At 41.9% G+C, this 576,716-nt stretch overlaps 8 protein-coding genes, 3 long non-coding RNA genes and 1 pseudogene across 18 annotated transcripts in view; 6 read left to right on the plus strand and 6 right to left on the minus strand.

The window, feature by feature from the left end:
• Positions 1-7,346: 7,346 nt before the first annotated feature.
• SLC1A7 (solute carrier family 1 member 7) lies at positions 7,347-57,656 on the minus strand. Of its 3 annotated transcripts, none has more exons than XM_040565460.1 (11): positions 57,448-57,656; positions 56,115-56,194; positions 41,391-41,606; positions 29,204-29,246; positions 28,378-28,597; positions 25,428-25,527; positions 24,186-24,419; positions 17,360-17,554; positions 14,132-14,266; positions 10,367-10,466; positions 7,347-8,367 (listed from the first exon to the last, which is right to left on the minus strand). In XM_040565460.1, the coding sequence occupies exons 1-11, from the start codon at positions 57,586-57,588 to the stop codon at positions 8,281-8,283; spliced, it is 1,551 nt and encodes a 516-aa protein (XP_040421394.1). In that variant the 5' UTR covers positions 57,589-57,656; the 3' UTR covers positions 7,347-8,280. The 3 variants fall into 3 exon arrangements, with proteins under 3 accessions (XP_040421394.1, XP_040421392.1, XP_040421393.1); XM_040565458.1 differs by having other exon boundaries at positions 7,347-8,664; XM_040565459.1 differs by lacking the exon at positions 7,347-8,367 and adding an exon at positions 8,380-8,622.
• LOC121073918 lies at positions 28,871-57,656 on the plus strand. The gene is made up of 3 exons (XR_005822008.1): positions 28,871-28,975; positions 32,561-32,695; positions 57,421-57,656. It is a non-coding gene; the product is annotated as an uncharacterized LOC121073918 (long non-coding RNA).
• A 1,320-nt stretch (positions 57,657-58,976) lies between these two features.
• CPT2 (carnitine palmitoyltransferase 2) lies at positions 58,977-67,473 on the plus strand. The gene is made up of 5 exons (XM_040565451.1): positions 58,977-59,202; positions 59,920-60,000; positions 60,115-60,221; positions 64,290-65,594; positions 66,471-67,473. The coding sequence occupies exons 1-5, from the start codon at positions 59,090-59,092 to the stop codon at positions 66,800-66,802; spliced, it is 1,938 nt and encodes a 645-aa protein (XP_040421385.1). The 5' UTR covers positions 58,977-59,089; the 3' UTR covers positions 66,803-67,473.
• Positions 67,474-68,658: 1,185 nt separating this feature from the next.
• CZIB (CXXC motif containing zinc binding protein) lies at positions 68,659-77,532 on the minus strand. Its single transcript, XM_040565473.1, has 8 exons — positions 77,104-77,532; positions 76,929-77,012; positions 76,243-76,299; positions 75,389-75,470; positions 73,675-73,706; positions 73,072-73,149; positions 69,722-69,787; positions 68,659-68,902 (listed from the first exon to the last, which is right to left on the minus strand). Exons 1-8 carry the CDS (start codon positions 77,107-77,109, stop codon positions 68,825-68,827), a joined length of 483 nt encoding a protein of 160 aa, XP_040421407.1. The 5' UTR covers positions 77,110-77,532; the 3' UTR covers positions 68,659-68,824.
• Positions 77,533-78,958: 1,426 nt separating this feature from the next.
• On the minus strand, positions 78,959-80,571 carry MAGOH (mago homolog, exon junction complex subunit). The gene is made up of 5 exons (XM_040565469.1): positions 80,420-80,571; positions 80,288-80,346; positions 80,102-80,212; positions 79,696-79,778; positions 78,959-79,233 (listed from the first exon to the last, which is right to left on the minus strand). Exons 1-5 carry the CDS (start codon positions 80,550-80,552, stop codon positions 79,134-79,136), a joined length of 486 nt encoding a protein of 161 aa, XP_040421403.1. The 5' UTR covers positions 80,553-80,571; the 3' UTR covers positions 78,959-79,133.
• Positions 80,506-83,800, plus strand: LOC121073915. 2 transcript variants are annotated; one of them, XM_040565470.1, is made up of 3 exons: positions 80,506-80,748; positions 82,663-82,956; positions 83,331-83,800. In XM_040565470.1, exons 1-3 carry the CDS (start codon positions 80,506-80,508, stop codon positions 83,433-83,435), a joined length of 642 nt encoding a protein of 213 aa, XP_040421404.1. In that variant the 3' UTR covers positions 83,436-83,800. The 2 variants fall into 2 exon arrangements, with proteins under 2 accessions (XP_040421404.1, XP_040421405.1); XM_040565471.1 differs by lacking the exon at positions 80,506-80,748 and adding an exon at positions 80,764-81,816 and having other exon boundaries at positions 82,663-83,800.
• A 1,459-nt stretch (positions 83,801-85,259) lies between these two features.
• On the plus strand, positions 85,260-110,363 carry LOC121074059 (annotated as a pseudogene).
• Positions 110,364-114,387: 4,024 nt separating this feature from the next.
• On the minus strand, positions 114,388-285,550 carry LRP8 (LDL receptor related protein 8). 2 transcript variants are annotated; one of them, XM_040565447.1, is made up of 19 exons: positions 285,407-285,550; positions 284,606-284,725; positions 181,354-181,476; positions 154,819-154,947; positions 138,484-138,846; positions 132,288-132,410; positions 131,810-131,932; positions 128,811-128,930; positions 128,556-128,681; positions 126,658-126,829; positions 124,847-125,074; positions 124,123-124,241; positions 122,541-122,680; positions 119,886-120,027; positions 118,705-118,857; positions 117,841-118,062; positions 116,982-117,050; positions 116,570-116,742; positions 114,388-116,274 (listed from the first exon to the last, which is right to left on the minus strand). In XM_040565447.1, exons 1-19 carry the CDS (start codon positions 285,474-285,476, stop codon positions 116,236-116,238), a joined length of 2,754 nt encoding a protein of 917 aa, XP_040421381.1. In that variant the 5' UTR covers positions 285,477-285,550; the 3' UTR covers positions 114,388-116,235. The 2 variants fall into 2 exon arrangements, with proteins under 2 accessions (XP_040421381.1, XP_040421382.1); XM_040565448.1 differs by lacking the exon at positions 131,810-131,932 and having other exon boundaries at positions 285,407-285,529.
• On the plus strand, positions 116,478-118,799 carry LOC121073917. Its single transcript, XR_005822007.1, has 3 exons — positions 116,478-116,561; positions 117,497-117,615; positions 118,713-118,799. It is a non-coding gene; the product is annotated as an uncharacterized LOC121073917 (long non-coding RNA).
• Positions 285,551-347,442: 61,892 nt separating the features above from the next.
• Positions 347,443-357,797, plus strand: DMRTB1 (DMRT like family B with proline rich C-terminal 1). Its single transcript, XM_040565466.1, has 4 exons — positions 347,443-348,548; positions 350,058-350,290; positions 351,549-351,693; positions 354,855-357,797. The coding sequence occupies exons 1-4, from the start codon at positions 348,149-348,151 to the stop codon at positions 354,959-354,961; spliced, it is 885 nt and encodes a 294-aa protein (XP_040421400.1). The 5' UTR covers positions 347,443-348,148; the 3' UTR covers positions 354,962-357,797.
• Positions 357,798-389,188: 31,391 nt separating this feature from the next.
• The window catches only part of GLIS1 (GLIS family zinc finger 1), a 191,747-nt gene continuing 4,219 nt past the window's right edge, over positions 389,189-576,716 (minus strand). Inside the window, exons 2-10 of one of the 4 annotated variants that reach the window (XM_040565433.1) lie at positions 494,840-495,038; positions 487,493-488,594; positions 427,757-427,918; positions 424,270-424,368; positions 420,956-421,088; positions 414,402-414,552; positions 400,231-400,415; positions 392,928-393,095; positions 389,189-389,837 (exon numbers count right to left, since the gene is read on the minus strand). In XM_040565433.1, coding sequence (XP_040421367.1) covers positions 389,701-389,837; positions 392,928-393,095; positions 400,231-400,415; positions 414,402-414,552; positions 420,956-421,088; positions 424,270-424,368; positions 427,757-427,918; positions 487,493-488,594; positions 494,840-495,038 — 2,336 coding nt within the window. In that variant the 3' untranslated portion in view covers positions 389,189-389,700. Of the gene's footprint in view, positions 389,838-392,927; positions 393,096-400,230; positions 400,416-414,401; positions 414,553-420,955; positions 421,089-424,257; positions 424,369-427,756; positions 427,919-487,492; positions 488,595-494,839; positions 495,039-576,716 lie in introns of all 4 variants that reach the window. The other 3 variants (XM_040565432.1, XM_040565434.1, XM_040565435.1) reach the window with 3 other exon arrangements.
• LOC121073899 lies at positions 458,636-472,641 on the minus strand. Its single transcript, XR_005822003.1, has 3 exons — positions 472,230-472,641; positions 460,790-460,960; positions 458,636-459,587 (listed from the first exon to the last, which is right to left on the minus strand). It is a non-coding gene; the product is annotated as an uncharacterized LOC121073899 (long non-coding RNA).

Here is a 576,716-nt window from a genome sequence, read left to right on the forward strand (position 1 = left end):
CTTAAGTTTCACGATTGTTGTCTTTTGACAGCGGTTCCTGATGGTGAACTAGAGTTTAGTTCACGATCTGTTTGTTGCTGTGTTGACCCAGCCCACTAATTCTGCTTACAACAAAGTAATAAGAATAAAGACATATTTTTCAAATAATATTTCTGATGGGATGCAGTCTCTTGGAAAACTTCTGAGTCCAGTATCCTATTAATTGATTTCACTCTGTTACTGGTAAATCTTTCTCACTGGGTTTGGGAATAGTTATCCTAAAAACTTAAACATATTTAGAATTTTATATAATATGAATTAAGCCTCATTTATTCATGACATTTCCTTCTGTAATGGGTTTATCTATGGAGCTCATTGTAATTGCTTTATTATGTTGCTAATGTAAAAACAGGGAGTAAATTCCCTAAAGAACTCCATTTCCTTTAGTGAGGAAAATGTTGGTGTGCCCTGTAGCTCTGATTCATACTGCTATTGTAAAGTCAGCCAGCTGTGAGATGTATGTGGAGGCAGTGGATGATAAATGTGTTCTAATAATGCAGTATACAGTGTTTCCATAAAAATTCTTCAGTAGTATCCAAGGACATTAAACAGTCCATCAATAAAGTCCTTCTTTAAATGGTTTTGAATCAGGCTAAGGCTGTTTTAATACGCAGTTGTACAGGCTATCTCAAGTTTTCCCCATGGTAGTTCCAGAATCTGTTTTAGTGTATGATCATTATATTGTTAAGAATGTTGGTTCTGATAAAAATTCAGATTGATTTACAGTATTCTCAGCTCTAATTGCAGGCGAGAAATGAGCGAGTCTCATGCTTTTTTTAACTTAGGATAAAATTGCATGTTCGTTGACAGTCATCAAGGTAATTAGCTTTAATAAATTTTACTTTTGGTATATCTTTTCTGCAGGATTAAAATGAACTTTGATTACTTATGTAGCACTCTAGATCTTTTCCCTTCTTTGTGGTGGACCTCTCTGTTGGGGCTGTTTAACTCAAATGCAGCAGCAGGATAACACCCAAAGCACTTTACTGGCATGCTAACAGAATTGCTACACACTGATGTGCCCTCATCATCCACAGCTGCAAAGATTTCGCATTGGAAGACTTGCTTCGTTTGTTCCTACCCTCTCTGTAAAGCAGATAGGAACAAGCAAAGTGAGTTTGCCAATGCCAGACCAAGTAGGAACAACGAAAGTGAGTCCTCCAGGTTGTTCCCACCTGCTGTATATGCAAGGGAGGAACAACACATCTGGGATGCAGATAATCTGTGATAGATTTTGCGAAATTTCCTCTCCAGCTGCAGATTACTTGCACAAAAAGTATCATACAGAGCCATACTTTAGTCCTGTGTACAGAACCAGTGAGAAAACATTTGAGAATGTGCAGTCACAGTAGAAAGTTTCTCTATCAAAGGAGAGCTTTGAGACTTCCTTTCTGGATTTTCTGCTACAGCTAAGTTCAGCCGCAGTACTGGACTTGATACCCTCCTGTCCATTCTGACTCCTCTCTCCCCAGATACTTGGTTAGGAAGGATTTAATGTCAGAGAAATGCTTTCTTCAATTAGGAGAGAGAGAGAGAGAAGATTGGATGATTTATTCTAAATAAAGAACATACATTTACTGAGTAAACTATCAATAAAATATAGACTGCCCAAGTCTCTGCATATTGAGTTTGTTTTCCAGAAAACTAATGAAAGATAAAAGAACTATTTAAAGTATTCAAATGGAAAAGAAGATGGAAGATTAGAGTTGAAAATACACTGTTTAACTTAGTTCTGTATGATTTCCACATGTTTTTAATAGCCTAGTGGTAAAATCCAATAAAACCACTAGAAGCAATGAAATCATAATGAAACGTCTTAAGGTCAGTCTTGTTTTTCTTTTGGTTTTACCATCTAGCCCATACAGTATTTGTAGCAGATGTAATGTGAGATATCTGTGAACATAAAACACTTCTTGTTTTGCTTCCCCTATTTTTCCATCTTATTAAAATACCCTTCTTTGGAGGAAAAAAGTACAACAACTAGAGATATTATATCCTTAGCAGGAAAGTTCAAAAACAATAATTAAGTACAGTAAGTTTCATGTGGTATGTCAAATTCTGGCTTTCAGCTAGTGTTGTGTGCAGACGCATACAACATATGTTTAATTTCTAAATGAAATGCAGATACCTCTTTGTGATGAAAGATGACTGCTTTTAAAGAAACAGATGCAGAACTTAAAGAAGAAAAACTCCTATGGTGGAACCTGAAAAGCAAAATTGAGACCTATCCTGAGCACATCTGTAATTCCCAGTGGCATGGGAAGTCCAGGGTTTTGTAATGACTTTTACCTGAAAATACTTTTAACTTCAGCAACAATACTTGCTTGTTCTTGTGCTGGACTGAATGCTTGATGCCAGTTTGGAAGGAAGGACAGAATGCCCTACCACAAAAAGTCTTTGTGGGAATGCAAATAACTTTTCATATTATCACACATTTGAGAAGAAAAAGAGTTGTTCCATTAACTGTATAATCTAGTTTTCAGTGAGTGAGAAGTAGCAAAGAATTAGCTGTGACAGGGTGATCAGTGTGTCCCAGCTGTTTGTGGATACTGGTAAATGTCTGCTTTGTCTTTAGTGTCTTTAGTTCTCACAAGCAGAAGCTTTGTGAGAAGAAGGGTGGCTTGTCCATCTCTATATCTCCAGCTGTTGGTACCCTCTTACCTTGGAGCCAGCAAAGAAAAGAGGTCTGATGCTATTGCAGGGGAAGAAATGATTAAACACTCTTCCTCTTCACCATCTTGTCTTCCTGAAGGCTTCTTTATTCCTTCCCTAAAATACCAGTCTCAGTAACAGACTGTTCTGTTTTCACTTTGACAGCCTGTAAAATATCTGAAATATCCTGTGACACAAATCTGCCAAAAGTGTCAGCAGTGCCAAATCCATTCCCATGCATCATCTTCTAGGGTATGGAGATGCAACTGTTGATGATTTATAAATGATGGAATCGGGGGTTTTGTCACTTTCTACAGGAGCCTGGTAATTCCTGTGAATGTTCTGGATAGTGATTCTATGTTTCCAGAGAGAGAGAAGTGGCTAGTCCAAGGTAATCAGATGAGTCCCCTTTAAAGAGTCATGCAACTGTCTCAGTTGTCAGCTGATTTATCCTTGCTGTGCAACACCCTGTTGAATTAAAAAACCTGCTTTTTCTTGGTTTATAAATGGGAAGCAAACCCTGCATTCTTGTGGTCATTTGACCATGGATCACATGAGGAGTCTGAGGTAGTGAATAATGAGCTGAACTACAGCAATGACCACCCTTCCTGGTCTGTTTCTCTCTTCCATTTGGGGTTATATGGGACAAACTGTCTCATAAATTCCAGAAGTGTCATTTGGTGTGCTTCAAAGTAGTCAGTAGGGGATGTAATTTTGAGCATATGCTGCCTCTTTACTGCTTCTTTAGTTGTATGTGAAATCATAGGCTAAAGTGGGAAATTTGATACCTGCACTTCATTTGCAACTCAGCCCTTAGCAAATGGATGCATTAAATTCGCCTGTTCTCTGGCGTCTTTTTCGAGTGCTGCAGTCAGATATTTTCCAGCCATTATTACTATGGAAAGATGCACTCCTGCACTGCAAGATAGGTACAAGAAGCATCCCCTTGGAAAAAACATTGCTTTGTGTCCTCAGCTGGAAGGCTGTGATCTCAGCCAGCTTAGTGCCTGGAGGGGAAAACCAGCAATTCCTCCTCACCACTGTGGCTGTACTGAAAGATAGCTCTCCTGATGTCAAAATGCACCTGGGCTCCCCGTGGAGACACAGCCACGGGAGTGCTTAGCATTGTGCAAGATCAAAGGCAGCCTGAGTTCTCCACATAGGTTACACATTCTGCTTGCAGGGAGCAGCCACCTTCTGTTAGTAGTTACCTCATTTTTATGGAAAGCACAAGAAAGGCTGAGGTCATTTTCAAGGCTATCCATCTGGCTTGAAGACAGCTTTCTGTCTGCTCTGAAAATATGACAGATCACTTCTGCTGTTGTTAAAGAGGGACTAAAATCAATGTTAATGTGTGTTGTATTGAAAGAGAGTTCAACAAATGGTGACGTTACAGAGCTACTGTGTTTTCTAAGCGCTTTAGAATTGCTAGTGTAACGTGGAGAGTCTATATGATTTAATGTTTCAGCTAATTATTTAGCTCATCTTATTTGTATGTTGGCATACCTATGCAGGTGACACAAATAAACTTAGCTGCAATTAAGACTAGGTGAGAATGAGTAACTGCATTCATTTCATAAGCAGCTATATTTGGGTTGGCAGCCAGAAGTTCCTGGGAGTTAGCGGGATGCAGAAGTGCCCTGGCTGTGGCTCCTTCTCCCCATTCTAATTTTTGCACAAGGATTCATTACAGCAGTTCAGCACTTCAGAACTTCCTTGGCATTAGCAAAATCCTCAAGGACCTGTTTTACGATGTCTTTAATGATATTTTATGCCACAACAGTCTGCGGCAGCTTCTTTCTTCTTGGTAGTATCTCTGGAGCAATGCCGTTGCAAATGAACTAGTATAAAACTGGTGTCTCTGATACGTATGTGTTAATTTGGGTAATTTCTCAAATTATTTCTTCTAGAGCTATATACAACGCATCATCTGTCTGAATTGTTTTCTCTCCTTCCAACACACTGCCCTAGGATGTAGTGAGTATACTCTAAATGGCTAAGTTCCCTTTCCTCTCAGGAGGGGGAGGCAACTTCAGAATATGACTGAATGTTGCCAGTTAAGAAATATGTTCTTCCCACGTATACTTGAATGTATTCCATGCAAACTGTTGTAATTAGTGATTGATTGATTTTTCTATAAACGTTTTGAGTCTGCAGGGGTCACATGCTTGCTTAAATGCTCTGACAGTAGGAGAAACATATTTACCAACACAAAGCTTGCACTCCAACTTAACAGTCAACAGCTTCATTATTTTCGTTGTACAGAAGCGTGATTATAGCTGGAAAATGTGAACAGATCCATACGTGCAAATATGTTATGGAACCTACTGCTAGCCTAACTGCACCATGTGTCAAGCTGCTTGACAACAAGCACCATGAGATGCAGAAAAAAGCTGAAATGGAGGAAAGCTTATAGTAAAACCTCAGTGTTTGGCTCTCTACAGTTAACAGTAGTGTCTTATGTTCCTAATACAGAATGGCTGTAGTAGCAGTCAGATGCTCCAGTTAAGGGCACACTACACTGAACTACGTATGTTTACCAGAACAAAGCCCTAGAGTGCCATAGTCCTCTAGTTAGCAGCATTTGTTGCCACAAGTGATAAAGGTCAGGTGAGAAACTGGCCGACTGCTTTCCTCCTGGCTGGTTCACATTGCTGCTGCTGCTTTGGTGTAATGCCCTAGACAGCATCAACATAAATAAACCTGCCCCAAAAGGAGTAGGTAAAAGCAAAATGCAAGAAACCAAGCTGTGGCTCCAAACTACAGGAGAGAGTGTCTCACCAAAATAATGGTGAGTTAAGATGGTGTAATTTTTAGGGTGAATGGGAGAAAAATATTGGTATAAAACACAAAAAGTATATAAAACAATATAATGTACAAAAATAATGCATTTCAAATTTGCAAAGCAAAACTGGACAGTCTATGAATAGGGTTTGAATGCAGGTTAATTTTAAAATAGCCTGTTGATTCTACAAACACATGAGACTTCCCATTCCCTACTTGCTAAATAGAGTGTAAAGGGCAAAATTGCAGCTTTCATTATTGTGTAGGAACTGTGTAGCGCAACCAGCTCCTTCTGGTCTTTGATGATTTATCCCATCCGAAGTTCACCTTGTAGAAGTCGTATAGCTTCTTAGCACTGGCGTTGGCTTAGATCTCTTGAGACATCACTAAGCTGAAGAGTGTCAGGCTGGGTTAGCTGGCTCAGGCAAGCAGGCAAAAGGGTTTGCACTTTATAGTTGGCCAAAAGCTCTATGTGGCTGGAGAAGAACGTGTGAAGGTGCTAAGGATGGCAGTGCTTTCTGCTTGGCAAACCAAGGCACCTTGGCATGGTGCGTGGGCAGACTCCTCCAAAACCTCCCAGTTTAGAACTAGTTATTTTAACTCTTGCATCTGCACAACCTCTTTCTTCATCATCTGTGTCTATTTGAAGTGATTGTAAAGTGCTAGATGACTGGCAGGATTTTACTATCACTTCACATAGCTGTAAATGACTGTGTGAAGGCGAAACTTTACATTATGTTCTCTGTGCTGGCAAAGTCAGTGTGCAGAGATCCTGTCCTCTCCACATGAGCTCACACAGCTTCATCCCTGGATGCTTGTTCTTGTCCCCGTGTCACTCCTTCACTTGTGTTGACACAAATGTTTGTTAGGACTGTGCTAAAAACATATGTGAACTGGTTTGAATTAAAACTACTCATCTGATTATTTGTTTGGTCTCATAAATAATTGGGTCTGTACAGCTGGGAGAGGAGGGGAGGCAGTACAGGGAGGAACAGAGAGCTGGGGGCTGCCCGTGCGGCTGTGATGAAAGTTTCAGATGCTGCTCATTGCCTAGGGCTTCTGCCCCTTCAGAGAGCCACGGAGCAGCCTCAGCCCTCCAAAATCGTACGTTTTAATGGCACTCTGTAGAGCAAGTACGTTATATGACTTGTGGAATTAGACAAGAGACCTCTTGCAAGGTGTCCGCACAACAACAACAATTGTATCAGTGCATTTAAGATACCTACAAATCTTCCCCTATGTGATAAGAAACTGCTGACTTGTGACATAAACCGTTACGAAATGGAGAAAAGAAAAGCTAGTCATAAGGTCAGACCTCTATTGCATGGAAGCGGAATCACTCGGACTTGGACCTGGACTTCTGGAATTACAGGCAAATAAAATGCATTTGTCCATTCTGGCTTTGCCATTGGAAATTTAAGCTACGTATGCTACAGCCTTCTGAGGCAACTAATGACAGCATAATAAAAGAATGGTCTGAACAGGAACCCTTAAAGAAGAGGTGAATATGCACATTGCAGGAAAACTGTCAATCATGTGCATGAATCACTTCTGCTTCTGGCAAGTGTAGAAGTTGTCCATTTTGACTGTTTTTTTCTTTGTTTTTTTTTTTTCCTATGGACGGGAGCAGCGTATTAGAATACCAGGCACATGTTACCTGAAACTGATATGTCAAAAGTAGCTAAATATAATATGTCAACTGTATTGGCATGAGCTAGTATGCAATCCCTGGATCAAATCCCAACTTTTGAAAAGGTCTCCTCACTTCCACTATCCTTTTTGGCACAGAAGTAAGTCACTAATAGTAGAAGTGCACAGACGGCCTGTTTTTGAAATGGCAGGTTTATTAAAAATGTTTTCTATCACAAACATTGGAAACATACTCAGCAGGTTTTATTGGAACTGAAAGATTCAGTAGATTATGGAAAGGGCAAAACCTTCAACGTAATTCAACCACTGAATTATGAAAACTAGCAATCCAGTTTCCACAGCAGGCTCCCCGCAGAACCCCAATATTACTCAACATCACCAGGTTCCAGTTGGTGTTCCATCTGCCCTCAGGATGAAGTGCATGGTCCAAGAGCTCGAGCTTCAAATGTGTACATATTTACAGTAGAAGGGCCGACAGACTACAGGGGAGGACACATTAGCACCAGTGCTCATGGATTGGGGCTCACGCTGCCTCTGTCACTGCGTGTGCATGGTACTGACTCTATCAAAGACATAGGTTAAAAAAAGGTTAATAAATCTGGCACTTGGAAGGCAAACTGTGCTCTGCAGTGACCTAGGATTGTTTGCGTTACGTATCACACCTGAGTGCCTGTCCCTGAAGGCTGCCCATCAGAATTACCTTGACATGCTTTCTTGCAAAATCACACGCTTTGCTTCACCTCTGCTCGAGGTGTTATTTGGTAACATACACCACATCTTGAGCTCAGGAAATCAGTGTGATCTTCTTACTTCTGTTCTAAAACTAAGCACATATTCTATATTTCATGAATATTAGACAAAACTAGTATCTTTAGCAGTTTTGGTGAAACTTTTTCACACAGCAAATATACATATATATAAATACAGTGCTCATAATTACTGAGAGTCACAAAAAAGGCTTTGGTTAAAAAATCAGACAGGGTCAAATAAAAAAGAAACTTTTAAAAAAAGAAGCCAAAGGAGTGTCAAATACTATGTTGGAGTCAAATGAGTGCAGAATAAAACAGTAGTCATCCATTAGTTAATTTTTCAGTATTAAGATCTTCCACCTGAAGAAGCCCATGTCTCTTGCAAGCTGTGTGCCTTTCTTGACGTTCACAGCTGGTCTCCTAGCTCCAGTACAAGCCGAGTGCCGATAATCCCACTTTTTTTTTTCTGTTCAAGGCAGAGTCCCTCTTCCAGCTGTGAGGTAGAGATTGGGTATCAGGTCACTGGGGTGTGAGATACCACTGAGTGTAGCAGTTACACGTTTGTTTCTAGTTCATTTATTTCAATAGTGCAGTGGTCTTTACTGTTGGATTTCTTAGTGTGATTCTCCACTGGGCTTTCTTCTTGCTCCACTTGTACAGGTATGTGGTGCTGAAACCCTTTCACTGTTTCTGGTCCACGGGATTCATTCATGGTCTTCACACAGCCATTTCTCTGGTAAGCCACAATCTGATGGATGTTAATAGGCTTAGTTTCACAGATCAATGGCACCTACGTGAAAAGCAGTAAGATTTGGAATACTGCCACTGTTTGCTGGATACAACAGGAAGGGAATTTTTACTTTGAAATCTTCTAGTCTGCTTTGCATTCACCAGGATTATCTAGGCCCCCGTAGTCTTCCAAGACCTGTTTCTTATATATACTAAAGCATCTTTGCACCATCTGGACAAAGTGAGGCAGTCTCTAAGTATGGAAAAATGTAAATTCTACCACAACTTTAATTTAACTTATACCCATGGTGATACCTGTTTGCATCAATACAGTGACAAGTAGTGTACGTAAAGTCTAGACTTTCAGGTTCAAAAGATATGGACTCAGTATGGTGAGCTTTGGGCAGTGCTTAAGTGCAATTACACAGACCACTAAGGCATTCGGTGTGGCCTCCTGCCTTTCTTCTAACCTGATGAACTGACACCTGTCTTTTTAGTTTGTCCTATTTCTAAAGAATAAAGAGGATTTTATTGAGTGATTCATAAGTTAAATACTGAAGCGTCCTATAAATCAAACCAGAAGTTCTGGTGGGGAAAATAAGACATAAATACTGGCAGAAAAAAGAGGTGGGCTTGCAGCTGACAAAATACGGCTTTGTGTATACATTACTAACTCACAAATTATGCAGCCAAAACTTATGGCAGACTGATGGTATATGTTAATGCAATTACAGAGCATGATGCAAAGAAAAATCTCATCACAGATGACTAAATAATCCCTTAGGAGGGATTTTATATTCTTGAAACATCTCTTCTTGAGTTCCGACAGTTCTAAATACAGCAGTGAACTGTCGGGCCTGCATTATGCAGGGAGCCAGACTGCACTTCTGGCTTTGTGGCTGCTGATACCTTCCTATTAGGTTGTATTTTTCTGTAACACACTATGTGTGCAGCCAACGTATTCAGGCCTAATCCTGTCATCAGCAATTACTGCAGGTGCTAAGCACCTCTGAGGATAAGACCTGTCTTTCTTTATAAAACTTGAAAGAGCTGGAATTTTAAGTGCATGTTCTGGGAAGGCACGAGAATGGGATTTACCAGAAAGAGTGACTGTAAAATGGGAATAATAATAACAGAAATAAAAGTTTGCTACTGGTACTGTTGTTTTTAAGTTCTGCCGGTGAGTAGAATACTACAGATGACACACAGAAATGAAACGTGCCGCCTGGATGCCAGTCTCTCTGAAGGACCTTCTGAGTAAACTGTCCTGTCCCTGTGGAAGAAGCTGGGGAAGGTCTGCCAGTAGCTGCAATGGCTGGGGAGGAGCACCTCCGAGCATGATGGGCTTGGGAATTACAGATCTCCTCTGCTGAGGATTTGAAGGAATCGTAGAGAAGGTGTTCCAGGTGTAAGGAAAGACTGAATGAGGCATGCCACAGAAAAAGGGAAAAGGGCATAGGAGTGGAAGGGAGGCGCAAGTGATGTATGGACTAAGAGATAGAGAACGAAGTTGTAAGAAGGGACTTGTATTCAATGTATGAGGCATGAAGTTGCCTGAGATTGAAGCCTAGAATGGAGCAATGTGTTTGTGTTAGTCCAGAATGGAAATTACTGAAATGGTGGCTTCAGATTATGCTAACGCAGTGGCTTGAAACACCCGGGATTGTGCCTGAAGCACCTTTTGTAAACTCAATGAAACAAACGTGGGAAGCTGAGAGTTTGCGGGATCTGTGCGGGCACACCCTGCCTCGTGGTGCTGTTACCTCATCGCCGTCCTTGATGAACTCCTTCCGGCAGATGTGGGCCATGATCCCAGCAGCCAGGGCATCTCCCAGGACGTTGATCATCGTTCTAAACCTGTCCCTGACAAACGACACGGTAATGGTCAGTTGGGTGCATGCCTACAGCTTCAGCACTGCAGTAATAAAAGCTGACTGCCAGTTCAGCTGTTTTTACGAGCTAACAAGTTCAGAAGTTTAGTTACGTAGCTACTCGGCTGGGTTTTCCAGTCTTTTCGGAGCTTAGTGCACTGTGCTGCCACACATTAATTTGTAGCTGAGGTAACCAGGGCAGCTATTGCCTTCCTGTGAGTGCACACTGATTCAACACTAGAAAGGTTTAACACAGTGGATAAAGATTGCGTCTGTGTCTGTATTTTTATGTTAAGCTCCAGTGTTACGGCCTCATTTGGAGGCTTGTGCCTGGACTCAATAAATGTAAAGGGCAGCCAGTACAACCAGTACCTTCTGTTAGGTATCAGGGGCTCAGTCCTGCAATCTCAAGAAATCTTCTCAGCAAGAAGATCAGTGTATTGGTAGAAGTTGCACAACACAATTAAAAGAAGATTGCTAAATAACTACTCACAAACTAGGTGGGATACTGACCATACTTAAATCCTGTTAATTTCTGAAAAAGCTGTGGTGGCTATGACACCTCTGGCTCTTAAAGATCCTTCATTTTCAGTTACCTTTTTTTTCCAATCCAACTTGATATATTTGACAATATTGCATATATATATACAGTTTCACTATTTTTCATTCAGTTATTTATGTGATCAGTTTTTCCCCATTTTACATCTTCTACCCACCACCATCTCAAAAATAAATCTATAAAAATATGGACTGTAAAAACACAAGAGAAAGTGGTTGCCATAGACAAGTGCTACACTTGAAGCTGCTTGGAATCTATTAGTTAAAACTGATGAGATTTCGAATAGATGATATAGCTTTTAAGTCTGAAATACATCACATAATTTCCAAGAAAAACATACGCATCTGAAAGCTGTCATATTGGTAACTTAATTTATAAATGTGGGTTATAACATGGAGGCTCAGAAATCTCCAGATGTTTGGCTTATTAAAGTTAGTGACCGTCCAATATCAACAGTGCCCAGATTTCTGATCCTGAATCTTAATATAGAAAAAAATTGAAGCTGTGTTCTGCTTTTTTTTGTATATATATATATTTTCAGCATGTAATCAATGCATGCAAATGTTTATGCAGTTGCTTGCCTAATTAGAAGGAACAGTTCCTGCATGAAATGTTATTTGCTTGGGCAATTACCAAAACTGTACATGCAATTGCAAGTAACTTCATCACTAATACTCCGCAGCCTATACCTAAATACGTTTGTTGATCCCAGTCCTAGACTTGTGTGCTGAATCTATTTATCTGATACCTGTTGTTCTGTGTTTGGGTTTTGCCTTGAGGAAAATTCCCACAAGAATGTGTTAGGCAGGGAATAATACTTGTAACGGCACAAATTGGATAGGTGTTCCTGTTACATAGCCTTTTTTTTTTTTCCTTGGTTGATCATCCGATTTTGGTTCTTGAAAAGCTGTTTTGGATTGTTAGTTTTGGACTGTGCAAATAGCTGTGGTGGAGGAGAAGCTGGATGAGCAGAGCTCACGAGTTCGCACTCTGTTTTGGGCTCTGATTCGGATCTGTTCTGAAGGCAGAATTTTTCTGCACCATACTGAAACTCTTAAGCAAAAGGGTTGCCCGGCACATTGTTGGACACGTTCTGCTCCATGTTCCTGTGTGCACACAGGTGTCTGCACAACGTACGAGTAGAACTGCACCGCACAGCGCTGGCATTTCTCCACTAAGAGGCCAAGCTGCTGCTAGCGACATTTCTTGCGCTGTGTTGCACTGGTATTTTAGCTTTATAGGTTACTATAATTAAAGATGCAAAACGTTTACCTCATATTTAATAAATTAGCTGATAAACATTTTAATTTTCTTCTTTTGTGTCCAGGCACTAGTTAAAGGTATGAAGTTCACATACATGTTGTGGCTACCTAAGTGAGTTGTAGTACCTCCAATGCATTGTAATGGGTATTTCAGTCTTGTGAGCTCATCTAATCAGCTTTCTTTAAGCATTCTTCATACTCCAGTACTTCCAAAACTAGTATTGAAAATATTAATCATGTCAACCATGTTGACACTTTGCATCTGCAGGCTCTTGAAACCAAGTGCTGAAATACTGAAATATACTTTTTACATGAAAGGTCATCTGCAAAAGATAGAAAATTGAGTCTGTTCCTTGCTCACTTTTTATTACCATCTGGAACTACAGCCTGAACGAGTTTTTGTCTGCTGTTTTGAAATGTTTTGTTAAACAAAAAGAAACATAATTCCCATATACGCTGGAAGACTTACTGGAAAAACAATGAAATGTTGATGTTGCAAGAGTTGGGTGAAAACTGAGCAATATAGAGGGAAAAGGTTTTTGTAATACAGCTTAAAATACTTTGACTTTTGTTGTGCTTCCATAGCTATGGAGCTTCAGTGACTAGCATTAGAAAGGCTGCTTTATTAAAATCTGCACTGCCATTCCCAAGTTTGGGTGCTCACAGCAGATGTTAGCTATCACTCACATAAGAATATTCCTGGTATTTGTAAAATAAAATACTTCTTAGAATATGCATACAACACAACTCTCATGACTCCTATTAATAGTACTAATATTCTATTACACTGAACAGGAAAGTAAAGAATTCCTTCTCACAGTTCTTTCTAGAAAATCTCAGAGACTTAAAGCTGAACCAAATTGGCAATGTAATGGAATCGGCTTTTAATTTTTATCCAGAACCCTGATGCAATTAAACTCTACTGCATTAAGATTGGTAATGGAGATACATTTTATATAGATTAAATTTTAAAAAGAACTAGAAAATGGACTGTTTCTTTGTGGATACGTATGCTAGTTATGTAATTATTTGAAATGCTAATGAGCTAGGGATCAGTATTTTACAATTCATCTTCCTAGACTATTCAAAATAGTTTGATTGGTTTATGGACATTTACATAACAAGATAAGAGTCCAAATAAACCAGTACTTATTAATTTTTAAGCTATTTCTTCTCATGGGTAACAGGACTCTCTGTTAGCCTGCAAGTGTTAAGTTTCAGCCTCTGCTTCTGCTGTGAAATCCTCAGTGACCGGGGATCCTGCAAAGCAACTTCTTTTCAGAGGGGCTGTGCTTGCAAAACAGACTCCATGAAGGGGATACATTTGCTGCTGAAGGCGGCACTGAAACCAGAGAGAGCGTAACTGCCTCAGGATCCCTATTGAAAGGAGGCTGTCAGTCCCAGCGTAGTGCCTTGCAAGGCCTGTGCTCGGGACTACAGGCGTACCTGCTTGCTGTAGCACTGGCTCAGGCCTCTTTGCAGTGAGTGTCACTACATGGAGGTGATGTCCTTGAGGTGCCAGGGGGCTGAGAAGCGGAGTGCAGGCAAACCACGTTTCTGAGGAATGCCAGCCTCTAGTCCTTGTCCAAGGCAAGGTGCCAGAGCTGCACCTGGCGGACATTTGTCTAGCCTGACCTTAAACCTCTGTCTATGTCTTTTGAAAGTCTGATATTCATTGCAGCAGTCTTTCACCTGAGACCACATTAGCATTGTTTCAAGCAAAATAGTTACTCCCCATGCCTTTTTTGCATGTTCATACTAATATACCCCTGAAGACCATGCGCCTTTTCAGCAGTGTTGCCACCCTGGCCACCTCGAAAGCTGAACCTTACTTACAGTGCCCAGTCAACGGCAATGATCAACGTGATGTCGTCCGTCGGGAGCCCGACCGAGGTCAGAACAATGACCATTGTCACCAGGCCAGCCTGTGGGATGCCAGCAGCTCCTATGCTGGCGGCTGTTGCTGTGATACTTTAACAAAGAGAGAAAGGAGTAAGCTTTGGTGATGGGTTACTCTGCAAGAAACAAAGCCATGTTTCTACAGATTTCCTCAACCAGAGTCCTCCTTACACTGCACAGCAGTGCTAGTGTTTGGTGGACAGGAGCCAGTTTGGAGAACGAGAATAGGCCAAATGGCCTGCCCAGTGCTAAATTCTCACCTTTGCAGCCTTGGCTGTGGTGAGGAAGTTCTGTTTTATCTCGTAAACTCACAAGTGAGGAGGGAGGGGGGGCCAGGCTGCGGGCTGCTCTATGCCAGCTCCTCGCGGGTCATGGCACTGCGCAGCCTCGGCAGCGCTGTGTGCCCCGCGCCTGCCAGCGCCCCGCTCGTGGCTTCACCCCTGGCAGCAGAGCTCCCAGCACACTTCTCTGAGTCATCCTGAGTTTGCCTGTGCCAGGCAAATCCGCGCTGGCTGCAGCTCGGGCCTTTCGTGTCAATCTGTCCCAAAGAGGCTTGGCCAAGGGGCGAGAGGCTGGGCCAAGGGTGAAGCTCTTGCACAGCACATGGCTTTGCATACTTGGATCTACATACAAAGCGAGCATAAATGTGACTGTACCTCTTCAGTTTCTGGAAAGTATTTTTACTTGACCTTCACACCATTTTTTCAGCCAGGCAAGCAGAAATGAATGGGAGACCAGGGCAAGAGTGGACCTGGCAGGCTAAACATTTTCTTCATAATGCTATTTTTAGGGGAGGGATTTCATTCCTTTTTCCAGGAGCAAAAGTGACTGTATATATTCACTTCCTCCTCTCTGGCCACTTCCAAGAGCTAGGCCATCCAGCAGAAAGACAAGAAATGAATGTTGACTATCGTAAAAGGATGACATAAAGCATATACACTGATGATCCACGGCATTCATTGATCCAGAATTTCAGAGCTTTTGGCAAGCAGTTAAGTTTCATCTACCTTCTTTGATGGAAAATGAGGGTAACAGTATTCACCCATATGGAAACCGAGACACTGAGATAGCCAGTATCTTGCTCACAGCTGTACAGCGTACCAGTAGAGCAGCAAAGGTATTTATAACTAGAGCCCTTTCCAGAAATAAAAAAATACATTTTTGTGGGGGTGTGTTGGGGAAAGAGAAAGATTTAAGACTGATTTTTGAAAAAGTTAGTTTGTATAGCATCCTAAGAGCATTTTAGTAGGCAGAATATAGATAGGAAGGAAGGGACAGAAGCTTAGTAGTTGAATAAGAGTTAAGTATAATGAATATTAAAAGATGCTCCAGTTAGTGCTCTAAACCGGCTAGCTCATTAGAACTGCTTCTGCCTCCCAGGTCAGTTCAGGCTAGAAAGTCTCAAGACTTAATTAGGAGCAAAAACAGGAATGTTTAACTAACATTGTACAGGCAAGCTCATCTGCTGCTCCACTGCATTTTGACCTCAATGTAGATGTTTCTTCCTGTAATAGTCTCACTTGATGGGAATATTATGATCTTTACTTTCTTCTTCTGCTACATCTACGTTTGCGTAATCACATTGATATAAACTGTCAACCTGGATTTTACAAATTATGAACCGAGTAGGCTGATTATTTTTTCTAACATTTTTCCCCTCCAGCAAAAAATATTCTGGGACTCAGGAATATTTGAATTTCAACTCTCCACTTCCTAAGGTATCAAGATCTAGGGCAGGTTTGGCCCATAGAATACAGTTAGAATTGGCCTTCAGATATCCAGATGTTTAGGTACTGGATCCACTGTGAATTCCTATTTTCCCCTCTTTCATAAACCAGTCTTTCTATTTATTTTCCTTTCTTGGATTTTTCTAATTTTAATTTGCATATTCCTTCTACTGTCTTTACTTCTCTCTGGTTCTTATGCACTAGCACTTAATATGGGCAGTGAAAATAAACAGATAAAAGAGGGTTCTGCTAAGAGAAAGATAGAACTTATATTCTTTCCATCTACCATCACTCTCCTTCTCCTTAATTTTTCAAATCGCCATTCTCTGCTTCAAGGTGCATGTAATGTCTGCCCATGGTCTGAGCCGTATTTTGGGACCACATTCTAAAAACATCCCCAAATTCAAAATCACAAAATTTCCAATAATTTTCAGAGAGTGAGAATGAAGCAAGAGCTCATGTGGGCACACTTTATTTCTTCTGCTTCTAGTCTAACTAAATCTTGCCAAAAGTCCATTGGCAAAGCCCAGCTGTCATCTGGGTTTAGTTGCAGGACTCTCCTCTTGTCATGAAGCTCTTCAAGTCCAGCAGAAGATGGGCAAGGCCCAGCAGAGTAAACGGGGCAGTGCTGAGGTCACTGGGTGGGTAGGTAAGCAGATCTCAAGTATGTTGCACAAGGCTCTGACTATGAAGAATGTTTTTCTAATCATTTGTTCTCTGCTGGAAACCTGCAGGTCTCAGTCCCTGAGGCATTCCTTGGCAGCCACTGGAGTTATTCTGGCAATAATTGTTCAGCTGGATCTTCTGCTCTCTTGGATCCATTACAGACCTTTCAAGGACAGAGTATGCAGCTATAGCACACTCTACCACTGAGAGCGTGGTTATTTATGACAGTTTCTGCTTTAACAAGAAGCAGAGAAGATATCTAAAAAATACTTGAGAGGTAGGACATATTGATGGAAACCTGCCCTGACAGTAGCATCTTTCTTCCTTCCCTTCAAGGCCTGACACCCACTGTTCCCTCTATCTGATGTAGGACTTTTAGCTTTTAACATTTCCTCTCATGTGAAGATACAAACTAGGGTTAAAGTTGAAAACAACTCTGAAATTTAAAATAATGTTTTAAATGCCAACAATAATCATAAAATGTTCAAATTCTAGTAAATGATCAAGGGTGTGCCTAAAAATAAAAATTAGTTATTTTCAAACATAAACCCTTTTTTAATGGTGTCCACATGCTTCTATTTAATGGAACCAATACAATTTCCCTTTTTACAGTCCTTGATCTTTGCATTACTTAAAAACTACCATCCTATGAGAAATAGGTCCTTTGATAACCGCAAAGATGAGTTTTGTTCTGAACATTGCAAGATACGAGAATCATAAGACTATCACACAAGACAAACAACTCTGGGCATGTGGAATTTGAGGTTTATACCTGATAGTAATGATCTGCCCGAAGTCCAGCTCATAGTTGTTGACTTGTGCGATAAAGATTGCAGCCACCGCTTCGTAGAGCGCGGTCCCGTCCATGTTGATGGTGGCTCCCACAGGCAGCACAAACCTGGCAATCCTCCTGTCCACGTGGTTGTTCTCCAGCAAGCACTTGAACGTGATAGGCAGCGTGGCTGAACTGCAAAACAGCAGAGAGAAGCACACGTTGAAATTACTTTTATTTCTAGAGAACAGAAATATTATTAAATGTTATCAGGTCATAAATTTCCTTGTTTTCAATAAGACGCATGCATTTTTAAGTAGTAACGTACTCAAACATATTTATATTTCTTCAGCCTTTTATTTTTGTAGCATTCTGCCTTTTACCATTCAGTGTCACATTCATTAGTATGTCATGAGCGGTTCGATTGCCGTCATGTGAATGAAGGGGCATTTTTTAAAGCTTTGTAATTTGCAAGGAAGGGGCAAAATATTTTCCTTGTTGTGATACTGAGCGTTATGTATTGCTAAGTATCCGAGACTGCTGAAATAGATGTAAAATAACAATCTCTGAAACTACTCCATAGTTACCTCTTTAAGGAGATAAGTTAATTATTGGACAAATATTGGTATCATGATACTGAGGTCTTTAATTTTCTGTTGTCTTGTGAGCTACATGCCTCCAGCAGTGAAATTTAGGTGTCTTTTCACTAGTTTGGGCAGTCCGGATTGTTCAGTCACTGTGTTGTGTGCCTCACATCAGCAGCGTATCTCTGATATCTCACAATGGACATTATCTGTTCTTAATGGGAAAAAAACAAACACATTTGATTGACAATTCTTTCTCCGTTGTTACGTTTCAGCTACAAAGTCCTGAGAGGTTCTGAAAGCCCTGATATAACCCCAAAGTTTCAGGAATGTATTAGCAAAAAGTTTCCATGAGTAGGAGCTGTCATTTTGTATTTGTGCAAGCTGTTTTTTGAGGCAAGGCACTGTTAGTGTTTGGAAAGGAAAAGTAGCATCCTGCAAGAGAAGTGCGAAACGAACAAGAGAAGTGTATGAGAGGATGTGTTCATTACAGTATCTCTGGTTTTTATAACCTTACAATGTCTGGCTGGTCAACGATTTACTAGACAGTCACTACCACGCAAATCTGGGCAAAAGTAATTCACTAAATGTGTAAATAAGGAAAGAAAAATCTGATTTCCTCTGGCAACTGGGTTATGTTCAATTTTTTCATTCTGGCAGTCCTAATATTTAAAGAATATTTACTTTGAAAACCAAACGGAGCAAGGCATAACCCCCCAGCTACACACTAGATGTCAGTTGTCTCTCGGGCATGCTTGTCATTTTTTACACATTCATTTGGGAATGACTGAAATTCTCTGTCTTGTTTGCCATAAACTATTCATAAAATAAAAGGGTGAGACGAGGGCTCCCAGGTAATAGAGAACAGAAAATCCTGGTGGAGCTGTAACTGGAGCAGACCACCCCAGTAACACTTGTAGATGTTCTTATAACTGCCAGCATTGCCAGGAAGCAATTAGTAAACTTAGGATTCACCGTGTCCCTTCCCTGCAGTGGCTTCAATTGTAGGTTACTTGTTTTTAAAAACAGTCTTGCCTTGGCCATTTGCCTTTTCTGTAACAAAAGCCTGTCTAATTTTCTTTGTGGGAAAAAGAGGAGAAAAATTAATCTTCCAAGTCCTTTTCCACCCTTTGACATAGCAGAATTTTAAACCTAAATGCCTTCAAGTTCTCAGGGCAGAGATCTGAGCTGTGAAACATGCAGATTTTAACTGACTGACATCTGATTTGGTGGGGATGTGGAAAAGACTGTGAAAAACATCCCATAATACCAATGGCACAACCAGCAAATTCTGTATCTGTTTCCACTGCTACAAGCTGAATGTATGAGACTGTTTTTGCAAAAATTCAACTTTCAAACTTGTGCATTATCTCACAGAGAGCCGGGTAATTCTTTTATTTTAATTTTGTGTGCTTTTAGAAGTAAAATTTGTAGGGCACATTACCAGATGTTGGTTTTGTGTTTCATTAATTATTATCATAAAAAAGTGGACAGAATGTAAGTACAATGATGATGAAAAATTTGTGCAAGATATTTAAAGGAAGTGCATTTCCAGGTTACAAATCCTAGTGTCTTCCTAACACAACTGTTCCATACAGTCTCACTCAAGTTTATGACACCACATCTTAGAGCTGGTAGAGCATCTGTCCTGACTACTCCTACTGAAGGACACTCCCAAACTCATTGCTCAGGTGAGAAACTTAATTTTTGACCTAGATGTATTATTTTCAATTTACACAAAATTTGTTTCTATGTGCTTTATGCATATGCTCTTGCACAAATAAGTCCAGCCATTACAACATGCAATGTTAGAAATCAGTTTTGTTCCCCTGGATTGAAACAATCAGACTTTTTGAAGTTTTCTCTTATAAGACCGTTACTTTACATCCCTGATTTCCCTTTTGGGAACCTGCTTCACTGATCTTAATCTGCTAAGTCTTCTAAAAACTTTTCTAAAGCTTTCAGCTAAGAGGAGAGGTATCTTATCCGAGCGCTAACTCTAACAATTAAAAATACATTTTTAGAGTCTTATCTCAATTTTGTTTGGGATAAAATGATGCAGCTGGAGAGACTGAACATAAGCTAATGCTGGATCAGGCCAAGCTCTTAGTAGTGTGAGCCACAAAAGACAGCTAGTCACTGTGGAAGAACAGCTGTTCAGCTTGCTCTGTTTATCTTATCATTCAAATGCATTTTGATATTTGCTCCAAAAAATCAACAAGCTGATCTCATCTCCCTTTTGCTAAATCTGCCTTTAATTTACACTGTGCAATAGCCAAGACCTTAGTGTTTCATAAGCAGCAAAACCCTTGAAAAACTCGTGTTTTATTGTTTGTCTTCAGAGAAGATGAAAATTGCTTCTTTTTGATGGGATGTACCGTAGAGAAGACACCGCTTTAATTCATTAGTGGTATGGAAAGGTGACCTAGAAAAATAAAATTCCCTTGTACATTGGAATGAGGAAAGCTAAAAACAAGAGGAATCTGTCTGCAGGCCAAATACTGCTGTTTCAGTACAGTGAGAGGTGACAGGATCAGGGTTGGTGTGCAAGTCCAAAATCCATGGCTACCCCTGACCACCGCAGAGCAGGGCACGGTGGCGATGCCAGCACATGCTGCACACACCTCTCGGATGCGGTGAGCGGGAGCCGTGCACAGCGCTCTGGCCTCAGGGGCTGGTGGCCTGGTGGTGCCATGCTTGGTGCTAGTAGCATGAACTGAGATCATTGTGTCCCAAACAGACGCACCAAAGGAATATGAGATTTCTTCTCTGTCCCTACCTCTTCATTGACATCTGTGTGAGCCCAAAACATTGCTGTGAGACAGGGATTTCTGGATACAGTGCCTGAAAATGCATTGCAGAACCTTTCACTGAAGGGAAGTGGGTTTAAATAATGTGCACATTCAATAAAATCATTGCCATGAGATGACTGTTAAGTTGCTTTCAGGTTCCCTTGTGTCACATTCTTGGGGTTTGTGTGTGGTACTGTTTTTTCCTCTTGCAGTGCAACTTTTTGCTTGAAAATAAAGGTTTCCGCAGGTGCAGACTAGCTGGAATGAGCATCAGAACACTGATCTGTGGCTTTCTTTCTGTCTTTAAATGTAGACATGAACTGACACAGAAACATCTGCAAAAAACCATCAGTATGCTTAAAACCAGCTCTTTGTTCTCCTCTTAGATGATCTTAAAATCCAATACCCACATTATGAGTGTTACATAATGCCCTTGTGGCAAGTGTTATTTAACCAAATGCAGATGTGCTGACTGTCGGGAGAAGCAGCTCTCCTGTCCAGCCCCAATTATTTGTGCATGTTCTTTTGGCAAACGCTCGGTTATGCGCAGTATCCATTCCTTTCAGTGTAATGAAGGTGAAAAGTTCAGCCATCTCTAGACAAGACACTGCTATTTGAGAAGAAAAATATTAACCACCACATTCGACCTATGTTGGATTTGCAAAATATACCACTGGTAAGCAAGGGCAAAAGTTAAATTTGTCAGTGGTGTCCAAGTCTCAAAGCTGGAATTTCAGAGCCATTCCTCGTGGCTTGTCTTAGCTTTGGTAGTACATCTGCTTCTGCTGATAAAGGTCCTAAATCTCTTCTGGTAGCAAGTCCTGCTGGTGACTGCTGACAGGCCAAGCTACCAGCTGGTGCCAGAGCTGTTCCCAAACTACACCTGCTCAGTGCCTATATATACACAACTGTTCCTTGCACAGTGGAAGGGCAGAGAGCACTATCTCAACATCCTCAATATCTCCAAGGTAGGGGCTCTCTCCTGGCAGTCTGCACTGGGATGTTGAAGCTAGCGCAGGCGCACAGGAAAGGAGAATTCCCTGCGCCTTCCCCACTGTGAGCAGGCACTCGCACCTCGGCTTGCAGAATAACGAACTGGGGATGGAGAAAAAACTTAAGGATTCAGAAAGGTTCTTCAGAAACAGAACTCTTAGAGGAGCAGAGCAGATAGTCAAGTGTGTCAAACGTGAACCTGACGAGTCTTTTCCAACACTAACATCTTTGAGTGTAAAATTAACATCTTACTTGATTGTGGGGATGTGATGACATCACAAGCTACAAGCTTTTTATGTTCTAATAAAAAAGCCTGTCCTAATTACTTAAGCCTAATTAGAGTTTAAAACACCACCCAGCACATTTTTTTTTTCTTAACTTTGTATCTCACAGTATGTTGCTCTTTATAGGTCAGTTTGGAGGAAACTACTAAATTTGAAAACACCTTGTTAAGCGAAACATAGTGGAAAGCCAGTTCCTTCCAACTATACTGAAATAATCACTCCCTCCTCTCCTTTCTTTTAATTCCCATATATTCCTTCTGCTCTGCTTACTTCTTCTCTAACCACTGTAAGTATATTCATGAAAGAGCCATCTGCATATGGCCTTCCTGCCCCAAATTACCTTGTTGGACCTCGTTAGAACCGTAAGGGAATTAGCCTAGTCAGGTCAGTGGAGCAGTGATAAAAGTTTTAGGTTCTTTTCCCTCCCAAGTCTGGCACAGGTCTGGTGCAACTTTTTTCTCTTTTTTTTTTCTCTTTTGCGTTGTCCCTTCAGTGAAAGAGAGATTATTGCTCTTTTAGCATTGACTGTAATTACCGCATTGCAAGATAACGTTTTGTAACAGAAATGTTTGGCAGAAAATTATAGTGAAAGTGAATGACATCAACTAGTCTGAGTTCAGGGAACTTATACAACTACTTCTCCATGTATGTATTTACTTAGATAATTTGCAGAAGAGTTTGAGTTTGTGCAAAACCCATGTAATTATTTATCAGCACTATGCAAAGCCATATGCTCTGATTACATAATAGCCCTTACTTGACTATTAAAAAGAAGTTATTTAAATCTTTTGATTTAAATAACATTTCCCAGAACTTTTTATCCATATGTCACACTCGCCTTTTCCTTCTCTAATCCTACCAACTGCAAATGTATTTTATTTCTAAGTGGGTTACTCCGCTGTAGGATGAGAGGTTACGTGAATTCCTCCTCAAGGAGCTTGGGAAGTGACCAGGAAAACTAAGATTAGAAGCACAAGGGATAAGAAGCTGATACAATCCTATTGCCATAAAGGCTGTATCAGTTATCAGAGTTCAACGTATTACAGAGATTATTGCAAGATGAAAGACAAAATCAGCATTTAAGTATAGTTAGATGAAGTACTCCCCAATGATTATTGTTAATAAGAATAAATATTTTTGGTTTAATAAAAACCTTTTATATTTTCAGTATATATTTCTTTACAAATAGATGTTCACAATTTATGAGTGATTTTGTAATAATGACTAATTTGAAGTCTAAATTAAGTAGACAAAGGTAGGTGTTTGTTGCCAGCTGTCATCATTTCAAAATTGGATAGGAATTTTGTTTTCCAGCCTCTCTGTAAGATAACTTTAAAAACGCAAAAGCAAAAATGGAAATCAAGCTGAGATAAAAGAAAGGTATCTTTTCCTTTCTTCAGCCCTCTTCCTTTACAACTGAGAGTAGAAATAATATGTAAGATGTGCTAAAGAGATCTATTTACCTGGCATTTTCCGCTTGTACTGTGGCTTTCATTACTACATAAAAATCACCAGGTACAGCTGCTCTCATTATTTCAGAGTAACAAGCCTCCAGCCACAGATGCAATGACACTGTCTATATGATATCAGCAGCGTGGAAATGTGATTTTAGTTGTCATTCTTGTCTGCACTCCATACAAATCAATTCCAGCCCTTACAAGCACTTCTTAAGCACAAGTCTATCCATGTTGGTGATCATTTTCTTAACCAGTCCATAAGCGGTTTCCCATGTCACTGTACCTTTGTTCAGCTATGGTTAAAGCACATTGGGCACCCTCCCTAAAAAGGATGTGAAAAACATTGTTCCTTGAGTAGAACAGCGGAATATTTTCCCAGTGCTGGACAATAGCTTGCAACCACAGTCTTTTCTTAATGTACCCAAAATCAAAGACTAAGATGAGTTGAAAGTGTAAAATGTTTCCATATGACTGAACTAATGCCAAAAATATAGTCTGGACAAACTGTGTGTCCCTTAATATATATTAACTTTGTAGAAACACAGTAGTTGTTTTTATGGAAAAATACCCTTAGTTCCTTTCTAGTCCTCTAAGAAAAAACATTTTTGTCCAATATTTTTTAAACTGAGGCAAAACAATGTAACAAACATTACTTCCAATAGCTCCCACTCATAACTTCCAAATGTTGAGAGACACATCCAGAAACTGGGTGATACCTGGAGGAAGTGGCCAGAGCAATGAGCAAGGCTTGAAGGATCCCTCTGATGAAGACAATAGGATTCTTCTTGGTGATAAAGAAGTACATCATTGGCAGGATGAACAGCCCATGCACAACCAGGCCGCACACCACGGTAATGGCATAGAAACCCAGCTTCTTCCCAATGGCTGAGGGGTCATCCATTTCTAAGATTTTGCCCGCGATTAGGAACACAATTCCAAAGGGAAAGTACCTGAGCAAAAAGAAGGACAGTCAGTACTAGGAGATAATTCACTTCCACCAAGCAGTGTGCGATGGAAATCTCCTGTACCCCCACTAGCAGTGCAGCAGAAGCAGCATGCCCAGAAGTGGCATGGTTGGGCTCGGTTGTTTTGTCAGACCAGGTGGGTTCAAGCGCCTGTCTCACACTCAAGGAGTGTGCCCGAAGAGCCAGGCTGAATACCCCTTTGTGTGGGGTACCCCTCAGCACCGCTGAGGTTATGGTGCTGATCAGGAATGAATTTAAAATGTTTTGGTTCAGAAGCAGGCTCTGAGTAGCTTAAAGCAGGTCATTTCCTTGGCAGCAGGGGAATGAATCCCAAGCTCTGCTCATGTGCTTGTGCTGATGTGATTGTTCAGGGATTTTAGTTGGAAGCTGTTAAATAAATGTTTATGTGGCCTTTGGAAGACATCGGAGAATTACCAATATGCATTAGACATGCTCTTGGACTGCATGGGAGTTTGATTCAGGGCAGAGGACTACCTAGTTTCTGAACTGTGGTGTTTACTCAGAGACAGCCAAGCTAGCAGTAACTGCACTGACTGCGGTACCCTCAGGTCAGCGCAGGAGCCCAGTCCTCTCCTGAGGGCTCATTAGCTTGAGCAAGCTGAAACCAGGCTAGGATTTCTAGTGGAGCAGTGCTGTAAGGTATGGGAGTACCAGCCCGAGGAGCTCATCATACTCCCGTGTGTGGGCTGGATGCATTATAATCCCCCAGCGTGTACAGCACACACACACAGCTATACTGTGCTTCATTATTTGGGAGTGATACGCAGGTTGCCTCTGTTAGAATGACAGAACAAGCTAGGGACAGGATGTACGTCTATATGTCTTCCTTCAGATGGTGGGGCCCCACAAAACTAAGGATAGTTCACTCTCATTATTTCCCTGGAAATAAGTTTATGCTATGTCTGTGTATCCTCTCAAAATTTTCTTTACTGTTAAAAAAATATATATTTTCTTACAAAAACTGTTACTTACCAAACAGCAACTGCTACTATCTTCATGACAGATTCATTTAAACACTGACAAAAGCTGACCAAAGGAACACCACTGTTTCCCATTCTTCCCAACATTATACCTGCAAACATAGGCATTTGGGTTTAAATTCTCGTGTGCTTTATGCAAATCGCCAGTGCTTTCACTCCCTGCTCTAACTCAAAGTGAACTAAATGGGAGGTGGCTGGATGAATGTAGATCTTCGTGCCGTAGGAATAGACAATGCTCAGAAATGAAAAGAATACAGCTTTGGGATGTGTCATCCAACCCTATATTCTGTAGACAGTGTTAGCTTCCAATAATGCATATAAATAGCCATCATTTTACCGCTCTGTTAATCTTCTGCCATCACTCCCTGAAAGGATTCTAAGTGATCAAGTTCATTGGTCGAGGAAGCACTTTGAAACCAAGCTGCACCAAATGAGGCACCAAACGCCTTTGAAGGGAGTTTCATGAGGAATCAGGGGGCAATGAGCGGGCTCTGCGCTGACACTTGCACTGGATGCACAGCATGCTTGCCCTGCGTGGCAGCCCAGGCTCTGCCCCTCGGAGCTCACGTCTGTGCTTGCGAGCCCAGACTCGGGCAGTAATGCTCCCAGGGCAGTCCCCGCTAGGGGCAGGGAGGGAGGCTCTTGGCTCTCTTACCCAGTGATTTCACAATGGCAGTGCATTCAAGATGAGGGCTTATAAACCTGATAATATTAATCTAAGCTGTGATTTTTGCACTGGAAAACACCGCTCTTATTAAGCATAGTGGTTATCTTTGCTAACAGGGTGTTAAATATAGTTCAGCTCTTGTTGCCTGGTCAGTGGCAGTTTTACATGACTAATTCTGTATAGTGCCAAAAAAAAAAAAAAAAAAAGAAACACCTTCACTTTTATTTTACAGGAATAGCTGAAAATTGTCCTTTAAAACACTGTACTATCTGAGCATGTGGCTATTGCTGGGGTCAGGCAGGGGAGTGGGCAGGACTGGAGTCTCTGGTGTGCATCCCTGGTGTACCAGCCTCCATTTCAGTGCAAACATTTTCCTTGCAGTGAATAAATAATATGTGCTCCTCCAAGAAAAAGATCAGATGTTTCAACTGCTATCCGCTTGTCATAATATCTAACAGAAATTCCTGCACGCTGTGTGAGTCGAGGCAGTATAGCTAGTCACAGCTCAGCCTAGCATCAGGGCTTTTCCTGGGTCCTCTCTGCCTCACACTCTGCCTGCCAGAGGTGCCCCATTTTAATGCATTCCTGGCAAAGAAATCCGGTCATTCATGCACAGGATTTACTCCTGGACTGAGGTTACTAAGAAATTCACCTCCTGCTTCAGGAAAAGAAAAAGACGGTTGGCTCAAGTCTGTTGTTCTGAAGTCCCTTTATCCTAGTCTGATGCTGTTCAAGGGTCTTAAAGAAATTATAAGAACTCATAGAATACTAGAGTGGTTTGGGTTGGAAAGGACCTTAAATATCAGCTAGTTCAGACCCACCCTAATGCCATTTTTCTATGCCAAAATGGTGTAAAAAGACCTTTGTGCAAATAAAACAAAGTGAGCAGAACTGTTACCAAGCACCAAGGCCTGTGTACATTTTTTTGCTGTAAATAAAAACGTCAGAAGGATGCCCTTCTTTCCTAGAGATTCAAGCCACTTCTGCTGTTCCATTGCTTCCTTTTTGGATGGGGAGAGCTGCAGAAAGCTGGAGGCAGTGATAAATGCTTGGCTGTATCCTTTGTTCGGAATGACAATCTGAAATTGCCACCAGTGTCCAACAAGTTTTGAGCACTTAGTGTCTCAGGTCTGCGTGCAGCTACTGCAGTCGCAGCTGGCCCAGCAGCCAGGGCTGTCGTGTACGTGGCAGTACCAGCAGAACATTTTCTGTGTGTCAGCCTGGAGGAAACTGGCTCTCAGCTTCCGTCTCTTGATCCCTGGGCCAGCAGGAGTGAGGGGCATGGTGACAGTAATACATTCAGTTCTGGGAACACAGTGAGTGGTTTTCAGAAAGTCATCCTTGATCCTAATGAGCACATGTAATTAATTCATACATATCCAAAAGTTTTTGGCTGGAGTATCGGTTGCTGTGACATTGTACTTTGGGAATCAACTATAACATATTACAAACTGAGGGGCAGCCAATTTCCAGCAGTGATGCATATGGAATACCACATACTAGATAAACTGAAAAAGAGAGACAAATCTGCTAATTCCAGATTTGATTTTTGACCCCTTCTGCTGGTATGAACCGTAATATAATAAATGTAGTCAAAGATGTTTCATGGAACTACCTCCGCTGACCAAATTAACTTCCAAGAAGAAATTTAGATAAAGAAAATTTTATCAGCATTTTCTTGTAATAATCATCAGTACCTTACCTTTGTCATCATTAACTAAGGCACATTTCAGGGAGTGGTTAAATTCCCTCTTCCAAATCCACAAGTGTAATATAACACACATAGTAACATGGGACCAACGGGTTCCTCCAGCAAATGAAACTGAATAAATTAGCTAGATATAATCTCTCAGAGTCCACTGAGTTAAACTACTGAAAGGTACATTGCTATAAGCATTGCATGATGAAAAAAAATAAAATTAAGAAGTTCCAATCAAAGAGAGAATCCATGGGTTTAAAACTGATAAAACACTATTCATCTGTAACTCACTTATCCGTCTTATCTCTGAGACTTATAATCTGAATTGTGCTTCAACATGGGTGACGGTTATGTTCTACGCTAATAATGTGATAAAATGCAATTAAGAATGGATAAGAACAGCAGACGGGGCAGATTCCAGGGCAAAAATCATTTACTGCTTGGTGGGGGGAACTTTAATGAAGGACCTGGTCTGGGAGCAGGTTATTCTTATTCCAGAAACAGAACAACCAACCCCTGTCTTTTTCTCTTAATGGATACTTGGATTATTGCAAGCCAAACATGTCTGAAACCTACCCATTGTTGCAGAGAATATCACAATCCCTAGCACATTCATGCCGTCACTAGTGCCTGGTTCTGATTTGTAAATCACTTCAGGTGGGGGAGTGATATCCAAGGCAAAATTCTGGACGTTGGATCCATTCTCATCCTGGACTCCATATATTATAATGCGACGAGTTGCGCTTTCAGATGATGCTTTGTTAGATTTAATGATGGGAATGCTCTTGGTGCGATACTGAAAGAAAACAAAGTATTTTTTTACTATAATATCCCAGCAGGAACTAATAGTTAAATGAGACCTCCAAAGTGCTTTGTTAAATAAGGCTGCATGTTAGAGGGACAAGCATGAAAAGAAAGACAGCTTCTATCCCTATGCTGCTAAAATCTGTAAGAAAAGTTGAATTTTTTGAATCTCAAAAGAGTTTGAGGCTTGTAAAATTGCTGTTTACATGGTATCTCAAAATAAAGCTTGGAATGCTATGCTCTAACAAAAATGTAAACTCGTAAAGGTTTCTTTTGATAAACAAATGGCAAAAGAACATAGCCGTTGCCTGACCCATGCCACAGCTTCGCTCCAGGTGGGAGGCAAAGAGGTAAAAGAGGAGGCAAAAAGGTAAAGAGGTTCTCTTTACCTTTCTGGACTATTCAAATAACTTTGACCTACTAGTTGTAGGCTGCTAAGGATAATGGAAACACTCATGAATTCCTAAATGCTCAAGGTACTAATAGTATATGACATAATACAGTGTCTGTATCTGGATTCTGCTTTACAAAGATACATCTACATCCCTCTATGATGTTGGCTCATCTCTTCACTGGTAACAGAACTGTAACCACTTACCTGCTTGAATGTGGCCTCAACAAGGTTGGCTGGAAACATGTTCCTAGAAATGAACAAATAAAATCATTTCTATGGGACTGCAGGCAATTTCTGTTCCCTGGGTCTCAGGCCTAGCACAATATATTACTTATTTACCCTCCTAAAGAGCAAGGGCTGAATGTGTGGGGAAGGCTGCCACTCTCCCCCTCATGCCATACCGTTGTAACTAACTCAGCAAAGCACACCAGAGGGATGGGTCCTCAGAATGAAAGTTTGAGAACTCACTTTGGAATACCTGGAGTGAGACCCAGGAGCTCTAGTTTCACTTTCTGGCTCTGCCACTGTCTCCATCTCATAATTGGGACAACGTAATTGCTGTCATTCCCTTCGCCGTCTGCTAACTGTGGAGACAAATATTTCTTTATTCTGTATTTTGTCTCGCTTATTTGGATAATGAGCTGTTCAAGGCAGAGGCAGAGTTTAGGGATGTATTCCTGGGATCCCTGGCTGCTGTAATCTGTTTTGGGACTTCTGATCACTGCTTTGAGATGACTCATGAACTACATACTACAGTAATGTCCTGATACACTTTCATCACTACAGTTAGAAGTGATGTAGACTTTGCAGAGGTTTGGTCAAGAACAGTTTGCTTTTCAAACAGAGGATCTGATCCCTGATTAAAAGAATCGGGACTACAGCTGTACAGTCTCTTTTAACATGGTTCTGAGGCTTCAGAATAAGAGATTGACGTGAGGCAAAGAGTTTCATCTTTGCTCACAGCCGAGCTACAATGGAAAACAATGAACATACACTGAGATTTGAAGTGAGGTTAATAGATTTTTAATTCCAAAAGGGACTCTTGCTATTACTTTTCTGACTTTCAGTGTATCTCAGACCATGACATTTCACCCAATAGTATCTGGAGCTAATTTGTAACTTGTGTTTGAGCTAGATTATTACCTTGTAGAAAGACATTCGATCCTAATTCGAAATGGAGAGCACACCCTCTACAGGCTTCAAAGAGGAATCATAGTGCAGTAGGGCAAAAAAGCTAAAGTCATATATTTCCAGGTACTGTTTAGGAATCAAGATTTATCTGATCACTCGAATAGGACCTAACAGAACTGACTTATTTTCAGCACAAAGCTTCTGAAGCTAGAGGGAGAAGACAGTGACACCCTATGGCCCAATTCTGTGCTTTCATATACAGAACCTTATGCAAAGAGAATAATTTCTGAATTATCCTGAATTCTCTAACCAAAGGACTTTTTATTGAAATTCCAACTCAAGCCTCAAGACAGGACATCATTTAAGTATATGTGAAAAGCCTGTTCTCATTGCAAGGAGAACTGCTGCACGCATACACGGGTAAATGCATGCCGCCCTGAGACATTTTGCAGATCTGCTTTCCTCTTGCAGCAGCAGCATTTGTGTGCTGCCAAGTGGAGTCATGGCAAGAGCATCCTGTGCAGCACTGGCTTAGAAAGAATGATTTTATTGCTCTTTTAAGTCATAACAATGTGACATTATGGTTGCATCTCAAATTATGACGTATAAGAGAGAGAATCTGTTTCAGTATCCTCAGACAGAGCAATTGCTACAAACAGATAATTAATTATCCTTTGCAGGGTCAAGCGGAAGGAGTTGCAGGGGAGCAGTACTGTCTGATGACTGAAGCAGAAGATTGAAAATGAGTTGTTTTGTTGGCCTGCTATGTGAGAGCAGACAAACCACATAAAGAAATAATTTGTCATTTTGGTAAGGCTGTTGCTCTAGGGCAAACTTTAGTGCTATACAGGCAGGCTATGAGGTTGATGCGCAGCACTTCAGTTACTCTTTTTCTAACTCTCCTGGCCCTTTCTCTCCTCGGTGAAGGGGAAACAGCTGAGACGATCTGTCCCGTGCAGCCTGATGTGCCACCTGGCATCACTGAGGGATCGCAGCACCTCCTGGCTGCGTTGTACACTGCCAATGTCTTCTTCCATTTCACCAGTCCTGCTTAAGAGCCCCAGGCATGATGATGCCTGTGCTCTATAGAGACCAGAGATCAGAAGGCAGCAGCCATGAAAGCAACTTATCATAAGGCTTACTTTGCAAGGTTTAGTTAAAGGAATGCAGTCCCTCTGTACACAGTCATTTAATTGCAGTGACTTGGTTTAAGACACTCACTGTGCAGCAATGCGGGTAGCGATGAACAACGCTCCCTACACCACTGTAAGCAGTGCTGTGCTGCTGTACTGCCATCAACTGAGTTATCTCTGCAAAGCTTCCATAAAAGCTGATCATTCCCTGGTTCAAGTGTCAAATCTGTAGCCAAATCAAGGCAGACAACAGCCAGCTGTGCATCGCTTTCCTATCAGATGCAGACACAACCTTTTGCGTGAGCCCCAGGAGCTTGGCTGTGGCTGGGGACTAAGGGAGGAACAGCTGGATGGAGCTGGACCTGGGAGAGACAGAGAGGATGTTTATAGGAGAGGGAAGCACTGAAGAGAAAAGTTCATTACTGCCTTATTATGCCTCGTAAGGGGATTCTGCTTCGACATCGTTAAAGGCTTCAGTAATATAAAATCACATTTGTTTTATGATTTGAGATGATCAGAAGAAAGGTTCTGTAGGAGTACGAAGTGGTAATGTGGTAATTGTGTTGTAACCTGCTGTGAGAATGTGAATTATGCTGAAAGCATAGAAAGAATCACACTGAGCAGTCCTGCTTAGATCTGACTGTGAATGTCACGTGTGAGACAAAGCTTTACAAAGAAATATGACTTTAATTGCTGATGATTTCTGTTTTCTGTCCCAGTTTTATAGTCTTAATTAGAAGAATTAAGAACAAATTGAGACTGCTTGAGAAAGGGAATATCATATGGTTAGTAGCTAGATTAAATGTTAGACAAATTTGTGAAGGATTAAAGCATTTTATTTCTTTATCATTCTTTATCCCGCAGGAATTACAACTACCCACTTAATACTGGATGCTGGAATTCTCCCAATATTTTTTAATATATTATGCACTGTGATCCAGTCTTTGAGACTAGCCTACCAAAGTTACACAATTTATCTAGTGAAGGCTGACCTGAATGTGTTTGCCAGAACTTCGGCTTATTTTTTATTTTAAGCTGGTTTACTTGGATTGAAAAAATCCAGTATTAGCCAAAATTTAGTTTTGTTAATTAAAAACATTCAAGAGAGCAATTCGTGGAAGAGAACTCTAATGGACCAAAAACAAATGATGAGAAGAATGCATCAAACTGGCACAAAGAGATGGGAGATTACTGGGAGTGTTTGTTTGTTCAGTTAGGTGTCTTCAGAAAAGTTGATGAATTCTGGCTTTAGGGGAACATTTTGCTGCATGTTGATATTTGCCTGCCTGTCTTCCAGGCATCCAACCTGTAGTCAGATTGGCCTCTGCAGATCCCTACTAGCTTCACTGCGATTCTGCACAAGGATGAAGATCTACCCACATGGGTCTGGTATCAGGATCATAAAGTGAGGCTGGCCCTCTACTTGGAACAGGTACTGGTTTATCACTGGCATATATTGTATTAAAGACACTGTCAGTACTTAAGAAGTAATAATTCAAGCTGAGGTACTCATTGCTGTCACCACCTATAAATGCTCTTATGTTTATTCAATTAAAACAACTAAGCAGATAAAATATTTCTAAATTTGCAGCTTTGCTTTCAAATTGCTCACAAGATACAGGACACAAAATAACACTGCGTGAAACAGTGATCTGGGATTCACTTCTGTAGTACAAGCAATTGTCTCTAACCTCGGCGGCACAATTCAACATTCCTGGCAAAAATAATTTCACGTAATAATAGGGAATTAAACATGGTACATAACAGTGAGTGAGGCTGGTGTGGAATGTAGATAAATCTAGGTCTAAGACAAGGATGCAGTTGTAAAACAGAAACAGACATATGGTTTCTGGTTACATAAAAAAAATTAAGAGAAAAATACTGTCTGCCCTGAGGAAGAACACAAGATGCATTTCCCAGAGCATCTTCTGCTTCAAGAATTCTGCCAGACAAAGCGGGAGTGTTCAATACAGGTTAGAAGAGTGAACATAGATGAAATTTCAATATCAAGTCAGTGAACTTTCTACAGACCATGAACTGTTGAGCCACAGATGACATGCCTGGCCTGCATTTGCTGTGATAGCAGCATATGCAGACAAGTGACCTACTAAACACCTCCTTTGACTACATCCTGCTGTGACGCACAGGATGGTTCATTCCACTAGCAAATTTTGGAGTCCTTCCCTCATTCTTTTATGGGGTAAGAGGATTCACACATAAGGAGCTATCAAGAGTTAGAAATGTGTATGTATGACTAAGGCAAGACATGCTCTGCAATTTAGTAGCCATGGAATTTGAAGAAAAACTTGAAGACTTGTAGCAAGTACAGACAGCAGTGGGTCTAAGGAGATGCTCTAAGGGTGCAGCTTTTAATACACATAGGACTATTTAGTACCTTGCCACTGCCAAAAACGAGAGGTCTTTTTCCCTTCTCCATTGTCTCCCAGAAATTAATCTAGCAAATAGTACTATTCACTCATTTTTGCTCCCTTAGTTTTCTGCTGCTTTAGGAAGCTGAATTGTTTTAGGAAGTCCTTTTGCAGCTCAGGCCATGCCTTGGCACTGCCCCCTGTGCCCCTCTGTGTGTGGGTGCCCTCTGTCTCTCTTCAGAAGGCTGCTGGCTCTGAGAAGTGAGCGGGACAAATATCATCACCACTGTTACACGGTTCTACTGCTCATGCTTTTAGCGGAACTGTCCACAGAACACAAGTGTACAGCTATCGGGATAGTTTGATGGCTCCTGCATAACTCCTATTACAAATACTAGGCCAAATTCTTGCTGCAATTACACTACTGAATATCTGAAATACTCATTTGGAGTTCTGACTACACCATCTGTTGATTCAAGGCATTCAGTTTTTACAGACCTTTTTAATAAGAAATTAGGCCAGCAGCCACAGGTACAGCAGATGTTGTTTCCTTGATTCAGAACACCCATTCCCTCTGGGGCACTCTGCTCTGCAGCAGCAATCTGGTTTTGCTCTCAGACTTTGATGTTATCAGTACTTAATCCCTGCCACACCAGGCAGTCGTTGGCTGCAGTCTCCCAGGCTGTGGAATTAAAGCCACCTGTTTTGTTGGTTTTTTTTTTGCAACATACTTGTCCTCGTAATATTTTACTGGCCTATATTTGCATTGGACATAAAACCATTTAGGACACTCTGCTCTCTGTCCTATATTTCTCACGTAAGAACTAATATAGCTGAGCTTGAAAGAACATTGTTTTAAGGCTGCATATTTGACAGTATTCAGTACAGCAAGGGTACAGAGACAGTAAAAATGGAGTCTGAATAGTTGACATGAAAACTATGAAGTTTCCAGGTCTTACAGCTCTGCAGAAGAATGAACAGCACTATGGTTCTTATTTACTAGAGTCTCATGTCAGGTGCCTCTTCTCAATGACATTCCCTTAACCTCAAAAATTCATTTGCATTTACTCTCCTGTGGATGACTTCATCATCAACTGTGTAGACTCCTGACAACTGTTACTGTACCACATAAGCCATGAATCATGCCCTCAGCCATATAGGAATACATCTGAAATAGCTTCCTGCTGATGTCAGTTGCACTCCTGAAATCAAGGGTAAAATTTAATTCAGCAAGACTGAATGAATTACCTATCTCAGGGTCCTTGTGCGTGTTGCACATCAGTAATCATCTCCAGTGCCTCATCTCATTTGGAATGGAATGGAATGGAATGGAATGGAATGGAATGGAATGGAATGGAATGGAATGGAATAGAATAGAATAGAATAGAATAGAATAGAATAGAATAGAATAGAATAGAATAGAATAGAATAGAATATTTTGGTTGGAGAGGACCTATAAAGATCATTGAGTCCAACTGCCTGACCACTTCAGGGCTAGCCAAAACTTAAAGCATATTATTTAGGGCATTGTCCAAATGCCTCTTGAACACTGACAGGCATGGGTCATCAACCACCTCTCTAGGAAACCTGTTCTTAATATCAACCACACTAGTCCCTGCTAAATGGACCAAAGTACATGTCTGCAAATCAAAAGCATTTAAATCCTCATTATTGTGATAAAAGATACTAACAGAATGCAAAAATCACTAATCAGGACTAAGCCATTGTGTCTTGCTTGTCTTTTTGCAGATCAAGGCAGGACTAATATTATAGAGTCATTTTGACAAATAGACCTGTTATCTATCCTGAAGGGGACATTATTGCATGGCATTTCAGTTCCAGGAAGGGATCTGGAGAGTGAACCTCCTTACTCTGCTTCTTCTCAAAGACAAGGTCATGACACAGCTCTAACAGTGCTATGACTTTCCAAGAAACTCATTCTTTGGGGTAGAAACACAAGTACATCACATTTTTAAGAATCTTGAAAAGGTTGAGTCATATCAAAAGTAGCATGACAGGCCCAACACATACGCACTATTGTTCGAGGAAAGCAAAATCATTTAATGACAAGTGTTCATCCATATCAGAACATGTCCAGGCCAGTTTTCAGGAGAATGAACAATTTCCCCTTTAGGGCTGAAGATTTCCTAATGCAGTTTTAACTCCTGGCCCCCATGTATCTCCCACTCTGTGACCAGAGGGCAAAAAAGTCCACTTTGCGTTCCATCTCCCAGTCATCATCTTCATAACGGAATTATCTCTTTTTCCATGTTGGTTTCCTTTTATGCCAGATAGGAACCACACATGTAGGGGCTTCAGAGGCCTTTGTAAATACTTGAGGATCGGGATTCTGAGCAGCTTGAAGTGCTTAAAAATTAACCAGAAGAGAACATCTGGTCACATACAGTGTTCAACAGTGCTGTCACCAGGCTTGTTTTGTGAGATAGAAGAAAACTGGCAGTTTGAAACTAATAAAAAAGGCTAGTTTGCCATAGGAAACATAAATATTTCTATCCAAGTAACACAGTGGCTTTTGGTAAAAGGTAGAAGAATGTAGGCCAAGGTTATTAAAAAAAGTTCTTTCATAGTTTAAACCCTGGGTCTTTTAATGCACTCTTTAATATCTTATTGCCTGTATATACAATTCAGTCTTCAGCTGTAAACTTCTTTAAGCATAATTTCTCATTCTGCACAACCTGGACTTTTTCCTAACTACAGCAGATATTGGGTTTCTCCTGCCCTGTTTTGAAGAAACGTAATTTGTATTTACAATAAAATAGTCTTTAGCTTGAAAAGGGGGAAAGGAAATTATTTAAAACAGTGTTTAGAATTCCCATGAAAATATAAATCCTCTACAATATTTATATCCTATTATAACTATTAATGGTGTGTGTGTGTATGTGTATATATATATATATACATAATATACATTTATATATATATGTAAAACAGAAAACAAAAAATACCACCACTACCAAAAAGCCCTCTTTTGGTTAAAGCTGGCCAGCCAAACTTAGTTTCCAGATACCTGCTTCAAAGTCTATTACATTGGGTGCAATCCTGAATATTCAGAGTTAAAAACTGCTCTGATTTATTCTTCCAGTAAACTTCCAGAGTGTACAAACTCTTGTGTCATGCTTGGATAAGGCATGATTTGATCCTGTCAATATTCACTGAGTTGTTTTATTTGGAGCTTTTGAGATGAATTCGCTCACAATGTCGTTCTGTCTGGTTAGACTTGAGAAAGACTACAAATATTTGTGAACTCTATATTTTCTGGTGCCAATTTGCACGCATGATCAGCTGTATATAAAACAGGAGTGTGAACCTTCAGTTTGGCTGGGATTTGTTTCCTAATGTGAATGTTCACAGAGTATGATTGTTTATTTTTGTCTCATCAGCCAAATTTTATTTCCATTGATGACAAATACAAGTAGCATGAATTAAGTTGCAACAAAATTTACCGTTACAAATTAAAGGTATTTGAGAATGGCAATGGAGTGTGGTGGAAATAGTAACTGCTAATGTAAACAGCGTGGTCCTGTGTAATATATCTTGATTCACACATGTGCATTTTCTAGTCTGCTTGTCAGGGGAATATATGTTTCCGAGTTAAAAAAAACCAAATTCGACATTAATCCTTAGTTGGAATTTCTTAAATTGGACATTATTCCTGCAAGCGTGGCCCTTTTTTGTCCTTTTGGGCAAAACACTGGAGATCTGAATTATTTTTAAAAATGGTTATCTTGCCTTTCTTCATTTCTTAACTCAAAAAAAAAAAACCACTAAAAATTCACTCTTATTTTTGGGAAAAAGTACAGTTAATTTCAGTAATTCACATAGAAAAAATAAGGTAAAGATCTTTGTTGATCCATTGCTATTATTTCCATTGAGGTGCCCCAAAAGCCACATTCCTAGAACAAGACCCCTACTAGGTCTCATACAAGCTGCGAATATTTCCTCTGGCACCACAGGTTTTTCTGAATGACCCTCAGTGACCTTTTTTTTTTTTTTTTCCATGTCTTGGTTCTCCAGCTGTAAGAAAGGAAAACGGCTCATCCCTACCTCAAAGAGGTATTGCACATCATGAGAATAAATGCATTAAAATTCAAAAGGCATGAGGTGCTTTGATGCGTTTAAGAGTACAAGAAGATGATCCTTAGCCTGAGGATTTATAGTCTTAAATATGAAAGAAAATACAATTTCATGAGCCTTGCAGTGCCCATACCAGAAACTTTGAATATAGTTAAGGCAGATTTGTAGATCTGTCTCAATCTAGTAATAATGAGGCATCTAAAGAGAGAAGCACCTTTAGAACAGCATCTTCTATAAAGCTTCAGACTCACAATTGCCTTCTGAATTACTTGTGCTCAGCCCAGATCCTTGCACAATGCAAAAGAAGAGGGGCAAGTTATGGAAGGGCAGATTCCTGCACAAGTGTGAAAGTGAACTAGCTGGTTAAATGGATGTCAACCACAGACAGCAAAAGATGTATTTTATTTAAAGTTGGATCAGATTAAAGCAAAATTCAGACACTTAAGGCCAAAACAGCACAAAAGATTTTCATTAGAAAGTAGAGTGTTGAAAACATGTGTATTATGCTGCATTCAGTGGCCTTCCTGTCCAGGCTGAATCCGGGAGAAAATTGGTAGGGGCAGATTCACATCCACAGATCTTGTCCTCCATCTCTGGAGGTTTCCTTTAGAAAGGAAGCCTTTCAAATACTTCTGTTTAGAGTGGCAAAAAATGGCTGACTTGTGGATACAAGTTTCAAGGCAGGAAATTCAGTATGATAATCAGGTAATATATGTCCTGGTTGATGTGAGGTTTAGAGTCATTTCAGAATCATGTGGTACAGTGTCCTAATTGTGTCATATACACTCGAGTTTTTGTTACTGTTTTCTTTTACATAATAGACAAATATATGGGGGAAGCACCACCTGCAAAATACTACTGTGTATATGGTACATTATGCTATTCCTCCATATTCCACACGTACTCCAGAAATATGAATATTGATTAATGTTGTAGATGTTTAGAATGATGATGAGGCTCAGCAGCAGTTCTTTGTTTTATTTATTAAAACCACTTCTAAAAGCAGAATCCTCACCCAAAAATTCCAGAAATTAAATTTCTAGCAACATCCTTCCTCCCTGCCAAAAATTCCGAATCTGGCAATGTCCTATACAACATCACATGAAATGATAATACATTTCATCATTTCAAAATGGCTTCAAATCTGAAATAAGCGAGGGGGAATAGGTGTATCACCATGCCAAGATTTATGCTTTTAAAATAAACCCCACAATTATGTCACATATATCATCTCTCCACTTATATGTTTAGCATTCTTTATTTGAAGAATAACAGATGTTTCCTGCGAGAACTTCTGTGCACATGTGCAATTGATAAATTGGGAGGAAATTAATGAATTGAGAAGATAAGCCAATCTGGGCCTGAAAAGATGGTCTCCAGCTGTGAATGGAAGTGATTTATCATTGAGCTGAAGGATCAGCTTTTCTCGCTCAAACCAGCAGATACATCATTACATTTAATCCAGACTTCCACAAAGATATCTAGGAGTTTTGCAATTGACTTCAGCAGAGCCAGGATTTCACCCATAGTATTTATCTAGGCTGAAAGCCCACTCCCCACAGTTGTATTATTTATTTATTTATTTAGTGAATGTGGTTATTTCTGTAGTGGAGGAATAAAAACCATCGGTCTCTGCACTCAGGGTAGAAAGACGAATGCAGCTGTAGCTGGTTCCTAGCACAGAAACAGGAGAATGAGCCTTAGTCTATCTGTTCAAGCTTCAGTAATAAGTGGCTAATTGGCCTGTCATTGTTGACACCTGCCCAAACCAAAGACTAAACTAACATGCCTGGGTGGAAACATGAATACCTGAAATAGGCATGGAAACTGTTATAATTTGCTTAGGTGAGTGTTCGTAGGAAGAGAAATTAAAGATGATGCAAATGCTTAGATCAGAACATAGGATTTTACCTGCAATTAGACTCAACCGAATAAAGCATTCCCAAATAGAATAAAGCATTCGCCACTAAATCTGTGGTGTACAGGGAGCTGAACCAGCCAGATAGAGAGGAGGGGGTGAAATCATAATTAAGATCTTGGGTTCTAGTCATACAGCAATTCAGTTGTTTGATGCAAATATAATATTATAGAACTGAATTTAAACTTTGCAACCCCACATTATTTTTCATCTGACATCTCCATGAACTGGCTTACTCTTGTTTTCAAAAAGCAATGAGGCTGGTACAAAGGGATGGGAACCTGTGGCTAGAAAGACCCTTTCTAGAGCTAGCTTTAAGGTCAGTTTGGGTGTACCATTGCACCATTTATCTCCCTAAGCATTTATATGTTTAAGAATGAGGCCTTAGGAAACAGCTGAACACCCAAGAAAAGGCTTCTAAACACTGACACTATGAAAATAATCATCAAAAATATACGTTTTTGTTAAATTCCCTTTTACGTCTATCTTTCTCAGATTTAAAACTCCAGTTCCTTCCTCCACCTATAAGAGTTATAGTCCTTCATGCAGCAGAAGCAGAATATTGTGATTTAACTAGTCACAAGCACACACATGAATCCCACTGCACATAGATCAGAGCAAATTCACCAGGGAGATAGCGAGATACAACTACATGGGCATATTCCCCTTGCAGATGAAGATGGTGGTTTTGTGGAAGGCTACAAAAGAGAGTGCTCTCAGCTACTGCTCCATGACTAATATAATTTGGCACCTTCTCAGTAATACATTGATACAACAGAAAAACATACGGCTTTCAGATGGGCTGGCTAAGTGCAACTTGGATGAGAAAGAAAAGATTTTTGTAGGCTTTTCATCCCAGTTCCTTCTGATTTGAGGTCCCAGTAAATCTAATGAAAGTACTTTGTGTGCTGATGCTCAGTCTGGGTCAGGAACTTGGGTTTTTGAAAGAAAGATTGTCCAACATTTTGTATTTTAATAAGTAAAACTCCAAAGAGAATTCTTCGTGGTTCAGGCACACACTGGGTCTAAAAGCCTTGCCCAATATATTATGGGATCATTGGCTTGAGGAATCACTCAAAGGCAAAACTTGATTTTTTTGCATGAGCAAAATAAATCTGAGGCACATGCTGGGTTCAGTCAGGAAACTCATCCCACTAGCACCTGAAATGTGGATACATTGGCTACTGTGGATACAGTTTGGCTTCTGCCAAACAAAGCAAAACAAACAAACAAAAAAGCCACAAAACAGAAGAAGTAATGATAAAAATAAGGAAAAAAAAGGTCACAACAGTGGTCTTTCTAATTAAATCCTTCATCTGAGAGCTGCTATGAGCAATTGTAACAGTACTTTCAAGAATTATTTCCTGAAAAATGTGGGTTTCAGCCCGTATATTTAAGGTTTTTCATATTACAACTGTCTGCCCTTATTTAAATTAACATTATATCTTAATACTGTCTTCATATTAATAATAGATTTCATGATGAGCTCCACAGGCTATACTTGATTCTGTGGGAGTGTAAAAACCAGCGTTGTTAGTATTTCTGTTACATTTGGTGTCCATTTATTTAAGTTTTACTAGGAAGTGACAGCATAAGCATCTGATAACTTGAAAATCATCTGCAATTTAATTAATTTAAACAAAGTGTTCATTATTAGGTTCAGAACTTATCCTCAGGCCACGATTCCTGATGTGTTTATGTACAAAATGTTACCTCGAGAAAACGGAAAGAATGAATGTAGTTACCGGATTAAGTCTAGCAGTGCATCTGCAGAGCTCATGATGGGCTTTCCACCCTCTTCAGTGCTCTCCTTCTGTGCTGCTCCACCAGGATGGATAATGGAGACCATAATTATTCCCACAATCACAGCCACAAATGTTGTCCATAGATAGTAAGTGACGGTTATGATACCTAATCGGCTGGAAGTCTTGGCATCCAGGGCTGCTAGCCCAGACATTAAGCTGTGGAAAGAAAACACAAGATATATGGTATCTTTTGCATAATGTTAATGCAACAGAAAACCCGATTTCCTAGTTATTCCAGTTTACCTGCTTCTTGTGTGATTGCCCGCATATTTTTTGAAGCTTGCGGTAATGCAAAAGCTGTAGCACTTGTGTCTAAAAGAATATTCCCTGCTTGCCATGTGAGATCCTGGTTACTTGAAGGAACTTGCAAGCTTGGGCTGCCCTCATGGGGACTGAATCCTGTCGACTGCTCCTTGAAGCTCAAGGGGTAGTTTCACATGATGTGCTCTAGTCTGTGCTGTGCTGGTGCAGCCTCACCTCGAGTACTGTGTGCAGTTTTGGGTGCAATAAGATAAGAATGACATAAAACTGTTAAAGAGTGTCCAAAGGAGGGCTACAAAGATGATGAAGTGTCTAGAGGGCAACATATATAAGGAGCAGCTGAGGTCCCTTGGTTTGTTCCGCCCAGAGCAGAGCAGGCTGAGGGGAGGCCTCATGGCGGCCTGAAGCTCCCTCACGAGGGGAGCGGAGGGGCAGGCGCTGAGCTCTGCTCTCTGGGGACAGCGACAGGACCCAAGGGAACGGCATGGAGCTGGGACAGGGGAGGGTCAGGCTGGGTGTTAGGAAGAGGTACTTCACCCAGAGGGTGGTCGGGCACTGGGACAGGCTCCGCATGGCAGTGGTCACAGCACTGAGCCTGCTGGAGCTCAAGAAGCATTTGGACAACGCTCTCAGACAGATGGTTTGGTTTTGGGGTGGTCCTGTGTGGAGCCAGGAGTTGGATTCCATGATCCTGGTGGGTCCCATCCAACTCAGGATATCCTATGATTCTAACCTACATGTTTGATAGCAAATAATTAGTCATGCATACTTAGGTATGAAACCCTACACATAATTCTACATAACTGTAGAATAATTCAGGTTAGAAGGGTTCCCTGAAGAAAATCTGGTCAGCCCCTCACTCCTTCCTGTGTGAAGCAGGACCATGATTTCAAAATGAAAAATACTAAGGGGCAAGTTGGACATACAAACTCCTTCAGGGGCAGGTGTGGCTGTGCGTTGGGAGCAAAGAAAATGCTGTGGTGATTTCACCATCATCTTTCCCCTTTGGCTCCTTTCTGCTGCCAGAGGATGGTCAGTGGCCTCATAAAGCTTACCTCTGCTAAGCTATATAACTCTCTACCAAGTGTTTAACTCACAGTGGCTCTCTTTTACAGGCAAATTAGGGTAGTTCTTGACCCCTGAGTTTGGTCCAGGCTGCTCTGACATAGATCCTGGTGCTGTTTCCAAGTGGTCTGAGGCTAAGATTTGAGTTTAGTGTTGCCTGGGACTTTACACTGAGATTTTGCTTTGAATGATTCTCTGTAATCTCTTCAAAGGATGCATCTCAGGAAAACTGCAGGTGAAATAAAATACCACATTTACTATTTGGTGTGACCTGATTGTCCGGCTTTATCGTCAAAACAGAACCGATTATCGGGACTTTCTACATAAATAGTCATGTACTAAGCTGCACCTCCTTGAATAAGATCTTGACCTCACTCTGGTCAGTAAGGATGTCTAGAGCCAATACTGAAGTGCAGCTTAACCTTTATAGTAGATTTAATGAAATCAAATGGGTGGGATTTAGTGCTCGGGTTCCTGCTATCCTCTAGATTAATTAAGAAAATGCATTGCTTTTCTGCATTGCCAATCTCTTATCTAGGATGTTTTTTGTTAACACTACAGGAGCAAGGGGAAACATTCATTGCATTGTAATGCAGATCATTTAGAAAATGAGTATCTCCCTATCTCTCTCTTGTAACCGTTGTTCTTCCCTCTCTTTTATCATTCTGAGAAAAATTCCACCTTTCTGTGTGCCTTTAAAGCATCGTTTACAAACACAGCACTACATATTAAAAAAAACAGTAGCAGCAATGATGCTTAGCTCCTTGGCATCTCCCTGGGATGCATCCATGTGGGAGACTCAATATTCTAAAACAGTGAGTTAAATGTTACATGTATCTCAAAATACTGCATTACTTTTCTGTAAAACAATCATTATGTTGTTACTTAGGTTTCTAGGACTGAATGCTTCCCACAGGCTGAGGTTTCACACCACCTTCGGTCCCCACACCACCACCCCAGGAAAAAAAAAAGTATAATCAGGTTGATTTCTAGCTAGGTGGATGTTTTTCATAGTAAACATTTTCTGTGTTCATCATAGGTATATTATACAGGGAAATGGCCATCAGTGGTACGAAGGGCTGATCCTTGACCAAGCAGATCTGTAGCTTGTAGGTAGGACACCATGCAGGCTGCTTACTTGGAGAAGGCACTAACGAGGAGACAGACAGTACAGCTTTCTTCCCGGTACTGCCTGGAAGCCATTATCACTGTGGGAATGGCGCACTGTTTCTCTTGTCCCTGATGCCACTGTGTTGTGTTTGTTCTACAGAACAAACTTCTCTCTTACCTTGTTCACCTGAGAAGTATGTTCAGGAGAACTTAGGGGCAAAAATCTTACTTAAGGATGCCCAGTGGGCCATCTGCTTTTGGGGGTGCCACCTCAGCCTCAGACGTTGGGTGGTTGGGATCTGGGGAAATGTTGTGCTGCCGGAATCTAATCATACATACATTGGCTCTTAGGTGGCAAATCCTGAGGGGGCTAATAATGAGATTGCCCTGTCTTGGGGATATTCGTTAACAAGATCATCATCTGTAATGAGATTATCCTGTCACCAGATAAAGTCATGCTCAGTTCATGCTGTGATGAGAAAGTCCTCAAAAGTAATTAACTATGGAGGCACAACAGAAGAAACTGGTGTGATGAAGGATGAATAAAGGTCTGGGTTCAGATAAAACCCTGTGTTCTTCATGGCCCACAAAGCTCAGTTTGAAGAAGGGACAAGAGGAAGAAGTTTTCCAGAATCTGCAGAGTAACGTCAAACATTTTAAACAATTGCTCAGACTGATTTTTAGGAAGAAGTGCCGGTAACTAGTAAGAGACTGTAGTCACTCATTAACTACTTCTCATTTGGCTTGATATATTTGATGTCAGAAGGAATAGGTCAGAAGACATCGAGATTAATAGACATACTGAGCATCACAGCTACTGTATGAAGTCAGTAATGCACGGTTACATCACAGGATTTCCTCACTGCTGATCCCTAGAGTTCCAGCATTCACATAGTGTAGCTGAAAAATGATGAGAAAAAATACTCTTCTCATTTCCTCAGGAATAGGGAATTCAGAAGGAATAGCTTCCAAATGGTTTAACTAAAGATCACTGTATTGTGTTCAGGTTTTCCCTTAAAAATAATTTTTATCAGACATGCTTGGCTACATAAAACCCTTCCCAACAGCTTCCAAGCTTCTTCTAAAACTGAGCAAAGATATTCCCATGCCATTCAGTACTAGACTCTCGTGAAACACAATGGAATGAAAAACGGGATACCTTTAATTCTTGTCAAGCCTTAGCATCTGATTAGGCTTGGAATAACAGGAAAGATATTTGATTCATAGGTTAAAATCATCTGACTTACTATGTAGCTAAGTATCTTCCACAAGTATGTTTTGTGCATAGCTTCCATAAAATGTTTTAATGATTGCCAAATGGACAAAACAGGATTAAGACAATGAAAAACAATCTGCAGCTTTTCTGAATAATTACAGTACTTCTCACTCATTTAATGAGCCTGGCAAGAAAAAAAAATCCACAAAAGTTCTTATTTAGGGACCATTTCTTAGTTTGTATAGAAAAAATATAATGTTGAGAATAAGGCTTCCAAAATATGTATTAATGCGTTTTAGATGAGATATTAAATCTTGTAGAGCAGGATTTAAGTGAAATCCCTGATTACTACAATTAAAGAGGTTTCTTGCACCTTGCTTTGAAAACAGCTGGTGCTGGATATAAGTGCAGACATCATCACAAACTGAGTAGCCCCATGACTTCTTTGTCTCCTGCATAGGTTGTTCCAATTACATGTGAAAATTATCTTTCTGTGGCTTTTCTTTTTGCTGTCTAGAATAGTCTGCTTCATTGTTTTAGTCTCCCATCTTGTTTGTCCAACAGCTTTTGGATGAAATTGTGTATTCTCAGAGACGAAACACAATTTGGAAGAATAGCCTCCAAAACTGTTGTATCTGCTACATATGTAAATATCTGTCCTATGGTCCTTATATTTCCGTGGCTTTCAAGCCTCTTCAGAGTTCTGTTTTGATGACCTCAAGATCTCCGCACAATGCAAAATTCATGCTCCACAATATTTGAAGGAGTAGAATCTTATTTAAGGTTTGTATTTTTATTCATAACAATTAAAAGATGTCTAGATTTTTTTACTGAGACTTGGGTAATTCTAAATCTACTCTGCTTTGTTTCCTGGCAGTTCTTTTCATGCAGCCAAATTTGTCTTACCTCTTCTCTGAACTACTCACATTTTTATTGGTGAAAGAGAGTCAGGAAGCCAATAAATAAAATAGCAGCATTTTGGTCAATGGCTAGAAATGGAAAACAATTCAAAAAAGTTTATTTACTTGCAGCATTTTAGTGGGGCAGATATTTAAGGCTTAATTATTTCACTAAGACTTCAGTTGTTTCATTGTTTACAGTTACTAAAAAAACAACAGCTAAATTACTTTGTCTAGGATGGCTTGATTAAAATTTGTTTACTTTTTTTTTGGACAGTCTCTATGCGATTTATGAAAGGTTACAATAAATTATTTCTTTATTGCGTCCTTGTTGAGGGAGAAATGTGAAGAGGGAAGCCAGGATCAGTGGAAGAACTAAAGAAACCTAGATTAAGTTCTTAAGGGGAAAATGGAAAGAAAGAGAAAGACCTCAACAACTCCAGGAATTATTTTTATATGTGACTAAATAAAAAATTAAACATTGTAATAATACAAACAAATGAAACTATTAAATACTATGTCTTACGTCTGCTTTGAGAAAAACCTGCACAACCCCCCCTCTACAACCACCAAAAAAAATTATTACAGCAATTTTCAAGTAATGAGGAAGGGAATTCTTTGGACATCCTGGAAATCTAATTAGTCCCATGCAAACAGGTCATTAAACCCTTATGAGCACCCTTATGGCTTGTTCTGGCTGTTACTGTTAAGCATCAGAATATTTATGAAGTATTTTATTTACAAATAAAAATAGAACTGTCTAGCTTCTCTGCCATTCTCTCTTTTTTTTTTCTGTTGCTTTCTGATAAAAAGCAAATTTTTGACCTACATCGAGAGCAAACCTTGATCCCCAGAAATGGAAAACACAAGAAGCTGCTGTTAAGGCTCCATTCTGCTTGTTTATTTTGTCTTCCTCACCACCAGAAGCCATCTGGATGTTGCTTTGAAATAGATGGATTATGGATAAAGTTATCAGAAAGGATTAGTGTGATTAGAAAGACATTAATCCTGTCAAGAAGTAATGGTCAAGTATTAACCACCAACAGTTGGTCCTAGAATCATGTTTGTTTTCATTCATCCCGTACCCTCCCTTGCATTCTCATTTTGTAATTGCATGCTGTAGAAAAGACCTTCGTGAGCAAGTTCTCCCAGTGAAGCTGGGAAGCTCCTCTAACAGCTACATTAGAGATGATTATGTTACAGTAGAGCATCATGAAAGTGAAGTGCTGGCTTCACAAATGCTGCCTGATCACGCAGGCAGACTGTCTCTTAGCTTTTTGTCAAGGTCAGTGCCTTTAAGTTTCAACGTGGTAATAATCTCCATTTCCATAACTCGAGCCATTTAATCATCTTGAAATGCTTCACAAATATAACAATCCATCATATAGGAAGGCAGTATCTCCATGTTACAGACAAGGAAACAAAGAAATTAAGGCACTTATTTAAATACAAACAGTTTGCAGAGAAAATGATAAGCCTGAAGCTATCTGTAGTGCGATGGACCATCAGCCTCTTCCTCATCAGTGCCCAGGCTGCTTCACTTCCATGGAGGTACCATTTATGGATGAACAGGTTGCAACAATGAAAATAAGAAACTTTACAGTAATGAGAAAAAGAGAGAAACTTTCTCTGATTTTTTCTGTGGTTTGATGCTTGATTGTGCTCTTAGTTTCCAATGGAATCAAAATGATTTTAGCAGCAGGGATAGGCATGACGTTTTCTTTCCAGGATATTTTTTTGCTTTCTTCTAACATGACAGAATACCTACAGAGCTAGATGCTGCTGTGACTGTGATGGAGTTGTCTGCTGCTGTCATCACACGCCTGAGTGACGGTGGTACTAGTGGGAGCACCGTAGCCCATCTCTGTCTCTGCTTCACCCTGTGTGGTCTACCTTTACTTACAGTGTATACATATTTTTTTCATCTCTGGATGTCATGTTACACTGTACAGGAAGAAATACCTCCTGCCCAGACTTGCACAAACTCAGATGGATAGCACACTGCTGGTCTCTACCTGTGTACATGTCACAGATAATCAACATTGGCATCTTGGTTGGAAACCGCTGCCACCCTACACTTCCAGTCCCACCCACCCACTTCTAAGTGATGCCAGGACATCTCATGGCATGACATCATTTGTCTAAGTAGAGAGGAACATAAAATCCTACAATAAACCATGCTCATACCCTGAACTAAGCTGGATTAGGTATGTGTCATACACTTGTAGAAGGATGCCCCTTTGGTACAGATGACCACTCTTTCCATGTACATTTATGTAGAGCCCAGACAAGCAATAAAACATTGCCTAGGCTCTCTGTGAACTTTACTGAGATTCCAGTAGTTTTGGGGACTGCCAGTGTACTAGCAGACTTCTGATGATCTAAACGTAGCTAAGAAACTAGCATGATCACTTGTACTCAGATGAATGATCTCTATTTTATGTCATGTATTATTAAAAGTTGTAGTATTGCAGTGTGATTTTCAAACAAGATGAGTAGTCTAGAACCCTCTTGAAGGGCCAGGGGCTTACTAAGGTTCATCTCATTTGAAAATCAAATAATAGGAAACAGCATTTTTAAAGTTTAGATATCTAGGCATCAATGAAAATAAAATGTCTATGCACCATAAAAGTGAATACAAAAAGTGGTAGCTGTTTTACAACTAGGACTGTTGCAGCAGTTTCTGTGCAGTTAGATTACCAGCTATAAACAGCACATAAAGTGTGAATTAACTTTTCAGAGAGCCTCAGGGTACAACTGTTTTGCTAAAGACAGTGGAATCTCAAAGGTGTCGAGCATGATGGAAAATCTGGCCCTTCGTCTTCAAGCTACAGCAAGTAAAAATTCTAGAAGATCTACCTGTCTGCAATACACTATTTGCAGTGCATGTGTTTAATTTTTCATCCAGGCTGTAAGGAACCGAAACAAGTCATTCTACATTTCTAGTACATCAGAACATGCAACTTTCTGAGATGCTGTGTTGTTTTTTTTTTCCATCTGTTGAATAATGCTTTATGAAATAGCAAGAGTTTTATTTTTTACCCAAAATGTTGAGCTTTCCTTTTCCTTGTTCTGTGGCACTTGTAATCTTTAATGATAAACCAACATATATAACAAAAAGCCTGCCAAGAACTTACATCACGCATTGTATTTTCTTAGTGTGCTATAGGAAATCTGTTTTTATGGACTAAGGTAAACAAGGCAGGATTTTGTTTAGCTCACAGTGAAGATCAATGTGCAATGGCTATTCTGTCACTGCTTCCTCTCCAGCAGTCCAATACACAAGGCTACTGTGACACATTTATAAATGCTGGAAGGATTGAACAGCAACCTTTGATCACCGACTGATAAAAGAGACCTGAGACATTGTAATAAAGCATGTGCAGAATTCAGGCTGACCTGTTGATTTTAGCTGTGCTGATAAAGCATTTCCTAAATGCAGAGATCAGGATGCAAATGAAAACAAATGAAAACAAATGAAAACAAATTTTCTATTAAATATGGATGTGCAGCTTGACATCTGTGGAAAGCACAGAAAGAGCCAAGAATCTTAATAATACTTGATTTTCTGTTCTGTAAGTTCTTTCAAGTGTTTTTAGATTAAGAAAAGACCAAAAGGATTTGGAAGACAAATTTGGATTATAAACAAAAGTCAGATTTATTCAACTGTTTATAATTCACACATGTTTCTATCCTAAGGAAACAGAAGGGATTCAGCCAGCCCCTTAAACTTCACATACCATTTCTCTTTCTTTTGCAAGACACTAAGTATTTTAGAGTGATTAGAAGACTACAGAAAGATTCTGTAAAGTCACAAACTACTCAGATCCCATTTGTAATCACATCAGTGCTTTCCACACTCATTCACTCTGTGACCTTAGATGTCTGTTGCACATCGTTAGATCCCTACTGATGATGCCTAAATAATTTGTATTGAGTTGGTCCAATTTTGTCATTATGACATGCATAACTCTGTAGCATGTTGTTTTTCTCCAAAAACAGTTTGTAACTCTAGGTTACACAGGTAAGAAAAAACACAAGAAGACTATTAGGTCTGACCACTAGATTCTATATTTCTAAACAGAGCTAACAACATTGACAATGTTACACTTTATAAAACAGTGAAAGCTCTGAAGATGTCTGAGGCACAGAGAGGAGATTCATAAGAAGGTTTCCTAAGAGAGTAGAATGGATTTTTCCTCTACAAGCTCAGGCAATCTTAAAGCATCATTTGGAGAACTGTTGGGGTAATCTGAGATCAGTTCTGCAATATAATAGAGATATGGATAATTTAAAGTAGTTAATGGTGTTGAGTGAGATTGCTGTCTGCCCAGTTCTTCTTACCCTTAGGTAATCCTCCCCTTTCATTCAAGTGTAGTTCTGCTTTGCACTCTAAACGTATATATATTTATCCCCTTGAGTCATCTCCTTAACAGTCCCATCTCTAGACCAACCTCAGTAAAACAGTAGATGCCATATCCTAGGAGAGGGTTTGTTCTCACTGGAGGGAAATGTATTTTTGTTTTTATTTCCATGACAGTGATACACAACAGGTAATTCAGAAATGGGACGCTATACACACTTTATGTTACCATTCAGGCATCCCACGTATTTTCCCATACTAACCCAACAGAATGTTTACCCTCCTCTGTTGGGAAGACCTGTTCCTAAGTGCTGATATTTTTCTATTGGCAAGGTAACACAGACAAAAAATTCCAGAGTCAAATAATATGAAGAAAAAGCCCTGTGTTTCCAATTGCAATTTAATTATACCAGAAAATATGTGTGCTTTGGGGATATGACAAAACACCGTTCTGAGCACTCCTCAGTGAACTCCTGAGGCTCCTCCGTGAACTGTGGGCAGCATTTTGCAGCCACTCCTCAACACCTCACTAGATAATACAGAATTAAATTTGATTGCACTTGATTAAGCCCCATTTTGGCAACTGCATAAGCATAGAAGCAGTGACTGATATTTAGCAAAGAATGACTAGAGGGGATAGTTTAATTCATATGTGGCAGAAAAGACCCAAACGAAAACCGATGAGAAGCTTTTGTTATCTATCCTTTCCCATTCAATCTTCAGTTAAATTACGTGAGTTTTTTCAAGATGAGATAAAAAAAAACATCTCTCAGTACCAGGAATGGAGTGGAAGAAATAGCACTGCACATACTGTTGTTCATGCAAAACCAGTATCGAGTGAATGAATTTTGGCTGGCGACTTGGTTTAAATTTAATGATAAGAAAGAAGACATTTCATGTCCTTCTAGAGATTTGTATCTCCCTTCAGAATAGGTATGGTATTGCCCATATCTACCACAGATTTACATTCATGGTAGACATTTCAGATTGCAAAGTTCTGTAGCAGCCTCTGAGTGTTTGGATCAAATTTTTCATCCCTAGCAAACTGTTAAGCTTTAGTAGTAAAACAGACAAATAATCTCCTGTCTGTGGTGTATTATCAGTCTCGTTTACACTAACAGCAAGCAAAACAGTGCCTGAAACAATTTTCCCAAGCTAATGGTCTGTCTCACAGTATATTTTAACTAAACCCCAAACTCCCAAAGAATATACTGTCGCTCTGAAGTTATTTAGGCTATGTCTGCGCAGACAATTGCAGGCAGACATAGACTCCTCTGTCCTCACTTTCAGCTGCCAAGACTGGTCCGGAAGCCATATAGCCACACCAGCCCTTCGCATACAAGCTTGGGCGCAGAGCCATGCTAATGCGGCTATAGGCTTCCGGCATGCAGCTGGCGCAGGTCTGCCCAGTTTGGCTTGTAGGCTGAGCGAGTTCACATCTGCGTGCACCCAGTGTATCTCCACATCCTCTTATATTGTTATTACAGTTGTCAGATCTTCAAATATAACTAAGTCCCAATAGACAAAATTTGGTATGGCACAGTAGAACCCAACAAGAACAGAATCCATTAAAACAGAAAGAGCAATATTTTTCATTAGTGGGATGTTAAAAGGCCAATGCTTTCCCCAAATCAGAGAACTGGAAAAAAAAAAAATGGGTAAAAGGGTGCTATGCTGGAGTAGTTTCCTAACTAAATACCGGGCTTTAACAGCATGAGTAAGAATGACCCACTCAGGAATCCGAGCAGAAGGATAAGGGATTACCAGAACTGATGGCATTATGGACAGGAATCCCCTTAAAGACAGACAGTTCTATATTTAGCATACCGTATTTAATTCAGCCAACAACCCCCCAAAAGTATCAAATATTTATTACTATCCCCAAATGAACCTTCAAATAAATGTAAATTTTTATTAGCATACAATTGCTTGCATCAGGCACAACATACTTAGAGGAATGGGTTTTAAATTTTTTAAAAGTCCTCATCAAATTAGTTCTTTAGATGTGCCTATAAAGGGAACAATCTTTCTTTGACAGATTCTGCAATTGGAAAAGAGTCAAACCTCTGCTACACGTTATTTATTTCGTAAATATCCAGAAAAATGTCATTATTAAATAAATTAAAAATGTAATAATTATTCTGAGCTTAAACAAAACAAACTGCTTTTTCTAAAATGAATATTCACAGACAAACAATTAAATTCTGCCCGGACAATTCTTTGCCATAAGTAGTCTTGTCTCACTGCTTACTGCTAGTCTTAGAAAACTGGGCCCTGTATTGCCAGATGAAGACTTAATCATATAAACAAGGGTGCTGAAATAAAGGATGCAATTTTCTGTTATGTATACATGTAGGCTTACAAAACAAAGATAACTGAATAGGTTCAGCTGGCATAAACCTCTGTAACTCTGTAACTAACATGCTTTTCTGAAGAAGCAAGGCTTATGCAGTCAAACTTGGTGTGTGTGTGAGCCCTTACTAATAACATTTTAATTCATTTTTCTCTCAAACAATGCAGAAGGCTCATAATGAGAAAATTATGTTTCTGTAAGGTCTGTAAAACTAATGGCTGGATACAGGAAGAAATAATCTGTGCTTTTCTACTATTATCTTGAAATAAGAACTGTGGGCTACAAGCCCTGTGTCTCCTCCAACCTGCCTTCCAGACCTGCGGCACATGCGTTCTGCAATTAATCTCTGAAGTTGCAGGAAGCCTGGTGAATCCAGTGCATTCAGGCTGCACTGAGCTCTACATTGCCCAGTGTGCCAAACTGCCCCTGCAGAGTCACTGGCACGTGTGTTTTGAACAGAAAAGACAACTTGAATTTTGTTTCTGGGGTGCATACCACACTGTAAGCTCTCTCCCTACTAGAAGAAAGCATTATAAAAGTCTCAGCAGTTGTAAATTTTTCAGAATGTGTATCTTCTTCAAAACCTCAGTCACAGCAAGATACAAAGTTGTAACAGATAAGGTTTCAGTAATAGCCTTCCCCAAAAACTTGGGTTAAGGCAGTTATACATATTATATATCAAAGTTCCAGCCTACTGGATTTCGATCAGTATAAAACTATCAATGTCTGACAAAGATCCAGGGGCACAAGGACAAAGATGCTCATACGGGAGCTGACAGCACCTGAGTTATTGTACAGTGACGGCCAGAGCCACCGGCCTGCGCTTGAGCCAGCCCTCATGTCTGTCACTGTTGGCACTGAGAATATTTGGTGAGAGGGTTTATATTATCATTAGCAAATTTGAGAAGATGTTGATGGGAAAATTGGGCTTTTGTTTCTCTCTCAGGTTTTTGCTTGGTGCAGAGCACAAAGACATTGACATTAGATTTGAGTATTTCAAGCTCTCAGAACCTGAGAAAACAAAGCGATGCACGGGTGTCTCGGACAATCAGTTTGCCCTGAAAGCACTACCTGCTAGTGAAGGATACATGTGGTGTAAAAAAAAAAAAAAAGAAAAGGAGTTTATCATTAACTACACTGAAAGGAAGTATAGATTTTCTGGGTAGGCAACACTATTAGAAAAAGCCTTGGATAGCCTCCTGTATATATAAGATCTAAGTACACTGGAGTGACTGACAACACTCCGGTAACAACTCGTGGTTCCTGACTCTTCTAGACAGAGCCATCTCCTGGCTAAAGGATGTAATACGGCACCGAGATCCCTTTGACAACCTGTTAAGTTCTCTTCCTTCCTCAGACAATGGAGTTAATCAATTCTAACAGTACGGCCCAGAGATTCCTTGCTGATACATCTGTAAATAACAGCTATCACAGGCTGTGTCAGAGCAGTTTTTTCCATTGTGCTGCTTCGCCTCCTAGAATCTCAAAAAACAAAACAAAACAAAAAAAACACACCACGAGGGTATCTAAAGAACTATATATTTTAGGGAAGGTATGTGACTTTACTCCAACCGTTTTCTGTCCTTAGTAGATCACTTGCTCATGTGACATTATGTTTTCCTTGGAAAACTCTCCTACCTCTCCAAAAAATCTTTTATTTTGTCTTGATGTTTTCTAGCTGTGTGGGACAGAACCAACTATGAATCTATGGTGATATTAGGAGTGCCAGACTTGCAAGCACCATGAATCTGCTTCATTCTGTACAAAAACATGGGAAGTAAGATGCCAAGGTGGGATTTAAAAATAAAATTAGCACTCAATTGTGTTTATTTTCAGTAACTCTCCGTGACCTGAAGTCTAGAAAATTATCTTTCTCTTAAAATTAAAGATGAGTTTTTGGCATACCTATTGGGTTCCAGAAAGAAGCTGAGGCTTCAAGTAAGGGCACCAAATACTGCAATATTTTTTTCTCAGATCTGTTAAGGGAAAGTTAGCTTTGCTACTCTGCATCTCTCCCTAACTCTTCTGTCAGCACTGGGCCGAGAAGGCTTTTGTCCATAAAACTGGTATTTGGTTATTATTGTAGTCAGTTGTAAGACAGAAAAATTTACGGGAGACTAACTGTTGTCCTAAATTAGGCCAACCCACTGCAAAGATAGCTACCATGCACTGTCCCTGAGCATCAGGATCTAGATCATTAATTCTGTCACTGATAAAGGGGCATTATTGAAGGTTCTGCCTTTAATGTACTAGGAAATCACTTTCACTTCCAGCTGAAACCAGGCATACATTAGTAATTCACTGGACACACAGTTTTTTTTCAATATTTATCATACTGCAGCAAATCTCCAAAAGAACTACAGAGGATTATAAATTAACTGTACTTTTATTAACTGGCAGCCAAAAGGACCAACCACACCCTGGGGTGCATCAGGCACAGCACTGCCGGCCGGTCAAGGGAAGAGTCTGTTCTCTGATCTGTGCTGGTGCAGCCTCACCTTGAGCACTGGGTGCATGTTTAGGCACCGCAGTATAAAACAGACATAAAACTATTAGAGAGCATCCAAAGGAGGGTTAGAAAGATGGTGAAGGGCCTAGAGAACAAGGTGTATGAGTTGCAACTGAAGTCACTGGGTTTGTTCAGCCCAGAGCAGAGCAGGCTGAGGGGAGGCCTCATGGCGGCCTGCAGCTCCCTCACGAGGGGAGCGGAGGGGCAGGTGCTGAGCTCTGCTCTCTGGGGACAGTGACAGGACCCGAGGGAATGGCATGGAGCTGGGACAGGGGAGGGTCAGGCTGGGTGTGAGGAAGATGTTCTTGACCGAGAAGGTGGTCGGGCACTGGGACTGACTCCCCAGGACAGTGGTCACAGCACTGAGCCTGACAAAGTTCAAGAAGCATTTGGACACTGCTCTCAGACGTAGGGTCTGATTTTTGGGTGGTCCTGTGTGGAGTCAGAAGTTGGACTCGATGATCCTTGTGGGCCCCTTCCAACTCAGAATATTCTATGATTGTATGATTCAGTGATTTTTCATCTTACTTGCATGGTGTATTATTTCAATTATTTAGATTTAAGGTAGACTTTTTGATATGGTGGGTTATTTATTCATTTAACTTCTAGTTCTCTTGAAGGAAAAAGTCCTCCCATTAGGCGGAAGGAAGAAAACATCAATTAAAAAAACAAATAGTCTTTGAGCAAATAAAACCTTTAGGAGGTACTGTGGAAACGTTCCTATTGATTAAAAAAGAAGTTCATAGCTCCGATTTCAATATGAATCTACAGCAGTAGGTAATGCTTACAGCACTTCAACATTTATTCAGTCAAAACCAAAGTAGTGGTATCCTATTTCTTATTTATGAAACTTTAAAAGTTATTGGAACGATCATTGTCTTCACTTACCTTGAGACAACCAGGGGGAGAATCAACATTTTCAGCATCCTCATCAGTAACTCACCAGGAAACTGGAAATAACTAATTTCCTAGAAATACATGGAGAGATGCTTATTGTTTTGAGATAAAAACTATCTGCCTTCATGAGACCTGCTAGAGCTGTGCGTCAAGTGTTACAATCAGGTAACACTGGTAAAATCTCAAGCTCTAGTATATAAGGTGGCAAAGGTTTTAGGCTTTAAGAGATCATTTTAAAATTCATTCAATTACATATTGTGTTGTAATTCAACAAAACACACAGGATTTTTCATTCCTTTGCCAAAGATGACAAAAATGAAATAGGCCACCTCCTAGGGACTACTGTTAATAGGCTGCCTTGAATAATACCTTCATTCTGCATTTTGTGTTTTGCTAGATGTGTATGAAACTATTGCTTGGAAACAAAGTCTTCAGTCTGCAGATAGTGGTAGCAGAACATAGAATTGTTTTAACTATTGTGTTTATTAAGGGCCATAATTTTTAATTGAGATTTATATTGGATGCTCAAACAATGCATTCAGCAATGCACGTTGCCCTGTGTACACTGATAGATTAATACAGCAGTAAGAAACGAGTAGCCGCAAAAAAAGCTTAGTTTAAGTACCCATGAGGAGAAATCCCCAAGTGACTCAAATAACGTGGACTGTTAATGATGGGAGATCTTAAATTTATTAATATAAAATACTATTGGTATAATATAAACACTTGTACCTCCATACATCTGTGCACGTTGCCCTGTGTACACTGATAGATCAATACAGCAGTAAGAAACGAGTAGCCGCAAAAAAAGCTTAGTTTAAGTACCCATGAGGAGAAATCCCCAAGTGACTCAAATAACGTGGACTGTTAATGATGGGAGATCTTAAATTTATTAATATAAAATACTATTGGTATAATATAAACACTTGTACCTCCATACATCTGATGGTGAAAATTATTGCCAGTGTTTTCTTTAGACATACATGTTTCAAGGTAATATAAAATCCAACAAATATATCATACTGTTTTAACATTCATTCAATTTATTATCTATACTCACAACATTGCAATGTAGTTACGTCAGATTTACTAGGTGTTTTAAAGACCAGAACCCTTTGCAATACACATTGTTTGAGAATGTGTGAAAAGACCCAAGGAGCAGTGTGTAGATTAACAAATAAAACAAATTAAACAAATTTAACAAATACACATACATGCTTGTTATCTCAAAAAGTCCATCCTGAAGTTCCACAGATGCTATGTCTTTTGTTACTTAAGTACAATATTTTCTCTGCAGTGATACACTCAACCGTGCAACACGTACCTGCTGGGAGAGACGTCTCGTCCTAAGGAAGAATCCGAGAAGACAGCCCACGGTGACTGACAACACTGAGAGAATGAGCAAACCATTTCTTTTACAAACATCCTTGACCCGAGCGAGGATCGCATCAAAAGCCACTGCCATGCTGTCCTCCGTGCAATTTGGAGAAGAATCAGCATCCCACGGAGAGAGAATTCACTCACTCCTCCTGTAGGAGTGGACAGACCTAGCTCTGTATAGATCAGATCAAAGCATTTCCAGTTCTGCTTAGCTGACCTGCAAGGTCACCCCTCTGCCAATCGCCACCAAGCAAACAGCTGGCATTATTGTTCCAAATTAATACCAATAATCCTATTATCGACTACATCATTAAGAGCCTGGAAGAAGATTAGGGGGCTCTGGAAAATTAGAACAGAATGCAGTAGTATTTCTAAAACAAGACTGGTTCAATACAAAGTGATGCTCTTGGAAGGAAGGCGGTGTTTAAGTACGTTACCTGGTCTTCCCCGCTTGGGATTTGGGGATCAACGTAATTCATGCATACAAATGCATACAGGTAATGTTACTGCACCGTTTTCCTGTGCAGGACAGAGCAGGTAACATTTTGAACTGGACTATCACAACAGGGCAAACCAGGTAAAACTGAACTTCATTAACTAAAGCAGGCTTGGATGTTTTGTTTTCGAGACCAAGAAAAGACTGAATGTGTAGCCTAAGAGCCACATATCGATCAGAAAACAGCAGTATACTGAAACACGCAAAGAGACCTTCTGGCATTTGGCATTTATTATCTTGGAAGCAAAATGATTTCACTTTTTCTCCTGCCACTATGTTGTTTAGAGTAGGGCCAGTTTACTTTCAGAGGATTACCAGACTAAGCCACAGGGATTGCTTTCCTTTCCTTTGCCATGTCTGCATCCAGCCCCAACGCTGATTTTTATGCTAATGAATATCTGATAAAAATACACTACCGTTACTGTTCACCATGCTGCACTTACTGAAACTCTACTGCAGTGTGTGGGTTATCCTAAGATTATTCAGTGTTTTTATGGAAAATATTCCATTACAGTAGAACAAATCTGGCTATTTACTGTTTTATTGTAGATTGCAGTGCAGTACTTGTAGCTACGTGCTCAAGTCTGAGTAAAAAACTCATGAGAGCAGACCAAACCATGGTCTGTAAGCAGGATCTGAATACTGTAGGATCAGTACGACAAGAGTGATGCTGTCAGGAGAATCAAATAATATGTGATCGTATTAAGTGATCATATGTGTCAGGAGAATCAATTTTTATTAATGCATGTGTATCAAATGCATCAATTTTTATTAATGCATGTGTAAGAAAGCACTGAACTAATGCTGCAAGCTCAGTGCAGGCATTTCCTAAAACAGGTAATTTTGTTATCGTGACAGCACACTTCCCCAGCGGAGAAACGCGGCAAGAGCCCTTCGCTCCCTCAGGCGACCCGGCCGCCATTTGCCTCCCGCGGGCGGGCGGGCTCGGCCCGAGCGGGCCGGGAGCTCCCCGGCCGGGGCGGAGCCGCAGGGGTGGAGCCGTTGAAGCCGGAGCCGTTGAGGCCGGAGCTGTGGAGGCTCCGCCGCCGCCGGGCCGCAGAGCGGGGCCGGGGCGGGCGAGGCGGGCGTCATGGCGGCGCGGCAGCTGGTGCTGCTGCGGCGGGGCTACAGCAGCGCGGGCGCTGCCGAGTACCTGCACCGCAGCATCGTGCCCACCATGCACTACCAGAAGAGCCTGCCCAGGTACCGCCGGGCTCGGCGGGGACGCGGGCAGAGGTCGGGCGCCGCAGGGCCTCAGCCCTGGGGTGTCTGCTGGGAGGAGAGGGCACGGGAGGGAAGGGAAAGGAAGGGAAGGGAAGGGAGGCGGCTTGCTCTGGCTGGCTTTGTTGTGCTGTGTTCTCTTCCTGAAACTCCGTGGAGAAGAATGATTTTGTTCTTTAAAGCACAGATACGACCGTAAAGTCACTATCGAAAGTTGAGATTGGAAAGTAACCCCTGTATGTGTAATGGAGTTACTTTATAGTTAGAGGAGGCTTAGAAACGTACTGAGTAGGAAATCTGTAAGGAAATGTTCAGCACCCAGCAGCGAGCGGTAGTCCAGTACAGGAGGTGGCCACCGAGCTGCACTGTGCTCCTGTACAGCGGCTTCCCCTTGCTGCACCTTGTGACCCCGTGCTGCTTACAAGGTACTAAGACCCTTCACTGCAATAACTTTATAACAGGACAGTCAAGTTGTTTTTTTTACCTTGTTTTCCTTCTCACAAGAAGCTTATGCTGTGAGGATATATGTCCATATATTCCCTTTCTTATTCTTCCTTAAGAAACTTTTAAATTATTTAGATAGTATGGAGGATAAGGAAGAAAGAAGACAGAAAAGACTACAGTGTAAGAAACTGAGTCTTCATTGGTACTGTTGTGTGTACATGAAGTGTGTGTCTCTTTTTGTTCCCCTTCCTTCAGACTGCCAGTTCCCAAGCTAGAAGATACAATTAAGAGATATCTGAATGCACAGAAACCCCTTTTAAACGATGACCAGTTCAGGTATGGACAAACAAGATACACATATTGTGTTACCATTTGTTGCTTCAAAGCCACAGTTTCATATCAAAAATACAAATTATGACAGAACTTCAAATCTTTTATTGATTGCTGTAGGAAAACGGAAGAACTTGCTCATCAGTTTGAAAAGGGGATTGGAAGAGAGCTGCATGAGCAACTAGTTGCTCAAGACAAACAGAACAAGCATACTAGTTACATCACAGGTATGTTGACCAACTGGATACAGAAGGAGCCCTTAGATCATCGTACTTGATAACACGTAGCTCATAAAGCTGCAAATAAAACAGGCTGAAGCTTAAGCCCTGTGTTCCATAAACTTGGAATAACATTTGGTGTATTCTACCTCTGAGAGAATTTGAGCAAATTCTGAGTCTCTGGTGGAATGAAGAAGGTCCTTCATGTAACTCGAATATACCAGAATTCTGCGGGATATTGTACTTAACAAGAATTATAGTCCCACAAGACATTTTTCCCTTTTAGAAAATGGAAAATACCTTTTTAGAGTAGAAAATACCAAAGTCACTAGTAAAATATAATGAAAAGGGCTGGGAAAGAACAGTGGTGCTATTGGAGTTTAAAAAAAACAAACTGTGGAAGGAAGAGGTCAACCACAAAGATAATATTTTATTACAAGTTAATTACACAGATGAAATTATTTTTCTGAAATCAGATTGCTTTGCTGAAAACAAGATTTCTCTGTGACATACAGTATTATTTTTAGTTCGGTCTTTTCTAATGAAACATTTTGCATTCTGCACTGCCATCATAAAAGGGGAAATAGATGGGAAATAGATCATGGCAAAAAGTTAGGTATCTTTTTGTAAAGGTAGATCTCCTTAAAATGTAGGATGGGCAACTTTGTAGGAGTATTCTGCAGCGATAGTTTCTTGGGAAAATTCTCTCATTATGCTGATGTAAGAGGTCGATAAATATTGAAGATTAGTTTTTCATGAGCTGCTTTGTGTAAATTTGAGTTTATTGTTTTTATTTTCTATTTTTTTCATTGCTATCTAATTATGTTAGGTTAATAGAGGAGCTTAACTAGTAGCTCCCTTAAGGAAACTAAAGCAATCATTTTCAAATAATTCCAAGTTACTTAGCAATAAAACTGAACCTTGAGGGAGGTCAGAAAATATGACTAAGGTTTGGAAGGCAGAAGTAATCAGTGCTCTGGACTTGAAACAACCGCCACCCCCCAAAAAAAAAATTACAAAATAATACTCTTTTAAAGAGCAAAAGAAAAGGAGAGATACAGAAAAAGGAAGATGAGAATAAAGGAAAGCAAATTAAGAGAGGGAGAGTATACATAGAGTTTTTAGGTTATTCTTTATTGCTGCTTCCACTGGCTTCCAAATACAAGTGTCTGCTTATTAAAGTATTGGATGGATAGCAACACAGGTGGAAATAATTATTTATGGAAGTAGAAGTTTGCATGTCATCCAGTGAATACATTTCTGCCCTCACTGTCTATTGAGAGTGCCCATAAGGGTGTTAGCTTAACAAGTTGCACAGCAACCACAAATTCTGTAAAGAATACCAGATTATTTCACATAAGCTGCTGGTCGGTTTATTAGCTTATGCTTTCTATTCGCTTTGTACAGTATCTGTGTTTTAACTGGTGCTGACTGTATGGTGTTTGTCAAGGCTAACCAGCATGCTTCTGCTTTGTGTCAATGAAATACAGTGTGCTTGTTTTCCTTTGTGTTTAGTTATTATTCTTTTTAGGCCTCATGAAAGACCTGTTCTACTTTAAATTGGTTTAATGTATAGTTGCATCCGTGCTGGATGGACTTGGAGTCCAAGGTTAAAAGGCTACATAATGATGTGGAATGTGTTTTTAAAATCATAATGAATGCCAGTTACACTCATCTGTGAGGAACTGGAATTAAAATTATGACAGAACTTGAGTTACCTGTTGCCCTTCTTAGAACTCAGCTAGAAATTTCTACTTGGGAATGATCCAGGCTTGAAATAATAATCTTTCATTCATCAGCTGCCTTGAGATGAACTTGGTGTCCACTTGTTTCTGGTGTCTGCTTCCATACAGCTTGTAATACCAAAACTTAACAAGTTCAGAGTTGTTAACAATGATGAAATAGATGCTACTTACGAAGAAGAAAACAACCAAACAAACACAAAACAACCCTTCGCTGCCTATGGCTGTGCCTCCTGGATTTTTGTTTTACTCATAAGCATATGTGGAGGTGTGACTGCATTTTAGAGCTATGATGGACTCCTTTCATTACAGCACAGACAAAATGTTTGTGTCACATTCATGCTTCTTGATCTGCTGACATGCCATGTGATGAAATGAGACTGTGTAAAAGACCTGTAGGTGTCAAATGTTACTCTTCTTTCTGAAGTCTGTTCTCAGTCTGGAATAATAGCCTTGGGGTCCCTTCTAACCTAGAATATCCTGAGTTGGAAGGGACCCATAAGGATCATTAAGTCCAACTTCTGGCACCACACAGGTCTACCCAAAAATTCAGACCATGTGACTAAGTGCACAGTGCAAATGCTTCTTAAACTCCGACAGGCTTGGTGCAGTGACTGCTTCCCTGGGGAGCCTGTTCCAGTGCCCGACAACCCTCTCAGTGAAGAACCTCTTCCTGATGTGTAGCCTAAACCTCCCCTGCCACAGCTTGACACCATTCCCTCGGGTCCTGTTCTAGTCGCTAAAGAGAATAGATTGGCGCCTTCCCCTCCACTCCCCCTCATGAGGAAGCTGGAAGCCGTGATGAGGTCTCCCCTCAGCCTCCTCTTTTCCAGGCTGAACCTCATCATATTGCCAGCTTAGGAACCCAATTGTGATGCATCGGTATCAAGAATTCCGTTCAGTGCTGATCGCTTTAGTGGATAGAAGGAGGAAAGAGGTGAAAATGCATGACAGCAAATGTGGGTGGAGGAATGCTGCCAGGAAGAGAGCAGTAGGAATGAGGACAAACAATGAGGGAAACTCTGCCTCAGAAATAATTGCAGAATCACAGAATATTCTGAGTTGGAAGGGGCCCACAAGGATCATCGAGTCCAACTTCTGACTCCACACAGGACCACCCAAAAACCAGACCCTACGTCTGAGAGCAGCGTCCAAACGCTTCTTGAACTTTGTCAGGCTCAGTGCCATGACCACCCCCCTGTGACCAGTCCCAGAGCCCGACCAACCTCTTGGTCAAGAACCTTTTCCTAACACCCGCCTGACCCTCCCCTGTCCTAGCTCCATGCCGTTCCCTTGGGTCCTGTCACTGTCCCCAGAGAGCAGAGCTCAGCGCCTGCCCCTCCGCTCCCCTCGTGAGGGAGCTGCAGGCCGCCATGAGGCCTCCCCTCAGCCTGCTGTGCTCAGGGCTGAACAAACCCAGTGACCTCAGCTGCTACTCATATGTCTTCCCCTCCAGACCCTTCACCATCTTTCTAACCCTCATTTGGATGCTCTCTAATAGTTTTATGCCCTTTTTATACTGTGGTGCTCAAAACTGCACACAGTACTCAAGGTGAGGCTGCACCAGTGTAGAGCAGAGTGGTACAGCCCCTTCCCTTGACCAGCTGGCAGTGCTGTGCGTGGTGCACCCCAAGACACACCTGGCCCTTTGGCTGCCAAGGGCACGCTGCTGGCTCATATTCAGCTTGCCATTGACCAAAACCCCCGAATCCATTTCTGTGGGGCTGTTCCTCAGCCTCTTGTCTTCCATCCTGTACGTATATCCAGGGTTGCCCCCTCTCAGGTGCAGAATCCAGCACTTGCTCGTGTTAAACTTGATAGTTTTGGTGGTTGCATATCTCACTAATTTGTCAAGATCTCTCTGCAAGGCTTCTCTACCCTGAAGATAAGATTATAAAGGGAAGCATGCTCCCAGTGACCGAAAATTGAAGAAATGAATAGTTTATGTGTACTTAAAGGTGTGTTCTAGTCTAAATGTGAGGTGTTCAATAAAATCAGTGCCAGGGAGCTGCATTGCATATCACAGGAGGTACGATTTATCACTAAGATATACAGAAAACATGGAAATTTTCCCTCAGTGCTGGTGACATTGAGAATCTTCATATGGATTGCTCCAAATACAGTATTTTTACAACTAGCCAGCAGTACCTCTCTTAGTAATTGGAGATTGGGAGAGTCCTTGAGGGAATTATTGCACATTTTTTTCTAGTTTATCTGCACTTCAGTAGGTATTAATGATTACCATTTGAGGCGGGATATTGATTACATGAACCTCTGGTCTAATTCAGTACACTGCTTTTATGTTCTGACCTGTTTCTCAACTCTCTGTTTCCAGGTCCCTGGTTTGATATGTACCTAAAATCACGTGACCCCGTTGTTTTGAATTTTAATGCATTTATGTCTTTTAATCCTGATCCAAAATCTGAGTATAACGATCAACTCATACGAGCTACAAACATGACTGTTTCTGCTGTACGTTTTATGAAGACCTTCAGGGCTGGTTATCTTGAACCTGAGGTTTTTCACCTCAATCCAGAAAAAAGTGACACTGAGATCTTTAAGAAAATTATCCGATTTGTGCCTTCCTCACTTTCTTGGTTTGGTGCCTACATGGTCAATGCATACCCCCTCGATATGTCTCAGTACTTCAGGCTTTTCAATTCTACACGGTTGCCTAAGCTCAACAAAGATGAGCTTTTTACAGATGAAAAGGCAAAACACTTACTGGTAATGAGAAAAGGGAATTTTTATGTATTTGATGTTATTGATAGAGATGGAAATATGGTGAAACCTTCAGAAATACAAGCACATTTGAAATACATCCTCAGTGACAACAGTCCAGCCCCGGACTTCCCACTTGGCTACCTCACCAGTGAAAACCGAGATACTTGGGCATTGCTGAGAAAGAATCTACTGGATAGCAGCAATGAGGAAGCTCTTCAAAAAGTAGACTCTGCTCTGTTTTGCCTAAGTTTAGATGATTTTCCCATTAAAGACTTTGTGCACTTGTCCCATACTATGTTGCATGGAGATGGTGCTAACCGCTGGTATGACAAATCCTTTAATCTTATCATAGCTAAAGATGGCACTGCAGGAATTAATTTTGAACATTCCTGGGGTGATGGTGTGGCTGTGCTAAGATTCCAGAACGAAGTCTTCAAAGACAGTACCGAAGTACCAGCTGTCAGCCCTCAGTCGCAGCCTGCTTCGGTAGACTCTTCCAGAGCAGTACAGAAACTTGACTTTAAGCTGAATGATGCCTTAAAAGCAGGAATTACCAAAGCAAAGCAGAAGTTTGATGCCAGTGTAGAAGCACTATCTATTAATATGATTCAGTTCCATGAAGGGGGCAAGGAACTTTTAAAGCAGAAGAAGGTAAGCCCAGATGCTGTGGTTCAGCTTGCCTTCCAGATGGCTTTCCTTCGACAGTACAATCAGACTGTTGCCACGTATGAATCTTGTAGTACTGCGGCTTTCAAACACGGTCGCACAGAAACTATCCGTCCTGCCTCTATTCATACAAAGAAGTGTTCGGAGGCCTTTGTCAGGGAACTGTCCAAACATAGCACAGAAGAGCTTCAGAAGTTGATTGTGGAGTGCTCCAAATACCATGGCCGTTTGACAAAAGAAGCTGCTATGGGTGAGTAGGAATGTATCACTTCTTTTTGCACTAAAATGTTTGTTGAAGTTGCTATCAAAGTTTCACTTCACAAGTAAATAATTAAAGTTTGATGTAGGTCTGACGTTAATGTAAACTTAACTGTAACAGAAAGCTGCAGTTCAAAATGCATTTCTTGATTAGGGGGAAATGCCTCTGTCTAGATTTCTTTCCTACTGTAGTTTTGTCCTTACAGCAGCTGGGCTGTTTGAAGCACTAATAAATACTTAGTGCATGCTACACTCTCCAAGGCAACTAAGAACTTTGGCTTTATGACTGAAGAGTTGCTGTCTAATCCCTGCAGGGGTATAAAGGCTTTAACGACTTCCAAGTCAAACTGGTTCTTTGGCTGTGCTACTCCTGGTATTTTTCTAAATGCTTTCTTTTGAATTGACCTTCCCAGAAGCATAACTTGCTGTACTGTTTCAGTAAAGTCAGTAAGACTGTATTGAACATTACCCCACAGAGTCTAAAATGTGCCTCCTGTTGATGCAAGATCTTCTTCAGATCCATAAATTTTAGGAAAGCCTTTCTCTTTTGAAAAAAAAAGGAAATGTTCAGATAAAAGTTAAAGAATGTGATGCATTATTAAAATTGTCTGTTAACATTGCTTTATTTACTATCATGATTCCTGGTTGAGGCTAGCAGTAAAACAGCAAGCCATCATTCCTCAGCATATGTGCATTAGAACTGCAGAAAAATGTCTAGGTTCTGAAAAATGTTTCCCGCTAATACAAAAACCCTCAGTTCTTCAGACCACTTCTTTTGTGGCTTAAAAGCAAAGTGTTATCTAAAAAGTGAGTTTGCTTCCCACAAAAATTAGTCGTATCTCTAATACTTGTTATTTTATTTTAACAGGTCAGGGATTTGACCGACATCTCTTTGGGTTGCGCTATTTAGCTTTATCCAAAGGTATTGCATTGCCTGATTTCTATCAAGACCAAGCCTATGCTCGACTTAATTACAACATCATTTCTACAAGCACACTGGTTAGCCCGGCTGTGCAGTTAGGAGGATTTGGCCCAGTGGTGCCTGATGGCTATGGAGTAGGATATCAGGTACATGATGGTTGGATAGGTTGCAATGTTTCGTCTTACCCAACTAGGAATGGTAAAGAATTCCTTCAGTGCATACACAAATCACTAGAAAATATCTTCAATGTTTTAAAGGGCAAGAAGGTGGATAGTTAGACAAAAGGGATTGAAGACTTTACAGTTGTGGTAGAGAATACAGACTTCGTCTAATTGGCAGTACCTACTAATCAGTGTTCAACATGGCTGAAACTGATGAGCTCAATTGGCTTCAATTAGCTTCCTTGAGCTTGAATACTGTGTAGATTCAATTTGAAATTTTTATCTATTTTAAAGAAATCAAGTGCAGACCTTGAATGCATATTTCAGGAAATACAAGCATTCATGATGTTGAAATGAAGTAACAGAACTGTCTGTTAAAACAGATCCACATGTTCTTAAAATACATTTAAAATAAAAAGCATTGTTACCAAATTTGTGACTTCTAACACCTTTGTTCTATGAGTGTTCAGGTAGACAGCAGCACTGTGAAACCACCCTTAAACTGTTTGGTTTTAAAATAATATATGCAATAGTTTTAAATACGAAAGAGTGGTTACATTTGCACTCTTGCAGTAAGCTTGCTTACTAACTTCTCACACTTTTCTCTTTAAACTTGAATCAATATCAGAACTGATTGTACCTCAACGGTTTGAAGCCTTTCCAATAGAACAGCTTTTTGAGAAACAAAAAATGAAGTGCGAGGCTTTAACTAACTTGCAGTCGCCAACTGTGCTGTTAAACTGACAAAAAGACAATTGTGATGCAATAAAACTATATATTAATAACCACAAAGTTATTTTATTACTGGTATCAAAATCATACAGTGTGGATAGTCTCTCTATCAGGATCTCATGTTTCTTGTAAAGGTTAGAAAGAATACTTTTCAAAGCACGCTGCAGGGTTGTCTTTCACCTTCCGTACATGAAGTCTGTCCAATAATCTGCTGCTTTTGTTTTGCTGTGTACACGTGCTCCTGCACCTTAGAAAAGTCACTGAACTTTATCATTGGAATCCTCTTTCCAATATTCCTCCTGCTGTGGTGACCTTAACAGAATATTTTTCTCAATTTTTCTCCTTACTTTTGTACTTGCATTCGGCTGCAATTCTTGATGTCATTTATTGTACCAAATACTAGAGTTTTAGTGCTTAGAGATGCATCTTTAATGCATCAGGGTTTGTTGTAGAAGTTCTAAAGACTAAGGCTTAGCCAAACATGCTGAAGGATTGCAGGAAAGCTTGAGCATACACATCACTATAAAGTAGTCACACCATGAATGCAAGATCAAACTGGCACAGACAGGTTCCTCATGGTGCTCGTGACTCAGACTTACCATGATTATCCTTTCAATTTATATGAAGAAGGGAAGGGGATCATTTTGGGGGGTGAAGGAACTAATATAATCAGAGCAAAAGTCTTTGAATTAAGTTCTTTAGAGAAAGTTGGTGTTTTTTTGAACATGAGAACAATTAGCAAGATTGTGAGAGCACTTTCCAGAAGTAGAAAGTCTGTCTGCAATTAGAAATGAGTGAAGTTTATCTACAGAAAGATAACTTGATTTTCAGAAGGTGTAACAGCTAGGCATAAGTGTCAGTAGCAGCCAAACTCATTAAGTATTCTCAGTGAATTCACTTCATTGTCTTTAATAGCTTTCTGCCAGTTCAAGTAAAGATGTACCTTTTTGCTTGAACATTTAGCACCATCCCTTTACTAATACTCTTACCCATTTCCTGATGCTATGAACGGTGGGTGAAAATAACTTATTTGCTTACGTTAAAGAATCAAATGTGGATACTTCTTAGTGATACTATTTAAAACTTCGAGGCAGTGAGTTGCCTAAATAGTTGATGCGCTAGTTAAGCTACAGCCCATTTCAACCATGCATTTTACCAAAAACAAAAACATTAAGGAAATTGCCAAGTTCAGTTAAGCATATATGCAACTTTCAGTCTGTACTAAGACCATCTCAAAGTACTCTGTGAAAAATCTTTTATTAGATGTTCCGAGGACAGTAAGAACAACTTACTGAAGTTTACATTTCTGAAGTACAGCCATGTGAAAAGTAACTCCAAGGAAACTGTCTCTGATGGTTACAGTTCCCTCATCAATAAGCATACCAAGGTTTATGAGGGGAATGGACGTTAGCATTTCACAAATTTATGGGTAACTTCATAGATTCCAACAGATTCCTTTGTTTTTTCATCATAGTCATTCCAATCCTGTAGGAATTAAGATTTCAGAGTATTAGTCACAGACGATAGATGGCAATAGTGTCTAAATCTCAGACTGGAATTCAGACTGAAACTAAGCCTTACTCAAAGTGCGGGTCCTAGAGATTACACAGTACTTCCCACAGAAATGTTAGCTATGTTCTAATTTCTGAGAGAAGTAAGAGCACTGCCCTGAAATTGAATGGAATTCAGTATCAGTGTTTTTATTTTAAACTTTTTTTTTTTTAATGTAGTCCATGGCCTGTAGTGGACAAAACAGCAACCACGGCAGATGAAAGGATTATCTATCATTTACAATACCCTAGTCACGTGGCTCAGCAGACAAGCAGATCCCTGCCAAGTAGGATACAGGGGAACAGATTTGACCTTGAGATTCTTGCTCACAGTCAAGGAAGATTTGCAATGCTGGAGTCATTATCCTGCGCTTTGAAGGGGAGTGTCTTTATCTTACTTTTTAAGATCTCTGTGCAGAGGAAAAAGTATAGACATTGTAGAAAAATCAGTTCACCACTCTGAATCACCACAGCTATTGCAGGTGTTTGCTCTTTGACATTTCCGATGACTTATAAGTTGCATTTCTACCTTTGCCAGCTCCTGAGATACAAAATACGTACTTCTAAAATGAAGCTGTTAGTAATGCTGATTATTCACAGTTGTTGTAGCTTCTCTCTCCAGTTACAACCTTCTCATACCTACATGAAAGCTCAAAACTAGCCTCTAGTATGTGTAAGTTATGTATTTTGGACTAGTGTCTTAGAGAAAGGAAGCTAGATAATTAGACTTACTAACGAAACTAAGACAACATACCTTTTCTAACAAGTTTATGTCATTAAAAGGTGTACCGGACTCTGCACCTTCAGCAGCAAACCCTGCCTGCAAACACATTGGGAATAAGTTTGTAAGAAAAAGCTGTAGCAAGAAAATAATAAATATGATCATTGAAATGTTTAAAGAAAGTAACACAGCACATTTTTATTTTACTTCTTCTAGATTAGGTAGGAAGAATAGCCAAGCTGTTTCAAGGGTCAGTATAAGGTGGTGATCCTGTCTGTGAAGTGAGCAGTTTTGATCTAAGCAACCACAGTGTAAAATAAGACAAGACTGCTCTTCCATTTTTCCTACCAAAAAGGTACTTTTAGGAGTTACAAATAATCTTAACCTTGAGTTTCTACATTCATCTAGCAGCATCCAACTACTAACAGCTTTAATTTGTGTTCAGAATCTATACAGTCATTATGTGTGGATTAGCTTTGTGATAAACTCACTGCAAGAAAACAATAGAAAGAACATATGGAAAAGTTAATAGTATTGGCTTAAACATCATCAGAATCCAAGCCACTCTAGAAAAGGAAGTGGCCTGTAGTGCATTTAGGTACTAAAGTGATTAGCAAGCCTTGAGTGAAAGGAGGATCAGTTAGCTGACTGAACAGATCAGGATACCCAAATAGTCTTTTAAAGGGGAAAGTTCATCACTGTTGCTACTGTTCCTGTTTTTAAAGAGGTGAAAGAAAGGATAGCACTAGCACGACGAAGTAAGCAAGCATATCAGTGATGTATATAACACGTGGAAGATATTCTTTCTGATTTTCTGTAAAAACATGTTACATTAGAGCTTACAGTAATCAAGCTGTAAATCAAGTTCTACTAGTTTTAAAGGTAAATTTAAAAATCTCAACCACCTCGGTAGCATACAGGAAGGTTTCGTATACTGCCATTTCTAACTGCAGAATTTTCATGTGAAGTGACTAAAAAGCAAAGGTTTTCTGCAAGGGATCTGCATGAGCATTTTTGATAAAGAAATCCCCAGACATTTAACTGTGTAGGAACGTGTGAAGTAAGCCAAAACATCATAAAATATTTGGGGATTTGAGTGGAAGGTTAAGCATTTGGGAGTTAAGCAGACTACAGAGTGTAGCAGATGTGACAACAGGAGAGCTATCTGCGAGGTACAGTGTGAATATGTCCTTTATACAATTGTCAGAAGCCCATCTCAAGGGAATTGCTATTGGTTAGGAGGAAGATCAGCATCAGGGGACAAAAATGCAGAGCTGCAGTACAGAACAAAGACTAGGAAAGTAAAAGAAACCCAGCTTTTTCTACCTGAAGATAACCACCTGCACTCCAAGGAACAAGAAGCCATATGACTGGAATTACAGGCTCCTGTACCAGACACCCTTAGGGACACTTGCATTCTTATAGCTTTGGTGTCAGGGCAGACCCATTTAATCTCTGCTGAAGGGATCTGGGAAATGCAGTGACTCGTCTGCCCTCTGCTGACTGGCGAAGGACCAACAGTTAAAGCATCAACACCGAAGAAGCAAAAATCGCTCTTGACTTTAAAACACAAGGTACTGTCACACTTTTTTTTTTTTTTTTAAAGCAATGTAACTATTATTTTTGGCACAAAGCAAAGAAGCTGAAAAAGGCTTAAGAGAAATTTTATAAAACTTTTGTTTTTTAGTTGAAGCATTCAACTGAGGGACAAGAACAGGAAAGGAGCTAAACTGTCCTTAAGTAAAAGCAAAAATTATATATCAAATTCACAGTAGATGTATCTACTAAGCGCATTAAAAAGAAAGATAAGGAACTGAAAAAAAATGTCCTTGCCCATTATTAGAAGTACCTTGTTTGAATTTGTTGTTCGAACTAGATAGAAAAAGAGGTTTCAAATCAGAGAATCAAAGCGTACTTTCTCTTTAGACTCAAATGATTTTTTTTTTAGGAAAACTACTACCAGCTTGTATAAGACAAATGCAAGTATTAAGGCAGTCTAAATTGACTTCACATATGGTTGTATTATGTTCATAAATATATACATATTTATATATATAAATAAATGCTATGGCCAGTCCTGTTTAGTGCTAGTCAAGAGCCAGTCCAAGGACTGCAGAGAAGCCAGGCTGGCTTGGATCATGCCAAATACAAAGCAGTTTATAGAACTGTAAGGAACTGCAGAGTCTATTTATCCACTGAAGTACTTGCTCAGGGATTTAAGTGTACTCTCTAGCAGAGTGCACAGCCCAAGCTTTGAGAATATTATTTTAAAAGCTTTATTACGGCTGTGAAGTCTTTGTTCCGCAGATAAAAGTAAATTGACAGTTAGAACGCAGATCTGTAAACACCTCCTGCATCTTGTAGACTTTTCATAGATTTTACTCAAAGTGCAAGTTCCTAGGTCTGGCTGCAAAGCTTTTAAAAATAGATAAGCTAACCTTTCTGTTCCTCAAAGGGAAACAAACAAGCAAAAAATTAAAAATGAAGACCTCCTCCTGCAGCACAATGCAGTGATGATTTCATTTATACCTAATCCCTTGTACGATCATCTTTTTTCTTCTGTTTGTTAGGATAGTGTCACAGTCTGAGGGAAGGATAAAAGAGGTTTATATTTGTCAGTCTATTTACACCTAATCCGACCGGAATAATAGGTTAAATATAGCAGGGAGTTAGCTTGCATACAGCATGACCATGCACACGCAAGTGAATCACTGAGGACTGGGTTGGCCATGAAGAACTCCGTTAACTGTAAACCCTGAGGTGTGCTTTGCAACAGCCTTTAACTGCCATCTTCAGTTTTGGTATGAAAAAGTTTCCAGTAGAAAAATGCCAATACTCAATGCTCAACCACAGGTTTGGTGATGTCAAATCTCAAATAAAATTTAGAGGCCATATACTGAAAACTGTTCATAACTGGAACTTTTTTTACTCTCTGTAACATACCAATAACCAAAGAGGAGCTCTCCTGAAAGTGGCTAGCTAACTGTGCACTCCTGTGATTCCCATTTGGAAAGACTCCGTTTTGCAATGCTCCCTGAGCAATGAAGACCTTCAGATCAGTTCAGATGATCAGTGCTGAGTTACCTGTAAGGCAATTGGAATACCACTCCAAGGGGAGTTTCATTTTAGATTTAGATTTTTTTTAGTTACTGGAAACCAAGTACAAAAAATTCCAGAGTTGTTCATGTTAGCTGTTTTTTTTTGTTTGTTTGTTTGTTTTTTTGAGATGAATAAACTAAAAGAACTGTGGAGAGGAAGGAAAACTGGGGAGGTCCAGGACATTCCAGGAAGAGCAGCAGTGTTTCTAATAGTGTATTTTTTAATCACTGTAGAGGCTGTAAGTGCTCTTAAAACTGAGAAACAAATCATGAGTAAGAACTCACCTGTGGCTGAAAGTCAACTGGTTCCAGACCTCGGCATTCAAACTCCACTATTGTCTTGAATTTCTCACTGTCTTCAGCCTGTAGTTGAGTCAGAATACCATTAGTTTTCAGTTAAAAAAGTTTTCAGAGAAAGACAGTGACAAGTATTAGTCTGGTAATGAACTGCTTTTAAACTGTGGCACTGTCAACTCTGATGTTCCAAGTGACAGCAAAATCCTAGGGCTCGTTTAATAGTTTGCAATTAACTACAATTTCTTAATCTGCCACAAGGAAGCCTTCAAAAGGAAACAAATAAGGACATTATGTAATTGTCTGTGATTTGAGTGGTACAGTTTTGTGTTTTGCTTATGAAATGCATCATAGATTATTCTGTATTTGACACTAAAGTGGAAGGGGTAAATCATTACCAAGCTACTGTTAACTGCAGTTTTTTCTCCTTCATTAAACTGCGTGCAGGAGTCTACAAGAGAGAATTTTCTATCAGGTGAACATCTCTACCTTCCGTTTTCTTAAAAGAGGAATGTAATGATACAGCAAAAACTCAGAATACCATTAATGCTTATTTATCTTTTACTTAATATATAAAAGAGAAAACAAACTTACATTGTAAGGTTTGATCGTCTGACTTAAAATATCTATAAAAAAAAGATACCAGAAGTATAACAGTGAGTGACATAATGTCTTCAGAGTTCTGCACAAACCAAGTAGCAGCTTCTTCTCCTTTCTTAAAAAAATCCTTATGAAAAGTAACAGAAACAAAGTAACCAAGCAGTTCCTAGAGTTATCCATGAAAAGGTAGAATTCATTTTTTCCCTACTTCTCCTGAGAAGTTTACTTTACACCATTTTGTTACCCTAGCAGTGCAAAGAAAAAGAAATTGCAATGTATGCTTTTGTAGAATGACGTTAAGGGTACGAGTTTTGTTCATGCAGAAACCCAAGCTCCCCAGGAGGTCTGAAAGCCCATCAACTGCAAGACCAAGACCATAGGTCACTATTGTACAGTTTTTTGTCTCTGTTATCTCCAGCTCTACCCCAAAGCTGCCTTTGTAGAAATTGTATGTAGGGCACAGACTAGCAAAGAGCCTGCAAGTAACTCAAAACTGTTTTGTGCATTTCGTGGGAATTTTAACTAGTAGCGTAGTCAGTCCATCCTACATTTTTCTAACATGTTTCCTTTCAGGCTACCATCATATGTATTTATGTATCTTTATAATGCTGCACTTCAATCCCAATAGGGAGAAAAAACAAATTAGAGAAGGCTGAAATGGACAGAATGCAATGGAAAAAATAGATGTGAGGGCCGAAGCTATTCAACCATCTGTAGCTAGCATCTCTTTAAATCAAACTAGAATCTCAAAAGGAAGAAGGAATAGTAATCCAGCCATTTGCGAACAGTATCAGTTTTCTATCTAAAAAGAGACTCTTATTTCAGGACCTATTTCACAAAAGCTCACCAGTGATAATAGAAATCTATACTTGTGACAAGCAGCAGATCTCGATATCATTCCTTATATTTATTTTAAAATATTTATCTAGGATGCTAAGACTTAGAATCCAGTGGGATTCTTTTCTTTGGGAAGGTGAAGTCTATATACATTTCTTATTATTGCCCCTCATAAAAACAGGACATTATGCAGTGAGACTGAAAGGCAAAAAGCTTATTACGTAACAGGTAAAATATATTTGCACTCAAGGGTATAGCGTGAATGGCTGGAAACAGGCTTACTTCTATGTGAAGACAAGCACGTAGTGGGTAGGAAATACCTCTCTGATAATGGAAATGCAGTTTACTTAGGGCTATAATCCCTCTAACCTCCCAACCCACTCCTGCTTAGGACATTACAAGGCTGGACAGATACTAACTCCATAAATGTTTCAGCCCCCTTTTTTCATAAAAAGTGAGAAGTGTTTCATCTCGCTCCTGTCACTTAGGAAGAACAAAAGTAGCACTAATATTTAGTGTTATCAATTAAGGACATTATTTTGGCTATTAAAATTTAGAGAAGCAAGTATTTTAATAGCTTGTATTACTGCTGTTAGTAGCAGAAAAGAACTTGCTATTGTTAGTTCTAGCAGTATGCTGCAAAATTGTTCCCACTGTCCCACCATGTGGACCCAACTTCATTTTTTTGTTGATGACCAGCTGACCTTGCTATCACCTTCATGAGCATGACAGCAAGCGTGTGCCTGCTGTGAGGTCAAATGCCAGTGTACTTGGAAAAAAACAACACACCTATCATGCAAAAATTGGGACTAAAAAATAAGCTTACGAGAAAAAATACGAAGTGGATGCTTCTTAAATTTTAAGCACATACCAATGGAGTTCTCCCTGGAGCACAGCTTGCATTTCTGCACCATAGTGGCGCTTCCTCTGCCTCCTTTCAGGGGAGCGCTGTCCTACAAACCACGACAATGGAGACACCATTTTTAATCGTATTCTAGCTGAGCCACTAGAAGCCTTGGCAAAGCTGAAGTAGGTGGGTTTTTTGTTTTGTTTTTACAAAAATGGTCTCAACATTTTAAAAATATTGCATTAAGAAGGCTTTTTTAAACTAAAGAGAGATGTAATTCAGAAAGCTGTGATTATCAAGGAATAATTCTGTTCTAGCTTTAAAATCCTGAATAATGATAGTTATGTTCTGTCCATATATATAGGCATGTTCGATTAACTCAAAATACATTCTTAACGTTCAGTAGTGTGTAACAAAGAGAGATGATTATTCCTTCCTAATAACAAAACCTTCCCCTATCCGTGACAAATTTTATTCTGCTTTTTCAGTTTCCAAATGCTCATTTGGCATGCTTAACTCCCCTTGAATTACCTAAACTTCTCCATAAACATTCCATCAGCGTCAGAGAAGTGTCCTACAGGCACAACCTTATTCTAATACCACTTCAAAATGCGTTTTCAATTGATATTTTTACAGAAAGGAGGCTTTTCAAAGCAGACTGTCACCAACAGTCACCATTCTAATGGCATATTTCAATTAAATCTCCAATTATTTTTTGAATATGAAACATGACAGCATTTCCTGGATGCATACAGCTACTATTTACTATTTTTTCTAAAGTGCGGATTGTCACATCTGATGCTAATGTTCATTGCACATGAGAGGCAGGTTTGTTTCCTCATTTTTGTTCTGAAGCAGGTTGTAAGAGGGAAACATACCATCAGTCGCAGGTACTGCCATTTTTCAGAAACTTCTCCACAGTTCCCACATTTCAGCTGAAAAACAAAAACCAGAATGTAAAGCTGCCAGTAAGTAGGGAGTCGGAAGCTGAAGAAGCTGGTGTGAACCCTCAAGATTCACAGCCCCCCATTTGGCGACTGAGAGGAGCTTGAGGTGGGTGTCAGGTGCTGTCGAACACACAGCCCCACAGGCTGCATCAACCTAGCAGGTATGCCCACAGCAGGGGTCTGTCCTTCCACACGCTGGGTGCAAACAGTGGTACAACGCACAGTAACTGAATAAAAGGTGGGAATAGCGCATCATGCCGCTTACTGCAGATATCAGTGGTGGTTATCAGGATTATCAACCACCTCAACGATAGAGGTCCTAACGCTTCAAACTAAGGCTTTTCATTATTGTAAACTAGTGCGCAATGCTATGCGTGTATTATGAATGCATATCTATGCACCTACACCATCACATATCTTGCTCTTGTAGCAGCCTGCTTGCACTGTGTGGAAAAAAACATAAAAAATCACCTTTTATACTGATCCCACTGAAACTGACATCTAATGCCACAGGCCCTCTCTGCCAGATGCCCCGCTGGGTAGGCTCGCTGGCTGCGCAGCATTTAGCGATAAAAGGGCTTTTCCCTGCCCCTGAAGACCCCGAGGCCGCCCCGCACCTTGAGGTACCAGCGGAAGTCCTCGCCCTCGGCCCGCAGGCGGGTGATGTTCTCCAGCGTGGCGCGGAGCTGCAGCCCGATCCTCTGCAAGGAGAGAGGCAGCGACAGAGGCCGTCAGCACGGCACAGCCCGGCCCTACCCGGCCTGTCCCGGCCCCGCTGCGGCCCCTACCTACCCCCATGGCCCCGGAGGGTGCCCGGCAGCCCCCCGCCGCTCACGGGACCTGCCGCCGTGCAAACCCCGCTGCGAGCCGACAGCTCTCCCTCACGCCGTCCCGCCTCTCGCGGGAGCCGCTACGGGTTTAAAGCCGCTCTTGGGTGTTTGGAGTGATTTTTTTTTTTCACCCTCCCCTCAGTGCCCTCAGTCAAGCTGGCGGCCGCCTCCCGGTGCTCTCTGCCGGGCTGAAGCCGAAGCTGCCCTCAGCTAAGATGGCGCTGGCCGGCGCGACCCGTCACCGCCCCGCAGGCGGGAGGCTGCGGCCGGGAGGAGCGGCGGGCAGGGCCCGGGGAGCGGGCAGCCGGGCCCTGAGGGACGGCTGAGGGGAAGAGGAGCGGGTCAGGCTGCGGGGAGGTCGAGAAAGGCGGAGGTGCCCCAGCAGAGCCTGTGGTGAGAGGAGAGGAAGCGGGAGGTGCCGCCAGGAAGCCGTGCCAGCGGGGCCGGGCGGGCACGGTCTGGGGTGAGGTGGTTTTGGTCTTTCCAGGACATTTGGGCACAGTCTGATGTAGGAAGAACAGGAGGAGTTGCTAGGGTAAGAGAGGGCGCAGTTCGGCAGAGCTGGTGTGGGGAGCACCCTCAGGGCCCTGCAGGGACTTGGGCGGCCAGAGCTGCCTCAGCTGAGGGAAAGGTGAGGGAGATCCTTGGTAGAGAAGTGAAGGAGTGAGATGAATTTTGATAATTAACATAGATACACGCCCTACTTTTTATTTTTTTTAGGAAATGGCATCTTTAGCTTTTTTGAGCAGAATGCAGGTTTTGCTTCAAAGTTAAGTTCCTACTTTTTTAAGACAAAAAAATCAAGCAACGTGGATTTCGGCTATAGAGGACGCACCCAGATACTTTATAGCATTACCAGACGCAGAACCAAATTTATGCCTTAGGTAAAGCTTCAAAAAATAGTCCTTGAAGAGTATCAACTATTACTAAACTAGAACTACTTTTCTCAAGTTCCATATATTATGCTGGAAAAAGTCTGTTAATTCACTTATCAGGGCAAAGGCTTGACCAGAGTTAAATTAGATCTGCCCTGTCACAGGGAAAGGTGCTAGTAAATCCCTAACTGGTTTTGATAAGATGCCCGTTACACTAGAAACATTGCTTGGAAGAAACACTCTCGAAGTTAGCATGCCTCACATATTTCAGCTAGAAGTTTTATACAAGTTTCACCATGCTTCCAAGTTCTAATCTTGCAGCAACTTCTGCATCCCAACTTAATTGGGAAGTTATAAACATGACAGCTCCCCCTTACTCCCCATAAGGTGGGTACCAGCAGATGTCAGACTGCCAGAGATGCAGTTCAAGATCATATTTATAATGAAAGCCATCCAACCTGCTTCCTATAGTGCTTTCCAAAAATTACCACTTTAAAGTTGAGACATATGTTTGATCCTCCAGATCTGCCAAGCAGTTCTGCACAAAGGGCGTACTAGTCTAGAACTTAACTAAATACATTCCACACTTTTAACTTCAGTTTGTCTAAAATTTTTAAGAGAAGTTGGATGGGAATTTTGGTGCCTGGATGGGCCTTGCATGGTCTATTGTTTACTTTTGCTCTAAAGGCAGGTGGGCACTCACAGCAGGAGGTTGTTACAGTTTGTGTCTTTGCTATAACCAGTCATCGTCTGCTTTAGTTTTTTTGAACAGGTGAGCTGGCTCTCATGATTTCCAAATTTGGATAGTAACACAAATTTATCATCTGCTGTTGCATAGATAGAAAAATGAAATACAGCTCTGTGATACAAATTAAATAACACATCCTGAATGTAGCAGGATAAAAGAAGGGTTAGGTAGTCAGTTTATCACCGAAACTTAAATTAAAAATACAGATCTCACCATTTTATTATGACAGTCACTTACAGTTTGTAAAAAAAAAAAAAAAAATCTACCATACATAAAAGTTTCAGATCTGAAGAAGCAAGGAATTGAAAAAGCATCCCTTCCCCCTCCCCCCCCCCCAGACACCGTAATACAAACTTCAATTTGTTTAATTTAAATTGGCTTAATCTTGAAATGTAGTCCAATAAGACTGAAGACTAGACACTTAAGGTCCTGGACCAGGTAGTAGAATACTCGCAAGCCTTCTGGATCCCTGCAGTGCACAACAAGAAGGGAAAAAAAAAAAAAAAAAAAAAAAGACAAGTTTTAAGAGAACTGCCTTTAGAACTTACACATATATAAAGCCCATAGCAATATTTTTCAGAGGTAGTCTTAGACATAACAGACTCATTTCATCTGGCGCTGATAAAACTTACAAACCTGGAATGCAGAATGTTTTAAGTCTTCATGGAACGTACACAGGCCAATGACAGTTCGAAGTCTGAACGTCTAACAGGCGTTCTTATAGTAAGCTTAGCTGTTCAGTGAATTTGAAAGTGTTATGTCAAGTAATGACATTTAGTTCATTATACTGCAACACAGAGCACTTGTACTTTATATTGTTTCAAACTACAAACCAGTTCTGTGTGACAAAACGTACCTAATAACTAGCAAGTTCTAACACAGATAATTACATTTAAAAAAAGGGCAGAAAAAAAAAAAGCAGAATACATACTTAGATTGGTTTACATCGATGAGTGAACCAATTTTTGATGTGGTAAAGGAAATGTGCTCATCACCGATTACTATTTCAAGCTCCTACAAAGTAAAAGATTATGATGTCAAATTAGTACGGTGCGGTATTAATTACAGAAATAAATATTTTGATGTCAAATTACTACATTAGGCTATTAGCTAAAGAAATATTTAAGTAGTAAGATGAAGGCTTTTTCATTTTTATTACAAGGGTACTGAACGCCTTATGTTTGTGAATCCTTAATTCTCACAATGAGATTATGATTTAGACAGTACACAAGTTTTAAAATAACATTCATTTACCTCTTTGCTAGAAAGAACGCTGGCAGAAAAGCTCAGTTAGATAACACATGAGAACAGGAACAGCAGCTAGAGCAGACACCGACCTGCCGGCCCACCCTGTCGGGAGGAGGCCACAAAGCATCATCTTCTTTAGTGATTTCGCTGTCATCAATTATCCTCTTCAGCTCCTCCATCACGCTCTTGTGGACGTAGGCCTGGAGGCGAAACCCAGCGTGAAAACCCTGTTGTATCCCATCCCACCACACCCCTCACCGGTCCCTTCCCCTCACCTCCTTTCTGATCATCACATCGTTCTTGTAGTTGCTGTTGTTGGCGTAGCGCAGTTTCCCTGTCGGGAGAAGGGCACACATTAACCTCAGCCCCGACCCCCGGGGGTCTCCCCCTTCCCTCCCTCGGCTCACCGTCGGGCCGGAACTCGAACTCGAGGAACTCGTGGCCGAACTTGCCCTTGTGCCCCACGTAGTACCGCAGGTAGAAGTCGCTCGCCATGCTCCCGGCACGCAGCGCGGCCCCGGCGCCGCCCGAGCGCGTCATGGCGCCCGCGTCCCCCCTCCCCGCCCCGCGCTGCCATTGGCCGCGGACGCCCGGCGGAGCGGCCGCTGCGCCCCCCTGCGGCAGGGCCGGCGCCTGCAGCCCTGAGGGCACCCCCTCTCTTCCTCCTCCTCTTCCTCGCCCTGCTGCCGCCATGCTCCCCGAAGCCGAGCCCAACCGACGACACGAAGCGGTACAGGTGAGGGGTGCCCCCCTCATGCCGCCGCCCCAACGGTCGCTCGGCGCCGTCCCTGTTCAGCGCCGGCGGGGCACTGCGGTACCTCAGGGCTCAGCCCCAGGGTACACGCCAGTTTGTGTGCAGAACTTACCACAGCGACAGCCCGTGCGGTAGTTTTTGTAAAGTAGTAACCTCTAGGTGCTCTTTTGTGAGGGTTAAGTACCACGTTGGGATGCGTTTTAGGACTTTGCTGGACTAACATAGCAGAGCAAAACATTTGCCTCGTTTTCCCATTTAACTGCTATTTGCTTGGACCTACAGACACTAGTCACTAGGCACACACAAAATAAAGAACAATTCACTGTAGGCTCACCAAGACTGAGGTAAGAGGGAAAGAAAAAAAAAAGAGATTGAGAAAAAGAGATTGAGAAGTAAAAGTATTCAAGGGTCACACTTGACGTGATCATGGACTCCTAGTGCCGTTCACTCTGCAGTAATAGGTCTTCTCTGTCTCAGTTAGACTGTTTCTATGTTTTTTTTTTTTTCTTTTCTTCCAAGGGAATTGAAGGATATTGAGGGACAATGATAGTAGCCTGGAGAAATCTACTTGTGAATAAAGACTAAAAGCTAAATATGTGCAACCCAGCTAAATGATGTAGTGCGCTTTTTCTTAAGTCATGTGCTCATTCAATTTGTATTACAGTTTGTTCTTCTGTAGGATGCAGCACGTGGCATGTACTGTGTGCACATAACAGTTCAGGTTTCATCTGTTTAAGAGCAAAAGAAACATTCCAAAAAATGGGTTATTGTAAAATGCACTCATTTAGACAGAGCATGGTAAACACAGAATGCTTGTTTTCCTTTCCCTGCAGTGCTTTCTGTACAATGTGAAGTCAGTGTCAAAGTTTTCTTTTTAGTAAGGATTTTTTGAGGCTGAAATATCTAAAGGATCATCTAAACATTCAAGCTGCAGATTGCTTTACGTTGGCAGAATGGAACTTGTTATGTTTGGAGCTGTACTCGATGATCTTTATGGATCCCTTCTGCCTGGTCAGAGATTGTGGACTGAAATTCCTTCGGGAACTAAGGGTAATCATAAACATTGCTTCATGTTACATGTGGAAGTCGCACTTCTTTGTCATTTTGTTTTCTTACAAAATACCCATGAGAAAGACTCTTTAATATAAATGCTGTGTTCCTTCATTGAAAGAAGACTTCAAAATGTGATGTATCTCAACTGTATTGCTTAGTTTACTATTGCAAATTGCATATATATTGTGGTGGTTGATGTGGCCCAAGAGGAATTACAGTATAGAATAAAGCATTGTCACTGAAATTTAAATACCAAATGGATTTATTTATTTATTTTTAAATTTCTGTTCTTTGGCGAGGGGGGATAATTATATTATTCTTAACACTGCTTTTATCCTGCAGGTGTAGACAGAAGGGAATGAACAAATATCTGCAGCTTTAATGAGTAATCAAAAATCAAATCAAATTAAATAGCTGAGTCATCTTCGAATGACTGAATTTTTATTTTATTTTTTTTACTTTGGGCCATGAGCCCATCACAGATTCTACATTTTTTCACTATGCTGCCCAATTAATTAAATTGAAGTAATCTATTTGTTTTTATCTGTTGTTATCTAATTTTTATCTAATTTACTCACCTGATATGATTCTTTGCCTTCAGTAACATGTTGTTGTTTGGAAATGTAATTATGTAATTAACAACAAAAAACAACAATTTGACAAAAAAGTTTTTCCGCTTTCAAGTTATCCTTCATTGTTAGCAGATCTTCAGTGACATTGTTCTAGAAAGAAGATACGATTCAGTAGTCTAGAACAATTACAGGTAAAGTAGAACTCAGCTCTTCTTTGATGATTTAGATGTTTTAAGGAAAATTTACATTGCCCATGTGATTGATTTCACAGGTATATCAAACTACAAAATGGTTTGCGTGCATTACTTATTTCCGATATCAACAATGTGGAGGAAGAATTCTGGAAGAAGAGGGTGGTGCAGAGTCTGAGACTGAAACTGATGATAATGACTCAGGAACAGACAGCAAAGATGACGGAGAAAATTCTGATAACAAGGATGACGAGAAAGTTAAACCTGAGGAGAGTCCTAGTGAGTTGGATATGGAAATAGAAGGGTTAGCAGTAGAAGAAGCATGGGCAGAACCAACAGGAAAGAAAGAGGAGGATGAAAGTACAGAGAAAATTGTATATATTTATGTTACAGATTTTAACAGTTTTGGAGTTGCAAATCCTGCCCAGCTTGGAAGGCTACCTCAATAACCTATTCTGGAGTCCTATTTGTCAGTGTACTGTTTTTCTTTAGTAGTTCAGTGCCTAGCTTTCTTGCCCAGGTTTGAGCCTTTATTGCTCTTGTTCCTGAATTCACTGTTTGCTGAATGATTTCCCTAGCATGGCAACAAATTAACAATGTTTTTGTCTTCCCTCCTTCCCCCTGTTTGTTTGTTTGTTTTTCTGGTTGAATTTCAGTTACTTCCTTGTCTGATCATTTGTCTGCCAGATAAAATTAAACATTTTTCTTACAAGTTGTTGCAACAATGTACAATGTGTTTTCTTCGCAGTCTGCTACTGCCCTTTGTGTTACTGTTGGCAGTTTTTGTGACCCTGAAGATTTGCCTGGGCTAGCACGCTTTCTTGAACACAGTATGTATCGTTTTTCATGCTAGGCTTTCTTTTCAGTTTTGAGCTTTCACACTGATTTTGACTTTTGTATCAGTTTTGATGCAATCTTAATATTTTTTACAAATCAAGCTGTTTGTGTAATTTTTAATTGAACTCCAATTTTAATTCTGGTGTGGCTTGATGTGTTTAAAAAAAGTAGCCTGATGTGAATAACAAAGTGATTAGATAGTCAAATAAACTTGAATTTTCTAATGTATGAAAATAAAAAGAATATGAGCATATGTGTAAGATACAACTCAGCTGAAACGTGCACATTTCTGTATTTGTGATGAGTAATGATACTTAAATATCATGTGAAGGTTTTGTAGACTCTAAATAGTTTTGTTAAAATTAATCCTGTTCATTCACAGGTTTTGTGTGTGTGTGTGGTTTTCTTTTTTTTTTTTCCTTTTAAATCAAATGCATATTAAGGGTACAATAATTACTCTATCAAGTCCTTCTGAAACCTTTCTTTCTTGGTAGTATCTCTAACAATTTCCTTGTATGAAACATGTACTAGTCACACACCCTTAAGTGCTCAGAGTAAATTTCAGCCTCTTATCTGTAATCAGAAGTTATTGACAGATAATAAGAAGAATGACATCTTCAGAGTTCTGCCAGGTGTCATTAAAAAAGTGAAGACATCAGCCCATCTTTTGAAGTTAGGCATTCATCAAGGTAATGGTGGTTGCAGAGCAATGATGCAGTATATTATCACAGATTTTCTGTGCTTATTTTAGAGGACTATGAGTTCTTCCTGTCTTGTTGACCTGTAAATGATTTCTTGATTTTTCACTGAATGGACTGAGATAGTAATTCTTTGTTTCTCAGACTTCCTTCAATTGTAGATTTGATGGATTATATTAATTTGTATGTTTGCATGTGTATCTGCTTGGGTCGGTTGTTTTTTTTCCCTGAGTGTTATACTGGAAATTAGCTCAAGACAGACAAGCTTCAGTTCTGCTTGTAAGACAAAAAATATTTTAAATCTTGTTTCTTGTATTCTTAAAAAATTATTGTCTTCCAGAGGTTGTAACTTTGTTCACCACCATGAATGGAATCAAATTCTACCATCTAAATAAGAATTTACTTGATTTTAAAGAGTTTTAATCCCTTTTTACAGAAGTTCAAACTGTGAGGCACACAGCGAAGGAGAGCTGGGCTGTGAACTACTCATAATTTCCAATCCTGTTTCTTTCATTCAGTGGTATTTCTGGGGAGTTTAAAGTATCCAGATTAGAATGGGTTTGATGTGTTCCTGAAGAAACACGGTGGCAGTGGAAATGCTTCAGCTGATTGTGAGCTAACAGTTTTCCACTTTGACATCCAGCAGCAATATTTTAAAGCAGCACTTGATAGGTAATGTGATCACGTCAGATAAATCATTACTTAGATTAAAATACATTATGGCAGTGTGTATTTGCCTAAAGAAACTGAATTAGGTGTTTCTATTTCCATGTTTTGGTCAGATTTAAGTTGGAACTTCCGAACATCTTTTTAGGGGTTAATTCTTCTGAACATCTTCTTAGGGTTAATTATTGCCAATATTAATTTATTACATCTCTCAGTTCCCCAGGGGAGAGGTACTTTGAGAATCTTCTCGCAGTCTGTTCCTTTTAAATATGGGTTTACTTAGGTTGCTGGGGAGCAATGAGTACTGTGTGATTAAGTCTTCAGATGTAAAGGTTTCCTCTATTCAGGCTAGTGTCATTGGCAGTATCTCTTGTATGTTGGAAGTAATAATGTTTCTCTCTTTCCAGCAGGCAAAATGAAAATATTACCATTTTTCTTTCTGCTTTAGATGGGCTCAGTTTTTCATTCATCCATTAATGATCGGGGATGCAATAGACCGTCAGGTTGAAGCTATTGACAACGGTAAGAGTAATATAATTGTAATCTGTCTTTTTTTGAGATTCTCAGCCTGAAGTTCCTGAGTATTTATATATAAAATACAGTATTTAACCAGCATACTTTCATATTCAATGTTATAAATTCTCATTTACATTTAGAACTTCACTTCAGAAGTAACTTGTATTTAACATTTGGGTCAGTGGAATTTTATGATTTCCCTGAACTTCTTTGAGCCTTCCTCATATCCATACTTTAGTGGTAAAGGACACTTAGAGTCTGTCATTAAGAATGGTGAGATGTAGTGAGTGTAGAGCAGTAAGAGTAGATAGTAATATTGCAGGGATGACAGTCTTCTTGAAAGCAGTAGTATATTCTGTTAGAAAATCAGAATTACCGTTTGTTTTGATGTAAGGCAAACTTACTCCGCAGAAGCACCTCAAAAGGCATTAATGAAACAAGACAGAATTTTGGCAAACTGAAGTAACAATAGGTTAAAGATGTTCGCTAAAGGAATTGTAAAATGTTTTTTATTGAGGTTTCACAATATACGAAGAGAGGTTGAAGAGTGTCAGTTTTAAAATAAATGTTAAATCACTTTTCTTCTTGTATTGTTCATTACAGTTAGGAATACTGAAAATATTAAATCTGGCCAGGTTTGACTGGAAGATATATTTGACTTCAGAATATACCTCATTTTTTTCTTTGTTAAAATTATGTTGTCCTTTTATAGGAATATTGCCTTGAAACCAATGACAATACTGTTGAAATTCTGTAACAGAGTAACAGGGCCAGCGAAGCCCTGTGATGCCAACAGATGGGAGGTACTACTAGGAAGCCTTGCCAGACCTGGGCATCCAATGAGAAAGTTTTTCTGGGGTAAGTTCTGTTTAAAGGACTGGGACAAAGGCATGCCTGCCCTGCTGGGCTTAGTAGCTTGGGCTATTGAATGAAAGCTCCCTGTATCTTTTCCGTCACAATAAAACTCCCTGTCATTCTGTTAATTATGGCACATTTTTGGTAAATTTTTTGAGTTCTTCTCCAGTCTTCTCCCAGTTTATCTGGCTATAGATAGTAACCAAAGTGTATTCATTCAAGAAAAGAGTGTTCTTTTGGAATGTCAAGGGGTTCCTTATAATTAAAATAAGTAGTTAAAAATACTGAATTCTACCAGTGTTTCATGGGTTTATCCAGACTCTTGGTAGTAGCTGTATAAATCTGAAATGTTTTTTATTTTTTCAGGCTTGAACATTCACAATTGCATTTTTTATGCTGCCTAGATTTCCATTTATTTTACCGAATTTGCATTCTACAAAATATCTAAAAGTTAGCAGAAGAGTCCTACCAATACAGAAATAGCTAACTGATTGCTTTCTTAACTTTTACAGGTAATGTGGAGACATTAAAACATGAGCCTAAAAAAAGTAACATTGATATTTATACAAGGTTGAAGGATTTTTGGCAGAACTATTATTCTGCTCCTTATATGAACTTGGTTGTTCAATCAAAAGGTAATACCAGGAATAAGCTTTATATATTCCTCCTAAGTAATTTCTGTTTTGACTTCAGGCCCAGAGCTTTTTATGAGAGAATGACTCCACCATAATTGTCTAAATTGTTTTATAAACCTTTTTGGGAATACCAGTGCTTAATGCAGTGTTGTTTAAATTATTGTGTTGGAATGAAAATCAAACCAGAATGTAAGTTATCCTGAGAACTAGCATTTAAATTTATCTGAGAGTTGGGAACCAGCTGAGTTCTGTATAATAATTTTGACATATTTTATAATGAGAGCATTTTCTGGGCAAGATAATTTTTTTTTTTTTTTTCTGTGTGGGTATTAGGGGTTTTGTCTTAAAATAAATGTCCTGTTTGATGGTATTATAATAGACAGCATATTGCTAACACACTGTTTGGGTTATCTTGACACATTCATTATCAAAAGTCATGCTACATTTAAATGTGTTGACTTAAGGTTTTATTTGTGAAAGACAGAAATGTGGATTGTAGTTCTAGTTCTTCAGCTAAAAGCATATACAAGAAGTGATTGTTCTGTCTCTGAAGACAGTATCTATATAAATATACACATTTTTAGTACTATTACTTTAAATATAGAAGGGCTGTAGTATAGGAATATGTATATCAAATCTTGATACTGATTTGTAACTGTTTGTTTGTTTGCTTGGTTTGGTTTATTCTAAGAGGAGCAAAATTTACATGATTTTCATTTCTGACCTATGGAGAACAAGTGTCTATGGGACTTGTTGAAGCTGGAGAAATCAGATGAACATGCTGTGAATATTTCTACTTGGTTCTTTCTTGTGTCAATGTATGTGGCCGAAAGCTCTAATAAACCTACTTTGGATCCCTAATTTAACATATTTTTAAGTTTGCAAGATTTATGAATTGCTTTTACTTTCCTGAAAACATGCTCGTGCCCTTTGAAAAGATGTATTTCTGTTTTTTTTTCTCCTCACTAGAAACTTTGAACACTTTGGAGAATTGGGTGACAGAAATTTTTTCACGGATTCCAAATAACTAAGATTCTTTTTTGATATTTCTCATGTCTGTAAGTTGTGAAACTAGGTTCTAAGCACGCAAAATTGTATGCAGTTGCTTTTCCTTGCATCTACAGAGGTTTTGATTCTTATTGATCGTCTTGTCAAAGAAACTATTTTCACTGACTAAATTAAGACATCATCATCTTTGGAAGCTTGAAGAATTGCTAGCTTTGAAGAGTAACAGTGATGTGGTACAAATGAATCCACATCATTATATTTTATTTTCACAAATTAAGAAATTAAATATTACTTATTTAAATTATTTTTTTTCATGGTGGAGTTGTTGCTTCAACTTGCACATAATATTATTTGCTCTTATTTTAAAATGTGTGTAGTTTTCTCACTTTCAAATCTTAGTTATTTATAAAGTCTAACTGTAACGTGTGGAAGCTTGTTTCCAGTGGTTTCTTCTGAGATACAGAAAGAATCTGGCACATCTTGACTGAAGTTAGCCTTTGTGAATTGTCCTCTAGGTAGTTCCCACAAAATATTGGTGTGACATAAGAGGTACCTTATGTCAATGCACATTTCAAGCTCTTCAGTTAGAAATTGGCTAAGGGCTTTATTCTATTCACATATTTCTGTGGAAGCTGATTTTGTTTATACAAATCTGCTAAACTGTTTGAAGGTTCCCCCAGATGGCAGGGAGCAAAGGTATTTATTTAACCTTCAGCCCACAAGCTTCCCGTAGGGGAGGGTTATGCCTACAAGAAGGCTGTACATCTAAAATAGTCAAAGGAGTGTTGAAAATATTACATCTTTAATTGGAATGCCCAGGTTCTGGTCCATGTCACTTGAAAGGATATCTTAGTTCTCTCAAACAGTTCAAGATGATACTTCAAAGCTGGGCTACTAAGCAGCTACTGCTTACTTCCATGTGGCCTTGCTTTGTGTACAATAAACATTGTGCTATTTTTTTTATTTTCTTTAAAGTGGTTTAGCAAAACCAAGTTTTGATCATCTGACAGACCCTTTTGACACACCAGAATTTCACAAACTTTATAGAGGTGAGAGACCTGAGTCAGTGCATACCTAACAGAGACTTTAACATTTTACCTTTAGAGACATGTTCATACTGCACTGAGTGGACCTCACTAACATTCTCTGTCATGCTTTGACAAGAAGCCAATTTGGATTTTCGTTTTAACCTTCTTTACCTGTGTGTCTACATACCTTTTAATTGTTCTTTTATTTCTTTTTTCTTTGATTCTGGTATGTGGTTCTTTCGTTTTCTGTTATTCTGTAAGAAGAAAACTAGTCTACTAGGTCAGGAAATCCAAACATAAGGCTTCATTAGCAAACAGGTAGAGAGACCTCTGTTATTTCCTGACTTCTCACAGAAAACTGCCAGACCTTCCTTGCTCCCCGCATGCATCAGATTTTCCAATGTCTACAGCCATTTGAAAACTTCTTTCAAGAAAAATACATTGCTTTCTTCATGCATAGATAATAGGACCTTCAAGCAGTCTTTGATCTGGTGGATGCAGAAGTACTGTCCATTGCCTGTGCAATCCTTATTTGTAAAACCTTTGTATAATTTTCAGGGTTCCCTAGCAAGAAGCAGGCATAGGCTCAACTTTCAAGAGAGCCCTTGCAGAGAGACTTTATTTGCAGGCGATGAGTTAAATTCATTCAGGGTTGCCATGGCAACCTTTTCTGCTGTATCCAGAAAAAGATTGCTTTATCAGTAAGCACACCCTTTCACAATACCCGTCCTTCACTTTTCTTCAGGGGTCTCATAGCTATTAGGAGCAATAGATAGGCAGGCCTCAAATTAGCAGTGTCTTAGGCTCTCTTGTGCATCTTTGATCACTAATGCTCTTCCTCCCTCATCTAAACGTATACCAGTATTTATTTTCTCCACGTCTATAGTTTTTGGCAAGAGACTGCCCCTTCCATATTGCATAAGGGCATATAACTTCAGATTTTGGGGTTTGAGCGCTATTATTTATAGCTGCATAATACAATTCTCAGTCCTGCTACTCTTCAGTCCGCTCTCCCTGATCGCAAAGGATACTTGTTCACTTTTTGCAAGAGCCTGCTTTGTTGTGCAAAACTGCTCACCTGCCCCTAGGAGCTGTCAGATTGGTTCTGTGTCACGTTGCTGGCAATTTCTCAGTGATAAAAAAGAAAATAGGAGTACGGAAACCTAAACTGAGATGAAAATGATGATATTGACTGCAATAAACTAATCCCCTTCCAGAAGTGAGGGAGTTATTTCTCTGCATATGGATCTCATAATAAAGCGATTTGACTCTCTCACAGATAATTATACTTTATTTGCAGAAAGTCAGGATTACTGTGACTTTTAGTCTATCCTATTAAGCCATGGGATAGCATATAAGCCATACGTATTGATGACAGTTTAACAGAGCGGTGGATGGATGGCAGCTTAATGAATTAGTGTGTATATTTTATATATTTCCACGTACACAAGTGCATATGCATTTTTTTCTTCATCAAACAAATTATCTTGCTAACAGATGGTTCTTGGGATTAAAAGTATTGGAAATAATAACACATTTCTATTTTTGATGAATAAATGTATTTTACAGTTGTCCTGGTCAGTAACATCCATCTGTTGAATATTATTTGGGCACTGTCCCCACAAAAGAGAAATCACAGGTAAAATGATGTTTAGACTGTCATTACGTTAATTATGTAATTATTGTTAATTTATATCATATATTGATTTCATGCTGTTTGTAAAACAGTTTGTGTTGGGAATCCAATAAATGATCAAGAACTCATATCATGGTAATACCACTAAAAAGAATAATTTCAGGTAATATATTTCATGCTTCTGGTGCTTTGAGAATAGCATCTAAAATAGTGTTCAGTAAGGTAAAATAAGGTAAAAGGTTTTTGTTGTTGTTTGTTTTTGTTTTGGAACCAAGGATTATGTGGATTTTAGTCACCTTTATTAAAGATACTAGTAAAGATACTACTTTTCTGAAGTATATTGGAGACAATTCCATTTATTATTTCTTCATTTTATTATTACTTCCACTGAGAAGCACTAGGAACTAAATAAAGGGCTTAGTGTATGGCACAATTTGACACCTGCAGTGTATGTGTTTGAATCATGTCCAGTGGCCTTTAAAACTGGAGTTAGGGGTCTGGGTTCCCCCCTTAGCAGGGTGATCTAAGGGACTTTTACCCAAGCTAACACAGAGCTAATCAACAGGAGCTACAAAGCAGAACTGTATGTCTGAAATCTTGGTTATGTACCCGAACTGTGACAGCGAGTGAGATCTTTCCTACAGCTCCAAATCTAGAGTCTGGAAACTATTAGTGATGACTGGCACTAGAAGTTCTCTATCAAAGAAAAGTGAAATGTTCATTCTTTTCAAATTTTCAAAGATTTTTTTTTTCTTTTTGCGTTCTAACTGTTACCTAATCATTTTTCTAGGGTAAAGCCACTGAGCTATATCTCCTGGCTGGTAGGACATGAAGGCAAAGACAGCATTCTTTCTTTTCTTAGGAAAAAGTATGTATTTTGTATTTTTAAAGTGTGCATTGGGGAAAACAATATAATTTGCCAAATTTTAAGCAATGTCCATAGTTCCTTTTAATTTTTACCATTACTATGTGATTTAAGTGATGCAAAACACTCAATTAAGGTACCATATGTGTTTTTACTTCTAAAAACAACAATTATAACAGGAAGATTTTCTGACTTTGTTAACATATTCATGAGTATATGCTGCTCTTGTTCTAAATTAAAAATATATATTTAATATTATGATATGTTGAATGTAGTCTGGAAGGATGCCCGCCTTGCAGATTTTTAATTTGAAAGTATTTGACATGGTAGAGAGAAACATCTCTTTGGCTTAATCAGTTAGGATTAAATTTTAAAGCAGATTTCACTGAACTGAGATAAACTTTAACAATGAGGTGATACTTCAGGGAAGTTTTTAACTGGAGTAATTAAGACTGGATTTAACTATTCAATAGGCTTTGGGCTGTCGCCTTATCTGGAGGAAATGCTGAGACAGGATTTGAGCAGAACTCCACTTATTCTATCTTCAAGATTTCTATTATTTGACTAGTGAAGTTTATGAGCATTTCTATGAGGTAAATTTCATTGTAATTTCAATGTGTTGTCATTTTGCCATGCAGATTTCCAAAGAAGCTACTTGTTTGTCTACCTTCAGGTTGCACGTGTTGTATTCCAATGTATGAAAATGTTGCAGAAAGTGGGCCCAGATAAAAGGTAACTCTTGAATCCAGTGCATCATCATAATTGCAGTAGAAAAAAAAAAAATTACTGAAGATTCTAACCTTGTATATGGCTATCCATTCCACTTAGATGCGTATTATTTAAATACTAAGGAACACCCTTGTCCCCATGTCCTCTGTCACCTACAGCTCTTTCATCTTCCATGTTCTGCTAGAGACTAGCTTCTACTGTGACCAAACTTAAAACTGATAACTCAGCTTGGTCATCCAACAGGGAACAGAATAGCTTTAAAACTTTAAAGAAAGAGGTGTTGCTAATGTAACTCATTTAGTTAAAAAATGAAAAGGAGCATCTCGGGCAAGTAGCTTGAAACACAACAGAGGATTGAAGAGCTACCTCCAGTGGCTTTGGATAGTCTGAGGACAGTAATCTTTTCAGCTAGCTTAGCTGCATTTTCGAAAATTCCTTTAGTTGGAAATCCAAACTTCTAACTGAAAATCTCATTTTCAAAGGGTTTGGTAAAGGTTCGCCTAAATGTTGCAATCTGAGAGTGATCTCAAATGTTTCCAGTCAGGCAGTAGGTATAACTTTGAATTGGAATCACAAGTTTTAAGTTCTTGTTTCCATTATGTTTTCTGTTTAACTATTTAACTGTTACTTCTCTGAAAAAATGGAGGAAGCTAGTAATCTGTAGGACTAATTAGATTTGTCTGAAAAATCTTCAATGTTTTGAGCTTTCAGACTGAAAGGAGTTATCTGCATATTTCTAGTATACTGCATTTTTCCCTTGTGTTATCTTAAGAAAGTATTCAATAGAGATATGGTACTTTTTGACTCAAATATTCAGTTTTTTGCCTAGAATTGTCCTCTTATTTGTCTCTAAAGAAATGTAACAGTATAATGAATAAAAATTTTTCACTTACAGACTCTGGAAAGAGATTCAGAAGATAAATGACAATGAATTTTCTTTCCGGGATCAGGTACTTAGCTCTTTTTCAGCTCTTATGTATAAGAATATCAACTCTGAGACACATTTTTTTTATAAATTCTGTAACTTTAGACTTTCACTGTGTGCTCTCTTACAGTAAATGGAATTAGAATTTTCCATTTAAAGACATGTTGGAAGAAAGATGACTTCTTAAACAGAAAAGCATCACATTTAAGATAGAAAAATGACAGCCTTTATGACTTTTAAAGCTTTCCTATTAAAAGATGCCTCATAATGCATCTTGAATAGTCTCTGATACTTTCCAAAAGGGATCTTACTCTTGTGGGGTTTTGTTCCTCCCCATTTCATTTCTAATTTTAAGCTTTTAAGATTCTTGTGTCCGCTCCATTCTTGTGTCAGTGCATGTTTCTTTGCACAAGTAGAAGTCATCTCCTCTGTAAAGCTTTCTATAAATTTATTTTGTTTCTTTACTGAGACACACACTCTTTACCATGTGTCTGTGTGGTTCCTTACTCAGAGTACTAATGCTGATTATTTTATATGTTCCTGCAATATGGATTATTAAAGTTTGAAATGGAAATCTTTTGCAAAATTGACACTTCAAATTTTTACTGACTTTTTGCTGAACCAATGATTAATTTCTAGAAGTATTTTAACACATGGAACACCTTTCTAGCGTGCAGTTAATGTGCTTATTTTAGGTTGAATTAGGTGGTTTATTTCTCTCAATTTTCATGCTGAAAGTCAGAGCTGATCAGGCTCATAAAGGTTCTAAGTTTCTCTCAGAATTAAGATTTCAGTTGGACCTGAAAATTACAACAGCATTTTTTCTTCTTCAGATACTGTTACTTATCAACCATAGGATTCATGGGTGCAGCTTGAATCCAACCTCTTTTTATAGCAGTTGTGGTGTGTGAATGTGTGTTGTCTTTGACTAGTGTGGTTGGTCAGCAAGTAAGGCTCACTTGAACTCTTTCCCCTCTCAGTATTATTGTTTATGCTCTCCTTAACCTCTTCATATCTGTTCTATTTATTGAAATTCATGTGTAGGGCTCTGAAATATGAGCAAATACCAACTTTCTTGGCATCATAAAAAATCTGCCTGTGAAGCCTTGTTGGACAACTCGACTTTCTGTAATGGTCCCAAGCACAGATGTTGCTGTGACATGCTGCTTTGAGGGGAAAGCACATTTTTAAAGTAAGCGTGTTTCAGTAGTGGGAATAAATTCTGGCTTGGGATCTTGGCAGTTCTGGTACAAGTGTTTGTGCTTTTAAAAGTCATGCAAAAAGATTCTGAAAGCTCTTGGATTTATATGTGCACCAGGAGAAGGAGAATCATGAGGAAGTGTTCATAACACATTTGGAAGGATGAAAAAACGAAATGTATCTACTACATCTCTAGAGATCTACTAGAATTTTGGTCATGGGAAGGTGGGGAAGATATAGTGGGGGAGACGTGCCCTCCCAAAGCACATAGTAGCATATCCTTTTTATCTTCCTATGGACATATCTATAATCAAGTAATCTTTTTATTTCTATTATCGTTATGAAAGCATCAGATAGAAACTTGTTTTGAATATGATCCTAACTACATGGGCAAAAATGATCCTGTCTTAGAAATTTTTCCTTGATTTGTTGCAAGGGTGGCTGCTTAATGTATTGGGCAATCAAAGTTAGAAAAGCTCTATATAGCACCAAAAAATGTAAAATAAATTGATGTTTGAGTTGTTAATGACATGAAACAAAAATTTATTCATTTTCCAGATTGATCCAATTAATTATGTTGAGAATATTTGTGAAAACATACATCTTTTCTGTAAGCAGGACTTTCTGACAGGAAATCAACTCCTGTTTGACTACAAACCTGAAATGAGTGGACCCACAGCTTTGAATATATGTATTTGAGATAGAAAGATTTAGTATATTGAGAGTATTGAGTGAAATTGAAGGATCTTTATTAAGTATTTTTTTGTGCGTGTATTTGAAGTTTAAGTTTCTTCATCATTGATATAGGTAATTGCCGAAGTCCTTGAACTACTCTGCCCTCAGAGAGCCAATCTTTATCTGTTGTCTACCAACAATGAGGGAAAGTGCACTCTAAAGGAGAGATGGTTTGAGATGCAGTACAGTGTAGAAGGTAAAAGCCTTTGAAGAATTTAGATTTTTTTTTTCCAAATGGAAATTAAAGCTATTAGAAAGGTAAAAGAGTAATGCCTAATAACACACATCTAGATATGTGAGAAAGAAATTTGACTAGTCAGCCTTTATGATCTCTAAATGAGTTTTAATTGCTAACCTGACTGTATGAATGTGGTAAAGGGATTGAGTGTTTTTGTGGATGTTCAGTAGCAATTTCCTTCTACATTTTTTTTTGTGGTAGATTAGCCTACCTAACCTTAGGGGCCAGGGATCATCTATATGGGAGGACAGAATTTTCTGCTTAAGTAAAGAGATGAAAACACAAGCAGTGCATATAGCAGAATTTTTTGGTAACTGAGAATGGTAATGCATATGATTTTCAAAGTTTGTTTGAAAACAAATTTTAAAAGTGGCTTTGTGTGCTTCACAGACATTGAGCAATACTGGGCTGCTGTGTGGGCCTTTGACTTTGAGTTAAATCCGGACTTGCACCATCCAGAAGAAAATGAATATCTAGGTAAGAAACCTGTACCTGATTGAATTATGTCATTGTTTTATCCTCTAGCTTGTTCTGCATGATAGTGAGTAATATCTGAAAAATGGTCTGTGCATTTTCAGTATTTCTATGGCTATAGAAAGATGTTTATTTGTGTTAAATTTTGGTAAAGGTTTTCACAAATTTCAGTTTTTGAATCAAATTCTATCTGTCTTTGTTTCTTTACTGTATTTTAAGGCAGTGTAGGCCTTTTATTACTTAAAGAGGTATTATTTTTTTCCTTTTCTATCATTCTATCTGACATTGTTTCTTTACTGTATTTTTAAGGCAAAGTGAAATAAAACAGTCTTAATGCATTCATAATAATCTGTAATTGGCTAGAAAAAATCTGAGGTTGCTTTATTGGTTTTGGCCAGCCATACTGTTATAGAAAGATAGCACAATCAGAAAGAATACTAGCATTATTTTGAATAATCGTCTATTTGCACTTTGCTTGAAGATTGGTATATTGGTCAAATTATTGCTGTGGGGCCTAATTAACTATTTCTGTGTCCAAAGAGTTGTATACAATTAATTTAATATAAGGACATAGAAGAGAGGGGAAAAGTCTGTTTTGAAAATAGCGTACTTGGATAGTGGATCTGAAGTTAACAAGCTGTGTGTTGTGTTTCTGTGTTAGCCACTGACTTCTCCCTAAAGGCACCTGATTTCCCAGAGGTAGATTATCCAGTGAAAGTTCTGAATACACCACAGGGATGCATGTGGTACAGGAAGGACAATAAATTCAGGAAACCTAAAGGTAACTAATGTATTAACAAATGTGCAAAACAAAGTGTTCTCCAGGTTCCAGTAAACATTGTACAGTCTCCTTTTTTTTTTTTTTTTTTTTTTGCCTTTGTTAAATAGATCGTTAAGCAGATGGCTTGTTATATCAAGTACCTTTTTCTAAGACAAGTCTGGAGAGAGATGTTAATGCAGAACTACAGTGGTTTCATTTATATAGCCAGTGATATCCCAGCCTTTACTGCTTTTGCCCTCTGGGCCCCTAGCCCAAATATCCACTCCTCTTCCAGCACCTGCATCTGTGGATTGCTAGCCTATCTGGTCTTTGACTCAACTTTGAGGGAGATTGTACAGACCTGTGATGGTAACTGCAGAAGCTCCTATGCTGAGGTTAGGAAAGGTGTGCACGTTTTGTCCTCTCTGGTTACATAAAACTCTGCATATTGGATTTAGGAAGAAGAAAAGAGCTTAAATGCTTGCCCAGTCACTTTGTATCCTGCAGTGGAATAGGAAAGGTCAAACAATAACTTATGTTCTAAAGGAAGACTTCAGTACAATAGAACTGGTTTATTTAATAGTAAAGAAAAGGTCATGTCTTTTGTTCTTTTACTCTCACATAAATTGATTTTGTAAAGTTGAAGTTGGTTTATTACCATTTTTTTCTATGACTTTGTTATTCCAGTATTGGAGAAAAGGTCATCTTCTTAGTGGGTACCTGCTATTCCATGGTCCATTAAAACCACATTATTTCTGTTGAAGCTAAAGTGTTGTTTTTTGGTTTTGTTTTTCTTTTTCATGTTTTCACCTAACTTCACCTTTCCCCAGCTAACCCAATTCCTACTGGGTACTTTGTCATGCAGTCTAGTGTATCAGAGGTGTCTGCATATGATCAGAGCTTTGTTGCTCAGTTGTGTTATTTGGGTTATAGAAACTTGAATGTCTCAATTTATGCTAGCCTGATGTGCTACTTAGATTAACACAGTTTTGTTTTTTTTTTCCACTGTACAAGAGCTTGAAGAAATTCCCACGCTATTATCTTTCCTTATGGGGGTGAATTGCAGGATCTATCTTAAAGTCAAGTGTCAATAGAACGTTGTGACTAAGTATTGGCATTCTTATTGATTCTTTGAACTCTGACTCAACATGAAGCTGCTTTAAAAACGGAAAGCCCCTCTAATAAATCAATTTTCCCCCTCCCCCCCTTTTTTAAGGGGAAAAAAAGTACTGCTTTCTAATACAGATCTAACTTTAAAAGAAAAAAAAAGTGGGCCTCTCAGGAGTTAAAGCGTCTGGAAGGAAGGAACCAATCTGGGGACTGCAAGTCTGGTAGTAATTTAAAAAAAACCACACCAAAAAAGTTCCCAAGAAACTCCACCCCAGAACCTTGCAACCCTTCCTTCTCCCTAGACATTTATATTTTCTCTGTATACTCAAAATACATTCTCTGGAGTCACCGAAACAATAAAAAATAAAACTATATTACCATTATTAGTGTAGTGATATTCTATATCTGATATACTTAAGTTCTTACTGAGAATCTTTTTGATGTATCTTTTTTATATACTGTAAGAGTATTTTTTTGTTGTTGTTTCAGAGGCCTTTTTATTGCTTTTGACATAGAGGGGTAACTCTCTATGTCAAATATCTGTGCCTCTGTGGTATTAGTGCCTATAAAGAAAATCAGAGCAGATAAAGTCTTGAGCAATTTAAAAACTGAATAAGTACAATCTGTTTTCTCAAATGGTCAAACTCCAAGTTCTCTTTAAATTTAAAAGTAGCTCAAAGTATGTAAGTTGGTGAAAAAAATGGAACTGTCTAGAAGAAAGCTATTCAGAAGTATTTGCATTCTTGAATTGAAGCTGACATTGTTTCTGCAGTTGTTCCCTTCTTTCTCTCTCTCTTTTTTTTTTTTCCCTCTCAGCTTATGTACATTTCCACCTAATTCCCCTCCACAGGTACAACGGTCTGCAGAGAGGTAAGAATATCTCTCTGTCATCTGCCCAGCAGACTAAGGCAGAAAATTAAATCTTTGATAAAGTAGTAGCAATTGAAATGTTCGATACAGATTAAAGATCCCATTCCTCTCGTTTAATTTGCTCTGTTGCTCAGTAGTTATATTTTGAGGAGGTAGGGAAAGGAATGTTTTTGCAGGAAAATGGAATGCATACTAGATGTTAGTGCAGCTGACTCAGAATGAAAATAGCTTATAACCCTTACGGTTATAAGAATTATATCAGAGTAATCTGCTAGAACAGAAAGTTCATCAGAGACTGCTGGAATGGGCCATCAACTGTGGGCAGCACATTCAACAAACTGAGAGATCTCTAGTGTGTAGCTGTGAAAGAAACTGATGCAGAACAGCACTAAAGTGTGTAAATTACTGAGTTCTGCTTGTAACTCTATAAATATATTGCATCCCCCTTTGTGCAGCATGCCTGCTAACCTTTGATCAAGACTGTCTGCTGTAACAAGATGGATAGTAGTTCTGTTGTAAGATCACTACAGAGCTTCAGGAAAGGGAGAATCATTTATTTCAAATATCTTCAGAAGCCTTTATTTCACCAGACCTCAACAGTGTAGGTTTTGAAATTTTAACAGAAATGCTTGATTTTAATATGGTGGGCATTTCACAATTCTTAACCATCACGAAAGATTCCTTAAAGTGATAAAATGTGTTTATACCTGTTTTGACTCCATCACAGACACTTCCATTTCAGATATAGCTGTGAATCTTCCAAATGTTGTCTTTGCAGCTACCTCTAACACATTTTTTTAGGCTTGTTAGTATATAGCAAACAAATTTTACTGAGTGTTAATATAGTCCTTAAAAATTAATTCTTTGTTCAAGGTAGTTGTTATCCTTGTACATCCTCGAGAGTGCTGGAAGTTATCATACACCGTGATTTTAATAACGTTTTTTTCCTCTTCCTCTGATACACAACATTTCTGAGTCTCATGCCAGAAAACCTAGAAGACATCTTTGTGTGTAATACCTAACTAGGTGCTTCAATCTCTTACCCTTGAACAACAACTTGTTCTTAGAACTATTGGATTGAATGTTTCTTTCTTTTCTATGTTGATTCCCACTCTAACTTCCTTTTTCATTCATGCAGTGTAGTCCTTCTAGATATTTTTGTAAGTATCCTGTCCCTGAATCTGTCAGAACCAGCATGTGGAGCTGATATTGCTAAACTGGAGTACAAACTGGTGGCTGGAGAGCATGGTTTGATCATTAGAGTGAAAGGATTCAGTCATAAGCTACCTGTAAGTCCTAATGTCATCCTTAATAGAGCTCAACAAATCATATGTTGAGCATTATTTTCTGTTAGTCAGAAGCCTGAAATGCTTACTTTTACGCTACAGTTCATTAATTAATAGTTCTACCTAGTTTTAAAGTCTACTGAGGCATAATGGTTTTGCATGTAGTAAAGAACCATGTGCATTTTTCTCCTCAAAAACTGTAAGATTAGTGAGGTAAAGACTTATAGTTTAGGTTGGATACTTTATGACATGAACTGTAAAAAGAATGAGTGTGGAGTAAAGAAGACTAAATACAAAACAATTGGGTTTTAACTAAGTCAAGGTTTTTTTGCATGCAGTAAGAAAGAGAACCAAATGCAAGCTTAAAAATACTGAGATCTGATGTGAAATGTATAATGCAACTCTTCTCAGTACAAATCTGATTTTAATTTATGCTTATTATATGAAAGCCTCCCATGACTTCCTCTAACACAAGTGGTCTAAGAACTGGGAGCATGGCAAGCGCCAAACAGCAGATATGTGTGTGGGGCATAATGTTTGATGGTGGAAGGGGTAGGCAGCTGGGGAGGAATAATTAGTCACAACAGCAAGCTGGGACAATTCATTTCAATACAGCTGTTAAAAAGTGCTTTCCTAATAGCTATTCAGTTCTGTATTTTTAAGTAGATGGTAACCGCTAGAGGCACAGTTGTGTTGACTAGCCTTCCCTGTCTATAAGAAGTGTCATTGGCACAGATGGATCTCCACCAACTGGTACTATGAAGGGAGCAGTTGCAAATATGTTCACTGATCAACTGCTTCTAGTTACATCAGTAAAATAAAGATGTGTCTGTAATATGGATAAGGTTTTGATAGTGTGGGAGCCTAACTCTGGCTGTGAAATTCTCATGCTCCTAAATGATCTCAGCTAGAGACCAAGAACCATGTGTTGTCTGTGGACTAATGGACCTGTATAGAACTTTGGTTACTAACTGCAGTTTTACTCCCAGTTTCCAAATTATCAGATTTGGTTTTCACATGCTTTTCAGTCGTCTCAGGGGTGGCTGCTTGAGAGAAAAGTCAAACTGTGTGAGAGTGACTACTGCAACTAATTATTCAGATACAAGGAGTTTTTTAGGAGCTTTGGGAACAAAATTTTGATCTTAGTATAGGACATGAAAAACCTAATGTAAGAGATTCTTGTCTTTACATGCACTGGGTATAGTTTACTGGCATCTCTGAAGTCCTGGATACATTTTGACTATGAGAAAGGGTTGAAAGGAACTAAAGGAGCAGAATGAATTTTCATCCCTCTGTAATGTTTTATTAGAAGACTAGAGGTGAACAAGATATTTGTATACTCTGCAGGATGTTATACGAGAAGATTTCACTGTCTATATTTCACATCAGTATGAGTAGGTCATTTCTCTCTTTATGGCTCCCCATTTTCAAGTAAAGAAATTCCATTTTAATTTCTTGGCTATTTTAAGTTAAATTTATTAATGTATTTTATAATAAGAGAGAGCTATCCAGTTGTAAGTACTCTTGCTAAAAAGATTTGTATGGTTTTAGCAGAATTGTTGCCTGACTGATGTGCAGTGACTGTGATGTGTCCTGGTAATGGATTATTTATTTTTAAATAATTGATACATTTATTTAAGATTTTGCTTTTTAAAAATATATATAATTAATTTGTTGCCTGGAGAAAGTATAGGAGGTTTAAATACTGTATTTTTGAATGCTCTGTTATGTCTCGCATTTTATTGATTTGAAAAGAACCAAGTTGTCCTTCTCATAGTGTGAATGGCTCAGGAAATAATATTTTCTTTACAGTTACTGCTTCAGCTCATCAATGACCGTTTGTCTGACTTTAGTTTTACTCCAGCAGTCTTTGAGATGATTAAAGAGGAACTAAAAAAGACTTACTTCAATATGCTCATCAAATCGGAGGTGTTAGCCAAGTGAGTGTCTGTGGGAAAGGCTTAATTTTAGGGTAGTGGTAGGGAAAAAAAAGGCAATCATCTTTGTTCTTCCTATGTTGTCATAGTAGCGTAATATAGTTGCTTGAAGAGTTGCCTGTCTTTTTATCAGAAATTACTGTGCAGTTCTTTGCATACTCTTGCTGAATATAGTGAATGTCAGCACAATAATTATATGTGAGCACAATTTTCAAACTGCCAAATATTTTTGCTTTATACTAAGTACCAAGACTAATGATCAGGTGCCAGAAGCTGACATGAATTCACATATTAAAATAGTTATCCTGTATATTTTTTTTCTTGTTTGCTTGCATTTTTTCTGTCAACAGCACCTGTGTGTATGTACTCTGAGGTTAAAATTCCTCATTAGATTACCAAATCTTCTGAATGAGTGTCAGCTGGGGTCATTCCACTCCCAGAGTTTCAGCCCAGCTGCCTTTTGCTTCTTTCTAATTGCCATTGGTGTCACTCACATTTCATGCTCTATCTTTATCAGTACTTCCTTCATTCTCTCCAGAAGGAAACTTTATTTTTACTTTGCTTATCAGTTAGACAGCCTCTGTTTGTTTCTATAAAAGAAAAAAATGTTAAAGAAGAGGAGATACTTGAGGTCTGCTGCCCCACAGGTAGGGATAAGTAGACAAAACTGATACTACATAAGATTTGTGTCAGCCAGCAAAATTTCTGCTTGATTTGGAAAGGATAGTTTACTGGAGTCAGAGCTTTTTTGTAGTTGAAAAGCAGAAAAGGTACCTAGAATTTTCTTCCATAGATCAATAGAAACCACATTGCATAATCTTTAGAGAAAAGACAGTAGCTAGCACTGTATGAATATAATCTGACATCGTGTTTGATATTCTGTGAATCTGATGACGTAAATATTCTGCTAGCACTGTGTGCTGATTTTTCTCAAAGGAGAAAATATTAATCAAAATGAGATAGGGCTGTAGTTTCCTGATCTGCAGGAGCAGTTAGAGGTTGCTCCTCTTTGGCCTTGTTCTTGTTACGAAGGTAGAGAGTGTTCAGATACTAAATTGAAGCTAAAGGGTATTGTAGCCTTCGTATCACTAATAGCTGTTGACACTTTTGTAAAATTAGTTTGTCACTTGCAAATTATGTTGTCTTTGTAGGATTTTGGCTTGAATTGACTAACTGAAATTCAAAGACCTCTGTATACCTGTAGATTAAAAGGCTCTGCTCCAGTATTTAGGATTAAACTGAGCCTTTTGTAGGCTGCTGTATAGGTAGCACAAACAGTGCATAGGTCCCTGAGGAAAGAGGGAGATAACTGCATCAAATAATTGTATAAACCATTATTGAGTTAGCCAGTTTACTGAAAATTCCACCGTGTATTAAAAAATCAACTTCAGCAAAATGGCAATCTAATGGTAAATATCATTTCTAAAAATTCAGTATAGTGGAAGATATATTATGGTTGTCTTATGTTGGATCATTTTTGCTAATGCAGTTTCTCAGCAAAATGTTATTTTTCTAAATCGTTGGCTTTTTGACTTCAAATATTTCTGTAGTGACACTGACTGATTTTCCTATTGATTTGGTTTTTATTGCAATGAGACTTACCAAGACACTGTAACTCAGGAAGGCAAACAGTTTTTAGGGTGCTTTCTATAACTCCTTCCTTATTACTAACCATTTTGCCAGCCCTATTTTTCATCAGTATTTCGGCAGATCTAGGTGGTCTGAGAGTGCCAATATCTAGGACACTTGCTATTTTACTCCTGTGTTGACTAAACACGACATGTAATAGTCCTATTTCTCACGTATGTTTCTGTGTTGCAGTTAATGTTAAAAGCTGTTCAGTCTTTGCACAGCTAGTATTCCACTGTATTTCGAGTAGAATTTCAAATGTGTAGCTGTTGATTTTCTTACTAAATTTGTGGTGTAATACAGCCAAAGGACAAGATTGACTGCAGCAGTGCAGCTTAATGTCTGTCAATCATAATTCATGTGGAAGTTTTGTCTACAGGCCGTAAGTCTTAGTTTTCAAAAACCTGATCATGCCAAGGTTTAGCCACAGATCCACTTGTACAAGGCTGCCTCTGCTTCTCACTAGACATATAAGCTTACTGTTTTAACAATGAAGAAGCAGATTTGAGGAAACTTTTGTTGAAGTATTATTGGAAGTAGAGGCTCTGGTAATTTCTGAGTTATTCTTATGGCGTGTTGCATGAAAGTTAAGCTGAAGATTAAGGGCGTAGTTATTGCAGAGTTAAGCTGTGTTTTGTGCTGGTGGGTACACTTTACACCTACCATGTAGTCACCTGTCTCCTTGTGGTCTTCTGTTCTATTATTCGCTGCCTTTCCCTCAACCGGAGCTGGAGTTTCTTTCTAAGTATTTCATCATAGCATACAAGAGAGGTTCCTCCTCTGGATTTCTTGTATCTGGTCTCCTTTCTACTCAAATTGTATTACACTGTCTACATCTTCCCTGGGTTCTCATTTTGCTGCCACATTATTATTGAGGAAAGGCTACAAATGCCAAAGCAAGAAATTATATTGGAGAAGTGTATTTTTATTTTTATTTTTTGTTTTTGTTTTTTCTTTCCCCTGCAAAGTAGAAGAGAGCAGAACTTCAAGAGCCTTGAAGATTCACAGATCGTTGGCAAGGGTGCTGGAACAAGAACTTCCTGAATTTTGCCATGTATATTAAGACTAATAATTCTCCTCTCTGAAGTTAAACTAATTGTACATTTTCTTTCCTAGGAAGCAAAAGGTTTTCTGCATTATGTTGTTGCATGACTATCTAATTCCTGCACAGTTCCCCTTCAATTACACTTTTCTGGAGGGAAAGAGTGGGCTAAGGTGGGAAGAAAACTGAAAGCACGATTGAAATTGATTTAAGACATTCAAGTATATAACTTCATTCTAGAAAGCTTATGGGTTTTCTTCTGTTCATTTAAATAGGAAGGAGTTTTAAGGGGAGGGGAATGATGTGAATTGACCACTGCAGTATTTGGATTGTGAAGCATGGCTCATTGTTTTTGGCTATGATGTGAGCAGGTGTTTGACACTTTGCTCTTTGTGCTCCCTTCAGAAAGCTCCAGTTCACTCCCCTGGCCCACCCCTGCCCTGTGCAGTTCTGGGTAGTGGATCTGCCAAATACACACCTGCTCTGCAAGGTGAAAACTCTCAACAAAGGGGATGCCAACTCTGAAGTGACAGTATATTACCAGGTAGGGCATTAGAGTTTTGCATGTAGTTGTTTGTATTATTTGTAGTAATTTGCTGTGTGGGCACAATTCAAAGAGCAATTAATGCAGAACCAGTCTGCGTGATTGCTGTGCAGGGAAAGAGAACTGAATGATAGTGATTTTGTAAGCACAGTTCCTCTGCACAAGACCTACAAAAGTCCTTGATGAAATTACAGCCTATATTATTTAATGATTGATTATTTTCAATGTATGTATTTTGCTTTTTCATATCCCATCCAATCCAGTCTTGCTAGTGTCACCTTTCTTACCTTTCTTGGCAATTGAAGTCCGACCCCCACCCTTTCAAGTAGTCTTCCTACCCATGTAGTGGATAACAAATGAAACTACTTACTTTTTACAATAGAAAACCAGAAATTGTTGGCTTGTTGCTTTGTATGATAACTTACTGAGCATTTAATGCCGAAGTCAATCTGGGCTGGATTTATTTGTTTGGTTTTAGGCTGGGGCGAGGAGTTTAAGAGAATGTGTTCTTACAGAGTTGCTTGTGGGAAGTTTTGATGTTTTCTAACAAATCGTGAGGGCTTATTGGTTTGTGTACTGGCTGCATTTACATACGATGCAATGCTCAGTACATGGATAAGTAATGGTTAACATTACGATGAGGCACTAACTCCTGTGACATGTATGATTGTCGTAGCCTACTAGCACTTCTGTAGTGTAAGTACTTGGGACAGTTCTGGTATGGTACTTCAAACAATGCACCGTTTCACTTAAGAATTAATAAATATATTTGTTATAAAGTGACGGTGCTTGTGAAGGTTAATTTCCCATCTTACCCTGTTGCGGGGACATAGATTTAACTGTGTTAATTTATTCCTAACTCTGTGAGGATAGGAGAAGTTGGAGGGAGGTGTAGTGGGTTTAGTCCATTCTTTGTTGATTTGATCATGCCTGTCCACAGGGTCTGAAACAGTGCGGGTGTGGTAAAACATTTAAAGTTGTGAACGGGAGAACGTTTTGAATAAATTCAAGGTGTGTTTCAGATGCACATGGAGGAGCCTTGTTTCAGTTTCCTGCGAACCAAAGAAACACTTGGGTAAGCTCTCTGTCAGAAGGTATAGTTCCCATTCAGCTGTTTTCTTCCTGAACAATCAGTCCCATTACCTTGTTGCTATGGGAAACTGTAGCTAATTCCTGGAATAGTGTAGCTGAAAGTCCAGGGTAATATACTACAAGCAAATACAGCATTATCAATAGATGTTTCTGTCTCAGCTTCTTAGTTAATTTTTCTAGGTCTACAGATGGGCCCATGTCCTCTCTTTAATTGCACATAACTGCATAAATGCTTGGGGTGCATTGCAATCTGTGTGTATCTGTAATATTTAGAGTCTGGATCTATGCCAGTGTTCATGTTGTGAATACCCTGCCTTCTCTAGTGTAACTGTTTTGGTGCTCTATATATTGAAATTACACAAAGAAGCCTCCTGTAAACTGATAACACAACTGAAGAAAAAAAACCAAAATGTTCTGCATCTAGCGATTGTCCACGTATAAGCTGTGATGTTTAAGATGTTGGTGTTCACTTGTAGCTATGTCCTGGGCTGATGGTGGTAGCTAAGGCAAAAGAATGGGAAATATTAGGTGCTGTCAAAAAGATTTTGTGCTTTTTCTCAGGCTGTAAACCCTGTAAAGTTCACAAGCGAGGTTAGCTTCCGTGGAGAGGTTAATCTTTCCATTATTCTTAGTGTCTAAATCAGAAGGTTGATTTGAAGGCATTTAAAAAAAAAAAAAAAAAGACCTGTTTCTTGATAAACAAAAGTCAACTGAAGAAGCATCAACTCTTTGCTGGAAGAATATTTCAGATCGTTTTTTATTCATTGAATGCTGGGGGACAGGTCAATGGCTGCAGTGGTGAGAGGGGTATTCTTGGTGCAGACATGAATATCCTTCGTGGAGTCAGTAGAAAATATGCTATTCCTAAAAAGGGATTTTTAATTATGGTGTTCCTAGGAGTTTAAAGAGCTACTTGCTATTCCATTAGTCCATACATTACATCCTGTCAGAAATTTCATCTATGAGCACTGGCAGCTTAGCCACGCTCATGTTGTCCATTTTAACCAGCAAGAAACATGACGGGGCTTCAGTGGTGGCATTTGTTAATTAAAGATGCCTAAAAAATAGTTTCGTTTGGATTGATAACAGCCCAACTTGGACCATTTGTGATCTTGCATCTTATTTGCAGGAATTCTTAGAATGTAATTATCTAAGCCTGTTTATAAAACGTTAAGCAGAGCTGTAGGAGATTGACTGAACTTAGAAAAGGTTATGCCTCTTAGTATTTGAATATGTATTTAAGTTAGTCCTTTAGGAATAGTTGGTATTAGCATCCTTATGGGAAATGTTAAGTCTAAGCACTGGTAATATTCTTACTTTGTTGTTAAAATTATGAATATTAAGTGATTTTTGCTTCTGTAATTAAGTCTCCCCTCCCCCCATCTCTTTCATTTAAGCTACCATGTATACCCGGCCTGTAGAAATGATTCTGGGATTATTGGGTTTTCCATTAGTGTAACAACACAAGCAACCAAGCACAAGTAAGTCTTCCTGATTTTACAGTGGTTGGATTTCTGGCATATGCATCTTCGGGTTTTGAGAGCTTTGAGATTCAGATCTGCTCGTATCTGAATAAGACATTTTTTACAAGAATTCTCACAATGAAATTATTCATCTAAGATTTAAGATTTCTTGTTCTTACAGTGCTTATATTTATGGTACAGTGATACAGGCATGTTTAGCTGTCAGTTTTGGAAGTGGAAATAATGTTACATGGTTAAAACCTCTGCTGCGCATACTCTTTATAATGTTGATATCACAGACTGTTAGTGTCTTCTTCATTCCTTTTTGGTAAAAAGATTTTTTTCTCATTGCATTGTTTGTTTTTGCTCTGTTAAGATTCTCTTATTCATGGTAAACAGGCCTGTGTGAGAAACAAAACCACCTAAAACATCTGTTTTGAAATTATTAACTTACTGATTTTTTTTAAAAAACTTGTTTGTTTGTTAAGCGCTGTTTAGTTTTAGTGCCTGAGCAGCTTTGTATGCATCTTTTTGGGTGATGATACTTCTGTTTTGATTTGAAGACTGCTACTATTTCATAAGTGAGTTTTGCAGTTTCACACAATTGTCTTAAGGAGAGTGGAAGTTAAACATCCCAGCTCTCAGAGAGAGTACCTCTTACTCAGCTCACAGTGGCGTGATCACCAATAGTGTGCAGTCAAAGTGGCTGTGCTGAATAATGCATTTTAAGCAAGGGATATTAGATGCTTCCTGGAGAAGGATGCTCCAGAAAGAACCACAGCAAATGAGAGGGACAGAAAGCCAGGCACAGGTGTAGAAGTGGTACTGTGGCCTTACTAGCAGCTTAGAGATGAAGGTTTTTGCTCAGAAATTGCCTGAGAGAGGTAAACTGTGAAGGTTTTCCCTCTCCTGACTGAAAGAACACAGAAACACTCAGTTTTGGTATGGAAGAGATTTGAATCTGAAAGTTAACAGCATTGTCTGTAACTTTGTTCCTTCCTTTGTCTTCCTTCAGTTCTGAATTTGTTGACAAGAAAATAGAAGAATTTCTGTTGTACTTTGAAGAAAAAACAAAACTTTTAACTGAAGATGCGTTTCATGCTCAGGTAATCAGAAAGAAGCAGTCTAGTAAACCTCCACAGGCTCTTTCTTCTTGATTTATTGACAAACAAACCAGGCAGCCTGCTTGGAGAGGAAGAAAGAAAAAGTGATACTGTTCCCTAGTTTTGTTATGTGACTTTGGGGGACTGAACTCCAGTTCTTTTTCAGGGCTCTTGGCTTTTCTGTATGAGTATTAATAGAAGTGTATTTTTACAGGTCCAATCTCTAATCAATACTAAAGAATATGAAGATACTTTTCTAGGTGAAGAAATGGATAGACATTGGAAGGAAATAAGTCAGCAGTATCTTTTTGACAGGCTCACCTGTGAGGTAAGGATTTTAATTTAACTCCATCATATTGTTACGTATTAGTAGACTTTTAGATTTTTGAATAGGAAGTGTAATATTGTTTCAACAAATGGCTGAAGCAAAGCAAAATGATGGCCAGCATGGTATAAAGAATTTACATCTAAATCTGGTCTGTTCAGGGCTTCTTAGGTTTTTGAAGTGCGTTTCCAGGTGAATAGTAGTAATAATTCAGATTTATTTCACAGAATTTGTAGCAATCCAGGTTAATTCTTCTTAAGCACTGGCTAATAGTTCTATCAGAGAATGCTGTTGACAGACCTTACCGTTTAGTTATGAGACTTGTACTTGGTGCTGGAGTACAGAAGCTTGTAAAGCATAAGGCTTATAAAGATATTTGCAGTGATCCTTAATGTTAGTGATCCCATTTGCTTTTAAAACAATGTCTTAAAAAACCAGTATCTTATATATTCTTTTGTGGGTTTTAGATTGAAGCATTAAAATCACTTACCAAAGAAGATCTCATTGAATGGTTCCAAGTTCTCAGGGGAAAAGATAGAAGAACACTCAGTATACATGTAAGTACACCTGTAATCAGTGCTATATTGAACACTTTTCCTTTATTATTTCTTTTTAGGAAAGATGCAATTTGACTGTCTTAACTAAATTTCAAGACCTTTTCTTTTCTCCTTTATGATGCTCTGACTACCCATTTTTAAAGTGCTCTGCTGTGAAAACAGTTATGAAGTTTTAGAATTCTGAAATATAACAGGTAAATGCTGGAATTAACATGTCATCTGCAGAGGACATCAGTCTCTGAAATCCCACTGTTACTTAAATCCTTAACTGAAGAACTCTGAAAGTTGCAGGAAGGTTGTGAAATTCTGTACCAGCGTTTATCCCTGTAGTTTTGTGTAGTGGGATTGATCTCATCAACTTGAATTATTTTAACATTAGACATGTAGTTAAGCTGCTTTTGTCATGAGTGGACAGAGGCTCCTCCAGAGGCTACTTCTCCCACGTTAGGACAGGGAGGTTGAAACACTACCTGAAAGCGTTGTCCGGTGGTGATGGAGGCAGCCTAGACTACAAATTCAGAATTTTGAATTTGACTGATTTGTACTCCAGTTTTGCTAAACTGATTTATAAAGTATGGGCTAAACTTAGTTTGGATTTTTTAGCATCCATTTCGTGTTGCCTTTCTGGTAACTATCTGGTCTCTGAATTTTTCAGGTTGTTGGATATGGTGAGCAAGAACAGGACTCAGAATTTGCAGCTGTCTTAGATGTACAGGGACCGCTGCTTGGTGAACACCCTCAATTAACATTCTTACCCCCATCTACCTATATGAAAAATACTGCTTTCATCAGGCACATCAAAGATTTCACATCAACCCTTAACCTTCTTCCTTATCATAAGATCTTACAATAAACTTTAGCTCTTTTTCTGTGCCCTAAAGTGTTAAGTAATTTTTAATTTGGGATCATTGCAGATCATTTATGTTACATAAGGGAATATATAGTGTCAGTGAATCTGGGTAAGTTTATTCTTCTATGTTACAGAGATTAAAGAATAGAGGAAAAAAAGGTATGCAGTTGTCTGTTATGGCTCCCCATGGAACCAGAGCTGAGGTCCACGAACTGCTTTGTTCATATGGACAATGTTTCTGATAAGCTTCGGTTATTCTATTTTCTAACCAAATTTCCATATATTCTTTAGAAAAATAAGGTAACCAAAAAGGAAAGAAAAGCAAATAGGAGAAGTTATTTCTCTGATCATCAGGACTGTCTTACTGGATCTGACTAAACTACATCTACCCTTTCTCACCTCTGATAGTAGCTAGTAATGGATGCTTAGAAAAGCTTTCAAGAACACAGTGTATAGAGTATCCTTGCTTGCTGTGTGCCCAGCTTTCAGCTTCTGAGTTTGGATTCTTCATGACCCAGAAGGTGCAGCTGAAATGTTGTTTAGCACAGCCACAGACAGACCTACTCACAAGGTAGTGTTGCAGAGGGTGCCACTTGTTTATGCATTCTGTGAGGAGTATTTTCTTTCATGTATTTTGAACTTGCTGTCTGATTAAATGTTACTGCATGCCTTCAAGTTCTGGTACTGTGAGAAATGGGGAATCATTAATGGTGCAGAGAAAGCGCTAGGGAATAACGATTGTATATCTGGGTATTGTATATCCTCTCAGTTTTGTTTTTTTCCAAGTTGAGGCTTTGAAAAATGCACAAGCTCTTTTGATTATCCTTGTTGACCTTCTCAGTATCTTTTCCGGCTACATTAGGCCTTTTTTGAGATGGGAAGCTCAAGGTTGCATGCAAAATTAAAAATACACGCTCATCATGAATTGCCTCTACAGCAACAGATTCTGTTAACCTCACCTGCTCTTTGCAGGCTTCCAGCCTTTGATGTGTTTGAAAAAGTTTTTATTATAAATGTCTTCACTACTTTTATTACCACTGAAGCCTTTAGAGTCAAATCATGGGGCCAGGCTTTTAAATGTGATGCCCATCAGACATTGTGAATAATAATTGAATGCAAATTTCCAATCATTTGTCAGTTTTTCATTATTACAGGAAGTCTAAAATTTGACTTCAAATTCCTGTCATAAAAATTCATACATAAACATTACTTTCCAAGTACAGTTTATCTTCTAAGCATTATTGCAGTGTTCTCTTTGGGTAGATCTTATTTATTTCTGTGCTTTAGTAGCACACTAGATTGATTCTGTGATTTTTCTGGAACATGCAGTCATAAGGTTTTCCATTATGCCTTATTTGTAATGTCCTAAATTAAACGAATGTATGTGCTTTCAGCTGTGTCCCAGTGGGGGAGTAAATATATGAAAAATAAATTGCTACAGTTGGAACTAATTAATTATTTGATTGGCAGATTAAAAACCCTAAATAGGATTTACTCAGTGATTTGGCTCAGAAGTTTCCTGGTAAGTGACCCAAGTTTCATGGTGAGGTTTGATCCTTGCATGGCGAACTCTTTTAATACCATCTCTATAAACTGCATATTGCAGCACTTCCCTTGTTGGTGCTTTTGGTGTGTGTGGTTTGGAATGGGGTGGGAAATCCCTTTTCCTTGCAAAGCAGAATTGGGGTTCCATCCTAACTAGCCATCAGTGTGCTTGTTACATATCTCCCCACCTTCCTCCCCCCCCCCCGCCCCGGCCTTGTATTTCTTCTCATAGATGTTGCTGCAAAGACGACTTTTTTGTTTTGTTTTTGTTAGCAGGTCCTATTGTTCAGGCAGAAAAAAAAAATCCTCAAATGTACTAGACTTGCTAGCTGAGAAAACCACAGGAAATGATCATCTGCAAGTTGTAGAAACACACAGCTTCAAAGCGGAAGCCCTGGCTGTTGTCATCAGGATAAACCACAACAAATGTCAAGCAGCTGGCACTTTGGGACGCTGTGGATACCTTCATCAACCAGTGTGCTGTTTCCAGAGCATCCACTGTCACTGCACATGCTTACAAAGTGCTCCTGTTGTAGCTGCTTGAATAGAAGGTACCGGGACTGGCAAAGTAAGTGTGAGCGTGTGATTTGTTAATTAGTGGTTTTGAGCTGGCCAGCGTGTTATCCCTCCAGTGTTGAGACAACTGAAATTAGCACTGGGTATGCTGTACTCTGTAACTGCCTGTACTGAACAGTGAAAAAACCTGCACTAGTCCATGGCTCTAGCTCCCGTCTTGAAGGATAGGCTGTGACATTTAAAAGTGTTTCACAAAGTGGAAGGCTTCCTTTGATGGCGTGCAAACTCAGTGTAAGGAATGATGGGGACGTACTCCAGCAGAAGGCCGAAAGCTAATCAGGCTGCACACATAATGTGAACACTAAAGAGATTTACATCTCTAAGTGCAGTGATACAGCCTCTTAAGGAAAGTACTCAGCACAGAATTAGTATGAATTATCTCGTATTGTAGTTACTATGTGTAGAGAGTGAAACAAAATATTGCTAATACAGTGTAGAATCACAAAACCTTGGAGGGAAAAAAAAAGACTTCCTGTTAAAATTTAATGTTCTTCTCAACTGGGTAAGGACCAATGTAGCACTGCAAGGTTTACCGATTTATTTTAATTACATCATTGATATAATTGTTTAGCTCAAGGAAATAACGAATGAGATGCTATTTTTCATGTAACTTGAAGGTAGCCAAAACCTAAGTGGCAGAGGAAGATAGTTCAGAAGAAAACAGTCTGTTCATTTAATTTTATCCATGAACTGCTTTCAGTGTTCTTGTTGTGATGCTGTAGCTACTAAAGATGCAAGTGAAACTGAAGAGAACAGCTAAGTTATACAACATGTCTCCCAAGTCCTGCTTCCAGGTTGGGCAGTTAAGAATTAAGGAAAATGCAGACCAAAATATAATACAGTACCAGGTCTAAGAGACAGCAGTTTAAGTGCTATAATGGAATTAGTTCAGTAGGCCCAGATAAAAAAAAAATTTAATCTTTCTATAGAAACAGTGCACTGTTTTACAAATGTATTCATTTGGTTTTCTGTAATCCTTATTTATGTAAGTACAGCAAATGTTACACAGAGCAGATCCCTCCCCCGCCCCTCCCTGGTCCTTTTGTCCATAGCAAAACTGAAACACAAAAGGCACCAAGCAAGAACTTACTCTAACAGAACTTGACAAGACAGAGATCAGAAGCGATTACAATGTTAAATATCATCCTAACAATCTGAACCGTTATTTAAAATAATCAATTTCTTAAAAAAACAAATTTGGTGTTTGACTTTTCAGTAGTTATAAATCTGTAAAGGTTGAAATTAACACTGCACACTGAGTTCATTTACAATGGTTTGAAAAAAAACAACAAACCTGCAGCCTTTTATACAGGTTTGTGTGTATGTGTTCTTAAAAAAGTATCAAAACTGTAGAACTTTCAAATATATTTACATATGTCTGTTAGTTACAGTGTTACCACATATAGCCTTTTCTCTTTTTTCATCATGCACACAGTGCATGAATTTGCAGAAACAGAGCTTCACACCTTAAAACAGTAACTGGATTTCTCAGTCATTTTCTTTACTGCCTTTAAATCTAAAATTTGAATAGAAGGATGCTTGATCGTTTATACATTGTCTACACAGGCCATGAAGTGAGCATTTTGAGTGCATGTATCGTAATGCATATACTAGGTCTTTAGACACTTCGTTCCATTTTTTAGTCAAGAATCAAAGTCCAGCTCAGATTATACTATTAATTTTTTTTTCCTAAAAGAAAAACAAAAAAGGAAAAAACAGAAAAAAATATAATCAGGATTAGCTTCTTCTACTCACTTGAATACAAAAGCTGTGATCAATGCAAAAAAAGCTATGACGATTTCTCTAGCTTTTGGTACAGTTCAGGGAGGTGCCATCCAACATGCAGTGCTAGGTGGATATATTCACTTTTTAGGAATTTTAACGCATAGAATGAAATGAGGAAAAACACTGGGTTTTATACGGAATGACCCAGCCAAACCCCATCACCCTGTCACAACTGAATGAAAGACAAGGGTAGGAAATGGTCAGCTGTGTTAGATGGAATAGATGAAAACCACCAGCTTGGAGAAGGCCCCGTTGGTGTGACTAGCTGTCTGAAAAAAGCACAGGAGAGCATGAACCCACCTTTTGAAGTAGATGAACAGCACTTGCTGACAAAGAGCTGCAGCGGTTTTGATAGAAAGCATTTCGAACCTGAATGCAAAGCCTTACTAGGGTCTTCCAGCTCAGTGTGCAGAACTTTAAATGTTCTAGGGGAACTGAGAAAATAGCAATTGTGTAGGGAGGGGAAGCGTGTATGGCAAGAGAGATGCTGCTCTGTATTTCTCCTTAAAGCAGTATCCTGGAATCACAAGCAAGCACAAATTACATTCTTCAACAGGAGACCAAAAAAAAGAAATAACCGCACCAATAAATGGGTAAATATGAGTATCCTGACCCCTTACTGCTGCAGAAATAGGCAGGATTATGTAAACTATTTTGATCTTCATTGTGTTTTGTTCATTGTAATTATCTTGGGAGAAACAGTGCATATTTTAGCTTCCTTTGTCTTAGGAGATGATGGTAACACAGCATTGTGCTACTAAGGCCTGGCAGGAGAGAGAAACAAAGTTTGGGAACAGTAGTGAATGAAAGGCAGTTATTAACGTAGCAGAATGCTCACAACTTTTTCTTCCTGGGATGATTTCTTTTTATTTTTTCAGATACCTTTGAATTACAGGAATCAGCTACTGACAAAGCTGTGAATTTTTGACCTCCTTGCATAGTGCTCTGTGTTACATCAGATCTGCCATGGTGCAGGCTGCTTGTAAGCATTCACGTTCTACATATGGTGAGTCAAGACACTACCCCATAGCCTCTTCTAAATTTGGACTCTTAATCAGTAAGAGTAGGAGGCAAGAAATTAACTGTTACTGTGTTTTGTTCCTGATGAGCCAGATAAGAGAGCTCATTTTAGGTATCTGAAAGTATATGGCTAATCTTTGATTCTACTAATTCTAAGCTAATTTGAATGGTGCAAGATGATCATCGGGGAAAAACATTTAGATTTACATTTAAAAAACAAATAAAAAATATGCTAAACCAAATTTGTACTGAACCGTAAAAAGCAACAATACAAAATGAAAAAATTGGGCTCTGTAGGAATTCCTCCTGACTGAAATGCTGTAAGCAACAGCTCTTAAGTTAAAAGCACTGCAGATGAACCTGGCTAGACTGGGAAATATAAAAGCAACCCTTGCAAGCCAGCTTGGAAAACAGGAGCTCTGTTATGGGAGTGCTTCATTTATCAGCTATCTTACAGTACAGCTGTTTCTTACTTAGTCTTTAGATTTCAAAGCAAACTTCCAACATCCTGTAAAAATTCAATTATCCCTAATTTTCATAAACATCGTAGTTTTAAAATATATGTATATATTTATATATATGTATATATTTATATGCCTATATCTATCTACACTAGATAGATATACACAGATAATCTATGCACAGCAAGCCAAACATACAAAAAAATAAATACTCTCACCCCTCTACTATATTTACAGATCAGATCTTATAATCCAGGTTTTGTTAATAAATATTTCTAAACTGCCTGTACAGAATTTGTTTTACTTATGTTGATGGATAGCCACAAAGCATATTCAATATATTTACAAAATATCTATAAATATAGTCTTAAAATAAAGCAATAGCTACTGAACCTTCAGCCTGGCTGGTTATGTACATTGAGTTAGTAGCTCAGCAGTTGCTTATTGACTATCACAAATGGGTAGTGCAACAAGTTAAAATGTGTATAAAAGATTATACATACAAAACTCTCACATCCTTTGGATGTTTGCTGTTCATTATAACTTTGTGGTTACCCTTCTGCAACATAAATAACGATTAAAAAGAAGAAGCAGGTTTTGTGATCCAAAGCAAATTTGTTCAGTGCGTTCTGTTTGGAGCAGCAACTGTATCCTCATGGCAAGCCGTCATCTTCTAGGCTTAATGCTACACGCTGTGAAGGAAGAAAAACACACTTAAGGAGGAAGTTTTGACTTGTGAATTTTGATGCATTAGCAACAGTATCAGAATTTGGTTCTAAGTTGGGTTTCCTGTTAAAAATCTCATACACTGCATAATGCTGCCTATAAATCTAGGCTTCTGCTTATTCTGTGATTATTGAAATATTAAAAAGTTCTGGTTTTTGTCATTATATGTCAAATAACCAGCAATGGAATCAGCTGGAGATAATTCTGTATATAATCCCTCAACAAAATTAGTCACTGTCAGCAAGTTCCTCAGGTACTTACTGCTGGGTAGACATGTCCAATTTGGGCAGTCCGCCCAATGTGGATTTCATCTTCATCTTCCTCTTCTGTGGTCTTCCTATATACTGGATTATCAAAATTCATGCTTTTAGTATTCTTCCGTTTCCAGTTTCTCCAGATGAGGTATCCCCCCATGCACAGCAAGCCAATAACCACTGAGGAAAGGGGAAAGAAACTGCCGTTAGCTAGGTTAGCTAGTTCTGTGGGGAGAGCAGTAATCTGTTGGGATGCTCCCATCTAAGTATCTGTTCTTGTACAACTGTCTGAAAGCCAGAACACTTTGCCGCATTTCAGCAGTTCCTCTACTCCTTCACAAGTCCTCAAAGTCAGAGGAGTCTATTTACGCAAACTTTGAAGGAGACCATACTGAAATATTAAAATCAAATCAGCTTACCAACAGGAACGACAATTCCAACAACAGCTGCTGTCACAGTTGAATCAAAGCCTTGACCATTATTTGAATCTGCAATTACAAAAGTATTGCTGATCATTTCACTTGTTCACTGGCTTTGAAATCATATCTGAAGAATGTTTTATGTTAGTAACTGTGTTTTTCTGCCTATCGGGAAGTTTTTGTTATCAAAGAGTTTACAAAAAATTTTGCAATAAAATAATCAGGGAGAAGGATGAAAAGAAAAGCAGGTACACACAAATCTGGGCTGGGCTGAGCTGTTTCTTCTTAGGAATGAAAACCTATTAAATACCTTCAAACATAGACAATTAAAGAACTTAGCTCCGATTGGTTAATTAATACATTTGAAAGGATATTTGCACAAACAGTACTTAGGAGAATTAATTTTAGAAATCCGATTCTGCTTTCCTACATGCAGTACACAGTGTACTGAATCACTATTATTCCAAATAGGCATCCTAGTTAAACAGGGATGATTTATTTTTTTAGTTTTCCAGATGCAATCCATACTTAGGCATGCAGCACTACCAGCAACACTGAAGCTGAACTAGTGGCAGGAACAGGGCAAGGACTAGTATGAATTTGCAGGACCTCATCTCCAGAGTCAGTTTTACAGGTATGGGTTGAAAGCCTGCCCTTAAAATCCTGACCGAGTGGAATCACATCAGCTATGGTAACAGAGGAGTCTGCATAAAGAACATCTAATTCTCTTGCTACACAACAGGATGGGCCTGCATCTGACCTGTTTATAGCTCAGCTGCTAGGTAAGGTCTCTGATGGTACATTAGTTTTTGTGATACTGTATATATTGAAAAAGAAAAGAGGAATCTAATTCTCTTACAGTGTTGTGATAAATTGCTGTTTCCAGTGGTCATCTCAGAATCTATCAGGATGGACGGGGTTGGATGAAAACTTGAGGTGGTAACTGTAGCTTCTGATACAGCTTTGGGGATGACTTCAGTGGTGGTATTGGCACTGCCAGGAGGGGTCATGGTGGAAGCAGTGGCAGTATGCGATGCTGTGGTTGTAGAAACCAGTACAGTAGCTGAAGTAGTTGGAAGATCTGAAAAGCAAAAACAAACATGAAATTTAGTAAAAATAAATACACAAAATCACACATGGTGATGTAAATCTGGGGAATACTGTGATGTTTACTGGTTAGGAACAGAAACAGAATTCCAAATCTGTTTGCCACATAGAGCACTGATAGTTCTTTACCGGCAGCTACCTGAAATCAAGCTTAATTTATTAATAGCAATAAAGTTCTTTGGCTAGAAGATAGTTGAGAAGTTAAAAGAAAAAACAAAACTTGTTTTTGGGAAGGTACTGAACTTGAACCAGGAACTATTTGCATATTAGGGAAAATTATAGTGTAATCACCAGACTCATCGGCAATGAACGTGGCCTTTCCAGATCCAGTTTCTATAGGGCACTAATGTGGTGAATTTTTATGATTTATTGGCCGTTCACTCTTTTAGTCCTAGGCATCATCACTTTTTTTCCCTCTTTCCACTCTATTTTCTCCTGATTATGCTTTTAAAAAAATAATGCAGGTTTTCAATAAAGAACAGCACAATGCTGTGTTCAGAAGTCAAACTATGTGGAACACAAAAGCTAATGGTTGTGTTCCACCATCAGGAACATGTACTTTCACTGTAAGTATGATTTTACTAGGACAGCACAACAGCAATGTCATTGTATTTACCTTTGTAGCATTTTTTCATGTCTGGACCCAGCCGCATATTGTCAGGACAGGCACACGTATACTTGGGAGAATGGGGAGAGATCTGAGGTGCAGGAAGACACAAATATTCACAGCCTCCATTTGGCTGGGGGCTGAGCTCACAGGAATCTGGAGCTATTCAAAGATGGAAGAAAAGAGAAATTATTTTCCTAATTTTTCATTTTTTGTTCTTGGCAAAGAAACATCAGGTCCTCTAAGAAGACTCTCTTCCACTCCCTACCTCAATTAATTGGTCTGCTTAAACATCTTTACAGTTTGGAGTGAAATCTTACATACTACTATAGTGAATAAAAGTTTAAATGGCTTCGTGTGGCTCTGTTTGCCTTCTTGATCAAACGTACTCATTCACAAGCCAATAGTTCAAAGTGCTACACAGTAGAGATGACATTTGAATGGCTTACTGATTACCACTAATAATTATTTGGAACATTCACAGACTGATGCTGCTGAACTAGGAGAGCAGCCTTTGCCCAGCTGTACATCCTCTCACAATTAACAGCAGGCAGAAGTAAGCCATTTTTTCTCATTGAACTTTCTCATGTAGTTTCAGTTATCCTGTGTCAGAAATTGGCTTCCTGTTGTTCTAAGGCAATTTGTTCTAGCAGTTGCTTAAGATTCTAAAGACACATACACAACATGTGTTGCCTGATATACACAATCTTCATTCTAAAAAGTTCACTTAATGAGTGCTGTGAAAATGGCCAGAGCTTCAGTGCTGGCTGTGAGGACCTCAAGGGAATGAGGCAGCTCTCCCCAGCTGCCAGACGACTGCACTGCAGTCTGTGCCACTGCAGCCTCACCACTACGGCTAGCAAAGCCAGCGGTGAGTGCCACTCCTCATGCTCACCTTGCTGTAATACTTCCAGACTGCAGCACAGCCCAAACAGATAATGAATGGCACACATCTGAGTGATAAGAGTAACTCTGTTACCAAAGATGCTAATTAAACAGCTATTAACAAATCGCAGGCTTTTCAATAAGTGCTGCTGCGGAAATAATTACACAGGAACTTCAAACATCAGGCATTGATTTCACACTATTACCTGTGCTTTTTCTCTCATCAAGAACCATCAGGAAGCATTTCATTTACTAGCTCAAATAAGTCTGATACAAGGCCACGAGACCCTGAGGACATGTCTTACCTTTGGGCTGCTTTAATTCATGAAATACCACGATGTCATGAGGATTATTGAGATTTTCTGCTAAAACAGAGATGTCCAAGCCATTCAGTCTGTTTGCACTGAAGATTGCTTCATTCTCCAGGTCAGTCCAGAACACTCTGTCCTGCAGGAAGTGCATAAAAATTCTGACCTGACCCTGCTCAAATCCAATTCATACTCAATTAAACTCCAGTAATCACAAAATCAATCCATTGCTCTCCTGCCTTGGGACACCTCTGATTCATGGTAGTTTTACCTGCAGTTTTTTTCTTTCAAATACTGTTATCTCTAATGGTTAAAAGCACAGCATTTGTACAGTGGTTATAGGAGTGCTCAGTAAATTGAGTAGCTATGAGACTGAGATGAGGGTGCAGGAATTTGGTTACACACAGATTTGCATCCATTCTGATTCTGAAACTTTTTTTTTTAAATCAAGGTGGACTAAAATCAGAACCAAAGGGCTACACTACAAACTTCTGCTATCTGTGCTGATTTTTTTTCTCCTTTACAAAGATAAGACCTGCGTGAAACAGGTGTCTGTGAAGAAGCCTGTCCTATGATCACACCTGGAAGATAAGTATCTATTTCTTTTTTGTATTAGTATCTTTGGTAAGGCCCGCTGTGACTGAAGATGCAAAATACCTGGTCAAGGAGGTATACAGGATTGCAGTTATCAAACAGTAATTAGTTGCTCAGTTAGAATTTATCTATATATGGTGCTGCATGCTAAAAAAACACGTGCATTTCAGTAAGGAAAGACACATTTCTGGAGAACAAGGGCAAACTACCAAAAGCAAAAGGATTGTCTTTTATTCTAACTGGCCATTCAGACAAGGAAAGGCGTACGGAGTTTAAACAATGCAAGAGGTCCTTCCAAACACTGCTGATTCAGGACAAAACTACAGAGCAGCAACTTCCTGGGGAAACCTGTGCCCCAATTCAGATGCCTAGATCTCACACACATTGCATAGGAGGAAAAAGGATTTTCAGGAAGAGGGTTTTGCTGTGTCAAAAGCCTGCCTAGTTCAGTGAAATGAAAAGACACGAAAGAAAAGGAAAGGAGGTTGTGACAGACACCTTAACAGGGACCCAAACAGACACCTTTCCCTACTACAACTTACCTGGAGCTGGGTGCCAAAGTTCAAGCTTTTGTTCCCATATTTATTTAAATATTCACACAAAGGGGCTTAGCTACAATAGAGAAGACTTCACTGCCCCAGGCTAGTGATGCTTGGCAATCCTCTGCCAGGGTGCGGAAGGGCTGCATTGTCTCTCTGCTTCCACCCAGGCAAAGCAGGGATTTGCATTATGTCTTCCATACCCCTGGAGTACTCCTGGGATTTGAACATACACTTTAAATCTTAGGCATGAGATAGGAACTGCAAGGAAGCAGCCCTGGGCCCTGCCACTTGGTAGCTGTGTGTAAACCACTGGCAGAAGTGGGGAAGCCTATTTATGTAGTGATTTCTGTGGGTTCAGGTCCTAGTTCTTCCCTCATGAAATCTGAGGATCTGAACATTTAAATATTGCACTGCTCTTAAGTATTACTCTCTTTAATGCCAAGTAAGGCTGCAGTGGGACGCAGTGGGACACTGAATGGTACAAGAGTACTGAATCTACAGGAGTAATTGGGTTTTCAGTGGAATATAGTAAAGCAGAGGCTGGAAGCCTAATGCCTTTGTGAAAATAGGCGTATGTCTTTGTAGGATCAGAGCTGTAATTGTTTGGCAAGGGACATTTCTCTGATGTGTGGCAGGGTTTTTGTGTCATAACTGAAGCAGTTCAGCTTGAACGAGAATTATCTGACTTTTCCTGAACTAGGTGAACAAAAACACCTTTTTAATGCCAAATCCCTGAACCCAGCAATGCACTGTTGCACAGTGACTGCAGGGGGAGCCCGGCGAGTGCCTTGCTGGCACAGATACTCCCAACTGAAGCCTTCAGACCCCTGAGACAGGTGAGCACATTTCTGAGGATACTTCTGCAGATACTGAGATGGGCAGAGGAAACATGGAAACAATCAACCTGCAAGGCCAACGCTGCAAGATTTAAGAGGCCGTCCTCCCCTGAGGATTCTGTTAGCACTGGAAAGCGCAACACAAGCATGCAGACGTGGTGTGAAACAAAGATGCTGAGAACAGCACAGTGCTTGGCAGCAGGCGGAGAGGCTGCTCTGAGCCCATGCAGCTCCTTTCAAAGTCTGACTTGTCAAAAGACACAGGACATGCTGCAATGGCACTCAGTGAACAGTCGTCCCACCTGCTGATCACAGTAAGTGCCTTCTCCTGTCCCTCACTAATAGTTCTGGCCTTTGCATGGACAGTTGGCTCAATTCAAATCAAGGGAAAGCCACTACCATTTTCCAGTTACGTGGAAGGCATTACTCCAGGCACCACCTGCCCTCACGGAGTCACTCATACTCCATTAGGTAAAAGCATGAGACAATGCACTGCTCCTGATTAAGGGCTTTGGAAAACAATTTTCCCTGCTGAACCCACACCAGGTTAATCAGTTTCTATAGCAGCGAACGCCCTCACTGAGCTTTCTGTGCTATGCAAAAGGCAAAGCTTTCAATCAAGAAGAGCTTTGAGACCTCTTGCAGACTCAGTCTGTTATGTATCCGCTCTTGACTCTTACCTCAAACACTGCTAAGCCGAAAGGATGGCTCAGATCATCAACAGAGGAGATCAGAACTTTTCTGTTGCTGCCATTGAAATCAATGCAGGACAGTGAATGCAATTTGGAGTCTACCCAGTAGAGACGCTGATTCAGCAAATCTGAGAAGTAAAACACAATGAAACAAAATTACACACAGCTCCTGCAACTCTTTTTCTCTTGCCCAGCATGTTTTTCCTGCTGGCAGCATGACTAATCTCTTTATTATTGGGCCTTTTTTTTTTTAACACTAGTTCTGATTTTGATTCAGTGCCCAGATATGCTGGGATAAGACCTTATAAGTAAGATTAAAAAGGAGGAACATTCTGGTGTGTGTGTGTGTGTGCCTGGCTAACAGCTTTCTACAATGAGGTTCTTTTGTTACTGGGAGGAGTGGGGCTTCTAGCACTTTGGGCTTCCCAGAGGTGCCCCATCAGTGTCTCTCAGGGAGCAAGAGGCTTCATCGCTTAGGGCTATTCAGTTCTTGGCCTCTTGCTGGAGAACGATGTCTGAGATTCAAATGAAGCATCCCTCTGAGGGAGCCGTGCGATTTACATATTCTCTGTGATGAAGTCCTGGGTTTCAGAAGTCCTTGTGCTGCAGGCTGAGGGAATGCTGGTGGTGGGAACATTCCTACCACAGCCAGACAGATTTTGGGGAAGGTGCAGGTAAGAGTGGGAGGGAAGGATCTGATGCTATTTAGAAGGCTATGAAATTAATTTCTTTTCCTGGAACAAATCCAGTTATTTTGGATGAGATTCACTAAACTAAGTGCAAGTAGATGAGTGCCAACAAACAAACAACAGCAAAAAAAGAAAAACCAGAATTCTGTAATTAAACAAGCTATTAATTTCTTAGATACTAAAGAATAACGTTATTCATTCACAGCAGTAGCACTTCAACCATACGTGATGGTAGTAACATTTTATCTTATGTCCTTTTTACGGCCAGAATTTTCAAACATCAAGCAGAGAACCTCGTATCTGTACGGTGTTAAACATATATGGCTGCAGCTCCAGATGAGGCTGTCCCCTGCTGCCCCAAGAGTGCAAGAAAATGTCCTTTCCACTTCCACAGCTTGGTGCAGCAGTGAGAATGACCCTCTGTGTGCCAGCAGGATGCAGGGTATGGGCTGAGACGGGCTCTGTCTCGCTGCTCCCATCCAGAGAGGCTGGGCAGCCACGTTGACAGGGAACAGGTTCTGTATGCTGGGTCTCTTTTCTTGGTGTTCCATGCATTAAGCAGTCCAATGAATTACCTTGGCATTGTCTCTGAGACAAGACCAGAGAAACCACTCCCAAAATTTCCCTTTGTCTTAAAACACACCTAAAAGCAACTCAAGGCTGCTGCGTTATGAGGTACGATACGAGGACTGCGGCAACACTTACCACCTATGCTTGCTACTGAACCAAAATCACTCATGTTGAAGAATACTGAGCGACGGAGAATTTCCAGATTTTTGTCTGCAGGTGCCTTTACAAATTTACAGTTTTGTTTTCCTACTTAACAGAAATGAATTTACAATAGCCACAGTGGATAGCGTAGCTCTAATCTGGGCACTTACCAAGCGTGATGCCATTTGGCCACTCGATGTTGTCAGCCACCAGCACTCGCCGCCCCACGCCATTGAGGCCTGCTTTCTCAATCTTAGCTTTGTCTCCCCAGTCAGACCAGTACATGAACCTGAAAGAAACAGATGCAAGAAAACAGTAAATTGGAACCAAAGGTAAGAAATCTGCGCGATTGATCTGAGTAGGAGTTGCAGTGTTCTCTGCTTGATACTGCGAAGCCCCTCAGTCACTTCAGCTCATTCTGATACACACCTAGCAGAGCCACCTGTCCCACGTGCTCCTGTCCCACTGGGTACTCTGCCACACAACTTGCACCTGAACATAAACTCTTACCTTGTTGATCCCGTGCAAACTAACTCCTGGTGTTTCTGCTAGATCCGTAGACTCCACTTAGCCAAGTCGCCCGTACTCCAGTCAGACTATTTATTTCCCAACATAACCTGCGTGCCCGAGCCAGCTCAGGCCCATCTGACACATGACCTGGTATTATTTTCAGAGCTTTAACTGCAGCAGCCTTGCAGAGATTGAGCTGAACCATCTCTTTGAAACATCTCAGCAGTTCCATTTAAATTTAATGGATTTAATTATGTTTTAAAGATAAGGGCATCCGTAAGCCTTGATGGCAATGAGTAGTGCCTATGAGTTTTGTTAGAGAGGCAGAAAGACGACAGGAATTTCCCTGTTGGCAATGGAAATGTTTGTAGTTTTCACACCTACCTCCTCGTGGGGTCAACAGCAATGGCTCTCGGCTCACTGAGGTCTCTGTTAAAAAGCGTCCTCCTCCTGCTTCCATCTGCGGTGGCCACCGAGATAGTCTTGTTTCCAGAATCCGTCCAGTAGATATTCTTATGAACCCAGTCTATTGCCAGCCCTTCAGGAGAGTTCAGCTGGCTGTCTATCAGAATCACCTGCTCAGCTGTGTCGCTCGCTTTGTCTATGTAGGCACTGCAAAGATAAGACTCGTCACTGGACTGACACGCGGCACAGGAAGGGCTCTGCAGATGTGCATGGGGCCGGGCCGCAGAAACAGCTGAGTGCTGGGCAGCACCACTCTGACCTCGCAGGAAAAAAGTGCTCATGTGGCACGAGGATGGACACAGAAACCTTTATGGCTGCATGCTGCATCCTTCTGCGGCTTTCTCCTACATTTGTTCTTAACTCCCTGTATCTGGATGGCAGACACTTGCAGGACAGGGAACTGCCATTTTGCTACCTGCTTCCTGCTATAACTGCACAGGCTAGCAAAACTAAAAAATAAACATGTGGGTGTTATATATATACGTTATATATATATGTTACGAATGTGTTTGACTTAGGGCACATTAACTTCAATAGTATAATTTTACAGGATTCATGGACATTGGAAATGATGATTACACAGCTCGCTCTGCAGAAAAGATGGGACTTACAGCAAAGCTAATGCAAGCAGGAGTGAGAAAGAGAAAAATTCTGCTGTTTGGAAAAGGAAGCAGGCTTGGTACAGCCATATTTAGGGTATGAACGCTGTTCAGCCCTCAGCCCCAGGGCATTCACTGTCAGAGAGCTGCAGACGGAGCAGTGTCTCAAATTCTCTGGATGGATATGAAGCCCTTACCCACCCTGCCAGTGCCTGCAGTGTCAGACACAGTGAAAGCAGCCTGCTTTCTTCCGAACCATCTCCCCATTTTCAGTGCTACACAGGGCTGCTCGGGGTACCTGCCTAACTGCTGGAGTGTTAATAATCAGCACACCCTAGGCAAATTTCCCTGCCAGTGGCATGGGAGCTAGCACAGCCTGCAAAAACCCTGGCTTGGCTCCCATGCTCTGAAACCAATCAACCTTTGCCTGATCATTAGCTAAAATCCAAAACAAATCGCTGTAGGAGTTGCAATAGGGTGCAATAGCTATGCAAATCAGAATATACATGGGGAATTTTCAGAGCATAAATTAAGTGCGTTTTTGATTAGGCACACTTACAAGCCCTGGTACATAACACTGTGATGGATGCATAAAAACAGCTGAGAAAGGAAGGGGAACAAAAACTACAGAATGTGAAATACGGTCTGTGGTCAAGTGCTGTGAATTTAAATCTACCAGAGACTACAGCGGTCAACCAGCATCCATGCTGCTACTTCCTCGCTTCCACCATTTGCCTCCTTTGCATTTTCAGCTGCTAAATCCTTTGACGTTTCACATACAGCAAGCACACAGCACAGCAGCAGCCTCACACAGCACCACTTAGCAATATTGTGATTCAGTAAACAGGAGTCTCCGTGTAATTGCACAAATGCAGCAGGATCTATTATTGACGAAAAGCCTTCCTACATTATCAAACCAAGTAACTGCACAAGCCCCTGATTTCTTTGTCAATTCCTGAAAAGCTTGCAAAGTCTGGGCCACAACACGTAAGCCAATAAGGGAATAAAAGCCCTTGGGTTCACTGTGTTCACTGGATCCTGCATTGTTTTCTACAGATCGTCCTTACTTGGTACAAACTGAATCATAGCTTTACAAAGGTGCCAAAACACACATTCCCTCTTGCCCCTTACCTGTAGATTTTTCGGTAGAACAAATCACACCAATATATTCTGTTTGTTGCCACTTCCACATCCAGTGCCACAACGTTTTTCAGCATGGGAATGATGCGAGAATAGTCCCTTTTCACCAGGTCTATCTTACGGACCTCATGGCGGTTGGTGAAGATCAGGTATGGACTCTTGCCTACCACAGAAATAAGTGCATTTGTCATTTTAGCAGCTGGATTCTTTCATTCCTGATACAACAACAAAGTGAAGACCGGCCAGTCACTGATCTGCTTTGTGAGAAAGCTTTGCAGCACACCAGAAACAAGTGTAAATGGCTTCCAGAGACACTCTGTTAACACTCTGTGTTAACATGTAACGCATAGGGGGACAGTTGGACTAGGTGATCTTCGACGTCTTTTCCAACCTTCTAATGAATCTTGGAGACATGGATGGCGACAGCACCTCTGTGGTCACCAGATGTACAGCAGCTCTTAGTCTGCCCATTCTGCTAAGACACAAGCAAAACTTTAGGGAACGTCCTTACCTTCAATTCTACATTTTAGATTATAAATACAAGGGCCAGATTTTGGTGATTCATGGGCAGGACAAGGAAGAGACAGTCCTCTGGGCTGGCTGGAGGGAAGGGAGGCAGCCAGACTCAAGGCATGACAGAGCCACTTTGAATCCAGCAAAGCCAGGACTCAGTACCAGGAAGACGTTTTAGACCATAATGTAAATGCAGAACTTGCAGGCAGCACCTCAGCCTCCTTGGCTATTCAGAGTGGGCTCCAGGGAGCCAATTTCTGATGCTAGGAGGCAGACACCTACATGTGTAGGTTCAGACAAAGAGGTGCATATTCTTGCCATCTGCAAGTAGTACAGCATGTGATTCTCTGTGTTCCTAAGTGCCACTAAAATAGACTGCAAATCAAAAAGTTAAAGCTTCAGTTTGCTGGTTGTACACCTGCCTGTTTAAGGAAGGGACAGGATGGGAGACTCTGAACGACCTTTAGACTAGTCTGTCTCCAACAACAGCCAATAGAAGAACCTAGGGAAGAGCATCCTTCCACTGGGAAAGGCAAAAAGGAACTGAGGAACATGGCACTGGAGGGGAGGAGTTAGGACAAGGTTCTAGCTCTACATGGCATTACAGGGCTCCGAGCACAGACTCTCAGGTGCAAAGACATTTTCTGACCAACAAGTAGACTAGTGTCTCAGGATTTGGTAAGTTCTAATCCACTGCAGGTGTGAGACTAACAGACTTTCTGAGGACAGCAGGACACTGTACATATCTTATAGAACCTGGGGAAAAAAGCTACATGAACATGCAGGATAACACTAGGCAGGCAATCTTCTATTACAGGTAATTCATCCTTCCCCAGGAGACCCACCATTTCCATTAATGGAACCCTCAGCATGGCTAACGCTCTGTTCTCGCACAATTCAACTTTCTATCCCTCTGACAAATACATTCATTTCTGCAATGAGCTCAAGTAAACTGCTGGTGTTCGTGTTGGTATTTGCATATGAGGCTGGGAGGGTGGAGAGGTGGCTAACCTACCATCTTTTAATTGGGTTGTCATCTTCCTTCTAATACTATTACCAGTAAATGTTTTGCTGCACTGTTTTTAATAAAACCTGCCAAGAGACTTTCTTTTCTAGTTTTAGCTTCAAACAGCCAACTAGTGACTGTAATCTTGCTCTACACACCGTTAAAATATTCCGATCTGAATGATCAGTAGTTCTTGCCTAGAGACGCATCTGCTATCGCTGCAGCAGTTCTGCGCTGCTCGAAATGAATGTCTTTGCTTGCTAGTTTCCTTTTGTCTCTGTTCCTCCAGCCTCAGCCCTGCAAGCATGTTTTCTTATCAGAGTTGTGATGTTGAGCAATCAGAGTTTAAGTGCCTGTGGGGTTGTCTTACCTACAGCTTTGCAGTTCTTGGACAGGGTGTCCATCTCATATCCCTCGTAGCACTCACATTTGTAGTCCCCCTTGTAATTAATGCAGATCTGGCTACAAGCGTCTGGATTCTCACATTCATCTATGTCTGAAAGGAGTGTTTGAAACCCATCAATAACTTGAAATCAAACCATCTGTGATGGAGCAATGCTGAAGTGAATATAATCACGTCTCTGTATGGTGAAACACAAGGGACTGCTGTTTGCATGTAAATTACCTCCGCACGTTTTTTTATCCAGAAGCTTGTATCCGGGCGGGCATTCACATTCATAACCAATCTTCAAGTCTTTGCATATGTGTGAGCAACCACCGTTGTTCATAGAGCATTCATTAATACCTGGAAGAGGTATACAGATTATCCATGATAAAGGAGGCGTTTTAGTCATAAGACTGAATGAAGTTAAGGGTGGTCAATGTCCTCAGAAATCTTCCCATAGCTATCACCGTTTGGTAGCCAGGAGCTGGCCACACAGAGCATACGAGTGACTTCACAGATAGGAAGCCATCACCGTATCTCTTCCTTGCTCTTTATTATTCCAAACCAACACTGTTAGGATCATTTGGACTGAAAGCTCGTGGCAAATGAACAGGGAGCCCTGGGGATACAGCGTTTGCATCTCTGCATCTCATCCCATCAGAGAGCTGCTGCTTTGAGCATATTCTACCAGGCGTGAGGAACTTCCAAGGGACCTAAGGGTGCTCTCCAGGAGACTCCTCCTTCCCCATGCACTGGTTAATGTTGACTTTTCTGAAAGCTCTCTTTGAGCTTTAATAATTCATGCTGGGGGAGTCTCATCTCCCAGGGGCCAGCTATTTCAAAATACTGTACTATTTTCCCCTCTAGCTCCAAGGAATGATCTGTGTGACAATTCCAGAAAGCACCGATGTTCAGTCTGTCAGAGATGCTCCATTAGCACTGAGATACAGTCCTCCCACAAGGACCTCCCACATGACAGTCTTTGCTGGCAGCCTGCATCAGCCCAAGTGTGCAATTTATGAAGCAACAGCCCCCTCCTCTCCTGGGCCCCTCTCTAATCCGAGGCCACCTCTCTGATCCTGTTTTCCAGAGCTGAAATGAAAAACAGACTAAACGTATCCTTTTAACTAGAACTGAATGAGGTTCAAGAATGCTGATTTCCTATCAGAAACAACATTTCTTGTTGTAATTAACCTATGAGAAAGGTGAAGAGAAAGTCCTCTCCCTAAGTGAGACTGCTGAACAGAAGCTGTGGGATTTCAGGGACAGTGGGCTCAGTGGAACAAGCAAAACTGATTTACTTCAATCCTTAACACGATTTAAAGGCAAATTTTTAATTTAGCTTTTACTTCTTGCTTTCTTGCACACTGCAGGTGAGTAGCACAGCTGAGCCATTAAACCAGTGCTCTTGGAAGAAAATGAAAACAACCACAAGCCAATTAAGTCAGTAAGACCTGGAAAATATGCCAAAAGGAAGCCCAGCTCAGCTCTGGGATGCCTTCACCTTCCTATCAAAGACGAACACACACACTGATATCAATAAATTATTAACAGAGCAAGTTCACTAGGCTCCAAGAAGGTGTCCACAGAGTCACATTATGTGTTATCACTGCTCAATGATGTTTATTAATGGGTATCACCTATTCCTGTACTTGCAAAGGCCTCTAGCAAATTGGATCATAAACATGCACAACCGCTTTCTGCGAAATACAACAAAAACAATTCAACTAACTAACTAACAAGCAAACCCTCAATGAGATGATTCCCCTGGTTTCAGAGGTGCTTTGTGGAATGGATTTAGAGTCTTTAAATCAAGCATTGGTTCACTTGCTGTACTTCTCAACAGGAGCTGAGAAGGAACCAGTCAAAGATGCCAGCCTGCTGCCCTTCTGCTGGACAGCTGCTCCCTATTACTCAAACATTGGCAACATATTCACCACCTGCCTAAAATAAGACACATGGTGTTCTGCAGCGGGATCTGGGGGATCTTGGAGGGCACTGCAGGGTGTCACACATAACTAGACAGACACACTGAGCCTGCATGCCCTGCATCTCCTGGGCTGCTGCGTGGATTACCTGGGGTTGGGTGTTACATTCACAGCAATCCACATCGTTCTGCAATCTTAAAGAAACGTGTTTCCTTTGGAGATTATTCTCTGCTCAGCTTCCTAGCTCACGTGACACTAACTGCAGTCAGCCATGGCACCACCGTTAAGGTTGAGCACCAAGCCCAGCTGTGCTGCTGCCCAGTCTCCTGAGACAAACTGGGCTGCTGGCCCTGTTGTGAGACCTCTGCAGACAGACAAGTTGCAACACCCACTCAGAAAGACAGGGAGATGTGGATTAGTGCAGAAGAAAGCAAGGATGTACTGAAAGCACAAGGTAAGAGCATCCTTACTGGGAGCTCGCGCACACTTTTTGTCTGACACAGAGGAGAGACCGACAGCTCCCCGTGAATGCGAGATATTTAAGCTGCAGGCACTGAGCTCCATACTACTGGTGCTCCATGATGTCGTGGTGAGGGACAGCCCAGCAGCCTGTCCAAGGCTTTCTGCACGAGGGAAAAACAAGGGTGTTTTAGTGATGCTCTAGGCTGGGACTGATGCCTGCAATGTCCAGGGAGAAGGGTGAGAGAGGCTCAGCCCTCTGGCCTGTGGCTTTCCATTCTGCTGCCTGCCTGCCCAGAAGCAGACTGGGCTCTCATGGCTTGGCTGATCTCGGTAGCCCACAGCCCGCAGGATGCTGCGGACAGAAACCTGCTGCCATTTCTCCAGCAAGCAGCAACAACACACAAAACCCAGAAATGGCTGAAGTCTTATCTTAGTGGTTGCTGCCTCTCACTGTTTTGTCACCTTCAGAGCATGTTACCAAAGCTAAGTCTTTATGATGTTCTGCTCATGTTACAGGAATTCACAGGTAATTTTAGCAGTGAGGCTAAATAAACTGGTCTGTGCTGTGGAGGACACTAGTGTCTGGGAAGTCCTGTGCTCAGCTCAAACATCCCTCCAAAGAATAAAAACTGAACTGAGAAGGGCACAGTTCACACTGGCAGATGATCAGACTAGGCTACTAATTATATTCATGTGAAGGGTGAAGAGAGAATAAAGGCAAGGAAAGAGAAGCAGAGTGAGAAATAGAATTAGCAGCTACATGTGGTTACACTCAAAGCTGTGAGCACCAGATGGAGGAGAGGGGAAGCAGTTACAACAGGAGCAACACGTAGAAGGCAAGTACTGTACCACATTCTTTCAGAGGCTCGTCAGACCAGTCCCTGCAGTCTCTATGTGAATCGCACACTTTGCCTCCGTCAATGCACTCTCCACTCTTACACTGAAACTTGCTGGGACTTTCACATGCTGACTCTGTCATGTCGGGCAAGAGAGGAAAGTAACTAAGTTAGATGAGGCTCATGACAACAAAAAGCCTGACACAGAGCTTCAAGAGGGTGTCATTAGCAGAAATGGGATGGGATTAAGCAAATGAACATTAAGCTCGAGTATGATGCAAGGAACTTTTCAAGACGTGCAGTCTGCCTGGTCAGCACAATCATCTCTCCCAAGCAACCCCGCTGCCAGAACGGCTTAAACCTCTCCGCAGGAAGCAGCCCACCATGGCACAAAGGAGCAACACAGGCCTCCTCCTCCCTTTGCAGCGGCCATGGAGCTCTCACAGGCTTACACAACCGAGCACGAGGAGCGCAGCGCTGTTTGTACGTACCTTGGACGCAGCCTGCCTCGTCACTGTTGTCAGGACAGTCGTGCACCTTGTCACACTGCTTTGCTCCGTGGATGCAGGTCCCATCCCCACACTGGAATTCATCCGGCTGGCAGGTCACCAGAGCTTTAAAACAACACATCTAAGTGTTAGCCACGCAGAACTGGGAGCTTTTGTGTGGCACTTTTCACCTGACACTAGTGGAGTTCGCACCCTCCTTCAGCAAATGGCACAGAGCAGCAGCTGCTTCCACTAAGCAGGAGAGGCAGCAGCTACCTCAGCCACTGCCCTCCTGTGCCCCCCGACATCCCAAATCAGATTCTACATCCTTGTGAAGAAGAGCCCCAAAACCCACACGAGCAGACCCAGTCAAAACAGAATCAGTGCAGACAGTGAAGCTTCTCAGGTGAGACATAAGAAAGCAAGTGGGCAGCTAAACTTCCAACACTGAAGCTTTTCTGGACCCTTCAGCCCTTGCGAGAGGCCAGGCTGCATTTCAAACAGCAGCGCAGAGCGGCACTCGGTATGCAAAGGCAACTGCTCCTTAGTTCTGCCTTCCAAAAAATTGTGTTTAAGCTATGTTTTGAAACATGTTCAGCCTAAGGTCATGGGCAAGATACATGTACATTGTCTCTGCTAAAGCCAATGTGATCACACCAGGGATGAAGCTAGCAACACAGACACAATCACTTGGGTTACTGAACGCCCATGAGCTAACCACAGACCACTGGAAGGCAGAAAAGCTCTGCTGCCCTGTGGCTTGGTGTTTCTTGGGGTTACAGGCCGAAAACATCTCCACAGGGTCAGGCCAGACTTCAAGCCTGAAGCTCACTTGCCCTATTTAGATTATTACAGACTCAAAACAGATGTGATGAACAGCAAAGTTGGGGAAAAAATAAATCAGGCTGCTGCACTGATCATGCTAAAAGCAGTTATGTTTCCCTCCTCAGGGTTACACTAAACCTTCCTAGATGGGATCTGACTTGCAGTGACAAGGGTGCAGGCAGTGGCTGGCCAGCGAAGGGCTGCAGCCTGTAGCTCACTGGTGAAAACAGGCTCCTCGTTCCTGGGACATGTTACATGGCTTATTTCTACGGAGACTGTCTTCCAGATGTTTTCTTAAAAATCCTATTAAGGCAGCACACCCCGGAGAGCTCTTGATTCTAACCTTTCCATCTTGCTGATTGCAGCCTGGTGCCATATGACAGAAAATCACTGCCTCTGACTAGCTGGAGGAGGTCAGCACTGAGGGTACTACACAGGAGGCGAGCGCTACATGGCACACTTCCCTCGACAATTTGACAAACTGGTTCTAATACAAAAACTACTACTTTCAGCTAACCCCAAAGAGCCATGGACATGCAGAGGGCTGACGTCAGTACCGCAAGTATTGGTATGCACAAAGGCTCAGCATTGTTGGTGGTAGCATCCATAGGGTGCAGGATCTAGATTCACAACTGCTGCACGGGACTGAGCTCTTGTGCATCTACAGGCATTGAAGGGCATGAGACGGGGAGAGCAGCAACTGCAGGGTTGGTGGGGGAAGGGGGAAATCCTGCCTTAGAAATACACACTATTCACAGGAGAAAGGTTAGGAACTAGCACTGCTCCTTGGAGAGGAAAGCCATATGGAATATATTCATAAAAAGCTGCAAAGCAAGAAAAAAATCCCAAGCAGTAAGCACAATTATGGGACCAGCTGTGTCACCACATTTCAGCTAATAAACCCAAACGCAGAAATGGGAAACCTCAGTGGGACATCTGGGACAGCAGCTCCAAGCGTTTGGGAGCTGTTGCTCAAAATGGAGAACAATGAAGGAGAGGAGGAAACAAAGCTGTGGTCTGGGAGAAGCACAGACCACAGACCTAGAAGTGGCACTGAGTGCTCCTGCAGGGAGGCAGAGGCACTGCTGTTTGAACTGTTCCTGCAGTGCGCGACCACTTGCCTGAGAGACCACCTTCCCCATACACAATCCCAACCTCTTCCAAACTAAACCTCAGCCGTTGCAAAGCTTTTCCTGCTGTCTTACCTAAAATTCCCTTACCACAATTTCTTATTTTCTTCATCTTCCAACATGAAAACCAGTTTACTTCACCCTTTCTGGAGCAACTTCTACATGTGAAGACAGGATGGGATGGTCCTCCATTTCTGACTGTAGGTTTTAACTCCCCACAGACATGCTACAAGTAATTAAAGCCAATGGGGGCCTTGTCTTTCCTGGATCATGGAGCAGGTCTCCAGTTTATCAAGTACACCTGCAACACGTGGCTACAGATTTGGAAGGCAGCTGTTATAAATCCTACTAATTGTCCTCAAAGCTCTTCTAGAAAGCAGTTACAGCTAGATGCTAAGAATAGAAAGGTTTCTAATTCTACAACAAATTAAGAACTTTGCAGAAACTGCAAATATAACGATGCACTAACACCACAAGACAGAGAAAAATGACTGCACAGTCCCAGCTCAGTTGCTAAAGGGACTGCAAAACACAGATGTGCGACTTTTGAACATTTTTGCACAAAGCTCTTGCTTCAAGACTGGAAAACAGGCTTGGCTTTAAGGCTCGTTTCTCATTCCAGCAGGGCTGTGGAAGTTCAGACCTTTGAGAAATGGCCCTTGAGCCTCTTAATCAACACCCAAAAAGAGCAGATACAGTGACAGCTCTTACTGATCACAAAGATATTAAAATGAATATACAGCATTTCTATCTTTTGGTGCATTTTTCAACAGAAGAAGGGAGAATGCTATGTCTATACCTGGCCTGGAGAATGTAAGTTTGAGGTGAGAGGGCCAGGAACCTCGTTATCCTGAAGCTGGGACACAAACCCAGCTGAGCACCATGGGCAACATCCCAAAGACAGATATGAGCTGTGCTGTTCATCCGCACAACATGTTCAGAAAACTGCTCTGCTATTTTGGGGGGTTTATTTTATTATTTTATTATGGAATCACAGAAGTTTTATAGCCATCTTCTCAGCTCTGTAAATCAATTAGGAAACAATTTACCAAAGCCGTGCTAAATTAACAGGCACACTCAGACACACTTTTCATTTGCAAGTACTGGGCACAAAGCTGTATTGTGCAAATTCAGCAGATACTTTCCAGATTCCAAGTCTGAGCCTCTGTTTCTTCTGTCTTCCACCCCCCCCTCTTTTTTTCCCCCAAAAGTTAACTTAAGCTCAAGAGAACCCCAGCATTTGCAAAATGCATCAACCCTGTTTTATAGATGGGGGGACGGAGGCATGAAAGTGTGAGGTCAGGTCTTCAGGGATCTGTTTTCTAGCTGTCAGTTGTAAGCATTATTTATTCTCCCTCCTGGATACCCTAACCTGAGTTGCAGAGAATATTTTAAAATATAACCATTCCAGATTTGGAAACTAATAAATCAAACCTAATGTTCTTTTTATACATGCATATATGTATTTTTTGAGTATACATACTGGGGAAAAAAAATAACCACTCAGCATTCTCACACAGCTTCCCTGAAATGTCTCCTTCGCTCCTATTTATTTGCTGGTTTTGCTGCCAAAACCTGTTCACCAACTGTCACCCTTCGTTCCTGCTCCACTCATTTATCACCCCAAAATAATTACAACAAATAACTGGTGGTGGCCTCATGACATGTTTTTTAAAGCTCCCATCCCTCTGTTCTATACAATGCAAAAACCATATGATCCCCTTTTGCAAGAGAAGAGGGTACCACAGTGCTGGTACCCTCAGGTTTAACCGAGGGAAGCCCAGCGGTATCTGTGCCATTCCTGCTGCTACAGGGATGGAGCAGTGTCAGGCAGCTGCAACTCCCCGTGTGCCACGCAATACGGATCTAAAAGAGAATTTCTGGAAGGGAGGAAAAAAATAATGAAGGTCAATCCCTACACTCTTCACTCCAACAGACGAACGGTGATTGTGTGTTTCCAGACAGGTGTAAAGCAGTCAACCCTGTACAGAGGAGCTCGTCAGTAACTAAAACACAGGGCTTTGGCTCTCACGGTTTCCTGGCTTCCTGCTGAAGGCAGCACAAGCAGCTCCCATGCCCATTTCTCCTGGGTAGATAAGCTGCATCTTGTGCCGCACTGAGACTCACTGCACACTACAAAAACTTCAAGCACTGAGTGTCCCCTAGTCAGGGAAATAACGGTCTCAAGTCACTTCTGCCCTCTCTAGCCACATTTCCTCTTTCTTCCACTGGTTGTCAGCACTGTGCCGTGCTGCGGCCATGTCCAGCTGTGTCCTCTGCCCCACAGAGGCTGCCCTTGGCGAACCTGGAGGTGCTGCTTGATGAAGCTGCTCTGTAACTGAGGGCTGCTGTCACAGCCGTGCTCCTAGGCCTCGACAGTCTGAGCTCAGCTGGCACTTGCTGAAGTCTGTCAGATCATGGAAAGAAGCTGGGGAATTAAAATTCCTTCCAAGTTGAACAACAGGGCCTGAAAACTCATTTTAGATACATTCCATCGAAAGTGCCATCTGGAAGCTGCTCCCCTCTTCCACCACTTGGAAATAGAAGGGAGCTCACCTCCCCTCTCCTGAGCTGTGTGACATCAGCCGTCCTGCCAGGGCACCACCACTGCACGGAGTGCACCCTGGGGGGCAGAGACCAGCTCCCTTGCTGGAAGCCCCCTGTGCCGTACACCAGCTCTTACCTGTGTTTGTAACGAGGGCCTCGCCACTGCCTCCTGCTTCAGAGGGGACGCAAGGACAGGACTCTGCAGGAGGCCTCAGAATGCGCCAAGTCAGCACAAGTTGTCCCAGATAACAGTGCACACCTCCACCTGACAGGCTCCTGCCTGGCTTTCCTACTGTCACTTCACTCTGAAATGGATGCAGGAACCAACTGTGCCTCCTGAACCCACTGTCCCTGCAACACTGTCTGCCAGGGCTGTGCTGACAGCGCTTTGGGCACTGGGAGCACCGCCTGGGTACCTCCCGACAGGAGCTACGTCAGCTCCCGTGTCACCTTCCTGGAGATGAAGAGAAGCCATGCTGCCTGCTCCATCCGTACTTGGATAGGAAGGGGCTGACAGCGATGATATCCTTGTACCCAGCAGGTGAAGTTGCTCCCTAACAAAATAAGCTGGGCTTCTCCTGCTCTGCTCTTGCCTCCCTTTTAAAAGAGTCCTTGGCAATATTAGAGGCACACCAGGATTATCTACAGCTCACCCTGGTGCTCTCCTACCATGTAAAGAGCAGTGTTCACACTGTACCTTACTGCCTCCTCCTATTGCTAAAGAAGCCAACAAATTCACATCTGTCTACCTCTGCCCAGAAAAGAGTCTGATCCTCCCTCTCCTTGAAGAGCTCTCCCACACAGGCTGCTCTGAGGTCACCTGCCCAGACTCAGCGTTGGCCTGGTTATAGAAAAATGGTGCTGGAAAAAGGGAACATTTTCTTATGCACCTTTGTAAAAATGTCTGCTTTCTGCAGCTGGTTGCTGCCTTCCTCCCCAGAGGTGGCCCAATGTCAGAGCTACTAAATAGATACAGCTATTTAAATATTTTATTTTATTCCAATCTTGTGATTATGAATATTTTAGCAAAACATTTTGCTCTTATTTTCTTGTCTCCCTCCTCAGATAAGTGACCAGCTTGAACAGTTTAGTGACTAAAAATGGATGAAACATTCAAAATACCACGCACACCAACAACACCATGTTAAATGCATAAAGCCAGCTGAAAATAAATCCATTATTTATTAGCTCTGTGCCTGTAACAAGCCAAGCTCAAAGTGCATTTCAAACCGGATTCTTCAGAGATACTGCTCTTGAGTGCCTTGTTCAGTACACTCTAACTTCAGAGGCAGGAAATTGACTATTTTTTTTCGGCTGATCATGTATTCCCTTTGGCATTATGGCTTCTGACCTCCAGGCTGTGACCCCATTGTGCAGCCTGGGGGCTTTGAAATTTTTTCCCATTTTCCACTCCCTCCCTTTCTAGCGAAACAGATCTCCTCTGAAGCACAGAACCACTGAACAGCTCCTGCACCCCCTCTCTGCATGGAAAAAAACAAAAAAGGAGTCTGGAGTATACCTGACCCTGCTGAGATGGGGACCCAGCCATGCCATTTGGGACACAAGTACTCCTTTGTCAGACGCACAGTTGCTGCTCAGACAACTCGCATCAAAGCCTTGCCTCAGACCCCAGCCCATGGCGCCTTCTGGCTGCCCTCTCCCCCCGAGGAGGGCCCTCAGCCCCTGCACACACTCACGGCAATCCTGCTCGTCGGACTTGTCCTTGCAGTCCTCGTCCCCATCGCACTTCCAGTTGAGGTGGATGCATTCGCCGTTGCCACACTGGAACTCGTGAGCCGCGCAGGTGTTGAGGGCCTTGGCATCGTAGCCACACTTTTCTACGGATTCGTCCGACTGATCGTCACAATCCGGCTGGTTGTCGCAGACCCACAGCTCCGGGATGCACACGCTGTTATTGCACTGGAACTCGTTGGGGTTGCAGGTCAGAGGGGAGCATTTTCGTTCATCGCTGCCGTCCCCGCAGTCGTTGTCCCCGTCACACACAAAGATGATGGAGATGCACGTCTTGTTACTGCACTGGAACTCATTGGGAGAACAGGCTTGGGGAGAAAAACAAGCAGGTGAGCTGCAAGGTCTCCAACCTCCCCCTTGCCACCGTGCTGGCTTTAGCACATTACAAATGTCTGAGACAGGGGAAAGGAGAGGGCACAAATGCATTGTCTTGGCTGTCCTAAACTAAACTACATGGCAAGGAGCAGGTGAAAACACACTGGACATCGCCCCAGCTGTGCCCTGGAGTGCTCCCTGCCTTTGTGCTGCCCTGCAGCAGTAAAGGGAACGCACTGACCCAAGTTGTAGCCCCGGTCCGACCTCCCCACCACCCTTGTGGGCCATGGGCAGCGCTGCAGAAGAAGCAGCAGGAAAAATGGGGGGCCAGCTGCAGCCGTGCCCTGGTGCTGAGGCAGGAGCAGCCCCGTGAGCCCCACTGTATGGGGACCAGGGTGGACAGAGTGGACAGACCGCGAGGGCCAGAGGTGTGCTGGCAGGCGCCGGGGGGGACTCACAGCGCTGTGCTGTGCTCGGCGCTGACACCACCAGCTTCCTGGCTGTCACGAGCACAGAATCAGGTTTGAGGATTTCACAGTGTGCCTGGTTTTGGACATATTAAGTGGGATGTGTAGGGTAAATATTTAGTGAGTCGAGCATCAATTTAGCTGCAATCTGCCAGTAAGGCCCTTTACAACACACTGAATGCCTTCCCTGGAAATCACAACTCAGCATTAACATACAAATGAGACGTTTGTCAGATATGAAGCTGAGCACTGAGTGGAGCACTCTTGTCTGCAAGCCTGATGGACAGCTGAACCAGAGAAACCTGCTTAAATTAAAATTTCAGGTACTCCAATAACGTGCACTTAGCCCTCACTTTATTTCATCAACCAAATGAAACCGGGGGATCCAAAACCCTAGAAGAAATTTGCTTCAAGTACTTTTAATTAGATGTAGTTTAGTCTTTTGGTTAAAAAAATAAATAAATCTCTGCTTCTGCCCTTTCAGATATCTACAGGAAAGTTACACATTATATAAACTACAATCAATATAAATAAATATTTTTTTCTAATTGCATTTGGGAATCATTTTGTTTTCAGCAGCAGAGCTATTTATGGTCACTTCTGCAGAGCCCCTGTTACAGCCCCAGTTCAGACGTCCTGGTAGCTGCAAGGGGTGGCACAGCTCCCAGCAGCAGCCTCGCAGTGAAGGAGCTGATACACGCCAGCTTTACAGCCAGCAACGGGAACCCAGCGGTACCCTACTGAAATAAGCCTGCTTTATACCTGGGAGCAGAACTATTTACCTAGCAATTGAGAGTATGTTCTCTTAAGTCACTAATTTACTGAGTTGTACACTGATATTTATTTACGTTCTAGCTTGTGAACTCGCTGGGCTTCACTTGTCAAATTAAGCAGCCTGTATTTTGACACCAGAGCAAGACAAGAAATATATCTACTTCTCCCCTCCTGCCCTGCGCTCGGTCCCGTTTACTCCCAGGTTTTCCAGATGTTCCTGCGTCTGCCAGAGCAGCAACCTGACTAATTCGAGGAAGAAAAGGTTTGCCTTCCTTGGTGCGACACCAGGCACTGGCTACAGCCCAAGCTCCATCCAGCAGGGATAAATGGTGCAGAGAATCTCAGCTGTGTGCCCAGCCTTACAGCACTAATCACACACCACAGAGCGAGGCCACCAAAGGAGCGCCTGTGTTAGCCACCAAACACTGGCCAGGCAGCTTGCCCAGGCTCCTTCTGTACTCAGGAGGGTATTTTGGGGATGGAGAGATGCCCTCACCAGCAACTCCTGCCACACACCTTGGGATGGGAACTGTTCCCTGGAGGGGCCAACCTGTCGCCTCTCCAAACAGAGAGGAACCGGGATCAGACAGCTAACGTTAGGAGATGAATGCCTCTCATAAGGACCCGAAATACAATCGCAGTCTGGTGGAAAAGCATTTAAAAAACCATTTTGCATGACAGAATTGAGACTATTAAAGTGCTGCAGCCCACACACAAGTTCTGCTCTTTTTCTTCATTCAGCATACTTTTCTAGCCTTACCCAATAACTCGAAATAAAATGCTCTGTTAATCCCAGCCATCAGCACACAGCAGTAGGACCTAATGATCTCTTCAGATGATGAATAATATGGAACTGCCAAATGGAAATTTAAGGTAACAGTTATCATCTTTCCAATCTATTCAGAAAAGGAACTGAGGAACAGGAATATTTCTAGGTCTACGTCCAATTTCTGTAACAGATCAAGGCTGAGAAGAATAAATTGTTTTTCTGGCATTATTTTGACCAATCTCAGAAACATGCCAACAAGCAAAATTTTCTATAGTCCTTTGATCCCTCGTTTTTGGGCAAGGTTATGATTTGCACGCTGCAGATGTGCGTTAATTTCCTTCTCCCCAGCTGTAATGAGCCCATCTCTTTTCCTTCGTTGTTTTCTTGCTTCCACCTCCACCCCTCCTTCCATCTGTACACGTTTCTCTTTAGAAATTTGCTGTATTGGCAAATTAGAGGCGGATAAATGCGTGTGGGACACACACAATGGAAGTTTGCACAAAAGCTCCTCCTCCGCACCTACAGATCCCAGTCCAGGTATAAAATTACTGATAATCACCGTCAGAAGAAAACAGAAGCAATTCACCTCTTGTAACCTCTCATGAGGACTTTCTCAGGGAAGCTGCCCTGCTCGGAATGGGCTGGCTGCTGTCACCGTGCCGTGCCAGGGAGGCCCCCGGGCAGCCCCAAAGCTGTCACCAGGGCCACCTGCAGACACGGTGCTGCTGAGATGGCTCCTCAGGGTGCGATGCCAGATGGGAGCACTACAGAAGGCTGCTCCAGGCACCTCCTGGTCAACTCAAGGAATGAAAATGCCCTTTTCTTCATTTATAGACCAAACGGTCATCTTTAGGCCAGCTCAAGTGGGACAGTTCCTTCGGGGTCACATGTGCCTTGAGCAGAGACCTCTGTGTGTGCAGCTGGCTCTCCTGCTGGCGCCCAGAAGGCAGACACTGTCCCAGCTCCTCTCACCCTTTTGTTATCCTCTCTGACAGCTAAAATCCATGGGGCATGCACGGATAAAGCAGTCTGCAGCTTCCAGCCACTTGGGGACTTGCTCTGGCGCAAACAGGCAACAGAGAAGAAAAGCTGCTTACAATCCTGCTGCACCCGTGCAAGAGCCAACGCGCTCCTGCTCCCTGGGCCCTCTGCTGTGCGGTTTGGCGAACCTAATAAAAAGCAGCACTACAAATTATCTTACATGGGCAGCTGGAGAGATGAGGATGGGGGAATAAAGTTCTGGGGACAGTTTGCTTCACATCTCCTTTCATAAATCTGTCAGGGTACCTGCGCAGTCCTATCGCTACAGCATTTCACTGCCTCCAGAGCCTTTCAACAGAAATGCCTTGAATAATAATTAAATTATCACCAGGGTATCTTTTTTTTGACTCCAGCAATTTGTTAGCATTCTCTGGTTTTGCTACCTGTCCTATTGTGAGCTTATTGGTGTGAAACAAATGAAACAAATATTAGCTTGCTTTCCTTCGTACCAAAGAAATTAATAAATGTCATACTCTCAGGTGCAAAAACTACTGCAAATATGAAGTGATCCCAGTAGAAATATTGTCAAGAAGAAGTGTTTGTCAAGAAGTGTTTAACCAACTGGTTTCAAAGCAGTATATGAGCATAATTACAAAAGCAGATTTGTAGGGTACTGTAACCCATTAAGATTCTTCACACTTTTAGGAAGCAAAATATCACACCTAACAGGCAGTGGCCTGTAGACACTACACACCAGAGGTACTCTGCATTCATTTCTGCCTTGTACTAAGGATTGATACATACAGCACAAACACCACAATTTTTGCCTCACTGCAATATTCTCACGTCTTGAGAAGAGTGCAGCAGAAGCAGTCTTTGGAAAGAAGAAAAGAAAGATTCTGGTGGTGGAGTTAGTGTTACAGTGCTGGTTTTCCTCTGCCCTGAGCCAGGATTTAACCTGAGGCTTTAATGAGTAGGTGCTCCTGGTGTAGGAGCAACAGCCTTGGCTCATGTGCTGCACCAAAAAGTTAAGATAATTCTACCACATGCTTTTTATGTGCTTATGAAGAAAAGTAAAATGCTCTAAAAATAGAGGGTACTCTTTAGGAACCATAATTTAAAAACAAAACAAAACAAAAAACAACCAACCCACATATTTGTACATAACTTTTCTACAACAGACATTTGTACAAAGCAGGGATCTTCAAATCTGGATAAAAATAAAAATGTGAAATAAACATTATAGCCATCATTAATAAGAGCTGGGAATGATGTACAGTGGACTATTATCGCTTCCCCTGCTAATCTTTAATTAAAGATTTTTGGATTTGCAGTAAGAATCTGATATTTTATTAATCTTTTTCATCCAAAAACTGAGTTCCACTTGAAATTATATGAATGGCTTAGAGAAAAATAATTATTTGGTAAAATTTATGGTGAAGTGGATAACAGCAATTACTGACACTGAAGAGAAGAAAATGAGATGAATTATTACGCTGCAGTTTTCTGACACCCTCCGCAAGAAAGACAACTGAAAAAAAAACACATGGCTTATATTTCTTGTTTTCTTAAATCTGATCAGGGATTCTCTGAAGAAGGCAAAGGATGATTTGCACCTACTAACACTGGCACTGGGGAAATGGAGATCTGCTGTTGATTTATCACAGCTTGAACACTGGCAGGAGAGGCCGGGGGACTTCTGAAACCCCTGAGCTGCAAGGTTTAGGATCTGAGCTCCTCATGGCTGCAGGAGTGGGATGCCTGAGCTCCATCTGCCCAGGTATTCTGTGTGGAGAGCAAATCCAGCCACCACAGCCCACATAAATTAATCTCTGAGCGGGACTGGAGATAAGGAGGTCACAGAGTCCAGGCAGGCTGAATTAAGCTGGGGCTCCCAGGCCAGTTACCAGTGCAGCCATTGTGTGGGTCTTATTGACTCAGTATTTATTTTCAGGCTTAATTGTCTCTATATATTTTGTTTTGTCTGCAGAAAATCAGTGTGCTTACCACATATCTGAATATTTAATACAGATCTTTGGTCAAATACCAGTCTTTAAAGAGCGGATTCGTGCCTAGAAGGACAAGTTTCCCATTGAAAGCTGCCCTCCAGGAAGGGCAGCAGAAGAGACAGAGGTAAATGAAAATGACCTTGAAGTGCATTGCTCTGAAAAAATGACAGGCCTCCCATGGAGGGAATAATGCAGCTGAATTGCAGTCTCACTACTAGCGGTGGTTGTTGCTATGGTGATTGATACCGAAAAGCCCATATAGATGAAGACTGCAGAAGGAATAGTAATTCCTGATATTGTTCAGATCACTAATGGAGCTAAGGAGCCATTTCACGCACTCTTGCAAATTAATATTTGCATGCACTCGCTGCCTTTGCCACACTGCTCCCCTCCAACACAAATGAGTTATTTTCCCCCTCTCTGCAGCAGTATTTGCATAGTATTAGTTAATTATAATGGAGCAACCAGATGCCAAAGCCCCTGCTGATAAATAATGGTTGGTTCAAAAATGTATTTACTGTTTTCGAATATATTTCTGGACAATCATATATTCATTCCAAGTGATTTAATTTTCTGAAAATAGAATTCATTAGGACCCTACAATTTATGGAGAGAAGCAGCTTATGTACAAAGGATATGTATGCTCTGAATTTCTCCTGTCTTTAATTTTGTGTGCAATAAGACTGCTAAACTCATATGTGCAGTCTCCTCAACTTCACTCCATACTAGGAAAGTGTTATGAAGTTTATCATTTTTATTCTGGCTAAATGATTGAAAATAACATCAAAGTAAGAACAAGTGAGGCATAAAATAAAGCAGCTTGGGGGCAGGGGAGAAAAAAAAGGATGGCCAGAATGCCTAAGGTTGGCAGCTTTTTGCTCAAACCACAGACATCCCACAAGGACCTTGTGAGAATAAAGACCTATCGTTACTCTTTTATATTCTGATATAAGCAGATGAATCAGATTGGAGATGTTTTGTACTTGCCAAAATTTAAATGGGAAAAAAGATATGCTGGGATGCGTTTAGTGGGTTTCTGTTCTGACTTCGCAAATTGGAACCTGTATGGGACACGCTCACCTCTATTCCCTCAGACATGACTTATTTATTAAAAAAAGCAATTTTACAAATTAACACCAATTTGGCAAATCCCTCAGAAACATCTAATAACATCCGTGAAACTAGCAGCTGCTCTGATATTGTTACACAAAGTCTGTATTTCTGAGGAATGTATCTGTAGTATCCAGCAAGCAGAACAGGGCACTGCTGCCACAGCCTTGATCACGCGACAGTACGCACAAAAACCCCACATTACCGTGTCTGCACGCCTCTGTAGGACGCCCTGTGGCTATGAGGGTTGCCTGCACAGACCTTTCTGCATGATCAGGGGTTCATTTTGCCACTGCCGAGTTTAGATCACAGATACTTTCCCAGGACTGGCTTACTCCATACATTTCACCTTCTGTCAATTGGGCACTTCACTCTGTGCTCATCTGCTAGCACAGACATGCAGTGTCCCCTCATACCTGTCTGTTTCTTCCATTGCTTTCTGGTTTCTTACGTCCAGCTCAGGAAAAGGATTGCACCAGAACCTTAAAAGCTATACTTTAAAGTTAAAAGGTACACAGCTATGTTGCTGGCCTGTCACCACCTCCTAACCCACACATTTCCAATCAGAGAGATGGCAGCAGTTGAAGCAGTTGGAAAAACAGGACTTCTACGCTGCCACACCTCGGAAGGGAAGCCTGGAAGTGTGTTACAATCCACAATACTTTGCTTTATTGAATGCAGATACAGAACGAGGGAGCAGCAAGTGACACTGCAAAGCTCCACGCACTACTTTATTCTCACATCATCATAACTGTGCCTATCTCAAAAGCACGCGCGGTGAAAAAAAAAATCCCAATTCTTAGGTACAAGCCAGCTAGTTGATGGAATCATTGCACAGGCCTATCTGTCAAGGACAGAGCAGAGCAAAGCCACATTGGCCACCCGGAGGATATGTTTCTGAACCAGTGGGCCAAACAGGTAAGGCAGAGCTGGTGCACAGAGAAGCCTGGCTTCAGCCTGACGATCTGGCAGCGACAGCAACCCGTGAGGGCTCATGGGTTTTAATTCAGCTGAGTAATGAGGGACAAAGCGGTGCTCACGTTGCAAGCACTGAGGTCACAGCCCCATAAAATCTCCACTTCCACTGATTTAGTTTGCTTAATGGGAATTCTCTGCAAGAGGAGATATTTCTTCTTATTGCAGTTGCTTCCCTATTAGCCTTAAATATTCACTGCATTTACCACATGGCACTGTTAACTCTTCCGGAGCACAAACAAAGGAGCTGTCACAAACCCTTCTGTAACGTCTCACATCCCCAGCTTACCCAACTGGCTCCCACATTTCTCCAGGATCAGAGATCCAAAATGAGTTTGAATGTAGGTGCAATAACAATCAATCAAAACGATGCCTTTGAAATAAAACAGTTTGCAAGGCACCTGATGTGAAAGGAAGAGTACTTAAAAGAAGAAACATAGAGGATACAGCGAGACAAGCAGCAGAATTCAGCGTAGCCAGATTGAAGGTTATGAATTTAAGCACATACCATATACACCACATCTACAAAGACAAGACCACTGAGGTGGTTTTGGGAAGGGGAGAGACTGACAGCCTCTTTAGAAACAACCATCTCCTAATGATTCCTATTTATGTCATACTAGGGGCACAGTTATTATTCGATGTAAGTAGTGTACCCAAATAACAGACCCACAATCCCACCAAAATATGGCAATCATGTTTAGAAAAAATGCTTTAGACTTTCTACTCATATGGAAAATTTAAGCACTGAATGACACTCACTGCAATTAAAAGTGTAAGTGCCGTGCTAACTGCACTCGCTTTAATAGTATTGAGATTTCTGGGACATTAGGATTTGCCCTTCCATTTCTACTGCTTTGAAATGAGGCAGTACTTTGCTGAATTTGGGCTGCAATGGTGAATCAATTGTACTGCACAAGCATTTATTTTAAACTTTCTGGAAAAAAAGAAGTATAGTTAAGTGTATTTTATTGAGAGTTAAGCCTCCCAGTTACATTTTATCGAAGAAACAAACTTCTTTGCAAAATGTAAGCAAAATGAATCCAACCATTTTATCTTCCTCTGTTTGGAAATGTTGTATTTCAGCTATGAAGCTGATTTTCAAATGCTGTTTTATCGATTAACATGACTCACAACCCCCCTCCCCATCAAACACTACATGACCCTCTCTTGCGTAGGATTGTACTGAGTTCAAGCTAGCTGATTCTGATTCAGTTTTAAAATCATATGCTCAGGAAGCATAACTGTTAAGCACTCCTTAATTAGTGAAATGCATATGTACCCATGGCCACTGAAGGATGGAACTTCTACCCACGTATCTGCTGCCATCATAACACAATCATTGGCACTGACAGTTACAGGAGATTTCCCTTAATAAAACTAAACAAATTCCTGCTTTTTGGATGAATAAGCTCAGAATTATAGCTCTATTCTTATGAAGAAAGCACTTTAGGGACATGAAACACAATCATATCTGGCAATAAGAGATGCAATTTCTTGGCTATTTCAACTCCAAGAGCTCTAACTGTTGAAAGATAGATAGAAGATGAACATCAACTAAACATCTGCCCAGAAGATAAACATCAACTACAGGCCAAATTTTGCTCCTTTGACAGTATGACTTATGAGATGGGAAAGAAGGATCAGAGACAACTTCTCTAGCTAAAGTCCAGAAAGAATAGCAGAATAAAGCTTGTGTGTGTGCACATGTTGCAGTAAGCTTTGGTTTTAGCTAACCATTACGTTTATTTATTTATTCTTAATAAAAACATGTATTTCATACCACTCTTCCACAACTCTGTAAAAAACTATCATTTAGGGTATGTAGGAGTACCCGCATGTGAGAGAGTGTTGGCAGTTTGTTCTCTTTGCATCTCCTCTTTTTTCCCAGCGTACCTTTGCAGGAAAACATTGTAGAAGTAGTACATTCTGAATTGTCTTATTTTATGTGTTATGCTTCCTTCTAGTATGTGTTAAAGGCTAAATTATTCATAGAACATACCGATACGGACAATTTATCTGAAACTGAGGGATCAGCAGTGTGCAAATGTGCATAGGCAACCACCAAAGACTGCTGTGGTGAGCGAGGCACCACTCAGTACTGGGACACTCCATTTGCAGAACACTGCGTGTGTCTCTTCCTTCTTACACCTGAACTAAAGAGTCAGCATCAGGGAAAACAAAGCCATTTTGCCCTAATCTTCTGCAGATAGAGCCCTGACACAGGTCAGGCCACAGCTTTCGGGTTTAATTCTTGACATTTATGACGACTATCTTACCCTTAAGCTTGATACAGGATTTTACATTTAATTACAACAAGCACCCATTGCATTAAAAATGAAACTACCTTCACTTTTCCTGTAAGAATGCAATTAAAGGTAACTACCAAGCTCTTTTTGCTTGCTGTTTTATTTTAAAGGAACTCAGGACAAATATGATTATGGGTTGAGATTTTTCCAATGTAACAATGGGGATTTTTCTGCAATTACTGCTGCTTTTGAAGGAGCTCTAATACTTTAAGCACTGATAAAGTGGCAGCTGTACATGTTTAATTTCTGAGAGCCAGGGCATAATGCACAAGCATTAATCCATCCAGCTGTCCAGTAATTAAACATGATGTAAAACCCAGAAGATATCATTGCTGTGCTACCTTATCTTATTTGTGAAGGACTTTCATTGGTTAAATCTATAGTAATTTTCTTTCCATTTTTGGAAATAATTGCAGATTCCTCCACCATGGCAAGTGTATTCAAGTTACAGTTACCTTTTATAAAAATGCCAGGAATTTCAGGCTAGCCATGCTTCTTTTCACCACATGCTGAAATAATCATGGATAATTCTATTAGATAAATATTCCTTCTTTAAGCACAAATGCAACAGCATGAACTTGAACCCCATTAAAACTGGTGAGTTTCTCAGGGAGAATATATGGCAAAATCTGATCCTTTGGGTTTGATTTCCCTCTGAACTGACTGAGGAACATTACATTGCTGTGTGCCTAACCTGTTAGTGAAGGCAACAAACTCAATTCCTACCTTTGATGAAAGCATGTATTAATCATGCCGCAAAGGAAGACAAAGTTAGTGCTACATTACCAAGTAAAACTCTCTAGGATCTGTGTAGAGCTGGCCTGAAAAGGATTAGTATGGTCAAATACCCATAGATGGCACTGGAAGCGTGACTCTTAGATGCAAAACACAGGCACCTTTACTGCATCCAGAAGAAAATAATGAGATGACACGATGCTCCTTACCGCTACACGATGAGACAACTTCCCGGTCAACAGAAAGGTCACATTTTCTAATTTCTGTGGGCACAGATACAGGAACACAGAGCAGAGTAAGATGGATTTAAATCAGCCTTCCCCAATTCAGCTGGCTCATCACCAGGTGGATCTGCTGGAAGGATCAGGCCAGCTTTAGTCTGCCTGAAGTTCTGCTTTCTGCCAATAGCTCTCAGGTGATGTGAGCGCTATTGTGCAGGTTATTGCAAAGAGTGGACTCGGAAATTTTTCTGCACTTGGATCCTCCAAGAAAAGGACCACTCGCTTCTAAGCACTGCTGCTTTTTACGGAGAATCACACATGTGCCTGGAGCTTTGCCAGAAAGCAGTTAAATGAAAAGTTCCTGCCCTGAGGGGCTGAAAGATGATATACAGCATGAAATCCTGGAGGCTGTGAGCTACCATGGGAAGGACATGTGGCTTACAGCTGGGCAAGATTGTGCTTACTGTTGCTTCCCTCATTAATTTAAGAAATACTATCCAGTTTGTTCAATTTTTACCTGGCATATTGTCTCTTGGGACTGAAAATCCAGAATTAATTCTGAGATATACAGCAGACAATCGGAAGCTGGAATATCAGTCCAAAATTCACTTGAGCCAACAGAAGTCTCCCTATCACTGAAATGAGTAGGAAATCTGGGGAAGAAGTAAAAAATAAAAATAAAAAAGATTATAGGAATGGGGACTAGCATGTGAAAATTAAGGCATAACTCAGTCTCTGTTGCTGTCAGTGAACGCAGCTCTAGTGCTTTTTCTTAAAATATCTGAAAAAGCAGCATATTCAAATACTGCATTAGGAATACATGCACCCACATCCATAAAGATTCCTAACTTGCATAAAGCTTAGTAACCTAAAAGTGTATTTAATAAAGCTATAGAGGAGCTGGGACCAGCATCACCTGCAGGGACCAGCAAGTTCAGAAAGCAAAGCAAATTGATCTTGCAAAGTACACAGCAAAAATAGGTTTGAGATACAAGTACACAGCTATTAGATCTAAAGATGTGGGACCTGTGAGTCATTGAAGCATGCTCAGGTTAAAAGAACATGTTCCAAGTGCAAACAACTTAGTGCCACATAAGCAGAGATTTATGGATTTCATAAATGCTGTGCATGTCTGCACAAAGGCCTTTTTGGGAACAAGGAAACACATGGAAAAGGGAAAAAGGCAAAAATGCACAAGAATATGTTTGAGAAGACCTTGCTGTCTCATGTAACACAAATACAGTTATTTTCAGTTACAGCAGAAGATGCTCTCAGTAACAGGGTTGTCCCTGTTGTGAGATTCTTGCAGAATTCCTGGCTCTCACCCTGGCACAATGTTAAGAGACTGGTCTAAGTATGTCCCTTCTTATGTGCACAAGTTCCCACGTAGTGCTTTATCTCTGTGCTATAATTAAACAGAATAAATCATGGTATGGGAAATTAGCCTATCAACGTACCAACAAATACAGCCTTTCACTGCATGTGTTATAAAAGAAGGGAAAATTGTATACACTTCCAGCTCCTTATCCGCAGGACACCATTTCTAACTGGATGCAAAAACTGGTCCAGGAGAGAACCAGTAACACAATCAGAAGACTCGGGGCCTGTATACTGCTCTCTCTTTACCATCTTACACAGCCCACTCAGGAGGAACAATAGACATGTCCATTAAAGGGATGAAATGCCCATTTCAGCTGTGATGGGATGGTAGTACTTCCTTTTTTAAAGCCATGCTGAAATTCTCTCTGCATTCCTGAGCAGCTGACAAAACAGTGGTCATTGTCTCTCTTAGCAGAGATTTAACAAGTTCTGCAGTAGTTATTGAAATCCAGACTGACCCTGAGCTGTGATGCTTTAATTACAGTCTCTCACATTCAATTTCTCTTTTTAGACTGAGTAAACGTGTTCCTGAACTTATCCAATCTATTGTGAAGAAAGCTAAGGTACATCAGGAGCAGGCAGCCTTGGCCACAGAAATCAGAAAGAGGAAGCCAGTACCTTCAGGCCACCAAATTCAGGACTGTACTTACATTATGAACTGCTGATATCTGTACTAGAGAAGCAAACCAGACTTAAGACTACAACACACTTAGTATTGTAAAGACACAGATTACTTCTGCTCCAAAGAACCCAAAAATCAGTTTATTTTGTTTTTATGTACTCATTGATTTTAAAAAAGGTAGGTACTTGCATTTTCAACAATTGTTTGTGCACCGAACGTTAGTAGTGGACTTAAAGCCTGCTGCTCAGCTTGCTGGAAGTAAGTTACTTAGTCCGACAGGCACTTAGCTAACTACATGCAAGGATTAGTACCCGCAGTTAATCCCTGGTGCAATTACAACCTGTGCAGACAGAAATCTGGATGCCTAATTACCGATACTTTATCCACCGCAGGTTAAATAACACAGCTTCCACTGGTTCCTCAGTGGAAGTTTTTCCACGGGGTGAAATTTTTCCTTTTTATTTGTGGGTGAACAACATACCTGTGCCCAGGTAAGTCCAGAGCTTGCTAACTAAGCAGCTGAACCTGTTGTCTAATGGAGGCTCTTCAGGAACAGCATACAAGACTGCAAGTTCTTTCCTTTCTTGAAGCAAAGTTATCCTAAGCTCCGCTGTGACTTCAGATCACACAGGGTGCCAGTCAAAACAGCTGGTCTTCAGCAGTGACCGCTAGAAAAGGAGAGGGCTGTAGGACACCAGTCTGTTTTCCATTCATGCAAGATAATCTACCAAAGATGTGGCCGATACAAAGCTTAAAGGAGATTGCATGTGCAAACTCTCAGCACAGAAATTATCATGAGCACAAATAAACTGTCTTCTAAACATTTATCCAGAAAAATGTGTTGTCTGTGGACAAGTCTGTCAGCTCTATGAGAGCTGCAGCCTTAGCTATGACATGGTGCTCTGCGCCAAGGGGCTGCAGCTGACAGTCAGTGGTGAAGCTTCGTTAAAATGAAAACAAAAAAGTGAATGCAGAGGTGAAAAGAAGAAAAAAAAAGAGGTCTGAACCTAGGAACAGACATTTTCTTTTTCTTTTCTTTCTTTTTTTTTTTTTTAATCAGGATCTTGTCTGCTACTGAGATAAGAGAAAACAGATAAAGAAGGATTCTAAAAAGAGAAGAAATGGGAATGTTCACAGAGTATCAGTAGATAGGCTTAGTGAGGTTTTATCAGATTTGGACAAAAGGGAGGATAGCTATCAATCCTCCACAAGTGCTCGGAGTTTAAACAGCTAATGGATTTATTCTCATCCATGATGGAAACACCTTAATTTGACAAGCAACCTCATCAAAAATGCTCCCACTCCAGCTATTCAAGAGTATCTCCTGTTTCCTTCTCAAAGTTAATTTAATGCCTCTGAAGGGTGCTGAGTTGACAGATCTCAGTACTGAAGGTCTCTGATGTTTTCGCCCACCCAGGAAACTCAAAGTTTGCCTGTCAGTGCCTTTCTGCCTCACCCCCTGGCTAGAGAAGAGCCCATCCCACCTTTAGACTCCCAGCGATTTGCACCCCCTGAGGTGGCACCTACATGGGGATGACACTCAATCACAAGGAGCTAAATGATAATCAGTAATTCATTTCACATGAGTTACCCAACAACCATCAGAAGATGGTAATTTGTCCTTGGATTAAATTTCCATTTTAAGAACCTACATGTGCACTAAAAATATGGCACATAAGCAATGCTAGAGATGCTGAAACATCCAGAAGGGAAACACTCAGCTATTTCTAAATCCATTAATAGCATCATCATGCTGAAATTATGTGGCATTCAGAACACATCTAAATTCATTTTGGGGGCTACCTCAGAGCCTTGAAAAAAAGAAGTTTGAAGCAAGCAATTTCTAATAAAGTATTATTATAAATAAAAAACTCCACGAGACAACTCCTACTAATGTGAGCAGCAGCATTAAATTAGTGGAGGCAGCCACCAGTGTAAAATTGTTTTAACTTCACTAACTCATAATGGGAAAAGAATAATTTTTTTTTTTTTACAATTCTCTTCTGAACTTGCCTTTAATCCAATTCAATAAAAAAAAAAAGAAAAAGCATATGCCATAGACAGAACACTAAGAGTTTCATACAGAAAGCTGAAAAAGACTTGAAAACTGCCAAAATATCAGTAGCTTAAAGGACAAAGGACCAGGGCCCATTACCAACTTACCAGATCATCATAATTAATAAATTAGGAATGGTTTGTGCACAAGCACTTAATTCCACATGAAACAGGAGGCAATGTAAGGCAACCTATTTCTTTTCCTTGCAAGCCAACCCAACTGAAACTATGCTGCACAAACTCAGAGCAAGCCCAGAGCTCATCCCACACACAGCAGCCTGTTACCATCACCCTTGGACCTCTGAGTCAGTGCAATATGGAATGGAGATGCTTTGGAAAAGTTTCTCTCTAATCGGTATTTCATCAAATTAGTGAGTCACATTGAACCTTCATACCGAGCTTTGTTACACAACTTCAATGAAAAGACAATGTGGGTTATGAACTGGGTAGGTGTCAGACGCCAAAATTGAGTTTTCAAATTAAGAAACATCAGTGTGTGTTTACATGCACTCATTCAGCCCTTTCACCAGTAATCTGCAAGTAAAAATACCATTTCTGATATCACCTGAAATGACTGTAACACTGACAGAGGGTTGAAGGCAATCACACAGAACAAGAGACAAATTCTTAGTAGCCTGGGACCATTTGCACTTAATAGCAACAAATAATTTAATAACAACATAGAACTCTAATAACACAGTTATATGAGAGCAATAATAGAAATGTGATTTCACTTCTGCACGGTAGTGGTAAGACTATTCCCTAGGTTCCAGTGGTTTGTATAAAAAGAAAGTTGGAAAACCATGAAAACCATTTGGGATATCAAAGAGAGCCACAAAAAATGAGTCAAGCATTCATTCAAAAGAAAATACTTGACAACAAGAAGCATAAAGAACTAAATATGTTTAGTCTATCAAAAAGACAGTTTGAGAAATGACTTGATTACACAGTGTAGGAGTTTTCACAGAAGGAAAACACTGTTAAAGAGCTCTTTCATGCAGCAGAAAAAGGGCTAATAAAAGGCAATGGCCATTTAGGGACTGAATTTACAACTGTTACAGTAAACAGTATATCATTCTCTCTATGTCCAGTGAAATCAACAAGCTATTTATAAAGAAACGTCCAGGCCTATCCATTATATCCCAGCAGAAGCTAACCTAGCCCACAGGGCTATATTCTGCAGGAGAAAGGAGGGGGCAGTAAGCTGCTGAGCTACTGGAGAAGAAGGTTTCAACATTGTTACTGAAATCTTTACCACATCACCTGGTATTAAGCCCTTATAATCATGTTCTAAACTGACTATATTCTACTACAGCATTAAAAGAATACTTAATTCTCACTAGAGTTCTCTTCACATTCTCCAGCCAGCTCCAACTGGAGAATCTGTCTTTCCTCACTTTTTCTGAAATCCACTACTTAGCATTGCAAATGTAGAATGAATGAATTTTGTTGGCAGGAAAAGTCATCCTTTTACATGTAATTTGTAATAGTCACTCTAGAACTTTTATAGTCCTAAGGGGAAATGTTGCATATGTATTAACGTATTACTCCAACTCACCAGGAGTGCAACCAGCCTCATCAATGCCACTTTCACAGTCCTTCTGCCCATCACATCTCCAGGACGATGGGATACATTTGTTGCTTGAGTCTCCACAGCTAATTTTTTCAGCTGGGCATACTTGTTTGGCTAGAATAAAATAAATAAAGAAAAAAACACAAGTTTAACATATTTCTAGACATTGCTAACATTGTTTGCACTTTTTAAAAGTTATTTTGATTTTGTATGGCTTAGTCCTGAGAAAACTGGTAATGAAATCTCAAGTCAACTGTGATTTTGAGGTATGGCTGCTTAGATCTCCTGCACATGTTCCCCAAGAGAGACCACAATACTTTTATATGCAAAAAAAAAAAAAAAAAGGACACTATATATTTCAAGAACCCCATAACCCCTTAACTTTAAACTCAAAGGAATTGAGGGAAGTGGAACAGAACTTAGATAGCATTTCATTGCAGACAGGCTCTTGTTTCTGGCCATCTCAGTGACCTGGTGTTGCAATAAACCATGCATAGGCCCCACTGCTCTTTACATGCTCTTGTGGCCTGGTTGCCCATTCCCACTTTCTCCTTACCATCTCAGTCTGTGCATGGCCTGGAAGTGCTCAGCTTTATGCTGTGGCTTTGCTCTCCACAATGTGCTGCTGCCTCTTGAATCAGGTCTCCTTGCAAACTATTCTGCATTGCAAAAATTCCTTTTTTTTTTTTTCCCATACTTGTGTGAAGAGCAACATATCTACATTTATTGTGACAAGGCTGCTCAAATGTGTAATGTTCCACTGTTCCAACAATTGTTTAGTATTCTGGAACCACCACCCAGTTGGACAGGATTTGCTTACTAAACAGACCAATTCATCTGTTCAAAAAGTTACACATTTTCAAATGGCATTTCCATTGGTATTAATGATGATAATCCTACGTATGGCTGCAGGTCTTCTGAAAAGGGAGGAACCTCAATTCTGAAATAAAAACTAAAAAAATCTTTCACCTTACTCTGCCCTGGTAAAGAAATTTATGCAAAGTCTGTCTGCTTCCCAAGTACTGAGCAAGAGAGGATGAAAATTACACCTCTCCATTTCCACCTGCAGAAGGCGGCCTTAGAGGGCTCTCTTACAGCCCCAAAGCATCAATCAGCCACTTAGAAAGCAATGTCATTTAATCCCAGGATTTCTCCATCTTCTCAGCACCTTGAAGCACTTTTACAAGCAGTTTCTAGAAGCTGTGGGCAACCAATACATCAGGAAAAATTAGGTCCTGCCACAGACAAACAGTTAATAGCAGATGTAATGAAGTTTTATAACCCTGGGGTGAGAAAGCATTTTTGTTGAAATTTACTCACTACAGACCTAAATAACATTTAGGAACATTCCATAATCTAAAGGCAGGGAGTGGGGTCAGGGAATCCTACTTAGGCTTTTTAATTATTATTTTACCAGCAGGCCAGTAATAAAAATCACCTGACACAAGAAGGGCTCTCCAGCAACAATGCACTGGGATCATCACCTCTGCTAACTCAGATCTGTGTGCTGCCACTGGTAGGGACAGCTGTCCCACCACGTCTCATGCTTTCCCCTCAGCCCTGGTCCCCTCTAAGCATGATTGCAAGGCCACTTGGAGGTGCCAAGCACTTGTGTCCTTCCAGAGAAGTCAGACAGCACCTCTGAAAACCAGGTCACTTGTGAATTGCACAAAATGGTGTAAAACCAGAGGCTTGCCCTCACCCTTTAGGAAGCTGACTTTGCCTTGTCAAGACAGGGCCGTTCTGGACACCATCCCCAGAGCTGCATGCCGGGGCCCACCTCCCTTCTTTAACACATCCAAGTAACTCATGGAAAGAGAAGGAAAAACAAACTCTGTGGCAGCTGGTTGGTAACCAGCAGCCACCTCAAACAAGAAAAAGGGGAGCTAAAAATGGTCTGTTTGGCCCACAGCCCCTCAAGCACAGAGGGCTCCCACCCCAGACATACCGCTTCTGCTGCTGATATCCAGCACTCGTATGGGCACTTACAAGTCTGATGAATGCCACTTGGAAAAATAAAAATATACAGCCAAGTCAATACAACTTTTTGACCTTCATACAGAGCCACATAATGATCAAAGACAACACGCCAGCAGGTCAGGCCGGTGGATGCCAGGGAGGGAAGGTGCCAGAGGCCTCACCTCACTGCTGATGGCGGCACCTCTGAGGAGAAAGGAGGCACCGCTGAGGGGAAACGAGGCACCTCTGAGGAGAACTCTGAGGAGAGGACAGCAAATGATAGGAAAGGGAGAGGGAGGGCCACAGGCTACATTTCTGTGAGGCAGCACAAGAGGCCTGGGAGGTGACAGTGGCACAAGGCCACTGTTTTCCCCACTGGCTGTGGGGAAAACATGAGATAAAAGTAACTTTCTTTGCTAGATTTATCATTCCAAATGAACTGCCATGGTTTTGCACTTTGAAAGTTTGTCTCTTCACTTCACTGCATTTGTGTAGTGCATTTGAGAGCGAGGTTTGTATTCGATTAGCATACCAGGAGAAATGGGACACCAAAAAAGTCACAACAACGTTTGTTAATCACGTTATTGGTCTCCACACAAAAAATTGTTCTAGTTCTTCTTGTTCAGACTACAATCATGGAAAGGAATTGTGTTTTGATGACACGTAGGACCATCTTCTTCATGCTCATAGTAACTCTGTTGAGAAAGCACTAGCAGATAACAGATAGAGGATCCTACATAAAACTCAAAGCAAAATTCTGAGGAAAATCCTTCTGCATTATTTCAGCAACGTTGTTATTTTCACCTAGAGACACTGCAGAAGTGCAAGTGGACTCAATGTCACTGCCTGTGCTTTGTAACAGGCTTTTAGCAGCTGCAACACAGACTTATATTTCTGTTTGTGCACGCCGCTTACACAAATGCAGACCTTTTGGGCTTACGTGACCAAAATATTTACTTCCTCCTTTCTTCACCCCCTCAGAAAGGAAAGGGTTAGCGTTGTACGTGAGAGTGAATGGTCTTACCCTGGATATTGACTGGACTAATTCGAGTTATAGCAAGGTCTGCCTTTTCAGAAAAGCACCATTAAACAACTTGGTTGAAATGTCAGACACATCAACACCAATTTATCACAATGAACTGCAAATGCCAAGGATGGACAACAATGGTTTATTTATAAGGAGACAAGAGCAAAGAAGACAAGAAGGTTCCATTTACTCACTACCGCCAATGGCACATTCTTCTTTTTCTTTACATGAGGCTACAAAGTCTTTCACAGAACCACAGAGCCTAACTGGCGCCCCACTGTTTGCTTCCTCTTGTGCCACTGCTGTGCTTTTCAGGCTCCGGACATCATGTATATTCAAGAAAGCCCAAGAAAACAGAATTGATTTACTTTCAGAAGACCATTTGTCAGGTTCTCACCAAACAGGTACTCTAAGAGCATACACAAAATGTAATTAAGCAGCTTCTACTGGTGGGAAACCCACAAGACTTTTCATCAACAGACTGAACAGAACCCCCTTTGTGGAAATACATCGTTTTACAGGTCTGAAGTTACTCTACCTCTACTGAAATAACTTCCCATCCTCTCCATACTGCCTCCTTCATTTTTCCAAGGTTCTTCAGAAATAAAAATAAATTTTTATATATACTATACTAAATATATTTATATTTATATATACTATACTAAAGTGGTTTAATTAATCTTGGACATGCCAATGAATTGTTCTTTCACAAATTCCACTGCTACACTTACTATGGACCTTAAAATTCCTACCTCCCCATTACCTTCAAGAATGGTTTGGTGGTTGTTTGTTAAAAGAAGTTTTTTTTGTTTTTTTTAAACAAGAACTTCCCTCCTTGAATATTGTCCTTAAATCTTCTTTTGTCATAGCTGGTGGTCCTGTCTCAGAGATATATCAAGAACAAAATATATGTTCATACGTGCCTGTGTACAGAACTAGTACTTCTATGATCTCACCCAAGACAAGCACCTAAACGAGCAACTGTTCAAAAGAGAGGAAGGGAGTTTTGGTAAATTCAATACTCAGAGCTCCCAATTCCTGCAGATTTACAGTTCAAAAAAAAATTCTCAGTCACAAGTTTGCATATATATTGTATAATATATATACATACATGCATATATATGAGTGTATATTCCAGTCTACACTCATTACTGACTTGCATCTGATACATCCCCACTGAAGTTTTTGGGATGCATAATAAACATTTCAGAATCCATCTTGTGAATTAAATTACTATTGCAGCTGAAGGTACGTGCATTTAGTCTGCAGTGGTATTTTCCTTCCCTCGCCTTTTCTCCCATCTCAATGGGGATACTAGGAAAAGTGCAGAACAGGTTGCTGTTTCCTTAGTTTACTTCACTTAACCCTACAAGACATCAGATTTTCTGCTAAAGAGTGTTATGTAAACTTATGTGTTATATTTAGTTAATCTCCCTTATCCCCTCCTTGTGTTAAGCCAAACCCAAACCAAACCATATCAAACAAGATCCCAGTTTATAGTGAGAAGGGCTTGCATGGGGGCAGCAACATCTGTGATGGATGCGTCTCGGGAATTTCTTTGGCACTGGTGCACAGAGCACATCGTGACTGCACAATATAAATTACTATAAGCAACTCAAAAGACAAATTAGGAAAGGCTACTAAGAAAATGTGACTATAAAAGTCAAGAAATCATATTGTAAATGGCCTTAACAGTTGATACACCTGATAAAAAGTTAGATTCTGTGGTCTAGTTCGTTTGACAGTGATTTCTGTTCAGAAGTTCCCAGAGAAATGGATTTAACTCCATTGTACTGCATAGTACAGCCCTTACAATAGCATGGGTTAGGAGTCTTCCAACAATCACACAACTCCTGCTCTACCTTAGAGATGGGAGGGATAAAATAGGCTTAGTGTACAAAGGGTTCAGCATGTTTAGAATAGATAGCGTGTACCTTGCTCCGATTATCATCTCTCAGATCAGAGTGAAATAATCAGGAATTCAAAATCCCAGGATTAATTCTAATTGCTGGAACAGACTGACTGCCAAAATAAAAGCGAGGTGGCTTTTACAGGACAAGCATGTTTCACATAGATGCTGCAAACAACCTCAAGGAAGAAAGTGATTCTCGGGGGTAGTGCCCTGAGAATAGTTTTAATAAGTTATAAAAAATTGTATTTGTGCACAGCCTAATGAGGTGAGATATTTCTACAGTGGGCTGAAAAGACAAATGACATCGGGTTTTATAGTAACAAATAAGCAAGCTTCAAGCCCTGGGACTTCAGTCATCTGCATGGCTCATGAAGGGTTTCTGTACCAAAGTTCAGAGCTATCTTGGCACACTTGTGGTTTGTTTTTAAACCTGTCCAGGGATGCCTACTTAGAAAACTTGAGCCTGGCTGTAGACAGCCTTTAAAATGTATCGTGATCCACTGTGTTCCCCCATGATTAGTGATGCATGATGCTTTCAAGACGATTCTGATTCAGGAGAGCTGTAGGAGAATAAAATACTCAAAGGTAACAGCTGACCCAGCACACAGACCGGTAGCAACATAGCTGGGAATCAGTGAAGTTCAAACACAGACATGCTATGGGAAGAAAGAAGAGCGTCAAAGAAGAAATGAGAGTCAGGAGGTTAAGGCAGCACAAGCTAGGCATGAATGGAAGTCAGCTAATTAACCCTGAGAAATGCAACTTTTGAAAGAAAAACTTGTTCACTGCCCTAGATCAGAGATTCCAAAGCCTGGTGGGCAAACAGATTTTTGAACAACTTTCAAACTTTCTCACGCAGCCCCACAGTTGACAAATCGATGCATTTAGCTGCTGAATACAGCTCTCTGGGCCCACGATGGCCTTGAAGAGCAAAGGTGAGCAGCTGGGGAACAACTGCCTTAGCCTTCCTCCAGCAATGTGTGACTTACTGCAAGTCTTTTGTCATCTATTCAGGTAGCAGGCTGGCAGTGTCAGCTGTGGGTGTAAGCAGCACAGCCTAATTCCTGTTATCTGGGCATCCAATGGGCACACCAGACCCAGCTCTGAAGCCTTGATTTATGAAGCCTATCCCTCATGACTTAGAAGAGACTGCAGGAAGAGATGTTCTCTACAGAAACACTGGCAATACCTATATTCTCCCGATCCATAGTAATACTTCTTTATTTGTAGGCTTTAGGTTTAAATACATTGCAGCTTTATTAACATCAACCTTCTTCACTAAAGATTCAGTGACAAAATCCTCCGGATTGCAGCACCCAATAAATCAGTCATACTTCCCTGTGTGTTTTGTAACTCAGAAGTCTGAAAGCATCTTGGAACAATTTCTGTACAGATAATTTTAGACAAGAGATGCATTTACTTTTTATTGAATCAAATGGTATTTGACTGTTTTTGTTTTACTGATACAAATTATAAGGAGTTTTCTAACCTCCCTCCAACTCTGTGGCACTGTGATCCTGAACTGTTAAAGAGAAACTAGCACTTAAGCCTACCAGCAACACCACCTCAGTCACTGCTCCAGTTCTTAGACAAGTTATTGAGCACAGCAGCAGGAGCTAAGGAGGCTGAGAAGCTGAACACTAAAAAGCTACCGATAACCACTGATATATTTTTCTTCCCATATATTAATTTCTAGAATTCCCCATAATATACATACCAAAGTGCTCTGGTCCTATTACAGCAAAGCCAGAAGCAGATTCCAGAAGAAGGCTTATTTCACACACATTATGGCACACTTAAGCTCTTACCTTCCTCACTTCTGAACCCTACTAATGCTCAACTTCAACTCTAAAACAGGCTTGTAAGCACAATTTAAATAACAGTCCATCAGACTATATCAAACCATTAACAAAGATCTGGTACTAGATATTTATCTTAAATTGAAGACAGAAACAAATCATATTAAAATGTTTTGAAAGTACTTCTAAAAATCACTTAAGCTGTAGAAATGCTGAACAGCACAGACCGTGGATTTGAAAGTGCTGAACAGATTAATGTGAGCATGCACAGCGATGCTGGGATGAACCCATTGGCCAGCTAGCTTTATAAAAGGAGTGTAATGGGAACAAAAAATATGAAAAAACTCTAATGATCCTCACAGTAAGTGGCTACACATTGTTTGCACCCATGTAGCAACACATAAGGCAAGACCGATGTGGCAAAAGCTTTCATTTCTTCTCAGCAAACCTCACTGATTTACATTGGGACAGCAGGAGAATAGTCTGTAAACTAAAATGTAAAATAATCTATGTAATCTGGCAGATAATATATATGTGAACTGTATTACATCCACCTTCCTGTGGCAGTTCCTGTCTCTTGCTCTTATCATTTAAGCAATAACGAGAAAATTGTCAGATATACTAGTATATATGTCAGATATTTAGGGTAGTAGAGATAAGGATAGTTTGATATCTGATGAACTCCTAATGAATATACTGTTAATTGTGTAACCTTCCTTCAGTACAGTAAGTCTTCTGCTCATCAAGTGCATGGATTAAACAGCTTCTCTGCTTTAGAGCATCCTTACAATTAATAATATATTCTTCCCACTTCTAAATATAACCTATAATGAGAGGCTTTAAAGAATCCAAGCTGCACCTTTCACACCAAGAACGTTTGATCAGAAGAAAATGAGCCAGAGTTTGCTCAGACAGGGGAGCCTGCTTTTACTGTGCGTGTCTGCTTCCCCTTCCTGGTGGGCCCAATCCTGACAGGCAGTGTGCCTGCTTCAGGCAGGTCTGCCTGCAAAACCTGCCAGTGGCAGAAAACACCTTCCTCTATCTACAGCAGTGTCTTTCCATCTCTGGAATTTTGTGCTGATTAAGGGTGCACAGAAGTATCACTGTATATTAGATAATTGCTCTTCATCAAGCAGGAGTTAAGTCCATAAGAATACTGCCATCAATCTGCCTACCAGGCAAGAAGCTGACACTGCAAAATCTCATCAGTTACATCTTTCATCCATGTGAAATGTTTCCTTTCAGAGGTTTTTCCTGGTTTCCATTCCCATTTTTTTTTTTAGGAAAGACAGATCGCCAAGGATCATAGAACAGAAAAAAGGTTTCTTGATGCCTATGACAGTCAGCATTGGTCCTGCTTGTCCATAATCTCTCCCTCATGAACCTTAAGATATATATATATATATATATTTAAAGTAGCTGGTTTGGTAGAATCCCTTGGAAGCAGATAGAGATGCCTCCTGTCTTTCAGAGTTATTATGCACACTTAAGAGAAAGAAATATTCAGAGTACAGGGCTGGACTAGCAGAGAGTGTGTGGTCTGCGAGCAGCACTGCTGCAGCAGGCTGTGGGGAGGGACAGGAGTGAGGAGCCAGGTCTCAGCCTGCTGAAAAAAGAAACAAAAAACAAAAAACTTCTTAGGGATGCAGAGTTAGCTGCAACTCAGAAATCAGTTGCCTGAAACTGTCCTGGATAGACACGGTGGGCAGAAAAACCACTGTTTATTAATACTTTTTAAAATGTCTATTCTGACACACTTTTTCTCCTCTTTTGTTATTGACACCAATTTTTATGTTAACTAAAGCTGATCTTCTGTCTTACATCCTTTTTGGACTTTTTTTTTTTTAAAAAGATGTTAAATACAAGGACAGATCTAGGCAGCGTCACATACAAGCTCTGGCTGACTGAGGGTCCTGTCACAGCATCTTTTGACTACCTCTGGTGATTTACAAATGATGAGGTTGGGGAGGAGGAAGGAGAGTGGCTCTCCCCTACCCACGAACAAACCCTTTTCCCTTAGATGAACAAGGCTATTTTTGCCCTGAAAAATCCTTCCCAGTGATCTGGATGCCCAGAGAATTCCCAGATGGACTAACTGCCGGTGGGAGAGCATACTGCAGCCTGCAGCACCTGGGCCAAATGTCTTGATGCATAAATTGTGCAGCTTTGCTGAAGTCTGTTTGCACCAGCTGAGACAAATTCCCACGTTTAAAAGCCATGAGACCATTAAAACCAGCCAAACACACAGCAAAAGTTTGTCATTTCTACATTGACAGGTAGATAATCTGGTTAAGACAGGTATCTATTTTGATTTAAAGATTTCAATTGATAAAGATTTCTGGACGAGTGAACCATTGGTGGTAATGGATTTGCTTTTCATACGGTTAAGAATTCCTCATAATTCTTAACATACCTGACCATAAACTTTTCATGCATACTTCCAGGTTTCCTTATTCAATGTCTTTTATTATCTGAATACCCCTCGTACCTAGATGGTAATAATTTCAACTTTTGATTTTTTTTCTTATGCTGTTTTTCTATGGAAACAAGGTTTATAAGCTAAACAAACAAAATCTAGCTCATGAAACTTTTTGTTAAGCCAGTGAGACTGAATTATCCTTACTTGCAAGAATCTGACCCACATACCAAGGGTAAAAGCTCACAGATGTAGTATAGGATACTGGGTCTTAAGGGTTGGTTATTTGGCTTTTTAACTTTTTCAGTAGGAAGACTTTCTTTCTAACCTAGCATATTTAAAAGCGGAAGAATAGAACTTTGAGACAAGATTCTGTCATCCGTATGTAGGTAAGATTGCATTTGGTCTAAAATAAGTAATTTTTATGCATTTCAAGTTGACAGCACACCTCATTTCCTATGCAGGTCAGATATAATTTCCCTTCCAGTCACTTAAGACTTGAGGGAGTCTGATGTCAGAACTTTAAACAGCTTACTGCACTAACAGTGCCTAACCTTTCCAAAACCTCCTCGAACAACGAGACAGAGCTGTCTTTATGTAGGTTTCCCACCTGCCAACTGCAGGGGAGAAGACAAGCAGAACTCATGGGGAGAGGATCTAACAGACTAAGAGCTTTGCTGGAAGCCCCAAAGCCCAGCATCACATTAACAACAAGAGCAAGAAGCCTCTGCCCCTGCCTGCTAGCATCGGGGGCACGGGATGACAGGTAAGCATGTGTGCACCTTCCATTCACCAGCCTACGCCGTGCAGAAAGGTCAGCTATACCGCAGTGAGTCAGCTCCTCTGCAGCACGGGCGGGCATCTGTGCCACCCTGAAGAAAACAGATGCCTGGCTGCTAATCTGCTTTTACGAGAGGGAAAGGACAGCCTGGCAGATATTTTGATCCCTGTCACAATTACAGCCTAAGCCTGGAACAACACACACTTCTGATGATCCCAGGCTGGAGTTAATAATGAAGGCTGAGCTGAATCTGTACACCCTTCAAACTGTACAGGAAATAGTCTCTTTCATGCTCCTAAAATGTAACCAGAAATATGAAAACTTTCTCAAAACCTAAAGAATTCTTCATCCTGTTGGGGAAAAAAAAAAACAAACACAACAACCCAAGAGTAGCCATGTGAAATCAGCAAAATCAAGTACCTATTTCTTACTATTTGCAATAACCCCAATATCCTGACTGACTGTGCCTGGAGAAGTGTGCTCAAATCGACATTCAAGCGTATTACCCGATTGCATCAGTCTCTTGACATCAGTAACTTCAGTGAAGGTAACACTGAGGCCACACAGAAGAATAAGACCAGCCTAGAAGTCATCCCAGCACCGTGATTCCAGCACTGTTTTGAACCAATGTTTATTGTTAATGAACCAGGATATATAAAAAAAAAAATCATGTGCAAATTTTGGAAGCATATTCACAATGAGGATACAAGGTACTCTTGTGGACGTTAAATTAACAGAACAACCAGACTTTTCTGCCCAGCCTCAGTAGTGTATAGGCCCAGTTCATAGCATGGTTTTACTCAGCAGCACGTATATACCATGCCATGTGCAAGAGCTCCAGGCCTAGTACGTGATTTTTAAGAGACAGATTTGTGCACCTGTACTTTGCGTGTTGCCCATGGCTGCCGTAATTGTGCATCACATTGTCACACTAAAGAGCTGCGTGCTACTGATATTCCTTTTTCTGCCTCTCTCAAACCTCTCCTTCATCTCCATCCAGTCCGTTTGATCTCGAAGGATCTCTGGGAAAGTGGGCAATTACAGTACGGAGAAAGTCTGCACATGTGCGGGTTTGAACTACCAACACTTTCTCTTTGGCTCAGTAGGAGAGAGAACGTGTCTTGGAAGCCAGAAACATCAGCCCCACTTCTCATAATATTTGATGAGCAGATAGGGATGTATTCATTCCTTCTGGGACATATGTTACACAACAGCTTCCACTGGAAGCTGTTTTACACTCTTTGGAAGAAAACACTTCTTCCAAGCCAGGAACATAGGAGATAAATGAAAAAATCCAAGTGAAAGGGAAGAATGTGCAGAAACATTGCTAGGCTATGAAAAAGAAAGAACTTATCCCACAGTTCTGAAGTTCCTGATTTTCCAAAATCATTGAACACACTTCTTCCAGGAACCTGAATCCCATTATGATTATTTTTATATTTGTTGTGCACAATTTTAGAGATCTCTCCTCTATTTATTACATATAAGAGGGATTGCTTCCTTTTATCTTTATTTTTTAGATTTACTTTAGCTTTTCTAAACATTATTTTATAGCTTCAAGCTACCTCAAATGTTTTCATAGTGGTCATCTCCCTGGTATTTAGAAATCACCACAAAATAACTCCTCACAGCTTCTTATAATATGTGTAAAGAGAAAAGTACTTCGATTTATGTTACTAAATGCAGTCTAAATGTTTTCTCCTGAAGACAGCTTTTAAAAATGACAAATGTTTTATAACAGATTATGGAAATATAACGGGCTCCCATCTCACAAACAGAATTACACACATGGAAACTCCTTGCTCACCGGTCTGTGGAAGGAAATTGTAAGAACTTAGACACATGTGCATAAAGTTGGTATACATAAACATAACACAGTGGCCACTACTACATAAAACAAAATCTTGCATATTGGCACTCAGAACTGTGTCGAGAATTCAGGCCACCAGCAATATGAAGCCACCAGTAAGTACTGTTCAGATCAGTTACTTTTTCTATTTTTCATTGCAAGTATCCTTTAAAAGGATAAATATGCATTTCAAATAAAACAAGGTGTGTTGTTTATACGAGCAAAATTTGGCAATGAAAGTAAAGAAGAAGAACAACAATCACAATTCTGCTTTTTCCTCATAATTCTGACACACAAACGTTTCTCCTGAAAATGTCACAGCCGAGATTGCTGGCTCATGAAAAGTAGCAAGGAATAGTTCACGATGCACTGAAGAACAGGAGTGCAACCAGTACTGGGACAATGTCACGCTGCTATTCCACAATGATGGGCTAACTTGTAGACAACCCAAATATCCATCCTGACAATCCAACAGCAGCTGGAAGTAGCAGCGGTGACCTTTAAATTCCAGGACAATGAAGTCCACCCACAGCATGGATTAAAACAGCAAGATGCAAAATCTGAGAGCACATATGGGAAGGATGCTCTGTGCCTGAAGGCTACACAGACTCAAAACTTTTTTTTTTTTTTTTTAAACTCTCACACTGATGGATTTGAAGAAGTTGCTTAAGCTCAATTCTTGTCAGAGCCTGTGCACCTCACTGCCCTTACTAAACTACTGATGCATGTACACATGATATTAAAGCATGGACAGGGCCAGATGCCTCCCTTCCCACTAGCACTACAGGAGTCTGCAAAAGAAATGGCTTTCCAGAAGCCATTAATTTAGGATATTCAGCTCAGAAGAAACTGCCTACCTTGAAGCTTTCAGAAAAGGTGGATTTAAAAATTGCTAATCTTTTCCAGAAGTCTTGGCCCCAAACCTGTACAGATACTTCTTTGCACACTTCTGAAAAACGTACTTCTGAAAGCCTAGGCTGTACTCCTTTCCTTTACCTCGTAGAAAATGGTAAATTAAGAAAAAAGTTCATTAAAGAATTATGAAAAAAATTACGTAAGGGATAGTGAAAGAGCAATGTAAAATTTAAAATGTCCTTATGCTGTCAGATTTTACTGAGTCAATAAAAAATCTGTCAAGAAATTAGACCAAGAAGAGTACCTAAATTAAGAGCTTCTAATCCCAATGGTAAAATCCAACCACAATTCATAGCCCTACTATTAACTTGTGTCTATCAAAGAGCAGTATAATCAGCAGATTATACATTATTACTCTAACCACGTAGTAAGATACGGCGGCACCAATGTGAGCAGTTTGGACAAAATTACACCACTCTGTCTTTGTAGATGGTGACACTTCACATCACTCACCTGCAGCCCCCTTGCATCTCAGCAACGTTCCTCAGAAATGTCATGCAAGCCCCTTGAGGAACACGTACCAATATCCCCATTTTGTACTGCTACCTTAGCATGCAAAGCAGAAGAGCCGTGCTCTGCCACGGGAACCATACTTGTGTTTCTTCCTTCCTTTCACCCTCCTGCCTCAGCTGCTGCTTGCTCTGCCCCCTGCACCTTGCATCTTGTCCTACTTCTTGTTCATCCTCTTCCTCAAATCACCCTCGAAGGCTTCTTTTGCCAAATCTACAATAATCTCGTTAAGAGAATTATACATCTATGTGTAAGTGTAATGATCAAGCTATTCCTGGCCTCAGATGAAGGACCCTTTGACCCTATTATCATCATCTTTGTTCTACTCCTTCTGCTCTCCCTCCGTTTCATTAGTCTTCTTGCTTTACTTGTGTCTGCTCTAATACAAATCCACTCTAAAAACCCCACACGGGAGTAACTTCCCCATGGTGTAAGCTCTGTGTTAGAAAGCAGCTGCACGGGTCTGTGCAGAACCCCACTGGCTTCAGTAAAGCTCAGGAGCAAATGCAATTACTTAATTATAAAGGAAATGGTGAACACTATTAACAGACCCATGTGTGAGCTGCTTTCTGAAGCACCTCACGCACATCTTGGTGCTGCAATAATCACTGAACGTAATCACGGTGTGTAAAGTGCTTGCTGGTTATCAGATAGAAGTACAATTTAGAAAGGGCTCAGAATAGAGCAGTTGAGTGCAAAAAGGATTTAAAATATGCTTTTAAAGTTGAAAACATTTCTTTAATCCCTTTAACGCAGTTTAGTTTGCTGCCTGGCTTCAATATAATGAATCAGGAACTGTTTCAGTGAGTTTTGTATCAGATAAGCAGTTAGGTAATTAAGGAAATAAAATGAAACTTTAATTATGCAAAAAAAACCACCCATAGATTGTTCTATTGTGATCTTCCACAGCAGTGCTGTTTCTTATAAATGAACATATTGTGCAAGCTGAGAAGAAACCATTGATTAAAATAATCAAAAGCCCTACTAGAAACTTAGACATGTTTTCCTTTGTAAAAAAAAACAAAACAAAACATTGTATCTGACTAGTTGAGAGATCTGAATTGCTTCTTCCAAAGCCCACGTTAATTTTTCCTCACAGATTGATTTAATTAAATCTATTATTACAAGGTTTTTTTTGTTTTTTTTTTTTTTTTTACATAAACTGTATGAAAGCTTGGTGTACTCTGATAAATCTGGAAGATTAGAAAATTTTACCAATAGCATTTTATCTTGATTTCCTACTAATCATTTCCAGCTGTAGCAACTTCTCTGATTACCATGCCATTTCTAAACATGCCAGCAATCAAATACTTGTAAAAGTGAAACACTATTAGTTGTACTTACAGGTAACTGATAAGCAGATTTTCATTTCCTGCTCTGAGAAGCTGGAGTATCATTATACACATGGTCAAAGAGGTCAGAGGCATCAGGAGGAATCCCCGGCTGGCGTTATATATATATGTATATATAGATATATATATCTACCACATTGGGCTACTTGACCGAGTCACCTCAAACACCTCACCTTGGTCAGCAGCGTGGGTGCCCTGCAGTCGGTGCCAGCCACATACGGACCAGTATTACAGACTATCTGGCCCAGCAGAGGCTGTGCCACTTCTCTAGAAACTCAATAGCACAAATGAGACTTGGGAACTCATGTGTGAATGCACGTGGGCACGCTGGGTTCTTCCCCTTTCTTCCTCAGGCTAACCATGAAGTGACCGTGTACCCTGAGCGTGAGGAGGAAGGAATGCTCCCAGACTGTGTGCTGGGATCCGAGAGCCCGCTGGTTACAAACAGCGGTGAAAACACATCTCTTCAGAAGTCTCTCAACTGTGGCTAAGAGTCCAGCATAAAGCCGGGGGGCTCTCTGAGCCTCTGTATCAGCAGCTGCTCTTTCATTTTCCCTCTGCCCAGGCTCATTTTCTTTCTCTGGTTCACAGAGATTACTCCAATTCTAATCAAAACAGGGAGAAAAAAGCCCCACAGAACACTAGGGGGACAAAATTATACAAAGGATAAAGGAGCCAAGCAGCACTGAGACCATATCCATCGTAAAAGAGATTATGGCTGCAAAAGTGCTTCTTATCAACAGGGAAACTAAAGCCACAAAAGGTCCCCAGATGAGCAAACATAACTAAACCTGCCAAGATGAGCGATAAAAACTGTAGAAAGAAAAAAACGTACAGGTCTCCAGGAAACTGCCAGTATTCATTGTAAAACGCTTTTTCCTGCTACCTGAAATCCGTACCTTATTCACTTCAAAATGAAAAGGTTCCCTAAGTATGCTGCAACATCGGGATTTCACCTGGTATCTGCTATCACAGCATCTCCTCTCTGCTCTGTCAAAGGACAGAGCATACAGACAGCACCCAGGACTTTTCAAAAATTCACACTGTGAAGGCATACGGTGTCACACTGCGTTACACTATCTCCAGCATCCACAGCAGCTGAAAGGAAATCATTCTGCAGCAGTGCTGGTATCATCTGCATGGTCACACAGAGACAATTGCTTCATCAAGATCACCAATCTCGTACCAAATGATGATGTTGCTTTTCCACACTAATGTGACAACTTTTCTGAGGTGGTGAAGATATCAAGAAATGAATTCCTCTGCTCAAAGGGACCAATAAAACATGAAGAACTCAGGGCAGAAAAAGGGTTCAGTAGACAAATATATACTTAATGATGTCTAAGATGTCCTTGCTCTTAAATACCTTTATATGTGCAAATAGAAAGAAATTCTGCTAAGACCCCGCTGCTGTTAAAATAATTGTGTTTCTCAGAGGGAACATTTCATCTTTTCTACACACACAAAGAAACCCCCACCCGTTTTCTTTTTCAGAGAATGGAACAGACAGCTTAGATGGCATTTTAATTGAATTTGTTCAGGCTGTTGCACAAGAATAGTGGTATGTAGACCTGTGGCTGAGAAAAAAAAAAGGCGCTCCCTTACCATCTATACCTTCCCTTCATTACAAATAGCCCTGCTGGTTCACACAACTCAGCTCCAAGTTTGAGTCTTGCAACATATCTAGATGCAGGAACTGAAGCAGAAACATACAAATTCTAGCTGAATTCAGTAATGTAATTACCATTTCTCATTCACATTCCATACAGTGCCAACATACCTGCTGAAATGCTTGAATGGCATACCATTACTTTATGTGTACATGCACTTCTAAATACATGTCTATAGTTTTACATGATTTTGTTTTATTGCACAGGCAATGACTAGAAATTGCTGACTGTCAAACACGCTAGACATGCTTCTCACCTTACAAAAAAGGGAGAAGCATGGTTACGTTCATACTAAAACGACTAGTATTTACAAGCTGTATCATAAAGCAGAAAATTCAGAACTGTAGAACCAAAGTCTTGTAGAACTTGCAGGCACTCAAATGGCATGGTAAGATGACTAGTAAGCAGTATAAGCCCGAAAAATGGTGTGATAACTGGCATTAGTGCATTCATATGAGAACACGTAAGCATGTGTGCTCTAACAAAGTTACTGAGCTACGGCCTCTGGTATTTTAATACAAAGGATGCTTAACATGGTTCAGTATGTTAAAATCCAGGACAGAAGGGGTGAGCTGAAATCTGTCACTCTGCAAACAGCCAGTGAATAGTGTCCCTAGATAGGAAGCCAGAAACTCTTGCTACAGCAAAGCCCTGACGAAGGCTCTCAGCAGCTACGGACACCCACGGCACTCCACAAATGCACAGGGGGAAGGCCACATGGCCCTCACACGTGCAGGCAGTGCTAGCAGTGACCATGCCTCAACCTCGAGCACAATATCCCTGAAAGCATTTCAGAGAACTGAAAATCTCCAGTGCAAGGTTCAAGTTACATAAATTATCTACCCAAGCATGCAAAGGCTGCATATTAAACGAGTCTTAATCATGATCCTAATCCTCAAGGAAGCAGGATAGAGTATCACGAGACCCTTATTAAAACTGCAGATGATTTCAGTGGGAGCTTGTCCTGAATGTAAACATGATCCTACAACTCTATAAACAGACAAAGATAGGAAAACTGTCTGTTAAGTAAAAGTGGTGGAATTAGGAATCACAGCTTCAATGTACAATAAATCCATTATGGTATTAAACCACAAGCCATTTAAATGTGAAAAATGTTAGACAATGTAATTTCATTTTCACTTCTTAAAATATTTTCCTCACACCATAATTCACCCACTTAAGAAATGGAAAAGGGTTGCTTTCCGTGCCCCTACAGCACAATACTGTTTCATTCAGTTAGCTAAATATTTCAGTTCTCAAATTATGACTTGCTTTTGATTCCCAGAAATGATTTTCTTTTCACATCAGTCATAGTTGGTAAGCCAATCATTATTTAAAAAAAAATAAAAATATGTATATATGTATGTATGTATATAAATGTAAAAATCAGGTAATCTGAATTTCAGAAAGCAAGCAGGAAGAGAACGGAAAAAACGAAAGCACTGGGCAATGAAAACCTGTCTGAGTATTTCTGAAAATCTCTTCAGTTTCTACTAGTTCAATATTTATGGGCTGTTAAACAATTATACGTAGAGGGCTTTACATGCTCACCTTTCATTTTCCTGCTCTTCTCTCCTATTGAAATAAATGCAAGATTAATTATAGCCATAAAAAGGCAGCATCAAACCTTTTTATGACCATTTCTGTTTATGAACTGCACGAACACATTAGACCAATAGGAAAAATATTTAAATGCCTGCATTTAAATCTTCATAACAGTCAGCTAATGAAAGCTCAGAGTCAATCTGAAGTACATCAACACTGCAAATGCCAAAGCTTGCAATGCCACATGAAAAAGTGACTTTCTTGCAAGGTAACATTGCTTAAGGAAAGGACAACAAAAACATCAGAAAAGACTTAACAAGTATTTTCTATTGTTTTTCCTATTGGTCTAGACCATCTGAAAAGGTCACTTCTGAGATATAAGCTCTAACCACCTCCCCTTAAAGGAAGAATATGTTTTGTTTTTAACGGGATTACTTCAAACTTTTTAGCATTGGTAGAACTGCAGCACGATCATTACATACTGTAAATTAATTTACATCTCTAGGTAAGTAAATGCTAAGAGCACCAAAGCCATGTAATCATCAAAAAGAAGACGTAACTCACTGCCCAAGAGCCACACATAGTTATCCCACTACTGGGGATAAACAGCCAGGTTTGCTGAATTTCCTTTGATGTAAAAGGATAATTTCATGCTTCAATAAAAGAACAGGATGCAGGAAAAGCTGGATTTGGTTCCTCACCTTGTCAAAGATTTCTTGTGTTAGGCCCTACAGTTTTGTGTTCTTTGGGATATTGAGGTCAGTTCGGGGTTGCTCAACAAGGACCCACTTGGAGGCAGCATTCAAAGCAGCTACGATGATCAAGGAACCAGAGGCACTTGTGAAGGAAGTATACATTGGCTGAGATAAGATGATTAAAGGAGGAGTGAAGGTACTTCTATGAAAATTTGAAGAGTTACATGCACTTAGGATAAAAAGGACTTTTAAAAATCTGCACTAGACTGTAAGACGCAATCTTCAGGGAACTACTGGTCTTCTAACAAGTCTTGTCCATATCTAGAGCATTGTTAAACACAACCACAGAAGAGAATGTTTAAGTCTGAAACCTTCTAAGTAGACACAAAAGTTAAGTAGCATACAAAGATGTAAAATATTTTTTAAATTATGTGTTGGATGTGATAAAGCTTTCACAGAGATTAGTGAACAATGCAAAAACTGTACCCTAGTTACATAATTGTGCTACTTCTAATTTTCCAACAAAACAACGAGAGACTAAGCACAAGCAGAGGCTGAGAACTGCATTTGTTCAGCCATCAAAAGAGGAAGCTAAAGGAAGATTTTATTGCTGCTTTCAACTGTGAAATAGGAAGGGACTACAGAAGATGAAATCAGACTCTTCTTAGACATGAGAAGTGACACATGCTGCAACAAAGCAAATTCTGGTGAAATCTAATTCATTAATAAAGGTGGCCAAACATGAGGACAGGGACACATTTTGAAGAGGGGGCTGGACTAGATGATCCCTAGAGGTCCCTTCTAACTTAAATTATTCTATGACTTCATGAAAAGATGACTATGGGGAATTTTCATTTTATTCTGATATTATTTATTTAGATAAATTTGACCACTTTGGCAAACCAAAGCTTTCATCATAAGCCCTACAACCTCAGTCTGGGTATCTGGAAAACCACACTACCTCATCACCAGGAGGATCCTGTAGCTCTAGAAGTGTTCCCATATTCTGTACCTTACGCTGTATTCGTTTTACAGAGGTGGCTGAAATCTGGGACGTGGTCCTCAGCTGCTGTAATTCAGCAGTGCTCCCATGGGCCCACCACATCGCAGCAGAACAGAGACCAGACCATCGAAGCTGCTTTATTTTATGCTGGCAATAGCCAGTTAGCATAGCTGGAGTACTGTAAAAATACTGTAAAAAAACCTGTACACTTGACATTAACCTTACTTTAATCTCCTGAATGATCTGTACCAAGTTCATCCAACAGAATAATCTTTAATTTATGCATTCCACCGCATTTGCAATTCCCCACCATCATATCACAATGTGTACAAAGATCTGCTCTTCATGTAGGAAAAAAAAAAAAACCTTCCTATTTCTGCCCCAGGTCCTAAAACTTGGGATCTGGCTGCGCTTGGATGATTTGACCTAGTTTGTTTGTGTGTGGTTTTTTTTTTTTTTAATTATTTTTTCATTTCTCTGTTTGAAGTTGTTGACCCAGTGTTTGTGATGGCCTGAATGAGACAATCCATCCTTCTTCCGATAAATAAATACTCCAAGGGCATGGAAGAGTTGATTAAGTCACTTTCCAGAAATGCACAGTAATGCAACTCAACTCAGCCAGACATTCAGGAGATCTAGATCAAAGACGAACAATATGGCCATAATTTTGGAGTAAATGGGGAGCTAGAAGAGAGGAGTGTGCATTTTGAGGTGAGCAATATTGTCTGCAATAGCAAATGCAGAATTTTGCTTTCATGCAACTTAATAGAAAATGAGGACCATTACATGCTGATCACCATTACAAGAGATCAGCATACATAGCAGCAGCACATAAAGTGCTTAGGATCCTGGAAAACACCCATTAAAAATAAAACTGTCAAGTTTGGATACATCTCCCAGCATGACTCGTGACACGTACTTCAAAACAAAAAGGACTGCACGAACTGGTACTGTATTTCAAACCAACACTCACGGTTTGATTTTATACTCCATTTCCATTAAAAATCTATTTCCAAGACTGCTGCTTATTAAACCTGACCTACTAAACCATTCCTTATTACATGCAATCTGAATTCAGGTCTCCCCTTTCCTTTTTCTCCCTCATCACATCCTCCTGTACCATTCTGTAAAATAATTTCTGCTCCTAGCTAGGAGAATGTCACATATCTGATAAAGAAATAAGATAGTGGTGAGTTTATGCTGCCTGCATTCCTCGATCTCATTATATATACAATGTCCTAAGGCAAGAGTTTGCCAGCTCAGATTTTCACTTGCTCTTTCCCTTTAATTTGTGTTCCCATCAGTGCTGTTACTGTTTGTTAGCATTTGTTTTTGTTTTTCTCTAGAGATTTTTTTTAAAAGTTAAATAATCAACTTCAGAGGCAAATTTATTTTTTTTTCCTGTAAGAAAGCAGAATGATTCAATACCTGGGTTGGAACAGTATTAGGTGGATAACATCCATTTTGATAGAGGTCTCTTAGCTCAGTAAGAAGAATGACTTCCCTTCCCCCTGCCTCAGCTTCACAAAACTGGATAGGGAAATAGCGAGGAATCCTTTCCTATGCATAAGCAAAGCCTGTGCAGCACAGCAGGGGCTGAACCGCTGCTCTAGGGTGGTCACTGAGTCCCACTGGGTTGCTTCTAGTGAGATTAATGAAAAAATACACCCAGGGCTCCAGCTTGGTAGGCTGTCCAACGGGACAGTATGCGTAGCCTACCAGAGATCTCCTCGCAGCTGGCAGAGGCACGCTGCTGCATAACCTCGCAGCAAACAATTAGAAGATCCTCAGGCGTTCAAGCCTGCTCTGAGGTCAAAACGTTTTGTGTATCTCAAAACAGCTGCTGGGGAGGTACGTGGGAGTCCCGGGCACCTGGCTGAGAGGCACTAACTCCACTCCCACTACTAGGATACTCCGCTATCCTTTTTAATGCTTTGCGGGGAGCTCCTTGCATACTAACAAGCTGGCACAGCAGAGATGAAATCCATTATCACTTCAGCGCACCTTCCAATGATGGCAGTGTTGCACCCACTGTAGGTTTTCCCTCTTGTAGGCAGTGAGAAGCAGCAATGGCTTATGTTAAACAGAGGATAAGCCTGCATCTCCCCTGGCTGTTTTCTTGGTACGTATCCTGCAAGGCCAAAGTGGTTCATTTGCTTTACACACATGCAGCCAACCTTTCCTGAACTGAGGCCTCCTGAAAGTTAGGCAGTCGTTGAATCTAAAAAGGCTTCGTCAAAGAAGACCTGGCTGGAACGTGACATGCCAATGTACTAACCCTTCCCATTCCCCACCAGGAGCTGTGGCACTGCACAGCTAAATGGCATTTCTTTGTTCTACATCTCACCCAGCATCCCATTTCTTTTCATTTCTTATGTCTCTCAAAATAACTTTCCTCTCTTTAATATTAAATTCCTCCTCCTCCTCCCTCCCCCAGCCTCATTCGATGCAACCTCTTAAATTGTGAATTTTGTCCCTTCTGCCCTCTGCGGATAGCACTAATCGCTGAGTTCTCATGGTTTTGCTTCCCCTGATTTAGGGGCTCATTCTGTCTCCATACAAAAACAAACAAAACCAAAATAAAATGATCCATTTTTTTCCCAATTTCTCCCATCATTATGTTCTAATGATGACTTCAGAAAGAGATCCAGCCCACAATATGTACATTAATAGATCAGCTCACAGAAAAGGGACACTTTTTTTTGAAGCCTTAATATAAATTAAGTGAAACAAAATAAATTCTGCAGCCAGATAATAGCACTGAAAACTGACAGATGGCAGAACACTGAGGTTTAGTGGTGATACTTGCTGTTACATGAATAATTCACTTGGACAAACCTATGGATGGTAAGACCATGTTTAGGGTAAGGATCTAGCTCACAGAAAAGATGAAGAAATGTAAACTGCTTTTTCTTTTTGTAATAACCCACTTCAAACTAAAAGCCCAAATAACCACCTTCTCCAAAATCAACCCGTGCTAGAAATTGATCAATCTTCATCTTGCACCAAAACCCACAACAAGGAGAAGCCCTATAGATCCCACCAGTTGAGAAATCCTTATAGCTACTGCTGTCAGCCACATTCAGTGGCTTGAATAAAATGCTGTTAAAAAAATAAAATAGAATTGTATGGATAGCAGAAAAGACCCTGGACATTATAGGTTGAACAGAAGCCAAGCAAGCTGTGATGCCATTTTATCTACGGACATGAGACAGGTCATGCTGTTGTGAAAACCTGGGCATGGGTAACATCCCCAGAGAGGATATTGCTAGGTACAAAGCCAAGCAACTACAGCAATCTGGGAAACAGAAAAAGCCAGCAGCAAACTAAGTAGTTTTGCTTGTTTGTTTGTTTCTTGGGGGGCAGAGGTGGTATAGCTAAAAAAAAAAAACAAAACACCACAAACTTTTATCTTTAACTAAGTATCTGTAACAAACAGAGAGCACAAAGGGTATTAAAAAAGAAGGCACTACAAAAGCATCCAGAAAATAAAAAGCCATTTAGGATGTGGCTAGGTGCTGAGAGGAACTGCATTGTTTTGATCACTTTCTAAGCTGGAAATACTCCTAAAATGCAACAGTCAGCATTTTCAATGCTCTTAACCTCCCCAGCTCAAATGGGCTATGGACAATGTCCCAGTGCTGCATTAATCGAGGAATAAACCTGGAAGCTGGCAGAGATGCTGGCAATTACGTGGCCTGTCCGAAAGCAATCGATTTTATAAAGCAGTTTGATCTTGCCAGAGGAAAGAAATCTCCATTTCCCAACCTGCCCCTTCCCTAGGGAAACTCCACAGCGCAGACTCCTCCAAAGGGCTGTGCTGCATTTCTGAACAGGAAAATGAGACTGTCATAGGGGCCTACAGTCATTTCTCAACAAGAGGGAGAAAGTTCAGCCTTGCTTTCATCAGGGAGGAAAAAAAAGATAGGATTGGAGGGAAGGACCATTTATATAAAGTCTTTCAGACTGCCCAGTATACATGCTGCCTCTCACCAGATTTTCTGTCTGCCATTACAGCTTTTTCCTTGCCCTGATAGGGCATTTACACTTACAAAGAGCTAGGCCTTTTACTTTGAAGGTACATGTTAAAAGCAAAGCATAACACTCCAGTTTTTGCTTAACAGTCCAAGTTTATCACTCACTGCTGTCGTGACCAGTGGCAGTAGGAAGATCTGCAAACATATGTGAATTAACCTCACAACCAGCACAGTGCTTATGCATTATCAGGTTGATTCTGGTTCCTTACAGAGCAGATCGGATCAGCCTTTGAGATGACACGTACTCTGACAAGGATATAAAACATCTGGGAAGAACGTCCTTACCATGCAAATTAAAGCCTATTGCTATCAACAGCCATAAGATTAAAAGTACTTGATCTTCATCTGATTAAGTGTGAACCTCAGATCTGAATAATCCTATAAAACAAGTGAAGTTCCAGAACTCCAGTTGCAGATACTTTTAAGATTAGAAGGCAAGCTTTTAACTGGTACAGAAAGAAATGCCGGCTTCTCTTGTGAGCCGGCCACAAGTCAGACATAGGCATGTACTAAGTACCCTACGAACTTAGAGACAGAGATCTTGCATCCATCACACAAATTCATAACAAAAATTAAATATCTTATGCTGAGACAAAGCATGGCAAATCTGCTTAAGACAGCTATACACAAATAAAAGGAAGAAGGAAAGTATAATTCAACCTACCCTTAGCCGGGCACTCTAACAGTGCAGAGAACTGGCTGGCACAATGGAAGAACATTACTGAGTAAAATCAGACCAGTTCAACACGTGCCAGAGGCCCTGCTCAGTGATAAGAGTCAGCTTTATCTTCCGTTGTTGAAAACTGGGACTGTGGGTCAGGGCCATCTTGTTCCAGATGGGAAAAACATGCAACAGCCAAGTCCTAAGTGACCACTTTATCAGTAACAGAGAGGGCCAGAGCTTCAGAAAGTTCTGGTTTCAACAGAGAAAAGCTCTCACTCATGCCAATTTTACCTGAAAGCCCAGAGACCCTTCCTGACTCGTAGACATGGACGTTATCTTCTATGAAGAAAAATGCCATAGCTATAGGTCATAATTACATGTCATAGTCTTTGACCTGCTTTGAAAACTCTTATATGAAAACAAAACAAACCACCACCAAACCAACCAAACCAAATCAAGAAGTGGCCCATTCAGGTACTGTCACTTTTACAACAAATTCCTGATCAACCTGCTGCAGCACTCTACGGCATGGGACCAGATTTCTCCCTGCATCAAGGTGCCACTGGCCTACTCCCATTAGCAGCAGGGACACATTTCAAGGGCCATCATTTTCCTGATACTATTTGAAGAGAAGAACCACTGCAGAAATGCAGACTTCAGTCTCTTAGTAGGTTTCAAGCAGAAAATCACACAAAACTGAACAAACGATTTTCCTCTCAGGAGGGCAGTCCCATACTGTACCAATCAAATGCTCAGGTCAAGTACCCTTTACAATACTTAAGTTTTAAAGATGATTTCCCCAGAGAAAGAACATAAGTGGGGGAAAATTGGAAGGTGAAACGACTACAAAAAGGAATGAAAGATGATCAAGAAAAATCATCGGGGAACTTAACACTGCATGGTCCACACCCCATCCATGCTATGGCCTCTGACAAGAGATTTACAGACATTGACTATAGGGAACGGAGCTGCTTAGTTATGCAGCCCCTCTCCACGCAATCAGGTAGTGGAAACAGCATTAATAAGATAGCTTTTGACTAAGGATGATGCAGGGTGAAAGACCACCAGTTACAGTACATAAATATATTAATGTAGTTACTGAGGTAATTTTTTCTGTAGCCTGTATATGGCTGCAAAAATGATTCCATTCATTTTATGCAAAAGAGAAGCTCGTTTATCTTTCTTAATTAGGGAGAACTAGTACTAGGATCACAAGAAAAAAAAAGCATAGTTATTTGTGAAGCCCTCTATGTGCCACATTCTGGTGAAGCCCAATAAAACACTTCCCCCAGCACTGCTTCTGACTCGTGGGAATTTATTTGTGAAGTACATGACTGGAAATTCAATAGAATGGCTTGTTTAAATTTCCTGGTCTGCCCAAGAAAAAATCTGCAGATGTAAGCAAGCACACAAATAAAAGTTTACATAATAGCTAACGTTTTCATTAAAATATTCCTGGGATTCCCTTCAACTCAGCACCAGACGACCCTCCACAGTTCCAGAAAACAGAGAGTGGATGGGCCTCCTCAGAGAGTGAAAAGAACAAGATTAAATGATCTACATAAAAATCAAGCATGTCCTTTTACTTACTGAATCAAGATATTTTAAAAAGGTGTTACCTGCACCAAACTTCTGTTATATTTACCCTCAGCTTTAGTTATTTCACATTGTTCATCTTTAATCTGTTACTTTTTTCTTCATTTGTTCTCAAAGGCAAAAAAACAACCAAACAAAAAAACAACAAACCCACCCACAAAGCTCCAAGATTGCAAAGTTTCTCTGGGAAGACAGAAGTGCTGTCTGCAGTGATGAATCCCAAGATGCTACCATGCAAAATGCTGCAAATCTGGGTTTCCAAAAGGCCTGATCCCAGGTGCACAGATTTCATGGTGTTTGATTCTGACCTTATATGACTCATGGGGCAGCCTTACGGACTAGTAAGTGTATACTCCAGGGAGGAATGGTACACCTTGTGGGCATAGGACTAAATAATAGCTTCTGATCCACCTTGGTGCTCTTAGCTCTTAGAAGTGTTCTCTTTAGTGAGCAGATTCATCATGAATCTTCATGCACCACTGCTGATCATGAGCCCTACAACCAGACAAACTGTAATAGAGCTAGAAATGTTTTCAATTCCATTACAAAAAGAAATACACACTGTAAAGTTCTATGTGTATCATTGTCTGGAAAACTGGTACATCTGAGCATTTAGAAGCCATCTGATTCGAATGACCCAAACCTTTTGTCTCTTTTATTTCTGTTATAAGAGAAGCAAAAGTTTTAACATCATCCTGCAAGCGTTAGGAATAATACCTTCGATTTCATAACACTCTATGCTTTGGTAAAACAATGTGTCAGAGAAACACCAGGCTTTTGTGCTACTCACTGCATGCTGCTTCTGACTCATCTGACCCATCAGGACATTCTTCTTCCCCATCACACTTCCACCTGGCTGGGATGCAGTGGCCATTGTCACAAGTGAAATCTGACTCAGCACACGTTTTCTTTGCTGCAAGAAAAAAAAAAAAGGATGTGAATATAAGCAGAGCAGAACACCTTCGTTGCAACCAATCCCACCAAGAACAATAGCGAATTCCCTGTATCAAGGATTCATTTCACATTCATCATTGCCCCTCCATGATGGAGTCAGACAGGTATCAAAGGTGGGTGTTTCTCTTCTCTAAAACTCTTATCTGTCCTTTACTTAAAACAGATCCAACTCTTTTCTGTCTTCTTCCAAGCAGTCAAAAACCAGGGATGCTTTTTATCAAAATAAATATCTAGGGTTTTTACTACAAAATGCTGCTGCCTATATGGAACTGAAAGTGTGTTGCATTATTTACAGACAGCTAAGACAAACAAGTCTTGCCTTCGGAGTACTACAATCTAAGTAACAATGTTTTCATCTATGCAGTCTATTCATGGCTTTTTTAGTACATCTGTCACCACAGCAGACGATCATAAAGCACTCCTTCAAACAATAAAAAACCATTTCATTAAATGTCAACCACTCGATGCTCTTTGCTTTGCTTGCATTAATTTAGGGTGTTAAAAAGATGCAAGGCATGAGCTCAAGCAATTAACAGGTCTGTTCCTCTGTGCCGGTGGCACAGCACACTGTGCCCTGTAAGACACGTGAACATCTTTTCACTGCAGCAGAAAGCAAGCAGCCTGCAGATATCTGGCCCGTTCAGTTCTTGGCCTCAGTGCCCATGTGGTCACCAGTCACTCACTGCCTTTTGCAATGGTGACTTTAATTGCTTTTCTATGAGGAACTGGACCAAACAGCCCATCAATCGACCTGTCAATTCATATAGGAAGTGGTGGCAGGGAGAAGATTTGTTTCTTCCCTCTGCAAAGCTGCTCACAGCCTAATAGGATCACAGGTAGTAAAGGACCCCAGGAGGTCATCTAGTCCAACCTCCTGCTCAAGACAGGGCCAGCCTAAGGTGAGACCAGGTTACTCAGGGCTTCACTCACCCTGGTCTTAAAAACCTCCCAGGATGGAGGTAGCACAACCTCCCTGGGCAATCTGTTCCACCACTTGACTGTCCTCATGGTGAGGTTTGAGCTGGATACCTATTCCTACAGAAGTCATGTGTACGCATCATAGCTTCGTCAGTACTTCTTCCAGCAAACATTTTCAAAGCATTAAACACTACAAATAACCCTCCAGGGTTTGATTTTATTTTATTTTTTCAGCTGCTGTCAGGGAGGGAGCTGCATTGAATATAGGCCACGTGTCTATGGAGGAAACGAGGAGCATTGCTGTGTGAGGTACTGGAGAGGTTTACACGGCAGAAGCCAAGCATTCATTTTCTAATACACGAAACATGCAGCTTTCCTGAACAAGCATCCAGCAGGAAAACACTGCAGAACATCATGAAGCAGCTGTACAATCTCTCAGGATGCACTTCATAAAGAGAACACACATTTACTCCCCTTCCGCTGCTAAATGAGCCAGAGTCTGAATAAAATGGACGATCTGCCCTTCAGTCTTTCAGAACCAGATATTGTGAACTAATACTGTGAAAAAAATGTAGAGGTCAAGTGTTTTACAAGAGATCAGTCATAGTAAGAAACCAGTTTGATCTTCCTGAGACATTGCACACCCGTTATCAGAGGGAACAGACCTCCTGAACACCTCCGCATAGAAAACCGAAACTTGTACCATTAGCTATCAAGGGTCACTTCTGATGTATTTAATGGGAGTTTAATTCAATTAATCTGACACACGTAATGGTCAGAAGCTCAGAGCAGATACTGAGGGGATATGCACGTATAAGAAAAGTCAGAGCACCCGTGCCTGCTGTGAAGCTGACTGGGTGAAGTACCAGCAGCTGCTGTTAGGGGAAGGCTGTGGCACCTACAAACAAAGCAAGAGTGTCTTTACCCAGGTATCAGAGACTAGCATAACACTAGAGATATAAGAAACTTCATTTTAAAGCATATTTAGTTTTATACTAGGTCTCTCGTTACCGTCAAGTCTTGCTTTTCATTAGAAATCTCTGTTCCACTGACTCATTCCCAATAGGACCAAACAGCGACACAACTAGTTTTCCACCTCTGACTAAACCACCCTTTCCCCACCAGCCTAACGCTCTGACCTGTTATTCCAGGACATGTGGACACAAGCGTGAGCGAGGGTCAGCAACAGAAAGGAGCGTAACAGGCATCCATCCCCTTCAACACGGCCAACCTGCTCGCGCCAGATGGTGGCACTGATTGCTTTGTTCCCCTGACGCTGCTCTTGGGCAGCGCAATTAATAGATTGCCAGGATTCACAAAAGGGGGAGAAATGCATTACTGACAGTCCCAGGGCGTCTTTCCGAGGGTGTGAACGTGCTCCCTGAGTGCAGCTCCCCTTTGCAAAATGCTGTGTATAGCCCCATCTGCAGCGGCCCAACCACAGAGAGAGGGGTCAGCCCTGCCCGCATGCCCACCGAAGGTGGGACAGGCCCGCGCCAAATCCATCAGCAGGATAAAAGCACATTTGGTCCTTTGTTTGAACCTAAACTGTCTGATCTCCCAAAAGAGCACGATTAAGGGGTGGGGGGAAGCCCTCAAGCCTTTCTGCGATTATATTTATGTCTACCGTTTCTTATGTTACTGCTTTTATATTTTAAACAATATATTTTGTTATTGTCATTATTACTCTCCAATGCATCAGGTCATGGCCCCCCAGACTAGCTTAATTAAAATAAACTCTGCTTTGCGTTGCAAACAGCAGCCCAGATTATTAAAAGTACAATTATACTGAAGTCCTGTCTCATTTCTCACCTCTAATGCAGAACTGGAATCACTTTATTTTCAACCAGATTCACCTTCTGGCACTCAGTCCTCGTGTCTCTGGGATCACAACACAGGCAGGGAGCAGTTAATTAAAATATCAGCTCTCTGTCATTTTCTTCCTTTTCTTTTTCACATCCGATAACCTCTTCTATTAATCTCCCATGTTATACACCTTCCTTCTATCAATTCTCTATTAAAAATTCATTGAGGCTTACACCATAAATTGTCAGCGGTGCATTAAAATGTAAAATAAATAAATACCTCCCTTTTAGACAATGAGGAGGACACAGGTTCATTTTATGGTTTCACCTGGCTCAGAAATAGCCAAGAAAAATTAATTGTTCCCCTGAGACCTATTTCCTTCGCTGTAAGCAGCACACAGCTCCGCTCACATCTCTTCAAAATGAACATAAACAAACAAGAGTAACTAGTCACAGCTTCCCCGTGCCTCTGCTCCTTGGGGGGCAAACTGATACCTGGAACAAGAAAAGAGAAGGCTACTGAAGCATACACAGAGCCTTTCATCTTCTCCCCTGCTCGGATACATGGAGTGACACCAAAGAGACTGAATTTCTTTTGACTTTCGCTTGATTTGCCTTCGGTACCTGCTTTTCCTTCCTCACATCTGCAGCCGGACAGATACGGCAGGAGCTCCCAGGTGGAAGTCAGTGCCTGGGTGCCCACGGGGCTCGGCCTCCAGGCAGCTGAGCGCTGGTTCGGGCAGCTTGCCAAAGGAAAGCTGGCTTTGAAGGAATTCTTTCCTGCTTCTCTTCTCCCAAGAAGAGAGACAAGAGAGGAAACGAAGCCATGACAGAAACACAACGTAACACACTGAATTTTAAACAAAATTGCATCAGACGAACACGGTCCCTCATTTTGCAAAAATGTCTTTCTTTTCCATTACTCACATTTCTTATCCTGAACTGCAGGTAAGGATTTAGGATTCATCCCTAGAGCAAATTAAAAAGAGAAATTGAGGAGGCTGGTTTAGAATATGAACATTTACTGAAGGAATTCATTCAAAAAAGAGAAGTGATCACTGTATGACTGGAGGAAATAAATACAGACTGAAAAGAACAAATCTTGTACTGGCAAGGAGCAGGGCCTGGATGATCTTAAATGTGATTTCTGACTTCACTTCAAAAATACCTGAAAGGTCAAATCCCTGACTCTAAAGCCAAACAGGTAACACTAATTTAAGGGGTCCAGGATACTTTCATCTTCTTTCCAATAAAACCGAAATCCTCTCTCCCAAAGCCATCATCCACTTCGCTTCTTGTATCGGTTCTAGAGGCTTTATAGGACAGGAACATCTTTACACTAAGTCTTTATGAGACACCAGTCCCTCAGTCATTCAGTTCCAGTTCATTCCCCCTGGTTATTCCTCTTTTGCACATCTCTAATACTAAGCAATACACCACACTACTGAAGTTTTTGTTCACTCATTGGTTTGTTTTGCTGCTCCTAATTTTCCCAAACCAGCACAGCTGAAGAGAAGAGTGAAAGTATTTCATTACTCATCATCAACAGCCCTGCAAGCAAAGGTGTAGCTGTTGAACAGCAGCAGTGATGTAAAAGCACATACAACCTGCCTGTAAAAGGACAGTTAATTTTTAGATGAAGGGTCGTTCAAACTCCAGGCTATGCATTCAAACAGGAAGCCTGGCTGATGAGAGTGTTCTTGGGTGTTAACCCAAGGAGACCCTGCGGGCTGTGTCTTACCCCTCACTAACTGCTGGCCAATTTCCACCACATCTGAAAAGAGGCAAGGGGAGTGAAAATTGAAAAAGTCTGCTCCTACAAGTTTCATAGACCTGGTAGCTGAGCAGAGAACAATCAAAATTACAGCCCCGCAGGGGGAGATGAGGGCACAACATGGCCGCTGCCTGTCCTGCTGGCAGCGGCCTGCCGGGATGGTTCTGCTCCCGCACTTCATACCAAGTGCAGCTCTACTGCAGAGGGAAGAAGGTGATTAGGGATTAAAAACATTCAAAACCCCCAGACACCAAGACCATTGAAAACTTTGGTTTCGCTTGTTCTGCTGCCCTCGTTCCTTTACACAGATCCTGCTCTTATTCTACTTTTGAATCAACAGCAGACTGCCCGTCAGCTGGACTCTGTTCTCCTCTGCAGCCAGTATTCAGCCTTTTTGTGGAAAATGTTTTCACCCAAGCTGCTGTAAAAATAGAATAAAATAAAAGGCCATCCAATGAAAATTTTGCAGAGATTCTTCTGCAGAAGTAAAATAGCGCAGCACTGTGAGAAAGGGAAGTTGATAGTAGGCCAGAAAGAGAAATTTAAATTCGTAAAACAGGGTTTCATTTAATGCTGGGAAACTTCAATAGCAACTTTGATCAGAGGCTTATCAGAGGCGCTGACAAGACCCCATGTGAGCAGAGAAGCAGCATGACACGAGTCCAGGGGCTCACCACAGCCCCGTGCCATCGCTCGGCCCCAAGAGGTGCCAACGGCAGCTTGAGCGTGAGGTAGGCCGCGAGGTGGCTCTGCCCAGAACAGCACGCACTGTTATTAGGGCTCACTGCCCTTTGTAAGGATCTCAGTTAATTCAGTATCAGTGAGAGGAATTCACCCCAGTTGAACCATTTGCTTGTCTGAATTAAGTTTTTTGCTTACCGAGAAAAAGGTATCCAGCTCGAGAGACACTCTGGGATAACCGACACTTGTCAGTGAGCAGATGCCTTTGGTTTATAATTCAGTCCACTCCTGACCGCAAACACAGGTACACGGCATTGCAGATGACACTCCCAGAGAAGAATTTCCAGGGATACAATATTTTTTATTTTTTAACATGTGAAGTGGAGCTCACTGCAAGCCTCATGTGTACCCCAAACCCAGAAAAAAATCAGCAGGAGAATGAGTACTTTGTAGTGCCCCTGCCCTTCTAAATAATCATCATCGTTATCCTGAGGTATTGACCCCCAAACCTCTTACCAGGCTATATACCCAAACGATGTCTAACTGTCGTAAGGAGATTTGAAAATCCTAACCCACATCTTACAGCATTGTGGCCTGAATACTCTCAAGTCCTGCTGTAGACTCAAGTGGCATTGAGTTCACAGAGGAGGACCATAACAATGCGTGCACGGCAATCCACCTCGGTACAATCTCCTGGTGGTAGCGAGTGGGCAAACAGCGGCCCCGTCCCTGACCAACCCCACCAGCAACACCCCTGTCGTGGCTGTGGGGTGGGCTGCAAGTGGCCCAGGAGCACTCGGCCAGCCCTCGCTGCCAGCCCCTTGGCACGGGAAATCCCAGAACGTGTTGCTTCACTGTCACAAAATGGCACGAGATAAGATCCAAGAGCTGAAATGTCAGGATATCCTCGCGGACTGTTGGATCTTTTTGGTTTTCAGACAACTAAGGACACCTTGAAGTAATGAAAGGGAATATTTAACCAACCTCTGAATCTGGCCACTTTTTTTCACGCTGCCATCTCAGCAGGCAGTTACGTTTATAAAGCAAGATGAATCAGATCACCTCAAACAGCCAGCACTCTGACACAGACCACGTTCCCTTTGATACCGCACATGAAACCCATTTAAAGCATCTTCTCCCTGCGATCCCCGAATCAACCAGAGTAAACGGTGACCAACCGCCAGGGGTACAGCCGGAGGCTTTGGGACTCCTTGATGCCCGCGTTACAGCAACCAAATCAGAAACATGCAGCTGCTGAGGCTAAGGTCGCCTCTCTGATCAACCAAATCAGATCAATTAGATTAAAAAGGCATAGTGTCACCTGGGATTTTCACTGCTATCAAAGGTACCAACTTTGTGCATTTTAAACAGTAACACGTACACTCTGATTTCAAATTCTTTAAATACATTTTTACATTCGCCATCGAGTTTAATGGGAGGAAAATGGCAGCACCTGATTGCTAGCTGTGAAAAGCTATGGAAAACACAGAATGCTACAATTGTATTTTGTCCTTATGTATGACAGTAAAGTGACATCAACAAACAACTACATGACTTCATTGCTGTAATCACTGTAAAACCCTGAAAATCTTTTCCCCAACCTTTCCTCAGGTCGCTGCCAGCATTTCAGACTTCAAGAAGGGGCTGTATGCTCAGAAGTTCCTCTGCTTCTTTCCAGATACACAAGTTGGTCTAACAAATGCAGTATTTATCCCTACAAACTGTTTCACTAGTAGTTAAAGTGGCAATTAAACTTTCTGTTAGTAATTCCAGAAGTGATTTCCAAGCACAACATTACCCACAGACTGGTGTGCTCCTCTGAGGGCATTCAAGATCTGTATGGCATACAGCTTGGGCATGCCAGACAAGTTCTCCTTGGGAGTTTGAAGGCTTCCGCAGGGCTTGGGCTTCATCTGGGGGAGCTTCGTGGCTGGGAAAGAACCTGAGAGCTGCCTGGTTTCACAGGAACATCCACTACCTGAGATTGTCCTTTAGCTTTCTAAGTTTTCATTTTATTTTTTATGATCCATATGCAAAGCTCCAGTGATCTTCTAAACTGTACAAAACCAAGTTTTGTGACAGTTTTCTCATTGTTCTTCTTCAGAAGCCCACACTACCTCAGTGTTCAAGTCTCTGGGGTTTGAAGGAAAAAAGGCAAACCAAAACCAAGCTACCAATCTCTCCCCCCATTCTACCTGTAAAGTGGAAAATCGTGCTTCTGTTGAGGGAGGGTCAGATTTTCCTTCCAATATCTTCTATACAACCCTAGCCTTGCTCAGAAACAGGCTGACAGCCCCACCAGGCTGCAGTCACCTCTGGATGCCATCAGGCAGCCTCACCGCAACGTGGCCGGCTGGCAGGTGTGGTATCGTTCCTGCCCTTCAGGGTGGCACCATGCCTACCGACAGCACCTCACAGACCTCCTCATGCTGCAGCACGAGTGACAAGGAGGCTGGCAAGTGTACAGACAGGGTCAGGCTTCAGAAAATGTCGTTTTTTATTACAACAAAGATTATGTTAGGTAGCACTGCTCAAAGGACTATCAGAAAGCTTGCTGCTCTTGCTTACGAGAGCAGAGAACATGACATGGAAAAGACGTGCACATCCTCAGTTACAGGGACACCGAGCCATTAAATGACAGGCCAAAAGTCGTGCAGGAATCCTGCAGCATAGCCAAGGAGCTGACCGACGTCTTTCAGCTATGTCTGCTACTGGGCTATCTACAGCCCAAGACAAAATTCCCTCTTTACAGAGAAAAGTAACAACCATGGTTCTGAGTGGAAGTCGAGGGTGTTTCCAGAACTCCACCCAGCTGCGGTCAGGACCTCTTCAAAGGATTTGGTATGCTCCAAGTTACCACTTTGTTTCCAACTATTTCTTTGACTAAAGCTCATCCGGACTGACTCCGGCTGTCAGAAGTGCCAGCTTTGCTGCTCTGGCTTTTGTTTTGCCTGCTTTTAACAAGCAGCAAAATACTGTTGCAAGACGCAAGATCCTCGGTGGCACCTATGCTTGTGTTATTTCACAACAAAGGCCATTTGCAAATTCCCCGAGACATTTCACATTTTTCTGTCTGCCCATTTCTGGGAATTAAACATTAGGGGCCATGTTTTACACCCTGATGAAAAACCACCGAAGTCCATGAATAATTATTGGCCTCACTGATCTCTGCACGAAATTGGACGCAGATGTTTTTATGACACTCTATGATGTTTGTTCTTAATGTAGGTTTTATAACCCTCAGCCTAAGTCAGTTATGTGCCTCAAGGAGGCACCAATAAATATTGCTGCTTTACAGGACAGCCACAGAGATGTGAAAATGTTCCTAGACAGAAAGGTGAAAACAGTAAAAACAACCAAACAACCAAAAAACCACCCCATGCAACTCCCCAGACTCTGAAGCTTTGGGAGTGGTCACAAGTGTTGGACTCTGCCAGGTTGATCCCATGGTCCTTGGTGCTTGAAAACCCTTGATACCCCCAAATTATTAACGGCTATCACTCTCCATAGAGAGGTTAGCATAAGGCATTTCTGGAGATCAACCCCTGGCTGCACGTTTGCCACTTTGCTGCTGGAGTTTGCCCCTGCACAGCTCTCTGTGCGTTTTGCAGCCCTGGCTGCTCAGCCAGCGTGGGCTGCAGCAGCAGCAAGCTCCAATGCCAGGAGCAGCGGTGACTCCAGCAGGCACCTCTGCCACTGAAAGCATAGCAGTGCAATCACGCACTGGGTGTCTCAAAAATTTCAGAAATTTCCTTAAAAAAACAAACAAACAAAAAAAAACAACAGAAGAAATACATACCATTTAAGCCCTATTTTACAGGACTTGGCGTGGGTCCAGGCTGCATACTGTTACTGTGTGGAAAAACAGTAACCTGATATTTACACCTGCACGCTCAGTGTTTGCAAGCGCCGTAAAACACACACATATGACACTCCTATGAAGCATTTTACATTCCCAAAACGTGTTAATTGCTAGCAGCCCAGATATCTGACCTGTGATATAGATTACCCAAATCTAATGACAGTGAAAACACTGCAGAATTCAATGCAAAACTCACAAACCACAACAACCCAAAGGAAAAAAAGAAAAATTAAGTGAAGGCTCTTGAAGAGTCAGATCAATGACCTAAATCCCACACTCAAAGACTCAGTCTTCTCAGAAGCAAAATGATCCCTTCTGCTTGTAGGAAACGAGGAGAGGGAGCACGAGAAGAGCAACAGGTCTGGAGTAACGGAGAAAGCATCGCTGCCTCGGCGCACAAATCGTGGTGGGTGGCTGGCAGGGAAAAGCTGCGCAGGAGATGCTGCTGCTGTGGGAATTACACCTATAGCAACAACTGTAGCTGCCGCTCTGCTGCCAACAGCTGGGGAAATAAAGCAGGTACTTTGCTTGCTTCTGCTGTGTTTATTTACTAGAAGCTGATCATGTTTTATGACACTTCTGCACACGATCCAGTTGCCTAAAATTGGATCAATGTTTGCTCTTTTTCCTCTCTCCCTACTTCAATCAATAAGTTGCACAATTAAAAAAAAACAACAAATACTTTATACAGTTAGAAAAACCCACACACCATGTCTTACCTCTCAGGAAGGCTACAATACTCTAATTAAAATACCCGGTGCACAGTCTTGGAAGAATAAATAGTCAATAACAGTGAAAGGAGAAAGGAATTTTCTAAAGACTTCATCCAGCATTTTCAGCTTTCTCCTCTTTTTGTTTTGTGTCTAAGCAAAATCATGCCAGTTCTAGGAGTAAAAAAAAGATTCCCAGGACAATAAAAAAAGTTTCTCTTTCTGAACATGCATTCGTTGTCTTGAACTCTTTAACCACTTCAGAGAGTAAATATAGAAATGGAAAATGAAAAGTAATAAACAGTATGTCACAGATGAAAAAAGACATTAAAAAATGTGTGTCATAACACACGTTACTTGTGTCATACCAATAGGAATGGTATAGGAACCTGAATTAAGTGGACAGCAACACATCAGGACATCCAGGATGATAAAAAATAATGTAGGCCCCAACTCTTAATGTTCAGACAGCCCAGAGCCACAGATGTGCGCGGGTGCTCCCTGGGCAGACACCTTTTCTACAGCTCTGTGCTACCTGCTCTCTAAAGACAACGAATCGCATCCGAGAGTCTGGATTACTAAATTCACCAGGAATTTTACTTTTTAAGAGCACTGAGTCACAGCTCTAGGAATTGTAGGAATCACACACAAAAGCATTTCTGCAAACGTCTCCAAAGCCAGCATCGTTTCAGACTGAACAGCAGGTTCATCCTCTGATCCAAGTCTGTTACGGCGGAACGGTGCCAAACAAACGTCTATTAATATTCTGCCAGGAAGCACGAGCGGATGAGCTCTTACATTGCTTGAAGTGAAGTGGTCAGGTCAGGAGCTGGCCATCGGTCACGCCGGTCCTCCGTTCAAGCACAAACCTCTTCACCCATCATCGCCTGCTGTCAAACGCTTTTGTGCATCACAATATTAAATACGAGTGCCCCGGGGATGGGAAATGAATGGGCACAACATAGAAATTATGATGCGTGCAGCGCTGCCCTTTAACCTGTTAACAAGTATGACCAAGCTCGCTTATTCTGGGCTCTCTAATAATCATGAAGGCAAGAAGACATCAACAGCTACTGTCACACTGACAGGGCCTTCAATGGCAAGCAGGGTTCAGAGGTCCACAGGAAACACAAGAAGGTTTTGTCTTTTGATGGGAAGAACAAAGCTACCATGTGGTACAGAATCACACATGCAATTAGTCAGGAAAGTTAATTCAGCAGAAGCAGATGGTGGAACCAATGTCAACACTTTCCGTGGGCACATTTCCCCTTACTCTGGGGCTGCTGTGAACTGAGGTCATGGGGGAGCGGCAGGCAGCTTGATGGTGACCCGGGCCACACCACTGACCATCGTCACCCTTCATCTGAGGCACCTGCCTGCTCTCACCTAGACTGGGGTAGCTCCCAGCTCTCAGACACCTCCTCCCCTCCAGGTCCACAAGGCAGCATTAACCTCAGTGCGCCCAGAGGGAAACCAAGGCAAGGAGACAGCTTTGATCTTGGTCCTGCTGGGAGATGCTGACGGGGAAAGGAATTAAAACCACTTCATGTGGCCCTTACACTGAGTCTCCCCTCTTTTTGCTCGATTCGCCAGCCAGCGAGATGCCAGCTGCCACATGAAGCACTCCCACAGCCCGGCGATGGCTCACATCGCTCCGAACCGCTCTACCCATCTGCAAGGAGCAGCTGCTCCTCCCTCCGCTTCTCACCCACCAGCCCTGCAGCTCGGCAAGCACGGGACAGGGCTGTAAGGCTTCTTGTTCACTGCTGATCGTGCTGAATGCACAGAAAGTGTAAAACTCAAACCACAAGGACCACACAAAGAAATGCAATACGGGAGACCCTGTGATTTGTGTGACTTGGAGGTAACAGCTTTCATACAAAGTCAGCTCTGCTGTTCTTGCCAGCCAGTGCCGCACAGCTCCCTTGCCCTGTGCCTCGTGGATGTCAGTAGTACCCAGGTGAGGATGGCCGGAGCCTTCAGCTAAGTCATTTGATTAAAATAAAAAGAACAACCAGCAGTCAGACAAACCACACGTATGCTCCAGTCACTACAGCTGCCAAATTCTGCAGCCCTCAGTCTGATCTCATTTTCTTCAGAGCTCCTGGCAACCCCTTAATTAAAACGCATTATTTACAGCTTCCAGGGGCTCCAAACCAGGGGACGCGCTTGCTGGAATTTATGCGATTACGTGCAGTTGGTCCTGGCGACAGGCCCCGTCCTGCTCTCGCACTCCCCCCTGCTCCCACGCAGCCGCCCCCATCCCCATGGTCCGTCCGTCTGTCTATCCGTCCGTCCGCGCAGCGCTCGGCTGCCATGGAAATGAGCAGGAGGCCAAAAAGGAGCGGCGAGACGCTTGCCGGAGATGGAGGAGTCGCGAGGCGATGGGGCAGGAAGGCCATGACAAAGAGGAGCCAATTTGCCCGCTGCCTCTCCACACAAACAGCCCTCCCCCTTGTGCAAGGAGGTGCTGATGAAGAGATTTCCCCCGCTGGAGAAAAGCAAAGCCCCTTCCAGCCAAGAGTAACCAGGCTAGGTGGACGGAGCCTCCTGCCTTCGGTCCAGCGCAGTCCATCATTAGTGGTTTGGGGTTATACATCAGTAACAAGGTGAGCCACAGCCAGAAGCAAACCCAGAGGAAGCGTGGTTTCACTTATTTAATGAGCAATCCCATGCCACTCGTACGGCAGCACCAGCTGCAGACAGATCCTCTCCACGTTCAGGAGGAGTTTTTCTTTTTCTACTCCATTATTAAGCAGTCACACTCATCAGCAATTCCCTTGACTTTGTGGGAAGAAAGCATTTTAAAACATACATTAGAAGGTATGACTGACAAGCATAACAAAGTCTGCAGTTCAAAGACAGGTTTCCGAAGGTGTTTTATGAGAATAAAGGAAATGAAGTTCTATGGAAACAGGAACTTTTCACTGCTTAAGGAGTCCCACATGAACGCTGCTGAAAGATCAAGTACCACAAGCCCAAGACATCCACACGATCCTCACAATGCTTCCTACTACTTTTTTCCATGCGTTTCTCACAATTTTATTTATTTATTTTTGAGGGCACTGACTTACCTGTGTCTTTAATGAGATACTAAAAGGAAAAATCTCCGCAAAAGCAAGCCACTATCAAAGCCTAACAGCTTTCTTCCAGCAATGCAGAAGTGGATTTGGGGCATATTCTCCTGTGGTTCATTCACAATAGGAAAGAAAGGAAAAAGCAGAGAACACTTGCATGATGCAGAAGCAGCTCTGCAGATTTTAGGCTGTAATTCCCAACACCCAGCCCGCCTGCACCGTGCCCTCAGCTGGTGCGCAGAGGCTTATCTGCTCTGCTTGCTGTAGTCACTCTGACTCAGATTAGCTCTAAAAGCTTCTTTTGCTATAATGTATTGCAATGGTGCTTTGGCATTATTTAACTCCAACCCGAAATGCACAACAGAAGAGTTAATATTCACCATAAACCCAGCAACACAGAAGTTTCTATCATTTTTTAATTATCTTGAAGTCTGCTACATCACTTAGACTGGCAATACCATGCGGCTACTGCAGCGGTGCAGTGACTGATCCGACCAAAGCCCCAGCTAACCAGGACCCTCTAGGAACTAAAAGCAAGAAGGGAAATTCAGGGGTGAGAACTTCGCCTCCAGCATGAGGAATACTATCCCCAAGGTCAGCATATCAGAAATTAAGGAACAATCAGAGAAATCATTTCGTATGTTCCTCCAAACTGCTGTAAGTAGCAGTGCAGGTAAGACCCTGTAAAGGCTACAGCTACGAGGCAGAGATAAAAGGTCTCATAACAAGCAAGCCCTGGCCAGCCCATCACCACCAGAACTAGGACTGGGGAGCACTATCAGAATGAAACTTCCCCTCTGCAAATGGTTTCCAGTCACCTAACTGTTACCAAGACGACTCCAGCGACCAGAATACCAATTACCTTCGGGGTACCACGGTAAACTCCAGCACTGACCAGCCCTGCATGCAAATTTAAATCACAACCATTTAAGTGGCAACTGTGTAAACAGCAGAAACTATTAAACTATCACAGGAGTCAATGGCGCTATAGTCAGAAAAAATGTTACTGGAGGCGGCAACAAAACGGAGCAAAAGGAGGAGGAGACACAGACATAAAAAAGTTCAGCCTCGTAATTCACGAGTGCCAGGCAAGGGCTTCTCATTCCCTAGGAAACGTCACTTTTTTCTTTGACTTCTTCTTGTCCTGGATATCAACTGTAAACAAGTCCCAGTGTTGGGGCAAAGCTTTATGTGCAAGAAAGTCAGGCATGTGTCTCCATCATTTAATTTCTGGGAAAAAAAAAATAATATATATATATATATATATATATATATACACACATACATATATATATATATATATGTTTGCCTTTGGCGAAAGGCAAGCTTAAAACTCAGAGTATTAAAGAAATGCTCTGGATGCAAAAACTGCTCTGCAAAAAAGCTGATAAACAAGGCACAGCAGTAGTTATGTCACCAGACTGTAAAATTCGGTAAATAGCTTCAGCAAATATAGCTGTAAGGATTTAGGCAACATAACTAAGAAGTTTAAAAGCTGTGACAAGCTCAGAGATTAAAATCTGAGAATGAGGGGGGAAAAAAACACAATCAAAGCTGAACTCTCCATTACAGCGGAAAAAACTTTTTGTTATTATTATTATTATTATTATTTTTTAATCCTGGCAGAGCATTTTTCACTGAAAAGTCCCAAACACTTTGCAGCGTTCCAGAACACTCAAGCAGGTTTTCAGAACTGGACCAGTGGTGACCTCAATTTCAGGCACCTACCAGGTGCCAAAACAAAGCCCTGCATTTCGGGGGGAGCATGCAGAACTGGATCCTTCTTGAGAGCAAACAGTGGAGCAAGATGAATGAGAAGGACAGAAAGGAGGTAAGTGAAACAAACTGCCCAGCTACCAGAGCTTTGATAGCCATTTAACTTATGTTACACATATGGAAAAAAAACAAATTTTATTCTTAGGCTCCATATTGTTCCAGCAAGACTCTAGAAATCTGCCTGACAGGAGGTCCGGACCCTCTGGCACAGCTCTGCAGATCCCCCACACAAAGGAAACCTCGCTCAGAAGTCTCACTGTCTACAGCTCACATAGCTGCTTGGATGTTGCTAAGTGTTCACACACCTTTTTTCTCCTCTTATACCGATACTTTATCAGATTCTTGGCTACAAGAGGATTTACTGATTGAAGTATCAAGAGCAAGCAGCTCAGCTGCAGAGACCCAAAGGGAAGCACTGTGAGTCTGACGGCTCTGCTCCACCTTTCCTTTTGGTAAGGTGAAGTCCGTTCTGCTAGATTAATAAAGTGCAGCTTTTAGCTAACAATTCTCATTCTCCTGCCAGCTTAAATTATTGTCAGAGAGTCTGTATGACCAGGCAGGAGCCTCTGTAAAAGTATGACAATTTACCCGGGGGGACTCTGGGCAGCTACAATCACTCGAGACATCGATTCCATGGAAGAAGCAGGGTACGGCCCCCTGGATTAGCCCTCTCCTTGCCCAGCTGGGAGCAATTGATTAACTCCTACAAGAATTTATCTCAAAAATCAAGAGACCTCTCTTCATGTCTGTGCATCACAAAAACTGCATGTTCAATGGTATACGAATGTTCAGAAAAATATTCCAATGTTTTGTGGAGCATACCGTGTATTTTGCTGGCTGGCCTGAAAACACCTAAGTGCACTAAGCACAGAGCAGCAGATCATGGCACACGCTCATCAGAAAGTCTTCCGTGTTCTAGGTCAAAGACATGACAGAGACTGAAAATCGTTTCACAGCGAATAAATAAATAAATAAAACCAGAGTCACTGGATTTCAATTGGACACTGAAAGCAGCAGAGTAGTTTCCCAAATATTTCCCCAAATTCTGGAGCTTTTGGCACTCATGCAAAGAGTGAGGAGAAGCAGTCATGCCAGCACACGGTGGTCGTCATGACAGTAAGGGCGGATCCGAATGACGAGACAAAACAGAAAGGGGTCTAACTGCCATGCTGGGCTCCATGAGCCCAGCAGCATGTGGAGTTTAAGGAACATGAGAGCAGGTAAGGGGCATTCCCAGACAGCCATCAGTCCTGATGACAAGGAGCTGAACCCGCTGTGCCACACACACCAGCCTTCCTCTGCGAATCCTGCAGCTCCTCCAGTCCGTGGCTTATCTCGTGTGATCTCCAGAGCTGGGCGAGTGGAATGGAGGCTTTGGAACAAATTTGCTGAGCAATCAACCCATTCCTTGGTGGTGACGTTATCTTTAAAAATAACACAAAGCCTGGAGATGCAGAACTGCAGTCTCCCAAAAGATCACTTCTAACCACTCATTAATGTCAGAAGCTGCCCACTGAGCGGATGCGCCTAACCAGAGCCAGGTGCAATTACCACGTCGAGCTTTCAAGGGGCTGAATATCTCAATCAGCAGGATATTCAAAACCTGCCAATAGCTCTCACCATCGTTTTGTCTTTGAATCAATCTGGCAGCTCACAGAGGTTATAAACATCAGAAATTTACTGGGTCTGTCAGACTCAGAACTTCCCCTTCTCTCTCTTGAAATGGAGAGCACTTCAAACCAAGTTTTAAGTTACTGCCAGGCAGTACAGTCTGACCACATCTCTCACTTTCATCGATCTCACTTACGCCTGGTTTCACAGGACACCACACATTACAGCAGTACTGAGTCTAAACAGAAAGCTCGAAACCACTCAAGCTCGCAGGCAGATGCAGCTGAGTGCCCTGCCATGCTCTGCTGCAGTTCCTGGCCAGTTGAGTGAAGTGAGACTCCACCAGAGCCCCTGGCCACCTAGAATATCGGAAAAGAAACTAGAAATAGCTCCAAGTATCAATCTGCATTCAGAAATCAGAAATGCTTTACTGCTGTAGTGAGCACACCGAGCAGCTGAGAGCTGGGGAGCTCACTTTCCCACTTGTTCAACAGCCTCAGACCATAAAATCTGAAGTCTCTGCTCCTCAGGAGAAAACATGCTGTCAAGTGATTAGCTGGAGTCCTTCATGGAGTTACCAAACTACTAAAGCTAAAATAAAAAATAATGGTTTCAACGTTGTCTTGAATACAAGAACAACATAAAATCTGCTATGAGAGCACTCCTCATATTCGGGGCAGTCGAGCGTGTGCTGGCAGTTGGCACTGAAGCCAAAGTGGTGCAGTAATGAAACGCTCAGCGGTGCGCGATATAGGGACGTGGAAGGAGTCCAGCCAGATCACCTCTCACCCTACAACGCTGAATTCTTCACTCGCAGGACCACAGACCGGAGGCGTGATGGATGCGGGACGTTTCACATCCCCTCTGCAAGTCAGTAAGTGAAAAACCAACATCAAATATGGAATAAGTACAGCAGGAAAATTCCGAAGGCAGAAGGTCCTCCAAACGGCTGTATGTGTAATTATCCTCTTCCTTGACACAGCGGCCACTGCCCAGCAGGTATTTTCTGTTTTGATGGTCAGAGACATTCGTACATCCAGCAGAAGCAGGTAACAGACTGATCCATCCTCCCTGCTCTGCCTTGGGCTTTTCACTTGGAGAGAGGTGGAAGGGATGAGCGGGTTGGCAGAATAATTATCAGAAAGGGAAGGGGTACACGCATGAATGCACACAACCTTGCAAACTTTCTTTCTCTCGAGAGAATAAGCATTTCAAGGATGTGAAGCTGCCAACAGTTTGCACAGCAAAGCCACTTACAATGTTTTAAGTAAGGTGGCTCCTTTCCCCTGCCTTGTGAAGAACGTCCTGCTTCTCACAGAGCTGGCCCCGTTCTGGTCTTTTTTTTTGCCTTCTTGGCTCTAGGTGTGTGGCAGCTCGTTACGAAGATAACACTTCTCTTTGCTCCGGGGTCAGCCAGGTCCTGTCATACCATTCACTTGGCAGGTGAATTTTAAATGGGTCAGAACTGATAGTAAGCTGTTAAAATGAGAATAAGCTGATTGTCCTTGGGAATAGAAAAGCACAGAAGGGACTTTCAGAGTATTTGTGTCTGCAGATAACCTCGGTTATGTAATTGAGCTGCCTTACACTGATACCCCCGTGGAAGCAAGTAAGCCAAGGTTTGGTAACAGCTGTTACCAAGGGGTAAACGTGGTAAAAATGCGTTCAATGCCTTGGAAGGCTTAAGGAATCTCAGGCTGTAAGAACCTCTGGGCCTGCCACCCACATCAGACCCCTGGCAGGGCAGAGTTGTGCCCCTTGCGTATGCAGGACAGGGGCCTCACATGGTCCCTGCAAGGCTGCTGCAGAGCTAACGAGGACAAGCCACGTGTCTAAGGCTACAACACATGACAGTGCCCAAATCCAAATTAAGGAATGCTAAAAGTGGACCTGTGGTTTGCTGGCAGTTCCCTGAAGACTATATTCGACTCCTCTACTGCCACGTGCAGTGCGCACAAAGGTAGAAAGCTATTTTGGAGAGAGATGAATCTATAAGCAGTCGCTTAAAAGTCTTCAAGCTCCTACCTGTTCTCTGTGAAATCACAGAAACCAAGTCCTTTACCCTGTTGTATTACCTTGACTCCAGCTCAAACAAAATGCAGGCTCAAGATTTAAATTAAGCCCTCATTGTCCTCTCCACAGATCATCCCACGCCCAATGGAGACCTGTCACCAATATTTCAAACAGAAATCACGACGGCTACCGGGCAAAACTGTGTCCTTTCAAGAAATCCTAGCTGACCTAAATCCAGGTCAGAGGACAGTATCCTCCTGCTTCCCCAAGTCACACTGTGCTTCCAAAGACGGCCCGGAAGAGCTTTACCAACGGGTTAATCTAAACTTACCTAAACTCAAATTGAGAATAAAACCTGGTCTTCTGTGTTTTAGCTGTGACAAAATAAGAATAAAAGAGGAAAGAGAGCTTCTGTTGCCATTGCAGTCACGGTCCATTTTGTTCTGGACCAGCTTTCCTGCTGTGAGATCAGAACTGTTACCAAGTTTTTAAACAGCAGGGAAATAGAAATCTGCTCTGCAATTATTTCAGCTTCAGGCCTGTTCTCAGAGACTCAATATTACCTAAAAACTAATAAAACATTCTGAGCAAACACATGCATACAAAATTACAATTCGAAATATTTTTTCCATAGCCATCAATAAGAGACCACTTAAATTTGATTTATGTAAACATAAAATTGTGGAAAACATGCAGCCTACAGGGATATTTCCACTCCATTCCCAACCACCACCTTGAAAAGTATGTTTATTTTTCTGCTTTATATGAATTCATTCTTAAAGCAGAATGTTTATATCAGTTTTTATTAGTTGTTTTCATTGCTGTTTTTCAGTGTGATTTTACTGTACTACTTGCCACGCTGCAGAATCTTTTCTATTCATGCAGCAAAGAGGCTGTCTGGGTAAAGCTTTAGTCTGCAGCTTAGCTTACTGAGCTTATTATTAGCTTACATTTTGGTGACCATCTTTTAATCATCAATAACATTTTTATAACAAGGAAATAAAAAAAAATAAACAATAAAAAATAAAAAACTGTCCTCTAACCACTGCACTGCCCCCATGGTCACTCCCCTCTGAGAACCCAGGGATCCCAGGGAAGAAATCCCAGCAGCAGAAGGAACAACTGTGTGAGCACACACACACCAACCCACCGCCTCTGCTCTTCTGGAGCAATGTGTTGCCACCTGCAAGATGCAGACGTTGGAAGGGTGGATTGGAGCCAGCCTCCGTGTTCCTCCTTCTGTACTTTTCTGTAACAGGATTCATATATAACCTGCTGGTGTAAACACTGCTCTCTGCAGGGACAAACCTCCTGGGGAATAGCTACACCCCAGGTGTCTGAGCTGAGCACTCTGCTGACAGCCAGATGCATTCGGCAGCCCGCATGTGTCCCAGCTGGATGCTCCGCGGTGCTGGACAGAAGCAGGGTGAGATGTCATGCCTGCACTGCAGCGCTTTGCAATCTATATTATGACAAGATAATAAATCAAGAGTGTCGTAACATCACATTCAAACAGTGACAACGCTTTCTACCCACCCCCCAGGCACCAATCTTCTAGATTGGCAACCCATCTTCTAGAACGTGTCTGTCTGTAATTTTACAGATTTAAAAGGTCAAAACTTTAACTACATTTACTTTAATGCTATTCATATATTATTAAAGCCTTTTAGGAATCATCTGCTTGCTTCAGGCCATCCCACAGGGCTGGCCAGCAATGGCATGCTAGCTGAGGAATTATTATGTATTCCATGTCAAGGACAACAATTCAAAGTCAAGTACAGAAGAGAGAGATGCTAAATAAGGCAATGCCTTAATATTTCTAATTTAGCTCTAAAATAACCTGTTTTTAAGTTCATGTGTATTATAAAACTAACACTGGAGTCTGTTATTTGAACACCTACAGCCCATTATCCAAAAGTTTTAGGATGCTCTAGAAACCTTCCCACACGCATTGTGAAGAATGGACAAGAAATCAATCCACCTGCACAGGAAATTCATCAGCTTCTAACATATTTGTGAGTGGCCAAAGCACCGATCAGCCTATGGAGATGAAATAATACTGCACTCATCTGAAACTCAGAGTAAGATTAACAGCCAGTCCTCTTTCCTTCTCCAGCTCTGTGATGAAGACCCAACACCTGCCATAGCTCTACACCCTCTTTGCCTGCGGAAAAGGATGAGAAAAACAAACATTTAACAGCAATTCCTGAAGCAATAACTTTTTTTTTGAGACTTCCTTTGAATATTACTAACTAGTTCATTCCTGATTAGTTTGAAAGACTGAATCGAAAACAACAGAAGGTGGCATGGCAAATCGGATGTTGAGTTTAACCAAAAAAACAGTGCCAACTTTTCAGGCGGTGTCTTATCCAAACAGCAACACACAGCTGCACACAGGTACAAAGCTGTGATTTACTTACAAACACATAGGTGGTCACCCTTTATAATGCTCAGGTATCTGTTACTGCTTACTGATTCAGTGTTTTTCAGTATTCCCACCTAAAATTATCCTTTAAGGTCGAGTGGACAAGAAGAGCAAAATTATGACCCCAAGATGCACATAGGACATGCAGAGAAACCTCTGCCCCACCAAGACTCCCATATCTTCCAACACCCTCCTAGGCAATTCAGCAAGGCCGTTCTCTGACGAACAGAAACGCGTGTTCTTCTTTGAATTTCCAAACCTCACTCAAATGGCAGCACACAAAATAAGTCAGTACTGAGTGTGTGGGACTACGCAGTCTTTGTGACACCCCACTAAAATCTTTATTGGGGTCTTACTAGTCATGCTAGCACGCCACCCTTCCGCAGCACTGGAGGCAGTAAGTGGCTTGATATTTACCAATACAAACACACACAAGCAACACATTTCATTTCTAAAAATTACTTTTAAAAAGAGCTGCCAGAAGCCTCACCCTACTGCTAATGGCAGCAGGCATTTGAGCAAAGAAATCAATTTCACTGGAAACCTGGAGCAATCCAGGGAGACCTGAGCTTAGTGCTTCCTCGTCTCTCACTCCCATCAATGGGCGCTCACTGGTGTGGCACTGAAGGACAAGGACAGCCAGGTCCAGTTGCAGCTGTGGGGCAGCACTTCATGAAAACAATATCTGAAGCAGTTTTCAGACCACTTAGCATATTCGACCAAATCTCTCTTTCATTTGAGATTGCAGACAGAGATCCTACTCCTCAGTAAGAAAACCTTTCTGACAGCAGCAAAGAATTGGGAAGCATCTGGCACGCCTTCCCCTACCCTAACCCCAAGGGAGCAGTAGCCACCACTCGGTAACCTGACCTTTTGACTGGGTGTTGCTTGAATTACTCTGGCACATTCACCCTTTCAACCCATCTCTTGCTTTCGTTTCATCTTAATTTATTGCCTATTTCACCAATGTGCTCCTCTGGTGACCTGCATATAAACAAGTCACTTATACAAATCAACACAGCAGCAAGTCTTTCTCTTGGTTCAAATAGCTTTGTTCTTATCCTGACATCTGCATAGCATTTTGGACTGAAGTCTCTCATTTCAGATAACATTAGGTAAGACCTGGGATACATTTCCTTCCCATTTGCCTTGTAACATCTGTAAAAATTAATCATGAAATAAATAAAACCATTACTTTATAACGCTGCTTGTTTTTCTCTGTTTGGAATAAATAGACCTTAGCATCACAGCATGTGGAGCCACCCTAACAGCCATGAGGACATCATAAACTCCTGTTTCAACTTTCATGTTCTAAGTACTACTATCTATTACGAATTCTTGTACACTTGCAATACATCATGTTCATTCATCTGTACTTGTAAATCAGTAATTTGATCGTTAACGTAGCATCACGGCCATAGCCATACCTTTACTGTAGACAGCAAAGAATCTGGTACCAAAGGAATGAAATCAAGCAAATAAATGCTTCACAGAAAAGATCAGACCACCAAAATCATCCAGCCTTTTTGAGGAAAATGAGCTCAAGTTTGGAGCTACTCACTTCTCTCCTATCCCCTGCACAGAGCACACAGTACATGCTTGTGGTTACGTACTGGGAGTTTTACCATGTTGAACATGGCACTGAGCATCTGAGTTTAAAATATGACCCAAATAGCTACAATAAATAAAACACAATGAATTTCAGTCTGTTAGGGTGCACATACAGACCATCTCAGGTTGTAGGTGAAACACACAGGAAGCTTCTGTGGTCTATTACCTACTTTTGAATAATGAAGAACATTTGCTCAATGGTAGAGCACCTCAGCACACGAGTAAGACTAAACAAATGTATTTCTGGTGAATCTCCACTGACTTCAGCGAGTTTTATTAGATCTAGATCTCAGACTGGCAGAAGTGTGAACAAGTACAAATCTTATGGTCTAGGTCCAGGCAGGCAGCCCAGAGAGTCTATGCTCTTATCTGACTCACATCCCACCAACTTTAACTGAATCACTTAGCCTCTCTTCTTGGTTTCCCATCTTTCATGTGGAACATTTATACGTACTTCACAACCCTGGTTAAAAACAACACAACACTATTTAAAGTATGCACAGTGCTTTGAAGATGAAAAGGACTATGTTTTGTGACTAACACAGCTTCAACACAGAGATGTGGTTTATTTTTGCTCAGGAAATTTCTGCCATTTAGTTCTGTTTGAAGAACGTATTTATCTGGAGAAAAATCTACTGTATATATATAAAAAGTATTGTATTTAATAACATCTAAAAAGAAGAAAGAAAAAAAAAAGGAAACCTGGCACAACAGGAACAGATCCTAGACATTCAATGCTGGCAGGACCAGAAAGCTGCATTGTCTCTCCAAGGCACCCTGGAGGTTTACGGGATCCCTGGAGCAATCCTACATATCCATGACATAAATCAGAGCTGGCAACTGTACTGCATCAGAACTCTGAGGCTCCTAAGCTGTAAGAAAAGCTTGACTTCCTCCCATTTCATGCTTACGGCAGTAACATAGTGAACCTTGCCAGCACAGTCAGAACCTCACCTACAGGTACCAAGAAAGGCTTTGTCTAGGTGAGCAGTTCTTACACTTCTAGCAGGTTCCACTTCATCTAAGCTGTGCCTTCACATATTACTGTAATACAGAAACTACACATTGCAGCACATGACCAAAAGGAAGAGCTTGTATGCTTTGACTTCTTGCTGGTCAAAGCTCCTGATGACATATGAAAGCTGGGGACTGGAGAAAGGAGGTGATGTGGATCTAGACTTGCCTATTGTTTTCACACTCCTGCTGCACAAACTGCCAACTTTATGCTACTTGCACAAAATATGATGTCATGTGATTTCTTTTCCCCTTTCTTTTGAAGTGGGGGGTTGCTTTTGTTTTGTTTAATTTGTTGTGGCTGCTGGCATGTGCGAGGAGAGCAGTATCCCAGTTACAACAGCTTCGGAAGCAGGATTCATTGTGTTGTGACGGGTTGCTCAGGGCTCTCTCTACATTTTTCCATTTCCTTGGCAGAACTGCAAGCAGTACAATGTCAGAAGACAAATTACAGAGGCATTTACCCAGTTCTGGGGCTTGTCGTTTGCTATTCAGCCTTGACCGAACTGGCATGATGTACTGAGTGTGCTCCACTGCTTGTGGGACAATTTTCTTGGCACTGCAGAGAGACCTGTTGTCATTTTTGGACAAATGCACTGCATTAAACCTATCTAAATATTTCAGGTCACAGCTCTAGTCAGGGCAAACCATCGTAGTTTCACAGGAATCAGAGCTGTTCCCATTTGCTGCTGCTGAGGATCCAGTCCTTTAACCGTGTGCAAGTTCAGGAACAGGAGTTTTAAGACAAAGCACTATTTCTTCAGGTTTATTTCTGCAGAAGCTTTCAAAGAGTCATCACTAAAACTTCCAATACCGTCACCAACCAGCACAGGTCATGCAAAAGCAGTATGGTAACTTTGCCAGCCCGCTGGTAATAACAGCATGCATTACGTGCTGTTACCAGCTTTATCTGCAGAATTGCCCACAAGTCAGCCGCTGGACAAGTCACACCAGGGCAGGTTTACCTCGGAAGCCCACTTCATATCCAGTAATCTGAGTGTCTCCCGCATCTTGCAGGGTGTTAATTCTCCTTCAACAGCATTACGTTGAGCTCCTGTCTCCCTGAGGCACATAACCTGCCTGGCCACCTCTCCCTGCTGGGTCGGGGGTCTCCTGTTTCATCGGAGGTATCAGCTCCTGAGCTGGCTGAGAAAGCTCCTGAGCTGGCTGAGAAAGGACAATCCCAAGCAAAATCCCTTCAGCTTTAGTACCGAAGAACAAGGAAATAAGGGAGCTTCAGTCTAGATGCCATAGTGCCTCCCAGCACCAAAAAATTGCTTTTGAGAACTAGACGTATTTTAGGACACGAACCAGGTACCCAGTGGAGCCCTGAATGCCACTCAAGAGAAAGGTTTAGGTGAGAAATGAAATGAGAGGCACATTTATGGAGATGAAATGGATCAACTCCCCTGTGGCATGTGCAGTTCTACAAATCTCAATTTATCTGTGCTCCCTTAGAGCAGCCCTGTGTTCATACCCACGTAAAGAAATCCCATCAGGCATGCAGCCCTGATGCCAGGAAAAAACATTTTCTTTAATATGCAGCACTATCTATTATTCACTTCAAAGCCTTTGCTAATATGCTATAAGGTTCTGGAAATTATTCTTTAAACTATTTAATTCATTAAATGGTTGGAATACTTTCCATTCCTTGCTTAAACAAAGAGTTCATCCAGTGGTTTTGCTTTAATGATTATTTGTATAAGGTATTAAGTTGACTAGTAATAGTGTAGAGAGAAAAAAAATATATATTGACTAAATTTATATTAGTTAAACAAGGTTTCTGCACCAAACATGGAAACATAACACAATTCTGCCTCCTTTTACCACCACTTTGATAGATGGTGATGTTAGCTAATAGGGATATTACGGAGGAGGGAGAGCTGTGCATTAGCACAACACAGCAGTGCAAAAAGGCTTCAAAACCAGCCGCATTGCTGAATCTGGAAGCAAGGAGGAAGAGCTGATCTTAGTGAGATGGAAAAGGCATTACAGGTTACAAGAAGAAACAATCGAGCTGGGGATTCAAAGTAAGGATAATGACCATGGGCTTCTTCTCCCAGGCTGCCGCCTGTGCATGGAAAGGCTCAAAACTAGCAGTGTTCGCATCATCTCTAAAGCCCTCCGTAATACCAGTATAAGAACTCCTTTAAATCACTCTGATCGTGCAGGGATTAGGACAGAACTCAGTTTTAAGCAAGCTCTCCTCCTCTGCTGCACCCCCTGAGCACCCCCATGTGCCTGGGTCATTCAGTCCCTGCGTCCTATCCCGCGCCAGCAGGACCACAGCTCTGGGACAGCGATGACCCTCACCGCACGTCTGTGCAAAGCCCTGAGCTCCAGGGTCCTAATTCTTCGTGGCTGTTTCCTCAGGAGCCGCCTCCATGAAAATTAACAGTTATTAATGACCAACGGATCTATGTGGTTCCCAGATCCCATGTGTATGTGCACATACTTGCACGTGTTTGTAAGAAAAAGACCAAGAAGAACACTCTCTGATTTTTTTCTTTGCTGGGACACAGCCACTGGAGACATTTCTGTTTGGGTAGCACCAAGACTAAAGAAGAATTGATGCAAACATGGCAACTCTTTTCAGTTTTACTCCTTTTCCTAACTGTTTTTTCTAATCTACAGTGTCATTTTGCACCTAAGTGAACCCTAGAAATGTCATGGAGTTTTTGTTGCAGAAAATGTTAAAGTCTGAATCGTAGAATTTGGAAGTGCTAAGGATCAAAAGCTAGAGAACCGTGCTACTGACTCAGAGCCCAGAAAATGGTTCCCAAGACTTCAGGAAGCCCAGGAGGACCTTGACAGTGTAATACGAACAAGGATGCTTTCCAAATTATCTGAAGGAAAACTGCTAGAAGCCAGAAGAATGGAGACCCTGAGTCTCTGGCTGAACAAATCTAATGTCTGAGATGTCTTCTCATCCCATGAGGAAAGCAGGAGGAAAAAAATCTTACTTTCTAGGAAACGAGAGCTGGAAACTGTGATATGAATTATGCCTTTTTACCACCTCAAATGTGTCTTTCAAGGGCCTTTCACATTGTCACTGCCCTGAGACAGGGACCATCACTTCTGTGCTCTGCATATCCACAGTGAATAGTAATCAGGGCCAACTGGCCTCCCCCATCAGCTATGTGCATATATCCTAGGCCCAAAGTCGCATTTTCTTATCAGAGTCTATTTTCCTTCAGGCTAAATCCTTCACCATCTTTTCTCTGGCTCTCGCCATATGTAAATGTCAAAGGGTCACATACAAAACAGGGAGATGGAAAGGAATGAGGACAAAAACATTTAACCAGGGCGGTGCTGCCTGCACTGCCCTAGACCAGAGGTGTTTTCCTCCTTGTGTCTTTCAGCATAACAAGAGAAGCACTGTGCAAATGCATGGACACAAGAAAGGAGCTCCTGAGACGCAAAAGGATTTTAATGACTGGCTTTCACTGGCACTAAGATTTGCTTGCAGCACCCATCTTCTTTGGAATAATGTTGCACCTTTTCCCTGGCACAGAGAAGGAAGACTGCTGATCTGGATTCACTGAAACTCCCCAAGTACAGACTGATTGCTTCTAAATCTTTGAATTGGAAGAGAACAATTTTCTAGCAGCTATTCAGGTACATGAAAGAGCAGAGTTAAGCTTCCACACTCGTATATATCCCTCTCCCTAAAAAGATCTTGTAGGACCCCCATACACCATTTGGGTATTTGGATTTCTATACTCAATCACCATCTGTTTTCATAAATGGCAGGCACACAGAGCCCAGAAGTTTCATTTAGCAGTCACTGAAGAGTTTTCAGGACTAGTTCAAAGAGTACCGAAGAAGACCAGGGCTGCTGCTGCTGCTTGTGCTGGATCCCAGCAGTGTTCACTGCTGATACCCAGCATACTCCATGAGGCCCAACTCCCCAGTTTCAAAACTATTTTGGGCAAGAGGATGACTCGACTCCTTTATGGCGATGGCAGCCAGGACTCGTGGGAAGCTCCTGCCCTGTTGCTGCACCAAATCTTCCTCTTGGCCTTTACAGGACCTCTCAGGAACAAAATGTACCAGATACAGCAGCAGTCCTGAGATACTAAGATTTACCGTGGGTGCTTAAGGCTCCCTTGCTGACATTTAAGCCAACGTTTTATTTCACATTTGTTGCAGCGTAGGCGTACGCACGCTAGGAGTCCTCCCGCAGTGCTGACACATGGATTTGCAGTACCACAATGACACACTTCTGTCCTTGAATCCTCCAAGCCTCCAAAGCGAGCAACGAACACGGCAGGGGGAGCAACGAGGAAACCTGCAGGCTCCCCAGGCCCTCCCGTGAATCCCCGGTGTGGAAAAGCAGCAGCCCTCCCAAGCAGGGGGATGTGGGGTGGCCACCTCTCCCAGCTGCCTGGGATGGCCTCGCTTCCCTGCAGCCAGCTCTGAACAACGTGACCAGGCTTTTCAAAGAGGCTCCATGAGCTTAAGAGCAAGTCGGGCTGGGAGCAGCTGTAGGGAAGAATGGGAAGAGGTCTCTTTCTCAGGGAGATGAACCTCCTGCACAGGAAGGACAGCGTGCCCAGAGTGCCAGTGATGCGGTCTTTGCCAAAGTCCCCAAAAGAAGCGATACAAAGCCGTAAATAAGTCTGCCAGTTCCACTAGCACAAACCGACTGCAAAGCTAACGCTGGATTACAAAGAATTGCTTTGCTGTTTGTGTTAGGCAGCCCTCTCCAACAACACAGAAACAAGCTCCCTACTTACACATCAAGTATTCAGAGCACCTGACGATTATCAGCACAGACAACAGCAGTCAAAATAAAACCCAAGAATAATTAAGAGAGCAGCTCTGGTTACAAATCCTGCACCTCCCCCCGAAATGCTGTGCTTTCTACATAGAGAAACAAGTGTTCTGGTTCTGGCATGTATCAAGCAACCAGGAAAAATAAGAATAATCAGAGCATGGAAATCACAAAGCAAGTTAAACAAAAGCAAACAATTTTCCCCATCCTGACACAAGAGGAAATATTTAGAAGTTTAATTAGTACTGACCACCATACATTACGCTTCATATTTCCCAAGGGCCCTGACATTTTAGTTGCTGCAAGAACACAGATTTTGGCTCTTGCAGAAGTAACTGTTGTTAAAACCTAAACCCGAGTTTGAAACACAAGGACTGCCTGCACAGCATTAAAACAAGGGCTGGAACTGTCAGGCCGGGCTCAGAGGAAGTGCACAAACATACCAAGTGACGGACCGTGGAGGCTTTTGCAAATGTTGCCTCGTCTCCTTACACCTGCAGCTGCAACCAGCAACCAGAGCAGGAAATGCACCTACTCCAGGGCAGCCACTGACCTGTGTTTCTCCACCTGCCTTTACAAAGGCACCTCTGCGATACAGCTGGTCACTCCTGACCAATAAAACCTTAAAGTCTCCTGCAAACCCCAAGCGCAAATATTCCTTCAAATCTTCTTCCGTTAGTGTCTCCCCCAGAGTAAACTCACGCCCCCACAGGCTGCGGCGCAGTGTGGCTGCTGTATGGGCAGGCAAGGCACACAAACTTCTTCATTTGGTTTTGGAGAGGAAATTCCCAAAGGATTTCCTCTGGATTGCAGATGAAACCGTGTCACTCCATGGACCGTCTGCAGCATCCCAGTCCTTTGGGAAAGTTTTCTCGAAGACTGAATGTACTGGGTCATGTTGTAACTCACCCCAAGCAAGTCATCGCCTCCTCTGTGCCCACCCTGACACTGCCATCATCCTCTGTTCGGACATGAAGAATGCTTTCAGTCGCTGCTCTCTGTTTTCATGTAAATAAAAAGAGGGTTTAATCTGCTGAAGGTAAATTCCCATCACATCAATTTACATTTGCATCATTGTTACTTTCTTAGTCTTTCACTTCCTCATTTGCTTTGTGTTCTTAGACTCCAAGGTCCTCACGACAAAGACCCTGATGTCTCTCTTTGCTACAGAACCAAAATAGTAGTGCCCAATCCCACGGGAGCGAGCAGAGCCACAGGGACATCCAGGGGAACTTTTGGATGCCACGCAGCAATCCACTATCACTGGGGGTCCGGACACAGTCGTTACTGCTGTCAATCTTCAAGATCCAGAGATCAAGAAGAGCTCTATCATTCCACTCCACGAGCTCAGGGCCCCCGCAAGTAATGACTACCACCTGTGTTTGCCTGCAGTTATCACAGGGTTACACCACATGAATCAGGGATCACTGGAAAGGTTCACTGACTTCAGAGCCTGTGTCAATATATGCCAGGTGAGAATTTGACCCTTCCTTTGCCTAAAACTGGAAAATGAAAAGACAAAAGGAGAGAGCTTCTGCCCCTATGCCTGAGAGACTTGTGGTGCACCTTGGCTCCACTGATATTTCCAGCTGGTCAACTGAGCTGAATTTGGGCTTAAAAACATCTCCCTCTCCCCTCACTACTGAAAGCCAGTATTTTTCTCAGTTAGCATAGAAAAAGGAACAAGTTATAAACACGTCTGCCTGCACAGTACCAGTGACAGCCATAGGCCTGCATGCATTTAGTTAATAACTCAATACAGAAAGTGTCAGGCAAATACTATACAAAGTTCAAACCCGGGCCAAACACAGACCTGAAACAGGTGAACCAAATCCGCATGGAGGTGATACCTGCTTTGAAAACTGGAATGTTTTCTGAACGAAGTTTGTTAGTGTAAATCCACCTTGCACATTAGCAGTTGGACTCAAAACCCTCATTTTTTAGAATGAACAGTTTATCATTTATAAAAACCATTTAGAGCAGAAGGTAGTTTTACAGGTGCTTTTATTACAGTGTAATGAAAATATAAAAGCATTTTTTTAAGCCATCTTAGCATACTGATGCCTTGCGATGATGCACTAAAAGAATTAAAAGGCAATAGCACACTTGTGTCAAAATCTAATACAGACATCTGCATGTACCGAGGGCTGTTATATTTAAGTGGTCTTCACAACAAGAGCCAAGCCTTCTGTGCACACAGCACAACCCTTGTTTACACGGCTGCTTGGAGCAGCATGATTAACTTGACCCGGCTTGGTAACAGAGCAGCACTCTTTTGCCCAAAGAGCAAGATACAACATAATTATTCTCTCAGGAGAAGGCGAAAAGCAAGCCTCCGAGCCGACCTTCTCAGACGCTCACGTACAATCGCGTCTTAGCGTTTAATTAGTCTGATCTGACCTGAAAACATTTGCTATCACAGCAGCTCTGCGAAGGAATGCACAGCACAAACCCAACATGGCAGCGATTCAAAACCAGCCCAACCTACCACTGTGAAACATTTGGAATTAAAAATAAAATATATAATTGGCACTTCCAATGGACTTGGAATCAGGATGCACTGTCCACCTCTGACCAGGATCAGCAGCACCGAGCAGAAGACACTGAACTACCTCTGGGTCCCACCAACTGTAGTGGAGCTCATTAAAAATGCATCCAAGAAACAATTTTCTCATGCTGCAAGTCAAGTTTTATTTAAACAAACCCAGAGCCAGACAAGTAAGACACTACGGGGAACCAGGCAGCACATGTAGCTCACAATCTCCCAGGCTTTGTGCAGGGCAGCGATCGCTCAGCCCTGGGCTGGGCTTTCCATGGGAATACAAAGAGCTTTCCACTTCCCCACAAATCCTTAATTCCTCCGTCTGTGAGAAAGCTGTGGGGAGCTTAAGTGATTGGCACTCGAAGCCAAATGCAAGTTGTTAAACAGAAGGAAAACAAAGGTTTCCAATACTCGGTTTTCTGTCCTAGTTCATACTTTGCTTTCAGAGCCGTCAGCAGATAGGGCAGAGGAGCACTAGCTTGTGCTCAAAGTCCAGTTACGGAGCACATGAACCTACAGGGACACATCCTATCCACGATTCATTTTCTCTTAAAGCTCCCCAACTCCTCAGACTTTCTCCGTCTGCCAACTGCACTCACCTCCTAAGAGGGGCCCCCCGAGCACTTATCCTGCATGCTCAAGGACCCAGTCTCAGCTGAGGCTGCTCCTTCACCCCTTCGGTTCGCTCCCCACTGAGAGCTTTCTTTCCGCAGCTTGTTCTGGAGGTGGTGTTGTGGTCCTCGTGCAGCCTGAGCTCTGCTGGTCACTGCCCAGCACGTGAATAGGGTGGGAAACGGAGCAGGGAGGTGGGGAAGGAGCACAAAGGCTCCTGTGGGGAAGAAGAATCATCAGCCTGGTTCTCCTTGCAGGTGTTCAGGCTTCCACCACAGCCTGGACATCCACAATAAACTCCAGTCTTCGTTTCCAGCTCCCTGCAACTTCTTTTCTCAGTCAGTCAGCAACTTCCCCCACATCATGCTGTTCACCTGCGGTCTTGTGCCTCATTTTTTGGCCAATATCTTTTTCTGGTTTATCCTGCCCAAACAGCACCTCACTTGGCATGTTCCTTCCTCTCTATGCAGCATCAGCCCCAGCCACTGGAGGATCCTCTTCTCTGCCCGTGAATAAATGCACCTTCCCTTTTGGCTAGCTACCTCCACCCAAGAAGTGGTAGAAATGGCAAGAGAAATGACCAGCACTTGGGCACATCAGCCCTCTCTATGCATCCCTGCCCCAACGTGCTCACACTCCTCTCACACTGGAGGAAAGGTGAAAGTTAGTCCCTTGCTGCAGCCTATTTTCAGAGCTGTCTCCACCTCCCTTCCCCTCACACTGTCACTTGTGCTTCACAGGAGCTGCTCGTAGCTGTAAGGAGCCACATTACTGCTGTCAGATCCTTCCTGGAAAATGCTATTTTCTACAACACCAAAGGAAAAAAACCACCACAACAACAACAAAACAAATACAGCCAAGTTTGTAATGTGTAACTCTTCCTAGTGGTTATTACACCGACCTCAGCACAGCAGCATCCCCTCACGCTTCCCCATGAATGAGCTGTAACCCCTCTGGCAGAAATGGTCTTTTTGTTCTGCATTAACATTACAGCAAACACAACCCATTCCCAACCACACTAATTCTAAAAACCCAAATGACATAAGTTATGTTAGAAGAGCCAGGCTACTCCTTATGTCTCCCGAGCAGTTTGCTGGCCCATCTACCGACCCACTCCTAATGCCATCCCCATAATTACAAGTAACATCTTTTTCACTGGCTAAAACAAATGATTTTCAGCCCTACAACATTTGCACCTGACACAAGTTTGAAAAACTTCCAGAAACAGCAGATAAACCTGGGACTGGCTGAAGTCCTACCGAGCAGGGCACAAAACCCCAGGTGAGTTTCCTTCTGCTTTTACTTTTGCATCCTCATTTCGGTATGACAATCCCCAGAGATGTCTATTCATATGCAATGTGAGGTCTCCTTTCCCTTCTCCGTGCCAAAAATAATGCACTGCCATCTGTTCACAGCTAACAGACATGAACAGCTTCCACAATGATCTTGTGTAAGAGCTGGTATACTCACGCCACTCTCTGCCCAACACAAACACACACCGAGACAAAACCGACGCAAACACAACAATGCCAGCCCCTTATCGATGCACGGCCAGCCCCCTCCTCGTGTCACCGGCCAAACGAAGAGAATTCATACAAACGCTGCTTCCCAAGAGCTCTGCTGAACCAGACAAGGCAGAGATCCGTCTTGCTCTATTATTTATAATAGCCCAAATCTCTCTCTTGCAACCAGCTAATGCAAAGGCAGTGACAGAAAGTGAGTATGAATGGAAAAGCTTCATAAACTTACAAGAAATAATGCTAAAAACCCAACAACAACACCACCACCCACAACTTTCGAAGAAACGAGAACTCGGCACTTCAAAGTCAAGCCAGCAGAAAAGAAACGTGTGGCTGTCAGGGCAGTGGCAAAGCAGCTGCTGCCACGTGCACGGCAATTCTCTGCCTGCAAATCCTGCTGAAGAGCAAAACTCACGATGGAAGGAATCGCATCCAGCAATGAAGGCCGTCCCCACTTGTCAAAGGAAGGAAATAAATCCTTTCAAAGACAATATAAGCAAACGAGGGGATAAAACGAACAGAACAAGACTAAAGGGACATCCAAACACACTTGTTACATTGCACTTCATGATTTTGCATGTACAATTGAGAGCTATTGGAGCTGCACAGTCGTTATCATCAAATGGTCATCACTAGCTCAAACCACATCTCAAAGCTCCTTGGCTCAGAGAGAAGAAAAGGAAGATCAAGGACTAACACTGTTGTGCTGCTGGCATCGAACAAATGCTGAAACACAAGTCGTGTATAATAAGCATTTCTCTGGGTGCACGCACTGCTGCCACATGTGGTAAAGGAAATAAGGAGAATTCTGCCTAGAGTTTGCAGTGCCTATTTATTTGAAGGCCCATACCAGTTAATGACAGTTCTGAATTGACTTCTGCAAAAGCATATGCTTCGGCATGGGTCAAAACCTATACTAATAGGACAACAAATAGATTTTTTTTCTAGGATGTGTAAGTATAGTGTAATTCCCATGTACAATAATACGACTATCCCAAAAGACTCCTGGTGCAGAGCACTGAGGATTATAGAACCATTTAGGTTGGAAAAGACCTTCAAGTCCAAAATAATCAACCCCTCCACCCTCAACTTTTTAAAAGATAGAGGAGGGATAGCTCTAATACTATCCCCCAGAAACAGGAGGATGCTTATAATTCCTGTAAGGCTGGCAGCCGGCCTCTGCAGGCTTCCACTCCAGAGAGGCTCCAAGTTTGACTTCAACGAGCAATCTGACATTCGCTTGTGAAAGCGCTGTAGGAAGTGAGACGGTGTTTCATGTTACCAACCTCATGCATGCTTCTTACAGCTCTGGCAGTGGCTGTGCAGGCAGGCACCCCAATCTGTTTTCAGCACTTGAGTCAGTGCTCCTATTCCAGAAATTTCCCAAACACAGCCTGAAAACAGAAAGAACATCACCTTTTCAGCTGGTACCACGTGGAAGACAGGTTGGCAGGAGAGGCAGACAAGCGCTCCTGAAGAGCCACTGTTACTTACTACATTTCTTCTCCTTATCTTTACGTCATTGTTCAAAACAATTCTATCCAGGTGCCTGCCTTACTTTGCATGCTGGGATTTCAAAGTTCTCTCTAGTGCTTCCCATCCCAGAGAATCACAAGTGAACACCAACCAGTTTTGAAAAAATTCACAGGCAAAAAATATTCGTGATAGCACTTGCTGTTTTTAAACCACCTTCTGAGAATTTTTATAGGATCAGCTAACTCGCACGGAAGACCCACTGTACGGTTCTCAACTGTTATTACACCGAAGTGAAAGGAAGCTCTTTTCCAGGTAAAACTGATAAATTCATACCCCTGATGATGCAAATCACATCACTCCCATTTATTCAGCCCTCTCACGGTTTTACATTAAGATATTCACGCCTCCATCACCATTTTAGCATAACAAGTACAACTACGAGCAGGAAGACCACATCTTTTTGTGAGGCTGATGGAAGGGAGATTTCCACTTAATCCTGCGTGTATGGAAGCAGAAATTAGCTCTTTTGCTCCACTAAAATAGAGCCTCAAAATACTCAAATTCTATTTCTTTTTTCCTTAGCTCTTCCTGCTGTTGCAAAATTAACCAGACGTATGTCACTGGAATAGAAAGATCAGCCTCATATGTAATAAGTTTTATTGAGTTCTCAGAACCGTATCACCCGTCCACCAGCCTTTCTAATTTGCCACATGAACGGTTCAGTGTAACACCAGCTCTCGGACTGTTTGGATAGGCTGGAGTTCACACTGAGTGCTTTCCTGAACCAAACACAAGTATTCTCCAATGTGTGTACAGATTAGAGAAAGCTGCTCTTTTCACAGCAGTATTTAGATCACTTTTTAATCGCTTTAGAAGCAGATGGTTAATTTACATCTGGCTATTTTCTTGCAAACTTTACCTGCTTCTTGTTTCACCACGCTAAATGCAAAAGGAAAATCTCCACGGCTGATGTGCTATAGCTGGAGAAAACAAGTACCTTCAATATTGGTAATTGAGACTGATTACTGGGGACTTCACAGCACAACCTCGTAAAACCACACTCTATGTGAATGCAGAGTACTCAGGGCTGAGGGCCACATCTCGTACCTGGTGAACTTCCAACAAAAAGGCAACTGCCAAGGAGTTAAACTCAGACAGAAGGAAAACAGAGCAAGTCCCAGAACCCCACGGAGTCTGACAGAAGTGAGTCCTTGCGAAAGCCTTCGGGTCTCTCAGCGTTTTCCTGTTCCCTGTTTATATGAATCAATACTGCATAATAGGACAAATTCCTGCTTAACGCTCCGTGCATCTCAGAGGTCCTGGGGAGAAATGGTGCAGCACACGGTGGTACAAGGGGACAACAACTAGTGGCAGCTCTGACAAGCTGAGGTATCTTTGGAAGGCGACAAATCCCACGACTTGCACATACGTTGTGTTATTAAGAAAAGCCCAGCATCCTCAGACTCTGGTGACATTTGAAATCCTTGTCTGGTTTCAATGCCTTTGCTTAGATTTGCTTTCCTATTACCCCCAAATCATAACCAAACGGTGAGTTTGAAAAAGAGCACGTACGTAGTCACCCTGCCCTTCCCACCATCGGTACAGTCATTCCACTCAAAATACCCATAGAGTTCAAGAAGTAGCTGCTATTTAAAACCTAGGTACGAGTCTCTTTGTGTGAGGTGGTTCCTGATGTCCCCCATCCCCACCACCTTCAGTGTCACAAAAAATTCTCACCATTTTTCTGTCTAAAGGGTTTTACAAGTTTATACGAAGCCCCTATTAATATCTTAGTATAAAACCCAGGAGAGGAAGCACTTGACTGGACACTTGTAATCTTGATTTTGCAGTATTTTAATTATGCCCAGGGAGGAAATTATTCAAGCTCGATCAATATAAGCCACATTTAACTCAAATTAAGGAGATATACACACATTTTTATAACAATTAGCTACAGTGATTTAATAGAAATTGATGAAACCTCAGCATACACGTAAGCCTGAATTGGAATACCTGTGTACCAAATGGAATACTTATCTGGAAAGGGGGGATAAATGTAGTAATATTAATCCTAAACAGATGACAGAATTGTAATTGGTTTTGTGGAGGAAAGAAAATGACAATTTATTTCAACTTACATTGAACAAACACATCAGGATAAAATATTGACAGAGCTGATGATTCTGTTCCCCCATGCAGAATGCCAACTGGCATCCAGATCAAAATGCTAGTTTTAAAAACAAACCAAAATAAGAATAAAGAAAGCAACCATTTGAAAGATTACGTTGTGCATAACTGGATCACAAGCAAATTACTTTCCTCTGCAGGAATATGTAAGGAGAAAACTATTATATTAAGGGAAGTAACCACCTACGCTTTCAAAATACACATATATGAAGGTATTTCTACCTACACAAGTACTGACTTCCATTTTGTGGCAAAGAACCTCATGAAGCGAGTTCAAGAGTGAAATCTGGACAGTTCCCTACTGCTGTGTCCCACAGAGCCCAGCACAATACTTGAGGTGCCACAGTGCCATGCTTTTTTTGCCATTCGGTGTCATTCCATAGTACCAGAACCCTCATTAATAAGTTGAAGGCTATCGCCCTCACTACCCTTCCAGCTGGCAGGTTTAGAAAACCTATAAAAGGAGGACAGGGCAGCCTTCGAAGAACCCACAGGGCTGCAGCCATCTCAGAGGCAGCCCAGCATCTAAATCTGCTTTGCACTCCCACCACTGCCCACAACCCACAGGCTTCTACGAACATCGGCCTGCCTTAAAAATGTTCAGTGCAGAGACTGCGAGGCTCAGCAAGAAGCAGGTGGGATCGAGGAGCACGCAGCGAGCCCTCTCCCAACAGCCAGAGGGCCACGTGCACCCAAATGTGTGAATTTTGGCCACACTGCTCTCCAGCGCTGTTCTGGCTGCTCTATTAGCGAGATCGGCATCCTGCAAGAGCTGTCCTAATGTGAGCTGAATGCATCGCACGGCTCTTGCTCGCAGGTTCCCCTGAAGCAAGGATATCCATTGTACATAGCTTCAGAAAACACACAATTACTGTTCTAAAAGAACACCAAGTTTATAAAAATCACACAGTCGACGCAAGCTGTCAAGCGAGATTTCCTGAACAACCTTAATTGAGCTCCCCCGTGTATCTGCAGTATTATATGGACTTAATATTCCTGGACTGCTTTCTTTCCCTAGCAGCTGTGTCTCATTTACAGAACGGGGAGTTACTGACTATTTCTCTTCATTTTAATTCCATACCTGGTATTTGATCCTCAGCAAACACTATCCAGTCTTTCCGCTGAATGCAAAGCTGCCAATTCACTTGTGACATTTTATAGTGCTCTCCCAACAGTCTCTAACTTGTTTTAACTAAAAATCTGTACATATTAAAGAAACAAAAACTTGAAAAACGCATACAGTACACACAGAAAAGGTCAGGCCAGAAGGTCACAGTTTGGTAAATGTTAAAACACTGGAAAGTTTGTCTTAAAATCAGAAGTGTCAGACAGTCCTCGCTACAAAACTACAGCCAAGTACGTGTAATTTACAAAAGACCTGCCAGTCTTGAGCTATTGATCGCCCAAGGCAGAGACAGTTTCAGCTTTTGCTGCAGAAGCCTCTCGAGCACCGGATTCCCTCTGCTCCCAAACCCAACAGGCTCTCAGTGTCCACATGCCACCAGCCGAAATCCCCAAATGCTCCAAACGTGCTGTTTCCAGGCAATTCAGCGTCAGCAGTTCCCACAATCACTTGGGATTTGTTCTTAACTTATTGCCTAGGTTGCAAATAAATTTCTTCCTGCAGTCAGCAGTATGGTAAATCCCTGGAGAGTTACCAGGGTGCTCTTTAGGGAAGTAGTTAAAAAAAAAATAGTGTTTGTCAAACAATATTCTTGCCATAGGTCCTGAAAATAATAAATAAGATCAGAAACAAATATCTCTAGTAAATTTTGCAAAAAAACTGTTGTGAAAATATAATCATGTTAGTGTGTATGAATTTGCATGTATTTTTCTTATGCATTCTACTTTAAGATGAGCTGTAAAAAGAAGTAAATTTATTGCCCCTTTTTTCCTCCCTCTTGTTTTTATGAGCCACAAAGGAAGTTCTCGCAATTTTTTTCTGCCTTTCTTTTTAAAATTAAACACACAGGTCTCATCTCCCTCCAAACATGTCAGAACTAGCAGGCTTACGTTATCACGGGTAGCAAAAATCTGATTAACTGAAATGGAAGGGATTTCCTCTTAATTGTATTTAAACCTATTAGATGGCAACAAGAAACTTCTGTTTCATTAAAAACACTGGAGAGAGAAGGAGCTCTCCTTGTTGCTAAGTATTCAGCAATGTTGATGCAGTTATGCGGCGAAATCTCTTAATCCATAACCGAGAATCACGGCTCAGAAACCTCCCCCAAAGGAGAAGTGAGTCAGCGACACCCCTGCAAGCCCAGGTGACACGCGGGCGGAGCAGTGCGAAACCAGACAACAAAAATAAAGAAAAAGCATGGAATATTCACAAGCATTCCCCCCCCAGTCACAAGAACTAAACTAATTTTTATTCTCTAATGGGCTTTTCTTTATAAAATACGCTCCAACTTTATCTATTTTGGAAGTGCACACGTAAATTAGGTATAATTTATCAGCTAAATTATCTTTGTGGTAAAGGGCTGTTACTAAATCACGTCACTGGAAAATTAATAATGAAATGGTTATTAGCAACCATAGGACATACATGCCACCCTCAGCATGTTTTTAATAATAAAGCAGCACTTACTTCTATGCCAGCTAACAGCAAACGTGCATTAACTTTCTTCAGAATACAGAGCATAGTTTGCTTGAAAGGCTGCTTACAAACCAAAACTAGCCAGTCTTTGCCTCATATGTAAGGCTAGAACATTATCGGGTGTTCGCGTTCATTTCCTAGTCAATGAAACTACAGACTTATTTCAAAAAGAAGGGAGAAACAGCAAAAAGAAAAGCTGATAGCGACAAATACATGGAAATACATGACAGGAACTCTTGAAAGCAACACTCAAAACCAGATGATGCAAGAAGAAATTCTCCAGCAAAATTAAAGACTGAGGACAATTAAAAGCATGCTAAAAACATGCAATAATGTAGAATGCGCTCCAAAATAGTTTCAATTCCATAGCATAAGCCAACAAAATACTTCAATTTTTACAAGTATCACAAGGATGTTTAAGAGCAGTTATTAAATTTAATCTGGTTAGGGCAGTAACCTATACTTAAGAGTTTAAGAGAACTGGCTGAGAGGAGACAACAAAAGAATTACTGTTTATTTTCATTAAATCTTGGAATACTCATATCATTCAGGAGACTCAGAGAAAGCCGATGTTATGTCAGAATTTGAACAATAAATTAGTGCTTATTGATCTGTTGACCTGATATCAGTTCTAACTAATCTAAGAGAGTGAACTACACTCATCTTTCATTTATTTAAGACAATCAACGTTGGTTAATTTGACGGGATCTTTTTATAAACTTGCTTTCCTTAACAGATTACAAGAAATACAGATATAATTTTCTTACAGAAATAAGAAGGATCAGGTTTTGCAGCTTGTGAAGATGTGAAGAGCAAAACAGGCAAGACTACCATGCTCCATTGGCTTTAAGTTGAAGTGAAGTTCAGACTAGAAGTATAACATCATTTCCAGGAGAAAATAAATCTGCAGTCATTGCTACAGGACTGGCAGTATACTCCGCAACACTAAGCCGATAAATGAAATTCAACTTTCGAAGGGATGGAAGGGGGAGAAAGGGAACTACCTACCCGTGACACAAAGAGTAAATCCCATGCAATCACACAGGTGACAGCTCTGCTCTCACCTGTGCCCAAACCCATAAGAATAAATGTGCAAGAAAGACTTCCACATGTGTTGTCTCCATGGGCTGCTCACACACTGACTCAGGGCAAGAGCAGGCCCAGACAGACAGAAGGACAGGCACTTTGACAAGAAACAGCTGCTAATGCACTGCTGGCGCTGCCAGACTAGTTATTAACCTTCTAGAACAATTATTAGAGCTAATAAAAAGAAAATTAAGAGTTATCTAGCTACTGCAAATTGGTATTATGAAAATGAGCCCTGATGTTATTATGAAATTTCACGTGCTTCGTAAGCCATTAGATACTGAGACATACCGAAGTAGCTATCGAAGCAGTCAGGAAACGATCGCTGGAAAAGCGCCCCACCAACTGGTTAGCACAGGCCCTGATCACGCGAAGCACTGACCTGGCTAGGCTTGTCAAGCAGGATCCGCTGTCTATCATGTCAGGACAGCCAAGAAACCTGAGCTGGAAGATAAATAGGTGGAAATGCTTCCCCACAGGCATTGTGCAGAACGGTGACCATCAGCTCTTAAGGAGTCTGAGCGGCACTGACACACTGTTTTGAAAGGCAGAGGCTACAGAGCCAGAGTTACACAAGGCCAGACCGAGGACAGAAAGCCCCCCCAGCAGGCCACAAACCCTAACACCCCCAAGTGAACCTGGCTCGAGGAGCATTGTGTCCCAGGTGAAATCAAATCTCTTCAGGTACTTGCACATCAACGCAACGGGACCAACACAGCAGAAGTGACAAGTTGTGGGAAGAGGGGGGCTGAGACTGTTCTGAGGCGACAAATAGAGGCTGCTGTTAATGTAAGAAAAATAATTGGTAATGTCTGACAGGAACTCAACAGATGATGCAATTATCTTAGTTTCTAGATTATCCTGAAAGAGCACAAGTGTCCAAAGGTTGTCCCGGTTTGATCAGTTCTTACACAGCTTCCGCCCGCTTACAAAGCAGATGAGGAGCATGCCTTGGGGTTGGGCATGAGCAGGAGTCATCTCTGTCCCACCCCTCAGCTGCTCTGCTGCCCCTCTGCCAGCTTCACACTGCTTAAAACCCCCCAGGATATTGTTAACACCCCAGATATGCTGTAAAACCTCCTCAGACACCAGTCCGAGCAGAATCCAGCTCTATTTTGGCTGGAGCAGCATGGCCCAGTTCAGATCTAAGGCCAGGCAGCCTTTGCAAACTATTAACAAGGTAACGTGAAGGAATTGCTGAGGAAAGATGAAATAAAACTACACACAGCTATCAATAACGCCCAGATAAACAGAAATATAGGCAGACTTTGCTAGCTTTGGGCTACATTTTGCCTCATCTTTCGATGTGTTTGGAACATTAAGGCGGTTTCTCTGCAACATATGTAAAAACTTGTGAACACAAGTGGGTATTTTACAGTATAGAGTTATTTTTACTTGAACTTGTTTGAGATGGCCTACATAATTTATAGTTAGTGTATTAACTAGCGTTGCTTTCCTGAAGGCATGTTGATAAAACCTGCATGTTGTCAGATGTAGCGTACGGATTGTGAATGGCACTTTCCATCATTTACAGCTTTGCCAAACAAATTGTTTGAGCTAAAGATTTCTCACACATGGCCTACAGCGCAGGCTGCACCTTTTATTGCCCATCCCCACCCTGGAGTCAGACAAAACATTTGCTATGGTAGTCTGCAAAGTCAGAGGAAAGTTCTTCCATTTAAAATAAATAAATAGTATATGCAACATTTAATTTTAAGCACTGTTTCTGTTTCACATCTATTTACAAACCACCGCAGGAGGAAGAATCAGATTATCTTCCTTCCAGTCACCCCCTTGCAATAGTGATGAGCTGAATCAGGAGATGTTACGATGTACACGATTAGGGTCACAAACACTCGCAGCGTCTAAAGGGGCAGAGATCAGCGTGCAACAGTCACTCACCTTCCATTATTCATAAGGGTGCTCTGATAGCGTTCCCGCAAACGCCCAGTGGTTAATGAATCCTGAAAGCTTTTAGTTCAAACAATTATTCCTCATGAAAATGTGTACCAAAGCATATTATTTGTTACTCTTATTTGCTTCTCTCCATTTAAATTTCAATTGCTGAGCAGGAAGCAGAAACAATACCAAGACTGTTGGGTGACAGCCACAGCAGAACAAATTATGAAGGTGAAGCAGCTGATGAGCACAAACACTAGATAAAAATAAGGCCTTCAAAGCACATCGTGGTGAAGACCACATGTGTCTATAAAATGAGGGTCAGCTTATGAATTATTTACAAGCCAAAATGGGGATATCACTACTATTTGTTCCATTCAGTTCAAGACGGCTCCAATCAACTCTGCCTTTACCTGGACAGTTATAATCTACAAAGTACTGACACTTGAGAACCACACAGCAAAGCTCAGGTGGTACTAATAATCATGGAAATTGCATTACGAGAGCTGCTTTCACTGACTCTAACCCTGCTTCCTGCACGAGAGGGATGCTTGCTGGGAATGCTGCAGCTCAGAGCTAGCAGTGGAACCTCAGAGCCCTCCACGCTGCCCCAGCCAGAAGCAGAGATGTGCAGGGCTGCTAAGGGCAGACGGTCTTCATCCTGTGGCTTGGTGAGCAGCACGATTTGAGCACGGAACTTCAGGACTGGCTGAAGAGTGGAGAGGGGCAAGTCAATCTGATTGGCTTTGAAGGCCAACGTGCCTGATAAAACCTTTTTGCCCCATGCAGCAGCGCTCTGCCTTCCCCCAGGAGATAGGCCAATCTTCACGCATCACAAGGGAGAAAAATCCGGCTGCGTGCTTGCAGTGCTCCTCTCGCCACAGGTGAAAGGTGCATTGGGAGATGTTACAATCTGTTTCCATCTGAATTCCTTGAGCTGATAAGCGTTTCCAAGTGCCTGGGTTTCACCTCCCAGGGAGACTGGAGCTGGGAACTGCCCCATTATATCCGCGTGCTCTCTCACATACATACGTACATCCTCTTTCTACAGAGAAAACATTTGTTGTAAGCATATGGAGAGGCCCTGCTGGAGGCCAGCATTTAATGCTCTAGTTAATAACATTTTTAAAGAACAAAAAAAAGGGGGGAAGAAAAAAAAAAATTCAATGGGATGTGAACACAAATGGCACGTTCAATGACTCTCAGGTGTAACAGGATTTGCCAAGGTTTAAGCAAGCAAGCTTAAAGACTTCCTAGGGCTCAAATAAACAAACAGACATGGCCCCCACGTAAAACATGGAACAATCAGCTGCCTGTATACACGCACACAAACATGTGAGAGGACAGGGGAATTCAGCCTGTTTGTGGTCATTTTGAGGTGCACTTACAGCAATTTGCATTAGGCAGGGCTTTCTAACGTTCTCAAATACTACAGAACAGTTGTTCTAAATGTCAGACAACATTTAGTTGACTCGTCTTGCATGGTCCTCTTCTGCGCAGGGAGTAGCAGCCGTCTGGCTGATGCTCTGGGTCGTTTTCCTCCTGGCTGGATTTCTCAATTTAGCTGCCAGCATTTTCGTTCTTTGATGACTGGGTTTTTAAGCTGGTACCCACTGCTGATGATAATGGCTAGTCAGGTCTATTACAGCACAGTGTAATACCAACAGCCTACATCCCAGAAACGGGAGGGGAAAAAAAAAAAAAAAAAGAGGTTGGAGCACAGAGAGGCAGAATGTGTGGGTATGGATTTCGCTCCAGGATCAGCTGTGCCTTCCTTGACTAATTAATCTGCGAGATCTAAACAGTCGGTAGAACGGAAAAAATGGGTCAAGTTGGCAGCATGGGACTTAAATAAATAAAAATGAGGCATTAGCTTAAACCGCGTCTGTGCTTTGTCCAGGTTTGAAAACATAGTATAAAATGCAGTCTTAGAAAAATCAGATGAACTGATGACAAGTTAGATGAAGGCACACTGTGAGGCTTCTTGTCTTACACACAGGAACAGCAGCATTGGTACCCCCAGGAACGACCAGCCTGTGACACTATCACGGTGCTGAGGACAGTGTGCATTTAACACGTGCAAATTCTGCAGGCTTCTTGCAGGGAAGTGTAACACCTAAAAGATAAAGGCACACAGCTACAGTTTGAATTTAAAATTTGTATTACGTACACGTGTTTCTTTTCCAAAGTCTTGGAGGTCACGAATAGGCAATGCCAGAGAAGGAAGCCCAGCGCTCCGTCCTGTGCATTACTACCTGCTCTCCTCACCCAGTCTGTGATTTTTGGAAGCAGAACTGAAGGACTGACCAAGGAGAACATTGTCATTCCTCGCCGCAAAATGAGCTCACATCTGACTGAGGTAAAACTGATTGCTCACCACAGGGACATGGAGCAGTGCTCAGGAACAAGAACTTTGCTTTGTTGTGACAGTGAATTAATTTCACGATTCCTGCACTTCTCAGAGCTCAGTTGCCAATGAATTTGGTGTAGATGTTCAACAGATGAATTCAGTGTTTTGAGACCTGAAGACAACCACCCTGGGACATCACAGAATCTGTACCCTTGCCACCACAAAAAAAAAAAAGAAGAGAGGCAGGAGACCTACTTCCTTACAGCTTTGAGACCTCCATTCTTCATTCAAATGGCAGTAAAATCATTCCACAATTAAAGAAACCAGATGCCCATATGCCAGGAGTAAGTGCATGCAAGTCTTGTTTTTTCCAGGAAAACAAAGCCAAGCAGCTGAATGCACCTCATGACAAACCCAATCCTAACCACGTTCCCAGGAGACAGACCACCTCTCACAGTAAAGTAAGCTGTGGTGTGCATTGAGTTAGTCTGAGGCTGCCAGCCACGTTCACGTCTAGGCACTAACCTCTTCTACAGCTCTCAAATGCAGCGCTGATTTAATCTGAGAAGAGTTACGGAAAATAACTTGTTCTCGCCTTTCTTCAGAGTGCCTCTTTTCCCACTTGCCTCTGCCCACTCCCTTCCTACCCTCGGAGCACGAGCAGACTTCGCTCGATCTGTTACCAGCTCTCATCTGGGATAAATCTCGCCTTTTAAGAGGTACCAAAGAATAAGAGCTGGGGCCTCAATAATGTTTTGAAAGGATCACTAAGCAGAACAACTTCGCAACACTAATCCTGGCTCCCAGTTGTGCACACAGACAACTGAGCCACCTGCCAACATTTAAAGCAAAAGACTTGAACAAATTTCTTTGGGAATTTACTGACCAACCTCCCTCCTCCTCCACAAAGGAAATGCTGTGCTCCGCTCCTGCCCTCTTTGGGCAGATCACTCTCATCCTCTGCCCAGGATTTTATTTTGGTCTTGTAATTGTTGTCTGCTACAGAAGTTACTTAGGGCTACAGAAGACAAATGGCAGGCAAAAGCAGCTAAGAACCACTGAATTTGTCCAAAAGCATTACATGGCATATATTTCATTCTGTAACTTAACTAAGCAGCCACTATAAAAGCCCCAGACTCTTCTCCTTGTCCAGAAGCAATTCAGGCCCTGGGGAATGCTCATGAATAGTGGCTAATGTGGATGATGCCATCTATAATGCAACAGGGTAAAAATATATAATTAGCAGTTTTCTCTCAGGGTCCCTTTTCTCTTGCTGTGGTTTTCACTCAGCTTGCTTTCTCAGGCTGACGACTGCTCTTACTTGCTGCAGGGCAAATCACGAACAAGCTCCAGTGAAGCCACCAGTGATACCCCAGTGAAAGAAATCCAGCTTGGTTTCTAGGGGTACTACTCAGCATTCATTAGGGCCACCTCAAATGTTCTTGTGAAACTCATCCAACCAAGAGGTTGGTCTCCCAGCTGTGCTGGGTATCACCAGGTCACAATTTACAGCAAGAAAGAAGAAAACGTTCAACCCTCATCCACGTTAAAGCAAAAGCTGAGAGCAGAGCACGTGAAATGAATGTAAGGGATTTCACAGGAGCCATGAGCACACCAGGAACACAGCAGTAAGCTTTTACTGGGATCTTTGCACTTCTAGCGGTGTCTTAAAGACATTGAAAGGAGAAGAGCTGTCACGACAGAGAACTGGAGGCATCTCTGAGGCAGGACTTTACCAGCACGGGTGGAAGGCATTTGCAGCTGGTTCTATGGGACAGCAACTGCTTTCAGTTTCCTGTTAAAACCACTGCCCTCCCTTCTGCACACAACATTGGTAACATCTAGTTGTTTATGTTTCACGGGCATCATCAAAGGGCAGACGAGATTCATTCTTCCTATGGAGGCCTGCTATTGTCTTTCGTAGGCTTGCACCTCCTCTCCCAGCACATGCTTTGTGGTGCTGCCCTCTCCTCTCACCCATTTGCTGCATCCCTTTCAGGGCAGTCAGCATCCTGGGTGCATTTCGCTGTCACTTCTTGGCAGGAAGGGGTCACTGCCCGTGGCACAAGAGCCTGTAACGCATTAACACAAACCTTCCACGTTGTCACCTGAAGCAGAGAGTGCATCTTTAATTCTGTCTCACAGTAACCACCACAACCTGTGATGTCTCCTTGATTTACACATCTCCCCCTCACTCCCTCCCTGGCAGTTTTCTGCTCTTTTTCTCTGCCTAAAACTCACAGCACGCTTGAAAACTGTCAAGTGGTTTCCATTTGTATCCAGGAATCTCAGTATTAATAATACATTTTTACTCTATTATTTCTACACTTCCAGTGAAACTTCACAGCAAGCTGACAATTTCTGCCTTATAAACACTCCCATAACATGATTTCAAGAAATCTGGACGGCATCTACAGTAGCAACGGGAACTGCAGTTCAGCTACACGAACCTCTGCTTTCAGGAGGGAGGCTTGTGTCCTTCACTGTGTTACCTGGGACTTGTTATCATCAAGTCACTAAGACAGTGTGAAAGGTGCTGTTTCAAACCCCAGCTGCTAGGGAAAGGCAAGCCCAGCTGTCTTCTGCTTGGAGAGGCCAGGAAAGCGAAATGGAAATCACCTGCTTTATTCTCTGTACAACAAAGAGGGCAATAAAACAAGATAATACTGTCTCAAGGGCCAAGCAAGAAAATCATTCACACTTTCTTTCCTGACCTCCCAAAAAAAGGGAGTGCAGAGCAAGAGACCACAGGCAGTAAGTCTGCAGAACAGCACAGATGGGCCGTAACTCGACAGGAGGTCCTCCAAAATACAAGGCAAATGAGTGGCTCATTAAGGGTTATACTCGAAATGGTGTGGGGGCTCTGCAGTGGGCACAGGAGATAGCTGTGAGCACAACCAGGGCACAGAGGAGCTGTTTGGTGAACGTCTGCTGGGAGGGTGCTGTGAGCACCTCAGAGCATGCCTCCCCCACAGCGGCTCTCATTCAGCCAGGAAACAGGGCTAAAACTTACCGGGAGAGGGGTAAGTAAGTAATGCTGGTAAGATAAACGAGTTCCAGAGGGATCCAGATGACTTGGCTAGTCCCTGGCACACGAGGGTCTGGTTTTGTTCCCTAGGTTCATCTGCATCTCAGCCACTAAGCAACTCTCAAACCAAAGACCAGGTATTACTTTAGTGCAGGGAAACGTAACACACAGCAGATACAGTGCCAAAGGAAAAAGAAGAGGTCAGCTGCACGTCAGGTTCACCATCAGCAAGGGACAGGGACAAGTCCATGTGATTAGCCTTAGGGGACATCACCACCTCAATTACTTGCTTACTCTCAGAGGCACTAAACTGTTTTTACTTCTGTGACCCCTAAATTAAGCTGTTACGCCAACGCAAAGAGCTGTGAAGTATTCGGCGCAGCAGCAGTCATCAACTTTCCGTGACGCGATATAAAACGCAGCGCTTTCTGCGAGGAAGGGAGGATTGATTATATTCAGGCTAAAGCCAAGGGATCATAAAAAGTGAGCCTCCAGGTCTGGAAGGCTGGTTTCAGATTGAATTCAATGTTCAGAAAATTATTATGCTTTTCATATTTTCTTCCTGCTTTTTTCACAAAGCCCCTCAACCTCCACCCTCTGCCTTCCTGCAAGTCACACCGATCCAATTTTGTCCCACATCCCCACCTTCCCTACTGCTCTCCAGCCCTCTGCAACCCTGCATGATGGGGATGTGCAAAAAACCTCAACCCCTTCTCCTAAACTTGGGTTAGGCAACCTGCATTTGCTCTCTGGGTTCCTGACAACATTTCCTGGGCTGTTCCTGCACTGCTGGAGCTGCCCACCTCCCCTTGCACAAACTGTTTTCTCCCTCCCCGAGTTCACCCAAGTCCTGCAGGCACCATGCACCGTCAGTGGCTCACAGCAGCCACGGACATGCGACCCGTGACTCATGATTCGAGTCAGCATTAAGCTGCTTTCCCAAACCCAAATCCAAATCATCTGACCAAGCACGCCTCAGAGTACGACCACAATCCGCCTTCAAAATTCAGTTCTGTGCCCAGGCCCTGTTTGCTGAAGGAAAAGTCTCCCCTACTACTTCCTAACACACAATTTCTAGCCAGTAGGAGTGCTACAGAAATACCTCTGTAGTCAGGGTCCGGTCCATCCTACTACCACAGCTGTGGAAATACTTCTCTTAGCTGGATTTATTACTTCTAGTATCCCACGCCAAAATTAAATATAGCATGGAACAAATTAGTAATAATAACTCTAATAGATAAGATACACAAATTAACCTGTTACTGCCATTAGAACTAAGTAAGAGCAAGCAAACTGCTGCTGGCAGTAAGATTTGACATTTAAGCATGCATCGTGCACAGCCAGAGTAGCTCTGAATGAGTGCAGATGAGAAATTCTCGTCGTGTAACAGACGTTCAGCAGCTCGTGGAAGAGATACAACTGTGAAATGCATTTTGGTGCAAGTCCAGTCCCTCAGTACAGCAGCAACAAGGGTGCACAGAAGAACATGCCAACGCAACAGAAGTTCCCGAACAACTGGAGTTTGGATAACTGTGGGAATACCAGCAGAGCTAAAAAGCTGTATTCGGGAATCATTATTTCATCAGTAAACACAGGGGGCCTAATTTTGTTCTCAACTGCAGTGATATAAAAAGTTACTGTGGAATCAGAGTAATCACACTGCAAGAAGAAAGTGTTAATACCAGAATTAGGTTTGCACTACCTGTGAAGAGATGGCCAACATCTGCTGCACTGCGCTTACGTTGCTCCTAGATGTGCGGCAGTCCCCGTACTTACAACAGGAGGTACAGCAAACAATCACTTTTGTTAGCAGTAAATGATACCCTCTAGCAGGTGCTGCAGAAAGTCTTACAAAGAGCTGTCTCACTGCTTATCAAAAAGAAAAAAAAGAGAACACAATAGCCTAATTTAGATATATCCTTTGTAAGCCATCATCAGTCAAAATTATATGAAAGCGATGCACAATATGTTCTCTACTTGATGTTTTAAATCACATCAACCATTATTAAAAAAGCAAAGTCTTCCACTGAACTATTAACATTTCTTTACAACTTGGACCCACCCACAAGATTTTAGACTTTGTACTCATCCCATTACCAGGCCAGAAGCACGAGCTGCCTGCTTGTTCCCAACACGAGCAGGTGAAACACAGACCAGAGACATTTACTTTTACAGTACAGTTCTAATGTAAATGTCAAAAAAAATCTGTCTCAATTTTTATTTTTATTTTCCTCTAAATCATCTGTCATACTTTCTTTATTCTAGCAAAGTACAATTCTTTTTACGGAGATAGAGCTTGGGGAGCTTTATCTCCAGCTTCAGATCACATGTAAGATATTTCAAGTGCAGATAAAGAGCTAGATTAAAATAGTATCAGAGGCTGCAGAACACAGCTCCTATTGTCAATTCTTCTCTGTGCCTTCAATGCCCTTTTAACAGAAATCCTCAAAGATTATTCTCAGGATTTGGAGAGGGGGAAAAAAAAAATAATCAAAGATTACAATTCCAGGATGGAATCTAAGCATGCTTCTACAGGGATATTCACAAAGATTCACGCCCAGCCAAATTTTAATGAGGATATTAAAAGCTCATCTTCAACACAAATGCAAAGCCATCCCTGATTTCAAGTCATTAATGACTCAAGTTCTTCAGTGAGGACCAAACACACATGCACAGGTGAGATGGTGTTTTCCTTAGGTCTCTAATAAATAGCTTATCTTTCACTATCAATAAAATCTCTTCTGAAGCAGATGCAGACTACTCTGGGGTCTGGAGAGATGAACCGGGACAACTGAAAGCAGGGTTTTAAAGGGGGAAGTTTTGAACCAAATTAATCACAGCCAGCGCCTCTGCTAGATCCATTTTACTCCAGTACAATACCTATGGCTGTGATATAGAGTCTCCGAACGAAACAAAAGGGAAGGAGAATGTGCCTTTGTTAACCAATCTCTGAGCAAAGAAAGAATAAATTGAAAGATAAGTAGTTTCTATACCTTTTGTGAATTACAGCTACAAAATGCTGTGAATAAGAATTGAGTATCCATCTACGTTCATTACGCTTTCATTCTCATCTTCCCTTCCTGCGAGGGCATGCAGGAAAGCTGTATGTGGACTGCATATAAAGCCTCAAACTTATACATGCAGCTGTGTAATTCATGGGTTTCTGTAAATATCCAGCAAGATAACTAAATAGCAGGATCTATTTTGTATGCATCACCTCAAAAAAAAGTCACTATACCTTGAAGAAGGAAATGCATCAATATAGCAAGAGTTTGTACTCCTTTATTCTCAGGATGTGAGATACGTCTCCTAAATACTACCCCTTCCTACTTATCTTAACCTGTTAAGTCAGGATGTTCTCTGCAGTACTGGATGATCACTTCATTTGCACAATTCACCAAGCGTTGTTGAAAGTTCTCACAGAAACTGATGGAGCTAAGGGTAGAGCCCAACATTACACTATTACATTTCCTGCAGTGCTGCTTCTTTACAAAGAAGAAAAAAGAAAAAGAACAAACACCCCCCCCCCTCCCAAACCCCGTAGTCATGGCGGTGATTTCTCACTGCAGCAGCCCAGGGGAAGGTGCTGTGAACCAAGGAGTGGGGTTAGCATAGGGGTGGACCTGGGAGGACAAACTTCTGAAGGTCATTTTTTCCACCTGTGAAAATGCAACGCTTAATTTGACCACAAATCAATTAGCCTCCAGCATATCTCACACACTAAGAATATCTATTACCTCAAGTCCTAAACAACAGTTCCCAAATTAGGGGAAACAAACCCCCACAACCACATCTAAACCAATCATACCTAAAACCTTTAGAACCCCCTCTTTCCACCCTCTTCCTTCCAACCCAGTTAGGGTCAAAAGAGTAGTGAGTAACAGGAAAAATTCCTGCTAGGCTCATCCCTCAGTCCAGTGGGATCTCTAAACCCTTTATCAGCACTCACAATGAAAACATAAGATAATGCCCCCCGCTTAAGGTGAATAATGGCACACTGCAATGTGCGCTCACCAAGCGACAGGGATGTGCAGGGTGCCGGAAGGCAGGTCCTGCACCTCACTGCGCTGAGCTGCAAGCACGCATCCAAAGCGCCGCCAGCATCTCAGCTTGCTGAGGCCTTCAGGGCCCTTTCTATAACATGCATTTCAGCCACTGGTTTATGACTCCCCCCCCCCAGCTCGATATACCAATTTGAGATAAACACGTTATTGGTCTATAACTTGAGAAACAAAAACTGCCATGGCAGCTTTATGGGAACGCTTTATTCAGAAAAACCTCTTGTGCCAGTTAAACAGGCTTAAGCTGTAGCTTAAGACCGCAGCTTTTGCGGGTGTCACCAATTTCTCTTGGAGAGCTATCAGAAACTACCACAGAAGAGACACTCGTTTGCTGACCACAGCTGCAGCCACACCAAAGGCTCCTCGGCTCAGCTGACGAGTCAGGCTGAAGCTGCAGAGCTTTGGTCTGAGGCTCACAGACGGTCACAGATACAATTTCTTATGCAGACTGGTATTCACCTGCTCAATGACCTCCTGCTCAAGAGGGGGGCAGGATAGTCACAGTGGGAAATGAACAACAATTCTCCCCGCCACACAGCATCCACACTATGGAGTACGAAGAGCTGCACACATCCTGCATGGGTTTTGGCACCAGGAAGAATGCTTTGCTCTCTTCATCCCTTTCATACTCACTGCTAGAGACAGCACAGCACCTCCCGCACCTATTGTGAACCAAAACACAGCTTGTGTTTACTGTTTTAGGCATCTCCAGATCAGAACAGTGTAACTAGTTGCCAGCAGTCAATGCCTAATTAAATAGGAAGTAAAAATAAGAAAAAAACTTATTAACCTAAACTGAACCTAAAACGATCACCAAAATCTGCAAGATGGATTTTCTTAAGAATTATTCACAAGAAAAGGCCAAAAAAAAAGAGTAACAGGAACACAAATACTCTGGAAGTGCTCTACTTGGTCACCTATGAAATGAATTTCCACTAGGTACAGGGGAGCACTGAAAGGCACAGTGAAACCACAAACAAACTTCAGGAAATTCTGCAGAGACCAAGTCTCCTGTTAAAGCCAGGGAAAAAATAACAGAGCTCATTCGTCTTACATCCTTTGCCTGGCAAACATCATCAAATATACAGTCAGTGGGTTAACCTGAACCGCAGCAGAGTGAAAGGGTTCACAGAGGAGGAATTATTCTTCTGACTGCAAACTGGCTTCAGCAAAGCAAGAAGGGAGATTTTTCTGTAACAGCATGCGCATGCTGCTCTGACAGCACAAAGAAATTAAGTGTTGTGCACTAATATACCCAGCACTAGCTTCTGCTGGAGGCAGGATGTCAGCCACAAAGGGCCAATAGACTGATCCCATATGACAATCCCGTATTCCTGTGTATTTAACCATATAATTAAAACCTTCTGCTGCTACACATACTAATTACATGGACAGCGTTTGTTTCAGGAGTCAGCAACCCCCTGACTGACAGCATGGCAGCACCAGGTGACTGCAGCAGTTAGGCAAACGCTGACGATTTGGAGCTGTCAGTGTTGGACACCCTGGTAGGGCTGGATGGCGAGTTTACACACATCTCCACTGGACTCAGTAAGTACCCTTAAAATCACCAAAGACTGAATTGCTCCAAGCGTAAGAGATGTCCGTAACTGTCTCACAAAGAACCCCTGACAAAGACAGATCCCTGGGAACGTCAGCTGGGCCTCCACAGAGGCTGCCTAGTAGCAAGACAGAAGCTGCAGCTCAGGCCTGTGGCTAACCAAGGCTTCACCTACCTGCCTCCAGTGACGGTGCGGTGCCCAGTTCTGGTAATTGCCATAGATGGTGTCATTGGCAGCGTGGCAATATGTCCTAAAGCTGACTAATCATGTGCAGGAAAAGCTTCACTGAGGAAGGAACAAGAGTTAATTTGATATAATCTATCTGCCTCTTCCAACAGCACGTGCACATGTCTGCAACCAAAGCTCTGCCTGCCTCCAGGTGCATCTTATTGAGCCTCACCCCACAACCCCAGCACAAAACCCAAGAGATTCCTGCAGACCTTCAGCTGGGCTTCACACCTCTAATGGAAGCTAATGCTTAGAGTTAACCCTTCCAGTTCCCAAGAAAAAGGCATTTCCAAATATGAAACAATAGCCACGAACCTATCAGAGCAGCACTCTGGACTGCAGAACAACACGTGCATCTGAGGCCCAGCAAATTCCCCACTCCTGCATGCAGGAAGCTCACGAGGTTGTGCCCAGCCTGCATAAACAGCTCCGCTGACCACACGCATTCAGTCATACTTAATCCTTTGAGGTTACCCTGATTGCTCTCTGTATACATTAACAATCTGGTTTCTTTGAGGGAACCTCAGACAGCAAGCCACCACACAGCCTGTGGGCTGAGGCCTGGCTGCACTGGCTGCCGGGGAGGTAACCCAGCGCCGCGCCGCAGCACAGCCTCTGGTCGGGAGATGCGGCACCACTGTCTGGCTTTCCTTAATCCCTGCCGCTCGGAGGCCTCCAGGAAATGGATGGCTGTAATCACCACGCTGCCTTTTAACGGGAAAGACAGCATTAGATGTCATCAGCCGTTCGCTGTCACACTGCATCGTCTACAAGAGATAATGAGCCCGGAGGCTGCACCGCTGCAGCCCCTTTGGTGTGATAGCCAACACAGGACTTCGTGGCACACCCTGACAGGTCTGTCCTGGAGGCTCTTGCAGGCACAAGGCACACCTGTGTCTCCACACCCGTGTTTTTTCTTGCAGATTTGCACTGAGGGTTGAGGATGAATTTTCTCCTTTCTCACAGCAGAAACTTGCAGCCCACAAGGAAACAAACACTTAGTACAGCTCTTTAAGGGTTGTTTTGGCTTAAAAAAGTATCCCTTACTGTGTTTAGCAGGAACTTTGAAAATCACTTCCATTACAGGCACCCACAATTGTAACCTGCTGGACCACATCCTATGTCTTTTCCCTCTTTTTTGTTTAATCCTGGATGTTAGAGAATTTTGATGTTAACACTTATGTTCATTTTCCCATTCCTAACTGCAGTGAAATGTTAACTGAATTTTTCCAGCACCTCTCCATACTTTTCTGTTCCCAGTGACAACCCCCTTCCAGCTGGGCGCAGTAAACCTGCGCTGCCGAGCGAAGGCAGCGAGACCCCACGCTGAGTCACAGCGAGCGGAGGCACAAACAGCTCCACTGGATACCGAAAAAACAAAACAACAAACCAAACTCAGATCTCGGATGCTTATTTAAAGATACACGGTGTTTATCTAAAGAGCTGGTACTGACCAGAGGGGGTAATGGAGTCAAAACATTTCTAATTTGTCAAATTTTAGCCAAATTTACTGATGGGGGATACCAAACAAAGCTATACACAATCACAAGACATTAATAAATGCCAGCACAGTGAGCTAGGCTCAGAGCATGGTGACACTGGAATAAATCCAGCTGCAACTTACAGCAGCGTCACCAGGAAAGCACTGTCCTTGCAAACCTATCCAGTGGGCCACGGGAAGATTTTAATTGCAGAGAATAAGGGTTAGGGAGGACCCATCCATCTCCACCCTGTAACACTCCTGGATTGGTTTAATTGCACAGCATCCTTCACACACTGCAACTGCCCCTGTTTTTGCACTACGCCACAGTATTACAATTATTTAATCCTGCATTATCTTCTTGAGCTTCTGCCTACACGTGGCTTCTAGAAAGAAACCGATAAGGAAACCATACAGCAGCTATTAGCCCGTTCATTATGTAAGTAATAATCTGGAGAAATAAAGCAAGAACAAATCCGTAACATCAGTAGGATGGCTAGGTACCCGATTTCCCCAGTGAATGTCAATTTGCTAAGGTTACCTGAACGGCACAGGGGTTGCAGATTGCACCCACACTGACAGATAACATTTTATAGTTTTGATCCGTGACTTATTTGAAGAAATGCACTTGCGAAGCAAGACGTGAGAAAGAGTAAAGGACCTGAAACAGGAAAAAATGGACTGCATTAAGCAAGCAGGATTCAAGCATGCGAGGTTTCATTCTGCTTTCACACCACCATTGATCCCATTAACTTCCACGGGAACAGGCTTAATTTACTCAATGGTAAACAGCCAAAACGAGTCCTGCAGATGGAGTCTAGCAGAGCACTTAATTTTTAGCACGGCAGGCTCCCGTGTTTGTTTAGGGCTATGCCCCTGCTTACAGCCAGGCACTTACTGCGGAGATTTGCTGGAGTGAGCAGTGGCGTGCTCAGTCCATCAGCACAGCAGCAGCGCTCCCACACCAGCCTGGCCAATTCTCCTTCCACTTTGTCAAGTTTCTTCTCAGACGTATTCAGTGATGAGGGCAGGCTTTAAGGGAACTTGTGATATGGGAGCAGTTTATCAGCCTGGGGTACAAATTGTCCAGCTCACTGGTTAAACACAAACCCCAGGAGGATCGGAATTAATGGGATACTATCTTACTTTCTAAGCAGTGCAATATCACCTGGAGAGTTCCCGTACAGATGAAAAGCACATCATCATGAAGAACAAGGTAAAATACATGAATGAAGAGCTTGCTACTGAGTATCATGTCCTTACATGACCAACAAAGTTTCTAAAGTTCCTGTTTGAAACCTAAACAAACACACCTTTATTTGTACTGAATTTCCCCATTCCTCCTTCCTCTGTTCTCCCCTGCTGTCCAGAAGCTGCTGGCTGGAAGTACTCTGCTCTCAGGTCCACGTTTCACTTACTTGCTTTCACAGTAGTTTAAATCGTTACTTTTTATTAGAAAAAAAGTTTTATAAAAAACACAACCCACTTCTCCCTCAGCCCAGGGGGAGATGGGAACGGTGCAACAGAAGGAACTTCTGTTCTTCCCAGGCAGATACACCAACAGGACACTGGCAGGTCTCTGCAGAGGGTGACAGACAATTTCATAGGCAATGAAGTTTTAAACAGAACAAATACTAGTAAAAGAGATGGAGAGAGCAGATTGCTTCTGATGTGACCAGAGACATCCTTTGAGGATGCTAATGGAGGAGAGAATTGATTTTAAAGCTTGCCTTTTTATGCCACACACAGCAAGAACAAGCGCTTGCATCAAACATGAGCACGCATAAAGATCCCTTTCCCTGGAAGACAGTTTTAGACTCAGTTTTTGGCAACAAGATGTGCAAAACACTAAAATATTTATCGAATTCTTTGCGCCAAATACCCAGGCACAAGCTCTGCACTATTTCTACATGGGTCTATTGCAGCAGACCCAGGGAGGTCTCAGTGCCTCCACAAAAGATAAGCTCCTCATAGATGGGATTACCAAAGAGAGCCCAACACTAGAGATTTTATTTGTCCTCAGTGACAAGATTCATTGTAAATGCAGCTGTTAAGAAGCTAACACCATCAGTGGCTTCTGCCTGGAGTTTGAAGAAGGGGATTGTTTGAGCTCAGCAAATTCTGGCAGCTTCCTCCTCTGGACAGGAGGCAGTACAGTATATGCTTGTGCATCAACCCCCTGCCTAACACAGGGCTTTCAGAAAGACCTCTTCATGCAAAAACCAGCCACCCTCCCACATCCATATACAATAGGCTTGTTATTAATACATCAACCTGCTAAAAAAAGTTTCAGACCTCCTTAAGATTCAGGTCACAGCAAAACTGTCCATCACGCAGTTTCCCAGCTCCTGACATACCAGCATTTAAATGCTGACACCAGGAGCCTGCCTCTCCCTGCAACGTTTCTCTCTCCTCACCCCCTTGCCCTCTCAGACCGAGTGCTGAATTTGGTGCTGGCTGTATCTTAGACCCGATATTTCTATGCAACGTGTGGTCTCTGAAGAGCCCCAGAGCATACACAGAGCAGCACGGTAGGCAACCTGCTCCCCTCCCTACCTCCCCGTGGCCAGCTTGCTGCTGCTGCAGACAACACACAAAGGAAAAGGGCAACACAAAATCCGGAGTGTGGAACCACGGCAATTTTATCACAGGACTTGTCACCAACTCATGAGACATTCAGGTGAACCCCTGGTGCTTTCAGTCCAGTAACACAGGGCAGGATATCTTAAAGAGAGGCTTGGTAATGGTGAGGGTGAGGCAGTGACCAAGTGGTGTGAAGTGCAACAAATGGTCTGGGTGAAGGCATCAGCAACCCTCTCAAGCTGCCCAAACATCATTGTCAAGTACCACCTCCCTGTGTCCTGGTCTTGCTGGGAATAAAACACCACTGTGTGGGTCCAAAGCTGCAACACAGGCTACCTGAAGACGTAACTGCAACAGCTAAAATACAAGTCATCCTCGTTACCTAGTAAGCCAGACTATGTATGCCAATTAAAAAAAAGAAGCTGATCAATCATCATCTTCTAAGACCTATTTCACATGCAAGCATCTATCAGGATCCATTTCATTTAGGAGATATAGTGCACCTTGCACGGAAACCAGTCCCAGGGGTAACGATGTTCATACGGAGAGATGAGCAGGGGATGCATGGGGAGGGAAGGGGTAGGGAGAGTTGACAGGCTGCAGTTCAGTGAGGAAGCTTTGATCTAAGATAGAAGGAAAAAAAGATTAAGAGTCCTTTAGACTCTATCAACATGGTTTATTTATCAAGCTAGAACCTATTATGATTGTACCGAGAGCTTTGAAGTTCCCTGGCCTATGTCAATTGTTTATTTATGATTCTGTACCTGAGATATGTCAGAAGTGCTGGCCTGGGAATTCGAAGGCTTCCCACAGGACGATGAACGTGAGCAGGCTTTAACCCAATGGTGTTTCACCTTGTGCTGCCAGCACACACAGGTTTCCGTTCCAAACTGGGCCCCTCTTCCCTAAGGACTGAAAGATGCAGAGAGCTTTGTGATGACACCGATGACTTGATCGGGAGAGGAAAAAACTGTGCCACTGTAAGAAGCAGCATCTGTCAGCCCACGTGGAAGCAGGAATGCCCGTTTCACCTGTGACATCCGGAGCATATGGAGGTTGATGCCACTGCTCAGGGGCACGAACAGAGCTCCACCAGCTGTGACACCAAGCAGTGGTGGTCTGGAGTGAAATACTTTATACTAAAACAAAGCAAAACACACACTTTCTCTTCCTACCATACCCCAACACCACACAACTCACAGCAAAATTCATCCAAACTAAACCCACAAAAGATTTGTTTCTACATCTGTTTCTACCAGTGCTAGGCAGCTCCCTGAAACAGATCCTAGAGCTTTTTTTACAGCCTGAATATTTTAAAATACAAGACCAGCATACTTTTATTTCCCAACTTCTGTTCCTTTTCTTGATGATGTATTTCATAAATAATCTAATCTACTTTTCCACTTGCCTTCCCACTAGCAGAGTAGCTTTTTCCACAGAAGCATACCCACTCCTTCCCTCCTCACGACACACATTAATACAGGCATTTTCTATTTCTCCCAGCTTTCCCATTCCTCCGCCCAGCTCTCATACCATCATCTGCCTCCTGCGCTTCCCTTTCTTCCACTCCATACTTTGATCAAAAATCTAAGTGCAGGAAACAAATACCCCACCATGTCAAGTCATCGTTATCCCTTTCTTGTTTCCCTCCTTCACCACAACCAGGGATGTTGACTATTACCAAAAGATGCCCCCCACTGTCCCCCTTTTTTTTGTTTTTCTTTCCTGGCCTCGCTCTGCCCTATCCACTAAGTATTGCCATTCTCAAAACATCTCAAAGCATCTTACTTGTCCTAAACACGAAAATTTCCCACTGAGTTATGGAGGACTTGTTATTTCTATCAGGTTATTTTCAGTGTTATGAAGAATTTGCAATCACTAGTGATTGTGTCCAAAGTACCCCTGGGAAGTAGAGGCAATGCATTTTTACATGAGAACCTGGGGCCCAGTGAGCACCCAAACGGTGTCACACACAGGTAGGAGCTCTGGTCATTAGTCTGAAACCAGTAGTTAAAAATCACAAGCTAATTTTCCCTCAAGCAATTTGTGGTCACTAATGAGGCATTTAAAATACCCATGTGCTAATCAAATCCACAATGTTCACTTATTTTAATTAGTTTCTCGCATCACCGTGAGGATCCAAAATCCAGCAAGGATTCTGCTGCCAGCCCTCCTTCCAAGGCACAACACGATCGGGGCGTTCAGAGTCACCGTGTACCATGCTGGTGAGGGATGCTGACCGGTTTACATGCAGCTCTTTTAATCGTGTCTCATTCAGTCTTCAAAGTCCACATCAGCTGCCAACTGCAGCTTCTTCTGGGCTTTGAAGCAGTCATGTCCTAACTTCAAAAACCTCCCCGCCATACATGCTTGTTGTCAAAGCATGACCCAACAGCAACGAATGTCATTAACCTGGCCCTCTATTGTCTTCTTCCGATGGCCTGACTTGACACCATGCTTGGTTTTACTTATGCCCACTGCAACCCCATATTGTAGATTTTAAACTGTTTCAAGTTCTTCTCATCCATTTTTTTTCATATACCTGCAAATACCATAAAACATTTCAGCACGTTATCACTTTCCTAATTCATCCTTCATTAAAAAATAACTCCTTCTTCACTCTTATCTTTCTGTACAGAGGAAGCTGCCAGAACATAAAAGCTCCCTCTCCTCTCAGCCAATTTAAGAGTGCACTTGACAAGCATTGGCATGTCCAAACCTCACATAATGCTTGGAGTTCGAGACATTCACATATTCCAGAGTGTAACCAGTCCTGCATCCCTGGGCATCCCAAACCTCACGTTTTCTGTGCTAACAGCTGGGTCTCCAGTATTCGTCACCTCCTCTTTTTGCTCCTGTTTGGCACTAGAAACAAGTCTGAGGAAAGTGCTTTTTTTATTAAACCAGCTGGATGTCATCCCCTTGTTTATTTCCACAAGCAACCAAGGGAAGTCCCACCCAGCCATCGCTCCCTTTCCCAGACTCCTGAGAAGCTTTATGCCGCTAGAAGAGCGATTGTTTCTTCTGTTCGTTGCACAGAGCACTCAGACGGCTCTGCTCTCTGGGGCAGTCTTGCAGAGTGGAAATGGTGATGAACCAGAATTCAATTATGTAATGAGAAATTGCTTTAATTAGCCAGTTAATTGACTCCTCAATTGCAATAAGTAAAATCACTTGTTTTTACAAGGCACATTTTTTTATTTTTTATTTTTTATTTTTTCCCAAGGACTCTCAGGAATCAGCTCTGCAGCTTGCTTTTTCCCCTGAAAAACTAAAAAAGGATTTGAGAGTTCTGGCCTGCTACTGGAGGACAGTGTTTCATTCCCATTTCAGAGCAGCATGGGGAAAAAATAAATAAGAGAAACTACCCACCTCACGGGTAGTTCCTGAAGTCTTTCTTCCACCTTCTTTCCCCTCCTATCCTGGCCCAATAAAGCTTCTGCGAGAAGGTCCCCTAGTGTCCCACACCATATGCCTCTGTCTGGATGTCCTATCTACTGTGAGGTCTTCAAAGGAGAAGCCTGTCCTCAAGGTCAGCCTACCTCTTCCCCTTCACCAAGAGAACTGCAGACACCTTCATGCCAGTGGGGTTATCCAGCAGCTCCCACCAGAAAGGCTCTCTCAATTCGCTTGCTGTGCTGGTGACCTTCCATCGGGGAGGTGACATTAGGTCTTAAGCAGCTCATCCACTTCCTCTCCTCTCCCGTCTTGCAGAAGACCACCAGGAGACAAATAAATAATCATAAGTGAACTGTGCAACAGGCGAGCTGGCGAGTTCTGTGACATTTTAAACATATGCTTAATAGCACGAGAGAAACGTGGATGAATGCAAAGCATCAGGGCACGCCGACTGGATGGAGGGCTGAGCCTGGCAGCACTAACACCAGAGAAAACATCTTACCTTGGTGAAAGGGAAGGCAGAAAGAATCAGTGGAGCGATATTCTCACTGGAGCTCACAAAGGACTTGAACAGGAATTGCAAATATTATTTATAAATAAGCTCCTTTAGCAGGAATCCTTGTGTATAATCAGCAGGGAACATCTGTGTGTTTGATTATAGTTGACATTTTAAACTAAAGCCAAACACTGTGTAATAACACAAGAATCATCAGTAGCGTAGCAAAGTTCCTGCTTTTAATGTAGATAGGCCACGAGTGATTCTGGCCCAGTCTTCTGCTCCTAAATAATTCCACAGAATAAGGATCCCCAAAAGAATGCCTTTTGGGATTTGAGCGGTGGCAACTCCTGCTGGGGCCTGCAGAAAGCAATACGCTCTTATGAGCGTCTAGGCAAGTAGCTCTCAAAACAGGGCACGGATCCCAAGTGGGATCACAAGTCAGATGAAACAACCGCAGTAGAAGAGTTTGAAACAAAAATGGGGACATGAGCAGAGAAGTTTGAGAGCCGCTTTTGTACTAACTTTCCACTGCAAAAGCAAACATTGTACATCAGATTAAAAAAAAAAGCCATGTCCATCAGCTTTTGAAAGATGATTCACTGAAAAAAAATAAATAAATAAAATTGGAGAACTGGCTTCCCAGCAAGGCTCTGGATTTTAAATGAACCAGACAGTTTAGGAGAACTACATTTTGACATGGATGCAAGTTGGCACACCAAACCAGATACTCACGGGACGAGCATGGAGAGAGGAAACAGACCTGATATACATAAGTGCCAAGAGCCTGCCTGATTCCCTTTCTTACACCTGCTGTCTGGGAGCCCCCAACACACATTGCAGCCACTGACGTACAAGAACCTTCTCTTTCTTGGGAGAACCTGTCACCAAATGCTAAGGTATTTTATATAGCGCTAAACCTAGTAAAACAGGCTTCATTATGAGTTACTGTGAAGTTACGTAGCAGGTCCTACATATTTTTCCTTTTCATCTCATGACATTCCTTTGTTTGACGACAAGAACATAGAATTTAAGCGATGGAGTTACAGGCTTTACGGCTCTTCCAATTGAGAAGATGCTGTCAGGACCAGTTCTGCACGACGCCCTGTAACCTTTGTAGCACCAGGTGCTCAAGGATGGACTGCAGCAGCCTTTAAAAACAGGACAGGCATTGCAACAGACCTAGAGGCTGGAATCAATGTCATGTCTAAGCTGTTTGCATGGGAATTTAAAATAGGCAAAATTTAATTTCCCGTGAGAAATCCAGCCTGAAACTTTGACCTGAATTTGGTCAGAAAGTTTGCTTTCTCTAATTTACTCAAATTGGGAGCTGGGCATTTAGCACAAGACTAAGAAGTAGGAAGGTTAAGAGGATACAGACAGCAAAGCAAGCAGGGTAATTTGCAGAAAGTGCTGTGCCAGAATGCAGAAAGTGCAGTACTGCATAAGGCAAAATCCACCACAGGATGCAGGAGAAGGAGCATTTTGAAGAACCCTTGCAATAATAACCTGGGACACCAAAGCATCCAGAACAATTGAGGTTTGCTGAGTGACCAGCACCAAATGAAGAAAACGGTTGCAACATGACACAGGCAATAAGGAACTGAAAAATGCCTTAATCTCAAGCGTGGCCAGATTTCCGCAATAAAGAACGTAGGCATGTATCAAACCAAGCCATAACCTACAATAAAACAAAACCGGCACCTCTGTGGGAGAAAACCTATTAGATAATAGGAGCCTGGTTTGATTAATAGCTCTGTTGTATGGCCAGTGTGCAAAGCAGGCCAATCCTCATTGCAGCACTTAGCAAAGCACAGCTCCATCGGCTGTGGGTCAGGTCCCAGCATTTGAAAACACATAGCCAAAGGTCTGCATCATCCTTCAGTAAAACCCTACGTACCACTTTGTATAGAGCATGTAGTCCCTTCCCAGGTGTATACCCCTCTGTTCATACACAGCCACTGCCCGCAGCACCGGGACACACCAACAGCCACAGGTGAGCCGAGCAGAAAGGAAGGGACCACGCACGTGTCCAGTTTCCAGGGATGCTTCTGAAGGAGCGGAGGTGCTGGGTGTACAGACAGCACTTCACACTTCCCAGCAAAGCCTTCATTTAGGAAAGGAGAGCTGACAGACGGCATTGTGTCTCCTGGAAGGAGCCACATTCATGGGAACAAGGGAAGAGAAGCGAGCGACCCCTCCAGAGCCAGCAGAGCCGTCTGTTCATTCCCCTGTTTGTTTGCTCTTTCAGACTTAAACGCTTGAGCAGATTTACACAAGTAAGTGCACTCGAGAAGTGGGCAAATTGAGTATGAACGCTAGGCCAACTGGCTGCAGAGACCAAGGAACAGAAAGCAGGATTAATCCTCTGAATTGGATACCAAAGCACCGCCTGTGCCCCATGGAGCTTCCCAGTGGGGTCCCCGTCCTTCTGCAGAGCTGTGCCGCAGGGAGGCTGCGGGGCACAGGGGGCAGGTTGCAGCGCTGCCCAGATCTGCCCGCGCCCCTACCCACCACAAGAGCTCTTCCATATGCAGGGGTGGGCAATTGCTGGCAGGAGCCCGAGACAATTAGGGGTGGAAGAAAATAAGAAACTCCAAAGTAATCTGCGCTTGGAAGTTTACCAAAATAGCTCTCCCAAAATACTTATTCCAGAATAAAGACTGCAATAGATGTATTTTTTTAATTAAGCAACCAAACAAAAAACCACCACATGAACACACACAGCCTGCCCCTTCGCTGAGCAAACTCTGTGTTACCCACCAAAACTTGCCTCTCAGTTGCAGATATCGCTCCAGGCATACTAGTGTCACTGACCTGTACTGGTACCTTGAGCAGAAGTATTTGCTTTGGGTACCCCTGTGCCACAGTGAGCCTGACATCATTTGAAATGCAAACAGCAAAATTTTGGAATTCTGAAACACTCAAGTTGGAAACTAGTTCATAATGGGAACACTGCCTGCATGGGTATTCGTGCACATGCACACAAAAGACGATTGAGAGTCCAGAAATGAAAATGAGACTTCAAAAATGTTGAAATCCTACAGCTCGCTTGTCCTTCCCTGTCTGTCAAACCCAATTTTTTTAGGAATATATTTACAATGCCTAGACAAATGCTCATCAAATCTAGAGCATGTCTTTGCGATTTTTGACAGAAGAGCATATATTTGTTCAAGTTTATTTTTACACTGCTCAGCACTATATTCCAAAGCCTCAGTAGTAGGGAAACAGCATTCTCTTCTACCCAGCTGTAACTTCTACCCTACCTCAAGCCTGCACAGGAGGGTGGAGGAAAAAAATGTCGTTCACATCTTCTTATCCTTCTGCTTTCTTCAGGCAGTTCGCATGCCAGCAGAAAGAACAGCAGAGAACACCAGTGAAAGACAAGCTGTTCTCCATAAGCCAACTACAACTTCCTCTCAACGCAGTGGATCTCATCACTCAAAGAAGCTGTTGCTTGATGTTTATCGTTAATTCATGTAACACTGAATTGAACCAGAAAATAAAGCAGCTGTTTGTGTTACTCACCTCTAACCACACACGTCCTCATAATCCATCAGCATCTTCCAGCTCTGAGTGGCAGTGGAGAAATTTGCCCATTTTGTTGTTCCTGCCAAAGATGCAGTTCCCTTTTGTGCAACTGCTTTCAAATGCCAGTTTCAAGGGATATCATAGTACACCCCTACACTGTCCTTCTTTTCAGCTCTCTGCCAGCCATGAGACTTCCTGTAAGTGCACCAAACGAAACGACTGCACTGTTGATGCAAAGGTGGAAGACACAACCTGCAAATTCTTGCAACTCTTTTTTACTCACTGCTCCATGCATAATCTTGAAATATTTGTGTTGCCATAAATACTATGCTCTACATTATCTAAAGATTTGGGGGTTTTGTGCGTGTTTGTTTGTTTTTTAATTTATAGTCATGTTGCATTGTCAAGTACACAAGAGTTGTGCAGTCTTAGCTCTACCCTCCTGCATTTCCAAAAGATTTCAGCAATGAACAGGATTTTTATAAGGCAGAACAAGATGCATCACACAACTGAAGAACATAATCTCAGAATATGAAAACACATAATTGCAAGCAGTAATCACAAGCAGGCAGGCATGCTTTCGTATGTTTTTGTTCCTTTGGCAGTAATGCAGGTCAGCGTTTTAGAAACATCCTCCTAGTCTTACAGGACAACCTGACAAGAAAGGAAAATACAACTTTTATCTCAACAAAACCTGAAAAGTTTTTATAGTTGGACTTTCTTGGTTTGCAGACTTACTTCCTGATTTCAAATGCCTGCCACAAACAGAGGAAGAGGGAAAGTTCTTCAGCACCCTTCCCATAAACCACAGGAAGCCTTTAAGTTGAGTTGAAAAGCAGAAGGCTTCTGGAACAGAGGAAATACTGCTGGCTTTCCCCACAGCACACTTGCAATGCTCTGCAGCTTTTCCCTCCAGCCGCCACAACAGTTTTTCCTTCTCTGCTGTTACAGTTGAGTACCAGAGAGCTCTCCGTAGGCCACAGCTTGAGACATGCTACATCAGGCTATCCAGAGTCAGCATGCATTCCACACCGTCACTACTACTATTTTCTCTGGATTTTCCTGGAACAAACTCCTTCCAGTAAATCCGAAGATTGGGCTGCAATTTGACAGTGAACAATGACTCAGTCCCAATAACATAAAAGCAAGTAGGTTCCCTTTGTCTTTTAACAGCTAGTTTGACACCTTGAAGGATTTTTTTCAAACTCAAGAATTTACTCCTACAGACCTCAAAGACAGCTGATTTTCAAATAAATACCTGTTACAGCCCACACCGCTGCTAACGGGTGCTGTGTGCTCTTCATCCGACATACGACAGTTTGGTTTCCAAGTGCCAGAAGTTGTACCAAGAACACAGCATCATAAAAACAATTTTTTAATTCTCAAAGAGCTTCACGAGAGAAGATGTATCATTTTGTACTCAAACCTGAGATGCGTAATTAGAGCTGCAAACACCACATGGCTCTACCTGTCCCCACCTCTCCAACATGAAAGACCTTTTGACATTTCCCCAGCTCCTGTCCTGCTGTGTCTGTCTCATCACATTTCCTTCTGGCTGCAAAAACAAGCAGTCTCCTGACACAGCCAGCTTCCATTCACTCCATCTGTCAGCAAACAAAGGTGACGGACTCCATGAAATGAAGCCAAGGTGTCCTCTGCACTTTCCACCCAACTGCACTTCACGTCCTTTTACAACACTTTCCAAACCCACCAGTACCACATTCCAGGCAACGAAGCTCAGCCAAAACAGTCAAACCTCAGGTTGCATCCTAGGGATGCCCAGAAAGCTGCTGCTGCTAACTCAGAGGTAGGAGCTGGTGAGCAATGATGTGAAATTCCTCCAGTATTTATCACGGCTCAGATTATGACAGATACATGCCTACCCCTTCTGAAGGGTCAAGAGCGTAAGACAGGTGGGAATAAAAAATACCTAGCAGAGATCAGCAATCCTGAAAACAGCAGCAGAGACTGTAAACCTCTGCCCATCCTCAACAGACACTTCAGTCGAGTTACGCCAACTTATCCCAGCACAGGCTGAAGACATGAACTTGTCTTCCACAGCCTAGGAGTTCCCAAGTTGTGCACCCCTGTTTCTGGGCAGCTGCAAACACACAGCTGCTTGCCAAGCAGCGAGGCTTTCATCCTCTTCAGCCAAGTGCATTTAAACCAGCACTATATGAAACCCCATGGCTTGTTTTCCTCAGATAACAAAAACACTGTGCTTGGCTACAGTCTCAGGAACACAAGCCACAAATAATTCAAGTGAATTCAATGCATGTCAGGGGCATACAGGATATACAATGTAGGTACCAAAATCCTGCCAGAGAACATATGATAAAAATGGAAGGGGAAAAAAAAAGTCAGGCACCTTTTAATAAAATTTAACCCCAAGAAGATAAATACATACTGCTTCTTCTCAAGTAACATCCAAAGCCAATGGCAAACGCCCCATGGACACAGACCCTTTGCTCCATTAGACAGGCTCTGACGCTCCCACTAGCAGCGGACAGAAGGAGCCAACCAGACACCAACCACGACCCTGCGAAGGGGCTGACCGAGACCTTTCGCACACCACAGCCAGAGAGAGCACTGGGTCCCAGGCTCCTGAAGCCAGTCCTCTTCAAATCTGCCTCATTCAAGGCAATAACCACCTTCAATTTTCACACATGCTGAAAGGACAGGATGGGAAGGCTGCAGTTCTCTCCATCCTGGTGTCTTGCAGCTACCACTTGAACAAGTTCTTAATCCCTCCAAGCAAGCTCTGCAAGCAGTCTAACCTGTGGTGTATTCACAAACTAGACCCTACTACTTAGTTAACCCCAACTGGCTGTAGTCTTCCTCCACCCTTTTCTCTTCCCCTACCCCAAGCCACCTGCTGGCTGTGTCCCCTCCCAGCTTCTTGTGCTGGCAGGGCAGTGTGAGGAGACCCCGACTTTGCAGGCACAGCTGTGCGACAGCTAAAGCAGCAGCGTGTTATCAGCACTATTTTCCACCACTGATCCACAACATTGCACCATACCGACAACTATGAAAAAAAATTAACCCTGTTCCAGCCAAACCCAGTACCCTAATGAAGAAGTTATCGCTGATACATGCACTTCATTGCCACTGCCAGATTCACTAACAACGTACAAGGCAACAAGTCAAGCACGAAGAAAGAAACAGGAGTAGAGCCAAGCAGCAGGGAAGCAAATATTCCTCTGAAGCCAAAATTCAGTAATTACTGGCGTGTTTTGAAGCACTCGTTTATAAATGACCGGCTTGTTCCCTGTCCAAGTTGGTTGCAGCCCCAGGTGATGGGGCGACTACACCTAGCGACTACACACTGGCACGGCCTCAGCTTGAGTACTGTGTGCAGTTTTTGGGCTCCATGATAGAAGGAGGGTATAAGATATTAGATCATGTCCAAAGGAGGGCAACAACAATGGTGACAGGCCTGGAGGGCAAGATGTGTGAGGAGCGGCTGAGGTCCCTTGGTTTGTTCAGCCCTGAGCAGAGCAGGCTGAGGGGAGGCCTCATGGCGGCCTGCAGCTCCCTCACGAGGGGAGCAGAGGGGCAGGCACTGAGCTCTGCTCTCTGGGGACAGTGACAGGACCCGAGGGAACGGCATGGAGCTGGGACAGGGGAGGGTCAGGCTGGGTGTTAGGGAAAGGTTCTGCACCCAGAGGGTGGTCAGGCACTGGGACAGGCTTCCCAGGGAAGTCCTGACCCCAAGCGTGTCAGTGCTCAAGAAGCATTAGGACAAGGCCATGCTTTCTGAACTTTTGTCTTTTCAACACAGCAGCCCCTCAGAAAAGGCTCATGACCACTCTTGCCCCATTCCTGCCAGCTACATGTTGTACTCCTGCAACAGAAGTGCACCCCCTCCAACTCCTTCTCCTCTTCAGGAGCCACCAGAACTGTATGTTTGCCTCTTCAAGACCCCATTTTCAATGTATTGACTGCAAAATCCTCAGTTCCACCTTCACATAAGAAGTCAATCACAGTTTGATCACAGAAAGGCACAGAGCACCAGAGATTACAATTTAGAGCCATCTGTTCCCACTCCCTGCTCCTCTTGCTCATAACCAGGGAGTAGCCACCCCCTCCTCTCATTTCCACTGGTTTTTTCCAGCTCTATCTTACCTGACCTCACAGCTCCTCAGGCCCCACCATAAATCTCCCCTGCCTGCAGGCTTTTTGCCCTCTCTCCACCTCCCACACTCCCCACTGAGCTATTTTATTAAACACACCTGTCCATCCCCTCATCCAACCGTTACAGCCATTTGTATTCACACAAATATCCAGGCACACATGCTGCTAGTTAATGCGAACTGTATTAAACCACTAGTGGTAGATGCACCTGTCAGAAACTGATGAGCAGGAAAGAAAATAAGATCATCTAGCGGGGACAGGAGTTGCCAGCAAAAGACTTTGAAAGCAACGCACCAGCCCTGCATTCACAAGACACCTCTGGGAATCTGGGTCACCCCATCGCTGCGTGCTGAAAGCAGAGCCTCAAAGGAGACAGGAGGAGCAAAAGGAGGAGCTGAAGGCAGCTTGAAACGAAGCAAGAACGAGGCATAAATTATAATGGTAACTGCACAGTGATGCATCCACATAAGTTATTCTTTCCTAGATGTTTTCAAAGGAGAGTATGTTCTGCCTGCATCATACATTGACAGTTTATGTCCTGAGGTAAAGAAATCTGAGTGTGACACAGAAGAACACAGCGAGATACCTATTCAGAGATTTTGCAGACCTACCCATCGTCTCTCTACTATTGTGTGTAGTAACATCCTAACTAAAGAGCAGATTTCTCTCCAACGTATATTTGCCTGTGCTTCCCATTATTTTAAAACACACTCCCCTTCATGGTCTTATCTGAAGCAGGGAAGGTTGTGCAATGTTTTCTTTGCTGTTGACAACTGTTCAAAATTCCACATCGGTAATGTTGAGAGCCTTAATGTACCAACTCCATCATATTTTAAGCAGCTGAGCAAGACTAAGTAAGTAGCATAACATAACCAATGGTGTGCATCAAAAGTCCCTGCTCTGCTGGAGAACCTGATGGAGCTGAACTGGTCTTAAAAAGCTGGAAGTATCTGAAAAACACACTTAATTGTGCAAATGCTTATTTGCTTATCTTTCTTTTCACAGTTCTTCTCTTTGAAAATAATTCAGTGATCAACTTGCTGTTGCCTTTCTCTTTATAAATGCCATTAGGAACATCAAAATAGAGAAAAATCACAGTAAAGATGACTTCCCTGAAGAAGACAAGCTAAAGGGAAACAAAATAAGGAACTGCACGTGTTCAAAATATAACAGCACTCTGAAAACAGACTGATTAGAGTATGTGTATGTGCATAAACATATATATATATATATATATATATATGTGTGTGTGTGTGCCCACATACAGTGCTCTCCCTTATAAAGGGAGAATGGACAGAGTTTTAGATGAATATTTTTCAAGGATATGAAGCAACCTTTTAATTTTAGTGAAGCAGCAGAACACAGAAAGGATCAGTATATTAGGCTTAAATGGGAATTTAATCTACAGTATAAATACAATAAAACATTTTAAGTCAAGGTGATATGGCTGGAATATTTCTCTTACAAGGCGAGACGGTTCATAGATGACGTTTCATTGTAAAATCAGAAAGGGCTTGGTTTTCCACGTGAGTTAGATTAATCGAGTGTATACAAAAATGAATTGTGCCTTGTTGCATTAAAAAACACTAAAAAAATCATGCTTTTATGCAGCTGTGATTCAGCTATGGAGTAAAAAATGGTACAGAACTGTAATCTGCCTCAATGGAAACTCAGGGAGGCCTCCTGCCTTGGCAAGTTGCTTTAAGTGTGCAATAAGAAAACACACTTCAGTTCATCCAACAAAACAGCAGCATAGAGCTCAAAAACAGTTTTATACGCCTTAAGCATACACTATGCTTATACTACATGCAAAAAATACGTATAAAGACTGGAAATTAAATTGTACAAATGGTCTTGCAATAACATCGCTGAGTTACCTCAAAAATTGCATTGTTATATTCAGATTAAGATTTATTTTGTTGTTAATTACATTTTTTTTGTTTGAAATTTATTCTTAATTTTAAAATATTTTCTCCAACTACTGCGATACATTTGCAACCCAAGCATCAACATTATACAATTTTTCCAAAGATAGCTGTAGACGTTTTAAACATTATTTATGCTTAGTGATTCAAGTACACACTACTGTTTTGAAGGATTAGAAGCGTCTATTCCCATTACATTTTTAATGGTATAATCCACTGCAGAATCCACAAAGGATTTAAAAACTCCACTTTGAAGAAGGCAGGGTCTCTGGTGGTTCTGCAGAACTGATGAGCGCTGTTGTTTGTGCGAGGCCTCAGAGACATGGTGAGGCTGCAGGCTGCCCTCAGTGCACCCAACAGCCCGTTCCTCTAAAACAAAGTCCCCTCCGACAGCTTTAATTGTAACATGTCACCTCCAGAGGCACAGCTGACACAGATGGGAATTATCTGCCCATGCGTGACACATCGCAGAGCTTCTCTACGTCACAGGGGCGTAGAGGTGAAGTTTAAAACAGGTATCTACAAAATGTCTCAAAATCCTTGGCTAAAATATACCACCTACATGTAGCACTACCAGCTAACCATCCTAGCTCTGTTTTGCCTGCATTCAAATTACTTGTTTCATTAAGTATTTAATCCTTATTAAACTTGTACAACAAAAGAGGTTTATAAAACTTTATCCTCAGCAGGCTACAAATTCAGTATATTGCTCTTGGTACAAATGCCATCCCACGCCAAGATACATAGCATAACCTCCACATATTTTATCTTTTTATTACAAGCAGTAAAGATATTTGCACGCTTCTGAATGTACAACAGGGCTTGTCTGCATGCATTTCTTTTGTCCAAACCCCCATGTTATGTTCTAAGTGTGTATACAGCTGAGGGATACTTTCCAATCAAAACAGATGCTTAATTCCTGTAGCAGGGAACGGAGCACAAATGCAGGATTTGGTTTAATGTACTCACAGTACACCCAGCCCCAACCACGTCTGAGAATTTTCAGTAAAAATTGCAACAGAAACTGGCTGAGAAATCAAGTTCCCATTTGGAGGCTAGCAAAAAGCAAGGCTTTTTTTGGAGGCAAAAAATTGGTCCACTTAACCACAACCTATCTTCTGCACTAGAAGAAATCTCTAGGTAGGTAAAGCATTTCTCATAGCAACAGTTCTCTGCCGAAGCTTAGAGATTAAAATAGAAGCCACAGAAAATGAGTATTCCATCTCAAAACTGGTCATGTTCAAGTACAGCTCAGTAATTTTGGGGCTGACGTGTAGGGCAATGGCTGTGGGGACAGGCGATCAGCCAGAAAAGGAAAGGAGAAGGCTGAGTACACCAGAGATGGGCAAGGATGATGTTAGGTAGCCATTTCTGCCAGCAGACAGACTTTTCTAGATGGCACGGAGGAGAGCAGCCCTCATCTAAAGATACGCCAGGGATCTGCTTGGCTCTGGTGCCACCTGAGGATCAGTATAACAAACAAAAATGCCATCCAGCCAAATCCAACCTCCCCACCCTGTGCTGGGGACACTGAAAGCAACTTGCTGGGAATTTAGAATAAGAAATAAAAATAAAAAAAATCCCATGCTAATTTCTAATCAGTATCCTGTGCTCAGCAGCCACCTACATCAGCCCAAGCACAGCTATTTTAGAAGTGGCATTTCTAGAATTAAAAAATCATTATCCTTTCCAGACCAGATTAGTTTCCTCAGAATTTAGAGTGTACTTCTTAGATTGTAATTAAGGTCAACAATTATACATTTATCATTCCACGCTTTGTCTTCAAACTGGTGAGTGCAATACAAAGCTTGGGGTGTACCCATACTACCACTCCCGGGGAGGACATAGGGGGTTGCCCTTTCGGACAGTGCTACAGCACCGGACAAGATAACTCCCTTCCCAGCCATGTTCGCAGCTCCAGGATGTGAACCTTGCTTTGTCCCCAAGAACCTTACAACAAGCTTTACCTTACAAAGCACAACAGTCGGTGCCTAGCTGATGCTTTATGTCAAACTGTTATCATTAACATTTGAGAGCCGTGCTAACAATGCAAGCTAAATCATAAAGGGGGAAAAAAAAAAAAAGAAATCTTTTCAATCTAGCAAAACCTTGCAGTGAAAAACAAACACTTGATTCACAAGTGCTAGAGCTGGAGAGGGAGAGTCAAGAACTAATCTACCATATTAATTGGATTGAAAGATTTGGAGTTGGTGGATTTTAGTGGCTGTATTAAAAAGGCATCTCCTCTTCAAGGTAAGGAGCCAATGTAATGAAGAAAAGACAGGAAGCAAGTCAGAGTGCCATCCAAGGTTAAAAGGGGACCCTGTTATCTTTAAAAAAAGAAGGGCAGCTGATTTCCATGATACCAAGTCTCTGTCTTTTACAATCTAAGGCTGTTTTTCCTATTAGGAAAATCAGAAACTGGAAAATACATTTACCAGAGCATTATTCCCCATCATTATAAAAATAAAAGGGTCAATTAAAACTCAGTTAAGTGGTAAATATGTTGTGGAGTGAGCTGACTTTACAAAGAGAATTTCAGTTAACCCAGTAAAACCTAAGGAGTATTGGGCACAGCAGTAGTTATTCTGCCAATTTTTGGAATCTCTGACCAAGAAATTCTTGAAACATTTCTCAGTTCTACGGCGGTACAAGCTTCCAGAAGGAATTCATTTTCCGGAATAATTAAATAGAACTTAAAATGCAATTTCATGTTTACTGCTACAGGAAATACCAAACCTGCTTACCAAAAAAAAAAGATTCAATGAATTGTTATTCCTAGTATATATATTTACTAGGATCAACACTTCTTAAAATCTACTGTGTGGCAAAAATATGCAGTGAGGGCCCAAATTCTAATAGATTAAGTTATAACACGCTAGTTCTTTCTGCAATGTACACACAAGTCCTGAATTCACAGCACATCAGAGTTGTGTTTAGAGCTCCACCCAAGCAGCTTTGTACACTCAGCTGGCCGAGGACTCATCCCTTCAGCTGCACCAATGCAATGCAACTTTCACGGCCAGGGTATATACACTTATTTTTCACCGTAATTTTCCTTTCCTTTTCTACTAAAAATGGACAAGAGAAAAAGCCTTACAGGGTTAGAGAGGACCAGATCACATCTTACCTCTATACAAAGAGGATAAATGACCTCGTACTGAGAACAGCGACAAAAATAACTTGTCTTGATCACCTAGACTACAAGCTAAAAATCATGCATTTCACATCTTACTCCCAAACAGTTGCTTTACAGTTCTTACCAGGAGGGGTCTGCAATACCATTTATGCTCTAGGCTTCTCTAGTAATGAGTAAAATAGCTTGAGTTTTATTTCAACGCTTCTCTTTCTTTTCCATCTCAACCCTAAAAATGCCCATCAGCCAAAGCCAGGAGCTCAATACTGCCAGCTTCAGGAGTCCTGAAGATATCCCCACAAACATCCTCCCAGCCCAGACCCACACTCTGCAACGTGGGTCCATTTTTAATTAAAAGTAGAAATAGAGAAGCTCAGATTATCGCAGCCAACCGTTAAGCAGTGTAACGAGTTTTCTCGGTGCCATTTTGATAGCCTGGCTTCTTTAAGAAGCTTTTAATTCTGCATTCAGCTTCAAGACACCAAACGCTGCCAGCACTGTCTGATCTCCACATGACAAGGAAAAGTACCACAAGGTCTGCTCTGCTACAGCATTTCTGACAAACACGGCTGAAGAAAATTATTTGCCTGGATTATGAGGCTAACAAGTATTCCCCAAATTAACGATGAATTGCATTCATTTTATTTTTCACTCTTGCTGGTAAGAAGCCACCAAAGCTTTCTTCTGAAAACTCTGCTTCATCCACAGCAGGAATGACTAATTATAAGCACTCTGTCTGGGGTAGAAAGAAAAAGAAAGAAATAGTTTGTCTAAGCTTATGGAAATGTGGCTGCCTGCTTCACTTTCTGCCTTTTCATCCTGTCAAGCAAACAAAGCGGGAGGGTGGGAGGGGGAATGGCAGCACAAGCAATAAAACAGCCTCGGAAATTCAAAGCTGAAAAGATGTTCCAGCTGATGAAAGGCAACGAGACGAGGCTGCTCAGTTCTTACTCCACCATACCTGATAAGAGAACTTTGGATGGCCAAAATCTGTTCCCTGAGCACAATTCATCAGGGCATATCACAGCTTCAGAAACATTATTGCATTTTTAATAATTCAGGATCTGCCTGTGTCCCTCTTGATTAACATCTATGCAGCAATTGTCCAAGCTTCACTGACGTTTTCATTTTGCTGTCTGGAAGAATCTGTAATTGCTTCTATCAGCTAAAATGGTTATTTCAGCTTTTTGGTGTCTTTTAAATTTGGAGTCTTAATGAAGGGACAAACTTTTTGACAGCAGATGCCAAAAAAAAAAAAATGCCTGAAAAAAAAATCAGGAGGAGAAAGAATGAGGGGAAAACCAACAAGTAAACAAAAAATATCTACAAACATACAAACGCACATTTCACAGAAGCCTTTGAGAGTATATGCTTGCCCCTTTAGACCCATAATCATCTGCTTGCAGGGATGTGTCCATGAGCAACAATTTGCTTATCTGTTTTGGCTAGTTCAGCAGGAAGCAGCACACGTATGTGCAGTTTTCACTAAGACCATGGGAGAAGGAACGAATGCCCTAAAGTCAGGGCTGGTTATTATTATTTTAATAACTACAAACAAGTAGTAAAAATTATTATACACCAAAATTAGCAGGGGACAGATGCCCATTCATTTTTCTAATTAAATCTAAGCTATACATACATTACAGACTTCAGACTAGCCTCAGAAGTTGCTGCATCTAGATATGCCAGGATGGTTTACACGCTGTCAGCACAGTTAGTGCATTCAGACATCCTAGGACACTGAACTAAGTTCAATTTATCTCCTAGTAAATACGAAGCACTTTTAACACTAGATCTGCTAACTGAACTAAACTGGGGTCCAAATGCAAAGCATTTAACTTCAGCCCATTTCTGACTCTCTACAAGAAGATCTTTTTTAATAGATCTCATATTCACAGTAGCTGATGATGCTCTTCTGCTCACTGAATCAAAATTGTTTTGTTTTTAAACACTTAAATGAGATTATAGAGCAATTCTGTTACTCTAAATAATGTATTTTCCTAAGACTGCCAGGTAATCAGCAATTCTTCCCATGGCAGCCCAGCAAAGCCGAGACTTGGAGCCATGATGACATCAGCCACACACAAGTGGTCAGTAAGACAGACCTGGAAGGACAGACACGGTCCATCTTCACCAGTCTTGAAAAAAATATATATTCTTTTCTACAGCAGTCTAATCTGACTTGCACCACAAGGGATGTGACAAGGTCTCCGCATTCTTACCGACAGGCCTCAGAGGTCTTGGTGTCTCCCAGGAAAGGACGATTTGCGTTCAGTTGAAAACTACACAATGAGAACAAATAGGAGCAAGACGTGTGGTAAGCAAGTTCCCATCGATATTAGTCCTTTGCATTCTCCTGGATCCTTGTGATTACTAAAGGGGAGACCATGACAACAGCGGAAAAGCCATTCACTGCTGACATCGGAGACACAATGGCCAACTAGTACTTTGGGTGAAATAAATCACCCACTAGCTGTTTTATTAATGATCCAGCCAGAAAGCTCATACTTCATTGCAGAAGATGAAAGAGACAAGTAAACCAAGCTGCTAGTCGACAGGAATGCATTAATATTCATTTAGCTTTTTATACACTGCTGGTCAGATCAGGAGAAGAGCTGAGCACTGCCGCTATGTCAGCACTTAGTGGGTTTTAGGACTCGATTACGCACGAAGCTCCCAGTTAAATTCAAGACCAACAAGTGAAGCCAGAAAGGCTGACACTGAAAACCACGTACACCCCAGACTGATGGCTCTGTTAATTAATACAAAAATGAGTCAACACAGAGGTAACCTGAAACTCTACTCCCTGCTCTTTAATGTAAGCAGTAACGGGAAGCTGATCACTCCAAAAGGCAGCTGTACCACCAGTGAGTACACACACGCTTCAACGAACTTTTCTGTAGGAAACAAGCTTTTGGAGATTGCCCAGTCCACATCCTCGGTGTGTGTGTGTATACACAGCTGTAAGCCCACTAAATTCTCATTTCACTTCTCTGCAGTGTGACTGCAAAACTGAGGAGAGTGAACAAAAATGGAGCAAAAATGCCATCAAGACACTATGGCTTCATTATTTATTTTCCTTTCATGCTTTCCTAGCTTTTCGCAGCTACTCCACAAATACCCATCAGTCCACATCCATTACTCGTCTCCCCCAAATACACATCAATTAAGTCTGCATCAGAAATTATTTAGAAGTGAGATTAAAAGATGATCAAGATGACTTGTGATAGTATCAAACCTGTCATGCAACCCACCTGTAACCCCGGGACTCATGGGGTTATGAGTCCTGCAGCTCACTCATCCCTGAGTCCGTCAATGATGACATTTCCATGTTGCAATAACACATAACTCAATCCCTTGTCACACAAAAGCATGCCCCCACACACTTCTAGCAAGGTTCTTTACTTTTGAATGCATGTATATCCTTAAACAAAACCCATCACCTTTGATTTCCAGCTCTGCAGGACAGAAGTTTCCTAGGAAGTGAGTAAGCTTTGCACCGGACAAGATTACTCATGCAGATTTGCAAGTCATGATTACAATGCAACGCTACTGACTTACAGGTTTATTCCACTTCTACTAGGAGGCTATTCCCATTAAAAAAAAGTCACGTAATATTCTGCATGGCACACTCAGAAGAGCCTCACCTGGCTTTTACTTATTCGTTTATTTATTTTAAAAAGTAAGATACTGAGACCCACATGAGATTTTTCTGAGCATTACCATAGAAGTAATAACACGTTCCAAAACTTGCATGTAAAGAGACAAAATCTTTTTTCTTTTACATCTACATACCTATATTTAAGGGAATGCATTGCTCATGAAATGTACCAGAATACAGTCTTTGATGATTTACATTTTCAGGATAAGTATTTCAGAGACAACAGCAATTCATGTCTTCCCATTTCCTCCAGCAAGCCTGAACTGCTTAATGTAGAGAGCAGATGAAAAAGAAGAAGCTTGGGAAAGTATTTAACTAAAGCAAATGGCACAGAAAAAGAAGAAATCAGGAACTCTGCAAGCTCTCACAACGAATCAATCACAGCAGACTAGGAAGCTGAAGAGTCACAAACAAACCAGTGAAAGGTTTTAAATATCATGTGGATTTCTAGTAGAAATCATGGCCACATATCCCTGAGAGCTGGGGTAAGAGGAAGGAGGAGGCTTCTGAAGGGAACAGAGAAAAGAAAATAGGTAATTGTATTGACCATAACTACATACAGAGTTGTTTTGATGGGAATTCTAGTTTTAATGGGATACCATGTCTTCAGTTTCAGGGCCTTAGATAATCACTGAAGGAGATTAGGAAGCAACTTTCACTGCTGGCTCTCTAACTACCTTCTGGCACCATCCTTCTAAGCCCACCCAATGCTGGATCCTTCACAAGACCGACTAACCAAGATGGGCCACTGCTGCAGAATCCCTGTGGCACCTCCTGCATCTCCTGCCCTAGAATGACCCACTGGTGAGTAACTTCTGTGAGTACAACTTTTCCACCAGTAAGGAAAAATAAATAGTAATAAAAAATTAGAAAACAAGACTGACAAGGACATATTCAGTATTAGCTATTGGCATGTTTTGGTTTCAGTTGACAAATAATTTTTAAGCCTTTGAGAGTAAAAAAGTTTGCTTGTTAAGCAGTCTGTTTCATTTATTTTCCCTGTAATTCTCACCACTCTATTTAAAACCATTCACCCAAACACGAGGTATTCTCAGAGGCACTATTGATAAAAGACTGCACAGAAGCCAAGCACCACAAGCAGCTATTTTTAATTATCCAAACTGCGCACTGGAAACATGCACAGCTTCACAAGCAAACTTGAGGTCAGAAGGGGAAGCTGGGGTTAAAAAATAAAAAAATGAAAAAAAATCACAGCAACAGGCTACACGCTAAGAAAAATTTCCCCATGGAAACCCCCTGTCTGGGCCACGACTGTATATCAGGCCAGGTGAAACATTTTGGGCCACGCTGTAAATGAAGATAAAACATGCTGGCATCTGTGTGACAGACATGGCCACAAATAAATCAAGCAATAAACAGCACAGCACGCTATTTCTGGCTTTGTGCCTCTTTTTTGTCACATTAGGGTAAAAAGTTGCATTCAAAGACCACAACTGACTCTGCAACACGAGGCCTCCCAGCACCCCCCACCACCTCGGCAGAAAAGCAGGACAAATTCAAGTGTCTGAAGGGATTATGGGATAACAGGGAAGCCTGCTAACAAAAGCAGACAGCCATTGTGGCTTAAGGAATCAGAATGAACACCCCAACATCTTCCTCCTAGCTCAGTGCAGGGGTTTTGCAATCCCAGTGCTTGGCCTAAGACGACACCGCCAGCTACTGATTTTTTCCTGCCCTGACTCTCCCTGCTCTCTCCTCCTGGGTCACAAGCAAACCTCAACAAGTTTTTGAGGGACAATCTCAACAGGTCCCCTCTCCCTCTGAACTACTCCACATTTGCCTTGTAAAGTTCTTCTAGCGATTCTGTAGGTCTACCAGTACACTTACGAGGCTTGAAGGACAGCAGAGGGTCACACAGACAAGGATACGGAGCGAGTCTCAAAGAAATTTGTTCTTCCCTACTGTATCCTACTAGATGAGACACTATCTTTGTGCTGCTTCTCACCTATCAGCATCTAAGAGAATTAAAACCTCAGAGCCAGGCCTTTCCCATTTGTTTATAGAGTGCCTGACACCGTGGTGCTGCTTAGAGCCGCCAAGTACAAGCAGCAGTGTACAAGGGACGTACGTGGATGTGCTGCCCCAGCTCACACTCATTGCTCTCCCCCAGTGGCCCCATATGTCCATGGGTTCTTTTGGCTGAGAACAACTGTGAATACCATCAGAGAAAGTGGTCTTCTGCACCGTATTAAACTTTGAGCACTAAATGAACCCTGTTTAAAATATTTTTCTAAGCCAATACATATGAATTTATAGGTAATCTCAACTCAGGCAAATGTGGTAGGTCCCCTCTGCCACTTTTGGCAGCTGTGACACTTCAAGGTGGCCTGGCTGCTTTGCAAGTAAACAAGATAAAGTGCATAATAAGTAATGCTTATGCTTTATACCAAAATTTGTATCCATTAATCCACTGGTGGCTCACAAAGGCTGGCAAGAATATTGACACTTCCATTTTAAGCAACGATGCTCAGAGAGGTAAAGCAATTTGTCCAACGTCACATAAAAATGCAGCTGCAGCCAAGGCCAGACCAATTTCTGAAAAGCAGCAACCCACAGATACCTCGCCTCGATTCCCCGAAGGCTCTGCCATCGCATCGCAACCGTTCCTATTCCGTTTGTGTCCCACTTCTTCCAGCAGCCATCAGACACGCTGCGAGCGATGTACACCTCTACGGCTCACTGTACGCACTGCTACTTAGCACCTTCCTCTGGGCCGCAGGACAGTGAGTTATACCTCCATCAATCCTGCCCACTTGTGTGCACACTCGGAGTCCTGTTGATTTTTCTCATTGATTACACAGACACGTGGTGATTTTGTGAACAGAGCCCAGACCAGCAGAGAGTCAACTGCTTCACAACTCAGGCCAAACCATGGGCTACAGGACGCAGATCCTAAATCCTGCTGTGGGGTTTACCTGCAGCAGCCATATCCAGCAGGAGGGTTCGGTGCCAAGCTGACCTCTTAAGCCCTATCTGAATGCGTAGAGAGAATTTCAGAGGTTGCACTTCTGGTGATTTAGTGAAGGCATCAAAGCTCGGGGCTAGGAAAACATGCAGAAGACCGGACAGAGTCACATATTGGATCGGCTCACCAGCAGCTCATGAACAGATTTGTTTCCTCTAAGGCCACAGACTGGCTGCAAGCTACTCAGCAGCCAGTTGTCTTTGGCTATTTTTAGGGCCGGGTGTCCAGATTTTCTTTAAGAAATACATGTCAATCTTCAGCAATGTCAATAAAAGAGCTAATCTTTGCAGAATAACCAGACTGTGACAGCCCTGCATGTGGACGTCTGACACCAGCACCGTCTCTGTCAGCGAGCACGTTTCAGCACGACAGACACCAGGAAACCCCAGCACGGAGTTAACAGCCCCCCCTTGATGGAGCCTAGCAGTGGGCCCAAGCTGCAAACACCGCTACTAACCCGATCATTTTTGCAAAGCCAAATTAAGGCCTACAAGCTGAATTACCAGGGCCTCTGTGTCAAGATTCAAATACAGCTGGATTTTCTATTCAGTGAGCACACTGCACTCACTAACAGCACTTGCAGCATCTGAAGAAGAGTTGAACTTAGCATAAGCAAGCAAGCTTCCCAGGCAGCTGTTGCAGAATAACCTGTGGTCTCCAAAGAATAAGTCCCATTATTTTAGTGCATCTCCTTCCCACAGACATGGTCAGTTTTGTGACTGCTCTTTTTAAAAAAGTATTGCTCAACCAAGAGCAAAACAGTTCATCCCCTCTGAATTTGGCCATGAAGCAGAAGCAGCAGGAAACAGCCACACACACCTTCCTTCCCAGCAAAGGGAAATACATGAAGTAGGGCTCAAGGGATCTTGAAGTGTCCCTCTTTCAAACTCCTGCCCGAAAGCAGGATCAAATCTACCTGAGCCACTCCTGATGCAAGTTTGTTTGTTCCTACAAAGTTCCAGTGACAGACATTCCCCCTAAACAGTTCATACTGTGAACTGTTGTCACCATTCGACATCAAAACTAAATCTCCTTTACCAAAAATTTGAATTCTTAGTCCTTGTCTTGTTGTACTTCCTTTGGAAGAAGCTCCACTAGTGGGAAGGTTACTGGGCATGTCCCTCCTATGAAAGCGAGGACCAGGCAGGCCTCCAGCACTCACTCCCCAACTGCAGCACCACGGAGAGCAGACCGTGCCTCATCTGCACAATGGAGAGGGGAAACAGCTTGAGGAATTCGGATTGCCATGAGGAAATCCAGATCAACAGCATCAAAGAAAAGAAAAGAAACTGGACCTTGACAGTGGAATACAGAAGTGCAAGTGAACTTGAACGAGCCACAAGCCAAACATGAGACCTGGGAGAAACGGCACCGATTTCACAGTCTGGGCAAGGCCACTGCTGTCAGGGTGTCCCTGACACGGAGTCTGAGCCTCAAGGCAAACGCTCCGGGACTAAGGCCAGAAAGTTGCTCAACCTCAGCATGAACAAAAGCAAGTCTGGATCTCCTCATAGCAGCCTGACGAGCATCCCTTGAGCCAAGGTGGACAACCACATTTCAGGGATAACCCAAATTTCACCTAAATGTACACTAAAAAACCTACTGTGAAGATAAAATACAGAAGAAAATGCCTGTGGATTACAGAAAAATGAATAAGGAATATCTGCATCAGCATGTAAACCAATTAATATCCCAAACCAAAACCTCATTGCCTTCCTCTGATTCTGATCTGCATTTTTACAGCAACCTTAAGCCCTGAGTTTATCCGTCTACTTCTCCATAACACAGACCAGCAATGTAAGCAATAAATCTGCTCCCACTGGTAAACTATCAGCTTCCTGCTTATCCCAGGGATTTCTGCATTGATTCCCCACTCTGCAGAGCGCAACCAACTGCACCTACAAAACAGGTTCAATTTTTCATTATTCTAGAGCTGTGAGCATTGATAGGTCTCTCATTTTGGAAGTATCTTTCCTGTGAAAAAATGGATATATGGAGCCAGGATCCCCCAGCGACACGCTACCAACACCTCTATTTGCAGTATGTTACTCAACCACTAGATGTCTGCGGATGGATCTGTAACTTACCCCTGGTACCGGCAGAGACAAAGCTGGAGCTCCAGTTAGAAACAAGGTCTGTTTGTAGCCTGCTGTATCTTACAGACACAAGGCCAATGTGATCATGCTGTTTTTCTGTCAGTTCCACCTCCTGCTAACATCCACTAATCAAACTAGCTGATTAATTTCAATCAAGTCTGAAAACAAAGCAGAGGTCTCAAAGATGATTATCGTTATAGGAACTTCATTAAGATTATAAGAGTGGCAGCCTGTGTGAAAGAGAGCTCTGAATTAGCATCCTCACTGATGGAAAGCAAATCTCAGCCTGCACACACCTCCTCTTTGATGGCAGTCAGTCAGCAGCACATGAGAATGAGCACAGAAACCCAAACAGAAAATACCTTTTAAGTTTTGTAAAATGGGAGAGATTTGCTCTGTGTTCATCTGTGAAAGATTTTTACATTTCCAGACAGGGCCAGGGAGCTCAGAGACCTCCCAAAAAATGGCAATTTTATATGGCCAAATTTGAAACATTACAAATTAAACTTAGCAGAAATATAAAAAGCAATAAAAAACAAGCAGTAGCCTGAAATATTGCTAGTCTGACTTTGGGTTTGTTTACGAGAATGCTTCAAAAAAAAATACTCGTTAGCCATAATTAGTGGCACTAGTGTCACGGATTGTTTATGCTGTTCAGGTACTCATCTCAGAAAAATACTGTACAGGAGGTAATTAGATGAGGCACCAGATCAAAGATTTGTATGGTTTACTCCAAAATACAAAAGTCAAATGGAAGAGAAATCCATCAGAAATCCTAAAAGCAGGCTTGCTGTGAATGATACAACTTGGACTGGAAAGCTGGGGAGCATCCTGGCAGTTTTGGAGTGTTTTCTGGATAGCTCTGGTCTGGTAACTGCCTGTGGAACATTTCACACAAGGCCCTGCTTCGTCTCAGGTCAGCATAAGCACTGACCATAAAATATTATTCCTCTTTGGGAGGAAAGCAGTCAGAGTCTGAACTCACCTAATAGCTGTTGGTTTTGTAAGTTCTGCCACCATCCTTGCACTCTTTCTGCAGGAGGATTTTAAGAGGAATAGAAAACAAACTACACTTTTCCTCAGGTTTTGGTGCTGCTAAACGGAGCCTATAGAAGTGATTTCACCACCCCCCCGTTTGCAGACGTAAAGGTGAAAATGGCACAGGCACCACAGGTCTGTCTATACCAGGCCTACCAGCACAGGTCACACTGGGACACGTGAAATGAATTCTTAGCTCGTGTGTAAGCCTGCTAAGTTGCTCACCACAAAAAGCAGCATATAAGAGGCAAGTCCTCCTTTTGTCATTTCTACAAAATACAAAAAGCTTTTTTTTTTTTTTTTTTTTAATTCAGATCTGTCATACAACAAAACCACTGAGCAGTATCCACTATGGTGAAACTGAACAAAAAAAATTAAAAATGTCCCATGAGTATGGAAAAGATGTGAGCCTAAACACAATGACTAGGAGAAGACACAGCACCGTGCCAAAAACCTTGGGGAGAGAGGGAAGAACATGAGTGTTTGTGACATGGAAATGGAAAAATTACTGTCCTCACAGCTCCTGAATAAGAAAATGGATCCCACAAGAGTAGCAGCTCTGGCTTCCAAACCTGGAAGCCAAAGTTCAAATTCTATCTACGGATTAAACTGGACTTCTTATACTGACCGGTGATACATCAACACAACAGACATAGTAGGGGGCCTAGGGGTTAAATCAGGGTCTTGTCTACTCTGAAGATTAATGATTTTGTTTCTCAAAACAGCCCAATACCTCCAAAATGACTGTGTTAGCCTCAGACACCTTTGGCTGTGTTAGATTTAAAGTTCAGCTCTCGGTACTGATGATAAGCAGCTAAGTTTCCAAGTTGTAAGAGCCTTAGAGCTTTGTGAGGCTTTTCTGCCTCCATGTTAAAAAGAAAATGGACTGTTCTAGTAGATACTAAAATATTACAGTGCCCCTCACAAGATCTTCCCACTGTTGGTAGCAGAAGGGAGCAGTGCACTATTCCCTCTCCCTCCTGACAGCAGCACAGGGGAAGCACTGTCACACTTCGGTTTTGGACAGCTCATCCAGCAGCCCTCGTGCACAGCTCTGAGAAGATATTAGAAAAATTTGGAGGGATTCTGTGGAAAGAAGCAAGGGAAAACTGAAACAGATTTTGAACTTCACCCGCAACAGAAATTGCATATGCACAGCAACCTTCTACCACATTGATTGCTTTCTCTCTGATAGATCACTGCATAAACTATGAAAATAATTGAGAGGAAAGAATTGAACCTTTCTGTGCATCAGGCACGAGAAGGATTCATCCTTCTGAGTGTGAGAGGAAAGTCACTCAGTTGAGTTTGGCAGCATGTTGTTAGGACGTCTTTTTAATTACTGCAGCATTCAGAGAAAAATGTGCAACTCAAACATGACTCTGCCAAAAGTGATATGAAAATTAAAGTCCTCAGAAGAGTGCCATGACAAAGCAACTTCTGGAGAAAGAAAAAAAAAAAAAAAAGAAAATCTCTGACCAGGATTTTGCAGGGACTTAGATTTCAGGTGACTCTTAAAATGGTAACTAGTGCTGCAAAATCAGCATTAATTGTGAAAACTAACTAGCTTTTCTGTGATTTTATTCTATACCTGCCAAGCAAAAAAAATATTGATTGAGTGTGCTGCAAGTTTTATTTACATGAAGATCTGATTGCTTGGTTCATTATTATGCAAAGCAGAGAGAGAGAAAGCTCTTTCAGCAGGCATCTGAAAAAATCACATCTAAAAATAACATTACGCTTTGGCTTTCCTTGTAAAATGCCTGAGAATGCATGTTTCTTTCTTCAGTTGTTACCATGAAATGCATGAACTATACTGAGGAAGTCCGTGCAATTTCCACTGACTTACAACTGGAGAGGAGTTTGCTAGGTATAGGAAGGTAACTGAGCCCAACTCTGCAGCTGTAAAATAGAAACAAGAAACTACTGTCCTTTCCTTATTCCCAGTTCAAAGCACACACCTCCGAAAGTCTCCTACTGAATCATTTTGAATGTGTAGCATTTTTCTTCCCATATATGCACTCCTGTGAAGTTTTGAAAGCTTTTATTTTTTCCAGTGCTGTGCCGCCAGTTCCTTCCTTGAAGCTATTGTTGTTTCTCACAGCAAATCTTTTTGAAGTTGTAAAAATAAATGAGTGTGCTGTATTGGACTAGTGCCAGAAGGAATGACATTGCAAAGTCACTTTTGAAAGAGACCTGTCACCTCTGAAGTGGAAGCAAATTGGTGGCTTTTGAAAAGCTGATCACCTGCCTAAGCCCTCGTCTCTGAAAAAAACAACAGGCATACCAGAAAAAATAAAGAGGGAAAGCACATCTGCACATAATTTTATCTGTTCAGTAAAAAGTCAGATGCAGCTTTTTCATAAAAAAAAAAAAAAACCAACTCAATTTAATAGCTTTTTCCATTTAATGCTTTTCAAAAGCAAAATGCTGCACTTTTAAGAACAGCGACACTGGGAGAAGCATGCAGCCTTGTGTGATGTGATAAAGCTGAGCAAAATGACATCTCCAGACCAAAAAGTTCCACAAAGAACATTCTGTATTTTATCAGGCTAGTCCTGAGTCACTCTTAGCTTACTTCCACATTCACAATTCATAGCCTTGCTCCTATCTGGCTATTTACAAAATCCATTTCTTTCCCCAACAGCCAGCGTGGCACAACAGAATGCAATTCTGATAATGGTGTAATTCCACTTTCCCTGTTTTGTTGTTCTTGTTGTTTGTTTTTATTGCTAATCCTCAGGAGAATGGAGTGCAAGTCTTCACCATCATTATTTCTTTGCAAACACTTCTGCCCATTTTGACAAGCCACAACACGTTCCCGTGCAAAGTAAAAATTCAGCATTAAGCAGCTGAAATAAATTCCTGGGAGCAAAACTGTTGCTTTCTAAAGCTCTTAGTGAAGCACTTACTGATTAAATCTGGTATGAGATCTTGATGTCCTTACTGGATACAGAAAGACTGTTCAGGAATCTGCAGTTCTCCTACATAAAAAGAAAACAAGTGCACCCAGGAGTAAATCTTTGCAGCCAGGAACAGCCAGGCGTACTGCAGTGCAGGCTTCCAGAACATCTGCTCTACAAACCTAATTATCCCTCATTGTACAGATGCAAAAGCCATCTGAAATGCTGGCACCTGAGACAGAGAGATGATTTTAAGTCCCTTTAAAATAGGCTTTAAAAATAATACATAATAAAAAGCCCTGCAGAAACATTTCTGTAAGCTGATGTGCATTCTGCAAGTCAACAAGAACCGATTCCAATTTGGTCTCCCATCAGGTAAGTCACAGTCCCCCAGCTATCCCATAATGGCTGTTTGCTCTTACCGTTCTTTAGACTCAGTTCTCAGTGGACTGATAAGAAACTACAGTACCACAACCTACTTCGCTACAGTTAGCTTTTCAGAGATTTTGCGGATCCTTTTGAGACCAGAGTGTAACAGCTTCATTTAGTCTTAACCTGTAGTAGAAATACTCAAGCCCTAAAATCCAGGTAAGAATATTTCCAGAGGGAAACATTAAATTAAGTTCACCTTCTAACAGCTACAAGGGCACTGGTCCAGCTACTGGTGGCCCTTTTCAGATTCCTTCTTGACATTAAATTACGGTAAGTGAAATTTGACAGAAGAAAAGTTTTAAACAGGTTTATTTATACAAATGGGGCAGACAAGTGTATATAAATGAGGCTGAGCTATGTGGCTGTACAAGAGCAGACAGTTTAAATCATTTAAGAAATGGTATCCGCAAATCTCTTTCCTCAAGTGAAGACATCGTTCTCTTTGTCTCCGAGGATCTCTCTTTCATCTCATTGCTCTGAATTTGTGCTAACAGTCAAGTGGCAAGCTGCCAAATTATTCACAGTTGGCCAGAAGCATGGTCACCTACAAGCTAATTGATGCCACAAAACTTCCCTCCAGGATGCCATCTGGGTTGCATTCAATATTCTTACTGGATTCAAAAGCCCGTCCCTCTAAACTTGAAAGCTGCTTCTCTTGACCAAATGCCAGTTTGCTGATTTTGTTTGCAAGCACACACATTAAGCTAAATAGCAATACCAAGCTCCTAATTCCACTCTTTTGACCATACACGGACTGCATTATTTTACAAAAATAAAGACAAACCATTTCCCCATCTCACAAGTCTGAACTGGGGAAACGAGAGCTGAGGAGGCTTCTCAGTGCAAACCTAGGAAGGGACCAGTATAAAATAAAAAGGCATTTTATACCAAGTCCCTGCCCTTGCCTGAATAAATAGATCACATTTTAAAAGAGCTAAGAACCCAGCATCTCTCAATGGCTATAATGAGACTTCTGGCTTTCATTTTAAAAAGTAGGCCATCTACTGAGTAACCGAAGTATCACTTTTGGGGCCTAGCTGCGCCACTAATAGTCAAACAGAAACATGGGCATTTTTATTTTCCTATTGCTACTTCTTGCAGCAGAAATGCACCTTACTGACATCTGGTCACATCCCTCCAGTTCTCTGCGCTGACTGCTGTACTTTTCTGTATGCAAAGGCAGTACCCCAGGAAACAGCAACAATAAATCAGTGCAGAGGTCTCCTGCTGTCCTGTTGTGCATCTGCTCCTCGGCAAGTTTCGGTGTGTGTTTTGTCACCCCAAACTCCATCGTGAGATGGGGAAAGCCGCTCACCTTTACAGCACTGACAACTGGGATCAAGCTGGCACCATCTGATGCCGACAGGGAGCTACCAACCCCGAAGAACTGGTGAGGTCTATGTGATGGGTCTATGTGATGGAGAAACGCACCGTCACAGTTACTGGCAGTGATCTGAGGCCAAGGAACAAACTGCCTGAGCACAAACAGCTCTTCATTTCCAGATGAGGACTTCCCTCGATGACATTTGAGGATAAAAGCTTACAGCCTTTTTGGCAGAGGAGGGAAAAGCCTGCCGCAGTGCCTGTTGAAACAGGGTCACGTTTTGTCAAGCTTTCAGCCTGCCTTTTCTTTCGCATCCTCCTTCTGCTCTTTATAGGTTCTCCACATTGGGCATGTTTCCTCAACCAGCATCACAAACTCCATTTATTAAAACCACAAAGTTCAGATGTGGCTGAGTTTCCAGCTGGCTCACTAAACCGTGCATATGGGTCTCATTCTTAGCCATGCTGACATTTTATTTCTCTTCATGCTTCCTTGTCTTCCAGTGCCAGGCAAGTTTACACTATAAGCACTCTGCGCAGGGACACAGATTGTTCCAGAGGAGAACGGCTGACAGAGTTCTCTGAAGCCCCCAAATCCCACAGCTAGAACTGCTTTGCATCCCTTCAGCAGGCCTGGATCTCACCGCGTGTTCCCCCAGAACATGGCCCCTGAATGCCATCCCCAGAAGAGCTGCAAGACACCTTCATGAGCAACATCCCCTTCCAAGAGCAGTACAATGTTACCCTCTAGCCACTTTCCTAGAAAAACTTTGCAATATAATATATTTGGCAGGGCTGAACCGCTGTTACCTCCTCTTCACGTGGAGGAGAGACAGAATGCTGGAACACACAAAGGCAGCTTATTTGGTTGACTTATTCAGGCTTAATGTTGTTTGAGCAGAAGTCAGACCTGGCAAAAGTTCATCAAAACAAATCTCCATCAAGTTCACACACTTACTTATACACAAGTGCACATCAGGGACAGAAACACAGAGTGCTTGCTCACGTTTGGCAATCCTGCCTGGCCACATACTGTGGCCAAACTAAAACTCTACTATTCTGGAAGTGTTTTCATATTTTCATACTACAGGAAAATGCTACTAATATTAGCAGGGGAATGGGAACTGAAAAAGCAGGATGGAGGTTACAACACTGATGTGACAGTGTTGCAGAAGTTTACAATGACTCACTAAATACTCACACGGAGGCAATAAACTTGTTCTGAACTCACCAAGAGATCTGTGGTGCAATTTGATAGCCTGCAGCTTAGCAGGAGAAGCAGCCTCTCCAAATGGCTCAGGGTTGGATTTCTTGGTTTTTTTGGGGGCTTTGTGTGTGTGTCAGTTGAATATATTGTGCAACATCTAACGCAGAACATGAACTTCAAGTGTTTCCATAAGCAAGTGGATTAAAGCAATAATATTGGGGTTTTCCCATCCATTGTCAGGCCGGGATTCAAGACTGGCAGGAAGCACAAGGAGCTTTGCCTGGGGTACTCAAACCGATGGGGTGATAGGAGCACAGCCTGCACACCGCTTTGTGGGACCGAAATGCTGCTCATTGCCCTCGGGTCCATTCCTGCTGCCACAGATAAGGCTGTGAACTGGACCAAGCCTGGAGAAGCCGTAACTGCTGCAATGTGCACTGTCTGGGGCAGGGTAACACCAGATGCACTGGCAAATGAAGGCTACAGTTGGGTACTTTACTGCCACCCACGGGCTCACAATACAATTTAAATATTTCCTGCTCTTTTAGTATCCCTGTGTAGAGTTCAGGTCTACGCACTACCCCTACGCCACACAGAGCAAATGCCCAGTCAATAAAGCGTGGATGGTTTCCATCTTTGTGGCTGTGGGGCTGCACATCAGCTCTCGCTATCGTGGCTTGCCTATGGCAAGTCCTCACACGATGGCATAGCTGGGAGCTGCATGAGATCAGGAATGGAACAAAACTGTGCTTTCCTTTCCAACGCAGAATTAGAGAGGAGTTAATCCTCATTTGGGACAAAGCAGTGTTAAGACCAGAAGTTGCTGCATCCCTCTTCGAGTCTGCTCTGGACATAGCCAGGTGGGAACTGACCACTTGCCTGCAATTAAGGAGCTCTCCTCAAACACGGTATCTTCCCGGCAAGCCTGCTCCTTCTCCTGCACACCGTTATTGCTGCCTGCACTGCTGTAACACCCACCTCAATGTGCACAGTTACGGAAAGCACATCACTGACCAGGAGCAGACCTTGACTTTCTGTAGGCCCACAATGATACTCTGTGTATTTCTGGAGGCTAAAATAAAACGGCAATATCCTAGTGAGAACTACCATAGAAAACATTTTTGTGAAAAAAAAACAGGACTGAAAATACTGACTTGTAAGCTTGGAAAGGTTCCTCATCGTCAGCTGTGTCAGTGGTTTGTTGGTTTGTTTTTTTTTTTGGACAGCTGTGTCCAAACAGCAGAGGACTTGAAACATCAGTTAAAAATGTGGTATTTTATCCAGCATGCTCCCCTGACAACACTGCTCTCCCCCCATGGTTACTTCACGCTGCTCATCTCAGGAGATGAAACGTGCCCAAGGTGAGCCCTGCCTGGACACGAGATGGAGGAGGCTCTGCCAGCACGGCTGTGTGGGTACAGCCCCGTGGGCTCAGCAAGGCCAACCAGGGCTCTTCTCTCAGCCAAGCCACACAAAGCCACCTCCTTTCAGCCCTTCTGGGCCCACAGCAGCAGATTTTCCAGCTAGATGCCAACCCCCGCAGAGCTCCGCTGGCGGGGAGGAGGTCAGGCCTGTGCTATGAAGCTACAGGGCCACGGTGTTAGCCAGCGCTGTGAACTCACAGATCGGCATTTCCTCAGACTTCTGCAGAGGCAAGACCAGGCTGAGCCACCCCGCCGACAAAATGTTTTCTTTCTTCAAGTTTCAACAGCAGGGAACGGTACCGTCTGTAGACTAAAGCAGTAAGAAAACCCCGCCAAATGACACAATTAATTAGAGCAGAACATACAGCAAGTATCTTCCCCAAATCCCAAGGTACTTCTGCTGGAATACTTTGATTGCTAACACTTCAGAATGAAATGGGATCCTGGACCTTCCAAGTCCTACTCAATGAGAAACAGAATTCTCTCTCTCTCCCCCTCTCTCAGAGGTAACAAGTATGAATCTTTTCTCCTTTCCCTCTATCGATGGGAATTTATCCAATGTCAGATAGTGAAACTTGCAAAACCTTTATAGGTCAAACTGCTGTAAAAATCTCTGCTCTTATAAAAGCAGAGTAAGAAACAACACGCTAACAGATAGTCCCTAGCTGGTTACCATAGAAGAATGACATTTACAGGTGCCCTTTTCCTATGGTAAAGGTCAAGCTGATGTGCCAAAAAGCCTCTTCCACAGGAAATTCACCCCCAGCCAGCTCAAGCAGAGATGACACAAGCTTTCAGGTATACCACAGTCACAAAAACAGACTTTTTTTTTTTTAAAGAAAAGCTTTGGGGAATTTCAGTTTCTTGTTCTAGGTCTCATCAGGCTTGCTCTTTCCCTTAAGAAACCTAATCCCACACTTCATCAAAAATAAGTAGCAGGGAGAAAACACTACTCAGAAACGATACAGCAGATTCTGCTCTAAACCAGTCATTGAATATGCTTCTAATGCCACAATCAAACTCGCACTCCACAGAAAGAAAAAAAAATCTGATAGGAAGTAAAAGGCACATATTAGGTCCTGTATTCGGCTGCCTTCCTCCCCACTCTGTGGTTTTCACTGCCAGAGAAGCATCATTTTTACACCCTAAAATTAACCCTGTGATATGGTAATGAAGCCAGCACAACACGGTATAGAAAATGAACCTTTGTGAATAACAAAGATCACTGTCCAAACCTTATTATTATGGACATCCCTTTGACAGCTATCCAGCTTGCACAGAGAAGGAAGGAAAAAAACTGCCTCTGAAAAAAATATTTCAGTTCCACGTTTTCTTGAAACACTCTTTAGTGTGCTGAGCATGCACAGGTGAAGCTGCTAGGGCACCAGCCCTATAAACTGAGGGCTCCAGATAGCCCAGCACAAACCTGACTCTTGCTGCAGGAATGCTACACTTCCCATGGTGCTGAATATCTCAGTCCTGACCTTGCAAGCTAGAAGATCAGAACGGCTCGGTGACAGGTGATGTCTTTTGTTCTGTGAACACACATCCTCTAGGTTATCATTTCACAGTATGCCCGGTGATTTGGTGTCCAGCTGCCCTCAACTCAATTGGAGTCAGCAGTAAACGTGTGAAGCTCCACATCAACTCCTGTCTCCAGCAATGTCACCCTAAACAGCACTGCCTCAACCTCACTTTTGTTCTCAAAGTTTAAAAATAATGTATATATTAAAAAAAAAAAAAAAAAGCTAAATGCATCCAGGCAGGGTGAGCAGCATTTGCACAGGAGCCATTAATCCTTTCTACAACTATTTGCACAAAATCAGGCTGCCAACGTTCACATAATTTTGTGCATAATCGAATGTGAAGAAATGCCTGCTGCTCTCAGCCAAGCTCTGCAGTTTCCTTCACTGCCTGAGTGAGAGAAGGTGTTAGTAAAGGCTCTGTGCATTGCTGCTGAGGATGCACTCTGAGAAACAGGGCCACGAGAATTAATGGCTAAACTCATGCGGAAGGACTTGAAGGAAAAGGACTCTAGCAGAGCAATGGGATGCTGACTGCAAGCCTGGGAAAGGCTCCACAGCGTTCAGGCACATGCTCATCTATAGCCACAAAGGAAAACTATGTTGTTTATCAACATTCCCTAGAAGAGATTACCTGGATTTTTACCACAGGCCCCGGGATTTCTCCCCTGCTCCATACTCACACTCTCTGAAGTGCCATGCCACCATCAGTCCCTCCAGTAAGTGAACTGGACAGATGCGATTCTTTTCAGCACCTGACAACACAGTTCCTTAATCCTTATTTAACTTCAGCAATCAACATGTACTGGCACCTTGGGCAAATATACTTATTACACTATTTTTTAGAAGTCGTACAAAATTCTGCATTGAAGAGCTCTCATGTAAAAGGGAACTGAAATCAGCCAGCAAAGGGCAATTCCTTGAAGTTGGGCATGCAACTTCAATACACCAATGTGATCCTGGCAGAGACTGCTCCACAGCTTCCCTCTGAAACTAGTTATCATCCACCAAAGAACTCTTCCCGTAAAAGTCACGCTTAAAGAGTAGGATAAACCCAAAGGGACCACCTAGTAGTACCCAGCTGATGTAAATGCTGTCACTGCCATGAAGGCAAGGGTGCAGCCCTACTTACCAAGCTAGCAGAAATGAGTTTCATTGTGCAAACTTAAGATCGATTCAAGGCAAATGCTATCATTATTTTACACGTGAAAGGCAAAAGGAAAAGATAGGCAGTAATAAAATACTTAATAGTGAATTAAACTTCCCTATTCCCCCTGGTTCTTGCCAGCCAAGGATACGTTACAAAGAACTCATTACGGCAACGTGCACCAGTGATAAATTACATCAATAGCTACTGCTTAGGTAGCAGCAAGTAGGAGGTAAAGGAGGCCAGGAGAGGCAGTGTCCCCACGTGAAACAGAAAACCTTTTGAGCAATAAAAAACCTGCCATGAGCAGTCTCAAAACCAGGACTTCTGGCCAGCTAAAGAAGTGGCTGCACTGATGACCACCTGTATACAGGCTGTGCTCTGTTACTCTTTAGGATACGTTAGAATGCACGAGAAGAAAGAAGTCTACTTTTAAAACCAAAACAAGTACCACGTTTATTCTCAAATGCTCATGTTTGCTGTGTGTCTTTGATAGGAAATACAGGTAGCAGTCCCTCTGAAGCATTTCTTGCATTTGATCCACCAGTAAAATTTTTAGTTATCTAAACGCTGAGTTTTTTCTGAATATTTGACAAACTGCATACAACAAAAGCAAAGGCAAAGCCCTTGAACAGTCCTTTAATCCAAGGAACATGATTATCTGTGTAAAACAATGTGATAATGGACCAGAAAACAAGAAATTGGGAACATTCTTCATGAGTCACTGGTGTTCACAATGAGTTGCTGAATCACTCCACAGCCTTGGGCAAAGGATAACTTCTCTAAGCACCACTTTTCGCATCCATAAGATAATGCTTAGTCCACTTGTATGAAGATTTAGAGAAAGCTACGCTGCTAACCAGCCATCAGATGACAAATGTGTAATGAGCGTAACGCCACTACGCTAGTATGAATAGAAGCACGCAGTTACAGAGAAAGGAGGTATAATTCTTGGCCTATATCAGTCAGCACAGACATTAGTTATCAAAGAAACTGGGGCATTACTCTCTCTTTGCAAGTAGCTGCGTAGCTGCCATTGTGATCCAGGAGGAGACTACGGGAACAGTTGCAAGTTTACATCTGAAAAAGACATCACCTGCCACCTGCTCTTATTCTCAGCACAAGCATATTCACTGCTCCTGCTAATTCTGATTTTTATGCTCTTTAACTACTCCCTGGATCATGCCAAGTAGCATCAGATCTGGACAGAACAGGTCCAGCAAATCCAGCAAGCCTTACTGGTATACAGTCACTGCTACATCAGCAAACCGAGCAGCTGCTATGGCAGGAGACCCATGCAAAACACCTGGAAATCTTATTCATCTAGATCAACAAAAATAGAAAAAGCCTGAAAAGCCACCAAAGAAATTAATTGCATTAACTTTACACATGGACAAAGATGGCAAAGCAAAGACAGACAGAAAGTCTGTACTGGGTAACGCACCGCTGAATGCAGACTTGGGATTGAAAGAAACTTTTCATTCACCCTCTGAAATCAAGTAAAATACCACCTCAATGTACACCGTAACACATATTATGTCTCTAGGAAGGAAGCATTAAAAAAGTATGAAACAATGCCAGTTAAAATACAAAACAAGTTTAAAACCTGGAATTGGAGCAGTTACCTAAGGGAGTGGGGAAGTACAGTTAGAGTTTACTGTCAGTTGTACACAACAGCCTCTTCAACATTATTTTCTTAAATTGATAAAACTGTGCTCTAGGCTATTTGGAAAGGGACAGGAGTCTAAAACAGAGTAACATATCCAAATTTAATGAAAATAAACAGGAGATTTCCATCTTTTCAGTGGATTGAAACGCACCCTCTTCCCTCCCCCCTTCAGTGTTTTGCAAGTAAAAGAAATCGCATCCACAGAAGCTACGGAAACCAAGCTAGAAGACCAGAAAAGATAAAGAAACTTACAGTAGGCAAAATTCTCACACAGGACGGACAAGGTTCTGCAGCACTAATAAATTAGATTTTAAATTAGATATCTATCTTTGCAAAGAAAAAGTAATCAGAGCACAGAGAGCAGTTGCCAAAAAGAGCCCTTCTGGTTCTGCAAGTACAGGACTGTGCTCCTGCTGCCATGGAAACTGAGCCCCAGCTGCTCTGGTCCTGGTGCAGTGCCACACATGCTCTTAAGCATTTAACAGATACTAATAATGCAAAAATATTACCAATAGATCAGAGACAGAGCGTCTTCTCTAAGAAGCAAATCTGGCAGCGAAGTTCACTTCCCGTGGCTACAGCCCAGAGGCTACCTGTCTTACTGTAAGGCAACCATAAATCCCGTTATCTCCTGCTTCTTAACACTCCCTCTCGGCACTTCCTGTAAAGGTAACCTGCCTGCCAGGCCTTAACTTAGCCTGAAAAAGGCAGGAAGCCTGGAGAAAAGGTTGAAATACTCCCCCAGTTTGACAGGTACCCCCGCAGTGAGCAACGCGGCTGAGCGTGTTTAGCACTGGACTGGTAGGGAGACCTCACGGCCGCTCTTGGCTCTGCTGCCAGCTTCTTGTAGGACCACGAGGCACCCCAACGCCAGCTCCTGTCTGCAGGACAGCCCCAACACCATCCACTCACCTCGTCATGAGGAGGGCACAGGGCTGCCAGCTCAGCCTCGGCTCCCGGGGAAAAGTCACGTCCCTGCCAGAAGCAGAACTGCGGGCCGTCAGGGCATTATTAGGGCACAACACAGAGAGATCAGGGCTGGAGCTCTAATCCCCCTTTTAAAGTCTTCCAGCTTCTCTGGGTTGGAAACCTGGTTCTTGATAACATTTCAGTTTGGATGGGCTTAGGTTTATTTTTCAACTAGCTCGCAGCACTATTATAACTTTTAAAATCTAATCAGTTTGTTATCTCTTGAATTTCAGATGGAATTCTTCACACAGCAGAAAATCTGCATTAATTATTTCACAGGGCCTTTTACCCCCTCTATTTCCCTTGTGGCTAGCTAAATACTAATAATTTTATCAGGAAACGGAGTTCGAAAAATTAACTCGACATTTTTAACATTTCCTGCACAAGTGCCGTAAAATAGCAGAGGCTTCCCTTTGGCTAGAACCAGCTGTCTGCACTCACAGCAGAGCGCGCTGGAACAGGCAGCCTGCTTTTCTACCAAGGACATGCCACCGCGCAGGAAAACAAGCAGCAACACAAATCTTCATCCCCGTCACTCAAACTCGGCTCACTGATTTGTTTTCCTGGGCAAAGCACAGAAAGGAAAACTGACATCTTACGGCATTTGTAAGGCATGCGATGGCATGGGAAAGCAGAACTCGTCAGTAACGTGTGCTGGCAACATTTTGGGAATTAGCAGGGAAAACCTGGGGAGAGGAAAAAAGGCTATCAGAGATGTTGGATGTGAACAGTGCAAGGATGAGGAGGATTTCATGCCAAATCAAGACCACCATGAACACATCTTCACGAGCATGTCATAGTCTCAGTGGCACACCAAATACATGGTAAATTTACCAGTGAATTTAAAAAGTTGGTGCCATTAAAAAAGCTAGCTGCAACAAAAGCTGTGCATCTGCTCTATTAGAAACAGATGAGCAGATCAAGAGCTGTCAGACATTGTCAAGCCTTAAACTTCAAGCCTCAAGCATTTAACGTCCCTTTACAGAGACAATGGAGTCACGAAACCTCATTCTCTCTAGTCTGGGCAATCTGAGTCCAGGTGCGTCAGATTAACGTGTTCACCAACATGTTCCACTTGGTTCCTCCAGCCTCATAATTGGCATTTATTCACTTCAATTCATCTCTAAACATCCTCTGATGAATATGAAATTATCCCAAGTATCTTCCATTCCAACAGCAATCAGTAAGAAATCACATCTCAGACGCGTGCTAATCCTGGGTGTGTAATACCGCAGACAAAGAGAGCTGGTCTACATTGACTTTTGTTTCATCTTTTTATACATTAAAATGCTCTGGGTGAAGCTTGCCTACCTTGGTTCAAAACGTAGAATATTTTTATATCCTCTGAAATGAGAGCTCCGAGCTCTTTGATAAACAAACCAAGTCACTGTCAGTTTTGACTGCACTTTCATCATTTCCTTCTTGAACTTAATCATTATTTTCAATCTTCTCATTCTCCTTGACCTCAGGAAAGCTGTTCAGATCTCGGCTTCTTCCTGTAATGGTAGCTAGAGCTATTCATGTGCTTTCTTGGCACAGCACAGCAGCAGTCCATAAAATCAATTTCTCTTCCCTCTGTAACCATAATGCCCCCAGTTCCCATGTACCCGAGTTCCCTCTTCCAGTCCTATCTCCATTTCTTTCCCAGACCTTGAGCAGGAGCGATGGAGAAGCACCACGGCCTGGAAAGCCGCTGCACCTAGAGTTAATAACACCCCCCAAGCACATGTGCCAGGAGGTAAGGAAAAGCAGAAGGACACACTTGTTTCACACTTGGACGTAATGCTTGATTTTCTACATAAACGATGCAGAAGAGAAAAGAACACAGAAACAAAAAAATAAGCAAGTTGGGTTTCTCAGAACAGACAACGAGAATATAATGAAGAAAAGAAGATAAATGAGTGACAATACGCACCACGTTACACAAGAAATCAATAAACTAGTTCAAACGCCAGCTCGCACACTCACACGGTACAAACCAGGGCAGTCAAGCCACAGGTAGACATGCAAGCAAACGTGTCCTGCCTCTCTGCACCGCTCTTCCCAGTGCTCCCTGTTTTGGGATGAGCATGCAAGCTGGCCACCAACCCAGTTATCTGTCACCTACATAATCAAGAGCATATGATCGTGCATATGTCAAGGAAACCTAAAATTCTCCACATGCTAATGTATGATATATATATATATATATATATATATAAATATAAAAGAGACACACATCTCTGGAGTAACATACAGCAATTACTCAGAACAGAGAATAATGTCTCAATGCTGAACTCGAAGAAAAAATGGAGCAATAGACAATGGAGAACAAAAAAAATCAGAATGTTTGTGGCAATTGAGACTACCTGCTGTCTTACCTTGTCCCATCCCAACACCTGCAAGCACGGCACACCATTACACTCAGGACATATTTAACTCTTCACGGGATCCGGATTTTAGTTCCCAAATAGGCTTTTAATATATTTTTATTCCCAAATTCCAGCTCTAATGAAATTTGTGCTGAAAAGCAAGAAGAATAATACCACGATGCCTCCTGGGCTTCCGCATAGGCAGCAGGAGTCAAACTGCACACTCCCTGCACACAAAGCCAGCCGGAGAGCAGGAGCCTTTCCTCCTCCGGAGAGCGAGGCAAGCAGGACTCAGCTCTGCAGGCACATTCTGTGCCCTAAGGCAGGGCACGGGCTGAGGTAGGGGGAAGTTTGCTGATGCTCCGAGTGTTTGCCCTGAATTCCGGGCATGTAAGAACAGCCTTGAAATCAGTGACTCCCTTTGGACTGTCTCATACCTTCAGCAGCCTCAGTCCTGCCCAGTATAAAACATCCCCGCGGATAGCAGTAACAGAAAGCAACAACAGAGAAAGTATCCCAACACAAAGAAGGAAAATGGAGCTCTGAGAGACATATAGTAAGTAATTCTGCATTTGGATGTGTCCCCCTGCAGGCAGATTACTACAAAGCTGAAGTGGCCTCACAGCTCATTTCATTTTAGGAAACTGGTTAAGCTACCGCTTGCTTTTTGTGGCTATATTCTTTGCCATACCTAAGGCTTATCAACAGTGAAACGTTTAAACAGAGGAAAAGCTTTATATATTTCTGCAACACACACAAATTAGTATCTCTTCCTTCTCGTTAACACTTCCAAACAAATGAACACTGTCTCCCTTCTTCCTGACGGCCTTCTTTACTACCAGAAATTGTTTCCTTTACTTCTTGTGAGGCAGCAGCTACATTCATACTTGCTACCTGTACCTATTTGGCTCTTTCTTTTGCCCTTCCCTAACAGGCATGGCACCTTCTGCAATCCTTATTTTCCTGCTCTTCTCTAAATTCCCAGCAATTTATTTCCATACTGCAAGAATCATCTGTTTGTTACAGTGGCCCTTTGTTTTAAATCACCAGCATTACTAAAAGGACTTAATTAGACAGGGTAACACTGAAATATGCAGTATGAAATACGAAGCATATGCACACCTGATACTTGTTCAAATGAATAAATCCAAAGGATTCCTTCCAAAAGAAAGAAGGCATAAAATTTCAACTGTAAAGATGCCTCTTGAAGCATGCTGAAATTGTAAAGATCATTTAAAGTGATACACAATCCAGTCTGCAACGGAATGTGCACCTTACCAGGCTGAGCAAGGGACGACGTTCCAAATCCTGTTTCTGACATTCACTTAGTTTCTAGTGCCTGCTCTCACAAGTGAACCACGTGGTCAGAGAGCTTGTAACTTCTTCCTTCATCAGCAACAGCAGTTAAAATTCAAGGAAAAAAAAAATCTAATGTTTTTTTTTTTTTTTAAGGAAGAAAACAAAACTGGATTCCTACTATATCAGTCATTTCCCACAAGTAAAACCTTGAAAGTCAACTGCTACACGCCAAGAAAGGATTGGCCCCATGATATATAAGAAGGCTGTTGAGCAACCTCAGATAAACTTAACACACCGCACAAAGCAGTAAGCAGTAACCTGCTCTGTGTAAGTGCTACAGCGATCATTGATTACGCATCAGTTCCTGAGCTGGCCACACACACATCTGCACAGACACTAGGCAGGTAGAACCACCAACCACGGCAGAAGAGAGCTACTGAACAGAAAGCACATTCTCAGGAGACGATACAGGATGACTACCAACACATTCTCCTTCTAGTCTAAGTCTCCTTTAAAAAAGCCAATATTATAACAACAAAGTTCTCGAGGAGAAAAAAAACACCACCGAACACCAACAACGGCAGCCTACGTGAGGACGGCTTGCAGTAGGGAGCACACACAGTGCTGCAAGGCTGTCAACCCCGTTTGCCCACAAACAAAATAAAACAATTCATCTCCTTCCAGAACTTTTCAGTTACAAACTCTTCCAGCGTATACAGACTGTCTATGTACAAGGACAGGCATGTTTCACAAACTGGTTGTTAACGCGCATGAAGACCATCCTCTCTCTTCAGAAAGCGAGGATGTACATAAACAGCAGTGGGCTACAAATATGTTGATACATTGATAACAAATGTTATCAGCTCCAGAAAAAGCATCAGCAAGTAATTACAGGGGTTATCACGCACCACATCAGTACTTGGCACCAGCAGGCTACCTGCGTTTTCATTTCGCTCTGTCACCACTCCAGCACGCTGAGTTTTCCAGAACAATTTCTTCCTGAGCATATGTTCATAAAGTAGTTTCTAAATGAATAGCTGTTTATTACAGCAATGACAGAGGTGGCATCTAGCAACAAAACCACGTGGAACGTATTCTTTCATCCAGTGAGCATAACTCTAAACATTACATATGCTGAAAACTGGTATACATTTTTAAAAGAAAGAAGCTTTCTGAAACAATGTGAGAAAAATGCATGTAAAAATGCTTCCTTAACCAGTCTGAACAATTGCAACTACAAAGTCTCTCTCTGTATATGTACAAACTAAATAAACAGTCCATGAGTAATTTCTCTAGTATGTTCCTCAACCACTACTAATAAAGGCCAAATTCAGATTAAAGCAAAGAACTCTTCCTGATGTCTTCACATCCCAAAATTCCCTTTCCTAACATCAAAAAAGTCGGCATTCTACCACAATGTAGCCACTTGATTTTTACCACCCTCAAAAGAACAGTAAACGCCCTCTGAAGCAAAACCAAATCAGATGCAATCATTGACCTAACCATCCTAGCACAGCCCAGTTCACGTAGAGCAGATGTTCAACAGGACTGTTTTACATTCTGTCTTCTGACACGATGCTTAAAAAGAAGGTCACAAGGAAAAAGAGAAGAAACAACAGCCCAGGTATGGGTTCCAGCTGACTCACTCGTGCTAGGCAAGAAGCTCAGGCCACAAGCCTAAAGTGGCACTCAACGTGGAGCGCAGCGTGCAGAATCTGTTCCTCGAGATGCTCCCCCATCTGTCATCCCAACATCTGAAACAGCAGCTCCCAAAGCACAGCCCACCTGCAGCTCACCAGGCCTCTGTACAACAGTACCCAGAGTGGATTTTAACCAGAAGACTTCAAGAATACCAGGGTCAGCCTGCTCCGAGACTGCCGGCACTTCCACAGTTACTCTGTCTCTCTCTGGAAACTCATACACTTCTGAGAAAATATTCTCAGGTACAACTACACACAAGTCCAAGCTAGTTCCCAGTCAGCCGTGGCCTCCCCGTGTCTCTTACAATCTTAAAAATTCCAAGTCTGAGATGTGGTAATAAAATTCCCACATCAATCATGTTTATATCTGTACTAAATAACGCTGCTGAACCGCTCATATCGTAAACTTATGCATGTGTAAAGCCTGTCAAGTCCTCTGAATACAAAAGCACCAGATATAAATGTTATACTTACTGACTTACTGTTACAACATCAAGTTTCATATGAACAAGAGCTTGGGAATTTCTGCTCTCCATAGACTCTCCATACTCAGAATTCACTGCAAGACACAGGTGTACCAGTGAAGCTGCTAACAGGACAGTCACGTACTGGAGAACACATAACCAGGGACTTTTCTTGATATGTTCCTGTGGTCCACAAACTTTCAAGAGTCCAGTAAATTACAACCTGACAGTTGTTCAATGCCTATTACCCTACAAAGATAATTTGAGAGATATGCGGTGTCTGCTGTAATATTTGCAACTTACAGAGAATTATCTTTAATTTGGAGTTTTAAGACTTACAGGGTGCATAACTTTTCACGGATGCTTTTCACACTACAGGGTTGACACACATTGTCCTAGGCTGTCAGAAGCTCTAACTAAGCGAAATAAGACAGAGGTAATAACGGCACAACCCTGCAAAGCACCCAGAGTTTGCTGGGTGCCACGCACACACACCAGGGTCACGCCACAGGGGAAGGCAAGACTGCCACCTGCCCAGGACAGGAAGTACGTATCTCCTTGCTCCCTCTTCCCTCATGTTACTGACAAACCAGGCAGCGCTATGCGGCCGAGGAGCCAAGCAGCCTGCTTGCTGGCCCCCTTCCCCTCACCACGGCCACAAATACCTATGAAACCCCAAACCACGCAGCAGCCCCGCACCTTGTGGGAAAGCGAGCAACTTTCCCGGGAGGACCTGTAGCGGTCCCAAGGGGTCGGGCACCCGCCCAGCTCCCGTGCCATGCCCCAGGCAGGGCTGCTGCTGGCGGCGAGGGCCGAGCCCCCCGGGGCGGGCAGCGAGGGGCGCTGCGGGAGGTGCCCGGCCGGGCGCGCCACGGCGCGGCCGCGTCACGGATCTGCTGCTGCCGGCAGCCAATCAGCGCCGGAGCCGGGGCCGGCGCGACTTCATTCATTCATTCATAAAAAAGAGGCGCTGGGAGCGGCGCCCTTCCGGGCCCCCCCGGCACTCACGGCAATCCGCCTCGTCGCTGTTATCCGAGCAGTCGTCGTCCTCGTCGCATTTCCAGATGGCGGGGATGCAGCGCTCGTTCCGGCACTGGAACTGGTCCTCCTCGCACTCCTTGACGCCGCCTGCGAGACACGGGGCCGCGCCTGGGTCAGCGGGGAGAGCTCCGCCGCCGGGAGCATCCCGGGGCCGCTCCGACACCGGGCAGGGCCCCGGGGGCCGGCGGGGGCCGGGGCGGGGGCCGGGGCAGGGACCGGGCTCGGGACCGGGCTCGCCAGGGCTGAGCGGCTCGGGGCGGGCAGCGGGAGCACGGCGGAGCCGCTTTGTGCGCGGATGGCAGGGGCCGTCCCCGAGCTCCCCCGCGTCGTTTCAGAGGCACGGGATGACAGGGGAATGGTTGAATCCCGAACGCGAAAGACAAAGAAAAATTAAAAAGCGCACCGATGCTGGGACCGCCACGCGCCCGTTACCGGGGCGAAATGGCCGGGTACCCGGGGAGGAGGGGAGCGGGCGCCGCTCCCCGGAAAAGGGAACCGACCCGATGAAGTTGAGGGCGGGGGGACGGGGCAAATCTGCTTTGCAGGCGCAGCGCTGCTTTGCCGAGCCGCAAATCTCCTCAGAGAGGGATTAAAGGCGGCAGCTCCTGTCACCAGCGGCCGCGCTGCATTCCCCGCGCGCACGGCCCCCGCTCCCTCCTCCGCAACCCCCACGAGCGACGCTACCGGGGCTGCCCCCGACCCTCTCCCCCATCCCCTGGGGGAGCCCAGCCGAGGCGTGCGCTCCCCCGGGGGCCGCGCCGACCCCACCTTTGCCGAGGTGCAGCTTCAGCAGCAGCAGCTGCAGCAGCAGCAGCCGGGCGAGCGCAGGCCGGCACATGCTACCCGCTCCCTCGGTGGCAGCGCGCCGTGTGCGGGTTGCGCGCAGCCGGCGCGCCGCTCTGCGCCCCGCCCCGCGCCGCCGCCGGGGAGGCCACGCCCCTTGCCACGCCCCCTCCGCGCGCTGCCGCGCCGGCGCGCCCGGTTTGCGCGCGCCACCGCCCGCAGGGGGCGCGGGGCCCGCCGCGGCCTCGCAATCCTGAGCGATCCTCCCGCAATAACGGCGGCCCGCAGGGCACGGCTGCGGGGCGGAGAGCGGGGAGCTGAGCGGGGCGGCCAGCCCGCCGCGGGCAGCCGGCGGGGGATTTGCGGCACGTTGTCGGAGCGGTTGTGGGGCGGGAGGAAGGAGGCACGGTGGTGGTGGCTGGGCTCGTGTGGTGGATTACGGTAACTGCCCAAAGCAAATGAAGTGTTTGTAATGTATTACGGGAGTTTTCTCTTCTTTAAGGGTGTCAAAATACAGGTTCGTAAAGCTACTCTAGTTTCCGGCCTCCTTCTTCTGTTTTCTGAAATACTTTAAATTATAAGTTGCTCCAGGACAGCAGTGGAGCTATCCAGTACCAACCAGGTGCAAGCGGGCAGAGCATCACTCACAGCAAGGATTTGGTACCAATCCATGTTGGAATTTCATTTGATTTCAGAAAAGCTGACTCGGGCTGCCTGCCACTCACAGAAAGCAACGTTAGCAGGCTCGTGAATACATCGCTCTGATGACACCTGGCCGGCCGATTCAGCAGCCGCTCCTGGCCTCCCCGGCAGGGCTGCCTGTAGCCTAGTACCATCTGCTGGATGTGTGCGTGTCAAAGGGATTGCAGAGGCAAGGAGGAAGCTAGAGAAACTAAAGGGGGAGAAAATTAGCCCAGGGAAACCATTTGGTTTGTAAGAGAAATTAAATTTAGTTGTATCCATTATGCTCAAATCGTTAATTAAGACTGGTAATTTACCTCCCAAGGTCCATCACTTCCAAGCGCACACCTCTGCAGTCACAAACTGAACGGGAACTCCCGCTGCTCTTAGCCAGACTGTAGGGAAATCTGTAAAGCAACAACAGCACAGATGTATCTGGCCGAACAGTAAGTGTCCAACAGCAAATACACAGCATTTAGTAACCCTTGTACACAAAATATGTCTGATATACTGCATTTGCTAGCTGGAGACTGGCTTCATTTGTAGATTTAACACACACACAGGTCTGTCTGTCCCCACATCACAAGTCTGGTTGCAGCAGGTGAGACCAAGGATCCCTCCAGCTCCTTCTGATCCACGCTGCAGCTGGCAGCAGGTGCCTATGAGCCTGTAAGAGCAGAGCCAGCACACGGCAATGCTTGCCCAGAATAGCTTCCTGTTTTCCAGGCATTAATGTGGTATGTTTTACCTCTGTCTACCAGCTAAACGTTCAAAGTCATCCTCAACATTCATGCAGACCAGCCAGCAATGGCTCCTGCCCCAAAGCACAAGCGGGGGCAGCAGGCTCCCAGCCCATACTGAGGGGCTGTGAAGGAACACTCGAGTAACCTGCTGTATTTAAAGGCTGCTAATCTGCTCCTACTTCTGGTCACATACCTCTGTGCATTAAACACCACGAGCTGACACAAATCAGCCTGGTGCTGACTGCGCAAGGAGGTACATCGCAGTAGAGCTCCATCCATCCAGAAGGACTTCCCATCAATTAGCTCCGTGTCTTTCATCATCCATGCCATTTCTTTGATCTATGTCAAACTGATTTTTAAAGCTGGATTTTTTTTTTCTGATGCAGAACCCATCCCTTTTTTTTCATACTTAACATTTTTCAACAGTTTGTCATTTAGATCCCTAAGTATCTCATGACAGCTACACGTAATAGAGGAGAGAAGTCTCCTCAGGGTCACGATGAACAACTGGCATTCTGCACGCTTGATCTCTGCTGGCTTATGTTAGTATATCGGTTTCTTTAATTGTTTACTCACACAGGTATGTGTGTATACACCCTCCCAAACCTTTCATTAAGTTGGTTGAACTAATGTACTAGCAGCCATATCCCGTAAACTTCCAAATGATCTAAGTCAGTACCTGCAATATTAGTTACCTTTTTAAATAAAATTCTCTAATAGTAACTAAATAATAATAAACAATAAACTAACTCTGCTAGGAATTTCAAGCTATATGTAGTATTGCATGTTACATTTAAAACTAAAATTCATTTTCTGCTGCTTCTACTAAGTGAAAAACAAAACAAGCCACCAACCCAGCAAGTGAAAATATTGGCTCACTTCTGACCAGGACTTGTCCATGAGACTCTTACACAGATCCTGGTTTTTACCTACTGTGCTTAAGATGTCGATCACTTTTCACAATCTTCCTTGCTGTATTTGGGCAAACGTACTTTTGTTTGCAGGTGCTATAGTAAGAGAACTCACCAGCAAAAAACCACTTAGCTCTACAAGAACAACTTCTTTAAAGTTTTTTTCTAACAGTTAGGCCTTCTCAGGGCTCTGTAGAGGACTGCTGTGGAATGATTTTCTTTCTGTTCCATTTTGCTTTGTGTTGCGGTGTTAGGAGGTAAAGCACAACAGAAAGGTGGTCAGCCATAAACTGACACACTCTTACGACCAGTTTTATACTAACATTGGGAAAAGCTGATCTTTCACTCTCTTGAAAATGAAGACAATCATTTAAACTAATTAGCAAAACTATCTGTAAAAAACACCCAGTAATTTTGCCTTCCTTGTAGAAAAAGCAAACACATTCTTTGAAGTTCTAAGTTCAACTTAGTCCCCCTTAGCATACTCGAAGTCTTCTAATGACATCCTTACTTTTAGCTAGTTCAGTCTACTGAAAAAGGAGGACATCACACAATCAGCTTTAAGTAAAACTACAAACCCCATCAGTTTATCATCCAAGAACTGTCTCCTACAAGCCAGAATCTCTCACTTCCATAGCCGTAACTGATCTCTGTCCTCCAGCTGTCACTCAGCTATGCCTTAGTCAAGCATAAGAAGCAGTATGATACAACACCGCCTCGCTGCTGGCCAAACAAAATCTCAGAGGTGCTTATTATCCAGGTATGAGACTGCAACATTTACTGACCGGGGCTTCCATTTAAATCTAAAATACCGTGCATCATGTGTTCACTAACTGTATACACACGTCAGGATATCAATCTGTATCTCAGATATCAATCTGTATCTCAGCTGTGCTATGATTCATGCATTCTCAGTGTGTTCAGAGCAATTCTGACTTAGAACCACTCTCATGAACTGAAGCTATGTATGTCTGCCTAACTGCAAACCCAAGCTGGTCTGCGGCCTACCTGCCCCAGGTTTTCTTTATCATTTCAACTGAAGCGTTAACCGGTGCCATTCAGCAGTAGTGTGCCCATGTAATGCTCCCAAGTAGCTGAGAAGAGCAGCTCCCTGGGAAGCCGGCTTCCTGAAGAGCACTCCATCACTCACAGGTCTTTTCCTGTGTGGCTTCAGATCCATCTTCTTCCACTTCATGCTCTCGTCCCCGCATCTCTGTAGTGAGCTACTTTCAGGGGAGTAGGGGGAAGCTAAGAGATGGTTCGCAGCCCATTGGGAAAGTTTTTATTCAGCTAGAGAGGAGTTAACACAGAAAGCTTCTGCCCTTCGTTCCCATCCCAAGGCCGAACACCCTGCCATGGCAGCATCCCTAGACAATACATCTTTGAGTGCAACCAAACCTACAGTCACAATAGGGATCTTTCCCATTAATTTTAATGAGCATAAGAATGAAGGGACTGAGAAGAAAAAAAGTGAGGATTAGGTGTCTGGCAAGATCTTTTGCATGCTGGAGGAGCGCTGCTATAGACTGATCTGCTCTTTGCTGCTGTACAGTGACTAATCACCGTGAAAGCTAACAGAAATGCAGACTTGAGGCCATAGTTAGTAACAAGTACAGTGGGATTTTTTTCAAGATGTTTCACTTCAAACTATTTATCCTGCTACTCCTAACAAAGGAATCATGAATTGGAGCAAAACTGAAGTTGACAGTGTCTCGTGTCACTCCGCAGTGACCATCTACCAAAGCTGTAAGCAGCAGATTAGTACCACAGCCTGCTGTTTGCTGTATGGCTCCCAAAGGGCTTAGACACAGGGAAACCAAGTAGCAGCGTCAAGCCTGGATTTTTTCTTGCCTTTTAAAAATTCTGTAAGCTAGGCACTCACTCCGTTTTTCTCCCACACCTTATTTGTTCGGGCCCCAGCGCTGCGAAGAAGTGCTGCATTGTGCAGGGATGGCAGAAGCGGGGACAGGGGCTGGTTCCGTGAGGTGCAAAATGCCCTCAGCTCCTAGCAGCCCTCTGGAAAGCTCTAAGCATCCTGAAGGCTCACACAAATTATTTTAGCATTAATTACAACATCAGTGAGAAAACAATACCCAAATGGGAATTTAAGATGACGTCTGCATGGAGTGTTTCTCATTATATTTGTATGGATTTCATATGGCAGCAGAACACTTTAAAACCCATCTTGCGCTCAAGATAGTGCTGAATCTCTGTCCTCATGCTAAGTGGAATTTGGAAATTCTTACAGCTGCTTGACAAGGCCGGCTTTCTTTAAGAGGGAGTATGACCTCAACATTTATTTTCCTTGTTAAAGATCATTAAGAGCAACTTTTTCAAGGTCTCATTCTGAATGTTGTTTTTCTTCCTTTCTCTTTTGATTTACTGGCTTGTCTTTAATGATGTTTTTCAAAGGTATCCCATTAGCTATTGCCATCTCATTGCTTTCAATTCCTACCTGACAAGAGAACTGTGCATAGACTAAAGATTTCAGCTTGGTCAGTGTGGAATAATTTGTCTTTCAAAGTGGATAAAGTCAAGCTAGTTTTTAAAATCTTCCCGAAATGTAATGGAGGAAGGGGAAGGAGAGGGAAAAACTGGGAGATCTTTTTTCCAGGAGAGAAGAATCCAATAATCATCTTGCAAAGGTGGGTCTGATGTTTGAGTATCTCCTGACTTTGCATGGTGTTTTGCTTAGTTGATGATAAAATTCATATTTCTGGGTGTCTCTTCGTCACAGACACATTAAAGCCACATTACAATTGTATTACACATTACAAATGTAGCCTGGTTTACATTTCTGAGTTGGGAAAAACTTGGTTCTTTGAAGCTGAAAATGTTTGTATGTGATAGACATATGTATGTGCGCTCCCAGAGCTACGGTTCTGTTAAACAAAGTTTCAGAACGTGCCCTTTCAGATTTCCTGCCTGTTAAATCGTGTTGCTGCAACAGCAGTTGACGGATGAACCCCTGTGGCATTTTGTCATATCACATAAAGCATCAAGTGACGGATGCACTTCAGAACATGTCCTATAGACATAGTTTCCAGAAGCACAAAACAGCCTTCCTTCCTAGCTTTTCAAGTACACTTCTCGAAATACCTGCCCCCGATCCTTCCTTCAAGAAGAGAAGTGTCTCCCAGTTCCCCACGTTAAGTTCTAACCAAGATGGTTCAGGCCTGAAAGGATACAAACAGATTGTTACTTGTAGTCTAAACCAACGCCCCCAAACCTCCTGCTAACTCAGCAGGTCCTTGATTTGCTCCTGCTCTTGTGCTTCAGTGCTGAACTCTCCTACAGCTCTGCCAAAGCACAGTGTTTGTGTTTTTGCATGTCTGCACAGATCCGGTCAGACTCGTGCAGGTGGAACTGCCACAGGTGCATCCCACAGCCCTCAGCCGAAGCACTGAGTTCTTACTCATGATGCTCCTGCTACAGTGCCCTTATCTCCCTTTCATCCTCTCTTTAGAAAGCTTAAACGCCATTCTTCTCCAAGCCTGCCTACACTAATCTCAGAGTTACTATTTTTTAAGTCATTTCTCTATTTCAGTATAACCTGTGCCACCAGGTGGGATCACCACGTATTTTTTGTCCACTGGTCATCGCAGGCTGGTCTTGCTACTTGCGAAGGAGGTGCACGGTCCTTCAAATAAGGGCAACACGACGCTGACACAGCACTAGAGCAGTGCTCTGAAGGGCTGCTCGCAGCCTCACAGCCCTGCTCAGCTGGTCCCACTCCCTGGTAAATGGGACAGGCCCAGATCAGGTTGAAGTCGCACACGTTCTTCTGCTGGTTTAGAGAGCTAAGCCCCACAGCACGGGCACATTCACCTGCTGGGGGGCACAGGCCTCAGAGACTGCAGTGGGCTTCCCAGAGATCATGCCAAGTCCTTGGAGCTCACCTGAAGCTGAATTTGTGAGGTGCCTTGTTTCTCTTACCATTAGAAAGCAGTCATTGAAGACATCCAGGCATTGCCACCCAAACCTTTGGCATCTGTTCTGGACTAATACTAGCCAACTCCGGGGGTCCCTAAACCATGGCATAGTGTCTGTATCTCGCAATTCAGTGGAGAGCAACACCTGCTTTTAGTGCAAAAGAGAAACTTGCATTCAGCAAGTCACCCAGCTGGCACAAAGGCACAGAGGGAAGTAAAGGCACCTCCCTTTGTACAGGTTTGCAATATCATCTTTGCTTTGCCAAAACAAATTCAATGGAACAAAACACCAAGATTTAGGCCTTTTGTTAATCATTTGACAACCAAAGTCTATAAATTCATTTCCCCGTTTCATTGTTTTATTTATCCTGCTGCTCTGAAAGTCCTGAAAGGACAATGAAAACTGGCCTGACTCTGACTGTCTCAGACAAATAAAGCTGGCATGGACATGGAGTTACACTTAGCCACCCACCCACAAAATTTTAGCTTCCCAGCCATCAAAGCGCAATCAAAACCGCATTTTCCCGACTGTCAGTTTCTCTATGCATTTTTCAGAGTGCAGATGTAATAGGTTTTACAGGGAGTCCCTTTGATTCGTGCCAGCCCTGCACATTCTCATTCTGCCCCTAATCTCTCCTTTGTGGCACGAGGACTCGGAGCGGTGGGCATGGATCCCAGCGGACACTGATTACCATCCAAATTCCCTTTTGGAAATTATCCCATCTGGCAACTGCAGAACCCAAAGCTTCGACCCTCGGCCATTGTTATTCTCCAAAATGAGCAGATTCAACTTTATTACAGATTAAACATTTGCTGTATTTTATGCTTAAAGCTAATTTCAAGTGCTATGTCAAAACACAGAAGCTTTCTCTGCTGACCCGCTTGTAGGATTTTGTATTTTAAGGACGAATAAAAATTAAGCAGTCCAAGTCATTTATTTTTTTCATAATATGTACAAAGAATTGCTCCCCAAGCTTAAATTTTGCATGTCAAGTTTCATCTGGGAGCAGATTCATTTTTACAGCTCAGTTATCAGCTGTGCAAACAGGCTATTATTCATGTTCATCTAGGGTCTAACAGCATTATTGGCCTCTCAAAAATTTGCCAGGCCAGGAAAATTTATGCAGGACCCATTTTAGAGAAGCAAGAAAAATGAGACAGGGCTGAAGAGGCCACGAAACACAACCAAGAGCCTTGTACATCTCAGCCACGGAGCCGAGAGCAATGTGCTTATCTCCTGTTGCACGCTCCCCACAAGGAGCCTCGTAGCAAATCCCCGAGCAGCTCCGCACTGTGGCCTCTCTCCCCACCTGTGGCCCCATATGCAGGATGCAGATGGTCAGACTGCTCTGTGGTCCACTGCAGGGGAGATGCAGCTGGTGTCGGCTGTGGCAGTGCCCTGCAGCCAGGGAGTGTACCAGTGGGTAGGGCTCTACAAGCACTGGAGCCTTATCAAAAGCCCTACTCCACATCAGCTCAGCCCCTCTTATTACCATGCAACCCACCTATGGTATCTGATGCGTGGATGGTGATAGGTCTCCTGTTACAACTCGGCTCCCCCCCAAAATAGCTGAAGTGCACAAATCTGACCTTGAGCAAAAGTCTTCAGCCATCTTCACCATTAACAAAGGAATGCAGTACAGTCCTGCTGCAAAAGTTTGGAGGAGCTTAAACTCTTTTGAAGAGCTGTAAAGCTCTTTTGTCAGTCTCCTTATAAAAGATGCAGAAACATAGCTTCATCCCTTACCAAAAATGAAACTAGCATGATTGGCACCTTTATAACATTTTTTAATTGTCATTGTTCTTGCGTTCAGTTAAAGCCCCCTCGTTTGCTTTAGTCATCTCCGGGTATTCATCCACCTTCAGAGGGAGCTCAAAGGGCAAGACAGCATTCCTTCAATTAAATGCAACACAGTGTGTTTTGGTTTTGTGTCTGTATGTTTATTTGTTTGTTTTGTTTGTTCCCAAGTGTACAAGAATTCAGATGCAAGAGATACCAGTACTTAAGAGAATTTATCTTGAAAGAAGTTGGTGCCTGAGTCCTGCAAAGCAGAATGGAAAATTGTTGGTGGTAAAAAAATGAAGAGTACCTTCTAAAAAGGCTGAAAAGTACAAATTAATTTAGACGATAGCCTTTCTGTAGTTATTTCTGTGAGCAGAGGAGCTTATTACTTAATGACCCTGGGGCTGCACATTTGTCATACTGGCCCAAGCACAAGATAAGAAGGAAGAAACACTTGTGCTTAGCTTATGGCTTTCAGCAAGTCCCAAATTCTCTGCCTTCTGCCATATGAGAAGTCAACCTGACCACCGTCTTCTGACACCTTCCTGCATCATCAGCAATGCTATTTATCTAGGCAGCAGTGAACTTGATACAAATCCATTCTCCCAACAACCTTGTGAGCAACCTAAACACCTCATGTGATTCACTTCCATCTAGCTCAGGTATCCAGATACTGCACTGCTGTCTTTCGTGCATAGTCTCCTTGAAATCCTATCAGAGTTAACAAATATTTCCTTACAAAAACCACTTACGAAACCAGGCAATTCATCCTCACCACCTGGAGGCTGACCAAACTGCTGCTCTGTCCTTAAAGATGGGTAATCAGATATATTTTTCTTTCTGTGAGAAACAGCAGTATAGGACATACACATAACCACGACTGGTGGCTCCAAGGACCAGCCAGTACCGGTGTGAGGTGTGTGAACCACCGCCGTGTTCCTAAATAACACTAAATGACAGGAAACGTCAAAGCCACCAACGGATGTCTTAGTTCTTGCTGAGTACTTTGCATGATAAAATTCTGTTTTCAACTTACAGTGTTAATAAAATTCATTATGTGAGATACCTGCACTAGGCTGATTCTTCATTTTTGTTCTCAGTTTCAGACAAAATTCAAATATTTCAAAGAACTAAAGCAGGGAGAATATATTGTTCCCCCACATGAAAGAACAGAATAACCCTGGTACCATTTAACTGAAAAGGCTTCAGATCTTGAAGTAGGGACTCCAAATTAGTTAAAAACCATGTAACTTATTTATTGCGCACAAAAACTATGCTATGCTTACATTATAAAGGCTGCTAATCAAGCACATAAAATGGTGTGGTTGCCTGTGAAACAGTAATTCATGTGCTTTGTGCACGGGCACCACAATATCACTGTAAATGACACTGTCACATATGCTCGTTTTCATAAGATCCTTACCTCATTCAGTGCACAGAATGAACAATGTTCAACTAATGTGTAGCTTTCAATGGTTTATTTTCCCTTCATTATTTGGTCTCACCAGGCATTATTTATTGAACTCTATTCAGATTCTGCGTTGAAAACAATTATTCATTTCTTCATAGGCTTTTCTGTGGTGCTTATCAGAACAGTATGAATGCTTCAGACAGTAATGCATTCATTTTATAAACTTTCTGAGATGTTAAGGTTATAGTTTTTGCCATTTTTGGAGAACATGAACTGAGTACAAAATACCAGCTGAAGCTGGGCATCTAACACAAGCTGCTTAAAACCTGCGTTTTCAGACTATTATATAGTGCTTCATATACCCAGGATTATGATCCCAAAGGCTTCAGCTGGAACTGTGGTTGCTCAACAATTACCCAGTTTGCAACCCTGGGACCTTAGCTGTTTACCACAGAAAAGACAAACTCACAATTAGAAAACAGCCTTGAAAAGTTTTGTCTGATGTAATTAGGATGCTCAGAATCAAAAAGGGGTTCTCTGGCACAAGTGGAGATAAAATCTATTTCTCAGCTATTTACTTGCCACAATGGCAAGCTATCACAGAAACATCATTTTTCTTTCTGTGGATCCTTGCATCACTGGCTATATACTTTTCTGTTTCTGCAACAGGAAAGGCCGTGGTGCTCATTCACTACAGACTACTGATTTATCTCCGGGGCACACCTTATTCTGTTAATATTTCTGTTAATGTTAAAGCAAAGGTCCCAAGCAAAAAAGGTAGTGTCCGATCCCATAATTACAGATTAACAAAATTCAAGTGTGTAAAATAGCAGAATTAAGGCTGTTATTTTTAACATGGATCTGGGAATGAGAACATCATGACTTTATGCAGTTTTTTGTTTCTTCCACAGTTAAAAAGGAGATGAGACTGAGGAAACAAAGATAAATCCGAATTGTGGGAGACTGCCTGAGGAGCTGAATAACTTACAGAAAAGGTCCAGCTGAGTGAATAGACAACTTGCATCTGCTCTTTTAAGCATTTGCAATTGTCTAAGTTTATGAGCCAGAGGCATGTATCTTGAGAAGTGCCCTAGGCTTCTGGAAAGGAGAGATTCCAACTAAGCTCGTATTATACTCCCACTGCCATCTTCTCAAACACCTGCGTTGTAAAGCAGTGCATGGGCAACTGACAGAACGGCTCAGAAATGCCAGATGAGCTCCTCTCTGCACATTACTGGAGGGCTCCTGTAGGGAAACACAACAGCAGCTTTGAGCTTACTCCGAACGGTACTTGTTGGGAGATAGCAAATTTCAAAATAGAAGAGGCAGGGTGAAAAAAAACAAACCCATCAATACCACTTCCCTATATTGCGAGCTAGTTATTTAAACGAATCACATGAGCAAAGCTTAGACTTCAAAGCCTGGAGGATTGTCACCACTCCGCTAGTTACTCTTTTAGAAATACCTTTAATATTACATGAGAAAGAAAATGAATTCTGGATGCATCCTTCTGCACCACACAGATACACACTGTTGTGCATACAAGCACACAATAAAGGGACATGGAGCACCAGGAAATCACACTCATATTCTTGGAAACATTAGTGCCTGGTGATGAGATATTCCTGGCCAGTAGCCAGCAAGAAGCACAAGAAGGGAACACACAGCAGGGCACTCTGTTAGGCTGGTCGGTGTTGTTGCTTAAGATCAGAGGAGTGGGTGTTCAGAGAAGGACACGAGTGCCAGAGAGCCTGCTTGCAGTGCTCTGCCTGGAGAATGAAGGCAAACGGGACCAGTGGGCCACCAGCACAGAGCCCGGCGTGGCTAAGAGGAGCCTTTGTCACATCTCCAGACGGGGCAGTCAGTGGAAAGGGGCTTTAGCGTGCAAAAAGCAGCATCCAATTCTGGGCATCCTTAAACTGCTGCTCATGCTCCTACAATGTGCGCCACGAGCTTGTCATTTTGCCCTGACTCAGCTCACGACAAAATCTTACAGGTTTTGGTGGAGGTGCACAGTCAGACTCTTCATTCAAAACTCTGAGGAAGCTAATGTACTTGTCCAGCATGATCCTGCAGTATATGCCTCCCTGGGACAATACTTGGTTGCACAGATGTTGATCTGCTTGTTGAAATAAGAAGTCACTTAGATCCAATGAATTTTTCACACAAGGTTTACTTTCTCTGGGTTTAGATTTAGCTAAAATCAATTCCATGCTGTGAAAGAAAGAGCTACAGAAGGATGCTTCCTTGTTCTCCTAACTGAAAGGATCCAGCCATCTATATATTTCATTTCTTTTCACAAAAGAAATTCTTGTTATTGTATTTCTTATTAGTGCATCTGAAAATTACTTTTTTTTCTACAGTGTTGGTGTTTTCTTGCTGACAAATATTGATTTTTTCCACTTTTCTTCCACTGTCCCTGGGTATTTCCACTTGCTGCTCTTTTTACCACTTTGTCCTGACTGAATAGTGTCATCATCAACACAACCTAAGAACTATGTGTCACAGTCATGGAACAAGGAGCATTTAAAAATTAAATCACTGGCTCAAATTAATTTAGATCACTTGAAACAAGAAGTTATCCTCGGCAGGCAGCTGATTTGAGGACATCACTTCTGCATCAGGCCAGGCAAGAATCCGCACAGCACCATGTCCTGCTTCCAGCAGTGGTCAGCAGCCGAGGCTTGGGGAAAGAGTCTATGTGGTGTGGTGCTTTTCTCGACACGGACTTCTGCCAACCACTACTCCAGGGAATTCCTGGTCTGCAGGTTTTCTCCTTCTAGTGAATACCACCAGCAGACTTACTTGTAAGTGGAGTTGTTAATTTATGTAATGTCAGAGAACAAAGCCCTGCATTAGTGGGATTTGACGTTCTCGCTGATACTAGGAAAGAACACAAACTTGTAAACTCTTTGCCCCCCACTTGGTATTAACATTATTTGTGGAAGTCTCTGGATCACTGTGCATGGGGCTGAAAAGAATATCCATCATCACTGTCCGTATTATCTTTTTCAGATAAGGAAAGGATCTACAGTTTCCACGACTACCCAGTACTGTTCATGAACAGAACATATGCTTACAGAGATTTATCAAATCAAAGAAGATAAGTGCTTTGTAACACAAAGTCAATCCCCACGAGCAGACCTCGTGGTGCCAGCACCACTCTCTGAACAGAGCACCACAAGATTGTGCAGTGAGCAGCGAGAGGTTGTTTTGGTGCAGTTGGTGCAGGTACAAGCAGGGGCTGGGCCCCTGTCCATGGGCTGGCCAGGCAAGCCTTGCCGCACCTACCCTGCAGCTCTGTCATCAATCCAGTGGCTTTGGGATAACAAAGGGAGGGAGAGTTGCTCATTTGTCTGAACCACAGTGGAGTGCTGACTTGTAACAAAAGTCTGAGTGACAGATTAACTCCTTTGGAACATTTTTTTATGAAACTAAAATTATAGTTGTCCAGAAACACAGATGATCCCTATCGGCACATCTCAGATAAAGCTGCAGCAAGCCGCCTCAGATTAGCCTTTCTTCCCTTGCTTTATCATCCTTTCTATTTAATAACGGCCTAGATCTCATTTATATGGGATGGGCATGTCTAGAGACTTTACTACATTAAATTAGAAATTGTATTTCCATATTATCTGTGACATTCAGATGCACCTCTATTGATATTTTTTCCTTGGTTAATTAAGCACTGAGCTGAGTATTAGCTCACATCCTGGCCTTCCTCTCAGAGGTGACAGCAAGCTCTATGTCTCTCCAGGTGCAAATACACATCCAATGTGATAATAATTGTGTAAATTCTCTTTGCTGTACCTCTGGGATAGTCTATCTTCTGTCCATGGCTATATTTAATATTTCCTCATTTCCACAAAGTTATATCATCTGCACCAAATTTTTGTTCTCTGAGGAATCCCAGAACAGCTGAGGTGGGAAGGGAACTGGAGATCATCTACTCCAACCCACAGCTCGGTGTAAGGTCAGCTAGAGCAGGCTGCCCTGGGTTGTATCCTGTCAGGTTCTGAAAGCCAACAGGGCAACCTGGGCCAGTGTTCCACCACCTCCTCATGAAAAGGTTCTTACATTCACATGGAACCCTCTGCATCTCAGGTCCTGCTCATTGTCTCTTGTGGCACTGGAGACCACTGAGGAGGGTCTGGTTCTGTCCTCTTTACACACTAAACCACTTTGTTTAAATAATAATAAATAAAAGAAAAAAGCAAAGCAGATGAGGTAGACTTTGCATTCTGTCCTAATAAGCATCCTTGATGGTGTAACTAGCTTCTGGGTACCTGGGTGTCTAGCTTTAAACTTCTGAGTATTGTATGCATTTGTGTGCCTTAAAATGCAAAACCTGGTTGGGTGTCAGGTGTCCAGGTAAACTTCAGCACACCAGTGCACAGGGTTCTGACATTTCCTGGTGTTACACTATGAGGGAGAGTTGGAAATGCCTTTGGGGTGTGTTAGAGTTGTACATGTCATGTAAAATTATCTCCACAAGTAGCTTACACTGAATTAGCAACATACACCAGTGGATTTTAAGGGGACACCACCCAGAAACATGGTGGAAAGAGCCACTGCTGATATAATAATATGCTGTTTTATTGAATTGTCAAAAAAACTGATACTGATCACCGTTTCCTAGGTGCCAGCTGGCATCAGATGTTACCTAAAGCCGTAGGCAGCAATACCAGCTGTAACAGCTCCTGAGTGGATGCAAGCGGACACCTGCCCCTCGCGCTTGCAGCCCCAATACCTGGCATTAGACTCAGCTCGCTTGTCACAGTGCTTTAGCGGGAATTAAAACAATTATGGAAATGGAGAACAACCTCATCTGTGAAAACCTGGATGTGTCACTTTCCTACGGTGCAATTTAGCTATACCTGAGTCACAGGACAATAACGTTCAGCTATGGATGTGTTTAATGGTTACATGGAAAGCAAAAAAGCTGAAGTTCTTTATATTGGTTCGGACAGATAGGAAGGCTCGGTGTGTGTATAAAGAGACCGACGAGGTAAGGCAGTCTCAGTGTCACTGCGCTGGCATGGGTGGCTACACCCTTGCTGCAAAGGAGGCCCACAGTAACAGGAGAGCAGAAGTTGAGAGTCCCTGTGTCTTCATCACTTGATTAAATAGGGTATTATTGAGCTGCCTGCCATTTAGTATCTCAAATTGCTTATAAGAATTCATATAAACAGGCATAAGTATTATTAATAATGTTTTACCAACATGATAAGGACAACAATCCAAATACATGATATCATTAATGCTTTACGATTTCCTTGGCACTTAATGAGGTTATTACTCTACTGATGAACTAATCTCTGTTAGACCCTTAAGGGGTTTGTATCAGCATGTCAGCAGTGAAATGACCATGGAGGTGGCCTCACTGTATAACAAGGGTTTTTTTTTCACACCAGTCAATAAAGCACCGAGTGACTGTCATAGCCCTTTGTCTGAAAACAGCAGCAATGGGGCAGACTACACATGCAGCTTCACAAAGCATTAATCAGTTGCTTTCACCATTTAATTACAATCTATTATTTTATGTTTTTCATGAAGTATTGAGTGGAATTAAATCCTGAGCATCACTTTCAGCCATTGTTATCCAATTTAGCTTTAGCCAAATTGCATAAACATGTACACAATCTCACTATATTTCAGCACAATTTATGGCTCCAGGGATGTAAGTTCCAGGAACAATTTAATAGAAAATAAACATGATTATTAATAAAAGTGATAAAGGAGTGGAATGATAAAGCAATGTGAATATCACACAAATTACCTACTGGAATAATAAAGTATCCATTCTTCTCACACAGCTACTTAGATTTAAAATCTCTTTTTGTCCTCTGTATGAAAAACTACTACACTTTGCTTCCATGTCCTCCTAAAGAGGAGAGAATGTGGATTTTATGGCCCATGTTTTTTCCAGACTTGTACAGAACAGGAGGCTATAAAACATGCACTTACATCACATACAGTGATGCTGTAAGCAAAGGAAGGGAGGAGATAGATGAAACTACCATCCAGCACATTAAGGAACAGTAACATAGAAGCAAACAGGCTGGAATAGAGCACCCATTACTTCCACTGTCAGAGCTATTGATAAACTGAAAAATGAGTGTTCTGGAGGGAAATCATCTAACTGTGTGACTGGCAAGCTCTTAACAGGGATTGTAAGTATACAGCTTTATGATGAGATATTCAGCAGTGAATGTGCTCAAAGTTATGACTTTAATGGGACTGAACTGGAAACAAAATATATTAATAATGCTAATAAAACTCACAAAGGAGACTTCAAGATAATTTTTTGCTGTTCTATTAAAAAGTGTTATGGAAATACTGCTCAGGACATATGGTCGTAGAGTTTAAAACTGTGGTTGTGGATGAAGTCAGCACCATTATCAATCATGTAAAGAACTGCTGTGGTCAATTTCCTATGAATTTATAAATGACATCTCAGAAAAGCTGACAGACTACAAAGGAATGACTGCATCTGTGATAAAGTATCTCCCAAGTGCCAGAACCCCGGCCAGGGTATAAAAACCCAGCGGAGCAAAGCTGTTTGTTCTCAGGCTAACATGTTTAACTGAAAAGCCTTCAACATCTCCACATCCCATTGCTTACGCTGCCACAACTGGCATCCTCACGGTGGTGCACAGCCAGACGTCATGCTCCCCTCTACCAACCTACTTTAAGAACCACAAAGGCTGAGGTTGCCTGGGCTTTCGTGGGGCTTTAGGGGTTTGTCCCACATCAGCACTGCTCAGTGCCCACCACCATCTACCACAGTTTCAATTTCTCACCACCACCACAGGTCGGATGAGGGCTACATATACTCTGGCGAGTACACAACTTCCTTCATGTTTGTCTCCAAGACCACGACTAAACTCCTACATTTTTTTCATCTACTTTTCTGCTTTGTTTCTCTTCCTAGTGGGGCATGTGCATTCTCGGGTTTTATTAGCATATCTTTAAAAGAATGACTGTTTCTTTAAATATAATAATTTAAACTACTGCTATGTTTTCTTTTGTTTAGAAGTCACCCAGATGTACAATAATCACAGCAGTCATTATCATGAAATTTAAATCAGAAACAAATCATCCTGGTCTTTCTGGCTTTTGCTGTTACCTGCAGAGTAAACACATTCCTTTGTCAATCTTTGGCTGATATCTACCAGAACCACGTGCACTACACCAATTTTATCTTAGTATTGCATCTTTCCGCACGAGCCTGCTCATCTCTTCATACATATAAGCAGAGCAGGTATGATATCCAGGCAGTCCAGCTCTTTGGATGTACACCAGCTACGGGTTTCAGCAGACAGCTCCTCTCTGTTTGCCAAGCAACAGCCACTGCATATCCTTGAAAGCTTTTCAGGATTCAAACAGAAGCGCTTGTGAGCCAGGCCCATTCTGAAATGGCATATGAATCGATGTTTCAATAGGGCATCAGGCCAGGAAATTCAAGATGCCTTTTTCTTTTATACCAGTCTAGAAAATGAAGATTTCCTCAGTTCAAGCCATAAAGCAGCCCTAACAGAAGGTGGGAGACAATACCAGGATCCTTTATGTCAATCACCCATTTGGAATCTGTTCAGAGGCAAAAATGCTTTTTTTCCTTTTGTCTTTTGTTTTAGAGGCCTTTATTTTCCATCCTTTCACCTGCTTCTTTCTTCTTTGGTTCCCAGTACTTTGGGCTAATATAGCAGAATATTGGTCTCTCCCAGAAAATCCTGCTAATTAATTTATTTCTGTATTCATCATCAGATCGATCTTGCAGGGTGCAGCCCACCTAGCTGGCTGTTTAGAAGAAATCCTGCTCACCTCAGTTTCTGCAACATGTTTGTGCCAATCTGTCTTGTATTTTCTTCAGGACTTATAAAAATGCAGTAGTAAGACAGACTTTTCTCTTCCCTGTGTTTTATAAAAGACCAGAAACTTGCCATCTTTACTCATACTGAATGGTCACTTATGACATATATTCTCTAATTGATTGCAGTGGAACTTTTTATGTAGTACACATGGTAAAATCTGCCTTCCTAAGCATTAACAAATGGCCTTCTCCCCTGAGCAAAGAAGGGCTTCGAAAGAAAGCTTCTTTATGCTCATAATATATTTATATATTCGTTCCAGAAAATAAATATAGCAGTACTACCAGGGCCCCAGCTTCTAACACATGGAACAAAGAGGTCAATTATGTTTTTCAGTATAAGAACCAAAAGGGTTTAATGCCACCTTCATCCAGTGCTACTGCCTGACATCCTTACCCTGCTCAAGTCACCTTTATGCTATTATCCAGTCTGTTTAAATGGCTCTGCCATTTCCTTCCATGTTCATTAAAAGTTTAAATCCCTGTTCAATCCCATGGATCTCCAAACCTTCTGAAAGCTGGAGATTGTTTTAAAGTGTCACCAACTATCAGTACATATAATAGCACCCACATTTCAACCCTACTGTGAAATGGATAGCTTTTCTGATAAAATAATACAAGTCACTACATGCTACACAGGTTCCTAAAAAATAAATAGCTTCAAATAGACTTCAAGCCTTATCAACCATAGGAAACCGTTACCTGACCCTACAAGCAAACAAACAAACAAAAAATTCCTGATGGCTTTCAGTTTCTGTTCCTCCATCTGAAGCAGCTGACCCCGTGGCCACCCTTCACAGAAGATTTGGCATTCTAGCCCCCTTGAGACCAAAGCTCAGACTGGAATCTACTGCCATTGTGGTTTTCCCTGACAAAAAGCTATTCAGTCAAGTGAGGCCTTCATTTCTTACACCTCAACTAAGATCGTTTTTCCAACTAAAAAAGGAACAGCTTTTCTATCATAACAACCCAGTTACTTGCACCAATTTCCAATTCTGTTCACCAGTTACACACCAGACCTGCATCAGGCTGAGGAGGGGGGGCTGGAGACACAAGGAGGAGTGCCGATGGCTGAATCAGCAGGGTGAAGGACGCACCTCCCTGATTTTGCATGCGATAACATCCTCGTCTTTGAGCACTGGGAGTGAAGGTGCCTAGTTCACAGGACACACTGTAACAACCTTAGTTAGAGGTCAAAATGCTTCTGCTCATTTTCTTGGAAAGTACTTTAGTCAGCTAATACAGGAGAGTCAATAGATAGTTACTGCAGCAGTCTGGGGGCTTTTCAAGCCCAAGGCCACAGATAAGCACATTTGTATTGATTGCAAAGCAGTATATTCCAAGATTTCAGTTCTGACACACTCTTCTCCCAAGGAAGACTGAAATACACAAACTCCTTCAGTCCAAATGAGGGAGGAGGGAGCTGGAAATGAAATCACTGCCGAGTTGCCCAGGACTGGTTAGATGATGCCCACACCACGTGCAGTACCACGCAGGCTACACTCAGGTTCATCTCACCGTGTTTCCCTCAGGTCAGGGCTGAATGCTGCTGCAGTGGGGCCAGAGCACTGCTGCCAGAGCAGCAGCAGCACCGCTGCCTGGAAGCCCTGGGCCAGGCAGGGAAGGCTGCCCCTGGCCCCCTGCCCGCTGAGCAGCTCCCGGGGAGCTCTGCGGCACAGGACTCACCTGGCACCAGGAGGGAGGGAGGGCAGCCTGCACTTGCTGGTGTCTTCGTGGCACTCAGGAGCTGGGCAGCTGGATGCATGGGGTACACCTTGAGAGGGCCTGCTGCGGGGGGCACCAGCACCCATCTGCACGGCGCCATCCTAAGGAAAGCATTCCCTGAGGCAGCATCAGCCTGAATGCTGGCCGGGCTCATCCTCCCATGCTGCGAGATTCCCAAGGGTAAAGGAAAAGCACTGAGCTTGGTGGGGAATATCCAGATTCAGGCTCTAGCTAAGTCACAAACATCTCGTGGAAAATCACCTAAGTGATAGTGAAGGGACAATTCACCTTCAGAAGGGGTAGCACCTGTAAAGGGCTAGAAGAGAGTGCACCAATTGGAGAAGTTAAATAAAAAGATGAATGATCTTATTCTAAGAGGTCCGTACAGCTGGTCTGTGCACCACCACCCACACAAGGATAGCAGCACAGAGACTGCTGGCACGCAGACACCTCTGAGGCAATTTGCAGCATCCCAAGGATTCCCAGCAATGCAGAAATACTTCTAAGTTGTTTCCATTCATTCTTCCCTTCCCCTTCTCAACTGAAACAGAAGATTTGGCTCCAAAAATTTCAGTTATGTGGAAGTGCTAAAAAAAATACCAGGGCTCATTATAAAACACGCTCATTATAAAACAAGCTCATTATAATTAAAACCTGTGAAGTGGGTGAGGAATATTCATGTAAAAACTGTAACTGATTCAAAGAATCAGAAATTAATGAAGTAAAAGTAATGTCAGCCAAGATTTTCCAGAAACTGCACCCAGCTTAATCTCACAAGGCATTTGGAAGACATTTGGAGAGATTTTCAGAGTCATTCTGAATAAGCAGGTAGTTGCCAAATTTTACCCAAAGTGGGAAAAACTATAGAGGTGCCTTTCAATAGCCTTGATCAATGTCAGCTTTTTTATTCTTCTCATAATTCAAGAGAATGTTGTGCGTCTTCCCCAGTCCCCCCAGTCATATTATACCAAAAAGAGAAGTATATGCAGCAGTAAATAAGTCTCTGAAACAAAAACAAAAATAAAACAAAACCAAAAAAAACCCACAGGAGAGAATCTTTAAATGTTCCTGAGCAGCTTCTTCCTTGAGACACTCCTGGCCCAATACTTCAAGGCCCCCATAGCTCTAAATGGTTACCTCCAAACTCACAAAGACTTCCCCAAGTCTAGAGCTATGGCTTTCTGAAGAAACGTGTATCGTGCCAGTACTTTAAAGTTGTTGTTATTGTCTATTATTTATTTCTTCAGCACCAACAATACACACATAATTCATTTGACTCACAGAACAATGAACAAGGTCACATGGACTCTTGCTACTTGCTGGTGATGATAGGAGACTTTTGTCTCTGTAGACTAATTTTTTTCGTGCTTCTGAGTTTTGAGTCTTACCATGAGGTTTGAGCTTCAAAGCAGCACAGCAAGGAACAGGACATGGTTGCCACACATTTTACCACCAGAGGCATCTGCTTCTAATGTCTACTGTCTAGACCCAGTTATACAACACATGGTACAAAGAGCAAAATAGATTAAAACATTTCATATAGAAGACAGCATTGGGGAACTATATAGTGATGGGTGACAAAATATTTATTAGATATGGCAAGCTATCCAGGGGAATAAAAGATAAAGAACAGGCAGAACTTGGTCGTCCTTACTGGCTTTGAACTAATGACACATAAAACAGGAGCTTGCCACATTTAGAACAGAAGTCACAAATAATCTGACAGTTCTTAGACAACTGTTGGTTCTGCCAGACATTGAAAGGCAGTAAAAAGTTTTCCCTAACGACAAAAGTGGCATGACTGCCACTGGTACTGCAGTTCAGGTTGAAGCCCTGTAATCTAATGATATAAAGGCTTTTCAGTTATAGCTTTGTTTCGTGCCTAAGCAATTACGGAACACCTCCACCACTATATTTCTTTTACATTTTATAAATATTTCAGATTTAGAATTCTTTTGTATATTTCTTTCCTGCCAACTCCTCCTTTGCAGAAAGTGGCAAAAGATGAGCTTTTCAAGACAAAAGCATGCAAGTTGCTAAGATTAGTATCATTATTTGGTGAGCTTTTTTCTCAGAAAATTCACAAACTGCCCCAGTAAATATAACAAATACAAGCAAGCAAGAGAGGCGCATTAAAGAACTAAATATTTTTAATCAGTGTGACTAGATTAAACAGCTTCTTAAATATTTCAATGTAGCAATCCTTTAGGAGGTGTTTATGACAAGCTTATAACAGTGCCAGGCAAAAGACAAAGTGGAATCTATCCAGGCTCATCCATATTTAAATGTGTGTGCTCAGTACAAACATGGCTTAGGGAAAAGCGATGACATCTCCAATCTTACGATAGGTGGCAGGCAAGAATGCTGGCAGAAGCGACCAAGAGAAATAGAGGAGATGAATAAGGAAGCTGACAGCAAGAAACCATTTGAAAGTGTAAACGAGCTCAGGGGAGAAAAACACAAAGACCATGCAAGCACCACAGTCCAGGGCGGACCACAGGCCACCAGACTACATGAAACTTCTTGTAAAATTTGTACTTGTGGTTTCATTATCGCTAGCGAGAAGCTAAGTGAAGAAATGAAACCAGCTATAGAATAATGTGCTTACCAAAATTGTGATCAAACTATTCAAGCTGTAAGAAGAGGGAAAGAAAACAAAACCTGGGATGCAAAAAGATGACAAAACATTTAGGAAATGTAAAGAACTTCTTCTGCCAGGAATGAGGAGAAAACAGTGGGCACAGATCAAACACACTGAGTAAGGAGAAAAAATATTTCCAATATTTTTTCTTTCTGATTTCTTCTGGGTGCTGTGACTACAGCCTTTTTGAGGTGGAAATCACATCATCTGCTGCAGACATCTAAGAAAGGTGGAATTCAGCACACCCTGCCTGGCTGCACCTCTGCCTTTAGCAGTCACTGGGGGGATCTGGGTGTCCCCAGCCCGCTGTAGGCTTGGTCTGGCAGCACACACACACCAGCCCTTCCACCTTCAGCCCAGTAAGTCACCTACAGAAACAAGGTGTAACTCATCTGGTGCCAGCTCACTGTATTCTCTCCATCTGGGACATATTTCAGCATTACATCAGAAGATTAGTCTTTTGCAGGATACCCATCTGCAGAACAGAAGCTATCAAAATGTGAAGTTTATTTCTGCTTCCAGTCCCCCCACCACCACCACTTTTAAACACTTTCCGCAGACAAAACGCCAAATTTTCCACTGTACCATCTTGAAACTACACTTGGCACTAGAAGGCCATCTTTCTTTCCTCTTCCTTCCCCAGTAATATTGTTACTTAGTTCAGTCTCACAACTTTGGACTATCAACAGCTCGATAGAGAGAGAGCAACCCTTAGACAACTGAGTATGTCTGAATCCAGAGCTGGCAGACTTTATTTGAGGGAGTGAATCACTGTATAGATAGTCCAAGATCAAGAAAGAGTTGTCATTGCAAATCCTACTCCAGAAGTCATCTGAAGTCTCAGTGATATTCTACTGAGAAAGGGAAACTGGTTAGAATGGCCATTTTGTTGGAAACTAAAATCTCAGCTAAACAACAGTACAAAGGGCTGAGCCTCTCAGCAAAGCCCTGCTAACAGCACCAGCAGCAAGGAGAGCTGCCACCGAAGTGCTGACCCCGCATGCAGCAGCTGACCTACGTATGCACCGAGCACTGAACATACCGCCACGATCCCACAAGCACTTTTGACCAGTGCCAAAGGAGGAAAGAAGAGCTACTGCACAGACAAAGATCCCTCTCTCCCAGTCAGTGGGTTCATTCTCTAAGAGCTACGTTTGCCACCCAACACTGAGATGAATATATGCCTCACAAGGAAGAAGGGAAGAGGCCATGCAAATAGAGCAGCAAAAGAAGCATCAAGAAAGGGGAACTACCAGACCTGCCCACGTTTCTGTTCCTCGGTATTTCCTCACTGACAAGGCTTTGCAAAACTTTTGCAGAGCTTTCACCCCTGCAAACCCAGAGAACACAACCTAGAGAAAGAAAACTACAAACAGGACAACAGTGGCATTTCTCATTTAAATTTACATAAGCTTTTAGGAAGAAAAAAAAAAAAACTTCAGAATTTGCCTGGCGTCTAGTTTTTATTTTCTTTTGTTTCACCAGTGAAGGTTTTAGAAGTAGGTGAAAACAGGTCAAGGAGCAGAGAATGGTCAGTGTTTAATTAAGATTGGGTTCTTAATCAGACAGTTGTATCTAATTTGTGGTTTGGGACTTAGTCTGTTTTTAACATGCTGAAAGCAAGAAGAGCAGTTCCTCACAGTACTACTACCTTAAAAGATTAGTTTTAATATATGTAAACACTGATGCTTTCTTTTTTAACATCATATGCACAAAAACTTTTTTTTTGTTCATGCCAATATCCCAATTTGCATGCTTTCTGTCACATCAAATGAAACTGCTCATTGGGAATTGGGACATAAGCTACCACTCGCGTTCATGAATATGTGCTGCCTGCTTTTATTTGGCACTTGACTTTCTAATGTGCTCTTGAGCAGTTCCGCAGGTGAAAAGGCCAGTCATTATCAGCAGCCATTGGAGATAAGAAATATATTGGAAAAGCTTATCTGAACCCTAAGATTTCCAGCTTTAGCAAGTTTTTCACATGATTCAATCCTTAAAAATAAACCTGAAAGAAGCTTTTCCCCCCTCTCTGCAGCCAGAGAGGGATCGCTGCATATTCACAGCAACCTCAGTGAAGGATTTCTGCACTGCTCTTCCACTCTTTCCTGCATTGTACTTCACCCTGCGAGAAGCAAGACCAGGTGGCTCTCCTGTAGCAACCACAAGACACTTCAGTTTGTTAAAAGGAGCTTCAGTGCAACGAGCCCAGAAGAGCACATAGGTACCAAGGTCTGTTCAGAGCCATCTGCATCAGCATTAAACACTTTGAGCTGTCAATAAAAATAAGGCTGTTGCTCTTAAAGTGGCTCGCTGAAACAATTTGTGCAGTCTAACATCATTTTTATTCATTTTTAATTTCTCTCCAAACACACACTGAACATACAGAAGTATCCAAAGCACTCTTCCCTTCATGGATGAAATCCGTACCAGCCTCATTACAGCTCTGGGGGAACGGGGAGGGCTCACCAGAGAGTGGGTCACGTTGGTTTTGCTCACGTGATGCACGTGGATGTGGGTTAGACCCACCCTTGGGCTCTAATCCACCAAGCTGCTGCCATGTGTATCTGATCAGCTGCGTAGTCTGCAGGCTCACCCTGGTCAGTGGGCTTACCCAGCACAAGGGGCTCTGCCTGGACCTGCTGAGAAATTACCTGGTAACAGCTGTACCCCCTTTCTCATACGGGATCCTGCTCCTGTGGAAGACTGCAAAATTCCCGCTGACCTCAGAGAATTCAAAGTGGACCTACCAGCAGTTTAGTCAGTCGGATTTTAATCTTATTTTTAAATCCAGGAGATTCAATTTTACACCCAGTTTTTAAATTTTAACTTTCTTTTCCTCAGCCCTTTATTTTTTCAATTGTCATTATTGTTCCCTGCCCTGGCACTGTTCTTCCAAAGAAACTCATACATCTCAAGATTCGTGGGGCTGACGGTGTTCATCACCAGCTTGCAGCAGTGACGGAGATAAACAATGTGCATTTCCTTCAGATCAATGGGTTGATGACAATCAGCACGTGACAGGAGCAAACAAAAGGTCTTTAAAGGGTAATGATGACTATTGCTGTGGTGAAGTATGAGTGATTTTTACAGACTGGTAACAGGCAATAAAAAGATTCATTATCTGCTAAAGAAATCTATTAATAACAAGCCTTCCTAAAGGAAACAGGGCATTTTGAAGACAAATCGTCAGCTGCAACTCCTTTATCTATCTACAGAAGTGGTTCTGCCAACAGAGTAACTCTGTCTGCAGTGGAGGACAGCTCAAATAAAGGGATGGTGCCCAAGAAGAAAGACCTACCCTGCAGCCTGCCAAAAGAAAACCCCTTATGATGTTAGTGCACCTGCTGATGAGCACACTTTAAGACAAAACCAAGCAAGAAGTTATTTGAATGATGGCTGCCTGGTACGGGACAAGTTAAGTAACACGCTATCCCCAAAATGCCACCATTAATAGATGGGACCCCCAGCACAAGTAGGACCCGGACCTGTTAAAGCGGGCCTGGAGGAGGCCATGAGGATGCTCGGAGGGCTGGAGCACCTCTCCTATGGAGAGAGCTGAGGGGGCTGGGCATGTTCAGCCTGGAGAAGAGAAGGCTCCGGGAAGACCTTACAGCTGCCTGCCTGTACCTGGTCAGATTTTGTGTGGCTGTAGCTCTGCAGCACCACTTATGGTGGTTGCTTTAAGGCCTTAGTTCAATTGGCTTGCTTTGGATTTGTATCATATTCCCATTTAAACAGGTATAATTTTGGAGTACTTTCATTAATCATAGTGGGATTACTCCAGTTTGGCACTGAAGGTACGTCTGCTTTGAGCTACATCATATGAGTGAAATAAACTAGGGCACTGGCTACTTAAACACACGGCACTCATCTAGAAGCCTTTTTACAGTGTTCAGGTGAAGCAGCGAAGGAGAAAAAGAAACCAACACAAATGAAGATTGAACTAGATTATTTACAGGAAGTTTCCAGATTCACAAATTTATAAATATGCCAATGAAAACTATACTTTTTTCTTGTTCTTTCTGAAATCATTAATCATGATGCTAAATGTGAAAACAATCATTTTGATGCAGCTGGAAAAATAACTTCTCTGCAGCTGAACTGGAATTGATTCCTCAGAAATCAGTAAATAAGCAAATTTTTAATCATTACTAAATGCAAAATTATGCAGAACTGCTGAGGGTTCCCGGGCTGCACTCTCTCCAGCTGTCTTTAGCAAACAGACTAGGAAAAAGAAGGAAAGTATTTTCACTGCTGCTATTGCAGCAGTGTTTGTACCCACGGCACCAGTACAAATAAGCAAGCGGGGCTGAAAACCACTGCGCTAGGAATGCCCTGGCCACGTGTCAGAGCACAGAGAAGATGGGACCAGCCCAGCCTACTGCTGTGGCAGGCAGCTCATGTCCTGTGGCAGGCTGATCTCACTGCACCAGTGTCTAAGGGCTCCTTCCCGTGAATACAAGTTAAATTTGATGATCCACCCGAATATAGTTTGAGAGAATTGTTGGTTTTATTCTGAAAGCACAGCCACAAATCAAATAGCAAGTATAGTAACAAGGCTGTTGAAAATGAGAATAATTTTGCTTTAAAATAACAAACCAAACTGAGGTAAATTTTCTTTGAAATTTAACTTAACTGAGCTGTGCCAAATTATGAATTAGATACTAAGCTGATAAATCTTAACTGCTAAAACATTGACGCAAGCTCTACAGGAGCCAACTGGTAGAAAGCTCCATCCTGTTTTAGATACCAACCTATATGTAAAACATGGCTAGCAGCAGACTTGTTTTGGATCTTTCACAAACGCTGTTTGTTTGCTAAAGCACAACAAATTTAAATGCTCTCCTTGTGCTGTGTACTCAGGATTTCACAAAGTGAATAACAAATCAGACCATGTTTAATACTGGAGCAGCACCATCAAAATCCCTTGCAAATGTCCGTGTCACAGGTGTTTTGCTGCAGATTCCACCCCGACGAACATACAGCTGCCCATCATCACCCAAGGTAGAGTTCAGATGAAAGGAAGATGCAGCGTGTTGGTTAATCAGGGAGAAGAAGAAAAAAAAAGGAAAAAAGAAGAAAAAAATGATGCGTCTGTCTCTAACCGTGTTTTCTACATCGCTGAACACTGAGACACAATGTCATTTATTTCAACCATATAAACCATGACCACATATTTGCGGATGCAATTACTTCAACTTTATACTCACTAGCTTGGAAACAAGCCCCATTTGTCTCATTCCTCAAGGAAAATAAGAGCCATAACGCAGAAGCAGAGAATAGAGATGTCACATCCATTCAAGTCACCCTCCCAGCTTCCTTGTCTCCTGTACCAATCCCTCTTCCCGGGTTACTGGGGACAGGTTTGCATACACCTTACAGGAACTCATTTGCAGTAGGACTAGTTTTGTGAGGTAAAGATATGAGGAAAGAGGGAAGGATGAAAAAGTGCTGAAGTGGACAAGCATCCAGCATACAAATTCAGAGCTTTCCTAAGGAGCAGCTCTTGGAGACGAGGAACAGCTCTAAAGCTCTTTGCAAATACTACTCCTTTGCTGTTGGATGGCTGATAGCCTGGTGAAGGACATTTTAGCTATTCAAACCTAGCCATATTAGAAAGCAGCGGTTAACTGCTTCAGAATATTTCAGAACATTTTGTGTATTTCTTCAGTCATTAGCAACAACACGGTAAGCCCCTCTTCAGGCACCAAATTTATACAGTGTGATAGCAGGAATAATGCTAGAAGGAAAACCCTGGCATGCCTTCAGCAGTGCTTTGCAAGAATCATGAAGCCACTCCTGCCCCACTAAGTCTGTGTGAGGCAGCCCAGGTATTTGCTGGAACAATCTCTCTGAGTAATTTGAAGTGCAATGGCTGTTGCACCCTTTGAGCCCACACAGGCCTGGTTAGGCTGCTTGCTAAAAGGGAAGAGCGTGCAATTCCTTAATTATTTCTCCCTCACGCTCTCCTGCCAGCCGATATCCCAGATGGAGGAAGGGAAATCACACAACCTCTCTAAACAACAAGAAATGAGCTGACAAAATCATTCTTGTTTTGGAATATGTATTCGTACCGGAGATTTTGCGATCCTAAGTATGCCAACCAAAATTGCAACGTTTGTAACTCTACCACATTGTCCTAGCCCTGCCTGCACAGCTCTGTAAGGCAGAGCTGGGCGCAGAGCCACAGAGCGGTTCGAGGATTGGGCACATTACATGAGGAGGCCTTAGGGCTGCTCACACGTCTAACAGATCAGACCAGCACATTGCATGAAGCCGAATGCCTTGTAAGTCTGCTGCTTCACAGCTGTCCAACTAATAGTTCATTGAGCTGAGTAATGATTCCTATTTCTACAGCTGTATTATTATTGATTATTATTAAGAACCAATCACTGATTATGATAGTTGAATTTGCTCTGCTTAAGTTAGCACAGCTAAATACGTTTCTGACCACTTCCACACAGATTTCTGAGGCTGTAAGGAGCACATTCAGGGATCCATATGGTAACCAGAAATAACCACATGCTTAGACATGCTCTTCCCCATTCTTAATTTCTTTTCCCATAGTCTCTGGTCTTGTCTGTCTCCTCTGAAAAACAAAACCTTATGTAAAGGACAGTGGCCTCCTAACAGAGGAGGGTATTACACACTGATGCTGAAGTCTCATTTTCTCCATACCTTAAGGCAAAATGACTCCAGTGATTTCAGCAGAAGTTTCTCAGTTTGGTATTATGTAGCTATGGCTTCCCCTTGTACTGCTATTCATAGCAAATTACGTCACATACACAGAAAGCTGCAAAATCCTTGGAATATATTAACGCATCTTACACGAGAAACACAGCTGCTTGAAATCATTCACCATAGTTCAGGCATGTTCCTTTCAGTTTACTTTCTGTAAGCGGCCAAGCAAGCCACTTTGCTATATTACTGCTCCATTCAGTAACTTACGCTCATAGTATTGTATTTGTCTGAATAGAAATTAGTTTGCATATAGCTGCCTTTTACTCTCTTTTTTCCCTTGGTGTTGCTATCTCCTTCCATGCTTTAACATCCTTATCAGCAGCCACAAATATACACTGATCTCCTTTTTACTATGCTGGTTGAATAAAGCATAGTTTGCCCCCGGGGTGTAAACCTTTGCTGGATCCTCAGCTAAAGCACAGCAAAAGAGAGTTTCATGAGTCCCTTCCTTACATTCAGAGGGGCACAATGCATTTATAATTTAAAATAAAGAACCAGATTCTTTTGCAGTCTTCCTTTGTCTCACTGTAGAAAATTAGGGTAATCCCAGATCATCCCAGCAAGGGTCCTGGGTTGGTGTGAGGCAGCAACAGCCAGTCACTGCCAACCCAGTTCCCAGGACCTCTTGTGTCAGAAACACTGGGAGAAGAGCTAGACAACTCCTATGGTCCCAATGACTTGAAAAAGGCAAACCCCACCAATAAAAAAGACAAAAAGGAGGATTCAGGGAAATATAGGCCAGTCAGCCTCACTTATAGCCCTGAAAATATCACAGAGCATGTTCTCAAGGAAGAATCGAAGAACTAGCAATTGCTAATGTAAAATTTCCAAACCCAATTCAGCTCCAGGAAGGCAAGATCCAGTGCCAAGATATAAATTCATTTTGTTCTTGAAGATTATTGAGTTAGTTAATGAGCACAAATAAAGCCTAAAAAGGAGGAGAAAGATCAAACCAGAACACAATGTAAGAAAATAATAATTTCCCTAAAAGGAGTGTCAGGAAAAATAAAGATTCATCATGTAAATGTAGCATGAAAGATATCAAAGTCACTATAGGAATACAAAGTTAGATGCCTGTGTAATGATGATATGTATACTAGACCTAGGATAGTGGCAGAAAATTATTTTAGTATCTTCACTACACAGATACACTCTTAAGACTTTAATACTTCAAAGCCTGAAAAATTAATAAAAACACACACAAGGCATTAGCATTGTATCTGTATGTTGAAATACATTTTCACATGGTCATGCTGATAAAAGCAGATTATCCAATTAATGAGATAAATAATTACAGATGCACTTCATAGAAGAGGATGTTATTCTAAGAAAATTGCTGTAATTACTGGAGGTGCCCTGCAAAGTATTAGTTAGCCTTAGCTGTCTGCATCTTAAATCTTTGACTCAGCTCTTAATAAAACATCGTAACAAAAAGTGTTAGCTATGCCTCCACTGACTAACTTTGAGAATAAATGACTAGTTTATCACTGAAGGCACTGCCTATTTCTGTGTAGACACATCAGCTATATATCCTGTACGTAAATCCAGTGCTCATCAGATAAAGCGAAAGCAATTAATTGTTGTAAGAATACCTGCAACAAGAGTGTATGTAGAAGAGGCTGAGGCTTACACTCAAAATGCTAGATAATGTTAGAAAATGCAGAGATTTGGTGGTGAAACAGCTAATGTTTGAAAAACAGTTAAGTGGATTACACATCACACAAAACATTAAAAAATTTTGACATACCTGCACAATCATAGATGTTTCCGTATGTGCATGCTAATAAAAATGGTCAAGGGCAAAATGACTATGATGGTCTGGCCAAGCATCCGCCTAGGCCTTCAGAACAGTGTCAGCTCCTGAAGAAAAAAATCTTTCATTTTAACCCGAAAATTCTCATCTGCAAGGTAACAGTCTCACTCAGGCATGTTAAATGAAAAAGGCCCAAAGTGTCTATTTACTTCCTGTCCTTCTCTGATATCCTGACATTATTTAAAATCTTTCTTACCATACAGGAATATTTATTTCCTTTATTTAGTTAGTAGAGAAGAGAGCTAGAGGAACAGTGTTCCTATTTTTTCTGCAGTCTGTACTTAGTTTTGAGACATAAACCAAGGAAAATAAATGCTTTGTTTGTTAAAGGTGAGAATTAAATGCTAATGTCCAAAGCACACTGGGATCATCTCCCACTTCTATGTCTAAAAGGCTCCCCAGTCCATCCTTTTCTGGAAAAGACAAGGAAAAAGGACACGGATGCCTTAGTTGGTGTGGATTCCAGCATGATCTAAGCAATAACACAAATTAAACAGTGAAAATAAATATTAAATGTTAACAGGCTATTTACTAACAACATCAATAATTTTTCTTTTCCTGCTGAGCAAGGTACTTGAGAGTAAGCATGGGAAACAGACAGTTAAATAAAGTCTATTTCCAACTTTGGTATTTCCACCATTAAGTCACTCATTTTTACTGAATTTCAACTTTAAAGCCATATTAGGTAACAATAAACAGCAAAGTATTTGTATCTAGCCAAGAAAACTGACATAAATATGTTTATATGGTAGGTTGGCAAAAAGAGGTAAATGTTGCTGTCAGGAAATACTTCCTTAGAAGTCCAGTGATACCAGAACATGACTGGCAGGACACAGATATAACAAAAATGGTTCGTATTACAACATGGTAATTTGCTCCAGGTTCTTTCCTACAGAACGCTCTCTAGCGAGTTATTCTAATTTTCTGATGCTGCAGCTGACCATTCCTACCTGTGTTGCACTTGTTTCTGCCAAAGTGTCTTCATGTTTTTTCAGTTCATTTCTCTAATCTGTAAACATTGCTTTGAATACTAATCCTGTCCCCCAAAGTGCTTGCAACCCTTCGCTCCTGGTGTTAATCTGCAAATTTAATCATCATGTACTCTAATCCCTCACTGAAATAATTAATGATGTTATTAAACAACATTTTCAGCTTGGGTATCCCTGCTTGACGGAGGGATGGGGCTCCCTGTATGGCAAATTTAAACCGCTTCCTGGTAAGAGTTTTTTCCTTAACCTTTGGCTGATTTCCCAAATCAAAGCATATTCCACAGGAAATGGTGCAAGATTCCTAACCCAGAAACTCTCTTCTCAGCTCCTGTGAGTGGTGAAGAGGGAATAGTCTCTCCTTTTCAGTCACAGATACTTAGTTCCTATTGACTCATCTTTAGCAGAACCACCAATGCCTTTCCATAGAGAATTTGCACTCAGATAGACAAGGAAGAGAGAAAGAAAGACTCAAAATATTTTTACGCCAGTTAGATAAGTGATAAAAAATACAAACATTTGTCTTCCCTGCTGTCTGGGAAGTCATATTTTGAACTGATATGTCAGGTCCTTCTGTTTTAATTGTTGTTTATTATTTGCACATACCTTGAGACTACAGCAAACATATTTTATTGAATAGAAAATAAACCATCCAGAAATCACCAAGCTTTACTTACCACATTAATGAAAGAAGATGCAAGCATAGGATATACAATTCAGCAAAATGATGAATCACACTGCTGGTTATTTCTGCTAGTTGTGGGATATGTGATAGCAGAAAAGCAAGATGCTGATAATGTACAGTATGCCCTTCAGCTGTCTGCCTTTCTGTCCATTTATCTCTGCATTTGTATGGGTCCTGTAATATGGTCGTGCAAGTTCTTTCTGGGTCTCCAAAGACCCTTTTTTGCCCAACATCATCATTTCATTACTAACTAGACATAAGCTAGGTTGTAAACATGCTAATATGTATATCTGCATCTCCTGAAAAACATGTCTTACAAGTTTTATTTGCTAATGTTTTAGTTGCTCCAGATCAGTCCTTAAGTCCTTGTACGCTCCCACTTGTCTCTTCAGAGAATCTTCATTTGAAGGTCTCTGTGAAGTTGTCGCTAACACTGCCAGTGGAGGGCAAATGACACACTTTCAATAAGAAAAGAAAGGCTATGGTCTTGGGACATTTATTTTTCTCTTTCCAATATGCAGCCTCTCGAGGACTAACATGGCAAGCCCTATTTTGTAAGACTTCTACCTACATTTGTATGCCTCTGGTGCAGCAGCATTTGGAGCATGTCCACAAGGTACTGCACGCAAATGGCTCTCCCAAGAAATGTTCAAAGAAACCCTTATGCCAGTGGCACATGAAGATGAGTTCCAGTAGTTCTGTGACAGGTGAAAACCACTTTTGCTCTGTGGTGATAAAGAGCTGAGTAAATGCATATTATAACAGGAAGTAAGACTGGGTCTTTGAGCCTGTATTAGCAATGAAAAGGTTTCAGTGTAAGAACTGTGTTGTTTTGCATGCATCTGCATCAGTAGAAGCTGGTCCTTTATTTACAAGTATGAATTACCTGCTGTTGCAGCTCAGTACTACTATTAAGAATTGCTTTGGCCAGCCTGATGAGGGGGGATAGTCTATGAATGGAAAACTGTCTTGACTCCAAGCAGGTGTGAAGGCTGAAAGATGCAGATGACAGTTTGATCAGGCATCTTCCCTCAGGCTGGGTGCTTTAGGGTAATGGAGCAGACTTGCTACATGGAGAACTTCTAATGTTGATGAATGGTTATTTACAGAGACTTAAATAGCTTTGGGATCTTGAAAATAATGAACATAAGTACAAGAGTTCTTTTTATAGCACCACCTATTCTGCTCCACAAACATGGGATACAAGGAAGGCTTAGTAATATTTGTACCTAAAGCCTGAAACTAAGGAGAGAAAAAAAAAAGTAAATCAGTCAGTGACACTAAATGTGCTGTAGCAAAGATTTATTTTGACTTCCAAAACATGTTGGATGTTTTGAGATGCTTCTCTTTTTGAACATCCAACTTGAAAAACAAGGGGGAGACTTTGCTTTCAGAAAGTGCTGAGCACACACCGTCTGTAAATCATATCTTCTTTAAGTTCCTGCATTTCAGGCAAAAGATAGCTACACTTGAAAATTTAAGATCAAAGTTTTACTGACCTGCTTTAAAATATCAGTTTGTGATAAGTTACTGCTGCAATAGGAAAGCAAAATTTATAACTAAATATTCTTAGCACTTCCAAGGATGAGAGTGTATAGATTCAAATAGAAATCTAGGAGCAAGGACAGCTAATTTATTTTTTTTTCAAAGTCTTTCTCTGATGTGATTATTATATTGAGTCTAGACTTGGCAGTTCACCTCGGTGCTTTTTTTGCAAAAGACTCAGTCACTGCACCAAAGGAATTACATATTAAGGCTGACATACAGCTCAAACCACACAAAAATAATTATTTCATAAGTAGAAATGTTAGATTGATTAGATGAGGGAGGGATTTTTGTTGGTAAACAAGCCGATAAAAATGCAGAAATGGCTGACTAACTTTGGGCATTAACTGTGTGTGTCTCAACTTTTCTGTGTCTCCAAAGGGGAAAATATGATTCCCCTATTTGTAAAGCTGGGTGGAAACTCTGGAGGAAAGGGGCTATACTTCTGCAAAAAGTATTTTGAAGACATCCAGGCGTCTTTGAGAATGTCATTCAAAGAAAGGTCTAATGCTCATTTGTTCATTCTGGTCATCTTCTCTACCTGCTGTCTTGCTCTTTCTCACGGATACACACTCACATGTCTTTCTACAAAGAAAGCACTGCAGAGAAGATCACCAACCAGACCAGACCTCAGCGACTGTACTCTTACAACAATGAACACAAACAGAGCCACCAGATCAACTTCTCAAATATGGAATTAAAATTAAGTATATGAGTAAAACCAGAATTTACTGTGGATGCAGGTCTAATGAAAAAAAGAAAGTTTTGGAGGTGCTGGTTGACAGGGAAACAGTAGTGACCCAGAACGGCCACAAATATGTCTTTGTTGTCTTTTGCTGGCTGGATGTGATCTATCCCCATACTCTTAAGCAATTCCACTCCGCCAGAAGGCATCTTTCCAGTTTTCAGTGATGGCGTATTTTGTAGCAATAGACTTTAGTGACATGGAAAACTATTTGTAAGCATTTATTATAATGATGTGTTTAAGGGTCCTCCTCAGGGCAGCTTTCATGTTTGTACATTGCAGTAATCATTGCTTTATTCTGTCAAACTGTTTCTACTTACTATTTAATGCATCACCAAGTTGGTTTTTCTTTTAACATCCTCAAAAATATGTGTGAGATATAGGATATGGTATTAAAGCACATGACATTAGCAGCTAATTTTATAACATACACGAATTAAAGAAGAACCAAAATGAGAGCCTACATTCACCTTTGTGAGCTTTGATTTGGAGTGACAGGGATACACACAAATACCAAAGTCTATTGAATGGTTTCATAAAGTTACCCATCAGTGACAGAAATCTCGGTCTCCATTCCCACCTTTCCATGCAAGTCAGGCTTCTCTCTATGCCCACATCAAAAATACAATAGGTATTTTTTACAGTTGTTGCAAACAAAGGTCAGTTAATGAGTGTCGTATGAGCAAGGAATAGTTCTGATGCTCAGATGGAAACAAAAGATGAGTGTGGTGAGCGAAGTGTGAATCAGTGAATTATAAATTAGAAGAGAAGTAAGTGTACTGAGGGACACAATTATTCCCATGAAAAGAGCCAGTAGTGAAGCCAAGGGATACTGAAATAGTGCATAGGTCTTTGCACAGAAGTGAAGTTTATGCTAATTGAATAGATGCCAACTTACTGTAGGTGCTGAACCTACTATTTCATTGGCATTTAGATTTCCATCCTACCAACTTTGGAAAGAAGCGTGACTTTGCTTTGTTCACAAACATTTCTGTCACCCTTACTGTTCAGCCTGCACCTTCGTTCTTTCACTTGGGTAAGGAAGGGGCGAAGGGAACAGGACGAATTGATTGCTTTTGCAGCTTATCAGCGATTCTTCCTTCCTAGCTCAAGAGTCTCAGATGTTCATGTACCTCCAGAATTTTGTGGCAGCCCTCTACCCACTGAGAGGGCTTGAACAGCAGGCATTTAGCTGTCAACTTATTAATATGAGAGATGATGCTGTTACAGCACGATGTACCGAGAATACTGTGTAAGACAGATGTAGGCTTAAAGAAAAATGTGAACGATAGACTTCTTGCAGCATGAGAAGGAAATGAAGCAAAGGTTATGTATAGCAGGTAGCAAGATCTGTACGTTATCAATAAAACATTAACTATGTCTGCTGCAAGTGGAAATACCATTCCACTGAAGTGTTATTTTTTTCCCAAGCTTTCTCCTCTTAACTATTCTTCCTGATTGTATAAATATTATCACTATTACAGAAAGAAAAGCACATAGAAATACATATCATGTCCCTCTTGTGGCTATCACAATGTGTCTGCTGTGCTTCCTAATTTTCAACAGGGCATGAGCAGGACTTACATTTGTAAGTACTTGTCTCTTAAAGGTATGATTTTCATCCACTCAAAATACCTCACCTTTTGAAAGGCTCCTGATTTTTCTTTTAACTGCATAGTAAGAACAACTACACTGCCACAAAATATTGGCAAATTAAAACATCACAAAGAGTTGCTCTGTGTACACTGATGAAACAAGGAGACTCAGGTACCAGGTTTGTGCTGGCAGCCAGGGCAGGATGTTTGTCAGGATCATAGCATGTAACTTGCTGTGGTGCCCATGGGAATAAAATGAAGATGACGTCAGGTCAAAAAGACAGTTGCCAGCATAACTGGCATTGACAGCTATTCAGAAATCTGATGAAGATTTGGGAGCACAGTTGAAGATACATAAAATAGTACTAATTTCCCTCTTCTTGATATGATTCAAGATTATTTGTCGTGTCAAAATTGTTGACAGACAGTTGTCAGTCATTCATTGATTGGTTTTATGGATTATACCTTTATGACTGGATTTCTGAGGCAACAAAAACCCAAGAAGCTTCCTCTTGCTGTAGTTTCACATTTAAATGCTGAAATGGGGGCATGTTGGAGATATCAGAATGCAACATAAACATTGCATAGGGCAAAGTACAGCCATGTGGCAGCACATACACCTTGATATGTGAACACCAAACAACATGCTCAGGCCTCAGTGAGTTTATAGGAAGTCAGAGAACAAACACATGTAAAGGACAACAATAACATGCACTGTACATGTGGACCCCGAGAAGTGTCTTCGGCAGAACCACAGGCTGTAGCTGAGACTGTCAGGATAACTGCAGGTGTTGGGTTTATCAGTGTTTGTGTTCCCAACCTGAGCTTCTCTAGATGCTCAATGTCCTTTGTGCTTCTAGAACTGAGAACACCAGAAAGCGATGGTCATTTTTGAGAACCTCAGCTCATACCCAATCCAAAATGTACAGCAGCAGGATACAGTGCTGTACTGCATGCCTAATACACTTCGTATAATGGCACACTACAAATACTTTAAGTAGCTACACTTCCAGTTTCACCACAGAGATAGTGGCTCTATTTCACAGGTGCATCTTGTACCAATGTCATTTTGGAGACTGACAAAATACTCCACCAGTAACATACTGACTTCTAAACTGCTATTCCTGACTGGTTTTGAAATTTTGACATGCTTTTCTGTTATTTCTTTTACTACTCACTGCATTTTCCACTATTAAAACATAGCTATTTCATGTGTTTAAACAGAGTGGCTTAAGATGAGCAGATACCCAATCAAATATTTACATCGTGATGATTTGAACATGTGCTGTACGAACATACTGTGTGTTTCTTGTACAAGGCAAATGCGCAGAAGCTACAGAGCACAACTGAACACACAGCAAGTCATATCACATAACAGATTTGCTGTTCAAGTGCAATGTGGAATGAAGGCATTAACAGCTCCTGCATAGGGAGGAACACTGAGATCTTGCTAGATAATTCTTGGTATTTTCATGGTAGAAAACCTTTGTCTTAAAACTGCAAAGTATAGTTTACAAAAGATTGTAATGTTGATCCAAATGTTTCTCACTGGTTGAATTAAAAAAATCTGATAGAGACATATGGTTAATTAATAAGGGTTTGCTACACTGAGGACTAATAAAGCAAGAAAACATTATTGTCATCTTCCCTATGTGGGGTCCTGCATGGGCTGTGTGATGAGCCGCACATCTCACAGGACTGCAGCTGACAACGCAAAGGGAAGGTGCATTTCAGGTCCTGTGCGAAGGGAACTGAGGAAGACTTGATGCTGATTTTTCTATATTTCTGATGACAGGAATTCTCTCTTCCTTAATACAGGGAGGGAAGATGTAATGTCCAATGGTTTAACTGGACATTTCTATCATATATCAAAAGTATTTTCCCCTTTAGCTAACAAAAATAGACTTCACTGCCATTTTGATGACTTTTATTAACTCATCATTTTATAGGTGAGCTCTTTTAATAACATTTTGCAGTATAGTCGACTGCAAAATATAACTTTCAGATCAGCCGCTCAGATACTTAATTCGGTGGGCATTAATCAACTGCCACTGACTTATCAAATCCATTGTGCTGATGACTGGAAAGTAAGATGAGCCCCTGTCCCCTGCTGAACTGACATCCTGGGCCTTGGGGTCCAAGTGCCTGTCCAAGAAAGGCTTTTCAGGGAGTTGCCATAGCAAGCAAGCTGTAAAGGCAAATCCTTCACGAGTGGTAGCTGGAACCAGATGCAGCATATTCTCTCCCCGTCTAGTTCTTTTTTGCTCGTTTATTTAGGATAATCTATTTATTTGAGAATTTATTCCCAGAGCAGATAATAGAAAGGTATTGCACAGGCAGGCATTTTTATGTCCTATCTGCTATATCTCAACCACATCTAAAGACATAAAAGCTTCACATGCATGATAAAAGGCTACTTATGCCTAGGCAATTATTTTTCAAATTCAAATGTCTCTGTTATTTTATTATTTTATTTTTTTTTACATTCCCTAGAGGGTTTTAGCTAGCGTGAAGGACCAACTAACATCAGGTTTACCTTTTTAAAATGGAAGACAACTCTAATTTAAAAATGCAGTATTTACTGGGTTCCCATTTAACTTAAATTTGATGAATTTGGAAGTTTCCTCATTTATATTCAGGATCACCATTTCAATACCAATGATCAAAATTTCATACATATTTGTGCACATCAGCCACTGTGTGCATACTGATGAGGTATTCCTGTTGTACTCGCATTTGCAAGTGAAGTGCTGTCATTTTCAGGTAAAATGACTGCACATAGAAAAACTTTCCCCATAGCACTCTAGTGGTACTGTCAGTCCAAACCTGAGATAAAGCAGAGAAAAGGGGCTGCAAACTGAAGAAGAGACAGTCACTGCAAATTGTTGTGCATGCAAGTCTGTCTCACGGAAAGCAGCCTCTTTTCTTTTTTCTGGAAAGTGAGGTCCTAGCAGTTTTTGCAGCAGCTTGTTACACACACGATTGAGGAGTCTATATTTTGTTAAACATGTTTCTCATGAGAAGAGAAAAATCAAGGCTTCTCCCCAAAGTAAAGTAAATTCACGTTACCACATGCCTCTGATTTGTATCACATATGTTTAAGAAAAGTACCGAATATAACCCCTGCCTTGGGATGAAACAAGGTCAGACCATTCCCGTATACACTCACCAAGCCCGTGGTTACAGTTTTCCTTAGGAGTGACAGGTCAGGTCCCTGCTGAGATCAGGGCCTGCCAGGGGAAGCGAAGCATGCACACATTGCAGCGAGTGCTCCAACCTCAGAGAATTCAGTCTTCTCAGACAAGGCAGACAGGAGTGAGCATGAGCATCTCCAGGAGGAAACGCTCCAGCAAGTCAGAGAAGAGTTTCTCAGGGACTCCTGTCGTGGCTTTTTGAAGCTCACACCAAAAATCAGCAGAGACAGGCACTGAGCCAGAAACTATGAGCTGTAAGCCTGTGCCATTGCCACATGACTTATGAACTGTCTGGTAAGTCTTTCTTCCCCGAACCCACACCACTGAAGGATCTCTTTCCTTCACAGAATACTGCTTGTTAAAATTCACATCGGAATGTTCAGTTCCTACTCCTAATCTAAAGAATAATTACAACAGATATGGGGCTGTTTCAGGCTCTGCTGTGCAGAACATGGCCAAATCTAGTCCCTAATAATGTAATTTCAGGTGCGCTGTAGCATACACAGCTTTGCACTGCACACCTGTAGTTCTGCTCTTCATGGACTGATTTATCACCTTGTATCACAGCTGGAATGAATTTGGAGTTCTTCCCTCCCTCTTTATAACAGCTGTATCTCACTACACAAAGAACTTAATAAAGAAAATCACATTGTTTTGGTGGCAAAAACCATATTCAAGACTGGTGACAAACTAGGGGGTGACTGGCTAGCAAAACCATGCTGGGGGGTTCTGCAACAACTGCCCCCTGTCACTCAGTGCCTCTTCTCACAGCCAGCGCCATGCATGCCCTGAGATGGCTCTGCCCCGAGACTGCAGCTGTGGTACAGCAAGGTAACACGAAACGTGCAAGTCCGGCTCCAGGTGTTACACGGTCCCACCTGGCTGACTGTAACCACAGTGGCAAGACCCTTTAGGAGCTGCTACACAACACTGTAATTTTTGTGTGCTTTATTTTTCCAGTGAATTGCCCTAGTGCAGCTCTCTACTTGCACACCTCCTGCTAAAAAACCCTATTTCTGAGTTTTATGAGACTTATAAAAATTGAGTAATGGCATTGCCTATGAATTATATGGCCCCTTTAACAAAAGTACATCTCCATTTGAAAATAATCCAGCGTCGTTTTTTTCTTTGATAGTTCCTTCTACAGAAGCTGCCCTGGGCAGGGGCAGGAAAACACGTACTGTTTTTGCTAAAGATCTTAAATCAGTTACAAAGCCTCTCCACGTTAGTTGATGAGTCCTTTCTTCATAAAGTTGCTCTATTTCTGGACTTCTTCTCTGTGGATTTTTCACAGGAAACTAGAATGATCAGGTAAGTGGGATATGGCAGGGGAAGGGGGGAATCCATACTGCTCATCAAAAAGCCCTTATTTCAGCAGGTTATCAGTATGCTTCCAGATTTTCTTTGCCTTGCATATCTGCTATGTAACAGTTTTGAATCGGGTAGTTAAGTTAGTTCTTCAAGCAAATTTTGCCCATCTATCTCAATAACTCACTCTGTCCTTCCATTCCCTCACGTGCAGCTATGCTGACACCCCACACGATCTCCCTTGAGCAGACTGATCGGCTCTCCACAGCGGCACAGAGCACTTCTCTGTGAGGGAACAACAACATTATTATGCCCTGCATTCCTGGTTATTAGTACCAGTAGTGTTTATACACTGGGAAGCTAGTAAAAAGAAGCTCTATTGATTCCCAATGCAAACGTGGAGCTGGTTAAAAGCCCCTTGAATACAAGAGGAAAGTTCTGCAGAAATCAATAAGCTCTGGATCACAGCCTTAGCGAGGGTCATGCTTGCATCTCCGTATGCTCCCCACTACCACCCCACTCAGCTTTATTTTCACTTACTCTGCCTTTTCGTTGCATTTTGTACAGACCCTTCTCTTTTTCACATTGCACAGCTGTTCTGAATTCTGCAGGAGCCTCAAATCATTTCTCAGAGGAAATAAAGATATTCCTGTTACACTCAGCAGAGGAACCCTGCCAGGTTGGGGAGGGTTAGTAAATACAAGGCAATGCAAATTCAGTTTTCCCCTCATTGCCGCTGTACCCGCAGTGGTGAGGATGACCACACACCAGCTTGCCTGCTTCAGTCTTTCTGACAGCCTGGGTTGGAAAAAATCAGCCCCCAAAATACCTGATCGTTCAGTTCTGTGTGTAGAGTTACCATTCTGAACTCAAATCCAATTATACTGCAACTGTATGTTAGCTAGGCAAAATACTGTGTTGTCTTTGTTTCACCTTTCCCTTCTCAATAGGAAGTTCTGCCCTTGTCTTTCTGGTTTTTGTTTTGTTTTGGTTTGTTTGCTTGCTTGTTTGTTTTTTCCTTATTGAAAATATCTTTTAATAGAGAGATCTTGTGATGGGATATGAATCCAGCTGTCAAATACAAGTATCAAAGCCCAAGCACTTTGTTCCATCTTCTGGTTCTTTCAAACTGGCACTCAATCTCTTCACACGGCAGTTAGCCAAAATCATGAACGGGTCATAAGAATGTCAGTGTGTGAGTTTGCAGAACCAGGTACCAGCATAGCTTGGCACCTCTCTCCTTTGCAATATTAGGTTTTGGGGGAAATGATGCTTTTAGAGCAGCATCTTTGCACTTTAGTCCAAAGCCACCAATGTGCAATGCCTCAGTGCAAGCCCTGATGTAGTTTGGAGTGCCACAAAATAGCAATGACTGGCATGTGCTGTGAATAAGATCTTCCAGTTCCACCATCTGAAACATGCAGAGATATGTGTGTGTGTTTTCCCTCTTTGACATTCCATACTGTTTTTTCACTGCCAGTGCCTTTGCTTTTTAGCACTCTGTAGGGAAAACTAGTAACTGTTGCACTGTTCAACTTTGGTTCCACTGCTACATAAACCTTGTATGCGGTGGTTTTGCTGCAAAATCTTTGGACTTCATATTATCGATACCTTGGGGATGTGCAAAATTAAGGTTATCTGCATGCTCCTCCCTAAGCACCAGAGATCCTGTTCTCTCCCTTGCACTCTATCTCACATATAAAAGCAAGCTGGAGATGAAAACAGATTTTCTTTTGCAATATAAAGCAGCCTTAATTTGTGGTGGATTAAAAATGATCACAGCCAGGAACCTTCTCAGGCCAAGAAATCTCTGGACGCCTCAGTGAAGATGGGCTGCAGTGCTGAGTTCACAGTTGAAAAAGATGAAATTTGCTACAACCTATTGGGCATAATAGGTAACCAAATCCCAGACATCCAGAGGGAAGGTATCTTCTTATGTTTTACACTTAGGTATAAGAAGACATGCAGATAAGCGTGGCATGCTCTACATGGATTTGATAAGAGGGGCATGGGAATAGGAGGGAGTGTGTCTGCTTTGTATTTCCTAATAGCCACTTTACTGATCAACATTGATTAACAGATTTTACTTACTCCAGCCTGGGAGCTTCAGTGCTTAGTACAAGGACCTTGGCAGCTTGAGCTAAAAAACCCACAAGGATCACGCTTTCAAAATCATTTCAGAACACACAGATATGCATCCAGTGTCATACTTTTCCTAGGAGGAAAGACCTGCCTGATCTGCATCAAAACTAAGTATCTTGTCTGCATAGACATCTTGAAAAAGCTGACCATTTACCTAGCTGTGGTTTCCAGCATCTAAATACCACCACAAGGATTGCACATCCTACACACCTGATTCATAAAACTCCAATACAGGCCAATGACTGACTAGATGGGGACAGAGATTGATGCTTTCCTAGAGTGCAATTTCCCTGAAGACTGGGTAGATCAGGGAGCTAGAATCCATCGAGATTTTCTGTCCAGCACTGTACATTTCCTACTTGTCTTTTCTTTTGCTGGAAAGCACTGATATGCTTGTGCCTGGAGGCTTAGGCTGCACCTTTTACACTGACTTGTCTGTATTGCCATGCAAATTTTCCACTCAGAAAGATAAAACCTGCAGGGATGAGTGGGTTGTTATGGCAGAGCTGTGCTGCAGGGTCTTCTATGTTCTTCACAGTGCTCTGTGGAGGATGTTTGTTTTTACTTCTTTCAGAATCCATAATGACTCCATCTTTTCTGCTTTTCCCCAGTGTTACCCACTGCACATGAAAGCAAAGTCAACAAGATCAGTGGAACTAATATCATACTGATGTCCTGAGGACAAGCAATCAGGATTCAAGCCATCAGGAAACAGTCTGAAAAGTAAGATACTCTGAACTATCTGGCAACAGAAGGTCTTCACAGACATAAATAAAGAGTTTGTTTTTTTTTTTTTTTTCATTTTTTTTCCCTCTCACACACTCTTTTTAATGTTTTATGGCCAAACTTATAAACCTAGTTATTTTTTGGGAGAAACGTGGACTGATAGGTGGTCTGATGTCAATTAAGCCCTAATGTTAAGAAGTTGATACGACGATTCTTGTCTGACTAAAGTGAAATGGTTTGCCTGCTTATGCCAGGAGAAAGAGAGAACTTTTGTAAAAGCTTTTTACTGATCTTCCTGCAAAATGGTATTTATTAAAATAGTAGCTCACTGTTTGAAGGCTGGTGCAGAGATTGATTCTGAACCATATGGATATTTTTGCTTTAGTATTTCCTCTGTATTTTCTCTTTGCAAGGATGGGTAGGAATTAATTTAAACTCAGGAAGTGAAGATTTTAAAGCAGAGTTCAGACATGGTAACAAAGCTGCCTAGAGCAGATCCACGTTACTGTGATGACAGAAGGTAGTTACAAAGTCCTGGCTTATGTTAGTGGATGAGTTTATGCTTCCCAGCCATTTCCAGGATTTACTGCTAGGACTTTACCCTTTCCAGACCTTCTAGCTAAGTTAAGTGGGCCAAATCTATCTCTGGTGGAGGCCCACTGAAGACTGCAGCATTAGCATACTGTGACTGACATGCTGCAAATCAGATTAGGCACCAATTTCTTCAACGGCTGATCTCGCTCACTGTCACGCTGCCACCCAGGCTTATAATCGCCCTGCTCTCTTCCATGCAGAACTCCATTTTAGAGAAGTCCCGTAAATCATCCAGTTTGGCCTTTTACCGAAACAAGCAGAACATGAGCTAGTTTTCCCTTGAAGATTGAATTAAGCCTTTTTGTACGGTACATTCATTATCTATAGCATAGCCACACACAATTGGTCTTTGGGACATACAAAGCAAAATACTGCCCAGTCAGAATACAGCTTGAAAGAAATTCTCCTTATTATGAATGTAACTACATCATGGTTATTAGCAGATTTCTATCTGGAGTGAATCTGGAGAGGTAGTTTCTATATTATGGGGTCTATATTAATGACGTCTAGCCAGTCTGTCTAGCTTTATCTTTGTACGTTATCATGGACTCTGACAGAACAAAGCTATTGACTAGGTATCTTTTAGTAATTACTCTGCAGAGTGAGAGATGAGGTCTTTTGCTTTATTCTCTGTACAATTTTCCACTGAAAATGGTTTCATTTTACTTAATCTTTTGTACTGCAAAGTGGGATGGAGTTTTTGATCAGCTTTTTTGTGACACTTTGCTGCAAATGAGCAGCTATGTTGCATTTTTATTGTTGCAAATTGTATTGAATCCTTTCACAGATAAATTTATTTCTTTTTGATTATTTCACCAGTGTAGACTTCTGCTTGTGACAGCTCCTCTCCTTGTAGCCCCCAAGAACTAGGCCTGTCCTTACTTCTCTCCAAGAAATGGAGTGGGGAGGACACACTGCCTAATTATGTTTTTACAGGATTCAATCAGTCAAGCTATGCTGATTTGAACTAGCTGAGGTCTTGGATGACTCTCTCTGAAATAAGCTGTCTCTGTGGCGAGGGAGTTCAGGCATATTATTTTAAATGGGTGGTTTCTCCAGAAAATGAACCTATCCTATCTATTTTTGAAGTTTTAGTGTAAAGAGGATCATTTCCTGAATCATTCACTGTATTATCAATGCTATTTCTATTTTTAAAAGACTCCTTATCAGACCATTAACATTTGCCTTGAAATTCCAGCTAAAGCTTAGGCTAGCAAGTAATTCATCAGAGGAGCTGGAATTCTGTTGCTAGATTCGTTTCCTTATTTCTTTGCTCTTCCCTAATTCCTTTGAATCCTTTCCAGGGAGAGATTGCAGTCTGGAAGGATGATAAATGGGGAAGTGATCAGAGGGCTCCAGGGCTCCTGGACAGAGGCTGCAGAAAGACAAAGCATTAAGAGGGAGTGATGGTTCTGTTGTTTTGTACTACAGCTCTTTGCCCTCCTTGCCTTTTGGCCAGAGAGCATTCAATCTCTATGGGTCCTGTTTATAGGATGTAGAAGAAAGGACATGGTACATAATGTATTTTTTTTTCATCAGTGGTACATGGGTCCCCTCCCCTTATCCTTTCCCTCCTAATGCTATAGGCACTATATTTTGGCTCAATACTAGAATTTTTGCTTACATTAATAAACACATGGAAGTGAGCATGCAACTTCAGTCTCTGAGAGCAAAGTGCACCTACTCAAGAGAAACCACAGCCATATCCAAACATGCTGTATAGTTGGTTTTAACACTTTAGCCTGGTATTCCTTGTTTAAAATTCTGGACAGGTTTGGCCTTGGGGCTGGTGTTGCAATGTAAAAAATGAACATTCATTATCTTTCCAGAATTTCTCCTGGAGCACTGCTTATAATGAGTGCTTGCTACTCTGCTGGTTTATGCCAGCTGTAAAGGGAAATGTCAAAGACTCACGATTTATCCAGTATTTCCCTTTTTCATGTGAAACTTCTTGATATCACTCTCACCCAGCTTACTTCTCCAATTCATTAAACTTGGTCCAACTTGAAGTAATGAAATATTTTCCATAGAAGGTATTTCACTATCTACTTTTTTCCTTGCAGGTGCTGTTCGGTAGATACATGGAGACTAAACTAGCTCTGATCACGGAGTTCATGGTCAAATTCATTTCCATTTGTGCTGGCCTAAGAATTCAGGTTGCGTTCCATAGCACTTTCTTATCAAAATCCCATGGCTTCTTTACTTAAACTTTATCAGATATGTGTCCGTCCTCTCCTTTCTTTCAAAAAATCCCAAAGGATTTGAAAAGATTGGCATTCCACCATTAATATATTTCAGACAATTAGTTTAACTGAAAAGCTGTTCTTCTTAGCTCTCATCTAACTAAAAATATTTACCTTAAAAATTAAAAATAACAACCAAGACTGAGAGTATTTCCATGGAGTTGACAACCACCTGTGAGACTGGATCACTGAAAGCAATGCCAAGGGCTATTAGCTCCTGCAAGCTGCTCCCCAGTCAGTGCTTTGTGACGAGGCTGCTATTGCTATTTTAACCTCTTTTTTAAAAAAAGAAATCCAACATACATGTTTCATATTATTCCCGATTGAGACATCTCTCCTCCCAGGCATAACGGAAGAGTGGGTTTTAGTAGCAAAGCTGGACTGCATTACAAAGCATATCTAAAAAAATCAGCCACAGCTCTGATTAAACTTGCTGCTCTTAGTACCAAGGGTGACAGTTATAGGGAACTGAATTCTCAAACAACAGAAAGCGTTTTTCTACCTAATTAATTTCCTTTTTTTTTTAAAGGACTCCCTTTTGGGGTCTTTATTTTGGGTACTCAAGGATTTTGGTGAAAGTTAACTGCAAGGGGCATCAATGGAAATCCTGCATGCAGATCTCTTGGGGATTTACAGGGCCTTGCAAGCTTAGCCAAACTTTTTCATAAATATTGTAAGGAGGTTGAAGCAGGGCAACTCTGCAGACCCTCAGAAAAAAATTCTTCTGCAAAACTCTGTAGAACATAACTTACAGCCAGCCGTTAATATGCACAAACTCTCCAGCATCCTCACAGGTCAGTGGAAGGGGAGGGACCTGGTTCCCTTAACCACAGCCATTTTGCAGCAGTCTCTTCGAAATCTACAGATCTGCATTTTCTTGCAGATCTTCATTTTCATAGTGAGGGGCTCTGGCCTCTACAGCTCAGCATAGGTCCCAGGGGAAGAAACGTTATCTCAACTTTCACCATCAGGTGTGCCCTCAAGCTCTAATGCATACCTCTTGCAAGAAACGTTCATAAGAAATCTGTCTGATCATTTTCCATTTCTGTCTGTTCTTCCCACAAAGCTGGGTTTTGTTCTTCCAAGGGTACAGGAAAATAAGTGGGGATGCAGTGTGAGGTGCAGCCTCGGGAAAATTGCCAGAAAGAATTTAAACAAAGATATAACCAGGTCCCCAAGCTGTGTGACTCACCAACTCACCATCTCCAACAGCTGATGTTGCTAGGATTTGATACCTTAAAGGTCCCAGCATCTGTCTGTCACCTACTGGAAGGTTAGTATGCCTCTACCCACGTGGGAAGAACAAGTAGGAAGTCTTTCCCATTGCAGCCAAAGTTCAGAGCCCAGCCTGTTAGCTTATATCATTATTCATTTCATTTTACATTAATACATAATACTGCTATTAACATAGTGGTCCTGGCTTTACTGGTACTACATGAAGTTATCAGACAGAAGAATACAAAACAAAACCTGCAGTATTTTCCATCCCATGCTGTGAACACGAAGACATTAATTCAGACCTAATCCAGGTTTCTTCCAAGAGTCACTCCTTATCTTGTTTTTCCTCTCCAAAAGGCTGGGCCTAGTCTTATCACCTAAACATTCCCACAAAGGTGTGCAATTTCACTTACCTGGCAAGAAGCTGCATAGCAATCTTCCTGCTATTTTATAACCAATTTGTATCTCTCTGCCAATTATTTCTGAAGCTCAACTTCACCTAAAATAAATTGTCATTCCTGTCATAGCCTCAATCATTTTATTAATAATTTTAAGACCATTGTGCTCAATAATGTATTAATAATTTTAAGACCATTGTGCTCTGACTCATACTTGTGCTCTGACAGTTTATCTTTTACTGCTGTCTGCCACGGTAAAAACATTGTTGGAAAATAGCATGCTTTATGGGCACTGCAATTTCAGGAGGTAATTCTTTTTGATGATGTTGATTGTTCTTTTCTTTTACTCAAAACAATTTTTGAATAGGCACTCAGCTACTGTGGGAACGATTAGCAAATATGTGAACAGTAGAGGTCAAAGACAATTTGAAGAATAATAGAAAGTGCCACAAAACTAGAGGGTCAGATTTTTGAACAATGGTTACAGCACCGAATATAGACCATGGCTGGGAGACCAAAGGGCCAAAATGGTCAAGTGCAGAAATACATGGAAGTCAGTGCCAACAATTCATGTTTTATGGGAGTAGTGCAATCAATTTAACAAGATGAAAATTAAAGCGCGGTATCATGAGCAGCTTTCTATAAACTAGACTGTAATAGGCTACTGCACATAAGGCATGGAAGCCAAGAGTACACATATGACTTTGGCTATCATTCAGACCCTTCTAACGTCTTTGAAAGACACCAGAGAGATCTGGCAGAAAGGCACAGATTTATTTTTTTTTCCCCTGTCAAACCTCTATGTATGCATGGTACGATTTTTAGAATAAGATGTAGAAATCCCTAGTGATTATTTAAGGATATCATTTAGTTTTGTAATTACTGTCTCCCCTGAAGAGCTGTGTGTTGAACTGACTGCACCGCTTCAGGGCTCGAACGATTTATCTTGGAGCTCCATCTACTGATTCAAAGGTGGCACAACTTGTTAGGAGCGTTGGTAACCTCTTACAGCCTTCACACAGGTCTTAGCTGTTTCAAATCAAGGCAAATCCCACTGGAAGGAGGGTCAAATAAACAAGTCGGAAGACTGCTGGTGACATCAAGGCAATATCTTTTTTTCTGCCCATTTCTGGGATAAAGCAACCTTTTCCCGGGTTAGCCTGCCTCCTCCCAGTTTGAGAAAAGCACTGCACAGACTGAGCACATTATAATTGAAATAAGGTATGTCACGTATTGTCATGCATCTTTAGAAGATGAATACAGATAGATCCTCCTTCTGCAGAAAGCCAAATATCTTTGCTTTAGATTTTACTCAAACAGTTCAAGTTCCACCTTCACTTCAGTAGGACCAAATGAGCTAGCAGAAGAAAACCATTGTTCTTTGGCCCACTATCTTTTCCACAAAAAGAGATTCAGTGCTCTGTTTTAGAAAATAGAAGTCACTCAAGGCATCATCTTGGGTATGCAGTATGAAAAGCACAAAAAGAGGTTTAATGTCAGCTCTCTTTAAAAAGAATTGTTTTTTCAAATAAGCTACACAGGATTACTTACAGAGACACTAAGGAAAATTAAACCTGTATAAGTCATAACAAGGCATTTGGAAATAGAATACATCTGAAATTTCAAACACTATAAACATTTCAGACTGAACAAACTTTTTCTATAAAATTAACCACGTAGAGACAGCAATAGGCGTATACTGAGATTTGGGACTAAATTTAACCTATCGACTTTCTATTCTTGTGGAAGAATGGATGAGATGTGGCTTGTACTTCCCTATCCTAGCATCCAGCACTGACTACAGAAGTTCTGATAGATGCTTCAGTCTGCAACTCAGTTGCCTGTACCCTGTAGCTTTATATGCTATAGGGATGCAAAGCGCCCAAAGGCCTTAATATTTTGCTGTCCTAAACAGTCTGAGTTGTCTCCACAAAGGAACATGTACCATTGCAGTACAAACTGAGGAAATGACAGCAACACCCTGCTCCATAGCCTGGGGAGCCCTGCTGGACCCCGAGATTCATGAAGAATTCACTGAAGGAAAATCTTTGGAATTTCTCTGGCTGTGCTATTGCTGCACACAGCCTGCTAGCAACAGAGAGAAAAAGGGATGTGAAGGATCAGAAATACACCATTTTACCAACAATGAGAAAGAATGCTACAGGCAAGTGCAGTTATATGTGCCAGCAGGATGGCCCTGACATGCACTAACCTCTGTCCAAACTGGATTCTGTCCCAGAGGAATAATTCAATATTCAAAAAGAAAAAAATAGGACACTAAAAGTCTCCTTAGAAGATTTGTTCATATAATAAAGCACAACAGAAATCTTTTTGTAGGATACTATTTCTGTCCTGAGGTCTTTACTGGCTATTAATTAAAATCATATTGTATGTTTACACAGACAAAGAATTCCAGGGGCTCAAGATAAAAAGTAGACCCCATATAATTAAAAAGAAGTCTGAAAAATGTTTAATTATGCGTTTTATTCTATCTGAAAAGCAATTTAAATATCTATTTCCTTTGCTATCAGTAATGACATTAACTAGATGATTTTCAGCCATCACAAGAACCCAGTAAATCAAGGGCCCCTCGGGCACTCATGCTGTACTCCGAAAACCAGGGCTATGTACATAGAGAATGCATGCAAAATGCAGAATTATCTTCTGGACCTGGCTGTATTTCCTGAAACAGCACTTTCAACTAAATTCTCTCCAAATATATTGCACATTTACATTTTTCTTTATTAATATGACTGATGCACTGTAAACACTAAAAGCTGTGTTGACAAATTCATCACTGCAGCCTTTTTTTTTTGCCTACCTTGTCCTTAATATCCTGCTAATCAGTCCTTGCCAAGACTACTTTTGTCCATATGAAACGTCCACCTGCCACTATGGCAAAAACAAAGCATAAATGCTTGGTGTGAAGGAATAAGATCTAGCAGAAGCTTGTTACATTTTCTTGACAGAACTGTCTAGTTTAATTTGAATTTCTAGAAAGAGCGTTCTGTTGAAAAATACACGAGAAAAAAAAAACAACACTTTTCATGAATTCTTTATTTAGAATCACCCATGACTAATAAAATTTTGTCATGTGTTATGAGAGTGAGCAAGTGGCAGCACAGCATCTCAGACCAGGGAGGACCCCAGCCAGGGCACAAAACCTGGTAAGGTGGCCCTGGACAAAAATATAACTCCTGAGGTTTGGCCCACAAGGTGTCGGCACCTGCCTGCCACCACTCTTACCCTCATTTTTGCCTCTGAATTTCGGTCACAAGGAGCCACAGGAGCCACCAGCTGCCACCACAACCCGAAATACCAGAAGAATAGCAGGTGCCATGACAGTACCAAGTTCTCAACTGCACCTGGGACCCTTGCTGTGCCAGAAGGGCCACAGAGCAACCCTGCTTAGTTAAATAAAACTAACCTTTTCCTCAGCAGCTTCTTTCTCTGATGCCTTGGATCCTCCCAGTGCTGCACCTGCGCCTCCTGCGTGCTGCTGCTGTGTACCATCTGCCAGGCTGGTGCGAGTACTTCTCTTGCCACCTCAAGGATGGCCATGTTGTGCATCCTCTAGGGCAGTATTCCTCTGAAGGATGGGCTCACGTTCCCTCAGTGCTCCCCCAGCAATGGCAGCTGCTGTTTGATGTGTGGGCTTGGCCCTCCAAGGTATTATCTTGACCCAGCTGCACTGGGCTGAGACAGACGACCTCAAGACAGGAGGGTGACTAACAGCACCCCATTACGCAATGCCCACTTTAACTACACTATATTTTGGTGTCCTTTATCCTCTTTCTTTTTCTATTCCTGGGCATTTTTTCCTTCAGAGATGCTGTCACAACTCTTTCACCCAAGCCGCGGCACCAGGTTCTGTGTTCCCCCTCAGGCAGCCATGTTCTCTTTCCCGCCTCAGCCCCTCCGCTGTGGTGCAGGGGCAGGACAGGGAGCAGAGAAGCCCTGTGGAGGCCCCTGGGCAGGACAGGATGCATGTTAAGTAACCCCAACCTGCACACAACTGCAAGAGTGGCCATGAAAATCCCCCTCACCCTGTCCCAAGGCACACACCAGCCCCCAGATAGCAGGGAGGCTCACTTGAGGGCAATGGGGACAGGGGGAGTGCTCCTTCATCACCTGGGCTTCTGCGCAGCAAAATGGCTGCCATGCCACAGGGCAAAGAAGGAACACCATGAGGGAGATGGGGACAACAGGCAAGGCTTTCTGCTGATACAGTGCTGTTTTCTTTAAAAGAAAATAACTATTTATTTTTTTTTTTGTTTAATCCAGGCTTCCAATGTTCAGAAACGAAGAACAGCAGGGAACAAAGAGATGCCGACAATGAAGCAGTGACATGAAAAGCAGGGGTTGTGCATGCCCCAGGTGACGGGGGGCTGGATTTGAGGAGGAGTGAAACTTGGGGGCTGGATCTGAGGAGGAGCCAGATGCCCTTGTGGTTTCCTCTATAGCATTTAGTCTAAAATTTCCTGCTAATCTATGCCCCAGTTCCATGTTTGCATAAAAAGAGGCTTATCTTTCAGAAAATGTCATGGTTCAGGATGGTCCTTGTCCTTACAGTCAAGTGACTCCGAGTCCTGAAAAGATTTTGTGGGGCACAGAAGTTTTGAAAAAGCATCTGGGTATATACTTAAACCCTTTTAAATCTTTTGGGAAGTCCAGTTATGCTTTGGACAGTCACTCTATATGCCTGAATATCTGTCCTATACACATATTACGTATGCATGCCATCTGCCTGAACATGAACATCTGTGATCCAGATTCTGCCCTGCTGGAAAAACACACTGGTATGTTTCTTTCATGAGTTTTTCTTTGCTGTTGATTACACTGATATCAATTTAGAGTAATTTCATTAAATTACGCAGACCTTTTTTTTCCCACTCTACTGAAAAGTCAGAGCAGATTCTTCTGCATTATGTCAGTCTAAATACATCATAAATAATGACAGATTTTAGCTTTAATTGTTTTTGATTCCAATAGTCTTTATTGAAAGAGATGCGTATCCACCAGCTCAAACTTCCCGTCTTCACTGGAAGAAGCTTATCCCTGCTTCTGCTAGGTTTAAGACTGCCTGAATTGTATGTGTACGTGTTAGCACCAGGACTGTAATATAGCATTGCATTGACAGTTGCTCTGTTCTGACAGCAAGGAGTGTGATTTAGAGGGAAGTTTTTTCTGAGCAAAAAGTCTATTGTTTCATGAATTGCTAGAATGTTTGCATTGTTGCAGAGTTCCATGTGATGAGATCCAAAGGCCAGTGAATTAGGACGACCTATTATTAAAAATACAGCGCTATTTTCTGGAAGACTTATTGTGAGTATAAAGAAATTAAAAATATAAATTCCTTCCTCTTTCAATATCCCACCTAATTATTTTTTTTCTATCAACCATCTATTGTAGGACTGATCAAAATCAGGCTAAAACCTTGAGCACAGTGTCTCTCATTTTCACTCCATTCTGTAAATCTAACTTCCATTCTTTCTTTTTTCCTGCTGTCATCCTTTTGAACCTCATTTTCACAATGTAAGTGAGCGTAGAAAGGAGACACCATTTATTTGTTTTTCATACACGTGCACAGAGTTCAAACTGAAAAAAAAATGTTTTAATATAATGTATTTAGATCTTACTTTGAGTAACTTCTTGCCAGGCAATAGAGTCTTGCAATTCTTCCTTATTTCCATGTTATTAGGCATACAGTACATAATTTTTGTACCTGCCATTATTGCTACTCAATAATCTGCACACAGAAAATACAGGCACAATTTGGAAAAAAAAAAAAAAAAAAAAAAAGATGTCCCAGGCTTGTATTTCTTTTTCTTTTTTTTTACATCAGGTTCTCTGATAACCCAAAGCAATGGAGCAGCCAAGTGGCTACACATACTTTTCAAGTATCTAGGACTAGTAGAGGTAGGACAAGATAGAAGCTAGTTACCGTATGACAAATATAAAAGCAACAGACTGTTTATCAATTGTCAGTTTTTAGGACAAATTGCTAAAAATTATACTGTCCTAATTCATAGCCCTAGGCCTTACCTTGGAAAACTCTCAGAGTCCAATTCTAACCATATCTGAAAGAGCCCATAGTAACTCACCCTACCCTGGGAAGTACTTAGCTTTAGACCAGGAGAAGCTACACACGATCCTAACCTCCAACCTGTGAAGTTTTGTAATTCCCAAACCTAACTCTGTCTTGTGGAGATCAGAGGAATGCAGTGGAGGTTCCTGAATTAAATAGTCTTATAGAAGACTTGAAGATCCTGAAATCATTTAATTGCAGTGTTTTCTTTTCAGTTCTGCCATTTGCAGTCCCCAAATCCAGCTATTTTGCGATTTATTTGTATTCTAAACAGTGCATGGTCTGATAGCAGTAATATTGTCATAGCACTATTACATGCATGGTTGCATAACTGTTCCTCTCCTTTCACTGTAAAGCTTTTACATAGAATTGGCTGTAGAATCCCCTACCAACCCCAAAACTGTCTTTTTTATTTATTGTGGCAAAGTCTAATAATTAACATAGAACTCTGTTTTATCAAAGGACCTTTATTATGAAAATAAGACCTAATAAGAATTGCTTTCCCAGGCACTTTGCAATTAAAGATAAAACTATCCAGAAAAGAGAAATGTAATATGTAAATGGAATGAGGATATAAAAATGGAAATTTTCATATCTGAGTTTGAAAAACTCAGACAGCTTAAAGCTCTGAAATTGGAGGGATGGGATAATCTCCGTCCCTGGATTCTGAAAGAACTGGCACATGAAATTGCATGTCCAGCAGCAAGGATTTTTAATAAAGCTGCCAACTGGTAGCATATCACTACTGAAAAGCAAGCCTCTTGCCTATATTTTGGAAAGGGGAAAAAAGGATAACCAGAAAAGTAAGAGTGGCCTCAACGATATTTAAGGCTCTAGAATGTATTTTTAAGAAAAACAACTATGTAAGAAGATGTAAAATGAAACCTAACTTTGGCAAAAGTAAAACAGGTTGAGTGAATATATTTCTGTTGATTAATACCACTGTTTGTAATCAGTAGAAAGCACTGTAGATATCTATTAGACCTCTGTAAGATAAGTTGTGAAGAAAATGCTATTGCAGAAAAAAAATCCTAGTTGTGCTAGAAGATGAACTGCTGTCTGGAGGGAGGACATTATTATAAATCTTAAAGGATCACTATTAAAGCTTGTTTAATATTTTCAATAATGACTGTGTCACAAGAAGAGTATGCTAACGAAATTTTGTTGAAAACAAACACTGAGAGATATTGCTAATACAAAAGAGGATTAAAAATTCATTTAGGATAGATATGGATACTGTGACAACCTGAATAACTGAAACAGAATAAAATTTAACAGCATACAATGTATGTATGAGAAACCAATATCAGGAGTTCAGCACTTGAAAACCATGTAAAACAAGGAAGAGATACATTAGTTGAACACAGCTTCCGCTGCTGAGAACACAACTGTGTAAAAGGTAAGCACAATCCTAAAATGTACTAGGTTTGGTATCGCTAGTAGGTAGTAGGTATATGAAGATGTTACTACCATTGTATAAGGCATTCCTGACATCTCATGTCAAATATTCAATTTTAGTCTCCATGTTTGAGTGCTGGGACAGGTGGAAAGAAGGACCACTAGAAAAATAGGAAAGTTTATCTTACTGAGATAATAAAGATAGTCCAGCTGTTTAAAATATAGCCATCTGGCCCCAGTTATCAAATCACTAGCAGTCTGTACTATTCACTGGCTGACCATTTTGAATCACAAAACTATTGACTAGCTCACTATCATGATAGTGTAGCCTATCGAGTCTAAAATATATGGTTTGTGGAGGATGGGCCTAATTACTGGCCCTGGGTAATCACCCTGTCATAATTTATTTACTACCTCAACACAAATATTCATGATAACCGCTATTTTTTACAGCGATGGGAAGTCTTATAGTTAAGATTTCCTACAGAAAATGATGTTTTTATTTGCTTTTTAACTATTTAAAAATCTGTAACACTTCACAAATAACTCTTGAGAGAAGAGTTTTAAGATACAGTGACTGCGATTCATCTGAATAAAGAATATACACAAATATTTTACTTGAGTTATGATGTTCCTATATTCCTTTATTGAAGAAAACTAATGACATTGTTTTTAACTTCTTTTAAAAAGCTGTGCTTTTTTTAAGAGATAGATATAGTATCTAATTAGTGCATATAATACATACTCTTTTCTCTCTGGTTATTAATTTAAAATACAGTACGCAAATTGTAGGTTTATTTTATGTGCAGATTTTATATTAAAGAGAAAGGAAACCTTTGGATGTCTTCCAGTGAATATTCTACAAACATTTCTGCCAGCTGCAAATAATAGTAACAATCATTAATACCTTAGCCTTTAAGAATACAGTGTTCTCAAAAAATATCTTACTTGTTTGGTTGTGTATAAGTTCTGAGGCAAAGAACGTTAAAATAAAATAGAAATATTATAAATGTGCAATTTTAATAAACTGTGATACATGGTTTTATCAGGAATATCTATTGTGAATTTATTAATTCACTTTTATTGCATGTAGTCATGTTACTGTTTTTGTTCCATTACATATTGAAGTTGTTGTTGTTTGAAAGGTGAAGATGCACATGTAGAAGGACTGAGGACTGCTGTTGTTCAGCCAAGACCAAGGATCATTAACAGGGATCATCGCTTACCACCATCCAGCAGGTAGCAAAGACTTCCCACCACTGCTGACTCCCTTTTATTTCACATGTATCACAGGAGAGAAGATGAGTAAATCTGAAGGGTTTCAAGCAGCTACATTACATCGTTGTTCTGGGTGGGTGATGGCTGTGTGATCTGCTGCTGGACGTTTAGCTACCCCTTCATTGCTTCCTGCAGTAGTTGAGATGCAGAGAGTGTTGATGGCTGCCATGGTAGCCCAATGCATGGTGCTTTGGAGGAGCTGGGTCTGAGTGCAGAGCAGTCACCCGGAGAAACAGCACATTGCTAAGGAAAAAACTAGATAGGGGGCAGCCCGGAGGAACCACTGCTGTGCAGGTCAAGCTTTCCAACAGCACAACCCTGTAGCAAAAGGCAACCTTTAGTGACAGTTGAGTCCCACAGCTTCAGGGAAACTGTGAGATGATTCATTGCCTTTTTCTATTTGTTTTCTGGAGTTGATCAAACTAAACTTTCCTGACTTAAAATCGGTTTTGTTTTAGATGCTAAGAAAATGCTGGTAACAACTTTTGGTCTGATTCTGTTATTTTTATGCTTCGTAATAACTTGTCTTGCAAATTGTTCCATTTACTGTGATGAAAGACAGTCTGATTTTATGATCACAAAGGATGAAATGACAAGAAAATATGTCTTTTTATTCTTCCTCTTGCTTCCATGGTAAAACTGCTTTATTATGGCTTCACACCAGCATCCTCCTATCATTTTATCTGTCAGAGCTGCTGGTCAGCAGCTGCTGGTTCACTATTTTTGCATCTTTGTCCATAATCTCTGCTGCTGCAGGTGATTTGCTGTCCATTGTGAATAAATCTCTCCTTTTTTTTATTGCTGCATCAAGGAGGTGCCTTTGCAAAGCATCCATTTTATTTTCACTTCCACTATTTTATTTTCCACGCTGTGTTTGTTGACTTCGAAGCTTCAGGAGCCAGCTGAGGTAGCTTATCAACACATTTCATGTTGGAAAGACAGAAAAATGCAAGTTCTCACAACATAGCAGGAAAGTAAGTCTGTCAAGGGAGGAGAGCCTTACTTACTCAATTTGGAGACAGGCAGACATTCTTTCAGTTTGTGTTTTTGTGTTTATATTTGCAGAAGTCCTCTCCAGTGAAAATATACTTCAATTATTATTACATATATATGCAATTTGGGAGGTTTAACTAAATTGGAAAGATTTTGTTGTTATTGTCTATAGGACAAATTTATGCAAATAGCATAGAAGAGAAGGAATGCTTCTGAACAGCGTCCTTCAGTATACCTGGCTGGAATCAGCTAATGCAAATGCATCATTGCTAGTGTTTGTTTTTTCTTCCATATTACAAACCACATTTGGCTGTGACAAACGAGGTTAAGGAGCCAGCAAAAGGCTTTATCATCTCACTGGGATTCTGTCATTCCCCAGAGTTATACCCAAAGTGCACGTGATACGCTATTGGTATGAATACCGGAAAACAGGTCTAGCATGCATGCCAGAAGTTAATCATCACTCTTCTTGTCTGGTCTCTCTACAAAATAAACATTTTGATGATGGTCTTCATGCTATGTTGATAAGTAACTACTATTTGGTCATTTGATTTTCAGTTGCCTTATTGAAGTATCTGTGAAGAGTCCAGGCTGATGAGGAAGAAATTATGGCAAGCAGCTGTTTTTATTTATTTTGCATTGTTTAAGCTACTTCAGATATTCTGAAATCTAATTCAGATGTGAGGTGGAGAAATGTAGCTAGAAGATGTAGGATATATACCAGTGCTGACAATTACAAATGGAATCCTGCCCACAGCAAGCACACTCAATGTCTGTAGTAGACTTTAAGCTGTGTCCTGACTTATCTATCCATTAGCACTGCTTTAGGCTTGCTGACAAGGTAATATGACAATTTCAGTACAAAATAGGTGCTAAGCAAAGTTGACTCTGAACAGGCCACCCACTTACTGTGATGAGAGTGGTTGTTTCTGCATAAAAACTTTTTTTTTTCTTTTTTCTTTTTTGCTCTTTGGGAGAATTCAAATGTGATTTTGTTATTCATGTCTAAGAGAATATGACAAGAACAATAGCTGAGGGGAAGGAGAACAGAACTCTAGATTAAAAATGTGTTTATTTCTCCAGGCAGAATGATTGACAGGCCTAGTGGTATCCAGGCCAAAACCCGCTAAATTTGGGAGCTTACTGAAGTAAAATGGTGTTGTAACTAAGGCATCCCTGCGGCTGTCAGAGCACCAACAGAGTGGACAATTCTTTGGGTTTTCAGTTTCTCTTTTGTATTAATGTCTACAAAGGTGACCTTCTAAAGAAACAAAAGATTTCTTCTGAAGGGATAATAAGATTCTTAGGATAATATAAGGAAACAATCAGACTTCAAAGATACAGTGATCCTTATGTATTGCAGACTAGTCAGACTACTCAGGTTTGATTTCTCTCCTGGTCCATTCTGCCATTTTGGTACTCATAAAATAACCAGGTCACAGAATTCTCAGTATAATCATTATTGCTTTTCTCTTTAGTAAAGATCTTCTTACAATAAACAAACATTTGTCATACTAACAAAGTCTCTATAGTTAATATTTAAGAACTAATGTTTCCTGTTATATATTAAAAATACGTTTTTAAGATTTTAAATGTATGTATGAACTCCATCCCTTTTTCTCTGATCATAACACAGAGTTTCGCCTGTAAAGGTAAGTCTGGTTTTCTAGACACTTGGATGGCTAGAAGAGACATATATGATTGCCGAATAGTGGAGATAACCACTCCTGGTGTGCCACCCTGTGGGCCAGACCTAGCTTCAGATGCCCGGTAATGGATCAGAAAATTAACCTGTGAACTCATCAGTCCGTGCAGGAAGCTAGAAGGGTGACAGTGCTCTTCCTGTAAACCCAAAAGTGAGTGATGACAGGAGATCAGTTACCAATCCATGGGTGGAGGCAAGGTATTTGTTAAGAATAGGTAACAGAAGAGTTCTGGGTGTGGTCGGGAAGGGAGCATCTGAAGCTGGCTTGGTTGCTTTACAGAATGGACACTTCCAAACCACTAAGGTAATTTTTGAAGAGAGGGTTTTATCCTCATGTGTGATGTCTTGGAAATTCAAAAGATATTCTTGGTTGTTATGCATAAGAAAACATTTATTTTGAAGCAAGATTGCAAGTATTTGTTAATTGAGATCTCGGACTGAGGAAATTTCTTGATTATGTTGCTATTGTTCTGTGAAATGTCAGATCTGAGCAGAACAATTTCCTTGCCAGAAAGCATTTACTGCGTAAAATGTTAGCTGGAGAAGAAAAATAATAATAATAAAAAAATCTGCTGTTGAGTTTAAAGGTAGTCTTTTGATTTGTTCCCTCTTTTAGTAGAATCGCTGTTTTTCCACTGTTTCACTTACAAAGCAACCTGCATACCAAAACCATGTACTTTTATATGAATCAGAAGTTGGAAAGAAGTAGAGACATTATTGGTATTGATTTCAATAACATGAAACCAGCAGGCTGCTTTCTTTTCGTTTTGGCAAGATAATAGTTCTTATAAATGCTATTTTAATACAGAATTCTGTATACAGTTTATGTTACAGTCCCACCATATGTTACATAAAATACTAGAGTAAACTGAGTAAGTTATAGAGAAAACAGTCTCTTTATTATGCCTCATTTTCTTTCAAATACAAATAAAAGAGAAAATTATAATAGACTTGAAGCTGCATCCTTATGCAATTCTTCATCTCATTCCAAAAATTTATTTTGAAATTGTTCTGTCCTCTCTGTGTGGTAGTCTTGCTAATGGGTGTGTGATAAGCTAACTTAAATGTATATATAATCATATAACAGGATTGAAGTAGCAGAATTCTTTGAACTGTCTGCTGGAATAAATAACTCACTAGCAAAATAAGATGCTCGCTTTTCTATAAAAAGCATGTCTAGTTGTTTGAAACAAAGTATATGGAAAGTATAATAAATCCTGACTGCTGAGGTGAAAATTGCTCAAAAAAAAATCTCCACGACTTTCAAAGACATGGTTTATTTATGGAGAAACTTTTACCAGGCCTATGGCTGGTTGACCTTTCCCTAGACAGAAGAGTGATGAATTTAAGTGTTTTTGAGTAAATGTCTTGAATATTAGTATTATGTGACTGAGAGTAGAAAACTACTGTGGAAAATGTATGTAGCCTACCTTTCTCCTCCACTGCTTTAGTATCCAAATGAACATGGATTGTGTATATACAATAAAATGTAATTACGTTTTTTTTTTGTTGTTGTTTGTTTGTTTGTTTGTTTTAATGTGTCATCTATGCTCTTTGATTCTGTAGCTAAATATGCACATCCTGAACATACTGCAAAAATAGGGGGCAAAAGATTAGGAACATATTAGCTGTCTATATGTAATACAGAGTCAGTATTAATCTAGATGATTAAGGAAACATCAGAGCCCCGGCACAAGCAAGCAGCACCAAGACTGCGTTTAGAAGTAGCCATATTAACCAAGTACTTTTCTGAACTAGGAACAAATAGTAACATCTTTAGGTCAAATTTTCAAAGACGTTTAGCCAAAATGCACACAGGCCTATACACATGAAGCTGGCTTTCCAGACAGTGCTCTAGAAGTCTTCCAAGAAAAAAGGTCTGCAACTGAGGACAGGACACTGACTACATTTGCAGGCATACTTTGCTGCCTCCCACTTGCAAAAGGAGCTGCTGATGTGCATGCAATCCAGCACTCAGTGTCTACAGTGCTGCAGTGGTCTCTCCTCCATGACCTGCTGTGTGCCTGGGCAGACTCAGCCCTGCTCCTGCACAGCACCCCTGAACATGGGGTGCAAAGTTGTGGCTGAAAACCTTTCAAAGAAAGAAACTCACAGTCTGCAAAATCTGCAGCCTGGGGTTGCTGCTGAGTTGGGTGGTCTAGGGAATGAATTGTGTGTGCATTGAGGATTTGGGTTTGAATTGCTTCCAGAGCAAGTCTGGCTTTGTATGCTGGTATTGCATTCATGAAAACATATCCTCAAGAGCTTAAGTCCTACTGGAAGTCTGTGAGACTCAGATGCAAAATCCTAGTTGGTCTTTTGCAAAGTGAGAACCCTGAATCTAGGTGGAGCCTTGGGGGCTTGCACAGCACAGTGGCTGGATGCTCACTGCTAGAGCAAACCAGAATGTCACCAAATGTGTTAAAGGTGCTGCTAGCCCGAGACTTAACACTTGCAGATGTGAAGACACTGAAGTCTTGCGGGAAGACCTGCTCCACCAGAAGGACCTCTGCAAGGCGGCTGTGAAACATACTCTGTTGCACATTAGAATTGTTTCAGGGCAGTAGATAGACCCTACATGGTTCTCTTGAAACTTAGTGGTAAAAAAATGTTTTCATATCTACCTGAGGTTTATTTTTATTCTTTTTAATGCAGAAAAGATTATTGATATCAGGATTTTGAAACAGAATTAGCTCTTGCATGTGTGTGAAAAATCAGTGGTGTCATATCTTACATGGCAAAATGGAGAGTTTTTGCCCAGAAATGGGCTACTGTGTAAACAACAGTTTTGTAGCTACCGGCAGTAACAAATAACAAGTGCTTTATTACGAATACTTGAACTGGAACATTCCTTCTTTTTTTTTTTTTTTTTTTTTTTTTTTTTTTTTTTTTTTTTTTTTTTTTTTTATTGTAAGCCTGTCTTTGTTTCCAGAAATGAAGGAATTCTGAGAAAAGGAGACAGATCTTTCAAATGGCATGTGCTTTCCGCCTTCATCTCAGTACCTTGTTTTGAAAAACAGAATGACGAAACAGTTTTTTTTTCTGCTGAAGCAGTCACTCTCCTCCTGATCATGAGAAGTATACTGCAAATTAGAAACAAAATGGAACTGAAATTCTGTGCACATTAAAAGCAAATGCATGAGAGGTACGAAAGTGAGTGGGGACATTAAAGTGCCAAAAGGGAAAACTGTCACTTAAGGGTGTAAGGGATGGTGCATTTCTCTCCCATGCACACCCCTGCAAGTCCCAAACTCCCCATCTCCACGTGCACCAGCACAGGGAAATTTAGTAAAGCGTGCTCCACTTATCCCCATGCTCCTGCAGGTGCAGCCCCCTCCCTGTGTCATTTTCCAACCCCCATGGCTGAGGTCTGCCTCCAGCCCTGCTGGGGGGCTGCAGGGGGAGGCGGGCAGCTACAGCTGAGCCTGGCCCAGGGAGGGGAGGCCTGCAGGACATGACAGCCCTTATGCCCAGTCTCCACACAGCAGAGCATTCCCCACCCCTGCAGTGGGCTCTCCTGCCCCGCCTGTCCCAGTTGCTACATGCTGGGGTGGAGGTGGCCATGCGCTATATATAGGGGCCCTGTGGGGATCTGCTGGTGTGTGCTGGGCTGGTGAGGTGGAGTGCTGGTAATGGAGGCCGGGGAGGCCACGGTGGCGAAGGCGGCGGTGCGGACCCCAAAGTGCTCCCGCTGCCGTAACCACGGCTTCGTGGTGCCAGTGAAGGGCCACGCCGGGCAGTGCCGCTGGAAGCTGTGCCTCTGCGACAAGTGCTCCCTCATCACCGAGCGCCAGAAGATCATGGCCGCCCAGAAGGCCCTGAGGCAGCAGGTGCCCGACTGTCCGAGCAGGGCGGCCGTGGGCCCTGTTCCCCCGGGGGAAGGCCCCAGGGTGGCTGCAGGAGCGGCCATTGCCCCAGAGCAGAGCAGCCATGAGGGGACAAAGGACGGCCAGCCCATCGGTGGCAGTGACAAAGGCATGGCACGCAGGGGGCTGCCACCACCTCCTGGTGGCCCTCCCTTCTGGGACTACGGTAAGGCTCCAGCTCCTCAAAAAGGCATTCCTGCCTCTCCTTCTTTCTTCCCTCATTGCAGGTACCCATGTTGAATGTGCAGCCCCAGGTTTCTTTTTCCTTTTGCGGGGCTTGCAGTGTGGGTCATGGAGCTCTTGCTGCTTGTTGCAAGGTTGAAGCTCAAGCAATCGGCTCTTCTCTGGGAGGGAAATTAGGGAGGGAAATCATACTCTGATGGACTGCAGCAGAGGTGTTTGTGCGTGTTTCTCAGAGTACTGTATTCACAGGCACAAGCCTCCAGCAACAAAAATGCTAAAAAACATGGGATGGCAAGTAAATGAGGAAGTTACTGCTGCAGTTGCCTGGAGCAAGCGTTTTATGATAGCACTGTAAAAGAAAGAGACCTTTTGGCCTTAATTCCTGCAGCAAAGACTGAGTTTAGGTCAGGTCACTTGGTGCAAAACTACATTTTGATTTTAAGAGCAGAGGATAGGTTTTGCATGTGAAAAAAATGTATGGTCTGTCACCTCTTAAATTGCTTCTTTTAATAGAGTCTTTCATGTAACTTGTTTATTACTATTTATTACGGTAACTTCATACTATTACTATTTACTATAGTAATTTTATGGAAATCCCTACTGACTGCGGTAGTCATTAGTCTGGGCCTCTGACGGCAGTCTACAAGGCAAAGAAAATGCTGGTCTGAGAAGCCCGGAGGAAAGAGGCATTTCAGACATCTCTAGTTCCCACCTAGTCTGTCAGTAGCTGCTCTTTTTTTTTTTTTTAAGCTTGGTTTCCTAATAAAATGATGCATATGATGCTGGCTATATAAGTGCCTATCAGTCCTTCCCTTAATTATTTTTTTAATCTGTTGACCAATTTCAAAAAGGCTTGGGAACAGACAATATAACTGCAGTAGTCCAGAAGTAGACATACTCTAGATGCAAATTCTTCCACTTGTCTACCAGCAGGAGGATGTGTAGACAAGAAAAAGCCTATTTGTATTCAAATAGCCACTCTGTTTTTTAAGAGGGGCCATATAAGAGCCCAGACACAAGGTAAAAAAGCATAAGAAGTAATTGATTCCTGCATTTGAAATTGCATGGGTATGTCAAGGTCACTAAAAATAGGATGTTCTCTGTTAACTTACGAAGTGATAGCACTGAAGTTAGAACCCTATTATTTCTCTATATTATTAAGTTTTGCTCTAGTTAAAAGTGCTAAGGTAAGTTGTTTTTTCTTGCTGTTGCAGATGTGCTGAAAGACATCTGCAGACAGTGCTTTACTAAGGTCTAGCTTCACAATGCACAAGGCAGAAGATAATGCAGATCGTTATGCAGCGTTGCATTATCTGTTGCACTTTTCCTTTGTTCCTTAAAAGATCATAAAATAAATTAATGAGGAGCTAAACATGAAACCAAAGAACCAGATTTTCCTGGCTAAGAGTGGAATTTGGTCCTGCAGTTACATCTCTGAACTCCTTAAAATTACAGTGATACTTTTATTTGTTCTTTTCTCATTGTTTCCTAGCTCACCCTGCTTTTCCACCAGAATATATGGTCAACTCAGAATACATGGAGAGAGACCCTCCAAAAGTGTACCCTGGCTGTTCTGGGGTGTATCCTTACCACCCATTTCCAATGGGATTCGCCATCAATCAGCCAAGCTGTAGGGGAACGCCATCACCTCCAGGGATATCACTTCAGAAAGGTTTCCGACACATTCCTAGCAACTATGGGCCGGGGAATGCAGCTTCTGTGTCAGTAAGTAGTGTTTTTTTTTTAATTAATTCTAGAAGTACTGCTGTAGTTGGACTAAAAGACTTTTGAAGTTCCCTTCCAGCTGAACTAAAACTATTCTGTTCTATTCTATTGTGTTCTGTTCTGTTCAATTCTAATCTGTTCTGTTCTAATCTGTTCTGTTCTATATTCAAATCAACCTTCAAATCACAGAGACTTGGTAAGGAGCAAGATCCTAATTTGCCTGTCACTTGTAATGGTGTGTGTAGGCACTTGCAGTTCCTTTCAGTCATGTTGATTTATATGGGTGTTGTCCAATTTTTGTACTGTTGTTGGACACATTATTAGATTTACAGCTGCCATGTGCTATTCTGTCTGCATTGAGTACAGCTCAGCAGTTCATGTTAAGGCAAAGCAGTCTGCCTCAAAACTAACAAATTTATTCTGTTCACATAGTAAATCCCTGACACATTTTAGGGGTTATTAAGAAAGAAGGTGGTTAACAGCAGTCTGTAGCGCAGATAAATTATTCCAGTGGACCAGATATGCACAGGTTGGGAAATCTCTTTTCTAGACCACCACTATATGTGGTTTTGAACTTAATTTTTTAACTGCTTTGAAACAGACAGAAAGGTCTTATACAATCTCTGTCTGTACCCTGAGACACAGGATGCATGGCCAGATCCAACAGAGAAGTGCTCCTATTTCTCTGATGGTATGGCTCCTGAAGGGTGGAAGACTCTCCTTGTACAGGGAATGAGTTCTGGCATGCTCTAACAGGTCCTGTAACCACAGAAGACAAGGTCTGTTGGGCATGCTGTAGTGCACACCAGCCCTGCAGTGAAGGTAGAGCCACTCACTTCACTGGGCTCAGAGAAGAATCCATAACTATCAGGGAAGTGATGGCAAGAAACATTTTCCTACATTGCCTCTCCGTTGCATGAAGGTTCTTAAACTTATTAAGTGGCAGGTGAAGGTGAACTGCTCCTGGTTTAAACCCACTGCTCTGATGAGATGCCAGAATGGACAGCGAGGACTTATAAGGTCAGTTGCAGCTGAAACATGGTCTGAGAAGCTGCTACCTCGCAGTTCATGCATGTTGCACTATGCGCAGGCTTCGCACGTGCTAATATATGCACAGACATGGCAGCATATGGCCACAAAATGGACAAAACTCTGGAACTGTCACAGGTAAAAATTCAAACAGAAATTGCTTGATACTGCAGATGTGTCCTAGAGAGAGTCACTAAATGAAGGTTCTTTGCTCCATGTGTTTCTGCAGATTCCAGATGGGGGTGGAGATTTGCATCAAGGATACTACACTCCTCTACCTCAGTTCATCCCACCAAGTTTTCTGCCAGGGGTTCATTACATTCCACCTCCTCTTTCGCTGAACGTGTTGGCTGAAACAACCAAGGAAGCACACGGTAAGGAAGTACTAGATGAGCCTTGGGAGATCCAGTTATAACCTAGTTTCAATACCTAACAATCAAGGTGGACCCCCCAAGAAACCCTGATTCTAGATTTCAGTTTTCAGGGTTTCCCAGATCCCTATAATGGAGTCATGACTGAGATCCTGAAGTCCCAGGACAGACTGACAGCTTGTACAGCTCTAGGCAGCGCTGACTTAGGGAAAGCAGCCTTACATTCTTGGTCTTTCCAGCCAAAAAGCACCTCAATCTCACTCAGACATTGGATGCTGCAGGACTCAGAGCCATTCCAGAATATGATCTCTGATGTGATCTAAATGTAAATATTTTTCTAAATAGTTAGTCTGCAGGACATATTAAAAAAAAATAAAAATGTTTGGCTCTGCAATTTAAGCAAAATGTTAAAAAAAATACAGACTAACACTTAGCATGAACAATGTGAAATTTCTTGCTTATCTGGAAATACTATATTTTAATTGCTGTAGATGAAAGATTGACTCTTCAAAATCTCAAATTGTTTATATTGAATCTCACAGGATTTTAAATTACTGGCATAGGTAAGTTTGTGTGTCCCTCTCTTTTGTGTCTCTTTCATGTGTTGTGCATATTTCTAAGTTTTTCATTTTGCTACAGCTAGCTGTGACCACAAGAGGGTAGAGCTGCTCAGAGAATTAACCGCTAGTATGGGATGAGTGAATATCCAGTTTCATGTTAAATTCTGTTTGAAAATACAGATAAATAAATGTAACTTTATTTCTCTTCTTGAATATGAAAATAAGAAATGGTAAGTCTGACTGTTTAGAACACATATTACAATGATCATCCAGTGAAAAATTAAATCTCTTGTATAAGAGGGATCAGAAATAGAGGACTGTAATTGTATCATTTGAATTAAAAAGATGGTGGTGGTGGTTATGTGGGACAAAATAAAAGTTGAGAGTTTTTTTGGCTTGGTTTCTCAACAAAATAAGGCTCGTGAAGTCTCATTTTTGTTAATGTTAGTCCCCTCATAACTCTTCAACCCATCAGTTATTTTCAGCCAAACATATCTGCTGTGATCACGGGCCTACACAATATCGATCTGCAAGGGAAACATATGCCTCCCACAAAATCATCTCTGCAGCCATGACGTGGTGTTTGGCTAGCAGTCAGCTTGTGCTGAATTCGTAACTGATGTGTTTCAACCTTGGCCAACAACCAAGTCCCTGCCAGTCAGCCCAGCAGTGGGCATGGATCTCCAGAGCAGTCTGCTTCATGTCTGGTTGGAAAGCCAAGGAAAAATCAGAAGTAGTGGACAAGAGGAAAATGAAGAATATGGATGCATGGGGGGTATACAGACATCACAGAAATGTGAAGCTGTTTTAAGATATTGATAAAGGTATTGGGACTTTAATGCAGAGTGCAGGAGATACTGGGCTGCTGGAGGTGAAATACCATGGGCTGAGTTCAAGGGGAAGAGAGGAAGCTGAGGGCTGGCAGGCAAAGCAGAAAGTGTATGTGAGGATTGATGGTTTTTGTCGTTTAGTGGGGACAAGAAATCTGGGGGATACTGCAGCTGTTCTGGGTGCGTGGAAAAGAGAAGGAAGTAGGAGTAGCAGACAAACATAGGGGACATGGAGAGAATTAGGGGTATTGCATAAGGAAAACAGAGGAAATACAGTCCTGTATTATTAGAGTGAAGCTTTACTGGACAAACAATTGTGAAAACAGGCAAATGGGTAGAGAAGAGAGGTCATGAGAATACCCCCCTAGAGAGCAAAATGCCATCTAATGACCTCAGCCCTTATTACACACCAGGGAAATCACAACCCAGGCATAAAGCCATAGGAAACAATGCATCATGGATTGTGCTGTTCAGAGAACAAACTAGTTTTCTTAGTGCCAGGGATGAGGTACAAATTAATTCCACTACATAGTATTTTTGCTCCAGGATATGTAGGAATTTGCAATTGTGACCCAGTGAGGGGGATATTTCTGTATGAGGTCATATACAAAATAGCCTTGCAGCAGAAGATACAGATGTAGAGGGAAGCTACAGTGAAACTAATAATTCTTTGATTCTGGTTTTCAAGATGCTTGAAAAAAGAGAAAAGCTGTAACACTCGGTACATAGGGATGTGTTAGGATCACATCATGTCTTTTTTCCTAAGAAAGGGGCTGATTCAAATCTGCAATTGGACTTGAGAACATCCTTCCTCCAGAGAGACCTGAATTGAAGTGAAATTGAAGTTGCAAGAAAATGGATTTAGAAAATTCTGGCAGGGGATAACTGTAGAGAAGAAATGTCTGCAGTCTCTGAAGGGAATATGAGATGATGACAATTTTTATTTTTATTTTTTGAAAAAGCAGTTCCTATCTAAAAAAAGATTTTCCAAGGCTAGAAGCTGCTGTCAGAAAGATTTAAGTCAATAGTTCACTGCAGCTGAATGGAATGACTGAGGTCAGTTAGGTTTACAGTGGTGATTTGGTATAGACCATGTTGTTGTACAATTTCAAGCTGTATTTAGTGTTATGGAGATTTGACAAAATAAGCACAAGGCATGTCCAGTAAACAGCCAGTATGCATTCCAGGATAAAGTCTGATTGCAGGTTGTTGGCTTTCTAAAAGAATAAGCCACAGAAAAAGAAGCAAAAACCCAAGTTGCCACATGAGAAAGTGAGGCAGGTAATTTGTAAAATAGCAAATTGGCAGGTAATTTGTAAAATAGAAGTTCCTAGTTGGATGTGAAGAGAATTACTCAGTCAGTCCAGTTCTTTAAAAATTCATAGCAGTGTTCAAAAGACACGGCATAGATTCACTGCAGTTAAGTGTGCAGAAGAGCCTGCCTCAAACTTCTATTCCAGTGAAGCTTCAGTGTTTGCCATCTTGAAGCAAGCGCTCTTGCTACATTTCTTGAAGCACAGCTGAAACAATGGAGTGCTGTCTGAAGTACCCTGTCTCAGCTTGGAGAGCTGCAGCTCTTGATGTGAAGCACCTTTGAATTAACTGCACTGAAAAATAAGCCGGATTTTTTAAAGTGCACTGGGAATTTACCTCTGGAAGTGTGATAGATATGTGTAAGGCAAATTGAAATACAGGGATTTGGGCATTTGTTTGTTAGTTTGTGTTCAACCTTTTTCTTTCTCTCTCTTTTTTTTTTTTTTTTTTTTCCCCCCAGCTACTGCAGCTGACAGCCAGGATTCAGGGGTGGTTTGTGAATCTAGCCAGACATCTTCGTCCCCAGAAGAAGCAAGTGGAGATCAATCTGTATATTCTAAACAGTAAATGGCTTGGAGAAAAGCTGAGTGGCAGGCAGCATTATTTTCATTATTGAGGAGAGTGTTAGTTGATACGAGGCTAGACTGGCACTCAGTTACTGAGCAGCCACAACAGCTAAAAGAAGGGGATTAGTCCCCTGCTCACTTTATGATCGTGTTAGAGCTACCAGCCTCACAGCTCTGCTCCCTAGGAGCTTCTCATTCCTCTGCTGTAAAGTTTGTTCATAAAAAAGGTTTTCCAAAGCCAAGGTAAATCCCATCCTCCCTAAGCAGGTGGAAGCAGGAAGGATTATGACTTTGATTTCTGGTTCCTTTGCTGAGGTTAGATGACTCCTTGATTTTAGAGTGAGATCTCCAAGCCATGTACACTCTGTAGCCTTCTCGTGTTCATGACGGTAATGAAAAATGTGTTGTTTGTATATCAATTTGCTGTAAAGGAAACCTAGTTCTGAATATTATGGAAGAGTTAAGTTATGTAGAGCCTGAAGACTGAGTGAGAGAAGATGGGAAGACAGTCTGGGTTGCTGGTTTACCTGGCTGTCTAAGAACCAGATTCTCTGGATTTAGCAGGCTAAGGGAGCAACAGGTGCTTGGTACGCTTGTCAAGAGGGGCATGGGAGGAATTTACAGAAAGGCCTGATACAGGCTGAAATACAGTGCTTCTGCATTGTTTTCTGGGTGAACTGCCTTTAAGGTGCCTGCCCTTCAGTATAGAGACTGTCTGATTTGGAATCGCCTCTTGTCACACAGGCTTCAGGACTCTGAGTGCCTTTGCTGGTTTATACCTTATTTCACTGTTGTGTAACTCAGTGCAGCTGACAAACTGCCATTTGTTTCTGAAGGACTCATGTAGACAGCTTTATGCATGTGGACTGGAGGTGCACCGTGGCATATTAAAGGTGTGAAGAGATTGCCTCGGAAAGTAGGACAAAACACCATTTAGAATAATAATTAAAGCCATACATATTCTAATTTTCAATAATACTGTTTAAATAAAAATGAAAGGTGCATTCCTCTACTGCTTTGCCTAAAGGAACTGGTTTTGTATTAAGTAAATCAGTTAATGTTTGAAGAATTTGGGGGGGGGAGAGGGGCTTTTACGTAATTAAAAAAGATACTTTGAATCATTGGTTTGGTTTTGATGATTTGAGGCTTACATATCTACACGTACTTTTTCTAGCTAAATTTCAGATGTTGCCTGGCGTAACAAACCTGTTGGAGTGAGAGTTAGGCTTCAGTATTTTTCTTCTCAAATTTTTGACTGCTACTCTAAAGGTGAGTGCAGTAAAATAAACATTCTTCTTTTCTGCTACTTGTACTATTAATCCCTTGCTTGATGCAAGATGTAAAAAAAAATATCCTAAACTGACAGTTATTTTTTTATGTAGTAGATGAATGTTTTCCAGCACACAGCCACGGTTTGGGGGGACAGTAAGTAAAAGTGGCAAGTTGAAGACTGCCAAGAGGAGAAACTGAAAAACACATGTATGTATAGCAAATAATCTGATGTACAACTTGTTATATGCTAGATTTACAACAGGATCTCCACTCCCAGGAGTGTCCCAAACCTCCTCTTAAAACTTCTGTGTGCTAGGGAAAATCTGAATCCTTCTTTAAGGTGTTTGAATGGAGCAAAGCTCTTTTCAAAAACAGTAATCTATGAGTAGAAATACCATCAGCACCCACAAAGCAGGTTCCTCTGTGGATGGAGTTGACTGATTTTTTAAAATACAGTATAATGATTTAAGGAAATGGTAATGTACAGGATGAACAGTTGAATAGCCTCCTTCCCAGATATTTTTCCAAAGCCATATTCAGTGTTGTATTACATTCCTTAAATCTCCAAAGCAAGATGGATTCCAGCCCATTTCACTGACTGTAAAGCACAGTCATTGCAGAAATACTTCATATACAGTACTGTTTTCTCTCTATTCTGTGCCAGTCACCACCTCCAGATTGCTAGGCCAGACTCCTTATTTAACTTGTCTTCCAATTTTGAACTGTCTGTCAGTGAACCAAAACTTTGACTTTGGCTTTGAATCATGGTATGACACTCCAATAGGATCCCTTTTACTGCATTGCTGCACACCAGTGTTTGTCTCAGGAGGAATGTAGCAATTTAAAGAGCCTGAGAAAGGCAACTAAAGTGAACAAGGAGAAGGAGCAGTTGCCTTACAAGGGAACTTAAAAAGAACTAGAGACTTATTTTGGAGAGGAGAATGTTGACGAGGGATATGACTGAGTTTTACAACATCATAACAGCTGTGGCAAAGTATATGCAAAACCATTACCAAACCTTATTATTTCCATACATGTGAGGGAAAAGAAGGTGACCTGGGACATGGGCAAATTATGCCTGACCAGCCTGATTGCTTTCTGTAATGAAATGATGGGCATCTACCCCAGTCTAAGGCAAAGACGTGAATAGTTACAATTGGCTTTCCTAGGGAATCAATAGTGGGACAAATACAGTTTAAAAAGTATATCCGTTGCTTGGTTTGGTGTCTGACCAAAAGTTTCAGTTTTTTACCTTTTAAGAAATTTGTCCCAAAGTTCTTTTGCACCTATCTCTGTGTGGAAAAGCAAATTACTTAAATTGAATAAATTTCCCGTTAACAGGTAGGATTATCTTATGTAGATATGACAAGTTTTCATTCTTAATTTTATGCTCAGCTTGTCCTTTTTAAGCAAGGAAAAAAATGTTCCTTTACAACTGGTATTGTCATACTGTGCATTTAAGGACTTCAAAGCAAATAATTTTCATTCCAAACTTAGTGCTAACCAATGTTTCCAATAATTAAACTCTGTGATCTCTTCTGACTCCATTTATTTAAATAAATGTGTTAGGGATAATGAAATCATTTTGGATTGAAATGGAATGAATTGGATTAGACAAGTCACTCAGAGGGTTCTTCCAACCTAAATCATCCCAGAATTTTATTGGTTTTTATTAAGGCTGAAGCCACATAGACTTTGGTCAAATTCATAAAACCTGGGAAGAAAAAGGAAAGCTAGCTATGATACCCATTGTTGAAATCTTCTTGCATGCAAGCTGCTACTCACTGCAATAGGAATTCTGTATATAGGATTTATGTCACTATTTTCTGATTGACTCCCTTGCTAAATCTGAACTTCTAAAGATGTCATTCCTAATATGTGACACCTGGGACAACCCTCTATCCTCACTGCAAGCCCCTGGGTCATCACAGAACAACAAGCTTTGACTCTACATTGAAGGGGAAAACCTAAAATAAGGAGCCAGGTCTTTCATACCACTAATTTCATTACTTTCAGTGGAATTACTTGCAAGAGTACGGAGTTGACAACGTTAGTCATGCAAGTTTAGGCTCCAAGTTTTATACGGAGGTGTCTGTGACAGTGTCCAAAATGTCAGATTACTGTAGATTTGCATTTTCTGTAGGAGCTTTGGGAAAAGGAAAACAAACCCAAGGGATTCTAGAAGGATCACGTAATAACGTCCATTCAGCAGACATATGTAAGATACATTTGTCATTGCCCCACAGCGTACTGCAGTATCTTAACATTTCTGTGGTGTGGGCTTCCACATCTGGACTGAAGCAGGTTTTTGTGTGACAGTGATTGTGACAGCCTTACTAGTGTTTTATTTATTTATTTTTCTTCTTGGAATTAGATGCACCCAGTTGGAAACCTCTAATCCACAGTAAGACTATAGCTGTTTTTTCCACATTAGTGAGTAATTAATTTTGACCAGCAATCCAAAGAAATTTTTAATTGCCTACCAATAAAAATCAGCTTGCTGCAAACAAAATTCTCCCTCCCCTTAAAAAAATAATTTTCATGACAGAAAAATTCTTTATGATGTGAAACATGCCTGCTTTGGAACAGTGGAAACTAATTAAATCATTCTTATGGGTAAATGGGTCTGGTTTTCCTATTTTTTGCCCAATATTTTACTACTGCAACATTAGCATTAGTCACAGAGGTATGTCTATACTTAGCTTGCCAAAAAGTAGGATAGGAATCCAAATGTAAAGAAAGACTTTGTGGAATCTATTCCTGGAATGAGTGTCACTGCTTGTTTTATTGTAGCCAACGCCATTGAAAGAGTTCCAGATCCACCACAGATGACCAGGCAGTGATGTGCCAGTTCACCTACTCATGCGTTTTACCCCCATGAGTATCCTTACAAGTTTTTCTTACCAGGCATCAGTAAGGCTTGAAGAGCGTAGGCTAAAACATTCCTGGAAAACAACAACGACAACAAGAAACAGGCTTATTTTGGTAATAATTTCACTTGCAGTGGGTACCATCTTCCTGATTTCTTTCTGTTGGGCCTTCCCACTGCCTCTTCGGACACGATAAATGCAACATCACTGGCGACCTTGCTACTGACTTTCATAGGGCAGTCTATGGATCTAATGAGGGCTCTAATGGTGGGCCAGTTGTGATCTCACACTTTCCACTTTCATTTCATGAAATTCTCTTTAGTGGAGGCATTTCTGGTCTCATTTACTAATTACTTCCAGAACTACATAGTCTTAGTTGGTACAATCTACTCAAAAGTGTGCAGGCCATATAAGCTAGGGCAATATAAAACTTTTTTTAACAAAACGTGTTTTAAATAACAGCTACATGCAAAGTTCCCTTGGAGAACCTTCCTAGTTTTTCAAGACAGATTCTGCTTCCCATTAAGAAATGTGTTCTTCTGATCAGGATGCAAATGGACTGTTCTTCATGCTTTTCTACAGTAAATTTTCACTCATATTCAAATAATTCAAGAGTCTCACGTACCTGTAGTAGTTGTTTTTTGACATTCCTTTCCTCATCCACTGTCTCGTGTGGTGAAATGGTTCTGTACTTCCTAATGTTCCTCAGTCCTTGGATTACAAATTTGCTCTAAATATCCCTAGGCACTTTGGCCATCTTCCTGCCTGTCTTTCCAACGTCATGCACACTGGTAATACCATCCCTTGAGCTGCCTAGCATTCATTATAGAGATCTGCAGAGGCCAGACCTGCTTGGTTTACTTTCCTGCGTCTGCAGCTGTGTTTTGTTTTCCTCAACACACTTCACAGTATTTTTCATGGCCAGTGCAATGATGGCATACAAATGAATCAAAGGGAGAAACTTAAACAAAATAGAGAAGATTAAAATAATTTTCTTCTAAGGAAACAAAAGACTTATACTCAAAGGAGAAGTTGTAGTGGAAGATGGAGAATCAGAACCTGGACTCATGTTTCCTGTGGGTTTGGGAGTGACTACAGAGGATAAAGCCACCTGGTATCCATCATCAGCACCCAGAAAAGTCCAATGGCTCTGTTTGTGTAGTGGGAGATCCCTCACTCCTTCATGAGGCAGCAGGATTCAAGCGAGCATTGCTCATTGCCCTCGTTAGCTGGAGTTCACGGAGCTGCCTTTTCCTGCAGCACATCAGTACACTTGAGCTAATGCACATTTTAGAGGCTGTGAACTTAAAGGACTATGCTAACAAAATGATGACCTTGTCATGCAAAAACAAACACACACAAACAAATGAAAAACACGGAAGGAAAAACAAACTAGGTGGTGTTTGTACTGGATTAGCCCATGAATTTTGCCCTGAGCAGGTATCTGGCAGATCGCAAACTCTTACGTGACCCACAGAGTGTTTTTCTTAACATGTTTATAAGCAGCAGATGAATCTATGAATCTATGCATTTCAAAAGTTGAAGAAGAGGGAAATGTTACTGCTGGTGAAAACCAGGAAACTATCCAGAAGCAGGGTTTCATGAAAGCCAGAGACAGATTTCAGTCTCAGAGTTCATTATCCCCTTGTCCCCAGTCTTCAGTCCATGGAGTGCACCAAGCACAGTTATGCTGAAAGGCTTTTTGAGATCTGTTTAATTTTAGACAACAGGAGGTATGGGGCTTTTGGCATCCTGGTTAAGATCTTGTGTTTCCCATGGGATGCGTTCCACCTGCAAGTTCTCTGTTCGTATTTCAGCCTAAGTGTTTGTTCATGCTGGTACCAGCCTGTCTGGTCCTGTTGATGATGGAAATCCTCCCCGTCTCCTTGGCAAGGCCGCAGATTCCTGCTTTGAACCTCTGAGGGGTCTCATGGGGCAGGCAGGCTGAGCCCTTTGTTAATGGACGCTAATGAGAGGAGTGGCCATGCCTCACGCACGCATGTTGGGATGGCAGTTGGGCTGAGGCGGCAGGCTGAGGTGGGCTGAGGTGCTGCCATGAGGCAGGCCGGAGTGCCCTGAGGCACTGCTGTGAGGCTGGCTGCCTCACAGTGCTGAGCTCGGCCGGCTCCCTGCCTCAGCCTGGGTGTCCCTGAGATGTCTGCCTGTTGACTTTTGCAGATCGAGTGCCTCAGCTAGGTTTGAGGGCCTGCTTCTCTTGGTGTTCTCCTGCAGTAGCCATGTGTGACGTGAGATTCCTCGGTGTGTTGCCTTGTGTGTGTGTGTGTGGGGGGATAGGAGCACGAATGATGCCTTCGTGGGCACTCTGGGCTGGGCTGCAGGTTTGCACTGTCAATGCGTGGGCCTTGCCTGCTGCCCCCCATGCAGAGGAGGCAACGCTCAATGCGAGGCCTGCCTTCTGCAGCTCAGTTTGTTCACTGGCGCAGAACAAACTGCTAGCCCTCCAAGCAAATCCCAAGAAAAAAGTTTGCCTGTGCTGAGAGGGTAACAGGGACCTGGTGGTGATTTGCCATCGCTCCTGAAGAGTGAGACTTGGGGGTACACCAAGTACCCAGCTCTGTCCGTGCCAGAGGACACTGGAGGAGACCTCGAGCATGTTAGCAGGTTAGTTGTGTTGGGCGCTGTCATCTAGCAGCTGAACCCACACCTGCAAGCTTTGTCAGTTACCATACCTAGGTTTTGGAAGGTGTATATGGCATCGGCTTTCACAAGTAAAAATCAAGCTTGTCATGCATTTTGCCAGTATTTGAGGTAGCTTTGTTTGACTTCCATTTTAAAAGTTCTTGCTTTCAGAATATTTTTACCATTTGAAAAGTCTAAAAGAAAAAAACAACCCTGTAGCTTAAAAACAAGGAAAAAAAAACATTTAAGACTTAAGCCAAAATACCTTCATTGTTTAAAGCAAGCCAATGCAGTTGTTAGTGGTTTTGGATTCCTTGGACTTAAATTTAGCCCTAATGGACATTTAGCCGGAATGTTAGCTCTGTGAGACTTGTGCATATTCATGTTAAATTTGCTCAGTCTAATATTCAAGGTCAAATGAAGCCTGTCTCAGACCAATTTAAATCTTCACAGTGCTTCTTAGTAGCTAAACTAATTTGGATTGTATATACCAGTTTCCAAGTTCAAAAGTGAAACTTAGAAGACAGTAAACCAATGCAACAGATTACCAACAGGGTGGCATGAATTTTCCATTATTTTAAGTCTAAAACAAGTATGCACGCTCCTTTAGAAGAAATGCAGGTAGTTGTATTGAAGAACTCTGAATGAAATGTGGTCAGTCTCATGCAATGGATAGTTCAGAGGATAATGACTGCTCCTGGCATCACAGAATAAATTAGGGCTCAGGAAGAGCTCTTTTAGCTCTCTCAGGAGAGCTCAGTACCTTTAGGGCAGGTGATTCTTGATCTGCCTGCTGCAAGAGGTAGTACTATAGGAAAGAGCACTACAAGAAAGAGGAGAATGCACTGCAGGAACTGCCCATTTGTTTCATTATGGCAGACCATGGTATTTTTTTTCTCTAGAGCGTATTCAGAGGTGCTTGGTGCAGTTTGACCTTCAATTTAAGATTGTTGTTGAGGACCCCTCTGCACTAGAGTTGCATATGCTTATATAGCAAGATAAATAAACTTCCTGGTGTTATTGTAGGGAAAAGACTGGTCAAAGATACTTCTATTCTGTTTCTAGCTTTCCCCCTCTAAGCTCAAGCTTGTCAGTGTAATTAGTAATTATTACAGTGCTTAAGTCATATAGCTTTTAAGTAGATTCCTAGTACATGTTAAATATGCCAGCTCTTAATGGATGATTCACACAGCAGGGGGGTATAGTAGTTGAAGCTGAATCAGGAAGGCTTTGCTCAGTACCTGACCTCAGGCCTGCTAGGTTAAGTCAGGCGGCTAATTCTCTTCTTATCCTGGTTTCATCAGATCAATGGTTTTACTGACCTCTTTTGGTCCTGAAATGTTGCCTGAGAGCTGCTAGAATTATATAATATAAAGCTGTGGAAGTTGCAGCATGTGTACGGATCTGGTTTATGTGGTATCTATTGTGCTAGAGTTCTAGAGCAGTAGATTGTAATTAAGGAATTCTAAAGTGTTGTTGTTTTTTTTTTTTGTTTTGTTTTGTTTTGTTTTCTCCTAGGGTATAAACCTCCCACCCAGATAAATGGCACAGTTTTCAAAGTTGAATGAAAGAATGAAGAAATTAAGAGACTTTGCAGATAAAGAGCTGGAATACATATTCTACATGTTATAGAGCAGGAACTCCAGTAAGGATACATAGAGGAAATGACTCTAGCTCGGAGCCTACAAAGAAAAATGAGGACCTGCTGGGAGCTGCACAAACTTATTTAGAACTGGTCACAGTTCGTTTTTCAACTTAATGTATTTCAAGCATGATTTTCTAAATGTTTGTTTTCTTCTGATACATTCAAGCACAACCGTTCTAGAATATGGACTTTGTCCATACCAGACAAGACTTTTTCTCCCTTCAAATGTTACTGCTTTTGCATCTGATCAAATTGAGAACCACAATTTAGAGAAAGAAATTTTACAAAGAAAGCAGAAACATGCAAAGAAAGTGACTGTAGTTGGAGGGAGTTAACTTGGGCTAGTATTTAATCCACTGAGTTTAGTTCCTTTCAGAGAGATGTTCAGCCAGAGGCAACAAAAACCATGCTAACTCTGAAGAATGTACAGAAAATTATGTGTTGAACTATGGTCAGAATGCAGACTCTGAACCTTACAAGATGTTGGTTCTGTGGAAGAAAAGCAGCAAGTGATCCAGAATGCAAAACCATAGGCATTTTTTCTCTGGCAAAGGACAGCATATAAGATTTAGTAAAATATTCCAGCAGTGTTATTCTGAAATGAAACTTCCGAAGCAGAATCCTGATTAGAAATGTAAAACACACATGTATGATGATATTGAGGGACAGTTTCTCAATAGGAGCAAGACTGAGTCATGGGAAAATACATGCAGAAGGTATGCAGTGCAGAAGTGTCTGACTTTGGTGCGTGAGCTATGTCTTACTTGAGAAACCATTGAATCATGACAGTGCAGCTCGCCATGTTACATCAACCCAAGAAGCAGATTAAATCTAAGTTACCATGCTTTGAGGCTGCCTCCAGTGTTTTGGTTACTATCAGTTTCTGTATACAGTCTGAGCATAACATAACCACTTGCCATCAAAGCAAGACTTTAACTGGAACTCCTACCTCTGTTAGCAAAGAAGCTTGGAACTACAACCTCAATGCACTGAAAAGTTCAGGAGGTAGAGTAATGGAGCTGTTTCGAGAGGGGATGATCTGACTGCTTTTGTTCATCCTGAGCAGTGACTGAAGCGAAGCGGCTGGGCTGATACCTCAGCTCAAGTGAATTTCTGGAGCATCAGAAGTTACTTTTCTCAGCAAAGCGTGGTACCCTCAGGTAAGACTACCTGTATGAGTAAGTACTGCTCGAGTTAGCATAAGCTCATATTGGAGAAGCTGTTTTTGGTGTGCTGACTAGCAAAACAAGGTCTTTTCCTGTAGGTTTATTTCTCTTGTTTTATGTTTGAGCAACATCAAGGAGTCAGTTTTACTCATTGTTTTAGAATACCACCCATTAAACAGAACTACTGTATATTTCACAGCATATGAAAGTCAGAAAAAGCAGAATATTTTTAGCTATCTTTCTATTCCTTGCTAAGGAGTATTTTACAAGATGTAAATGGATTAATAGCAGTTAGTATCACCATAGCAAACTGGATATTTGAATGCAAAGTTTGGTCCAACCTGTAAAAGGATGCTTTTTCCTCAGCAGGAACAAGTCTGTTTGTGTTTAGAAGTAACAACCTGTAGCTAAAGGAAGCAAATTCAAGGCTAATTACTGTGCTTCAATGAGAAAGCTAACAAAAGACAAGACAGATGTAACACTGAGCAGTTACAAATGTGGTTGGATGACAATTAGGATAGAGCAAGTCTTTCAGCCTGGCTGGGGTCCTCCCAGCGAGCGCTGATGTGTCACAACTCTAGGAGCCTTGGTGCTGGTCAGTGCTGTCAGAAGTGCGTGACTTTGGGTGGCCTCAGCTGCTACAGCAGCTCCTCCTGTCCCTAGCTGCAGAGAAGGTGGTGTCAGCGCTGAATTGCTTTGTGGGTCAGGGCTAATGCAGCTGAGAAGAGAAATACAAGAAGAAGCCTCTCCTTGTGCAATGGGTGAGGCTCCAGGGGAGGATGCAGGAAATGCATTCAGAAGTTTAGGTAAGGCATTTAACCTAGCTGGGATTCATAAGCGTTTGCCTTCAGAAGAGCCAGTTGTTTTGTTTTGTGGTTGTGTTTGATTGGAATGTGATGAAACCTGTAAGCACATATAAAAGAATAGGTCCCTTCTGGAGGTAATGTACAGAAACACCACTGATGTGTGCCTCAGCACGCTTCTGCCCTCCCCCCCCACCCCGTTTTACACATTCATATTGCTTATTCTCAAACTATAAAATCATTACCTGTTTAATGAGTCTGACAAAAACTCCACCGTTAAAAATAAAAAGCAATTTCTTCAATAATAAGCCACAGGAAACACTGATGTTTGAGGAGACTTTTCTCAAATAGAGAAATATTTAGCACAGATTTCTCCAGTGCAGAGATGCAAGCACGTGGCAGTGACTGGAATCAAAAAGACAGATCTGCTGGTGTAAATAACATATTACAATATACTCTTGTTTTAAAAGTCAAACATTTCTAATAAGTTCACATCGATTAAAGGCTTCGGAATATTCTGTCAGGTTTTCCAGCATTGTTGAACTGAGTTAAAATGTAATCGACTTAAATAGAACAAAACACTCATCTAATAAACGTCAGTTTCATGCTGACTGGAAAGAAAACAGGGTGTTCCTGCCCTGTGACCCCGTGCTTGTGTTAAAGCACAAAGTCTCCAATCATGCAAATGGAACATAAAACCTTTCACTGTTCACTTCTTTCTCCTTGGAATGAAGCAGGTATGTGGTACAGTGGGCAATATAAGAACCTGGCTTTTTACTGATGTAGAAATGTTATAGTGCACCTCACTGAATAGCCCAGTAAAGGCTTGGCAGAAGGGAAGTCTCACAACTGATGAGCACGTTTGGCAGTATCCTACATAGTCACGGATGTTAAAAGTCGTTTCGGACTGAAGTGCCCCAGGGCACATCTGTGTGGAGTGTGGGGCAGACATCTCTGTGGTGGTGACAGCAAGAACAGTGGCTCCTGAACTGAAAGCAGTCTGCCTGCCTCAGTGTGAAGCTGTGTCCTGCTCAGAGACGTGTCCCCCTTCTGCAGAGCACACCTGAGCTTATCGCACATCGCTGGCAGCAGTCGTCATCTTTAGAAGACAGGCAGGAATATGGTGGCCACGATGACATTGTAAGAGATGAGCCATGTCTGGCGTGGTTGTAGGGGAGGCAGGAGCTCTGTTTAGTTAAAGTGAATCTTTGGAGACTGGGTGGTTGCAAAGAATCTAGAAAGAGGCTTTGGTGGAAGCTGCATTCCAGCATTTCAACAACGTACTGATGAGCAGAAGATGAAAGCCCAAATCTATAAGCAAAGGTTCAGTGAATGAAACTTTCAGGGTGAATATCTTCTGTTCTGGGGTTTAACATCCCCCTCCAAAATCCTTGGTGTTGCGGTGGCAGGCAGGTCAGTTTGCCTTCTTGCTGTCATTAAGGAATGTGTCAGTATCCCACTGTGTGCTTTTCTAATTTTCCTTTCAATGTAACTCATTACTTCCAAGCAAAAGCTAATGACCTTCACTTGTGCACTTTGCCTTGTTGTGTGCTTTCTCCCATGCTTTGCACTTTCTATTTAGACAATAAAAAGACCAAAGGGAAAACAATGTTTCTTTATGTTAGAAGTACAGTGGCCTCACATGTCAATATTTCTTTTCCCCCTATGCACTCTGACTTAGTTTATTTTTTTAAACACTTTGGCCTCTTTTAAGGAGATTTGAGTTCCAGAGCAAACCAGTTTGCAGGACGTGTGCAGCTTCATGTTGCATTGGACTGATCACATTTGTTATGTCTACCAGCTGATAGAGTTTTCTGAAAATATTTAGCCTGTAATATAACCCTCCCCAGTATTCTGTTTTTACTGCAAACATGCAATTAATCAACCTAATTGTTCCAATTACCCAGAAGCCCAAGTGATTATGATAAAAGGAAAACAAAAACAAAAACAAAAAAAGACAGTGATGGCTTGGGGTGGCTGTAGGACTGAGATGAACCTTCAGCACAGCCCAGGAATCTTCCATGGGTCCTCTTGTGTCTGGGGAGATGGCTGGATACACGTGCTGGGTGTCATTTAACACAGCCTGGGTACTGGCTGTGTCTCTCAGGTTATCATCACATACTGCAAAGTGTTGCCAGACCCGGGACGACCAGGAAGTGTTAGCTGTCAAATAATTGCATGAGAAAGACCTGAGGAAATAAGCACGCAGAAAACATCATTTAGCAAATATCAGAGTTGTCATTTGCTTCAACAAGACCAGCATCATTCAGAGGTCAGGTATATATGAATAATTCCAGTTCCTGAAAATATCGGAAACCAAAATGAAACCAAAATGCTGTTTCTCTTTATTGTAAATTATAAGCAGTGCTGTTTTCCCCCCTTTCAAATAGCTCTCATGCTAGGAGCTTGGGTCTGTAATAAGTTTCACTTGCTTGACACACCCTCGCGCTCTGTTAAAAATCCTTGGAAATGGTTCTAAAATTAATGTCCAAACACAAACCTGTGAGCAGTGATCCCAGTGGGGGCGCCAGCGAGAGCTCTGCGCTTCCAAGACCTCTGAAAATGTGTGCAGTGACTCTGATCAGCTGTGGAGAAAATAAAGCCAACCGTAGTCTGAATTTCTTTTGTTTAAAAGGAAATAACATTTTTATGTTCCAGAAAAGAACAAGGTGTGTACTTTTATTTTGCTACTGAGATGCCACTTGAGTTTACAATGTTCTCTAAGAAATGGACGTGGTTTTGTTGTGTATATATGTACATATATGTGGTTGTTCGTGTATATATACATATGAGGGTGTAATTCTCTCACACCAGCATTACATCACTGTTCATCTGTTGTAAATCTGTGTCACTCCTGAATTACGTTATTGTAAATACAGTTGGAGCCTGGACTGCATCATGGGTCTAAGACGCTGTTTTCTAATAGGATTAGTGAGTCATTTATGTCCGGATGTGGATTTGCTCGGGGGAAGGGACCAAGCAGGTCCTAATTTTTGATCCTTGCAAGATCCATAGGAATTTGTGCTCTTCTGAAACTTTGTTGCCTGTCCTTGCAACTCTTCCCCATCATGGGGAGCTGGAGAGCGCCTGGGCAATTCCTGGGGTGCAGCTTTCTTCCTCTTAGTAGCCAGTGTAGCAGAGGTGTTGCCATGCTAGGGGAGATTAAGCTGATTAGGACTTGGGAGTCCTCAAAGAAATGTGGGAACGGACCTAATAGTGATTTACAAAATCCTAATCAGGGAGCTTGCAAATGCAGAATAAACTCAGGCCACAAACTAAGGAGACCCAGGGGTATACACTGGTAGGTGGCAGAATGCTATCGAGACCAAAAAGACTAAATTATTCCAACAGGCATTGGACAAAATCATGGGGAGAAGCTCATGAGGGCTATAATGCACCACTATCCAGGGTAGGAGAACAAGATATTGAATAGGACGTTTAATTGGTGTGTCCCCAGAGCTAATGCTGACAGTAGTTCTCCTGGAACAATGGCTCCTTGAAAATCTTTCTGCTGAGCAAGTATAGGCTGGCTAATAGCCTCTGTAATTTCGATAGTTTTAATGAGGCTGGCAGTAGTCAACAGGTAGAATAATCTTTATATATAAATTTTTCTTTGCTTGAATCCCTGAGGTAGTTTCCCATCACTTGCAGTCTAAGCTGGCTGCACACAGCTAGCCAGTCATCTGACAGAAGAAAAAGTAATTATTACAAGTACGGACATGTATATTTTATGGGAAAAATTAGTATGCCACCCCGTTGAGTAAATATTTACGAAGATCTGTAGCCTAGAAAATACTAAGAGGGACGAAACAAGTGCCAGTTAATTCTGTATGCTTTGGATCAGATTTCAGCCATAGTCAGTGCCAATTATAAACCTGAATGGAGTGGCACAGTGTATTAAGGAACATATAATTTGTCATACAATGTCAACATTGCTGCCATTTTGTATTTCTTGAGGTAGCAGTTTTGAGCCAGCTCTTGTTAAGTGTCCCAAATCTCATTTAGCATGTCAAAAACTACTTCCATTGTTAGTTCTCTGAATACAGGAGGAATAGGCGTGATCGACAGATTTTGACAATCATAGCTGGGCTAAACCTCTTAATGGTGGGATTTAGCTTGTTACAAGTATGCCAAGTCTGAAGCCAGTCCTGCTAGAAAAAGCTGTTTGCTGCAGCTGTCTGCCTGAAATACCCGTACAATTCCAAGTAAATGCCATCTTCAGACTCTGACCTGCTGTGTTCATCACTTAATCTTAAAAAAAAAAAAAAAAAAAAACGCAGAAATTCACAGTTTCTAAGAGTAGGCTCAAAACCAAAAACTAAAATTATTCTTTATTTGGTGGCTATCAGAACCGAAGTCTTACAGTCCTAAACACATCCTAAGTGTTTTATGCCACTTTTCTGCCCCATATCCTAAACAGTTGAGAAACTTTTTGCATGAAGTATGATACAGCAAAGCAGCTTCACACCTGAAGTGGCTTCATTACCTAAAGCCAGGGCAGTTCCACCGTGCTGAAGGAGTGAAGCAGCTGAGGAGCCTCTTTTTGTACCGTAGGTAACCCAAAAAAGCTGAAGTCGGCTCCGTGGCTGCAGCGATGCTGGGCAGGGACAGCAGGTGCAGGCTGGGGGGTGCATGCTGAGGTTGCCACATGCTCCTCCGGGCACTTGCTGGGCACATGTAAGGGTGTTTACTTTCCAGGAAAAGGTGGTATTTTATATTTTTAACACAATGTTTGAGAGTTTGTGACAGGAGCACCAGTCCCAGGAAAACCCACCGCCCTCAGGGAAACAGAACTAGTGGGAGCGCTGACACAGGGTGTGCCTGGAGGTTTGGGCTGGACCCAGGTGTCTGTACAGGTGAATTTTTCCTGTTGAAGAACTATGTCCATTAGTTTGTACAAAGCTCCAGACCATCCAGCTGGGTGTCTGCTAGAAATTTATATTGCATGGCAGCCCTGACATCCCCAGGCAGAAGGCTGGGTGACTTAGCGGGGCTCAGCACAGCTCGTTAGCTTGTGCCCTCTTTTGTTCTTCAGCTCCCTCAAAATCTTGGCCTGCCCAGGGTTAGGGGCTGGTGCTCCTGCCTCTATTTTTCCATTCTCAGGCATCTCAGGTCTCTTACATTCACAGGAGGGCATCCGCTGGCATCAGCATATGCTGAGGTAGCAACAGTATAGCGCCTGTGCCTTCCATATCCCTGTGCTCCTGCCCCTTTTAATTCACTGGTGTAGCAATGTGATTTCAGGAACTCGGAACATATTCTCCCTGAATAAGCTCAGTGAAATTGGATACTTTTTTTTTTTTAATTAAAAAGATAAATTGTTTTGGCTGCAGTAAAATCTAAAAACAATGTTTTACAATGAGGGAGAGATGTATGACATGCATGACTTTTCTTAATACACTATTCTTACACTACTCATTACAGGATCTAAAAGCCCATTATATTCCAGGGTGAGCCTGATTACTGTGTTTCTCCTATATAATATTCTATAAATTCCCATAAAAGAAAGAAACACTAGATGAAATTAATGTTTTTAAGTACTGTGATTGCAATCAAGGACCAGGACTCCGATTACTGCATTTTATGAAAAGTGTTCTAAAATGTTATTTTACATGCTATCCTAAGTCAAGGCTTATTTTAAAAACAAGCTTTTGACAGCAAAAGTAAATACACATGATTATCTGCATAATGCTGGATATATTTTGTGATGATGGTTTAAATTACCGTCATCTTTTCAGCACCTTTTAATGCCATGAAAGAAAGCTTTCTTTGCTGCCTTTCAATGTGACAAGTCTGGCATACTGAAATATCAGCCATGATTCCTAGGAAGATTTCCCTGCAAAGCAACTACCTGTAAGTTTAATCAATATTCAAAGGCTTTGGGCCTGAATTCTGCCACCTGCATGTACGTGCTGAGCAAATTATTCCACTGAAGCCAACGTGGCTCTGTGCATAAAATTATTTTGTAAGCCACTGGATGAAATGCCGTACGTTACTAATCTGCCTACGGTTTGTGCTCTCATATCTGCTCTGATTAGCAAAGATAGGTAAAAATTCAGACAAAGGGGGGAAAAAAAACCTCTTAACTCTCATTAAATTTTATTTCATTTTTGAAACTTTTTAACAACCTGCTAAATGATAGTGAGCAGGAGTCTTCCTTGACATGTGCTCTTTGAAATCAAGATTGAACGCGGACCTTTGGTTTAAGGAATTTTTACTGAGTTTTCATTACTTTTTTAATTACTCTGTTTTTTTTTTGCTTGGCTGAAAGGAAAAAGCCGGTTCTAGTCAAAACACCATAATTAAATGTTCTCTAATGCAAACTCTTGCATAGTGGGAATACCTGGCAAGTAGTGAGCCCTTTCACAGCCTGATGTTTGCACTGGAGTATCTGCTTGGTTAACAACCGTACCCAGGCACTGAGCAGACTTGGGCTCAGGTACCGAATTTACTGCAGCTGCTGAAGTTTCTCTGAGTTTCTGACTTTCAAGATGTGCAGCCCAGGCTTTATGCACGTACTGCTCATGTGCCCAGCTCTTCATCGGGTACAGTCAAAACAAAACAAATAAAAAAAAACCTTTCAGTTGATCAAAAGTGGAGTTAGTTGTGGTAGGCTCTTTAGAGATTATCCCTCTTGGATATTTATGGCAGGGTAATTGTATCACTCACTCTGCTATCGAGTGCTATGAAGAAATCTGGAAGCCTGAAAATGGAGGCTTGCTCCTTATCTTGAGCAGAAAAATATCGTCCATAAGGCTCCTGTATATCATTATAAGGGATTATTATTTGTATTACATTAGCAGGCAGTGAGAGCAAATTCAAGGCCCAGTTAAGCCAAAGCTGCAAGACCACCACCCTTTTGGTTGGGAAAATATATAGACAAAAGGGAAAAAAAAAAAAAAAACAAGCAGAGGACTGAAGAAAGGTTCTGTAACTAGAAACAAATGGGAACCAAAGTTTGTATACATTAATAATATTTTTTAAAATACCATATATAACCAAAAATTGTGCTCAGACTAGACTCAAAACACAATTGTAAGCCTTTGCAGGGGCAAAGCATCGTCTCTCTTCTGATTTATAAAGTGAAATTTTTTAACAACTGAGAAATTTTCCAAGTTCTCCTGCCTACCCGTGAGCCTAGAGGATGTTTTGAGTAGCCAGGTTTACTGGATGTGTTGACACCAGGCTTGTTAGAGCAGCATCTGAATGTCTGCTTGAAATGCACTAAATGGTGCAGCTGGCATCAGGCACATGGTGTTTCTTCTAGTCTCGCCCTGGGGCAAAAACTCCATTTAGTAGGTGACTATTTTACATTAAGCTCTGCTCTGCTTTTGTTTTGTAACCATTAATACGTATTTCTGTTAGAGAAGGCAAAGTTTAGAGTATGCTCTGCGCTTGGGAAACTCTGGGTGAAGGTTGTGGTGCTCCTTAGCTCAGGCTCCATCCAGAGCTCAGCAACAAGGGGGCCCAGCCTCAGGCCCTAGCGTGGTGTCCACAGCAATCCCAGGGCCATGTGGACACAAGGAACTTCCCAAATGGATTTGGCCATCCCAAAGCAGCAGGAGGGGAGTCTCATGCAGCGCTCAGTGCCTGGTCCTTTCTTGGGGTGGGATGCTGAGAGCCAATGCAGCTCACAGTCAGCCTGGATATCACCTCGGGTTTTGTTCTGTATGGAGTTTCATGGACACTTTTCTTTGGGAAGGACGAGGTAAGCCTTCCTTCTTGTCATTCATCAGTTCATTCTTTTTCATGAAAAATATTTCATTTGCTCCTTTTGGTAGTTTCAACACTGCAACCTGTTGCCAGCCATAGTCAGAGAACTGCTGCTGCGTTTCCTTGTGCTTTGCATTCACTCCTTCGGTTTTTCTCTCTCCGAGGCAGCTCTGTCTCTTTCCCCAGAGCTTCTCGCAGCATCACAGATGTTTTGGGCTTGTGTTTGTGTCCCCCCTTTTCCCTGGTTCCAGGCACCATCTTCTCAATCACTTCTCCCAGGGGGAACTGATGCCAGTCAGGAACCTCATTACTGACAGTTTTTCTTTGCCTTCCAGATACATTTCATTTTCTTCTGTCCTTTTTCCACTCTTAGCCTGTTATCAGCACCGTCGTCACCCGGTGACTGTGCTGAAGCCGCTGGTGTCCATGCAGCCTGAAGCCTGCTTTATGCCATTTATTAAACCAGCTGATTCATTTCATTTTAATGGCACGGCACCGCTGAGCCTGAGGCGAATTGCTGCCCACCGCGAGGAGGGGAACATCGCTGCCAGCCCGGGGCTGGCTGCTGTCCCCTGCTGACACATCCAACAGCCGGTGAGAAATCACTTTTGTTGAAACTTCTGGTGAGGAAGAATGCAGGTTGGCCAAGACCATAGGATTAAAATTCTTCCTTCTTTCTTTTAAAGTACCATGAGGTAATCTCTGAATAATAAATGGTCAAGATTTTGGTTGTATTTCTTATATGAAAGTTTGTCTTTCCAGCGGCTCAATTTCCCCAGCACTGAACTGGGAATTAGTTCAACACTAACACAGAGTGTCGTATTCTGAAAAATCCCCTGCAGAACCCTTTTTTTTTTTTTTTTTCCTGGAGGATTGTGGTGTTGGGTGTATTTTGTGCATGTATTGAACAAACACAAGAACGCTTGGCTTGTGTCTAAAGAAACTTTAAAAAGAAAAAATCTTAGATACAGCCCTCTATTGCAGACTGGCTTCTGCAATGAAGCAGGGATTAGTCATTTGGGATGTACATTTTGTAGCAATATCTTTCCTGAACTTAATCTGACTCTTGTACTTACAGTAGTGCACAGCATGGCTTGGTGTCAATTCCTTTCCCCAGGAATGACTGGTGCTCAGCAGCCTCTGCGGCTTTATCTTGAGCAGATTCCTCTGAATCTGCCCATGAGGTTCCCAGGGAGGGGCTCCATTTTCTGCTTAGGCCTTTAAAAGCCAGTGACCACCATGGCCTCACTCCACAACCTGTGTATCAGAAGGCTCACTGTACTTTTTTTCCCCTTCACTTGTTCACAGTCCAAGGAGCATTTGGGAACAATTTGCAGGGTGAGCCCTTGAGCCCCCCCCCTTATCCATCCAGTCCGTGCTGCTGGGAATTGCATCTGTGGTTGCATCACTTCTCATAGATACATAAAACTTGCTGCTCAGGGCAAAGACTGTGGCAGCATTAAATATTCCTGATAGCATCATTTGCTGACTGTTCTCCGAAGGTGCTGATGACGTCTGTGCGTAACTGGAAACTGCCTCGTGAGCAAGTTTGGGATGCTGAGTCCCAGCCTGCAGAGTCAATCATACATTGTGTTACTCAGCTTTAATCCAGTTAAGTAAAACTTCTGGAAGTATTTATAGCTTTATTCAGTACGTAATGTTCAACAAAAGGTCACTGGGCAGCATAACGTCAGTTAAAATAATAAAGGCACTAATTAATTGACAAGATGTTTTCACTCCAACTTAATCTGCCAGAATGTAGCTCTGCCTGGAGGACATAAACTGTCTTCCCTTGCTTTTTGCTTTCTGTACCTTCCAGTTTTAGCACTTGCAAGGCTTTGCTTAATCTAGTGATTATTGCTAAGCTAGTTTGAGAAGCCAATGTGAAAAAAAACACAAGTAACTTCAGGAGTTTATTGAATGCATCTCCCACCTTCTTCAATTTGCTCTTTTTGTTTTCTGTGTTTGAAGGAGCACAGTCTGCCACCAATATTTCTAAGCTGCCATGCTGTATTTCTAACTATTTCAGAGACTACTCACTGAGGAGAAAGTATCATAGCCTTAAAATATCATCTGCAATTGTATTTATCTTTCTACAACATCTCTGGAAACCTTCATGAATGATTGTTTTGGCCTTCTGAACCTAATACTAACTAGCTAGATCTGAAACAATTGCTTTTAGGACAATTTGTGACATACAGCTACTACTAAGTTGTATTTAAATGTTGCCTAATAATATATTCATTAAAGAAAGCTACTAGCTAGACACCACCACAAACTTCCCCATACCAGTTCCTGGTTATACTGTCTAGGTCTCTGTAACCCTTTTACCCCAATCTCTCTTGTACTTTCTTTAATTACCTCTTGCATTACCTTCCTAAAGAACTCCCGTGCCCTTGTTGTCTCTTCCCAGGAGATGAGCATTCACAATTTGCTTTAGGTGATGTTTTGGTGCATGTATGCAGGTGAGCCAGGCTGAACAACAGGGTTACTGATATATTTTTTTGGTTACTTACAGGTGCCAATAATTTGGGAGGTAATTACTCCATGAGACTCACTAGCACAAAGCTCTGCAAGAAGCAAGGCTTAATGTACTAGAGGGCAGGTACTGCTGCAGAGATATGTGTGAGATGCTGTTTTTTCTATCCCTGCAAAGCTATTATTTGCAGAGGGGAGGTGGAATCCGAAAGGAATAAACTGTTGAGGCTGCTGGGTTTCATTATGGTTATCTGTTTTGTGAATTGTGCTATTTTAAATAGTGTTACTGACTTTAACTGTTATTTCTAAGTGTTTAGAGAGATGACTAGGTAATCCTAAGTGATAGGGTAAAGTGATCCTTGAGAGTGAGTGTACGCATCTAGAGAAATAAACAGTTAAAAACAATTGCTGAAATCTTCTAATATCCAGATGTTTAAAGCATCACACAGATACTACTGTGGTTCTCCTGCAGAGTTTTACTGAGTTAGTATGTCTTTCCCTTACTGAACACTTAGTGAGTAAGGAAAGTGATGTGTCTGAAGAGCATGCAGCTGCGCAACTCTGGAGAACCTTGGGGACCAGCTTCCATCCCTGGCTGGCAAAGCAGGCATTGCTCAATGTTCCTGGGACCAGTGACCAGTAGCTCCTGCTCATGGCATCAGGAGAGTGCCAAAATCCCTCCCAGGGCCACTGGGAAAGTACTGCAGAGTTGCTTCTTTATTTCTAAAATGTTCATGATGTTAATAATTATTATTGTTTTTATTAATATTAACAATTTACAGAGGGAAAAGCAATCTCTGCAAGTGTTACCGATTTTTCACTTAAACTGACAAAAATCCACTGCTCTAGTGGAGGAGGCTCATTCACACGAAGAGCATTTTGCCATCTAAAATGGTGCTTCTGCTTCAGGTGGGAGCTGCTTGAGCATTAAACACAGTGAACATGAAGTAAATATAGAATATTATTGTATGGGATAATCAAAGGCTGTAGTGCACACCATGAATGTCAAATGTTTTCCATTAACAAAATATCTAAAAGTGAACTGGAAAATAACATTTAACAAATATTACCCTGAAATCAACCATAATTTTAATTAAATAAACATAAGCAGGCAGCTGAAAATCAGATCTGAAATCTTTAGTAATGAGCACCATAACCAGTCAGACACCACATCAGTGTTTGTAATCTATTAACAATACTGGGAGAGATCATATAAAAACGACAGTTTCTATTTCAGAAAGGAAGTTGATCAGATGTTGGCAAATATGCACTGCGGTGGGGGGTGCAGCCCCCTGTGGCAGCACAGCGACTAGAAATGAAACTTTTTCAAAGAACAGGATTAAAAATGGATCCTTGCTTGGGGCTGTGCCTCAGGCGCTGCTCACCGTGGGCCTGTTCTGGCTCACCAAGGCCTGGCTCCAGGAGCAAGGCCCTGCCCTCCCGTTCTGTATCACCAGGAAAGGCAGATGGCTCACTGGTGGCCTTAATGACAATGTCCAGTGGGGAAAAAGTCTTCCCAAAAGAGAAACGTCTTGCTGGTTGTTAATTAGCCCCCTCAGGTGCAATGTCTGGGCATCCCCAGGTAGCTGGTATGCTGCACTTTGGCAGAGATGGGCTGTGAGCTTTTTGGTGTCTGTTTGCTGTGACACTGTCCCTCTGGCAGGGTGAACCTTAAAAGTGGTGGTAAGAAACCCCATGCTCCTACAAAATGGTATTTTTTAGAGTCTAAGCTCTGTTAATTCTTCAAAGATGTACATTTTCTGCTAATCTAGAGCTTAAACCACCAACACCTTGGGCAGAGCAGGATAGACTTCTTCAAACACAGCCTGCGGACACTTCTGGAGAAATCTCCAGGAGCTAAGCAAAGCTTTTGTCCAGGCTTGTCAGCCTTGTTCTCCTGGGACATGATTCCTAAGGATCAGCTGCGAGGTTTGGGGGAGCACTGGGCAATCTGCTAAACTGCATTAGCTGTAAAATCCCATATATAGAGTAAAAGAGGTTTAACTTTGTGTATGTTTTCCTTAGTTTAGGCAGTGTAGAACAGCAGGCTGTCCCGATTAACCAGCATTTCCCCTGACACAAACCAAATGGCTTACAGCTTGAGTAACTGTCTGTGGAGTCCCATGTTTATTATAAATTCAGTAGATGAAAAAATTATTTAAGTTTCTATGTTTTTACAGCATTTCCCACCAGAGAACACTAACACTTGTAAAACAATAAATGCTATAGTATAACATAGCAAGACTAGTAAAATGCTGAACAGTAGATAAAGTTATTTACAAAAGACCATTATGGTTTCTTTTGGAGAAGCAATGCGGCATTTAATTTTTAGATACGTGTGCCAGGCATAACTTTTAGACGTTACAAAAAGGAACATAAATATAGAAGCACACATGTGCAGTTAGGTACGTTCATAATCTTAATTACTTCCCTCACTAAAAATAATTTGCTCCCATGTTTGCTCTCATCTCTGCTCCACCAGTCTCTGAGAAGTGAACTACTTTGCTAGGCCTTTCAAGGGAAAACCAGCAGCAGCTAAACTTCTGCGTCCCACTTGGGCTGATTTTCAAACAAGGTTTCATGGGAAGGCTGGGCGTGCAGACGATCAGAGAGAAAGTTGTTTTGTTTTGGAGCAGTGAATGGATCGGGGACATTTCTTCAGTTAAGCTAATTTGTTCCCTGACGGGGTTTTTTCCATTCTTGCTGTAATGCTGAATTCCAGCGCAAATGTTGACTGCTGCTGTCACAGGATGGTGGTTGGAAGGGAAATGCTTGGCGCTGCCTCCGGTTACTCATTGCACGGTCAAGTCAGAGCCAGCTTACAAAATAGGAAGCTGCACATTAGCATAAAGAAACTTAGCTGCCGAACCACAGAACTGGCTGATGCAGATCCATCACCTACCTGTACGTTTTGGCATCCGTGAAGGAATGAAGGCAAGGCCAGTGGCTTTAATGGCAGAGAGGTGGCGGTCGTGTTTCAGGAAGCACTTGAACTCTACCAGCTTTTTCAATCGATATTGCCTGCGTATGAATTTCCACCTCTGGAAAAGTAAGAAGTGAAGACCCCACACAGCAGGCTCTGTCACATACAAAGTCCACAAACCAACCAGGTAGCTCCCGAGGAGCAGTTGTTTCCACCCTTCTAATCCCTAGTTGAGGACTGCTCAAGGTACTTTCAGCCATACTAGAAAATCACGAGTTTTCCAACCTGGCGAGTCTGAATTTGCCGCTTTCCCTTTGATTTTCATTGCATCAGTGAGTGAACAAGATGCAGCTGCATGGCTGTGCTGCAGGTCTACCTGGGCCTGAGGCTGTTCAGGTGGGTGCTGTGCCCGAGCAGTGCTGGGGACAGCCAGCACAGACTGCAGACGTGAGTCCTGAAAGCAGGCCTGGGCATCACCGTGAGGTGCTGGGAGCATGAACAAAGAGATCTCTTCATTGGGGGTACGGTGGAACTCCACCTGAGAGCTGACTTTAATTTGGGTAGCTGCTTCACCATGTGCCATCAGCCAGCTTAACTGGTCCCTAAAATTTCAAATTGAAGGGGAGAAAAGTGACTCAGAGCTGAACATTTCAGGGTTTTTTTTTTTGCATACTGAGCTTTACCTTTTTATATACTTTGCTTTTATATAAGAACCACTTTGGCAAAAAAAAAAATCAACATTTGACAGTTTTTATTTAGATCTTAACATGTGGTTTTTATATTCTTAAGTTTAGAGAGATGATGAATTCTGTCTTTTGGATTTTTTCAAATGTTTACGTTGTAGCTATTGGAATCTGCTGGATGTTTAATATGGAACCGAGAAAGGAAGTAGGGCATTAGTTTTATTGGGGGGAAAAAAAATTATTTTGAAAGTTCCTTTAAACCAATATCTCTCTGACATAAAATAGAAGTATGTATTTATGTTGATCATAGAATTTGATACTGCGTAATGTAAGTGTCAATTCAGAGATACTGCTGCCATTAAATATTCTGCATTTATTGTATAATAATTGTTTCACAGAGATAACATGATATTTAGAAACAGTCAAGTAGGATTAGAGGGAATCCATTGCATGGCTAATGATTTTATGTGTTGCTGACAGTACTTCAAAAAACATATTAAGTACACTATTTGCAATAGGCTGTGAGCAAAGGAGATATTTTTAAACAGACTTTTATCACTGCCTGGAAGAAGCCTTTAGCCAACACCAAACTTGCATTCCTTCTCACAGTTAATCATAGTCTTAATTAAACAAAGCAAAGCTGGATAGGAAGGCAGTGAGGTAATTTTAGACCCTTAACTCATGGATATAAAAACATTTTGTACATTTGGGAGTGAGCATGGAAATCTGTTTTATGTGTAAGGAAACTGAGGCAGACTGAGATCGCAAACTTCCTGGGGCTTATGCAAAGGAAAGGCAAGGTAGAGAGGTGCTCAGGACCCAAATCTTACCCCCCTGTGACCACTGGTGGTTCTGGCAGAGCCATCCCAGAGCAGGATGCTGTTCCCAGCCTGCAAACCTGCCTGGAGCCCCTGTGCTAGCTGGCAAGCAGCAGCCTTTGAACAACTTGTTGTAATTATGTGAGGAGCATGCAAGCTTTCCACAAGCATCTTTTAATCTTTTTGATATTTTTGTTCACACTGTCACAGATACGTACTGCATTAATTTACTCCAACTTGATTCTGTTTGCAATAGACAGAACAGGACAGGGAAGTGGCTGCCACGATTGCTGCACCGGCCACCCCAGCAGAGCTGCCTCAGTGCAGCCTTTACACCGTCTGTACCTTAAGCTTAGACAAATATGAAATTCTTTTGGTTGCTGGTGATGGAAAATCCTTGCGGATTTTACATTTTCAAGAAACGTTTGCTGTTTAGAGCAAGGAGACGATCTGCCCCTGCAACCCAGCCATGTTCCTCCCTGCCTGGCAGCCCCTGGGGGATGCCCAGCTGCTGGGGCCTGATCCTGATCAGGAGGGCACCACACTGAGGGTGCGCGGCTGCTTCCACAGGGCTGTGCTGCTGGATCTTGGGGTGCTCCAGGGCTGTTCATCCCAGCCTGGGCCACCTGTGGGGGCCCTGCTGGGTCCATTTCTCTGGCAAACATCCCTCTGCTCCTTGCACACCTGGTATCTCCGTGTGGATACACCTGTGGGTTACTGGAGTAACATCCAGTGCCTCCAATGCTGGCATTGCATTGCCTGCAGAGCGCTTTGTGTCTATGTGTATGCAGACAACCACAGGGGCGGCAGAGGGAGCTCAAGGACATGCAGTCTCAAATTTGGATTTCAGACCAGCAGGATTTTCTGGGTGCTGAAGTGTTCTTGACATAAACTCTCTGCCTTTGGCTGTGGCAATAACTTATTTTTAAGCCTTCAAACTGTGTGGTGGCTGTGTGGGGCCTCCTGGGTTGTTCTGGAAGGAGAAGACCTCAATGGGCGAGGTGTTACTCATAGGAATCCCTTTGGGATGGCATTTTTCTTGATGTTGTTAATGAGTTCAGCACAGAAACCTGAGGTGTGCTAACGTGACACTCTGGTGACTGACACCAGGTCAGAGTGAAAAATCATATAGGAAAAATTGGCTGGTCCTAAAGTGAACATTAATAGAAGTTAGGAGGAAAAGCAGTAACATGAAGTGTAATACTGTGTCTATAATATATATAAATTATATAATCTAAAATATATATATTATATATATTACATAGATAGATAGATAGATAGATAGATGTGCCCATATACATATATATGGGATGGAGGTAGCAGAGCATCCCTAAACACGGTTGTAGAGAATGTGTGGAACAAGCTTCCATACACAGAAGGGTCAAAAATGCTGCAAGTACCAAATATCTCCCACTGAAACCAACATCACACAACTTGGCTTTCAAACTGGGTGGTGTTTTTACAAAGCTTCCTCCGTGGCTGTCAGGCCAAGCGCAGGCAGCCTTACAGACACTGTGTGTGAGGGTTTCACCTCCAAAATAACCTGGCCCAGAGGCGGGGGCATCTTCTTCTTCCCTTCCTCAGCCAGGACACGGAAGGTGTCTGTGAGCCTGAGCAAGAGGCTCAGGATGGACCTCAATAAAGGGGGGGTCAAGCAAACAGTCTGTGCACTGTTACTTCATCTGGGATTTGCTGGGAGGTCTTCACATCAGAAAAATACTAATAACAGACATCGTAAGGATTATCGGTGTCCTTACTGGCCTTGTTGCTTAATTCCTCGGCCCTTTTATTACTTCTGACTGATTGGCGTTCATTGCTTGGCCATAATGACATTTGATTTTTGAGGGGGGAAAAAAATAGGCAATTGCTTCTCCCCCTGACACAGTTTAAAAAGCATCAGATCTGCTTGGAAAATCTCCGGAAAAGCAGTGGCAACTTTTTGATAATTTAAATTCATGCTGAGAGTCAAGCTCTTTTCCCTGGGTTTTTAACTGCAAAGAGAGCCCCGTAAACCTGGCCCTGGACAAGAGATGGGCAGCGGGGCCTGGGCAGGACATCTCATACCGTTATTCCAGGGCCGGAGCTCCCTCTTGTGAGAAAAGAGAAATATCAGAGACGTCTGGGACTGCCAACTGGAAATGTGCAGGGCAGGGGTGTGCAGTGGACAGGCAGTAGCTCTTCTCTACATCTCCCAGTGTGCACACACCTATAGCCACTGGGGCAGGAAAATGGGGCATCTGTGGCTGCAGTCTTGCAGAATTGGGAACTGGCACTTAGATTTGTCCATGGCTGCCATCTGCAACCTCATGCTTGACAAAAATGAAGAATACAAAATGTTTGTCGTTTGAAGGAATTGTCATTTTTCCCCCTCTTTTTCATGACTTCTGTCCTTGACAAAAAAAAAAAAAAAAAAAAAGCCTAACTTTATGTCTGCTAATAAAAAGCAGAAAATAAAGGAATCTGTCAGAAGTAATAAATGCAATGTAAGAGTAAATTAAAAACTAAAATGCTTTCATTGATGCTGATTCTCAGCATCAGCCGTGATGAATTGGTGACTCTTCTGTCCTCCTACGCTGAGCACCAGAGCTGGGCTGTCCCACACCTGTGAGACCATCGCCACCTGAAACAGGGGAGCCTGGCCACGAAGCACGCCAGAGACAACAGCCTGCAAGGAGCCCCTATAGGTCGCCCCAGGGGTATTTTAGCCTAGGAACATTTATGGAAAATACTTGGTATTCACTGAAATCTGGTGCGCTTTGAAGAGGAAAAAATGTGTTTCAGAAGTATTTTTATGAGCCCTAGGAATAAGTTCTTTCTGGCAAGCGTGACCGAGCAGCAGCCAAAGGGGTGAGGGCTGCGGCGGTGGCTTCCCTGACCCTCCCCTGACTTGGGCAGTGAGTCCTGGGACAGGGTTTGGGCAGCACGCCCTGCACCCGTGTCCTTCTGGGCAAAAACCTGGGCACCTGGGGACTGCTGCTGCGCTGGGACCTCGTCATCAGCCTGGCTGTCATTGCCCTAACACCAAACCCAACATATTTGGGTTCCTTCCGCCTGACATGTCCCCACTGGGACTTTTCACCTCTGGTACATCCCCACCAGGGAAAGGAGGACTCTTTCCTTTTCCAGCCCCCAAAGCCTCCAGAACTAGGGTGCACCCAGGTGGCATCACCTCCGGGGGCTGAGGCACTGGGATGCTTTTCTGGGATGTAGATTATCAAATCAACCTCTTTTCTCTGCGCATGGCAAGAGTTAATTGTGCTAGTGTAAGAATATTATTCCAAGGGATTATTTTAAAAATTACCATTTTTTGTACAGCAGGGAACATGTCCAATAATTGATGTGGGAATATTAATGCAATATGTGTGTGTTATCAATTTAGAGAAGCAGAAGACATACTTCCTTAAGCTTCTAATCATTTATACATATGACCTTCATTTATACAGCAGAAGGGCTCTTCCAGAGAGCTACAATTCGCTTCAGATGTTTAGCTTGGGTATTTTGCTTTACCTTCCAGCTGCCAAGTTTGGGATTATTTAGCAGTAAAATTAGAAATGTGGATTTGAGTATGTACCAAAATCCTGACAGGTGTTAATGGAACTCAAGTTGAATATTTTATTCTTTAAATAGTAAAAAGTAAACCTGCATTTGTTTAGCTTTGCCTTTCTGCCAGCTATATCAGGTATCTTGTGTGACTAGAATCACTGTTTTCTGTACATGGGCTTCATGGCAGTTTCCAGTGCCTGTTCCCAGCTCAGGCTATATTTATAATCCTAACGGATTTCAGCTCCACGGAGAATTCCATAGACAAATGTGTGGTTCTCGACCCAAAGAGATAGGAAAGAAAACTCATTATGCTATATAGCCCGGATTTGCACAATGTGCCTGAAAGATGCAAATAGGCATCTAAGAGGATTTTCAGGAGGAAACAAAATCCTGGAGGTGAAATTAAAGCAATTAAGACAGCTCTAAAAAAATCCCTCCTAATGCCCTTTTTCCATTTTCATGTCTTCAGACACCTTTGAAAAATCAGCCCCTCAGCCTGTTATAATTCCATGATATATGTCTTTGGGTTATACTCAGTGCAAACTCTCATTCAGAGGGATATCCCTCGGTACCAGGGGTCCCTGGTTTTGCCCAGAGAGGTGATGCAGATCACTGCTGGGGCTGTGATGTTTTGCAGAGGAGCACTGGGTGCTTGGGAAGGGATGTAGGACACTGGCAAAGCACAGGCTCAGCTTTCTTTGTTGCAGGAGATGTGCTGCGAGGGAGTTATGCTGTCTGGATTTTGATGTCCATCAGTGGCTCCTCGCGCCTTCCTGCCATGAACTGACTTCCCCTCGGGTGGCAGCTTTCCCTTCCCACTGCCATAAGGGAAGCCAAGGTGCTGGTCTGGCAACTCCCAGATGCCTGGAGCAGGGTGAAATGAAGCCGCCCCTTATTTAAGAGGAAAATCATAAAGCTGGTGTGTGACCCACATCCTGAGCTCAGGTGCTGGGAGGGGCAGAGCTGTCCAGGGGCTCCCTTGGCTGCCATTGCCACAGGAAGGGGGGGTTACACTGCCCTCCTGGAGCAAGGGAAGGCTGAAAGCACAGAAAGGTGGGGCTGGGCCTCCAGTAACCCAGCTTAATCCACTCCCTCCCTAGCCCAGTCCCTGGCCAGTGTCTCCCCGTGTCCTCCCATGTCCCTGTACCATCCCTGGGCCCTGTGGCCAGTCCTGGTCCCCTGCCCTGCACCCGGGCGCAGTGCGAGGGCATGGAGATGTGGTCTCTCAAAGAGGGAAGGGAAAAACCCTTTGAAATCAAGTAGGCCAAGGGTAGTAAAAGTTTTGAAATTTAACATCATGCTTTTCTTGGTGTCCTTGATTAATTGAAGAGAACTTCTATATACCACAGGGCCAGAAATACACTTTTAAAGTTGGTTCACTTGGTTCTGAGTGAGAGTTGCTGGCTCCAGCCAGAAAATCTGTGTTAGTGCAGAAGAATTATTTGACTTTTTTCTGGCTTCCCCACCACTACAGAAATCTTTTTTGCCAAAGGAATGGACAAACTTCTTTTCATCTGAGTAGAACACAGGTAGAAAGGTCAATCTCATCAGAGCTTTAGCTAGATTGGGGATCTCTATGGTTTAGACACTAAAGAAAAATGCCTACCAGGGTTTGGCTGGTTTTGCAGCTGTGCGCAGCTGACAGCCCCCCAAGCCAAGGTCTGCAACCCTGCCGGGCTTTCACAACGTAGCAGGCTGCAGCTCTTTTTCTACTGACTTCCAAATCACTTAAGAGAGCTTGCAGTTCATTTGCAATTTAAGCGGAGAGGAGCTTTTAGTGTAACTGCTGATTGCAAAAGGGCTTATCTCAGGAGGGAATATTCCAGTGGATTTTTTTTACTGTCAGAGAATTAAATGGTACAGGCTGGCTATTTTTTACATCTTCTGTTGCGCTGAACTTCTAATTTAATACAAGCACATTATTGGAGAAGTGAACCACACTGATAAAGGTTTTAATAAGATCAGAACAAGAACCATTGAAATATTTCACTCTTAGGCAATTTAAATTCAATTTACAGTCACTGTTTATTTTCACATCCTTGGTTGTTGTTTTAAGAACCGTATTCTTTTCTGCACTGCTTGCGTAACTGACATCTATTGCAGAATCAAATTGGTGCTCTTAATGTACTCTGGAACTTGGTGTTTTGGACCTTTACCATTTAGAAAATGTACCCAACTGAAAGGACAGTCCCAGAAGCGAGGACGCTTTTCCACAAGCAGCAGCTGTCCCTGCTGTTTGCTCTGTACCTAACTAGGAAATGTGATTTGAAAAGGTACTCACTGACTCTTCTCTTTCCGTGGGGGCATGTCTGATACCTGCCACAGGCTGTAACTTTTCCTTCTGCAGACCTGAGGCTTTGGTCTCGCACGCTCCTGTGTCATGTTGGCACACCAAAATTCTGGAATAATGTTATTTTGTTGGGATATGCCACATCTGTACGTCTCATGCTCACTTGCAAAGGCACCTCTGCAGCACTGAAAGGAAGATAACTTCTACAGCTTGTGAAGTATCACAGCTAGTAAACAGGAAAAGAGTAAGCGTTTGGTTTTCTATATAATGAAAAGCTTGAGCTTGATTATATTAAAAATGTAGTGGTCCTGCTGAATGTTTGGCTCGCATCCCAGCTGGTGGAAAGTGCAAGGAAGCTCTTTAGCTGCTTCAGTATGAACTTGAAATTCATTTTCTCGCTCCCAGCTTGCTTGGCCACTGAAGGTCATCTTATTTCAGTCATTCCTAAAGCGTACTGCACACACGCAGCGTGCATGCACGGGGTAAATGGGGTTTTCATTCACTGGGGAAATGATTTGTAGCTATTTATAAATTAGTGCTGTAATTTATTATTTGAATTCTGTTGCCTAGATTGAAAAAGTATCTGACAGTCTACTGGAACCAGCAGTTCCATTTTAATTCCACAGAGTAATAATTTTCTACTATTATGAAGCCTAACTCCAGTTATTATACGTATTAGTTGGTGGGGTTTTTACAGCACTACAACGAGGAACTTGCCAAGCAATAAATTCCATTGAAAGGTTTCTTTGTGTCTTTAGGAAAAGCTTACATGAGATACTTCCCTACTTACATGTAATAAAAGGAAATAATGAAGTACACAAGCACACAAGTAACCATTAACTTGTGCTATTGTGTATTTTAATGGTTTTATTATGGATAACTTTCCAAACCGTACGGACTCAAATGAGTGCCTTTGCATTTCTCTGAATCTATCCTTTTAATTTACAGAAAACCTGATTCACACAGATTCTGGAATTAAATCATCACTCCAGCTGCTATGCTTTAAGTTTCCCAGACCTTTGTGAATCATTGTGTGGTTTTGAACAGCCTGGTTGTTGTGACATAAATATTTTTGTAATTGATCAAATATGTTTAGGTTTGGTTGGTTTGTATTTTTAACTTTAAAATGTCAGTTTTAGAAGGATTTCTTTAATTTTTAGGAAATGAGATTAATCATGCTTTTAAGGCACGATTTCATTTTAATGTCTCCAACTAATTGGAACATGGGAATGATTTTGATTTCTGTATCAGCCATTACAGCTTTCTTGGGCTCTGGATATGATTTTTCTAAGCCCTCCTTTGAAAGCTCTGGAGTTTGTGCTGCTGGGCAGTCATTAAGTTATTATTACCTGCCCCCTTTCTTAACATGGCAGGGGAAGAGTTTGGGCTGCTTACGTCTGAGACGAAAAAAGCTGATGCATCTGAGTAGGTAGGGAACGGGACAGACAGCCAAATGTGGCAGGTACCGGAAGCAAAGCTGTGTGCAGAGGCTTAAAGCATAAACTGGAGCCTTTTTACATCTAATTCCAGGAGAGGAACGGTGAGTCAGTGCTGCCAGGGATGGCTTGTGGCAGGCAGGGCAGCCACAGCTCATGGGTTTGCAGCTGGGACAGGGCGTCCTTGAGAGCCAGAGATCTTGAGGAACTGTTTACAAAAGGTTCCCCTATGCACCTTGTTCTCTAGTGACTAACTCTAAAGCTTCCTGAATGTCTAAGTTTCATTCAAATTTCTTGAGGACAAAAAGCTAAATTGGGCACAGAGGCACCCTCACATACACTAACGAGGTGCAACCAGGTGCTGGGGAAACAAGTAAAATGCATCCATGTAGGCTTTGTGGTTGGCACAAACCAGCCCTGGTGCTACACATGCTGCTATAAGATGGCATCCAGGGTTTTTCCCTAATTTGCAGAGGTCGTTTTGGCTGGGGAGAGGTGCAGTAGCACCTAGGTGCTCGATGCTCATGTGGGAGAGGATTTCTGAGCCACCAGGTGCCGTGCTGGACCTGAGCTGCATCCCGCATTTCTGGGCCTTTAATGTTGGTTGTGCTCCTTCAGTGTCATTTTTGTGTTTCTTTTCTCTAATTTCTCCTCAGCTGCCACCCTGGCACTGCTTTGCAAGGGTTTGCAAAGTGCCCAACAGAGGCAGGGAGCTGGGGGCCAAAGGCTGAGGGCTGGTCTTGGAGCTAACACTCTTGCAGAGGGCAGGGTCTTGGTCACGTCGAAAGTTGCTGCCTGAGGGTTGTCTGCAGGCCTGGGACACTCTCACGGTACCCTTCTGATTCCTTACAAAATGTTTGCTAAAGCTAGAAACTGCCAAGAGTTCCAGCCGGCAGCCCATGGTGGGGCTGCAAAGGACACTCAGAGTGGCTGGGGCATTGGAGACCTCTGGTTTCACACTGCTACTGCATTTCCCCAGTACTTTGGCTGCTGGGTTCACACGTTGCCACCAAATTGTGCTTTAAAATATATATATATATTCACTGTGGTTGTATATCTTTGTGACTGTAAGGAGAACGGCAGTCCTGTGGACCTGCTAACACCACTCCTGCAAGTGCTACCAAAGAATCACCCCATTCAGCTCGGGGGCTGCTCAGTGGATTCTGATTACGCAGCTGTAAAATGTGGTATTTTCTTAACATGCCACCGAATTTAGCTTTTTTTTCCCCCATGGAATTTACTATTTTGCTCAAGCCAGGTGCTTGACATTTTTCTGCCGGTCCTTTTGGGGGGGGGCATGCCATCTTCTAGCAGCTACTCCTTGGTGTAGGCTGTTCCTCTAGGGAGCAGCTAGTTGGTTTACAGGCCTGAAAACCAAAGGGATGAGGCTTAGCACTGGGATGCCTGGCACGAGGGAAGGGCCTCGACAGCACTGCACAAGCACGGGGCTGCCAAGCAGATCCTGGTAGTGGGGAGGAGAGAGCGAAGGAGGAGAAGCACCATCCTCGGTCACTGGGAAGGTTTGACCCAGTGTGAGCTTTTCCGTGGTGCCCCACAGTAGCTCAGGTAACTGTGAGCTGCAGGTGAAGGGTATTTGCCAGAGAGGAACTAATTCTCAGTCTGGGAGTTGGTGGTGGTACCTGTGAAGATTTGCCTGGTGGTGAGGAATGTGTTGGGCATCAGCAGCATTTCAGGTGAGCTCCCCTGGCTCCGACGGGCACAGGACAGGTGCCTCGGGCTGCTGTGCTCCTGGCATGGGCAGCTTCTGGCCCTTTCACTGGGATTCTGCAGGCCCCTTGGTTTTCCCCATGTATACCTGAGCTGCTTTAATTTCACACTTGCTGAAATGTCGCTGCTTGGTCTACATCACTGTCGGGCATGTTAAGAATGTGATATTAGGATTTATCAGGCAGACCAATGATTGTAAGAAATGACAGTAGACTTGTTTCCAGTTTTTAATGCTTTCTTGTAAAACTGAAAATATAAAACCAGCCGAGCAAAAGATTTTTATATACATGAGGTCTGTGATTAAAAAAAAAAATCCTTTTAGTTAAAAAAAAAAAAAAAGAAGAAGAGAAAAGAATTGACCAATGAGTTAATTGAAAACTGGTTAAAGGGACCAACATTCTCAAACTGAAACATACTTTTCAGGAAAAAAAAATCTTTACAAGTTTATTATATAACTTACATTTACACTTTATGGAGAGAACTTACAAAACAAGCTGCTTGAAATGCTCCTCATTCCCTTAAAGCATGAATTTCAAAGTGCCACAGCAAAGGAACAGGTTCCAATATTATCTTATACAGACTATTCATGTATAAAATGGTTTGGTAAATGTGAGGTGTTTATTTAAATGAGCACATATAGGGATACAGACTAAATAAAAGTACTTGAGCAACACCTTTGTTATTACATACACAGTTATAGGTATAATAAAGGAAGGAAGGTCAGCACTGCTCTTAGGTATCTGTATAGATGGGAGGAATGTGATTCAAGCAGTGATCAAAGGCGCTGTTCTGGAAAAATCCGTTCTCGTCAGTTCCGTTGGACACCATGTCTTCAGACGCACATTGAGCTTCAGAGATTGCCTCATAGCCTGCAAGCGTGACAAGTTGTATGGACATGATTTAACAGCAGTACATATAAGGAAGGAAGCATAGTTTGAGGCCTGGGATTATGCAGCACGGCACAGTGCTAATGACAAGACAATAGGATTTACCATCAAAGCCTTACCCAGGAGATACACAAACTAATCTCCACGGGCATTTGTGTCATAGTGTATGAAGCTCCCATTCATTTCTGTGGACGGCTACCCATTTGCAAGTGAAGTGCAAGTATCGGAGCATGACTCCCTTGGGACTTTACAGTTATTATCTGAATAGGATGTCTAAACAATGAATGGGCAAGGATCCTAGTAAGTGTGAGCTAAAAGTGATGTAGTCCTCTTGTTTTGTATGTTTTTCTTTTTAATGGCACTTACGAAAATGTTCCATGTGTCTCCCAGCTGCTCTTAAGCTTAAGGTCCTGGAGAAATTTGGATCCTACATTTGTTGTATCCCTCCATACTGCAGAGGCAAGGTCTGGACGAGCATGGGGAAGCGGTGTCTAGGTTGGGTCAGGCTCACAGGACGAGTGAAAGGAGCTGTGCACCATTTTGTCCTCAGCCCACCAAAGCTCACCATGCTGCTGGCTCCTCACCTGTCTGAGATGGCTTGTGCTTACCAGGCTACCAGAAAGCCACTGTGGTGGGGAGGAGTTTCTCTGTCCTTCTCCTTTCACAGTGAACACCCTCCAAAGGTGTTGTAACCCACCCTGAGCTGAGCACCCCTGTGGTAAGGAACAGGTTTGCCTGTACCACCTGCTTTGAGTTGGGTCTTTAAGAAAGTGTCTGGATGCACTTCGGCACAGGGTTCTGACCCCTGCGCCCAGCCCACAGAGCCCACCTAGCACAATTTCAATGATCATCAGCAGCATGAAGTCAGCTGAGACAACACATGGAGCAAGATCCTTCTTGTTAAGATCTCTCTTGTTAAGATCCTTCTTGTTAGGATCTCCCCCTCTAGAAAATGAGGCTGCTCCTTCTGTTCAGTGTTTCTCATCTCTTCAGCCTGCCTAACGCTGCACATGTGTGCGCCTAGGTGTGGCAGAACCTAACTGCTCCAGGCTTTTAGGTGAGGCCTCCGAGCTGTGTGGCACTGCTGGGAAAGGCAGTGTTGGAGTCCTGTCAGGTTGGTCCTTAGGATGTAATGACAGGTAGCTTACTATTGGGTCTGTTTTTATTATTAGAGACAAAATTCTCCACTTATTTATAGTTCTGCATTTTCCTACGACGTACTCATTTACTGTTAGTTTACGGGTCAAATTCTGCTGTTTGCAGAATTCTGGCATGCAGCATATGGCCAAAGTTCCCGAAAGACAAAGTTAGCCTGTTTATCTGCCCTGTGCTGGGTGTCAGTCCAAGTGGAGTGACTGGTATTTTGATAAGCTTTGTGAGTGTTTACGCTATGCTAATTTCTATTTGATGAGCCTGTACACAGGGTGGATGCACAACCGCAGATGGACAAAACCCAAGATAAGCATACACCCCAGAAATCATTATTAGATTCCAGATAGAGTAAACTATCCAAAGTCCTGAACAGAAAATAAAAATTTATTGACTGTTAATGTGATTCATGGAACAGCTGTTTGCCAGTCACATTTGGCATTCCTGTGAGATGAGAACTCATTTAATATTAATGGTGCTATAAAAGCCTGAAAAAAATTAATACATAGCCTTGATGAATCTTGCCAACCTCAATGGTTCTTTTTGACACAGAAAATGATGAGATAAGATTTATATATTTCACATATATATATGTGTTTCAGCCTCTAAGTATTTGCATACCTCAATAACCACTCTAAAAACAAAAATATTACACAGAAACATTTCATAATAGTTTAGCCCCAGACAGAAAAATCAACTGTTGTTGAAGTTGGTGTCTTGCCATAGTATTATTCTTTGCTCCTACAATTTCTTTTGGAAAGTTTATTTAGTCTGTTCTTTAAATATTGCAGTCTGTCAATCTAAACTTGAAATTTGATGTTAACATGAAAAAAAAATTTTGTTTTAGTAACATCAAACTTATGAATAACACAAAAGAATTCAAAGTTGAATTTGAAACTTCATCTTAAACTTTTCCCTTGTGCTAGTCACTGATGCATACACTTTCTAGTACGGAACACCAGACAAATGCATGCATGCTCTCTCTGAACAGAGTCTCCTTTAATACAAAACAAACAGGAAAGTCAACTCTAATTTTGTGGTCTGACTTAGACCCCATTTCAAAAAGCATTTAAACATATGTTTTCAGTATCGTCCTTAGCTGAGGTGCCCTCCTGAATTCAAACATGAAAAATTTCTTGAAGATATGTAAGTAAAGATTGGGGTAAATGATACTATTTCATGGCCCTGACAATACTCACATTTTGTTTGATTTCAGTAATTCTGTCAACTCTTAATTGTGGTTTTAAAAGTAGAAAAAATGCTTTATAAAAATGAATGCCTACATATTGAAGTACTATAGTCTTCTAGCTATTGTAACTTATTGAAAATTTTACACTATGCAAATATGTAGCTGAACAGGGAAATACAACTGCAATGAATGTGCACAGCACACACAATGAGCAGCACAAATAAAAAGGAACTTCCAAACAAAACGGAACTAAGTAATATTTTTAGCCAAATTTCCCAAAGCAGGGTCTTTCCATTTTGTAAACATCAGTATTGTAAAGCTAAGCCATCCGTTTATTCTTAGATGGACATGAAGCTCCAGCTGCTATTTTCTTCAGAATTTTGCTATCTTCTCAACTACAGTCTGATCATAAAAGCCTGCCTGAGCATATGTGAAGACATCTACTATGAACACCCCACATAACGAATGTGAGAAATGTCTTGTTTGTCAGCTCTCTTGAAGCTGTGCGTTCCCTGTAATATCCAGCATAATGAAAGGAGAATTTGTCTGTCAAACCAATATTGGATTAAAGAAAAATTTGCTTTCCTAGTGGGATTTTTATAGAGTCAGATGAATTGCAGTGACTTAGTTTCTAGTGCAAACATATTTTTCTAATAGTACTGACTTCAAAATATGTTCTCTTCCCCTCCTGCTAAAAATATATGGGTAATTCTTTATAGGCAGAAAAAAATTACCTGTTGAAGCTAAAGGTGCATTGAGTATGTGATAGCCATTCTGTCTCAGAGGATTGAAGCAATGGGATTCCCCTGTTAGCACATCGCTGGTGACAGACTGGTCCATTGTTCTGTAGCAGTCTCCGTAGTGGAAACAGTTTTGTATTGAGTGAAAGCTGCCTTGGTAACCTGAAAACAGATATTGCATACACATTTTAACACTGCTGCAATGGTATTAGCTCCATTTCTGTCACAGTATTTCATTACTATTGTGGGGTTTCTTCAGTTCCTCAGTTTTAACTATGGAAAAATGATCATGCTATTCTATAAGGCGTAATAATAGAAAAGCTACATCAGACTTAGTCCCACAAGGTGCTGTGGACTGTAATCCCCATCAAGCAAAAATCTTAAGGATGTGCTTTATTTCAAGCAATAGGACAGAATGGATGAATGAAGTCAACAGCCCAATTGTGTTCAAAGAGAAGTAGTAAGTACTTCACTGGATCAGGTCCAGGAAGCTCAGCCCCTAAGGGAACGCTTCTATAGTGAATTACTTTTAATTTTAATACAATAATGCAATATTTAAATGAATGCTCCTCTATTTGCAGCAGAGTAAAGGCTTTTCTCATCCAAGGTGCATTACACACTGCTGGAGACAGCACTTTTTCTTCCAAATACCTTTAAGAATACCTTAAACCCCTCCTTTCTCAGACTGCTCTTATTTCAAGTGAAAACTCTTCAGTGAACACAGAGGGTCACGGTCTGTAAGTAGAACCAAACTAGAGGTGCAGGTCTGTCTCCAGGTGGCCATCAGCTGAAGACTTAGGGCTCAGTTAGAGATTACTTGTTTCTTGCTTCTGCAAAGTGCCAAGATAAATCTGCAGAGTCTCTGGCTGCTTCAGTCATTCTGCTTTTGGGGCATGTGACTTTTGTACCCTGAATTTTCATCTCCTGCTTTTATATATTTTCATATGTATTTCTAGTGGATCAGTAGTTTTGTTTTTGCTTGCAGACATTGTGAATGAATTGCACACAACAAAGAAGACATTTAGTAGTAAAGGACAAATTAATTGCTGAGGAAGGAATTTTACAACTTGCAAGTTTGTGCCAACATCTTAAAAGATGATGTTATTTGCTCCCATAAGGATGACCTCAAAGCATGCCACAAAATTTATACCAAACATGGTCTGATTTAATTCTCCTCGTTCCTCCTGCCCCAGTAGCCTCTTCCTGACTCCAGATGTGATGCACACTAATTGCACATTGAGATTAACTCTCTCTTTTCCTATCTTCTCCTGAAGTCCCTTCTGAAATTATTTTCCTTCCCTTATAGGTGACTAAAGTCAACCAAGTCAGGCTTAAAGTCTAGAATGTGCCATCAGGATTTTTCCCAAATTGCCACAAAAACCAAGGACTGTTATCTTTCTTCCCCTGTCTTCTTCAGTTAGACTGAAACGCTTCCTGAAGATCAACTGCAAAAGCTTCAGGCAGTTCAGTCAAACAGAGCCACAGCCAGCTCTGCAGCTGACAGGAGTCAGCACTGCTCCACTCACCAGCACAAGACCAGGTTTGCCGGGCCAGTTGTGCAGCTATTTAGTTTGCTTAGAAATGTAATAATGCCTGTCCCTGTCACCAGGGTGCCTAGGTACTGTACGGAGTGGAATTTGTCCCCTACAAATCATGCAGTGTATAAGTTGTTTTTTTTTTCCTGTTAGGAAAGATCTTCTCCCTTTTTCTACCTTTTTCTTTTACTACCAAAGTTTGATCAAGTAGATAACATCAGGCAGAGTTCAGGGCCTGTCTGAATTCTGGTCATGTTTTTCTATGACGGTAATAAATAAGGCTAAGTGAGGCAATTCTTTAGTAGAAATGCAATGAACTCATCCAGTGGTGAAAGATTTGCTCTGAAGTTTCACAGTTTAATATGTGTTTTGGCAGTATGTGCAAGGATTAGATGATTCATTTCTTGAAAACCTGTGATCCTCCACCACAAAAAAAAAAAAAAAAAAATTGTTGATATCCATGATTGGTGAAGTACTAATGGATGACTATATTAGATAAAGACACTAAGCACACTGTACTGAAGCAGTCCGTTTTTGCTGCTATGCAGAAGGTGGCCCAGAAATTTGGAAAGCAGACTACTAAATGATGTATGTCTTTACTCAGAATAAATAGTCAGCCACCTCTATTTACTGACTGGAGAGTCTGGCTCAGAAAAGCAAGAAGCTCTTAGGAGAGGTAGCAAAGCCATCTTCTGATGTGGTTTTAGGTACAGTGCTTAATTGATTGGCTTTTGATAATTACCCTGACTTTTCTGTTTACAAAACATGAACTTGCTGTAAGCCTTCTAAAAACATATCCTTTTGCGATGAGCAGTGAAAAAAATGAGACACTTGGCTTCAGATGAGGTATAGCTGGTTGCAGAGAGCACTTACATAAATTGCTAGAGGGGAAAAAAAAAGACCCTTTTCCAGAATGTCTGCTATACACATTCTGGGGAATGCTATACACTTCTGGGGAAGGCATGATGTGTATTTTCTCTGTCTCTATAATTGCTGCCCTTTCGTCATGCTTCCTAGCTTGCCTTTGTTAAATCAATTAAAACCTTTATGATCTGCAGTGCTGGCACAGTGGCTTAGAATATCCAAGAATAGCCAAGCATGACAGAACTGGATTGAAACTAGGTGGTTCCAGGATTTGCTCAAGACCTATAGGTAAAGGTTTCTTTTGCGGTATTTAAAATTACACTCTCTAGCTGCTCAGGAAAAAATATCTGAGGCAGTTGTCTGCCTCTGAATCAGAAGTCTGGGGAAGAGCTGCCATAAGCAATCAAATTCTCTTTTCGATTGCAGTATCTATCCATCAGCATCACTGAGTGATAATCTGAAAAGGCAGTGCAAAAAGTATTACTAGAACTGTCCAGTGAAGAGGCACAATGTAGGAAAATACTACTGTAATTATACTGTTGTATGTGCTCAAATTCCTGAAAAGTGCTTCCCAAAGAAAATATTGAGAAATGCACCATTCTTGCCCTAATGTGCCTGCAGATGTGATAACGGCAGCAAACTAGAGGAAAAGGACAGATTTAGGAAGGGAAAGGTTGCAGAAAGAATATTGGTCAAGTAAAGCACACCATGACTCTTAAAAATGGGACTTCTAACCCTTTGGACCTCAGCAATATAATAAAAGTTTACTTCCTTTTTCATCAGCTTCATAGAAATGATAAATCAGTAGGACCCTATATAGAACAGGGTGGAGGCTTTATGGAAGGCATTCCATGCATGCGTCAGAAAAGGAGTGATGGCTATGGGAAGAGTGGTCTGTCTGAAACTGTCCCTGCACTTAAACTGGGGATGAAACAACACTTGGGTAGGAAAACTTGTGCTTGCAGAATTAAAAGCTTTATTTGAATATGTAACTAGTTGAATGTCAATCCTGAAAGGTGGAAATCAGTCTTGGAATGACTGAAGCTGGCGTATCTCCAGGCTGTATGATAGCAGGATCAGTGAGTTGCTATGTCAGTAAGATTTTCTTCATGACTTTTTCTATACTTCCTATTCTCCTGCCCGCTGTTTCAGCAGCACAGTTGGAGAGTTTCTTTTGGTATGAGGCTGATTGGCTTTTGCTGATGGCCCTCCACAGCCTGGCATGACTCAAGAGGCCAGTCAGTCTGCTTCAGAGGATCTGAGCCTCCGGCAACTTTTACACTAATAAAAAGGGAAAATTGCCAGCTTGTTGAAATGCTAAGTGTTCCTGAAAACCAAAGTCATTAGACAAGATGGAAAGGCCATGTGAGTTAAAGCAACCACAGGGACTTTTGTAACAACTGGTACCCTTGCCAGATAAGATTTCATTCATGTTACACAACCACAGGAAATGAAATTGATGCTTGCAGACAATACAGTGGTTGATTTACATATGCAATACAAGATAGACCTTACTGTTTTTAAAACATGCAGTATTAAGGAGAGGTTCATTCAATTTCATTATACAATCATAGAATCATTTGATTTGGAAAGGACCTTTACGATCATCAAGTTCAACCACCACCATTCCTACCGAGTCCCATCACAAGTGCCATGTCCACACCTCTCTTCAATACCTCCGGGGATGGGGATTCCACACTTCCCAGGGCAGCCTGTTCCAATGCTTAACCACCCTCCTCTTAAAGAAATTCTTTCTAATACCCAATCTAAACCTTCCATGGCACAACCTGAGACTATTTTGTCATGTCTCATCACTTATCACCTGAGAGAAGAGACCAACACCCTCCTCAACCCAAACCACTCTATGATCCTATGATTCTCACTGCAACCGCCTTTCAGGTAGCTGTAGAGAGTGATGAGGTCTCCCCTCAGCCTCTTTTTCTCCAGACTAAACAGCCCCAGTTCCCTCAGTGGCTTCTCGTAAGTCCTGTTTTCCTGTCCCAATTCAGTTACGGTTCCTTTAGTTTTTCTGAAATGCTTTGCTTCTACCTGACTTATCCCCCACCACCTACCTCAGAAAATAGTAGGAGCTAAGATATGATTAAAGTCCCATAACTAATGGTTCAATTAGCAACTACATATGGTTGATTAGTGAAAAAGAAACACGGAATATTTTTTACAAGTTCTTCAAAGTCTCCTCAGTGGCTAAAATATGAAGTAGGCAGGGAGGCTTGTCTGGTGCAAACATCACTGCTCCTTCTGGGAGAGCAAAAGTGTAGCACCAATTTGGCAACAAGTGCTTTACCAATATTTTTTTTTCCACATGCATTTCAGATTTTCCTTCAGTTTGTTTGATTTAAACCAAATTTTCTGAGGTTAATTTTCAAGTGAAGAATTTACTAAATGTCCTGTCAGTTTAAATGATCACTATTAAATGTTTTATGTACAGTAGATGTAGAAATATAACAGTTAATAAAGGAATAAACTGAGTTCCAAGCATAACATTTAGCTAAAATTTTGCTTTGAAATAATTTGTGACAGAAAAGCTGCAGTTAGCCACTTCACACAGTGCACTGGCTGCCTCTGTTTCTCTAAGGCACAACCTAGAAAACTTGAAGGAGCTTTAAAATGAATGATGTCATGAGCAAATAATTGGAATATGTGTATTAAATGCCATCTTTTTATGTCATGGCATTTACATGTATGTACAAATAAATCTAAGCTCTTCAAATTCCATAAAATTTCTGAGGAGAAAGCATGTCAGGTATAAATAACTACAGGATTCTATCGCCTGCCAAATTCTTCCAGCATATAATAATTTCCATGTGATCTTACTACTACCAGCTTTAAACACATAAATAATGTCAGCTTATTATTCTTTTGTTATCAATATTTCTGCTTCCAGCTTGGTGAAGCTTGATGTCTTGAAAAAAACCTGCAGATCCACAATATTTATATGCTTCTATACAGGCACCTAGTTCCACAGTTAAACTTATAGAGTACTCCTTTTTCAGTAAAAATTAAAAACTACAAAATTACTACAGATTCCATTAGAAAAACATGCTATTAATGAACTGAGAGTCAAAAAAGACTTATAGCAACTATAGCTAAGTACAGGTTACAGATCAATTGATTTCAAAGGCTGCTAATCAAAATTGATTTTTGAATGACCATTTCCATAATGAATTTATAATAATACTTCAACATTTGGCCAAAGTGGAAAATTATTGCTTTTTCAAAACCACACGACATAACACTTAGAAAGCAACAATTCATTCAAAAGGAAATGTGGTTTTCTTAAGGAATAAAGTCAATTTATTTAAGTGGTTCAAAACTTGTTCTGTCTATGCATTTGTTTCTGCCATAGTAATGAGCTGCTAAACTTTCCTCTTGTGGTTTGTAGTTATTTAGCTCATTATAGTAACATAATCATATATCATTATATGCTATCATAAATCTGCCACTTTTCCCTCACAGAGTTAATCTTTTTAAATTGAGTAATCTGTTGAGCATCAGGTTGAGTTAGTTTTTCCTTTGGCACAAATCATTTAATATAATCTGCTTTAACTTTTCAGACTAAGGCAGTCCAACCAAAGATCAAAAATAGTCCTCAGAGATTGAAGGGCAGAAGGAACTGCTGGGATACGGAACCCCATTACAGCTGTGAATTGCTTATTGGCTTTGTGTTAAAATCCTGCGTTTCAGACCTAGCCTTAGAATTTATTCAGAGAAAGCAAACCTATTTTACGCACTGGTAAATTGATCACATGTGTTACTTTGCCAGCCAAAAATGACCTTATACAAATGACAGTACAGCTGTGAAGTGAGTTTCAAAAAAATGGTTATCTGCCTGTATAAACTTATATGCTTGGTTATACTTGCGACCAGACAGATGTCTTGCACACTTCTTTATTGTGAATATTCACCACGCTTAAGCAGCATACCATCCGCATTATATGACATATTTCTTAAGTATGCAGGCTCCTGTTACTTGGAAGAATCTGTGATAATAATATCACTTGCTAATTTGTACCTCAAAAAAATGTAGAAACATTAATTATTTCCCCCAGCAGAACTGTGGAATAGGAAAATAAGTTCCCCATTATAAAGGCTAGGTAACTCAGAACAACAAAAAAATGTTTTACCTTAAGCAGTAGGGTAGCTGCTTAGCTGTCCCCATTCCTGTCCTCAAAACATGCTGACACTCTATAGTTATGCAAAGTGCCTTTGCAGATTATTATATTATATCATACATAAGCCAAACTGCCAAATATTAAATAGCAAAATCATTTTTCTTTGTCTAAGTTCATGCCTAGTACAGCACCACCAATGGACAGAGCAGGGCATTGCCAAGTGTGTTTCAACCCATCTATTTTAGCAAGCAAACTAAAAATGACTCTTGCTTTGCCAGGGTCACTCTCTCCAATCTGGCTGAAGGCTGGCTAATCAGTCAGATGAGGTGCACAGCCAGTTGTGCTGGGAGAGCAATCCTTACTGACAATCAAGGAGTGAGACAGGGCTAAATAGTTCACTTGATCATTAAATCACTGAGTTATTTGGGGGCATAACACATTCTTGTGAGGAGACCTTTTTGAAGCCATGTTCTAAAAAAAAATGAATAAATGCAATGGATCAGCTTTTGTGATAGCTTTCCCTAGTATGATATGATATCACAGTATGAAGCGGTCTGAAAATGTTACTCTGTATGAAACAAAACTTCTTAAAATAGGAGTTCTCATTGAAATGCTGTCGGTCCCTTAAAACAATATTGGCAGAAAATGCAAAAACTAAAATCAATTCTTTTTCCCCAACTACAAATCAGGAAAGCTTAACAACTTTTAAAAATTAATTAATAAATAAATGAATAAATAAATAAATAAATAGAAAGGAAGAGTTACCTTGAGATCCCTGCTGTACAGACTGGTTTTGAAATTGAGCATATGGTTTATTTGGTATTCCAGAAAACTGCTGCCCATTCGGTGACTGGCTGTGTGATGATGGAGAGCCGTGCTTCTGCAATAGGGAAGGTGGAACTAATGCTTTCAGGGGGCTGACAAGCGGAGAGATTATGTTGGGAGCAAGCCTAGAAAAAGAAAATTCAGAAAAACTTCACATATCACATCACAATATGGGAAAATGAAATACTTGAAAGGCGTTATTTCCACGATGGCAAAACTATGGAAACATTTATTTTGCAGATATAAATTATGTTGCTAAAAAAAAAAAAAGCAAGCATGGTAATGCAGTGCTGCTTTCAGGTCTTCATTAGCAGGGAAGGCAGTTAGAAAATGATTTATGTTCCTTTACGCGGACTTCCTGTGCTAATCGTAATGACAGAATCAAAATGACATCACTCCTCAGAAAGCAACTTAGACACGGGTCAGTTTTAATTTAAAATTGTGTAAGCTGAGAAACATGTCCAGAAACAGGAGTGGGGAACATACTTAGAATGAGTGAATGCAAGTAAATTGTTCGAGTGCCTTAGTCATTGTAGCAGGGTAAAGCTTTACACCCAGGTTTCAGCCAAGACAAGGAAAAGTATTAGTTTTCAGTCGTTCCTCATACGGTATTTTTCAAACTTCACTGCAAGAAATACAAATTGAGCTGCAACAGATGGCACTGTCCTTTCAAAGAAAAGGGCTGAGTAAGGGTTTGCTTCTGGTGGCACTGCTCAGTGGAAGGCAGGGACGGGTTGGTTCCTGCCGGATGGAAAATTCTCCTCAGACATCTGGGACTTGGGCCAGCCCAGGAGCGTGGGGCAGTCCCGCTCAGGGGACAGGCCTGACCCGGCATTCCCAAAGCAAGCCGGAGCAGTTGAGGAAGAGCCCCACTAACCCACTTCCACGAAGGCCCTGGTCACACCTCCGCCACTGGTGGAGTCACATCTGTGCTTTTTCTTGTCCGCGGCTTGCCCATCCCACCAAGGCCAGGTATGGCAGCGGCTCCAGAAGGACTAAGCCTTTGCCAGAGAAGTCTTTTGGCCACAGGGCTGAATGGAACAGGCATTCACCATATACCCTCTGCTGTCTCTGGAGCTTTAGTTAAACACAGGAAACGTCTCTTGGAGCAGCAGTGGACCCTTCAGACCCCAGAGAAACTACCTGGGAGCCACGCTGCTGAAACTTCGTAGCTGCAGGGCCTGAGGTGGAGAAATAAAAACGCCACAGCAGGTTATAATCTATGCCACCTAGCTGGAAAAAATATGGAGCACACACCATTGCAGGAGTACAAAGAATCAAGTAAGATCACTAATCAAACCTAACACCGGTGACTTCCTCTAACAGCGTACAAGCCGTTCAGGCAGCACGCGCCATGCTTTGGCCAGCAGTTTCTCACCAGTTTGCACAACTGCTGCTGGAGCAGCTGGAGCTAAAACTTGTGCAGCAGGGCTAAGCACTACCTGGGAGTGTTCAGGAGGTAAATACAGATGAACTGTGAATTAATTGTGACAACGGCATAATCAAATGTAACGTGAGAAGCAAGGGAATGCTGCCAAAAGCTGTCACAGTGACACAGTGTCACAGTGACGCTCTATTAAGAGGGGCTTAAATAAATCAACCAGTCAAAGCCAATCCTATCATGAAATAACTCCTTCACCCCAAAGAAGAAAAATAAGGCATATAATGCGGACCAAAGAGAGCCCAAATATCCCAAACTAAACTGAAGAAATAAACAAGCATTGTTAAATGGGTTAAGGCAAGGGTATTTTCAAACCTTTCAATATTTAAGAACTGGAAAATAAACTTTTTGTGAAAAAGGGAGCCCCCCATTAGCAAAGGCCAGCAGTGCATAAAGAGGACTAAAGCAGAATTCTAAAACTCAACATACAAAAAAAAATAAAAGTGTTAGGCTGGAGGTTTTGTTTGTTTGTTTGTAAGTGAATATTAAAAAGAACTCAGCAAAAAAAATAAAAAATAAAAAAAAAAATAAAACAAGCTGGGATGGTCCTTACCCAACCAGTGGGTAAAGGCCTGGGTCTATGGGCATGGTAAAAGAGGGGCGCAGAGCTGTGTTGGTGGGGGAATGGGGGGCTGCTGTGCCCTCTTCAGGTCAGAGACAGAAAATGGTTTTCAGAGACTGCAAACGGCTGAGGAGCAGCAGATGCTCGGGGGAAAATACCGAGTTTATTTGCTAAGCAGCAGCTAAACGCAAAGGTCAGCTCCCATGCGGCTGTAGCTGTTCCTCAAACGTCTCGGTGGAGAAGGCGTTTAACAAAACTGATCTGTCCTGCTGCCCAGCTACACGTCGTATCCTCTGCAAATTCTGTCCAATGTGTGTCTGTGGTGAGTGCTGCATGAAGATGGGGCTGCCGTTATCTGCTGGGACCTGCAGGAAAGCCTTGGTACAGCCTCAGCCAGGGCTGCCGGGAGTGCTGGCAAAGCACAAGCACAAATTACAGAACGGTCCCCAGCCCGTTCAAACGGCACATGGAGACACTGTCCTCGACACGCCAGAAATGCTATTAGAAGCCTGGAAATGCTTCTATCTGAAAAGAGATTAAAAAGATTGCAGTTGTTTTCTTTGGAAGGGTAATAGCTAAAAGAGATCATGATAGTGACATTTATATGGGTAATGACCACACACACATTTTAAAGAGAAACAAAAGATGTACTGAAAACTCTGAGGCCAGAAACCAGCCAAAAACTACGCTGAATGAGGGAAGAAAATGCTCCTGGTGAGCACGTACTCTGCAACTGCCCGTGTTGGGTTTCCCATGCCTGCTCTCATAATGCCTTGTGCTGGCTGCTGAGGGATGCGATCCCCGTACGGGCCGGCCCCGTTCTGCCTTGAATGCTGTTTGGCTGGTGGAGTAATTGCACCTTCACATTCTGTGCAGGCATGGTGCACAGCTAACAAAAGTGGTAAATTGAAGTTGTCTGCCTGGGGGATTGCTGAAAATCCCAGCTTCCACTTAACTCTTCCCAAAGTCTAGTTGGATCAACCCTGTGAGAAGAACTTGTCACTACTGTTAAAGCAGTGCTTGTCCCCACTCACACTCTCTTTCCTATTCTTTTTTTGCCTGTGCGTGAGCTCAGCAGTTGTGTTAGGGCTCGTGCCTTGAAGCCTTTGGGGTGGCTGGTTGAGAGAGGCGAGAGGGACACCAGCAGCCACCGGGGAGGCAGCTGGGGCTCGGCAGTGCGCGGGGCCCTGCTTCAGCTGGGTGAGCTGGGCTGCCAGCTCCCCGCTTCCACTCGGCACCACTGTCACGGTGCTGGAGCTCGGCAAACATAGCTGTCTGCAGGCAGCCAGTATCCTAGGAACTTGCAGCGCAGCAACTTGAGCCGAAACCCCGAGCGCGCCGTGTAACACGACGAGCTCTGCCTCCTCTATGTGAAGAGTTCCCAGCGGTTTGCACAGGTAACTATAAAATCTGCTCTGCTCAGGCTCTCCCAAGCAGGGAATTTCACGTTTCCCATACGTTAGGGCGCGGTTTGTAGCTAGGAAAGAGCTATGCTCAGCAGAAAAATCAGGCTGTAATAGCACAAGTGGCCATCATGGGGATTGTCTCCTTAAAATAGTCATCACAATGCCTACAGCTCAGGCTGGCCACGAAAATACGATTGTGCGTGTGCGTGCACATGTGCTCTGGCACTCCCAAGGAGAGTTCTTCATCAAGTAACCGTCCCATTGCCAGTGACCTGTTTTTAATTCTGTCCTGAATATTTGCCTGCTGCTCAGGTTGCTGTGACACTCAGGTTGTTAAAGGATAGGGGGAGTCATTCCTGATACAAATTAAATATATAATGTATTAGCAGCAGAAAAGAGCTTAAAAGGAGCTGCCTTCTGTATGGAAGAAGAAATGGCAAACTACTTAAAGCTGAAACTCAGCTGGATACATTAAAAATTCCCAGGCAGTAGCACAGGCATATGTTTCAATAACTAATAGCCTGTACATTTCCTGTTAATACTGTACTACAACCACAATTTGCTTTGGTTTGGATATTAAAAACAAATATATGCCATATATTTTATTTTAATTGTAACTTGCATAATTCAGTAAGTTTGCAAGTCCTTTTGGGGCCTTTTAACATATATCTGTGCCTACATATAGAACAGAAATATAAATATATATTTGTATATATATAAATATCCCTATCTCTCACATACATGCAGAAAAATCCTTCTTTAATTCATTAAATTCGAGGGCTCCTGACTATTCTCAATCTTTCTGTTCAAGAGAATACATCTTTTTCCTATCTCCCTGATGTTGTTGACAAAGCTAAGGATGAACAGTTCTTACAGATTGCTTGCACTGCTGATACAGTGTACCCTGTCTTATTAGGATGCCTGATGATGTTTTCATTATCTCAAATAACAAATTAACACATTGCAAAGCTTTTATTACTCCATTATCAGAAACCATATGTTCCTTATGTGAAGAAAAAAAAAAAAAGAAAAAAAAAACACTTGAATGTAATACATGGAGCAGGTAGGAAAGCTTTTTCACCTGAAGACTTACAGTGGTGCAGTGGAGGAGCCAGCCTCCTCTCCACCCTGCCCAAGATAAAGGAGCAACAGGGCATTCACCACAGGGAGAGGCAGGTCAGTTTAAAACAAAAGGAACATTTTGCTCACACAGCATGCCCTGGCCTGTGGCATTCATAGCCACAGGAAGTCACAGACTCAAACAGTCTAGCTAGTTTTTTTTAAAAGGGACTGAATAATCTAATGGCCAAAACCAACATTTCCATGCTAGGCAAGGGGTAATCAAATCTTGTGCTTCAGGATGTAAACTGATCACCCGAGAAGTCAGAGAGGAATTCTCACTCTTCACTCATCACACAACTTCATATGATTGACCAGGTATTGTGGGTTTTTTCAAATTCCCTTTGAAGCACCATGTGTAGGATGGCGCTGAAGACATAATACTAGTCTTGAGGGACTTATGATTTCAGGTGGAATTACAAAGCTAATGCACTCTTCTCCTGAGGATGCATCACTAAACAAGTAAGTAAAAGGACTAATCAGAAAAAATCGTGTTTTTGTAATTCTGTCATCCACGCAACTGACAGAACACTATTGGAAGAACTGATCCTAAGTGGATAACATACTTTGATACTATGATACTGCACACATTTCTGCACCTTGCTAAACACAGTTGTAAAATACCTGGTTCATGGCCCCTCCTAAGGTAAGCTCTTGAAGTCAGATGGGATACTACCCATGAAGAGCCACTACACCACGTGTTGGACACAGACAATGAGCCAGTTCCTCCCCTGTACTGCAAAGCCACTCATACCAGTAGAAACTCACAGAAATCTGGATCTTAACAGAAGGATTTTTTTAAATTAAAAGTCCAGCCTCAAAAGATACTACTCCGTCTTTTCTCATTTTATAAAGCGCATACCTTTAAGAATCTCAAACAGAAATCCCAGACTTTTATGTAATTTTTCTTCTGATTGTGTTTTCATGTTACATATTTTTGATTGTAAAAGTTAAGATTAAATTATAAGAAAGACGTATGTGAAGAAACTATCCAGGAATGCCATGAGTTAGCAATGATCTCCACAAGATCTCAATCTCACCTAAGAGGCTACAAGTGCCGTTATCTTACTTTAGAATCATTTATCCTGCTTCCTGGGTTGGTTTCCACAAGTACGTGGTGGTGCATAAGAATTTGTGCATTTTCACAATTCACACCAGATGTTTTGTTTCAATATTCTTGTAAAATACAGAACCAAAAATAAATACATATTGACACTGATTTTTCTGTCAAGATGGTAATGTACGGTTTCCATATTCATCCATACTACTTGGTTGGAGTTAGAAATATTTTTGTACTTTGCTTTAGCCACTCTGTTCAATAGCTGTTCGTGGACAAATTAACAGAGTAACAAATTGTAAAGCCAGATTTAGAGAAGTTTTAAGAGGAGTTTTTTCATCATCTAGTTCATCATGTCTTGACTGCCATAAACCACACACAGTACACTTATATGGCAAATATTTAAATTGAAAATTGAAAAATAATGAAAATAAATTCAAACTAAGATTCTTCAATAATAATTGAGAATGAAACGTAACCACAAAAGAGAAATATCTGAGATAGGGATGTTTCCAATATGAAAACTGTCATTTCTTTTTTTTTTCTTTTTTCCTTTTTATAATGTGATGGCTTGATTGGCAGATTCCTAAGCTAGATGAAGAACCTCAACCCATGTCCCATTGAGTTCAGTGGAAACAGGACCACATCCAGACTGAAAAACATCTGTCCTTTATCTCAAGTAAGTTTTTATATATTTTGGGTTTTAAGACCATACCGTAATACAGTTCTCATGTATACCATATTGACACATAACACAATCTAGACTTTGAGAATTATTTTTAACTCACGTTACTATGAAGAAAAGTATATAATAAGCACCAATGTGAGAAGCACAAAGCGAAGAAGCTCCATGATTTAGCGTAAGTGACTTGTACAGCATTGCAGTTAGTTGCAAAACCTGAGGTGTTTCCATGAAACCAGGTTCTACCATAAAATCCAGCACGCCAACCCTTTCATTCATAAATTCACTCCCCCTAGCCTTACAGTTACTTATATTGTGAGAAAGTCCAATGAAGTTCCAAGACCAGGAGATTATTTTTTTTTTAATGAAAAAGAAAAAAAAAGTTAACACTGATTTTCATCTCTCCCCATAATATTAAAAATGATGTGTAAAGCTCTGCTAATCTGGTCTCTGGATAGCGCCCAATCTCTTGCCACGTGTTTCTGTTCTGGGTCTTGCCCTACGGGAATTTCTGTCAGCACATGCTCAGGAAACAGTTATACCGTTCCCTTTTTTTTCTCTATTTTTTTTAAAGACAGACTCTATCTGAAGTTTGGTGAACCTTTGCACTAATCACTGCCAGGTGCCTCTGGCTAGGTTTCTGGAATGCAAGGAATCTTTTCTTTCTCTCTTTCTTTCTTCCTTTCTTCTCTTCCCCCCTCTCCCTGATATATTATAAATCATTCATTGATGAGCACCTTGCTGCATCATTGCATTTTATTATCCTTTTCTATAAACAGCAAGCAAACAAGTTATGGGGCTGTTTGATACTCAGTCTCTGCTCTGTGACTGCAAGATATGACACCGTATTTTTGGTTTTGTTTGCTTGCTCTGGTTGTGGCTGGCTTGAGAGGTGCCTGCTGGTCAGAGCCTTGGACTCTATTCCTGGCTCTGCTAGTAGTGCAGCGTGTGAAATACCTCCATGTGTAGCACCTTTAAAGCAGGACTAAGGAAATGTCAGCCTCTTCCTAGCTTCTAGATAAGTACAAACTACTCTTTTTAATTCAGAATACTGCTTTGGACTGCTTTAATCCAGTGCTGCATCTTCACTGAGCAGTGTCAACAAGTGAGTGTACGAGCGCACTCAGAGAGGTTTCATAAGCATCATGGAGAACACTATCCAAAGAAGCTTTTAATACGACTTGAGAGTCTTAGGTCATTTAATTGCTTTAGAATAGTAATACCAATCAACAGTGATATGCAAACAGCTTCTGGATGAAAATTACACAGGAGCCAGAGGAGTCCTCTCTTGGTACACTCAAAGGCTTTCTGCAGGGACCTTCTCTTCAGGTACAGTTACTGAAACACTTGCAATCTGTTCTAACAAATACACACAAGTCTCATAGTTGGGCATAAAACATAACTATTTTGTAACTCATTTCATTACCTACACAAAAGGACTCACATATACATAAACATAGGCTTTTCTATGTTAAAGTAATATCTTTACAATTGTTCTTACTTGATATGCAGTTTCTGCAGAGCAGTTAGATCTTGGTGATCGTTATTGGAACTATGCCAAACTAAAATACATTTTATTTTTAAGGGTTCATTCAATAATTTTCCTTGAAAAGAAACTGATGAATCACTACAGTGGAAGGCACTATAACAGAAACTTGAAATCTTATTCTTTCTAACAATCTAGCAGGAAAATGTTACCAAAGTAAAAGTAAAAAAATAAAAAAATCATTTTTAATGTGTTCAAAGAAATATCAAAACAGATTTAGATAAAGAACACTGCCTTAGGTTCAAGTGATTGCCAGGAAGCCAATTACTAAGACATGCAATCAAACACAGATATTGTCTACACTATATTATCTGACATGTACTGCACGCTTGACTGATCTGTCTTATTTTAGTCATTTAAGGTCATTATTCTCTGGCAAGTGTGCAGCAAGATGCTTCCAGGTGTAGGTAGATTCTTCACAGGTAGCTGACACCTGCTTTCGTCAAGTTTACAGCCAAAAAGGCACTACACCAAATAGGGGGGGATGTTAAGATAACGTTAACAAGTTGTTGTATCATGACAAATTATTGTGCTTGGTGTATATAGCTTACATCTAACTGCAGAAGTTCTGCTTAGACAACAAAACAAAATGAAAAAGGAACTAAGAAAAAAAATCAGCTTTACGTATGTTAAGCACACAATTTACCTACAGATAAAACCAGTAATGGCTAAGATCATTAACATAATGCAGAAGAGCTGTGGTTGAATCCATTTTAAATGCTTCCTGATTTACTCTGATCAACTCTTTTAAACTCCCTCCTTCTTCTGTGCCTGTCTCTTACTCTAAGCTAGTTTTGCTTACAGTGTCTCTTCTGGGCAGTCACCAAGGGGGGGTCTTATCAATGTTTATGAATGCCTGAAGGGAGGGTGCAACAAGGTGGAGCCAGGCTCTCCTCAGTGGTGCCCAGTGCCAGGACAAGGGGCAATGGGCACAAACTGGAACCCAAGAGATTCTGTCTGACCATCAGGCAGCTCTTCTGTGCTGTGTGGGTGACAGAGCCAGAAGATCTCCTCTTTGAAGATCTTCCAAAAGCTGCCGGGACGTGGGACTGGGCCCCCTGCTCTGGGTGGCCCTGCTTGAGCAGAGGTTGGACGAGAGGACCCAGGGGTCCCTTCTGACCTCAGCCACTCTGTGACTCTGTGATCATAGCGCTCCCTTTTTTAGGCTCTCTAATGAATGGCAATCCAGCCCTATTAGAAACATAAATGAAGTACATGTCCACCTATTTCTGCTGATGGCCAAACAATATTTTACCCCATGATCAAACACTAAGTTATTCTTAACTGTGTATCATTGAAGTAAGCCTAAACTAATGCTAATTTTGCTTTATGGGGGAAAAAAAACTGTATAAGCCTATCTGGACATGATTATAAATGAATTCTGATCACATTTTCTACAATGAGATAAATGACTTGGGATTTGCAACCAGATGCTTTTAATTACTGATTTTCTTTGTTACATGAACCTCAGCTCCGCACCTGTACATTGTTCTTTCTTTGTACAGATGTACTGATGCCCCTTTTGCGTGCTCAGGTCCATAACACTGAGATAAATTATGATGGGTTCTTGGCTTCCTCCATTGAAAATGTTTTCAGCTGTCAGGGATATCTGTTTCTTGTTATTGGTTTTAGTGCTTTTGAAAGAAAGTCTAAAACACTGACTTGTGTATTCTATTATAAATGAAGAGTATTCTCCAGTGGAATTCACAATGAATGAATGATGCATCTCCCTGGTCCTAAGAACTGTTTTAAAACTGTGTAGGTATTTAGTTCTCCAGAGTACTTCTTGAGAGTAAAAGTTTGTTTCCTACAAAGATTCCGCCAACGCAAGATCTGGCTTACACCCTTCTTATTAAGTATAACATGATAGTAATACAAACAAAAACCTAACGCACAGGATTTTATCCTGCGTATTTTTTCAACCTTAAAAATATCAGGAATTTCAAATCTGGTGTTCCCTTGTTGAGCAAAAAAGGGAGGCTCTGTGTACCTTGTTTTACTTGAAGTAGAGGGAAATGAAGGACTAACTTTTAACAGAGATCTCTTTACATCTTTACAGCGAAGTATTTCTGTGGTATTTGAATTAACAGGTGCTAACAAGCAAGCAAACAAAAATTCTGATGTTTAAGCAGCCTGATTAAAATGTCTCTTTTCATTTGATTGCTCTTAAGTCCTGTTTCTTGTGATTTTGTATGGTTAAGTGGCTCTTCAGGGAGGTCTGAAGCATGGTTTGAACTGGTTGCAGTTAGCTGGTGAGAAGCCTGGGCAAAAGAGAGTTCTGTAAACCCTTTACTCTAACCTTGATGACTTAATCCTCGATATTAAAGACTCACCATAATTATAAGACTGGATTCAGAGTTCTCATTAATCATCACCTATGGACATCATAGATGTCTTAATCTCACTAGTTCTTCATTTACTGTTGTGTTTACAGAGCAGAAATGACCTAAATTGCCACAGGAGGATATAAAAAATAGTTTTGCTTTCCTTTCCCTTGGAGACACATCACCTTGGTGAAGTTATTATTTGTCAGTCCCCCCAGCTTCTTTTGAGAACATAAGTGCTGTTTGTTATGAGCAGCACGAGTGACTGAGGGCCTCACAGTCACTTATAGAGGGACTGTGTTCAGATCCTACAAAGTGACCTTGTTCGGTCATTAAGCTGAATTGGTGCAAATCCCTTACTTTGCACCACCACTTAAACTCATTTAACTTTAGTCAGATCAGTTTCATTTAAACCGATAATTTATCACACTAAACATTTTAAACTGGAACTTAGGGAACTGGTCTACAAATACAACTAAGTACATTTTTAGATGACTTAGATAATACCAGCTAAAAAAATAGCAGAGAGAAAGCCAAGTGCAACATCCACCTAAGATTTAATACTAAAAGCTGTGCTTCCATCTTCATACTGCTACAAATCAAAATGGAGTACTTTTGCAATGGACAAAATGAAACCAAATTAGACATTGTACATGGCATATGCTACAAGACATGCTAAAATAACATTTTGCTACCTGAAGTAAAAAATAAATATACATTTAAACTCGGATCATGACAAGCCCACTTTCTGGATGCCAAAGTATTTCTCAGTCACACACTTTTAGTTTAATTAATATCAATATAAGTTAAAGTAAATTATTTGGGCTAGCGTATACTTCATACCAGAATTTGAAAAAATATTCTCCGTATTGTATAATGCCAGTATAAATACGTTTGGTAATGAAGTCAGATTTTGTTAGAACATTTTCAAGTGAATTAGATAATTTTGTCAAACTATTTAAATGTCCTAGTAAACCATTTGGGAAAATTGACTGCTGCACTTGGTATTGACTTTGGCAAAGGATGGTATGGCATAGGGCTTTTTTTTTTATTTTCAAAAAAAAAAAGCTTTAAATCAAATTCTGAATATTCTGTCGAACTTGAGTAGACTATTTGTACTCTGCCTCATGTAGTTTTTGGCATCTTGCGTATTTGATGACTCAGTAATTAGATTTCTTGATAATAATCATTTAGTTCATTCCACAGACTTAAACTATGCAATCCAGTCTTGTCATCGTACTGATTCACAGTATAGAAATTCTTTGCATTTACTTAAACATGAATGCTGAGACAGCTGACAAATGAGGCAAAACATTATACGTGTGCCAGCCAGCTAGAGCAGTTCACATGAAGAAAGGTAGTGTTAGGTGTTTCTTTCTTTGCTATTGTAAACCATGTGTATTTTGTATGAGTAATGGCATGCTGCTACGAACTGGTAAAGGGGTGACAGGTCTAGAATTCAGTGGGTGGCTCCAGGTATTAGATTATTAAGTGATTTTTCCTAGTTAAATGAATGAATGCTTTACACAAAACTGTGCTAAATGAAATTCAAAGACTCTTAGTTCACACTAAGCTTTCTGTATTTGCAATTAAAATGCCATGGATGGGCTTTATTTCAGCAGTCCTTAATAATGTAAGTATAAACAGTTAAAATACAGAAAGAAGATCTGGAGCTGGGTGTGACAATACTGAATGCGTATTATTTGAGTTTAGAAAATGGTATTTGAGATCCTGAAAAATTCCAAGTCATTATGTCATGAAACTAGATAGCCTGTTTTAAAATAACCATTAAAAATACATTCCCTTCTCTACTTCCTGATGTTTGGTTCATGGATAGAAATCTGTTATAATCCCAGGCTTACATTTTGTCATAGGATATTAACTATGGTGTTTCCACGAAGACTTTGCATTACTTAAGTATGTAAGCACTGAGATAATGCATCAGCACTGTTGTCTCCACTGAGAAAGAATACTAATTCCACTAGAACTGAAAACAGCAGTGACCATTCTGATGTAAGCTTTGGCCTAAGCAAATGATCACAACATCTGGAGAAGAAGCTGGTGAGAAGCTCAGCTCACTCAGCACAGGGAGTGCTGAAGATAAGTGCCGTTCTCTGGTGGGGAGACACAAGGGGCAGGATGGAGAATTTATCTGGGAGCTTCCGACTCCTCAAATTGGAAAGTTGACTGCTGCCCTCATTCTGGTCAGATCTTTGATTTCATTTCTTATTAACAGTACCAAGATGTAAAGTGCTTTGGAAACAAATCTACCTCACTGACCACCAGTTAAATCCCTCCTATAGTGTACCTTTAGTCTGTTTCATTCTCGGTTGGTCTTTTGTGCCTTAACTCCCCTAGGAAGCCTATCCTACCTGAAGGAAGAAACAGCTGAGCACTGCACTGGGGAGCAGAGAGCAAAGAACCCTACTCCCCTGGGCTCAACTAGTCCCATGCTGCAGGGAAAGAATAGCTTGTGGATTACCTTCGTTTTTGGCTCTCATCTCCATTCCTCCTGTTTGCACTCACTGCCTTCTCTGCTACAGAAAACCTCACATTTACCTGGTGCAACCTCCACCTAAATCCTCGTGCCCAGTGCCTCTTGTTGGCCATGTCTCTGCCATGGGCATGAGTCTGTCAACAGGAAATAAAAGGTCAGGAATGTGGGTGGCAGGGCAGGGGGGAGAGGGACTGGGCGCAGACATCTTATGCAAGCTTTTCAGTAATTTGGGGACGAAGTCTACTCCTATGATGGGCAGATATGCATTGTATGGTGGAGAGGCACTTGTTACTGGCACGGGTCAGAAGAGGTGGCTGAGGGAGGAACAAGGTATAGAAGCTAAGCTTTCTACAGCATTCATTCCCCAATTCAGAAAAAAAGGCAGTAGCTTGTTTCTAATTGAATTTCCTCAGTCAGACAGTTCTCCAACTACTCCAGGTGTATTTTCCTTGTTGCGCTCTTTCCATGCACCCCTCTTTCTGTCTGTTGCTTAAAGAGTACAATTAAAACTTCCTGGACTTTCCTTTCCCCATATAAAAGAAGGGATGGGTCAGTCACTGACAAAGAAAAAATCTACATTCACTCGCTGGCTTTGCTGAAGAACCCCAACATATTATTAGGCAAAGGTCTCTTTTCTCTCTGTGTCTTAAGTTCCCATCAGAAAAGCAAAATCAGAGTACCCTCCCTGTCCAAAGTACTGGGAAGAAAAAAAAAAAAAGTTTGATGTGTGATTTGCATGAGTGCAGGCACCAAGAGTGTAGCAGAAAGATGAGTTGAATTTTGTGGCTTACAGAGATTCTTTGCTGTTGAGATGCTTTGAGATCCTTGAACAAATGGTATTATAGGAATATCACATAATGTAGCAATGCAATACAATCTATACTGTAGCAATGCAATCTCTGCAATCATTGTGATAATATCCCCTTCCCTGATTAGGATCTTACTGGTCAATGCTTTCAGCTGAAAAACGTATTACCGAAAATCTCAACAGAGAGCAAGGAAGTGAGAAAACTTGCCATTTTGACACAAACTAAGTCTTACAAAGGCAAACACTGCCTTATTCCCGAGTGAGTCATAGTTTGGATTTTATCCTTTGAGAATTTTTTCATCTTAGCTAAGAAAAGTTCTCTGCACTTATCCAAATCTACAAGAAGTCATTGAGGAAGAATTTAAAAAATTAAATGCAATTGCACTCTGTGAAGAAAAAAAATCTCAGTGTATTTTGTGGAAGACAAAGACAGGGCTGTAATGTCAAATTTTTAGTAATGTCAAAGCTTGCCCTGCTTTGCACAGTGGATGGATGAGATGAACTTTTGAGGTCCCTTCCAAATTAAATTACTCTGTGATTCTAAAACAAACGGAATTGCTTAGTTTGAGTCAGTGTTTTTCATTCAAACAGCATTCATGCAAACCAAGATAAACAATTAATCATTCACTATCCTGCCAGACAGAGGCCAAGCATGTTTCACACACATACCCTTCCCTGGCACTTTCCAACGGTGACTGATGGTGATGTGGATTGGAGAGGGTGGAGTCAAGAGGATGGTGTCTTGAAGGGATGTCGTGAGGAGGTGGCAATATACCTGGTGAGGGACCATTATGGTTAGCACTGGAACCACTGTACATGCCTGTGAAAAAACAAACATCGTTTTGCAACATAAAATAAGGAAAGGAGCATCCAAGTAACCTAACAGTCCCTGACTCCTTCCCTGTCCCCCAGCCCACCCCGATACACGCACAGAGCAGCACACCTCTGCTGGGGCAGTCCTCCTGCCAGGGGGGTCGCCTACCCAGACACCCGGCGTGATAGTGAATACCCACATTTGCCATGGCACTCAAACTGTATCAAGGCATTTTGACACACGTGTGTCTCTCCTCCAACACTCTCGGATGGTCCTGTGACTGGAGACGTGTACGCACTCCCCCCAGCAGCCTGTGGGACCTGGCAGGACTCTCACCCTGCCTTCTCCGTTCTTCTGAGGGAGCACTTGCAGCGCTCAGCTGCTGGCAGCACGTTGGAGCTCATACTGGCAGCAGAGTGGTACGTGGTACCTTAATTAGACACTCAATTCAGAGTACTGTGTTTGTGTAAGGGGGAGCAGGATCTAGATTTTTTTTCACTGTTCATTTCAGTTTTTAATTTGACTTTCAGTTTGTATAGTGCTGGACATCCCAGACCATTAAAAAATATCACATATTGATACAAATGAAACCTCAATAAATTAAATGCAAAGAGGAATGAGAAGAAATTTTCAATGAGACAACAAAATCAACAAGTTTAGTAGTAGATAGATTATTATTTCCAGTTTTTAGGACTCTGGCTACTCTTCTGTGCCATAGCAGTCAGGCACCAATAGCCAAATGCCTATCATGTCTTCAAGCACGTGCTTCGTTGAGGAAGCTTTGACAGCTGGATTAAGATCCTGGGATAAAGGATTTTTTTTCTTACAATGTCTCTTCTAAGCCATGTACTAAGACAAATCTAGGCTATCTCGGGGTCAGGCCCCTGACTCCAGCTCTTGGCACAAAGGCTGCCCCGAGGGCGGGCTCTGTAAGGAGGGAAGCTGCAGAACTGCTTGCTGCCTGGTGTTCTAGATGCTGTTTGCTCATGCCACCCTATGGCAGGGGGAAAAAAGACCTGGCTCCTCTAAGTGCAGTTCTTGGAAAAGCCTGGTCTTCTTTTCTCTGCTTCCCTGCCTGTCTCCCCCCTTCTGCGTTTACCTACAATACATCTCCCAGAGTTTTGGCCCACCGGGGCGTGTACACAGACATGGACCAGGGCAGCCACTGACATTGTACTGTGAAAGTTGTGGGGGGCAGATGAGGTTTTCCAGCTCCCACACTGCCCAGCTACAGCCCAGCAGTCCCCATGCATCCTCTGAGGGCTAGGTTCTTTGCCTTCTTTCCTTCTGCAGCGTTCACCCTTCCTCCCCTGCTCAGTGTGCAAGAGTTACACACCGAGGAAAAGGGAGCTGTGTGTCAGCCGTGCTTTGCCGTGTCCCACACCACTGGCAGGGTTCGGGATGGCACTCATCCCAGCCCCTCTCAGGGACATGTAACGGGCAGAAAGCAACAGGAAAAGCTGAGGCCGGGCAGAATGTGTGACAGCCCTCCGGGTGGGTAAGCAACGGCTGAGCGTCAGCATCTGTTTCTTTGTGACTGAAGAGTTAGAACCACTAGGGCAAGATTCCAGCCACCTTTGTCAGGGACTTCAGATGAGTCAAAAACCTCTCATGAACAATGAGTCCTCGGCTGTTGACAGATCTAAAAGAATGAAAATGAACCACGTCATCTCTGTCTCCCACTAGACAGAACATTTGTCAACCAGCCAGTGAAAACAACTTGCTTTCTGCACCGAAAGCCAGACAGAAGGGGTTTTAAGAAGTCAGATGTTCCCAGGTGATGCGAGGATTTATTTGTCAAAGCCTCTTCTGATAACAGTAAGTCAGTAGCTAGGATGCTACATTTTGAGAACACTGTTATTCTGCTGGTGACTTCAGTCCATTTTATACTATAACCGATTCCACTTGCCACAGACCCTTCTTGTTCACACATTCATTCTCAGGCTTGGCAGATGAGCCAAACACCCATTTGACTTTGATTGTGCTGTGCCATTTCACACTTGAGCTGTATTTCCACATGCAGCTCAGGTATACTGGCAGCACAGCCTGGAGGAAACTGCTGAATCTAAGAAGGGAGATTTGTGCTCTCTATCAGACTTAGATAGCCTTAATGGCCCCTTGGTGATAGCTCACCCAAAAAGTTAAAAAACTCACAGAAGAGAGTTCTAATAGCGTAGCAGCCAGTAAACACATTCATTTTTTTTGTCTTACAATCCCACCCCTGAACAGTTCATGAACGTTTCAGAGGTCTCCTCTGGGCTCTTCCTTACTGCCCCAGCTACCAAGAATGGTTTCAATTCTTTGCTTGAGGTGGATGAGGAAGACAGAGTACCAGAGTACCTGATTCTCAGCTACTGCTCAGGTATTACTTTTACAAGAACAAGAAAATCACAGTCAGCAGGCCCCTCTAGAGAGGCAAGAAAACATTAATAAGAACACCCCACACATCCTTATGTCCAAGAGCTGTGTCCTGCACGATCCCATGTACTCAAACCCACACCATTAGAAAAGAAAATGAAACTAGAATTGCTGCCACTATCAGTTTCTGAGAGTTTTTTTTTTCACACTTTGCCAGGACCAGTACGCAGAGGAATTTACCCAGCTGTGGAACAACTTGGGCAGACACCCACTGCCCACACCAGCCTTGGAGCTCCTCTCCCATTTAAAGCAGGGCTTCTTCCATCTATCCTGAGTTCATCCATGTTTTCACTTACTGATTACACCTTCTCTGGAAAAGTCCCCTGCTTGGAGCATGTGTGCTGAGGTTTGTGGGGTTAGTTCACCAGTGAGCTTTCCTTTTCCTACATCTTTATTCACCACAACGCCTTCGCTCCTGCTGGGTTGGACACGTGGCATCTCTTGTCCTCACGTCCCCCCGGCCCTCCTGCCACACCGCAGCGTGTGCTGCCTCACCCCAGACGCCGCTGGCTGCCCTCGCACTGACAGCCCGGCCCTGCAGCACCGCTAGATCGGCAGCCCACCGCAACCTCAGCTGAAGCACGTCGGGATAAAGCCAGCTGTCCCCATCTCCTCCATGACGCTTTGACAAATGTGGCGCTACACGTGCGCTGGCGGCTGCCAAGCAGCATGTGGCCCAGCTGAGCCCTGCCTGCTGCTCCCGCGGGGGGAACGCTCATTTTGGGTGCCACTCTCTGGTATCCAGCTGCCAGGATTCATGAAACTCATCAGAACGCAATTATCTCTGGGGCGTTTGTCAAATGTGGTTGAGCTTGGCTAACGTATTAAAAAAAATACTGTGGGGAAGGGGACTGACACACATGTGGACAGCGGCGAGCAGAACGATTACGTAAGTCTCGCTTCCTAAGGAAATGAGACTAGGCCCAGAGCCCCGATGTGCAAAACACTGGGCCAGGGAGAGCAAAAAGGGAGCTGCGAGGCTGCTCTGGCACCAGACACAGTGCCGTGTGCTCCTGGGCCTGGCGATGAAGCTCTGAGACTGCACAGCCTCCTGCTTTGAGCGGGCCTTGTCCGCCCTGAAGCTTCTGGCTAGTGAGAAAGCCGAAAGACGAGCCAACGTAGGCCAAGCATCGCCCCTATTGTTCGCTCGCTTTGCTTGCTGAGGGTGTCTGCCTGTAATTAGGAGTACTTACAAGGCCATGTGGCACAAGCAATGGAAGACGGGGTTTACTGTGAGATTCCATGTGAGTCTGCAGTGAGACATTATTCACTTCTGCTGAGTCACTAAGGGCCAAATTGAACTTATTTTAAATTAAGTTCAAAACAAGGGCACTCTGACAGAATATTAACTTTACTTCCTTCAGAGGGACAGACCCTTCTCTGCCCATGGGCGCTGTGCCGGGCGTACCACGCTAGGCACTACACAGGCCATGAGCCATTTAGTCTGCTACTGGAACTCATTTTGGCTGTCAAGTTTCAATGTGTGTATTTCCAGAATTAAAACACTCAAAATTTGGAGCTGCTGCTGTCACTCTGATCCCATGACTGGGTGTGAAGCCCAGCAACAACAGTGCTTTTAGAAGGAAATAACGGCAGTGGCAGTTTATCAGAAAAGAATGAGAGTGAACTGTCTTGTTCAGAGAAGCAAGAGGTACCTGCCGACACGATGGCGGGTAAGTCCTTCCCACTGCCAATCCCTAACAGTAAGGAAGAGTCTTTTGACGTCAGAGAAATGCTGCATTTCCCTTGCTGCAGGCACTCCCTTTGCCTGAGAAACCAGGTGCCTCTACAATGAAAGAAGTCAAGGAGGAAGAGCAGTTGCTATTCCAGCCTCACTCAGTATCATTTTCAATAGTTCCAAAAATTTCTCTTCTTTTCCAGCTTCTTTTCCCTTTTTTTCAGCAGGGAGCTATGATATTCTTAGTACCTGAAGTCACACGGAAGCCTTTGGAGCTGTTATAAATGACTGCTCCTGCAAGCGCAACCCAGTCCAGGACTGTGCATCTTGGGCCTCTTCACGCATTGACCACCTCAGCTTGTAAATATAAGTCATCAATCAATAATTTAAATGGCTTGGCCTTTAACCTTAACATCTGTTGCCAAAATGGTACTCTGAGCATCTGTGACTAGCAGCAATTTTTTTCAGCTTTACGCCAGGAGAGACCAGAAAAAAACAATAACAAAACGGGCATGCCCAGAGAAGATGTCTGCATGGGATTACCTGAATGGAGATAACTTCCTTTGCAGGGAGAGTGAGAGAAACTCTTGGGCACTGCTAGACTTTCATGTGAGCAGCCATGAAGCAACTTACAAGGAAGGTAAAAGAAGATCTAAGCAAACAATGGGCTCCTCTGACTGCAAAATATTCTTTTGCTCACTGTCTTACCCAGTCCTAAGCACAAACCTGCTTTGAAGTTCGACACAAGGGACGGGAGTTTTTTACATATTTCATTTTTCTATGATTGGCTTTCATCCCTGACATATTTAAAATGTGCTTTAACATGGAGAAAGACAAAACTGAAACTCTCCAGGAATCCAAGTGATCCCTAAAGCCCAGAGCTCTGCACATTAATAATGTGGTTTCTTTGAAAAAAAAAAAAAAAAAAAAAGCTCAAACCATGAACACTTTCATATTTTCAAGTGGCATTAAGAGACCGTCATATACAGTATTCATCCATACATATCCTATATACAGTATTACAGCTGCTTTGTCCAGAAATATTACCTCTTCTTATGTGAAAGAGCAAACATGCAAACTGTAGGTGGCAGCAGGAATGTCCTTATGCTTTAAATCTGTAAGGATCATCACTTTAGCTTATTTGCTGTAAATAATGATAGAGGAACAGTTTTGCCTATGGAATTACACCACACATAATATGAAGTAACCTCTGTTTCACTGTAAAATAGTGATTTATTTTCCCTGGCACTTTTTCATACTGTGCATGTGACGGGGTCTCTTATAGGGTGACCTGATGGAAGTATCAGGAAAGATTTACTGTTTTTTACAACAACCCTGTGACAGATTGATACAATCAGCAAAGAAATTATTGGAGAAAGCCAGTATTATTGATAGACTAAACCTTTAATTTCAGAAGAGGTTCTCAGAACTAACACTGTGAGGTCAGGGCTGGTCCATTTATCTGTAAGCAGTAACTTTTTTCTTGTTTTATTGTGGCCACCTGAAATCTGAGGCTATTCCTGAGGTTATTAACTGCACCCCAATCCTCAGGGCAATGTCACTGGGCTTTCCTGTCCTGCCTGGAAGGGAGAGGCTGGACTGCCGAGGGTGGAGAGCGGAGGCCATGTGTTGCCCTCACACACCTCAGGAGTGCAGATGACAAAGCCAGAGAACTGAAGTAATCCCCCCAAGTCCCTCCAGCTTCTTGCCACTTTTTGAGGAGCCACATATAAACCGGGACTGCAGACTCCCCCACTGCTGGAATGATGGGTCATTTCCCTTCCTACTCCGTCCTGCTCACCAGGTACATTCCAACGTTTTAGTGCAACTTAAACTAGAAAGGGGAATAGGAGGTGTCAAACAGGATGATTTTGTTGCTGCTGTTTTTAACATTTGGTGTGAGGAAAAAAGGATGAAATTCTTGCCTAGGTAATTGTAGTTATTTAGTACTTTGCTCTTACAAAGCAAAATACAATAATAAAGAGCACCAGCTCATCCCTTGGTGCAGGTGAATGAGCATCTGGCATTCTTGTTTTCTAATCCCAGTTTACCTTTGGTTTTCTCTAAGTCTCAAGAGGAACAAGCTAGGGTTTATCTGGAAAGCTTGAACCGAGCTCCTAAATCAATTTAAAACAGATTCATTTGGCCCTAAGCTAAAATGTTTTATGAATGATCTTAGCAAAGAACTCACAAAATTATTTCATTTTATTTGTTGTTTTTTTTTCTAACCTCTTCCATAGTGGCAAATCAGACGCACAGTATTTTCTGTTATTATATTGACATTAGCATGATACTTATTAGAAATATTCTTACCTGTAATTAAATCATGATGACCTACAGATCGACCACATTTCCCATCCAAAATGTGTTGTGAAGATGTGTGGAGCTGTTGTATAGCTAAGCATTCACTTAGTACATCCTGTTCGATATCAGTACATGAATTTAGCTACAAGAGGAAGATAAAACAAACATTTTATTTCAAAGTAAACCAAATGACTTCTAATTAATTTCATATGTCTCTTTGCTTAAAGATTATGTACAGAAGGAAGGAGCAAAATGACATTCTCAGCAACTTGGTGTAATTTAGGATATATCTATTATGTGGCATTTCTAATTAAAGATAATTTGGGTTTTCTTAAGCACACAAGTTAAGTGTGCTAATCTTAAATCAAGAGCAGTTTGCTCCAGAAAATAATGTACCCTGGGTTTCTTCAAACCTTCCACAGTAGTTTAACTGCACATTTTCAGGCTTTCTGTAGTTTCTTGGGTTCTGTGGCAAAAGGATTGCATGACATTCTTACTGTAACACTTGGAAAGACATTTGATAGGGAAAGAAAAGTGTTTGTGCTTATCAGATTAGAACTGGTGGAATAATGTGCTGTCAGTAATGTGTACGAGGTATCACCAATATGTCAGCTGTTCTCCAAGTAAATTAAAGCTCTGGCAAAAGTGTCTGAAGCAAACTCTTGAAAACCACAATGTCGATCATATTAAAACAGCAGGAGAGGAGAATTAAGAAAGAAAAGCATTTCTAATTCTCTTTCAAACATGCTGACGTTGCCAAGCTTTTGTCATAATATAGTGCTCACATTACACACACAGCCATCATATTCTATAGCCATTAATAAATAGTTATTGTCTCTCTGTTTACAGTTTTGCATACCAATCTCCCCTGGGTTTGGTTATTCTAAATAAAAGATCCAGGCAAACCTATTCAGAATTCTGCTATACAGCCATTTGTTTGATCACAATAAACATCTAACATTTGGATCACAAAGTGCATCTGCAGCCAATTAAACTTAAACTACTACTAAATTAACAGCTAACTTTCTCATATTTTGTGCTTGTAAAGCTGTTCAGAACAACCAAATATTACCGCTGCAGTCATCTAAGCCATGTTCGTAATATTCAGGGTTCCTTTGATGTAAGTCTCAGCACAGGGCATTTTCTTTTGTATCAGAGATGGCAGATTTTGGTAGCATATCTCAACTGAGACATGCAGGCAGAGCATTTTTCTTTCTTGGCTAAATCATCGCCACTCAGAACTCCTAGGAAGCTGATGCCAACAGGAAACTGCCTTTCCAGAGCTGTAACCAAAATTGAGCAAGTGAGTGTGAACAGTATTTTCCCGTTTTATCCTATGTCCGAAGTCCAAAGTAGACTGTCACTGTTTCAATAACAATGAGATTTACTTAGTTGTGAAAGGGTGGTGTGTGTGTGTTTTTTTTTTTTCCTGTAATATGCTTAAGTGAAATATTTATTATTTCTTTATGAATCAGACTCGGTTTGGTCCCTGTTAAGAGAGCCTGATCAAAATACTCTTCCAATCTACTGCTTTCTCAGATGCCTTTTAGGTTAAAGGAAAAAAGACACAGGATCAAGTATTCATAAAGTTATCATGGGCAAATGAGACAGGAAATCTGAAGATGATTTCTAACCTCTGGAGGAGAGCAGATTTAGATTTGGTCTACCAAATAAGGTGTGGGAAGCAAGGAATTGACATTATTTTAAGATAGACTTGATAAGTCTACGGGAGGGTATGTGTATACATGCAGAAAAACTCCTCAAGCTAGGAGATTACGAGATATGAAACCCTGGATATTTGATGTCCTGGTAAGTCCAAGTAGCTTGAGTTTGCAATGAGTGTGCAGAGCATTTGCCCTGCTGTATTCGTTCTATGCTTAAGGCCTCCTGCTGCTTATCCAGGAAGTACTTTTTGTCCCTTAATGCAAAGTTTAGATTTAGGTATTTTCTCCACCTTCCTCTGCAGAACTGGCAATTGGCCTCATCAGGTGTTGGGGTGTAATAATGGGGACTGTTCCTTTGTCCAGACGTAAAGGGTGCTAATGAGTTCCTGTATTCAGCCCTGTAGTTAGAGCTGAACAAACGATACCCATATCTGCTATTAGGAAAGAATTCCCTCCTTCTTTTCCCCAAGAATTATGTCAGCAACCACTGGAAGGAAAGAGGTGGGCAGTTCTCTCCCTCAGAATACAGAGCATGGTTGCTTTCTGGGGTCATCTGAGAAATTCATATAACAAAATCTTCCTGTTGCAAAGATCTTGCTATTGCAAAAGATTTTGATGCTAGTCTACCTCTTTCTGTGGCCAATTATGGTTACAGCTTTTTGTCTCTTACCCTCAGTAAGACCTAAAGGTTGCTTTACGGTATTGTTGAGAAGTGCTTTGCGACCTCTGGTGTGGGAGGCATGTGCACAGCACACTCTGAGGAACCTTCCAAGGCGAGAGCTGTAGTGAAACCACATTACCCTATAAAACAAAGCTGGGCTGCAATCCTGGGTAGTCCTTTCCAGCCCTGCCCACCGACATAAAAGTTCTGACTGGATCTGAGGACAACGCTGCTGCTTGTTGGAACTAATTGTCATTGCTTGCTAAGCCGTGTATTCCCTGCCACTCCTGGGCTGCAAATATGCTCATGGTCTGTTCTGTCACAGCCCGGCTCTGTGGGGTCCCAATCATCTGTTTACAAACTGCGTGTACAAATGCGTAATAAACAAGTCTCTGATCCTGAGCTGGAACCCATAAGCCTTCCCATTCAATAATGAGTTCAGGATTCAGCCTGTAGAAACCAAAATGCTTATTTGAATCTAACACTAGTGAAACACAACTCGCAGTCTGGGTTTGGAATGATTTATAAATGTGTTTAAAATACAGATGTGGTGGGAGAAGAGTGTGGGGGTTCATTCTGATCGATTACAAGCACTCCTTTTCTGACGTTTCCATAGTATGCTGTCTTAGTTTCACTTGAATTCGAGATAATCTGCTAGCATGTATTTACTAGCTGTTTACAGAGACTCAATGCGTGAACATTTTATGCGAATGACAGCAAAATTTGGGTTTGTGAACAGGAAAGAAATGGTTGGGCAGAAAGCGTGGGACAAACTGAAACTACCAGGTGGTGGCCTTGGAAGTGCAAAACTATAAAGTGAACTGATTAGCAATAACAATTAAAATCCAACAGGGAAATGAGCACAATTTGAGTTTTCTTGCAGCAGTATCACAGAGGAGCCCTGATTTGAAAATATATAAACTAAAGTTAAATTAAAAAACTGTGGAGACCTGGAGATGTGTCACTTCTTGCCTGGTGAGTCTTACCTTCTTACGCACCTGTTGTTCTTTGGCTGAATGAGCTTTCACATGCTTGCGCAGCGAGCTGGGGTCGGTGTAGCGTTTGGAGCAGCCAGGAATCTGACAGGCGTACGGTTTCTGTAGGTGTGAGGGAAGGGAAAAGATTTCATATTCCTGTGCATCTCTGCAATTGGCACACAGAGCCCTGAAGGACAGCCATTTCTACGCAACATGGCTTTAAGCCTGAGCTGCTTGCTCTGCTTGCCGTTTCCAGATCTGCAAACTCCTCTGTGTACAAACGCCTGACACAGCGCAAACAGAAGAACAGCACCGATGGCTCTGACTTTGCGCTCCAAGCAAGTGCTGAGAGCATTTGACACATCTGTAATCCTGCACACTGGATATATTACTGAGCTGAATTAAATGCTAATGAGATGTAATTGGATGGGCTTTGAGAGCATTAAGTTTTCTAGCCTTAACAGTAGACTAAATGATCACGAGAACACCCAACAAAATTATAAATATAGAAATTCTGGTTTCTAATTCTGGTTTACACAGTTTTTACAACAACTATGTTCCACATGCAGCAGAGTAAAACTTGTGGAATAGCACACATTTGGTTTCTTTCATACCCTTTTCCTGTTTTGAACAACGTCAACGTCTTTCTTTTTATAACTCCTAAGCAAACAACCTGCATCAAACATTAACATCTGAGCAAATCAATACAGAAAGAAAAATCCACTACTGTTGACTTTGTTGGGAAGACCTTTCCAGCTGACTTTGGCATGCGTCAGAGCTCGCCGAAATGTGGCACAATATGAGCACTTTCCTGGGAAAGCCATCTGAGCCTGGGCAAGCAGTTCCAGTGTGCTCTTCTCCTATGAAAATAAATAAATTTAAAAGGGCACTCCAATTTAGCTGCTGATTCTGGAGTCCCAATAATGGAAAGCCTCACCAAGTTCTCCTCTCAGTTATGCCTACTTCCAGTAACGAAACACTATCTCTGTGCCACAGTACAGCAGCCAAGTGAATGTGCAATTACCAAGCTGAACAAAGGGACTCTGGCACTTGTTGTTAAGTAACCATTGACTTAAGTGGTAGCAAAGGAGTGCTGTGTGTCAAAGCTCACAGAGTTTCAAAGCTGAACATTCCATTTTGCTTTGTTTTCTTGCCTCATCTTTCAACATTATCTTGGCCTTCTCACTTGTACCAGTAAGTCTTTTTGGTGCTTTCCCAAAGCTAGAAAACTGGTTTGTCATGACCCCAGTGTCACATTCTTTATTCCTCTTGATTTCAGATAGAGGATGCACAAAAAGAAAAAAAAAAAGTTTTGGGAGAAGTGACTGTGAGGTCCTTTACACTGGTTGTTTTACTCATGGAGGAGTGATGACATGCCCTTTCCACCACAAGGACAGATACGTTCCCTTTGTTTTGCTTCTGCCTAGGAGAAAGATCTACTTCCAGATGATTTAGGAGAGATCTGATCAAACTAGCATACACAGTAAGTCTCTGAAATTATTTACAGATTCTCCTCCTGGAGTAGATAAATGATGGAATGACCTACATTAAGAAGCTTTAAAACCAATTCCAAATGCACTCAATAAGGAATAAGTAGTCTGTATAAACCCCTTTTCTTTGTAAGTACCTCAAGAGGATAAGTACTGCTGCTCTGCCCAGCCAGCAGGAAATTTCTTAAGGAATAATAGAATCATTCACCAAATTATGGCCTTACAGGCTAACACAGCACGTACTCAGAAAGTTACAGGGCAAAGCAGATTTATTGAGAGTGTCTGGAACACACAGAGAACTGACACCTGAGGAAAGACTATGGAAAACTTCAACAAATCCCTCAGCAGAACAAAGAGCAGAGTATTTTTCAAATAATCGGTATAATTTGAATTACTGATAGAATCATTCGATTTAGTGATATGGACACTAGATGGAAGTCTGACTGTTTGCTTTGGCTATTTGCTTTGATGTTATGGACAATTATTTTGCCCACTGAGCTAACACAGTGTGCAGTCTTTACAGTAGCACCATCCTGTAGCCCCATTATTTTTCACATTCATACAATACACCAAGTCCAATCACAGGACTTCAAAATTAATGCAAGTAAGTGGAAGTCATTTAGTATAGTGTAGGGTTACAGAAGCAGTTTTGAAGAACCTGAAACAGAATAGCATGGATGATATTTTTAGTCATTTAAGAAAGTTAGTAGAAAATGATTACTGTACCTTTTTGCTGATTTATGAGATTTCAGACAATTAAGACAGAGATACAGGAAGAAGAAGAGAAAATAGAAAGTTAAGAGATTTATCTTCAATAATGCACAGATCAACAGATATAAATATTTTTGCTCATTTTGTTAACTCATTGAATTATCTTTCAAAACTAATAAATGGCATTCCCTTTGTGAGTCTGGCTAATAAAAAATATATCCATTAGATTCAAGCAGTTACATTTCAAAACCATGCACCCAATTTAGTATATCCAGTTTCAAAAGAGATGCATTTTAGAACTAATTACAAATTCAAATATCTCAGGTTGACTTTCAAATAAATAAAACATTGTTATTGTAAGTGTGCTTTGGTTTGGAAAATGTGACTGACTCGCTTCTCTTACTTGTTTGTTTTTGCAAGGCATAATGTACATTAGACATTCCTTAATGCTGCACTGTCTGAAATGTGTAACTGCTTAAAAAGTAAATATCAATTAAACTCAAAAGTTCTGCCCCATAAACACTTGGCCAAACATTAAACCGTATATTCATTTCTTTGAAAAAGACAAAGGAACAACTTGGGCTGTTATTCTTTAAAAGCTTTATGCTGGGGACTTAACTCATCTACAGAGTTGCCTACTTACTTTCTTTCCCCATAATATGGTGATTTTATTTTATCAGAGCGTAAGACACCAGACAGGTCCCCATCTTCTCTGCATGACAAGTGAGAAGACTCATAGAGCTGAGCCAGAACTACCAACTGTATATAAAGGTGAATTTGTTTCTTGCAGTTCATTCTGGTGGTGGTACTTAGCTTATACCACAGCTGTATCTTTACCTTTCCAAAATTATGTCCAAAACTGAGAGGCATTTACCTTCCATTAGATGTCTGAGCTGCTTTTGCATTCATTCAGAACAGACTTTAATGAAGCAACACAGGATAGGAAGCGAGACAATGACATACATTGAGTACAGCAGCGATGACTCAGCTTTCACTCATACTATACCTTATTGTACTGGTGCCTCCTCTTACTGGAATGAGAACAATGGGAGAGTTTGCTGAGTAACTTATTCCTGTGTACATTATTCCTCAGCATGAATAAGACAGCTGAATTTGCCTTTCTGAGATCAAGCCATTTTTTATTTCTCAAAGCACACTGAATTAAAAACGAAAGTACAGTTGCTTATAGCTGAGTTTTCTGAGATGCTCCTAATGAAAAGGAAAAGTCACCCTTCAGTTTCAGGACAGATTGTGTACAAGGACTATTGGAAAACTCAGTGCAACTCCCGGTATGAAATCGTGCTTACGGTATCCAGGTGTGTTCGCTGATGCTTTGCCCGGTCGCTGGAGTTGCTGAAAGCTTTCTGGCAGCCTGGGTGCTGACACAGGTACGGCTTCTCCCCAGTGTGACTCCGGAGGTGAATCTTAAGGTTCTCAAGCCTAGAAAATGCCTTGTTGCACCCTTCAAACTGAAAAAAGTCATAAAAAATCGTTGTAAAGCGCTATTAAATAAACCATGTGCAGCCACAATGAGAACAGTGTAAGATCCAAGTTGGACATGTAATAAATCAACCAACATTCAAACATCTGTTGAAATTTATGGATGAAACACAACGTTTTGTGCTGTTCATTTAATCTGTCACTGAAGACATGGTGTGTAGCTCAATAATAATACATGGGTTATAAATATCTCACGTTTTGTCTGAAGAACTGAACGTTTAAAGACGTGGTGCCAGTACAGAAAATTCAAAGAAAGAACAAGTGTTCTGATAAGCTCTCTTAAATGTTAATTGGCACAGGATCGACTGTGGGCCATAACAATTAGCTGCTACGGACAGAGAGCACGAGGAGCTATTTGTGGCGGGTAAGAACCTGGTTTCAGGTGTCTGAAATCCTATACACTGGAGCAGATGAGTACAGACTATTACAAGAAGACCCGATCCATTTGAAGATCAATCCAAAGGAGCTCTGCTGTCATTCTGCACCCTCTTCTTTACTAGCCGTATCATTCAGATCTGTTCTCAGCATTTACACAACCAGTAACCTGAGCAATTCTGATTTCTTAAGCATCCATTTCGTTAAGGAACTCAGTAATAATATGCTGCATAGCATTCATAACAGAAGTAGCTGTTTCAAATTAAATCTGAATAAATAAATAAATAAATGATTAAAATTTCCAGCTACTGGGCCAGAGAAAGAGTATTTTGCATTGCTCAGTGGTGAGTTTCAGTGTTACAGACAACAGGAGACTGCACTGGAGGAACTGTGTCTAGGATGGGCTTTGAGAATTAACTCAGGTGAGCACAAACACATGCACATGCACATGCATGCAGCAGTAAACCCAGAACATGGGCTCAGATGCTTATGCATGTGCACAAATACTTCTCTACATACTCACATGTGGTGGTGTGCCCATTTTGCCCACTCTGTGTTGCAGTCTCATGGCATTGCAGATTTCCTCGTGTCTCTATACAGATAGGAACTTGGCTCTGCTATAATTTGTGATCTTGCCACTTCCTTCTGCTGAGTCAGGATTTGTTCTGCAGACTGACATTCGCAACCTGTGGTTCTTTGGATGGCATCACAGAAATGACAATCTTGCCAATCCCTGACGTATTCTGCTTGTCATGCACACACCTCTTACGCCCATCGGTGTGTATAAACTTCTAACCCAGCAGTTGCCTCCAGCATTGCAGGCAGAGGGATGGGAAGGGAGGGCAGACATAGATGGTGCCTAGAAGATTTGGTAAGCTGGAGGCACCTGGTCTCCTGGAGCCTGACAGAGTCAGTTTTGACTGCTGATGGAGAAAGGCCCCTCAAATCCTGCCGAGACCAGTGTGTTTTAAGCATCTCAACACTGTGAACAAAGTGATCTGGATTCTCAAGCCAGCGCTTCATTTCACAGGCTGTGTCCTGTCTTTGGATGCAGATCAGCTCTGCACCCTGCAAATTAAACACACTGATGCACTCATGCACACAGACACCCACACAGAGCTTTTCCAGACAGACTGCAAATTTCTGCCTTTCTCAGCCACTCATAGATGAAAACCATGGTTTTTACTGCCCTAAATATTTTCTCTGCCCTGGGCAGGTATGTAATATCTGGATGGCATATTTAGGTCTATGTGCACAGACAAGTACCTGATATGCATATATTTTCATCTTTCCCCATCAAAACAATCCTGAAAGCTCATCACCTGGAGTCATCCAACCTACGGCTTCAGCAGTTAGGTCACGACTCCCCTCACAACGCTTCAGCTGGCGCAGAAAAGGAGGAGTTTTGGAAGAGTCCAAAGAAACAATCTTTCTTTTTAATCATCACTAAAAATCGGGCAAAGGATTCAGAACAATGCAACCTGAAATGCGCAAATATCCTTGAAGTCCATGAAAAATAAGCGGAGTTTGGCAAATCCATAGTTCTCCAAAGATGTCCCACAAGGACAGCCTCTGGTAAATGGAGTTGTGAGGTGCTGAACATGGTTTGCTCTTTGTTTCCTTTCCTTTCCTCTCCTTTCCTCTCCTTTCCTCTCCTTTCCTCTCCTCTCCTCTCCTCTCCTCTCCTCTCCTCTCCTCTCCTTTCCTTTCCTTTCCTTTCCTTTCCTTTCCTTTCCTTTCCTTTCCTTTCCTTTCCTTTCCTTTCCTTTCCTTTCCTTTCGCTCCCTTTCTTCAGTGTCCTCTGATCAGTGCCATGTCTGCACTGCTGTATCACCCCTACAAACCAACACCCCTTCCATTTTCAGTTCAACTCCTCCCGGCTTTACTCCCTGATCCACAGCCCCAAGGTAGCCTGAGGTCAGACCCGGTGTCTAACAAAGCTGTTTTGCAGCTCAGCTCTGCAGCCTCACTCACCTGAACCCCAGGTGAGCAGCAAGCACACACTTCTCCCGTTGTTTTCATGCTCTCCCACCTGCGCGAGCCATTCCCCCCCGACCTGAGCAGTCTCCCCTGACAAGCCCGAGCCTTTTACAAGCTCCACTGCCCTCTCTAAAGGGCTGCCTGGTTCTGACAGATGGGCATCGAAACACCTAGCCCAGGAGGACATCAGGTGGCAACGTTCCTTGTTAATGGGTCCCTGGCAGACTTTACACCCTGCCAGCATTGGAGTCACTACAGTGACACTCCACAGGCTGACCCTCATCTCCGTGTCGTCTCAGGGGCAGAAAGACCTGGTAGGTCACAGAAGTCATTTCTGAGCTATCCAGTCACCAACGCGGGATTTTGACCCTCAGCATGTTTTTCTAGTGGATTATCAGTCTTCAGCTTCGTATCTACAGTCTAATGTGAAGTAGGAAAGTATGCAGAATAATCCAAACTAATTAGAGGTCCAGCTCCATTCCCATTGATGTCAGTAGCAAAAATTCCAATGGCAAATGTCCTAAAACATCTAAACACAAGCTTAATTTGAAACACATGAACGCACATATGTTTAAGAGTTTGCTGGATTGGGACTTAAGGAAGAAAAGGAACAGGCCCTACCATAAACACTCAGAGCTACAATGCGAGCAGCAACACTCAAACAAATATGAATTTATTGTACTTTTACTGTGGTCAACAGCCTTTTTTGGTGCTAACACATAATCCAAACGCTCCATCACCACATATGCCTTGACTTCAATGGCTTTTCTTAATTATATTATTATTTTTTGATTTTTATTCTTCATATTATCCAGCTCCATTATGCTGGATAACATACAGAGAGTGGGGCAGTCACAGTGCCGTGATTAATTCAGCCTAACCATAAGGTGGGAGAACACACCAGCAAGGAGCGGTGTGACTACAGCTCAAAGGTTCAAGAAGGTAGGGTTGCTAAAGGTAAGTGGCTAAATAGGAAGAAAATCAGTGGAAAAAGGAGCGGGGGTGAGAAGCTTGCTGGCAAGTGATGAGGAGAGGGGAAGAAGAACAAAGGTGAAAGGCCTGAGAGGGAGAGAGGAAAGGAGCTGGTCAGGGCTGACAAGCACGAGGCTGGGAGGATTCCTTCAGAGCTGCAGAAAGGTCTTTGCTTTGAAGGATTCCAGGAAAACCTCTGTTTTGACTCTGTTATGTCTTGCTGGATCTGCTAACTGTATCCTTTGCAGTTTTTCCCTACAAGTCCACACGTGAAGGCAGCACTGCTGGTACCCGGCTTCCTCGAAGCGGAAGAGTCTCCCCCGTACAGTTGTGCAAGGATGAGTAACCTCAACTGGGCTGCTAAGGGAGCTGCCAGGATGACTTCCTAAGGTAATTCCTGGACTTCGCTGCTGTTCTCTGTCACTTGTAACCCTGCCACCTACCCCTGATACATGAAATGCACATATATTTATGTATAGAGCAAATAGAACTACTCCTGGAGAAACAGGGTAAGGTTCTTCAGCCTTCTCAAATAACCACAATCCCAGAAGTGTCTAAGCTTCAACTACAAAGAGCAAATGTTCAGTTTCCAAAGGGCTTTAGGATGGTAAGAGCTATTTGATCAACTGAGAAGGCTACATACAGTATCTCCCAGACATCTGGCCCCAATCTGTCATTGCCTAATCCTACAATCTTAAACATTTTGTTGACGTTTGATGCCTGGGATAACTGTAACAAACACTGCATGATCCTTAAAGTCTGTAAAAGTCAACATAACTCTTAAACAAGTTCATCAATTAAAAATAATAATTATACTGCAGTTAGTACTTTTGTGTTTTTTTTTTGTGAGACTGTCAATATGTGCTTCACACACCGCTATGCTGCACACATCTGAGCGCAGACACAAAACAATGCCACATGATTACAGTAAATAGCATGATGTAATTATTGGATTTATAACTAATGTGCTTTTAGAGTAAGGCTTCTACAAGGAAAAAATATGCTGTAGAAATTTACAGGACTAAATTAGCTCAATACCAGATGGAAATACACGTTATCTTTATCTTACACTACAGCCGCGCTGGAGCGTTACTGCTGGAATATCATGCATTTAAAAGGCATATTTATGAAAACACTGAATTATCTCACAGTGATCTAAACACATCACAATTTTCCTAACCAAACAATTTAATCTAATAACTGTAATTGCTTAAAATGTTTTTTCTTTGCTTCCACATTATACTTTGAATGCACCTGAGAATGTTGCCATGCAGAAATAACAGCATATTCCCGCGAGGGCTTACATTATCAAATGTTTACCATTTTCATAAGCATATTTAATCACAGTCATGTCTAGAATATCTGTCAGTGGTACAGATCAGAAGAAATAAACTATAAACTAAACAGCTCAGACCATAAGGTGAAGCAATAACTGACATTTTCTTAGGAAATGAGTTATGACTGAAAAAGAGAAGCCTTCACAGTTGTGGTGCTAAATAGGTCCAGTGTGCCATTAGAGAAAGCTCATTAATATACACCTCTGCTCTCTGCTGCAAGATCTGTTAAACAAGCTGCCTTTTATTTATAGACCGAAAAGGGAAAGAGCAGGTCATATTGGCTGCTGACATCTCAGACAGCCTACAGATGGAAAACCCAAAACATTTCATTCCAAAGCATTTAATACTATCAATAGGAAATCTTATGTCTGGTCAAAATATCTACAAGCCTTATGAACATTGTGAAATGTTCTTTCTTCCCAGCTGATTACCAAATTGGGAAAATTTTATTGAAAAACATGTCATGAGAAAAAGGATCCTGTGAGGTTGTGTATCCCTTCTGGAGGAGAGGAAATAGTCATGCCACCCTTTAAATAGCATCAATGTTTTAAAACACACTGACTCTAATGTTGGTGACATGGCAGGAGGCATACAAGGCTCCAAACTGTTATGAATGTCAGTAACTTAAGCATGTGAGCTGATCCACCCAACACAAGAATCAAAACATCTGAGGTGGAGATTTTGTTTTTTTCTAGAGAACTCCTGATTGGATTAATTTTTAATTCTCTATCGTAGCTACAATGTAAAGCCCTGATCCTGCAAATACTTGCTCAGGAGTAACATGACTCATGCAAGGGCTTTTATTAAACTCAACAGAACGATTTTGGTGCATAAAAAGTACCTATAGGACTAAGCTCTCAACTTCCTAAAGAATCCCAGTTCATAGAGCCAGTGTACAGATTTAAATGGGTAGAAGCTGCTTTTTTCCCTTTGCAGCAATATAATAATGGAAGATATCTGTAACAGACAAAGGACCTGCCAATTTCTACGTCTTTTTTTGAAGTCTGAACAATTTATGTTTGCAAAGTGACACTCCTGCATGATATTTCATTTGGAAAGTATTACCTGTACTCATTTTATTATTTGTATTATAACAAAAGGAGCTTGGACTTTATCCAGATTATTGTATGACTGCTGGTGTGTAGGACATGAAAAGGTAAAAGGTTTCAGAACGGGAAGAAGAAAAATCTAGAAAAGTAAGCCACAGAATAAATGCAGTGCATTGTTCACATTGTTGGGTTTTTAGGTAATTACGGCCAATCATTTGACATCAACACACTGTACACCAGCAGTTCATTTTTCTTCCTGCTGTTAGACAGGTTGCATATTTCCTAATTAACGTGAAACCGAGAAATACTAATAAGCTGAAAGTCCTGGAAGAGGTTTTTGATCGGCATACGTCACTGAATTAAAGAAGAATTTGGGCTGTCTCTTTTCTTTCAATCCTATGCATTTCATAAGGCCCTAAGTCTGCATTCCTGACCCCCCCTCTGGCAGTACCAGGAGTTATGGGTGCGTGAGGAATGCAGACGTGGCCCACCGAGGGCATAACAACAGACTCATTTAAGTCATGAGGCCTTTAACAGCAAACAGCTCTGATTCTGCATGCGAGGTGATTTCCACACACAAACAGACTTCTCCGACTGCAAAATCCTACCACCTGCCTGCAAACATCCCCTGAGATGGGATTCCTTCGCTCTCGCTGTAGCCACCTGAAAGCTGAACAGCCTCCTTGTCCGAGCTGCCCGAGCCCCCGGGGACAGGCAGATCTCCGACACGGGGCCGGCAGGCTCAGGCAGCTCCGTGGGACGTGTCCTGCTCTCTGGGTGCCTGGCCCAGGCACCTACGGAGACAGATGAGATTTGGTTCCTGGGTTTTGTTCTGTAAAGTCAGTTGTATCTGTGTTCCCAAGTAAATCTGGCGTTAAACATGAGTTTTGCCCATCCTCTCCCGAGGTCTGCTGTCACAGGGAGTGCTGGGGATCAGCGCATCAGGACAGGCACTGAAGCTCAGCCTGTCTCTAAGTAGCACTACGAGTTTTGGCTCTTGGAAGCCCTGTTCGTGTAATTGTAAATTATCATCTGTCAGGAAAGGCGGGAATGTTGTTCTGAGCACTGAAATATTTATAGATTTATTTCTTCCAGTACCAGTAGGTCAGACACTTCAGTTAGTATTTCAGTGAGCAAGGAGAGCTTTTCATATGTTTTCCAGCAAAATTCAAAATATCTGGGAAACTATCAAAGCATCCTATCATTTTCACAAGACCCTGTTGCAAGTCTTAAAATTCTTTTTAGTAATCCTTCTGTAATCAAGTAGAGGGATAACCATTTGTCTAAACGGGGGTACTTGCATTTATTTGCTGCAACATATGAGAATGAACCAGGGAAGTTGGGGATATCTTACTATCAGCAGCATGACAGCCACAAATTTTGCCATAAGGTTTTGGTAAATATGTCATTTGGAAACCAAACAATTTTCTGAAACCTCATTACAGTTGGACTGAATGCAGTATTATGGCTTGCAGGCAAAAATAACATATTATGGAACAACAGTTTAAAAAACAGAACGCAAAATTCAGATGGTCATGTAAAAAGCAAAGAAGACACCCCTTCCAAAATCTACATGTCAGTCCCTTTATTTCCTCATATGTGATTGGGAAACTATTATGTATTTGGGATTTTTTGAATAGCTTGCAAGTTATTTGAAATTAAAGAACAACACACAATCCAAGATTTGCTGCTCTAGTATCTGAAGCCAGATCTGCTTGTTATGGGGACAAAATTAAGATTGAACAAAATCAATTAAAAACCCTCTCCAGCTGTGCCAGCAAAGAACCACAAATAAAATAAAAATGTTTCTCTCCAGTTCTTTGAGACTTTTAAGCAAAAAATGTAGTTTCCTACACATACTTCAAAACTCTGTTCTTCTGTATTGGCAAGACAATGACTTGCCAAACTTTACAAGAAAACATTTCAATTCCAGTTTGCATCTAATGTATTACCTATTTTTACCTATTTCAGTTGAAATTACTGAAATTTTGTCCTACACTCTTGCCTCTATCTTTGCTTTCTGGCCCACATCTGAAAGTAAGGCACTGTGCTTGTGGTCTGGGAGGACAGTTACGCTGCAAACAGCTCTGTGCAGAATACATGTCACTGACATGCAAGGTAGAATAGGAGCTCATAAATTACTTGCAGGTATAAGAGCTTGCAAGCTTGGAGTGAAGAGATAATCTGCTTAAAATAATGAATGCAGCCCCAGAACGAGGGGAGAATCCGTTATTGTTTATGTGAGCTAACCAGTTGCAATTAAAAAAAAAGGAAAAAAAAAGAAAAAGAAAAAGAAAAAGAAAAAGAAAAAAAAAGAGAGGACAACAGCAAGAAGGAAAAAAAAAAGTCATTACAGAAAGAAAAAAAAACACCCCAAAACTTATGGCTGATTAGCATAGCGTAGCATCTTAAAAGGCTAAAATACCACATGTGTGGCATGTTACAAAAGAAGATTAAAATAAAGGAAAAAATATCCAGAGAACCATGAAGTCTCAAAACATCTGGAGTTTTATAGTAACAAGCAGGAAAAAATCAAAAACATAATTGAAAAAAGTCCACTGTGATACATTATTATACAATGAAGCTTAATGGAATTGAAAGGAAAAGAGATGAAAAGGCAAAATAAGGGGGGGAAGAAATAAAAGAAACAAGAAAAGGCATTTATATTTTAAAGATGTCACTGAGGGTTTTTATCCCAGTTATTAAAAATTACACACCCTGCTTCAGTAAGCTGTTCGTTTAACGTGTTGAGCACTCTCTTTCAGCGTAGGGCAGTCCTGCGTGCTGGGGAATTCATCAACCCTTTTGTGCCCGGTGCAGGGGCACTTTTCACTCCTGATTCTTTGAGAGAGATCTGCAAAGAGAACGGCAGAACAACTGCCCGTCTTGGGCTGCATTCTCCATCCGAAGGGAGATTTGAAGAGAGGCAGGGCAAACATGTAAATGAAAAATGTTTGCTAAAAACAATGCACACACTCAGGAATTAAGCAAACAATCCTAAACTGTTATACTGGCATCAGGCACTAGAATCAACATAACTTCGAATGTATTCACTAGGAAACACTTATATGGAAAAGTGAAATGAAAAACTTCCCTCTTTTTTCATATTTTTCTCTTTTTTAATGAATCAATGCAAGAAGAGAAAGATCTGCACATAATCCAGTCTGCCTTTGTAGCATGCTAACAGTGTCTCTCTAAACAGGGAGAGTTTCCAATGCACCACAAGAATTAACATCTTGGATCAGATCTGTGCTCTGTTTGTCCCCAACCACAGCAGGATCTGGGACCGGCATGTGCCAAACCCTGTCTGTAACAAATACGGTGTCATCTGGCACCGCTGTCCACCCTCATTTCCCACTGTCCTGGTTTTGGCTGGGACAGATCCTCCTAGACTACTATATTTTTTTTTAATCCTGGGAAATCCATTTCATATCTTTGTCAAGACCAATAAATAAATGTGTTTCACAGTCACAGCTTCCCTGTCACATGTCATCGCAGCTCAGAGTGACTGCTGTCCTTGGCTGATCAAAGACAGGAGGATCCTAGGGGTGAAAACTCATATACAATTGGAAGTCGCTGGCTACAGCTAGCTAAACTAGTCAAGCACAACCAAGTTCTGTTAGAAAAGATAAAAATTATCAGCAAGATAACTCTATTTTGTTCAACCTTAATCACCTATGTGATTTTTTTTTGCAAACGTAACTTTTTGTATGCGGTTCAACAGAGATTGTGAATGTTTTCACAAAATGTGTTTCACAAAATGGATAACCTTATTGCTGCTTTCTTCTCTTCTTTTAGATAGGGTGGTTTGTTTTATTTTTTATTTTTCCTAAAAGGCAGTTTCCTTCTCACACTCTATCAGTATTTATTTCCACATGGATGTAACGCAGATTTTCTCCAAAACTGTTGTTTCTAAAAATCAGTTAAGAAGATTCAAGTTTCCCTGCACATTAACAACAAGCTGCATGAGATTTCCAATCCTGGATCAATCTTTGCCCAAAATGACAGGAAGAATGCCCCAATTTCCCCAAGGTTCTTCTCGCCAAGGCAGTAGACGACCTGGTGGGATTTTCTACCATCAGACAGGCTCATGCTCCTTTCTGTGCCATGCTGGGCCAATCTGACTGTCCTCAAATGAAGACTGGGGTTCTGCCCGTAATCCAAGGGATTACAGCAAGGGATTTGCTGAGATGCCCATGGTCAAGCCCAGCACTGCCCCACGCGGTGAGCGGAGCTCTGTAAAAGAGCCCCGGTAAAGAACTGGGAATGAGGAACAGGCTGTGCAACGTGCTGGGGGCTTGCTATCGTGGCAGGCTCGTTACTTTATTCTGCTTTCCCTCGCCCCGAGTGCGAAACAGAACCTCAGAGACAAAGCTCCCTCCTTCACCTGCTGACCCCCTCCAGCCTTGCCATGCCAGAACCCCACAGGGTGCCTTAACAGTGGGAAAGCTGAGGGGGAACAACATGGAGAAGAATAAATCTCTTGCTGCGAAAACAGACTCTCTTCTCTGCAAAAAGAACTTCGCATTTTACCCTGAGACGTTAATTTTCGTCTTGTAGTGTTTTTGTTTCATCTTGCTTGGCCATGTTCGTTACATGAAGAAAAATCTGTGAGATGTATTCCTAGGCAAATGGCTTCAAGACCCCCAGTGTTTTAGGGCAAGTCTCCTTCCAGCTTTGCCAAAGTCAAATCAGTGCCTAGGTTGGTCAGGCACTGTGCTGTTGGCAGAGCCATGTTTCAGAGTTCTGAAACACAGCTGAGTTTTTGCACATAGTAAATGACTGCCGTGCTTCACCTGAGCTGCAGCAAAGGCCCATGCTAATTTCCTTCTGGTAAATCCAAGAAAATGGGATGCCTTCATTAGGGGCTGAGCTCACTCACATTTCCATGGGCTAAATGCATGAACTTAATCAGTTAAGGTGCCTGATACGCACTGTGAAGCCATTATACTGGATTCTGTGCCTAAACCCCCAGGAGAGTTGTTAAATCAAGATTTTGCTAACGCACACCCCAAAGCCCATTGCTATTTCTTGTGCACGGTGACCTACTACATCCTAGCAAGCTGAACGTGTCCTAGTGTGGTTAGTGATGATCTTCACCAAGCCCCGCTGCAGCTTTAGGTGGTGAAGTGGCCTTCTGAAGTCTATTGTGAAGCTGAGCTCTGCTAAGAGCAGACGGCGTGGCAGCAGTGCCAGGTCCCTTCATTCTCTATAGCACTGTGGGATCCTTCAGATAAAAGGCAGTATAGCAATGTTCTTTTCTGAATAGCACTTAATGTTTTCCCACAGTCTTATTGTTTACAGGGAGTTTAGCAAGTCACTTCACTAATTTAAAATAGATTGTATCCCACATGGGTGGATAACAATAACACATATTGGTGAATCATATGGCTTTCAAATGATATGTATGAAAAAGTGCTACACACATTGTCTGAAATTTTACTGTGTGAAACCACAGCACTTAGCTCCCTACCAGCTGTGTCAACAATTCAGTGTAATAAACTACACAATTGTAGAATAACAGCAAGGTTAGTTCTGAAAAATGAAAGGCCAAGATAAAAAAATATGCCGCAAGAAAAGGTAAATGAATACAGATGAACACCATTTCAGGTGGGAATAACCAGCCCTGCTAATGATATGACCTCACAAACTACAGATTCCGTGGTTGTAGGTTGCCATCTAGAAGCTTAAGAGGAAAATGGATCATATGGCTGAAAAGATTTTCCAAGGGGAAAAAGAGCAAGCTTTGATACCTGAGGAAACCGGTGCGTGATGCTTAGACTGTACCACCACTGCAGGAGCATCCCAACTGGCTGCAGACTTCGCTTGCAACAGCTTTAAAATGAAACAAGAGTAAGAATCCTTCCTGAACTTCGCTTCCTAGGTTCAGAGGAGCCACACAGCCATGCCGACTCCTCTGTAGGAGCTGCTCTAGCACACATGACGTAGCTCCTGAGGACACTGCCAAGGGACATTCCTGACATACTTGACCAAAAGCAGCCCGTGCACAGAAATGGCTGCACGAGCTAGGCTCAGATAACAAAGGTTTCGCATTGAGCTGCCTCGAATAATTTTTAATATGCTGCTAAATAAATAAAGAAAGAACCGAATAAAAAATGTCTTTTTTTCTAATATTTTGAGGGAAAACTGGAAATGGAACTCAACGGAAATACGTTTTAAATTGAAATGTTGAACTGTAGCCCAGAAATGACAAGAAAATCAAATCTTTTTTTTTCTGAACCCCAATAAAAAAGTCTTAAACACTCTCAGCAGACCACAGTTTTGAAAGAAATGAAATTATGTTATTGTCATGCATGATTATCCAGCATTTAGAAGGTATCTGCAAGGTTTTCCTGAGAGTTATACCTCCATCCTGCAACCTAGCAGGAAACCACAATCACTTCTGTACCTTACGTGGAGGACTTTGAAATGAAAGTGCCTCAAAATCAAATATGAACAGCTTTCAACATGTGCATTTAATCTTCCTAGGTTAAGAAACACCCTGTGGCCACCACACTAAAGAACTGAAAACGTAAATTGAAAAAATTATATCCATATGATTAAGTAAGATTCTTAAAGAGAAACATGTTGTTAAGTACTTCATTGAGAATAAAACGAAATGCAGTAAAATAGAAGCTATTTGGAATAAATCACTGACGCACATGCTTTCTATGCAAAATGGCAATGTTCAGCTCCGAGTGGACATCTGGAGCAAATTAGCATTATGTTGAGAATAATATAAAATTAAAACATTTAGTTTCAGCTTCTAAAATTAAATATAAAATCAGAGACCAATGTTGTGTTGGACAGCTCGCCTTGTGACTCTGATAGCAAGAGTTTATTTTGTTTTTAAAGTTGTTTATGCCTCCTCTCATTGTACTTGGAGCCCTGACACTTGCAGATACTATCTGTGCAAACAGCACCAGACAGAACATTGTATCTCGAAGTGCTGCCGAGTCCTGCTCTGGAGGTTCAGACTGAGGAGGCCAAGGCCAAGTGTGGGCCAGTGCAGGAAAACAAGAGGAAATGACCCAAAACTATAGGCAAAACTCGGACTGCACCCAAGCCAAATCTCCCAGGGCCTGAATGTATTTTGGTTTTACATTTGCACTCTGACTCTGCACTTTTTGCCTCTGGAGAGCATCCAGGGTTGATGTGTTGAAGGTGCTGGACGACTTGAAGCCCTTGCGAGGCTCCTCATACCATAAGCTGAGCTCCTCCTGGCTGCTGCTGCTGAAGCTGCTCCGCTCACACGAGGGCTGATGTGGCCATCAGAGTTTCTCTCCCCGCTCCTATTGAGGTGAGGGGGAGAAGAGAAGGCTGCTCCTGGTGGGACCTGCCCTATTTGTTCCAGGGCCAGAGGCTGTGCAGGAGACTATTGCAGAGTCCCTGATTTCCAAGCCCCCAAAAAGCTTCTGTCCTTCCTGCCTCTTCCATGCACAATCTCCAGGCGCCTAAGGTGATCAAGGATTTGTACTGCTCTTTTTCTCACTGCCCAGAGAGATTAACCAGGATAAGGGGGGTCTGTGGGGCTGTAACTCCCTATAACCACTCTCCTCCACCCCTGGGTCCTCTGTGTCACTGAGGGGAAAGGCAGCTGCCTTCAGCCATGGGCTTGCCATAGCTGGGTACCCGGCCCATCCACTGTGGTCCTGTGCTTCTGCTCCCAGGGGATGCCAGGCGCAGCACTTGCCCAGACCCCCAACTTCAGGTGAGAACTTTTCCCCTAGACACCTTTTTCAACGTCCCATTTCAGTGCTCTGCTCCCCACAGCCTTCCAGAACTGACCGGCTACTCAGAACCAGCCAACACAGCTACTAGAAAATATTTCTGAAAACCTCTTAGCCAGAAGCCTTCACCTCCCCAGTACGCTTTGAACAACTCACATCTGGCTCAAGGAGCCATCCTTGCAACTGGTGGCACGCCAAGCACCCCTGCTGCTCCTGTGCCTACTGCCTCTCTGAAACCCCTGTGAGATCTCCCAAAGGGGTCACTTGTGGTCGGCTGGCAGTGTGAACCAGGACAGCCGGGTGTCGAGGAAGTGCCAGACTGGAGAGCAGTGCTGTGCAATCGATGAGACACAGTGCTGGGTGTGGGAGAGCTGGTATTTTCCCAGGGGACCCTAAGCAAATCTCCTGCATGTGGTTTTGTCCTTCCTGCCTCCTGCCTATTTACGCTGAAATCCCTACTGATCAGGGACTGTGCGACACCAAGACCCCCATTTTTCCTCACGGTGCCTAGGTACTTCTGTAATACCTCGCTCTGGTGCTGCCGTACTGCTCGTGTGCATCTGCTGCAGACAATGTGAGCAGCCACGTGTAATCCTACCAGAGCCTCAGAGAGGTCCCTCTTAGCTCGGTCAGTGCTATTGGGTTCTCATGAAACTCAAGCTAACCTTGCTTTCACTTGCTGTCAGACTCACGGAGCTCTGTTCCCTGCTGCACATCATGTTACTTCATGTGAAAATGACCAAATGGAAGGAAAATCTTGCTTGGTGCCACTCGTGGTTCCATTCTACTTTCAGAGCACCCTGAACTCATCCATCACGGGCATAAAGCCACTGAGCTCTGGAGAATCAGGCCTTCCTGCAGGAGATCAGTGCCCATGACTCTGGAAAGAATGCCAGGCACATAACCATCTTCAGGTATTTTGCTCATGTACCTTTATGCCTTCAAATACTCTCCTCCGTGTTTGGAACAAAATAACGTCACACATGCAACCAGCATTTACTTTATACAGCATGAAAATAAGCTCTTTATAGTATGATTTATCTCCTTTCTGATGTATTTGGGAACATGCCAACCTTGCCACCTGTTCCTGGACTTCCTTTAAGGTAGCCCCGTCTTTCAACATGAAACCTAAATTGGATGTGCACAGACTTGCTCCTGCACTTTGCAATGTAAACACCTGCACATATGTTTTAAATAGCCTCACACCTCTATATGTAAAATTTCAGACACCTGTGAATTGGCTTTAAATAGCCCCACTGGGTTTTGTGGATGGAGAACAACTTCCAGGTGCAGATGAATAAGGTTATTTCAAGGGCATAGGCAATGCACAGCCTCCAATCCGAGTACTACATTTCCAAATTTAAAGCAACACTTTAAGCACTTGTCTTTTCTGAAATTCATTAGTCATCTACAAAATGGGGTCATAAACATATTCGTATCTCTGTGTATTGTACAGAGCCTGAATTCTTTGGATTTGAATTCACAAAAGCACCTTGAGATCTTTGCACTGCGTGTGCACTCCACGAGCAAGAATATACCGAGTCTTGCTGTTCAAAGAGTTGCAGAGGAAAGGCAAATTTTCCTTGGTCTTAGGCTCCAGCGTTTTGTGCTTCTTCTGGAAAGAACTTTATTTCCTTGTCTCTGTTTTAACACTGAAAAGATTCTTCTGTTTTCATTTAAATTCTCCCACCACCTTCACATCAGATCCCCATAGGTGATTTCCTATTCCAAAATTTGGGTCCACTCTGGCCCAGCATGTACTCACACAGAATTCAGATAATCACTCCCATTATGCTTTTGCAAATGATGCTCCATGTGCATAAAGGATGGGAAATCTGAATACATCTACAGTAATCTGTACCTTTCCTCTTCTATTTCTTCTCCAGCCACCTCACTATTAAGCAAGCAGGAAGATTGTCGGGTTATTTTGCTGTTTAAGCCAGGGGTTCTGGAGTAAACTTGCTTTGATTTCATGGTGATCTATGTGACCACAACGCATTCTTTGAAAAGAAGCATAACCTTAGCTTTTAATGAATGACTAGGACAAGGCTACCATAACTTTTTAAAAGTTGTGTCCTTTTATCTTTCCCCAGAAAGATAAAACAATCAAACAAAATAACCTCAACTTTCTATATGCAGGCAAATACATGTATCGGACAGTGAAGAAAGTTTTGCAGGGAGAAATAATGTCTTTTATTAGACCAACTAATATAGTTGGGAAAAAATAGACAGGCTCTCAGCACAAAAGCCCTTCTTTGGATGCAAAACTCCTTCCAGGCTGACCACAAAGAATTGGAGCCAGAGGCTTAAGAAAAGATATGTGCATTTCCATGCTGCTCTAGAAGAGGAGTCTAATTGGCAAGGGGGCCCTTGTGGCATGGGGGCCTAGTGGCCTGCACAAAGAAAAGGGTGGCCTGAGCTCCCTTCTGCCTCCCAGAACAGCTTGTTAATTCAGACTCTAGGTCTGGAGCAAGACAGTGCCAGGCTCCCTGAGCGGTCACTGCAGAGCACAGGCATGCCATAGACCAAGGAGGTGGCTGCTGACACAGCGGTGCTGTGGGGTGGAAAGGGCATGCCTTGCCTTCAGCAGAGGAGGCCACTTAAAGACAGTCCCTGCTGCGTACTGCTCCACTTTCTTTTCTGCTTTATACCCTTGAGAGCAGGGAGGAGGTTTTGTGGATTCCTCTGTCCCACTGAACTCTCTTTATTTGCCTCCTCCAGCTCCTCTCCCTCTAGGTGCAGCCCTGGAAGTGCCAGGCTCCATGGGGATGGAGAGGTGCAGCCCTTCTTTCTCTCCAGATGGTCCTGGATCAATGTCACCAGGGGGAAAAAACGCATATTCCTCCTTATGAGCTTTCTGTGTTCTTCTCTCACTGCCAAAAGTGAGCATATGAAATAATAATTCTCTAAATTTCATCTTTGAGGTCGGTGCCTTTTTAATTAGCCACTAATTACAGAGAAGCTATAGAGCAAACAAGGCAAATGTGGAAAAGTTGGAAAACACATGCAAGGAAAATAAAAGGGGCATGAGTGGTGGGTCTAGCAGTCTTTCCTGTTCTCATGATTTTTATGTACACATGATCTCACCCTCTACATGCGATGAGATCAACAGTACAGGACTGTTCTCCCTGTGCTGCATGTCTTCAACACATTCCCGGCCCAAGAAACTTATCTCTAAACCACTGCCTAGAATCAGCCTTTCACATAGCCTAAAACAGGAACTTCACATGTAGTAATGCCATGAAACCCACTTCTTGAAAATAATGAGTAGTGTAACGAGTACTACATGGTGGGAAGGTGATTCCACATCTGTGGAATAAATTTTCGTACCTATTGCTGAAGCATCTCTCACTGTCACCTGTGGTAACGCTTGGTGCCCGTCGTACTATCGCATTCCTTACCCCATGTCGGAGGCAAGCAGCTTTAATGTTTGAAAGATCACAGCCTCCCCAGAGACTTGATAATCAAAAATTCTGGGAGGATGCCTCCTACACGCTTAGGCATGAAACAAGACAGGGACAGACATGGTGTGGAGAGAGAACACCCTATGACTTCAGGTAAGCAGGTGAATCAGGACTCAATGCAGTCGCTGTCTTGCTTTCATTCTGGGGTAACCACGAAAAACAGAGCAGTGCAGAAAAACAAGACAGAAGACGAACAACAAATGCTGAGCAACCTGTGCAGCAGATTGTACCCACTGAACAGAGACTATTTTGAAATCAGAGCCCAGAATGGGGGCCAAGGAAATTATAAAAATGGTACAGGATACTCGCTCAGCCTCTGAATCCTGTTTACAATGAAGACTGCATTACTGATTTTGACGTGTGAACCTAGTTCTGCTTAGGATCAACCAAGTCTGTGTACCTAAATACCCCATGTCAAGCAACACAAAACATACCCCAATTTTTCATTATTTTCCTTGGTTCTCCATTGACTTTTTTTTTTTTTTTTTTTTACCATGACTAACGTGAGATTTTCCCTCAGAACTTACCATGACAAAATCACAGCTCCTCAACATGAGAGTACAGCCCGCAGGCTCTTGGAGTTAAAGCAAGCTGGCACAACAACAGCACAGACGACATCCTTGGCCACAAAGGATTACGCCAGCAGGTTACCAGAGACGCATTAGCGCAGCCTTAAAAGCCACACACACAAAACTTTGGCAAATGGTGTCAGTAACAATAGGAAGTGACCTTCCATCAGGGCACAGAAAAGATTCAGCCAAGTGAGGAGAGCCTCTAAGAGCACTGGGCAAAATCATCTTCTCCCCTAGGCCAGCCATCTCTGCAGATCAGCTGGAACTTCGCACTGCAGGGCAAAGGAATCAGGTCAGTGGGCTCAAGTCTTAAGGAGTTAAGGACCTTGCAACCATTTCTTAGAGTCCTTTTCCCCCGCATTAAAATCAGTTTTCTCAGCATAGAAAGCATTCTTTGCATAGGGCAGAAAAGAGAAAGGGAGAAGTATATTCATGTAGGCACGGCTGAAAGGCTACTTTCCCACAACAGCATCTGCAAGGAATATTTTGTATTATCTCCAGTTGCCTTGGAGACCCTGTGCCAACCTGAAGGGCTAGTCACAACCTCAGCTGCGACCTCTTAAACTAAACCACAAAAATGCAATGTATTTGGGCATTGCAGACAACCCATCGAGCCTGCTATGGCATTACCCTGCCCTCTGCTCTCTTCCCAGGATGACTGGATGACTCTGAATCATCCCTGCTGTTTGGATCCCATCATCCTCTCCTACGAGGCATTCAGTGGAATGGACAAGGATGCAAAAATCTGACTGGCATGCAAAGAACAAGTTTTTGGTAGAGAGCTTCACTTCTCCAGACAATGAACAAGCCCGCTCCATGGACAAAGGGGAACAGAAGGCCACTCTCCCCTGGATTATTTCAGAGCTATTCTCGAGTCCAGCAGCACACCCACCTCAGACCCGACCGACACACAGAATCGGCCTCTTCCTGGAGAGCCATCAGCAACGGGTCCGCTCTGAAAAATGGCAGCCTGGAACCTGCCAAGTTTAGAAGTAGGAAGAAATTATTTTGCTTTTACCAAGAGCATGTAATTATTGAATCCATTTGTAGGCTGTTCTGAAAAGCCACTTCTTTAACAAAGCAAGTTTTGTGAACCCTTTCTTGTCTGAACAGTCGAGTTACTCGGCTCCCCCATCTCAGGCAGACAAGGATGGATTGGGTGCTGGCTCACAGGACTGCTCTCTTCGGTGTGTAAGCCCACTGGCAAACAGTCCAGCACAGGAAGACTGCTGTAAAAAATGCAAAGTTCGCTGGCACTACACAAAATTTCGATAATGCCAAGCTCTCACCACTTCTCCTGAGATATCCTGTCTTTCTTCCCTTAAGTTCTAGGGTTGGACTCTTAGTAGAAAGTTGACACAGCTGTCCCAGATGCAAACCCACTGACACTTCATCTGATATCTTCAAGTGACAACAAATAAACAAACCCAAAAGGTTTTTATGCCAAACACAACAGCCCAGCTCCAAATACATGCTAACATTTAAGCAAGGACAGGGGGATCTGGAGTCAGGGACCACAGTAAGTCAAACCTTGTTGTTGTTGTTTTTAATACCAGCCGAGAAGTTGTGAAATACTGGTAAATTCTAAACCACGAGCATAACATAACGCTGGCCAAATTTCATGCCCTTCCAGTGTTGGGTAGGGGTTCTAGGATGTAAATGGCAACAATAGCAATGACAAACAAGATAACGAAGACGTGAATTCTGCGTAATAAAGGAAGGTCATTAGGACCCACTTTTTGCTGTTGGCCACTGTTCAATAACTGGTAATTTAGCCACGAAGGAGCTTATTGCTATGCATCTGTGATTTGTCAGAAACAGTTCTCAATGGAAACATACAGTTACTGCTATTCTTTGATCTACTGTTGTGTATGGGACTTAATACTCTGTTTGTGTGCACAGCACTCCTAACTGGAAAAGTGTGTGCTCTTATAACACAAGGACCATGTGCTCTGTGATGTAGTACGCTGGTTCATTTAACTGGTCTTTTATTTTACTTTAATCCTTCAAATGGACACCACCAGCATGCAACATACATTATACACATTTCATCTGGTACAAAAACAACAACAACAAAAACAAAGCCCTAGGTAACCTGAAGGTCTTTCTCCTAAAGTTTTCATGTGTTAGAAATGAAAAAAAAATCCTTTCCAATTCCAGAATTTGGATAATGATTTTCTAATTAATAAAAATCGTCAGATTTATTTTTTTTATCCCCCTCTCTTGTAAGGTTTTTGGTAAGTCCCTTTTCTCTCTGCCACAAGTTCATTTGAGAAAGACACCGGAGTCAGCTGAAGAGAGCACACACAATTCTCCCATTAAGACACCTTCCAGATCAACCTGAAACCACACTACACTTCTCTTTCTTAGCTTTAACTATGCTTCAAGAAATTTAAGGTTTCCTTTTTTTTTCCATTTTATTTTCTTGTGTTTTCGAAGTTAACTTTGTGGGCCCTAAAAGTCAAAATGTTGTTTTGTGTCGTTTTTAATGAAAATGTAGATTTCGGCAGTCGCTTCTGTGCCAAAGGATCTGGGAGCTGGCACAGGAATTCGGCCTGTTGTGTGGCCACCTCTTGAGTGCCTGTCTCTGGTTTACTTATCTCACTTCCCTCTGACCTAGTAACTCTTATTTCAACAGAAGTATTTTATGGATTTATGTGTAAAAGAGGGAAAGAGAGATGTACATATTTTCGAATCCATACCAGTATGAAGCAATCATTTTCAATTAGCATGTCCTTAGATGAATACAATAAGCCAGTGTTTTTCATTTCCAATTTGTTTTGTTCCTTGCAAAAGGAATTAAAGAGATAAAGGATGTACAAAGACTGGTCCCAGATGCAGCTGTAGAGCAAGATTTGACAATTAGTATGTTAGAAGGACCAGGCTAGCCACCATTCTTAAGGCTTCAGATTCCTGCCTTTCAATTGTATCAATTTTTCTGCTTTTAATTAAATATCATACACCAGAGTGGTTACTTGAGACGGCATCAAAATCACTAGCTGAACCCCAACACCATTCTATGATCGTTAGACTTAATGGCATACGATACCTTATTTTAACCATCACAATTCAAGTGATGTACTAAATAAAGACCTCCTTCCATTCCACTTCTAGAGGGAGAAACTTTAAAACATTAGGTACACACCACTGCATTTTGTCAAATAATGCTGCTCTTACTTCAGGGAAAATAAGACCAAAAACCACTGTAGGCGTCTTTGGCACCAGCACTGACTTAAGGAAATGTTGCCACTGTTTGCTACCACTTTTTGCTCATTCCTGCTTTGTTTTGCATGCCCTCAGTTCAGCCTACAGAAGTGTTTGCACAGCCATGCTGTGAACCAGACCAGCGATTTTATCAACCAAAAATAGAGAACGTTAATTTTAATAGGGATCTGTTCAGTTCAAAGTGCACATCCCACAGACACAAGTAATGGTAAGAAGGGACAGCACCATTCAAACCCTGGTGCATGAATGAACAGCCAGGGAAGAGCTTTTTCAATCATGTTTCCACGTCTTCTGCTGAAAGCTCATGCATGGTGAAATTATTATTGAAGTACTTCAAGACTAGCCCAGCCAAGGTTACAGGGCAGTAAACAAAAGCACAGAGAATGGCATCCCAATCTTTTAAGTAAATGGCAGCTATACAGTAATACTACAGCCCACTGCCATGCTCTCCTCCTTGCTGAGCTCTGTGAGATCTCCCTCTCCATAGCCTGTCCTGCCAGAAGCCTCCAAGCCATGCAAACCGTGTCCTGCAGCCTGCCACGTGCCTGGGTGAAGCAATCTTAGACTTGTTAAAATGAAAGACTCTATACAACTATAAGAGATTATTACTATTGCCATTTCCATTCATTTTCAAGAGCTGACATTTTCACAGGCACACGGGCATTCATGAACAAACTTTGGCATGCACTTTAAAAATGTCTTTCTAAGAAATGGTGACAATAAATCTTTAATTTATATCTACAAGGTTCTGCACAAGAGTCTTTATGCTACAGACAATGCAAGTGAATGCATTTGCCTTCTTAAATCCTCCACAGGTCCACAGAAACAAAAAATAAACCAAAAAAAGCACTAAGAATTTACGAACCCAGCTTGACAGAAATCAGTACTTCATTTGCCTTTAAAGCTGCATGTATTTTAGAACATCTGAGATTATATAGGCATCACATCCACATAGTAGGTGCAGATGAGAAATGTCTGCTAAATTTTGAAAAAGTATGTCTGGATAATGCCTATAAATCCATACAGTAGCACAGAGGGAGAGAGAACATCTGATTATCCAGGCATAAATCTTTGCCGATGAACAGCATACAGTGTACCCCTAGTATTTGCTGACACAACCTGGTAGTGCTTTCTGCTCAGCATCACCTACAGAGCAAAGCCAGATTTCCAAAAGGAAAGAGGAAAAAACTATAAGGAGGGTCATAATTCATATTAAAAAAAAAAAAAGAAAAAAAAAAGAAAAAAAGAAAAAAGAACCCAGCAAAGCCATCCCGCCTCTGCCTTCTCTGTGTGATGTCCCATAACACTGGGAGTCGGGGGGTGTGTTTTCTGCTCCAGCAAGTGTCACGTAGGTGAGCTGCACTGAGCAGAAGCCATCTGTATTTGTCACATACACCAAGGCTGAAGTTTGCCCATGCAAATGAACACTATTAATGAACCACCTTAGCCATGATTTTTCAAACACCTCCCCTGTACCCACAGCCTGGAACCACTTTGTTTTAATCAGCTATTTTATATCCACAGGTAACATCCTCACACTGCTCACAGCGCTCAGTGTCGAAACAAGGCAAGCCCTGAGCACACCTGGGGTAGGTAAAGGTAACTCGCTTCAAACATACTCCCTTAACTGTGGGGATGGACCTTCTCACCTTGTCAGCTATTCTGAAGGTGGTGAAGGCAGTGAGGAGGCCGGCAGAAAATGCCGAGTGGCCTTTGCCAGCTCCTGCCAGCTGGCTAAGGATGCACTGCAGGCTCTGTGACCCATCTATTTTCTCATTCTGCCTCACATTAACTTTTTCTTCCATGTTTTCCAGATGCTTGTGCTTACCTGAACTGCATGTTCTGGAAGAGAAGAGACAAGTTGTCAGAAGGGAACTTTAGCCCTGGGTTCACTGAGCTTTGGGCTGGCAAGTTAATACAACAACGGGGATGGGGGAGCAGCGTTAAACAGCTGGGACTGCAGCACGTATCTGCAGTTCACAGAATCATAGAATGACCTTAAAGATCAGTTAAGTCTCTCCTGTGCCTAAAGATCAATGGTACTAAGTAACTTCTACACATCCTTATCTTTTCCTGTGTCATCTTAGGAGAGTGAAACAGAGAAAACCACTGCCACAGCTCCTCATGTCTTAAGTCTCAAAGGTGTAGGCTTAGCCACTGAGCAATCTCAGCTGTGTGCCATTTCATTTCTTTGATTTTGAAACAATAATTTCTCATCACTCTCATTCACTGTCCCTCTGCACTGCCTCAGCCCTTGGCAATGACAGCCCTGCCACACAATGCCCGTTCTGTGCTCTCTGCTGCTCCCCGCCTCTCCAGTGCTTCTTCAGCCTCCCTCTTGGAGCAGTTTCCTCCTAAAGAGCCCTGAGGAGCTGGGAGATGGCACAGAAAGGCTCAGACAGGTTAGGGAGAACACTTCTAATTTTTCATGAGAGCAGTCAGAAGCAGGAACAGGACAGGCAAAGCTTAGGGAGCTGGGATGAGCTGCCCCTGCGCCTGGTGTCCGCCACCCTGCTGTGGGTGCCTGAAGCCCCTCGCTCAGCAGCACACCTCCAGGAGGAGGAATGTGGACATTGCCCTTCCCAGCAGCTGTTCCTTCCAGGAAAATGCTTTCTTGGCCAGCACCTCCTGCCAGCCCTTGTCTCTCCCTCCCCCTGAGCCCCTTTCCCTTTCCCAACCTCCACTGTGCCCCACGCATTCCGTGCTGCTCCCCCTTCACCTCCCGCACCCCTGTCACTGGTACCGTGGTTCTCACCTCCTAAACGTGCCCCTCAGATTCCCTAATCCCAAAAACATACAGAAGGTGTGGCCAGCCCATCATTGAGGAGTTGGGATTACATTCTGCTAACCAACCTTCCCTTCTCTGCAGCTCACCTGCGCTAAGGCTCAGTCCGCCCGAGCTCTCTGCAGTAGCTGTCCCCACGTGGAAGAAACAGCAACGCGCTGATCAGTCCCAAATACATCTACAAGACTGCAGCGTCTGTAATTTATTATCTTTCAGGAAAAGCCTCTCTAATGCTAGCCATGCAAATTAGCATGGCGAATCCCTACACACACACACACAGTCTGTAGGATGAAGCATGAGCGCGCACACTGCAGGATCGTTGCCGTGGCATGCCAGCAGACTGTCAGCTTTCTGTCAAGAGAAAAAGATATGGCAGTGGAGCAATTTGTGCCTAGCACATCCACTTGATTTGCTGAAGGACTGTGGCCACACACAGTCTAAAGAATTCCTTTGCTTGGTCTTTTTGGTATGTACCTCTATAGCCAATTTTTTTCTTAAAATTGAAGTTGTATCCCCAAGGGTGCAACAGGAATCTTGAATTAGCCAAGACAAATCTCGAAAGGATGAGATCAGCCAGGGTGGGAGGTACAAGAAGTGCAGTTCAAAGCTTCCCGAGTGTACAAATACCCCGTGATTGTAAAAACACCTTTTGAGATTGTAAAATTCATTTTTCTGGGTGCAAGGAGGAAAAGTTAGATCTGACACCTTGCCATGCTGCTTCAGGCTTGTGACATTCCACACAAGAAATTCAAGTCTGCAACAGGAATCATCTAACGAGCCTGAGCCCAGGATCTTCATTGCAAGAGGTAAAGATACAACCGGGTTTTCAACAGCATGGGCCCAGTGAAATGTCGAAGAGGTCCCAGTAGTAGAATTAACAAAATGCCAATCTTTCTTCCTATTTCACATTACCACAATGGATGCAAGGTATTACAAAAGCAATCCAAACATGTTTTCAAAAGCGCATTCTGTCAAGAAAGGTAAGGCCTCACAATGAAGCAAGATAAAGGCATCTCAAAATATTTAGCCAGGTGAACACCTAAATGGAAATTTTCATTTTGGCTAGAAATCCATTCTTCATAAAAACAAAAAAATATGAAAAAGTAAACCATTTTACCACTATTTAACGTATTTAAAATTGTGTAAGCGAGTAATTCCAGCTTGCAGAATTACATATGCATTGGAGCATGGGACAGAGCTTTCAGCAGGACCTTTTTCAATTTCTGAGTGCTTCACTTCACACTTTTACAACCTTTCTTACTTCTGAAAGGCTGGGATGAGAACTGTGGTGGCTGTGTCAGCCGGAGGCAGAAGGGAGGCTGGGAAGAGCGGGACGCTGCAGGTGGGCAGGGATACCCAGACACAGATACCCGGACACCTGCAAAGCCTGAACTCCTTGCCTGTACCACTAAGTCAGAGCAGCCAATAAACCATGTATCCACAGCTGTGCTTTCAAATCAGAAGCTTTAATACAGCAGTGACTTAAACTGTAACTGCAAAATTGCTTTCTTTCTTACCTGTGTTCTCCAGAAGAGAAAGGCAGTGCCTGAAAATTGGATTCACAACATCTTTGGCGTCTTCTGCAAGACCAGATGAATTAAATTGAACGGCCTGGCCCAAGTCACAATCAATCCTGCTATATATGGCTACATGCCATTAATTGCTTCATTTTATCCTGCTTGATGTCTCTGTTTCAGCTGTGGGGAAATACATTTCCCTATCTAAAAAGTTGGAAAGCTGCTCTGGGATCGTTCAGGCGGAGAGACACGATACGCTGTAAATATAATTACTCACTATACACAGTAGCCACTATTTAAACATGCATTTCTTAACTAGTTTTATTTTTTTGTAATGCTCAAAGGCACCAGTAGATGTTTAAAGCTGTTTGGGGGCTACAGGGTACTAAAAGGGGAAAAAAAGTTTCTGAAACAATTAGATTTCTATTCCACTCATCACTCTCTTGCAATCTGAAAACAGGCCCGTCAATAAACCAAATGCAGTTTAAATAAGAAAAGCAGTACTCTCTCAGGCTGGAACCCTGTGTGCCAAATTATAGCTTGCAGTAAATTTTTATGAGCAAGTTATAAACCCCTGAAAAATGGAGCTTACAACAGAAACACTGGAAGGGCCATCACTGCAGCAGCACTAACATACACCACTCGTTCTTGCCTGGTGGAGTCTAGCCTCATCTCCTCCTCCTCTCTGGCATCGATAGGGCTTTCTAGAGCGACTGTGAAATCAGCAGTCCTCTTCTCTTGTGAGATGCACTGAGCTATAGCACCTGGTCCTAGCACCTCTGAAAAGACCGTGTCTTCCAACACCACTGCTGAACTGCGGTGCACCCTGCTCTACACTGATTGCCACAGCTTTCCTTAGGGAACGTCTCCCTCTCAGTTTTCTGGTTTACTCTGTGAAGCTAAAGTCTACAGTTGGCCTCCCACTTTCTACCTCTCCAGAGGAAATGGAGTTCTTATTTGAAAGAAATCAGGCTGTTTCATGCACCACTGACTGTCCTTTGGCCTTGCATTTTCAGATCAGAGGTCTACGAACAGAAGTGGAGATTCAGAAGAGAAAGAGAATCCCAGAAAGAAAAAAAGCATAGCAGAGACTAACCACATAGCAGATGAGTGTTCATTGTGTAGTTAAATTGGCTATTTCCTGAACTTGTCAATATAAAAGCTATAATGGGAACACGCTATCATTTGTCCAATAGGATTTTCACCTGAGTTGAACAGAGAACTTCGTCATCCTCTGAAAACGGAAAGGTAAACTTGGGTTCTTGGCCACAGACCAAAAGCAATGCATTTGACTTCATCAGCGTAACCTCTAGTTTAAGCATACATCTGAAAACACAACTCTAAGGCAATCAAAAATCAAAGACAGGCTCAGTGGCAACAACCCGGGTCAATGAGGAGAAAATGCGCAGGTTTAAAGGTATCTGGACCTGCGGATCTGATTCAGAGGCATGATGCTGTTTATCAGTTGGTAACACACAGATGGGTAGAAAATATATCAAAGCTATGCACTAATAACCAAAACCACGTTCAACAAAAAGGTGCAAGTCTGAAAGAAATCTATCTTATGGAAAGAAAAAAGGAATTGTGGTCACATAAATAATTCCCAGTGACCTCCTAGGTTACTGGCGAGAATTGGGTTTTCAGAGTTTGAGTTTAGCAGAGTGGTCTGCTTTTTCTTTTTCCATCTTTGATTTAAAATTACATTTTCTGAACATCTGAAAATGTTCAGATAGTTTAGATTTTTTCTGAATGTTTCTATAAGGATTCCACAAACTTTTATCTATTTCTGTGTTGTTTTCTTTTCCCCTTTTCCTCTTTCACATTTTTCTTCTTACTATCTTCTCCTTTTCTTTTTTTCATTACTGGAAAGGGACTGAGGGGAGACAAAATGAAAAAAAGTTGTCTTTTGCATTGGGCAATCAGGATATTTTTTGGTCAGGAAATGATGAACTTTTACAGGAAGCATAACCTGACTCTTTTGCCAGTTCCATTCCGTGACCTCCTTTTGCACAGGATGGAGACTTTGTACAACATTGCCCTGTTCTCCTGAGCATCTTCCCCAACCATTTTTTACTTTTCCTATTTCATCACCGCAATGAGCTGTGTTTATTCCCTCATGTAGAACGGAGCGTTTAGCTCAAGTGAAAAGCAGACAAATGGATTAATACCAAGTGTCATGACTGCTCTTTGAAACCTGTTTGACAAAAGCAGAGTCACTGTCATGAAGAAGTACCTCCTTCAAGACTTCTGCGGCCTCTCAGCTAACAAACACAATGACAGTTGTGCCCAGTACAGCCTACGAGAGCACTCCCTGTTTTCCCATTGTCTCAGGACATTCTCCACGATTTAATTACAGATTTTGGCTCTGCTTTGATTTCGGTTTATACTAATGATATTTGATTGACAGTAACTTAAGAAAAATCACAAACTTATGTTAAATTACTAGATTATTTATGCATTTTCTGCTGTACTGATAACAATGACTTCAGTGAAACATATGGAACAAATAATGGGATATTTAGAAATCAGGAGTTTATAAGAAACTGGAAACAACTTGATATAAACCATTTAAAAACTATATTGTGCTTCATTTAAAAAAAGATATATATTTACCTAGTCTGTCTGGTATTACAGGAAACAAATAAGAGAGAGGTACTTGCAACTGTAATTGAAGTGACAACATATTTCATGGTAGCTGGAGATTTCAACTATCTCTAAAGACTGGATTCACTTTAAAACTACACAGCCTCCTCCCATCACTGTCCAATTTTAGAACACAACTAATATTAGGAAGAGTTGGCAGTATGTTCCTCAAGCCAGAACAGTACTGTACGGTATTAAGAAATGGTAAGATGAGGACAGAACGTGTCTCTACTTCTTCGCACCCTTTTTGGTGATCTTCACAACCACTGCACTGGCACAGTACATTTGAGCTTCCCACAGTTGCCAGGACTGTCCACAATACACATGGTGTCCACCTCCCCAACAACATCCCGTCCCACTGGGCCACAAAACCAGAGATCACCAAGCACATGCTAATGACAAACATGGCAATGAAAGAGTGCACTGAGGTGGTGTGGCAGAGCATGGCTTACTACTGCTAGATGCTACGTAAGGTGAAGAAATAATATGTTGGGGAGTTACAAAATTAATAAATATCTTGGGATAAATACAAAGTAGGAAAAAGCAGTTTATGTGCTCTGTCATTTTTAATCACCACATTTATGAACATCAAATAATGATGCCTAACAACACTATGAAATGACAGTATTGCTATGGCATCAGCAAACAAAAAGCCTATCATTACTCTTGGCTGCTAGAGATGTCAACAGTTTCTACAAATTGGATTTGCCATAAGTGGCATCTCCTGCTCACGCTGCAATCCACAGGGAAGTTTCCCACAACAGGGTTTAAGTGCCTTACTTGTGGCTGTTTGTCACCTCACCAGGAAAGCTGCTCTGGGACGGGTCCCTCTAATTCCCTGGGCCCTTCGCTAAGCATTAGATAAATCCTCTCCACTTCCCAATGAGAAACGTTTTTCTTAACAAAGATTGATTTTTATTTTTAACAGTCCTTCTAGGAAGGCTGGGGCTCACAGTGTGGGGGAAAGGCTTCCTACCACATATTACTAGGTATTTCTGGGAGAAGACAAATCTTGCTCTGGGTAGCTGGTGAGGAATATTTGATATTACTTCACAAATTATTTTGTAAGACAAAAATATTAAATAGCAATGTCAATTATAATATTCAATTTAATCAAATACGAAGGCAAAGTTCAGACACTAGCCCATAACTATCAAAAGGAAATTCAACAACTGGAATCACATACCTAGCCAGTTTATTGTTATTTCACCAGTTACAACAGAACATAGAATTGCCCATCTACCTAAGTGACCATCTTTCTGATACAAGTAGCAGCCTAAATAGTGAACACTGATCTTTCCTCCTGTGTTAGGAGTTCTTTAGTTGCTGCTGTTGCTGTTTTTCAATTACAGTATTACAGCAATATAGTGTTTGGAAAAGATGAAACCTCTGAGACAAACTTTTTAGGACCACAGAGAAAACATTCACTTCTCCCCTTACCTTCAAGCCCTTAGATACCATGGCTTGAAGGGCCATAAAACCATTCTGCTTCCACTGACAACACCAATTCTGTAAGCCAAAGGGAAGGGAAGAACTACAGAGAACATGATGGAATCGATCTCTAAAGCCATCTTTTCCTAAGAGGATATAAAGCTCTGGATTTGACCATTGCTGATGTACCCATTTGAGGTCTTTCACAGACCTCTGCCTGTGCCACTGTGCCATGTCCCAGCACTGGGCACAGCGTGGGAAGGCCCTAAAGACTCTGTGTCCTGTGCTGTAGAGTTTGAACAGAAATAAACTCAGTGTTTATGACATGGACCTAGTTCCTGGCACTGTGAATACAAGGTACATTCCACTCTAATTATTCCTAATTACCATGACTTAATGTGTAAATATTTGCAACACACGAACATAAAAGTGCTTCCATACTATTAGCTACAGACACGTTACCAGCTGCTAGCATGTTTTCTGAGCCTTTGCAGTTTCTCCAGATAGAGGCCACAGAGCACGGCTCCTCAGCTGACGTAAGCCCTTTGAAGTGAGGGGCTTTCTTCTTCTGTTGAGGTTTTCAACAGATAGTTGAATGGGAACCAGTGCAGCTCTAATGCCCCCGTTTGCACACACCATCTTCCCATAAATCTTTCTTTCATCCATCTGTTATTGTTTTCCACAGCTGTTGGACATGTCTATCACTGTGTAGCCTGAACCACACCTACTCTGGATCTGCCTTTGCCTTCTCCTGACTGCTCCCATGGTACTTACTGCTCTGCCTCTCCTCCGTCCTGCGTACACTGCACTGCTTCTAGTACCTTGGGCAACCTGAATTGGCAAGAGGAGACAGATGCCAGCTGAGAGTACAGCAGACATGAACCAAACATGCTTTTCTCAGTTCAGTCCGTTTTTTCGGTTGAGTCGAACCTGCAGAAAGAGTCAGAGAGAAGGTCGGGGGTGGCTGCAGAGGAGGCAGAGCAGTGGGTGGCACTGGTAACAGCTGGGACTTCAGCTGCCAATTCTGGAAGTTTCACTGGACGGTTGTGGAGACAGCTAGTCCCAGGGCCAAGGCAAGCCTTTGGAACAGTGACGATTCTTAAGATTACCCTGAAATGCTGCAAACAAGTTTTCCACATCCATCAGCCCTACACCTCCACTGGGTGTGCCAGAGCAGCTTGGCAGCATGAATCAGGTCAGATTTATTGACTGAATGCACCGATTGCCATCAGGCACCAAGCTCTCCTCAAGCTGTAACGATTCTCAGCCTCCTTCCACTTGGCCCAGTCAGTCGGAGCAGCTGAGACACTGCATGCAGGCACAGTGCTGTAACTCACTTCCATGTCCCCTGAGGCGTCTTGGGCCGTAATTTATACAGCTCCGAATACTTTTATATTATATAGTACTGAGAGCTTGAAGGAAAACCAAACCAAATGAAACAAAGCAAATGCAGACAATGAATAGCCTGAAAAATTAAAATAGCCTCAAAACTTGAAGATCCCAAACTGTCCCCCCAAGTGACTCACACTGAAGAAGCCTCGTTTATGAGGCTGGAAGAATTGTAAAAACAAGGAAAGAGCAAGCTCTCGGGAGATTCATAGGTTACTCAGTTTTTAATTATGATCTCTGATTACAGATTACACTGTAAAGGCATATAGCTGTCCCAAGCCAGGGGCCTTCACCGGGGGTAGGGGAGGTAAAGGGCAAGGCATTGCCACCACCTCACAGTTTTTCTTTCCTCTCCCCCAGGCTGAGGGCCTCTCTCCCGAGCTGTGACACAGAGCATGTTCCACAGAAGGCCTTTCCACAAGGCTGGGGAAGAGGAGGGTGAGCCAGGAAAGGTCACAGGATGACTGCGGGTGACAACAGCCTGAGTCACCCCTGCTGAATCTTCTCCTTGTCCACTCTCACCTCAAAGAGATCACAAGGCTTTTGCAAAGCTGAAATCATTTTTTAATGAACAGTAATAGCAAACCCAAGATAGTCTAATAATGCCAGCTAAGACACACACGTCCTAATTCTTACAGCACTACAATGCACATGCTCTCTGGCTAGTCTCTCTACTCGTGCACGTTTTCTGCAGGCTGAACGGGAGTTTCATTCCAGGACTAACAGTCCTCAGCACACTCTGAGCAACAAATAATAACAAATAAATTACAAAAGCCCTGGAGCAGTCTGCTTAGTCATCTTATTAAGTGTTACTAACACTTTCACAGTGTTGAACAGGCCTTAGTCAGTCACCCCGTCCCATAAAAGACATGGTTTTCTCATCAATAACCCTCTGCAAACATGCCAGAATGTCACAGCTGGAAAGGGATTGCTACGAGCGGAGTAAGGAGCTCCTCTCTGACCTCTCCCACCACCAGAAAGCAATCAAAGGTTGTTCTGCACTTCGGAAGCCCGTTCTCTTGGTGTTGGTTTGAACTCTAGGACGTTGTTTACTGATTATCAGCTCGCTCCCACACCAGTGGGAATGGCTGGAGCTCTGGCTTTGGCTACAAGAACAGCAAGAGGAAGATACTGGATATAAGCTGGCGAGGCACTGCAATTCAAATTTGCTTTAAGAAATTAAAAAAAATATATCTCATTTTATGCAAAATAAAGGGGATGTTATAAGTTAACAAAGAAATCAAACAGTAACCTTCCCAGGACTTAAATTTCCAGGTGGTTTGGAAGGAATTTCTAAACAGTTTCTAGTATTTTAGAGATTTTGAGTCACTTGATCATGCTGTATCGGAGCAGAAGTGTTAATCAGAATGAACAGTAACCTCCTATCACAATGGTAGTAAGTACATAAATATTATTGGACATACTTTTTCAATAATCCTATACGTGTTTTTTAACAAGCCTCCATAACACAGAGAACATATGAGCCTTGCTAGTATATACCATACCGCAAGGTAGTTAAGAATATATTGCATTTATAAACTATGCACAACTTTATGAGTCTCTAGCTATAATTTCATCATAGCGCAGTAATTGGAAAGTCTGCATAATTTTGGAAGGATATGTGTTTTAGTTAAAAGAACACTATTATTGTTAATTGGATACCAAGCGTACATTGTAAATCAGAGCAAAGTATGGGCTCCTAATTACAAACTTTTTTGAAACAAGCACTGTATGTCTTTACATTATTTTTGGCTAACAAGTGACTTAAATGACCTTAGAGTTACAAAGTCCATAAATCTTTTCTTTAGCTGTGGCTGATGAAATGCTACAGGATACGAATGTGTGTTCCCAAGGTAAATATCTGGCTTGGCAGCCTCATCTCCTCCAGTGAAACGAGGTAAAGGGGTATGTAAGTGACTGGCACTGGCACATGCCCAAGCAGAACAGGTAAAAAGGAGAAGGCTGGTATTAACTTATGTAGCATGTTGCAGCTTAACACGTTTTAAACAGGCTGGGCTCACTCTTTGGCATCTGGAGCTAAAAACTTACAGCCGTGTTCTTATGTGGAACGAACTTGTGTATTAGAGTTTTACAACACCAGCAACAAGCTTTTACGAAGTTGTTAAGATCCTGAGTCCAGAGCTGTTGTGAAAGACTATTTTTAAAGTTTTTTTAGTTTTTTTTTTCAAAACAGCTTTTCCTCTGCATGCCTTGATCCACTCTTACTGCTCCTGTGGCAGCGGAGATGGCACTCACCGCTGAGCAGGGCGCCGAGGGGCAAGCACTGAGGGAAATCAATATACTCATTGGGTGTGACCCTTTCTCAGCTCTGCTGGGCTGACGGAAGGTGCCAAAAGCCTCAACTTCCTACCTGAGTTCATGGGAGTGGAGAATGTTCAACAGAGGCTACGATCCTTGTGGGATCTGCTTCTGAGCACACAGTGGTCAGGCCATGTACCCCAAACCTGCAACCCATGTATTGGGAAGGTGGTTCATTATTTGGGTGAGGGTCTTAACACGTCGGTTTTTCATCACAGCTTATCTGAATGATGAACAGAGTGAAGAACCTTTAAAAGGCATGAAAAAGAGGCAACTTAAAAACTGGGCCTCTTGGAACCCAGGTATCATGGCCCAGGAAGATGAACAATGCTAATCCTTTAGTCTTTCTTTTGGTCTCTCCCCATTCATAGGAAATTCATACCTATTTTTAAAGTCTGTTGTGATTACAATAATGTACTACAAATCTCTGGAAATCCTTTTGACTTTCTACACTTATTATATATGTATATACCTATTAAAAATGTAATGTTGATTTTTGCCATGGCGATGCTGTTCAAATGTCAGCCTGCGTAGCATCAAGTCAGAAGCCATGTGTTGCAGATTTAAAAGCTGTATTCACTTTTTGATATACCATTCAGCAAGGAGTCACTGTCAGACAAGCCTTTTAATCTGTTCAGCATGTTTCCACCTCTTCTTCAGGGAACGGTTGTGGTACATTTCACCAGGCTACCAAGTAATTTTGGTGTCTTAACAGCCAGTTAGAGCAGAAGAGAGTCTCAGACAGTGTATGGATCCCATCAAGGCTCAACAAGTCCCCAAAGTCTTGGAGTTCAGCAGTTCTGCAGGCTATATGTATTTAACCTTTTATCCTGGCCAGGTTATTAAAGTGAGTTCACAGAACTTGCCTCCAGAAGAAAAAACAGAAACAGCATGCTTGCAGTGCTGCAGATGGGTAAGTATGGGTTAAGTCCTGTTTTATGACCCCCTTAATTCCTTTCCCATAAATTCACTAACCTCAAATCACAACTGTGAATGCCTGTGACAAAAAAGACTTGTCTGCATGGGAGCAGAACGTTGCAATCTCCACCTTGGCTTGTACCTATTGTTAATGCAGAACCTGAAAATGATTTCTGTCACAAGTTCAACCACAATCTTCTCCATCCACCACAGGGTTAACCCAGGTTCACTCTTGCAGTGCAGGGAACTCAAACTGTATGATTAAAATCACAGTGCTCCAGGCACATTGGCTGTGGAAGCTGGCTTGTAGCCTTCTTGCAAGCTTCTGTGCTTTTTGAGCACAGCTGTACCCAAAACCTACGTACCTAGGATGGTCAGAGATGAATGACAGACAAAAATCATATTGCCCTGCCAGGCAGAGACACCAAAGAGGAGTTTTTCTCTGTGATGTTTTGACCACTTTGTTCAGGCTCAAGCCATTAATGTTCCAAATCAGGCTTAGGATCCTCCTAACAACCGAAGACACCATGACAACACCTTGTCTCTCCCAGAATGACTGGCTGAAGTACTACACTGTGGGAAAAGCTCTCTCATGGAGATTTTCCTCAGTTTTGGGTTCGCAGCCATTCCCCACTGACCAGAAGAATTGGGAAGGGTACTGGAACAGGAATCAAATCCTTTGAGACATGGAACAAAATGCCAACTGGAGAGTTTTAACAAGGCAGGTGTGACAGAAACCTTAGACTAAATCACTAGTAAAAGAAGAGAAAAAGTGGACAGAAAGACAGAAGTGGACATGTACATCAGACAGGAGGACTGGGTGACTCCTCTGGGTAATTTTAGTTCTTAATTGGAATCTCCTCTAGAAAATTCACAACCTTCAAGCAGGGACAAATTCTTATGAAGCCGGGCACAACACATGTGCTTCATAGCCTCCAGAAACCCAGAATGGACTGGGCACAGAAACGGTAGGTGAGCACGGTTCAAACCTCATTAGAAGGTAATCTGTGGGCACCTCACATCAAATGGGCAAACCGAAATGCTCGCTGAGAAGCTCTCATCTCAGCCAGCAGCAGAGGAAAGATTTACTATACCTGGCAAATCACCTTTGAACAGAGAGCAGAATCTGTTGTGCTAAAAACATGCTTAGCCACCTGCGGTTTATGTTTTTATTTTTGTCCTGCTATTCTGATAATCCTGATGTTTCTGTTTAACACCGCTTGCAGTGAATCATTAATTTCAACTGAAACTAGGCCAACTTCTTCACCTAAAGCCTTATTTAAACACCTTCACAAGTAGTCCATTTTTAAAGGTGCTGAGCACTTGGTACCTCTAAAAAATCAAGTCTTTGGACACCATTTCTCTCTTGGCTCAAGCTGACTGTTTATCTCAGACAACTTGACATACTTTGTTTTCAAATCCAAGTCTGTCCTCTCTGTCCTTAGCTCTGAGACGACACACTGGCTGCTTCTCAATAGATTTTTGGTGGCACAGAAATTACAAGGTCTTCCCTGTTGGGATGAGCGTGTTCCTTTTCTTATCGACTCCCTGAGCACGGCAGCGCAGTTAGGTTCCAATTACATTACCGAGAGCTGCTTCAAGACCAGGTGAGGTGAAATCCGTGAGCAACCCTGCAAGCCAAAGCGCAGAGAACTAGCAAGGGCTGCTCCTGCAGGAACTTAGGAGAGTGTCTCTTCTGTGCAGGATATCCTCGGAGCACTGACCACTGACTCTGCTTTTGAAACAAAGTGAAACAGTCTGCTAAGAGTGATTTCAAGCCAACTATTAGATTTCCCATGTGCATGTTGTATGTGCATGTTTTAGACTATCCCCAAGTAACACATGACATTCCCATTAGCTTTTGTTAACATCTACATCGGAGTAAGCCAGAATCTTCAGAAGATTAACCTCTGTTCCTTCTAACTGTTCCTTAATTTTTATTAGAACAATTTTTTGGGATAGTTTTGAGGGCTTTTTTCCTCCTTTGGATGGATACAGAAATTTCTCTGATGAAAGCTTCAGACTTTTTTAATTTAAACCAAACCAAAACAAAAAAGCCAAAAACCCCAACCCTGTAAAATTATTTTCCTTAAGGAAACTGCCAAAACTCTAGGAATCAAATTACAGAACAGAAGCAGACGTCACAATTCCAGCTTTACTCTACCTACTCGGGGAACCTGAATGCCTCTCTGAGGTGATGAGTTGATGGGAAACAGCACAATTCGGCACTAAGGAGGGAATTTCTATTTGTATTTAATGATCTTGGTGAAAGTGAACCTTATGAGCATATGTAATAGATTTCTGGGTTCTTAAAACCTGGAAAATAATTCTTTTGCCTACTGCTGAATAACTCCTATGCACAAACCTACAGCCAGCTAAGAAAGAAAAAGACCAGCAGGGTCATATCCATGGTCTGAGAAGTGTTTTGGTTAACTCCTTATAAGACTGCTATAAAACATCGTTACAAAAAGCCAATTACCAGCGGACATATATTTGCTATCCAAGAGTACACTCAACCATTTTTTTTTTAGGAATCTGCAAATTGAAAAATACCTCAAGGTCAGAGGGCCTGATTTTGGCCGTGTCCTTCACTGGTGACACATTTTCTGCTTTTTAAATTGACAGACATTCTTCATTCATAAGCCCCATTGTTTTAATGGTCATTGACTTCAGGAAAGTAAGTTTCTGTTACATCCAGTAACTGCTAACCCCTTTTATCCAACCAATAAATAATCCCTCACCCTCTGCTCCCTCCTGCTCAACTCCTAGGTTATTACATTGCAACATTTTGGCTGTATGCCTATTTAATCTCAGTAATAATGATCAAAACCAGAGTGCGCAGATCTCAGGACCCTGATTAGGATCACCATCCAACTATACATAATACACATACTTCATTATAAACAGGAGGTTCTGCCAGAGGTTGCCAGATTCTATTGGAAATTCTACATTTCTCAGGACTTAATATTATCATCAGCAGTTTAGATCCCACTGGACTTCAGATGGTAAATGGTAAGTTTATTAGTTTTTTGTTAGAGGCAAGTGAGGAAGTGAGTTTTTTTTTCCTTTTACATTAACTTATGTCAAGAATGATGACTCTAAAAAGTCATTAGAAAGCAGAAAATGGAGGGTGATTACAGTATAATATTGTACAACTGACAAGGCTCTGTTCCTCTTCCAACAAATAAGAAATGCTGGTGAGGTTTCGTAGCCATACATAGTAAGGAATGGGATAGTCCAAATTTAATGTCTGCCTCACTGATTTGGGGTCATGTCTCTTTGGAGCTTTTTGTAGTACATGTTAAAGAGTCCATTCACAGAGGACAGGAGTCAACTCCTATCTACGACAGTGGCCAAACATCTACTGACCAAAATTGTACAGGCTAAAGGTTCCATTTGTCAGTCTCATGCTATAAAAAAAGAATAATAATAATAATAAAAATAATAATAATAAAGCAGTTTGCAGGTATACAGTCTAGTTTCTCCTGGCAAGGAGAACATGGCATATTGATTTATACTGTCCAACTATCTTCAACGTGCCTTGCACTCTGATGTGCAACAACAGCTACCATTTAAACAATGATTAAGATCCCCAAACTGTGGGTAAACAAATGTTCTGCTGTAGGCATGTTGCTTCCATCTTAAAGACAAGTCTACCTTCCAGCATATGTGGGAAATCCAGGAATTAATTTGGTTTCACTGCACACTTACTGGCTGATTCCTCTGCACATGCTGAATTTGCTGGCTAGCAAAGCACTGGTGTGCTGGTACAAAAACAAAATAAGGCCTGGGAGTTTAAATTCGTTTAACAAGAAACATGCAAATCTATAGTTTTAAATAATGCTTTGTCATCACACTGCTTAAGGCAGGATTAAAATCTGCTTAGAGGCTTCTTCTGTTTTGCAGAGTCAGTTCCAGCGCGGGTCACGATGTGGATAAAATACCAAACCCCCAGCCTTGGCTGTAGGTAGCCTGACAAACCCAAGTTTGTGCTGACACATTACACATCTCTGATTCACGGCCACTTCATAGAACAAACCATCTTCCTAATCAATTAGTTACCCAAATGAAATCAGCTTGCCTTCCCATTTTAAGTTGTCCAGAAACACCCAGGTGAGCCAGAATGATTTTTCTGTGTATGGAGAAAATGCCAGGCAAATTTGACAGCGGATTGCTGGTTGCAAAGGTGTTAAGTTCCTACAAGTTTTTATGAAAATTGGCAGCTGAGTAGGGAAAAGACTGAAGAAAAAAACCTCAGTAGATTATCTTTTCCTGGACATCAGAGAATCTTCACGGGCACACAGCACTGAGACAACCAAAGAAAAACGGGACTTAAAAACAAATCTGAGGAGAACAGAGCTAATTAAGTTAACTATTTTACCTCCTCTTCATAATACTAAAGAATCCTTTATTGTAAAAATGCCTGTGGTATGGGATGATACCGTGCAAACTGTCTCTGCCCATTACATCTATTAAGTCCCTTTGTCCAGCATGGAGAATGGGGAGAGAAAAGCCTAGGCAGGAATTGATGGAGGAGGGATTTGCCTGTGCACATGGGTTAAAAGACATTTAATGAGTCACAGAAAATAATAGCTTTACACAGTAAAAGCATTCCCTCTCTCTGCTTCTCTCCCCCTGCTTTTCCACATAAATTATGTGAACATATCATCAAAACATGATGATTTTTATTTTCATAAATGGGGCCATATGTCAGCTAAAACAGAAAATGTGTGCTGAACTGTGATGTGGGTTACATGATACACTTTAATTGGATGTCACTTTAATGTAAACAGCTTTACATAAAACTCAGCCTTAAAGAAAACTTTTTTAAATTGTCAAATATTAGTTGCTAAAACAACTTGATGTTGCATGTGTCTTTTGCATTTTGCTAGTCAATCAAAGGAGATCAGTCATGAAAGGGGCTAGATTCTCATCTCACTTGCACCAAAGCAGCACAGAGAACAGGGTAGAGGTACTTAGAATATGGAGCCAGGGGCAAAAGATTTTTTTTTCCATAAACATTATCTTTGCCTAAGTTTTCTATCTGAGAAGATTTTTTTTTTTTAATTGCAAATGTCATTTGTTCATCTAAACATTTAACAAGTGCAATTCACTTGTGGTCATGTCTGTATGCCAACATCCATTTTGCAACGGGAAAAACCTTAATCTGAAAGAACAAAACAGAAACAAAAACAAAACCCACCACCAAACAAGTACAATACACACACACTTATACAGGCGAAACAAACAACTTTTCCTTGCACTACAAACAGCTCCAGGTACCCGTATGGAAATAACGTCCATAAACAACAGAGTGCCATCGAAATGAACAGCTGCAAGCAATGGGATTTTTAAAAAATTAAAATAAAAACGCTTTGGTAATGCTGGTAGAACATCTACCACTTACATTTGGAAACTAACAAGTCAGGATTTGCTAGCATACACCTCAGTGTTACTACAGTCATTTTCTATACATGATCATAGGAAAAAAGAGTCATATCTCACTTGCTACTCTCCAGTAACTGCTGGCAAAAGCTTTTTCTTTGATGCCACCATGGTCTACTCTCACAACAATGCTCAGAACAGGATCTATTGAACGAGCTGTCATGTTCAAGTGGCAACTGAGTCTTACTACCTTGCAATAACAAACTCATGTTTTAGCATCAGATATGCAGGTGGGTAGACTCGCTACCTTTTAGAAGTACTTCTACATGTCAAACAATACTGCTGGCAGCAACACATTTGCTAAATCTATCCATGGTTTCCTGTGAATATATCCATGGTTTCATCTAGCATTTGCTCAGACCTGCAGGTCCATAGTGCCATATATGCACTCTCAATCTTAAAAGTTATCCCTAACACTTAAGGCAGAATCCCACAGGATTTTGCCAGTATTTGTGGTTGGAAGCATCCCCTGTAAGCTACCCCACCAGAACCCAAGGTCTGCTGGGCAGGAAAAATAACAGCTATCATTACTTAATCTTCAGCTTTCTATTGCAAGCCCACTGCACCATAGAGCCAAGGCGGAAGACTACAAGATGCCCTCTTGGGCCTGGACTCCTCCTAAAACAAAAGAAGCTCCATGCTTCTCTCCGAGAACCATCTAACACATTTTTGAATTACGTCTGGACCACCAACAAAGCTGTTGGTGAAAAAGGGGAGCGGCATTGTATTACAAAGCTTTTCCTTACAGTTCCTGTTCCTAGTTATTGGCCGTCATAATGGCTTTTACAACGACGGCAGCGTAAATCAGCAGGCAAAGGCTGAATAGAATGTTCTGCCCTTGCCTCCTGATGAAAATTTCTTTCCAAAGAAGGGATAAAATAATAAAGTAGTTTTAAAGAATCACTTTTTTCCTCGGGTTTATTTTGGTTTAATTTAGCAGAATGCATAAAAGAAGTATAAAAAAATCCATAAAGCCAAGAAAACCACAAAATCCCCTTAAAAAATGAGATTTATGTTCAAGTTTGAAATGGCATAAACAGGCATTACAAACATCATCTCTGTTCCAATCAGAGTAATAAAAATTGTCTTACAAATTATAAGGCTATAAAATTGAAGATGACTGCTTCTGCCATCCAGTTGGCTTGCACTGACTTCGGTATTTGGTGTTCGAATGTAAACAGCACTGCTGATTCCTCACGTGTTGCCTGCCATTTCAGCTTGCTACAGAGAATGCATTAAAAGGGGAAGCGTGTTTGTATGGCTGCTCCCACAAAGTGTACAGCCCCTGAGCTGACCCCGGCCACAACGCCAGGGGACAGCCGAACCAGAAGGATACCTGCAGAGCATCGTGCCTTTTGCCCTGGCTGGTATTTATGGGAAACTCAGCAGCATCACGAGGAAAATCTAGGGGAAGTTTATTGCTTTAAAGCATCATTTTGCACATTAACATCTGCTGAGACAGAACTCATCTTTGACCACATGCTGTGGAATGAAAAATGTTTCAGAATCTGTTATTTTTTCTGGCTGTACTGATGTGGGCATCCACTATCTCAGCCCACAATATACAAACAGGCAATGCTTCCATGATAGAACTGCTGTGGCTGCAACAGCACGAATAAAAAAAATCCAAGCCAGAATGGCCTTTTATCAGGAAGATTTTGGATTTGCTGCACCTGAGCAGGGCACTGACAGCCCTGCAACCCCAACATATGCCATTTGTTCCATGCAGACGTGTCTACAGGTGCTTACACAGCCCCATCCAGCTGCCTGTCCTGCAGCATGCTACTCTTACACCACCTGTCCTGCCTCCTAGTCAGATTACTTAAACAAAAGCCTATTTCCAACTCTAAAATACAAATCCTGTGCATAAATGCTCTCTTGGGTGTGGGTGCTGCTCTGAGCAACGTCTCACCAGGGATGGCTGTTGGTGACAATATTTATCCCAGCCTGCAGCGCTCATCCCCACACGGGCTCTGTGTTGGCACTGGTGCCAGGGCTCCTGAGGGGGAGGCATTTTGTCTTGCTCCCTCTGGCATAGCCCTGGCAGGCCATAGCCCTGCTATTCTTTTATATACCTTTGCAGCGAGGCAGTGGGATCCAGCATCCTTTTGTCAGCAACTGCTAGGGATGTAAATCCTTCTCAAAAGCAGGGCTAGGGCTGCATTCTGCAGCAGTTCACATGAAAGATTAATTTGGACACTGCAAAATCAGCTCCTTAAAGATATCTCAAAAGTGTGGGAGAAAATGAAATGTATTAGAACCACGGCTGTTCAGTACCTGCCACCCACGTTCACCAGCAGCATACAGAAGAGAATAAGCACGTTAAGGTGCTAACACGCCTGGCAGCAGGTGATTGATTTAAGGTGGTCACTTGGCACCTGTGGTGGGATTTTTATGTAAAACACGATCTTGGTTTGTGTATATACCCCGTCTGCAACAACCAGGCTGGGGGAGTATGCATGGGGCAAAATGCACACATACATACCTATAAAAAACACCTAGGTATACACACACACGCATATATGCATATGCTTTTAAATACTCCCACAATGAAGTACAACTGCCTAATGAAATTACTGAACTTTGCCTGTTATAAGCCCTGCTGCCAATCTGCCACCATGCATTCCACCTTTCACAGAGAATTCAGTAAACATTTCAATCCAAATCTCAGACCCATAGCGGAGGTATCAGTAACAGTGACATATTATGAAACTTTCATTCCCTTTCCCCCTCCCCTTCTGCCCCAGTAATAACTGTCAGGCGATCCTGGCAATTTCACAAGCATAGCAATGATTCAGCTGGCAGATTTCAGTGGATTATTGTGGCCAATTTGGAAAAACACTCTAATAAGCATTACTTTCCAGAAACCAATATAAATCTGGAAGAGAGGATTATTAAACCCAGGGAAACTATAACAAAAGACATTAATTGCATTTTTGGAAGGACCTTTTGAATTAAATTATTACCTGCTAGTTTATAAGGCAAATATATAGATAAAATCCACTACCGTGACAAGAATTTATTTATATTGGCTACATATATACACTGTAGGAAATTTATATATAAATATAATTTACACACAAACACTATGCTCATTTATGGCATTATGTAAGCAATACATGTTGTTACATGTCTGTATGTGTATCTTCAGACAATTAGGATTAGGTTATTTACTCTCACATACACACATGCACACAAGTCAAGTAGAACAAAAGATCAAAGGTAGGAAGTGATCACAATGAATTATAAGCCATGTGTTTGTGTATTTGTGTGTGTATTTGGGGGTTTCTAGATAGTCTTACAACAGAATACAGCAATTTCTTAAATTGGGTCCACAGCACTTGGAAAGATTTTCCTGACTTGCTTCTCATTTGCTGCTTGTGCATAATTTTGAAAAATCACTGGCCTGTTCCAAAGTCTGTTGAAGTATATCAGGAGCTTTCTCTCGACATCAGCAAATGCTGGATCAGGCCATTAAGGCAGAAAGATTAATCATTGCCTCTAACTCTTGTGTCTTTGGGGACTGTGTGAGAAGAACGATGGAACAACCACAGGCCGTTTTGGAAGTTCAAACACAAGATGACTCAAGGATTCATCCCACTGTTGAATAACAGTTTGGAAAACAAAATACTGTATTCTTACAATAATATGATGTAACCTCTGATTTTCTTATTTTCCCTGTTACAAGGCTGTTAGGTTGTACATGTGTTGCTCATATTTTGTCTGTCTTGTCTATTTATCTTTCCAAACACATAGTGATTAGCTTTAGAAGTGAATGAGAAACCCCTTCCCTTCAAAGTGAACTCACGTCCTCGTTGGAGTCAGTGTTCTGGAAGGCTTAATAAAGCAGCAGGAAGGCAGTGCTGCAAACAAATATTTAAATAGCTCAGATCATATACCCCACTTATGACAAAAACTGGTCACAAAGTCTGAATTTATTTTGATAACTCGAAAACAGAGCTAGGTTTTCACACTCCATTATTATTAATGAATAGACCAGGAACAAACACAGGAAGCCCAGCTCCAAAATAACTACTGCATAGGACGCTGCTGCTATCCAAACAAAACACGCAGGGACTGTGGCTGAGCCACACGACTCCCACGCAGCTACTTTTTGTCTTCCTGGAAGGGAAATAGAGCCTGTGTCCTGAACCTGAACACGTTCAGCACCTGTCCTGTGCCAAACACCAGTGCTGTCCACTCTGGCTCGGGTATTTCCAAGTCTGCATTTCACAACCACAGGGTCTGATAAACCTCTAAGTTTCCATAAATGCAGATGCAACTCACAGGTCCCTTCCTATTCTCAGCCAGCTCCCTCCAGGGAGTGGCCATTACAGACAACAGGTTAAAAAAGAAAGGTATTTGAACCTTCTGCTACGAATCCCCACACCAGCACAAGATGCTCACTTGCTCATGGCGCTGTGGCCACCTTGCAAGTGATAGCATCAGGACTGTGCTGAAGGGCGTGCAGCTAACACATTGCCCTAAGCGCCCCTATCAACTCTCAGTTTTATTTATTCCCAAATTCATTGATATACTACAAATAAATAATGAACTGTCCTTTTCCCAATAATTTTCATCTTAATTTTTGTTTCCTGTACACCCCAAGATCAAAAACTCAAGCACTGTACGGTAAAGTCAAAATTCTGCATCCACCATTAAACACGGGGACAGATTTTCAGAGTAAGAAAGAATAACGGAGTCGTCTCCCTTTCTTCTCCTTTTAGCATTGCATACTGATACATGCAAGTAAGACATGTCCTCCCTCTGCTTTTAATCCCAAAAGACAGCCAGGCATGAGCTGTCTGCTTAATTTGACAAACACTTGGCTTTCAGGAGGATATGACTCGCAGTAACAAAAGGCTCCAATGTCTTATACTGTTTTGCCCTAAACATTACTGCAGTGTGCAATTACCATAGAACTCACTGAGAAAACAAAGTCCCTGGATGATTCACGTTGTACATTTTCCCTAAACCTGAGCTAAAAACTTCAAAGCCTCCCAAACTGAATCACCAAAATGAATCACCCTGTTTTCAAACATGTCGCGGAGCTTCAGGAAAGCAGCATTCAGAGGTGCTATACATTGGAGCTGTGCAGAACACAGCAAAGCCCAGGGAAAGTCACCCACCTCTATAACAGGAGCACTCAGTATCTTGTGAACTGGGGCTTGATTATTGCGCTTGTATCATAAAGGCCTCAGCTGTCCTCCTGCTTGTTTGTGGTCATTGGGAGTTTTGCTTTCAGCACAGCTGAAATTTGCCTTTAGGAACTGGCAGAGGCTTACAGCTTGCAGCTGGGTAGGCTCCGTGCAGGTGCTCAAAGGTTGGAGACCCTGCCTTGCCCGCAGAAACTCTCCCCGCAGCTTTGCACGGTCGTTCTGATGCCTGAGAGTGGATGGGACAGAGCAAAATGGGATTGCTGGAGGGTGGGAGGGCAGCACCTTCTGCCTGCCCACGCAGTGGTAGCTACAGTCCCAGCTGGGAGCTCCAGTGGGCACTCTGCAGCTGCTCCAGCATGTCTGGAGACAGACCAACCTCTCTTCCCCTTAAATAAGGCCAACGATTTGATAGCTAAACGATGTGTCTGTTTCTATAATAACATTATGAAACATTTATCAGAATTTAACAGAACCAGACTTGGGTCATGAGTAAAGCCACTGTACGCTCATAAATGTAGCAAAGAACCAGAAATTGGTCTTTTAAGGCTTTCTGTTCTTCATCTTTCATAATCTAAATTAAAATTGGCTGCAATCAGGCCTGGAAATCAGGCAGCCCTGCTATAGTTGTTTACTAGTAACTGTATTTAAGCTAAATTTGCCAGTATTCTATATTTAACATTTTCTTAAGTATACACTGGTATCTTTGAGTGCATGGAGGGAAAGAGAGTTGAAACAATGACAACATTTTTGGTGCAACGCTGCAGTCAAAAGAACTCCATTTAATATACAGGTTTGATAGTTTGTTTTGTCTAAGGTGGCTATTTTGCATGCTGGAGTTTTGTACTTGAAATGGTTCCTGGGCAAAACACTGTAGATTTAGAATGATACGCTGCCATGTTTTTATGAAAAATATGGTTTTGTTTAGGCTACAATTAGAAGCTTTCACAATTTGTCTCTGGAAAACTGAGACCAAAAACTCCAGAGTCAGTTTGTTTACTGTGAACTGAAGTAACATCTATCTTCGTAAAGTTTTACAACAAAAGAGCCTTCAGCATAGTAAGACCTAAGAGTTTTCCTACTAAAAATGTACAGCTGCCATGCAATTCTTAACGCACTCCAATTCACAAGGCTACGAGCCATGCATTGTTTTGAAGCCATGGGGGTAAATCAAATTATTATGAATGACACTAATGATCCCATACTTGCTTGAACATAATGCATGATATAGCCTTGCCTTTAGGGATTTTTTTTTTTTTTGGATTTATAATTGTTATAAATGGCTCGCTCCCTCTCTTTTGTTGATTTTACAAACAAATGCACTCAGGTACACAGTCTGCCTTTTCCAGGTTAATCATGTGAGCCAAATCAGCCACGCCTATCATACGAGAAGTCCCAGTATAATGCCTCAGAAAGGACCGAGTGCAATAAATGGAGCAGCATATCATAAAATACATACAACTACCTTCTCCCAGATAGAGCTAGAGCAGCTGACCTGTGTCAGTGGATCCTCAAAGTCATGATTTAATAGAAGTCCTTTTGCATTGACTGGAATAGGTTTGGTTTTTCAAAGAAGTGGATCTAAACGCAGTTATCAAAGGGAATTCCTGGGTGATCAGAGTATGCTGTCCTTCAGCAAAGCAGGCATTTTTATTAAGTACAGGTCAATTATAAACACAATAGCCAAAAATAAAAATAAAATACAAAAGCTATATAATGAGAGAAGACAACCATCACAGACTTTCAGAAATCCAAATGGTTTCTTTGCCTTGCCCTTTTCTTTCCCAGCAAAATCAGGCCAGATCCCAGCTGGTAAAAACTGGCACATTTCCATTAGCCTGTGGGTCATTAACTCTGAAAAAAGGGCAGTTTCAAAACCAGTTTTGTGTATAGTGTTAGTTTTTGTCAGCGTTGCTATAAACAATCGAAATTGAAAGTATTTGGGATGACTGCAATACCCACTTCTTTCTCTTGCCATTCAGAGATGCGTTTCAACACAGACTTTCCTAAAACAATTTATATGTATCGGAGCCTGTATTTGACAAGACAAAATATTCAAAACAAGCTTCATCTGCCTTCTAAGTTGCACCCCTGGTGATGCACAACCATAGTCTGTTGGTGATCAACAAGCATCAGACCAATTCTTAACAGAGGTGCCTTCACCTGCTAAGGGGAACGACTCATTCATAACAGCTGGGGCAAATGCTAAGACCAGGGAGCTGATGTGCTCTGCACTTCCTCATCAGCCACCAAAAACTTTTGCAAGAAATCTCAGTCCACGCCAGATGTAAAAGAGGGAGGTGGCATTATCATTCACTGTCTTGCTTTTCTGCTATGTTTATCCTGCTCAGAGTTGCCAAAGAACTGGCAAACATAGGCCCAGGTACAGATTCAGAAGAGATGTCTTAGGGAAGAGCTGGCCTCCTTCTCTCTCCCCAGATTTGGCTTAATGTCATCTGATTGTGAGCCCATACTTGTGCATCTCTCACCTCCACAATGCAGTTGTGCCCTGCACCGTTTCCCAGACAAAACACAGCCTGATCTGATCTGATCAATGCACATCAAAGCATCACGCTTGAAACAAAACTTGCATTTCACTGCCTGAATTTTGAGGAAATTGAAGCAGGAATCTGCAGGTGAAGCTGCTGTGCTCAACAGCCCTTACTTGCCCAATTTCCCAACACAAATAAAATATCACGGCACAGTCATTCTTGGCACAATGGCCTAAGTGGTACAATCGCATTCACTGGAATGAATAGCAAGGCTTTCATTCATGGTGAGAAGAAACATTTTGTTCTATAAAGGTCAAACCTGGTAAGAGCAAAGCAAAACAGAAGGTATCATTCTTGGCAACATGACTGCTCTACCAGTCATCCCTGATTCCATGCTTGCCGGTGTGCAAAGAAAGCATTCATTTGTGAAATGGGCTGACAGTCTTGCCTGGAAGGACAGGGGAACGCACAATATATGGGCTGCTGGGCACCACCTCTGTGCATGCTGCCTGTCCCTCGCTACCTTACAGCAACATTAGGAGGACAAAATACACAAATAATATCTTTAGAGTGCAGACACCTGAAGGCTAAAAATGTATTCCTGTGCCTGTTATTGCAAGTCTTTCTCTTATGCCTAATGACAAAATCAATTTTCACAGAATGGCAGAAATCAGCAATAAGACAGTTTGCATTCAAGATGATTTTCTACAATATGTTTTTCACTTATTCAGACAGCCTACCTTATATTCTTCACATAATTGGGCATCCATTATTTCCACTATGAAATTATTCCAGTCTAAAATATACCTCATAATTAAGGAAATTTTTACTGAAAGATTAGCATTAATTTTTCCTTTGCTCAGTTATGGCTGATCTCCCCTACTTACATTCTCTGCTCTCCTCTAAACAACCCCTCCCTTTCCTTGTTCTCTGCTCCCCAGCCCTTGTTTAATTCCTTTAATCTTTCCTTAAAAGACTGTCTCTCTGTCCCCTTAATCATTTTTTAATTTCCCATCCTTTAGGCGAGTGCCAAAGATGTTAAAATGAGAGATGGATGCTTGCCATAAAGGAACAGTACTCCTGTAACTCCAAAACAGTTGAAATCATGAGAACTTGCAGGCCATTACCCCATTATGTGAATGGTATTTTTACAGCACTAGAAATGAAGTAATGCAGAGACAAATATTCATGTTTTAAACGTGTTGTCATTCCAGTGGCCCAGCTACAAGTTGCATGAGAGCAATCAATGTAAAGTTAGGAATATCTCAAGCCACAGTTACGAATGCCCACGCTTCACAAAGGTTCCTTCCACTCTGATCCCTTCTACTTTGCCCTGTGCTAAAATGTCTTTCCTTTAAAAAGGTCTAAATTTGCTGCTTTTCAGTATCCATCTATAAGGAGAGACAATACAGAATCCCTCACCTGGCCTCTCCTGGCATGTTCACTGTGTACCTCTGATTCCTCGCCCTCTAAATTCAGCACAGTCTCTTCACACCTGAAAGTCTTTCTGTTCATCTCCTTTCAAAATCCAAAGAAAAATGGTCAGTCATCATCAGAGATAGTTTTGGCATATCATTTCAGCCCTCAAGTAAGGTATACATAAGAAGAGGTTTGCCAAACTAGTATAAAGCATGCTATTTTTTAGCACCTACCTGGCTAAAAAAACTTAGACTGACTAAGCTGGTGTGCTCTGTGCAGCTGATGCATATGCCAAGTTTCTGTGTGTTTGCTGTCATCTTTTCACTCCTGAAGACAAAACAAAAGCTAAAAATGTTTAGTTAGACCAAAGCATTGTAAACAGTGACCTCTGAGATCACCCCGACCATGCAATTAAAGATGTCATAACGTTTGAGGATGTGCAGGAAGATAAAAGTCTGGGAATAACTGTGATGCTTTTACATATTTTCACATATTCTGCTTTTTTCTGCTCTCCCCATGTCACGTCTGAGTAGAGAATTTATTGCATGGAGGCAAGTGGGCACCGTGTCAAGCATTAGATGTGGTTTTGCTGAGAACACCCCATACTGAGTCAGGTCTACTGCTGTTTTTCTGTGAGTCCAAGCAAGTACCACAAGGTAGGTCTCTTGCCAGACCCCCTCTCCCTGCAGTACCCCAGAACGTGTTTTCAGGCACCAAGGCTCGGGCCATTCCAGGGGCACCCCCATGGGCCTTGTTTTCTGTGGAGACAGCATGCTGGAGATCTACAGGGAACCGGTCCGAGACCGTGTCTCTTTATAAGGGAAAGCATTCCTGCAGCTGGTCATTGCTGCACAAAGGCAGAGAAATGTAGTTGTACCATTTTGAAATCAGCAAAAACAAGGCTGGGTTTGTTTCACACCACTTTGAAAGACCCTGGCTTCCAAGTGTCGACACTGCATCTTTCTCAAAGGCCCGGACAGAAAGGTATTCTGTGCCTCTGGGTGTACTGAAGGGATTATTGTAATGTGACATGATACCTGGCCTCGCGGAGGCAGGGCTCAGTGACCCAGAAGGCCCTACCAGTTTTGCCTGGTGTTTTTCTGTTTTTTTAGTACTCCGTCTTCCTCGCTCTCTCACTGAAACAGTGAGTGAAATCATATCAACATGGACACAGCAGATTAGCTTTACAAGGTTCCCACCTGTCTGACATTCATCAGCTCTCTAATCTAATAGTAACACAATACCCTGTACAAGTACACGTTGAAGCAGCGTGCTCACAGCCTGAGGCCAAGGGCTGCAGGTTAAACTGATACCCAGGCCTGCCTGTCGCTGCCGGACCGACCTTAGTGCTGCCATTCCCGGGGCCTGGCAGCCCTCCACACAAGGGTTAAAGGCAAGTTGTAAGCAAAGGCTCTAAAACACTTGGAAGAATCTCCCTGAATCAAAACCATTTCATAAAAGGCTCTCTGCCAGGCAATAAAATATTTTTGATGGACTCTTATTTTATCATTACCCATGTAAGAAGAATGTATTGCAAGAATCCCAACACAATTCAGGGAAGTAATCATTTGCAGATTTAGTAGGCATTCTCAATTGGCAAAAATGAAAGATTTATTGTAGGGATGATGAAACAAAGAGCAGTTGTGCAAACTTTACTGAGCTGGATTATGAGAACATGCTTTTTCCATTTCCCACTTTTAAATGCCTTGGATGCTGTTTCAAAAGAAAGATCAAGATCAATTATTTAACGCTGCAGTTACACCGTACCTGAGTGAGGATCTCTTCACACATATGTTATCTGTATGCAACAATAAAAGAAGGCGATTGAGGGAAAACACTGTTATAGACAACAAAAGCAGACTTTGGAATAAAACTCATATTCCTGATTCCACAGGTAGCCCAGGGATGTGAACAGAAAACTCGGGCAACAACATATGTCTGTGATATAAGTGCAAAAATTTGACTTACAGAACACAGAAAATACAGGTGTCCTGGAGATAGCACACGGGGCTCTGAACACTTTGTAATAGCAACAATTTCTTTGAAAGCCACTGTACAGCTGAAAAAAATTGCAGTTTAGCAAACCCTTACTCATGTGAGTAATGCTCTGAAGCGGAAGGGATTTTTTGGTCAACAGAGGTGCACAGTCTCACAGCAACTTTAAGAAATAGGTGGAAGGGAAAACACTTTGGGAAGAAACAGTTCTTTTTCCTGCCTTTTCTGCCAGGGACTCAATGTGTGACTATTAGCACTTTGTAGCTGAGCCGTTCTAGGCTCACACACCCTGACGTAAATTCAGGGTTTCTTTACCATTACACCAGTGTAAACAGGGACAGAAGGTAGCGGAGTAATTTGCCTGAATTTAACTGAATCTGTAATTTGGGTGCAACACTTTTTGCCACAGGAAATGCTGTACACTGGCAGAAGCCTGTAAGAGCTTTGAGGTTCACAGCAGAAAGAACCGCTAGAGATGCAAAATAGCATTATGGATGTGTTACGTTCTTGGCCTCGCTACCTCTCTGTGATTATTCACACTCACTGTGCTCCAGGGAGACTAACCTCGTTGTGCTCGTGTGGAAATGGAGATCTAACGTCAATGTTTCCAGAAGTGCTTACGAAATTTCAGTACCTTCGTTATATGCTGTCTGCTTTGAGAGAAAGAAGACCTCAACTTCAGAGGTGCCCTGTTCAAGCTGGGGACCTCCACAATACAGCTACCCAAATGCAGGGTGCACTTCTGAAAATCTTGAAAATCCACAATGTGGACTGTCAGATGCCAGAAGGTCAAGTTTTGACATACTGAATTTAAATAACAATTATTTATTACTAGGCCCACTGGACGACTTGTTAAACAAGTGAGAAGGTTTCAGAATCTGGCCCATTGTGAAGCCTACACCAATATAGCTGCCCCGTGTTGTGGAATGATGCTTTTTTTATTTCCCATCCGATTGTTAAAAGCTAAGTGTTGCTGGTTTGCCCTGAAGTAACAAACAAATGCATCATATTTAGAACTGAGATCCAACTGCATAAATGACTGTATAAAATTTTTAATGTGCACTAAATTCCTCTTTCTCCCCTGAGACTGCAGTATACAGCCTTTGTGCTGCCTGCAAATGCAGATTAACATTTTTATTAAATGACATATGTTTCACTAATATGGAGTATTAAAATGTATTGGCCTAATAAGAAACATTAATGAGTATATCGTTGGCACAGTTTTTAAACAATATTTAATTTTACTGCTTTTTAATTTGACCAAACCCTCTGCCAGGTGATTCAAGCTATTTTCTTTCTTGAGGTTAATCGCTGTTCAGGAAGGCTAAATCACTGAGAGTTCAGAACAATTCCAGGCCGTTTTTAATAATCCCCACAGAACACATACACAGAAATAAAATAAAGCCAAACACTTAACCTCAAGTACACAGTCACAAAGACTGTTTAAAATTTTAGAACTTTCAAGCTTTCCACTTTCTAAGTGGAAAGATTAATAATGTTCAGATGCAAAACCTTTTAAAAATGAAATTTTAGGGGGAAAAAAATCCTCTGTCACTGCTCCCAGATATTAGATAACTGCAGACTGCCCATGTATCAGTCAATGCAACCCACTTTCCCAGACCCTGTGGAGACAACTCACCCTGCCAAAATGATGCTGAACCCATCTTTGAGGTACTCTTGGGGTATGTTAAGACGTTCCCACGGGAAGCAGGTAGTTCACAAGTATGTTTACTGCTCTGCAAAAATTATGACTAGATGGGGAATGCATCTGACCAGCCGAGGGTGTACCACTCGTTCTTTCCTACCGTGCAGATTCATATAGTGAAACTGATGGACGATTCAGTCCCAGACAGGATGCATAGTGAGAAGGAAGTCTTGTCATACTGTTGCTACATTGGAAATGGTGAGCTCCAGAAATTCTGAAGAGTTATTGCAAACCCAGCACTTAGAGGCTGGAAAGCCTTTCCCTTTTTGCATCCTCAGATGTGCTTATTTGATACAATTCATTGATCTGCATGGCAAAGAAAGTGATCTTGTGGTGCAGCTGGAATGAATTGGCAGTTAAGAGGCTGCTTGCAAGATATCTTCAAAAGGTGATGCCCCATGAGAGGTTTATAGGTCTGTGCTCAGACTGGAGGTTGAATAAATCTACATATGGACTATCATCCAGAGCCAGGCCACAGTAGAGCTGGAAATATTCTGTGTCTTAAAATGAGAAGAAATCGCTAATGGAGTTTTGTGGGGCAATGGGATAAGGATAAAAACGTGGTATCGAGATGTAAGTTTTGTGAGCAAACTGGGCAAAGGGAAGGGAAAGAAGTCTAGGAAAAATCTTCCAAAAAGACCTGGGAGCAATGCCTAGAATTTTGTCTGGCAGCCAGACATCATAGGTCACAACTAATAAATTGTAAGTTTCTAAGCTGGGCATACTTTAGCCTATATATTTGACAAAGAACACAAATGACTTAGTTCAGTGTGGAGGAGTTCTGATCAAATTACTTCTCTGTGCCACAATGGTGCCAAGCTGCACAGTCACTGTGTAGAAGCATTTCAACACAAAAATGTTTCCTTCCTTTAAGATGATCGCTATCAGATCGCTGTCAGGTGTTTGTCAAAAGCTCAGAGCGTCTAGGATTCTGACAAATATCTGCTGCTTTGGAGGAAAGTGGTTCATTTTACCTCTACTCAAATAATGTCACAGCTAGGATTATGTTAAAGATATATTTTTGTCAGTAGCCAAATCAAAACACTGAAGAATGAAGGGAGGAGAAATCAGTCCAGAGTGAGCTGAGATACAATTGTTTGGGGACTGCTCTAACAAAATAAAAACTCTAAATAAATCAAATGGGGAGAGCTTTCACACAATCTTGAAAAGCCTCTTTGTTTAATACTTTTCATTCTGAAAAGTCAAAAAAGATGGGTTAAAATACAGAAAAAAAAAATCTTTATTTCTAAATTAGTACACTGTTCAGAAAATGCCAATAGTAACAAAATCCTCCAGCCCTGTTCACTGTCCCCCAATCATTCTGTTTTCCAAACTGAATGTGATCCAGATTCACTAATGATTTTCTTCTCAAAACTCTGTTTTGCAATGATACTACTACTGGTTGGAAAAAAATGGCCTGGAACATCTAGTAACATTTCTAGTGGGGAACATGGAAAGAAATATCCATCCTTGTGCCACAAGTCTAGCTGTTCCCTAAACCACTATCTGCTTTGTCTTGTCCCGATAGCTTGAGTAGATACTGAGTTTTATTAGCTGAAAGGATCCAGCACTGTGAGAAATCACAATAGTGGTAATTAATTACATTATATGGTATGGCAGTGAGGTTCACAGAGCGAGTACCCACTATGTTGTGGTGATATTATTGTTATTATCCCACTTTGATTCTTAAAAGAATGAACAGCAGTATCTACACACAGTGACTAGCTCTGCATAAACATGCCAGGAAAACTGCAGTCAAAAAGTAGGATTATGTTTTAACCAGGTCCCCAGTAATTATTCATTACTGAATAATTTATCAAGTCAAATTAAATAAAACTTTATGGAATTAAATGCTCTTGTGGATAAAAACAGTATGTATTTGAAGCCTAATGCTTCCATGTAAAGCCTACCATACTCCATTTATCTGCTCTCTTCAGTGTACTGTGTAAAATTTTTAAGGCACGCAACTGAGCTTGAATACCCTTCTGGGTGCTGGCAGCCATAGTCACAACTTACTTCCTTTGTATTTATTTAGATTTATGCAAACAAAGGGCCGAAGAATATGCAGTGAGGCCTAACCCATATCAAACTGCTGTGAAAGAAGAGAAAACGAGCCGCCCTGGTCGGATGGAAATCCGTCTAGCCCCTCCAATGCTCTCAACCGGAGAAAGCAGCCGCACCTCACAGCATGTCCTGAAGGTCGGCAGTCCCAGGGGAGGGATGCCCCATGTTGGGAAGCTGATGGTCCTTCAGGGAACCACTGGAGCTACTCCTTCTGCGGCCCAACTCCAGCAGGCAGGTGTTGAGCCCCCGCAGACACTGCAACGTGCTGTAGTATTGCACCGTGGCTCCTAGCTCCACCAAGAACCACAGGTTTGCATTCCTGTTCTGCTGCAGCGAACCAAGGGACAACCCCAGACACAGAGGAAACTCTCAGAGCTTGCGCTGCAAGATCAGTCAGTCTGGAGCTCTCCCGTGGACACCAAGAGTTCAAATTCACCAGATGCTGGTGGGGAACTGACACAGTGACGAGTCCAAAGCCGTTTGCCTGCCCCGCAGTGCTGGTGCATGCCTAAACCCATCTGCACTGCTGTCAGGCAGTCTGTAGTGGGTTTCGTAAACAGATAAACATTGTGTTTTCACCAAACCACTGAATTGCTGTCTACTTCTCCTCTAATCACAGAGTGGTTTTAATGGGGCAATTCCTTGAGTGTTGGGAAATGCCACCAAAGGGACCTCATAAAAAGAGAGATCTGTAACGAGGCAGCCTTGATAGAATTGATGTTTCCTACCATTGACTTCAAAGGAAAGAAAGTGGCTACTGTTTTTTTAAAGCACTCCTTTGGCATCAGTGCATGACACCCTCCACACCAAAAGCTGAAAACACTTTGCAGACCTCCACAGCATTCCCTCGGGTCCGGCTCACTGTTCAGGTGAAGTAACTCCCATCAGCCCGGGCACGCAGGCCTGTTTCCCTGCACTCGCAGGACCCGCTCAGACTCACTGGCAGATGTAGCCCACAGAGATCTCATTACTCAACGTGCACTGCTGGGCACACGCTCCCCACTGACCGTAGGCAGCATAATCCTTGCTATCTACTGACAGCAGAGATTCCGCATGGGTTTCCTTAGCAGCAGTGGCAATCACACTGATCTGCCCCATAGGCCCCTCTCGCCCTTAAGCGCCATAACCGGGTTGCTGCCCAGGATGTGTTACAAAGGCCTTGCGTGGGGCCTTCTGGCGCTCAGCTGAAAGTTGTCACAGGTTTATGCCACATGGAACCACCTGCGTCATAGAAGAACAATAAAAATAACAAGAAGTGCAGCAGGATCGCTATCTTTTATGCAATCCGTACAAAAATATGTTTCAGAGGTCAAATTGCCAGTGCTTAGTTTGTGTGATGCAGTGATCTGAACACAGAGCTGAGCTGGAATGCTGGAATTGCCTCAGGATGCCTTTAGGCAAGTTCCTTATCTGCTCTATGTCTCAATACAGGACCTATAGAACCTCACCTTTAAGGATCCAAAAGAACTGACTACAAACAGCACAAGTGCAGAGTTTCAGGGTGCACAACAGCAGAACCCAAATCCTTGCATTATGACTGTTCCCAAACTGAACACACTGCACGTACGCAAGGACAAAAGATTCTGCTTCCAAGTCTTACCCAGGCAGAAACACGATGCCACAGACAGGGCTACAACATACACAGGAGGCATTTGTTTCTTTGAAATACATGAACTAGAAACATTAACAATGGCTGTTATCACCGCCCAGCTCTTTTCATGGATATCACAAACGTTAGGAAACCCAACATCGATAAACACAGTTTGCATATGTAGAAATTACAAAAAGGAAAATATAATACCTTTGCTCATGTCTGTGAAAGCCTGCAACATAGTTTCCCTGAACACAGATGCATGCAGCGATGCTAACTTCATTTTCTACTCTTTATGAAGCCACAGAAAGCACAAGAGGATAAACTGATAAGCCAAGCATGGATTTTTCCAAATCAAACAATGCTAGACAACTAAATGAGCAGCTCTGTATTTACATTTGTAAGCAAAGGCTTAAACCAAAGATGCAATATTTAGAGATCAGCAGGGTTCTACCCACCAAAGTATTGGAATAACTAAAAGCAGCAAAAGATACAGCTATGAGAAATTTTTTTAAATAAAAACCATTTAAGCTTGCTAATTTTTGCTGTCTCAGACAATCAAAATTCCAATTGTCTGGGACATCAAATCTAAAAAAGCATGAAATTAATCTTCAGAAGTTAAAGTCTTAAATGCATTGCATCATTATTTTTGTTGGATATATTTTTGATTATAATGCAGATGAACCCCAAATTTAATAAAACTAAAATAACATGAGTTAAGTATGAAACATAACAGGATATTGCAAAGAGATTAGGTAGTTTCCTCTAGACTACTTGCAGAGCCCAAGGAAAAACCAAACTGAGGGACACAATGACAAGAAGGCACCACTAAATTAGAGTATTTAACAGAATATGAAAACAGTATACTCATAGTATGGGTTTTGGCAATGAAACACAGCAAGCAGAATATGGACCCGAAACATCAGCATTTCTCTACACCAGATACTGTTTTGCCTGTCAACTATCTGTAGTAAAGAAAGAAGCAGGCTAGCTAAATTTAAACCAGCTGTAACGATGAGAGTGTTACAGTTGGACTGAAGGAAGCTTACCTCATGAAAGTATTGTGGAAACTGCTGTTGGAAAGATAATAAAAGGATTAACTGCTGTTTTAGTGAACCATTTACTTTTCAATCAAAATGTCTCATGTATTTCCTGTTCTCAAGTAGCTTGAATTCCAAAATTCCTTTGTCTATTACAGTACATAGTAGCAAAGCTTGTCATAAGAAATTAATAATTTTACATGGAAAAGTACTTTTATGTATGATGGTGGGGTGCTGCTTGCTGTTAGCTTCTCCTGAACAGCTCAATACCTAGTCGGCCACTAATCTTACAGATGGGAACAAAATCGAGGGCTTAAAAAGAAAGTACAATGGGTAATTGTGAACAGCGAAAGAAAATCTCCGCTACAAATACCAAGAGATGTAAAGTTACTTTAACAGGGCTACAGCAAAAATAAAACAAAATCTCAGACCTCCATAGACACAGAATGAATTGCCTTCTTAATTTGCAGGAATATCAGCACAATTATTATCACATCAAAAGAAAAGCCATCATTTAAAATGACATGACATCACTGCACAAAGAAACACTGCACAGCAACCCTTGTTTAAAGTGGAATGGAATTCACTGGGCAAATAATCCCCACTTGATATTAATAACTTTAAGGAGCTGTGTTGCAGCTTTGGATCCTGTCCCTGTTAGATCAAGGTCTTTCCAGGGTAGGAAACTAAATTTGCAAAGACAACTTATTTTTCATGTGCTCACTTGGATCCAGTTGTACTCCAGTAGAGGATTCCAGATTGTGACACTTAATACACGGATACATCTGCTGATAGCAGAAGGGTGTTGGTCTGGGAATAGAAGAGTTAACTGCAAGTTCTGCAGTGTGAAGCACCAAATTCTGACTGGGGCAATCCCAGCTATGGGAACAACAATACACTATCTGCATAAATAAAACATCTTTATGTACTTACATGCCAAGGCTGCATACATGTGCCATGAAAGCAATCTGCAATAGCAGATGCAAAATTTTTTTCAACCTATTCACAATGTTAAGCATTGAGACACTATCAAAAGCCACTTCTTTAATGCAGATGTACCTAATTGAAAGGCAAAATCTTTAGCATTTGCTAAGATGTTACATGATTTAATGTCTCTGGTTTATCTAGTTTCCTGTACGAATGGGAATGTAACATTAGATATCTGCTATACAATACCTGTCAAATACGCATTTTGCAGAAAAAGGCAAAAGTTCCCGCACACATGGAGTCTACTCATTCTTTCAGCATTATAGTAAAGCTAATCAGGGTTTCATGTTTAAATATTTCCTTTAAAAACTGTGAGATATAAGTAGGGAAAAGACCAGTCTCATTACAGAGACTGTTAAAACAGTCGAATAAAAGGAAGGCTAAAATAAAATAGGCATACTTTCACTGTTTACTTAGACTTTTGTTCAGAAAGAAGCAACTAAGCTGCATTATCCTTGGATGATTTATGACCAAAAAAAAGATATTTATAGGAACTTCAAATTCCTTTATACTTTTACTAAATAGGGTTTAGCTACTTCTGGAAATGAGCAAGTCAGTTCTTTCACTCAAAATGAAAGAAACAGGTAAGTCTTAGAAACTTTCCATTTCATCTTGGACATGATGGCGTTGTCTAAAAATCTTCATTGTTTCCAGTATTATTTCAGGGAATACCCACTGAACAGTGCGGATATTAAGGTAACATTGCTCATCTATGTAATGGAAGTAAGAATATCATCAGGTGACTACCTAGAGAATATTTTTCTCCGTAAAACACTGAATAACTTTTTTCTTCCTTCTCCCTGCCATACCCATTGCAAGCCAGCAAGCTTTTCCTCAAACAAATGAAGAAAGGGAAGCTTTTTATAAAAACATGCTTTCCTTTTCCTCCATAGAAAGCTACAGCTTGCCATGGAAAAGTTTGTCTTGATCTAACTTCCTTACGAACATTTTCCATTATATCATGCTCTGATCATAACAATAAATAGACATACAGTCAAAAATTCTGCCTATCAAGAACAACAACCTGCTGCTATAATCATCCCTTTTGTTTGGAGTCATTTGTGTGTGCGCGTATGTGCATGTGCATGCACGCACACGCGTGCGCATGTGGGTGTTACAAATAAGACTTTACAAATTTCATGGCCCAATTTGGAAGCTTATGTCAAACTTGTTTTGCTTCATCTGTTTCAGTCAGGGTCTTATATCATTGTTGTTGCAAACATGTGGAAAGCTTAATGGAAGTCATTAACTTTTATTTTAGTTTAGCCATATTGTCATCATGGTGGGCAGATGCAGAGATGGTGCTATTCCCAAGATCCTCTTTTTGGAACACTGATGTTGTTTACATCTTCTTGATCAGAAGAGAACAATGGTTTTTACTTATTTTTAAAGCTCTGTTTTGCAAATTAAAAAAGCCCCTAAAAACCTTTGAAAATGTAATTGAAGATATTCCTTTTATTCTTTTAACTGTTTAAAATCCTTAACAAGTTTCTTTTTCTTTTCTAAACTGCCATTTGAAACTTTTGCACTCGTAACTCTATGGGTTACTGTTCAGCTGAAGGAATGAAAAGAATTTCATTAGATGTGTTTTATGTTTCTTGATTAAAAATGTCACCCGAGGCTCAGAGACTTATTTTACGTTAAGTGACTGCTGTGTGCTTTGATCATCACTTTATTAATGCTTTAATGAATATTAAAAAAAATAAAGCACTGTATTAAAAGTTAAGCTCTCATATGAGGAAACTGAATCCCTTTTCCAAGAACTACAGTATTTCTTACTCAAACATTTCCTTCTCTACTAAGGCTTTCTCCAGTTCCCCTGTAGCCTGCTGCAGACTCTTACAGGAAAGCACAACAATTATATTGGAATAAGACTGAAGAGAGAGCAAAAAAAGAGAACAGAGTAGTATGCTTCTATTCAAACAAATAAATTCCAGACTTACCATGCACTTGTTTGGTTTTTCTCCAGAATGAACCCTCATATGAATCAGCAGTTTGTAACGAGCATTGAAGGGTTTATATCGGCGGACACAGCCTGCCCAAAAGCAAGTGAAGTCCTCTCCTTTCCGCTGGTCAATGTGCGTCTTTTCTATGTGTCTGACCAGTTCGTCTTGTTGGTCATAAGTGGCACTGCAGTCAATCCACCGACAGATCTGCTTGCCATTGCCGAGGTCCTGTTCATCCCCTTCGCTGGGCTGAAGGGATTTCGGAGACATAGAGGCGTGCAAGTGAGGCAGTGTCCCTTGAGTTTGGCTTAGCTGCTGGTGTAGGTGGTAAGGGGGAGGCAGCCCCTGATGATGTCGGAAAAGATCAGCAGCAGAGGAATAATCGTCAGCTGGTTCTTGTTTTAAGAAACTCACCTTCTGAGTGCTGTGGGAGGTGTTTTGATGAGGAATGCTACTACCATTCATCATAAGGCTGAGACTTCCATTCTCCTCGACTTGCTGCATTTGTATCTGCTCACAGTCACCTCTGTCACATTCAGTGGAAATAGGTACAAGACATGCTGGAGGGGAGGGAATACTGCAAGGGTTTCCAGGCTGAGAGCAAGACTGGGGCCGAGAGGATTTTTGAGCACTGTGATGACTGATCTCCACGGGATGAGAGGAAATGCCAGCTGAATTAGTTCGCAGTCCATTCACACAGGTGACCAGTGACGTCTGTGATGTGCGGATGATAGCTGTAATGTCAATTCCTTCAGCTGAAGACGGCACAACAGAGATGCATCTCTTCTTCAGGTTGCTTGTTTGTAGCCTAGCTGAGTGCTGAGGGGTGCCAAGTGACAACGGACCCAGGGAGGAGCTATGTTCATTATTAAACAAGTAGGAAGAAAGTGAATTTGTAAAGCTATTATTCATTAGGTCTATTTCAGGATGCAGGCTACCGGAGGCTCTCAGCTCCATCCCCTCCGTAATCCTTCTATGCGTGGAAGCCTCAGACAGAACCTTATAATCACTGGGGCATTCTTGTTTAATGTGCTGAGCTGGGTGACTTCCATTCAGGCATGGAGCAGCAGAATCTACCGAGTCTTGAAACCTGGGTGACCTGTAATATAGTTTGCATTAAGCATCATGAACTACCACAGGATTTATCATTTTTGTATAAGACACAACATTTGTTAAGCCCCGAAGAATGGAAGCACTTGTTTTCTGCTGAATGTTGCTCCTCTAACGCAGCAATTACATCAAAAAATTCTGCAGCGCTTCCTCTACAACCCTTGTATAGGCAGCATCATTTTACACGGGATTAATTTTACACACTGAGCTATGCACAGAACAGACAGTCTCCCCTCTACTGCTACAGGCAGTTCATCAATCACAATCTAGGTTTTCAATGCATAATAGACTGGGCAAAACAATAGCTGAGAATGAAGTTTGAGAGCTTTGGACATTTTCATATTATTCAAATATCAGCATTTTCCTCAGAGCACACTGGGAAAATGCCTTGGCAATCTTAACACGAATAAAAAAAGGCTAGCTGAATTTTGCTCACCCGTGACGGAGATGCTGTGCTTCGCTAAATTAAAAAAGGCGCTCGATCAGTGGGTAAAAAAGGATTACAAATACAGAATAGCTCGCTTTCAACCAGTGGTCCAGAGCTGATGAAAATCAGACAACTATTTACTTCTAACGGGTCTACAAAAGATAACTAGGAGAAGTCCACAACCAGTAGATTTAAACTGGCAGTCTATTGTATGTCCATTTCCATTTCTTGAAAATCTGCATTGGTCTGCAAATGATAAGAAGTGATTTTCTGCAGAAGTGATTTTCTATCTTTTTTTGATGTGTTCTGAATCCAATCACTCAGGAAGCATAAACCCCACGTTGACATTTCAGAAAAACTCTTAGGATAATATCTTCTAAGCAGCTAGCAATTGGTTTATGCCTTAACACACACAAAAAAAAAATCTATCTCGGTGATAAACATTCACTGTGCATGACCCAATTGTGTGTTTTTCTTAGGACCAGTGTTTCTTAGTTATCTGAAAAGTGTAGTAGGGTTTTAACCTGTGGCTTCAACACGCAGTGATCTGCCAGACCTAGAAGAGGAAAGTACATCTGTGTGCAAAAAAGCTGTACCTGAATCAATAAACCCCCCAGAGAGGTCCTCCATGGCACTTACGCTGACATGTTCCATATAAACGAATTTTATGCTTTTTTGATGCTAGTGCCACAAAAGCTGAAGGAAACCTGGCCATTTGGCAACTTTTGTATGTGACACCGTAGCTGACAAATCTGACACATCTTAAAGCATGAAGCACATATGCATAAAATACTGTGGACATATCCGTACATTAAACTGCAGAGCTGCTGAGTAAACAGCATTTATTTTATGGCTTAGATGATTTCACCTCTATTATTTCCATTAAACCACTACAAACATTAGAAGCTGAGACCATTTCTAACTCCTTCTTGGTAACAGCTCTCAAAGAACTGCCAATTAGAAAATAAATAAAAACAACAACAAAAAGCTTCAAAAAGACTTCCTTCCCATGCAAATGAAGGGTGCAAAAAATGACACCAGTCTGAGGCACACAGCTGGTAGTTGTGCATCCACTGGTGACAGGCTCCTAAGCTACAACAGTTTGCAGCCAGCAGGGCTTGATATAAAAAAACTTTAAGGCCATGAGAGAAATGAAATTCCCCACCATTCATTGCTACAGAACAATCAGACCTTGCATTCTGCCACCAGAAGTTTAAAAAGACTACATTTAAAATTTTTAGAGGTTTCCATAATCCATTAGTTATAATTTCTCCCTTTAGGTTTGCACAGTTGGTCTCAGGGTAAACTTAAAGCACCTGGTTTTGCAGATGGTGAGTTTAAAAAAAACACATCAGTATTCATGCATTATTTTTTAACATTTACAGAACCATATGTCTGTAAAATATGTGGTATAAGCATAAGTAAAAACCTTTTATTGCACGTTTGGAAAACCCTGCCCTGCTTGCTTGTAGCTTCACTGCTCAGTAGAAAGTGTGCTGTTTTAAACTCATTCTGAGAAAAGTTTTACAGCATACCATGCCAGGCACAGTATTTCCTATTATTTAGTTTCTTCTGTACAAGAACTCTTCTAAATAATTCAGTTTGTGCCATAGCTTAGTGGTCCCAAAGCCTCAGGCTAAAGTAAACACAACACGTCTCTTACATCACATAAAGCTAACCCAATCCTTACATTTCAGCCCGTGATAATTGGTGTCATATTATTAAGCTTTCTGTAAAGCTCCCATCCTGCCAGAAATCCGTGTGAGGAGTTCAAGCTAGAGTCAGTGCGGAGTACCTGCAGGATGGATACAAGCGTCCTTACCCTGAGACATACTACATTCTCCAAATTCCTAGCGACATCCATCTGCATTTCTAGCACAAGGTCTCACTCAGAGTCAGGACTGTATTGTTGTGATGCTGCTACCGTGCAAAACATGAAACAGTGAAAGAAGGCAGTTTTGAGGCCTTTTCCAATAAGGCATTGGAATACCTTATTTCACAAACAAAAGGGATGAAGGCACTGAATTTAAGCATCCTGTTAGCACAACCTTTCTCTGCCTACTTGATGGTAAGTGCAGGCTGCTTGTGCAGATCAGAAGCAAGTCTTTCCGGGGAACTACAGCCTTCTCCTTAGCACTGTGTATTTAAACACGTGATATATTTTGTAATTGTTAACTCTGCTGGGAGCATCTGGCTTTGTTTCAATTTCCTGATGTTTAAGTGGTGAGGTACAGAACATCAAAGTTGCATGAATGCAAACTTTATGTATTCCTGGCAGAATTTTACCATCACCGGTCTAGGGAAAAGCCTGCAAGTTCCTCCCAGCCCTGGGGGTGGTGGACACAAACAAAACTGATGTGAGAGAGAGACAAGGTGTCTGGAACCCAATGTGCTTTGTGGCTCCTCTTCTACCTTATTACTGCACTATTTGCTCCTGCAATGGCATCTTGCAGCCGGAGATCAGATTCCAGGTCTGGTACACACAGGCAATGCTGGCCTTAAGAATTTCATAATCTCTGGACAGTAGCCTAATATAAATGCGTATGAAACAAACAGCCAAGACAAGAGCGAGAGGAACAGAGTATTGCATGACAGCATGAAGTGCACTGTGTGGGCATGTGGATTAGCCTGGGTGGCTCTGGGGGCTTCCAGATGAGTGGCCCTGGGAGGGAGCGGGGTTGGAAGGAGAATACGCCCCATGGACATCTCTTCACAAGGAGCATCTGTGTACTCTGCTCAGCATACAAAAGCTGAACATAAGGCCTTTGTAGAGTAACAGCAGCCTCTCAGAGGATACTAAAACAGCGTTTCCAAAGAGACTCCCTTACGTGGTAATTGGAGCCAGAGCGTGAGGCCTGTAGCACCATGCCAGAAGTACTGCAGTTCCCAACTGCCCTCAGAGGAAAAGACAACTGTAACTGAGATCTCAAGATTATTTACAAAACAAACGTACACGCCTTCAGTTGCCACTGTAAATGTGCAATCAGTGATAACTGGCAGTTTTAAGGAGCTGGAGGGGATTGTTCTGCTGCACATCCAGGGACGCTGTGCAACACTGACTGCTCCAGTGTCTTCCCTGGGTTTTATACGCTGGGCTCTGAGCACAGTGTGGGCGGGTTAGCTCTGGCTGATAATGGATTATCTGACAAAAGGCCAACATTTGCTGTGTGCTGACTCCAATTGTGGTGAAGAAGGTATGAGGACTTCTCCAGTCCCACACACATCGCATTCACAGATAGCATGTAGCAGCAATTATGTTGCACAACTTAAAAGCTATTAACTGAGTGGGAAAAAGGGGGCAGGAGGAAGAGGGATTGTGATTCTTGGATTAAGGCAGTCAACCCTAGAGTAATTTTTCTGATAGAAAGTAATTCAGGGAGAAGCTGAAGGGGATAACAAGTTTCAGTGCGCTGAGGGAAAAAGGACAAAGACAGTCATAACCCCAAGTCCTGAGGGAGATTTTGGATTGTTAGGGGAGGTGCTCTCTGGTTTGTCTGGGCTTTCTTTGGATGTTGCATATCCTAGAAATGCAGAGTGGTTCAAAGCTCAGTTTAGAGAGCTTGTTGGAATTTTTATCTTCCTTTGTTTCTATGCCTGTCACTAGAGCTGGACAGAACAACCAAACTGTCTGCACTGCCCTCCATATGCTCAGGTATCTGTCCGTTCCAGCCCTATCTCTCTCATATTTCAGACTTCAACCTTCCTTCTCTGAGGGAGGTGTAAATCTGGGGGGGGCACAGAGCACCCTTGGCTCCCATTGACTTCACTGGAGCCCGATGGGCTTTTGCCCCCACCTCAGCTATGATCACCTACTTCTGGTTCTTCAGGGAAAGCCCATGCTTTTTGTTACTTGTTTGTCAAGAACCCTTAGTGTACCAAACACCATGAAGAGAAGTCATCCCAGCTGCTGTCCACCTTCCCTCACATGCCAAGATTTTGGCTCTGTACCACACACGTGGTGAGTAGCACCAGGACAAAATTGGACATTGTGTCCAGGAGACCCACAGAGCACAGCTGAGCTTGGCATTACCTTGTACATCCCAGACAGACAAAAGTAGTACCAGCCAGGTGGACATACGAGTAGAGAAAGGCTGACAGGACACACCAACAACCCATAAAGGAATGGAAGGGACCTTCAAGATATTCTCTGAACGTTTCCAAACTGTTGCTTAGGAAGCAGCAGAGCCTCAAGGCTTTAGACCATGCAATAAAGCAAAGAGGACAGAACTAGGCCTGTCACCTGCCACTTTTCTCATGTTATGCAGCCAAAAATTCTTTATGTTGTTCTGGGAATCCTCTCTCAAATGGGGGATGGAATGGGTTCATATTTCTGAGGGGGGGTATTGTGATCCACGGTATGCAGGTATCTGTCATTTCCTCATTATAAGTTTCACAAAAAGGTCCAAAAAGATCTAAGCAGAGTACTCTCTTTCTCCTTTTGTTTGCTCTTGCCCTAATTATCTTTGTTTCATAATTGTCCTCACTGACAGGATAAAAAAGGTTGGTAAGCGGCAGTTCCACATTGATTCATAAGGCAGCTGGGAGGAAGCAGACTTGAATGAAGCTTCAACAGCATCTACAACTCTTTGCAGCGATAGCAGAATATTTTGTTATGTGGCACATATATCACTTGTTCTTTTCAAACAAACAAACAGACAGCTCTTTCCACTTGCTTGCCATATTCTGTACGCCTCCTCTTCCTGAAAACACAGATGTTCTACCCCACTAGTAAATGGAAAAGGGGAAATAAGAAATAAATATGTACAATAAAATCAGAAACAGCCAGATTTCCAAGACCAAGCTATAGCCCGTATTTCCTCTTGCTGTGACTATGGAAATTTGGGCCTGATAGTTCCACGCAGAGTGCCAATTATTCCAAGTATCTAAGATAAAGGCTGCAACTTTATTGAGGTTTTTCTTTTCTACAGCTCTTCAAAAAGGTCAAGATTATTCTGTATTACATCCCCTGCCAAAAAGCATTGTAATTAAAATAGATGGACAGATTTTAATTTGTAGCAGGCTTCTATTCACAATGGATGTCTGTTTAGGGTACTTGTTTAAAATCTGGTAATGTTAAATTTGTAACAACAACAAAAAAATAATGGAGTCCTGTGTTTTCATATAATTAATTTATAGCAAATGTTTAAATAGAGATTCTGTTCATAGCATATCCAACTACAGTGTATATATCAAAACCAGAGACCAAATTTTCACATTACGGCCTTAAAAGCAAATACCAAGGATGTGGCTGTATGGGAACATTGAAAATATTTCATTAAAGGAGATGCTGTAGAAATAAAAGTGGCATTGGCTTCCTGTAGGTTTGATGGTGGCATGCCAAATTGCCATATGGGAGACATTGGCTTGGGAGTAAGTATCATCCCTGCCTTCCAGGCTGCAAGTTGGAAACAGCATGGCATTGGTGTGGAGAGTGGAGGTACAGAGGAGGCAAGTCTGACCCTACTTAAGCCCCTGGCAAAACTCTCATTGACTTTTGAGCATGCTGGAAGAGCCCCCACAGAGAAGCTGTATTTAAACTTCAGTGCAGGGGGGCTGCAGCTGCATATACAGTGACTCCTACTGGCATTGCTTTGGATAGTTGTCTGTGCCCATGTCCATGTCCCTGCAGTGAGAACCTGCAAATGAGTAGTGTGGTTAAACGAGCATCCAAAGGACTTCCAAAATGAAGTAAAAGCCAAAAATACTCTTCCAAATATAGCACCCATGGATTCTACTCAAAAACAGTTACAAAAATGAAGCATTCCAGAAGAGCTAAGTACATCAGCTGTCAAATCTTGCAGTAATACCTTATATCAGAGTGTGTCAAGTTCAGCTGACCAACATGAAGCAATCTCTCACAGGACAGTGGGTGGTCTCGCATGAGTGGGTTTCCTGTGTGGATGAATAGTCCTTGTCTGCAGACAGGTACTGAGCTACTTGTCATCTCCATGTCCATCATGTTCTTCTTCTCAGAGATCAAGTTACAATGATTGTAGCCACCATTAACTGTAAAAAAAAAGAAATTATCATAAGCCTTTGACTAAGAACACGCTATACTTACTACTACTCTGTGTGCTGATTTTGCAACTCCTTGCAAAATTCCTGTAAGTGGCATGGCAGTGAAATGAAAGGTTTCACAAGGAAGCAAAAATTAATTCCAAAGGAATCTGTGAATGATGACTGCTTATTTCTCTTTTTAAGTTTTGTGGCTATGCATAATTTAACTCAAAAAAAAAAAAAAAAAACACAAAAAACTTAGTATGATAGCTTCCTTTCCTTTTGTGTATTTTTATGGCAGAATCTTGCCTTTGTTAGATTTTGTGGAGGGATGTTTCAGAGTCCCTTTATTTTCAGGGAGAGAAGCTCTCTGAAAACAGTGATGTAAGTCAAGTTTTTCTTTGCAGACAATTATCTCTGTGATTATGACTTTAGACAGACATGTTTCTCCTTTACTGCCAGGTCAACAGTGCGGAAAAAAAATGTAACTAATTTGGTTCAATGTATACATTTAACTGTATTTTCAATGTGAGCTGTTAGTTTAAATGCTACTATTACTACTGATAATAATAAATTCTGTTTTGGTGAATACTACGTTTCACTTGACTTGGAAAAACAGACTAGAGCTATAGCGATATTTTTCAAAGTATATATATAGCCACTAACGATAATTTAGTTGAAAAGAAAGGAAAAAGGGGAAACTAAGAACTTAGATTGTATCGGTCAAATACTAGCAAGAAGTAACTTAAACTGAGGATCTGACTTTTAGACAGCTGCAGTCAACTGAAATGAATCCCTCTGAGTAGCCATATGACTTACAGACACCCTGATCACAAACTACCTACTTTACACTGCTCTTGGGCCCAGCCCTTCTACTGAAGCCCACGGTGGACCTACCATTGGCAGAACAAATTCTGCCATTTCAACACTACAATTTTGGTATTTCCCAGAGATATAGGTATAATAATACATAGGTACACAGATACCACAGTATATAGCAAATGATATTTTCATGATATAAGAGTACGTAAAATTCTACTCGTGAAGTTTTGCAATCGCTGCAGTTTTGTTCCATCGTTTACGAAGTTCAGATCAGAGATCATGCTCATTTTTGGCGGTACTGCTCTGGCACAACCTCTCAAGAGCAGAGGTACCCTTAACACACACGAACCCCCATTTCTTCTACTTACAGTTGCTGTCCCTAAAGCTAACGAAAGGCAAGTGGGAGAGCTCGAGCTGTTGTGGTCCTCTGTAATCACAGTCAATGCATGCTTCGAAAGCAATGACAATGATATTCAGGTTTTTGGTGCGTATAAATGAGAAGAAACAGGTGACTAGGGAAGACTAGAAGAAGTCTCTGGTAACTGGAGAAATTGTGAAAGGGATCACAGCACAAAAGTCCATTCTCCTCCACTGGCTGGGCTCCACAGCTTCCCCATCATGCTTCGCAGCACCATTGTAAAGGGAAGACCATGGCAGATGAAGACGTAGTCCAGGCAAAGATCCAGACCCATAGAAAAGAGTGGGTACATGTGACACCCAAATTACAAGTCTCCTGAGGCATTATTGTGACATTTCCAGAATAGAATTCCCTGGTTCCAGTGAAAAGTTTTTAGTGTTTGGCTAATGCATTACATTTCTTGATCATTTATTTGTATGATTTTTTTTTTAAGCTAGAATCTTTAAAATTGGACAAACAATATGGGATTTTTCTTAACCATCTCCAGGCACAATACTAAGGCACATCATAAGTCTTAGAAAGCATAGGGCAGAGTTATATATATAAACAGACCATGTAAGATTTTTAGGAATTATACAAAATGGACCATTAACCTTCTTCAGGGTAATTAATATTTTGGTTATTTCAGATTTATATTCAGAGGCTGTGATATCCACTGATATTTATATCCAACGATACTCTGTGATTGCTCTAAAAAGCTCTGAAGGTACAAAGAAGCTGTACAGAAATGGAGCAACTTTTGGCCTGTGCAGAGCAGTCAGCTGTATTTGATGGGTTTGGACCAAAATGTTTAAGATCATATTGGATACCTTTCAGCTTATAGTGGGTGTTTGTGACAAGTAGCTCTGCCCTGGATGTAATCATGACATAAATGATCATTATAACCTCTGGAGTCTACAGCTCCGTAGGGCTTTATTCCTTTCCTATTCTGGTTTATTCCTACCACAATTTAACTCATTTCAATGGTAATATCTACCTTAGTAAGACTGTACAGACTTGTGGCTGTTAATTTGGATTTATGAATCACATCTAAAGGGTATCCAAATACACTGCTAAACACTGGTGAAAGAAGCTCTATACAATTTTAAAGGCCACACCACCAAGAGACATTGGTAAATCAGTCATACCTACAATATCCAGGCCATAGTTCCTCACTTTTTCCACCAGTAATATTACCTGGAATATATGCAAACTGCATCGCCCCTCTAAAATACCATGGACACTTTAAAAAGGTTTTAGATTTATACTGGATCTGTAATAAAAGGAATTTCTTTTTTTTTTTTTTTTTCATTCCCTATTTATACATCTGAAATTCATTAGGGCTTTCTAAATATGCATTTTATCAATTTTATCATGTTATCAAGACAAGGAAACCTGACACTTTCACTCAAAATTCAGCAATACCAACTGTAGCACACGCTGATACCAATTTGTGTGAAGATGGAGATTTCCTAGAATAACATGGACATTATTCCCATGCTGTCAAAAACGAGTATCTTCTCTTGTAACTGTCAAATCAGAAAACACATTTTCTCCCTGCAAAGGAACAGAACAGCCATGCTAAATCTGTGAAATTCTGTGTGTTTCAGACAATCTGCCACAGATTTGCCTTCACAAAGTCCCTCACAGATTTGTTAACCAGAGCCAAAAATTTCTTGCACAACAGTGCCTTGTGCAAAGTCACACTTGCATCCGAACGCCTCTGAAATATGCCCACTGCATGGCAATCGGAACAACGATGGACAAGTAGCAGCACCTTTGTCTCACCTTTTTTCTCTTTCCACACAGCAAACCACGACAAGGACTGTGAGATGTCTCTGAACACAGACAACTGGAGTCTACATTCAAATGTTGGGAGAGCAAATTCATTGCCTCCGGAAAAAAAAAAAAAAAAAAAAAAGGAAAAAAATGACTGGTTTACACCAGTGTAACTGAGAAGAGAATCTGGCCCTTTGACAACTGGCTTTTTTATGCAATATTAATATCACTGGCTGGCATAACACAAGATTTAAGCATTTTCCATGTCTGGAACTAGATCTCCTCTTTCACTGGTATCGAGGGGCCTTTAACCTACATACTGTAACTTACCAATACCAGATGAAAAGAGCACACTCCCTGCCTTACACCAGAGCGTTCATTCTGCTTTCAGTAGAACCATAGCTATTTCATAAATCCATATAAAAAACTAATCCTAATTTACAGAGAGTAAATCTAATAAAAGCAGAATGGTTTCCAGAAGGATCTCATGGAAGTGGAATCCATCAAGGTAACTTTTGTCTTTCTCTTTTGCTGTCCGGCAGCTTTGATTTATATCTTTACATTTAAACACTCACACAGGGAACAGAAGAGGTTGATGCAGAAGTGTGCAAAGGCTGCAATCAGGCAATTCCTTCCATATGAGTAATCAGGTTAGTTCAGCTTTGGATATCTTGCTGCTTTCGTTCTGGGGTAACTAACTTTGGGGGAGTGTTTCCTTGATTTATGCCAGATTAAGACTTGTGAGAACTGGTCCCACGGATTGTGACAGGGCTACACACCTCAGGAAGGACCGCTCACAACTGGTCGGGATCTGCAGAGTCTGCCTGGTGTCTCTTGCTAGGGGCACATTCTCCTGGGGGAGAACAGCACCTCGTCACGCGAAGGGAAACCTGTCTGTGTAACAATGAGATCAACATTAAAAACGACCCTACTAAGGGGCAACAGCTCTTCTTCCCTGGGAGCATCTTGTTTACCGTTCAGGAAGGCTTCCCTCTTAGTGATAAAATTAGCTATTATGGTTGTAGATCGATAAGAGCAAGAACTTATCAAAAGGGTAATTATTCGACAATAAACACATGTTGCAATGCTTTGGAGTTTACCTAATTAAGGACAATGAACAAAAAACTGAAAAGATATATAATTGAAATGACTCACATTCGAAATAGAGATAGATTTGAAATATTTGCCTAACATACTTAGATATCCCCAGAGCATTGTGGGTTTTGTGGTGAAGACCAAACTAGGTCATTTGCCTTTTTTTTTTTTCTTACTGCTTCATTCTCTTTAATTACTTCTTTTTTTAAAAGATTTTGCCATTCTCGGTTTTGTTTGGATGCGATGTCCAAAATTTACCACGACAACACTGAGAAACGGAACGCTGTTCCTGGCAGCTGGAGGAGTCACATGGGGCCAGTGAAAGACCAAATGGTGCCACATTTTCTCCAAGTGAAAATCATCCATGCTGGAAGAGGCCATCTATCAGAGCCCTCCAAGAGAAAATTATTAACCCAGAAGGTGCCAACGCAGAAAAAACAGGTATTGTAGAGAAGGCCTGTACGGATATTCAGCATCCCATTATGCCCAAGTAGTGCTGAATAACCTTTATTACCGCACGGCTGGAGTGACTGCCGCAACTCCTACAGTCAGTAATTTACGAATGTTAAAATTGATGCTTAGCACCATGCTACCTGCTGGAAGGCTCTAACAAACTAAACATTTCAAAACACAGAATCTTCAAAATGATTCATGAAAATGCAGCATTTTTGAAATTCAGAAAAAAAAAGTCAACATTTTCCCAAAGGTTTTTATGCCTATTACGCCTTGTGAAACACATGGTTTCTCCTTCAGTTCCAGTGAAATACGGTCACAATGGATAGGAGTTTGGACACACATTTTTATACTGTGAACACAGCTTAAGAGAAGGAAAACCACTTCAGAAGTATGTTGGTATGACTAGCCATGTATGACAGGCTACTTAAGTAGGCCTTACCCAAACGAAATAGTTATTTTCACTTAGATCTTCAAGCTTGTAACAAGATAACCCAAATACGAACTTCCAGGTCTTGGTATGGAGGCCCAAAGCTGGGATGGTCAGATCTTTTACTGATTTCTTTGCAGTCACTATCACCGTCTGGTACGCAACAAACCTCTAGGTATTTGGGCCTCCAATGACTAGAAAGGAAAGTTCTGCACTTTGAGAGACATTTTTGATGACTTACAATTCAATACAAAACTTCCAATAACATTTGATTTGATTTGAGTGTTTTGGTTTCATCTCTGTGTGATAGCAGTACTGTGCACCACTAGATCTCTTTTTTGGGGTTGAAAAAGGCAAGAAACCCCTTAGAGCTGAATAGTCCCAGACCACTGTGCCAAGGTGCAGAATTCCCTCCTTGCTCTATGAACTATCCAAGTCGTCTGTAACGCACAGCTAGCAAACACAGGATCTGAACATGGTGCTGAGGAAGCAACTGTATTGAGAGGGATTATCAAACAAAATCAACACTACACAGAAAAGCTACTAAAAATGTTCACGTGCAGTTGTGCAGTTCTTAAGCCCATTGGTAAGCCCATGGGGTCAAACATACGGGCTTTCAATATGGCCACCTGGAACACACGGTTCCTTTGGTTCTTTTAGATAGTCAAAGGAAGTTAACAACTCTCTCCGTGGCATCAAGCGAGAGACCTCTGAGTCCCTTTTGCTGCTGTTTGTCCTCACCTGGACTGAAGTGGTTAACAATGACAGCACTGAATTCACTGAATTTTCACCGCCACATACAAAAGAGTTCGTATCTCATCAAGATGAACGGAGCCGCTCACACCACATTCCAGGGTCACCCACGGTCGGTTACATTCTGTTCCCATTTTAAGGCCTGTTTCATACAGCTGGTAGAGGCTTGGCTTTACTTTTTTATAATACCTGTACAATATCTCCAAAAAAAATGCAGTATGTGAGAACCAACAGGTTCTTTAGTACAGAGCAAACAACTCCGTACAGTGAGAGTCAAGTGGAGAATCAAATTGTCCTACATTTGTGTATAACAACAGAGGTGAGAGCTATTTGAAAACAGCTACAGGGATTCCTATTTGAAAATATATATGGGTGATATTAATCTATAAAAGGGTACGGTTAAAACCGACAGCATTCAATAAAAAAGAAGGATCTCTTTCTTCCAAGTCTTTTTGAATCATCCTGTATAATCCTGTAACAGAAATACTTTACCTTCACATTGATGTATGAGTGAAGACAGAAGGACTAAGAAAACTCTTGTAAACTAAAACAAACCAGTTAGTGAAATAAATTGTAGAATATCAATCTTAAAAACTTGTGATAGATTAATGTAACCCATGTGAGTCTTTTTAGTAAAATCTGGAGTGTTGGCTACATCTATATTTGTTATTTCATGTTCAATTTATTTTTCAAACAAGTTATTTGGATTGCTTTTTATTTCTGTTCTGTGGATTTTTTTTCTGCAGACTACACACGGTATTTTGAAAGAGTGAATGAGTAGGGTTGGCATTACTGAATAAAGAAGCATGGTTAATTTTATATCAGTTGAACTTAACTCGAAAACGTTTCAATAGTTTAGAGATCTGTAACCTCTTCGTCTCTGAGCATGCAGATAGATATGGCTCCCATATTTGACTTTTTCATGATATTTTAAAGACAGTTTAAAGACATAATTTAAAGAGAATCCAACAGAGGCAGGCAAAGAATGCAGTAACTGTACATTACATGCAGTAGATTGCATTGGTTTGCAATGTTACACGGTTTAGATTTCCAACAAAGACCTTCACAACACTTTTTGAAGTCTGAGAGCACGGCTGAGATTCAGGAGAACACATGCCACGTGCTTAGGTTCCAGTGACTTCACAGCCTTAGCTGATGTTCTGTGTCAGGCTCTAGATGGCTAAGAATATAACCATTTTAGGCAACGGTGAATCGATCGTCAGAGAAGTAAAATAACTGCCTGCTATCACAGTGACTGTTTCACGGCACTCGGGCTTGGAACTCAACATTCTTGGCTTCCCATTTGGATTTCAGACCTCTAAATTACGTCCCCCAACAGAGCTGAGAGCAGACTGAAAATGACCATTGCACTTCTTTGTGGCAATCAGGACAAACCCCTTCCCAGCCTGATGAAACACAGGGCTTGTTGTTACATTCATTGTTACGGAGTTTCCTCGTCTTGGAATTACCTTTTGCCTGTTGCCAGGCAATCCGAAAAATATTGTTCTCAGCACATCTGGCCTTTTTTGTGGTCAGTTATCCTTCCTCACAGCTTGGGTTTTAGTAACAGGGGGAAAAGACATTAAAATAAATGTTTTAGGAAAATATTAAGCTCAACAAACATTATTTTAATTAAAAAGGAAATCCTAAAACCTGCCTAATGGGCACTTGGAGAATATAAGCTCAATGTAATGAAATGCGATGTGTTTCTTTTTTTCCTTTTTAAGAGGACTGTGTATGGAATAGATTTAATTCTCAGTATTTCTAATAGATAGGGTATATCATTATAGTTTTCTTTGCTCTGCCAAACACACAAGAACAGGGGTGCCTCTGCTGCCTTATGAATAAACATGTTTGAAGGAGACACGAACACAGCCCTTGGCCCCATTCTCTGTTCCCACTTCTCCACTCACCTCTATTTCCCTTTCATTTCTAAGCTCAGTTTGAAACCTTCAGTTCCAGCACTGTCTTCAACCCTCTCCATCCTGTGCCTCGCCTTCCACTACACCTTCCATGATGCCACAGATGCAACAGACAGCTGCTGTGCTGTGCAAAGCTGGTGCTATCAAACCCATTTTACTATTTAGATGCACAAGCTTCAACCCCAGCTGAAGCTGGTCACACTACCTGGGTATCAGACAGTTGTATTTTTTTTTCTATGCAAGCAACACACATAGCACACACAAGCTGCTGTCAGTCTACCTGGTTTAAACTCCTTGCTCTCGTGGATCAGGTTGATTGACAACCCATGCTCCCAGAGATCAGCTGAACCAGGACAAATCAATTCATACCTTGTGAATAAATGCCACTGAGCATCCTGATGTAAGGTAGAAGACAACTCTACACCATTTAGGGTTATGAATACCTGCCCCTTGTCCCCTTTGGTTTTTTTGTTGCTCTAGATGGACACCACCAGGGTTTTCTCAGCAGCCTGTAGGTTAAAAGAACTCCAGAGTGACTTCCTCAACACATAAGTTCACACATTTTCTGATGTGGGTGCTTGCATTGTTCCTATTGTAAACATGCTTTCACCATTGATTATATGACTCCATTGAAGAGACAGGATCTTTCCATACATGCACAGTTTGAAAAAATCTATTCCTTTTGTTTTTGTTTTTGTTTTTTTCTCCAAGTCATCTAATTCACTAATAGCCAAAGCATGCCTCCTATGAGCTGCATGTGGGTTATTGCTTTCCCATTTACTTATTAAACTCTGAACTTTTAAACTCCCAGACCTCCACTCCCCTGTATTTTACTTAGTCCATTTAGTCTCTCTTTTCCATGGAAGTTCTAGCCAGCAGACCATGTAAAGGCTCCACAGGGGCTTGTGCTCTCCCAAACATTTGAAACACAAGGATGTGCAGGGAATGAAAGCTGGGGTTTTTGCCATATGGCACCTTGCATGTGTCTTGTGTAAACATATATGTCTCTATGTCCCAAGAAGGAATTTTGTGTCTGCCTAGCTCAGCATGCACTCTATATATTAAAAAGGAAAAAACCTACCACCCATACTTCCAGCTGAGCACAACAACAATTAGTTCCATCAAGATGTTGGGCTGAAAGATTTAGAAGCCTGGAAGTGTCACCAAGTCAGTAAAAGCCACGGAAGCTAACTTCTCCGAGGACAAAATCAATGTAGACATGCAGGCTTATGAAGAAACTTTAAACAAAAGAGGATGCTGGTAACCAAAAAGCATTTTGTTCTTTTCAATGCAAGCTAGACAGAGCAAAAGGACTGGCGGGAAGGGCATGCACAGCATCCAGTTTTAGGGATCTAATTCTGAAGCATGTATTTGGAGGCTACTCTACTTATAGTGAAAGGAGGCAGAAAATGACTCATAGTAGGAATCAAAATGAATTGGGAGTCTAGGAAGAACTTTCCATGTTGGGTGCTAAAGCTGTGTCACAGCAATACTCCCACACACAAAGGGAAGACAATGGGGGGAGCTAGTAAACCTGCACTGCACATCAGCTTCCAGCAATGGGTTGTCTTCCATTTGCTGGTCCCCCAAAACATGTGAATTAAGCTCCTTTTCTATGACAGGTTTCATGACACTCTTCTCAACTGACATCTTCACTCCAAGCTCACCTGGAGCTTCTTCCAGGCATTTTTTCTTGTTTTTCTATAGATCACAGGGACGAAAAATTACAGTCAAGAGGCATTGGATCACTGAAAGCTACAGGTCCTCCTAACACACCTTGGTTTCTCCATTCTTTTATTGAAAAGGAGACCTCTTCACATCCACACATTCCACGTAGAGTCACTGCAGACCTCTCACACTCACCAGGTAACCTACATCCCCCATCAACCTCTTTGTGCTCTTGTGTAAAAAATGTTTTACAATGAAAACTCAAATCGCTACCCCAAACAGGAAACCATTTCAGCTACACAGCCTCTTTGTTCATTTACCACTTAATACCTAACACAGTAACAGCTTCTTTGCAGCTTAGAATTAAAACTGCCAGAAAGAGAATTCAAGACAAACAAAACAATCCCCTCCAGTATATGCTGAAAAGAGCAACAGCCTGGCCCTTCTACTTTTCATTTGCTGCTTTCATTGTTTGACATTTCTTTCTGCCAGGATTTTGGCATTATTTCAAGGATTGATTTGAAATATATTTAACATCAAGTGATTTGCCATGTTGCTTTCTATTTTACCAGAACTATGCTTAGGATTAACTCTATTCAAGTAGAATTTACCCTTCTGCACTCACTGCCAGTGAACGGACCTCTTGCAGGCTCTCCACAACAGATTGCACTTCTCCCTAACCTTGCACATATCTGACAATTCAAATAAATAACTCTTGCTGATATGCACACCTACGCTCACAGCTATCTTCTATTATAATAGATATTTAGATATAATATATAATATAATATATAATCTATTTTCTTAGATAAATCACAGAATAATGAGATTAGGGAACCTTTGCACTGACCCAGTGCAACTGGTTTGGGTTCTTATTGCTGCATTAAACTGTCCTCTGAAAAATGCCCAGAAATCTCAGTACAGAAGAACTTATTAAACAGTACAGAAGAACTTATTAAACACCCATGCAAAGGTAAAGGTTGCCTCCACCGTGGTCTCATCACTCCATAATTCAACTTAATGGCATAAAACAGTAAATGAGAACTCTCATGACAGTGCACATATTTGCACACTGCCCAGATTTGAGTGCTAGGGCATTCCCAAAACTCTACTTTGGGCTGACTCTTTAGATTTACAGTGCCTCCTGACTATCCCAGCCCTCTGAAATTCATGAAGGGCACGAGATCATTCCAACATGCTGATCTAATTGATCCACTGAAACTGAGACAGTAGTTCATGAATCATGTTGTATCAGGGTCCAGTTCTGTTCTTGCCTGGTTGTCAATTAGGAGTCACTGCCACAGCCAGTGAAATACCAATACTACTACAAAACTAGAAGGAGCAAAATCGGACCTGTGAAGTCTTCTAGAACTGGGTATTTAACAGTACGTTGTAGGGACGAGTCCTAACATCTCCATTTGAATAAAAACTTCTACTGCTTAATTAGAGATACAAACACTGCAGCTGGCAACTGCAAATCTTGTCCACTACCAAATGGAGCAGAAAGCCACAGAGAGAACGACCTTCTAACCAGAGTAGATTTAAGGGCCTCAGGCTGAGACAGTCTAGCCTGTTACTACTCCAGGCAGGCATCCCATTGCTTTCCTGTTTCCCATCACCTTGCCCCACTGCTAGCCTTGATAACGAGGCATAAGGATTTGTATCTGGAACGTGCATTTTTATGTGAATTTAGTGCTGGAGAACTGTGGAGACTGAAACGTCCCTACAGGAGGAAAAGTGCAGTCAAAAGCTGTGCAAGGTTCCCTAAATGTCAGGGTGAAGGAGCCAGAAATGTGCCCTGTAAGAACTACTTCTAAGTGGGAAACAGAGACCTTGTGGTGAGGTGACGGAGTTTGTGAAGAGCAGATGTAGCGCAGGAACACAGGACAACTTCCAAACACCACACTGTCCACAGGCAGAACCTAGGAAGGAGGTTGGTGTGTTTGGTGCACTATAGTGCTGTTGGCGTATCAGATCTAAGGTGTATCTTTTAGATAGACATCAAATCTTTAAATGATGGGGAATTGCTTCTGTGGCAACTTGTTCCAAGTTCTCAGCATGAATTTTGTATAGCTTGAACTTTTTTGTCTTCATTTCCCAGGCACTGGGTCTCGTTATGCCTTTGTGTGCTACATTAAGGCACGAGAAGTACCTGGGACTTTCTCCCTCTGTGGATAACTTTAGACTTTGCTCCTACCTTTTCTTCAGTGACTAACTGGCCTTTTTCGTTTTCTCACGGTAGAGAATATTCGCCAGATCGTGAATCATCTGTGTGAATCTTCTCTTAATCACAGCCAGTTTTTCCAAAGAACCTTGTTAAATTGTCAACACCAGAGCAGCACAGTGCTAGAACCATTAATAACTTCGAAGACAACAATGTCATTTGCCTCCTTCTGCCTGATATGTGCATAAACAGAGCTCTCCAATTTTTTCTTTTCTTATTCTGCTGCAGCATCAGAACGGAACCGCTCATTCAGCCAGCAAATTCTTGATGTTTCACCTGAGGCTGCCAGGCTGGGTCCTATAAAGCTGTCTGGGTTTGGGGGAAGGGAGAAGGATGGTTATTCTGTTCTAGTGTGTGCGTGACTGTAATACAAGCTCTGCTAAGGAATAGAATAAAGTCACCAAATTATACTACTGCGCCTCCAAACTTAATGACCCAGAATGAGTTCTGCTGTCGATGGGCCTAACTCAATAGGCACCACTGAAAACAATGGAGTCCCCCAGTGTGTGACCAAAAAAGAAATAACAACTTTTTAAGGAATGTAGCAACTGCAGAAGCTCAGTAACCACTTATGAAACTGAGGGGGGAAAATCAGCCATTTGAATTTTTTGTTTACAGGCAAAAAGGGCTCCAGCAATAGAGTCACTGAGTGTGAGATTTCTGCTGTTTTAATTTAGGCTTTCTTAGGTTTGCCTTGTTTGGTTTAGCGCAAGTTCTGCAGAATACATCTAAACCCCGTGGCTGGTTTGCAAAGGGCGGCAGAGTGGGAGTAACTCAAGCCATTTGAAAAATAAAGGAGCTGGAAGCAGAAGGCATGTGTCATCCGAGCCCCACGCTAAGCCATAGCCTTTTAGAGCTAAAATGATTGCTGTTAGAGCAGGGCATGACGCACAAAAATCCACATTTACCTGTCAGAAATCCCATGTGGTCCTGAACTGACTAAGAAATTAGCTGGGGGGGGGGGGGGAAGGCAACCTCGGCAAGTACCCAAAAAGAGAAAAATGAGGAATCTTTCCTTCTCATTGTCATAGCCCTTCATCTGCATGGATCCTTGCAGCCAGCAAGAGGGAAAAGATGAGAGCAGCACGGCTCCAAAATCACTACCTGCAGTACAACGGAAGTATCGTGCATTATTTGCGCTGCAAGTCCTTAGCGGTGGTTTTCCAGGAAGAACATCAAGGAAAGAAGGGACCAGCAACAGCAAACCTGGGCTGCTTCCGAGCCTGCTGCAGGAATCTCCAAGCTGTCATGACCTGAGCTAACAAGTCCTCGTGCTGTGGGGTCCCACCACGCAGAGATATTTCCCACCCCCAAGAAGACAGCCTGTCTCCTGAGGGTACACATACTGTCCTGGGTCCTGGCCAGGCTGGCAAAAATGCACAGAGGCTGGTTCAAAGGCAAGCCCGAATGCCAGCCATCGTGCTGTCGGCCACGTGCCCTCAGATATGCTTAGAAAGCCCTACGCCCTACAGAAACACCAGTACGTATGCTGCAGTGACCAGTCTTCTGCGAGCAGGAGCGGCTTCCCAAAGCTCAGGTCTACATTCCCTGCACGTCACTGCGTTTTCCTCTTCTCAGTTAGCGTGGAAAAGCAAAGTATCTTGTTTCTGTGTAACTGAATCCCAGCCATGTATATACAGCTAATGACTGGTTACACCACACATAATGAAGAGTCACGTTTTGCTAACTGCATAGAAAATAAACAAGCTAAAAAAGAAAACAATTACCGGCTTTTGTAGGAATCTCTCTTGACCTTCCTTCTGGACTCAGACCCTCAGTGTTCAGACTGCTGTGCAATATAGCCACTGTTAGGCACATGCACTGCCTGCTCTGGTTTTGCTTCCCCTTTAAAGTCCACTGATGTTTCATAACTTTGCAGCAGGACATCCATCGCCAAGGCCAGAGCCTCAGAAGTAACTCCTGGGGTCTGTGGTCTGCTCCTCACCATCCTCGGCCTCTTTCCTGACATCCACCTGACTGAGGCGAGCCATGGTGCAATAGCCGAGCTATTGCCAGCTTTTACTTCCAGGACACAGGCAGTGTTTGGTTATAATCCCGTATTTCTGCACTGGGATGACCAAAAATATGACCTCTGCCTCAGAAAGTTGACAGCCTAAGAGACTGAGGGGTACAAGCAGAGCAGTAAGGAATGGTGAGCCAGTGCCACTCAGCACAGCAACGGTGGCTTTGGCACAAGTGTCATTTAGTGCTCGTTACATCTTTTGTCTTCATCAAGGGCCAAACAGGGCAACCTTGTGACATGCAGTAATGACAAGTGCAGCCACGGGCTTGGGCTGTGCTGGTGAAGACCAGCAGGTTATGCTCAGCAGGACAGAAAGTGGGGAAGGGCTGGACCACAAGAAGAGGCAGGGAAAGAGGTAACACACACATGTACTAGGTTCTGCTCCTGCAATCCATGCTCAGGGCTAAGGGAACCCCTCACATTTCCACATCAGAAGGAAAACACATCCTTCCTAAACATCTGTGCATCTGGTGGCCTGTGTCTCCCTCTGCTCTCCTATAGTCTAAGACAAGCCCTGTGTCACAGCAGTGTCCCCAGAGGTGACACGGTGGCCTGCACATCTCTCTGTATGGACACCGTTTTCCTGTAGGAGAGAACCTACGATAACAAATCAGTTTTTTCATTGTGTTTGGACAGGGACATTTTATACAGAGAGGTGGAGACAGAAGGAGAAAAAAAAAAAGGGACTTACTCTGACAAGTGGCTGGTGGGGATAACGACCCCAGTCAGAGTCTTGTCTTCTTATAAAAAAACTCTTGACAAACCCCAGCATCTGGTAGTTCAGCTGTGGGTTTCCGCTGTTTATTTTTCTATTCCAGTGCTCTCATCCCTGTGCACTGCCTGTGCCTGGCTCTGTTAAGCATTCCAAGTGCTACACAGCATAATTGAAAGAATAAAAACCCCAGGCTCAGCATCAGGCACATACAGAAAAAAAAAAAAAAGGAAACTGCTTAAATCCTTCCCTGTGTTGATGGGAACGCAGGCAATAACGCCACAACACCACACCAGGCAGGTCCAAGGTGAACGCAAGCCAGGAGTGCCAAGCCCAGCGGTCTTTTCTGAACTGGTGGTCGGACGCACAAACATCGAGTTATTTTGGTCTAACCAGTGGGAACCATGCCCAACCCCTGTGATGCACTGGGAGAAGCAGTTACCTCAGTGAGCTGTCCAGAGGAAAGATTGCGTTCACGTTCTTAATTTCAACGAGCTTAGTCCTTTCTCTGTTTCTCTTCTCCCTCTTCACATCAGTAATCTCAATTACAAAATCAAACATAACCCTACTGCCTTTGCTCACTATTGTCTGCCTAACACTGCTAATATTCAGCCTCTGGCATCTCTTTGTGGCTGACAAGTATCAAAGGTGGCACCTTGCAGCTGCAAAATGGAACCCAGCACCTGCATCCTCTCCCTTTTTGAGCAGTTCCTACCAGAACAGCTCCTACCATGAGGTCTTCATAACACGGGCTTCATCTCTGACTTGAACCTCTCAGTCCTCACTTTACTTCTGGGTCTTGTAATAAGCTCTTTCTGTAGACGATTCCTAAGGCAACACCTTTTCTATCTATCCACACTGCCAGCACTTTCACCCAGCTCCCCACTACCCCGTTCTTGTATTGTTAACACATCCTCTTATGCAATCTTTACTCATGTAATATTCTCCTGCTGATAATCACCCAGACTAGTGCAGGAAAAAACTAATATACAGTGACAGCAGGGATGAAAAAATGCAAGACAGGGAAAGGCTGTTCTGACAAAAAACAATCCCATGCAGCTACAATTAAAAAACAGGGGGACTACAGGGGAACCCTGAGCCATATGTGCACTTCGAGAAGATTTCTCCAACTCCACGCATCATAGTTAGGGAAGGAGCAGTGGTCAGAGCCTGGAAGGCCCAGGCTGGAGAGAAGCCCAAAGCTGAGGCTGTGCTTCCTTATGGAAGAGGGAGAGCAGGAAGAGTTGTATCAGCTCCCGAGATGCAGCCAGACTCCTGGATGTGGTAACTTACCCTGCGAGGTGTCTGTGCAAAGCCTCTGGGGGCTGCTAATGTCTCAGCCTCTCTCTGAAAGCGATTTTAGAAAATCTTTAGAGAAATGCCCTGTCTTTCACTTTGGGAAAGCCCGGTTCTGCATCTCATCAGCTGGCCACCAGAGCCGTTAACTGTAACTGGTGATAATCACAGGAGACTTTTATTCACTGACAATTCATTGTCTGTAATTATTATTCTGTTCTTATAAAAGTTACCTAAATGCTGTGCTTACAGCTACAACAAGAGCATTCCCAACGCCAACTCTCAAACTGTTTTCACTTTTAGAGATGCATAATATTGAAAGCAGATGTACCAAATTGATTCTTTTTTTTTTTTTTTTTTTTGCAACATACTGTAAATGTTTTTAAAATGTGACTCTAGTACAATGCATGTCAAATGGTCAAATTCAAGGTAGAGTGCTGCCAAAACCAGAAGACAAATGAAGTTTAAAATCAGTTCTGACAGATTAAATGGGGATACTTTGAAGCCATAAATCAGATGGCCAGTCTCTAGGAAGTTAATAATGAATGTATCTTTTCTCCATACTTATTACCTCAAAGATACACAGAAAAACAAGCCAATATAATTTGCTACAAAAGTAAGTTTGTGCCTCAGTGTCTACAACACTTCACCCAAGCAGCAGTGAAAGTATGACCAAGTTCATCTCCCAATATTTGCTTGTTGTGAAGACAGATGAAAGACTAATATTTGTACGTAAGACACAACTTCCCAGATTTTGGGATCATTGCCGAAAGTAAACATTTGAGCCTACTACATTTTCAATAATGTGCACATTCACAAACCAAGGATATCTGGAGGTTTTTTTCAACATTTGTTATGAGCAAATCAGTGTCTGTTTCAAATTGTTATTGTGTTTTTGTCGTCTTTTTTTTTTTTTTTTGTAAAATCACATTCCACAAGAGAAAGGACAGGAGGATATAAATTTTGCATGTAAGACATTATTCTAACTCTTGTACAATCTGGTTGGTTGTATTGGGTTAATTTCTTCACATGTAAAATGATGCATGCAAACAAAACCAAAACAAAACAAAGAAGGCAGAGCAAAATGTTTTCCAAGCTCTGCAACAGAGTGCTTACAGTGTTTATACAAATAGTAAAGTCTGGCTAAAGGAAGCATCTGACAGCTCTGTGCTGCTCTTACGACACATGACTCCTATTTGCCATTTATTCCGTGTAGGCAGAATTGGGTGCCCAGGCAGAGCCCCAGTGAAATTCCTGGTGCAACGCATGAATGCAAAGTTCTGCTTGCACACATGCCATTGCTGGATTAGATCTTGCGTGTTGAGCACTCTGTTCCGTGCTCACTCAACGTGCTCCCACTGAAGCTGGACAAATCTAGATATAAACTGTCCTGGAGGAATCAGGTACTACAGAAGGCATAATAAACAGAGGGCTAAGAAATTTGTGCACAAAAATATGACTTCCATTTCTAGTTTTCTTTTGTCTTACAAATGATATTGCAAAATCTGCTGGCATGCATTCTGCATGGACATCAACAAACTTCTTAAAGAGGGCAAGGTCTAAAAAGCAGCACCTGACAGCAACCTCAGCAAGGAAAAAATGAGGGAGTCTCAGCAGGCTGCAGGAGAAATAATTGTCGCAGTAGCATCCTATGTTGTCGAATCAGGAGGGAGAAGATGGGATTTGCACTTTCATCTGTAAACATGTAAGTGCCAATACAAACATGAGCATTTGGGAATACCGCATGGATTCAGGACTCTCTGTAGAGGTTAATGCCATTACAATAATCTAGACATACGGGGAAATAAAATTCTCTTCTGATAAGCTTGCTGGTGATTCATTAAAATGGCACCCTGCTGTCACTGTCCAGTGGCCTCGGCCACTCTCCGCATGCAGCAGTGAAGAGCTTTTCACCTGCATCTGGATGTGTGAAACGTTCTTCCAATGCAAACTACTCCATAGGCAATTTCTATTAAATATACCTCTTTCTGTTTTGATCCTGGTGTCAAACTGTCCATTCTACTTCCAGCAAAAGCATTACCAACTACTTTAAATCAGTATGCAACATCACTAGCTCTTGTAATTACTGCCAAATTCTCCTAATCCAGAGATATTAGCATTTAAATGACAGATACTTGAGATTTAATCCCATCGCACACATCTCTATCTAAGTAAAGTTCCTCTGGAATTCAACAAAATGCCTTGAGGCTTGTGCAAGTCACTAAATAAATCAACTGGAAGAAGGGGAAAAATGCACAACACAGGGACAAGCAGAACTTGTTTGCTTTGTACAACAGCATTTTCCTTAGTATGTGGTACCGCATTCTCCTGCTCTTCAGAATATTATATTTGAGTTATAACCTGGATTTTAGTCAATGCAAGGTTTTCCTTTGGAAGTCCTTATCTTGTGAGACAATTTACTTTACTGTACGGGTCTCTGAAGGGAGCTGCTATTCACAGAAAAAAAAAAAAAAAAAGAACAATACCCTTGGTAAAATAAAGGCAGAGCTCAAAGCAAGCCACCCGCTGCAAGGTCCGTACCTTGCCCACAGGCACCTCAAGCACAGCACAAGGCAGGCAGCAGGGCCTCGTTTCATTAGTATCAAAATTAATCGCTTTGTTACACTGAAACCCCCTCGATACTGCTGCTTGAAGCTATTTTATAGATAGAGCAGTCACAGGCGAAACTGGGAACAAGAAATGTTCCTTCTATAAACACTGTTGCTTGGTAACCCTGTATTTTTAATAACCCAGCGCTCCAAATTCAGCATGGCCTGTCAGTATGGGATTTCAGCACAACACTAAGGTATTTTGAGGCCAATTTGCATTGTGCCATACACAGAGTTGTTCTTCATGGACACACAGTGACATGATCAGTTGGGGTAAAGACAGGAAGCCAAGTACTCGTTCATTATCCATACTGCCGTAATGTCTGAGACCTCCAGTGCTAAAGTAAATTTCCTTTTGCTAGTGATGTGTAAATACGAGACAAGACAGACAAGGTAAATGTACAGACTAAAAAAGGTACAAAGGGACAATTCTTTTGAAAAATAACATAATCTACACAAGAAATGCTATAAATAAATAAATAAAAATAAAATGCAGTTATTTGTTTTTGCTTGGATATGCTGTGTTCCTTTGAAATATGTCCTTTGCTCTAAAACAAAACCAAACCACATACACAGATATGGCTGCTCTCTCTGCTGAGTGTACCTGAGAGCATACACGGTCCTGCTGAAGCACAGTTACATCTGCTCTCAGTATCTTCCTTGTGTTTCAGCATCACCATCCTGCTGCATTGCTTCTTTGCCTGCTAAAAAGCTTTCTCTTCAGAGAGTCCTACAATAGTTGTTTTAGTTCAAGCAGTTAGGTTCGTACAAAGGGAAAAGTGATTTTTATAAAATCAAACATGGCTTCTCAGAGACATCTGTATTTTTTCCAGAGACATGCAAACATCTGGGGATGAGATTTATACGGGTAATGAATTTTTATAAATGAGGAACAGTGGACAAAGTTCCCTCTGAAAGACAGGAATGTCATGTAGAATCAAGCACTAAATTCTGAGCTCTCCCAGACTTAATCATCCACGTTTTTATTATAAACCAATCATGAACAATAATTTAAAATACTTAGTGGACCAAATCAAGACTCCGCAGCCAAAATCTTCCAAGTCTATTAACTTTTTACCTAAGACACAACCAGATCAGAAATAAGTATGGGTATTTGGATTTCACTCATGATTTTTACCTTGATTGTACCTACTTAAATTGCCACTGTTTTCCCTCCAGCACTTCTGCCCATCAAAACTTTGGTCAAATCCCAGCACCTCCCTGTTAGCTCGCTGTTCAGCTTCCCAACAAGGTTGTGCTCCTTTGGGAATACATCATTCCTAGCCCGAAAGGATGCAATGTCCTCGCAAGGCTAAGCTCAGTTTTACCTATAAATGTTCCTTCCCCTACTAGTCCAAAGAGATGGCAAGTCTCGCTGTCTTGCCAGGAAAACATGACGCCCAAAAGCTGACACTTTCTATGACCCTGACCCTCTAAGGTATGTTACATCTTGTTCTCCAGCCATCAAGTTTTATGTCTATTGCGTAATTCTCCAACAGTGACGCTTCCAGAAGATACTAAAGACCACAGTTTTACTGCAATGTGACATACACTGAAGTCAGACTTGGGGCCTCAGTTTGAACAAAGCAATGCACTTTTACCTATAGTTTATAGGGTGCAGCAGAGGCCCTCCAGCTTCCCATAAGTCAGCAGTGTGACATGGACAATTCTGAGCTTTTCACTACTGAAAGTTTCATAAGGATTCACCACAAAAGTGTTGGTATTTATTCACTGTGCAAAAAGGCTGCAAGACAAAGGTTTCTATACATTTTATCTCTCTACTGTTTTAGCACTTGAGGTTACCTTATTGATTCTTTAAGGGTGCAGGAAGAAAAGTTTAATGTCAGCCAAGGCAGCCCTTAAACTTTATTAGACTATTCCTGTGAGTAAGATTAATTGATTAACCTGAACCTAACCTTTCCATTAAGATTACAGATTGGGTAAGTGATCAGAGCAGGGTTTGTATGACAACTACTGCTTTTTAAAGGCACATAGCAACAATGGACTCAGATAAATGTGACAAAATGCAAACCCAAAAGAGTGCATCCTGCCAGAAATTACATCTTTTTCTTTAGGTTTTCATCTTGCCAGTATTTCGGTATGTGGAGAAAAACGATTGCAAATGCCCCAAATGTTTTTAAAATCCCCAGAAATAGTCATAATTCTTAGCTAAAGCCAACAGAGCCAGAATTTCCACAGATGCTTTGCTACTGTAGCCATACTACCTTAAGCTTTGCACTTCACAAGTCTTGCAAGCAAATCAGTACTGAACATGGGCAGGTTTTGATGGGAGATACCCAGGAAAACCTCAGGCACCACAAAAAGTGCACCTGACACCTAGGTAGCCACATGTTCCACTAAAATCAGTGCCTTCTGGACTCTCTGGAATGGTCTTAGGGTTACTAGCTGCCAGGATACCAATTCTTGATCTATACAGCAAACAGACGCAGGGCTTTCACAAAGTAAGTATATATGCACTCACAAGAGAACTAAATAATATTTTTGCAAATTAATTTTTATAGCAACAGCTACTAACTGCAATGCAGGAAGATTGCACTCCTCTATAAAAAGAAGAAAGAAAAAAAAAACATTTATGATTGCTTTAATTCATGTCAGATTACAAGAGCAAGAAGCAAACTCTGTATTGGTGGATTACATGCTACAGAACAACAAATATTTTCCAAACTGCAGATTCTGTAGATATAACTGTCCAGTACAAATTACAGCTTAGACAGATTCAAGCAACAGGAAATAAACCTTACCAATTCTTCTATGTTTTACTTTGGTGCAAAAAAACACACTAGCAAGGCCAGCTAACAAAAATGACTGATAGAACTGATAGGTTTGCCATGTTTAATGGAACTAATCTTCCACATATTCCATAGATGTTACTATGTTTTCAAAAATGACCCTTTATCATCTGAATTTTTTAGGCCTCCTGATCAAGCTCAACATTTCCATCACAGCTGATGTCTTTTATGGTTGTTTTCTTGGGACACTTTAGTTAGGGTAAGGTTAAGGGACTTTTAGGTTTTCCTCCAACAGTGTAAGGTATATCTTCAAAGACTGTGTGGCCTGTGCCCACCTAAAGGTCTGGAAGAAAGGATGGGCCTTGGATTAGAGCAATGACTGAAATGTTGGAGGTGATAGTTCACATTTTGGGTGGCGCTCAGGTAAGTCACTGAATTCAACCTGTGCTTTAAAGCTTTCTGGTAAAATGGGAGTAACAGCACTTCTGCCTCTCAAAGGTTTAAATAAATATATTAAGGGCTGAGAAACACACACCTTCTATAGGGCCATAAAATCACCTTACATAGAGAAGTTACCGTCGAAGTGTTGCTGTCTGGCGACTCCCATTTCAATACAGTAGATATTTGCTGGCCAGGCCTAATATAAAGCCTCCACAAGAAGTATCTTAAATTATAGCCAGAGAGTGCACAGGGGATTGCACCATCTTTGTCAGGGAGAAGCCTGGATAATTCAAACAGGCTCCAGAATTGCATCTATCTTTTGGGATACTCACTGGAGCTAAGCCTGAACTCTGAACCCCCTAAACCTCTGCTGTCACAGCAAGACAGGAGAAAGCTTGGTGGTAAATTTTAAGTGAAGAAGGAAGGATCTTCAGAAGGTTCTCAGGGAATCCTCAATGCAAGTGTCACTCACAGATGAGGGTGCCTACTATCACAAACAAACTGATACAAAGGCAGAAGGAAGGGGAGAAAGCAAGCTCTTTAGGGTTGGTCTCTATACCTTTACTGATCTGTCTTCGTTTTTGGTAAATTAGCTCTGCCTGCACCGTCTCGTGTGCTGCAAGGACCATCCCCCAGCAGATTATTACCATTTGGTGAAAGGGCAGGCAGGCAGCACCTTCCCGGAGTACATTCAGTGAGGTTTGATGTGACAAATAAGTTGGATTTTTTCCTCAGAGGATAGGTAGACCGAGAAATTATTTGGCCTTAACAAAACCATCATTCCCAAAAATATTAGTTCAAGCCAAGGAGCAGCCAGAAATGCAGCAGAGCGCAGTTAGCTCAATCCAATCTGAGATCTGAGCCTATGTGAAAATCAAGCTTAAGACAATAATTTAACACATCCTATTGAGTGGCAGATTTATTTCCCATTCACCTTAAATTGTGGCCTATTCACATGTCCATGGTTGCATCCACAGAGGAAAAACAATAGGAAGGGATAAAAGAAAGGGAATAGAAGAGGAGCCCTGGAGAACCTGTCACCACTTTTTCCCTCCCTTTCCCCAGCTTGTTCCCTGTTGGGTTCAGCCCAGCTCCCCCATCCTATCTCTCACGGACTTATTTGCACGGCCTCGAGGCCTGTCATCACCAGGGAGGCAAACTAGCACATCCCTCCCTCCTTCCTGCCTTGGGAATATGGTATGTTTGTAGTCCCCACGCCCATCAAAACAACTGCTGGTAGCAGACCCTCGAAGGAGGGCGGAATGGCTGGGGGACATGTTCTGATCCTTGTCTCTTCAGAGACTGGAACAAACCTGAGGCAGGGCCCTCATCACAGACCTCCCACCAGTCATTTACCCGTCTGGATTCTAGCTAAGAAGAATGCCAAGCATCTCAGCCCCACTCAGATGCACTCTTTGACCAGGACTGGGTACAGACATCTCCACAACCTGTGACATTAGGGTAAGTGCTTTCTCCGGACATGTCCACTGCATTGACTTGGTAGTGTTCAAGGAAAAAATGCAGCTGAGAGAAAATACTTGCTTTAAAAGGACGACATCCCTTCTTTCTGCTTCAGTTTCTTTCCTTCCACTTCATCCAGTTTAGAGAACTTGTGTGATTCTAGGATCAACACTGCGTAAAGCTGAGTTCCCAGTCCTACCTTCTTCTGAAGAAAGACCATAACGAAATCAGCCAATTAAGTCAATAAAGCCCAAACCTAAGGGGAACTTGGCAATTTTTTCCCTCTTCCTTTCTGAGCACTCAGGGAAGGAAAAGAAGGAGGATTTTTCTGAGGGGAATGTGATGGTTTGGGAGAGAGAGGAAATCAAATTTCTGAATTTCCATTCTACCAGAAATCCTCTAAGGAAGGATATTTCTTCAGTGGAGCATCAAGAGTGTTTTTGAATTTCCAGGGAAAGTAACAGGGAGAAAACAACATACTGAAGTTTCTGACCTCTCTGAGAATTGAGAAAAAAATGCTGTCTTTAAAATAAAAGGAAACAGAAACGTGGAGATCAGGAGCTCTGACACAGATCAATTTCTGCAGGGTGGCAAGTTACTACTTAACGACCACTTCATATTAACTGTGCTGTGCAGGCACTTTCCTTAAGTGTAACACAATTTAAGACAGCTTTCCTTCAGGAAAAGAGAGGTACAGTACCTCTTGTTGACCAGGAGATGCTGCAAGGTAAGAGTGTGCACATGGTTGCAGACACAGTGATTTGCTGCTCTCCAGTAACTTATCCTGATGCCAAAGCCCTGAGGCCCCGTGCCCCTATGAACACCTCTGCTTCCTATCCATTAGCTCTTTAAAAGGGCTGAGACATCAGCACAATAGTCATCTGTCTCCTAGTAGGATCAGAGACATTTACGCACCTCAGGAGCAATGACTGTATGCATGGAATGTTTTTTCTTGGAAAACCTGTAAAGTCTAGACAAATTCTTGGGAAGGAAATACTGTCTGTCCAATCATTCTTGTGCTGTGCTGTGTGAATGACTGCTTGAGCTGCCCAGGATGTTTCTGTTAATCCTGCTGGATGATCAGAATACAGATCCCCCACGACTGCTGGCCTCCAGTTACAGTCATGCATGCACAGCACAGTCAAATTCTACTGCAAGGAGACCATGGGGCAGGTTCTCAGCTCATGCAAATCATCAAAACCTTTTCTACTTCAGTTCAACTCCTTAGTGAATACTACGGTGATTTACACAAGCTAGGGCCTAACTGTGTATGTTTAGACATACGCTGTGTCTAAACACAGTTGAGGGGGGAAGGATTTGATCCATTATATCCTTGACAGGGACTAAAGAGTGCTTTCAACCTAAAAGCAGACATCAGCTTAGCTAAGCTAAATGGTCCGTCCTTGGGCTAAATGGATCCATCAAGTCTTTCTATTTTTTAAGAAAATTTTCCAAAAACATTTCAGCATCCAAGCATAGGGTAGGGAAGGAGACAGCATGAAACATGTGTCCTAACATACCTTCCTCTACAGAAGCAGTGAGAGACAAGTAAGAGAAGATTCCCTTTTGTTTCCTTAAATAACTGGATAAACAGAGGAGAGGAGACAGGATGTTTGGCAAAGATGCATCTCTTGGAATATTGCACTTAAATGCTTAACAACTGTCAGATGAAAAAGTTATGTAGCTGCTTCACACAACTGAGGAAAGGGAAATAAACAGTTATGCTCACTTGCTCTGCCTCTGCATCCCATGTTATGGTGTCTAGGCATTCAGACATGAATGGAAACAGCTACAGTGACTGCTCGAGGAAGGATTGGCCTATCTGCCTTTGGTGAGGCATGAAATGCTTCTTAACCATGGAAACCTGAAACTACAAACGAGAAAGTCTTTTCATAAGGAAAGTTTCTTCCTATCTCCTTTGCTTCAAGGTTGTATGCAGAAACACGAGGTTTCATATCGATCCTACAGTTCACATCAGCTGGGCACTCTGTTTCATTTCTAATGCTGACGTAAGTATGCCACATCCATATGGTAGGAATAAGCTGTGACTCTCGCAATCCGTGTCTAAGTTGGCCATAAAATGTGAGAAGGTCTTTCTTTTCCCACAGGAACCTGAGCTTGGCATCATGGGCGCCCTACCTGCCCACTGCATGGGGGCAAGGACATGGGGAAGAATCCGTTCCTACTTGTTTTCAAATTGCTGAGGAAAAATTAGATTTGAAATTTGAAAAAAAAAAAAAGAAAAAGAAACAGAACTGCTTTTGGAATTTCTAATTCCTTCCCCACAAACTGACTCCAGGTTCTTTTGCAGAAACACTTAGTTTTAGGACCAATGAGCAATTCAGCTCACGCTTTCTATCTGCTTGTAGCATAGTCTCAAGAGACTCCCGACTACTCAAGTTTTAACTTCACTGGAGTCTTCATTAGATACAGACCGAGCAGAAGAGTCATACACTATCAATTGGCCAAAAACGAAGCCCTAAATCAACTAAGTCAACCACTTTCAACGGTAAAGACAGGTTTGCTTACCCAAGTTCAGACAGAAATATAAGCTCTTCACATTCCAGGACAGCCTCTCAGTATTTTCCATTTTCATTTACATACCTTATAAAAATAGCCAGCATTTCATGATATATGCTCATAGAAATCAGTCCCTGAGGACAGATGCAATTTTTGTTTACATGGAAAACCTGTCATAGGCATTAGGGGATATATGAGCATTACTGTTAGCTGTTTGAATTGTGTCCAAAGAAAAAAAAAAATTAACTTTGTAATTAAAAAAACAAATCCTGCCTGAAGCTAGGCAAGGAAACTAAAAAACACTGCAGTAGATGCTCTGTACTGGGGAAAGGAGCATATTCTTTAGTGTGGCATCTGGCAGAGCCATGATAAGCACAAAATGGAGCTGCCTACAGAAAATGGCAAAGAAAACAGAAAAGATCCAGGGAAAGCATTAAAACCCAAAGAACAAAACATACCCTTACACTCAGTGCAGTTTAAGTGCACCGGGAGTCCCTTCAAACATTTGACCTTCACTGGGGAAGTCCCACAAAGACAAACAACTCGCTCCAGAGCCCAACTGTCTTCAAATCTCTCTGGATAGTCCCATCACCAGAGTAACAGGATGGTGTTTCTCATCCTGCACAGTATCAGCAGTTCTCAGCACTTACTAATGACAGCCTGAAAGTTAGTAATGATTTCTGGCCAATGGCACCAGTTAGGAATCAGTCAGTATTGCAGCTCCATTGGCGTGGGTACTGTGTAACATAATCTAAGAGATACAAAACAAAGAACAGTTTAGAGATACAACACAAGCAAATGTCCTGCCCTGCACTTCTGGAATCATTTTAATATAAATAAAAATGAGTTTAAGAAGTTCTTCATAACAGGAACATGTTCCAAATGCACAGTAGCTTCTGGATCAACCCAAACGTTGGGATACAAAAAAGTGCAAAATATTTTTCCTTCTTATTATGTCAAAACTAATATTTACGGAATAGTCTTGATATGTCATTCACTATATTCTTGACTTCATTACAGGTCAGAAAATAAGTCTCTTTGCAAGACAGGACTGCACCAACCAAAATACTTCCTTAAACACAATTCAACAGTGCTAGCTTTTGGAATATGAAAGGCTATTCCAGCAGTATCTACTAATGTACAGAAATGTGAGCTTGTTGCACTGCTTTATATGGAGCTCCTCGACAGACCCTCTGTAAGTCAAAAACAGAATAAAATAATTTATGTTCTTTGTGTATCTATTGGCAATAATACTTACACAATTTTAATGAATTTGCTGGTAAATCAATAGCTCTGTTTCTGTTCTGCATTACATGTATTACTGCATGTCAAATAAATCACTGTAATGAAGTTTGATGAGCAAAGGGTTTGATGGTGGTGTTCCATAATTATAAACATCAGCAGTAAGACTTTTTCAAATCATGAAAGGAAAAGTGCTTTGATGATGGCAAGTAAATTCCCTGATTAAAATTACTTTAGACATTTCAGGCAATGGAAGTCTTCAAATCTGGCCCTGACCTTTGCTCTTCAAAATACATCTCTTCATTAGTAAATTGCAATACGTTTAATCATCAAATAATAAAAAGACACTGAACATCACAAAAAGCCACAGTACATAGCTGACTTATTTATGCAAATTTTGGAGATGCAGTTGCTCGAACCATTTAGAAGGTATCCAACTTCTATGAAAAGAAACAGCCACATCAACCTGATGGAAGTATTTGTTGCCTTCATATGGAAAGAATCAAAGGGCTGAAGAAATAAAGTATCAGCTGGAACAGACACTACATTATCGAGACTATAAAACATGATTTACTTTCAGGTTTCTCCTTGACACAAGCATTATAAATTTAAAACTCTAGCTAACGTTGGATCAGGTGCAAGACTCAACAGAAGCAAAAATCGCAGTCACCACTTACACAGTATTTCGTCGGATTCCTCCTGGCACACGACAAAGAAGGCTCTCATCTGCATATCGAATGAATGCCTAAATGTCTTACGCACATCAAGAAACCCACCATCCCAGTTAAACAGCTTTTGCTGTAAACAGTAAATGATTTATGTGTTCTTATCAAAGAATAATAGCAAACAAACCTGGAGAGTAACATCAGAACAGATGTACAAACTGAGTGCTGGGAAATAAACAAGGTTAGGTCATCATACAACAACAACAAAATAGGCTTTTACAAGACAAATCATTTTATTTTTGACACTTTGTAACATCCTGAAATAATCTTATCTATTCTCAGTTATTATGTTTATTGTTGTTGGCTACAACAATAAACTCCAACTAGACACCAAAGACTCACAATAACACCAAACACTCCCACTGCTCCTCCCTCCTTATATTTGTCCATGCCTCTAAGGTTGCAGGGTGCAACTCTGAGGGCACTTTGGAAGTGGCACAGCGAAAGAGCTGTTATTTCCAACCTTTCTCCAAGGCTGTTCTGAGATTTCAAGGATCTGAAAAACTGCACGTGCTGGGGAAGTAGCTCCCGTTGGTTCCATCAGCTCAACCACCTATGCAGGCTCAAAGAGCTAGGAGCAACAAAAACCTAACTCAGAGACCTACATTTAGGAGTGTCTGTTCCTTCACCCCCTGATCCAGAAAGGGAATACAGAACTCAGCACTCCTCTGGCCTGTTCTTATAGGTCCCTCCAGCATTTGGGCAAGAACAGCAGCAGGTCTCTCCTGAGACCTGCAATTACACACACAGTGATAGCACAGGAACACTACATGAAGTGAAGTTTGAAAAAGAACTCAGCATTTCTGCTGAACAATGAGAAAGAGGGCTTGAGTTTTGTTTTACTAACCATAAGCTGGAGGAAAAACCAACCTCTGAGAGCACGCAGTTGCATACAGAGGACAACAGCTAACCTCTGTCATACATGCATACCCCTCTGAGCTTCAGTTGTATTTCAAAGATGCAGAAAGGAATTAAATGTTTATTCTGAGAGTTGCTCCACAAGCTGTATGAACAGCTGCAAGGCCAGCCCACCAGAAGCCCTAGTGCTGGTGCTATAGCTGGAAAGGTGGAGGGATGTGTTCTTCAGCCAACCTTCAGGTGCCATTAGTTGCAGCACATGTAACCCAACCATGGCAAAAACAGATGTTTTCTAGCAGAAAAGTCAGAACAAGTGAGCACAAAAGTCAGAGACATACACCTTGCAGACGAAACGTCAGTGATGCACAACCTTACTTTAGAGGCAGAACACACACAGAACTTGCAGCAGCCCTATCAAAATGATAAAGGATGTGATATATGTTGGTTTTGAGGCCTGAATTCCCTATTACTAAGTCCAGATATGATTAAAACAACCAAAAAGAAAACAGCTCTTGTAAATGTGACCAGGTAGACGAAGAAAGGCAAAAATTCAGGGATCAACTGGGTGCTGAAAATTAAATGAGGGAGAGGTTTCACTGGAGACAAAAGTGGCCCCAATGCTGGATGTAAAGGCATGGCAGGCAGCTCAAAGAGTGAGGGCAGCAGATTGGAAGGGATAAACAGAGAGGAGTCTGGTGTTCTGGCTGCCAGAAAACATTGGAAATATATTTTTAAATACCTTTAATTGAAACTTGGCTTTTTTTTTTTTTTTTGGTTTCCCATTCAGTACTACTGCAATGAGAGACAAACTAAAACAACTGCCTACGCTGCCAAGTCCAAGACGTTCTGCAGAGATCACAACAGTGGGTCAAATCCAGAGGTGAGTATAAGCAAGGCTGCAGGAAGCCTTTGGTGGCGCGACTGCTGTTACCACAAAGAGTCCTCAGCCTGCATGTCACCTCCACTCAGATTCCCTCCAGCCTGGTGCATGCCTATCTGGGGCTAACTCGCCCATCCTTGTGCCTCACCTCTGAATTTGGCTCTCTCTGTGTTTAGAGGCATGAGAAGGATGTTTTGGAGAACCTAAGCTATGAGATCTTACAACAGAGCTGCGTGTTGAGCACCGACTGAATCCCAGATGAACTGGAGAGTGTGACCCTAGGAGCAGCTAACTGGAAGGTGAAATAAGGCAGCTCGAAGAAGGGGCACTGCTTCAACTGACAGCACCCTAAGACTGCGGCGCATATAAATTATAACTACCTATTGTACCTCATCCTAAAAGCACCTACATTAGAGTGAGGTGCTTGCGACGCATCTCCTCTGGGTTAGTCCCAACTGCTGCCAAATAATAGGGAAATCTTAAGCTTTTCCCAAAGACATTTGAGTGCCTAACCCAGTGGCACCCAGCTGCTGCCTGGCACAATTTCCCAGGGTGTAAGCGGGTGGCCAACGTCCACACATACCAGACCCAAACCTTTCCACTCACCTTCATGAAGTCACGCAGTTCTAACTCAATCTCCCTGTAACCTCTTCGGCTCTACTTCCAACATTAACAGCCAGAGTCATTTTAAGTAGCACCCAAAAGTTAGCCAAGTGAGCTAAAACTTTCCTTTGAACCCATGAGCCTTTAGAAAGGTTGGTAAATTTTTACACAGTATAGAAGTGTGGCGCGCTTGCTACTTAACAATCCAGTTCTGTGCTGGATCTGTCACCACTACAGTAAAAAGTTTAAGTGTACAGTGTGCTTATAATAAATGCTTTGCACAAAATTATTCATTCCACAGATGGGCAAAAGAGACTTTAATGCTTACTTTGTTTGCAGAATGCTATATAAATCCTGCTAGTTACAGGCAAGAATATGGAAGTTGTTTTGTTCTATTAAATAAAGGAAACAAGGTTCTCATTTTAAAATTAACTCAATGAAAACTATTAAGTAGCTGGCTGTGAATGCTTTGGGAATTTATATACATACACATGCATATATATTTTTACCTGATACTAATTTCCCTCCCCCCCTTACCTCTTAAACAAACACACTGTTAACCACGTCATTTCCAAGGAGTTCTGCATGGGAAGAGCTTGCAAGTCAAGACGGCACGGTAACTTTCCCTACCCAAATCCTGCAGGCCGACTCCGTATCTGCCAGCAGGCACAAAGGGAGAACACACCAGAGAGTTTTCTCCCTGCAGATGCAATTTGATCTCTTCCATAATCAGGCTGGTTTAATACTAAGAGCTGAGGAGGAACAGCCACAGCCCTCTTGTCTCTTGGCAATATCAGCATCACTTGGGGAATTAGCCCAGCGCAGACTTTTGGCCAAAGTGTGAGGCCTGAGAGCTTATCTGAGCTGGGTGTTTACCCCGACTTCAGCTCCCCTTCGTTGGTTTCAGGGCACCTGAGTGTTTGTCCTGAGCTGAGAAAGACCTATTGGCTCTCTGCAGCCTGTTGCGAGCTTGATACAAACCTAACTAAGCATTTTATCTGCTTTTTCTGGGAGGTTCCCAGCTTCCCAAGAGCAAAGGTGCTGGCTATGTAGTTACAATTTTCTGCTGTGAATGCAGCCTCTCTTTTTATCCCTAACAGCTTCTTTAGTCTTTCCACTTAGCACCATGCAGGATGTGCCATAATATTATTCCTGAACATCCCTGTAGCGACTGTGTGAGGCCACAAATGACGGGCTGTGTATCCAGCTCACAAGGAGGTCCAGGGTCTGGGGAGAAAAGAGCTTCAGTTTAAATAAAACCAATTGTTTATCAAGAACCACAGAACAAAGCAATAGCCAAAAAGTTAGAAGAAATATAATGTATATAATTAGGAGATGTCATTCCTGTTTTTAAACACTTTCGCAGAGCTTGCATGTATTTATGCCTCTTTGAGCTTCCAAAACCATATTTCTAATCTGTCACAGCACAAGTCACACATCATAAAATGGAACGATAACACGGCCAGAGCCAGAGACCTCTGCGCCATGCACAGATACCCTACTGGGGAGCTTTTCACTCTCTTGAATGGTGCTTCTCATGTCCCCTGCATCTCTCCGGGCTGCACGCTAACTTCAGAGACAAATTCTGGCTTAAATTAAGATGGTTGTATCAGGATGAAATGTGCATGTCTTAGAAAACTATAAGGATAATATATCAAATCTTTTAGCTGGCGTGTTTTTTTTCTACAGCTTCGCTGCTGATTTACACTATCTAATGATCTGTTTATTCTCTGGATTGTGTATAGTCCATGATGGTTTAAATTACTCATCTGCTTGCACTTAAGCGTTTGGCCTCTATAAAAGACATGATAGGTAAGTGCAATGCAAATGTACTTTCCAATAATCAGTGCCACCCGGGTCAGAATTTCAGCTGGGTATACTCAGTGCAAGCACACAGATTTATTCCACCTTCAGTGAGGACCCTTTGATGAGGATCTGTAGAAATTTCTAATAGGAATGTTAGCATTTACTCTTGGTTTCATCTACGGAAGGTTTTAGCATAGCAATCTCCAATGATGTATTTTGAAGCCCGGTCTACCAAACTCCATCAATATCTTTAGCAGTAAAGCAGCAGACTGCCTGTGCAGTTACATCAAGAGAAGCAGGATACACACCACAGCAGGTTGAACAAATGCAACATTTGGATAACAATATGAAATCATATTCAGCTCATCTGATCTCATCAGGTAGCTCATGAGTATTTCATGGGGACATCAACATCTGCAACTATAGGGTCTACAGTGGGAGGTTAAGGCAAAGTTCCAGTTTATTTGACTCATTATTGCCGGGGCACCTTGCCCTTGAAACCAGAAACTTCTGCCTGGACTCCCTACGTGTGTCATGTGTATATACACACTCAGACACTATATCCCAGCAAAGATTATCTAAATTCTTATTTAGATATAGCTGAGAATACAAGTGAAATTCAATGAGCGCATCTAGGGAAGCTGTCCAGCAACAACAATATACTTACCACAACTGCAATAAAACCCATGTATCTTTCACTAGTCCTTCATTATCCATAGGGTATGCATGCTGCTCTTATCAAAGCTGAGATCCTACAGCACCTTAATGTGATACTCTTTTCTCTGGAATAATCCCACTTGCTGTGGCTCAGAATTAGGGTTATGTAGAATGACCTAGAACCTCACCGAATGTCTTTCTTACTGTGGCAAGCCTGACAGATGTCCTTCAGCACACAAGCTCTATCAGTAGTTTAACTTCATAAAACAGGATGTCAGGGAGAAGCAAATAAAGGAAAAAGAACAAGAGAACAATTGTTAACATAATTTAGTTATTCAGAGAAAGAAAGAAAATGCAAGCATGTTTTCTTTGGAAATAACAGTAACAATTGTCTTTGTCAGCTAATTCCCTATTGGCTTTATTGGTCTCCAGTAGAGACTTAGGCGAAGAGCATCAAGCTGATGAACTCAGTGAGGGCCTGGGGTTTGTTTAGGAGATCCAGAAGGAAGGGAGGTAGTTGTCTGAGAGGCAGGAACGCAATCGAATGTGTAAAGGCACAATAGAGGGAACAAAGGGATAACAGGATGAGTGATAAAGACCAACGACCACCAACAAAGTAAATCAGCAATTTACCTGAACACAAAGCATGAAGTATTATATCGAAAGCAGACCAATATTTGAACCAAGAAGCAGGAATTTTTCAGGACTTGATGTGATCTAATCACTGGGATTTACCCCACCATTTATCCACCAAAAAAAATCACTGAAGAGCAGGGACTCCAGCTCCGCCTGACTACAGCAGTACCCAGATTTGCCTCCGTATAATCAGGAACAAGTCCGGACAGAGTGGACTACACAAGTGAATAGGAGACAGGCTTGTCTGATTTAAAAACACGAATAAAAGGTCAAATGAGAAAATGAAAGTAGGCACCATCACAGCTATCATGCACTAGAATTGTGCAAGAGTGACCTAAGAAAATAAAGCATTGCTTTAGCGCATATGATTTGGAAATATTAAGGGACAAAAACATTGAAGTCTTCAATGCTGTTTTAGAGTTGCTTTTCAGGGAGGATCTGCCCTTTTAGTTTGAGTGACTAATGGCAACGAATGTAATCTGTTTTTTATTTGCAGTGCCAGGCTCATTTGGCTTGTGTAAAATGCAACCCTTTGTTTGGTAAACAAGCAAATTAAACTGGTGATCCAGAGAATCTTGGAAACTTTACTTAAATAAAAGAGCCTCTCTTTCAGCGTTGTGGCTTAAAACGCATTGGAAGGTGTATTTCCAGATGTTTTATCATGGGCTGTGCTGTCAAGATCAAACCAGAAATCTTTGCTCAGATAGTCATGCCATATTAAAAACAGAAGTAGTGAATAAACATCTATTTATTCATAAAGCAACAGTGGCCTCAGCTTCTTGGTCAAATCAGAACAGCTCTGCACAATGTATTATAAATAAGTTAAAATATGGTTACATCATTGAAAATAGCCTCAAAAAATATAAATAGCTATACCAATGTTATGACAGGAAAACTAATATAGAAAATAAGGAAAGAGGGCAGGAGGAAAAACTATGCACAGAAGCAAGACTGCATAACCCCTCCAAATCTCAGTAAGTTTTTTGAAATTTTAGGAACGCTCAGCTAAGACATATGCCTAATCTTGGGGGAATATTCCACATGAGAGATTACTCCCGGGCAATGAATAGACCCATGCCACTCTACTATGCCAATACACTCTACTATCTCAAAAGGCATAGGGCAGAAACACACAACATCACCCTGCCTTAGCAGAATTATGCCCATTTCCTCACGCTGTCAGCCTGCTTGTTGCAGAAGCGCAAACGTTCCCCAGGATTCATTCGAAGCAGTAAGCTAACCGTGTAACCGGGGCTTACACCAGCCCTTGTTGAAAAAGCTGTCTGTCCTAAAAGTACACGGACATGTAAATGCAAGTGGAGCTGCTTGTGCCAGCAGGAGGAAATGACTTTGCTCCTACCAGAGCTCAGCACCCCTGGGTAGAGCAAGGGGTGCAATCTCCAAAGCCTGCTAGCTGTAGGTACACCCGCAGCCATCACGAGGAGCCTGCTCCCAGGCACTGACCACTTCCAGACCACGGAAAATGCAATACTGAAAACAATGCATTGATTGTTACAGAAAGAGGATACAAAAATAGGATACAAAAATGTCATCCTCCAGCTCCCTGGTCAGATGTTGTTTAACATCTTGGACTGGACTGTTTTCAGACACAATTTGGAAAATGCTTGCTAAGGAAACCAAAGCTACATAACACCGAGACGCCCCAAGGACTGCACTGGCCATAACAGTTGCTTTTCCCCTCCCTTTCTACAGAACTAAGGGAGCAGAAGCAAGATTCCCTCTGCTGCATTGTCAACAGACCCATGCTGTAGTCCAGGCAGTTGTGCATGTTTATTTAGATGTATAATTCACGGTTAAAAGCACTGGGGAAGATCTACTCTGCCCCACTGACATCCAAGATGCAATAACCAAGTATCATTCTGTAAGACCAATGATAGCTTGAGGAACCGACTGTCAGAAAACACACCTTGCCATATACAAATGGAATAAACTGCTATAGCCAGACACGATAAATCTAGAAGCTCTTACCATTAATTGCACAGGCCTACTTTTCACAGCAAGACTGGAACTGACCCTGATTTACGTCCAAATGACAAAGTCTGACAAATTAAAATCTGCAAAATGAAATAAATTAAAGCAGATTCCTTCTGAGTTGAGACACCTCTTCTATCTCTAGTGAGTATTCGCATGGAGTCCACATGTAAACCCATCTTACCTATTATTCCTCCTTGCGAGGTTAAGCCCAAGACAGCATTAAACTCCATTCTGATTGTTTTGATCTTGTTGGTTTAAATTTGATCCTCAACATTTGGATTTTTTTTTTCATTCGATTACACACACTCTTCTCAGAAAGGAATGCCGAGTGCTCTCTCCAGCTTTCAATTAGGATGATGCGATTACCTTGAATTTCACAACCCTCTGCAGCAACGCCTTAAACTGAGGATGGAGGAGCTCCCTTTGCCCCACCGTCACCGGAACGTGTGATTTCGAAGAATCTACATATGCTAATGCTCACTGTTTGGATATTAACTCACTATGCAAAACCAGCAGCCAAAACACAAATTAGAGCTGGTGGTAAATCGACTCCTGATCTGTTTGGGACTGTGCAATGAGATCCCCCAGGAATTCACTGTAATATTCTGGCTGCTCACCCTGTTGCCTGAGTACATGGTCACCAGCAGACAGTAAGACCAACACGCTACTAGTAAGCAAAATGTGAAATACCGTGATAGCTAATGATAAACTCTGCCACAAACTCCTGCACTCGTTGTTCTTTTTCCTTCCCAGACAGATCATCAGCCGTTACGGGGAGGGAGGGATTTATACCTTTTTCATCTCCTGCATCTTCCCTAACCCAGCACATTGCCAACACCATGTTAACGGTTTTTGAAAATGCCCCTGAAGAACAAAGATACTCCTTTTGCCAGATCCCAGTATTTACAAGCAAGCCCAAATCTGTGAGAAAATTCAATTGAATGCAGATGGCAGGAAATTCCTCTAAAATGACAGTGGCCAAATTCAAACCACAAGACATGAAAATAACCCAACGTACTAGACAAGAAGAACATATCTTATAGATTTTTCCTCATGCAATTCACAATCTGTGATTGATTACTGGGAAGACAGGCTGCAGATTTATTGGACTTCTGTAGAACAAGTATTCCATTTGCAACAATTAAATCTTATGTGGTTGAAAAATAGGTTGGAGGAACCAGAGGATGGCTCTGACACTGAGGAATGCATTTCTAGGTTGTCTGTAAGACTGTAGCTAGTTTAATTTTGTACTAAAACTCACTGTGCATTAATTTATTTAGCGTCATTAACTGGGCTGCCTCAAAATTTTTGTCACTGTATCACAAAACTAGACCTGAGAGATATTATTTGCACTGTTTCTTTTCATTTCTTTTCAATTGCTTTTCATTTTTTCAATAACAGAAGATGTCGGTCTTTTTGTGATTTAGCAGCTGACTTTCTTTACGCACTCTTCAAAAAATATATTGCCACATATATGACAACATTCAGATGGAGCCTGAACAAATTACAATTATGTCCCAAACTTGGATGAGAAGAAAGCTGAAACAGTTTTCTACACTGAAGGGACTGACTATGTGCTGGTGGCTGGACTAAGCTAGATAAGCTAGATCCTGATTCACTGAAACATTCACTCCATCACAGGAAATGAAATTGCCATCTTCTTACCTTTCTCTCTGCCTGAAATCCAGGTGACCAGGGACTCTGAAAGGTGGTACTCACACAGCATTACTTTTCTGCTGCCGCTTCTGTTTTCATTTTATTCTAGCAAATATTCAGGATTAAAATGCTTCATGCCAGTAGCCGGGTGACTAAGTGAACCATGGATGTCCGTTCCTATGCCTGAACTGCTTGCCCTCCAGGGATGGGTATTTGGGTTAGAGAGAAATGCTATCAAGCAGCTCACCAACACTGGCAGCTATGGGAAGATCCTGCTGAACAGCTGAAGCACAGAGTAGATCCTGAACACTGAAGTATGACTGCACAGGGTGTGTGTGGACTTGAGGATAAATTCTAGTCACAGATAACTCAGAAACACACAACGGGCTGAACTGACCGACACCATCATTCACCCTAAATGACCCAACCCTGTTGTGCTTCCCTGAGCCCATGGAGACCAAAACAACTCTCCTAGTAGTCTCTTATGCCGAGTTTCCCTCTCTTGCTTCCCTGTGCTTACACCTAATACCTCTCCCTTCCCATCTGCCTGCTAACACCTCTCATTTCACAGTATCGTGGCAGACAGGTGCCACGTTTTGTCTGAATGTGATGGCGTCTGAGGAAACAGGAGCAGAGCAGGAAGGGACAGTGAATGTTTCCCTGTCCCAGAGCCACACCAAGGCAGCAGGGCAGTGCTCTCAGAGCGCTCCTGCCTCTCGGGGACACGCTGCAGGCCCTCACAGTGCCAGCACAGGCCTGTGCTCCTGCCCCAGGCGGCTGCGGGCCCACTACGTACTGCTCCTCCGCCTCCCACCCCAGCACAGCTCTTCTCTCAGCACCCAGAGGGATACAGCTCCTTCCCCTCGATACCCAGCACATCCCCCCTGCTAAGACAAGATGGGGCAGCAGAGGCTTCGTGCCGGCCTCTGTGGCACGCTACGTCTGCTTTCTGGCTGCAGCGCGCCTCGTGCACGCAGCAACAGACAGAAACTTGGCAGCCCCTCCGCTCGCTGCACCGACCCGCAGAGCCCTCCCCGGCCTCTCCCACTCCATATCCATTAGCTTTCATGGGAATTCTGCACGCGCATCGAACGGAAAACAGAGATCCTGGCTGGGGCCTGCGGAGGATACTCGCCTAACAGCACGCGAGGCAAGCAAACAAAGCCCGCTCTCAAACGAAGCGCCCTCTTCTCACGGTGGCTGGGAAACAGGTAGCAAAAGCAGCGGTTTGGAGCACGCCTGGCGGCTGGCAGGCTCTCCTCCAGGCAGAAAGAGACGCACATAACCCATAACACAATAACCTGGTGCAACGCTCACACAAGAGCTGCCCAAGTATGTTGTTAGGCACCACGGTCTACATGTTTTTATGAGTAACTAGCTTCTGTGCTGGGGCTAGGAATACCTCTTTTTTTATTTGTCTCCAGGTGCTTCTTAATATAGCTGTGAGAGCCTGGAAAAAAATCTGCCTTGCAGACAGGCTTTTTCTCTCTCTGCCTTTATCCTCCCCCTTCTCTCTGCACCTCCTGTTTCAAAACAGCTCTTGAAACTCAAAAGTCCAAGGAGATCTCCATGGAAAGAACAGTGAAGACACGAAAGCAATTACAACTGAATCATGCAAATATAAACAAGCCTGATTCGGATCCTTCGGTGAATTTATATGGGTAGAAATCCATCAAATTTATTGGAATTGTTACCAAATGACACTGGAAAATGCAATATCCTAGTTCTAATTACTGTGTTAGTTCTTGGAAAAATAATCAGTCGAATAAAAATATTCCCATTCTTTTAAGCTCCACTCGAAAGGGCTGCCGGCGTAGGAACATGTTAGTGAATTCCTTGCACTTGATCTTGAAGTGACCACTACCAAATCCGAGAGCTGATCTGGGAGTAAAAGCAATGCTATTTTGACTCACTCTGAAGCCCGTGAACAGGCCTCCCCTAACCCCAACCCAAATCAGACCCTTGTAAGAATGACAGAGTAAATATGAGGAAGGTTAAAAGGAATGTGATATGATTAACAGCTGCCCTTACCAGCAAGTTTGAGCCTCAAGTATTAAAACAGACTAAACCATGCCATATACAAACCCACTGGATGCACTTACTTTCTGTTTGCTGTTGTCAGCTACTCTGAGCCAGTACTTACTCTGTTTAATAGATGGTTTAGCAATATCACATGTTGCTATTTTTTTTAAGAAACCCTCAATGCACTAACCTCACAACCTCAGGCCAATCCCAACAGGATGCACTTTACAACCATGCTAAACTAACTGCATGTCTGTTCTTCAGTATTTCATCAAACCACGTTATTACCAAATATAAAGCCCCACTAACTGTCCTACTGCCACCCTCTTCGTTCATTTTTGATATTTTGATCAGGCTGAGGCAAGGAAAATAGCCACGCTGCTGTGCTGTCTGCTTACTTCACTGTGGAGCCATTCAGCAACTGCTCGAGTCTGCTTGTGCGACATGTTAACAGCAGTGTCCAGCAGCAGTCACTGAAGTCAAGGCTCCTTTGTGCCAGAGAACAGATACCCACTGCTTTTGTACACGCTGATTAAACAGAAAGATAGTGCCTTGCCCACAGGGATCCAGCTCAGTGAGGTGCTGCTCTACAGCCAGGAAAGGTCCTGCAGTAGCAGCTGCGCCTGTCAGAGCCTACCCATTACCCTTTAATTTCTTCCTCTGAAGCACCGCTTCACGTTGAGCCTTGGAAGACTCTTCCATGCTCTGCTCTCTTCTGGTCTGAGCACACGCTCAATAGCAGTCTTAACTCGTGCCAGCACTGCAGGCTGAGGCAGGGCTCAGACATCTCGCAGCTGTGTGCATCAATAGGATGAACTCACTGCAGACCTCTAGGGTCAGCCTGGGCTTCATTCAGACTTGTGCAGGAGTCAGCAAAGCCAACTGAGTCACATACAATCCGCTTCCCACAGAGCCATCAGCCTTTGAGGATGAAGCAGTTGCCACTGCTGCAGCACACTTTCGTGTCACGCTTCTGACCCTGTGTGAGTCACCCCCACGTTCCCCCCTGCACCCAGCTATTTATCGCTGCCATGTCTTTGTCCCAGTCTCCCTGTCTCCTGGCTCTGCTGAGGGCAGCACAAGACAGTTCTGCGTCAGTGGTTAGCCAGTCACTCACCTCCCACTCCTGAGGCAGGGGAAGCACCAGAATAGCTCCTGTCTTCACAGCAGACACAAGAAGGACAAGATCACTCCAGCAAGACAGAGGAACAATAAGAAAGGGGAGGAAGGCAAACAGACAGCAATAATCCTACAGAGCACACTGTTGTTTGTCGTTTAATAACGGAAGCATAGGTACATGCGTGGGATGAAGTTAAGGACAGAAAGCAGGAAAACACAGACTGTTGAAAGAGATCAATCCAGCTACACCAAAGTTTCTTCAGAAAATCCACTCCTTGGCCATATGTATAAATCCCTAGTAAATCTGCAGCACAGAAAAACTCTGCACTGGCAGGAAGAAGAGCATTTGGCCAAATCACTCTTCAGTTCCTAGACCAACAGCTGAACTGGTCTCTTTCCTTTTATTTCACCTTTCAGTCTGGCACCACGGTACCACAGTAGGAAAAGATGCACCCAAAAGGTGGGAGAGGAGTGTTTCCCCACTTGCAAACGGTGATAAATTCACGCACAGGGGTGAGGTGAAACTTTGTAAAGAACCAGGAGAACTTCTAATAGCAGATGCTGTAAAAAGTACAGAATGCTGTTGTTCAAAGGGCAGAGAATCTAGAGGAGCAAACACAAGGAGTACCACCCAGGAGCAGAAAAGAAATTAAAGGATAAGGACCTAGAAATCATATGATAAGCCCTACAAAAGCATTGCTGTGCTTACACAATTCCCCGAGTAAGCTCCTTAAGGGAAAAACACTTACAGTAAGTGATGGATTGTGTGTGAATCACCCCGTCCCCATTACCTACTCTTCAAAAAAACAAAAGGTACTTACTTCTGTACCGCTCTGTGCACAGATAACTCGCTCAGAGCTGTGCTGGCTGGGCAAGCACAACACAAATAGTTTCTATTAACATTCCTTGTGAGGGCTCCTTCTCCTCCAACACCTAGTTGGAAGCCCTGCTGCTATTCCAAAGTCATCCTCAACAGTCTATTGCTTGGCATCCCCTACAGTCAGAATTCTTCATTTTTATTTTTGTTTTCCCTTCTCTTGCCTTAAGAATCTCCTACCCAGACACTCTCAGCATTGGTAACCCTGGTAAACACTCAGATATTACTGGAAGAAGCAGGGTGCAAATCTCTTAGCTGATTGACTGCGCAGGCAATACTCAAACACCTTCCACACCCAGGTGAACCGAGATGAAACAGTGCCCACAACAGGTAGGATCTCCAGGATCTCAAGCCTGGAGCCAGAAGACACTACCACTACATGAAGTACAAATTGCTCTTCAGGGAAAAACAAAACAAAACAAAACAAAACAACAACAAAAGCCATCTGGTTTGGAAGCACAAGCACCAGCACTGCAAAGCACAACAGAGAGAGTGAGAAGTTTTTTATTAAAAAATATGGGGAAGCAACTCAAGTTCAAAAAGAAAAGAAAAAAGTGACCGCAAACCAGAGAAGCTGGAAACCTTTACCAAGTACTTGTGATGCATAACTACCAGAGGTAAAAATAAATAAATAAAAATAAATATATTTTTTTAATGTAGCAATTATAAATCCCTGGAAGGGAGCAGATAAAAATGAACAGGCAATAATAACCAGACGAATTCCAAAAGCCTAAAACCGGGAACAAGATTTCTGCAACGTGCTCTAAGGGGGCTGGCATCACTGCACGTAACCCCTCGCACATTACTGGGAGCCTCAGACAATTCGGGGCAGGTGCTGAAGCACTGAAATAGTCAAGTGAGCTTCATTCATCAGCCAACTAAGACAGCAGCCTCTGGAAGTGCGGGTGAGGTAGGTGCTGTTATGGAGCAGGATTTGCTTTTATTGAATAGTGAGTCACTTTCCCTGGGGTGACTGGGCAGCATGGTATGTGCAGCCATGTGTTTAGATGACAATGCCTCTCTCTGTGCCTAACAGATCAACTGTTTGATGGGGCATTTGCTCAGCAGCTCCTGGAACAGTCTCAAGATCATGAAAATTCTGTCTAGTCACACTGCAGCACTGTTCCAGGCATAATTCAAAAGCTAGATTCACTCTCGAAGTACTCCTGACGCCATTCTCCTTTTCATGAGTAAACAACAAAGAAGTCATTTCAGTTTCTGTAAACATGTTTTTCTTCATGAGCTAGCCTGTTTGGTGTGCATTACACGCCGTGCTGGCACGGGCTGGGACATCTTACAAAAAAGCTTTCCACTAATACTGGAATCTTGCTACTCTGAGGGAATGCTGGGTTGCACAAGAGAGGCATCAAGAATGAATTCTGTCTCTTCCCCTACAATTTCAGATAAGAATTGGTTTTATGCTAATTGCACATTCCAATTTTACAAAGGACTCTGGTATAAGTCAAAATTTCAAAAGAGTTTCTTTCTTCATTTTTTTCAGACGAGGAGAAGAAAATGATAATATTTGGATAGAGAAATAAGTACTTACTAGGCTGAAGTAGAGAACTCTGATTTATTGCACAGTGAAGTAGCCAAATTCTGTCCTCACTCTAACAGAAACTAGAATAAACACAGCACATACTGTGAAAGCAAATGGAAGGAGATTTTACACCTAAAATTTTATACAGGTAATAGATCAGTACGTGACTGGTGGAGGAACCTGAAAATAAATAATGCAGGAAAATCTTTTGTTTAGCGAACAGGATGGCTTTTGCATCCATAAATTGGAATTATGACTGACTCCACTGACGGACTCCACTTTCCTTCCCCTTTAATCATGTTTGGGCCTGATTCTTACAAGTCTTCCCACTGAACTGGCAGAGGACAGTGTCCCTGACGTGGTTTTGATGAAAACTTCTTATTAAAATAATTGTTTCATTTTTGTTCTCATCGATCTATTAGTGAACACTACAAAGTGTCCATTGGGCATCTCTTGTCACACAATTCCAACAAGAATCCCCCTTCTCCCTAATATCTCTGCAGTACTTACTCCAAACTTTTGTGTCTGTTATCATCTGGAAAATGGAATATCGCTAGCACTGCAGCTAGTCTGTGAATTCGCCAAATGATGCCACTTCCTATGATAAATGTAGCCTATTACTCCTCATCTATCATCCCTCCCCGAGTTGTCATTCACCTGCTTTGTACAGCCTTCCCATTAAGTCACCAAGCTGCTGTCTGCAGGAGCACACTGATCGAGAGGACATTTCAGAAAACACAACTATAGAAATTGTTGCGTACTAAGGGCAATGGAAGCCGGCTATAAGGCTCGTTGAAAGTCAGTGGGATTGGTACTGCTCCATTTTAGAAAAATATTTTTAAAGCCAGTTTTGATTAATACTGACTTCATCTCAGCCTTTATTGGGATCCTTCATCTCCATAACAACTCTGTATCTGGACTTTTGTGCCAAAAAGCACCAGGCTGGCTCCACCCTCTTTTGAAAACTCATCAAAATCTGTGGCTCAATTCAGCACAGCTCACCCAGATCTTTAAACAGAAATTCAGTCCTGGATTCATTCTGTCTGATTGGTGAGCATTGTAGCCTTGCATGAGAGGCAGCAAAGAGACACACGCAACTCCAGATCTTAGGTGGCTGACTCAACCTTTGTGAAGTATCTGTCTTTTCATTAACTCCACAACGAGCCTGTAGATCTGGCCTCTCAGCTTCGATGGTTCTAATTTGGGAGTCTAAAATTAGCTGAGATGCCACTAGCAAGATGTCTTAGTCCAGAGGGACCTTAGAGTGTATTGGTTTCTTTAGCTGGAATATATGCTTTATTTTTATCTCCAGTATCGCTGATACTTATTTAAAAATACACAAAAACGGTCTGCAATTTTCAAACACGCATTTTGGAACTGGACACCTACATTCACATTTCAGCACCTAAGAGTAAAGAATTTTGCTTTCCAAGAAGCTGGGCCTTTCATATAACTGCATGAATGAAAACAAAGAATGTAACTCCACCGCATTTCCCTTTGAAACCACTAACCCCAGTGTCATTTCTCATTGCTACAATTTGCTTCAAACAAGAGGGAAAGCCGGCGGTACGCACGAGCAGTGTCCTGTGGCTCTGCCATAGCTTCCAGCAGCCTGCACGCAAACGCAGAGCAGTGCGGCGGAGCTCGGCAAGTGAAAAATCCCTCTAGTGGGGTGACATCGCAATCGTAAACTGAACGCAGGAGTGGACTTGCTCGGGCTGCAGAAGGCACAGCGCAGCTGCTTCCCAGGGACACGCGCTCCCCTGCTGCAGCATCCTGACCCAAGGCGCTGCTCGTAGCTCATGTCACACAACTGCGGGACCCAGCTCATTTTCACAGCGTATGTTTTTTGCCTCTTCTTGTTTCAGGACTTCACACTGCCTGATGGAGAAGTTTCTCTTGGACAACAGGTCACAACGTAAGATCTTAAACTGGATTTGACTTCTGTTTTGGAAAGGTTCTGAATTTAAGACAGGGGAAACAAAGGCCCCTCAAGCTAACTATAACTGCAAGAGGATACAGAAAGACAAGCTTTCTAACAGTGTTCTAGCACAGGTAACAGCCCTTCTGCTCCCTTTGTCCTCACTATCCAACTCTCATTGCACTTGGCAAAACTCCTATCAGCTTGAACAAGGGCTGTATCAAATCCTTAGGTTACTACTGTACATGCAGCTTATAATGGCGTACAAGAGCTTTGCAGCCCAAAGCACTTCAAGTTGCTCTGAGAAGCACCGTAACTCAGCTCAGCTCCTGGTATCACCTTTCCAGCAGCCACTATCTTATCTATTATCTTTGCTCTTTAGTCTTAAATGAAGTTAACTCCAGTCAGACTGCAGCATTTACTCCAGAAGCATCTTGTTTCCTGCTGAGCACATTCTCTGGGCCACCCGAGTGCTTCTGAGCCAGATGTACAGTTCTGTACGCTGGAATGGGCTTTGTGAGTTACAAACCGCTATAAAGGAGCAAAACGGTATCTCTTCCTCAACTGCCCCTTGAAACAGTGAAAGAAAAAGCAGCAAAAGAAACATCCGCCCACTGGGCTCCTGGCCATGCTGTGCTAGAACATCTCACTAATATCAGCTTGGCACCGCATACGAGAAACAGCTGTAAAATGCTGAAGGAGAAATCCTTGTTTAGAGTGCAATTAGAATGTGCTTTTCTTGCTTAAACAGATTGTGACGTGAAAATAAATATACACAGGAAAGCTCAGATTTGCTGCTCTGTTGACTAGACAGGTCTCCTATGGCTTGGATCATTCAGTGACAGCCCCTGCCCTCCCCCTAAACTCCCCTCTGCTCTCAGCATCAGTCTATAGATGTGTATCGCCCTGTTTCAAAACATCATTATTTTCCCACATTACTTTTTCACCACAGCACGAGCACAAGCATGGTGAAATGAGTGTGCTTGGCTCTCATTTGCACCTCCAGGCTCAGCACCACAAGGACCCTTACAGGTCCACAACTATTGCTTGAGACAGATCGCCACATTAGTAAAGAAAACTAGCAAACAAACAACAAAACAGTTCTCGAAGCCAGAGATGCCAATACTGCCACCTCTTTAGTTTTTAATCCACGTGTTTTAGAGGGAACTGAAGCCTCCCTCCCTGTTGCTGAGAGGTGATGCTGCCTCCCACACAGCAGGATTAGGGCAGAGCCAGAGCCCACATCTCCCCACCTCGCAGCTTGCTCAGCCACATCCCAGCACCACCACCCCAACTGGTGTGCATGACCAGTAACAGCAGCGTTACTACACCACGGAGGAAACGGACAGACTGACCGCATCCTCCGCAGCGCCCTCCACATGGGAACTTTTGCTCAGGACTACTTTCGTACTAACAAGTCCTAAACGAACAAAGCAAGTAAGAAGGTTAAGATCAGACTCTTGGATAACTATTCTGTCATTCAAATTAAACAGAAAAGGTTTTAGAGAGAAGGTGATCTTCTCAGAAGCAAATTAAGCTCACAGCTCACTTATCACTGGAAGACCACCTCTTTCCTTTGGGCTGATCTGGTCAGAAGCTCACCTCTTTCCTCTCCAGCATGCAGGCACAAGAAAAGTCTCACCAGATCAGGACAGCCAAAGAGCACGTTGACAAGGAAAGGCTGATGTAAGTTACGTGAGGATGGAGGATGCGCTGCCATGAAGAGCTCACAAATGAGAGGAGAGTAACATACACACTAAGCCTCCGGAAACCTCTGCATCAGCTTGAGGATTACCACTAGGTGGTATAGAGCAGAAACGAACTCCTCTGCGGAGAAGTCACCACTCTTCTGAGAGGTGATTGCTAAGCCACTTTGAATTCCTTTTTGCCAAACTCAAAACCATCTAAATTTCAAGAGAGGTAAACAAAATGACAACATTTTCAGAGCTCATCTTGCTGATACCCACACATTTCTGCTGCTACCTGCCCCCCAACAGCTGCTCAGCACCTTATGAAGAAATCAAGGTCCTCTTCCAGATGTTTGTGTAATTTTAGAAGTCTTAATTTTTGTTCTGTCTTCTTTCAGTGCTTGACACTGTATTCAGTAATGCGCAGCTTAGCTGTGGCTACCTTATTTCTTAATTATTTAAAAAAAATATTTCCTCCCTCTTCCACACAGTTTCAACCTGAAACAATTTGGTTCTTCACTCGGACAAAAAGAAAAGGATCAGGGTGGAGAAGGGATGAATGCAACAAGTACACAAAGGTCTGTTTAACTGAGCAGGTATTTCACAAGTCACTTGCTCATCCAAGGCACCGTTATCCTACATACTCTGCCAGTGCCTCAAGCAGCACCCATAATTTTCTGTGGCTGGTGAATAAGCCCAATTTTCAGTCAACTGGGAGCCCTACAACCATTACTTTGTCAAGTACCTAATATTGGTCCTATTGGTAAATACAAGAGACCTCAGATGGCACAACACCGTGCTACAAACTCAATAGAGGAGCACTTAAACAGAGTACAAATCACAATATCCATTTAACGTATCAATGGCTAATACCTTTTACCAAAAATATTGCTAACACTCCAGCCAAAAGGGACCTTATAGAAACAGAGGCCATTTCAGACACAGGTGGTAAAGATGAGAAAAAGCAGAGAACACGCTTCAGATTAAAAACTCTTGCAGAGATCTGGAACTTTACCTCCAAAACAGAGAGAAATAGGAGGTGACCAAGCTACACGATGAATAGTATAAAGCTATCCATGGGATAGTTACATAGAGTTACTTCTCACCTCCCCATAAAAGAGTATGTTCAACAAAACTTCTGTAAAAAGAAATTATCCCCTAACTACTGTGCGGTAGGATCTCCTTCTACGAAGCATTTAGGACTCACTGCTGCTTAAGACAGAACCCTGAATTCAGATGGACCAATGGTCCAAATTCCTTTGGCAATCCCTTTGTTCCTGCTGTTGTAAGTTATCAATCCTACAAGGAAAAGACTTCCCTTGATATTTTTAATTAAGTTTTCTGAGTTGTTTTATAATCGTGTTAGGAAAGCAAATGCAAAGCTAACAGTGGTGGAGAGCACAGAGCATCTGTCACCAAGGGAATAAGCCATATCCTCCTAGGAGGCAGCGTATTGTCAGAGCTGTATTAACTGGCATCAGCTAACAGTTACCTTAAGCAATAAAACGGTCTCGATGCTGGAAGAGTCCATTAGAGAGCAATTACTCAGAATAACAGGGAAGGTAATAATTTTCCATATCATACCTTCAAACTTGCAGACACATGACACTGAAATCCAGTACAGCTCGGCTGTAAATCAGCTGTGCATCGTAGGACTATTAAATGCTTTCAAACCATTCAAAAAGTGTTTTCCCACCGCTTGGTACAAATTGAATCAAGATGTATTCACAGTTGTATGAATATCTGAAGGAATAATAATTTATTTTTTCTCCCTTTCAAAATCAATTGCTATTGGTGTATCTAATTTAAGAAGGTTTTTTTTGGCCGATTTCACAAAATATGGCTGAAACGCAGGAAAGAAAAATTGTTGTTGACGCCCCAAGCAGGCATCTTTAGTCATGAATGGAAGCTTATTGTGCAATTAAAATAAAACTCCAAAAAGATCTTTAAAATAACTTATAATGCTTTTTAGAAAGCTCATAGTGATGAATTTACTGCTTGTTTACCAAGAAAATCCAGCTTAGATTTAAGATGAAAGTAGTAGAGAAACCAGATGTTAGGACAAATATCTGAACCTAACACAGACCAAAAACAATTTAGGACTCATGTTTTTAATGATTCCCCCATTTCCCATCCCATTTTGGCTTCCCTGAAGCAAGATGGCCTTTTAAAATTATCTCATTCAACCCTAAAGGTCATGCTGTAAAACTCAAGTGTGTGTCTGCTTCCAGCACACTGAGTTTTATCCTGTACCAATGACACGTTTCCTTCCCTGACATGCCTTTAAACATTGTGCAATCCAACCAGTAAAATAACACCATGCAGCCCACTGATCATGGGGCATGCCACTCACTCTCCGGTAAGGTGCAAAGCAGAGGATGTACCAAATGAAAACATCGTGTGGCAGTTCTGTCGAGTCAGAACAGGCTAGCTTTTGGTGGGGAAGTTAACTAACACACGGTTAGGAAACTCACTGTCACAGGATATTGTGAAGGCATGCATTCAAAAAGTGATTAGAAAAACTGTGATTGTAAAACTGGTCAAGGTCTTTAAAACAGAACACGAGTACTAGCTAAGCAAGCTCCTAAACTGCAACTGTTAGAGGCTGGAAGAATGTGCCCAGATTGACTCCATACTTGCCCTCTTCTGCTGCTCTTCCCTCAGCGTTTGCCCCCAGCTCCAGTAAGACAGAGTATTGGACCTTTAATCCAATTTGGGCGTTTATGTGTCAGAGAGGAATGAGCAAAATCACCAGTCTCATGCAACAGAGATTAGAAGTCTCCCGGAGATGTCAGCTGTCCAACTCTGCCTCAAATCAGAATAAATTGCATCCAATTCTTCTCCAGCAGATGTTTTCCTAATGTGTTCCTAAATACTATAAAAGATGATGACTTCACAAGCTTTCTGCCCTTAAGCAGGTCTCCAGTGTCTAGATCCCAAATAGATCTACAAGGGCTGATTTAGCTGCATATGTGGGACAGACACAAAGATGTCCTATCATGGTGCTCAGGGACAGACTTTGAGTCTTCCCTCTCCAAGGAAACCCATGCCTCTCATCTCACACCAATTAGCTAGGCATTACCTTCTGTGCCTAACATGTAAAGCTGTGGTCAAAGCTTTGTGCCCTGCCACACAAAAAACAGAAAGAAAACCTCTCACAAATGTATTTTTAAAATTATTATTATTAAAAGTAATTGTGGACAGCAGTCATACTTACTGACGGAAACACCCTTGCAAATCCATGGGGAATGCTGTAGCCCAATGGCAGTGAATGGCTGTCTTGGTTGTAAAGCAAGGCTGCTGCTGGTTTCTGAACCTCTGCCTCATTTTGCCCTGTAACATACTCAGAACTGGTGCACAGACATGTATCTACTCTCACGTCAAGCAAGCAGTAAGGCTCTGAACCACGCTAACATGACCTCAAGCCCTCATCTTGAAGTAAAGTAGTCACTCAGTGTTGCGGAAGACTAACAAAAGGATTTGGTTTGCATTAACCTCAAAACAACCTAGGATCTAAACCTCAACTCTCCAGAAGCCTGAAAGCATCTGAATGATTTTAGGTAAGGCCTATCTTTGCCTTCATTATAGCAAGAGAAACAACATTTTGAACCCAAACTCTGGAATTCTTTTCAAATATGTATTCCCAAGATATACATCCAGAAGAGAAAAAGAATAGGACTTCCGTACAAACATCTTTACAGTCTTCTTTTAAACAATGACCTAAACCCTTATGATATCTGGATGTCTCTTAAATATTGATTTGAGGCCTGTTTGTCATGGAATGATGTAATGCAAAAAGAAAATGCCAAGTCGAAATTTTCTGCTGGAAAATAATCCTGTCAAGTGTAGCTGTAAAAAAAAAAAAAAGTTGTTTACAATCAACAGGGTCTACTTTCAACTTAAACAACGTCACTGTATGATCAATCACTGTATGATCACAAGTGTTAGTTATGCAGGTCATGACAGACATACCAGCTAAAACTCTGCTCTCACCTCCTGCACTTCATGGGTGATGATATTACGTTAACAGTTAAGAAAGATACAATATGCAATTCTGGTTTGAGAAATGGTCATCTGACACACGCTTCTCCCGGACTCCCAAACTCCTACTCCCCTCCCCAAAAGCAGAGTAGGGGCCAGGGTTATTTATGTCAAACACAGTGGCAGACCTGTTCCTCATAGGAGACCAAGTGTGTATGGGCCAAATTCTCTCATGCTGCATGTCTCGACTTCAATTTCTGTCAGCAGAGAACATGCCCTCTGCTCAAAGGATGTGCTCTTTCCCTTTGGCCCTCAGATATTTTGCATTTTTCCACATTATCTCTGAGGCTTAATACCAGATGAGGTTCTGGATGTGTTATATGTGTCCAAAAGGATGCTCACTGCTGGATCTGTTGCTCCATCTCCAGGAACACAGGTGGCCATTGACATCTTTCTCTTCCTGTAAATCATTCTCTTTTGTCTGCTTGAGATCTTCCTCACCAAGGCTGGGCACACCAAACTCTAGAACCTGCCTTATCATTCTCACCTTTTGTGCATTCATAAAAGGAGAACAACACAGAGATAACACTCCTCACATTACCTTTGCATCTATTCATAACAGGGGAGATAACTCAGAATAAAGTCATGCCCATGTAGTACCCAGCATATCAGTATCATCTAACTGAAGATCTACGCAGCAACGCAGATCCTCTATTTCCTTCTTACATATTCCTTGAAATTACCTCTTATCTACCTCATTTTCCCCTTAGTAACCATGTACTTCATTTTTGTCCCATAGCCATACAGATACAGCCATCTCAAGACAACAGTTTTAGCCAATACAGTTAATGTGATTGAACCTATTTTCCACATGAAATACAAAAAACAAATCCTTCCCTCGTTACTCACTTTTTTATTCAGGATCTTATACTTTTATTTGCCCTTAATTATAGTTTTGAAATGACATCTTAGTATTTCTTAGTCTTTTTTCCTGAATTTTGTCTGAATCCGCAGTTTCAAGAAGGTACTTAACATGAAGATTAGACCAACACTTTTGATACTAAGTTTTTTAGCCATCATATTGCTTTGATTATTTCTAACATCTGGGATCAGCATGTGCCATTTCAAGGCATGAAAAAGTTCCTGCAATAGAAGAGTAGAGTTCCAAGTAAGAACTCTGCAACCTGCACTACCGATACTGTGTACTTCAAAAAAGTCAAAGTGCACTGAAAGCACTCCAAAAGCACATTTCTTCCCGGTTTTTCTCTAATTCCAAGCACTGAACACTTGAGCAGGCAGCCAACAAAGCCTTCTAGCATCAGCTCCTAAATTCTACCAAAAAGGCATATTAGGTGCCTTAGCATTTTTGTTACAGCTGGCCCTCAGAAACTGCTTTGAATGAGCAGCACTGCAAGAGGCCCTGACATTTCTTTCAAGGCAAACCATTTGCCAGGGGTGTGGATGCTTGTTTCTGGGTGGAACAGCGAGTGGATTGCTCTTCTCCTTCTACAAGGTCCACAAACCCTGCAGAAGCTGTTTTATTTTTCTACAAGAGATTACAGAAGAAATAAGCAATCTGCTCGTGCCGTATCACTGTGCCGTATCACTGAACAAAGTACAAAATTAGAATTAGACAGTGTAACTTCAAGGTGAAAAAAAAGAAAGAGAAATCACTTAACGCTTTTTGATTGTTGAAAAGAAAACAACAACAACAAACTTAGAGCAATAACTGATAGAGCTTTTGCTGGCTGAATTATTCAGCTGTATCTGATTTTGTCTGCAGCAGAATCAAACTACAGCTCAGTATGTTTAACACTTCTGAGATATGCCACCTATGAAAATATATTTCATTTATTTGACAAATAAGGCTGCGTTGAGCTCCCAAATTTCATTTTTTAACAGTTCTCCAGTTCTCAAGGTGGTCATAGCACACGTGGTATCTACTGTTGTAGTCTGCACCCAAAATCTGAACTTTTGACTAAGTGCACAAATTAAGCCGTTATGCCATCCATGTTTCCAGTTGGGAAAAACAATCTTAAAACCCATTTGAGATCACTGCAAAGCAGCTGATACCATTCAAAAGACCACAAGAATGTGGGTGAAATGCTAAGTTTTCAGTGCTCTCCAAAGAAAAAAGAAAACAGGAAGATCCTTATGAAAGTACTAAGTAGGAGATATTATCTTGCCTGACAAAGACGTGCACTGCAAGACCACTGAAGTAAAGAAACTGAAAATACACCCTTTAGCAAAGAGTAAAGTCGAAATCAATCTTAGCTGACTCGTTTGCAGAGTCTGATCCTCATATTTCAAAGTAGCTGAAAATGACTCAAGACAAATTCACAAATCCAGTTACTCAACATGAGATAATGGAAATTATGGCTCCAAAACTCATGAGAGATGCTTCTGAGAAAATTTCTGGAAAGTGCTGTACAATTATGAATGATGAAACAATGGATTTCTCCAAAAGACAGCTAGTGGTTTTATGTCTGCAGTATGTGGATGACAACAAGAATATTCATACAGAGTTCACCAGATTCTGCAATCCATTCTATATTTGTGGTGAAATTACATCAGTAATTAGAATATTATGTGCAGATCCAAGGAGCATCCAATGGTATGGATAAAGCTACAACAGCATACAAAATGGCAAGCTTTGTGTTAGCCTGACTACAGGAGGAGAAACTACAAGCCCTTAATAATCACTACATCAGATTTTTATTTATCTGTACAGCCTATGTACATGTTTTAAATTGTTTCATTATTTTGGAAATACCCAAAGGGGATAAAAGATATTAAGAAGGACATGTTGCATGTATCACCTAGTGTTTGTGTGTACTCCTCTATGTAGTAAGAGCAACAGCTTCACATTCTGAGAACTGCTCTGCACATGTGAAACTTGGGAGGATGTAAAAGGTGCAGTGAAAGATCCTGAATGTAAAGCACAGCAGCTCAGAAGTAGAAAACTAATATTCTCTTTGGTACTGAATTAAGTAAGAGAGTCCTAGACACAGTAACAACAAACCTTTTCACAGTCCTGCAAGGGCCAGGTATACTAACAAGAGAAGTCCGCTTTCTTACCGAAAGACATTAATTTCCTCAGTCATCCAACTGGACAGAGGTTACAACTTGTTTATATCCAATGGCTTTTCACCAAGGATAACTAAGTGCCTGAACCTGGTTACCAAAAATTAAAAGGGAGTTGTGTAAGTATATCTGTGCTGAAGTAATTGTTTTTACAGCATCCAGTATTCAATCAATTTCAATTCACAGGCTTAGAAAACGATTCAAGATCTTTAAACTCACATTACAACTCCAAACATAACAGAAATGCAAAAACAACCCAGGCTTCAAGTGGCTGATTCTGATTTCAGCTGTAATTGCCTGGTTACTCAGCCTCTTCTGTTGCAAGCCAACTGTCAGCTCACAGAAAGGGCCTTGTAGTCAGCTCAGAAGCATCTCAGCCAGCTCAGCCAAGACTGGCTTGAGCACAGCACAGCCGATACAGGTGATTTTGATGGTACCAGCCATCGGCCCTATAAGCAAGTGCAGTTTCAGTCCTCTCTCTTATATTAATGTTTTACTTTTTCTTTCTTCTTCTCCCCCCCCTTTTTTTTTTTTAATTGGTGAACCTCAAATTATTTGTTCCTCTGCTGGTTCTAGAGCTAAAGCATTCAAAGTTCACACACTGAAAGGGACATTTTCTCAAATTTTATAAAAGTTGCAGTTATTAACATATAGATGGAATTTTGTACAGAGATGTTCACACCGGTCTGTAGGCAGAGACATATTACTATTTTTAGAATCACACTGAATACTCAACAGCTGAGACCAGAATGTCCTTTCAAGGTATTTTTGTTTAAAAATACTGGTCTCAAATCCCTCATTCCGGGCTCAGCCTGACACCAAAGGAAATCTTGAGAAAAGGCCAGACTTTAAGAAACCAGAGAGTCCATTACCTACCCAGTATTTCTCCCCCTGTAGGACACCCTGTGAGACTGATGCCTTGACTCTGCTTGCCAAATAGTAAATACTTAAGATACATGACTTGATTCCTCTGTGTCCCCTAAGAACTATTTCAACATTAACAACTTAAGGAACTGATCTGAGTCTCCTCCTCCATTTCAGTACACAAACAACACATAAGAAAAGTCATCGTAAAGTAGTTTGTCAGAAACCTTTGGCTTTTTCACCAGCACGTATATTCCTATGATTTGCAAGTCCTTCTAACTTACAAGAAGTCTGACTTCATCGTTCAGCACAGTTTGATCCAAAGATAGTTGGCATCTTTACAGTGAGTAGATAAGTAATATTTTCATGCAATATGACATTAGTTACTGTGCAGATAGCAGAGTAAAGTAATTGACTCTCCTGATTTATTACAAATGCTATCAACACAAAATTCACAGTAAGAGTTTCATTATATTATGTTTTCTGTATAAACATCTCCATGGGTTTTGCCAATCCATTTTACATCCAAAAAAACATAACAGCAGGGATGCATAAAATATAAATATGTCTGAGTCTGTATTTTGACTATTTCTAAGAAATATGCTTTAAGCAATTAGAATGATAAATAGAATAGGAAAGGAAGCTACTTCATTGTCTAAATCCAACATTTCATGCTCAAATGACTTCACAGGAGTTCTCTCTTTTTCAAATTGTCCTTCCATCTACCTAGACTTCACCCTGCCCCCAACCCCAAAGGAAATGGGCTACAGACAGTTTGGGGGAAGATAAGATTTATGTGTCTTAAACACTATAAAGACTGATTATATTCTGCAGACAAAAGTTAGACAGTTCCTGCCAAAAACCTAGTCTATGTATCCCTAGCTGCAGACTGAGTTGGTGCCATAACCTGCAGTTTGGAATGTGTTTAAATCAGGCATTACCCAAGGTACAGATCAGGTGCTTTCAACCACCCAAAAAATGTCTGTACTGAGTGTAAGCGTGCTGATGTTGCTGGTTTTAGAGAACTACAGGAGAATGGAAAGATTTTATATCACCTGGTTTGTGACACCTGACGCACCTGTAACATCCAATAGTCCAGAATTTTTCGAGAGCTGGACCACTCCTCTGTTAAAAGGCATCTTCTATTCAGATAGGTTCAGTCTGAGTCTCTCTCACACAAGGTCAGATTCAAAGCTGGGCTTTCAAAAGACAGGAAATTGTGGGCCACACGCAAAATGTGTCAATATATTTTTATACCTGTCAGCATGTTAGATGTAGATGAAATCTGAACACCTGTGGATGCAGAAGTCTACTTAGGTATTAACTTGAGCAAACTGGCTACAGTCTTGCCCTCACACTTGACCTTCAAGGTGCGAAGATTCAGTCCTCGATGAAACAATGCTTCTGCCTTAGCTGTGAAAAACGTCATGCAATGTTTGTGTTAGATTTTCACAGATCACTCCTTTGGATGGCTAGACATGAGACATTCATTAACTGAAGTGCCAAACAAGAGCAGATGAAAGTTCTATCACTACGTACTTTTTCCAATTCTCCAATTCTTTCAGCAGCTATAAGCAAACAGTAGCACTTTGTCCATCAGGAAGAGTCTGCAGGCCAGACAGATCCTATTGGCTACAAGTCAAGATAACTCCCGTAGAGATTTAAAAAAAAAAGTAAATTGACTCTATTCTCAAATCTTACAGACATTTGTTGGCAAAAAAGTATACATACATAGAAAGCAGATTTTGAGTTTGGATCTGAAAAAAGATCTTGTGAATGTTTGCTTTACAAAATATCTATTTCTTCTCTTCCCACCCTTGCATCTCCTGTATATCAACAGTAACTTAAAGCATTTATTTGCAAGTTATTCTTTTTATATACAGGTAGAGCTGGTTGTATACATTCCTGTGCCTGCTGAGACAATAGCCTAGTAGAAAAGGAAAGCTTCCATAACCCGCAAGGACTCTACCTTTAGAAAGAAGTCCTAGCATACCTTAAAGTCCCACTTCTCCTTAATTTGACTTGTGTAGCTACTTTCTTACCCATCTGAATAAAATACGAAGATGATAGCTAGCTAGGTCCTAGGTGTAATTATCAGGAAGTAAAAGTCCAACTAAACACTGTTTTCTGTATCTTTCTCTTTTTGTGATATTACCATGCCTTCTATGGGCCAAATCTTCAATTACTTCTACCATGAGGGGGAACAAATATCCAGTGGGTCTAACTAGGAGATTTCTTTCCATTTCACTCAAGGGCTGAGCGGGTAATTGATAGTAAAACTCCATCAGTAGGTCAGAAAGGCCCTCCTTGTGGTAGCTCACTCCAGCACTGTATAATTTCAGTTTACACAGCAGATCTGGTTCAAGATTGTCAGGTTATTTTTTTAAATACTTTAATCCTATCTTCATGAACAGTCATTGTTGTGCTACTCACTCAGATCTCCAGAAACAGGAGTCAGAGCAAGAGATCTCATTACCCGTTGTTCGAAACAAAACAAATTCCTTCTTCTGCAGTGAGAGTAACCATAGGCAGTCTGCTCTCAGCTCCGCAGGTGACTGCCGGTGTGATCTTGAATAGCTGTCTTCCAATCACATGTAGCTTGGCCTAGATCCCAGCAGCCAAATCTATGTGTGAAAACGAAGTCTATAGCAACTGCCAAACTCTTCTGCCAGTGTGTGGAGTACATTACGCATATGTCCAGCAGCGGATGTCTAACCTGCCCGCAGATAAACAGCTCTCGGATCACTGCTTTGTTCAGGCCTAGGTCCGACGACAAAACCTTCTGCTAATAAGAACAAAACACGACACTCAGACCTGCCTTCCCACTGGCTGGGAAATGCCATCTTGCAAAGAAGCCGCTATTGCCACCATTTTAATGATGACAAAACAACACCTTGATTCCTAAAGCTAGCCCTTGGCTTGAATGAGGTTAGCTTATCTGTCTGTCATGCCACTTGTGTTCAGAGGAGATTTGTCTTTACTAGGCTGTAACTCCGATGCTCATGGAATAAAGCTTCTTTATCTAATCCAACAGCAAAAATTAGCACAGACACAGAAGTGGCGCTTTCAAACTGGGAAACATTGTAGGGCTCATCCTCAGGAACAGCTATTACAGGATTCCAGAATTTTCTACTTTTAAATGCATGTAAGATGGCAGGAAGGGCAGCGACTTGCAACAATGCTCTTTCTGTCAGGCCAATACAGCTCTGCTCCCTACTCTCACAAAACCCAAACCCCTCAAGAACCAGAGCAGGCAGGGCTGTTGGAAGCTCCTTCCCAGCCTCTTGCTTTGCGGAAGAACCCTAGCCCTGGCCTGCTGTCCTTAGAACTTCTGCCGATGCACTTCAGTACCGACCCAAGCAGATGCCTTTTTTATTCCAGCCGCCAGCTTCCACTGAACACAACAGCCAATATTGTCAGACTTCAAGGGAAGTGTCAGCTTCAACGTGCTTTAGAGACATCAATGAATCTTCACAGGCAGTCCAGGGTAGTATCAGGGTAGCTATGATCTTCTGCCTTTTACAGATGAGGGGCTAGAAACAAGGAGACTCAGTGAATCAGCCCAGGACAAGCTGCTGGACTGTTCAGAATAACGTTTTCCCTCAAGTTCACAGGCCTCTCTAGCTGCCACTCTGTTTTATGTCCCAGAATGCCTTAAGAACTATGCAGAAAGAAGGCTCCTGAAGAGAAAGGATGTTCGAATTTTGTTCTTAAGGAAGTACATCTTCATTCAAACTTGTCCAAAAGGGAAATAGTACTGCTAGGGACCAGGGTAGGAATGGGAGCAGCTTCTCCAAATACTCACATAACCAAGGTGTCCAAATGAAAACACACAGTTGTACTGGTTGCCATTTCTCCTTGCTAATTTTTCCCTTTTATTGCATACATAACTCAGCTTGCCTAACATGGGTATGTACACGACAGTTTTGTATTTGACAGAACATTTACAAATATTTCTATGGTCAAGGTATATCCAGCCCCCAACTGAGATGGGGTACCTTTTGTCTAGATAACACATACAGTGCTTATTGACAGTTCCTCCCCAAGGAGTTTGAAAAAGAAGTGGACCAGGGAAGGAATTAGGAGAACTGAGGCACAGAGAGTTCAAGTAACGCGTTCACAGTTGTACAGCAAGCCCGTAGAGACTGGGGAATTAAAGCCAGACCTTCTAAGGCTCAGCTCAGTGCATTAACCACTAGACCCTCCTTCCTGAAAAGCCTACTCCCACTTTCAATTGCACAGAAAATTGGAGCATTGAACTAAATACTTGGCATCGAGCATTGATACTGATGGATCACTTAATTTCCCAATACCTCAAATCATCACTACACACATCGTGGTCTCTTGCTCCACAATATATACAGTATATAGTCTATTTCCACAAAGCCACAAGTAATTGTTGCTTCATCCGTTAAGAGTACTTTGGCAGGACAGAGGGGTTTTTGTTTTGTTTTTGTTTGGAAATCCTGCCAAGAAACCCTCTTTGGTGGATAGTAAGTAACACATTTAGGGACTTGTTACATTACAAGTTAAAAGGAAAACTTGATTAAAAATTATATTCAACAGAGTAGAGTTGGCTGAAGAATCAGAGCATCAAAGAATGGGAATCTTTCCCAGTAAGGCCAAAGTTACTGCCCAGAGTCCATAGCAAACAATGAAAGTATTCATCAGAAGTAGTGCACCTTCCCTACTGAATGTTTGCAAGAGCACAGAAAAGCACAACTGGCCCTGGTATCATGAGGTTAACTCTATCTCAGAAAAAAAAATACAGTCTAGAGTCAGTCACAACGTCGACAATATATTTCAAATTTCAACTGTGCTTCACAAGATCAGACAGATCATGTTTCCTAAACAACCTAGGAGCTAGCTCATGGGGCTTCCAAAAAAGCTCTTTAAGAAGTGAACCCCTGAGAACTGTACACATATCCATGTATATACACAGAAATACCTAGACTAAATTTTCAACCCTTTCAGGAGACCTGCAGATGGTGCATACAATGGGCTGCCAACATAAGCCAAAGCCCACAAAACCCAGCTTTAAGAGATGGTAAATACTACACCCCCATTTCACTGCTGGAACACTAGATAGCAGCTTATCACCATTAACCTTCTGAGCTGATTTACAAGTCACTGCAACCTCTTCAGATGGTCTTCTGTCTTGTTGCTGCGTCTTGTCTTTCTCTGGATAATAACAAGGGAATGATTCATACTTGGGTACATACAAGATATTCTTAGACTGGACGACTCCTTTGGCTTCAAATGGAATCCAAGCCAGCTGCAGGTAACATCAGCAGCTACCAGCACAGAGCTGCCACAGCTCCATCATGTCAGTAACCTAGCTAACAGCCTTCACATAGTAGTTTAATCGCAGATGCTAAAAATACTTCTCCATGGGTCTGAATTTAACAGTGGAAGGGAAGAAAGACAACCACCATTTTCTGGATTTACAAGAAGGCAGAACACCTTCAAATACTCCTACAGGCATGTTACCCACAGGCCGGAAAGCAATTTGCCTCTCAGCCATCACAAGAATTAAACCTACCTCAGAGACTAAGCTGAACTCGGAAGGGGAACCAGCTGGTGAATGCAATGGTCTCTTTGTAGCTGCATCAAAGTCAACGTTACTGTTGGGAACCTCAGCAAAGGATCAAGGGATGGGATTTGCCCTCCCACTTCTATGGCAGACAGCAAATGTTCAGTCTACACAAGGCAGCGGATGACAGTACTGACCTGTCAGGCCACTGAGTAGATGTACTGAAGACTGAACTGCTACTCAGCCATTACCACAATGCTTTCTGCATTACAGACATGTCTCAGCTTTACTTATCTGTCCATGTGGTCAAATCACCCCGGCTTAATAGTTGAGCCATTCTGTCTGTTCATACAGCAAGCATTTTTAGCCTGAAGCAGGTGTGAGATCATTCGTCTCAAATATTTTTTCCATGGTGAGACAAACTAAGTTACATTGTCTCCCCCTTGCCACAGGCCAAGAGCACAGTAGGGGACAGTCATCGCAGCATAGCTGACATGAGAATTTTTATTTTGCAAAACTGAGCAACAGTTTTAGTAGCCGAAGACTTTCATTGTCCCTCAGCCCTGCAACAAAAACCAAACCTGCCAAAAAAAAAAAAAAAAAAAAAAAAAAAACAGACCTGTCCATTTAGCAGGGATGTCTCTGGACAAATAAAGTCACAATTCTAGCCTGTGGTTAAAAAACAAAACAAACAAACAAAAACACCACTAACATTTTAAGTGATGAAAAAATACATTATACGGAAATTCCAAGCCAGCACAAAGAAAAAAAAACAAAATAACAAAGAGCATGAGCTGCTCCCCATGGCTCAACCCAAAGAAAACAGGCAATTTAGTATGTGAACACTTTTCAGTGAAAGATCAGGACTGGTTTTGCACAGATCTGCTCTAAGTGGAAGAAAATGCAGCTCTTAGACATGTAACACCTGAACGGACACTAGGACTGCTCCAACCCATCTTTTCTTTTCCCTTTTTTTCCCCTACTAAGCAGAGTTTATAGCAATGTGAACTATTTTCTTAGCCCCGACCGCATGCTGCAAACATTGGTGCTAGAGCATGGACATACATGACTTTAATAAAACTAGCAGCAGCTAATGGTTAACAATAAAAAATAATATTTTTCCTTCAAGCAATTAAATTGTAATATAGGGCTCTCTAATTCCTTCCTGTCTGGTCCCATGGGCCTAAGAATAAGGCAACACCAGAAATAAATAATGTGTTGCTGTTACACTGTTTCAACCAAATCTTTAAGTCTCTACAGGAGAAATATTGTCTCCCTCATTAATTCTGAAATCTCTTTTATGGTTTCATATATCAAGTTACCTTTCTGCTAACCTTTTATTTATATGCTAGTTTACTGCATTATGGTTGCAATTCAGCATTGTTTTAATGAGTAATTTGGCTTTGATAAGTCTATGACACATCACAGTCAAACCCATGTTACATTTAACCCAGCAAATACTCCAAAATAAGCAGACGCCCCGCATTCAAAGGGCCTGCAAGATTTTGTAACCGCACCTTAATGTTAGTTTGCTTTTATTTATTCCCTTCCAAATGCAAATAACTTCCCAGCTCCCTTTAACAAAGAAGTACTCGCAGCAGACAAGAAAGGGATTTTGTTAGAAGCAAGGGAGGGTTCGGTAAGTATTTAGACATGAGTATTAAAACATCAGTCATATTTCCAAATCAGACCCTGAATAAACTACATGGAAGAGAAGAAACACCTCAAAACAGCAACTTTAACATAATCTGGGACTCTACTTAACCTACTGTTAGGGAAGGTACAGAGGGCTCGATCAAGGCCAGTTTTTTCAGAGGTACTGCTGTATGAACCTAGCACTAAAAAAAATACTCTAAAACCTCTTCTATATGTTTTTACGCAATCTGGATGATAACTACATACAGGTATCAGAAGGCTCCGTGAGCATACAGCAACTTCTCAAGTCTACAGAGTCACTTCTAAGCATTTGCACTTAAGTAAAACAACAGGATAATATACGGAGAACAAAAGGGAAACCCCAAAACAGGCAGTGGAAATGCAGCCATCACATCAAGAAGCCTTGCACAGGGATTTCAGGAAAGATGAGGAATCTGTACTTCAAAGTGAATTCGAAGTGAGACTAAAAGGGTAAGGTAGGGAAAAGCTTCAATATGTCTGCTGAACTATAAGGTGAGGAGAAACCTTCCATTCAACCAGGTACTTTTTAAAGAGCTGTGAGACTTAGTTCAGAAACTAACCCCAGGTTAAACCTGAAGAAACTGCAGGCCAGCACCTACCTCAGGGGTTCTGCTCTCACCACCCCAAGAACTTCTTCAGGGCTCTTCTACCAGCCACCGTGACCTGTTATCCTGAGCCCCGGACTTGCAGCTATTCCTCCTAGGCACGAAGCATACCTGACCTTGTACTGTCCCCACCATGTGTGCGCCAATGAGAACTGCCCCTCTCACCCTACCTGGGTTGCCGATCTGCATAACGTAACCCTGAGATTGTTACAGAATCTGTGTCAAGAAGATTCACAGAAGCTGCTCCATGCATCACTTCTGTTTTGGGGAAAAAAAAGAAAAGAAAAAAAAAAGGCAAATCAGTTTTAAGAAAATAAGTGTTAATTCCCCAATACTGTAAAATGATCATCATTCTGACTCAACATGAATGGAAACAACTTTTTTTTTAAAACCTGACATATTACCCTTGCTAGAATATGTGAAAATCACAGAGTTATGAAAGTATAAACAGCACAAAGGAGAAAGTCTACCTTCCCATTTCAGAGGAACTGCATTAGAATACAGATCCTATGGCAGCAACTTAACGAAAATACAAAGATTTTCAGTGTTGGCAGACTTTTAAAGCACGTGCCTGAAATGTGTGTTAAGCTTTGCTTCAGAGAACTCTTCCGTCTGGTAGGACTCTTTAGTTCTTTACAATGACACACGTGTCCTCACACCCACACACACCATTATCATCTTCAGTGATGATGTGTGTCCTGGAAATACTAGTTATTTTAGCTCCAAGCCCTGCATTTTATGAGCTTTGAGTAATTCTTAGCATTCAAAACCTTGTTCCAAAGGGGGGGGAGAAAGAGAGAGAGAGAGAGAGAGGGAGGGAGGGAGGGAGGGAGAGGGAGAGGGATGGGTAGTGGTTGGCACAGACAGAACTGGGCACCAGAGGTTTCTTTCTCCGTGCACATAGTTTTGGTTGCACTTAAGGGCTGCTGCATTCAGTAGCTTCATCAGTTCCACATTAAGCAAAATCCTACTTTTGACCGCTCTTCTCGAAAGCCAAGCTCTGAGGATTTGTGGGTTACAATATTTACTTATATGCAATGTTCTTGGACCACATATTCTCCCCTCAGTCTCTAAGCACTTTATAAAAACAGATAAGTATCGCTATTCTCACTCTGGAAGCGGGGAGCCCAAGGCACAGACAAGCTGCCTGACTCACTCAAGATTGCATCGATGAGCCAGGCCAGTCAGGCCCAGAACGCAGATCTGACACGCAGCCACGCTGCCAGACTTCAGCACCGTAACCAGAGACAGATGCCATTGTTAGGTTACACACTACACGTTCATAATAAATTTTTCTAGAATTAGAAGGCAAAATATATCACCTCTGTTGGCAAAATGGAAATTCTAAATTAAGGACTCAGTCTTGTAAACACCGCCTGTGAGACATTCCCAGGGATCCTCGATCCTCAGCTGAGAGGCTGCAGTGCTGTCAACTGGCTGCAGCTCTTACACACGCAGTCAAGCCATAAGATCTGTGTAAAGAGTGTAGGCCTTATGCGACCCAAGAACGCCAATCGGATGTATCTACAGCACTTCACAGCCAGGTCTGCAAGTCCAAGCTCACTAATAGCACACTTGTGCAAGCAGACCTTCGAGGTCAGCAAGACTACTTAAGTACATAAGGACAATGTACTGGAGGAGGGGGTTGATGTCTCCAGAATCAAAATCACTGATTTCCAGAATATTTTCTAAAAATAAGAGTAACACTGGAAATTATTTGTTTTTTCAAGCACATAAAATGCAAGAGCATTTCACATCCATGAATTATGTGCCATTTACACAGCATCAGGTTCATTAACTCCTTTTCATTTAAAATCAAAGTAATACCAACATGCACTTTCTGTCTTCCTTACCCCTCTGATCTCAGTTACAAGAGTTTGATTATGAGTGAATGCAGGGAAAAGCTGAAGAATATAATGAAACTGCTTTTTAAGAGGGAATTATTTGCTGCTGCTCTTAAATTTTTTACTTGCAATAAACATAATTTATGCAGTAATGTGTAGGACTCTTCTGATTCACAAAAAAAGGTTACTTATATTTTATATAATGTATCTTTAGTACATATTAATATGTAAATATATAAGTGCATCTAATACAGCACATGCTGAAATATTTAGATTAAACATCCGTCAGAAAGTAGTGTCTGACAAAGTATACAGCTAAACAGGATTATTTCCCTTTAAAGACTTTTAGTCAGTATTCCATTCCATTAAACTCTTATTTTCTTTCCTGTTATTCCCTTTAGTTGAAGCTCATACTGATGTCATGCTTGCCATCAAAACTATAAAAGCCCAGGTTATAATCTCACAGTTTAATCAGCCCTAAGCTGACCAGCGTAATGATGAACAATTGTATAAGTAGGAAAATGATTTATCTTGGGACTCTGAGGCAGATAATTTTGGCTAAATTTTTCCAGATGGCTTCAAAATCTGAAAATTAGCCAAACTCTTTACCAACCTACTGAAAGTGCTTGGATGCCTTCCCTGGCTGATTCATGAAAAGAACACGTTATATATACTCTATATGGCATGATACTCTTCATTCTTGGCTGCCAGCACAAAGATGTAATTAATCAGTATTAGCTGGTAGGTGTTTTTCTTTCTGTTGATATTAGAAGCACAGATTAAACAGAAACTTCTCACGATCTTTGGATTTTATATGTTTCCCTTCTACTCTTTGATCCTATAAACTGTAACAGTGGAAAATAGGGCAGTACTGCCTCCCAGCAGCACAGAGAGCTGGGTTAATGCTCGTGCTATACATGTGTGCATATGTGCATGCATAAATGTAAATCTCTAGAATAATGCTTTGAACATGCTAGATAATAAGGACTGAAACACGTCTGTTACCACCTAGAAGGCACTGTAAGAGTCAGCAGTGCGTGTTTGACATGGACTTTACCTCAGTGACACCTAGTGCTCAGCTACCCTGGTGTGACGACACTCGCTGGGACTGTCTCGGCCTGCATACCAGCTGGGTTTCTCTCGAGTCTGTCCTCTCTTTACAAGGACCTAACAGGTCCTACTTGCTTCTCAAGCACCGTCTGGGGAAATCCTGATGTATAACTTGGCCACTATAGGCATCTTCTAAAGGCCTCCTGCCCAGCCTGTTTAGCTTCCTTCAGCAATGCCCCACACCATCAGTCCGCATCCTCCACCCTAGGAAGATGCAGAAACACAGAACAGCACTAAGCCAGGCAACACGTAAAGAAAAAGCAAGAGGCCAAAGAGGAAGAACTGCTCTGTTAAAGCATGGCAGGACAGAGCAAAGGAAGCAGTGAAGCTGCAGGAGCCAGCAAGGGCCTTTTCAGCAGGAAGCCATGTTGAGAGGAAAGTTGTAACGGCAGGGCTTCCGCTCTGGCAGCCTTGGACCAACACTTTGACTCCGTGGACAACTCTTTTATGAGACAGGAAATCATTAATAGCATGACCAGTTTTCCAAGTGAAGCAGTATCTGTTGGAGCTGAAGGAACTCAGGTTTCCTTCAGCTTACACAGACTCAGACTAACACGAGTCCCAGTGGTTTCTGCTGACAGAACGAGTCAAGCTTAGCAAAGGAGACTGGTGAAACATCCAGGAAAGGGGAGGCAGCACCTGTAAAGGCAGCTAGGCCCTAGGGTAGGGGGGGACACAGCATATCTGTTCTTGGCGGCACATAAAACAGACTTGGCGAAGATCTACCAGAAATAGAGTGGGGAACGTTGATCCTGGCCGGGGAAAGGAGGATGTCTGTCACCGCTTGGGTGCTGGCCAACATCACCAGCCATTTTCACTGGTAATTAAAAGTGCTGTTTTTCCAGAACTGTACAGCCCAGCTATGAGGGCAGACACTTGTGATGCCCTCATAAGGCTTAGGAGTACCACTGCTACTGTAAGCCAAAGCAGCATAAATACTTGTGTCTTCTACCAGCCACAGTTTACCTCAGCTAGCAGATTTTCAAATACAACTTGGCTTTCATGATACTAGGTGCAAGGTCTTGCTTTAACCCTATTAAATTCCAATGCACAACACCTTATATAAACACCACTATTCACAGTGAACTGTATTTCTTCTACAGCTTTCTTATTTTCCACTAGTTTTTACTTATCTATCCTGAATGTCCAAACATGAGGAACTCATGAATGTGTCTGTAAGTTATACTCCTTCCTGCAGAAGATGTTCAAGCTCTTTATTCATTTAAATATTTGAAACCTACAATTTTAACACATTTTACCATATCTTATCCAGAATAGATATGGCTTTCAGATGAAAAACAGAGAGTTCATGATTTGGCACAAGTCTTTCGGTTGTGATGAACAGGTTACAGGAAGGAGTGGAATACTGCACAACAATATGCAGTTTTACTTTATTGTCATGAAAAATACACTTAGCATTTTCTTATATTTTAATGAATAGTGCTTCTAAAAGTTGAAGCTAATATGACATAAAAATGCAATAAAACACAGCTTACGAACTCAAGGCTATCTTTTTAAGCAGCAATTTGCCACCTCTACAGAGGACGCAGATTTAAGAAGAATCCAGGTATCCACAAATTCAGTCACAGAAGGCTAAAACTCAGGAATGAAAATGCTGCAAAGAGCCAGAACATGTCCTTAGCTACATCAGTGTGGCTGAAATCAGTGGAACTAGTCCAGGTTTGCACCTGTGTAACTGAAAGCAGAATGCAGGTATTTGCTTTCCCTTTAGACTTAATATTCAGTAAGACAAGAAAACAAATTCAAGCTGTTCCCACTTCTTAATGTTTACCAAAATCCTCTAATTGCTCTCCTCAGGAAATACTCTGAGGCATACTCTAATCCTGACACGCAAAATCTTACACAAGGTGATTCCCTACTAACCTCTTACTACGAGCTCTGTGCAAAGCCCCAGAAATCAAGGTGGGAACGAGCAGCTCCATCTGACTCTTGCTGGTTTACCCAATTTGCACCCATATAAGCAGAACTTAGAGCACATTTCAGAGCAGTTTTCAGCAATGTCAAAGGCTGCCAGCACAGACCTGCTGACTGGGAATCCCAAAGCACACAGAATACACATAGAACCAGAAGTAAAAGCGGTAGGCCATAAAGGCTCGCAAGTTCTTAAGCAGAACTGAATAAATGTGCTTGAAAGACCAGAAATACGAGGTGGCCAGTGGCTCACAAAGGGAGAAAAACAAAACTCAAACTTTCCAGAAAGCAAAGGCTTATTAATCTTTTTCTGTTCAGCTTCTAAAGTTTTATAACCACATATCTCACCTATAAATACTCAGTCTAAGACCAATGTGTCTTGTTCCGTGTAAACTCCCCAATCAATGCTGCCTCCTTTTCTATTAATCCACCCTTTAAAATACATTCTTTTATCAGGTTTTAATGTCTAACATGATTTAATCAGGAACACATGCCTCATAAATATCATCTGTCATGTTCCATTAGTTTCATGTGGAAAAGTACAAGTCAATAAACAAAGGTTGTGCCATAAATCTGCCTTGAACACATTATACCTCAAATAAGAAAATAAAAACATGTGTGTCCTTTGACCTGGATATTCTTAAAATGGAACTTCAGGTATTGTCTTATGCCTTTAAAAACGTCTAAAGCATTCACAATTAATTGCGTACCTAAGCAATTTCAATTTACATAATGTTGATATGGAGACGGTGATTAAATAAGCACTATGCCTTTAAGGCACCTGTTAAATAACATCACTGCCTCTGGGTTAAAACTGATATCCCAGGCTGCACAATGAAAACCAGGTCCCTCCACCATGCAACTGCGCTGTAAAAATCCCTCATAACTCGGAGGAGCTGTTGGGTTCAGTTATTAAAATGGAGAGGGGGAGAGGAAAAAAAAAAAGAGGGGTGGGGGGGGGGGAAAAAAGGGGAAAAAGCACCTTGTCTTGTGTGCCGCATGGAACTGTGCTTGCTGTTAGCACCAGCAAGTCCGAAAGGCATGCACGGGATCCCCATGAGCAGCCCTTCCACTCCTGGGTTGGTGGACACCAGCTTATCCCCAGTTGTCCAAGCATGCAAAAGACACGAGGTGGTCGGTGGTGCAGCCTCCTCCAGCCACAGTGCATTAAGGCAAAAATCAGATTTGACGTTTGGATCATCTGGGAATTTTCACTGAAGGAAACTCCCTGCCTTTCCAGAGTTGCAGGCCGTGGTCAGTGCTTTCAACCTCTCCTGCTCTCTACTGTGCACAGCAGTTTGTGGCTTTTGGTATTTTCCACTAATGATCTCAGTTTGTTATAGGCTGTCGGGGAGTGCTTTGTGGCTTGTGGGTGGTGTGGGACAGATGCTCCGTGGACCGAGTGTCGATTGCCTGCAGTAGCAACAAGCTGGATTCAATGGGCCGTGTGGTGGTCCCTCCCAGACCCTGGTGGCTACCAAGCCAGGGGGGTTGGAATCAGTCCCCATCCCTGCCCAGCCTTCTGCGCTGCAGCAGCATGAACAAGAAGGGCCAATGTTCGTGTCGGGGTCCCACTCCGTCCCCCAGCACCTTTCTGCACACCATACTGCTCCTCATGTCCGAGAGCTGGCCAACATGCAAGATGGCTCGCTCAATTTAGCTCTGCTAAAAGCTATGTTTTTTTCCCTGAGGTTCTACTAACTTCTGTAGGATCTGGCAAGTGGTGAACATTTCTGGTTGCTATCTAAAACCAGAGAAATTGGACTGTGAACAGCTCCAGAGTCCTTGAGAAAGAAACTCAGATGTTTTCCTCGCAAGTATTGTGAAATCTGAAAAGCAAGGAGCTCATAAGCCAATAGATAAATTCTGAAGTTCTAGGAAGAATACAAGAAATATCTGTTTTTCTCTTTAGTGACCACTCTGATCACACCCTGTGCGCACACTTATTTCATGCAGGTCCCGCTTCACCTCTTTGTGCAGATGGGCCTTTACTCTTCCACAAAGCAGTTGGTCCCCGCTGGTTTCTAATTTCTCCTGTTCCAACTGCCTTTTCCCAGTGCTCCATTCCCTCCATACCCAACCCCACTGCCACCTTCTCCCAGCCCTTCAGCCTCCAGCTCTTACACACCTCACAGAGCTCCTCCGAGTTCCTGGGTACACCTTTGTGGTGCCAGTCAGGTCAGTCCCTGTGCAGGTCAGGGGAAGCTGTGACTGGGTGTTGTGGAGATGAAAAGAAGAGGCCATGGGATGAAAACGCAGCAGGAAAAAGATCACAGCAGGTACAAGCAAGGGAGGAGGAGTCAAAGGAGTAAATCTCACATTCAGCCAGCAGTCCTCACATGGCTGGAGTCTCACACCAAGCCATAAAAGCATTCCAGCACTAGAAAATCCCCACAGTATTGCCGAGCATCACTACTGAATTGACCTGAAAATAATCAAAATAGATGCACAGCACCACTGCTCTGAGTCTCTGCAAGGAAGACGAGGGTGATTCTTGTTACTGCAGGAGCCTTTGCTCTCGTGTCACTCAGTCAGCAGCACCACCAAACCTACAGCCCCATGTTAAAACCAGGCGTTGTATAGGACCATGAGACTAGCACAGCACCCCAGTAGGGCAATCATCCCCACAGCACCCTGATGAGGCCCATCACAAACTTAGGGAACTGGCCCAGATGCTGGGTAGCGACTCAGACCTCCAGAGCATCTCACAAGACACACTAGAAGCACACAAAATATTTTCTCTTACCTGTTGAGAGGACGCTTCATGTGCTCAGTGCCAGGCACAGAATTAGTGTATGGTGCACAGTTCCCAAGTTCTCCCAGGCTACACCTAACCTGGCTGAACACCAGGGCCCTTTGCTGGTGGAGGAATAAGTCTTCCAGAAACCTGCAGCTGCTCTCAGGGCCCTTATAAACGTCAGGCTCCACTTTCCAGCTCTTGTGCTGCTTTTTCTTGCAATAATAGAATTTTTTAAAAACAGGCTAGTTTTCTGGGCCAGAAAACTCTACTCATCAGCATTGGATGATAGGAAAGTCATAATACTTGTAATTCCCTGAGATCCTTTATCTCGCACATCTCAGACGGACTCCAATGGTATCACCTGGAAAGGAGCCAGAAGAGCTCTGCTACTAAAGCAGCATGATAAGATCAGTACTGAGTGGGGGAAACGCCAAAAAAAATCTCCCACTTCTCCCCGGACTTTCATCCAAACAAACAAACATGTCATTGTAGCTCTCCCCTCAACGAAGTCTCAATGCCTGAATGTCAGCCCCATCCTTCCTCAGTAACAATTAATACAAGAGCAGCGTAGTTTCTCTGGGTCGCTCTCCCACCCCACTCCTTGCCTAGCTCCTGGTTGGAACAGTGGATTATCACATGGCACAACTTTCTAGGCAGCTGTCTGCATCGTGTGCTGGAACTCATGATGGGAAGAATTCAAAATTAATACTATTGCACCACTCAGAAGATGCCATAAAAGGAGACCCACAGAAAGCATGAACTGTGTAACATCCAACACCAGAAGACTAAGCGCCAGATCCAGAGAGGTATTTAGGCACTGAGTTTCCACTGACGTCAGTAGGAGTTAGGTGCTTGAATACCTCTCTGATCAGACCTTTAACAGAGCAAACTTCAATGCTTGGTTTTTCAGTGGTTCTGCAGTTTCTATAAACACTTCGGTACCTCCTCTGAGGACCAAGTCCTTCAGAGAAAGGACTAGGAGGCTCATCACATAGTTGTCTTGCCTGAAAACAGCCACTCATTTCTCAAAGGAAACAGACAGGACCTGATAAGTATAGAGGGGGAAAAAAGAAGAAAAAAAAATTATGTCTTATAACATTGTTAAAGTGTCACTGCTTGGCTTCCCAGGAGCCATTTAACTGCACGAATCCCTAAGGTAGGATCCTATCTCTGCTACCAGACTTATGGACTGGCAGTATGGTAGGAGGCATCAATGCAACAGTTGTTGCATTGTGGAAGAATACTTGATAGCAATTAGCTCTTCATGAAGACTTAAAGGTTGTTTTCAATTAACATGGGTATCACTGAATTCCACTGGCTCTTAAAAAAAAAAAAAAGGGGGGGGGCAAAAAAAATCAAAACAACAGCAAAAAAAATCCTAAACCCAAGAAACCTGTTTGCAGTAATAAAAACTGATGAACTGATTTGATTCTGTAACTTATAATCTCTAAGGAAACTGAACCACGCATGCTCTTAATGGGCACCAAAGGGTGATCACTTGCCTCATTCAGAAATATAAATCAAAGATACCACCCAAAGGAAAAGGGAATTAAAAAAGGTCCTTGTGATGACAGTTGAGATTGAAATTAATTTGCCCACTTGCAGAAATTCTGAAAGTGTTTGCTCTTGATTTTTCATCCCCACCACATGGCAGCTGCTTTCTTCCAAAGCACACACTCGTACTGTTGTGGGCTGCTGGAGCAAGACAGCCAGCGTTGGAAATAGACGTGTCCCGCAGTGGCACGGCAAGCAGCGGGCACAGCAGCCACACCACAGGGTGTGCGGAGCCTTAAGTACATATACAGACAGACTTGTGTCTGGCCCAGGGACTGACAGAGGAGGAAGGTGTCACAAATATAAATCTCGGGCCAGGGAGCCAAAGAACTCAGCCGAATTTTAGTCACATGGGTATATCTCAGTTTCCCTTGGCTGCCTCGATCAACTGTGGCCCAAAGTTGTAAAACCTGCCCACAGCTGCTCTGCTCACCCCCAACCTGATATTTCACACTGTGACTTTATGCAGGCTTGTTTAGGTCTAACAAGGTCCTTATTTTTCTACAATGCAGGAAATAAGGAAACCAGCCATCAATTATTAGAAGCGCAGCAGATCTGAGCTGCATGGCTGTAAAACAGATTTTTCTTTAATGAAACTGAACTGGCATTTGCCAGAAATAACAAGTGCCCAAGACCAAAATGTAAATCAAAACTAAAGGAGAGTTTTCAAAACTTTGAATCATTGGTAGCAACAGACAAGCTCAGAAGGAGGTTGGTATGATTTTGGAATGTCTTAAAAATGTGTGACTAATATGACTTCTAAAGACATTATTTGTGAGTTAGTATTTCAGTCTCCCCACAGAAAGAAAACATCATGACCAGGGAGGGCCACAATGTTTGCTGTAATAACTGTGTTAGTATGTCACTATTGCTGTGCTAGGAAGGAGGCTAAGCGCCTTTGTTTTCATTTCAGAAAGCAAAGAAAGGGAAGATATTAATGTTGAAAATCATCGGGGCTTGGTAAGAGGAGGAAGAACACAGCTGTTACCATTTTCCTATGTGTCCAGGTTTTAAACCCAGCACTTGGTTTTAGTTGGTCTCAGCCCAGGTCCTAGGAGACTGGAGGTTCCATCACAACGTCTCTGAACAGAGCCCCGTCTAGCCATGGAGGAGTGGTGCTGTTTGCTGAGGAGAGACATAACACGAGGAGAGAAAGGGAGGGTTTGGAAGAAACAGTAGTTTCTAGCGATTGCTTTACCACAATTTCCATCAAAACTGTGTGATTCAGGAGCAGTAACACTCCTCCTTCTCCAGCCTGCCTCCTGCTCTTCCTCATGAAGCCCAGACTGCAGCCCTAAATCTGGCCTCAGCATGGGCATTAAGCCTGAGGATTGCAATGCAGAAGGCACATGAAGGAAGAGCACTCCGGCAGCAGGAGGTGACCTGGGACTCGATCTTTTAAAGATTACAAGTGAAAGCGACTCAATCTTTTACAGAGTGCAAGTGAAAGCCATTGGGATGGTCCAGCTTGTTGGTCCAGTGATTTTATCGTTGAGTGCAATTTGTCCATGGTTGAAATGAATTGTTTCTTCCATAGGAACGACCAAAATTGACTCAGAGACTCCCAAGTACCAGAGGATTTATCATATCTTTTGTTAAGCTGTGCCAGGTTTACTATCCTTGAAATCAAAACCATGGGTCTTCCTTCTTGTTTGATCTTCCCTGGCTTTGGTTTCCAGCCATGAGACCTTGTTCTGAATTTATCTGCACCCAAAAGAGCCCTCAAGGGTCACATACTTTTCTCATCTAGTGCATCTCCAGAACTGACCGGATTGCCTCTTTTGAGCCCTTAATCCGTCCGTACCACGTGTGGGTTAGCATCTTCCAGTTCTTCTCCAAATCCTTTGATTTTTCAAAGCCATTTAATAAAGTTTGAGCATTAGCCTATCGTGCAGCTAGACTGATGCTTAACAGAAAGGTAACATCACTTCCCTATGCTTTTTAATAATTTATCGCATCACCTCATACCCCACTAGAAATATATTTTCCCATACCAATCTCATCCCAATTGTTTTGTCACTGCTTACCAGGACATACAGCCTGCCATCTGTAAGAACAGTTCATACTCTTCATCACAAGGAATAGTCTCAAGTGTTTCTATCAAAATATCCATCGTTCAGTTCCTGATCCTTGATTAAGAAATCCATGTCTCACTCTGGTCACTTTCTAATTTTTATTTATTATTGCCTTAATCTGAAGCAACAGATAAACTATACTGGCAGTGGCAAACGTTTTCTGTCAGGATTTCAGTAGAAACTGTTAGATAACATTGGGAACCAAACAACCTTTCAGAGTTCTGTACAAAATACTGCCACTGATAGTTGTTTGGTGCGTCTCAATTTCTATAGATCAGTCAGTTTTTCATCCATTCAAAAGGCCACATATTATTTTCTAGACAGCTATTTTTCCCATCAACATGGCACGTGATGATTCAAAATGTCTCCCAGAAGCTTAAGCCTAATCCACCAACACATTTACCTCTGCCAGCCTCGCTCTTGGGCTTGTTCTAAGACACGAACACGCTTGATGAGACTGACTCTTCGAAGAAGCAGAACAGCTTCCCTGTTAATGCAGATTTCTGTCACAATTCACCTCAGTTCAGAATAGTGTAAACTCCACTAGAACGTAACTCTGTAGATATGAGCAGCAATGAAAGGTTGATAGTGCTGGAGGACTTTGGTATAGCCAGTCGATTTTTGTATTTGGAAAACAGGATGTACTACGAATGAATAATAATAATTCAATCTGAGCCTAATTCAGTATCAATAAGGCTATTTCCTTCTTCAGAACAATGGCTGGCATTTTCTATCCCCAACAGGCAATCGTGTGTTAGCAATGGCATGTCCCCAGAATGCCACAGAACATTTCACAACTGCTTTGCGCATAAAAATCAATCATTCTCCATGCCCAGCTGTCCCACCGCTGGCTCTCCCCACTGCTCTCTTAGAGCCCCTCACTCAGTCTGTGAGTGCCTTCTCAGCGTTTTCTTGACCAACGAGTGTCCAGAAACACTAACATAGACAAGGGGAGATTTGAACTTCATTCAGTAGGTCAGAGAATAGCAGTCCAAAGCTTGACAGACCTCTTGTAACTCTTCATCGTGCCTGAGCAGGTCAGTGTGGGAATGAAATCGTTGCAGAAAAGACAGTACTGTACCAGCAGTTATATCCCATGGAAGGATTTCCATGCAGCCTGTCTTTAAAAACTCCAGTGATAAACACCTCACAGCCTGTTCGGGCAGAGTATATCAAAAGGTTAGTGTACTCGTAAAGTTCTTCCCTAGCGTCCAGTCCACACAAAACCTGTGGAAGAATAAACCAATGTAGAAGAGACAGAAGGCACTGAATGCCACGTGCATTTCACAAGGTACTTAGTTCCGATGGGGAAAGCCTACTGCCACACTCAGGTTTGGAAAGGATGCAACAGGACACATGCTTGTTCTTCCATACAAGCAGAACAAGACTGGTGTGAGTACCATGCACACAAAGTGTAATCTAACCTATAAATCAGCGGATTTCATGTTTAGAAGGTCCTTACCATTAATATCTAGCTTGTATTCTAAACCTGGGTTGCTCATCAAACTAACAAACGCAGTCAGGAGACTTCACGCTGGAAGCTGCAGCCAGCCTCTCCGGTTGCTTTCTCTAGTGGCAGTTACTAATGTATTTCATTATTACCTAAATTCCAGTTGGTTATAAGACAGGGGTGTTCTTCACCAAGTTTCCTCTCAACTCGTGTATTATCTCCAGGCTCTGAAACTGCCTAACTGTCACTTCAGAGTGACTGCCGGCTGCCGAAACAGCCATCCCGTGCATAAAGCATCTTTATCACCTCTGTCTACCGTTCTTAATTTCCATGTCTCCCAGCAACTTCTCCAGCAGCTAATAAAAACCCCATTGTAAACATTAACACTAACTCTTGGCAAGGAAAGCTCCCCAAGACGGTTAGTCCCATTTTAAGAAACTCAACCTGGATACCACTGAAGCAGCAAGCCTCTGCAAAATGCTAGTGTTTTTACCCAAACTCGCCAAAGAAATTGCACTCGTAGCCAATGCCATCACACATTAGGGCCCAAACACAATTCGCAATTAGTCACTGAGATGGTTTGCTCTCACCTTCTAGCTGTTGCCCCCCTTTATATCTGCTTTCTATGACTAATCCAGCAAAATATACACACTTGTAAAAGTATTTGTGGAAGTGGTGATTTTACAAGCAAGCAGGCATAAAAGCAAATTCTGACGAAGTGGTCTGAGTATCCACGCCAGTAATCTCTGCTGAACAGCTTCTGACGGGATGCAGCAACAGAACAGAGATCTCACATGAATAACGTTTCCAACAAAAGCTAGCCAAATCACCCTCTCAGATTTTGAATATTTACACATTCAACAGGCCAAAAGCTATTTACACTAGTTGCCACATTTCCACATATTTAGCCCACAATTCCAATAAGTTACATCCCTTTACGTATATTTAAAATAAGCCATCAGAAAAGTTGCACAAAGTCAAAGACAGAGGCCAGCTGGCTAAGAAAGTAGAATGAGTAAGTTGAGATTCGAGGGCAGGGAAAGAGCAAGTGGGCTCTAGGGGCAAACATCCCCTTAAATTTCCTGTCCGTTCATTCAGAGATGCTGAAATGCAGCATCTTTGTTTTGAAAAGAGAACCATTTGCACAGCCTGTAGCTTATCCCCATGAAAATATGACAAGTCAACAAACTTTACCGAATAGCTCAAGAACTCAGAGAAAAAGAATAGAAGCCAATCTGCAGTGAGTTGGCAAGAGGAAAAGCAAGAAGTAAAACTGCTCAAATTAAAAACTTGAGATATCTTTCTTTTGCCACGTGAACTAAGTCCATACATAGAAGACAAACTTCTATGCATTAACCCTCCATGACTCAACTCAAGTCTGCTTCATTTTTATCCACTCTTGGTTTAAAATGGTGCTGCTTCAGATCTGCACCAGATCTAGGGAGAATGGAACGAAGCCAACTCAGTTTCAGTTGAACATAAACCAGCTCTGATGACTTCAAGGAAACTGAACGTTACCAAAATCAGATATCCAGAAAAGAGGAATTTACTGTTGCCTTTTCCTCTTTGAGTCCTGGAAGGCAGTTTCAGCTGTGTGGAAAGCCTGTTCTGCTGGAGGGATGAGGATCAGGGACCTTATAGCAGCTACTTGTGCCCCAAGCCCTACAGGCACACAACCCAGTGGGTGCCCCCTGCCTGAAGAACAGCAGCCGTCGAATTCCTTCCCATCTGCTGGAAGGCAGGGGCAACTCTGAAGCTGCTTCCTCCAGCAAGGCAGGGGGAAAATTTTCGTCCCAACAGGAACTTATTATTGGCTATTTCTAGCATAGCTCCCTCAACGTAGCTCTTAACATAGCCTCTTTTCCCTCACCTGAGCATTTCAGGCACTAAAATAAATGGGAGAATATTGCTCCTCAGCAACTCTGCTGCAACTGGCAGTATAACCCAGATGCTAAGCAGTAAGAAACCCAGCTGAAATGTTTCATTACCAACCTTATTCTCCCAAAGACAACAAATAAGTGTTTTGGTCGCTTCACCACTCACACTCAAGAAGACTTACCAATGAAGGCAAGTACCACGTACTTCAGGTAGCACAAAGAGAAATCCAGTCCACGTGCACGCTGAGCGGAAGGGGAGCAGCCACGCTCAGTAAGCGCTGCAGACGTTGCAGTGTGGCATCCTGCGATAACACCAGGTCAGACCTCAAACAGAGCACAGCCACACCACCTGAACACTGCACCTGAACCAACAAAGTCTGGCCCGAAGCAGAGAAAATTCAGCTGGTCCGGAAGATGTGCCGACACAACTGCACTGCTTCTGGCTCCAGAACGGGCTTGTATTTCTCCACGCCACACTCTGTTACACTCCTGCTGAAGAAATGTCCTGAATAACAAACAGACTTGCCCCCGAACAATACAAGTAAATGGCACAGCCTAGAACAGAGTCCAAGCACCCCAACCCTCTTCATCCCAAACATTTACATACACTTGGCCATGCCAGCTGCTGGCACAGTCTGTGTTCTCTCTCTGCCTTCACCATTTCTTTGCCTGCCTCATGGGAGACAGCAGATCGCACCGACCTTAGACCTACGTGGGGTCCTGAACAGGAAGGGAAATTAAAGATGAACATGCTGTTCTGACTGTCTGACCTTGGCATCTGAGCTACTGGGCTGTTTCTGCTTGCACTTTTCTCTCCGGGAGCAGGTTTAACACTTGGATCTTCTAGTCTGTGCTGCTCTTCTGTGCACAGGATTTTCAAAAGCATTCAGTCCTGGCCTCCTCCTGAAGTCAATGCCACAACTCCCTGCAATTTCAGGGGAAGAAGCAGGGCAAAGCAGGAGTTAGGAGACTTCATGCTAAATCCTTTCTGGAAAACAGTAGGAAATAAAAACAGAGATTTCCTCTTTTTATCTGCTCTCACGTTAACTCTCCCTTCTCTGCCCAGCCCAGACAGAGGCTGGGAGGCAGGCAGGACTTACACAAGAACAGCAAGTGAAAAGATCTGTTTTGGGGTGAAACAAATACAAACTGCTGCTTTCCTCAAGCACTTCTGCTGGCCTATTTGTTTTTCTCACTTATGCGTCCAGTCTGTGGAGATGCTCCAGCAAAGAACACGACACGCAGTCATCAGCAGTGACTGATCATTTGGGCTCTGTGAAGGATTCAGGTTAAATCAAAGCCAGCTGCTTCAGAGAGGGGCAGGCGGGTAGAGAGAAGTAAAGCAAAATAACGATAAAAAATGCAATCTAGAGCCTCCATACATAGGAAATCTACTCTTGTATTTCAAATAAACAAGTCTAAGGTATTTAAGCCTCATGCACAGAAAACATATAACTTTTTTTTTAAGCCATCCTCTTGCATTGTTGTTCTGCCCTAATAACTCTGAAATGTGCTACTCATCTCTCCCAGTTAAATATCCTGTTTCACAAGCCCACTCCTAGATATCTGAAACTGCACAGCATTTCTATCTAGCTTTAGGCATCTAGCATTCCAAAGAATTAATATTTAAACTTATTATAAAGGAATGGGGATTGCATTAAGCATGCAGTATTTAGCAAAACATTCATATTAATAAACCGTTGTGTGGCTTGTTTGAAGCACTTTTATGATTCTTTAAACTCAAAGAAGACTGCTCCAAAAACTGACACACGAATCTGTATTTTCCTTTTTTTACAAGCAAGACTTAGCTAGGATTATAGACTGGAAGCTATGACATTTCAATTTTACAATACGCTTAAAATCACACTATCTTTCTTTGCCATGGGAATTGTTGACTTCAGTATTTAAGCAACTTAACCACAGCAAATTGTGAAAAAGCAATGAATCACAGCACTTTATTTAAAGGAACACTAGACCCTCTACCTCTTCTTGGAAAGCGCCTCATGTTAACATTGTTACACATAATGTTGCTCTTAAATCTTTTGATTATAGGTAAATGTATAAATAAAATTAATCAGTCACAAAATATCACTTAATTCTTTTTTTCCCTCTTATATTAGCCTTTGATTTACACCTCAGATACTCTATCCCAAGCCTGCACATGTAATTTATTTACAACATAGGAAGGCAGGCAAAATACATCATCTACTGTTATACAACCTTCTACTAGGTATTAAAATACCAGGCCCCTGGAGACACACTTCATATAGTTCAGCAAGTTCCAAAATAAACCAACCAGCCAGCCCCTTAAGCACTTAAAACAACAATGGAGATCTGTATGAAAAAATTAGTTTTACAGTATTTGATGATGTCGCCTTAGTGTCATTTTTCCCTCTGGTTAAATATGAAAAAAACAACACTTGTAAGAATGTATTTGCTTTCCTCTCAATCTAAAAAGACTGATAATGCTAAAGCACTCACAAAGCCTTCTTCTTATCACGCACGTAAATGCCAGAATCAAAAGCAGTTTAAGACGTTTTGCATTTGTTTAACCCCTAGAATAAATTTGATCGGGCAGATTCAATTACAGTGCTCCTTACCAGTCCACTATGCAAAATAATCACATATACATTCACACATAATGATGATAATGATCACTTTGTGATGATTTGACTAAATCCAACCTTGCAATTCCTAAACACACAAAACCTTAAAATAACCTAAAACACAGAATTTGCATCTATTTCCTATTGCAGCTCTGGCAATGTTTCTTCTGTTTTCCAAGTAGCCTCCTTTCTACAAACAGTCTTAATGATTAACAGCCATTTAATATATCCAAACTAATGACTGTAATTTAAAAAAAAAATCCTTGTTCCAGGTTACTGGTGAAGCACAGATTCTGAGAACAGAAAGCTTCAGGTTCCAGCCGAGATTTCACATAGTGGGTGCCAAAATGTAAGAGGAGGGGAAGGGAAAAGGGGAATTCTTTGCCTCCATTCTTCAAAGGCCGTGCAGAAAGGTAGCACTGCAGTAGCCTGAACCGATACTTATCTGGATGGAAGAACCGGCCCTTGCTTTCTTACATGCCCCATTTAAACGCAATAAAACGGCACGAGTGGTTTTAACTGGCCGTTCTGTCTGTGTCACTGTAACGCTCCCTGCTCCCGGGAGAAGATAACAGCTGTGCCATATTCAGAAACACATACTTTTGCTATTGTTTGCACATTTGTAGAGCCAGACTACGCTGTACCACAGTGAGCGAGCACTGCCCTTGCGCTGGAACCCTGTATTCTTTGAGTTGCATCAGTGTGCTGGGAAACGATGCTTGGTGGCTGAGGGGAAAAAAAAGCAAACAAAAACAACGCTCTATTAAAAGCAGTTCTCAGGCACTGTGAAATAATTGCTAGATTGCATGCCTTGTTCAAGCCTGTTGACATATAATGATAGAAACCTGGAGTACAGAGCGGAGCGGTTTACGTCTATATTCCCTCTCCAATTACCCGGCCATCAACATCTTCAACGTTCTCAGATCACTGAACGGCAGAGCTTCACGTTTCTGGAATAATGCTAATCATGGTGCTGAACAAGGAAATTATATTGACAATAATTCCAAATTTCCCTTCATACATAGCCCATACATTATTCTGCTTCGGAGCTTACAGATGGATTTAATACAAGCTTGTTATTTGTTCTACAAGCTTTGCCCTGTACACAGGATAAAGGACTTCTGTAACATCAGGATTGAAATACTGACCCAGCTGAAGTTCGTGGCAAAACTCCTGTTGATTTTAATCATTTGGAGTAAAATTTTGTCCCTCCTATTCAACACACTGAGCATCTTTGCTCACTGAAAGTGAAATAAAGCTCTGTTGCCATAAGGAAGTGCCATCTCCCAGAAGACACTCACTTTACATTTAGCAGCTTTGCTCAATCGAATCTCCCAGCACCTCCAGCACGTAACTTCAAATCTGCTAAAACCCCTTCCCGTATGCCTCAACAGCTTATGTGCTTACAGGGTTGAACTCTAGCATAGAAGCAATCATTTAGATATAGCTGAATAGATCATTGAGAATGTTTGGAGTCCCAAGTATTTGTAGAAGATAAGGCTACTGACAGAAACACAGTGACACACAGATCTGGGTTTTAAACTTTTTCTTCCCATTAAAGAAGAAAGGAAAAGATCTTTTTCTTCTCGTCTCTTTTAGCACAGTATATAATAAGCCACATTTTTATTCCATTTTAAAGCCAGAGTAAATAATTTCTTATTTACTTTTATTTCATCAAGTAAAACTCAAGAAGTTACAAAATCTCTTCCACAGATCAGACTCATTTCCTGTAATCTGACATTATTTACTAATTCTACATAGTATTAAGATAGATGCAATATTTATTATCTTCCTCTTTCCAACAGCTTTTTTTTTTCCCTAAAGCAGAAGGGTTTTCTTGCTTTAACAAGTACTGAATGTCTTTATCCGGTAGGTCTATCATTAGATCTCCTGCTTTGTATTCACTAAACGTTCTCTACTAACAATCCCTAAATGACAAGATTTTAATTACTAGATGCAACTAAACCTCTTTTAAATTAATCCCATGAAAGGGTAATCTTCAATTCAGTGACTCTGATTTTGCAACACAAATCACTAGAAGAACCGTCAGCAGCAAGTAACCGAAAGTTGTTTTCCTATTCAAAATGAGTAAGCATTTTAGCCAGTTTAACAGAGGAGGGGACAGTCACAATTTAACCCAAACGGATTTTCAGCACACATTCTCCAATTTGAAGCTTCCTCCCCTTTCTCTCCCTACAAAGCAGGGAAATCAGAAAAAAAAAAAAAAAGAAAAAAAAAAGGACATAAAAAGGAGTTGTGTAACTACAAGTTCAGTTCCAATAAACCTTTAAATTCCTTTTTGTAGGGGAGAATGCAAATGCATAATACAACAAGCAAGCTTGTAAGTGAATTGCAGTGAAAAAGAAAATTTTAAAAAAAGCTTTGCTACAGTTCTATATAAAACATAGGAAGTTTAGAGATCACTGTACAAGTGATCACCACTCCCTGTCTCCTTATTAGCTCAGATAATATTTATCAGCCCTAGACAGTCCCATTTGCTTCAGTGGGATAATTTAGGTGAACGCGAACAAGGTGTACAAAAGAAAATGGCAGAATCAGGCCCAAGACCAGCCAATACACCTAATAAGTCATATAACCCAAACATATGCTTTTACTTAAGATCCCAACAGCATAAGCTGCTGCTTAGGCAAGGACTGTCCTGCTAACCAAGGGAGCAGGCACAGGCGGTTGCAGTGCCAAGATTTAATGCACCTTCTCAACAGCAGAAGAAAATTAATACCCTTATACATTGGTTGTGTGTTTGCCAAACGTGGCTACATTGAAAAAAGAAAAGAAAAAAAAAAACTTTCTCCTTGTCTGAATAATAAATACTCTCAACAAGGAAATATCCAGCTACTGCAATCCAAACTGCTTATTGTTTTGCCCGCTGAAAGTTAATATCTGAAGTGGTTACTGCAAAGGTCCGGGCCATTTGGCTGATTTCCCAGTGGCACAACCAACAGGATAAATCTCGTCATTTCTACTGAGTCATGAATTAGATACACCGAACGAAACTGGAAAAGAATGAAAAGGAGAAGTGTTTCCTGGTAACAACCATAATCAATGTCATTTTAAAAAAAAAAGAAAAAGAGAGATTTGACATCTTTATAGATTACTCTTTTGTCACCACTAAAGCTTGCTTTCCCCAAAGTTTCTTTCCTGTTGACAGTAATTA

This window comes from Cygnus olor, chromosome 8, assembly GCF_009769625.2.
Source record: "Cygnus olor isolate bCygOlo1 chromosome 8, bCygOlo1.pri.v2, whole genome shotgun sequence".
Taxonomy (NCBI): Eukaryota; Metazoa; Chordata; class Aves; order Anseriformes; family Anatidae; genus Cygnus; species Cygnus olor.

Bases quoted from the DNA above. Each gene is read 5' to 3' on its own strand.
- LRP8 (XM_040565447.1), bottom strand. From the start codon at position 285,476: ATGTGCCGGCCTGCGCTCGCCCGGCTGCTGCTGCTGCAGCTGCTGCTG. The intron at 122,681-124,122 runs GTAAGTGCCCAG...TTTACTTCTCAG, and splicing joins GCCAAATGGCATCACGCTTG to ATTTGCTGAATCAGCGTCTC. The intron at 116,275-116,569 runs GTAAGTACCTGA...CTTCCTTCACAG, and splicing joins TTGGACATGTCTACCCAGCA to CGTGTAGCATTAAGCCTAGA.
- CZIB (XM_040565473.1), bottom strand. The intron at 73,707-75,388 runs GTATGTGCTTAA...TTTTTTTTATAG, and splicing joins CTCCAGGGAGAACTCCATTG to ATATTTTAAGTCAGACGATC. The intron at 68,903-69,721 runs GTATGTTGTCTT...TAATTCCTACAG, and splicing joins ACATAAACTTGTTAGAAAAG to GATTGGAATGACTATGATGA.
- SLC1A7 (XM_040565458.1), bottom strand. From the start codon at position 57,588: ATGGCAGTGGCTTTTGATGCGATCCTCGCTCGGGTCAAGGATGTTTGT. The intron at 56,195-57,447 runs GTACGTGTTGCA...ATGTATTTCTAG, and splicing joins CGAGACGTCTCTCCCAGCAG to GAAATTAGTTATTTCCAGTT. The intron at 14,267-17,359 runs GTATAAACCTCA...TCTTTGTTAAAG, and splicing joins GGGCAGATCATTACTATCAG to TATCACAGCAACAGCCGCCA.
- MAGOH (XM_040565469.1), bottom strand. From the start codon at position 80,552: ATGACGCGCTCGGGCGGCGCCGGGGCCGCGCTGCGTGCCGGGAGCATG. The intron at 80,347-80,419 runs GTGAGCCGAGGG...TTCTCCCGACAG, and splicing joins GTTCGAGTTCCGGCCCGACG to GGAAACTGCGCTACGCCAAC. The intron at 79,779-80,101 runs GTCGGTGTCTGC...TTTACTTTGTAG, and splicing joins CCGACAGGGTGGGCCGGCAG to GAGCTTGAAATAGTAATCGG.
- DMRTB1 (XM_040565466.1), top strand. From the start codon at position 348,149: ATGGAGGCCGGGGAGGCCACGGTGGCGAAGGCGGCGGTGCGGACCCCA. The intron at 348,549-350,057 runs GTAAGGCTCCAG...ATTGTTTCCTAG, and splicing joins CCCTCCCTTCTGGGACTACG to CTCACCCTGCTTTTCCACCA. The intron at 351,694-354,854 runs GTAAGGAAGTAC...TTTTCCCCCCAG, and splicing joins AACAACCAAGGAAGCACACG to CTACTGCAGCTGACAGCCAG.
- LOC121073915 (XM_040565470.1), top strand. From the start codon at position 80,506: ATGCTCCCGGCACGCAGCGCGGCCCCGGCGCCGCCCGAGCGCGTCATG. The intron at 80,749-82,662 runs GTGAGGGGTGCC...TTGATTTCACAG, and splicing joins GACGACACGAAGCGGTACAG to GTATATCAAACTACAAAATG. The intron at 82,957-83,330 runs GTATATATTTAT...TTTTCTTCGCAG, and splicing joins ATGAAAGTACAGAGAAAATT to TCTGCTACTGCCCTTTGTGT.
- CPT2 (XM_040565451.1), top strand. From the start codon at position 59,090: ATGGCGGCGCGGCAGCTGGTGCTGCTGCGGCGGGGCTACAGCAGCGCG. The intron at 59,203-59,919 runs GTACCGCCGGGC...CCCTTCCTTCAG, and splicing joins TACCAGAAGAGCCTGCCCAG to ACTGCCAGTTCCCAAGCTAG. The intron at 60,222-64,289 runs GTATGTTGACCA...CTCTGTTTCCAG, and splicing joins GCATACTAGTTACATCACAG to GTCCCTGGTTTGATATGTAC.